Here is a 560305-nt window from a genome sequence, read left to right on the forward strand (position 1 = left end):
ATCAATTAATTCGAGGTTACTATTTTGCCACCTCTTATATACATGACAGTAAAGTCAATTAAAGCTTAAAAAATCCCACTATTCAATTTCGGCATTGGATCTTCTATTTCATCTCCTATTGCTTTTTGAGATGATTGTCGTGTGGATAATCTTAAGTGAGAGAAAATGTGGTGTAAAAATCGTGGGGCAAGAGAGAGAAAATATATAGAAAAAGTAGATCGAAATAAAAAATTAAAAAAGATAAAATCTATGGCAAAGAGATAGAAAATTATCGATAAAAAATAATTAATGATAATTTTAATATTATCACAAATTATATTTATTTAGTGGCAAGAATTATTATTTTATTACAACAATGAATTTTAAAGTTTTATTGAAGATAATTATTTTATAAAAATTATAATTAGTTTCTAATTGTAAAAATTAACTCTTATATTTACCAGTTCAGTAACTCTTGAGAGAGTTAATGGTCGTGAACAAAAAAATAACGCCAAGAGAGGTAGTACAGTTAGTGAGCTGGTAAATACAGGAGTTAATTAAGTGAACTAGCAGATATAATTATTTTGTAAAAACTATTCTTTAACTTAAGAAAAAGTATTTTAAATACATTTGAAAAAAAATATATCACATCAACTATAATCATTATATATTATTTTATCTCACAATTAATTATGTATTAAAAAAATATTGATTATACTACAAAAATAATGATTATTTTATATTATTATATCTATCTTTCATTAACGCGTATTATTATTGAAAATACATTAATAAGTAACTTAAAATCATTATTATTGAAAATATTAATGAGTACGTGAATGTAGCTTTTAAAATAGTATAACATATTTAATATTTTGTAATTGTTGTAAATAAAAAATTTGCATTTTTGGCACAAGAATATCATCTAACTATGAGAATCAAGACGTCATTTATTATTTGACCTAGCCAAGTATTTTCCACACTCAACCAATTACATAATTAACTTAAGAACAGTGTCTCTTTATATCTCAAAATGTAAATAGTTTAGGCTGTAATTACTTGCGAGTAAAATATGTTTGATTGAGATAAGATATTAAAATTATGATTAAATACTTTTTATTGATAATTTTCTATTTTCTTGTAGTAATAAAAAATAAATTTTGGTCTCCTATCTATCGACGGTTGTCATGAGGGATAATGGCACATGCGACAGGGAAGACAACAACCATAAAAGTGCCACACATAACTGCTATCATCAATCAGCCTGAGCGCATATATTCCCGTTCTTCCGTGACGCACATTGTCTGCTAGTCTGCCGCACGTAAGGTGCTGCCTGCCGCACAACTTGATGTCGTCTAAACATTGGATGTTGCCTGCGCGTGCAACTTCCTGTCTTTTGAACGTTGTGTCCTACATGAGTGCATGACATCCGGTCTTACTGCAAATGCATGCGGCCTGTGTGGGCGGCACCTTTCTTTGTTGCAATTCAAGTGCTATCTTCACTAAACTCGGGTACCATTTAGCCAACCCCCGCAACCTTTCATGCAAAGCCCCTATCCACACATACCCACAATCATTCACCACTGTAGAACAAGGCTACGACACCAACGTATTGTTGCTCACACCTCTGGATGGCTAATCGTCACTCTAATACGATAAACAGTCTGCCTTAAACTGGTTCAACACTTAACCAGCTCGAGTGCCACACCATGCTGGCACCCATGCACACTGACAGGCAAACCTGCCATGCCAACGTCTGATAGAGCTTCAAGGGGCTTACAGGAGCATCGTCTAAGACTGATCCGCCATTTGCTTCCAAATATCAAGAATGCTGAGGCATGGCCTTCTCAGGTAGTATAACATGTCCCCTTTCTTCCAGATTACCCCATCCACCATTAACACCCTGTCTTCACAATATTGATTTCTTCTTTACATGGATGGGAAATCAAAGAGTGTAGCAGGCCTAGCGTAGCGATCGAGGGAGAAAGCGGCTTCCTAGTTGGAAAGCGCGAGAGACCGACTAAAGGGGGGGGGGGTTACAGGGGGGTGTCCCCCTTGTTTGGCGTCGTAAACTATATACCAGTGCCCCCTACCAGATTACTATAACTAAACTATATGCCCCAATCCCCTTTAAACGACACTTTTTTGACTACATCATTTTAGAAGCGGGCTCGGGATCTTTACAATCTATAAGGCAACTCAGAAGACCATAATAGTCTAGAGAAAGCTCATAAAGAAAAATTATTCGTAGCTTCCTTGCAAGCAGAATTACCAATCCAGGGCCTTCATCAAATCGAAGTGCTTCTTACACATATCTACGAACTTCGGATGCCATGAAAACGCTGCAGGTGCAGGACAACCAAGAGTATGAAACTTCATCGTCTGAAAAAATTGACTGCATTTTTTTCTCAATTTTATCGGCCACAAATTTGAGAAGTTTTGCTTAATGATGCCCCCTCCTTGTTTCGAATTTTCCATTTCCTTGTCTGTCCGTCTTTTTTTTTGTGGTGTCTGGGTGTGGTGTGTGTGTGTGTGTGCATGCACGTGTGCTGTGTGGGGTGTGTGTGTGTGCGCATGTGTGTGGGGGGTGTGTGCGTGCGTGTTGGGTGTGTGTGTGTGTGTGTATGCGTGTGGAGTGTGTGGGTGTGTGTGTGTGTTTGGGGTGGGGTGTGTGAGTGTGTGTGTCACGATAGGACATGTTTTACTTTCATTTTGAACATAGAAAAAGTGAGGTGTTGCTTTTATCTTCAGCGCCAACGAATGTCATCTGCGTCTTGTTACATTTGCCATCCTCCTTCAATTTCTAAGTCTTCATTTTATCTACACAACCTTTTTTCTCGTGCAGGATGTCACCATAGTTTTGCAATATTTTATACTCATTACGGGTACTGTGTGTCTTTGTGGTCTATTTATGTCCTTTGTAATATTTTTGTGTGCTTGCATAGATGTGTATCCTCATTTTTGTTTACTTGATATTAAAGAGTATTTATTGAAATAAGAGCAATAACAGGATAGGAGAGAGTGTATTGCCCTCTTCTTTTTTCCTTTCAATATATCTCGTTAGCAAGAGTGGTCTTGGATTGATTTAATTTACTAGAGGGGATATAGTAAGGAAAAATGAGTGGAGGATTGATAAAATCTGATAACTGCCTTGGGTGGTTATGATATGCTAACCAATTCTTGAATTGGTTGACAGCGACCATTACAAAATGTTGTATTTTTGAACCTGACTTTGGTGTATTTAGCCATTTTGATTTTCTTCCTGCTAATAGCGGTTTCTATAATTTTCACCTTTGAATCACATGGTAGTTTCTGTGGCATCACCGTGATTTTTGGTACTCGCATAGAAGAGGGAGAATGGTGCTTTTTTTCCTTTCAATGTATCTCGTTAGCAAGAGTGCTCAGTGTGCGCTATTCAATCTTTAATCTGGTGATTGATGAGCTTCTTGATGAAAACCACTTTAGCTTAGTAGACAATGCATAGTTTGCTGCATTTGTTGTTTTTCAGTTTGATGTAATGTATCATTGTAATTGTTTTATTATTTTGGTTGTAATAATTCTGATACTTACTGAGTATGATATGTGTGATTCCGACATGTGATCGGTCCTGTTAGTTGAAATATTGCAGTGATGCTTTGTAATTTTATTAAGTTTAAAGTTATTTTACTTGTTGGTTGCTATTCGATGCTTTGGGAGAAGCCTGCCTGTGGGCATCAAGAAGAGCTTAACTATTACTGCTCTATTAAACCCAGTGTTATTATTGGAGCAAAGAAAGTTGCAACATTTCCCAGTGTGTTTTCATATGTTAATAGTATTAGGGCAATGATTTTTTCATTAATATTATCTAGTTTCTGGATCAATCTCTCTAAAAATTAAGATCTATTGTAGTAGGTTTCTATTGAGATCATAATGTCAACGAATATATTTTTATATGTTATAATCAGCTACTGTATTTCTTTTTCAATTTTATAGGCCACAAACTTGAGAAGTTTTGCTTAATGATTCCCCTCCTTGTTTCGAATTTTTTATTCCATCTTTTTTTTTATGTGGTGTTTGTGTATCTGTGGGGATGTGTGTGTGTTTGTGCATGTGGGGGTGTGTGTGTGTGTGCGCGCGTATGTGTGGGGTGTGTGTGTGTGTGTGTGTGTGTGTGTGGTGTGTGTGTGTGTGTGTGGGATGTGTGTGTGTGCGTGTGGGGTGTGTGGGGGGTGTGTGTGTGTGTGTGTATGCGTGTGGAGTGTGTGGGTGGGTGTGTGTGTTTGGGATGGGGTGTGTGTGTGTGTGTCACGATAGAACATGTTTACTTTAATTCTGAACATAGAAGAAATGAGGTGTTGCTTTTGTCTTCAGCGCCAACGAATGCCATCTGCATCTTGTTATATTTGTCATTCTCCTTCAATTTCTAAGTCTTCATTTTTATCTACACAATCTTTTTTCTCGTGCAGGATGTCACCATAGTTTCGTAATATTTTATGCTAATTACGGGTATTGTGTCTTTGTGGTCTATTTTTGTCCTTTGTAATATTTTTGTGTGATTGCATAGATGTGTATTTTCATTTTTGTTTACCTGATATGAAATAGTATTTATTGAAATAAGAGCAATAACAGGACCGAAGAGAGTGCATTGCCCTCTTCTTTTTTTCTTTTAATATATCTCGTTAGCAAGAGTGGTCTTGGATGGATTTAATTTACTAGAGGGGATATAGTTAGGAAAAATGAGCGGAGGATTGATAAAATCTGATAACTGCCTTGGGTGGTTATGATATGCTAACCAATTCTTGAATTGGTTGACAACGACCATTACAAAATATTGTAGTTTTGAACCCTGACTTTGGTATGTTTAGCCATTTTGATTTCCTTCCTGCTAATAGCGGTCTCTATAATTTTCACCCTTGAATCACATGGTAGTTTCTGTGGCATCACCGTGATTTTTGGGTACATGGAAGAGGGAGAATGTGCTTTTGCTCATGAATTGGACTAGCTTCTACAGTGGGTGATATGTCATGTGCTTTTAGGGTTCCTCTAAACTGCTGCTCAGTGTGCGCTATTCAATCTTTAATCTGGTGATTGATGAGCTTCTTGATGAAAACCACTTCAGCTTAGTAGACAATGCATAGTTTGGTGCATTTGCTGTTTTTCAGTTTGATGTAATGTATCATTGTAATTGCTTTATTATTTTGGTTGTAACAATTCTGATACTTACTGAGTATGATATGTGTGATTCCGACATGTGATCGGTCCTGTTAGTTGAAATATTGCAGTAATGCTTTGTAATTTTATTGAGTTTAAAGTTGCATTACTTGTTGGTTGCTATTCGATGCTTTGGGAGAAGCCTGTCTGTGGGCATCAAGAAGAGCTTAACTATTACTGCTCTATTGAACCCAGTGTTATTATTGGAGCAAAGAAAGTTGCAATATTTCCCAGTGTGTTTTACACATGTAATAGTATTAGGGTAATGATTTTTTCATTAATATTATCTAGTTTCTGGATCAACCTCTCTAAAAATTAAGATCTATTGTAGCAGGTTTCTGTTGAGATCATGATGTCAACGAATATATTTTTATATGTTATGATCAGCTACTGCATTTCTTTTTCAATTTTATCGTCCACAAACTTGAGAAATTTTGCTTAATGATGCCCCTCCTTGTTTCAAATTTTTTATTTCCTTGTCTGTCCATCTTTTTTTTTTATGTGGTGTTTGGGTGTCTGTGGGGTGTGTGTGTGTGCGTGTGGGAGTGTGTGTGTGTTTGTGCATGTGGGGGTGTGTGTGAGTGTGTGTGCGTGTGTGGGGGTGTGTGCGTGCGTGTGGGGTGTGTGTGTGTGTGTGGGGTGTGTGTGTGTGTGCGCATATGTGTGTGTGTGTGCATGGGGTGTGTGTGTGTGTGTGTATGCGTGTGGAGTGTGTGTTTGGGGTGGGGTATGTGTGTGTGTGTGTGTGTCATGATAGAACATGTTTTACTTTCATTTTGAACAGTCTAATACGATGAACAGTCTGCCTTAAACTGGTTCAACACTTAACCAGCTCGAGTGCCACACCATGCTGGCACCCATGCACACTGACAGGCAAACCAGCCATGCCAACGTCTGATAGAGCTTCAAGGGGCTTATAGGAGCATCGTCTAAGGCTGATCCGCCATTTGCTTCCAAATATCAAGAATGCTGAGGCATGGCCTTCTCGGGTAGTATAACATGGCCCCTTTGTACCAGATTACCCCGTCCACCATTAACACCATGTCTTCACAATATTGGTTTCTTCTTTACATGGATGGGAAATCCTCTCACAGCTACGCGCATGCATTTTGTGGAAAGAGGAGAAATTATTCGTTGCTTCCTTGCAAGCAGAATTATCAATCCAGGGCCTTCATCAAATCGAAGTGCTTCTTACACATATCTACGAACTTCGGATGCATTGAAAACGCTGCAGGTGCAGGACAACTGAATTTGATGATTTTTTACAAAGGCCCAAGTCGGGACCGAAAAATCTTATTATTTTAGAGAGTTTATTAATTTATAGAGTATTAATTTATAGTGGTTTTACTGTATCTCGTTAGCAAGAGTGGTCTTGGATTGATTTAATTTACTAGAGGGGATATAGTAAGGAAAAATGAGTGGAGGATTGATAAAATCTGATAACTGCCTTGGGTGGTTATGATATGCTAACCAATTCTTGAATTGATTGACAGCGACCATTACAAAATGTTGTAGTTTTGAACTTGACTTTGGTGTGTTTAGCCATATTGATTTCCTTCTTGCTAATAGTGGTCTCTATAATTTTCACCCTTGAATCACATGGTAGTTTCTGTAGCTTCACCGCGATTTTTGGATACTCGCATGGAAGAGGGAGAATGGTGCTTTTGCTCAAGAACAATTAATCAGTTATATATGTTGTAGCTGATGCTTGACTCATGCTTGTGTTTACATGTGGCTTACTGTTTATCAGGTAAACAATTAATCAATACGTGGACTCTGAGCATTTTTTTTCCATTGCTCAGCTAAGGTACAGTTGGACTTCAATACATTCATTTATATCATATTTGTTTTCCAGGCAAATGAGGTCTGTGCTTGATGTGATAACCAAAGGAAGACTAGTTCGTATTTTTGTTCCTTCTCTTACAACATAGTTCATCAATCAATATGACCTTGCTCAGAATTATTGAATTGATTGTTTCCCATATTGTTATTCCTGTAGCTAAAGCATATTCCAAGTAAATAATTGCAATACTCAAATCTTATTAAAATTTGAACCCTTTCAATAGTTTAAGAGATGTCTTAATTGACTTTAACTGTTTGTGGCGGCTATAGAGCTTGGTAAGTTATCCACTCTGCTCTTTTTGTCTGGATCCAACCTCAGATCAAATGATATTCTTAGATGATGGATTCCATGAGCAGCAGCAGCAGCAACAACAACAAACACTAGCCTGAAGATGATGAAACCATGAAGAAGACGAAACTGATATTGTAGACGCAAGATGAAGTCGCTATTGTCACACGCTTGTTTTATTTTTTCACTTCTTACGTCTGATGTGTATGCTGATTCATTTATTATCATGTCTATTCGGCCACGTCATTACATAGTCAGTTAATCTGTTAGTGATAGTTATAGGAGCTCATTTGTATATAAATCACAATCATCTTCTTCCTCATTGATATATACACGAATTCACAGAAAACAGAGCTTGAATGTTCATTTTCATGGCTTCCACTGTGTCATATCTCTTCAAGATCAGACTTTAACATGGTATCAGAGCCTTCCTTGTGAAGATCTCGGGGTGCTAAAACCAATTTTACTTCAATGGCGCATAGAGAATTGCTGAATTATGGCGGATTCGATTGTGAGTCCGAGCAGCAAAGCTGCTACAGAACAATTGGAAAGAGATGCACTATATATATATATCCCTCTAAGAATTCGAGCTTGACACTACCCTCTTCTCCGTTAGACGGAACAAACTTTCTACCATGGAGTCGCTCCGTTTATGTAGCGCTTGGGACAAAGATGAAACTCGGTTTCATTGATGGGATTTTCCCCAGACCAACAGCTGGTTCGGTGATCTTTGAACAATGGAGACGGGTGGATTTAATGGTCACGTCATGGATTTGGAATTCAATTTCCAGAGATTTTGTTGAGTCGTTCATGTACGTATCTTCCTCACGTGAACTTTGGCTTGAGATTCAAGGTAGATATGGGCGGAGCAATGGCCCTATGGTCTACCAAATTCAACGGGATCTATCACTGACTGCTTATGTGACCAGACTTAATAAAATATGGAACAAATTGTCGTACCTGGCGCCTAATCCCAAATGCACCTCTGGAGGCTGCACATGTGGTTAAACAAAGCAATTGCAGAGAGGAATGAGAACACACAATTGATGCAATTACTCATGGAGTTACATGAAAGCTTTGATTATGAAAGAAGCTAGATTTTGATGCAAGAACCTTTGGCAGATTTAGAGCGAGCATTCTCCATGGTTTTCACGGTGGAGAAACAAAGGCAGGTTCACACTGATATGGGAGAAGTCTCAAGACAAATGGTCTACCAGCTCATGTTGAAAGATAACAAAAAGGATGTAGGAGATATGTTCTCAAACAGGAGGAAACCATATTTGAATAAACATAATTTGTTGCGCACCTACTGTCATAAACCTGGTCTTACATAAGACACATGCTTCCAGGTTCATGGAGAGCAAAACTGGTACAAGTACAAGTAGAAGGAACAAGCAATCGAAATTTTGTTGCTGCAGCAACACTGGATGAAAGGGCAACATCTGTAGATACCACCACTACCGAACTTTGCTTGTCACAAAATACAGAAGAGTTTGCTGGTAATACCTCTGGACCATCTGAAAATGATTCGGACTGTTGGATAATTGATTGCAGGGCTACTAACCATATATGTGAAACATTCAACTTTTTCATTCATACACTAAGCCTCCACACACCAAATACATTCACTTGCCTGGTGGTTCCATGAAGCTTGCATCATACGTTGGCATTGTTCACTTAAATGACCATGTCACACACACGCAAGTCTTTATATTCCTTCTTTCTCTATCATCTTGTTATTTGTCAGCCAGTTATGTCATCACAATGCTTATACTTTTCAGTTCCCTAAAGCTAAGTGCTTATTGCAGGACCAAGTTACGAAAGGAGCTTGGTTGAAGGGACTGCTTCCAAGAATCTCTACATTGTTAGACAGAGCCTTAACACATATGCCTTTCCTCCCTCTGTGCATTGCAATATTGTTTGTTCTAGCTCAGTTCAATGTGATGTACAAACCTGGCACAATAGGCTGGGACATTCTTTTAAACGTAATGAAACATATTCCAATCTGTGCTTTCACTATTGTCGATCTTGATGTACCCTGTGATGTGTGTCACAAAGCCAAACAAACTAATGACATTTCTTTCCAGTGAATCACAATCTGAAACACCCTTTCATCTTATACATTTAGATGTTTGGGGCCATTATACAACCTATACAATTTCAAAGTGCAACTATGTCCTCACAATTCTAGATGATTATAGCCGCTCCTTGTGGACTTACCTCTTGAGACACAAATCCTAAGTTGCTTCCACTCTCAAGTATTTCTTCTCCATGATCAATAACCAATTTGCCATAAATATAAAAGTCATAAGGACGGACAATGGTTCTGAATTCCTCAACAACGACTGCCACACTCTTTGTCAAGATCTAGGTGTCATCCATCAAACTTCTTGCACATATACACCTCAGCAAAATTGGAGAATTGAACGCAAACATAAATAACTTCTAAATATTACTAGAGCCTTGCTATACCAACCCTCCTACAGTTTCGGGGTAATTCCATTCTCACAGCAACCTACTTAATCAATAGAACACCTTCAAAGCTCCTCCACTAGAAAACTCTCTTTGAACAATTAATAGATCACAGTCCCTCTCACACTCATCTCTGTGCCTTTGGTTGCCTTTGCTATGCCAGTAATGTAGATCCTCACAAGTCTAAGTTTCATCCTAGGGCTCTCAAGTGCATTCTGTTAGGGTATGCCATGACCTAGAAAGCATATAAACTCTATGACTTGGATAAAAACCGTATTATCATCTCTAGAGATGTTCACTTCCATGAACATTACTTTCCTTTTTCTACCCTGTTTCTCTCTCTTCTCTTAGTCTCTGTCCTTTTTCTTTAGTTCCCCCTCATACTGATGATGCTCTCTGTGATCCTACTGCACTTTTCACCCATTTCCCGCAGTTCCTCTGACTCCTATGTCCCTTCTGTTTCTCCTCTTGCTCCTCAACCACCTGCACCTCCTCTTCGTCGTTCCACCAGAAATACTCAATGTACTCCTTGGCTTAATGATTTTATATGTTCTGCACATGTACCTCCTTCTTTACACTCCACCACTCCTGCATTTAAGTTGTTTGTAGCCTCGTTATCTGTTTTGTAGGAGCCCAAGTCTTTCTTTACGCCATCCAGCATGAGGAATAGCGGGAGGCCATGACCAATGAGCTGCAGGCCTTAGAGCACAACAACACTTGGAAGCTTGCCCCTTTTTTGCCTGGTAAACGGGCAATTGGTTGTAAATGGATCTTCAAAGCAAAGCTTAGAGATGATGGCCAAAACAGTTTTAGAGAAAAATTATATATATACAAACAGGTGTGAGAGTAAATAAAAAGAATGTATTTTTTTAGGGGAAATTATTGTAATAATGCAAAGAAAAAGAAAGTTACAAGAGTGGGGTGGTTTTGGAGGTGTTTAAAAAGTAGGCAGCAACACTGCTGCTATTTTTTACAATTATACTGTTTTTTTAAAATTCTTAACAAGTAAAAGAATATTATTTATTTTAATTCTTAACAAATAAAAGGATTTATGCTATATTTTGAACAGTTACAAAACATAAAAAATAAAAAATAAGATAGAATTATGGAACAATCACATCATTATGGGCATCAACTGTGGAGTGTTAGGCTGTGGCCCAATGCTAGCAATTTTCAGCCCACATGCGATAATTGTAAACTAGCATTCCACCTTTGAAAATTAGTATTTTCAGCCCAATTTAAGGAATGTTATTTGTTCCAACGTGGCTTTATTTGCTTTTGATTTCTTAAATCCGATTGTAATATTTCAAAAGATCGTTTCGATTGCTTGAAACCAAATATTTTTCCAACATAACCTTTCTCCTTATTTTGTATTAGTAAATAAATAAATTAATATTATACTAATATTATATTACTGTATAAAAAATTTTAAAACCTTATTAAAAAATATCTTATCAAACAAGAATAAGAAATTTTCTTGGTAATAAAAATATTCATTAAAATGAGTATTGCTCATTTATTTTAAATCGTTTATTTTAAATAAAATTCCTAGCAAATTAACAACGTTGAAATGTTATTTGCCTATTTATTTTTAAGAATATAGTGTTCATTCTTTAATTAGTTTAGAGAAATTAGGAATTAATGGCAAATAATTTTCTTCTTTGACAGAGTTTTGCTCTTATGTCTTTTCACAATAGGACTGAAACACTTAGACTATATTTGAATTGATGGATTTGAAGTTTAGATTAGTGTTTATATATTATTCATATTTTATTTATTTTAAATATTTTGGAAGTGACTTTGTCACTTACAACATCGAGGATGATCCGATAACTTTCAAAGATGCTATGGCTTCTTCAGAAGCCAAGCAGTGGAAAGAAGCTGTTAAAAGTGAGATGGACTCCATTGTTTCTAATGGAACGTGGGTGCTAGTCGATCTTCCTCCGGGGTGTACTACTATTGGGTGTAATTGGATTTTTAAAAGGAAACTGAAATCTGATGGGAACCATAGATAAGTTTAAAGCCAGATTGGTGGCTAAATGGTTTAAATAAAAGGAGGGAATAGACTATTTCGATACCTATTCTCCGGTAGCTCGATTGACTACAATCCGGGTGCTTATAGCAATTGCTTCAGTGTATAATCTCCCATTTCATCAGATGGATGTGAAAACAACCTTCTTGTATGGTGAACTCGAGGAAGAGATTTACATGGAACAGCCTGAGGGGTTTGTAGCTCATGGTAACGAGCATAAAGTTTGTAAACTTGTTAAGTCTCTTTATGGACTTAAAACAAGCACCCAAATATTGGCATGAAAAGTTTGATAAAACTATTCTTGCGTTCGGCTTCACTGTAAATGAGAATGATAAATGCATATACTGCAAGGTTAAAGGAGATAAAATGATAATTGTATATCTGTATGTGGACGATATTCTATTAATACAGTCATGTCTAGATATTAATATCGAAACCAAGTCATTTTTGAAAAATAAGTTTGAAATGAAGGATATGGGTGAGGCTAATGTGATTCTTGGCATCAAGTTGACTCGGTCAACTGATGGAATAACCATTTCTCAGTCTCATTATGTTGAGAAGATAATTGAGAAATTTAGTTATCAAAACAGTAGAATTGCTAAAACACCATATGATCCTTCTGTAGCTTTATTCAAAAATAAAAGTGGTGTTTCGGTTGCACAGCTAAGGTATTCCCAAATTATTGGGAGCTTACAGTATCTGGCAAATGGCACGAGACCAGATATATCTTTTTCTGTCTCTAAGCTGGCTAGATATACTAGTTGTCCTGACAAAACTCATTAGGGTGCCTTGGATAGAGTACTAAGGTATCTAAAGGGCACGGTGTCACTGGCCATACATTATGGCAGATTCCCTGTTGTTCTTGAGGGATATAATGATGCTAGCTGGATAGCCAAAAACTCCGGGAGTAATAGGTGCTCAGGATATGTTTTTACCTTAGGTGGGGGCGCAGTCTCCAGGAAGTCTGCAAAACAGACTTTGATAACTCGGTCTACGTTTGAAGTCGAGTTATGTGCGTTAGATACGAATGGTACCAAGGCAGAATGGCTATTTTGGTTGTTATCACAACTTCCCGTTGTAAATCAGCCTCTTTCACCATGATAGCCAAACTACAATAGCAAAGGTGAGGAGTCGTAAGTACAATCAATAGACCAAACGACACATCCAAGTTAGACTAAAATCTATAAGGGCATTAGTGTCAGATAGAGTAATAGGCATTGACTTTGTGGCAATAAAGGACAATGTGGCTGATCCTTTGACGAAAGGATTGAATCTGTCGCAAGTTCATAAGTCTAGATTGGAGATGAGATTGAAAACCTATGAGTGATATATCTACGACGGCAACCCAACCTTTTGAGTGGAGATCCCATAAAAAAAGTTCAATGTGGTATCAACAAGTCGTAAGGGTATGTTAGAGCACCAAATAAACTAATACTTTGTATCTGGAGTCTATCCCCTAAAATTCTAGAAGGTGCTGCTACTGCAAGTATAGTAATAGTTCATCTCTGAATGGGGTCAAGTCTTATAAGACGAGATGCTAGCAGTGCATCCCTGGAGACGCCCAACTAAGTGAATGTCGTTATTTGGCCGTAACTAAGGAATTGGGTTTTTCCTGAAAGCATTCATGAACAGGATCAAGACACATGGCCTAAGTGTCAACCCTAAAGATCAACACAAAGCTGGTTGCTCGTTGTTACTGACAGACGTTGTCACACTCACAGGCTTAAATTCAAGGCTTAGTTCCATTTAACCTGGTGACAACTGATGTTAGATAACTTTGACAGTGGTTCAAACTGAAAGGTACCTTTGTTGAAAGCAAGTCATGGAAACTTGAGTTCAAATCTATGAGTTTGTGGGGGATTGTTGAATTTGAATTTTCAAAAGCAGAAACCCACAGATTTGTAACAGCAGCACCAATTGAATTCACCTTCAATTTTCTTCATTTCATTTGCTATTGAATGTGATTGATTGAGGATCAAAAACCGCAAAACCCATTTTCAATTGTTGTTTTCAATTTACAATTTGAAAAAGAAATTGAATTGCTGCTTTCAATTTGCAATTGAATATGAGTGTAACAACAATTTCTTTCTTCATTGCTGATTCATTTCGCACGGTTTCTTGTGGGGGGAGATTAATTGCCATTATATTTTCTTTTATGGCTGTACTTTGGGCATGCCTATATAAAGGCATGCCACTTCCCATTTGTAAAAACACAACGACAATCACAATCTCTCTTCCTTTGCGAACTCTTTCCCTCTCTTTCTCGATTTCTATCATTCTTTAAAGATTTGAGCGATCAAGTTTTGATTACGAGCTTTTGAGTGTTTGGTCGAGGTGTTTTTCGGTATAGTGCTAAAACCAAAAGAACTGTAACCGTCTTATCCTGAGAGAAATTACGTTGCACCCGGTGCACTGCTGATACGAGGCGTATATTTTCTTCAAGGCAAGCAGTAATTCTGCGATTCGGTTAAAATTAACGATTTCAAAGTGGACTGAAAATTGTTACGATACGATTCTCGTTGTAAGTTTTCAATTTAAATTTCTTGTCAGAAATAGCATTTCTAATTGCTTTTTGTTATTTGTTCCAACGTGGCTTTATTTGCTTTTGATTTCTTAAATCCGATTGTAATATTTCAAAACATCGTTTCCATTGCTTGAAACCAAATATTTTTCCAACATAACCCTTCTCCTTATTTTTTTTAGTAAATAAATAAATTAATATTATACTAATATTATAGTTTACTATATAAAAAATTTTAAAACCTTATTAAAAAATATCTTATCAAACAAGAATAAGAAATTTTCTTGGTAATAAAAATATTCATTAAAATGAGTATTGCTCATTTATTTTAAATCGTTTATTTTAAATAAAATTCCTTGTAAATTAACAACTTTGAAATGTTATTTGCCTATTTATTTTTAAGAATATAGTGTTCATTCTTTAATTAGTTTAGAGAAATTAGGAATTAATGGCAAATAATTTTCTTCTTTGACAGAGTTTTGCTCTTATGTCTTTTCACAATAGGAATAAAACACTTAGACTATATTTGAATTGATGGATTTAAAGTTTAGATTAGTGTTTATATATTATTCACATTTTATTTATTTTAAAATTTACTATGCCAAGTAAATTATAATAAAAATATCTTCTATCAAATTAATTGTGTTAAAATATTATTTTGCATTTAATCTTTTTATTGGATATATAGTCTGTTTCCTACTTGGTCGTTTACTTAATTCATCCCTTGGACTTGATGTTGTCATGTGTGGCGACTTAACCAAATAATTCGAGTGAAGTTTGCTCCTCTCAAAATAAAACAAAAAAAAAACAGAAAAAGATAGAGAAGGTATAATAGTGCACATGAGAAGCAAAAGGAAAAAGAAAAATTGCTTGCTCAAAACATGGTACCGCATCAAATATTTACTTACAAGATAGTAGGAAACAACTACATAGGATCTCTAGGAAACAACTACATACTTTCTCTGTTTCTGGTTTCCTTAATATATAATTATGATCTAAGTATTACAAACATGCTTGGTTCTATTTACAGTAGGCAAGATTTACACCGACGGCGAACCCATCGACAAATCAACGAATGTGTTGTTAAGCAGACTCTTTCATTCAGATCATCTTCACCGCTAACTTAACTGCAAAAACAAAGAAGAAAACTTGAGCAAAATCAACCATATAAGAAAAGTATGCAACACATAATGGCATGTAAACTATAGGACAACCTATATCCTTCTCTGCCATTTCTACCCAAAAAGCAACCTTTGTCCCCATCCATTTCACCTCTACTGATTTTACCCCATATTTAAAAATCAAGAAATATTGAGACCATTTTATTATCCTTTGCATAATTCAAACCCAAAATTCGGACTGATTTCTATTATGCCTTCACGTTCTCAACATTCTAATAGGGAAAGCAATAGGATTATGAATTCCAAGGCCACTTTAAACATGACGGACGCAAGGCAGTTCGGAGTTGAGGCCTACACGAGAGATAATACTCCAATGTTTTTGTACATTTATTATTGGTCTGTTCATTATGTTAGCTTTTGGCCTCATGTTGCTTTTTCAGAACTTTTTGTTTGTCATACATTTGCATTTTTGTACAAATTTTACAAAAACACCATATATGTCCATATCATTGACATCTAACATTTGAAGGTGTATCACAAAAAAATTTGTTGAAAAATCATTATTACACAATCACACGAAATTCAGAAATCAAATACTGCATACTAAATTGCAAAACAGTCGAGATGCCAATCTCATTATTTGTGTTAAAATCACTTGTATATATATCTTAAAAGACTTTTATCATTTATCAAGATAAAAGATAGTGATGGATGCAATTTGCTAAAAAATAGTGTACTTTTTTGGAAGTCTAAACAAAGATGGTGATGAATGCAATTTGCTAAAAAACAGAAAACTTAATGCAGCTTAAAATTTTCCAAAGAGCTGCAAAAACTGTTTTGAATCCAATTCTTTTTTATGGAAATAAAAATCAATAAAAAATTTCCTTGAAAATCCAAAAACGTGACTTATTCATGCATTTATCAAAAATAATTAAATGAATATATGCCCATGAATAATCAAATACAAAAAATATTCTAAACGCTGTAAATTTATCTTAAATAATTTGAAAGAAATTACTGCAATTCAAGCTGATTTTGAGAATTAAAGAAGACCACAACTGATTTTGAGAATTAAAGAAGACCACCCACAAGAAAAACAAATCTTTGAGTCAAAGAGAACAAATTATTTTAAGAACTTTACGTGAAAACAAAAGAACACTTGACAAGGAAAACAAATCTTTTGGGCAAAAGAGAGAAACAATTTTCTAGTAATACATTTCAACTTATCAAAACTTTGTGTTCCTTAAAAATCATTGATGAACTCTTGAACGTACATAATAATACTCACAAAAGTTTTACCAAGTAATCTTGAAAAATATATTTTTAATTGGCATCTCGACAACTGTTCCACATTAGCATAGCATTTAATCCCAAAGTTCGCAAATAAAAAATAATTCATGATTGTATAATATAGATGTTCCAACATACTATTCTGTAATAAACATTCAAAAATAAGATGTTAATAACAAGAACTAACATGGTTTTTGTAAATCATACACAAATGTCAAACGTATTAACAACAAAAAGTTTTAAGGCAGCTCATGAAGAAAACCCAACATAATAAACGAACCAAAAATAAATTTACAAAAAGATGAGGTATTTGTTCTCTCATTAAGGTCTCAACTCTATACTTGCATCATTCACATTTTTGAGCAGCCTAAAAAATCCCTAATCCCATACTTTCCAAACCAGAATGGAGAAAGCACGGCTTTCCAAAGAAATCAGAGCAGCAAATTTTAGGTTTGAATTATACAAAGTATAAAATCAATGGTCTCAACCATTCTTGATTCCAAAATATAGGAGAAAAATCAGCAAAGAAGAATTGATAGGGGCCGTTGGTTGCTTTTCAGTTAGAAACTTGAAGAGAAGACTATGAAGATACGTAAGGCTACCATTAGGTTCTAAAATGTCAACAAATTCCCACACAATTCTTATCGATATGAGGTTATCTAGTTTGCGCACCTAATTGGCAAACCCAATTCAAACTCTAGCCTTCAATCTTTTAATAAACAAGTATGAAAAACCTATACTAACTTATATGCTTCACTTTAATGCATGTGGAGAATGATGTATCAGGTAGGGTGATGCCCTTTGCTAATTGAACGCTATATGTGTTAGGGCTAAAGAAAACCAGATATCACCTCCAACATTAGTTCAATATGGTCCAATTTTTATTTGAAAATCTCTTAAAATTTCACTTTATATGTACGGATAGAAATTCACCAATAAATAAATACTCACCTTACCTAGTCAATGGGTTGTGGGACCCAAAACCTATCGAACAATTTCACAATTTTAATGCAATTAGAAACAAACTTGCAAATAAATATGGGTTTCAGCGAGACTTCAGTGACGGCATTGCCTGCATCAAATTTAGAGTATAGTGCTTTTTTCAACAAATAAAACTTGCAAATAAAAGAATTGATAACAGCAATTCCGTGTGACTCTATTGAATCTCTGTACTTTGTATCAAGACAGAATTACGAACAGACATGGAAGAAAACAACATAGATACAACATTGTAGCACTCTCCAATTAAAAGGCATAAGAACAAATACCGCACTTGATGCACTTGAGAAAAGATATTTTGCTGGCCCATCAATTGAGCAAGTATCAATTGGTTTACGAAGTTCCAATACAGTCCAAAGAGGAAATTGAGATATTTAAAGTCAAGCTCATATTCAGCGAATCACATATATGCATTAAGAAAGAAGATAAGTGAACTTGATCGGCAACAAAGATAATAGCAGGAAAAACAAAGTGTTACTTACTGTTCCTAAAGTAGGTTCATAGTTGCTGATCTAAGTGAAGATACATGTGGGGTCCCATCAGTTTCAAGCAACTGTCTTATGCTAGATTGTGTAAGATAATCGACATGGTGTGACTAACAAAAATCATCATATTTCTAGTATAGCCTAGCCCCATATATCAACAACTGCAGCCAAACATTTTCAGAAACAAAGTCCCACGTAAACCAAGGATCATTGGCAGCAATTTATACGGATGGAAAATGAAAATCATGGCCAATACATTCACACAAGCAAAATATATTAACAACTGCAACCAAATATATTAGTAAATAACTTTTCTGAAACACAACATTCATGCAAGTTATAACATTGCTAGACTCACATTCTTTCCCAACCTAATGGTAGGGAAGATCAGCCAGCAGACAAAGATGACAATCCAATCCAAAGCCTGCAGGTTCTCCTGGCAGATTTGGAAAAACAAAGGTTTTGCCCTAGGAGTTACTATATCATTAACACTCGTGAAAACTTGATTCGAAACAATGATTAACGCATGCATTATTAACAAAGAACATGTAAAAGACCAAAAGATTACCAATTCAATGCCAGTAGTCTCGTCGATTCGAGTCCCTAAACCCAACATAAGTTTCGTTCCCACTCCATCTCTATACGAATCCCCTGTGAAAGCATTTGGATGCAATTAAATAACATTATAAGATGGGAAAAGACCAATGAAATCAGAGCCAAAAAGAAAAAAGGAAAAGCTAGACACAGAAAATGCAAGTGGAATAAGCAAAGCCAAATCTGCCTTCAAGAAAGAAGCTCTGAAAAACAAGACTGCCAAAAAATTGACCAGTTTGTGAGTGTAGGCAATATGTATTAATATCCCTCAAGACACTAGCGATCAAAATGACAACAGGATCACTACTGAATATAATCATATGAAAAAACAACCATACCCAAAGGGAAAAGCCTTCAAAACCTCCAATTCAGAGAGCCATCTTGCCTATTCTCTGAACAAGTTCTGATCCAGCAACAATGTCCACACCAGCATCCTTGTATGTAAGTCCCAGACACTTGTCCGCAGACTGCAGTCGTAATCCAAGACATACAATAGAGCCCATGTGTAATTGAAATTCAAGAACCTTGAAATAACAAATCGAGACCTTAAAAAAGACAAAAAGGAAAAAGAGTAAGGCCGTGTAATTTCACAATTCAGTGACACTGAAAAGTACTCGTATTAAATCTTCCGTTGGGAAGACAGACTTCCTTTAACCAAGATACTCTTAAGTTCACAATGCAAGAACCCATAATTCAAGAAACTTAAAAGAACTCTTATGCAATGAGTTGATGTCAGACTCTCAAGAAATACCTTAAGAAAGAAGAGATCGAGGCTGAGGGCAGTCGGCGGAGGCGGCCGGACGTCTGAGACGATGTTCAAAAACGCCGCTGTTAAAAAAGAAGGGCATGTCAATGTGAGCGCCCTCTTGCTTTTCTTCTGCACTATTTTTGATTTTTCAAAATCTGGTCGTGGATGTTCCTCTTATATAAATATGCGCCGGCGCGGGGAACACAACGGTAAAGCTTTTTTGTTCTTTTCTTTCTTGTAATCACAACGGTAAAGTTGGGAAGATTAGGTTTCACTGTGGTTTGAGGGTGAGAAAGTGACAGACCCGTGAACAAGATGATGATTTCAAGGGTAAATTGCATTTTTGCCCCTGTATTATCATCAAAATGCAAAGAACCCCTATATTAAAAAAAATAGGTTAAAAATTCGATGTTTTTATTAATCTTGTGTAGAACCTTATTCCTGTTAGGATCTGGCGAAGAGCGAGAAATATTAAAAAATGCTATATCAATACAATATTATATCATATGATATCAATTAGAAAAATTCGCACCATTGTCGTGTTAATACATTAATATATGACTGACATGTGTTGAATTAAAATATAATTAAATCATACATAATTTAAAAATATAATCACATATAACCCACACATGTAGGTGAAATAAGTGCATGTTATAAAAAAAATGGGGTTAAATGCAATTTACTTATCTGATGTACGAAATGAGCAAATATCCTCTTATGACAACACATGAAATAATTTACTATTTTATTTTTTATAGAGGATTTTTTGCTCATTTATATTATGCAATTTGAAAGACTAATTAAAAAAATGTCCAATCAATAAAATCCTCAAATTAAAAAATCTCAATTCTGTCCATCTCACCATATTTTAGCCACTTTTAAAATCGACGATCAGAATCTTGCAATTGTAAAAAATCAATTAATTCGAGGTTACTATTTTGCCACCTCTTATATACATGACAGTAAATGCAATTAAAGCTTAAAAAATCCCACTATTCAATTTCGGTATTGGATCTTCTATTTCATCTCCTATTGCTTTTTGGGAAGATTGCCGTGTGGATAATCTTAAGTGAGAGAAAATGTGGTGTAAAAATCATGGGGCAAGAGAGAGAAAATATATAGAAAAAGTAGATCGAAATAAAAAATTAAAAAAGATAAAATCTATGGCAAAGAGATAGAAAATTATCGATAAAAAATAATTAATGATAATTTTAATATTATCACAAATTATATTTATTTAGTGGCAAGAATTATTATTTTATTACAACAATGAATTTTAAAGTTTTATTGAAGATAATTATTTTATAAAAATTATAATTAGTTTCTAATTGTAAAAATTAACTCTTATATTTACCAGTTCAGTAACTCTTGAGAGAGTTAATGATCGTGAACAAAAAAATAACGCCAAGAGAGGTAGTACAGTTAGTGAGCTGGTAAATACAGGAGTTAATTAAGTGAACTAGCAGATATAATTATTTTGTAAAAACTATTCTTTAACTTAAGAAAAAGTATTTTAAATACATTTGAAAAAAATATATCACATCAACTATAATCATTATATATTATTTTATCTCACAATTAATTATGTATTAAAAAAATATTGATTATACTACAAAAATAATGATTATTTTATATTATTATATCTGTCTTTCATTAACGCGTATTATTATTGAAAATACATTAATAAGTAACTTAAAATCATTATTATTGAAAATATTAATGAGTACGTGAATGTAGCTTTTAAAATAGTATAACATATTTAATATTTTGTAATTGTTGTAAATAAAAAATTTCCATTTTTGGCACAAGAATATCATCTAACTATGAGAATCAAGACGTCATTTATTATTGGACCTAGCCAAGTATTTTCCACACTCAACCAATTACATAATTAACTTAAGAACAATGTCTCTTTATATCTCAAAATGTAAATAGTTTAGGCTGTAATTACTTGCGAGTAAAATATGTTTGATTGAGATAAGATATTAAAATTATTATTAAATACTTTTTATTGATAATTTTCTATTTTCTTGTAGTAATAAAAAATAAATTTTGGTCTCCTATCTATCGACGGTTGTCATGAGGGATAATGGCACATGCGATAGGGAAGACAACAACCATAAAAGTGCCACACATAACTGCTATCATCAATCAGCCTGAGCGCATATATTCCCGTTCTTTCGCGACGCACATTGTCTGCTAGTCTGCCGCACGTAGGGTGCTGCCTGTCGCACAACTTGATGTCGTCTAAACATTGGATGTTGCCTGCGCGTGCAACTTCCTGCCTTTTGAACATCGTGTCCTACATGAGTGCATGACATCGGGTCTTACTTCAAATGCATGCGGCCTGTGTGGGCGGCACCTTTCTTTGTTGCAACTCAAGTGCTATCTTCACTAAACTCGGGTACCATTTAGCCAACCCCCGCAACCTTCCATGCAAAGCCCCTATCCACACATACCCACAATCATTCACCATTGTAGAACAAGGCTATGACACCTACGTATTGTTGCTCACACCTCTGCATGGCTAATCGTCACTCTAATACGATGAACCGTCTGCCTTAAACTGGTTCAAAACTTAACCAGCTCGAGTGCCACACCATGCTGGCACCCATGCACACTGACAGGCAAACTTGCCATGCCAACGTCTGATAGAGCTTCAAGGGGCTTACAGGAGCATCGTCTAAGACTGATCCGCCATTTGCTTCCAAATATCAAGAATGCTGAGGCATGGCCTTCTCAGGTAGTATAACATGTCCCCTTTTTTCCAGATTACCCCATCTACCATTAACACCCTATTTTCACAATATTGGTTTCTTCTTTACATGGATGGGAAATCAAAGAGTGTAGCAGGCCTAGCGTAGCGATCGAGGGAGAGAGCGGCTTCCTAGTTGGAAGGCGCGAGAGACGACTAATGGGGGGGGAGGGGGTTACAGGGGGGTGTCCCCCTTGTTTGGCGTCGTAAACTATATACCAGTGCCCCCTACCAGATTACTATAACTAAACTATATGCCCTAATCCCCTTTAAACGACACTTTTTTGACTACATCATTTTAGAAGCGGGCTCGGGATCTTTAACAATCTATAAGGCAACTCAGAAGACCATGATAGTCTAGAGAAAGCTCATAAAGAAAAATTATTCGTAGCTTCCTTGCAAGCAGAATTACCAATCCAGGGCCTTCATCAAATCGAAGTGCTTCTTACACATATCTACGAACTTCGGATGCCATGAAAACGCTGCAGGTGCAGGACAACCGAGAGTATGAAACTTCATCGTCTGAAAAAATTGACTGCATTTTTTTCTCAATTTTATCGGCCACAAATTTGAGAAGTTTTGCTTAATGATGCCCCCTTCTTGTTTCGAATTTTCCATTTCCTTGTCTGTCCGTCTTTTTTTTTTTTGGTGTGTGGGTGTGGTGTGTGTGTGTGTGTGTGTGTGCATGCACGTGTGCGGTGTGGGGTGTGTGTGTGTGCGCATGTGTGTGGGGGGTGTGTACGTGCATGTTGGGTGTGTGTGTGTGTGTGTGTATGCGTGTGGAGTGTGTGGGGGTGTGTGTGTGTTTGGGGTGGGGTGTGTGAGTGTGTGTGTCACGATAGGACATGTTTTACTTTCATTTTGAACATAGAAGAAGTGAGGTGTTGCTTTTATCTTCAGCGCCAACGAATGTCATCTGCGTCTTGTTACATTTGCCATCCTCCTTCAATTTCTAAGTCTTCACTTTTATCTACACAACCTTTTTTCTCGTGCAGGATATCACCATAGTTTTGCAATATTTTATACTCATTACGGGTATTGTGTGTCTTTGTGGTCTATTTATGTCCTTTGTAATATTTTTGTGTGCTTGCATAGATGTGTATCCTCATTTTTGTTTACTTGATATTAAAGAGTATTTATTGAAATAAGAGCAATAACAGGATAGGAGAGAGTGTATTGCCCTCTTCTTTTTTCCTTTCAATATATCTCGTTAGCAAGAGTGGTCTTGGATTGATTTAATTTACTAGAGGGGATATAGTAAGGAAAAATGAGTTGAGGATTGATAAAAGCTGATAACTGCGTTGGGTGGTTATGATATGCTAACCAATTCTTGAATTGGTTGACAACGACCATTACAAAATGTTGTAATTTTGAACCCTGACTTTGGTGTGTTTAGCCATTTTGATTTTCTTCCTGCTAATAGCGGTCTCTATAATTTTCACCCTTTGAATCACATGGTAGTTTCTGTGGCATCACCGTGATTTTTGGGTACTCGCACAGAAGAGGGAGAATGGTGCTTTTGCTTAAGAACAATTAATTAGTTATATATGTTGTAGCTTATGCTTGACTCATGCTTGTGCTTACATGTGGCTTACTGTTTATCAGGTAAAGAACTAATCATTCACCTCCCCAAGTTTTTGCTATTTTCCTGCCTTCAGGTACTTATTGGCAGTTTCATACATATTTGAGTGGTAACAGTTTCCTAGTAATGCAGTTTTGGTATTGCAGAAATCAGGATATTAGGCCTATAAGTTGTTAAATTTGTGGTGTTGCTCGATAAATGGGACAGCAGTTCCCGTGGCTCTTCTTCAGAAAGTGAATGATTCATTTATTGGAAGGAGACACTAGCTTTAAATTTTTGGAAGGGAGGTAAGTTTCATGAAGTAATCAAAATTCATTACAAATTTTTATGCTAACTTTATTAAACGTTGAAGTGTCTTGTGTGATTTATGTTTCTTGTCGCTTGGGCTTTTGCTGAAATGCCTTAGTAAATACAAAGCTAACCTAGTGCTAATTGCTTTCTGTTAACCATCCTATGTATTCATAGCATTTTGGATTTTTGTTTACTTTCTGATCTCATATTGCTTTTGAGCAGTATGGGTAGTTGGATTACCTTGAAGGTACTTTTCTATTTTTTTTTATTTTCTTTTAAGGAATTGAAGGCACTTTTTTGAATTAGGTAAATTGCAAGAACTGAAGCGCAGGCGAAGAAAGAGGAAGAGGAGAAGAGGAGGGGGAGGAGTCACCATCATTCAGATGATGATTCTGCTGATCTGCGGCATAAAAGGAGGAACAGGAAGGCGTATTCAAACTCTAATTCCGATGTCAGTGCTTCAAATGATTTGCGAGTGGTTAGGGGAGAGAAGCGGTCTAAGAAAAAGAGTAGGAAACATCGCCATGAAGAGGACTAGCTTCTACAGTGGGTGATATGCTAACCAATTCTTGAATTGGTTGACAACGACCATTACAATATTGTAGTTTTGAACCCTGACTTTGGTATGTTTAGCCATTTTGATTTCCTTCCTGCTAATAGCGGTCTTTATAATTTTCACCCTTGAATCACATGGTAGTTTCTGTGGCATCACCGTGATTTTTGGGTACATGGAAGAGGGAGAATGTGCTTTTGCTCTTGAATAGGACTAGCTTCTACAGTGGGTGATATGTCATGTGCTTTTAGGGCTCCTCTAAACTGCTGCTCAGTGTGCGCTATTCAATCTTTAATCTGGTGATTGATGAGCTTCTTGATGAAAACCACTTCAGCTTAGTAGATAATGCATAATTTGGTGCATTTGCTGTTTTTCAGTTTGATGTAATGTATCATTGTAATTGCTTTATTATTTTGGTTGTAACAATTCTGATACTTACTGAGTATGATATGTGTGATTCCGACATGTGATCGGTCCTGTTAGTTGAAATATTGCAGTAATGCTTTGTAATTTTATTGAGTTTAAAGTTGCATTACTTGTTGGTTGCTATTCGATGCTTTGGGAGAAGCCTGTCTGTGGGCATCAAGAAGAGCTTAACTATTACTGCTCTATTGAACCCAGTGTTATTATTGGAGCAAAGAAAGTTGCAATATTTCCCAGTGTGTTTTACACATGTAATAGTATTAGGGTAATGATTTTTTCATTAATATTATCTAGTTTCTGGATCAACCTCTCTAAAAATTAAGATCTATTGTAGCAGGTTTCTGTTGAGATCATGATGTCAACGAATATATTTTTATATGTTATGATCAGCTACTGCATTTCTTTTTCAATTTTATCGTCCACAAACTTCAGAAGTTTTGCTTAATGATGCCCCTCCTTGTTTCGAATTTTTTATTTCCTTGTCTGTCCATCTTTTTTTTTATGTGGTGTTTGGGTGTCTGTGGGGTGTGTGTGTGTGCGTGTGGGAGTGTGTGTGTGTTTGTGCATGTGGGGGTGTGTGTGAGTGTGTGTGCGTGTGTGGGGGTGTGTGCGTGCGTGTGGGGTGTGTGTGTGTGTGCGCATATGTGTGTGTGTGTGCATGGGGTGTGTGTGTGTGTGTGCGTGTGGGGTGTGTGTGTATGCGTGTGGAGTGTGTGTTTAGGGTGGGGTATGTGTGTGTGTGTGTGTCACGATAGAACATGTTTTGCTTTCATTTTGAATAGTCTAATACGATGAACAGTCTGCCTTAAACTGGTTCAACACTTAACCAGCTCGAGTGCCACACCATGCTGGCACCCATGCACACTGACAGGCAAACCAGCCATGCCAACGTCTGATAGAGCTTCAAGGGGCTTATAGGAGCATCGTCTAAGGCTGATCCGCCATTTGCTTCCAAATATCAAGAATGCTGAGGCATGGCCTTCTCGGGTAGGCATAACATGGACCCTTTGTTCCAGATTACCCCGTCCACCATTAACACCCTTTCTTCACAATGTTGGTTTCTTCTTTACATGGATGGGAAATCCTCTCACAGCTACGCGCATGCATTTTGTGGAAAGAGGAGAAATTATTCGTTGCTTCCTTGCAAGCAGAATTATCAATCCAGGGCCTTCATCAAATCGAAAAGCTTCTTACACATATCTACGAACTTCGGATGCCATGAAAACGCTGCAGGTGCAGGACAACTGAATTTGATGATTTTTTACAAAGGCCCAAGTCGGGACCGAAAAATTTTATTATTTTAGAGAGTTTATTAATTTATAGAGTATTAATTTATAGAGGTTTTACTGTATCTCGTTAGCAAGAGTGGTCTTGGATTGATTTAATTTACTAGAGGGGATATAGTAAGGAAAAATGAGTGGAGGATTGATAAAATCTGATAACTGCCTTAGGTGGTTATGATATGCTAACCAATTCTTGAAATTGGTTGACAGCGACCATTACAAAATGTTGTAGTTTTGAACCCTGACTTTGGTGTGTTTAGCCATTTTGATTTTCTTCCTACTAATAGCGGTCTCTATAATTTTCACCCATGAATCACATGGTAGTTTCTGTAGCGCTTGGGACAAAGATGAAACTCGGTTTCATTGATGGGACTTTCCCCAAACCAACAGCTGGTTCGGTGATCTTTGAACAAAGGAGACGGGTGGATTTAATGGTCACGTCATGGATTTGGAATTCAATTTCCAGAGATTTCGTTGAGTTGTTCATGTACGTATCTTCCTCACGTGAACTTTGGCTTGAGATTCAAGGTAGATATGGGCGGAGCAATGGCCCTATGGTCTATCAAATTCAACGGGATCTATCACTGACTGCTTATGTGACCAGACTTAATAAAATATGGAACAAATTGTCGCCTGGCGCCTAATCCCAAATGCACCTCTGGAGGCTGCACATGTGGTTAAACAAAGCAATTGCAGAGAGGAATGAGAACACACAATTGATGCAATTACTCATGGAGTTACATGAAAGCTTTGATTATGAAAGAAGCTAGATTTTGATGCAAGAACCTTTGGCAGATTTAGAGCGAGCATTCTCCATGGTTTTCACGGTGGAGAAACAAAGGCAGGTTCACACTGATATGGGAGAAGTCTCAAGACAAATGGTCTACCAGCTCATGTTGAAAGATAACGAGAAGGATGTAGGAGATATGTTCTCAAACAGGAGGAAACCATATTTGAATAAACATAATTTGTTGCGCACCTACTGTCATAAACCTGGTCTTACATAAGACACATGCTTCCAGGTTCATGGAGAGCAAAACTGGTACAAGTACAAGTAGAAGGAACAAGCAATCGAAATTTTGTTGCTGCAGCAACACTGGATGAAAGGGCAACATCTGTAGATACCACCACTACCGAACTTTGCTTGTCACAAAATACAGAAGAGTTTGCTGGTAATACCTCTGGACCATCTGAAAATGATTCGGACTGTTGGATAATTGATTGCAGGGCTACTAACCATATATGTGAAACATTCAACTTTTTCATTCATACACTAAGCCTCCACACACCAAATACATTCACTTGCCTGGTGGTTCCATGAAGCTTGCATCATACGTTGGCATTGTTCACTTAAATGACCATGTCACACACACGCAAGTCTTTATATTCCTTCTTTCTCTATCAACTTGTTATTTGTCAGCCAGTTATGTCATCACAATGCTTATACTTTTCAGTTCCCTAAAGCTAAGTGCTTATTGCAGGACCAAGTTACGAAAGGAGCTTAGTTGAAGGGACTGCTTCCAAGAATCTCTACATTGTTAGACAGTGCCTTAACACATATGCCTTTCCTCCCTCTGTGCATTGCAATATTGCATGTTCTAGCTCAGTTCAATGTGATGTACAAACCTGGCACAATAGGCTGGGACATTCTTTTAAACGTAATGAAACATATTCCAATCTGTGCTTTCACTAATGTCGATCTTGATGTACCCTGTGATGTGTGTCACAAAGCCAAACAAACTAATGACATTTCTTTCCAGTGAATCACAATCTGAAGCACCCTTTCATCTTATACATTTAGATGTTTGGGGCCATTATACAACCTATACAATTTCAAAGTGCAACTATGTCCTCACAATTCTAGATGATTACAGTCGCTCCTTGTGGACTTACCTCTTGAGACACAAATCCTAAGTTGCTTCCACTCTCAAGTATTTCTTCTCCATGATCAATAACCAATTTGCCATAAATATAAAAGTCATAAAGACGGACAATGGTTCTGAATTCCTCAACAACGACTGCCACACTCTTTGTCAAGATCTAGGTGTCATCCATCAAACTTCTTGCACATATACACCTCAGCAAAATGGGAGAATTGAACGCAAACATAAATAACTTCTAAATATTACTGGAGCCTTGCTATACCAACCCTCCTACAGTTCCAGGGTAATTCCATTCTCACAGCAACCTACTTAATCAATAGAACACCTTCAAAGCTCCTCCACTAGAAAACTCTCTTTGAACAATTAATAGATCACAGTCCCTCTCACACTCATCTCTGTGCCTTTGGTTGCCTTTGCTATGCTAGTAATGTAGATCCTCACAAGTCTATGTTTCATCCTAGGGCTCTCAAGTGCATTTTGTTAGGGTATGCCATGACCTAGAAAGCATATAAACTCTATGATTTGGATAAAAACCGTATTATCATCTCTAGAGATGTTCACTTCCATGAACATTACTTTCCTTTTTCTACCCTGTTTCTCTCTCTTCTCTTAGTCTCTGTCCTCTTCCTTTAGTTCCCCCTTATACTGATGATGATGTCTGTGATCCTACTGCACTTTTCACCCATTTCCCGCAGTTCCTCTGACTCCTGTGTCCCTTCTGTTTCTCCTCTTGCTCCTCAACTACCTGCACCTCCTCTTCGTCGTTCCACCAGAAATAATCAATGTACTCATTGGCTTAATGATTTTATATGTTCTGCACATGTACCTCCTTCTTTACACTCCACCACTCCTTCATTTAAGTTGTTTGTAGCCTCGTTATCTGTTTTGCAGGAGCCCAAGTCTTTCTTTAGGCCATCCAGCATGAGGAATAGAGGGAGGCCATGAACAATGAGCTGCAGGCCTTAGAGCACAACAACACTTAGAAGCTTGCCCCTTTTTTGCCTGGTAAACAGGCAATTGGTTGTAAATGGATCTTCAAGACAAAGCTTAGAGATGATGGCCAAAATAGTTTTAGAGAAAAATTATATATATATAAACAAGTGTGAGAGTAAATAAAAATAATGTATTTTTTTAGGGGAAATTATTGTAATAATGCAAAGAAAAAGAAAGTTACAAGAGTGGGGTGGTTTTGGAGGTGTTTCAAAAGTAGGCAGCACCGCTGCTGCTATTTTTTACAATTATACTGTTTTTTTAAAATTCTTAACAAGTAAAAGAATATTATTTATTTTAATTCTTAACAAATAAAAGGATTTATGCTATATTTTGAACAGTTACGAAACATAAAAAATAAAAAATAAGATAGAATTATGGAACAATCACATCATTATGGGCATCAACTGTGGAGTGTTAGGCTGTGGCCGACTGCTAGCAATTTTCAGCCCACATGCGATAATTGGAAACTAGCATTCCATCTTTGAAAATCAGTATTTTCAGCCCAATTTAAGGAATGTTATTTGTTCCAACGTGGCTTTATTTGCTTTTGATTTCTTAAATTCGATTGTAATATTTCAAAACATCGTTTCAATTGCTTGAAACCAAATATTTTTTCAACATAACCCTTCTCCTTATTTTGTATTAGTAAATAAATAAATTAATATTATACTGATATAGTTTAATATATAAAAAATTTTAAAACCTTATTAAAAAATATTTTATCAAACAAGAATAAGAAATTTTCTTGTTAATAAAAATATTGATTAAAATGATTATTGCTCATTTATTTTAAATTATTTATTTTAAATAAAATTCCTAGTAAATTAACAACGTTGAAATGTTATTTGCCTATTTATTTTTAAGAATATAGTGTTCATTCTTTAATTAGTTTAGAGAAATTAGGAATTAATGGCAAATAATTTTCTTCTTTGACAGAGTTTTGCTCTTATGTCTTTTCACAATAGGACTGAAACACTTAGACTATATTTGAATTGATGGATTTGAAGTTTAGATTAGTGTTTATATATTATTCACATTTTATTTATTTTAAATTTTACTATGCCAAGTAAATTATAATAAAAATATCTTCTATCAAATTAATCGTGTTAAAATATCGAGGATGATCCGATAACTTTCAAAGATGCTATGGCTTCTTCAGAAGCCAAGCAGTGGAAAGAAGTTGTTAAAAGTGAGATGGACTCCATTGTTTCTAATGGAACGTGCGTGCTAGTCGATCTTCCTCCGGGGTGTACTACTATTGGGTGTAAGTGGATTTTTAAAAGGAAACTGAAACCTGATGGGACCATAGATAAGTTTAAAGCCAGATTGGTGGCTAAAGGGTTTAAATAAAAGGAGGGAATAGACTATTTCGATACCTATTCTCTGGTAGCTCGATTGACTACAATCCGGGTGCTTATAGCAATTGCTTCGGTGTATAATCTCCCAATTCATCAGATGGATGTGAAAACAACCTTCTTGTATGGTGAACTCGAGGAAGAGATTTACATGGAACAGCCTGAGGGGTTTGTAGCTCATGGTAACGAGCATAAAGTTTGTAAACTTGTTAAGTCTCTATATGGACTTAAACAAGCACCCAAACAGTGGCATGAAAAGTTTGATAAAACTATTTTTGCGTTCGGCTTCACTGTAAATGAGAATGATAAATGCATATACTGCAAGGTTAAAGGAGATAAAATGATAATTCTATATCTGTATGTGGATGATATTCTATTAATAGGGTCATGTCTAGATATTATTATCGAAACCAAGTCATTTTTGAAAAATAAGTTTGAAATGAAGGATATGGGTGAGGCTAATGTGATTCTTGGCATCAAGTTGACTCGGTCAACTGATGGAATAGCCATTTCTCAGTCTCATTATGTTGAGAAGATAATTGAGAAATTTGGTTATCAAAACAGCGGAATTGCTAAAACACCATATCATCCTTCTGTAGCTTTATTCAAAAATGAAAGTGGTGTTTCGGTTGCACAGCTAAGGTATTCCCAAATTATTGGGAGCTTACAGTATCTGGCAAATGGCATGAGACCAGATATATCTTTTTCTGTCTCTAAGCTGGCTAGATATACTAGTTGTCCTGACAAAACTCATTGGGGTGCCTTGGATAGAGTACTAAGGTATCTAAAGGGCACGGTGTCACTGGCCATACATTATGGCAGATTCCCTGTTGTTCTTGAGGGATATAATGATGCTAGCTGGATAGCCAAAAACTCCGGGAGTAATAGGTGCTCAGGATATGTTTTTACCTTAGGTGGGGGCGCAGTCTCCTGGAAGTCTGCAAAACAGACTTTGATAACCCGGTCTACGTTTGAAGCCGAGTTACGTGCGTTAGATACGAATGGTACCGAGGCAGAATGGCTATTTTGGTTGTTATCACAACTTCCCGTTGTAAATCAGCCTCTTTCACCAATTGTTGTACATTATGATAGCCAAACTACAATAGCAAAGGTGAGGAGTCGTAAATACAATCAAAAGACCAAACGACACATCCAAGTTAGACTAAAATCTATAAGGGCATTAGTGTCAGACAGAGTAACAGGCATTGACTTTGTGGCAACAAAGGACAATGTGGCTGATCCTTTGACGAAAGGATTGAATCTGTCGCAGGTTCATAAGTCCAGATTGGAGATGAGACTGAAAACCTATGAGTGATATATCTACGACGGCAACCCAACCTTTTGAGTGGAGATCCCATAAAAAAAGTTCAATGTGGTATCAACAAGTCGTAAGGGTATGTTAGAGCACCAAATAGACTGATACTTTGTATCTGGAGTCTATCCCCTGAAATTCTAGAAGGTGCTGCTACTGCAAGTATAGTAATAGTTCATCTCTGAATGGGGTCAAGTCTTATAAGACGAGATGCTAGCAGTGCATCCCTGGAGACGCCCAACTAAGTGAATGTCGTTGTTTGGCCGTAACTAAGGAATTGGGTTTTTCCTGAAAGCATTCATGAACAGGATCAAGACACATGGCCTAAGTGTCAACCCTAAAGATCAACACAAAGCTGGTTGCTTGTTGTTACTGACAGACGTTGTCACACTCACAGGCTTAAATTCAAGGCTTAGTTCCATTTAACCTGGTGACAACTGATGTTAGATAACTTAGACAGTGGTTCATACCGAAAGGTACCTTTGTTGAAAGCAAGTCATGGAAACTTGAGTTCAAATCTATGAGTTTGTGGGGGATTGTTGAATTTGAATTTTCAAAAGCAGAAACCCACAGATTTGTAACAGCAGCACCAATTGAATTCACCTTCAATTTTCTTCATTTCATTTGCTATTGAATGTGATTGATTGAGGATCAAAAACCGCAAAACCCATTTTCAATTTACAATTTGAAAAAGAAATTGAATTGCTGCTTTCAATTTGCAATTGAATATGAGTGTAACAACAATTTCTTTCTTCATTGCTGATTCATTTCGCACGGTTTCTTGTGGGGGGAGATTAATTGCCATTATATTTTCTTTTATGGCTGTACTTTGGGCATGCCTATATAAAGGCATGCCACTTCCCATTTGTAAAAACACAACGACAATCACAATCTCTCTTCCTTTGCGAACTCTCTCCCTCTCTTTCTCGATTTCTATCATTCTTTAAAGATTTGAGCGATCAAGTTTTGATTACGAGCCTCTGAGTGTTTGATCGAGGTGTTTTTTGGTATAGTGCTAAAACCAAAAGAACTGTAACCGTCTTATCCTGAGAGAAATTACGTTGCACCCGGTGCACTGCTGATACGAGGCGTATATTTTTTTCAAGGCAAGCAGTAATTCTGCGATTCGGTTAAAATTAACGATTTCAAAGTGGACTGAAAATTGTTACGATACGATTCTCGTTGTAAGTTTTCAATTTAAATTTCTTGTCAGAAATAGCATTTCTAATTGCTTTTTGTTATTTGTTCCAACGTGGCTTTATTTGCTTTTGATTTCTTAAATCCGATTGTAATATTTCAAAATATCGTTTCGATTGCTTGAAACCAAATATTTTTCCAACATAACCCTTCTCCTTATTTTGTATTAGTAAATAAATAAATTAATATTATACTAATATTATAGTTTACTATATAAAAATTTTTAAAACCTTATTAAAAAATATCTTATCAAACAAGAATAAGAAATTTTCTTGGTAATAAAAATATTCATTAAAATGAGTATTGCTCATTTATTTTAAATCGTTTATTTTAAATAAAATTCCTTGTAAATTAACAACATTGAAATGTTATTTGCCTATTTATTTTTAAGAATATAGTGTTCATTCTTTAATTAGTTTAGAGAAATTAGGAATTAATGGCAAATAATTTTCTTCTTTGACAGAGTTTTGCTCTTATGTCTTTTCACAATAGGAATAAAACACTTAGACTATATTTGAATTGATGGATTTAAAGTTTAGATTAGTGTTTATATATTATTCACATTTTATTTATTTTAAATTTTACTATGCCAAGTAAATTATAATAAAAATATCTTCTATCAAATTAATTGTGTTAAAATATTATTTTGCATTTAATCTTTTTATTGGATGTATAGTCTGTTTCCTACTTGGTCGTTTACTTGATTCATCCCTTGGACTTGATGTTGTCATGTGTGGCGACTTAGCCAAATAATTCGAGTGAAGTTTGCGCCTCTCAAAATAAAACAAAAAAAAAAACAGAAAAAGATAGAGAAGGTATAATAGTGCACATGAGAAGCAAAAGGAAAAAGAAAAATTGCTTGCTTGCTCAAATCATGGTACCGCATCAAATATTTACTTACAAGATAGTAGGAAACAACTACATAGGATCTCTAGGAAACAACTACATACTTTCTCTGTTTCTGGTTTCCTTAATATATAATTATGATCTAAGTATTACAAACATGCTTGGTTCTATTTACAGTAGGCAAGATTTACACCGACGGCGAACCCATCGACAAATCAACGAATGTGTTGTTAAGCAGACTCTTTCATTCAGATCATCTTCACCGCTAACTTAACTGCAAAAACAAAGAAGAAAACTTGAGCAAAATCAACCATATAAGAAAAGTATGCAACACATAATGGCATGTAAACTATAGGACAACCTATATCCTTCTCTGCCATTTCTACCCAAAAAGCAACCTTTGTCCCCATCCATTTCACCTCTACTGATTTTACCCCATATTTAAAAATCAAGAAATATTGAGACCATTTTATTATCCTTTGCATAATTCAAACCCAAAATTCGGACTGATTTCTATTATGCCTTCACATTCTCAACATTCTAATAGGGAAAACAATAGGATTATGAATTCCAAGGCCACTTTAAACATGACGGACGCAAGGCAGTTCGGAGTTGAGGCCTACACGAGAGATAATACTCCAATGTTTTTGTAGATTTATTATTGGTCTGTTCATTATGTTAGCTTTTGGCCTCATGTTGCTTTCTCAGAACTTTTTGTTTGTCATACATTTGCATTTTTGTACAAATTTTACAAAAACACCATATATGTCCATATCATTGACATCTAACATTTGAAGGTGTATCACAAAAAAATTTGTTGAAAAATCATTATTACACAATCACACGAAATTCAGAAATCAAATACTGCATACTAAATTGCAAAACAGTCGAGATGCCAATCTCATTATTTGTGTTAAAATCACTTGTATATATATCTTAAAAGACTTTTATCATTTATCAAAATAAAAGATAGTGATGGATGCAATTTGCTAAAAAATAGTGTACTTTTTTGGAAGTCTAAACAAAGATGGTGATGAATGCAATTTGCTTAAAAACAGAAAACTTAATGCAGCTTAAAATTTTCCAAAGAGCTGCAAAAACTGTTTTGAATCCAATTCTTTTTTATGGAAATAAAAATCAATAACAGATTTCCTTGAAAATCCAAAAACGTGACTTATTCATGCATTAATCAAAAATAGTTAAATGAATATATGCCCATGAATGATCAAATACAAAAAATATTCTAAACGCTGTAAATTTATTTTAAATAATTTGAAAGAAATTACTGCAATTCAAGCTGATTTTGAGAATTAAAGAAGACCACAGCTGATTTTGAGAATTAAAGAAGACCACCCACAAGAAAAACAAATCTTTGAGTCAAAGAGAAAAATTTATTTTAAGAACTTTACGTGAAAACAAAAGAACACTTGACAAGGAAAACAAATCTTTTGGGCAAAAGAGAGAAACAATTTTCTAGTAATACATTTCAACTTATCAAAACTTTGTGTTCCTTAAAAATCATTGATGAACTCTTGAACGTACATAATAATACTCACAAAAGTTTTACCAAGTAATCTTGAAAAATATATTTTTAATTGGCATCTCGACAACTGTTCCACATTAGCATAGCATTTAATCCCAAAGTTCGCAAATAAAAAATAATTCATGATTGTATAATATAGATGTTCCAACATACTATTCTGTAATACACATTCAAAAATAAGATGTTAATAACAAGAACTAACATGGTTTTTGTAAATCATACACAAATGTCAAACGTATTAACAACAAAAAGTTTTAAGGCAGCTCATGAAGAAAACCCAACATAATAAACGAACCAAAAATAAATTTACAAAAAGATGAGGTATTTGTTCTCTCATTAAGGTCTCAACTCTATACTTGCATCATTCACATTTTTTAGCAGCCTAAAAAATCCCTAACCCCATACTTTCCAAACCAGAATGGAGAAAGCACGGCTTTCCAAAGAAATCAGAGCAACAAATTTTAGGTTTGAATTATACAAAGTATAAAATCAATGGTCTCAACCATTCTTGATTCCAAAATATAGGAGAAAAATCAGCAAAGAAGAATTGATAGGGGCCGTTGGTTGCTTTTCAGTTAGAAACTTGAAGAGAAGACTATGAAGATACGTAAGGCTACCATTAGGTTCTAAAATGTCAACAAATTCCCACACAATTCTTATCGATATGAGGTTATCTAGTTTGCACCTAATTGGCAAACCCAATTCAAACTCTAGCCTTCAATCTTTTAATAAACAAGTATGAAAAACCTATACTAACTTATATGCTTCACTTTAATGCATGTGGAGAATGATGTATCAGGTAGGGTGATGCCCTTTGCTAATTGAACGCTATATGTGTTAGGGCTAAAGAAAACCAGATATCACCTCCAACATTAGTTCAATATGGTCCAATTTTTATTTGAAAATCTCTTAAAATTTCACTTTATATGTGCGGATAGAAATTCACCAATAAATAAATACTCACCTTACCTAGTCAATGGGTTGTGGGACCCAAAACCTATCGAACAATTTCACAATTTTAATGCAATCAGAAACAAACTTGCAAATAAATATGGGTTTCAGCGAGACTTCAGTGACGGCATTGCCTGCATCAAATTTAGAGTATAGTGCTTTTTTCAACAAATAAAACTTGCAAATAAAAGAATTGATAACAGCAATTCCGTGTGACTCTATTGAATCTCTGTACTTTGTATCAAGACAGAATTACGAACAGACATGGAAGAAAACAACATAGATACAACATTGTAGCACTCTCCAATTAAAAGGCATAAGAACAAATACCGCACTTGATGCACTTGAGAAAAGATATTTTGCTGGCCCATCAATTGAGCAAGTATCAATTGGTTTACGAAGTTCCAATACAGTCCAAAGAGGAAATTGAGATATTTAAAGTCAAGCTCATATTCAGCGAATCACATATATGCATTAAGAAAGAAGATAAGTGAACTTGATCGGCAACAAAGATAATAGCAGGAAAAACAAAGTGTTACTTACTGTTCCTAAAGTAGGTTCATAGTTGCTGATCTAAGTGAAGATACATGTGGGGTCCCATTAGTTTCAAGCAACTGTCTTATGCTAGATTGTGTAAGATAATCGACATGGTGTGACTAACAAAAATCATCATATTTCTAGTATAGCCTAGCCCCATATATCAACAACTGCAGCCAAACATTTTCAGAAACAAAGTCCCACGTAAACCAAGGATCATTGGCAGCAATTTATACGGATGGAAAATGAAAATCATGGCCAATACATTCACACAAGCAAAATATATTAACAACTGCAACCAAATATATTAGTAAATAACTTTTCTGAAACACAACATTCATGCAAGTTATAACATTGCTAGACTCACATTCTTTCCCAACCTAATGGTAGGGAAGATCAGCCAGCAGACAAAGATGACAATCCAATCCAAAGCCTGCAGGTTCTCCTGGCAGATTTGGAAAAACAAAGGTTTTGCCCTAGGAGTTACTATATCATTAACACTCGTGAAAACTTGATTCGAAACAATGATTAACGCATGCATTATTAACAAAGAACATGTAAAAGACCAAAAGATTACCAATTCAATGCCAGTAGTCTCGTCGATTCGAGTCCCTAAACCCAACATAAGTTTCGTTCCCACTCCATCTCTATACGAATCCCCTGTGAAAGCATTTGGATGCAATTAAATAACATTATAAGATGGGAAAAGACCAATGAAATCAGAGCCAAAAAGAAAAAAGGAAAAGCTAGACACAGAAAATGCAAGTGGAATAAGCAAAGCCAAATCTGCCTTCAAGAAAGAAGCTCTGAAAAACAAGACTGCCAAAAAATTGACCAGTTTGTGAGTGTAGGCAATATGTATTAATATCCCTCAAGACACTAGCGATCAAAATGACAACAGGATCACTACTGAATATAATCATATGAAAAAACAACCATACCCAAAGGGAAAAGCCTTCAAAACCTCCAATTCAGAGAGCCATCTTGCCTATTCTCTGAACAAGTTCTGATCCAGCAACAATGTCCACACCAGCATCCTTGTATGTAAGTCCCAGACACTTGTCCGCAGACTGCAGTCGTAATCCAAGACATACAATAGAGCCCATGTGTAATTGAAATTCAAGAACCTTGAAATAACAAATCGAGACCTTAAAAAAGACAAAAAGGAAAAAGAGTAAGGCCGTGTAATTTCACAATTCAGTGACACTGAAAAGTACTCGTATTAAATCTTCCGTTGGGAAGACAGACTTCCTTTAACCAAGATAATCTTAAGTTCACAATGCAAGAACCCATAATGCAAGAAACTTAAAAGAACTCTTATGCAATGAGGTGATGTCAGACTCTCAAGAAATACCTTAAGAAAGAACAGATCGAGGCTGAGGGCAGTCGGCGGAGGCGGCCGGACGTCTGAGACGATGTTCAAAAACGCCGCTGTTAAAAAAGAAGGGCATGTCAATGTGAGCGCCCTCTTGCTTTTCTTCTGCACTATTTTTGATTTTTCAAAATCTGGTCGTGGATGTTCCTCTTATATAAATATGCGCCGGCGCGGGGAACACAACGGTAAAGCTTTTTTGTTCTTTTCTTTCTTGTAATCACAACGGTAAAGTTGGGAAGATTAGGTTTCACTGTGGTTTGAGGGTGAGAAAGTGACAGACCCGTGAACAAGATGATGATTTCAAGGGTAAATTGCATTTTTGCCCCTGTATTATCATCAAAATGCAAAGAACCCCTATATTAAAAAAAATAGGTTAAAAATTCGATGTTTTTATTAATCTTGTGTAGAACCTTATTCCTGTTAGGATCTGGCGAAGAGCGAGAAATATTAAAAAATGCTATATCAATACAATATTATATCATATGATATCAATTAGAAAAATTCGCACCATTGTCGTGTTAATACATTAATATATGACTGACATGTGTTGAATTAAAATATAATTAAATCATACATAATTTAAAAATATAATCACATATAACCCACACATGTAGGTGAAATAAGTGCATGTTATAAAAAAAATGGGGTTAAATGCAATATACTTATCTGATATACGAAATGAGCAAATATCCTCTTATGACAACACATGAAATAATTTACTATTTTATTTTTTATAGAGGATTTTTTGCTCATTTATATTATGCAATTTGATATTTTCTTTTTACATGTAAGTGTTTATGTAGCGGATGAAAGACTAATTAAAAAAATGTCCAATCAATAAAATCCTCAAATTAAAAAATCTCAATTCTGTCCATCTCACCATATTTTAGCCACTTTTAAAATCGACGATCAGAATCTTGCAATTGTAAAAAAACAATTAATTCGAGGTTACTATTTTGCCACCTCTTATATACATGACAGTAAATGCAATTAAAGCTTAAAAAATCCCACTATTCAATTTCGGCATTGGATCTTCTATTTCATCTCCTATTGCTTTTTGGGAAGATTGCCGTGTGGATAATCTTAAGTGAGAGAAAATGTGGTGTAAAAATCGTGGGGCAAGAGAGAGAAAATATATAGAAAAAGTAGATCGAAATAAAAAATTAAAAAAGATAAAATCTATGGCAAAAGATAGAAAATTATCGATAAAAAATAATTAATGATAATTTTAATATTATCACAAATTATATTTATTTAGTGGCAAGAATTATTATTTTATTACAACAATGAATTTTAAAGTTTTATTGAAGATAATTATTTTATAAAAATTATAATTAGTTTCTAATTGTAAAAATTAACTCTTATATTTACCAGTTCAGTAACTCTTGAGAGAGTTAATGGTCGTGAACAAAAAAATAACGCCAAGAGAGGTAGTACAGTTAGTGAGCTGGTAAATACAGGAGTTAATTAAGTGAACTAGCAGATATAATTATTTCGTAAAAACTATTCTTTAACTTAAGAAAAAGTATTTTAAATACATTTGAAAAAAATATATCACATCAACTATAATCATTATATATTATTTTATCTCACAATTAATTATGTATTAAAAAAATATTGATTATACTACAAAAATAATGATTATTTTATATTATTATATCTGTCTTTCATTAACGCGTATTATTATTGAAAATACATTAATAAATAACTTAAAATCATTATTATTGAAAATATTAATGAGTACGTGAATGTAGCTTTTAAAATAGTATAACATATTTAATATTTTGTAATTGTTGTAAATAAAAAATTTGCATTTTTGGCACAAGAATATCATCTAACTATGAGAATCAAGACGTCATTTATTATTGGACCTAGCCAAGTATTTTCCACACTCAACCAATTACATAATTAACTTAAGAACAGTGTCTCTTTATATCTCAAAATGTAAATAGTTTAGGCTGTAATTACTTGCGAGTAAAATATGTTTGATTGAGATAAGATATTAAAATTATTATTAAATACTTTTTATTGATAATTTTCTATTTTTTTGTAGTAATAAAAAATAAATTTTGGTCTCCTATCTATCGACGGTTGTCATGAGGGATAATGGCACATGCGATAGGGAAGACAACAACCATAAAAGTGCCACATATAACTGCTATCATCAATCAGCCTGAGCGCATATATTCCCGTTCTTTCGCGACGCACATTGTCTGCTAGTCTGCCGCACATAGGGTGCTGCCTGTCGCACAACTTGATGTCGTCTAAACATTGGATGTTGCCTGCGCGTGCAACTTTCTGCCTTTTGAACATCGTGTCCTACATGAGTGCATGACATCCGGTCTTACTTCAAATGCATGCGGCCTGTGTTGGCGGCACCTTTCTTTGTTGCAACTCAAGTGCTATCTTCACTAAACTCGGGTACCATTTAGCCAACCCCCGCAACCTTCCATGCAAAGCCCCTATCCACACATACCCACAATCATTCACCACTGTAGAACAAGGCTACGACACCAACGTATTGTTGCTCACACCTCTGCATGGCTAATCGTCACTCTAATACGATGAACCGTCTGCCTTAAATTGGTTCAAAACTTAACCAGCTCGAGTGCCACACCATGCTGGCACCCATGCACACTGACAGGCAAACTTGCCATGCCAACGTCTGATAGAGCTTCAAGGGGCTTACAGGAGCATCGTCTAAGACTGATCCGCCATTTGCTTCCAAATATCAAGAATGCTGAGGCATGGCCTTCTCAGGTAGTATAACATGTCCCCTTTCTTCCAGATTACCCCATCTACCATTAACACCCTGTTTTCACAATATTGGTTTCTTCTTTACATGGATGGGAAATCAAAGAGTGTAGCAGGCCTAGCGTAGCGATCGAGGGAGAGAAGTTTTGCTTAATGATGCCCCCTTCTTGTTTCGAATTTTCCATTGCCTTGTCTGTCCGTCTTTTTTTTTTTGTGGCGTGTGGGTGTGGTGTGTGTGTGTGTGTGCATGCACGTGTGCGGTGTGGGGTGTGTGTGTGTGCGCATGTGTGGGGGGGGTGTGTGCGTGCGTGTTGGGTGTGTGTGTGTGTGTGTGTGTGTATGCGTGTGGAGTGTGTGTGTGTTTGGGGTGGGGTGTGTGAGTGTGTGTGTCACGATAGGACATGTTTTACTTTCATTTTGAACATAGAAGAAGTGAGGTGTTGCTTTTATCTTCAGCGCCAACGAATGTCATCTGCGTCTTGTTACATTTGCCATCCTCCTTCAATTTCTAAGTCTTCACTTTTATCTACACAACCTTTTTTCTCGTGCAGGATATCACCATAGTTTTGCAATATTTTATACTCATTACGGGTATTGTGTGTCTTTGTGGTCTATTTATGTCCTTTGTAATATTTTTGTGTGCTTGCATAGATGTGTATCCTCATTTTTGTTTACTTGATATTAAAGAGTATTTATTGAAATAAGAGCAATAACAGGATAGGAGAGAGTGTATTGCCCTCTTCTTTTTTCCTTTCAATATATCTCGTTAGCAAGAGTGGTCTTGGATTGATTTAATTTACTAGAGGGGATATAGTAAGGAAAAATGAGTGGAGGATTGATAAAAGCTGATAACTGCCTTGGGTAGTTATGATATGCTAACCAATTCTTGAATTGGTTGACAATGACCATTACAAAATGTTGTAGTTTTGAACCCTGACTTTGGTGTGTTTGGCCATTTTGATTTTCTTCCTGCTAATAGCGGTCTCTATAATTTTCACCCTTTGAATCACATGGTAGTTTCTGTGGCATCACCGTGATTTTTGGGTACTCGCATAGAAGAGGGAGAATGGTGCTTTTGCTTAAGAACAATTAATTAGTTATATATGTTGTAGCTGATGCTTGACTCATGCTTGTGCTTACATGTGGCTTACTGTTTATCAGGTAAAGAACTAATCATTCACCTCCCCAAGTTTTTGCTATTTTCCTGCCTTCAGGTACTTATTGGCAGTTTCATACATATTTGAGTGGTAGCAGTTTCCTAGTAATGCAGTTTTGGTATTGCAGAAATCAGGATATTAGGCCTATAAGTTGTTAAATTTGTGGTGTTGCTCGATAAATGGGACAACAGTTCCCGTGGCTCTTCTTCAGAAAGTGAATGATTCATTTACTGGAAGGAGACACTAGCTTTAAATTTTTGGAAGGGAGGTAAGTTTCATGAAGTAATCAAAATTCATTACAAGTTTTTATGCTAACTTTGTTAAACGTTGAAGTGTCTTGTGTGATTTATGTTTCTTGTCGCTTGGGCTTTTGCTGAAATGCCTTAGTAAATACAAAGCTAACCTAGTGCTAATTGCTTTCTGTTAACCATCCTATGTATTCATAGCATTTTGGATTTTTGTTTACTTTCTGATCTCATATTGCTTTTGAGCAGTATGGGTAGTTGGATTACCTTGAAGGTACTTTTCTATTTTTTTTTATTTTCTTTTAAGGAATTGAAGGCACTTTTTTGAATTAGGTAAATTGCAGGAACTGAAGCGCAGGCGAAGAAAGAGGAAGAGGAGAAGAGGAGGGGGAGGAGTCACCATCATTCAGATGATGATTCTGCTGATCTGCGGCATAAAAGGAGGAACAGGAAGGCGTATTCAAACTCTAATTCCGATGTCAGTGCTTCAAATGATTTGCGAGTGGTTAGGGGCGAGAAGCGGTCTAAGAAAAAGAGTAGGAAACATCGCCATGAAGAGGACTAGCTTCTATAGTAGGTGATATGTCATGTGCTTTTAGGGTTTCTCAAAACTGTTGCTCAGTGTGCGCTATTCAATCTTTAATCTAGTGATTGATGAGCTTCTTGATGAAAACCACTTTAGCTTAGTAGACAATGCATTAGTTTGGTGCATTTGCTGTTTTTCAGTTTGATATAATATATCATTGTAATTGCTTTATTATTTTGGTTGTAACAATTCTGATACTTACTGAGTATGCTATGTTTGATTCTGACATGCAATCGGTCTTGTTAGTTGAAATATTGTAGTAATGCTTTGTAATTTTATTGAGTTTAAAGTTGTTTTACTTGTTGGTCGCTACTTGATGCTTTGGGAGAAGCCTACTTGTGGGCATCAAGAAGAGCTTAACTATTACTGCTCTTTTGAACCCAGTGTTATTATTGAAGCAAAGAAAGTTGCAATATTTCCCAGTGTGTTTTACATATGTAATAGTATTAGGGCAATGATTTTGCCATTAATATTATCTAGTTTCTGGATCAACCTCTCTGAAAATTAAGATCTATTATAGCAGGTTTCTGTTGAGATCATGATGTCAACGAATATATTTGTATATGTTCTAATCAGCTACTGCATTTCTTTTTCAATTTTATCGGCCACAAACTTGAGAAGTTTTGCTTAATGATGCCCCCTCCTTGTTTCGAATATTCCATTTCCTTATCTGTCTGTCTATTTTTTTGTGTGGTGTTTGGGTGTCTATGGGGTATGTGTGTGCGTGCGTGTGGGAGTGTGTGTGTGTGTGTGTGCATGTGCGTGTGCGTGTGCGGTGTGGGGGTATGTGTGAGTGTGTGTGTGGGGGGGGGGTGCGTGCGTTGTGTGTGTGTGTGCGTGTGGGGTGTGTGTGTGTATGCGTGTGGAGTGTGTGGGTGTGTGTGGGTGTTTGGGGTGGGGTGTGTGTGTGTGTGTGTCACGATAGAACATGTTTCACTTTCATTCTGAACATAGAAGAAGTGAGGTGTTGCTTTTGTCTTCAACGCCAACGAATGCCATCTGCATCTTGTTACATTTGCCATTCTCCTTCAATTTCTAAGTCTTCATTTTTATCTATACAACCTTTTTTCTCATGCAGGATGTCACCAAAGTTTCGCAATATTTTATGCTCATTACGGGTATTGTGTGTCTTTGTGGTCTATTTATGTCATTTGTAATATTTTTGTGTGCTTGCATAGATGTGTATTCTCATTTTTGTTTACCTGATATGAAATATTATTTATTGAAATAAGAGCAATAACAGGATAGGAGAGAGTGCATTGCCCTCTTCTTTTTTCCTTTCAATATATCTCGTTAGCAAGAGTGGTCTTGGATTGGTTTAATTTACTAGAGGGGGGATATAGTAAGGAAAACTGAGTGGAGGATTGATAAAATCTCATAACTGCCTTAGGTGGTTATGATATCTTAACCAATTCCTGAATTGGTTGACAACGACCATTACAAAATGTTGTAGTTTTGAACCCTGACTTTGGTATGTTTAGTCATTTTGATTTCCTTCTTGCTAAAAACGGTCTCTATAATTTTACCCTTGAATCACATGGTAGTTTCTGTGGTATCACCATGATTTTTGGGTAGTCGCATGGAAGAGGGAGAATGGTGTTTTTGCTCATGAAAAGGACTAGCTTCTACAGTGGGTGATATGTCATGTGCTTTTAGGGTTCCTCTAAACTGCTGCACAGTGTGAGCTATTCAATCTTTAATCTGGTGATTAATGAGCTTCTTGATGAAAACCACTTTAGCTTAGTAGAGAATGCATAGTTTGGTGCGTTTGCTGTTTTTCAGTTTGATGTAATGTATCATTGTAATTGCTTTATTATTTTGGTTGTAACAATTCTGATACTTACTGAGCATGATATGTGTGATTCCGACATGTGATCGGTCCTGTTAGTTGACATATTGTAGTAATGCTTTGTAATTTTATTGAGTTTAAAGTTACATTACTTGTTCGTTGCTATTCGATGCTTTCGGAGAAGCCTGCCCGTGGGCATGAAGAAGAGCTTAACTATTACTGCTCTATTGAACCCAGTGTTATTATTGGAACAAAGAAAGTTGCAATATTTCCCAGTGTGTTTTACATATGTAATAGTATTAGGGCAATGATTTTTTCATTAATATTATCTAGTTTCTAGATCAACCTTTCTGAAAATTAAGATCTATTGTAGCAGGTTTCTGTTGAGATCATGATGTCAACGAATATATTTTTATATGTTCTAATCAGCTAATGCATTTCTTTTTCAATTTTATCGGCCACAAACTTGAGAAGTTTTGCTTAATGATGCCCCTCCTTGTTTTGAATTTTTTATTTCCTTGTCTGTCCATCTTTTTTTTTTATGTGGTGTTTGGGTGTCTGTGGGGTGTGTGTTTGTGCATGTGGGAGTGTGTGTGTGTTTGTGCATGTGGGGGTGTGTGTGAGTGTGTGTGCGTGTGTGGGGATGTGTGCGTGCGTGTGGGGTGTGTGTGTGTATGCGTGGGATGTGTGTGTGTGTGTGCGTGTGGGGTGTGTGTGTGTGTGTGCGAATGTGTGTGGGGTGTGTGTGTGTGTATGCGTGTGGAGTGTGTGGGTGGGTGTGTGTGTTTGGGGTGGGGTTTGTGTGTGTGTGTCACGATAGAACATGTTTACTTTCATTCTGAACATAGAAGAAATGAGGTGTTGCTTTTCTCTTTAGCGCCAACGAATGCCATCTGCGTTTTGTTACATTTGTCATCTCATTCAATTTTTAAGTCTTCATTTTTATCTACACAACCTTTTTTCTCGTGCAGGATGTCACCATAATTTCGTAATATTTTTTGCTCATTATGGGTATTGTGTGTCTTTGTGGTCTATTTTTGTCATTTGTAACATTTTTGTGTGCTTGCATAGATGTGTATTCTCATTTTTGTTTACCTGATATGAAATAGTATTTATTGAAATAAGAGCAATAACAAGACTGGAGAGAGTGCATTACCCACTTCTTTTTTTCTTTCAATATATCTCGTTAGCAAAAGTGGTCTTGGATTGATTTAATTTACTAGAGGGGATATAGTAAGGAAAAATGAGTGGAGGGTTGATAAAATCTGATAACTGCCTTGGGTGGTTATGATATGCTAACCAATTCTTGAATTGGTTGACAACGACCATTACAAAATGTTGTAGTTTTGAACCCTGACTTTGGTGTGTTTAGCCATTTTGATTTTCTTCCTACTAATAGCGGTCTCTATAATTTTCACCCATGAATCACATGGTAGTTTCTGTAGCGCTTGGGACAAAGATGAAACTCGGTTTCATTGATGGGACTTTCCCCAGACCAACAGCTGGTTCGGTGATCTTTGAACAATGGAGACGGGTGGATTTAATGGTCACGTCATGGATTTGGAATTCAATTTCCAGAGATTTCGTTGAGTCGTTCATGTACGTATCTTCCTCACGTGAACTTTGGCTTGAGATTCAAGGTAGATATGGGCGGAGCAATGGCCCTATGGTCTATCAAATTCAACGGGATCTATCACTGACTGCTTATGTGACCAGACTTAATAAAATATGGAACAAATTGTCGCCTGGCGCCTAATCCCAAATGCACCTCTGGAGGCTGCACATGTGGTTAAACAAAGCAATTGCAGAGAGGAATGAGAACACACAATTGATGCAATTACTCATGGAGTTACATGAAAGCTTTGATTATGAAAGAAGCTAGATTTTGATGCAAGAACCTTTGGCAGATTTAGAGCGAGCATTCTCCATGGTTTTCACGGTGGAGAAACAAAGGCAGGTTCACACTGATATGGGAGAAGTCTCAAGACAAATGGTCTACCAGCTCATGTTGAAAGATAACAAGAAGGATGTAGGAGATATGTTCTCAAACAGGAGGAAACCATATTTGAATAAACATAATTTGTTGCGCACCTACTGTCATAAACCTGGTCTTACATAAGACACATGCTTCCAGGTTCATGGAGAGCAAAACTGGTACAAGTACAAGTAGAAGGAACAAGCAATCGAAATTTTGTTGCTGCAGCAACACTGGATGAAAGGGCAACATCTGTAGATACCACCACTACCGAACTTTGCTTGTCACAAAATACAGAAGAGTTTGCTGGTAATACCTCTGGACCATCTGAAAATGATTCGGACTGTTGGATAATTGATTGCAGGGCTACTAACCATATATGTGAAACATTCAACTTTTTCATTCATACACTAAGCCTCCACACACCAAATACATTCACTTGCCTGGTGGTTCCATGAAGCTTGCATCATACGTTGGCATTGTTCACTTAAATGACCATGTCACACACACGCAAGTCTTTATATTCCTTCTTTCTCTATCAACTTGTTATTTGTCAGCCAGTTATGTCATCACAATGCTTATACTTTTCAGTTCCCTAAAGCTAAGTGCTTATTGCAGGACCAAGTTACGAAAGGAGCTTGGTTGAAGGGACTGCTTCCAAGAATCTCTACATTGTTAGACAGTGCCTTAACACATATGCCTTTCCTCCCTCTGTGCATTGCAATATTGCATGTTCTAGCTCAGTTCAATGTGATGTACAAACCTGGCACAATAGGCTGGGACATTCTTTTAAACGTAATGAAACATATTCCAATCTGTGCTTTCACTAATGTCGATCTTGATGTACCCTGTGATGTGTGTCACAAAGCCAAACAAACTAATGACATTTCTTTCCAGTGAATCACAATATGAAGCACCCTTTCATCTTATACATTTAGATGTTTGGGGCCATTATACAACCTATACAATTTCAAAGTGCAACTATGTCCTCACAATTCTAGATGATTACAGTCGCTCCTTGTGGACTTACCTCTTGAGACACAAATCCTAAGTTGCTTCCACTCTCAAGTATTTCTTCTCCATGATCAATAACCAATTTGCCATAAATATAAAAGTCATAAAGACGGACAATGGTTCTGAATTCCTCAACAACGACTGCCACACTCTTTGTCAAGATCTAGGTGTCATCCATCAAACTTCTTGCACATATACACCTCAGCAAAATGGGAGAATTGAACGCAAACATAAATAACTTCTAAATATTACTGGAGCCTTGCTATACCAACCCTCCTACAGTTCCGGGGTAATTCCATTCTCACAGCAACCTACTTAATCAATAGAACACCTTCAAAGCTCCTCCACTAGAAAACTCTCTTTGAACAATTAATAGATCACAGTCCCTCTCACACTCATCTCTGTGCCTTTGGTTGCCTTTGCTATGCCAGTAATGTAGATCCTCACAAGTCTAAGTTTCATCCTAGTGCTCTCAAGTGCATTCTGTTAGGGTATGCCATGACCTAGAAAGCATATAAACTCTATGACTTGGATAAAAACCGTATTATCATCTCTAGAGATGTTCACTTCCATGAACATTACTTTCCTTTTTCTACCCTGTTTCTCTCTCTTCTCTTAGTCTCTGTCCTCTTCCTTTAGTTCCCCCTTATACTGATGATGCCGTCTGTGATCCTACTGCACTTTTCACCCATTTCTCGCAGTTCCTCTGACTCTTGTGTCCCTTCTGTTTCTCCTCTTGCTCCTCAACCACCTGCACCTCCTCTTCGTCGTTCCACCAGAAATACTCAATGTACTCATTGGCTTAATGATTTTATATGTTCTGCACATGTACCTCCTTCTTTACACTCCACCACTCCTGCATTTAAGTTGTTTGTAGCCTCGTTATCTGTTTTGCAGGAGCCCAAGTCTTTCTTTAGGCCATCCAGCATGAGGAATAGAGGGAGGCCATGAACAATGAGCTGCAGGCCTTAGAGCACAACAACACTTGGAAGCTTGCCCCTTTTTTGCCTGGTAAACGGGCTATTGGTTGTAAATAGATCTTCAAGACAAAGCTTAGATATGATGGCCAAAACAGTTTTAGAGAAAAATTATATATATATAAACAGGTGTGAGAGTAAATAAAAAGAATGTATTTTTTTAGGGGAAATTATTGTAATAATGCAAAGAAAAAGAAAGTTACAAGAGTGGGGTGGTTTTGGAGGTGTTTCAAAAGTAGGCAGCACCGCTGCTGCTATTTTTTACAATTATACTGTTTTTTTTAAATTCTTAACAAGTAAAAGAATATTATTTATTTTAATTCTTAAAAATAAAAGGATTTATGCTATATTTTGAACAGTTACGAAACATAAAAAATAAAAAATAAGATAGAATTTTGGAACAATCACATCATTATGGGCATCAACTGTGGAGTGTTAGGTTGTGGCCCACTGCTAGCAATTTTCAGCCCACATGCGATAATTGGAAACTAGCATTCCACCTTTGAAAATCAGTATTTTCAGCCCAATTTAAGGAATGTTATTTGTTCCAACGTGGCTTTATTTGCTTTTGATTTCTTAAATCCGATTGTAATATTTCAAAACATCGTTTCGATTGCTTGAAACCAAATATTTTTCCAACATTACCCTTCTCCTTATTTTGTATTAGTAAATAAATAAATTAATATTATACTAATATTATAGTTTACTATATAAAAATTTTTAAAACCTTATTAAAAAATATCTTATCAAACAAGAATAAGAAATTTTCTTGGTAATAAAAATATTCATTAAAATGAGTATTGCTCATTTATTTTAAATCGTTTATTTTAAATAAAATTCCTAGCAAATTAACAACGTTGAAATGTTATTTGCCTATTTATTTTTAAGAATATAGTGTTCATTCTTTAATTAGTTTAGAGAAATTAGGAATTAATGGCAAATAATTTTCTTCTTTGACAGAGTTTTGCTCTTATGTCTTTTCACAATAGGACTGAAACACTTAGATTATATTTGAATTGATGGATTTGAAGTTTAGATTAGTGTTTATATATTATTCACATTTTATTTATTTTAAATTTTACTATGCCAAGTAAATTATAATAAAAATATCTTCTATCAAATTAATCGTGTTAAAATATTATTTTGTATTTAATCTTTTTATTGGATATATAGTCTGTTTCTTACTTGGTCGTTTACTTGATTCATCCTGCTGTCCCCTTGGACTTGATGTTGTCATGTGTGGCGAGTTAGCCAGATAATTCGAGTGAAGTTTGTTCCTCTCAAAATAAAAAATAAAAAAAAAAACAGAAAAAGATAGAGAAGGTATAATAGTGCACATGAGAAAGGAAAAAGAAAAATTGCTTGCTTGCTCAAAACATGGTACCACATCAAATATTTACTAACAAGATAGTAGGAAACAACTACATAGGATCTCTAGGGATCACTTTTAGGCATGAACCAGACATACTTTCGCTGTGTCTGGTTTCCTTAATACATGATTATGATCTAAGTATTACAAACATGCTTGGTTCTATTTACAGTTGGCAAGATTTACTTCCACGGCGAACCCATGAGGCTCATACTTAGAATTACTTGAACGCCACAACTGATATCGACAAATCCATGAACGTTGTTAAGCAGACTCTTTCATTCAGAACATCTTCACTGCTAACTTAACTGCAAAAACAAAGAAGAAAACTTGAGCAAAATCAACCATATAAGAAAAGTATGCAACACATAATGGCATGTAAACTATAGGACAACCTATATCCTTCTCTGCCATTTCTACCCAAAAAGCAACCTTTGTCCCCATCCATTTCACCTCTATTGATTTTTCCCCATATTTAAAAATCAAGAAATATTGAGACCATTTTATTATCCTTTGCATAATTCAAACCCAAAATTCGGACTGATTTCTATTATGCCTTCACGTTCTCAACATTCTAATGGGGAAAGCAATAGGATTATGAATTCCAAGGCCACTTTAAGCATGACGGACACAAGGCAGTTCGGAGTTGAGGCCTACAAGAGAGATAATACTCCAATGTTTTTGTAGATTTATTCTTGGTCTGTTCATTATGTTGGCTTTTGGCCTCATGTTGCTTTCTTAGAAATTTTTGTTTGTCATACATTTGCATTTTTGTACAAATTTTACAAAAACTCCATATATGTCCATATCATTGACATCTAACATTTGAAGGTGTATCATAAAAAAATTTGTTGAAAAATCATTATTACACAATCACACGAAATTTAGAAATCAAATACTGCATACTAAATTGCAAAACAGTCGAGATGCCAATCTCATTATTTGTGTTAAAATCACTTGTATATATATCTTAAAAGACTTTTATCATTTATCAAAATAAAAGATAGTGATGGATGCAATTTGCTAAAAAATAGTGTACTTTTTTGGAAGTCTAAACAAAGATGGTGATGAATGCAATTTGCTTAAAAACAGAAAACTTAATGCAGCTTAAAATTTTCCAAAGAGCTGCAAAAACTGTTTTGAATCCAATTCTTTTTTATGGAAATAAAAATCAATAACAGATTTCCTTGAAAATCCAAAAACGTGACTTATTCATGCATTAATCAAAAATAGTTAAATGAATATATGCCCATGAATGATCAAATACAAAAAATATTCTAAACGCTGTAAATTTATTTTAAATAATTTGAAAGAAATTACTGCAATTCAAGCTGATTTTGAGAATTAAAGAAGACCACAGCTGATTTTGAGAATTAAAGAAGACCACCCACAAGAAAAACAAATCTTTGAGTCAAAGAGAAAAATTTATTTTAAGAACTTTACGTGAAAACAAAAGAACACTTGACAAGGAAAACAAATCTTTTGGGCAAAAGAGAGAAACAATTTTCTAGTAATACATTTCAACTTATCAAAACTTTGTGTTCCTTAAAAATCATTGATGAACTCTTGAACGTACATAATAATACTCACAAAAGTTTTACCAAGTAATCTTGAAAAATATATTTTTAATTGGCATCTCGACAACTGTTCCACATTAGCATAGCATTTAATCCCAAAGTTCGCAAATAAAAAATAATTCATGATTGTATAATATAGATGTTCCAACATACTATTCTGTAATACACATTCAAAAATAAGATGTTAATAACAAGAACTAACATGGTTTTTGTAAATCATACACAAATGTCAAACGTATTAACAACAAAAAGTTTTAAGGCAGCTCATGAAGAAAACCCAACATAATAAACGAACCAAAAATAAATTTACCAAAAACGCCGCTCTTAAAAAAGAAGGGCATGTCAATGTGAGCGCCCTCTTGCTTTTCTTCTGCACTATTTTTGATTTTTCAAAATCTAGTCGTGGATGTTCCTCTTATATAAATATGCGCCGGCGCGGGGAACACAACGGTAAAGCTTTTTTGTTCTTTTCTTTCTTGAAATCACAACGGTAAAGTTGGGAAGATTAGGTTTCACTGTGGTTTGAGGGTGAGAAAGTGACAGACCCGTGAACAAGATGATGATTTCAAGGGTAAATTGCATTTTTGCCCCTGTATTATCATCAAAATGCAAAGAACCCCTATATTAAAAAAAATAGGTTAAAAATTCGATGTTTTTATTAATCTTGTGTAGAACCTTATTTCTGTTAGGATCTGGCGAATAGCGAGAAATATTAAAAAATGCTATATCAATACAATATTATATCATATGATATCAATTAGAAAAATCTGCACCATTGTCGTGTTAATACATTAATATATGACTGGCATGTGTTGAATTAAAATATAATTAAATCATACATAATTTAAAAATATAATCACATATAACCCACACATGTAGGTGAAATAAGTGCATGTTATAAAAAAAATGGGGTTAAATGCAATATACTTATCTGATATACGAAATGAGCAAATATCCTCTTATGACAACACATGAAATAATTTACTATTTTATTTTTTATAGAGGATTTTTTGCTCATTTATATTATGCAATTTGATATTTTCTTTTTACATGTAAGTGTTTATGTAGCGGATGAAAGACTAATTAAAAAAATGTCCAATCAATAAAATCCTCAAATTAAAAAATCTCAATTCTGTCCATCTCACCATATTTTAGCCACTTTTAAAATCGACGATCAGAATCTTGCAATTGTAAAAAATCAATTAATTCGAGGTTACTATTTTGCCACCTCTTATATACATGACAGTAAATGCAATTAAAGCTTAAAAAATCCCACTATTCAATTTCGGCATTGGATCTTCTATTTCATCTCCTATTGCTTTTTGGGATGATTGTCGTGTGGATAATCTTAAGTGAGAGAAAATGTGGTGTAAAAATCGTGGGGCAAGAGAGAGAAAATATATAGAAAAAGTAGATCGAAATAAAAAATTAAAAAAGATAAAATCTATGGCAAAGAGATAGAAAATTATCGATAAAAAATAATTAATGATAATTTTAATATTATCACAAATTATATTTATTTAGTGGCAAGAATTATTATTTTATTACAACAATGAATTTTAAAGTTTTATTGAAGATAATTATTTTATAAAAATTATAATTAGTTTCTAATTGTAAAAATTAACTCTTATATTTACCAGTTCAGTAACTCTTGAGAGAGTTAATGGTCGTGAACAAAAAAATAACGCCAAGAGAGGTAGTACAGTTAGTGAGCTGGTAAATACAGGAGTTAATTAAGTGAACTAGCAGATATAATTATTTCGTAAAAACTATTCTTTAACTTAAGAAAAAGTATTTTAAATACATTTGAAAAAAATATATCACATCAACTATAATCATTATATATTATTTTATCTCACAATTAATTATGTATTAAAAAAATATTGATTATACTACAAAAATAATGATTATTTTATATTATTATATCTGTCTTTCATTAACGCGTATTATTATTGAAAATACATTAATAAATAACTTAAAATCATTATTATTGAAAATATTAATGAGTACGTGAATGTAGCTTTTAAAATAGTATAACATATTTAATATTTTGTAATTGTTGTAAATAAAAAATTTGCATTTTTGGCACAAGAATATCATCTAACTATGAGAATCAAGACGTCATTTATTATTGGACCTAGCCAAGTATTTTCCACACTCAACCAATTACATAATTAACTTAAGAACAGTGTCTCTTTATATCTCAAAATGTAAATAGTTTAGGCTGTAATTACTTGCGAGTAAAATATGTTTGATTGAGATAAGATATTAAAATTATGATTAAATACTTTTTATTGATAATTTTCTATTTTCTTGTAGTAATAAAAAATAAATTTTGGTCTCCTATCTATCGACGGTTGTCATGAGGGATAATGGCACATGCGACAGGGAAGACAACAACCATAAAATTGCCACACATAACTGCTATCATCAATCAGCCTGAGCGCATATATTCCCGTTCTTCCGTGACGCACATTGTCTGCTAGTCTGCCGCACGTAGGGTGCTGCCTGCCGCACAACTTGATGTCGTCTAAACATTGGATGTTGCCTGCACGTGCAACTTCCTGCCTTTTGAACGTTGTGTCCTACATGAGTGCATGACATCCGGTCTTACTGCAAATGCATGCGGCCTGTGTGGGCGGCACCTTTCTTTGTTGCAATTCAAGTGCTATCTTCACTAAACTCGGGTACCATTTAGCCAACCCCCGCAACCTTCCATGCAAAGCCCCTATCCACACATACCCACAATCATTCACCACTGTAGAACAAGGCTACGACACCAACGTATTGTTGCTCACACCTCTGCATGGCTAATCGTCACTCTAATACGATGAACAGTCTGCCTTAAACTGGTTCAACACTTAACCAGCTCGAGTGCCACACCATGCTGGCACCCATGCACACTGACAGGCAAACCTGCCATGCCAACGTCTGATAGAGCTTCAAGGGGCTTACAGGAGCATCGTCTAAGACTGATCCGCCATTTGCTTCCAAATATCAAGAATGCTGAGGCATGGCCTTCTCAGGTAGTATAACATGTCCCCTTTCTTCCAGATTACCCCATCCACCATTAACACCCTGTCTTCACAATATTGGTTTCTTCTTTACATGGATGGAAAATCAAAGAGTGTAGCAGGCCTAGCGTAGCGATCGAGGGAGAAAGCGGCTTCCTAGTTGGAAAGCGCGAGAGACCGACTAAAGGGGGGGGTTACAGGGGGGTGTCCCCCTTGTTTGGCGTCGTAAACTATATACCAGTGCCCCCTACCAGATTACTATAACTAAACTATATGCCCCAATCCCCTTTAAACGACACTTTTTTGACTACATCATTTTAGAAGCGGGCTCGGGATCTTTAACAATCTATAAGGCAACTCAGAAGACCATAATAGTCTAGAGAAAGCTCATAAAGAAAAATTATTCGTAGCTTCCTTGCAAGCAGAATTACCAATCCAGGGCCTTCATCAAATCGAAGTGCTTCTTACACATATCTACGAACTTCGGATGCCATGAAAACGCTGCAGGTGCAGGACAACCAAGAGTATGAAACTTCATCGTGTGAAAAAATTGACTGCATTTTTTTCTCAATTTTATCGGCCACAAATTTGAGAAGTTTTGCTTAATGATGCCCCCTCCTTGTTTCGAATTTTCCATTTCCTTGTCTGTCCGTCTTTTTTTTTGTGGTGTCTGGGTGTGGTGTGTGTGTGTGTGTGTGCATGCACGTGTGCGGTGTGGGGTGTGTGTGTGTGCGCATGTGTGTGGGGGGTGTGTGCGTGCGTGTTGGGTGTGTGTGTGTGTGTGTGTATGCGTGTGGAGTGTGTGGGTGTGTGTGTGTGTTTGGGGTGGGGTGTGTGAGTGTGTGTGTCACGATAGGACATGTTTTACTTTCATTTTGAACATAGAAGAAGTGAGGTGTTGCTTTTATCTTCAGCGCCAACGAATGTCATCTGCGTCTTGTTACATTTGCCATCCTCCTTCAATTTCTAAGTCTTCATTTTTATCTACACAACCTTTTTTCTCGTGCAGGATATCACCATAGTTTTGCAATATTTTATACTCATTACGGGTATTGTGTGTCTTTGTGGTCTATTTATGTCCTTTGTAATATTTTTGTGTGCTTGCATAGATGTGTATCCTCATTTTTGTTTACTTGATATTAAAGAGTATTTATTGAAATAAGAGCAATAACAGGATAGGAGAGAGTGTATTGCCCTCTTCTTTTTTCCTTTCAATATATCTCGTTAGCAAGAGTGGTCTTGGATTGATTTAATTTACTAGAGGGGATATAGTAAGGAAAAATGAGTGGAGGATTGATAAAATCTGATAACTGCCTTGGGTGGTTATGATATGCTAACCAATTCTTGAATTGGTTGACAGCGACCATTACAAAATATTGTAGTTTTGAACCCTGACTTTGGTATGTTTAGCCATTTTGATTTCCTTCCTGCTAATAGCGGTCTCTATAATTTTCACCCTTGAATCACATGGTAGTTTCTGTGGCATCACCGTGATTTTTGGGTACTCGCATAGAAGAGGGAGAATGGTGCTCTTTTTCCTTTCAATGTATCTCGTTAGCAAGAGTGCTCAGTGTGCGCTATTCAATCTTTAATCTGGTGATTGATGAGCTTCTTGATGAAAACCACTTTAGCTTAGTAGACAATGCATAGTTTGCTGCATTTGTTGTTTTTCAGTTTGATGTAATGTATCATTGTAATTGTTTTATTATTTTGGTTGTAACAATTCTGATACTTACTGAGTATGATATGTGTGATTCCGACATGTGATCGGTCCTGTTAGTTGAAATATTGCAGTGATGCTTTCTAATTTTATTAAGGATAAAGTTATTTTACTTGTTGGTTGCTATTCGATGCTTTGGAAGAAGCCTGCCTGTGGGCATCAAGAAGAGCTTAACTATTACTGCTCTATTGAACCCAGTGTTATTATTGGAGCAAAGAAAGTTGCAACATTTCCCAGTGTGTTTACATATGTTAATAGTATTAGGGCAATGATTTTTTCATTAATATTATCTAGTTTCTGGATCAATCTCTCTAAAAATTAAGATCTATTGTAGTAGGTTTCTGTTGAGATCATAATGTCAACGAATATATTTTTATATGTTATAATCAGCTACTGCATTTCTTTTTCAATTTTATAGGCCACAAACTTGAGAAGTTTTGCTTAATGATTCCCCTCCTTGTTTCGAATTTTTTATTCCATCTTTTTTTTTATGTGGTGTTTGTGTGTCTGTGGGGATGTGTGTGTGTTTGTGCATGTGGGGGTGTGTGTGTGTGTGCGCGCGTATGCGTGGGGTGTGTGTGCGTGTGTGTGTGTGTGGTGTGTGTGTGTGTGTGTGGGATGTGTGTGTGTGTGCGTGTGGGGTGTGTGTGTGTGTGTGGGGGGTGTGTGTGTGTGTGTATGCGTGTGGAGTGTGTGGGTGGGTGGGTGTGTGTGTTTGGGATGGGGTGTGTGTGTGTGTGTCACGATAGAACATGTTTACTTTAATTCTGAACATAGAAGAAATGAGGTATTGCTTTTGTCTTCAACGCCAACGAATGCCATCTGCGTCTTGTTACATTTGTCATTCTCCTTCAATTTCTAAGTCTTCATTTTTATCTACACAATCTTTTTTCTCGTGCAGGATGTCACCATAGTTTTGTAATATTTTATGCTAATTACGGGTATTGTGTCTTTGTGGTCTATTTTTGTCCTTTGTAATATTTTTGTGTGATTGCATAGATGTGTATTCTCATTTTTGTTTACCTGATATGAAATAGTATTTATTGAAATAAGAGCAATAACAGGACCGGAGAGAGTGCATTGCCCTCTTCTTTTTTTCTTTTAATATATCTCGTTAGCAAGAGTGGTCTTGGATTGATTTAATTTACTAGAGGGGATATAGTTAGGAAAAATGAGCGGAGGATTGATAAAATCTGATAACTGCCTTGGGTGGTTATGATATGCTAACCAATTCTTGAATTGGTTGACAACGACCATTACAAAATATTGTAGTTTTGAACCCTGACTTTGGTATGTTTAGCCATTTTGATTTCCTTCCTGCTAATAGCGGTCTCTATAATTTTCACCCTTGAATCACATGGTAGTTTCTGTGGCATCACCGTGATTTTTGGGTACATGGAAGAGGGAGAATGTGCTTTTGCTCATGAATAGGACTAGCTTCTACAGTGGGCGATATGTCATGTGCTTTTAGGGTTCCTCTAAACTGCTGCTCAGTGTGCGATATTCAATCTTTAATCTGGTGATTGATGAGCTTCTTGATGAAAACCACTTCAGCTTAGTAGGCAATGCATAGTTTGGTGCATTTGTTGTTTTTCAGTTTGATGTAATGTATCATTGTAATTGCTTTATTATTTTGGTTGTAACAATTCTGATACTTACTGAGTATGATATGTGTGATTCCGACATGTGATCGGTCCTGTTAGTTGAAATATTGCAGTAATGATTTGTAATTTTATTGAGTTTAAAGTTGCATTACTTGTTGGTTGCTATTCGATGCTTTGGGAGAAGCCTGCCTGTGGGCATCAAGAAGAGCTTAACTATTACTGCTCTATTGAACCCAGTGTTATTATTGGAGCAAAGAAAGTTGCAATATTTCCCAGTGTGTTTTACACATGTAATAGTATTAGGGCAATGATTTTTTCATTAATATTATCTAGTTTCTGGATCAACCTCTCTGAAAATTAAGATCTATTGTAGCAGGTTTCTGTTGAGATCATGATGTCAACGAATATATTTTTATATGTTATGATCAGCTACTGCATTTCTTTTTCAATTTTATCGTCCACAAACTTGAGAAGGTTTGCTTAATGATGCCCCTCCTTGTTTCGAATTTTTTATTTCCTTGTCTGTCCATCTTTTTTTTTATGTGGTGTTTGGGTGTCTGTGGGGTGTGTGTGTGTGCATGTGGGAGTGTGTGTGTGTTTGTGCATGTGGGGGTGTGTGTTTGTGCATGTGGGTGTGTGGGGGTGTGTGCGTGCGTGTGGGGTGTGTGTGTGTGTGGGGTGTGTGCGCATATGTGTGTGTGTGTGCGTGCGTGTGGGGTGTGTGTGTATGCGTGTGGAGTGTGTGTTTGGGGTGGGGTATGTGTGTGTGTGTGTGTGTCACCATGGAATATGTTTTACTTTCATTTTGAATAGTCTAATACGATGAACAGTCTGCCTTAAACTGGTTCAACACTTAACCAGCTCGAGTGCCACACCATGCTGGCACCCATGCACACTGACAGGCAAACCAGCCATGCCAACGTCTGATAGAGCTTCAAGGGGCTTATAGGAGCATCGTCTAAGGCTGATCCGCCATTTGCTTCCAAATATCAAGAATGCTGAGGCATGGCCTTCTCGGGTAGGCATAACATGGACCCTTTGTTCCAGATTACCCCGTCCACCATTAACACCATGTCTTCACAATGTTGGTTTCTTCTTTACATGTATGGGAAATCCTCTCACAGCTACGCGCATGCATTTTGTGGAAAGAGGAGAAATTATTCGTTGCTTCCTTGCAAGCAGAATTATCAATCCAAGACCTTCATCAAATCGAAGTGCTTCTTACACATATCTACGAACTTCGGATGCCATGAAAACGCTGCAGGTGCAGGACAACTGAATTTGATGATTTTTTACAAAGGCCCAAGTCGGGACCGAAAAATTTTATTATTTTAGAGAGTTTATTAATTTATAGAGTATTAATTTATAGAGGTTTTACTGTATCTCGTTAGCAAGAGTGGTCTTGGATTGATTTAATTTACTAGAGGGGATATAGTAAGGAAAAATGAGTGGAGGATTGATAAAATCTGATAACTGCCTTGGGTGGTTATGATATGCTAACCAATTCTTGAATTGATTGACAGCGACAATTACAAAATGTTGTAGTTTTGAACTTGACTTTGGTGTGTTTAGCCATATTGATTTCCTTCTTGCTAATAGTGGTCTCTATAATTTTCACCCTTGAATCACATGGTAGTTTCTGTAGCTTCACCGCGATTTTTGGATACTCGCATGGAAGAGGGAGAATGGTGCTTTTGCTCAAGAACAATTAATCAGTTATATATGTTGTAGCTGATGCTTGACTCATGCTTGTGCTTACATGTGGCTTACTGTTTATCAGGTAAACAATTAATCAATACGTGGACTCTGAGCATTTTTTTTCCATTGCTCAGCTAAGGTACAGTTGGACTTCAATACATTCATTTATATCATATTTGTTTTCCAGGCAAATGAGGTATGTGCTTGATGTGATAACCAAAGGAAGACTAGTTCGTATCTTTGTTCCTTCTCTTACAACATAGTTCATCAATCAATATGACCTTGCTCAGAATTATTGAATTGATTGTTTCCCATATGGTTATTCCTGTAGCTAAAGCATATTCCAAGTAAATAATTGCAATACTCAAATCTTATTAAAATTTGAACCCTTTCAATAGTTTAAGAGATGTCTTAATTGACTTTAACTGTTTGTGGCGGCTATAGAGCTTGGTAAGTTATCCACTCTGCTCTTTTTGTCTGGATCCAACCTCAGATAAAATGATATTCTTAGATGATGGATTCCATGAGCAGCAGCAGCAGCAACAACAACAAACACTAGCCTGAAGATGATGAAACCATGAAGAAGACGAAACTGATATTGTAGACGCAAGATGAAGTCGCTATTGTCACACGCTTGTTTTATTTTTTCACTTCTTACGTCTGATGTGTATGCTGATTCATTTATTATCATGTCTATTCGGCCACGTCATTACATAGTCAGTTAATCTGTTAGTGATAGTTATAGGAGCTCATTTGTATATAAATCACAACCATCTTCTTCCTCATTGATATATACACGAATTCACAGAAAACAGAGCTTGAATGTTCATTTTCATGGCTTCCACTGTGTCATATCTCTTCAAGATCAGACTTTAACATGGTATCAGAGCCTTCCTTGTGAAGATCTCGGGGTGCTAAAACCAATTTTACTTCAATGGCGCATAGAGAATTGCTGAATTATGGCGGATTCGATTGTGAGTCCGAGCAGCAAAGCTACTGCAGAACAATTGGAAAGAGATGCACTATATATATATCCCTCTAAGAATTCGAGCTTGACACTACCCTCTTCTCCGTTAGACGGAACACACTTTCTACCATGGAGTCGCTCCGTTTATGTAGCGCTTGGGACAAAGATGAAACTCGGTTTCATTGATGGGACTTTCCCCAGACCAACAGCTGGTTCCGTGATCTTTGAACAATGGAGACGGGTGGATTTAATGGTCACGTCATGGATTTGGAATTCAATTTCCAGAGATTTCATTGAGTCGTTCATGTACGTATCTTCCTCACATGAACTTTGGCTTGAGATTCAAGGTAGATATGGGCGGAGCAATGGCCCTATGGTCTACCAAATTCAATGGGATCTATCACTGACTGCTTATGTGACCAGACTTAATAAAATATGGAACAAATTGTCGTACCTTGCGCCTAATCCCAAATGCACCTCTGGAGGCTGCACATGTGGTTAAACAAAGCAATTGCAGAGAGGAATGAGAACACACAATTGATGCAATTACTCATGGAGTTACATGAAAGCTTTGATTATGAAAGAAGCTAGATTTTGATGCAAAAACCTTTGGCAGATTTAGAGCGAGCATTCTCCATGGTTTTCACGGTGGAGAAACAAAGGCAGGTTCACACTGATATGGGAGAAGTCTCAAGACAAATGGTCTACCAGCTCATGTTGAAAGATAACAAGAAGGATGTAGGAGATATGTTCTCAAACAGGAGGAAACCATATTTGAATAAACATAATTTGTTGCGCACCTACTGTCATAAACCTGGTCTTACATAAGACACATGCTTCCAGGTTCATGGAGAGCAAAACTGGTACAAGTACAAGTAGAAGGAACAAGCAATCGAAATTTTGTTGCTGCAGCAACACTGGATGAAAGGGCAACATCTGTAGATACCACCACTACTGAACTTTGCTTGTCACAAAATACAGAAGAGTTTGCTGGTAATACCTCTGGACCATCTGAAAATGATTCGGACTGTTGGATAATTGATTGCAGGGCTACTAACCATATATGTGAAACATTCAACTTTTTCATTCATACACTAAGCCTCCACACACCAAATACATTCACTTGCCTGGTGGTTCCATGAAGCTTGCATCATACGTTGGCATTGTTCACTTAAATGACCATGTCACACACACGCAAGTCTTTATATTCCTTCTTTCTCTATCAACTTGTTATTTGTCAGCCAGTTATGTCATCACAATGCTTATACTTTTCAGTTCCCTAAAGCTAAGTGCTTATTGCAGGACCAAGTTACGAAAGGAGCTTGGTTGAAGGGACTGCTTCCAAGAATCTCAACATTGTTAGACAGTGCCTTAACACATATGCCTTTCCTCCCTCTGTGCATTGCAATATTGCATGTTCTAGCTCAGTTCAATGTGATGTACAAACCTGGCACAATAGGCTGGGACATTCTTTTAAACGTAATGAAACATATTCCAATCTGTGCTTTCACTAATGTCGATCTTGATGTACCCTGTGATGTGTGTCACAAAGCCAAACAAACTAATGACATTTCTTTCCAGTGAATCACAATCTGAAGCACCCTTTCATCTTATACATTTAGATGTTTGGGGCCATTATACAACCTATACAATTTCAAAGTGCAACTATGTCCTCACAATTCTAGATGATTACAGTCGCTCCTTGTGGACTTACCTCTTGAGACACAAATCCTAAGTTGATTCCACTCTCAAGTATTTCTTCTCCATGATCAATAACCAATTTGCCATAAATATAAAAGTCATAAGGACGGACAATGGTTCTGAATTCCTCAACAACGACTGCCACACTCTTTGTCAAGATCTAGGTGTCATCCATCAAACTTCTTGCACATATACACCTCAGCAAAATTGGAGAATTGAACGCAAACATAAATAACTTCTAAATATTACTAGAGCCTTGCTATACCAACCCTCCTACAGTTCCGGGGTAATTCCATTCTCACAGCAACCTACTTAATCAATAGAACACCTTCAAAGCTCCTCCACTAGAAAACTCTCTTTGAACAATTAATAGATCACAGTCCCTCTCACACTCATCTCTGTGCCTTTGGTTGCCTTTGCTATGCCAGTAATGTAGATCCTCACAAGTCTAAGTTTCATCCTAGGGCTCTCAAGTGCATTCTGTTAGGGTATGCCATGACCTAGAAAGCATATAAACTCTATGACTTGGATAAAAACCGTATTATCATCTCTAGAGATGTTCACTTCCATGAACATTACTTTCCTTTTTCTACCCTGTTTCTCTCTCTTCTTTTAGTCTCTGTCCTTTTTCTTTAGTTCCCCCTTATACTGATGATGCTCTCTGTGATCCTACTGCACTTTTCACCCATTTCCCGCAGTTCTTCTGACTCTTGTGTCCCTTCTCTTTCTCCTCTTGCTCCTCAACCACCTGCACCTCCTCTTCGTCGTTCCACCAGAAATACTCAATGTACTCCTTGGCTTAATGATATTATATGTTCTGCACATGTACCTCCTTCTTTACACTCCACCACTCCTGCATTTAAGTTGTTTGTAGCCTCGTTATCTGTTTTGCAGGAGCCCAAGTCTTTCTTTAGGCCATCCAGCATGAGGAATAGCGGGAGGCCATGAACAATGAGCTGCAGGCCTTAGAGCACAACAACACTTGGAAGCTTGCCCCTTTTTTGCCAGGTAAACGGGCAATTGGTTGTAAATGGATCTTCAAAGCAAAGCTTAGAGATGATGGCCAAAACAGTTTTAGAGAAAAATTATATATATATAAACAGGTGTGAGAGTAAATAAAAAGAATGTATTTTTTTAGGGGAATTATTGTAATAATGCAAAGAAAAAGAAAGTTACAAGAGTGGGGTGGTTTTGGAGGTGTTTAAAAAGTAGGCAGCAACACTGCTGCTATTTTTTATAATTATACTGTTTTTTTAAAATTCTTAACAAGTAAAAGAATATTATTTATTTTAATTCTTAACAAATAAAAGGATTTATGCTATATATTGAACAGTTACAAAACATAAAAAATAAAAAATAAGATAGAATTATGGAACAATCACATCATTATGGGCATCAACTGTGGAGTGTTAGGCTGTGGCCTACTGCTAGCAATTTTCAGCCCACATGCGATAATTGGAAACTAGCATTCCACCTTTGAAAATTAGTATTTTCAGCCCAATTTAAGGAATGTTATTTGTTCCAACGTGGCTTTATTTGCTTTTGATTTCTTAAATCCGATTGTAATATTTCAAAACATCGTTTCGATTGCTTGAAATCAAATATATTTCCAACATAACCCTTCTCCTTATTTTGTATTAGTAAATAAATAAATTAATATTATACTAATATTATATTACTATATAAAAAATTTTAAAACCTTATTAAAAAATATCTTATCAAACAAGAATAAGAAATTTTCTTGGTAATAAAAATATTCATTAAAATGAGTATTGCTCATTTATTTTAAATCGTTTATTTTAAATAAAATTCCTAGCAAATTAACAACGTTGAAATGTTATTTGCCTATTTATTTTTAAGAATATAGTGTTCATTCTTTAATTAGTTTAGAGAAATTAGGAATTAATGGCAAATAATTTTCTTCTTTGACAGAGTTTTGCTCTTATGTCTTTTCACAATAGGACTGAAACACTTAGACTATATTTGAATTGATGGATTTGAAGTTTAGATTAGTGTTTATATATTATTCACATTTTATTTATTTTAAATATTTTGGAAGTGACTTTGTCACTTACAACATTGAGGATGATCCGATAACTTTCAAAGATGCTATGGCTTCTTCAGAAGCCAAGCAGTGGAAAGAAGCTGTTAAAAGTGAGATGGACTCCATTGTTTCTAATGGAACGTGGGTGCTAGTCGATCTTCCTCCGGGGTGTACTACTATTGGGTGTAATTGGATTTTTAAAAGGAAACTGAAACCTGATGGGACCAAAGATAAGTTTAAAGCCAGATTGGTGGCTAAATGGTTTAAATAAAAGGAGGGAATAGACTATTTCGATACCTATTCTCCGGTAGCTCGATTGACTACAATCCGGGTGCTTATAGCAATTGCTTCAGTGTATAATCTCCCAATTCATCAGATGGATGTGAAAACAACCTTCTTGTATGGTGAACTCGAGGAAGAGATTTACATGGAACAGCCTGAGGGGTTTGTAGCTCATGGTAACGAGCATAAAGTTTGTAAACTTGTTAAGTCTCTATATGGACTTAAAACAAGCACCCAAATATTGGCATGAAAAGTTTGATAAAACTATTCTTGCGTTCGGCTTCACTGTAAATGAGAATGATAAATGCATATACTGCAAGGTTAAAGGAGATAAAATGATAATTGTATATCTGTATGTGGACGATATTCTATTAATAGAGTCATGTCTAGATATTATTATCGAAACCAAGTCATTTTTGAAAAATAAGTTTGAAATGAAGGATATGGGTGAGGCTAATGTGATTCTTGGCATCAAGTTGACTCGGTCAACTGATGGAATAGCCATTTCTCAGTCTCATTATGTTGAGAAGATAATTGAGAAATTTGGTTATCAAAACAGCAGAATTGCTAAAACACCATATGATCCTTCTGTAGCTTTATTCAAAAATAAAAGTGGTGTTTCGGTTGCACAGCTAAGGTATTCCCAAATTATTGGGAGCTTACAGTATCTAGCAAATGGCACGAGACCAGATATATCTTTTTCTGTCTCTAAGCTGGCTAGATATACTAGTTGTCCTGACAAAACTCATTAGGGTGCCTTGGATAGAGTACTAAGGTATCTAAAGGGCACGGTGTCACTGGCCATACATTATGGCAGATTCCCTGTTGTTCTTGAGGGATATAATGATGCTAGCTGGATAGCCAAAAACTCCGGGAGTAATAGGTGCTCAGGATATGTTTTTACCTTAGGTGAGGGCGCAGTCTCTAGGAAGTCTGCAAAACAGACTTTGATAACTCGGTCTACGTTTGAAGCCGAGTTATGTGCGTTAGATACGAATGGTACCAAGGCAGAATGGCTATTTTGGTTGTTATCACAACTTCCCGTTGTAAATCAGCCTCTTTCACCATGATAGCCAAACTACAATAGCAAAGGTGAGGAGTCGTAAATACAATCAATAGACCAAACGACACATCCAAGTTAGACTAAAATCTATAAGGGCATTAGTGTCAGATAGAGTAATAGGCATTGACTTTGTGGCAACAAAGGACAATGTGGCTGATCCTTTGACGAAAGGATTGAATCTGTCTCAAGTTCATAAGTCTAGATTGGAGATGAGATTGAAAACCTATGAGTGATATATCTACGACGGCAACCCAACCTTTTGAGTGGAGATCCCATAAAGAAGTTCAATGTGGTATCAACAAGTCGTAAGGGTATGTTAGAGCACCAAATAGACTAATACTTTGTATCTGGAGTCTATCCCCTGAAATTCTAGAAGGTGCTGCTACTGCAAGTATAGTAAGAGTTCATCTCTGAATGGGGTCAAGTCTTATAAGACGAGATGCTAGCAGTGCATCCCTGGAGACGCCCAACTAAGTGAATGTCGTTATTTGGCCGTAACTAAGGAATTGAGTTTTTCCTGAAAGCATTCATGAACAGGATCAAGACACATGGCCTAAGTGTCAACCCTAAAGATCAACACAAAGCTGGTTGCTCGTTGTTACTGACAGACGTTGTCACACTCACAGGCTTAAATTCAAGGCTTAGTTCCATTTAACCTGTTGACAACTGACGTTAGATAACTTAGACAGTGGTTCAAACCGAAAGGTACCTTTGTTGAAAGCAAGTCATGGAAACTTGAGTTCAAATCTATGAGTTTGTGGGGGATTGTTGAATTTGAATTTTCAAAAGCAGAAACCCACAGATTTGTAACAACAGTAGCAATTGAATTGCTGATTCATTTCGCACGATTTCTTGTGGGGGGAGGTTAATTGCCAATATATTTTCTTTTATGGCTGTACTTTGGGCATGCCTATATAAAGGCATGCCACTTCCCATTTGTAAAAACACAACTACAATCACAATCTCTCTTCCTTTGCGAACTCTCTCCCTCTCTTTCTCGATTTCTATCATTCTTTAAAGATTTGAGCGATCAAGTTTTGATTACGAGCTTCTGAGTGTTTGGTCGAGGTGTTTTTCGGTATAGTGCTAAAACCAAAAGAACTGTAACCGTCTTATCCTGAGAGAAATTACGTTGCACCCGGTGCACTGCTGATACGAGGCGTATATTTTTTTCAAGGCAAGCAGTAATTCTGCGATTCGGTTAAAATTAACGATTTCAAAGTGGACTGAAAATTGTTACGATACGGATTCTCGTTGTAAGTTTTCAATTTAAATTTCTTGTCAGAAATAGCATTTCTAATTGCTTTTTGTTATTTGTTCCAACGTGGCTTTATTTGCTTTTGATTTCTTAAATCCGATTGTAATATTTCAAAACATCGTTTCGATTGCTTGAAACCAAATATTTTTCCAACATAACCCTTCTCCTTATTTTGTATTAGTAAATAAATAAATTAATATTATACTAATATTATAGTTTACTATATAAAAAATTTTAAAACCTTATTAAAAAATATCTTATCAAACAAGAATAAGAAATTTTCTTGGTAATAAAAATATTCATTAAAATGAGTATTGCTCATTTATTTTAAATCGTTTATTTTAAATAAAATTCCTTGTAAATTAACAACGTTGAAATGTTATTTGCCTATTTATTTTTAAGAATATAGTGTTCATTCTTTAATTAGTTTAGAGAAATTAGGAATTAATGGCAAATAATTTTCTTCTTTGACAGAGTTTTGCTCTTATGTCTTTTCACAATAGGAATAAAACACTTAGACTATATTTGAATTGATGGATTTAAAGTTTAGATTAGTGTTTATATATTATTCACATTTTATTTATTTTAAATTTTACTATGCCAAGTAAATTATAATAAAAATATCTTCTATCAAATTAATTGTGTTAAAATATTATTTTGCATTTAATCTTTTTATTGGATATATAGTCTGTTTCCTACTTGGTCGTTTACTTGATTCATCCCTTGGACTTGATGTTGTCATGTGTGGCGACTTAGCCAAATAATTCGAGTGAAGTTTGCTCCTCTCAAAATAAAACAAAAAAAAAAACAGAAAAAGATAGAGAAGGTATAATAGTGCACATGAGAAGCAAAAGGAAAAAGAAAAATTGCTTGCTTGCTCAAAACATGGTACCGCATCAAATATTTACTTACAAGATAGTAGGAAACAACTACATAGGATCTCTAGGAAACAACTACATACTTTCTCTGTTTCTGGTTTCCTTAATATATAATTATGATCTAAGTATTACAAACATGCTTGGTTCTATTTACAGTAGGCAAGATTTACACCGACGGCGAACCCATCGACAAATCCACGAATGTGTTGTTAAGCAGACTCTTTCATTCAGATCATCTTCACCGCTAACTTAACTGCAAAAACAAAGAAGAAAACTTGAGCAAAATCAACCATATAAGAAAAGTATGCAACACATAATGGCATGTAAACTATACGACAACCTATATCCTTCTCTGCCATTTCTACCCAAAAAGCAACCTTTGTCCCCATCCATTTCACCTCTACTGATTTTACCCCATATTTAAAAATCAAGAAATATTGAGACCATTTTATTATCCTTTGCATAATTCAAACCCAAAATTCGGACTGATTTCTATTATGCCTTCACGTTCTCAACATTCTAATGGGGAAAGCAATAGGATTATGAATTCCAAGGCCACTTTAAACATGACGGACGCAAGGCAGTTCGGAGTTGAGGCCTACACGAGAGATAATACTCCAATGTTTTTGTAGATTTATTCTTGGTCTGTTCATTATGTTGGCTTTTGGCCTCATGTTGCTTTCTTAGAAATTTTTGTTTGTCATACATTTGCATTTTTGTACAAATTTTACAAAAACTCCATATATGTCCATATCATTGACATCTAACATTTGAAGGTGTATCACAAAATAATTTGTTGAAAAATCATTATTACACAATCACACGAAATTCAGAAATCAAATACTGCATACTAAATTGCAAAACAGTCGAGATGCCAATCTCATTATTTGTGTTAAAATCACTTGTATATATATCTTAAAAGACTTTTATCATTTATCAAAATAAAAGATAGTGATGGATGTAATTTGCTAAAAAATAGTGTACTTTTTTGGAAGTCTAAACAAAGATGGTGATGAATGCAATTTGCTAAAAAACAGAAAACTTAATGCAGCTTAAAATTTTCCAAAGAGCTGCAAAAACTGTTTTGAATCCAATTCTTTTTTATGGAAATAAAAATCAATAACAGATTTCCTTGAAAATCCAAAAACGTGACTTATTCATGCATTTATCAAAAATAATTAAATGAATATATGCCCATGAATAATCAAATACAAAAAATATTCTAAACGCTGTAAATTTATTTTAAATAATTTGAAAGAAATTACTGCAATTCAAGCTGATTTTGAGAATTAAAGAAGACCACAGCTGATTTTAAAAATTAAAGAAGACCACCCACAAGAAAAACAAATCTTTGAGTCAAAGAGAAAAATTTATTTTAAGAACTTTACGTGAAAACAAAAGAACATTTGACAAGGAAAACAAATCTTTTGGGCAAAAGAGAGAAACAATTTTCTAGTAATACATTTCAACTTATCAAAACTTTGTGTTCCTTAAAAATCATTGATGAACTCTTGAACGTACATAATAATACTCACAAAAGTTTTACCAAGTAATCTTGAAAAATATATTTTTAATTGGCATCTCGACAACTGTTCCACATTAGCATAGCATTTAATCCCAAAGTTCGCAAATAAAAAATAATTCATGATTGTATAATATAGATGTTCCAACATACTATTCTGTAATACACCTTCAGAAATAAGATGTTAATAACAAGAACTAACATGGATTTTGTAAATCATACACAAATGTCAAACGTATTAACAACAAAAAGTTTTAAGGCAGCTCATGAAGAAAACCCAACATAATAAACGAACCAAAAATAAATTTACAAAAAGATGAGGTATTTGTTCTCTCATTAAGGTCTCAACTCTATACTTGCATCATTCACATTTTTTAGCAGCCTAAAAAATCCCTAATCCCATACTTTCCAAACCAGAATGGAGAAAGCACGGCTTTCCAAAGAAATCAGAGCAGCAAATTTTAGGTTTGAATTATACAAAGTATAAAATCAATGGTCTCAACCATTCTTGATTCCAAAATATAGGAGAAAAATCAGCAAAGAAGAATTGATAGGGGCCGTTGGTTGCTTTTCAGTTAGAAACTTGAAGAGAAGACTATGAAGATACGTAAGGCTACCATTAGGTTCTAAAATGTCAACAAATTCCCACACAATTCTTATCGATATGAGGTTATCTAGTTTGCACCTAATTGGCAAACCCAATTCAAACTCTAGCCTTCAATCTTTTAATAAACAAGTATGAAAAACCTATACTAACTTATATGCTTCACTTTAATGCATGTGGAGAATGATGTATCAGGTAGGGTGATGCCCTTTGCTAATTGAACGCTATATGTGTTAGGGCTAAAGAAAACCAGATATCACCTCCAACATTAGTTCAATATGGTCCAATTTTTATTTGAAAATCTCTTAAAATTTCACTTTATATGTACGGATAGAAATTCACCAATAAATAAATACTCACCTTACCTAGTCAATGGGTTGTGGGACCCAAAACCTATCGAACAATTTCACAATTTTAATGCAATTAGAAACAAACTTGCAAATAAATATGGGTTTCAGCGAGACTTCAGTGACGGCATTGCCTGCATCAAATTTAGAGTATAGTGCTTTTTTCAACAAATAAAACTTGCAAATAAAAGAATTGATAACAGCAATTCCGTGTGACTCTATTGAATCTCTGTACTTTGTATCGAGACAGAATTACGAACAGACATGGAAGAAAACAACATAGATACAACATTGTAGCACTCTCCAATTAAAAGGCATAAGAACAAATACCGCACTTGATGCACTTGAGAAAAGATATTTTGCTGGCCCATCAATTGAGCAAGTATCAATTGGTTTACGAAGTTCCATTACAGTCCAAAGAGGAAATTGAGATATTTAAAGTCAAGCTCATATTCAGCGAATCACATATATGCATTAAGAAAGAAGATAAGTGAACTTGATCGGCAACAAAGATAATAGCAGGAAAAACAAAGTGTTACTTACTGTTCCTAAAGTAGGTTCATAGTTGCTGATCTAAGTGAAGATACATGTGGGATCCCATTAGTTTCAAGCAACTGTCTTATGCTAGATTGTGTAAGATAATCGACATGGTGTGACTAACAAAAATCATCATATTTCTAGTATAGCCTAGCCCCATATATCAACAACTGCAGCCAAACATTTTCAGAAACAAAGTCCCACGTAAACCAAGGATCATTGGCAGCAATTTATACGGATGGAAAATGAAAATCATGGCCAATACATTCACACAAGCAAAATATATTAACAACTGCAACCAAATACATTAGTAAATAACGTTTCTGAAACACAACATTCATGCAAATTATAACATTGTTAGACTCACATTCTTTCCCAACCTAATGGTAGGGAAGATCAGCCAGCGGACAAAGATGACAATCCAATCCAAAGCCTGCAGGTTCTCCTGGCAGATTTGGAAAAACAAAGGTTTTGCCCTAGGAGTTACTACATCATTAACACTCGTGAAAACTTGATTCGAAACAATGATTAACGCATGCATTATTAACAAAGAACATGTAAAAGACCAAAAGATTACCAATTCAATGCCAGTAGTCTCGTCGATTCGAGTCCCTAAACCCAACATAAGTTTCGTTCCCACTCCATCTCTATACGAATCCCCTGTGAAAGCATTTGGATGCAATTAAATAACATTATAAGATGGGAAAAGACCAATGAAATCGGAGCCAAAAAGAAAAAAGGAAAAGCTAGACACAGAAAATGCAAGTGGAATAAGCAAAGCCAAATCTGCCTTCAAGAAAGAAGCTCTGAAAAACAAGACTGCCAAAAAATTGACCAGTTTGTGAGTGTAGGCAATATGTATTAATATCCCTCAAGACACTAGCGATCAAAATGACAACAGGATCACTACTGAATATAATCATATGAAAAAACAACCATACCCAAAGGGAAAAGCCTTCAAAACCTCCAATTCAGAGAGCCATCTTGCCTATTCTCTGAACAAGTTCTGATCCAGCAACAGTGTCCACACCAGCATCCTTGTATGTAAGTCCCAGACACTTGTCCGCAGACTGCAGTCGTAATCCAAGACATACAATAGAGCCCATGTGTAATTGAAATTCAAGAACCTTGAAATAACAAATCGAGACCTTAAAAAAGACAAAAAGGAAAAAGAGTAAGGCCGTGTAATTTCACAATTCAGTGACACTGAAAAGTACTCGTATTAAATCTTCCGTTGGGAAGACAGACTTCCTTTAACCAAGATACTCTTAAGTTCACAATGCAAGAACCCATAATTCAAGAAACTTAAAAGAACTCTTATGCAATGAGTTGATGTCAGACTCTCAAGAAATACCTTAAGAAAGAAGAGATCGAGGCTGAGGGCAGTCGGCGGAGGCGGCCGGACGTCTGAGACGATGTTCAAAAACGCCGCTGTTAAAAAAGAAGGGCATGTCAATGTGAGCGCCCTCTTGCTTTTCTTCTGCACTATTTTTGATTTTTCAAAATCTGGTCGTGGATGTTCCTCTTATATAAATATGCGCCGGCGCGGGGAACACAACGGTAAAGCTTTTTTGTTCTTTTCTTTCTTGTAATCACAACGGTAAAGTTGGGAAGATTAGGTTTCACTGTGGTTTGAGGGTGAGAAAGTGACAGACCCGTGAACAAGATGATGATTTCAAGGGTAAATTGCATTTTTGCCCCTGTATTATCATCAAAATGCAAAGAACCCCTATATTAAAAAAAATAGGTTAAAAATTCGATGTTTTTATTAATCTTGTATAGAACCTTATTCCTGTTAGGATCTGGCGAATAGCGAGAAATATTAAAAAATGCTATATCAATACAATATTATATCATATGATATCAATTAGAAAAATCCGCACCATTGTCGTGTTAATACATTAATATATGACTGGCATGTGTTGAATTAAAATATAATTAAATCATACATAATTTAAAAATATAATCACATATAACCCACACATGTAGGTGAAATAAGTGCATGTTATAAAAAAAATGGGGTTAAATGCAATTTACTTATCTGATATACGAAATGAGCAAATATCCTCTTATGACAACACATGAAATAATTTACTATTTTATTTTTTATAGAGGATTTTTTGCTCATTTATATTATGCAATTTGATATTTTCTTTTTACATGTAAGTGTTTATGTAGCGGATGAAAGACTAATTAAAAAAATGTCCAATCAATAAAATCCTCAAATTAAAAAATCTCAATTCTGTCCATCTCACCATATTTTAGCCACTTTTAAAATCGACGATCAGAATCTTGCAATTGTAAAAAATCAATTAATTCGATGTTACTATTTTGCCACCTCTTATATACATGACAGTAAATGCAATTAAAGGTTAAAAAATCCCACTATTCAATTTCGGCATTGGATCTTCTATTTCATCTCCTATTGAATTTTGGGATGATTGCCGTGTGGATAATCTTAAGTGAGAGAAAATGTGGTGTAAAAATCGTGGGGCAAGAGAGAGAAAATATATAGAAAAAGTAGATCGAAATAAAAAATTAAAAAAGATAAAATCTATGGCAAAGAGATAGAAAATTATCGATAAAAAATAATTAATGATAATTTTAATATTATCACAAATTATATTTATTTAGTGGCAAGAATTATTATTTTATTACAACAATGAATTTTAAAGTTTTATTGAAGATAATTATTTTATAAAAAATATAATTAGTTTCTAATTGTAAAAATTAACTCTTATATTTACCAGTTCACTAATTCTTGAGAGAGTTAATAGTCGTGAACAAAAAAATAACGCCAAGAGAGGTAGTACAGTTAGTGAGCTGGTAAATACAGGAGTTAATTTAGTGAACTAGCAGATATAATTATTTTGTAAAAACTATTCTTTAACTTAAGAAAAAGTATTTTAAATACATTTGAAAAAAATATATCACATCAACTATAATTATTATATATTATTTTATCTCATAATTAATTATGTATTAAAAAAATATTGATTATACTACAAAAATAATGATTATTTTATATTATTATGTGTGTCTTTTATTAACGCGTATTATTATTGAAAATACATTAATAAGTAACTTAAAATCATTATTATTGAAAATATTAATGAGTACGTGAATGTAGCTTTTAAAATAGTATAACATATTTAATATTTTGTAATTGTTGTAAATAAAAAATTTGCATTTTTGGCACAAGAATATCATCTAACTATGAGAATCAAGACGTCATTTATTATTGGACCTAGCCAAGTATTTTCCACACTCAACCAATTACATAATTAACTTAAGAACAGTGTCTCTATATATCTCAAAATGTAAATAGTTTAGGCTGTAATTACTTGCGAGTAAAATATGTTTGATTGAGATAAGATATTAAAATTATTATTAAATATTTTTTATTGATAATTTTCTATTTTCTTGTAGTAATAAAAAATAAATTTTTGTCTCCTATCTATCGACGGTTGTCATGAGGGATAATGGCACATGCGATAGGGAAGACAACAACCATAAAAGTGCCACACATAACTGCTATCATCAATCAGCCTGAGCGCATATATTCCCGTTCTTCCGTGACGCACATTGTCTGCTAGTCTGCCGCACGTAGGGTGCTGCCTGCCGCACAACTTGATGTCGTCTAAACATTGGATGTTGCCTACGCGTGCAACTTCCTGCCTTTTGAACGTCGTGTCCTACATGAGTGCATGACATCCGGTCTTACTTCAAATGCATGCGGCCTGTGTGGGCGGCACCTTTCTTTGTTGCAACTCAAGTGCTATCTTCACTAAACTCGGGTACCATTTAGCCAACCCCCGCAACCTTCCATGCAAAGCCCCTATCCACACATACCCACAATCATTCACCACTGTAGAACAAGGCTACGACACCAACGTATTGTTGCTCACACCTCTGCATGGCTAATCGTCACTCTAATACGATGAACCGTCTGCCTTAAACTGGTTCAAAACTTAACCAGCTCGAGTGCCACACCATGCTGGCACCCATGCACACTGACAGGCAAACTTGCCATGCCAACGTCTGATAGAGCTTCAAGGGGCTTACAGGAGCATCGTCTAAGACTGATCCGCCATTTGCTTCCAAATATCAAGAATGCTAAGGCATGGCCTTCTCAGGTAGTATAACATGTCCCCTTTCTTCCAGATTACCCCATCTACCATTAACACCCTGTTTTCACAATATTGGTTTCTTCTTTACATGGATGGGAAATCAAAGAGTGTAGTAGGCCTAGCGTAGCGATCGAGGGAGAGAGCGGCTTCCTAGTTGGAAGGCGCGAGAGACGACTAATGGGGGGGGGGGTTACAGGGGGGTGTCCCCCTTGTTTGGCGTCGTAAACTATATACCAGTGCCCCCTACCAGATTACTATAACTAAACTATATGCCCTAATCCCCTTTAAACGACACTTTTTTGACTACATCATTTTAGAAGCGGGCTCGGGATCTTTAACAATCTATAAGGCAACTCAGAAGACCATGATAGTCTAGAGAAAACTCATAAAGAAAAATTATTCGTAGCTTCCTTGCAAGCAGAATTACCAATCCACGGCCTTCATCAAATCGAAGTGCTTCTTACACATATCTACGAACTTCGGATGCCATGAAAACACTGCAGGTGCAGGACAACCGAGAGTATGAAACTTCATCGTCTGAAAAAATTGACTGCATTTTTTTCTCAATTTTATCGGCCACAAATTTGAGAAGTTTTGCTTAATGATGCCCCCTTCTTGTTTCGAATTTTCCATTGCCTTGTCTGTCCGTCTTTTTTTTTTGTGGCGTGTGGGTGTGGTGTGTGTGTGTGTGTGCATGCACGTGTGCGGTGTGGGGTGTGTGTGTGTGCGCATGTGTGTGGGGGGGGGGGTGTGTGTGTGTGTGTATGCGTGTGGAGTGTGTGGGGGTGTGTGTGTGTTTGGGGTGGGGTGTGTGAGTGTGTGTGTCACGATAGGACATGTTTTACTTTCATTTTGAACATAGAAGAAGTGAGGTGTTGCTTTTATCTTCAGCGCCAACGAATGTCATCTGCGTCTTGTTACATTTGCCATCCTCCAATTTCTAAGTCTTCACTTTTATCTACACAACCTTTTTTCTCGTGCAGGATATCACCATAGTTTTGCAATATTTTATACTCATTACGGGTATTGTGTGTCTTTGTGGTCTATTTATGTCCTTTGTAATATTTTTGTGTGCTTGCATAGATGTGTATCCTCATTTTTGTTTACTTGATATTAAAGAGTATTTATTGAAATAAGAGCAATAACAGGATAGGAGAGAGTGTATTGCCCTCTTCTTTTTTCCTTTCAATATATCTCGTTAGCAAGAGTGGTCTTGGATTGATTTAATTTACTAGAGGGGATATAGTAAGGAAAAATGAGTGGAGGATTGATAAAAACTGATAACTGCCTTGGGTGGTTATGATATGCTAACCAATTCTTTGAATTGGTTGACAACGACCATTACAAAATGTTGTAGTTTTGAACCCTGACTTTAGTGTGTTTAGTCATTTTGATTTTCTTCCTACTAATAGCGGTCTCTATAATTTTCACCCTTTGAATCACATGGTAGTTTCTGTGGCATCACCGTGATTTTTGGGTACTCGCATAGAAGAGGGAGAATGGTGCTTTTGCTTAAGAACAATTAATTAGTTATATATGTTGTAGCTGATGCTTGACTCATGCTTGTGCTTACATGTGGCTTACTGTTTATCAGGTAAAGAACTAATCATTCACCTCCCCAAGTTTTTGCTATTTTCCTGCCTTCAGGTACTTATTGGCAGTTTCATACATATTTGAGTGGTAACAGTTTCCTAGTAATGCAGTTTTGGTATTGCAGAAATCAGGATATTAGGCCTATAAGTTGTTAAATTTGTGGTGTTGCTCGATAAATGGGACAGCAGTTCCCGTGGCTCTTCTTCAGAAAGTGAATGATTCATTTACTGGAAGGAGACACTAGCTTTAAATTTTTGGAAGGGAGGTAAGTTTCATGAAGTAATCAAAATTCATTACATGTTTTTATGCTAACTTTGTTAAACGTTGAAGTGTCTTGTGTGATTTATGTTTCTTGTCGCTTGGGCTTTTGCTGAAATGCCTTAGTAAATACAAAGCTAACCTAGTGCTAATTGCTTTCAGTTAACCATCCTATGTATTCATAGCATTTTGGATTTTTGTTTACTTTCTGATCTCATATTGCTTTTGAGCAGTATGGGTAGTTGGATTACCTTGAAGGTACTTTTCTATTTTTTTTTATTTTCTTTTAAGGAATTGAAGGCACTTTTTTGAATTAGGTAAATTGCAGGAACTGAAGCGCAGGCGAAGAAAGAGGAAGAGGAGAAGAGGAGGGGGAGGAGTCACCATCATTCAGATGATGATTCTGCTGATCTGCGGCATAAAAGGAGGAACAGGAAGGCGTATTCAAACTCTAATTCTGATGTCAGTGCTTCAAATGATTTGCGAGTGGTTAGGGGCGAGAAGCGGTCTAAGAAAAAGAGTAGGAAACATCGCCATGAAGAGGACTAGCTTCTACAGTGGGTGATATGCTAACCAATTCTTGAATTGGTTGACAACGACCATTACAATATTGTAGTTTTGAACCCTGACTTTGGTATGTTTAGCCATTTTGATTTCCTTCCTGCTAATAGCGGTCTCTATAATTTTCACCCTTGAATCACATGGTAGTTTCTGTGGCATCACCGTGATTTTTGGGTACATGGAAGAGGGAGAATGTGCTTTTGCTCATGAATAGGACTAGCTTCTACAGTGGGTGATATGTCATGTGCTTTTAGGGTTCCTCTAAACTGCTGCTCAGTGTGCGCTATTCAATCTTTAATCTGGTGATTGATGAGCTTCTTGATGAAAACCACTTCAGCTTAGTAGACAATGCATAGTTTGGTGCATTTGCTGTTTTTCAGTTTGATGTAATGTATCATTGTAATTGCTTTATTATTTTGGTTGTAACAATTCTGATACTTACTGAGTATGATATGTGTGATTCCGACATATGATCGGTCCTGTTAGTTGAAATATTGCAGTAATGCTTTGTAATTTTATTGAGTTTAAAGTTGCATTACTTATTGGTTGCTATTCGATGCTTTGGGAGAAGCCTGCCTGTGGGCATCAAGAAGAGCTTAACTATTACTGCTCTATTGAACCCAGTGTTATTATTGGAGCAAAGAAAGTTGCAATATTTCCCAGTGTGTTTTACACATGTAATAGTATTAGGGCAATGATTTTTTCATTAATATTATCTAGTTTCTGGATCAACCTCTCTGAAAATTAAGATCTATTGTAGCAGGTTTCTGTTGAGATCATGATGTCAACGAATATATTTTTATATGTTATGATCAGCTACTGCATTTCTTTTTCAATTTTATCGTCCACAAACTTGAGAAGTTTTGCTTAATGATGCCCCTCCTTGTTTCGAATTTTTTATTTCCTTTTCTGTCCATCTTTTTTTTTATGCGGTGTTTGGGTGTCTGTGGGGTGTGTGTGTGTGCATGTGGGAGTGTGTGTGTGTTTGTGCATGTGGGGGTGTGTGTGAGTGTGTGTGCGTGTGTGGGGGTGTGTGCGTGCGTGTGGGGTGTGTGTGTGTGTGTGGGGTGTGTGTGTGTGTGTGCATATATGTGTGTGTGTGCATGGGGTGTGTGTGTGTGTGTGCGTGTGGGGTGTGTGTGTATGCGTGTGGAGTGTGTGTTTGTGGTGGGGTGTGTGTGTGTGTGTGTCACGATAGAACATGTTTTACTTTCATTTTGAACATTCTAATACGATGAACAGTCTGCCTTAAACTGGTTCAACACTTAACCAGCTCGAGTGCCACACCATGCTAGCACCCATGCACACTGACAGGCAAACCAGCCATGCCAACGTCTGATAGAGCTTCATGGGGCTTATAGGAGCATCGTCTAAGGCTGATCCGCCATTTGCTTCCAAATATCAAGAATGCTGAGGCATGGCCTTCTCGGGTAGTATAACATGGCCCCTTTCTACCAGATTACCCCGTCCACCATTAACACCCTGTCTTCACAATATTGGTTTCTTCTTTACATGGATGGGAAATCCTCTCACAGCTACGCGCATGCATTTTGTGGAAAGAGGAGAAATTATCCGTTGCTTCCTTGCAAGCAGAATTATCAATCCAGGGCCTTCATCAAATCGAAGTGCTTCTTACACATATCTACGAACTTCGGATGCCATGAAAACGCTGCAGGTGCAGGACAACTGAATTTGATGATTTTTTACAAAGGCCCAAGTCGGGACCGAAAAATCTTATTATTTTAGAGAGTTTATTAATTTATAAAGTATTAATTTATAGAGGTTTTACTGTATCTCGTTAGGAAGAGTGGTCTTGGATTGATTTAATTTACTAGAGGGGATATAGTAAGGAAAAATGAGTGGAGGATTGATAAAATCTGATAACTGCCTTGGGTGGTTATGATATGCTAACCAATTCTTGAAATTGGTAGACAACGACCATTACAAAATGTTGTAGTTTTGAACTTGACTTTGGTGTGTTTAGCCATATTGATTTCCTTCCTGCTAATAGTGGTCTCTATAATTTTCACCCTTGAATCACATGGTAGTTTCTGTAGCTTCACCGCGATTTTTGGATACTCGCATGGAAGAGGGAGAATGGTGCTTTTGCTCAAGAACAATTAATCAATTATATATGTTGTAGCTGATGCTTGACTCATGCTTGTGCTTACATGTGGCTTACTGTTTATCAGGTAAACAATTAATCAATACGTGGACTCTGAGCATTTTTTTCCATTGCTTAGCTAAGGTACAGTTGGACTTCAATACATTCATTTATATCATATTTGTTTTCCAAGCAAATGTCTGTGCTTGATGTGATAACCAAAGGAAGACTAGTTCGTATTTTTGTTCCTTCTCTTACAACATAGTTCATCAATCAATATGACCTTGCTCAGAATTATTGAATTGATTGTTTCCCATATTGTTATTCCTGTAGCTAAAGCATATTCCAAGTAAATAATTGCAATACTCAAATCTTATTAAAATTTGAACCCTTTCAATAGTTTAAGAGATGTCTTAATTGACTTTAACTGTTTGTGGCGGCTATAGAGCTTGGTAAGTTATCCACTCTGCTCTTTTTGTCTGGATCCAACCTCAGATCAAATGATATTCTTAGATGATGGATTCCATGAGCAGCAGCAGCAACAACAACAACAAACACTAACCTGAAGATGATGAAACCATGAAGAAGACGAAACTGATATTGTAGACGCAAGATGAAGTCGCTATTGTCACACGCTTGTTTTATTTTTTCACTTCTTACGTCTGATGTGTATGCTGATTCATTTATTATCATGTCTATTCGTCCACGTCATTACATAGTCAGTTAATCTGTTAGTGATAGTTATAGGAGCTCATTTGTATATAAATCACAATCATCTTCTTCCTCATTGATATATACACGAATTCACAGAAAACAGAGCTTGAATGTTCATTTTCATGGCTTCCACTGTGTCATATCTCTTCAAGATCAAACTTTAACATGGTATCAGAGCCTTCCTTGTGAAGATCTCGGGGTGCTAAAACCAATTTTACTTCAATGGCGCATAGAGAATTGCTGAATTATGGCGGATTCGATTGTGAGTCCGAGCAGCAAAGCTGCTGCAGAACAATTGGAAAGAGATGCACTATATATATATATATCCCTCTAAGAATTCGAGCTTGACACTACCCTCTTCTCCGTTAGACGGAACAAACTTTCTACCATGGAGTCGCTCCGTTTATGTAGCGCTTGGGACAAAGATGAAACTCGGTTTCATTGATGGGACTTTCCCCAGACCAACAGCTGGTTCGGTGATCTTTGAACAATGGAGACGGGTGGATTTAATGGTCACGTCATGGATTTGGAATTCAATTTCCAGAGATTTCGTTGAGTCGTTCATGTACGTATCTTCCTCATGTGAACTTTGGCTTGAGATTCAAGGTAGATATGGGCAGAGCAATGGCCCTATGGTCTACCAAATTCAATGGGATCTATCACTGAATGCTTATGTGACCAGACTTAATAAAATATGGAACAAATTGTCGTACCTGGCGCCTAATCCCAAATGCACCTCTGGAGGCTGCACATGTGGTTAAACAAAGCAATTGCAGAGAGGAATGAGAACACACAATTGATGCAATTACTCATGGAGTTACATGAAAGCTTTGATTATGAAAGAAGCTAGATTTTGATGCAAGAACCTTTGGCAGATTTACAGCGAGCATTTTCCATGGTTTTCACGGTGGAGAAACAAAGGCAGGTTCACACTGATATGGGAGAAGTCTCAAGACAAATGGTCTACCAGCTCATGTTGAAAGATAACAAGAAGGATGTAGGAGATATGTTCTCAAACAGGAGGAAACCATATTTGAATAAACATAATTTGTTGCGCACCTACTGTCATAAACTTGGTCTTACATAAGACACATGCTTCCAGGTTCATGGAGAGCAAAATTGGTACAAGTACAAGTAGAAGGAAAAAGCAATCGAAATTTTGTTGCTACAGCAACACTGGATGAAAGGGCAACATCTGTAGATACCACCACTACCGAACTTTGCTTGTCAAAAAATACAGAAGAGTTTGCTGGTAATACCTCTGGACCATCTGAAAATGATTCGGACTGTTGGATAATTGATTGCAGGGCTACTAACCATATATGTGAAACATTCAACTTTTTCATTCATACACTAAGCCTCCACACACCAAATACATTCACTTGCCTGGTGGTTCCATGAAGCTTGCATCATACGTTGGCATTGTTCACTTAAATGACCATGTCACACACACGCAAGTCTTTATATTCCTTTTTTCTCTATCATCTTGTTATTTGTCAGCCAGTTATGTCATCACAATGCTTATACTTTTCAGTTCCCTAAAGCTAAGTGCTTATTGCAGGACCAAGTTACGAAAGGAATCTCTATAACTATCCCTAAAGCTAAGTGCTTATTGCTTGGTTGAAGGGACTGCTTCCAAGAATCTCTACATTGTTAGACAGAGCCTTAACACATATGCCTTTCCTCCCTCTGTGCATTGCAATATTGTTTGTTCTAGCTCAGTTCAATGTGATGTACAAACCTGGCACAATAGGCTGGGACATTCTTTTAAACGTAATGAAACATATTCCAATCTGTGCTTTCACTAATGTCGATCTTGATGTACCCTGTGATGTGTGTCACAAAGCCAAACAAACTAATGACATTTCTTTCCAGTGAATCACAATCTGAAGCACCCTTTCATCTTATACATTTAGATGTTTGGGGCCATTATACAACCTATACAATTTCAAAGTGCAACTATGTCCTCACAATTCTAGATGATTACAGTCGCTCCTTGTGGACTTACCTCTTGAGACACAAATCCTAAGTTGCTTGCACTCTCAAGTATTTCTTCTCCATGATCAATAACCAATTTGCCATAAATATAAAAGTCATAAGGACGGACAATGGTTCTGAATTCCTCAACAACGACTGCCACACTCTTTGTCAAGATCTAGGTGTCATCCATCAAACTTCTTGCACATATACATCTCAGCAAAATTGGAGAATTGAACGCAAACATAAATAACTTCTAAATATTACTAGAGCCTTGCTATACCAACCCTCCTACAGTTCCGGGGTAATTCCATTCTCACAGCAACCTACTTAATCAATAGAACACCTTCAAAGCTCCTCCACTAGAAAACTCTCTTTGAACAATTAATAGATCACAGTCCCTCTCACACTCATCTCTGTGCCTTTGGTTGCCTTTGCTATGCCAGTAATGTAGATCCTCACAAGTCTAAGTTTCATCCTAGGGCTCTCAAGTGCATTCTGTTAGGGTATGCCATGACCTAGAAAGCATATAAACTCTATGACTTGGATAAAAACCGTATTATCATCTCTAGAGATGTTCACTTCCATGAACATTACTTTCCTTTTTCTACCCTGTTTCTCTCTCTTCTCTTAGTCTCTGTCCTCTTCCTTTAGTTCCCCCTTATACTGATGATGCTGTCTGTGATCCTACTGCACTTTTCACCCATTTCTCGCAGTTCCTCTGGCTCTTGTGTCCCTTCTGTTTCTCCTCTTGCTCCTCAACCACCTGCACCTCCTCTTCGTTGTTCCACCAGAAATACTCAATGTACTCATTGGCTTAATGATTTTATATGTTCTGCACATGTACCTCCTTCTTTACACTCCACCACTCCTGCATTTAAGTTGTTTGTAGCCTTGTTATCTGTTTTGCAGGAGCCCAAGTCTTTCTTTAGGCCATCCAGCATGAGGAATAGAGGGAGGCCATGAACAATGAGCTGCAGGCCTTAGAGCACAACAACACTTGGAAGCTTGCCCCTTTTTTGCCTGGTAAACGGGCAATTGGTTGTAAATGGATCTTCAAGACAAAGCTTAGAGATGATGGCCAAAACAGTTTTAGAGAAAAATTATATATATATATAAACAGGTGTGAGAGTAAATAAAAAGAATGTATTTTTTTAGGGGAAATTATTGTAATAATGCAAAGAAAAAGAAAGTTACAAGAGTGGGGTGGTTTTGGAGGTGTTTCAAAAGTAGGCAGCACCGCTGCTGCTATTTTTTACAATTATACTGTTTTTTTTAAATTCTTAACAAGTAAAAGAATATTATTTATTTTAATTCTTAACAAATAAAAGGATTTATGCTATATTTTGAACAGTTACGAAACATAAAAAATAAAAAATAAGATAGAATTATGGAACAATCACATCATTATGGGCATCAACTGTGGAGTGTTAGGTTGTGGCCCACTGCTAGCAATTTTCAGCCCACATGCGATAATTGGAAACTAGCATTCCACCTTTGAAAATCAGTATTTTCAGCCCAATTTAAGGAATGTTATTTGTTCCAACGTGGCTTTATTTGCTTTTGATTTCTTAAATCCGATTGTAATATTTCAAAACATCGTTTCGATTGCTTGAAACCAAATATTTTTCCAACATAACCCTTCTCCTTATTTTGTATTAGTAAATAAATAAATTAATATTATACTAATATTATAGTTTACTATATAAAAATTTTTAAAACCTTATTAAAAAATATCTTATCAAACAAGAATAAGAAATTTTCTTGGTAATAAAAATATTCATTAAAATGAGTATTGCTCATTTATTTTAAATCGTTTATTTTAAATAAAATTCCTAGCAAATTAACAACGTTGAAATGTTATTTGCCTATTTATTTTTAAGAATATAGTGTTCATTCTTTAATTAGTTTAGAGAAATTAGGAATTAATGGCAAATAATTTTCTTCTTTGACAGAGTTTTGCTCTTATGTCTTTTCATAATAGGACTGAAACACTTAGACTATATTTGAATTGATGGATTTGAAGTTTAGATTAGTGTTTATATATTATTCACATTTTATTTATTTTAAATATTTTGGAAGTGACTTTGTCACTTACAACATCGAGGATGATCCGATAACTTTCAAAGATGCTATGGCTTGTTCAGAAGCCAAGCAGTGGAAAGAAGCTGTTAAAAGTGAGATGGACTCCATTGTTTCTAATGGAACGTGGGTGCTAGTCGATCTTCCTCCGGGGTGTACTACTATTGGGTGTAATTCAATTTTTAAAAGGAAACTGAAACCTGATGGGACCATAGATAAGTTTAAAGCCAGATTGGTGGCTAAAGGGTTTAAATAAAAGGAGGGAATAGACTATTTCGATACCTATTCTCCGGTAGCTCGATTGACTACAATCCGGGTGCTTATAGCAATTGCTTCAGTGTATAATCTCCCAATTCATCAGATGGATGTGAAAACAACCTTCTTGTATGGTGAACTCGAGGAAGAGATTTACATGGAACAGCCTGAGGGGTTTGTAGCTCATGGTAACGAGCATAAAGTTTGTAAACTTGTTAAGTCTCTATATGGACTTAAAACAAGCACCCAAATATTGGCATGAAAAGTTTGATAAAACTATTCTTGCGTTCGGCTTCACTGTAAATGAGAATGATAAATGCATATACTGCAAGGTTAAAGGAGATAAAATGATAATTGTATATCTGTATGTGGACGATATTCTATTAATAGAGTCATGTCTAGATATTATTATCGAAACCAAGTCATTTTTGAAAAATAAGTTTGAAATGAAGGATATGGGTGAGGCTAATGTGATTCTTGGCATCAAGTTGACTCGGTCAACTGATGGAATAGCCATTTCTCAGTCTCATTATGTTGAGAAGATAATTGAAAAATTTAGTTATCAAAACAGTAGAATTGCTAAAACACCATATGATCCTTCTGTAGCTTTATTCAAAAATAAAAGTGGTGGTTCGGTTGCACAGCTAAGGTATTCCCAAATTATTGGGAGCTTACAGTATCTGGCAAATGGCACGAGACCAGATATATCTTTTTCTGTCTCTAAGCTGGCTAGATATACTAGTTGTCCTGACAAAACTCATTGGGGTGCCTTGGATAGAGTACTAAGGTATCTAAAGGGCACGGTGTCACTGGCCATACATTATGGCAGATTCCCTGTTGTTCTTGAGGGATATAATGATGCTAGCTGGATAGCCAAAAACTCCGGGAGTAATAGGTGCTCAGGATATGTTTTTACCTTAGGTGGGGGCGCAGTCTCTAGGAAGTCTGCAAAACAGACTTTGATAACTCGGTCTACGTTTGAAGCCGAGTTATGTGCGTTAGATACGAATGGTACCAAGGCAGAATGGCTATTTTGGTTGTTATCACAACTTCCCGTTGTAAATCAGCCTCTTTCACCATGATAGCCAAACTAAATAGCAAAGGTGAGGAGTCGTAAATACAATCAATAGACCAAACGACACATCCAAGTTAGACTAAAATCTATAAGGGCATTAGTGTCAGATAGAGTAATAGGCATTGACTTTGTGGCAACAAAGGACAATGTGGTTGATCCTTTGACGAAAGGATTGAATCTGTCGCAAGTTCATAAGTCTAGATTGGAGATGAGACTGAAAACCTATGAGTGATATATCTACGACGGCAACCCAACCTTTTGAGTGGAGATCCCATAAAAAAAGTTCAATGTGGTATCAACAAGTCGTAAGGGTATGTTAGAGCACCAAATAGACTAATACTTTGTATCTGGAGTCTATCCCCTGAAATTCTAGAAGGTGTTGCTACTGCAAGTATAGTAAGAGTTCATCTCTGAATGGGGTCAAGTCTTATAAGACGAGATGTTAGCAGTGCATCCCTGGAGACGCCCAACTAAGTGAATGTCGTTATTTGGCCGTAACTAAGGAATTGGGTTTTTCCTGAAAGCATTCATGAACAGGATCAAGACACATGGCCTAAGTGTCAACCCTAAAGATCAACACAAAGTTGGTTGCTCGTTGTTACTGACAGACGTTGTCACACTCACAGGCTTAAATTCAAGGCTTAGTTCCATTTAACCTGTTGACAACTGACGTTAGATAACTTAGACAGTGGTTCAAACCGAAAGGTACCTTTGTTGAAAGCAAGTCATGGAAACTTGAGTTCAAATCTATGAGTTTGTGGGGGATTGTTGAATTTGAATTTTCAAAAGCAGAAACCCACAGATTTTTAACAACAGCAGCAATTGAATTCACCTTCAATTTTCTTCATTTCATTTGCTATTGAATGTGCTTGATTGAGGATCAAAAACCGCAAAACCCATTTTCAATTGTTGTTTTCAATTTACAATTTGAAAAAGAAATTGAATTGCTGCTTTCAATTTGCAATTGAATATGAGTGTAACAACAATTTCCTTTCTTCATTGCTGATTCATTTCGCACGGTTTCTTGTGGGGGGAGGTTAATTGCCAATATATTTTCTTTTATGGCTGTACTTTGGGCATGCCTATATAAAGGCATGCCACTTCCCATTTGTAAAAACACAACTACAATCACAATCTATCTTATCAAACAAGAATAAGAAATTTTCTTGGTAATAAAAATATTCATTAAAATGAGTATTGCTCATTTATTTTAAATCGTTTATTTTAAATAAAATTCCTAGTAAATTAACAACGTTGAAATGTTATTTGCCTATTTATTTTTAAGAATATAGTGTTCATTCTTTAATTAGTTTAGAGAAATTAGGAATTAATGGCAAATAATTTTCTTCTTTGACAGAGTTTTGCTCTTATGTCTTTTCCAAATAGGACTGAAACACTTAGACTATATTTGAATTGATGGATTTGAAGTTTAGATTAGTGTTTATATATTATTCACATTTTATTTATTTTAAATTTTACTATGCCAAGTAAATTATAATAAAAATATCTTCTATCAAATTAATCGTGTTAAAATATTATTTTGTATTTAAGCTTTTTATTGGATATATAGTCTGTTTCCTACTTGGTCGTTTACTTGATTCATCCTGCTGTCCCCTTGGACTTGATGTTGTCATGTGTGGCGAGTTAGCCAGATAATTCGAGTGAAGTTTGTTCCTCTCAAAATAAAAAATAAAAAAAAAACAGAAAAAGATAGAGAAGGTACAATAGTGCACATGAGAAAGGAAAAAGAAAAATTGCTTGCTTGCTCAAAACATGGTACCACATCAAATATTTACTAACAAGATAGTAGGAAACAACTACATAGGATCTCTAGGGATCACTTTTAGGCATGAACCAGACATACTTTCCCTGTTTCTGGTTTCCTTAATACATGATTATGATCTAAGTATTACAAACATGCTTGGTTCTATTTACAGTAGGCAAGATTTACTTCCACGGCGAACCCATGAGGCTCATACTTAGAATTACTTGAATGCCACAACTGATATCGACAAATCCATGAACGTTGTTAAGCAGACTCTTTCATTCAGATCATCTTCACTGCTAACTTAACTGCAAAAACAAAGAAGAAAACTTGAGCAAAATCAACCATATAAGAAAAGTATGCAACACATAATGGCATGTAAACTATAGGACAACCTATATCCTTCTCTGCCATTTCTACCCAAAAAGCAACCTTTGTCCCCATCCATTTCACCTCTACTGATTTTTCCCCATATTAAAAAACAAGAAATATTGAGACCATTTTATTATCCTTTGCATAATTCAAACCCAAAATTCGGACTGATTTCTATTATGCCTTCACGTTCTCAACATTCTAATGGGGAAAGCAATAGGATTATGAATTCCAAGGCCACTTTAAACATGACGGACGCAAGGCAGTTCGGAGTTGAGGCCTACACGAGAGATAATACTCCAATGTTTTTGTAGATTTATTATTGATCTGTTCATTATGTTGGCTTTTGGCCTCATGTTGCTTTCTTAGAAATTTTTGTTTGTCATACATTTGTATTTTTGTACAAATTTTACAAAAACTCCATATATGTCCATATCATTGACATCTAACATTTGAAGGTGTATCACAAAAAAATTTGTTGAAAAATCATTATTACACAATCACACGAAATTCAGAAATCAAATACTGCATACTAAATTGCAAAACAATCGAGATGCCAATCTCATTATTTGTGTTAAAATCACTTGTATATATATCTTAAAAGACTTTTATCATTTATCAAAATAAAAGATAGTGATGGATGCAATTTGCTAAAATATAGTGTACTTTTTTGGAAGTCCAAACAAAGATGGTGATGAATGCAATTTGCTAAAAAACAGAAAACTTAATGCAGCTTAAAATTTTCCAAAGAGCTGCAAAAACTGTTTTGAATCCAATTCTTTTTTATGGAAATAAAAATCAATAACAGATTTCCTTGAAAATCCAAAAACGTGACTTATTCATGCATTTATCAAAAATAATTAAATGAATATATGCCCATGAATAATCAAATACAAAAAATATTCTAAACGCTGTAAATTTATTTTAAATAATTTGAAAGAAATTACTGCAATTCAAGCTGATTTTGAGAATTAAAGAAGACCACAGCTGATTTTAAAAATTAAAGAAGACCACACACAAGAAAAACAAATCTTTGAGTCAAAGAGAAAAATTTATTTTAAGAACTTTACGTGAAAACAAAAGAACACTTGACAAGGAAAACAAATCTTTTGGGCAAAAGAGAGAAACAATTTTCTAGTAATACATTTCAACTTATCAAAACTTTGTGTTCCTTAAAAATCATTATGAACTCTTGAACGTACATAATAATACTCACAAAAGTTTTACCAAGTAATCTTGAAAAATATACAACGTTGAAATGTTATTTGCCTATTTATTTTTAAGAATATAGTGTTCATTCTTTAATTAGTTTAGAGAAATTAGGAATTAATGGCAAATAATTTTCTTCTTTGACAGAGTTTTGCTCTTATGTCTTTTCACAATAGGACTGAAACACTTAGACTATATTTGAATTGATGGATTTGAAGTTTAGATTAGTGTTTATATATTATTCACATTTTATTTATTTTAAATTTTACTATGCCAAGTAAATTATAATAAAAATATCTTCTATCAAATTAATCGTGTTAAAATATTATTTTGTATTTAATCTTTTTATTGGATATATATAGTTTGTTTCCTACTTGGTCGTTTACTTGATTCATCCTGTTGTCCCCTTGGACTTGATGTTGTCATGTGTGGCGAGTTAGCCAGATAATTCGAGTGAAGTTTGTTCCTCTCAAAATAAAAAATAAAAAAAAAACAGAAAAAGATAGAGAAGGTATAATAGTGCACATGAGAAAGGAAAAAGAAAAATTGCTTGCTTGGTCAAAACATGGTACCACATCAAATATTTACTAACAAGATAGTAGGAAACAACTACATAGGATCTCTAGGGATCACTTTTAGGCATGAACCAGACATACTTTCCCTGTTTCTGGTTTCCTTAATACATGATTATGATCTAAGTATTACAAACATTCTTGGTTCTATTTACAGTAGGCAAGATTTACTTCCACGGCGAACCCATGAGGCTCATACTTAGAATTACTTGAACGCCACAACTGATATCGACAAATCCATGAACGTTGTTAAGCAGACTCTTTCATTCAGATCATCTTCACTGCTAACTTAACTGCAAAAACAAAGAAGAAAACTTGAGCAAAATCAACCATATAAGAAAAGTATGCAACACATAATGGCATGTAAACTATAGGACAACCTATATCCTTCTCTGCCATTTCTACCCAAAAAGCAACCTTTGTCCCCATCCATTTCACCTCTACTGATTTTTCCCCATATTTAAAAATCAAGAAATATTGAGACCATTTTATTATCCTTTGCATAATTCAAACCCAAAATTCGGACTGATTTCTATTATGCCTTCACGTTCTCAACATTCTAATGGGGAAAGCAATAGGATTATGAATTCCAAGGCCACTTTAAACATGACGGACGCAAGGCAGTTCGGAGTTGAGGCCTACACGAGAGATAATACTCCAATGTTTTTGTAGATTTATTCTTGGTCTGTTCATTATGTTGGCTTTTGGCCTCATGTTGCTTTCTTAGAAATTTTTGTTTGTCATACATTTGCATTTTTGTACAAATTTTACAAAAACTCCATATATGTCCATATCATTGACATCTAACATTTGAAGGTGTATCACAAAATAATTTGTTGAAAAATCATTATTACACAATCACACGAAATTCAGAAATCAAATACTGCATACTAAATTGCAAAACAGTCGAGATGCCAATCTCATTATTTGTGTTAAAATCACTTGTATATATATCTTAAAAGACTTTTATCATTTATCAAAATAAAAGATAGTGATGGATGTAATTTGCTAAAAAATAGTGTACTTTTTTGGAGTCTAAACAAAGATGGTGATGAATGCAATTTGCTAAAAAACAGAAAACTTAATGCAGCTTAAAATTTTCCAAAGAGCTGCAAAAACTGTTTTGAATCCAATTCTTTTTTATGGAAATAAAAATCAATAACAGATTTCCTTGAAAATCCAAAAACGTGACTTATTCATGCATTTATCAAAAATAATTAAATGAATATATGCCCATGAATAATCAAATACAAAAAATATTCTAAACGCTGTAAATTTATTTTAAATAATTTGAAAGAAATTACTGCAATTCAAGCTGATTTTGAGAATTAAAGAAGACCACAGCTGATTTTAAAAATTAAAGAAGACCACCCACAAGAAAAACAAATCTTTGAGTCAAAGAGAAAAATTTATTTTAAGAACTTTACGTGAAAACAAAAGAACACTTGACAAGGAAAACAAATCTTTTGGGCAAAAGAGAGAAACAATTTTCTAGTAATACATTTCAACTTATCAAAACTTTGTGTTCCTTAAAAATCATTGATGAACTCTTGAACGGACATAATAATACTCACAAAAGTTTTACCAAGTAATCTTGAAAAATATATTTTTAATTGGCATCTCGACAACTGTTCCACATTAGCATAGCATTTAATCCCAAAGTTCGCAAATAAAAAATAATTCATGATTGTATAATATAGATGTTCCAACATACTATTCTGTAATACACCTTCAAAAATAAGATGTTAATAACAAGAACTAACATGGTTTTTGTAAATCATACACAAATGTCAAACGTATTAACAACAAAAAGTTTTAAGGCAGCTCATGAAGAAAACCCAACATAATAAACGAACCAAAAATAAATTTACAAAAAGATGAGGTATTTGTTCTCTCATTAAGGTCTCAACTCTATACTTGCATCATTCACATTTTTTAGCAGCCTAAAAAATCCCTAATCCCATACTTTCCAAACCAGAATGGAGAAAGCACGGCTTTCCAAAGAAATCAGAGCAGCAAATTTTAGGTTTGAATTATACAAAGTATAAAATCAATGGTCTCAACCATTCTTGATTCCAAAATATAGGAGAAAAATCAGCAAAGAAGAATTGATAGGGGCCGTTGGTTGCTTTTCAGTTAGAAACTTGAAGAGAAGACTATGAAGATACGTAAGGCTACCATTAGGTTCTAAAATGTCAACAAATTCCCACACAATTCTTATCGATATGAGGTTATCTAGTTTGCACCTAATTGGCAAACCCAATTCAAACTCTAGCCTTCAATCTTTTAATAAACAAGTATGAAAAACCTATACTAACTTATATGCTTCACTTTAATGCATGTGGAGAATGATGTATCAGGTAGGGTGATGCCCTTTGCTAATTGAACGCTATATGTGTTAGGGCTAAAGAAAACCAGATATCACCTCCAACATTAGTTCAATATGGTCCAATTTTTATTTGAAAATTCACCTTACCTAGTCAATGGGTTGTGGGACCCAAAACCTATCGAACAATTTCACAATTTTAATGCAATTAGAAACAAACTTGCAAATAAATATGGGTTTCAGCGAGACTTCAGTGACGGCATTGCCTGCATCAAATTTAGAGTATAGTGCTTTTTTCAACAAATAAAACTTGCAAATAAAAGAATTGATAACAGCAATTCCGTGTGACTCTATTGAATCTCTGTACTTTGTATCAAGACAGAATTACGAACAGACATGGAAGAAAACAACATAGATACAACATTGTAGCACTCTCCAATTAAAAGGCATAAGAACAAATACCGCACTTGATGCACTTGAGAAAAGATATTTTGCTGGCCCATCAATTGAGCAAGTATCAATTGGTTTACGAAGTTCCATTACAGTCCAAAGAGGAAATTGAGATATTTAAAGTCAAGCTCATATTCAGCGAATCACATATATGCATTAAGAAAGAAGATAAGTGAACTTGATCGGCAACAAAGATAATAGCAGGAAAAACAAAGTGTTACTTACTGTTCCTAAAGTAGGTTCATAGTTGCTGATCTAAGTGAAGATACATGTGGGGTCCCATTAGTTTCAAGCAACTGTCTTATGCTAGATTGTGTAAGATAATCGACATGGTGTGACTAACAAAAATCATCATATTTCTAGTATAGCCTAGCCCCATATATTAACAACTGCAGCCAAACATTTTCAGAAACAAAGTCCCACGTAAACCAAGGATCATTGGCAGCAATTTATACGGATGGAAAATGAAAATCATGGCCAATACATTCACACAAGCAAAATATATTAACAACTGCAACCAAATATATTAGTAAATAACGTTTCTGAAACACAACATTCATGCAAATTATAACATTGCTAGACTCACATTCTTTCCCAACCTAATGGTAGGGAAGATCAGCCAGCGGACAAAGATGACAATCCAATCCAAAGCCTGCAGGTTCTCCTGGCAGATTTGGAAAAACAAAGGTTTTGCCCTAGGAGTTACTATATCATTAACACTCGTGAAAACTTGATTCGAAACAATGATTAACGCATGCATTATTAACAAAGAACATGTAAAAGACGAAAAGATTACCAATTCAATGCCAGTAGTCTCGTCGATTCGAGTCCCTAAACCCAACATAGGTTTCGTTCCCACTCCATCTCTATACGAATCCCCTGTGAAAGCATTTGGATGCAATTAAATAACATTATAAGATGGGAAAAGACCAATGAAATCAGAGCCAAAAAGAAAAAAGGAAAAGCTAGACACAGAAAATGCAAGTGGAATAAGCAAAGCCAAATCTGCCTTCAAGAAAGAAGCTCTGAAAAACAAGACTGCCAAAAAATTGACCAGTTTGTGAGTGTAGGCAATATGTGTTAATATCCCTCAAGACACTAGCGATCAAAATGACAACAGGATCACTACTGAATATAATCATATGAAAAAACAACCATACCCAAAGGGAAAAGCCTTCAAAACCTCCAATTCAGAGAGCCATCTTGCCTATTCTCTGAACAAGTTCTGATCCAGCAACAATGTCCACACCAGCATCCTTGTATGTAAGTCCCAGACACTTGTCCGCAGACTGCAGTCGTAATCCAAGACATACAATAGAGCCCATGTGTAATTGAAATTCAAGAACCTTGAAATAACAAATCGAGACCTTAAAAAAGACAAAAAGGAAAAAGAGTAAGGCCGTGTAATTTCACAATTCAGTGACACTGAAAAGTACTCGTATTAAATCTTCCGTTGGGAAGACAGACTTCCTTTAACCAAGATACTCTTAAGTTCACAATGCAAGAACCCATAATTCAAGAAACTTAAAAGAACTCTTATGCAATGAGTTGATGTCAGACTCTCAAGAAATACCTTAAGAAAGAAGAGATCGAGGCTGAGGGCAGTCGGCGGAGGCGGCCGGACGTCTGAGACGATGTTCAAAAACGCCGCTGTTAAAAAAGAAGGGCATGTCAATGTGAGCGCCCTCTTGCTTTTCTTCTGCACTATTTTTGATTTTTCAAAATCTGGTCGTGGATGTTCCTCTTATATAAATATGCGCCGGCGCGGGGAACACAACGGTAAAGCTTTTTTGTTCTTTTCTTTCTTGAAATCACAACGGTAAAGTTGGGAAGATTAGGTTTCACTGTGGTTTGAGGGTGAGAAAGTGACAGACCCGTGAACAAGATGATGATTTCAAGGGTAAATTGCATTTTTGCCCCTGTATTATCATCAAAATGCAAAGAACCCCTATATTAAAAAAAATAGGTTAAAAATTCGATGTTTTTATTAATCTTGTGTAGAACCTTATTCCTGTTAGGATCTGGCGAAGAGCGAGAAATATTAAAAAATGCTATATCAATACAATATTATATCATATGATATCAATTAGAAAAATCTGCACCATTGTCGTGTTAATACATTAATATATGACTGGCATGTGTTGAATTAAAATATAATTAAATCATACATAATTTAAAAATATAATCACATATAACCCACACATGTAGGTGAAATAAGTGCATGTTATAAAAAAAATGGGGTTAAATGCAATTTACTTATCTGATATATGAAATGAGCAAATATCCTCTTATGACAACAAATGAAATAATTTACTATTTTATTTTTTATAGAGGATTTTTTGCTCATTTATATTATGCAATTTGATATTTTCTTTTTACATGTAAGTGTTTATGTAGCGGATGAAAGACTAATTAAAAAAATATCCAATCAATAAAATCCTCAAATTAAAAAATCTCAATTCTGTCCATCTCACCATATTTTAGCCACTTTTAAAATCGACGATCAGAATCTTGCAATTGTAAAAAATCAATTAAGTCGAGGTTACTATTTTGCCACCTCTTATATACATGACAGTAAATGCAATTAAAGCTTAAAAAATCCCACTATTCAATTTCGGCATTGGATCTTCTATTTCATCTCCTATTGCTTTTTGGGATGATTGCCGTGTGGATAATCTTAAGTGAGAGAAAATATGGTGTAAAAATCGTGGGGCAAGAGAGAGAAAATATATAGAAAAAGTAGATCGAAATAAAAAATTAAAAAAGATAAAATCTATGGCAAAGAGATAGAAAATTATCGATAAAAAATAATTAATGAGAATTTTAATATTATCACAAATTATATTTATTTAGTGGCAAGAATTATTATTTTATTACAACAATGAATTTTAAAGTTTTATTGAAGATAATTATTTTATAAAAAATATAATTAGTTTCTAATTGTAAAAATTAACTCTTATATTTACCAGTTCACTAATTCTTGAGAGAGTTAATAGTCGTGAACAAAAAAATAACGCAAAGAGAGGTAGTACAGTTAGTGAGCTGGTAAATACAGGAGTTAATTTAGTGAACTAGCAGATATAATTATTTTGTAAAAACTATTCTTTAACTTAAGAAAAAGTATTTTAAATACATTTGAAAAAAATATATCACATCAACTATAATCATTATATATTATTTTATCTCACAATTAATTATGTATTAAAAAAATATTGATTATACTACAAAAATAATGATTATTTTATATTATTATATGTGTCTTTCATTAACGCGTATTATTATTGAAAATACATTAATAAGTAACTTAAAATCATTATTATTGAAAATATTAATGAGTACGTGAATGTAGCTTTTAAAATAGTATAACATATTTAATATTTTGTAATTGTTGTAAATAAAAAATTTGCATTTTTGGCACAAGAATATCATCTAACTATGAGAATCAAGACGTCATTTATTATTGGACCTAGCCAAGTATTTTCCACACTCAACCAATTACATAATTAACTTAAGAACAATGTCTCTTTATATCTCAAAATGTAAATAGTTTAGGCTGTAATTACTTGCTAGTAAAATATGTTTGATTGAGATAAGATATTAAAATTATTATTAAATACTTTTTATTGATAATTTTCTATTTTCTTGTAGTAATAAAATTTAAATTTTGGTCTCCTATCTATCGACGGTTGTCATGAGGGATAATGGCACATGCGATAGGGAAGACAACAACCATAAAAGTGCCACACATAACTGCTATCATCAATCAGCCTGAGCGCATATATTCCCGTTCTTTCGCGACGCACATTGTCTGCTAGTCTGCCGCACGTAGGGTGCTGCCTGTCGCACAACTTGATGTCGTCTAAACATTGGATGTTGCCTGCGCGTGCAACTTCCTGCCTTTTGAACGTCGTGTCCTACATGAGTGCATGACATCCGGTCTTACTTCAAATGCATGCGGCCTGTGTGGGCGACACCTTTCTTTGTTGCAACTCAAGTGCTATCTTCACTAAACTCGGGTACCATTTAGCCAACCCCCGCAACCTTCCATGCAAAGCCCCTATCCACACATACCCACAATCATTCACCACTGTAGAACAAGGCTACGACACCAACGTATTGTTGCTCACACCTCTGCATGGCTAATTGTCACTCTAATACGATGAACCGTCTGCCTTAAACTGGTTCAAAACTTAACCAGCTCGAGTGCCACACCATGCTGGCACCCATGCACACTGACAGGCAAACTTGCCATGCCAACGTCTGATAGAGCTTCAAGGGGCTTACAGGAGCATCGTCTAAGACTGATCCGCCATTTGCTTCCAAATATCAAGAATGCTGAGGCTTGGCCTTCTCAGGTAGTATAACATGTCCCCTTTCTTCCAGATTACCCCATCTACCATTAACACCCTGTTTTCACAATATTGGTTTCTTCTTTACATGGATGGGAAATCAAAGAGTGTAGCAGGCCTAGCGTAGCGATCGAGGGAGAGAGCGGCTTCCTAGTTGGAAGGCGCGAGAGACGACTAATGGGGGGGGTTACAGGGGGGTGTCCCCCTTGTTTGGCGTCGTAAACTATATACCAGTGCCCCCTACCAGATTACTATAACTAAAGTATATGCCCCAATCCCCTTTAAACGACACTTTTTTGACTACATCATTTTAGAAGCGGGCTCGGGATCTTTAACAATCTATAAGGCAACACAGAAGACCATGATAGTCTAGAGAAAGCTCATAAAGAAAAATTATTCGTAGCTTCCTTGCAAGCAGAATTACCAATCCAGGGCCTTCATCAAATCGAAGTGCTTCTTACACATATCTACGAACTTCGGATGCCATGAAAACGCTGCAGGTGCAGGACAACCAAGAGTATGAAACTTCATCGTCTGAAAAAATTGACTGCATTTTTTTCTCAATTTTATCGGCCACAAATTTGAGTAGTTTTGCTTAATGATGCCCCCTCCTTGTTTCGAATTTTCCATTTCCTTGTCTGTCCGTCTTTTTTTTTTGTGGTGTCTGGGTGTGGTGTGTGTGTGTGTGTGCATGCACGTGTGCGGTGTGGGGTGTGTGTGTGTGCGCATGTGTGTGGGGGGTGTGTGCGTGCGTGTTGGGTGTGTGTGTGTGTGTATGCGTGTGGAGTGTGTGGGTGTGTGTGTGTGTTTGGGGTGGGGTGTGTGAGTGTGTGTGTCACGATAGGACATGTTTTACTTTCATTTTGAACATAGAAGAAGTGAGGTGTTGCTTTTATCTTCAGCGCCAACGAATGTCATCTGCGTCTTGTTACATTTGCCATCCTCCTTCAATTTCTAAGTCTTCACTTTTATCTACACAACCTTTTTTCTCGTGCAGGATATCACCATAGCTTTGCAATATTTTATACTCATTACGGGTATTGTGTGTCTTTGTGGTCTATTTATGTCCTTTGTAATATTTTTGTGTGCTTGCATAGATGTGTATCCTCATTTTTGTTTACTTGATATTAAAGAGTATTTATTGAAATAAGAGCAATAACAGGATAGGAGAGAGTGTATTGCCCTCTTCTTTTTTCCTTTCAATATATCTCGTTAGCAAGAGTGGTCTTGGATTGATTTAATTTACTAGAGGGGATATAGTAAGGAAAAATGAGTGGAGGATTGATAAAAGCTGATAACTGCCTTGGGCGGTTATGATATGCTAACCAATTCTTGAATTGGTTGACAACGACCATTACAAAATGTTGTAGTTTTGAACCCTGACTTTGGTGTGTTTAGCCATTTTGATTTTCTTCCTGCTAATAGCGGTTTCTATAATTTTCACCCTTTGAATCACATGGTAGTTTCTGTGGCATCACCGTGATTTTTGGGTACTCGCATAGAAGAGGGAGAATGGTGCTTTTGCTTAAGAACAATTAATTAGTTATATATGTTGTAGCTGATGCTTGACTCATGCTTGTGCTTACATGTGGCTTACTGTTTATCAGGTAAAGAACTAATCATTCACCTCCCCAAGTTTTTGCTATTTTCCTGCCTTCAGGTACTTATTGGCAGTTTCATACATATTTGAGTGGTAACAGTTTCCTAGTAATGCAGTTTTGGTATTGCAGAAACCAGGATATTAGGCCTATAAGTTGTTAAATTTGTGGTGTTGCTCGATAAATGGTACAGCAGTTCCCGTGGCTCTTCTTCAGAAAGTGAATGATTCATTTACTGGAAGGAGACACTAGCTTTAAATTTTTGGAAGGGAGGTAAGTTTCATGAAGTAATCAAAATTCATTACAAGTTTTTATGCTAACTTTGTTAAACGTTGAAGTGTCTTGTGTGATTTATGTTTCTTGTCGCTTGGGCTTTTGCTGAAATGCCTTAGTAAATACAAAGCTAACCTAGTGCTAATTGCTACTGTTAACCATCCTATGTATTCATAGCATTTTGGATTTTTGTTTACTTTCTGATCTCATATTGCTTTTGAGCAGTATGGGTAGTTGGATTACCTTGAAGGTACTTTTCTTTTTTTTTTATTTTCTTTTAAGGAATTGAAGGCACTTTTTTGAATTAGGTAAATTGCAGGAACTGAAGCGCAGGCGAAGAAAGAGGAAGAGGAGAAGAGGAGGGGGAGGAGTCACCATCATTCAGATGATGATTCTGCTGATCTGCGGCATAAAAGGAGGAACAGGAAGGCGTATTCAAACTCTAATTCCGATGTCAGTGCTTCAAATGATTTGCGAGTGGTTAGGGGCGAGAAGCGGTCTAAGAAAAAGAGTAGGAAACATCGCCATGAAGAGGACTAGCTTCTACAGTGGGTGATATGTCATGTGCTTTTAGGGTTTCTCGAAACTGTTGCTCAGTGTGCGCTATTCAATCTTTAATCTGGTGATTGATGAACTTCTTGATGAAAACCACTTTAGCTTAGTAGACAATGCATTAGTTTGGTGCATTTGCTGTTTTTCAGTTTGATATAATGTATCATTGTAATTGCTTTATTATTTTGGTTGTAACAATTCTGATACTTACTGAGTATGCTATGTTTGATTCTGACATGCAATCGGTCTTGTTAGTTGAAATATTGTAGTAATGCTTTGTAATTTTATTGAGTTTAAAGTTGTTTTACTTGTTGGTCGCTATTTGATGCTTTGGGAGAAGCCTACTTGTGGGCATCAAGAAGAGCTTAACTATTACTGCTCTTTTGAACCCAGTGTTATTATTGAAGCAAAGAAAGTTGCAATATTTCCCAGTGTGTTTTATATATGTAATAGTATTAGGGCAATGATTTTGCCATTAATATTATCTAGTTTCTGGATCAACCTCTCTGAATATTAAGATCTATCATAGCAGGTTTCTGTTGAGATTATGATGTCAACGAATATATTTGTATATGTTCTAATCAGCTACTACATTTCTTTTTCAATTTTATCGGCCACAAACTTGAGAAGTTTTGCTTAATGATGCCCCCTCCTTGTTTCGAATATTCCATTTCCTTATCTGTCTGTCTATTTTTTTTTTGTGGTGTTTGGGTGTCTGTGGGGTATGTGTGTGCGTGCGTGTGGGAGTGTGTGTGTGTGTGTGTGTGCGTGTGCGGTGTGGGGGTATGTGTGAGTGTGTGTGTGTGGGGGGGGGTGCGTGCGTTGTGTGTGTGTGTGCGTGTAGTGTGTGTGTGTGTGTGTATGCGTGTGGAGTGTGTGGGTGTGTGTGGGTGTTTGGGGTGGGGTGTGTGTGTGTGTGTGTGTCACGATAGAACATGTTTTACTTTCATTCTGAACATAGAAGAAGTGAGGTGTTGCTTTTGTCTTCAACGCCAACGAATGTCATCTGCATCTTGTTACATTTGCCATTCTCCTTCAATTTCTAAGTCTTCATTTTTATCTACACAACCTTTTTTCTCATGCAGGATTTCACCAAAGTTTCGCAATATTTTATGCTCATTACGGGTATTGTGTGTCTTTGTGGTCTATTTATGTCATTTGTAACATTTTTGTGTGCTTGCATAGATGTGTATTCTCATTTTTGTTTACCTGATATGAAATATTATTTATTGAAATAAGAGCAATAACAGGATAGGAGAGAGTGCGTTGCCCTCTTCTTTTTTCCTTTCAATATATCTCGTTAGCAAGAGTGGTATTGGATTGATTTAATTTACTAGAGGGGATATAGTAAGGAAACCTGAGTGGAGGATTGATAAAATCTCATAACTGCCTTAGGTGGTTATGATATCTTAACCAATTCTTGAATTGGTTGACAGCGACCATTACAAAATGTTGTAGTTTTGAACCATAACTTTGGTATGTTTAGCCATTTTGATTTCCTTCTTGCTAAAAGCGGTCTCTATAATTTTTACCCTTGAATCACATGGTTGTTTCTGTGGTATCACCGTGATTTTTGGGTAGTCGCATGGAAGAGGGAGAATGGTGTTTTTGCTCATGAAAAGGACTAGCTTCTACAGAGGGTGATATGTCATGTGCTTTTAGGGTTCCTCTAAACTGCTGCTCAGTGTGCGCTATTCAATCTTTAATCTGGTGATTGATGAGCTTCTTGATGAAAACCACTTTAGCTTAGTAGACAATGCATAGTTTGGTGCGTTTGCTATTTTTCAGTTTGATGTAATGTATCATTGTAATTGCTCTATTATTTTGGTTGTAACAATTCTGATACTTACTGAGCATGATATGTGTGATTCCGACATGTGATCGGTCCTGTTAGTTGACATATTGTAGTAATGCTTTGTAATTTTATTGAGTTTAAAGTTGCATTACTTGTTGGTTGCTATTCGATGCTTTCGGAGAAGCCTGCCTGTGGGCATCAAGAAGAGCTTAACTATTACTGCTCTATTGAACCTAGTGTTATTATTGGATCAAAGAAAGTTGCAACATTTCCCAGTGTGTTTTACATATGTAATAGTATTAGGGCAATGATTTTTTCATTAATATTATCTAGTTTCTAGATCAACCTTTCTGAAAATTAAGATCTATTGTAGCAGGTTTCTGTTGAGATCATGATGTCAACGAATATATTTTTATATGTTATAATCAGCTACTGCATTTCTTTTTCAATTTTATAGGTCACAAACTTGAGAAGTTTTGCTTAATGATGCCCCTCCTTGTTTCGAATTTTTTATTCCATCTTTTTTTTTATGTGGTGTTTGGGTGTCTGTGGGGTGTGTGTTTGTGCATGTGGGGGTGTGTGTGTGTTTGTGCATGTGGGTGTGTGTGTGTGTGTGTGTGTGTGTGTGCGTATGTGTGGGGTGCGTGCGTGTGTGTGTGTGTGTGGTGTGTGTGTGTGTGTGTGTGGGATGTGTGTGTGTGTGTGCATGTTGGGTGTGTGTGTGTGTGTGGGGTTTGTGTGTGTGTGTGTGGGGTGTGTGTGTGTATGTGTGTATGCATGTGGAGTGTGTGGGTGGGTGTGTGTGTTTGGGATGGGGTGTGTGTGTGTGTGTCATGATAGAACATGTTTACTTTCATTCTGAACATAGAAGAAATGAGGTGTTGCTTTTGTCTTCAGCGCCAACGAATGTCATCTGCGTCTTGTTACATTTGTCATTCTCCTTCAATTTCTAAGTCTTCATTTTTATCTACACAATCTTTTTTCTCGTGCAGGATGTCACCATAGTTTCGTAATATTTTATGCTAATTACTGGTATTGTGTGTCTTTGTGGTCTATTTTTGTCCTTTGTAATATTTTTGTGTGCTTGCATAGATGTGTATTCTCATTTTTGTTTACCTGATATTAAATAGTATTTATTGAAATAAGAGCAATAACAGGACCGGAGAGAGTGCATTGCCCTCTTTTTTCTTTCTTTTAATATATCTCGTTAGCAAGAGTGGTCTTGGATTGATTTAATTTACTAGAGGGGATATAGTTAGGAAAAATGAGTGGAGGATTGATAAAATCTGATAACTGCCTTGGGTGGTTATGATATGCTAACCAATTCTTGAATTGGTTGACAACGACCATTACAAAATATTGTAGTTTGGAACCCTGACTTTGGTATGTTTAGCCATTTTGATTTCCTTCCTGCTAATAGCGGTCTCTATAATTTTCACCCTTGAATCACATGGTAGTTTCTGTGGCATCAATGTGATTCTTGGGTAAATGGAAGAGGGAGAATGGTGCTTTTGCTCATGAATAGGACTAGCTTCTACAATGGGTGATATGTCATGTGCTTTTAGGGTTCCTCTAAACTGCTGCTCAGTGTGCGCTATTCAATCTTTAATCTGGTGATTGATGAGTTTCTTGATGAAAACCACTTTAGCTTAGTAGACAATGCATAGTTTGGTGCATTTGCTGTTTTTCAGTTTGATGTAATGTATCGTTGTAATTGCTTTATTATTTTGGTTGTAACAATTCTGATACTTACTGAGTATGATATGTGTGATTCCGACATGTGATCGGTCCTGTTAGTTGAAATATTGCAGTAATGCTTTGTAATTTTATTGAGTTTAAAGTTGCATTACTTGTTGGTTGCTATTCGATGCTTTGGGAGAAGCCTGCCTGTGGGCATCAAGAAGAGCTTAACTATTACTGCTCTATTGAACCCAGTGTTATTATTGGAGCAAAGAAAGTTGCAACATTTCCCAGTGTGTTTTACATATGTAATAGTATTAGGGCAATGATTTTTTCATTAACATTATCTAGTTTCTGGATCAACCTCTCTGAAAATTAAGATCAATTGTAGCAGGTTTCTGTTGAGATCATGATGTCAACGAATATATTTTTATATGTTATGATCAGCTACTGCATTTCTTTTTCAATTTTATCGTCCACAAACTTGAGAAGTTTTGCTTAATGATGCCCCTCCTTGTTTCGAATTTTTTATTTCCTTTTCTATCCATCTTTTTCTTATGTGGTGTTTGAGTGTCTGTGGGGTGTGTGTGTGTGCGTGTGGGGTGTGTGTGTATGTGTGTGTGGGGTGTGTGTGTGTGTGGGGTGTGTGTGTGTGTGTGCATGGGGTGTGTGTGTGTGTGGGGGGGGGGGGGTGTGTGTGTATGCGTGTGGAGTGTGTGGGTGTGTGTGTGTGTTTGGGGTGGGGTATGTGTGTGTGTGTGTGTCACGATAGAACATGTTTTACTTTCATTTTGAATAGTCTAATACGATGAACAGTCTGCCTTAAACTGGTTCAACACTTAACCAGCTCGAGTGCCACACCATGCTGGCACCCATGCACACTGACAGGCAAACCAGCCATGCCAACGTCTGATAGAGCTTCAAGGGGCTTATAGGAGCATCGTCTAAGGCTGATCCGCCATTTGATTCCAAATATCAAGAATGCTGAGGCATGGCCTTCTCGGGTAGGCATAACATGGACCCTTTTTTCCAGATTACCGCGTCCACCATTAACACCCTGTCTTCACAATGTTGGTTTCTTCTTTACATGGATGGAAAATCCTCTCACAGCTATACGCATGCATTTTGTGGAAAGAGGAGAAATTATTCGTTGCTTCCTTGCAAGCAGAATTATCAATCCAGGGCCTTCATCAAATCGAAGTGCTTCCTACACATATCTACGAACTTCGGATGCCATGAAAATGCTGCAGGTGCGGGACAACTGAATTTCATGATTTTTTACAAAGGCCCAAGTCGGGACCGAAAAATTTTATTATTTTACAGAGTTTATTAATTTATAGAGTATTAATTTATAGAGGTTTTACTGTATCTCGTTAGCAAGAGTGGTCTTGGATTGATTTAATTTACTAGAGGGGATATAGTAAGGAAAAATGAGTGGAGGATTGATAAAATCTGATAACTGCCTTGAGTGGTTATGATATGCTAACCAATTCTTGAAATTGGTTGACAGCGACCATTACAAAATGTTGTAGTTTTGAACCCTGACTTTGGTGTGTTTAGCCATTTTGATTTTCTTCCTACTAATAGCGGTCTTTATAATTTTCACCCATGAATCACATGGTAGTTTCTGTAGTGCTTGGGACAAAGATGAAACTCGGTTTCATTGATGGGACTTTCCCCAGACCAACAGCTGGTTCGGTGATCTTTGAACAATGGAGACGGGTGGATTTAATGGTCACGTCATGGATTTGGAATTCAATTTCCAGAGATTTCGTTAAGTCGTTCATGTACGTATCTTCCTCACGTGAACTTTGGCTTGAGATTCAAGGTAGATATGGGTGGAGCAATGGCCCTATGGTCTATCAAATTCAACGGGATCTATCACTGACTGCTTATGTGACCAGACTTAATAAAATATGGAACAAATTGTCGCCTGGCGCCTAATCCCAAATGCACCTCTGGAGGCTGCACATGTGGTTAAACAAAGCAATTGCAGAGAGGAATGAGAACACACAATTGATGCAATTACTCATGGAGTTACATGAAAGCTTTGATTATGAAAGAAGCTAGATTTTGATGCAAGAACCTTTGGCAGATTTAGAGCGAGCATTCTCCATGTTTTTCACGGTGGAGAAACAAAGGCAGGTTCACACTGATATGGGAGAAGTCTCAAGACAAATGGTCTACCAGCTCATGTTGAAAGATAACAAGAAGGATGTAGGAGATATGTTCTCAAACAGGAGGAAACCATATTTGAATAAACATAATTTGTTGCGCACCTACTGTCATAAACCTGGTCTTACATAAGACACATGCTTCCAGGTTCATGGAGAGCAAAACTGGTACAAGTACAAGTAGAAGGAACAAGCAATCGAAATTTTGTTGCTGCAGCAACACTGGATGAAAGGGCAACATCTGTAGATACCACCACTACCGAACTTTGCTTGTCACAAAATACAGAAGAGTTTGCTGGTAATACCTCTGGACCATCTGAAAATGATTCGGACTGTTGGATAATTGATTGCAGGGCTACTAACCATATATGTGAAACATTCAACTTTTTCATTCATACACTAAGCCTCCACACACCAAATACATTCACTTGCCTGGTGGTTGCATGACGCTTGCATCATACGTTGGCATTGTTCACTTAAATGACCATGTCACACACACGCAAGTCTTTATATTCCTTCTTTCGCTATCAACTTGTTATTTGTCAGCCAGTTATGTCATCACAATGCTTATACTTTTCAGTTCCCTAAAGCTAAGTGCTTATTGCAGGACCAAGTTACGAAAGGAGCTTGGTTGAAGGGACTGCTTCCAAGAATCTCTACATTGTTAGACAGTGCCTTAACACATATGCCTTTCCTCCCTCTGTGCATTGCAATATTGCATGTTCTAGCTCAGTTCAATGTGATGTACAAACCTGGCACAATAGGCTAGGACATTCTTTTAAACGTAATGAAACATATTCCAATCTGTGCTTTCACTAATGTCGATCTTGATGTACCCTGTGATGTGTGTCACAAAGCCAAACAAACTAATAACATTTCTTTCCAGTGAATCACAATCTGAAGCACCCTTTCATCTTATACATTTAGATGTTTGGGGCCATTATACAACCTATACAATTTCAAAGTGCAACTATGTCCTCACAATTCTAGATGATTACAGTCGCTCCTTGTGGACTTACCTCTTGAGACACAAATCCTAAGTTGCTTCCACTCTCAAGTATTTCTTCTCCATGATCAATAACCAATTTGCCATAAATATAAAAGTCATAAAGACGGAGAATGGTTCTGAATTCCTCAACAACGACTGCCACACTCTTTGTCAAGATCTAGGTGTCATCCATCAAACTTCTTGCACATATACACCTCAGCAAAATGGGAGAATTGAACGCAAACATAAATAACTTCTAAATATTACTAGAGCCTTGCTATACCAACCCTCCTACAGTTCCGGGGTAATTCCATTCTCACAGCAACCTACTTAATCAATAGAACACCTTCAAAGCACCTCCACTAGAAAACTCTCTTTGAACAATTAATAGATCACAATCCCTCTCACACTCATCTCTGTGCCTTTGGTTGCCTTTGCTATGCCAGTAATGTAGATCCTCACAAGTCTAAGTTTCATCCTAGGGCTCTCAAGTGCATTCTGTTAGGGTATGCCATGACTTAGAAAGCATATAAACTCTATGACTTGGATAAAAACCGTATTATCATCTCTAGAGATGTTCACTTCCATGAACATTACTTTCCTTTTTCTACCCTGTTTCTCTCTCTTCTCTTAGTCTCTGTCCTCTTCCTTTAGTTCCCCCTTATACTGATGATGCTGTCTGTGATCCTACTGCACTTTTCACCCATTTCCCGCAGTTCCTCTGGCTCCTGTGTCCCTTCTGTTTCTCCTCTTGCTCCTCAACCACCTGCACCTCCTCTTCGTCGTTCCACCAGAAATACTCAATGTACTCATTGGCTTAATGATTTTATACGTTCTGCACATGTACCTCCTTCTTTACACTCCACCACTCCTGCATTTAAGTTGTTTGTAGCCTCGTTATCTGTTTTGCAGGAGCCCAAGTCTTTCTTTAGGCCATCCAGCATGAGGAATAGAGGGAGGCCATGAACAATGAGCTGCAGGCCTTAGAGCACAACAACACTTGGAAGCTTGCCCCTTTTTTGCCTGGTAAATAGGCAATTGGTTGTAAATGGATCTTCAAGACAAAGCTTAGAGATGATGGCCAAAACAGTTTTAGAGAAAAATTATATATATATAAACAGGTGTGAGAGTAAATAAAAAGAATGTATTTTTTTAGGGGAAATTATTGTAATAATGCAAAGAAAAAGAAAGTTACAAGAGTGGGGTGGTTTTGGAGGTGTTTCAAAAGTAGGCAGCACCGCTGCTGCTATTTTTTACAATTATACTGTTTTTTTAAAATTCTTAACAAGTAAAAGAATATTATTTATTTTAATTCTTAACAAATAAAAGGATTTATGCTATATTTTGAACAGTTACGAAACATAAAAAATAAAAAATAAGATAGAATTATGGAACAATCACATCATTATGGGCATCAACTGTGGAGTGTTAGGTTGTGGCCCACTGCTAGCAATTTTCAGCCCACATGCGATAATTGGAAACTAGCATTCCACCTTTGAAAATCAGTATTTTCAGCCCAATTTAAGGAATGTTATTTGTTCCAACGTGACTTTATTAGCTTTTGATTTCTTAAATCCGATTGTAATATTTCAAAACATCGTTTCGATTGCTTGAAACCAAATATTTTTCCAACATAACCCTTCTCCTTATTTTGTATTAGTAAATAAATAAATTAATATTATACTAATATAGTTTAATATATAAAAAATTTTAAAACCTTATTAAAAAATATTTTATCAAACAAGAATAAGAAATTTTCTTGTTAATAAAAATATTCATTAAAATGATTATTGCTCATTTATTTTAAATTATTTATTTTAAATAAAATTCCTAGTAAATTAACAACGTTGAAATGTTATTTGCCTATTTATTTTTAAGAATATAGTGTTCATTCTTTAATTAGTTTAGAGAAATTAGGAATTAATGGCAAATAATTTTCTTCTTTGACAGAGTTTTGCTCTTATGTCTTTTCACAATAGGACTGAAACACTTAGACTATATTTGAATTGATGGATTTGAAGTTTAGATTAGTGTTTATGTATTATTCACATTTTATTTATTTTAAATTTTACTATGCCAAGTAAATTATAATAAAAATATCTTCTATCAAATTAATCGTGTTAAAATATCGGGGATGATCCGATAACTTTCAAAGATGCTATGGCTTCTTCAGAAGCCAAGCAGTGGAAAGAAGCTGTCAAAAGTGAGATGGACTCCATTGTTTCTAATGGAACGTGGGTGCTAGTCGATCTTCCTCCGGGGTGTACTACTATTGGGTGTAAGTGGATTTTTAAAAGGAAACTGAAACCTGATGGGACCATAGATAAGTTTAAAGCCAGATTGGTGGATAAAGGGTTTAAACAAAAGGAGGGAATAGACTATTTCGATACCTATTCTCCGGTAGCTCGATTGACTACAATCCGGGTGCTTATAGCAATTGCTTCGGTGTATAATCTCCCAATTCATCAGATGGATGTGAAAACAGCCTTCTTGTATGGTGAACTCGAGGAAGAGATTTACATGGAACAGCCTGAGGGGTTTGTAGCTCATGGTAACGAGCATAAAGTTTGTAAACTTGTTAAGTCTCTATATGGACTTAAACAAGCACCCAAACAGTGGCATGAAAAGTTTGATAAAACTATTCTTGCGTTCGGCTTCACTGTAAATGAGAATGATAAATGCATATACTGCTAGGTTAAAGGAGATAAACTGATAATTCTATATCTGTATGTGGATGATAATCTATTAATAGGGTCATGTCTAGATATTATTATTGAAACCAAGTCATTTTTGAAAAATAAGTTTGAAATGAAGGATATGGGTGAGGCTAATGTGATTCTTGGCATCAAGTTGACTCGGTCAACTGATGGAATAGCCATTTCTCAGTCTCATTATGTTGAGAAGATAATTGAGAAATTTGGTTATCAAAACAGCGGAATTGCTAAAACACCATATGATCCTTCTGTAGCTTTATTCAAAAATGAAAGTGGTGTTTCGGTTGCATAGCTAAGGTATTCCCAAATTATTGGGAACTTACAGTATCTGGCAAATGGCACGAGACCAGATATATCTTTTTCTGTCTCTAAGCTGGCTAGATATACTAGTTGTCCTGACAAAACTCATTGGGGTGCCTTGGATAGAGTACTAAGGTATCTAAAGGGCACGGTGTCACTGGCCATACATTATGGCAGATTCCCTGTTGTTCTTGAGGGATATAATGATGCTAGCTGGATAGCCAAAAACTCCGGGAGTAATAGGTGCTCAGGATATGTTTTTACCTTAGGTGGGGGCGCAGCCTCCTGGAAGTCTGCAAAACAGACTTTGATAACCCGGTCTACGTTTGAAGCCGAGTTACGTGCGTTAGATACGAATGGTACCGAGGCAGAATGGCTATTTTGGTTGTTATCACAACTTCCCGTTGTAAATCAGCCTCTTTCACCAATTGTTGTACATTATGATATCCAAACTACAATAGCAAATGTGATGAGTCGTAAATACAATCAAAAGACCAAACGACACATCCAAGTTAGACTAAAATCTATAAGGGCATTAGTGTCAGACAGAGTAATAGGCATTGACTTTGTGGCAACAAAGGACAATGTGGCTGATCCTTTGACGAAAGGATTGAATCTGTCGCAAGTTCATAAGTCTAGATTGGAGATGAGACTGAAAACCTATGAGTGATATATCTACGACGGCAACCCAACCTTTTGAGTGTAGATCCCATAAAAAAAGTTCAATATGGTATCAACAAGTCGTAAGGGTATGTTAGAGCACCAAATAGACTGATACTTTGTATCTGGAGTCTATCCCCTGAAATTCTAGAAGGTGCTGCTACTGCAAGTATAGTAAGAGTTCATCTCTGAATGGGGTCAAGTCTTATAAGACGAGATGCTAGCAGTGCATCCCTGGAGACGCCCAACTAAGTGAATGTCGTTGTTTGGCCGTAACTAAGGAATTGGGTTTTTCCTGAAAGCATTCATGAACAGGATCAAGACACATGGCCTAAGTGTCAACCCTAAAGATCAACACAAAGCTGGTTGCTCGTTGTTACTGACAGACGTTGTCACACTCACAGGCTTAAATTCAAGGCTTAGTTCCATTTAACCTGGTGACAACTGACGTTAGATAACTTAGACAGTGGTTCAAACCGAAAGGTACCTTTGTTGAAAGCAAGTCATGGAAACTTGAGTTCAAATCTATGAGTTTGTGGGGGATTGTTGAATTTGAATTTTCGAAAGCAGAAACCCACAGATTTGTAATAGCAGCAGCAATTGAATTCACCTTCAATTTTCTTCATTTCATTTGCTATTGAATGTGCTTGATTGAGGATCAAAAACCGCAAAACCCATTTTCAATTGTTGTTTTCAATTTACAATTTGAAAAAGAAATTGAATTGCAGCTTTCAATTTGCAATTGAATATGAGTGTACCAGCAATTTCTTTCTTCATTGTTGATTCATTTCGCACGGTTTCTTGTGGGGGGAGATTAATTGCCATTATATTTTCTTTTATGGTTGTACTTTGGGCATGCCTATATAAAGGCATGCCACTTCCCATTTGTAAAAACACAACGACAATCACAATCTCTCTTCCTTTGCGAACTCTCTCCCTCTCTTTCTCGATTTCTATCATTCTTTAAAGATTTGAGCGATCAAGTTTTGATTACGAGCTTCTGAGTGTTTGGTCGAGGTGTTCTTCGGTATAGTGCTAAAAACCAAAAGAACTGTAACCGTCTTATCCTGAGAGAAATTACGTTGCACCCGGTGCACTGCTGATACGAGGCGTATATTTTCTTCAAGGCAAGCAGTAATTCTGCGATTCGGTTAAAATTAACAATTTCAAAGTGGACTGAAAATTGTTATGATACGATTCTCGTTGTAAGTTTTCAATTTAAATTTCTTGTCAGAAATAGCATTTCTAATTGCTTTTTGTTATTTGTTCCAACGTGGCTTTATTTGCTTTTGATTTCTTAAATCCGATTGTAATATTTCAAAACATCGTTTTGATTGCTTGAAACCAAATATTTTTCCAACATAACCCTTCTCCTTATTTTGTATTAGTAAATAAATAAATTAATATTATACTAATATTATAGTTTACTATATAAAAAATTTTAAAACCTTATTAAAAAATATCTTATCAAACAAGAATAAGAAATTTTCTTGGTAATAAAAATATTCATTAAAATGAGTATTGCTCATTTATTTTAAATCGTTTATTTTAAATAAAATTTCTAGCAAATTAACAACGTTGAAATGTTATTTACCTATTTACTTTTAAGAATATAGTGTTCATTCTTTAATTAGTTTAGAGAAATTAGGAATTAATGGCAAATAATTTTCTTCTTTGACAGAGTTTTGCTCTTATGTCTTTTCACAATAGGACTGAAATACTTAGACTATATTTGAATTGATGGATTTGAAGTTTAGATTAGTGTTTATATATTATTCACATTTTATTTATTTTAAATTTTACTATGCCAAGTAAATTATAATAAAAATATCTTCTATCAAATTAATCGTGTTAAAATATTATTTTGTATTTAATCTTTTTATTGGATATATATAGTTTGTTTCCTACTTGGTCGTTTACTTGATTCATCCTGTTGTCCCCTTGGACTTGATGTTGTCATGTGTGGCGAGTTAGCCAGATAATTCGAGTGAAGTTTGTTCCTCTCAAAATAAAAAATAAAAAAAAAACAGAAAAAGATAGAGAAGGTATAATAGTGCACATGAGAAAGGAAAAAGAAAAATTGCTTGCTTGCTCAAAACATGGTACCACATCAAATATTTACTAACAAGATAGTAGGAAACAACTACATAGGATCTCTAGGGATCACTTTTAGGCATGAACCAGACATACTTTCCCTGTTTCTGGTTTCCTTAATACATGATTATGATCTAAGTATTACAAACATGCTTGGTTCTATTTACAGTAGGCAAGATTTACTTCCACGGCGAACCCATGAGGCTCATACTTAGAATTACTTGAACGCCACAACTGATATCGACAAATCCATGAACGTTGTTAAGCAGACTCTTTCATTCAGATCATCTTCACTGCTAACTTAACTGCAAAAACAAAGAAGAAAACTTGAGCAAAATCAACCATATAAGAAAAGTATGCAACACATAATGGCATGTAAACTATAGGACAACCTATATCCTTCTCTGCCATTTCTACCCAAAAAGCAACCTGTCCCCATCCATTTCACCTCTACTGATTTTTCCCCATATTTAAAAATCAAGAAATATTGAGACCATTTTATTATCCTTTGCATAATTCAAACCCAAAATTCGGACTGATTTCTATTATGCCTTCACGTTCTCAACATTCTAATGGGGAAAGCAATAGGATTATGAATTCCAAGGCCACTTTAAACATGACGGACGCAAGGCAGTTCGGAGTTGAGGCCTACACGAGAGATAATACTCCAATGTTTTTGTAGATTTATTCTTGGTCTGTTCATTATGTTGGCTTGGCCTCATGTTGCTTTCTTAGAAATTTTTGTTTGTCATACATTTGCATTTTTGTACAAATTTTACAAAAACTCCATATATGTCCATATCATTGACATCTAACATTTGAAGGTGTGTCACAAAAAAATTTGTTGAAAAATCATTATTACACAATCACACGAAATTCAGAAATCAAATACTGCATACTAAATTGCAAAACAGTCGAGATGCCAATCTCATTATTTGTGTTAAAATCACTTGTATATATATCTTAAAAGACTTTTATCATTTATCAAAATAAAAGATAGTGATGGATGCAATTTGCTAAAAAATAGTGTACTTTTTTGGAGTCTAAACAAAGATGGTGATGAATGCAATTTGCTAAAAAACAGAAAACTTAATGAAGCTTAAAATTTTCCAAAGAGCTGCAAAAACTGTTTTGAATCCAATTCTTTTTTATGGAAATAAAAATCAATAACAGATTTCCTTGAAAATCCAAAAACGTGACTTATTCATGCATTTATCAAAAATAATTAAATGAATATATGCCCATGAATAATCAAATACAAAAAATATTCTAAACACTGTAAATTTATTTTAAATAATTTGAAAGAAATTACTGCAATTCAAGCTGATTTTGAGAATTAAAGAAGACCACAGCTGATTTTAAAAATTAAAGAAGACCACCCACAAGAAAAACAAATCTTTGAGTCAAAGAGAAAAATTTATTTTAAGAACTTTACGTGAAAACAAAAGAACACTTGACAAGGAAAACAAATCTTTTGGGCAAAAGAGAGAAACAATTTTCTAGTAATACATTTCAACTTATCAAAACTTTGTGTTCCTTAAAAATCATTGATGAACTCTTGAACGGACATAATAATACTCACAAAAGTTTTACCAAGTAATCTTGAAAAATATATTTTTAATTGGCATCTCGACAACTGTTCCACATTAGCATAGCATTTAATCCCAAAGTTCGCAAATAAAAAATAATTCATGATTGTATAATATAGATGTTCCAACATACTATTCTGTAATACACCTTCAAAAATAAGATGTTAATAACAAGAACTAACATGGTTTTTGTAAATCATACACAAATGTCAAACGTATTAACAACAAAAAGTTTTAAGGCAGCTCATGAAGAAAACCCAACATAATAAACGAACCAAAAATAAATTTACAAAAAGATGAGGTATTTGTTCTCTCATTAAGGTCTCAACTCTATACTTGCATCATTCACATTTTTTAGCAGCCTAAAAAATCCCTAATCCCATACTTTCCAAACCAGAATGGAGAAAGCACGGCTTTCCAAAGAAATCAGAGCAGCAAATTTTAGGTTTGAATTATACAAAGTATAAAATCAATGGTCTCAACCATTCTTGATTCCAAAATATAGGAGAAAAATCAGCAAAGAAGAATTGATAGGGGCCGTTGGTTGCTTTTCAGTTAGAAACTTGAAGAGAAGACTATGAAGATACGTAAGGCTACCATTAGGTTCTAAAATGTCAACAAATTCCCACACAATTCTTATCGATATGAGGTTATCTAGTTTGCACCTAATTGGCAAACCCAATTCAAACTCTAGCCTTCAATCTTTTAATAAACAAGTATGAAAAACCTATACTAACTTATATGCTTCACTTTAATGCATGTGGAGAATGATGTATCAGGTAGGGTTATGCCCTTTGCTAATTGAACGCTATATGTGTTAGGGCTGAAGAAAACCAGATATCACCTCCAACATTAGTTCAATATGGTCCAATTTTTATTTGAAAATCTCTTAAAATTTCACTTTATATGTACGGATAGAAATTCACCAATAAATAAATACTCACCTTACCTAGTCAATGGGTTGTGGGACCCAAAACCTATCGAACAATTTCACAATTTTAATGCAATTAGAAACAAACTTGCAAATAAATATGGGTTTCAGCGAGTCTTCAGTGACGGCATTGCCTGCATCAAATTTAGAGTATAGTGCTTTTTTCAACAAATAAAACTTGCAAATAAAAGAATTGATAACAGCAATTCCGTGTGACTCTATTGAATCTCTGTACTTTGTATCAAGAGAGAATTACGAACAGACATGGAAGAAAACAACATAGATACAACATTGTAGCACTCTCCAATTAAAAGGCATAAGAACAAATACCGCACTTGATGCACTTGAGAAAAGATATTTTGCTGGCCCATCAATTGAGCAAGTATCAATTGGTTTACGAAGTTCCAATACAGTCCAAAGAGGAAATTGAGATATTTAAAGTCAAGCTCATATTCAGCGAATCACATATATGCATTAAGAAAGAAGATAAGTGAACTTGATCGGCAACAAAGATAATAGCAGGAAAAACAAAGTGTTACTTACTGTTCCTAAAGTAGGTTCATAGTTGCTGATCTAAGTGAAGATACATGTGGGGTCCCATTACTTTCAAGCAACTGTCTTATGCTAGATTGTGTAAGATAATCGACATGGTGTGACTAACAAAAATCATCATATTTCTAGTATAGCCTAGCCCCATATATTAACAACTGCAGCCAAACATTTTCAGAAACAAAGTCCCACGTAAACCAAGGATCATTGGCAGCAATTTATACGGATGGAAAATGAAAATCATGGCCAATACATTCACACAAGCAAAATATATTAACAACTGCAACCAAATATATTAGTAAATAACGTTTCTGAAACACAACATTCATGCAAATTATAACATTGCTAGACTCACATTCTTTCCCAACCTAATGGTAGGGAAGATCAGCCAGCGGACAAAGATGACAATCCAATCCAATGCCTGCAGGTTCTCCTGGCAGATTTGGAAAAACAAAGGTTTTGCCCTAGGAGTTACTATATCATTAACAGTCGTGAAAACTTGATTCGAAACAATGATTAACGCATGCATTATTAACAAAGAACATGTAAAAGACCAAAAGATTACCAATTCAATGCCAGTAGTCTCGTCGATTCGAGTCCCTAAACCCAACATAAGTTTCGTTCCCACTCCATCTCTATACGAATCCCCTGTGAAAGCATTTGGATGCAATTAAATAACATTATAAGATGGGAAAAGACCAATGAAATCAGAGCCAAAAAGAAAAAAGGAAAAGCTAGACACAGAAAATGCAAGTGGAATAAGCAAAGCCAAATCTGCCTTCAAGAAAGAAGCTCTGAAAAACAAGACTGCCAAAAAATTGACCAGTTTGTGAGTGTAGGCAATATGTATTAATATCCCTCAAGACACTAGCGATCAAAATGACAACAGGATCACTACTGAATATAATCCTATGAAAAAACAACCATACCCAAAGGGAAAAGCCTTCAAAACCTCCAATTCAGAGAGCCATCTTGCCTATTCTCTGAACAAGTTCTGATCCAGCAACAATGTCCACACCAGCATCCTTGTATGTAAGTCCCAGACACTTGTCCGCAGACTGCAGTCGTAATCCAAGACATACAATAGAGCCCATGTGTAATTGAAATTCAAGAACCTTGAAATAACAAATCGAGACCTTAAAAAAGACAAAAAGGAAAAAGAGTAAGGCCGTGTAATTTCACAATTCAGTGACACTGAAAAGTACTCGTATTAAATCTTCCGTTGGGAAGACAGACTTCCTTTTACCAAGATACTCTTAAGTTCACAATGCAAGAACCCATAATGCAAGAAACTTAAAAGAACTCTTATGCAATGAGTTGATGTCAGACTCTCAAGAAATACCTTAAGAAAGAAGAGATCGAGGCTGAGGGCAGTCGGCGGAGGCGGCCGGACGTCTGAGACGATGTTCAAAAACGCAGCTGTTAAAAAAGAAGGGCATGTCAATGTGAGCGCCCTCTTGCTTTTCTTCTGCACTATTTTTGATTTTTCAAAATCTGGTCGTGGATGTTCCTCTTATATAAATATGCGCCGGCGCGGGGAACACAACGGTAAAGTTTTTTTGTTCTTTTCTTTCTTGAAATCACAACGGTAAAGTTGGGAAGATTAGGTTTCACTGTGGTTTGAGGGTGAGAAAGTGACAGACCCGTGAACAAGATGATGATTTCAAGGGTAAATTGCATTTTTGCCCCTGTATTATCATCAAAATGCAAAGAACCCCTATATTATAAAAAATAGGTTAAAAATTCGATGTTTTTATTAATCTTGTGTAGAACCTTATTCCTGTTAGGATCTGGCGAAGAGCGAGAAATATTAAAAAATGCTATATCAATACAATATTATATCATATGATATCAATTAGAAAAATCCGCACCATTGTCGTGTTAATACATTAATATATGACTGGCATGTGTTGAATTAAAATATAGTTAAATCATACATAATTTAAAAATATAATCACATTTAACCCACACATGTAGGTGAAATAAGTGCCATGTTATAAAAAAAAATGGGGTTAAATGCAATTTACTCATCTGATATACGAAATGAGCAAATATCCCCTTATGACAACACATGAAACAATTTACTATTTTATTTTTTAGAGAGGATTTTTTGCTCATTTATATTATGCAATTTGATATTTTCTTTTTACATGTAAGTGTTTATGTAGCGGATGAAAGACTAATTGAAAAAATGTCCAATCAATAAAATCCTCAAATTAAAAAATCTCAATTTTGTCCATCTCACCATATTTTAGCCACTTTTAAAATCGACGATCAGAATCTTATAATTGTAAAAAATAAATTAATTCGAGGTTACTATTTTGCCACCTCTTATATACATGACAGTAAATGCAATTAAAGCTTAAAAAATCCCACTATTCAATTTCGGCATTAGGATCTTCTATTTCATCTCCTATTGCTTTTTGGGATGATTGCCGTGTGGATAATCTTAAGTGAGAGAAAATGTGATGTAAAAATCGTGGGGCAAGAGAGAGAAAATATATAGAAAAAGTAGATCGAAATAAAAAATTAAAAAAGATAAAATCTATGGCAAAGAGATAGAAAATTATCGATAAAAAATAATTAATGATAATTTTAATATTATCACAAATTATATTTATTTAGTGGCAAGAATTATTATTTTATTACAACAATGAATTTTAAAGTTTTATTGAAGATAATTATTTTATAAAAAATTATAATTAGTTTCTAATTGTAAAAATTAACTCTTATATTTACCAGTTCAGTAACTCTTGAGAGAGTTAATGGTCGTGAACAAAAAAATAACGCCAAGAGAGGTAGTACAGTTAGTGAGCTGGTAAATACAGGAGTTAATTAAGTGAACTAGCAGATATAATTATTTTGTAAAAACTATTCTTTAACTTAAGAAAAAGTATTTTAAATACATTTGAAAAAAATATATCACATCAACTATAATCATTATATATTATTTTATCTCACAATTAATTATGTATTAAAAAAATATTGATTATACTACAAAAATAAGGATTATTTTATATTATTATATGTGTCTTTCATTAACGCGTATTATTATTGAAAATACATTAATAAGTAACTTAAAATCATTATTATTGAAAATATTAATGAGTACGTGAATGTAGCTTTTAAAATAGTATAACATATTTAATATTTTGTAATTGTTGTAAATAAAAAATTTGCATTTTTGGCACAAGAATATCATCTAACTATGAGAATCAAGACGTCATTTATTATTGGACCTAGCCAAGTATTTTCCACACTCAACCAATTACATAATTAACTTAAGAACAGTGTCTCTTTATATCTCAAAATGTAAATAGTTTAGGCTGTAATTACTTGCGAGTAAAATATGTTTGATTGAGATAAGATATTAAAATTATGATTAAATACTTTTTATTGATAATTTTCTATTTTCTTGTAGTAATAAAAAATAATTTTTTGTCTCCTATCTATCGACGGTTGTCATGAGGGATAATGGCACAGGCGACAGGGAAGACAACAACCATAAAAGTGCCACACATAACTGCTATCATCAATTAGCCTGAGCGCATATATTCCCGTTCTTCCGCGACGCACATTGTCTACTAGTCTGCCGCATGTAGGGTGCTGTCTGCCGCACAACTTGATGTCGTCTAAACATTGGATGTTGCCTGCGCGTGCAACTTCCTGCCTTTTGAACGTCGTGTCCTACATGAGTGCATGACATCCGGTCTTACTGCAAATGCATGCGGCCTGTGTGGGCGGCACCTTTCTTTGTTGCAACTCAAGTGCTATCTTCACCAAACTCGGGTACCATTTACCCAACCCCCGCAACCTTCCATGCAAAGCCCCTATCCACACATACCCACAATCATTCACCACTGTAGAACAAGGCTACGACACCAACGTATTGTTGCTCACACCTCTGCATGGCTAATCGTCACTCTAATACGATGAACAGTCTGCCTTAAACTGGTTCAACACTTAACCAGCTCGAGTGCCACACCATGCTGGCACCCATGCACACTGACAGGCAAACCTGCCATGCCAACGTCTGATAGAGCTTCAAGGGGTTGATCCGCCATTTGCTTCCAAATATCAAGAATGCTGAGGCATGGCCTTCTCGGGTAGTATAACATGGCCCCTTTGTTCCAGATTACCCCGTCCACCATTAACATCCTGTCTTCACAATATTGGTTTCTTCTTTACATGGATGGGAAATCCTCTCACAGCTACGCGCATGCATTTTGTGGAAAGAGGAGAAATTATTCGTTGCTTCCTTGCAAGCAGAATTATCAATCCAGGGCCTTCATCAAATCGAAGTGCTTCTTACACATATCTACGAACTTCGGATGCCATGAAAACGCTGCAGGTGCAGGACAACCGAGAGTATGAAACTTCATCGTCTGAAAAAATTGACTGCATTTTTTTCTCAATTTTATCGGCCACAAATTTGAGAAGTTTTACTTAATGATGCCCCCTCCTTGTTTCGAATTTTCCATTTCCTTGTCTGTCCTTCTTTTTTTTGTGGTGTGTGGGTGTGGTGTGTGTGTGTGTGTGTGCATGCACGTGTGCGGTGTGGGGTGTGTGTGTGCGCGCATGTGTGTGGGGGGTGTGTGCGTGCGTGTTGGGTGTGTGTGTGTGTGTATGCGTGTGGAGTGTGGGGGGGTGTGTGTGTGTTTGGGGTGGGGTGTGTGAGTGTGTGTGTCACGATAGGACATGTTTTACTTTCATTTTGAACATAGAAGAAGTGAGGTGTTGCTTTTATCTTCAGCGCCAACGAATGTCATCTGCGTCTTGTTACATTTGTCATCCTCCTTCAATTTCTAAGTCTTCATTTTTATCTACACAACCTTTTTTCTCGTGCAGGATATCACCATAGTTTTGCAATATTTTATACTCATTACGGGTCTTGTGTGTCTTTGTGGTCTATTTATGTCCTTTGTAATATTTTTGTGTGCTTGCATAGATGTGTATCCTCATTTTTGTTTACCTGATATTAAAGAGTATTTATTGAAATAAGAGCAATAACAAGATAGGAGAGAGTGTATTGCCCTCTTCTTTTTTCCTTTCAATATATCTCGTTAGCAAGAGTGGTCCTGGATTGATTTACTTTACTAGAGGAGATATAGTAAGGAAAAATGAGTGGAGGATTGATAAAATCTGATAACTGCCTTAGGTGGTTATGATATGCTAACCAATTCTTGAATTGGTTGTCAGCGACCATTACAAAATGTTGTAGTTTTGAACTTGACTTTGGTGTGTTTAGCCATATTGATTTCCTTCCTGCTAATAGTGGTCTCTATAATTTTCACCCTTGAATCACATGGTAGTTTCTGTAGCTTCACCGCGATTTTTGGATACTCACATGGAAGAGGGAGAATGGTGCTTTTGCTCAAGAACAATTAATCAGTTATATATGTTGTAGCTGATGCTTGACTCATGCTTGTGTTTACATGTGGCTTACTGTTTATCAGGTAAACAATTAATCAATACGTGGACTCTGAGCATTTTTTTTCCATTGCTCAGCCAAGGTACAGTTGGACTTCAATACATTCATTTATATCATATTTGTTTTCCAGGCAAATGAGGTCTGTGCTTGATGTGATAACCAAAGGAAGACTAGTTCATATTTTTGTTACTTCTCTTACAACATAGTTCATTAATCAATATGACCTTTGCTCAGAATTATTGAATTGATTGTTTCTCATATTGTTATTCCTGTAGCGAAAGCATATTCCAAGTAAATAATTGCTATACTCAAATCTTATTAAAATTTGAACCCTTTCAATAGATTAAGAGATGTCTTAATTGACTTTAACTGTTTGTGGCGGCTATAGAGCTTGGTAAGTTATCCACTCTGCTCTTTTTGTCTGGATCCAACCTCAGATCAAATGATATTCTTAGATGATGGATTCCATGAGTAGCAGCAGCAACAACAACAAACACTAGACGGAACAAACTTTCTACCATGGAGTCGCTCCGTTTATGTAGCGCTTAGGACAAAGATGAAACTCGGTTTCATTGATGGGACTTTCCCCAGACCAACAGCTGGTTCGGGGATCTTTGAACAATGGAGACGGGTGGATTTAATGGTCACGTCATGGATTTGGAATTCAATTTCCAGAGATTTCGTTGAGTCGTTCATGTACGTATCTTCCTCACGTGAACTTTGGCTTGAGATTCAAGGTAGATATGGGCGGAGCAATGGCCCTATGGTCTATCAAATTCAACGGGATCTATCACTGACTGCTTATGTGACCAGACTTAATAAAATATGGAACAAATTGTCGTACCTGGCGCCTAATCCCAAATGCACCTCTGGAGGATGCACATGTGGTTAAACAAAGCAATTGCAGAGAGGAATGAGAACACACAATTGATGCAATTACTCATGGAGTTACATGAAAGCTTTGATTATGAAAGAAGCTAGATTTTGATGCAAGAACCTTTGGCAGATTTAGAGCGAGCATTCTCCATGGTTTTCACGGTGGAGAAACAAAGGCAGGTTCACACCGATATGGGAGAAGTCTCAAGACAAATGATCTACCAGCTCATGTTGAAAGATAACAAGAAGGATGTAGGAGATATGTTCTCAAACAGGAGGAAACCATATTTGAATAAACATAATTTATTGCGCACCTACTGTCATAAACCTGGTCTTACATAAGACACATGCTTCCAGGTTCATGGAGAGCAAAACTGGTACAAGTACAAGTAGAAGGAACAAGCAATCGAAATTTTATTGCTGCAGCAACACTGGATGAAAGGGCAACATCTGTAGATACCACCACTACCGAACTTTGCTTGTCACAAAATACAGAAGAGTTTGCTGGTAATACCTCTGGACCATCTGAAAATGATTCGGACTGTTGGATAATTGATTGCAGGGCTACTAACCATATATGTGAAACATTCAACTTTTTCATTCATACACTAAGCCTCCACACACCAAATACATTCACTTGCCTGGTGGTTCCATGAAGCTTGCATCATACGTTGGCATTGTTCACTTAAATGACCATGTCACACACACGCAAGTCTTTATATTCCTTCTTTCTCTATCAACTTGTTATTTGTCAGCCAGTTATGTCATCACAATGCTTATACTTTTCAGTTCCCTAAAGCTAAGTGCTTATTGCAGGACCAAGTTACGAAAGGAGCTTGGTTGAAGGGACTGCTTCCAAGAATCTCTACATTGTTAGACAGAGCCTTAACACATATGCCTTTCCTCCCTCTGTGCATTGCAATATTGCATGTTCTAGCTCAGTTCAATGTGATGTACAAACCTGGCACAATAGGCTGGGACATTCTTTTAAACGTAATGAAACATATTCCAATCTGTGTTTTCACTAATGTCGATCTTGATGTACCCTGTGATGTGTGTCATAAAGCCAAACAAACTAATGAAATTTCTTTCCAATGAATCACAACCTGAAGCACCCTTTCATCTTATACATTTAGATGTTTGGGGCCATTATACAACCTATATAATTTCAAAGTGCAACTATGTCCTCACAATTCTAGATGATTACAGTCGCTCCTTGTGGACTTACCTCTTGAGACACAAATCCTAAGTTGCTTCCACTCTCAAGTATTTCTTCTCCATGATCAATAACCAATTTGCCATAAATATAAAAGTCATAAGGACGGACAATGGTTCTGAATTCCTAAACAACGGCTGCCACACTCTTTGTCAAGATCTAGGTGTCATCCATCAAACTTCTTGCACATATACACCTCAGCAAAATGGGAGAATTGAACGCAAACATAAATAACTTCTAAATGTTACTAGAGCCTTGCTATACCAAGCCTCCTACAGTTCTAGGGTGATTCATTCTCACAGCAACCTACTTAATCAATAGAACACCTTCAAAGCTCCTCCACTAGAAAACTCTCTTTGAACAATTAATAGATCACAGTCCCTCTCACACTTATCTTTGTGCCTTTGGTTGCCTTTGCTATGCTAGTAATGTAGATCCTCACAAGTCTAACTTTCATCCTAGGGCTCTCAAGTGCATTCTGTTAGGGTATGCCATGACCTAGAAAGCATATAAACTCTATGACTTGGATAAAAACCGTATTATCATCTCTAGAGATGTTCACTTCCATGAACATTACTTTCCTTTTTCTACCCTGTTTCTCTCTCTTCTCTTAGTCTCTATCCTTTTCCTTTAGGTCCCCCTTATACTGATGATGCTGTCTGTGATCCTACTGCACTTTTCACCCATTTCCTGCAGTTCCTCTGGCTCCTGTGTCCCTTCTGTTTCTCCTCTTGCTCCTCAACCACCTGCACCTCCTCTTCGTCGTTCCACCAAAAATACTCAATGTCCTCCTTGGCTTAATGATTTTATATGTTCTGCACATGTACCTCCTTCTTTACACTCCACCACTCTTGCATTTAAGTTGTTTGTAGCCTCGTTATCTGTTTTGTAGGAGCCCAAGTCTTTTTTTTAGGCCATCCAGCATGATGAATAGAGGGAGGCCATGAACAATGAGCTGCAGGCCTTAGAGCACAACAACACTTGGAAGCTTGTCCCTTTTTTGCCTGGTAAACGGGCAATTGGTTGTAAATGGATCTTCAAGACAAAGCTTAGAGATGATGGCCAAAACAATTTTAGAGAAAATATATATATATATATATATATAAACAGGTGTGAGAGTAAATAAAAAAGAATGTACTTTTTTAGGGAAAATTATTGTAATAATGCAAAGAAAAAGAAAGTTACAAGAGTGGGGTGGTCTTGGAGGTGTTTAAAAAGTAGGCAGCACCGCTGCTGCTATTTTTTATAATTATAATATTTTTTTAAATTCTTAACAAGTAAAAGAATATTATTTATTTTAATTCTTAACAAATAAAAGAATTTATGCTATATTTTGAACAGTTACGAAACATAAAAAATAAAAAATAAGATAGAATTATGGAACAATCACATCATTATGGGCATCAACTGTGGAGTGTTAGGCTGTGGCCCACTGCTAGCAATTTTCAGCCCACATACGACAATTGGAAACTAGCATTCCACCTTTGAAAATCAGTATTTTCAGCCCAATTTAAGGAATTTTATCCAAATTCTTCATCCCAATATTGATCGACTCAACCAAAATGGTGTATATGTTGTTTGTGTTTGAGTGAAGTGCGCAGGAGAAGAAATAGGCTTTCCCAGGTTGGTGAACTTCCTTCACATTTAGCACCTAAACACACCACAAAAGTTGAGTTTTCTTATAATTAAAAACACTAATAATTACGCCATGATCTCCTAAAATTTATGGAATTATTATAAATAGAAAAAAATGCAATTTATCCCCTTATAATATGAGAAATGTGTAAAAAATTCCATGTGAAAAATAAAAGAGTAAATTACGTCTTATCATTTGAAATATGTCCGTTCTTCATTTTTTGAAACACAGAGGGTAATTTGCTAAATCTTTTTTTACAGGAGTTTATTTGTTCATTTCACGTATCATAGGGGGTAAATTGTATTTAACCCGCAATAAATAGATAGCCTATTCACTTAAGATTCACGAAATGTTTGATATTAGCAAAAAGATTGAATGAAAATCAATGTTTATGTTTATATATATAGTGCTAAAATTTATGACGTTTAGGAATAATATAATTTTTTTAATCATATTCCAATTGTAATTTGCATCACAATTTTATAAAAGAAAAAAAATGGATGACTTTTAACTCCAATTTTTCGGCTCCTAATAAATATATAGATATTTTCTCACTTTATGTAAATTTATTAAAATTTATGTCATTAGGATATTAATTTATTGGGAGGATGTATTGCTCAATTTAGTGAGCTAATCATTGTCAAAATAAAAATTGATCCGACAAGGGTGAGCTAAAATTGATAGTCAAATGTTGTGAACTGAGAGCGTGTGCAAGGTAGAAGAAGAAAGAGCGAGCGTACTCAAAAGTAAAAGATACAGAAATTTAGGAAATTGGTTGGTGAGTTAGGTATCACTTTCACAGAATATTACCCACTGCACTGATAAAGAGGAATGGAGTCTTCATCTTACTCAACCACATTAGTTGGCTTCCCCTTCTCAATTCTCAACTTCTCTGCCTAAACAAAGCAGGACAATCAATTTCCAGTTTTTCGCAGATTGATTAATTAATTTTGATTGAATTGAGATTCATGGGATTAAACCCCTCCCAAAATCAACTTTTTTTTTAAAAAAAAATTAATTTGAGTTCGAAAATGGGCCCGAATTAGAATTTCCCGCTAGTGATAAGGATGGATGGACGAGACTGTTGACTAAGAACAAGAATGAGATGTAAAAATTTTGCTTTGTGGTACGATGTACGTATAACAACCGTACTTGGTTATGATTATGTGTATATATATGTTTGAGGGGCTTGAATTTCTATAGTTCTTAGCTTTCCAGTTGATGGTAGTGGGGATTGGAACAGAGAGAAGATGACGGTGGCGGCGAAGGTGGTGGATGAATTGGTGCCTCACCCTGTCAAAGAACAGCTTCCCGGCGTAGATTATTGTGTCAACAGCAACCCTTCATGGGGTAGCTAAAACCTCTCTCTCTCTCTCTCTCTCTCTCTCACACACACACACACACACTCATTCACTGAGAAACACTCGTTTTGCATGGGCATATCAATGGCGTCGATCAGTTCAGTTATACAAACGAGATTTGTAAAATGGGCTATACTTGAACTCTCTGTTTCACATGCATGCAAATTTGGGCCTATTCACGGACAATTTGCCTTTGCTGGATTTATCTTGCCCTGTTTAAAGCTTTCCATGTAATCAATGTGTAACCTGGTTGCAAACGAGTTTGGAGTTTTCCCTGAATTTGCTATAATTCTGTAAATGCGATTTTTAGCTTGTGATTCTGTAACGAATTTTAGATCTATACAAGTTTTATATATGGTTTCAAACTTTCGATATCAAGGGGTTTAGCCCAATTTATGGACACTGAAGCATAGCATAGTTCCTAAGTGTCGACCTCTAATCTGATGCAGCTGAAGCCGTCGTTTTGGGATTTCAGCACTATTTAGTAATGCTTGGGACGACTGTGATCATTCCTACCATCATTGTTCCTTACATGGGCGGTGGCAATGTTAGAGTTATTCTTTACCACTGATTAGCTGTTTATTTGTTTGAATAAAATTGTGAGTATGATAGAAACTGAATGTTCTATGTTATCCTTATCAGGTGGAGAAGGCTCAAGTGATACAAACTTTGCTGTTTGTTTCTGGAGTGAACACACTTTTGCAGACCTGGTTTGGCACCCGGCTGCCTGTTGTGATAGGCGGATCGTTTAGATTCATAGTTCCATCTCTTTATGTTGCATTTGCCCAAAGATATTACATCTATCTCAATCCTTATCAGGTTAGCTTGCTAATCTCCTTAAGGCAGTTGGTTTTCAATAAGATTGCTATATTTTGAGAATCCATATTTATTTACTTATTGACATCATAATTTCTCCCATCATCAATGAAGAGGTTTATAAGAACGATGAGGGCAATACAAGGTGCTCTCATGGTTGCTTCAGTACTACCTATGTTGCTTGGTTTTCTGGGAATTTGGAGAATTGTTGTAAGGTACATGGTTAGATACGAAATTTGAGTTAGGCTACTTGTTGGTATCTTGTGAAAGAATCAATGACTAAATCGCGTTAGTCTGACACTGTAGGTTCCTGAGTCCTCTTTCTGCTGTGCCTCTGGTAGCTCTTGTTGGACTTGGTCTCTATGAACAGGGCTTCCCGCTGGTATGAAATCTTCTAGCAATATTATCACTTGAGTAAAGTTATGAGTGTCTTATAGATGAGTTGTTCCTACTCATGCTGTCTATATGAAATTGGTTAGGAAATATGTTTGTTATATGTAAGTTCAACCTATTTTCCCAAAACCCAAATTTGAGGCCTCTATTCAGGCCACAGAACTTTAGAAGTCAAGGCGTCTAGGGTCAAAGTGTGCTTCTGATGGCGTGCCTTAGATACCCCTGGATGGATTCATGTTTCACGAAACCTGGCCTCTAACATGAAAATGATCTCATCTAAAAGGCAGTTTTAATAATGACAAAGCATTTTACAATTGATTGCTTGTCATTTTTGTTGGTTGATTTTGCAGCTTGCAGAATGTGTGGAAGTTGGGCTTCCGGAACTGATTATTCTTATTTTATTGTCTCAGGTAAGCATATCTCTTTACTATAACATATATTAGCCTCTTCCTCTTTGGGGATGTAAAAGGTGTACAATATCAGGTGGTTTGGTAGGAAATCCCCAGTGTGCTTCCCACTGAATTATGTCAAATCTGAATTATTTCTTATACTCTTCGGTTCTTGTTTTGGATGTGGTTAAAGATAAAGATAAAAACACATGGAGATTGGTCATTATTAATTTCATCTTTAGAAATGCGTAGAAGAGAAAGTTGCATTTGGACCTGTAATCGTACACTTTTGGTCGAATCATCAGTTGGTTCTCGTGGCAACTTAGATTGCAGAAACAGTTTGATTTGGGGGTATTCATGGCTTCCTTACTAAGTTATTTGTCAAGTTGAGATTTTTTTACTTGACTCATGGTGATTACATTTGTGGCAGTATATTCCGTACATATGGAGCTTTAAGCGCCCGATTTACGATCGTTTTGCTGTCTTATTGTCTGTGGGGATTGTATGGGCTTATGCAGCCCTTCTGACAGCAGCTGGCGCATACAAAAATAAGCCCCTAAATACTCAGTTGAGCTGCCGTGTTGATCGTTCTGGACTTCTAAGTGGATCGTCATGGTACGTGTACAATTCCATTAGGTCTTAGTTGTTTTCTCCATAATTCTTGTGCTCAAGTTCTACATACATGACATTCCATTTTACTCTTAGTGGAGTTTGATAAAAAAATGTAGCTATATTCCTGATGGTTTTAATAATTTTTGGTACATGAGATTATCTTCTTCAGTTAAGGCTGCCTTCTTTGGCTGCTGAGTGATCACCGTAGCAGTCAAATGTTCAACAGTCCCTTGATTAGGACCTATAGTTTCTCTACTATTTCTATAAAATAGTATTAATTTTCAAAATTATGGATTTTGTTTATTTTTTCTTCTGCTCAAGTAGGAGTGATGTTGTGTAATTATATTTAGTTTTTTTAAAATTTTTCATTGTAGTGATACTTGAAGGTTGCAGTCTGCAATGAAGAAGTGTTGTACTGACTTGCTCTATCTATTGTTTCACAATGACACTCGTGTATAATTTGTTGCTTGACCTAGATGTTATTTAATCTAATGCATGAATCATCAAGAGATAACAAACAGCCTTCCGTACCTCATGAAAAATGCTAGATCGTATTTAAATTTAATATCTCCAAGGATTATTACATATAAAATAATTTCCTCAGTTTGAGATTATAGGTTATTCTCTTCAGGTTACAGACGAACTAGCTAGTAGCTATATTATGGATGCAAAAGCATTCCAATGCCTGCTGCTAACTTGATAGTCTCTGCTCCATTTCTTCCAAGTGCTAATGCCGCCCTCAACATGCAGGATTAGCTTTCCATATCCAATTCAATGGGGTCAACCCAGTTTACATGTTGGAGAAGTTCTAGTGACACTAGCTGCAGCTTTTGTTGCAATGGTTGAGGTTCTTATCGATATCCCAAATTTCTGGAAAATGGACATAATTTTACTTGAGAGTTATCTCTTGGTTTTCCTCTTCTCAGAAGTTCAACCCAAAAAGAACTTGCTCAATCAACGAGATTGTTAAGATCTTTGGTGAAAAAGTACCTGTCAAATTTTGCCTACTTATCTGGAAGGATGAACTTATATGGTTTCATTTTCATTTTCTTTTGACAGTCAACAGGGGCATTTATTGCTGCATCTAGATATGGGAGTGCAACACATATACCAGCTTCTGTTCTTAGCCGAGGTGTTGGCTGGCTGGTAAGAAGAGAGCTTGCTTATATATCAGATTGTTTCCGGAATTCATATTATTCTTCCAGGGTTTTCCAACCTTCATATGTAACTTTTTTTCTTCTCATTCTTTCTTTTTGTGAGATACAGGGATTTGGTATATTTCTGGATGGTTTATTCGGTACAGGAAGTGGATCTACCGTATCAGTGTAATACATCTAACCTGCTGAAAGAAACAAAGGAACTGAATTATAGATTCAAGATGCTTATGGTGTTACTGTTTACTTAAGTCAATAATATACCACATTTTCCTCTACGATTAAGAGGAGAGTATTTTGATACTGATGGTTTTACGATGAGAAATGCATAATGACTATAAAGAATCTCAAATGGAGACATGAAGATAGAGTGTGATTGCTTCCATTTTAATATATTTGTGCTGTGCTTTCTCGGAACTCAATTTCTTGCACAAATTGCATAATTGTAGGAACCTTCTCTTTTTCCAAATATATGTGAGAGATAATTTAGAGGATCTAAAAGATTGTCTTAACTACCTTGCTCAAAGTCTACTCAGTCTATTTAAAGTAAGTTGGCGCCATATAAACATTGAAATGCAATACCTTGTTTTAATCATGAAAAGGCCCCTGGAGTGTACTGGTTGAAGCTGGTTCTACATATGACTGGATTGTTGGTTGAATCATAATGACAAGGAAGGGTCATGTCCATCAGATGAGAATCCTGGTTTTAGAAATTGACTAGGCATAGGAATTAGAATTGAAGTAATGTGAGTCACTGGTACAGTTAGATGCATTGACAGACAATCTGAATACATGCACTTCAGTTTTTAGAAAACCGAGGGAGAATCTACATCATATGAATGCCACTTTATGTTATTTTTGGCATGATCATAACACTTAAAAATATTTAATTCTCCTACAAACTGAACAAATAACCAGTGGAAAACCTTTTATTGGATGTATTGTTAATGCTTCCATTTTTCCATATAATCTAATTCCCTTTTTCTTTGTGCAGTGAAAATGTAGGATTGTTGGCTCTGACCCGAGTGGGGAGCAGAAGGGTGCTTCAGATATCAGCAGCTTTCATGCTCTTCTTTTCAGTATTAGGTTTGTTCATCTGATGCCCACTTTTTATGTTCTTTTATTACACAAAATTACTCTGTATTTTCTACTCATTGTATAATCTTTCATGGAAATAAACAGGAAAGTTTGGAGCTATTATTGCTTCCATCCCACTGCCAATTGTTGGAGCTCTATATTGTGTTCTATTTGCTCTCATGTGTACGTATATCTTCCTTCTAATATAACTGTGCCTCATGTACTTGATGTAATTAATGCTTCGACGACTCTGTTTCAATTCATAAATTAGAATCCAAATTTTCTAAATTGGAGGATGCTCAATGGGAATTACCGAATTGGAAATCCTTTCAACGCCTTCTAGATCAATAGAAAAGTAGCAATTTCCTTGTCTTCCTACAGTTTTCAAAAAACGCAGGTTTGGCAATGGAAAGTACGACAGAAAATCTGCAAGTTTAAGTATGCCACATTCGAGTCTAAGCAAATTTTGGAATTTGACTGTGCCGAATTTTTGTCTTCTATGGAAGATACGAAACAATATGTTTCTTTCCTGTCCCACATCCGTCCCGATTTTGATGGTATTTATTTAATTTTCACGTTCATCATCGGTGTCCTTAATGCAGCTTCTGCTGGTCTTGGCCTACTGCAGTACTGCAACCTCAACAGCTTCAGAACAAAGTTTATCATAGGTTTCTCATTCTTCATGGGTCTTTCAGTACCAAGGTATTTCAGTGACTACGTGATAACTTCTGGTCACAGCCCTGTTCATACTCATTCCGTCTGGGTACGTAAAGCCTACCAATGCCAACCTCCTCGATTCACACACGTATATAACCTTATGCAAATTCTACCTGTGACGGACTAATCACGTGTAACCTCTATCGTTTGTGCAGTTCAACAAAATGGTGTTAGTGATCTTCACGTCCCCAGCCACCGTGGCCGGACTCGTTGCATTCTTTCTGGACCTTACATTTGCACGCAAGCACGCCTCAACTCGAAGAGACAGTGGCAGGCATTGGTGGGCTAAGTTCAAGTATTTCGACAAAGATCCTAGAAGTGCAGAGTTTTACTCTCTCCCATATGGTCTCTCTAAGTACTTCCCCTCACTCTAACCTTTGAATCATCCGAATGAAGAATGTGTATTCTATGGACAGTTCAAATTATGTAAAATAGATAAACTGCATCTGATGCTTCTACATAGTCGAGAATGATGCTTGTCTGAAGGAACATATATGGGAAGAGAACGAAGAAACAGTTATGTGTGTGAAGAATTGGCATATTTTACAAATAAGGGCTCTTCTCAATAATCCCATAATTTGTAAATATATTTGGATATATTCAATTATATGACTAAATTTATTTAGCACGCAGTTGTAGGACTAAATATATTAAGATCATTATATTTAAAGGTGTAAATGCGATTGTCCAAACAAAAGAGAATTAAAAAACGACACAGCTCTATAAATAGAGATAAGGAGTAAATAATTGTGAGATGGAAATACAAGTGTGGATGCAGGGATTTAGATGGAACTGAGACCCCAAAAAAAGGTAAAAATTGGAGCAGGAGGAAAGCACATGCTCATGCCACCCAAAGGGTATTCAAAGTTAGTACAATCTCTCCCACTGCATTCAAATTCAAATTCAAATAAATATATAAGTTTGTTAGAGGAAAAAATGAGCAAAGACCAGTCAATCCCGAATATCAAAGTATACTATTTTATACACCCTATGATTCAGTTTTCTATCATGCGTTGTACCCCCCGCAGCGGAAATACATCAGATCATCACACCCTTCACACTCTTCCAATCTCTTTATATATATATATATATGCGTGTGTGTGTAAAAGTTAAATCGAGTGGTGATTTTACAAATAAATCTTCAGTTTGATGGAGTTAGACGTAAATACATGATATGAATAAGAGATTTCCAATTGTAATAGGATTAGAATTTGCATGTATTTTTGTAGGAACCATTACACATTCAACTAGTTGACTCAAAATTCTAACTGTCTATCATTATGGTAAACCCAAGCATATATATTATTATGGTAAAATATTAACATAACTAGTTGAAAAAGAATAATAATTATTAATCTTGAGTAAAACAGTATTTTAGTATAGTAGTAATGGTTGGCAAGGAGCAAGAGGCCTTTCCTGGGAAATAAAAACTGAAAAAGAAATTCGGCCCACTTTAATCATAAGATCATCGGATGTATTTTTAATCATTAATCAGACGGCAATAAATACACCAAATTAATTACACCTGCTCCACCTTAGAATTTCACCTTCACAGTCCATAGATCAATCTCGGCTGCACTCTTCTTCCTTCCACGCTCCTCTTCCCCTCTCGTCTTTCCACCACTACTTATTTAGAGAGATAAACACGCGCACTACACACAGTATGTGTGTGAGAGAAAGAAAAGAGAAGTGAAAAAATGTCCTTACTACTACTCCTCCACAAACCTTAGCCGGCCATGTTTGTTTCCACACCGCCTCCTCTTCTCCTCCCCACCGCCTCTAATGCTGTGAGCTCGCCGCCGCTGATTGCCGCCGCCGTGCTCCGCCATGTCCGATAATTCCGATACTAACTTGTTGTGTAACGAGGAATTGGCGGACGACGTCGTCAGATCCGATGCTGACACGTACTCCGAATATTGTTCGACACCAATAACATCAGATGAATCGTCATTCATCGCCCGGCTGTTGGAATCGGAGCCCCACCACATGCCCCACCCCGATTACCTCCGCTTCTGCGAAAACCGATCTAGCCACTTCACCGCTCGCCAGGACTCCATCAACTCCATCCTCAAGGTATGTGCATATACATACAAAGCTACAAACGCACCAAGTTCTGTTTATCGTAAATGATTGTGCGATAATAATAGCTTTTTACCACTCAAATAGGTTCATTCGCACTTTCAATTCAAACCGGTTACTGCCTTCCTCTCCATCAACTACTTGGATCGTTTCCTCTCCTCTCATATACTTCCGGTATATTATTCTTTCTCTATCATCTTTCCCTACGTCAATGGGGAAAAGTTTTAATTAATTTTATTTGGTCGATAAATAGGAAACTGGGTGGCCGTTTCAGCTTCTATCATTGACGTGCTTGTCTCTAGCGGCGAAAATGGAAGAATTGTACGTTCCGTTGCTTTTGGACTTGCAAATGCTGGAAACAACATACGTCTTTGAGCCCAAAACAATACAGAGAATGGAGCTTTTGGTAATGGCAACTCTCAAGTGGAGACTTCGCTCTGTTACTCCCTTTGACTACCTCCATTACTTCATCTCAATGCTCCCCTCTTCCGCCTCCAAACCGGATTCGGCCACCACCCTCCACTCGATCGCCTCCAATATTATCCTTAATACCACCCGTGGTAATCCTCTCAACAATTAGTCACTATGGAATAAGATTTTGTTCTAATGTTTTGAAGTTTATGATTTGTGTAATTCTGTGGTTAATGAATATCAGTGATAGATTTTTTGGGCTTCCCGGCATCGGTCATTGCAGCGGCCGCCGTGATTTCCGCCGCCGGTCAGGGTGTAAATCTGCCCACTACTTTCGATGACAGAGTAGACAGAGTAAGTTCCGGGTGTGTTATTTTGGAGCGTTCTAGTTCCTTGAGATGGGAGTTACACTAGAAATGTGTATATTAATTTGGGGTGGTAAATTGGAACATGGAAACCTCGGGGGGTTAAGAGTAAATACTGATTTGGTGTTTCTCCCGGAGACAGGAAATGGTGAGAAGCTGTCATCAACTAATGGAGGAATACTTGTTGGACACGTGTCCATCAGATGGTCTTAAAGTCATGAGCATTGAGCCTCTCGCGCCGCCGAGTCCCATCGGTGTCCTTGATGCGGCTGCTTGTGCTAGCTGTGACACCCACTCCGAGAATCCAGCGTCAGTTCCAGGTCCCGGCTCAGGCGCTGGCGGAGGGGAAGCCGAGCCAGAACCCAAGAGGCAGAGATTGTCTACGCCGGATGTACAGGAACCGCAACCATAGAGTACATTTTCCTTTTGAAAGTTTCCAGAATCCCTTTTCTAGGCCTTTTACTTATTAATTAAGGGTAAAAAGTGAGTATCGGAGGGTCAGGAATTTTGTTCTAATTTTGCGTAATTTCTCCATATTGCTTGTGAAAATGAGTGAAGAAACTTGTTAGATTAATTGATGGGTGGCCATAATTTATTATTATTTGGCCAAGAATCACCCCAATTTCGCTTAATCATTTCCAATTTTTTTTACTTGCAATAAAATTAGTTGCTTCATTACAAGTATATTATGTGCTCATTAATTCTTTTTTAATATATTTATTATACAGTTTATTTAACATTGATGTAATTCAATTCGACCATTCGAATTTCGAACCCCAATAATATATAAATATTGATTGTCTATTTCAATTGTAATTATTGATTCATTGTAATATTATTTCTTTTAAAATTGGAGGTCGATATATTTATCATAATAATAGTTATTAGTTAATTATTAATAATTAAAATTTAAAATTGATTAGTTAAAAGAAAAAGGAGGGGAGGATGAATTATTGGGTGAGAAAAGGTGTCCTAGTCTTTGAAACAACCAAATACCACTGGACTCCAATTATTTTAGGCATATGGAGTCTTGTGATTTTTCTTTTTCTTTGCTTTTTCCACTTTACCCCTCCATCATACAAATGCTGTAATCCATTTTCTTGGTTTCATTAATATATAATTCTCAACCAAAAAGTAAATAAAAATACTTTATTATATCATAAAATAAGATGGTCAATTTTGCCATGTGATACATTACCAATCATTTAGCTGTCAATTCTTTTTCTTTTTTTATTTTCTTTTTTACTATATTTATATATAATTCACTATAGATACAAACAATTTTACATTGATTTTATTAGTATTTTGGAGGAACATTAACACATTACAGATATAATAATTATATTATATTTATTATGTAATTAACTCATTTGGATTAAAATTGACTTAGAATAAGAATTTTGTGGGAGTAGTATTTTTGGAAAAGAAATTGGCGTTTGTTTTTTTCTATTTTTAAATCTATAAATAAAAAAATCTAGAATGGAGGTGTGCGGTTTGGTACATGGAACAAGAGTGGAGGGGCCACGGGGTGATGCCACGTATACGACAGAAAGTACAAGGGGGCCCCACTGGTGGGGTTGGTACACCTGAGTGTCTGATTTTGGACGCATTACAATGTACAGTACAACCCCTCTTTTCCGCTACTATTTTCTTTGATTCTACCTTTCTCTGTATATTCGGGTCCAATGGACCGGGCTACACACTTTGGACTTCAACTTTCTTTCCTTTGATAAACAGGTGCTCATGTTTGAATTAATTTTTTTTTATATTCGAATTATATTAATATTTAATTAATTTATTGACAAAAATAGTTCCATTAACTTATACCATATTTTAGAAGAATCGAAAAAAATAATAACAAATACCCAAAAATAAGGGAAAAAGTCTTTTTTTTTTTTTTCTTTTTTCCTCCCAATTTTTATTTGCGAATGATGAGATAGGGATGACGTGGGAAGGGCGACGTGGTATGGAGTTGTGCAGCAAGGGCAAAGAGGAGTCGAGAGCGTGGGAGACAGCCGTGAACCACCAATTACGACTCTCCATCTGTAAAGCTCCATTACGATTTGACGGCTTAAAAAGCGGCCATTATGTCTCATCACTCTGAATTATCACATCATCATGTCACTCTCATAAAACTGTACGGAAACAGCATCAAGCAAGATTAGGGTGAATTTAGATTTGGTGGTGTGTGATTTTGAGAAATAATTTTACATAATATCGAATTAAATAGGTTCAAGATTAATCATAATATTATTCAAAATAGTGTAAAATTCAGATTTAAAGAATTTGAAGCATAAAATTCTCAAACAAATTAGTGCTTTTATTATTATAAAAGTAAATTTCTCACCTTTTCAAACACAATATAACATTTATTTATTTAATTTAATCTAACATTGTGCCAATACATTTGGGAAACGAGTTTTATTTTACTTTTTTTTTTTATTATGATATGATTATGTCAATTTGTATCATTGTCAAGATACTTAACGAGACTAAATGTATGTTCTAACCTATATGCTGATTCTTATATGATTAAATTTTGATTTTTTGGAACAGTAAATTAACTATAAGGATCATAATTGATACATATAACACAATATTTGTAAAATATTATCCCTGTTTTTTTATTTATGCAAAAAAAAAAGGATTAATTATTATAAAAACAAGGTAATAAACTAATGTAAGTGAATTTTGATTTCACAAATCTTTTAAATTTAGCTCTAAATTTGATCAACGGACAAGATCAAACCAATCTAAATCCATCAATGAATGAAAACTCATTCAGACACAAAATCTTTCATGTCTTTTTCTAATGACATGACAGAGAGTTTACAATTGTCGCGAGCAAACGTAGGAATGATGAGAAATTTATTCTTATTATGCTACTAATACTTATACTTAGTAAACTATTATGGACAAGTCTGGTTGAAGAAGAGTTACGCCATTGTATTTTAGTGTTTAATAATAAATCAAGTTATGATAATTCATTTGAGATTAATCACTAAAAAAATATCAATTTAGAATGTGGTGTTGTACACAATGAAAATTTAAATAAATTTCTTTTTTCACTATGATTTTGGAATTTGATTAATAATTTTAATTTATTTGACAAATTGCGTACTTTTTAAAATGTCTTTTTAAAATGACAAATGATTTCTCTCAATTTTATGATGTTATATGTGATTATATTGTGCTTTTTATTTTATGAATTTATAGCGTTTAGATCTATTCGTTTATTATTATTATTATTTTTAAAGAAAAAATAACTTGTAAGCGATCGTGTTCTTGCCCTTACTCTATACATAAATTGAGTGTGCCCCCACTATCGTGTATATAACCACAAGTCCGATTTTCATCTATTTTTTATGTTGAAATGACAAAAATACATTTAAAGACTTGAATTATAATTTTTTTATTTTTTTAAAAGTATTTTTATGAACTAAGTAGATTTTTTTTATAATGTTTAAATTTTTTTCTTCCACTTCATCTTGTGTTTCTATAATTTATTATTTTTTTAAAAAATACAATAAGGGTAAAATGGACAGTTCCACCTCTCCATAAGAGGATTATATAATTTCATCAAATATCAGACAATATTGATAATTTACTAAATAATGAGAGGATATTTGTAATATATTTTAAATTTTAGAAGAGCTCATTGTAATTTATTATATATTTTATTCAAGTTAAATTTGATTGTATTAAATCAACAATATAATAAATATAATTATATTTAGTATGTGATCAATTCGTAAACGAAATGGGGTAGAATTTTCCATTAATCGTAAGTAATGGAATGTTAAAGTAGATCACGGACTTGAGGTCAGTGCGAGTGATGGAGATGTGCGGCCTTGATTTTCTGTGTAATTGGTCAATGGAGTTGGGTCCCTATCCCAGCCTGTAATCTCTGTACTATGTGCATCATCGCTCATGCATGCATGGACCCTGTAATCATTCATCATATCTCCGCCACTGCAGGAGCATCCCCTTTTTTTTTTTTAAATAAATTATAATGATTTTTCTTGAGATTTAACATAATTAACTAATAATTATTAATAATTAATTTTAAAAGTCGTTTAATAATTAGCTCAATTCACTAAATTTTTTATTTATTTTTTGTGGTAAACTAACCAATATGTCATTGTGGATTAAAAATTAAAATTTTATATATTTTTTAAAAAAATTTATTTTTTATGTACTAAGTGGATAATTTTATTTTTGTATAATATTTAAAAAAAAAATCATACACCCCATCTGATTTTTTTCATAATTTTTTATTTTAAAAAATATAGTAAGGACAAAATTGATAATTTCAATTCTCCATTCAAAAATTACATAATTTCATCAAACACAGAGGGGTATTTATAATTTTTAAAATAATAAAGTGATATTTGTAATTGTATCAAATTTTAGAAAAATTCAATATAATTTATCTTTCTTTTTCTAATTATTTTTAGGAAAAATTAATGTGAGGTGTCATAACAATTCCCGATGTGATATTCTGATATAGAGTTTGTTTTGTTAATGGTATTGTATTGATTTTTTTTAATATATTATGTATGAAAAAACATATATACTTATATTAATACAATATAAGAAATATTATAAATATATAAATTATTGATATATTTTTCGCCGTCATTCTCACCATAACATGACGTGAAAAGAATCTCTTTGCAACATAATGTATTTTAATAAATTTCTTACTTTTGATTGTGGTTAGGGTTTATAAATTGTTTTTAATTTAATCTAACCATCTTAAGTATTTTAAAAAAAAATGTACTAATAATATATGAATTTAAAATTATATAGAAAGGTGTAGGAGGGTCATAACCAATATGGTGGACTAGGGAGATTGTCATAATTCATGTAGGCACAAAAAATGTCTAATTATTGCACCCAATTCTCATTTATAATGAAAAAAAAAGAGAAATTCTTTTAGTAGTTGCTAAAGATGTGAAGATTAATGATTTATGTGCTAATTATGTATACATGTATTTATCATACATAGAAATCAGAGATGGGGACCATTTTTCATTTTTATTTTTGTCCATATACCAATATTATATTAGAAGGATATACAGTGAAGAATAGTTGAGATCTATCCATCCATGCATGCATTAGATATAGGGTTGGGGCAGCATGATGAATGGTAGTAGAGGGTTTTGTTTTTCCAATTATGGACAAAGGCTTATCTGTCTTACTCATCACACATTACCATCCAACCACAAAGTACTCCTTCAAAATAGAGCTAAGGGATAATAAGACAAGCCAGGCATCAGCATTAACAACCCCCCCCCCCCCCCCCCCTACATACATATATGTACAAGATTGCATATTAATGTGAGAGTGAGTGAGACCAACTTCATCATGACATGCAACTTCCGATCATTCTCTCACCCACCACATGCCCTCATCACTCTCCCTCTGCTTCTTTCCTTTTCTGCACTTTGTTTTACTCTTTCATCTTCACTTTATAATATGTATATATATATATATATCTCATACATGTTAGGTCATGTTTGGATGACAGATTTAAAGTTAAGAAACATTTCAAGATTCTAATAACAGATCATCTGAATTTGTCCGGATAATTTTATGTTACAAAAATTCCAAACCCTTGTTATCTTATTTTGAGTTATGTTCTATAGCATTGTAATGAAGTGCAAATTCATTTAACGTGTATGGAATAATTTGAAATCTTTCATCTTCCAAATACAACATTAGATCATTTTAGCTATTTTATCAGCCATGTGATGCCTCATAGCTAATTCCAGCTAAATTTCACCTATTTGTTTAAATAAACTCTTAGTATAGGTGAAGCATAGATAAAAAATTTCAATAATTGGGGTTTGAAATCAAGAGGTATTTCATCATAAGAAGAAGAGCAAAAAGTTAATAAGGTTTCGTGTGGGATTTATGTTGAAGTGCTTTTGGGGATATTATTTCATCAAATGTTAGACAACCGTATCCATCACCCATTCTACACAAACACCCAAGTATGAAAACCTGATTAGGTGGGTGTAGAATTTAGGGGAAAGTTTAAATCCGACCCAATTCGGTTCAATCTAAATCAATTATATGACAAGTATATTACGGTTGAATCTGAATCAATTATATAGTAAGTGCAATACACTTGCCGTGTGGCTGGTGTATAGTTTAAGGAGATTAACCAATCACATAAAAAACATCAATATGATTATGCAAACTAACCTTACTACTTTTTGAATAATTAAACATACATCTAACATTTACACAAATGATTTCTCTATTTTTTTGAAAATTATATATACTCCCCTAAAAAACATTAACTTCATCACACAAATTAATCCTACTTTTTCTGTCAATGGTAGTCTTTATAATTATGTAAAAGTAGAGATAATTTGTATAAATATATTAGAAACTAGAGGGTGTAAATGCAATTATTTCTAAAAAGATTTGCAAGACCATTTTTTAAAAAGAAAAAAACAAAATGAGGAACTCGCCCTTGTCCTGCACAAGATACTGGTGGGCTACAGGATTCTATTGCAGAATATGGGCCCATTCCTATAATATAGACCGGCCCAAAGAGAGTAGTGGTGTCTGAATATGGGCCACTCATGAGAATATATGGCCCAAATATTTTTGTAAAGGAGTATTTGCGGTCTATTATTGCATTTATTTTATTTCTTTAACTTGTTTAATATTTCACAGAAAATTCCATAATATATTTTTTTGAAAAGAGAAAATATTTTTTGATTTATTTAATTTGTTTATTTGAAAAAAAAGTTAAATTGGAAATTAAAAAAAGGATGCAGAATGGACAAAAAAAGAGGGTAGAAGGCCCAAATTCAGATTGACGTAATTATTTATTGGGTGGGGCGAAGGTACACAAGAAAATCGTACGGCGTACTTGGCTATGCATGACAAAGTGGTAAGGTGAGGAGTGAGGAGGCATTTATTTATTTATTTATATTTATCATCCCAATTCCAGAGAGAGTGGGGCCCCACACTGGAGACTCCTCCCCACGTGGCGCAGGGTGCAGGTGCCAGCCTATCTTTCCTATAATGGAAGTCACACCATTGAATCCCCAATCAATATTTATTGAATTTGGGATATCCCAACAAATCAGTTAATTCCATCATGTGCTCACATGATCTGTACCAATTCCAATTCTCTGTTTTATTTCAACTTCTTCTCATTATCATTTGGGATAATTATATTCTCATTTTCTAAAATTTAATATAATTACATATAATTTTTTTATAGTTTCATTTAACATCTCTAAAGTTTGTTCTATTTAATAAATAAGTTTCACTATTAACTAAATTTATTAATATTAACAAAATATTTCGAAAAAAAAATTATATTTACATTCAATTAACTATTACTGATTTATTACATTTCAAATAATTTTTTTATGACCAAATTACTCTTATACATCTTTATGCATTGGTGCATAAATATGTTGAGAAAATTATTTGACTTGCAATAAGTCAGTTGATGATATATATCAATTAACTTTCAATTTTTTTTTTGCTAACATCAATAGATTCAGTAAATTTTGACTAATAGAGCGACTTATTTGTTATATGGGAACAAATTTTATGGGTGTTTAAATATAAATTTTTTAAATCATAAGAGATTTGAATGTAATTAGACCAAATCTCAGAACAAAGAAGAGTGATTATTCCTGATAATAATAATAATAATAATAATAATTTTATTATTATTATTTAATTTGAACTTATTTATATGATTAATCAACCTTTATTATTTCAACATATTGAATGTTGTAACATCATATTTATTATGTAAATATATATTTTAAGTTTGAATTAGTAAAGATGTGGGTATTTTAATTTATTACTAGAATTGTTTATTTAAAATTGATACAATCAATTTCCTAAAAAAATTCCAACGTGTTATTGTTAATAAGATTATTTTATTGTATTATAACTGATCAGAACCACAAAATTATACTATAGGAACAAATAAATAAAAATAAAACATTAAAAACCAAAAATATCATGGTGGCATATAAAGAAAACGAGGAATGAACAATGATCTGGTGGAACTCGAATTCAATATAAAATGCAATTAATAGTTTTATTTCATAGGAAAAAGATAATAAATGAAATAAAATTAAAAAAAATATATTTAGATGATGATTTGAAGAAAGGGAAAAGAGGGGACAGGGGAAGGCAAGTGATGGGTCCAAACCTAGCAAACAAACAGGACTTGTCTAATTATGGACCCATATAGATGAGCTGGATAGGGCACACCCCATTTTTCAATGCCTCAAATCAATATGTATGGGTACAAACATCTTTGTACTCTTTCCCTTTGTACATTTGGACAAATTCCAATTTGTACACAGGTTCCATGTAAGTCATTCCAACTCCACTTTATTACAATTTTTGTTTCCATTCAAATCATATGAAACCTACTTAATTATTCTCCACACTCATCAAATCTTAATTTCTACTTTTCAAGTCCTAACTATATTTGCATAATTCAACCGGTCATGAAATTGTCTCGATGTTGACCAGAATATGTGGAGTGGTGCATCTCATGTGTCAGTTATTTAAATACTAATCCTAAATGGTGTAACATCTTTAAAAGCACCTAGCGTCGTTTGAAGATATATATACGTATAGGGTCCGCTCTACATAAATGTTTGCGACTGTTTATAACCTAAATTTATTACAAATGCGTGTAGCAACCCGTTATGCATATAGACAAAAAAAAATATATATCCAAACACTTGCAATATAAAGTTATAGATTACATGAAAACATTAGGTTAAGACAATAAATTAAGAGGAGTCACATTAGTTGGTTGGTTGGTCGCAGAAACGAGTGATCCGAGAGAAGAAGCACATGATGGGGTGCATTTTAACCTTTGACTGGGACGAAGAAACCAAAGCCCCATCAAAGCATCATGCTCACTGCACACAACCAGTACCCAGTACCCAGTACCCAGTACCCAGCACCACTAAATTTACTACCTATCTTAAATTAATCAAAGTCATTAACGTAGTAATCCACGTAAACACCCTTTTAGATCAATGTGTGTTTTGCACTAATTCCGAAAAATCTTCATGTGTCTGATGACATACACCCCTCGTGTTGGGGACTGAAAATCTACCTTTTCTTTATTTCACTGCACCTGCAACAATTAAATTAATTTCTCCCTCTTTTCCAATAATATCCTCTTCTTCATCAAAATTCATTTTTTTTGTAATTTATTTTTTCAGTATGTATAGAGATCTAAGTATTCTAAAGAATAAATCAACAGATGTGGAGAAAATGATTTAATATTAAAATCAAAGATAAATTTTTAATTTGAAAAGTAGGGGGTGGGGGGATAAGATGGAACAACAACTGAAGATTGGAATATGGTTGCAGAAAGATGAGAAGCCCAAAACTATGTTATAGTAATTATTTAAAATTAATTAAGCCCAAGAAAAGCATATATAAGATTGAAAAGTGTGCGCACGTGCATACATGTGTTGAAATCTGTTGGAAATTCTGAATTGCCATATGCACACGTGCAGACATGTGTGTGTGAGTGCGTGTTCCTTTGGAGTGGAGAGGAAGTGAGGGCATGTGAAAATTCCACATAGTAAAAACACTCACACTAGTGACCACTGTACAAGTTCGGTTCTGTTTGGTTGTATTTTACGGCACAGTCAAAACCATCACAACTATTTTACACAGAATATACAATTCCATCTGTTTTAACTTTTTTTTTTTTTTAATTTATTTTATACTAATATAAATACAAAACAAAACACATTAAAATTGTTATTTCGAAAATAAGAAAAAAAAAATATAGAAGCAATCCAAACAAAGCTTTAAGTCAAATCTTCTAAGTAGAATTAGGAGACATAATCTGGTGTTTTAAGGAGTGGCACATAGGGTGTTTCCTCCAGGAGGATGACCAATAGTTTAGTTTAAGTACCACTTGCGTTTACACAAAGTACAAGCAGTATTCTTTTTCAGGCAAAAAGGAACAAATTTTTTGAACATGTAGCAGTCAAACTGATCACTTAAGTTTTTTTTGACTGGCTGCACACCATATGTGTTTTTCTTGATACTTTCTCTTTTATTATTTAATAATAATGCGATCTTGGTACATACTCCTAATTAATTATTAGTTTATGTTGATCCAATTTTGGAATTCACACTTAATTAGAATATTTTGATTGCAGTACTATATACTAACTATATATTATATTTATATACTTTACAAAAATGGTGACGCAAGTGGAAGGAATTAGAGAAAGAACTAGCAACTTTGAGGCTTATATATATATATATATATCAAGAATGTGAATTGTTTTCTACCTATATATATATATCTATAATATTATTAAAATAAATTAATAGTTCTAATAGTGTAAGAACGAAGCAAATCATGGTATTTTGATTTTTAAAATTATCTTAAGACATATATATATCCGTAGTTAGATAAAAGCCCAGATGACATTTGTTGGACAGTTTGTGATTTTGAGAAGGGTTTACTTGAAAAAGAGAGTTGATCAAGGTTGCATGTAGCAATTACTAATAAAAATAGAGCATCATTATTCATTAATTTGAAGTTAATTAGTGTGTATTCAAATTAATGAAAGTGTTTGTTGAAGATGCAATTCTTGGTACCCGCTACTTAAATGATGTGCAATGAATCATTGAAGTATTAAGTTGGGTTAAGTAATTAAAAGCTTCAAGACATTATCAAAAAATTGTAAATTTGGGGATGGGACGTAGAAATGAAGAGAGGGAGAGGGAGAGGGGATAGGGCTGTGTCCATATAGTGAGGAAAAGAAGATGGAGAGCGTACCCCGTTTTGTTATGAGCCTACACAGTGCCTCGCTGTCTTGCATGTGAACTTCTTCTGCTCCACCTCCCATACATTCCCTCTTCCCCCCCCTACACACACATTAATTCATTACACACAATTTACACACACCCACACCCCAACTGGCACTTTTTGATTCATTCTTGGAGAGAGTTGAAGTTTGTACGTCAGGACAAAAACGCTTGTGTGGGGTTTCAGCCTCATTCCCCCCCCCCCCCCCCCCCCTCTCCCATATATCTCTTTATCAATCCTCATCACTTTCAACCTCACCACCACACTCTTATATATACACACAGACAGAGAGAGAATTGACAGAATCAAACCAAAACACACACACACACACACAATGGATCATGATTACCTGTTTGCAAATGAAGAATGCAGCAGCGGGTGCGAGTCTGGGTGGACTCTATACTTGGACCACTCCTCCATTCATTCTCCATCATGTAATCAAGAACGAGGGAGAAGAAGAAGTGGGGTTTTCACAGAAGCAAAAACATTAAAAAGACAAGAGCAAGAACAAGAAGAAGACGAGGATGAAGGAGAAGATTCGTCCATGGTTTCTGATGCCTCATCCGGACCTCCACACTTGAATGAAGAAGAATGCTACGGTGGAAACGACGCTAATGGTAATATTAATGGCTGCTTTTACCATTACCCCGTTCACGCCCCATTGTCCCGAAACAGGAACAAAAACAGAGATAATCGACGTCGGAAGCTTCATCAACATCACTCCTCTTTGCTTGACGACACTGCTAGCTCTCCCTTTTACGATTTCTCCAATGTGAGTTCATCTTCACACCCTCACCCTCATATATAACTAGTTTATTTTCTTCAGAACGGTTGTTAATTAGAATCTTTGATTTCTGCGTGTATTGCAGACTAATTTCACCGGAACAAGAAGCCTGCAGCCCTCGGTTGAGAATGTGTTGGAATATTCACAAGGCTACTCCACGACCCAGTTTGAGGTAGGATAAAGATCGCTACTCGTTCATGAAAACGCGCTTCTTTTGTTTCCTCTACGGACTCTTAACTCCATTTTGTATAGGTGAGTCGACCTCCATACCAGGACCACCATTACGATTTCTTCCAGTCTTCACCGTCAGCGAATCAACTGCAGCAAAACCAGTTGAGTTTCACATGTTCTTTGGATCTTTCATTTACGTTTTCTTTATTCAATTTCTTTTCTTTCATCTTATGAGACTTGTCTGAATTTGGAGCAGGTGGTTCGAAGATAAAAGGTGGTAATGATGCCATGAAATGACGACGACACTGATGATGAATCACTACTAATACTAGTACAAATGTTTATGCTGCTTTGGTGATGTCCTGATGAAAAAGAGAGGGACAAGAGGTTTTCACAAGGCAAAAGGGAATTCAATCTCAAAAAGGGATCTTGTTCCCCCTTTCTTGTTTCCTCTCTTCTTCTTTTGTAGCTATGGATGAACTCAGAAACAGAAAAAAAGAGAAGAAATTTTAATTTGTTTTTGTTCAAGATTAAGATTTCTTGTCTGCAAATAATGGTAACAAGTGAGCTATTTCTTCTTTTTCTTTCTTTTTTAATTGAGATTTTAATTCAAATGGAGGCCCCTATGCCCCCTTTCTTTCAACATGGAAGATCTCCACAATTTGTCCAATCTTAAGTGGAAACGAGGATTCTCTTCGAGGGTAACAATAAATATATATAGTTGTCATAAACCAATATATTTATTTAGTACTCCGATTAGGTAACAATAATTGTCAGAAATTTATAAGATAGATACACATATATTAATTGGGTCAATTATATGGAATTATCCATTATGCACACCAACTTAATGTTGACGCTGCATTCAGTGTTTTGTGTATAAATTATAGTGATGATTGAAGTGTATTATGCCATATGTCTCAAAATCTGCTGCATATAATAACTCGAATCGGGTTCTTGTTTATGAGCATAATTCAATGGAACACCTAATTAATATATGTTTGTTGGACAAAAAGTATACTGTATTTGTAAAGCAAAATCTTGGTTATAATGTGGACAAAAACCTATTTGTCTCATAGTGTCCGGACAAGGCTGAAGGCTCCACCCTTAATATAGATTGGATGAGAAAGTGAAATTAATAATTGCAGATTTTATTAATTAATAGAGTAGGATGAAAGAATATTATTGTGATGGAATGGTGACAGGATGATGGAGAAACGTTGTAATGATCCGTAGGTGCATGATATGGATGGGCAGTCGTCAGAACCAAAAACATATGTTGGAATTTTTCATATGCATCTCTACGTCGACCCTTTTCAAAGTGCAGAGATCCTAGCCTCACATCTTCCTCATCATCAACCCATACGACTTATATATATATATATATATATATATATTCTATTTAATTTCATTAATGTATAATTTGGCTCATTTTATCAAATTTGGGCAGTCGTCAGAATGCTTAATTAAAAGCAGTTTCTCCTTTCCTACGAACTCTGTCTTTTTCGGTTTGTTTGTTTGTTTGTGCCAATTTTCATTTTTTGTAGAGAAAATTATGTTGTACTAGGATTCCAGGATGTTTAAGCCACTTGACTTTGCTTAAACTTATTTAATTTGGCTAAAATCAAGTTTGGTCAAACTAAACCAATATTATAAAGTAAATGTATTAAACTTGTTCTGTGATTTTTCATTTTTTCTGAACTTTATGCCAATCACACGATAAATATATCACACACTTGTCACATAATTGATTCATATTTGATCAAATCGAATTCAAACTAAAATTTCTCGAGAAAGGAAGTAAATTTATTAGCTCACTCTATGCACATGTTTTTGGAGTCGGTTGTCTGGTCACTATAAATAAAATGACAACCATGCATATTTATACTTTTCACCTTGCTAGCTCCTCCAATACAACATCCAATTGAATTTTCTATTATAAATTATATTGTATTTTTTGTTCATATTTTATATATGGAAAAGTCACCTGCTGAATGGAAATTTAAAGGGAATTGAAAAGATAGAAAATACTTTAAAATTGAAGTTTAAATATCAAACACTAAAATAAACTTTACCATTACAAATTATGTTAAAGGAATTTAAGTAAATTGTGAACACAGAAACATTGTTTGGACCACATAAAATTCGTATCTCTTGTTTATTTTATTATTTCGTACATAAATTTACAATTACTATTACAAAACAATTAATATTGCTACACTATAAATTTCTACAGCTTAAAAATTACAGTTTATCAATACTATCCACCACGATCAGATAAATCAATGCAAAAGCTTAAGGGACAATCACGTTAATCAATATTTGTTATGGTTTTAGTGGCGAAATTCTACTTTCAATTCTATAGGATAGGGGGTTTAACACTTTTAATCATCTGCTTCATGAAATTTTAAAAATAGTCCTAGAATTAGAAAAATTCGTCACATTCAATTCCACATTTTTCGAGATTTTCAAAATAGTCAAAATATTAAAAAAAAAAAAAACTCAACACATTTAGTCTTATAAGTACCTAAATCTCTCGAATTTTCTCAATTTTGAGACCATTTTGAAAATCCCGTGAAACGAAAGACCAAATGTGTCGAATTTTGACCTTTTTTTAAAAATTTCATACAATAAAGAATTAAAAATATTAAATCCTCTGTCCAATGGGATTAAAAGTGTAATTTTGCTTGGTTTTAGTTGTGTATAGCGAATATTTTGACATGATTTGCAGATATATACAACAGGTAATAGCTGTTATGCAACTGTAATTGACTAATATCCACGACGATTTTTAACTTTTAACTATAATAATTAATCATAGTTGAATACAATATTTTTTCTAGTGTACGTACCCATGTTGTAATTTCTCAAAAACCAATTATTTGAAGAGCTTGCATCCTAATTTTCCAATTTATAGAGGCCAACATGTACATTATTGCATGGCAAGAAGCAAAAAAACAAAGTTGAATCCCAAGGTAACAAAACAAGAAAGAGGCTGAAAAAAACAAGATACAACATGGTCTGAAGATGATTAGAGGAGTGTTGAATGTTTGCAGTGAATTATATGTTGGATAGGATGAAAAGGGTATGGAGGAAACCAATTTTGTCTTGCCAACACCCCACCAACCAAAACAATGTCCCCAATCCCTTCCCTTGTCATCAAAACAATTTTTAAAACAATCCTTAAATTTTTCACCTACGACTGTTCCCAATCCTCATGACAACACTCTTCCTCCCCCACAGAGAACTGTAAATAATAATGGCTCTTTCTACTCACCATATCTCTGCAGTCTCCCAATTTTCAGACCTGTACCTTTTACTTCTAACATATCTGCTCTTCTTCTTACAGCCCCACACGCATGTGTTTTTCATCAGTACTACTCACCCTCAAATTTTGTACCACCACTACTGCATCACACCATCTATTTACACCACACTAGCCAGCTACTCAATCTATCCACCTTGTATTCTTCTACCAATTTTACTACTCATCTTCTCCAACCTCTCTATGGTTAAAAGTGAAATATAATTTAACATTACATTATTACATATATATTGTATATATATTTTGTAACTTTAACAAATAATAATAAAATAATTATTCTGCACAAAATTTCATGTTCGAGACTTTTTTGTAATTCTACATGATTCTATAGGCAACTTAGTTAATTATATATAGTTGATGAGTGATAGTTTATTGCAATTAATGTAAAAAAAGAAAAAAAAAAAAACTATCCTTAAGCGAAAATTGAGCAATCATACTTATAAAGTTTACATGTTCTTATGTATGTATATATGTATATTTTTTAACGCACATTTGACTTAATTCTAATTTTTCAACGTTGATGCCGACAAAGTTAAATACAATAATGTGACGAATGTTGTTTTAATAATTAAGTCATTGTTCTCCATTAGAACGTCACGAGTTCTAACCTTAATTTACTAAAAACATAGAATTCAATGGCCGTTTCATGTGTGAGTACTATGGGCTGGACGTAGCTGGTTTATAATGCTTGATCCAATAGAAATCAAGCTTAACATCCACTTGAACGAGTTTTGACAAAATGAGAAATTCATAGACAAAACAAAGAAAGAATAAAGTTAATATGATTGAATATTTTCTAGTGATTAGCCCTTCATCATATGCACCATCCAGTACAAAAAGATGGAGATGGGCATATATATATATATATATATATATATATATATATGTAATTGATGAAGATGTGGAGACAGCTGTGATGGCAGCAGGTATTAGGAGGTTGATGACATAGGAGTTGAGAGGACCACATCAACAAATGAAGTTGATTATGATTGAGAGCAAAGCACAAAGCAAAAGGTGGATCATTGAATCAAATATTCAGATACAGTGCATGAGGATGAGATGAGGTGATCACCAATCATCCATTGTGCATGGGTGATTTTGAACCCCATTTCCTCACACACTCCCTCTCCCATCCCTTCTTCATAATTTGCAAAATATATCATTTTTTTTCCCTTTCTTGATCTATATTTTGACATCCCACTATCATAGTTTTATTTTTTTTTTTTAAAGAAAAATTGAAAGTGCAAATTCACACTATGTTCTTTTATAATTCAAAACCAAGAATTGAATCCTATATTTTTTTTATCTGTGCAAGGGAGGATAATAGCAATCTTGTCATTTCCTGAAATTATAAATATATCTCATACTCGTTTCAATTATTAGACAGAAGTGTTATAATGATAAATTATATCCACGGGGACACTTTAATAATTTGGAGTTCAGAACACATTATGAGCGTGTGGAGTGGGTGCGTGTGTGGGTAAAAAATAAAAAAGTTATATATATCCACGCCTTATTTTATACTTACAAACTCTTTATATATAGAAATCATGTGAAGTTAAGATGTGTTTGTGATTTATCAATCAGTTTAAAATTTTAGTCAAAACCACCCCTCCGAACATATGAATGTCTGTTTGGATGGATTGGTAATATTTTGAGGCTGCCGAAACTAATTTAACATTGGTAGATTTCTGGGCCTCAAATGGACATTACATAACCAATTTTATCGGATCACCCTTGATAAAAGATTAGGCCCAAAAGAAACATGTTTCGAACCCAATCTATTGGCACACCACCTCATGATTCGTTATTTCAGCACATAAACTAAAATTAGTAAAAAAGAGAAAGAATAAATTACACGTTAACCCAAAAAACATCAACGTCATTATAAAAATGTACGGATGATTTTTGTACAAGTAACAGATAATAAGTCAGGAGGTGTAAATGTAATTTTTCCAAAACAAAAATAGAAGTGCAATCTGACAACTTTACAGTTACAAGGAATTAAAACAAAAATTATCGTGAAAGACAAAGTTTGAGTTTTAGAAAGCAACATTCCTCCTAGTAATTATCTTGTTATTGTTCCCAGAGATGGAGCTGGAATGTCTTAACCTGTTAACATCTACTTCCATGAAACAACACGGCTTGTCCTCATCAATTCTCCCAATCTTTCCAACTCCGCTGCCATAGCTCGTCCCCTCCGCCGCCCCCGGTATTCTCCACACCAGATTCCCCTCCGAATCAACATCCACCTTCGCGCCGCCACCTTTTCTCGTCGCAAGTAGTCGCATAAGACCCTGGAGGTCTTCTTCGTTAATACCACTTTCTAATTTCGATGGGGCGACATTCGGCAACTGATTGGTGCGAGGAACAGTGCAGTTGACGACGCTGCGGCGGTCGACTCCTCCCACACAATGACACATGGTGTTTGAGTAAAACTCTCGTGCTCTGGTCAGAATCCTAATGGGTGCATTGCTGCTGCGCGGTGAGAGCTTCTTTTGGTTATCGTTTTTCGTCTTTACCATGTCGTTGCAAATTTAAATGAGTGTATTATTACTTAGGGTGTATATATATAATAATTAAGCACGTAAAGTGCGACAGAATACATCTTGCTAAAAAAACTCAAAACAGATGTTTGATTAAGTTTGAACACTAATGTGCATCGTTCTTTCGATTATTTGAATTACACGGCACGGCGGCTACGACATAGTCCGCATATTTCCTGAATTTTGGTATCAAATTGAACATTAATGTTATAAACTTGGATAAAAATAGCCAATTAGATAATGTAACATTCAACATAATGGTCAGATGGACATAATAGATAATCCAATAATTTTTTGTCCGAAATCAAGGGATTATTTGCCAAAACAGATCAATTAATTTCCTATTACACTTATATTTCTTAAATATCTCAAATTACACGTCTTCATCAAGACAGTGATCTATTGAGACATTGATAAAACCTTTATTTCCATGAGCAGAACAAATATCCAAAAACCATTTATTGTAATATCCGATCAATATAATATAATGGGTAAATTATAATCTATCTATATGTGTTATGTAAAATAAGCAAACAACCACCGTTGAAAAATAAAATAGTAATTTATCTCTAAAAAATATAACAATTTACTCCCTAAATTTTAAAAAAAATAAAAAAATTTACCTCGTACTATAGGTTGTGAAGGGACAATAGTATTGGTAAGGAGAAGCAAGCAGAGAATTAGCAAATGGAAGGAAGAGTAGTACTTGGTCGCAGGTCTATTTCTTCTTACTTTCTCCTGCGACAGCATCTGAGCTGAGGATAAGCTATGTAGGTAGTGAGCACTCATCTCTTTCCCCTTTGATAGTTGAAAATCAACTATTCTTTTTTATTATAATTTTATTTGAAAATTCTTATTATTACAGTACGACATTACCAATTTGGATTTGGAGAGTGGTTATTGTTCATGGTTTTTCAACCCGTTGGCATTATAGTTTCTGGGACAATTTTTGTCATAATTAAATTTGGTCAAATCAAATAAATGCGATATGATTTGTCATTTTCATTTGATGATGTCCCAATTTGCATGACTTGAAGATCATGTTCAAATTTTTATCAATAAGTGAATGTTATTTTGTTTTAACAGTAATCATGTATATGTATATAATCATAGCATCTTTAAGCAGAACAGTCACTCAAAGACCTCTTATCGTTGATCATTGCAAGACATTCAAATGTTGTAGGAATTATAAGCTCAGACATTGAAATATCTATATATAGTGGATATGAAGATAACCATCTGTTGACCATTGCAAGACATTGTTTGGGCTTGTATTCTGGAGCTGTATGACCTGCACCCTGTAAATACACACACCATCAGAATATATGTATCTTGATATTTCCTTCAGATAATCATTCACAAGCAACGAAAAGTAAAACTTTATGTTGCCTTCACTGTAGCAAAGGTGAGGTGGGCTTCATTGTTCTTGTATTTCATTGTATATCTGCAAAACATAAATTAATTTTAGTTGATCTGTAAGATTGATCTTCGATCAGCAAATCACCAACTGATGAGAACTGACCCTGCAACTTGACCGTCGACATTCCAAGGCCTCCAATCCTTGTCAAGGGTGAGATTTAGATCGCATATCCATTTTAAAGTGCTCAAGTAAGGTATAGCCATATCATGATCACCGCTGAATTACAGATATTTAAATAATTAGAGCAGAAAAGAAATCAGAATTGGATTTTCTATCAGTTTTAAGCCATGGATTTTTTTTGTTTAGGAAAGAGCTAACTTGATGCACCTGTATACCAAGGCTTGAAAGCCTTTCTCATTGAGAAGTCGATGATGTTGCAAAACACTTTCTACATCGTGTTCATAGGATAAGCTCCGATTGCATCTTTTCCACTCAGTTATTGTTCCCTGAATGTCGACCAATACATTAGCATTAAGATATACATCCAGCACACACCTTATTTCGTTTCCACTACGTACCATCTCATCTCAGACGACAGGCAATAATAAAAACCATCTTACACATGCAAAGACATGTCTACCCCGAAAACTTGTCTATTATTTGTTCACGTATGTACCTTTCTGATGTGAAGAGCTTCTTGGACAGTTTCATCATTTGCCCAGACATAAGATGTCACGTAATTATAATTCTGCAAACAGGAAGACTTTTGCTAAGGAAAATCCAGTGGTAATAATACCATATATACTGTATGGACACAGCAAAATATGCTAGATGGGAAGGCAGAAATTACACGGCACAATGGTTGCTCTTGTTTGGACGAGGAAAGGAGGTCAACTGGATCATCTTCTAGAATTAGTTGGCCTGACCGAGATATGCATTTTGGCTCCAGGATGTGAGCATCATATATACGGCTCAAGCACTACACTTGATTACGTGAGAGCACAATGGGTGCATAAATGAACATCTTAATCGGAGGAAATGACGCCAAAGAAAAATGCAACGTTACCTCTTTAATAAGTTGAAGAGCAGAAAGGCACTGCACATTTTGTGGATCTGGGTTCAAATACTCTCCATGACAGCTGCTACTTGCTACCTGAAATTTTCCATCTATCCATTATTTTCATGTTATCTATATTCATCGACTAAATTATCAATTTGCCCGAAAGAAAAAGTAAAACACAAAACCCTTTTTAGCAATATCATTTTACAACGTTCAAATGTTGGCCCTATTTACTACGTCCATATCTCACTTTCAATTCACTTAGCAACGTAAGCGCTATTTCGGTCATATACATTCACTCTGTGCAAAAGTTTCAGGTTTCTAACAAATCCACAAAAGCATGAAATACATTCCGAATTAACATCAATATTGTATTTCAGGCACCGTATAATGAATGATCATGATGTCTCGAGACCAGCTAACAAGAACACAGTGACATTGAGATGATCGCTTCCTGACTTCAAATTTAATACATATTTTTGCTTCCATGCTTCAATTTTGTACTTCTTTCTCAGTGAACTTTTATCTGAAAGATGCTTATAAAAGGGGAACAAACTACCTCAAAATATTCATCTGGTATGAGCGCCATCTTGTGAGCATAAGGAACCCTTTCGTTCTGATCCTTACTGAAATTTGTAATTGAATTGCCAACAATGTATCCCTGCTTTAATTCCTCAACATCGTTATCTTGTTCACCCTGTCTGAATATAGATCTTCTAATAAAAACCCAATGTGATTAAGTATATGACTTTAACGTACTTGGAGTAACATTCGTGGCTCAAATCCAGCGTCATTACCTGGAGTATCAGCACTCATTTAAACTAAATCCAGACGGGGCAAAAATTCACACAATTCATTACCAAAAGTTCATTGTCTTAAATGCCACCTTTTACTATTTCCAGAGCTACCATCGGGGTAATTTTGCCACCATAAGAGTCACCAGCAACATACAGGCGATTTTTGACAAACTCTGGGTGATTCAACAACCACTGCATTTTGCAGCAAGACATTATTACCTTCAGATAATTGCTTCAGTTTCCATATTAATAGAAAGTAAAACAGAAACAAGTGAAAAAGACATGGATGGATGATAGTAGTTGAAAGCTCACCTTCCTCAGAAACGAGTAATTGTGTTCAGCGGATTTAGTGTCGTTAGAATTATAAGCTTGTGGAGTAGTGGCATAGGAGAATCCAGTTCCAACAGGGGAGTCTATGAATATAATATTAGCAATCTGCAGGAATACCATATATATATATAAATCATCATCCCTTAAGAACAGTTGAACTATATATATTGAATTATTGATGAGGATCGAGCATGAAACAATGGATGTTACTTACTGACCTTTGTCCATGAATACGGATTTAGAGTGAAAGAAGGAAAGCTTCCATCAAAAGCCTCAAGATCAAAAGCCAATGGACCTACACCCAAAATCAGGCCAGAGAGTAACACAACATGTACCGTCGCCCCGCCCAATCTTCCAAATAGAAACAAGAAGAAGAAGCAGAAGACCCACCGATTTCATACACAAGGCCGGAGAAACCAGAACAACCAGGTCCGCCGGTGAGCCATAGTATGAGAGGATCTCTTTCAGGGTCATTTTCTGATTGAATGAAGTAGTAAAACAGCTGCACTTCATCATTTTCTCCCACACCAATGTATCTGAGGATTCATGCCATTCACCCGATTAAGTCTCTTGAATAAGATAGACAGATATATACAAAATTCAACCCACAAACATATATATATATGTGTGTGTGTGTGTGTGCGTATGTGTGTGTGTGTGTTCATCTTTCAAGTATATACAATATAATGTAGCTTATTCCATTAACCGACCCGGTTTCAAGTTTGAAAGGCAGGGTTCCATGAAATCCGGGCAGAGTGTTGATGATGGATTGTGAATGGGCAGTAGTGTTGATGTTGATGAGGAGAAGCAAACACAGAATTAGCGAATGGAAGGAAGAGCACTTCATCGTAGGTGTCTCTCTTACTAATTTTCTTGGGCTGATGAGCGCAGTTGAAGGAAGCTATGCCACTGCAGCTGTGTTCTTCTCACCTCACCTCAATATATACCACAAAACCTGTCTGTGTATTACTTACAAGGAAGTCTGGATGCTTTAATTTCTTACCACTTCTGTATTTACATTCATTATCAAATAATCATATACAAATTACATTATAAGTGTATAGTATTGATTCAGATCTACCCCAACCCGATTAAAATTTCTCCATTTTCAAAACATGACCAGTTCTAAGATGAATAGTTTATAATTGCAGTGGGTGATGGCTGATATAAATATGGATGCATGTGATTCGTGTTCACAATTTTTAATTCATCATTAGTATTACTATATGTTATAACCTAAATTAACTCCGTATTTTTAGTCAACTATGCGTTGGACGTGTTTCCTAATTTTTTAAACTTATTTTTAAAACATAAACGAGTTAGTTTTATTTGTTTTTTAATTAATTAAAGAATTACTATTAATAATATTTTACAATTTCTGTAATTTTACTTTTATTCAAACACGTCAATAATTCTTTTTTAAAATAAAATTAAACATCTTATGAATAAATATTACGATCATGAGATCCATAAATGGACTTCATATATATTACTATCCACGAATTGATATAAATAAATAATAGTAAGTTTATATAAGTCGAAACATAGCACCCCTACTTTCAATAAAAATTGATTGTTTTTAAACAGTATTTTTGATAAAACTTTACAAAATATTGAGAAATCACTTTGATTATAATACTAATTTGAATATTTTAACGGTATTAGGTGGCTGTTGAAGATGTAGAAATTGAATTTTTCAGAAAAAGCAATTATAAAATTTCATTAATATTAAAAAAATAATAAATAAATTCATATTAGATGAGACCAATATTTATAATAATAAATTTATATTAAGTAAAATAAATATTTACATATTTAATGAAACTCAAACATAAAAGATCATATCTTCAAATGTATTCACCAACTCTTGAACAATACTAATTTGTTAATTGTTGCGTATCAAGTTCTTCGCTGAGATTGAGATATCTTTTCCAGCCCAAAATGAGCAGATTGAAAGTGATTGATATCATAAAACAAAATTTGTTGGAGTCAAACTTAATAAAATAATATTAGTGTTTATAAATTATGATGTTATTCTATTCTTTTTCTCCCTTTTCTTTTTATTTGGCAGCTATTCTTTTTCATTATATATTAATAATATAATAAATATAATATATTTATCGTAATTATTACCTTGGATTATATTAAACCAATTTGAATTAAAATTTGGGTAAATTACATTTTGTCATTCAAACTACGTGCGTTTTTTCATTTTGACATTTATTTATTTATTTATTTATTTTGTTAACTTACCATTTCAACTATACGAAATTTACACTTTGTCATATGTGAAAGTTTTTTTGCCGAAAAAATCATCACATGTTGTGCATATATAAAAAATATCATATCACATAATCTTTAAATATCATATTTATTCATATTTTATTGAGTATGTTGAATTCAATTATATAACAATATTATTTTCAAAATTACTTATGAAAGGTTATAAGCAATTTATAAAACATCTCATATATTATTCAATATATATATATATGTATATATAAAGTATTTATTTAATCAGTGTATCTACCATGATTTATTCAGTACTTAGTTACAAAAAATTAAATTAATAAAATAATTAAATGTCAAGTAATATCATTTTTTTTGACTGTGCATACTAATTATTTCTTAAGCACTCCTGAGAGGAAGGAGATGATCCAAGGAAGAAAAGCCTCCTCCGCTCGCTTCCCATGTCTAATTCCATCCTCAGCTCCTTTCCCCAAAAATTCGGATTCTCCCTGTCCTAATTTTCCAATCCCTTTAAGAGTTAAGTTGAAACGCCACATGCTCCTGTTATGCCGTTGATTTTCTATTTTTTATTAATATATACGCGTAATGTATATATAAATTGTATTATTTATTCTCATCTTGAATAAAAATTATACTTGTAATATCTATATATTCAATAAAATATAAAATGTAATTTATTGGCAACATCCAACATTTTTTTTTCTTTATTTCTACTATTTCGACATTTATTTTAGCAGGTATATATATTCAGAATTAATGATAGAATTTCAAACAATATTTACAAGTTTGATGTTAGCACATTAGACCAAGACAAAGACATTATCATGTTTGATTTGGACAATAAAATAATAATGATGGGTATACACTTGTAACCCCTACAATAAGACTAGATTACCCTTCATTAAGGGCATTAGAGTCATTTCGCGATCAGGATCCGCGCCTCTTGTAACGGGCGGGTCGCGGAGGACCCGACCCGGATCGCACAAACCGACTGAAGACCCGGACAATGGAAGCCGTTCGATCAGAACATGAGCCAGTAGGATAAGGCCACGTGGCCCAATACCCGATACACAGTTGTGCTCTATAAATAGACCCCGATACGCCATTATTGAGGTACCTTTTACACATTTATTGAGATCGAACTTTGAGATAGAATATATTTCTCTCGATCAACCTAACTTGAGCGTCGGAGGGTCATTGTCGGGGACGTGCCCGACGAGCTCACGGTTCGTGTTTTATTCTCAGGGAACCCAAAATCCGGTCTTGGACGAATTGGCATTCTTAGTGGAGATCGAATCTCGAGATAGCATAATTCGACCCGGATCAGTTGGCGCCGTCTGTGGGAACATCTGAGAATTACATCATGGAAGGTTCATCGAGAAGGAACGCCGGGGAAGAAGATACACCAAGAAAAGGAGGAACGATAATCCAGATAACGAAAGAGGAGCTCCACAGAATGATAGAAGAAGCGAGTCGGAATGCCATTGTGGAGTACGAGAGAAGAACTGCGACCCCAGTGGCCAAAGAAACTGCAAGAAGGCAATTGTTCGAGAATACCGAGCCCCAAAGAGAGTCGCGGGTGCATGGCGAGCCAGAGCGCAGGACTAAAAAACTGGTCTCATCAGACGCGGGATCCAGTAGTCATGCCCGGTCAAAGAGAAGAGAACCCGTGATTTCGCGAGCAGAAGTGGAAAACGTAGGCAGGCAGATAGAAAAATTGAAACAACAACTAGACGACCTGAAGAAGCGAGGCGACCTGAAGAAGCGAGCTGACCTGAAGAAGCGAGGCGACCTGACGAGGCGGAATATGAACTCGCCCTTCACTAACGAAATTCTATCCGAAGTTATTGGTTCAAACTTTCGATTACCCGACCTACCCAAATATGATGGGTCGAAGGATCCACGCGAGCATATCACTGCGTTCGAAATGGTAATGAATCTATATAGGCAAACGGATTCTATTAACGCAAAGTTGTTTGTAACTACTTTGACAGGGAAGGCACAAGAGTGGTTCACCAGCTTGCCAAGTGGGACCATCGAATCGTATGAGCAATTGATACATAGGTTCGCGTACCACTTCGCCAGCAAAGGAAAATCAAAAAGATCAGCGACCCACTTGTTCGCGATCCGGCAAGGAAGTGATGAATCTCTTAAAAATTTTATGGGTAGATTCAATAACGAGACATTGGAGGTGCAGGATCTGCGGATCGAAATGATGACGAGTATATTAATACACGGGTTAAAGAAAGGACCATTCGCATCGGCGTTAGCTAGAGATCCTCCCGGTGATATAGAACAATTGATGCTCTTAGCCCACAAGTATATCAACGAGGAGGAAATGAATGCGATCAAGGACAGAGAGTGGAAAGGACATCGAGATAGAATATCCCCAAGCAGATCGTGAACCAAGACATCAAGCAGAAAGAAATAAGAGCTAGATAGAATAAAGGGAGAACAACGCTTTCAGTGAGGGCAACAACTCGGAGGATAGGGTATGCATGTACCTCTATTATTTTCATAGCGGATTTTAGCTTTTGCAGGAATAATATTATGGTGCTTACAATTACGAATTATGGGTCATGTGTATAAATACCATATTTGGGAGTATTTGCGTCTATAAATGTGCGTGTGAAATAGATAGCTTTCCCCGTGTGTCTGCAAAAGACCGTCAACTACGCGACCTGAAAAAGGCGCGACCCCGTGTGTCTGCAAAAGACCATCAACAAACACGCGACCTGCAAAAGGCGCGACCCGGTGTCTGAAAAAGACCATCAACAAACACGCGACCTGAAAAAGGCGCGATCCTTGTGTCTGCAAAAGACCATCAACCACGTGACCTGCAAAAGGCGTGATCCCTTGTGTCTGCAAAAGACCGTCAACTACGCGACCTGAAAAAGGCGCGACCCGGTGTCTGAAAAAGACCATCAACAAACACGCGACCTGAAAAAGGCGCGATCCTTGTGTCTGCAAAAGACCATCAACCACGTGACCTGCAAAAGGCGTGATCCCTTGTGTCTGCAAAAGACCGTCAACTACGCGACCTGAAAAAGGCGCGATCAGGTGTCTGAAAAAGACCATCAACAAACACGCGACCTGAAAAAGGCGCGATCCTTGTGTCTGCAAAAGACCATCAACCACGTGACCTGCAAAAGGCGTGATCCCTTGTGTCTGCAAAAGACCGTCAACTACGCGACCTGAAAAAGGCGCGACCCGGTGTCTGAAAAAGACCATCAACAAACACGCGACCTGAAAAAGGCGCGATCCTTGTGTCTGTAAAAGACCATCAACCACGTGACCTGCAAAAGACGTGATCCATTGTCTGCAAAAGACCGTCAACTACGCGACCTGAAAAAGGCGCGATCAGGTGTCTGAAAAAGACCATCAACAAACACGCGACCTGAAAAAGGCGCGACCCGGTGTCTGAAAAAGACCATCAACAAATATGCGACCTGCAAAAGGCGCGATCCCTTGTGTCTGCAAAAGACCATCAACCACGTGACCTGAAAAAGGCGCGATCAGGTGTCTGAAAAAGACCATCAACAAACACGGGACCTAAAAATGGCGCGACCCGGTGTCTGAAAAAGACCATCAACAAATACGCGACCTGCAAAAGGCGCGATCCCTTGTCTGCAAAAGACCGTCAACTACGCGACCTGGAAAAGGCGCGACCCCGTATTTCTGGAAAAGACCGTCAACTACGCGACCTGCAAAAGGCGCGACCCGGTGTCTGAAAAAGACCATCAACAAACACGCGACCTAAAAGACGCGATCAGGTATCTGAGAGACCATCAACTAACACGCGACCTGAAAAAGGTGCGATCCGGTGTCTGAAAAAGACCATCAACACATGCGATTTGAAAAAGATGCATTCGTCTTGCCATTTGAAAAAGAAGCATCAAATACGCGACCTGAAAAAGGTGCGACCCGGTGTTGGAGAGAGACCGCGATCTACATGAAAGAGAGCAGAACCCACTTGGAATGCGCGCTGCAGATCAACCGTCGAGATGCCGCCACATGTCCGCCTGGGTAACCGATCGACGGACGCGACTGTTCGACTTCTTCAAAGGCAACGGTCATGCACTTTGAAAAAGTGGGGGAGTAATGATGGGTATACACTTGTAACCCCTACAATAAGACTAGATTACCCTTCATTAAGGGCATTAGAGTCATTTCGCGATCAGGATCCGCGCCTCTTGTAACGGGCGGGTCGCGGAGGACCCGACCCGGATCGCACAAACCGACTGAAGACCCGGACAATGGAAGCCGTTCGATCAGAACATGAGCCAGTAGGATAAGGCCACGTGGCCCAATACCCGATACACAGTTGTGCTCTATAAATAGACCCCGATACGCCATTATTGAGGTACCTTTTACACATTTATTGAGATCGAACTTTGAGATAGAATATATTTCTCTCGATCAACCTAACTTGAGCGTCGGAGGGTCATTGTCGGGGACGTGCCCGACGAGCTCACGGTTCGTGTTTTATTCTCAGGGAACCCAAAATCCGGTCTTGGACGAATTGGCATTCTTAGTGGAGATCGAATCTCGAGATAGCATAATTCGACCCGGATCAAATAATAATAATAATAATTGTTGTTTTTATTATATGCTTGAAGAGCAAACTGCAAAAATTTGTAGAGAGAAATGTTGCAGGAACACTCACTTATTGTAATATATGATAAATAATACATATGAAAGAGAAATGTTGTAGGAACCTCTAACTTTGAAGCCCTAAACACATACTCGGAATAATCGGACACTGTTCAAAAGATCTACAGTGGATATAAAGATAACCATCTTTTGATCATTGCGAAACATTGTTTGGGCTTGTATTCTGGAGCTGTATGGCCTGCACCCTGCAAATCATTAACCAAAATATATGCGTTTATCTCCATATTTGCTTCACATAATTATTCATGAGGGAATGAAAAGTTTGAACTCTTATCTTGCCTTCACCGTCGCAAAGGTGAGTTCGGCTTGTTTGTTTTTGTATTTCATTGTGTATCTGCATGCACAAGATTTAATTACTTCATTTGTTGGATTGATTTTTCTGGGTCGAGTTGAGAACTGAAAACTGACCCTGCAATTTGGCCATCCACAGTCCAAGGCCTCCATTCCTCATCAAGGGTGAGATTGAGATGGCGTATCCATTTTAAAGTGCTCATGTAAGGTACAGCCATGTCATGATCACCACTGAAATTAGAGATACACATACATACATAATTACAGAATACTGGGAGAGGCTTGTTTGTACGTAGGATGTTAATATTTCTAAAAGTTAAAGCAGAAAAGATATTGTGATTGAATTTTAATTCAAGCAGTTTTAAGCCGTCAATTTTGTTTGGGAAGTAGCTAATTATTTGAGTCACCTGTATGCCAAGGCTTGAAAGCCCTTCTCATTGAGAAGTTGATGATGCTCGAAAACACTTGGTACGTCTTCTTCATAGGATAAGCTCTTATTGCATCTTTTCCATTCAGTTATTTTTCCCTGGATTTCAACCAACACCACAGAGATGTCCCACTACTCTCTTAGACAGGAAATAAACCAGTTTTTAACATGCAAAAAACTTTTGTCTATTTGTTCATGTACCTTTTTTATGTGAAGAGCTTCTTGGACAGTTTCATTATTTGCCCAGACATAAGAGGTCACGTAATCATAATTCTGCAAACAGGAAGACTTTTGCTAAGAAAAATCCAGTGGTAATAATATCATATATACTGTGTGGACACGGCAAAATAAGTTAGACGGGAATGCAGAATTACGCGGCACCATAGATGCTCTTCTTTTTGGACAAGGAAAGAAGGTCAACTGGATCATCTTCTAGGGATAATTGGACCGGCTGAGAGATGTTAAGTCTCGGTGACATGAATTTGCATTTTGGCTCCAGAATATGATTCTCAGAGATATGGCTCGTGCACTGCACTTAATTACATACAAGAACAACCAGTGCCTAAATAAATATGTAAAACGGAAGAAATGACAGTATAAGAAAATGGTATTTTACCTCTTTAACAAGTTGAAGAGCATAAAGGCATTGTATGTTTTCTGAATCTGGATTCACATACTCCCCATGACAGCTGCTATTTGCTAGCTGAAATTGTCGAGCTATCCGTGTTATATAATACAAGACAATATTCATCGACTAAATTATCATCTGTCCCAGGAAAGAATGAAGCAGAAAAACTTTTTCAGCATGATCTGAAACAACAAAAGATGCAGAATTGAGTCAAGCAGATTCAGCCACTAATGTCCAAGTGTAGGTCATTTTATCGGTTGTAGTGGAAGCAATTAGCAGCATCAGCACCTAATTTGGTCATATTGAGTATGCAGACAAATTTCATCAAGCACTATGTGGTGAATGGTGATGAAGTTCTGAATCTAGTGGCATCAAAATTGACTTTAAATTTAATCTGTATCTTTGCTTCCGTGTTTGAATTCTTAGTTCTTTCTCATTGAACTTGTTCCCCAAAGATACTAGAAAAAATAGAACGAAACTACCTCAAAATGTTCATCTGATATGAGTGCCATCCTGTGTGCATAAGGAACCTTCTCGTTATCATCTTTATTTGCATCTGTTCTTGAATTTCCAACAATGTAACCCTGCTTCAATTCCTCATTAACATGCTTATCTTTGATGAGTCATTGGAAGGCGATTTCACAGTGAGCATAGAATTTCAACTTACTTGGAGTAACATTCGTGGCTTAAGTCCAGCTTCATTACCTGGAGTATAAGCATTCAGTTCAACTCAATCCTGATGAGGGAAAATTCAAATCAAATTTATCACAAGTTCATTATGATAAACGCCACCTTTCGCTATTTCCAGAGCTACCATTGGGGCAATTTTGCCTCCATAAGAGTCACCTGCAATGTAGAGACGATTTTTGACAAACTCTGGGTGATTCAACAACCACTGCAGTTTCCAATACATAGAATTAGCTTCTAAATAATTGCTTCAGTTTTCATATGAGTTGGAAGTAAAAAGAGAAACAAGTGAAAAGGGCAGGGATGGATGATAGTTGTTGCAAGCTTACCTTCCTCAGAAAGGAGTAATTATATTCAGCAGTTTTATTGTCAGAGTTAATATAACCTTGTGAAGTGGTGGCATAGGAGAATCCAGTTCCAGCAGGGGAGTCTATGAATATAATGCTAGCAATCTGCAAGAATACCATATACAATCATCACCCTTGAGAACAAGTGAATGACGGGGAGCATGAAACGATGGATGTTAGCCACCTTCGTCCATGAATAAGGATTTACAACCAAAGAGGGTAAGCTTCCATCAAAAGCTTCAACGTCAAAACCCAATGGACCTACAAGAAACACACCACATAAATCGGAGTCAAAGTAACATAGCGTGCCGCCTCATCTTCCAAAACCCATAAATGATTACAGCAAATTGGAAAAAAACAATAAAAACCCGACCAATTTCATAAACGAGGCCTGAAAAACCAGAGCAACCAGGTTCGCCGTTGAGCCATAGTATGAGAGGGTCTCTTTGTGGGTCATTTTCTGATTGAATGAAGTAGTAAAACAGCTGCACTTCATCCTTTTCTCCCACGCCAATGTATCTGAATGCATTAAGTTCCATGAATGAGATAGATATACAAAATTAAATCAACAAACATATCGACATATATATATATATAACGGACCCGGTTTCAAGTTTGAAAGGTAGGGTTCCAGGAAATCCCGGGAGAGTGTCGATGATGCATTTTGAAGAGGCAGGTGCGTTGATGAGGAGAAGCAAACAGAGAATTAGGAAATGGAAGGCAGAGTAATACGTGTTCATACTACGTCTCTGTCTTCTTACTTTCTCCGGCCACGTTCTCTGCGGTAACCTCAGTTTAAGGTATGTCAACTTGGCTGACTGCTGCTTCATTCAGTTGGCTATATAACACTCAGCGCCTTTGTCAAAGCTAAATTTGAAAGATTAGTCGTTCGTTGCTGCATGCACTCCTGTAAGTATATAAAAACAGTTACAGTTTATTACATTTGTTTTGTGATTGATTTTGCTCAACAAACTTAGTTCAGACTAAAATTTTCCGTAGGGTCCAGACTTGATTTGGCGAAACTTGAATCAACCATATAACAAGTACAATACCCTTGCCGTGTAATTTCTATACAGTTAAAAAAAAGTGACCAATCACATTATAAGTTTGATGGTTTGATGCAGCCAAACCTAGTCCTGACTTGAAATTTCCTATAAGGTGATGAGTAACAAATAGTAAGGTGAGTGGGAAAAAATAAATTATAACAGTGAGCTTATTAAAAATATAAAAATTTGTGAGAAAAATAAGTAAAAAAAGTTGGGTAAAATATTAATATTATATCTTATTTTAAAATAAATTAATCGCTGTTTGAATGAAATAACAATATGAAACTTATAAAATATTAATAATAATAAATTTATAATGGAATTTAAATTTTAAAAATAAGTTAGTAACTTGTACATTTTTTAAGAAAAGTTGAAAAGCTCTTTTCTCTTAAAAATTTACGAAGCACTTTGTTTATAGCATTTTATAATTTCTTAAATTTTTTTAATAATATATTTCAAACGTTTATAAGCTCACCCAATTATATTATTCTCCAATTACTAGTTTTACTATACCATCTATATTTTATTTATGTTTTTCTTCTCTTTTCTTTGTCATTACTTTTCTTGTTTTATAATAATAATTAAAATAAATTCACTAAATCCAAAAAAAATATTATAATGCTATAACATGCAACGTTACTGATTTTACGTAGCATAATATATTGTTCATTTTAGGTATAACTTGACGAACTTATCTTCAAAAAAACAGCTCATTCAAAAATGAATACTTTTTTAGACTCGTAATCCACATAGAACTTACGTGATTATCATATAAAAATTAATTAATTTAATATATTATATTAGATTATACATTTAAGAAATATACACACACAAGGAGAGTTTTGGACAGTGTTTTTTTTTTTTTATGGTTTTACAATTTATTTTATTTGGTCATCAGCCTTCCTGCAAAATGGTGTTCTTCAAAATTGGATTTTAGTGTCTCTCTGTCTTTTCTGCACCACGTTTTTTCCCTTGCATTACTGTAGCGCCATTGCTCACTATGATTTTTCGGGCAAATTCTAATTTGACTTTTTATGATAAATATAATAAATATTTACTATAAAATTAATGTATAATTTGATAAAATTGATCATTTATAATTGCATGAGAAGCATATTGTATTTATAATAATAATTAATTTAATTTAAATAAGAATATTTTTCATTTTGCCTGCTTTATAGTATTTCTCATAGTACGTGGTGAGACCTACATTCGTACGGGCTGACTGCCTTTTCATTTTCATTACAGTCTGTCAATCTCACCATCTTTTTCTCCTCCTCCTCTCTTCATTATTATCTATACCACATATTTATACTATATCTTGGATGTGGTGCAATTGTTCATTGATTTTTTATGGTATGAGAAATTATATCTAGTGTTTTTAATGTTTGTATGTTTTTATTTAACATATCAGTCTATTTGTTGGTAAAATTTACAGAATTTATTGATATTAATAAAAAAAATTGATTGAAAATTCATATTTATTCTTAATTGACTTATGAGAATGAAAATGCATCTTGCCCACATCCATTAGCATATTAACATATAACCTTGACTTATATAAAAAATTAAAAAAATATATTTGACCAAGTGACAAATCAATTAAAAATAAATATAAACTTTCATTTGATTTTTTTTTTTATTGATATTAACAAACTAGGACCGCTACTTTTTAGTGCCTTTTAGCCAATGTTGGACGTATGAGTCTTGGAGCTACTGCATCACATGAATGATGGAAGTCGTTGCCATTTCCATTGCGGTGGTCATTCGTCTTCTTCGTTGTCGGATTTTGGTCGTTTCGATTCCTTACGCCTCCTACTGTGGCATTGTCCGTCTCGCCCAACTTATCCACTTATTCTACGTGTCTACCCTCCGTCGATGATAACTTTTTGTAACAATTTGATATCATATATTCACGTCCCACCAATGCTATACATATTTTTTATCTCCAATCGTTGAAATTGTAGTACTTTCTAACGTTATTATGACTATATCTCTCTCAATCATACTTAAAGTAAATCCGCTCATGCATATCATCACACACAATCCAATTCTTGTTAAATATGCATAACAAGCACCATAAAGTAAATTATTATAATTATACAGTTTATCCACAATTTTAACTCATATTTAAAATTTTTCAAAATGTAACTTCTATTATACTCGGGTGAAGAGAAAAAATGCATATTAGTCCAGCCTGGTTGAAATACAAGGTTTTAACCTAAGCTTCTATGAGTAGAGATCTATACCTGAAAAAAATATTAGTAGAAAAGTGAGATTGCAACTCAGTAAGCAAATAACCAGCGCGATTTATACATGTACATCAAACTATAGTCCACACATACTAAAATGAGCAACATTTGTCGAATATAACCAATTTAATTAAAAATGTGATAAAAGTACTCCTAAATATATTTATTTATTTACAAAATATCTATTTCTTTAATCAATTAACTCTCTCAATAATTTTTTTATTCATGCATATTTAATATTATTTTATTTTGTCAATTTCGATCAACTATCTATTTTATATTTGGTCATTTGACATTTAAAATATTTTTTTTATTTTATATGATAAAAACGTACATGCCTAATATACTTTTTTTTTCCACAAACACATGAATATTGTTTTATTTTTAGCTCTGTACTCATCGAGTATGTTCGACTGCTAGCATATATTATATATAATGTGCATATATAAAAGTAGGTAAAATTCATTTTAATCTCCGACCTTTTATTTTAACTGCAAAAATATTTAAATAAAAAACTTTGAAAATTAGAGCACAAATTAAGAAAATAAATATGTCAGCTAAAATATTAAAGAATGGGGTATATTAAACTCCTTAATTCATTAAGGCATTCTTTATTTGAAAAATTATACAAGTTCAATAAATTCAAGACAATTATGCTAATATGTCATTAATCAAATTATTATCTATACTTTTATATAATTGAATATCACCATTTTGTTGTCTTCAATTCTTTTTTGTTTGTCTTTTTTTTTTTAAAAATTATTTTATTAATTCGCATTTTTTTCTCATTTTCATTTCTCTTTTTCTTCTCACTCTTTTTTTCAATAATTACTCATAACTTTTTTCTATTTTTTTAAAATTTTTTATTTATCCAATTAACATTGATATTTTTAAAACAATAAGTAATTTATAAAAAATTTAAAATTAAAGGTGCACAAACATCTGAATCTATGTTTAATGGTAATTTTTTTCAATTAATATAATTATTATTTTTCTAAGCTAATGTACGAAGAACCAAATTGCCATAAAGAAAAGTGAAGCACTAAAATAATTTTCCGTAAAAGAAAAGTTTTATAAGTAATATAGGAAAATTAACTGTTGAAAAAATTAATTTGAAATTAATTGAAAAAATAAGAACTATTTTGAAGTTGAAATCAAACGTAGGGCACTAAAATGAATTTTACCCTATAAATGTAATAAAAGTGTAATATCCTTTTGAAGGCTAACAAGCGACAAAGAGTGATTGGCATCACCTAGCTCAAGTTTGAAACTTGATGGTGCTTGCGAGTTTACACCTCTATCCCTGATAATACAGTTCAATTGCCAAATTTCACAGCAAGAAATGAGGATAAAATTGGCATTCAAGAAAATAGCATTATGAGATTATCGTCAAGACAAGTTATGCAAGAAGCTGCCACATAGAGCCTAAACGACAGAGGAAACCTTCCTCCATTTGCTTTTCATATAAATTATACTTCAGACACCAATCATCTTCATCTTCGTTCCACGTTTATGTTAAAAGCAGTACACAGTATTGAGCTCAAAACTCTCCGTGAAGCTGTTTATGAATGCATAGTCTCTACTTCAAGCGGTTACAATAGGTAATGAAAGGACAGAAATATAAATTAATGTTAGCTATTTGATCCTATATTCTTTCTTATGCAAGTTGTCTTGAACTGAGCAAGTATTCTGTAGACCTCCTTAATTAGCATCCGAAGTCGTAGAGCGCCAACCCTTTCAACTCTGGACCGTTAAGCCTGTTGTTCCTAAAACTGCAAATAATTTGAAAATCTGATTTATTCATCAATGAAAAACCAAACTCGAAATATAGATACAAGAAACATAATTCCACTCTATATCAAAGAATTCACTAAAACTAAAGTCGCAGGCACAGTCCTGACAGGGAAGAACTAGTTCGTGGAATACCTGTCCATGGGAAAAATTCCAAAGGGGCCATCAACCGGTATAGTCCCACAAAGATCATTATTGGAGACATCGCTGCAAGAACTCAAGAATCAAACATAAATCGTGCAGAAATCATAACCATAAATTGGATTTTTGTTCTTTTGTTTCTCATTGTCCAAGGGTGTCAAACTTGGACAATTATCACTACTTACAAAACTTTGAGGTTTGGTAGAGTGGTGAGTTCCCTTGGAATTGATCCAGTTAACTTGTTATCATTTAACCGCCTGTCAATGTAAAATTTCAATTACCTAAAATTGGAATTGTACTGTTGAATTCAAGAACAAATTGGACTTACTTACAGAAACCTAAGAGACTTTAAGTTAGCAAAAGACTTGGGAATATTCCCCCTGAATTTGTTTCCATACAGATCCATGCTGACTAGTTTTCCCAAATTGCCCAATTCCTTTGGGATTCTCCCTCCAATATTGTTTCTGTAGAGCTCCCTGTAATAACCCAAAAATTTTATTCTTTTGTCATCACAAGTGAATATTGAGGACGCATTAACACTAAAACATGATGCGATGATCAATTATATAACTGTAAGTGTCGGAAAAAAGGTAAGGGAAACTGTGAGAATTTGGATATCTAGTGATGATTAGTTATAACAAGAACAACATAAATTCACCCCAAACTTTGTTACAAAAATTCCCTCTCTCCCATTCTTCCTGCAGACATCCTGGTTTAACGGCACTAATACACTGATATATACAAAAGATCTTACAGTAACTATACATCTACTGATAAAACGAAGGGATGTACAATTATTACAGCATGATGATGACTAAAAATAAGATAAACATAGTAAATAATCAAACTAAGCAGAAGGTTTAGAGTATTACAAATACTGAAGGTGCTTTAGTTCGCCTAGCTCCGGACCTAAAGTCCCAGAAATATTGGAATTGCCCAAGTCCCTACAATCAAAAATTCAGATGAAAAACAGAAACAATCACAAAACCGGAGATATTACTATTACATCCACAATCAAAGAAAGTCTCACTTAAACCTCAAATAACAGCAGAGATAGAAACAGAAAAGCAGTGATTGTAAGAATAACAGGGAAAAATGAAGATCTTACAAGCGAACAACACGGTAATTAGAGTCGCAGGTAACATGAAACCAGGTACAAGGATTGACGAGAGTGGGATCCCAGCTCTGCAGAACATTGGTGGGGTCTGAAAGTCTGGTCCTCAAAGCATGTAACGCGTTTCCTGCAACAGCAAATCAAAAGGCACTTTATTGATACGAAAAGACAACAACTTTGGACAGCCTATTTCATTAATTTCTAACCAACAAAAAAAGCCTTAAAAAACACAACAAAACTGTTATGGATCCTCAGAACCTGAAGATTCAAGAAACAAAAATGTAAAGACAACAATTCTTGGAACACTTGTGTGATTTTAATTCTCTGAAACAACCAAAGAATCAGAAGTTGAAAGAGGTTTCTTTACCTTCAGAATTTGTGGAGAATGAAGAAGAGAAGGAAAGGAGAAGGGGGAGCAGAAAAGAGAGGAGAGAAGGAAAAGTCATTTTAGAGAGAGAGAATGAAAATGGAGGAGTGGAGAAATATGTGTAAAGAAAGAAGAAAGGAGAGAAGAAGAGAATGAGGTGTTGTGCAGTGTAGTGTAATGTAGGAACAGTGATCAGTCAAGTATGAAAAATATGGAAAGGGATTAATTAATTTTTATGATGGTGATTTGGTCAAATTAAAATTTTAAATATATATATATATATACACACATATATATTTTGATTCTTTAAAGGAGCAATGAGAAATGATATTTGGAGTGGGACACGCATAGGTAGTGGGACGAGGAAGGAAGTCTAAGAGTGGGGTCCACGTATGGTTCATTGAGTTGTACTTGTTCTTCTTCTGGCAATGGCTGTTGATTATAATTGGTCTGAATTTATGCAGTCTGGTCTAGTCTAGTCTACTAAGGTGGTCTGACTCAACTAAACCGTAAACAGTAAGCAAAGCACCAACATGGGGACCCCACCCATCACTCCCACTCGCACTCACACTCCATAGTCCATCCATTATCTTACCCACAAATTCTAATTGGAGTGGTTGCTAGTTGGGCTTTCTTCCATCTGTCACTCACAAGATTTTTGGATCATGTTTATGAAGTTTCCGACAGTAGTGGGTCCTTAGCCCTCAGGCCCACAGAGATTAATGGGGGCCCATCAAATGAACCAACCAACCACTACCACCACATACATATTACTTTCTAGTTCCTGCACAGTCATGTGCCCTTTTTTCACTTCTGCTATGAACATCAATTTTCTTTTTTTGGTTTTTGTTGGCTGGCATTTAGATCTTTTTTTTTATTCTTTCTTATATTACACACGACATATACGTTGTATGAAGTAATCTAGACCACAATACTATTCTAACAAATGTTATTACAACGTGCGAGTTAAACAAGATGCAGAGATGAACAGGAAATAATATAAGAAACTCGAGATAATGAGATATATATATATATATATCAACATTTCATAAGCAAAATGTAAAATCCTTTACACACCATAAAGGCCAGTAAAATAAACAAGTAGCTAAAAGATGTTGCTTGCTTGCTTTGACAATGAACTTCCATTTCATTTTGTCTTGTTTCTGGTTTGAAACTTCAGGGAGACAAAAATGTGGAAAAATGGTTAGCTCTGTGAGCCTCATACTTCGCCTGTTGTCGCCCTCTTCCTCTCCTGTTCTTCGGCTTCAAGCCAAGCAGCCTAATGCATGTGCAAAAAAAACACATTTAATAGGGGAAGATTAGAAGCAAGCAAAAGATATCACATTTAAAAGCAATGCATCAAAGTTATATATGAACAAGCAGTGGCAACGGATCTTGCCTTGTCTCGTTGAAGTCTAGAGACGTGAGGGCGTATAGAATTTCCTAAGCTCAGGCCTCCCCATGCTTCCTGAAACTCTCTATCCCTAGCTTGTTGACGTGAAATTGAGTGTCTGGTGCTATCATCTTGTTTCTCAGCTGCCGCCAACTTTTCCTTCTCTAGCCGTGACTTATGCTTCACTAAAACATGGTCCAAACTGCCTTCGGTGCTTTCTGTTTCTCTGTAGGTATCCTTTCGCTTGAGTTGTATTTGCATTTGCTCGTCTGCACGAAATTCCATCTTTTCTTTTTCCAGCCTTGACACATGCTTTACTAAAACTTTGTCTAAACTTTCATAGTTTCCTGCTGCATTGTCTCTTCTATCTTCACTCTGTTGCTGCTGAAGTCCAACGCTGCTTCTTGATGGTGCTGCTTCCTTTTTCTCGCTTCGCAACGAATCATCTGTTTGTAGAAGTATCTTATTTGCCAGCACTTCACTCTTATGGTTTTGATCTTTACTGTCAATGACTTCCAATGTCGTTGAATTTCTGTTCTCAATTTTGTTAAGGTCCATATTTTCTTTGCCTACTGAATCTCCAGTAGAACTAAATGGGATCTCTTTCAAATTTGTTGCATCCGCTAGAATAGCAGTTGTCTTTCTTGAATCAATGACCCTTTCTCCTTCAGTTCGCTCGAAATTTTTCCTGTTCCTAGCTTCTTGGACCTCCCTTTCAAGTCTTGTCAACCGTTTCACCAAATATTTATCTAGACTGGGAACCTCCGCAACATCTTTCTGTTCCCTACGTCCTCTTTGGAATTTCCTGTTATCTACTTCAGATGATTTAGCGTTCATCCTTGCTTCTTCAACCTCTTTCTCAAGCTTTGAAGAATGTTTAACTAGCACACTTCCTAAGTCAGGAATCACCATGTCCTCTTTGAGCTTTACTTCAGTTCTTGAACTTGTATTCTTGACAGAAAAGAGCTTCTCATCATCGGTTGCATCTAGCTTCTGTTTACTTGCATCACTAGCTTCATTTTTTCTCGCATTTTTGGCTTCCAGTACCTCTCTTTCAAGTCTCGTCAAGCGTTTCACAAGGAATTTGTCCAGGCCAGGGAGTTCAGCACCTCCTGTCCCTCCCACCTGTGCATCTGCAAATGAATTCCTTGCCATCCTCCCACCAACAGACACTCTGCTGGGGACCTTACTACAATAATCCTTGGTACTTTCAACAGCAGAGCTTAAAGCAGCATTTAAACCACTCGTTGCAACTATAGTGGCAAGAGAAGCAAGTTCTTCTTCTTTCAAGCCTCGAAGCCTACCAAGCATCATATCAACAATATTAGTCATACTAAACTTATCCGACTCCTGTCCTTTCTTGTGCTTCCTCAGTCTTGTGCCATCAAATTCCTTATTACAGCAACTTCCAACTTCCAGCTCCGGCCCAGCATCAGATTCACAGTCTAAAGTGAAGTCTGTTAATTCATTGCAATTTTCCTCAGTATCAGGGTTCTCACTTATTTTGCGCAACAATTCTTTAAACTCCTCTTTGTTTATTGAAGGGCAATTAGCAAGCTTAATAAAAGCAGCTTTAACAGCGGCAGCTACTTGTTTATCAACCTCAAATGCAGTCTCAAAAGTCGCCAAAACCGTATGAGTGGTAGATCCTCCCTTACTAGAGGACGTTGTTTCTATTTTGTAATGGTTTTGAACACAACCCAACATATCATCATTCATGATCACACCCACCGCCCGTGCAGCTTCAGCAGCTTCGGCAGCAGAAAGTTCTGCTCTCGACAGCTGAGCTTCTGCTTCTTTACTTTCAATCCTTTTGAGGAAACCAATCAACGTTAAACCAAAGATAACATCATCCCATATAAACCAATGCCAATTAACTGTACAATAATTACCTGGCGGCCTGCAGTATACGACACCAGGATGCTTCCACCATTGCACCCTTTCGAGCCTCCATTGCTTTCTCGGCAGCTTCTCTTATTGCAATCTTTTCTCTCAGTACTCTCGAGTAATGTGGATTTGAATCACCAAGAGTTTCATCTAGTGTTAAACGCATTCCATCTACTTCCTGCGTTAGGACTTAGCATCAGAACTTTGTCTATCAAGAACCTAGCTCAGGAAATAGATAGATTAGTGTATGTAGCAAACCTGAAGCATTTTAATTTTCCTCTTCAAATAGGGTTCGACCTTTTTCCGGGGGAACCAATTAAGCGGTGAGGTCTTGCGACGAGGAGGCTTAGAGATTTGGGATGTAAGTTTGTTCAAAGCGTTTAAGCTAGACCGCACTGCATCCTTCGATTTATTATTCTGTACTTGGAAAGAATGTAGTTAGAAACTGAAAACAAACACCCCCGGACAGATATCAGAGCAACCAATGCAAACTCTATTTCTTGGATAAGTTCTTACCACATGTCAGGATAGAGGAACATAAAAAATATACAAAACAAAAGTACAAGAAATTCACTTCCCCAAACCTCAGATCCACAACTATGCCAACTAATCAAACCATGAAATAAAAGCCGTTTATCCAAATGCCAAGAAAATCAAAGACTTGAGACTAAATCAGAAATTAAGTGAACAGAGGATCAGCCCAACAACAGAGAACAAGAAACAGACGGAATTACTAACAAAGAACGAAGAAAGAATACCTTTCCAATCTTAGACGCAGACGTCGCAGACTCCTTTGGACTGCTGTCTTTCTCAAGAGAGGTTTCTTTCCTCGACTTCTCAACACAGCCCATATCAATACAACCAAGATCCATTCTTTTTCTTCTTCAACAAAAAAGCTTCAATTAAAAAACCAAGGAAATATTTTTGATTTCCTCAATTTGAGGATGGGTGGTGGGTAGATGAATACAGAACAGATCAAGAGCGTAGTCAATATCCAAGAAAATTTATACCAAAAATTTAAAACCCAGAAAAACTTTTCACGAAATTAATTAAATTTCGGATTAATTCGTATGAGTTTCATAAGGAAGAGTGACAGCAGTTTTTGGAGTGAAGAAATTTTAGAAGAGGAACGGAGTGTGATTCTTGATATCTTTCTTTTTTCAAAGAAGAAACTATCCGTTAGACTGCGAATTTTTCGTGTTGCAACGGTCAAGTGGAGGGTGTGTATCCTGTGGATTGGGCGTAGGATATTACGGTGACACCATTTGGCTTATATGCGATCTCATCCGACGGTCAGCAATTACTTATTCGCTCTGTGGGTTGGTGGGCTTGTTCAATTCAAACTGAAGTACGTAACATTACAAAATGACGAAAAAAATGAATAATACTTTGAAATTTATTTCATTAGATATATATATATATACATTTAAATTTGAGTTATTCATTGTGTTTGACCAGTCTTTAATATATCAATATAAGACATCATATGATTAGTCTCTTCAAAAATAGAACATACTTAATAATTACCATTATCAATAAGATAAATATGTATAAAACCTCCAACTAATGTGTTCACATTTCTTAGTTTATTTTCCTATTTTGATAATATTGACATTTAACTATTAATAATACCTCTTGTAATTGACAATTTAATCAAGAATCTTTTTCTTGTTGAAAAAAAAAAAGGCAAACAAAATAAGTATTTTCCTTAATTTTCAACTTTGATGATCCAAAATAGAGCTGACTGCTGAGGGAACTGTTGAAATGCAGCTCATATGTTTTGAGGCCAAACATGCGAAATTACTTAATAATATCAGCATTTCAGTTTATGGCATCATTACATGAACGTCCTCGCGACTCTTACAATACCCCAACATCATGTCTACCTCTATTCACGCAAAGGGGTATTGCTTTTTAAGAAACACATCAGTTCTAATATTATTCTTCCCCTGTACCATACAACATGATGCTGATGATCGAACTAGTCTGAAAATAATTCCAAGAACGAAGAAAGACGTCGTTTGCCACGAACAAAACGAATCACTGAAACTACGGCCATTCCCGGTCTCTGATCCATTTTGTAGCCACCCATTTCTCCCCATTCACAACTGGACAGCTTCCATGAAGTGAGGTCTGCTAGATCAGATACCCATACACAGTGAGGACTTCACTATATTTTCCTAAATTAGAACGTTATGAACGAAACTAAATATGTTGGCATGACATACTGGTAAACATGCAACGAGCACAAAACTCAATCGTATCCAACTATATTTACTGTGTTTTCCTCGTTTTTTCACATTATCAAACTTTGGTCATACTTGCACAAAAGGAAAAAGCTTACTTCAGTTCATGTTGCATGAAACATGTCTCCTAAGCCAGTTAAGTACTTGCCCAAATCTATGACACGAGGGAAAACTAATGCAATGAAAAGATATCAGAATGTGAGGGTAAATGCTACACGTGTGGGTAAGCAACCCAACTTGGGTGTAGACTGTTGTATCATGCATAATAGTGCTAATTCTGGTTCAACAGTCTATCTGGTTACTTCCCACATGAGTAGCATGAAACGGTACCTGAATGTATTCTATTACCTTATCGATTGTTCCATTTGGAAATAATGAATAGAACAGAAGCCCATCTCCTTGGCGTGGTCTCACCTTCAAACCTATGCAGCTTCTATAATCATATCCTGTATTCATGTTTGAGCCGTTCTGCAGGAGCACCAGATGAAAGTCAATCTCAATCATATCTGCGTACTTCTCCTTGTTTGTTGTAATTCTATTTTTCAGACATAAGCAAATGCTCAAGATCATATATTCTCGTCTTACCTCATACGGGAACATGGTTTCTCCACCTTCCTCCACATCAGATAAGTACAACAAGAAAGAAGCCATCTGTAAGAGGAAGCAAATTAGCTTCTAGAGCAGCAATGATCGACATACACAGGTCTTATCTGGGGAAGGTGATGATACTCATAGAAGGCAACTTTTGTCAATTCCCAAAATTTTTATCTACTAATTATAACAAACCAGTCAGCTTGTATCCGAGTGTGGACGACACATACCCTTTGGCTCTGCTGTGGACCATATTCGGCAGGGTTGAATGAGTCATAGTGAGAAATGTATCTTTGTCCCACCTCATACCGCAGAACGTTGAAAGCCTGCAATATCGTGATATGCCCCATTACTCAAGTATCTCAGAAATGACCTGTAATAGAAAATTGAAATTTTCAACTTTCCATACTAAGAAAATCACAGATCAAATGCAACAAATAATGCACTTCTTAAATCAGAAGATGTAATTGATTAAAGTCTAGCAGACGCTCTAAAGTGTAGAGAAGAGACATTAGGTAATGAAAAAGGATCCAGCCAATGATATTACTGCCCAAATTGCTCTAGGACCAAGACAGCAATAGGCTGCAGATGCATATTTATTTGTCAGAACAACTAAATTTGAATTTTTAATGAATACGTGCTTTCCAATTATGCGTGGAGAGAAACAGCTTAGAATAAGGAAGGGTCAGAAACTAACCTCTCCATGGCTCCTTGGGAGCATTGTAGCTCTTGCAATTTTCCTCTCAACAAACTCCAAAACTCCAGAACTGTCTTCTGATGCACTGATAAATGCACCTGAACTGAACACAAAAACTGAAGAATAATTAGTAACTTACACAAGAAGTCTACTGGAAGCAGTATACTATCAACATCTTTACAAGTTTTGTTGGCAAAAATAACATTCGATTCCTTGATATAGGACAAGTCACAGCTGCTGTAAGTACTTCAAATGTTTAATGTAAACGGCTTCAATAGATAAGGAATAAATGATATTTGGAAGTAGAACAAAAGAATCTCAACACTTCAATGCCCCATATAAAGGGATGGCTACTGATCAACAAACATGGATAATGGACTAGAAAGAAACTATCATTTGGATAAGTACAAGAATGTAAGCAAATGTGCTTCCAACTGAAAACAAATTGGCGCATGATGGACAGCCATTTTGCTGATAAATGGTCTTAAAAGCTTTTCCATGTCAATGCCTAAACACAAGACAGAACTAACATGGAAAGAGCAGACACTTAAAAACAAGATTGAGAACTGGATGACTCTCATAAATAATTAAGTACACAGACCAAACATGTTTCTCTACTCCCTAGCATGCAGATTAGTATAGTCATGTTACAACTACAAGGTCATAAATAAAAGACAGAATCACCGGAAAGAAGAACAAATGTAATGAGAAAAGAACAGTCAGAAGAGACCTTGTTCTGGTACCCTTGGTGCTTTCCGCAGTCTCTCCCTTCCGTAAAGCGAGTGCTGATGGTTTAAGCTTACTCTTAGCCATTTCAATTACACTTTGGCACTGTTCAGCTGAGGCAAAATTTGGGAAATAAACAGCCCGTGGCCTCCAACTCAAAACCTGCAAATACCAAGGTCACAATGCACCCAGCCCAGATGAAACAATGCCTTAAGAAAAGAGATCAAAAATCCAATTTTATGCACAATTCTGAAGAATCTTGGCTCCAAATGTCTTCATCACCAATCATATTGAATAGCATTCAATTTAAACCAACATGCTAACAAGCTCATAATCGAACTAAAGTCAGCAATCACTGATATTGCTCCACATTTGTCCAGATTTTTCATCATCAAAATCCCAAAGATCCAAGAAAATGAAATAAAAAAAAAGGGACCTGAAATGGGATGGAACGGACTGAAGACTCTCCAGTTTCACCATAAGACATAGCATCGCCGTCTTCATATCCAAACTCGTCCAGCAATCTATGCCTAGATCCACCCCTATTCACATCCTGCAAACATATAAATGAAAAACACGCACAAAACCCACAAAGCAAAAATGCAAATACATCTATAAAGAGAGAAGGGTTTGACCTGAGATATGATCATGGATCCAAAGAGCCCAGCAAGAAAGAAGCAGAAGCATAAGAAGAAAACGATGGGCAATCTTAGGTTAGGCTCCAGGCCAAGAAATCTTTTTCCTCTGTGTTTCATGATTAATCGGATGCAATCAGAAGGAGTAATGTGTGGTACCCGTCGTAAGATTTTGTAGAAGATTGTGCGTGGATCAATAATAATAATAAAGCCAAAGTGTGAATCGGTTTATGCGCCTGTTTTTGTGGAAAACTGGGATGAGAGAATGCCGGTCTGGAGGTTGACAGAACCCGTCTATGGCGGGAGCCTTTACTAGTCTGCTGTTTTGACATTAAACACTCTTTTGAGAAAAACCAATGTTGCAAGTTTTTCGACAATTGCTTCAGTTTTGGATTTGGATTTGGCGCACTCGGGACGTTTTCACACAACAATTTTAGCTCAAATTTAAATCAGTCAGTAATGTAATTTATGTACAATTTTCAAAAAAATATTATCAATAATATTAATATGTGATTGGTCTAATTTGATTTTATAAAAATTTTTAGATTCTGACTCATATTTTGTGAAAGCAACGAGTTTTGTTTGGTTTAAAATCGGTTCAAATTTTTAACTATCGAAAAATGTTCAAAATCAGCACAAATATTAGTTTTCTTTCGATTTTTATATTATTTATATATGTAAAATTAAGAGATATTAGTTCCTAAGACATAACATGACATGCAAAATAACTTTTGTCTCCTAAAAATTAATAACTAAAATATTTTCTTTATTTTTTAATAATTACAATCATGGTGACATTTATGATATTTTATATTGTTTTACAAACTGATAGCAAATAAAATTTCAACCATCTTAAAAATAATATCAAATTCTTGAACGCAGTTTTCAAAGCCTTAAAAATTCAAACCCACAAAATCATCGGAATTTAGTGGAAAAACATTCGAAATATGAATATTGTTCATGTTATAAAATAGCATAATAATTTGTAGTTACAGAAGTTTCTATGAATTGTTTTGTGGAAGGATGGAAGTTGCACACTGCCCACTCTCATGTCCGCATCTACACTTTGGACATATTGTACATGTGGATATATATTTCAGCAACCACAAAATAAAATTAATTGGAAATATTTGTTAGCTAGTGGACGGAATATATAGATACATATATGCTTAAAGTTACTTTATGCTTCACTGTCCTTCGTTCATTGGATAATTATTAAACATTTGATTCATTCATCAAATACATATATCTCACGTTCAAAATCACTAAAACAATTATAACATTTAACTATAGTTACTTGTCATGGTTAGTAACAAATAGCCGTAGTAAATAATTATTAATCACGACAACACAACGATTATTAGCTGTGGTTTTTGAAAGGGTGGCTAAAAGCCATAATAAATGTTTGACTATGGCTAAAAAAAATATTATGGTGCAAAAGCTAGTTTCTTATATCTGTTTTATTTAATTGTAGTTAATAGTAGTCAGTTACCATGGGTTTTGGCCATAATTAATACTCTTGTAGCCAATAGTAATAATTTTTTTCTAGTGAATGCAACAATTATGCCCCTGTATTTTTCATAATGAAGCAATTTACCCTCTTAAAATGCTTCATTTTTAGACTATTAATTTTTTTCATAAAAAAATAATTTGCTCATTTACAATATCACAAGGGAGTAAATTGTATTAAATCGGAACTCAAAATCCAAATTCTTCACCGGCCATCCAAGAATCTATTCTTCCATTCATGCACGTGTGCATATATAGTTTCTTCCTCACTATAAATGCTCACGACTCTTTCCACAAGACCACACACAAACATCACTACTTCCATAGCACACACAGTACACACACTAGACAGAAGACATGGCCATATTAACTGGACTCATCAAGAACACAAAGATGTTGCTCGTCAAGAAGCCATTTTCCGCGTACGTTTATCATATTTTGTTTTGCATATTTGTGTCTGCATTATATAAATATAAATATATATATATATAATATATATTTATTTGTATTATTATAATTTAACGAGTCTAGTATGGAAGTTGTTTTAGAGTACTCACAACACATTTTCTTATGTACGTCTCTGCTTTAAATGCCCGTTTCTTAATTTCTACTCTATCTTTTTATAACGTCTTCTTTTCTATTTAACTAAATTTTCTCTTTTATTCTCTTTCCATATGTAGTGTCCATTTTTATTCTTATTTTTGCTTATTTTACTATTCAATAATCTAATAATTTTATAATTTACGATATTAATGAGATTATGTATATAATTTAAAAATAATTATGCACATGATGCATGAATCGAAATTAATAAATTACGTGTGACGAAGTGTGCTGCATTCGATTGCTGGTAATTAACATGGGGCCTTCAGTTTCATTGATTTCATTAAATTAAATTAATTTTTTTTTAATTTTATAAATGCATGCAGGAGGGGATTGGAATTTGAACGTTATATGAGCAAGTTTGTAGGGTCAGATGAGGGAAAGAAGGAGATTATAGATGTGGAGGATGAGCAGGTGGGCGTGGGGGCGGTGCATGGACAGAGCAGGTGGTTGCCCCATCCCCGCTCCGGCATATATTTCCCTGAAGGCCACGAATGGGTGATGGACGGCGTCCCCGACAACGCAGCCTCATTTGATCGCACTGTTTGGCTGAGGACCACTGATGAACGGCTTGATCATAAACCATACAATAATTAATTCATATTATTGCCCCACACACCACAAGATAAATAATAGTATATACTATATGTGTTCTTCGTTTTAATTTTCAAAAAGTAATTATTTAGATTACTCTATTTTATTAACAAAATATTGCATGTTAAATAAATTTGAAATTAATTTTTGTAACATGAACACCACCTTGATTTGAAATTAATTTTTGTAACATGAACACCACCTTGACAATAAGAAGAAATATACTGGAATAAATTAATTCAGAAAATCTAATTAAATCGCAAAAATCACTTCACTATAATTAATAAGGAGCCTGAATCCCAACGTAATCAGCTTTAATAAAGAAGTATGATGGCAAAATGAACCAAGAAGCTACTGAATTTAGCTCTAACCAATAAAATGAAATGAAGACAACCAATAAAATGCGCTTTTTCCCGAAATAAATACGAAAATATTTATTTTATGTCACATCAATAATGTTTTAACATGTCGATTAAGGAGAAATTCCAAATGTGCAAGTAATTTAAAAAACGAAATTGGAACAAAGAGTATTTAGTCACTTACATATAATAATTCTGGTATTTTAATTTTAATATAAACCATCATTAGCAGTGGGAATAAAAGAAAGGTGTAGCATTTTAATTTTAATATCCATGAATTGGAATTATTCCCGCAATCTCATATAATAGAAGTGGTTCACGTATTTCCTGTTGTTCCACACCAAATATTGGGAGTTGTGGGTGGTCAGACTCACATGTCTTGCATGTATTAATTACCTGCTATTAACCTTTCCGTTTCTTCATTACCTCTTTGACCAAAACTGGATCTATCTCATAACTGCTTAACTATTCTTTTTTAATTAATTTGAGACGATACATTTGTTACATGCATCACAGTTAGTAATATTGTTGGTGTATAATTAGTTTAGATTTAGAGGATATTTTGAGTCACCTTATAAAGTCTGCGATAAATATTTTAAGAAATTTAAATATAAAATGTTATGATTTAATCCAACTTTTTTTAGTAGCATATTATAAGTTTCATAATATTATTTCTCTTACTAGAATGGGGCCGGGGTGATTTCAACAAAAATTGTACTAACATGTGTTGGTTTTTAGAATTGAGAGGATTTTAATTCCTGTATAATTTTTAACAAAAAAGAGACGTTTTCCTTTCTATTGAAAGAATCACTTCGGAAAACGCGCTAGCACAAGCGATAAATATAAAGACATAATAATAAAATTGAAGCATAAAAAACAAACGAATAATTATTGCAAATCAATCAATATTCACTATTAAAATAAATATGTAATAATGATTAATTTTTATAAAAAATGATTATAATTTTATTGTTATGGAACGTCAATTTGGCGACTTGCAAGTTTAGAAATTCGGACAACAATGAATTATCGTATAAAGGCTTGTTCTGATTTCTAGCAAAACAAGTGCTTACATTTACGCAATTCCGTAGGTGTAAAAATATCTTTAGTTAAGTCCTATAAAATCAAACAACAAAACGGCGAAATTTAAAGGAAAGAGGCATAAGTAGTAGTTGTCCACTTTCCTTTCTGAGTTCTATCCATTCTCCGCATATCCTCGAAGGTGCCGCCTCAATTTCCTTCAATTTTTCCCTCTCTAATCCAATTTTTCCCTCTCTAATCCAATTTTCTTCCCTAGATTTCAGTAATTTCCCGGAAATAGAGTGCGATTGAAACTTTTCGTTTTGATCCGCTTTCCCTTTGCATAAATTAACTAAGATTTTATTTGCAGGATCCATATCCACCGTTGTGAATTAGAGTTGTATGACGAGCGCTTCGGAGCTATTCTACAATCGGAGGTCGCGGTACGGTCGAAATTCGGATACCTTTGGTGTCGGCTCGGATTGGGGTTCTCCTCCGCCTGTCTATCGGGCTAATCGCCGCCACCGCCACTACAACAGCGCCGGCGGAAATCACACTCGCCGCGATCGACTCGATCCTGACGGCTGCGATCCGTTGCGCCGAGCTCTTCATAATCCCAGGCAGCCCCTACCCCATCGCCCTTCTCATCCAGCTCAAGTGAGAATCCTTTTTTGTTTTAATTTATTTTATTTGTAATAATTGTAAATGGATTGATGAGGTCAGTTCTGTTGGGATTATTTGCAATAGAGCTGTTAATTTAAGTCTATCAGAAAGGGATTAGTTGTAATAGAGCTGGTAATTTAAGTCGGTTCTGATTGGCGTTAGCTGCGATAGAGCTGGTAATCTAAGTCTATCAGTATGGGGATAGTTGCAATAGAGCTGGTAATTTTGCTTGCTCTTTAGATTTTTTCCCCCCTTAATATCTAGGGTTCGTTTCAGAAAGTGATAGTGATAATTGTTTAATGGATTTTTTATGCTTGGAGTGGAGAGTTTTGCGTATATCTGCCTTACTTATTGTTTCCTACGTTTTGCCAAAGGATGTTCACTTCAAATGGTTGAGCACCTATTTTCTGTATGTGATACAAGACACCAGTTAACCTTTACAAAAGCGATGTAGTGGGATTTATTTGTTTATAAGTATACGTCATTTCTGTTTCCGTGCAGACAAGAACTTGGAGTGCTCAATTTGTCTTGGTTTACAATTATGAACTATATGCTGTAATGATTTTGAAAATGCACATTACTCTCGTGGTATTCAAGTCAACCAGATTTCCTTCTTTTTGGTCTCAAAATCAAGTCCATTGTGTGTACAGTGTTAGCTCTCGTCTGTGCGAAAAGAAGATTTTGCTTTATAAACAACTCATCAACATGCCATTCGAATAAAGTCAAATTGCAGTAAGAGTTTCTGTCACTTAGATTGCAATTTTGAACCTGGCATGTTTTATATGTACCGTTCTAGATACTTGAGGCTGGGGCAGGGGTTCAAAACAATTGCTAGTGGCACTGAATTGTCATCGACAATTGGTTTGATACAAAGGTTCCGTAGCAGTAGTAGATTGCTGTCTTATTTTATGTTCTTTTCCCTTGTTATATTCAGTTGATAGATCGAGGCCTAAATTTCGTTTCATGCCCAAATCCTTTTGTTTTGTCCAGCCGCTGTAATGATTCTGTTGAAATTCAACTTTCACAAATGAGTTTTGCATACTTGTTTTCAATTTCTTGGTGTCATCTGATTACAGTATTTGCTGTTTATTTGACATTCCTTGATCTTAAGTTCTGAAGTTGCAGTTTGTGCATGACTAATTTATACATGTTTTGTCTATTAGGAGATTCTTATTTTTTAAACGCAAAAAAACCCGGTAATTTCAACTGAGTCTGAATTATTTTCTATATTATTTAAACTGTAAATGCACTTTTCCGTGTGTTGAGAGTGGCTTTCATCTTTCCCCAGTGCTAGGCATATGCCCCATCAAATCTGAAGTCTTTTGGAGCTTTTTAAATCACTTACCTTTTAAATAATCCACAATGAAACGACCCTTCTGAATTATTCACTTTTGCTTGCTCTCATTTCCTTTCATTTACACCGGTCAGGAACGTGAATTAATTCGGCTTGAAGAAGGTGGTCACCAATTTTCCTCAGGAAATGGAAGCCACTCTGGAAATCATGTTAATACACGAGATAGGCTGAGATACAGTGGGAATGACAGGCCCACTGACAGGCTTCCTGGAGCTGTGCTGCTTGCAAGAGAAAGACTTTTGCAAAGGTTGAGAGGTGTAACTCTTTCTAGTAGCAGGTTGGTAAGACGAATAAAGCTTCATATCCCCCATCCCACTCAATTAGCAGAAATACATAAACAAACCTTGAGGAAATTTTTCTTGTTTAGCATATCATAACTTGAATAACTATGAATTTCACTACGAGTTGAACACAAAATACAAAACACAAGTGTGTTAGTCAGTTGTGCTTTGCACTGTACAGTATCACTTTCCTTCCTTTGGAATGCCAAGCCTTGTTAAGTCCTTAAATTTAATTATTTTTCTTTCACCTTTTTTCTGCATTATTTTCCTACTCATTCTGCCCCTCAATCTTATTCTGTTGAATATGCTGTTTGGAGGGGCTCTTACCAGTTAACTGGTTTGACTTACAGTTTGGATGCCTTCCCTATGTAGGACTGCTCAAGATGTTATTCTCCTTGAGTGGCTTTTGTTTATTCTTCTGTAGCTATCATACACTTGGAAACATGATGCATTATTTTTCTTAAAACTTGTACATCTACCTGTTTAATCAGTTGGCTATATTATTGTTCATTGTAGGCGGAGCAACAGGAGTTCATCAAGCAGCCATCGTAATGACATTGCAATAGCTGATGACTTCAGGCTTGTTGATGCTGGAGATTGGGAAACAGAAATATCGAGAGAATGGCTTGCAGCAATGGACCCCTTAACCAATTCTGTTGGCCAACAAATGAGCAAGAGACCTCCAGGGCTTACTCAAGAGGCACTGAGCTGTTTGCCTGTTGAGTTTTTCTGTCCCCCAGAGGAAAGTGATGAACATGGCATGTCAAGGGCATTAAGGGAGTGCAGCATATGCCTGGAGAGTTTCTTGGAGGGAGACGAGCTAATACGGCTACCATGTGGACATAGGTATCATTTTTGCTGCTTGGATCCCTGGGTACGGACTTGTGGGGACTGTCCGTATTGTCGCAGGAGTATAGATGCAACTCTAAATGGTGTAGAAGGGAATTTAGAATGTTGAGCTGTTTGAAGGTCCTTTCTCATGCTAAATCAGTTTTGCTGACTTTTCTAGTGCGCATTGAGAAATTGGAGTTGTAATGTGTTGTTTTAATTCTGACGACACTGAAGAGAAACTAAAACTACAAGATTGTAAATTAGCTTGAGTTGTTCAGTGATGAAAAGTTTGACTTGACAGCATTATGTTGGCTTTTAAACCTTGCCGACTGCAGATTGTGCATGCAAATCAGAGATAGCCCCAACTCTGAACGTGTACCCCCACATGGGCATTTAACTTGCTGCTGTCCTGATAAACCCAGCACCGTATTCAGTGTACTCGATTGTCCACAGCAGCATGTATCATTTACATTTTTATAGGGAAAGGGCTTCTGCGCCAGAAGAAATTAAAAGCGTAACCTAATTGGACGTCCCTATATCACTTTGCTTCCTGTGTTTCCAATAAATTCAACTACTAGCTTGCCGATGGCTTTATTTGTTGAGGAAAACCCATGTTTTAACCGGATGATTGTTATGCACTAAAAAATTAGCTGTAATAATGTACTGCCGCATGAGCTTATTAGCACTTTGAAGTGGTATGACCGAGGCCTCTCAATTCAAAGGTCAGTCATGCAATATAATATGCGTCGTCTATCTAGTTCTTGTAATAATTTCTTTATTAGTATTTGATATCTTAACATTAGGAATGACGTAATTGTTTGGAACTTAGTACAGTCATAAAAATGCATTGTTATTAAGTCGTTCTTGTCGAAAGAAAAACAATACAGGTGTTTGATTCTGGGAGGCATTTTTTCCTGGGAAGATTTTAGCAGGGGAGAAGGTCAAGTGGGCAGGTTGTTTCCAAGTTATAAAGTAGACTGGGTCGTGCTGGGACAAGCTTTGGTTTTGCATTGCATTCAACATCAGTATCCAATTTTCTTTCTTTGAATGTGAAATTAATATTGAAAGCAGCCTCAGACTTGTGGTCCTGTGGATAGCTTGACCATCTTGTCAAAATTCTTGCATTCAAATCAATACTCATAATATGATATATTAATGTTTGTCCAATTAGACTGTTTTTGCTCTTCTCTTTTTTGAGTCTTCATCTGCTGTCGTGAAGGAGAGGTCATTACCTTCCCCAAATTCCAATTCCACCTCTCGAGGCCACCCCTAAACCTCAAGCTACAGTCCAAATTAACTTTGTTTTCAAGAAAACGACATTGATTTATCAAAACCAAACCTACTCTTCCTTGTCTGATTTGCAACACTCATCATAACGATTTTCTTTAAAACAAAACTTGAAAAAATAAGATAGTGACAATGAATGCCCCTTCTCACAATATCAAAAAGTATATGTTTCTGCAAAGTCGTAAAACCATGTAAAGATGATGATGGACATAACTGTAACAATCCTAATGTATAATGAAACGTGTCATTCCGGGATATCACAAAGACTTGGTAAAAATTGGTTGAGCAACTCAAGAACGTCTAATATGGGTCACGAAGCTTCCAATGAAAATGGCTGAAATGTGAATGTGCAACCTTCTCTTCTTGCCCTTTTCAGTCTTGGTGTAAATGGAATTTCATCTTAGACTTCCTTTCCCTAACCTGCTACAACTCTCTTGCTTTCCTGACCTCTTTCATCACACTCATATGGATTAAACCCATCATACCCTCACCTATTTTATCAGTTACATCCCTTTGATACCACACTAAAAATACAATTTTACGCATCATACATATCAATCTTCTCTGAAATCAACGGTTTTGTACCTAATATGATCTGAATTAACACAAGAAAATATTATACAACACTTAATGTATTATGTAGAATCTTGTGTCCAATTGTGAATTTTGAGGTGATGTAAGAAGCAAAAGTCATCAAGTGGGGTGGGGGAGACATTCATTCATCAAAGATTAAGAGAGGGGTTACTATCAATATCTATCTGTGTGGAAATTTTGTTCAGAAAAATAGATCAAGTCTTGGGTACTAGTGAACTAAAAACCAGTCTTCCCTTTGTCCCACCCACATCAATAATGCTTTCTATGTCATTCACATTCCACATTTTTAATGTAATTATGTTTTTTTCTTATTTTATTTACATATTTAGTAACTACAAAATTAAAAAAAAAAAAAAAAAAACATAGTGACAGGTTTGCCAATCCCCAAGAATATTAAATTCAATTGGTAAAGTATTGGTCTAATGATAATTGAATTGAATTTTAAGAGGAATATTTTTATCCATAAACAGGGTTTTTATGATTATCCTTGTTGGGATGAACTTAACTTTTTTACTCACTTCGTAAATAATATTAGAATCTCCAATACGGAATAAACAGATATGCATAGAAAACAAATAATATGATTATCTATACTACATAAAAAGAAAAGGTTTTTTTTTCCTCATAAATGATGATTATGACACCGCAACACTAATTTTGTCGTTATATCAATTATACCACTACACTTATTTTCTTTTTCTTTTTGTTGTTTTTTTTCTTTCTTTCTTTTTTTCTTTTAAAAATATAATGTATTAGTTTTTATATATGTATATATATTATTCATAATATAATTTAAAATGTAGAATATTATTTATTATATGCACACACAAAATAACGTGCCACGGGGCTATTAATAAAAAAAAAAACAAAAAAAGTCGTGAATGTGGGTCATAAGTTTGCCAGTGACAACGATGTAGTTTAAGATTGACGCAAATACTAATTAATTAATTAAAACAAAAAATTCTCAATCATTTCTCATTATTAATTAAGCAGTCTAATCTCAGTGTCGAGTGAACTTCCTCTACCGCATTGAAAATATATTACAAGTTTAATATACGTTAATAAATTTCTTTCAAAATTTGTAAAATATTATAAAAATAAATTTTATAAGTTCTTGAAATATATAACATCTTTTTAATTAATAGAATTAAAATTGAAGAATAGTGGATCAAATTTTAAAAATAAATTAGGAAAAATACAATTTATAAATACTCTGACATCTAATTGCTTAATCTTGCAAATTAATATTTAGAAAGTTTTCCTAACATTATAATATTTTATAAGATATTGGAAAAGCTTATAATCTTAGGAAAAGATATGTTTACTTGTAAGGAGGGGATGCTTTTCATTAAAAGATTGTGTAATTGAATTCCTCAATCTTGTAAGGATTATTAAGAGATTCTGCATTTAAATCTCTCTCTCTCTCTCTCTCTCTCTCTCTCTCTTGTTTAAATGAAAATTTCTCAAGCTTGTAAGTAGAACATTAATTTTTAAATATTCCTATTTTCTCTAAGATCCATTAATTTTTATTTTATTTATGGATGTAGCTTATTCTGAAGTCATGAATGTTAATATAGTATGAACAAATAATTAGAATTGAAATTATTTAAAATACTAATATATATATATAAAGATACATTTTATTCATAAATGAGTTTATGTGACATCACTACATTATTGTTTTATTTTTTTTTGTTGATAATATTTTTAAGATGGTTGATTTTTTCCTTTTCTTTTTTTAAATGTGATCTGTATATTTTATTTTTATTTTTAGTATATTTTAAAATATAAAAAATAATTTATTATATGTATATATTGAGACAACGTGGAACAATAACTAATATTGTAATTTAAAAAAAAAATAACACGGCGAAAGAAAGAAAGTTGAAAGATTGATGCATTCACACACATTTATTAGTAATTACCAAACCTCTTCATCCCCACAACAACAAATTGACCGCATTACCCTTCAACTTTCCTGCTAATTTACTGCTTTGCCCAATACGTATTTTACAGGTTAAATGATACTCTGATAATATACTTTATAAAAAAGTAAAATATGATAAAAATATTATTATTGTTAATATGATTTTGAAATAATGAAGTAGTTAAAGGGTAAATATAGAAAGAAAAGGGTAAATAAAAGAAAGAAAAGCGCGTTGTGCAAGTGGGTGTGGGTGTGGGTACGCCGTGTTAAGCTTTCTTCTTCTTCCTTTTAAACGCGGTATCCCCACCTCCGATTTTCCACTCTCCTCCATCAACTGCATAAAACCCCTCCTCAAAAATAATTTCCCCACCCCATCCCACAATTTAACTATACACACACAATTTCAATACATACGGACGCAAATCCTTGTACACAAACCCATACCTTGACATTCTTCAACTGTTATAGGAGGAGGTTTGAATATAGGAGAGCTGTGCGAAGAGGGATGTTGCGATCTTGCTGTTTCCGGTGTTTCGGGAGGCGAAATGGAGACGGCTTGCTTTGGCACATGGACTTGAAGCCTCACGCCTCTGGGGACTTTTCCATAGCGGTGGTGCAGGCGAATTCCAGCCTGGAGGATCAGAGCCAGGTTTTTACGTCGCCATCGGCTACCTACGTCGGAGTTTACGATGGCCATGGTGGGCCTGAGGCCTCCCGCTTTGTTAACCGCCACCTCTTCCCTTATCTCCACAGTCAGTCTGTTGATCTCTCTCTCAATTTTGTTCTTTTTCTTGTTTGTTTTATGCAGATTTGAGGATTTTTTTTAGTGGGATGTTTCCTTTTGTATTTTTCTTTTCTTGTCTGCGGAGGTCGATTTTTTGGTTTGAAAGAATTAGGGAGGGTTTATGTGTTTTTTTAATTGTTCCAAGAGTTATATATTGTCATTTTGTTTACAGAAAGAGGCGGGTTTCTGGAGTTATCTATTTTCAGATACTTTGATGATATTTATGCTTTTTTCTGCAGGTTTTTTCCTTGTGTTTTATTTTATGAAATTAGTTATTTGTTTAAATTGCGTGTGTCGTTCTACTTCTACACCAGTTCACTTTTTCGTGTTCCTTTGAAATTTTTGTCTGGATGATTATTTTGCGAAGTTCCCAGAGCTTATGCATTTTCAAATTTTGAACTGAGAGAGACTGTTGTGGGATTGATATTATTATGACAATTTGTTGGAGTAGCACCTGTTTATGGCTTTTTCTTTCCTTGGCCTTTTTTTTTTATATGTTTGGCTATTCTTTTGTAGAATTTTCCAAAGAGCAAGGAGGGTTGTCGCCTGACGTAATAAAGAAGGCTTTTAATGCTACAGAAGAGGATTTTACGCGATTGGTGAAGAGATCAATGCCGGTCAAACCACAGATTGCTTCGGTGGGTTCATGTTGCCTGGTTGGTGCAATTTCAGATGGTGAATTGTATGTCGCAAACTTGGGAGATTCAAGAGCTGTTCTTGGCAGGAGAGGTTTTGATGGAGAGAAGAGTCTGGTGGCTGAAAGATTGTCCACAGATCATAATGTCTCGTGCGAGAATGTGAGGAAGGAGGTTGAAGCTCTTCATCCTGATGATTCACATATTGTGGTATATTGCCGAGGAGTTTGGAGAATCAAGGGAATAATTCAGGTAACTTCTTTAGCCATTCGTTTACTGAATAAAGAGATACTGCAATTCTCAATTATTTTAGCTGTCCTTTGAAATGTCTAAGAATCTAGATTGGTGAATTTTATGTCGTTGAGTTTAATTAGTTTGTATGAATAATATTCTTATGAATAAGCTACCACAAGCATGCCTCTATTGACCATAAATCAATTTCTTCTTCATGATGTCTGACTCAGGAGAGCTGCTCATAGCTCCTCCTTTTTGTAGACCTATTCTTCTTTTTAACAGTTATCTACACAATTGGCTGTTTCTCTCGCTAAGATAGACTCTAATTTATGCCTGTTTTGTTTAAAGGTCTAGTTGCAGAACATTGTCACACTAGAAATTATTTAATACAATGTAGTCTTCTGCCTTCTCGTTTTTTATCATCTTGAAGATCATGATGGCCATAATACAATGAAGCTCATTAGCTTTTCGGACCTGTTTTTTCTCTGTTTTCATATGATTAGAGGTATGCTTGGTGGGCTGGTGAGATAAAAGAGTATGATGGCATCTTGACTCCTTGTTTCTTTCAGATTATTAACATGTAGCCAAATGTGATGATAAAGTTAATAATTTCTGGATATATTCCCTTTTCCTCTTCAGGTGTCTAGATCAATTGGCGATGTATATCTGAAGAAACCTGAATTTCACAGAGACCCAGTTTTCCAACAGTATGGAAATTTTGTCCCCATGAAGCGACCGGTTTTGACAGCTGAACCTTCCATTGTAACTAGAAAGCTGATCCCACAAGATCTTTTTCTAATTTTTGCCTCTGATGGTCTCTGGGAACACCTCAGTGATGAGGCAGCCGTTCAAATAGTATCAAAGTACCCTAGAGCTGTAAGTGTCCCACTCCACTTTAACACATAAATCTCTTTGCTTTTTCGGGTCTATGCTATTGTGGATACAACCAAGTGCGTGTTTTTGGGATTATGCTGCATTTCTTATTAGAAACAAGTTGATCAAAACAGTATTTTATAGGCTTGTGTTATTAGAATACGCCAAAAAATAATGAATCTAATGTTATGCATCTCCCATGTTTTCGACCTAAACTTCTTGAATGAATTTCGCTGGGTTTTGAGAGAACATGACTAGAACATTTTTTGCATGGTTTTGAATGTTTGCAGGGAATAGCCAAGAGATTAGTAGCCGCTGCTCTTCAGGAAGCTGCTAAGAAGAGAGAAGTGAGGTACAAAGATATTAAGAAGATTGAGAGGGGAATCAGACGGCATTTCCATGACGACATCACTGTTGTTGTGATTTATCTTGATCATCACAAAAGCTCTTCCAAACCTAACCATAAACAAGGTACAGCCGGCTGTATTACTCCGCCTGTTGACATCTTCTCTTATAATTCAGACGAAGCCGTGGAAAACTCAGGTGACAAAATTTTTCCGAATGAGGAATCACGGTCAAGGGTGGCATATTGATGGTGCTATTAAGTAGAAGAATTACTTGATAGTAGAAGGGTTATCTTGTATACAGGTTTTGTGTAGATAGATTATAGTAGTGGAGTACTCTGATAAGAGAGCAGCTAATTTTTAGATATAGGCTCTAACACCAAATACACATTCTTTTTGTTCTTTGTCCTTGGTTTTTGCTATCAGAGTGTTTCTGATAGTTGAAGTTCACTCCATTGGAGATTACTTCATTTGGGTTGCAAATTTTCGGTTTTTGTTCCTGGTTAGAGGCTGTATTAAGTTGACAACAGTTCTTGTCCATGATTGATTTCTCTTTAGCCGTTTCGTAACATTTAAGGTTATTTTTGTAGCACTGACAGATCGGTGAAATTAGTTCAAGAAACTTGCATACGCTGGAGTGTCGAACATAATTAGAAAATTGAAACTTGGGCGTTTTATCTTAGAAATGGAAATGCAAACATTAGAACAGCATGCTCAGTCCTATGTTACAACCACCGGCAGAAGCCAATTTTTGGCTCCCTGATCAGCGAGCCTATATTAGGTTGTAAATCACCTTACTGATTAACTAGCAACTAACACATTAATAGAACAGTAAGTAGACCTCCATTATTCTTTGGGAAATTTTCCAGTAGCTTAGCTGCTACATACCTCTGCCGTCTTGGTACACATCTTCACTCTCTCCTTAATCTCTTCTTACAAACACACATTAATAGAACAGTAAGTAGACCTCCATTATTCTTTGGGAAATTTATCAGCTACTAAACATGGTATGTAGGTTAAACATGAAAACAACACCACTGCTGGTGTTGTGACAAAATTTAGCAGCAACAAAGTGGAGTACTTTGTCTTCTCCGAAATAGCAGATGAACGTCTTTGTGAAGTATGAATAACTTTTGCAACGCAACTCCAATCACCACATAGATAATTTCATTGACAAATCAAGAGTCGTCTAATTTAAGGAGGAAAAAGAGAAGAAGACAGCAAACAAGAATTATCTAACCAACAATATAATCTACAATGACAAACAATGTGTTCCATAACATTCGCAAAATCCATTGTTGTAACTCCATTACAAGCCATATTAAACATTCAGATCGCAGAGCTTCTTCATCTTCAGCAATTATTCCCTTTCTTTGCAGAATATCATTCACTAAGGAAAAGTCGAACAACACACTACAACATGCCGCACTAAAAACAGGAACATAGATCAGAAAGGAAACACAACCACTCACCAAGCTTAGACTGGATAGGTATCAAGTTAAGGAACAATCTTGTAAGCTTTCACCTTATCAATCCAAGAAATGAAGGAATTCTTTGAATTCCTAAATCCCAAAAATCCATGTTCCTTACTCTTGTTCATGGTATCCAAGGGACACTCATTTCCAAGTATAATATCTCCAAACCACCATAGCCCCACATCCTCCAATTTAGTGGGTGTCAAGCCATTCTCCCTCACGATTTCATCCCAAACTGCACCTTTATCCTTCATCAATTCCTCCAATGTCAGTGTCTGGCCTTCCTCATACCCTCCACATTCCACTCCAAATTGCTCTGCCAATACCTTCCAGAAATTCTTCCATTTAAACACATCCCCATTGCTAACATTGAAGGCTTCGTTCTTTGCATAAGGATCGACCGCTGCCCATATCTGGTGCTCGGCAGTTAAATCTGCATCAGAGCAGTCTGAATAACCGTCCCAAGCAGCCTTACATCCTGGAAACCTCAAAACTTCACCCTCATGCTTACAAATAGCTGCGTACACACAAAGGGTCCCCACCAAATTCATCATGCTATATGGTGAGAATCCAAATATCGTCCCTGGCCTGTGCACAGACCAAGTCAAACCCTCCTTCTTCTTCACCTCCTCAAACAGAATGTCTTCAAGGGTATAATAGAAGTTGATGTAATTTAATCGGGGCAAATCCTCAGTATACGGAGGATCATGGGTTTCTATCTTCCCGAAAATCTCGAACGGCCCAATATAATGCTTTCTCCCAGTCTGCAAGCAGATGTGCTTCAATTTTGGGCAATTAGGGATGACTGCATCAAGCACATTTTTAAGCATTTTGCCATTGGCTTCGCAATTTTCAGCCTCGGTGGATCTGTTAGTCCAGGTGACGTAAAATACGTGGGTTATGTCAGTGAGAGTTGAAAGCTTGGCCTGGGCATCATCAGGGTCGGATACGTCGCACTGGATGTAGTTGATCGGATTGTCATCATTCCAGGAGGGTCGGGGACGGCGGGCGACACCGTAGACCTTCCAGGGGCCACCGGGAGTGTCGGCGAGCGGCAGGATCTCAGCCAGGCTGTTGCCCACGATCCCGGTCACCCCAACTATCAGGGCTACGCTCTCGTGCTTCCGGGGTGCCTCATCTTCCTCGATTTTTTTCTGTTTCAATCAATTAAGCATCAAAAAACACAAACTTTCAAACACTTTGATCGAAATCACGAAGAAATTAAACATAAAACAAAATACGCGCATACACATACACACATGTATCTATGACTACACTGATATTCACCTTTGCAGCGCCGATAGCTCCAGCCCACCACCAGCTCATCTTCAGCCTCAAGAAAGCAAGAATTACTGTATGCTATGTGCGAGTTCCTGGCCTGGATTAAAGGGATTTGTATTACAGCAGGGTGGAGTAGCAAACAGGGGACAGAGTCAAGAATACAGTTTAGCTCATCAACTTTGATTGTGTGCGTAGGAGAGAGAGAGAGGGGCAAAAATGTATATGACTTAGTATTGTTTATGATTTCTCCACATGTAAGAAGTGGTTCTGTTTTATATCCCAGAAGAGAAAAGATAGAGATGTGGAGAGGATGCCAAAAAAATTAAGAAGAAAAGTACAATTTCTCTTTCGATTCTTGATTTTTGTAGTCAGTGGCAGGCAGGACTCAATTTTAAATATGGATAGTGACTGGGAATAGCAATTATTTCCTTCCGCTCGAACGAACGTGGCTGCCAAACCAGGATGATGTTATAGGCATTGCACTTACTAAAAAATTATTCTTATTATTGTTTGATGAATATATTATCTATGGGTTTTTAAATTTATCTTAACTCATAATAATTTTAATATAATGTTAACTTATTTGTTTTTTAATATAAAAAATTTTAATTGATCAAAATTAAAAAATTAATCTTTCACTCTCAATTTATTTAATTTACTCATAGTATTTGAAATTTATTTCATTTCAATCATATCAAACAACTTTCACATAAATAATTATATTTGCACTACCCTTGTCTTTTCACTTTAACCAAACAATTTTTAAAAAGAAGTTGCATTTGTTTACGAAATCATGAACTATCAACAAATTATGTGGATAATCTTTTATGGCTTACGGTCCTAAAGGTTAAAATTAATTCGTGTAATAATGTTTCAGCTATTCATATGATTGGATTTGGGGATGTCTTCTTAATACTACTAATTTGAGAAATAATGAGACCTCCATTATTCCTTGGGAAATTCATCATCCACTGTTCAAAGTGTGTGCAGGTCTACAAATGCATCATAATTTGGTTTGTGAATATCTTAAGACATGAAAAGAACTCAGCTGCTAAAGCAACAGACGTATCAATTTGCCACAGTTATGGTTGAGGTTCATTCCTTCACTGTCAATCACTTATCTGTACATGTTATCGCAGTAGATGAGTTCAGTACAGAACCCAAAGTCATTTGAGTAAGCAGAGAGAAGAGGAAAACAGGACATAGCTATTATATATGCTATCAACAATGCATTTGAGAATCATACTTTTTCACTACCTATGTTCCAATTATTCTTCATGTTAACAGTACAGCCAAAAGTCCTTACCATAACTCCATTACGTACAGGTAATATATGCTAAAGATTACATATACAGGCAACAGCTTTATTTTCAGTCTTATTCCCTTACTTTCGCAAACATCTTTCAATAAGGAGAAATGTGCAACAGAGACCACTTGAAAAACAGAACCAGAGATGAGAAACTAAGGAAACATGCATACTTGTCTAGAGTACAGTACTGTGCAGCAGCTATCCTCATATTAAGGAACAATCTTGTTAGCTTTCACCTTTTCGATCCAAGAAATGAAGGATTTCTTGGAATTCCTAAATCCCAAAAACCCATGCTCCTTACTCTTGTTCATCGTATCCAAGAAACACTTATTTCCCAATATAACATCTGCAAACCACCATAATCCCACATCCTCCAATTTAGTAGGCGTCAAACCATTCTCCCTCACCATTTCATCCCAAACTCCACCTTTATCCTTCATCAACCCCTCAAACGTAATCGTCTGCCCTTCCTCATGCTCCCCACATTCCACTCCAAACTGCTTCGCCAACACCTTCCACAAATGTTTCCACTTATACACATCTCCATTGTTCACATTGAAAGCCTCATTCTTTGCATGAGGATCCACCGCTGCCCATATCTGATGCTCAGCAATCAGATCAGCATCGGAGCAATCCGAATAACCATCCCAGGCCTCCTTGCACCCTGGAAACCTCAAAACCTTACCCTCATGCTTACATATAGCTGCGTATGCACAAAGGGCCCCCACCAAATTCATCATGCTATGTGGTGAGAATCCAAATATAGTGCCCGGCCTGTGCACAGACCAAGTCAGACCTTCCTTCTTCTCAACCTCCTTACACAGAATGTCTTCTAGAGTGTAATAGAAATTGATGTAATTCAATCGGGGCATATCCTCAGTATACGGAGTTTCCAGCTGTGTTTCCAACTTTCCAAAAGCCTCAAAAGGCCCAACATAATGCTTCCTCCCAGTCTGCATGCAAATGTGCTTCAAATTGGGGCAGTTAGGGATGACTGCATCAAGCACATTTTGAAGCATTCTGCCATTGGCTTCGCAATTTTCAGCCTCGGTGGGTCTGTTGGTCCAGGTTGCGTAAAACACGTGTGTGTTATCGGTGAGAGTTGAAAGCTTGGCCTGTGTATCGTCACGGTTGAGTACGTCACACTGGATGTAGTTGATTGGATAGTCATCACTCCAGGAAGGACGGGGCCGGCGGGCGACGCCGTAGACCTTCCAAGGGCCACCAGGAGTGTCGGAGAGCGGCAGGATCTCCGCCAGGCTGTTGCCCACGAGTCCAGTTACCCCAATTATCAGGGCTACGCTCTCGATCGTGCTTCCGGGGTGCCTCATCTTCTTTGGATTTTTTCTGCTAATCATCAACCACTAAGATAGAAATCCAAAGAAATTTAATAGAAATGAAATACACGTGAGTGCCATATTTACCTTTGCAGCTCCAGCGCAACACCAGCTCATTTTCAGCCTCAAGAAACCAGTTCAGTGCTATGTTTGAGGTTTCATGAGTGTGATGGGGTGGAGAGGAAAATGGGGAGAAGAGTCGAATATATAGCAATTAATAGCTCATCAACTCTGCATGTGTGCATGGGCTGGAGAGGGGAAGAATGTCCGCATTACTTGCTAAACATTTAAGATTTCTTTACGTGTTCAAGAATACATCCCGGAAAAGTCAGGCATGCACACAAGAAAGGGTTAAATACATTTCACTTCAATGCCCTTTATTATAAAATATAATTAATCAATTTGACTTTAAATTTATTCAATCATAAATTAATATTGAATTAGTATAAATTGATTAAGTACAAAATGATATTAGTATGGTGTAAAATTTAATACACAAAATACATTTTCATTTGTTAATTTAAAATTAAATTACAAAAAATAATTTTATACTGCTTAACTGAACAAAATTTGACCTCAAATTAATTGATATACTTTATTATAGAGAGGGGCACATTTTATTAATAGTGAAGAGTATTTTTTTTATTTTTATTAATTCAAATAATTATTTCAAAAATAAGAGGGTAAGTGAAGGTTTTTTTAGTTTAGAGAAATAATTGATGAGGTTCACCTACTTTAAAATTGTAAAATCCTTTTAATCCTAAATAGCAATAAAAATAACAATAATAGGTGGTAGGGACAGGAACCAATTTTTTATTTTTATGGTGGCTGGTAAGTGCAATTATGCGCATATCCGTATCCACAGATTGAAGGCCGGATAAGGCATTGAACCACCTAAAATTGGAAAGGAGTGCGCCAAATATACATACATGTAAATGTAATTACTGATTCCGTATAATTTCAAATATTAACATATAGAGAGTATAGCAGAATTAAAAATTAATTGAGTTAGGAGTGTATTGGAAAATCACTTCTATCCAGATTAACGGTCAACACATGTTACTTATATATACTTAATGCGGTCAGGACAATCTTCCATTTCTTCTTGTTGAAGTTAGTGCTGAATTGAGTACATTCTTGATTCTTCAGACAAACCCTGTCCCATCTCAATTCCTCAACAATCAAAGTACACCAGAATCTAGCTAGTCCTGTTGGACCCAGTTCGGCAACATCAAAGCTCCGCTTATCAAGTGTGCTTGTCTCACTGCCTTTACTGCACTTCATCAGCTTGACCAACCAAGACTAAACCAATAAGGTTGTCTGAGCAATAGCTCGCCCTACTTGACCTCAGCCCACCCTATCTTAGCTCGGGGGGGACTGCCATAGCTCATGCAGTCATGCTCACAAGAAGCACAATTTCCTCCAAATGTGGTAGCGTAGGCACCTGATAAATGGCCTCTCGGACGGCTTTGAAATCCATAGGACACCAGCTCTAGCTTGCAAGCCAAGAAATTTCAAAATGTTGGAAAGAATATATTTAGCCAATCCACATTCGGCAGCAGTGACCGTCACAACAAAATAAATGCGAAGACGGGAGAACAGACAGCTTTATTTAAACTTACTTAAAATGTATAGCTTCTACTATAGAAATATTTACATCACAATTTGGTTCTCTTTTCTGAAATGTCTCATAATACAACATCAAAGTGATTTTGAGACCATGACGCACAGCTGTACGTGACTGCACCTGTACCTACTAATTGTGAAGGTACATTAGATAACTGTGTTCTAGATTTCCAAGTCCTACATATTAGTCTTTCAAGAATCAATGTCACCTTTGCAAACCAGATAAAAAGCATGTCGCAACAAGACCATATATAGAGAGAAGCCTGTTCATCAAGTCACTTTCTGGGAAAGAAAACTAATGTAGACAGCTTTCAGGGTTGGTAACAGAACGAGCAGAGAAGGAAACAGTGCTGCTGGAATCCATTGCAGACGGAAGCATTTATAATCATTTCTTCATCAGCCGTTCTGATAATCTGCATTCTTCCTCCTTAGAAATATTAGGATTGAGTTTGCGAAGATTACTAACAAACATTATTGCCTCATCACTCCTATTAAGCTTACAGTACCAATCCACAATGGAATTATATGTGCTTGCATTTGGCTTGACACCATGGCTGATCATATATCGAATCACATCAGTAGCCTCCACAAACATTGCATCAGCCGCATAACTTGCAACAAAGGTATTATATGTGATTACATCTGGAGTAAGTCCAGATTCTGTCATTTCTAAGAAAATTCTTGATGCATCTTTCATCCGACCATTCCTGCAATATGCATAGATTACAGTATTGTATGAAATGACATCAGGCTTGATTCCTTTGGATAGCAGATCCCTCAGTATTTCTTCAGCTCTCTCAAAATTTGCAGAACGGCTGTACATGTACATCAAACTATTGTATGTTGTCAGACTAGGCGTGAATCCACTTTTTTTCATAAAGTTTAGGATCTCATTTGCCTTGTCAATCATTTGCCGGCGACCATATATTGAGACCATTGCATTCAGAGTAGTTATATCTGGAGAGGAACCTTTTCTTCTTAGCTCTACAAACGCTTGCTCTGTTTCCATTAATAGATCACTTTTGCTATAGACCAGAACAAGGGTTTTCAGCAGCACTGTGTGGGGTTCAATTACTCCTGAATATATGTCTTCAGCTAGAGCGTGTATCTTCTTAATTTGTTTCCCATTAGCATATGAGTGAAGCAAGGAACTATAAGTCAACTGATTGGGTTTACATCGGCCATTCTTCATTTCAGCAAAAACTTTCTCCGATTGCTCCCACAGCCCTCCCCGAGCCAGCGCTGCCAAAACAGCATTATAAGTGGAAAGGTCAGGAGTTACCCCTGCTTCTAACATGCGCTTATAAATAGCCATTGCCTGATCAAAAGATCCACATCTACTGTAAGCACTTATTAAGGTGTTAAAAGTATCCCTCTCAGCTACAAAACCTGATCGCTTCATTTCTTTGAACACCCCAGATACTTCAGTGTCCATTCCATTCTGCCCAAACACAGCCAAAAGGGTATTCCAAGTAACAACGTCTGGCTTGCATCCACAAGCCTTAATATCATCAAAAATCTTCATCATTTCTGCAAACTTTCCACGATTTCCAAACATCTTGATTAGAGCATTAAAGGTGCATATATTTGGATTACAACCTGAACGTTGCATCTCCTCAAATACCCTCATTGCAGGTTCATCCTTTCCAGCCTTCTCAAAACCTGACAACAGTGTAGTATAAGTGAACACATCTGGCTTCATCCCCTTTTCAAGCATCTGAGCTTTGAGCTCTAACGCTTCCTCCAACAAACCATCCCTAGCATAAGCAGATATCAGGGAATTGTAAGTCACAGTACTGGGTGAAAAACCATTAATTTCCATCTCCCTCAAAACTTCCATGGCCTCTTTAGGCCTCCTGGACTTTCCATAAACATCCAGTAGCGCATTATAGGTCACCTTATCCGGCACAAATCCAGCTAACTTCATCTCCTCAAAAATTCCCTTAGCTTCCTCATACAAAGAGCCCCGTCGACAACAGCTTATCATGGTATTATATGTGTAAGCATCAGGAGCAACACCCGAGCTCTTCATACCATCAAAAACCGCCATAATTTTATGCCAAGGCATGCCCATTTTGCCATAAACATTCAAAATCACGTTGTACGTGATCAAAGTAGGCTTGCAACCCTCCTCCTCCATTTTCTTGAAAACCATTACGGCCTCCCTGTACCGCCCATTACTCGAAAAAACGGTTATCAAAGAAGTATAGGCGTACACATCAACCCCAAATCCATCTTTATGCAAATTATGAAACAAAGAAGCAGCAGTAGAAACCCGACCCTCTTTGCCCAACATACTAATAATCACCGCCACAAGAGACCCATTAATCAAATTCTCCGAATTCTCACGTTTCTTAATCCATTCAAACACATTTAAAGCCAAGTCACATTTTTTATAGTAGCCCAAAGCCTTAATTATACCCAAGACATCAGAAAATACTGCATCTGTACAATCGTTTAAGAATTCGTTTTCTCGATGACGAGAATTGAACAAAGAAGATAACTCATCGTCCAGCTGTTGTATGTTGAATTGAGGATGAATGAGGGAGTGAAGAGTGAGCTCACCTTGAGAAGAGAGGCGGTTGTGAAACCAAGGCTTACCCTTATTGGGATCTCCGTGTTTTCCAATGCGACGTCGTGGTCTTGGTACCGAGGAGGGGTAGTTCGGGGAAGTGGAGGAGGTGGTGGGCTGGGGCTGTTGGTGGTGGAAGAATTCTTGGAATAGAGGGGTTAAGGGCGGCGGGGGAGAGGGAACAGGGACGGAGGAGTGGGTGTCTTGGAAGAAAGGTTTTGGTGGTGGTGGGTTTGGGAGGAGAAGAGGAAGAGCTAGTTTTTCTGCCATTGGCGCCGAAACAAATCCAGAGTGGGAGAAGGGGGTTTTGCAATTGCAAATGTCTAGCAGTCAAATTCTTGGTCCATTTGCGCTTCAACAAAAAATCTTTTCCTTCTCAAGGGACAAATCTTGCTACATAAAACACCACCCAACCCAACACAAGCTCAATATTTTGGTACATGCAACGAATTGTATTGGTTCGTGAACTTTGATAAAATGGCTTTTTCCAACATACTTATTGATTCTTGGTATAAGGACTAGGCTCATCAAAAAAATTTAACACTGCTCGAAATCTTTGAAGTTGTTGTTATCAAGCTCCATGTTTATCCCGTAAATTTAAATTTAAAGTAAAATCATATCGAAATATTAATTTGATTTTATTTTAGAACTTAAAAAAATTACTAAAAATTGAACTGCACCGCTAAATAATATAATTAGTTTTTTAAGTTATATGTATATAATAATTTGACAAACTAATTAATTTTTTAAAAGAATTTTATATTCGTATTATACAATCCTACAATTTATATATTAGCAAAGATTCACATTATAAAGTCCATATTTGTAAAATTTATATTTGGATTTTATATCAAAAAAATATGTTTAATTATTTAAGCCCATTTGATTATTCTCTCAATTTTTCGTTCATTCTTCTCCCCTATATTTTTTTCTTCCCTTTTTCCTCTTCTCTCTCTTACCGCACTTTTTGTTCTATTTTTCTATTTTTTATCGTTGTTTTCTCTAAAATCGATCATTTGCTTTTATTGAATTAAGTACTTTCTTGTTGGATTAATATATGTGGTCTTATATTTGAATTTACTTAAAGGTGTGAAAAATGTTGGTGGTTTTATGGTGCATAATATTGGTTTTTCTTGCTTGTACATACAAACATTTGTTTTATTTCTTGATTTTTGTTAGCCACAATATTTTATTTTTGTTATAAATATTAAAACCCCCAAACCACCCGCCACCATACAAAACTAAACCTTTAACTTTGATTTTAAAAATGACAATTTAAAAAATTATTTTACAACACCATCAATGATAATTCGATTTGAATATAGATTATAGAAAAATCGAAACCATAGCGTAAGCATCCCTATTAAGGACTATCTTGTTCCCATGCTTCAAATGTTAGGGATAATTATACCACTCCCCTTTAGAATTCGATATAATTACACCTAAATTATTATGATTTGAGAAATTATATTTAGTACTCCTAATTTTGTTTTCGTCTATCAAAAAGATTACTCTGTACATAAAAAAACCACTAAATTTGTTAATATTAGCCAAAAAAACTCGATGTAAATTCATATTTACCTTCAATTAACTTATTATTAACTTATTACAATCAAATTGTTCTTATACATTTTCACATGTTAACATATGCGAGGAGGTTTATTTTCATCTTTATAAGAATAGTTTGATAAAAAAATATTTGTTTGATCTACAATAAATCAATCGTAAGTAAATATAAATTTTTATTTTATTTTTTTATAATATTATTAAAAAAAATTATTAAACTTTAACTAACGAATAAATCTATTTATTGAACAAAAATAAATATTAAAATTACTAAATATAATTTTCTAAATTATAAAAAAATTATGTATAATTACATTAAATATAAAAAAAAAGGCAGTATGATTATCCCCAAATTTTACAATAGAAAATAAGGGGGCCATTTTACCAATAATTGTTTCTTTCTCCTCTCCAAAACCATTTCACTATGTTTGTTTTCATTTTCAAGTTATTTTCGATACAAGTTAAAACATACCCAATGTTAGTCATCATTTAAAACACCTTATTTAGGTGTTTTTAACTATTTTAGCATAAATACATACATATATATACACACACACATATACATAAATATATATAAAAAACACATGATTTGACAATAATTTAACAATAAATAGTAATTTTTGTCTCCCAAAACACAACATTAAACATATAATACTTATTTTAAATTATCTTAAAAAACAAATCCAAACATACATACTATCTCTAACACACACTTATTTATCTCTATTTTTCTCTCTCTATGTCCACAAAATACAACAAAACACTCAAAAAACGAATTCAAACATTATGTTTCCTTTCTAGGTTATCCTAAAATAAAACTCCACTTTCAAAATAAAATTTTTATTACTTAAATGTCTTGTCATTTAACATCAATAATTCCTAACAACTGTTCTTCAAAACCAACAACGTAATTTTTACAACACTGTTACACAAAACGCAGTCAGTTTCATGGAAGAATGCAGGAGTAGGGTACTCCAGAGAATGGGGATAATACAACATTTAGTAGCCTTTTTCTGATATATAATTAAATAAATGAAGCTGCTCCAGCTAGAGAAACTTTTTACCAGCCGATACCTGCACTTAATCAGAAAAAAGGAATGCCAATCAAATCATACGTACACCATACTTGACAAGAATTTTTGTGCCAGTCTTGAGATCCATCAAGAATGCATATATTTGCAGTCACTACAAAGCATTGCACTTTAAAGCCTACAAGTGCATCCGAAGGCAAAATCAGTCATGATGACTGATCCTCTCGCCCACGAGCTTTGAAATTTATCTATAATGGAAAACAATAGCTAGTGATTCCTAAAGACTGACATCATTCATCAACAGAAACTTCATTTACAAAAAAGATTGATTTCCTTTCAAGATGCAAAGCCATAATCCTTGTACTCATTCACTTTCTCACTTAAGAAAGTGTGGATTAATCAAGCCAGCAATCTCAAGGAACCCAACACGATCCCTTCCTCCGAAAATCTTCTTCAGCTTCTCATCACAGATAATGACCTTCTTGTCTTCAGGATCCTGAAATGAAGAAAAAAGAAACAAGTTCGTTCTACGTAAACATGAAATGACTGAATTATTTTCAACCAATATTTAGTGAAACAGTGAAAAAGTAATTGTATGAGATTCCTCAAAATATTCAAGTCAATGCTGATAATGGATTCAAAACTAAATACTAGTCAGTAGTTCAGAAATTAAGAAGACGGTTGGCTTATCCATAGAGAACTCATGTTTACTGAAACTTTTGGAATAAACCAACGCAAAAGCAATGCAAAGCTAACCTTCACAACACACAGCCTAAAACTCAAGTGATATATTGCCTGCTTCTCTACCAACTCATGAACTATCATCTTGCTTCTTCCATCATCTAGTTATATGACTGAAATAAATAAGACTAAAAATAGAGGCTGACTCTGAGGCAGCCAGCAGGAAAAAGTCGACAATTGCAAATATAGTCTACAAAACTAAGCATGGTACAGCTGAGTCCAACCACTTTGCCGCGTGCAATATGTTAATAAAATTTCAGGTACACGGCAACCTAATTCTATTTGAGCAAATCAAGCACAAACTTCCAATTAATTAACAGACAAACTCTGCAACAATAGAAGTCGAAACTACTTGACAATTTTTGACCCCGATATGTAATAATTGCCAGATATTTGTACGAGTAACCCCAGAAAAAAGGAACAGAAAAGATATTAAGATTCAGAGTAAGGCGCAGTAATAAACCCATAATTATTTTGTACAATTAAAATGTTAGCTGTCCATTAAAGAATCCTCTCTTCATCAATACCAACATCACAATGTCAAGCTGTAAACAAACGCATTAACATAGAAGATTAAAATACTCAATTCAGTCTCAGGATCACATGCTTTATCCACGTTGTCATTTGTCCATATAGATAGGAAAAAGAATGGAGAAACAAAATCACCAGATAAACTCTTGACATTAGGTCCAAGCCAGCACAGTAAAGACAATGCTGGAATTAACCCTTAAGGCAAAACTAAATAACATAACCACAGTGCAAGGCGAGACAGTTTCAGAGTAATACGTAAAAGTACAGATAAATAAACGGTCCAAGACACTCATTAACAATCAAAGTCAACGGAAGAAAGAAAGACCTGCCTAGTCATAAGCATCAGATACAAAAATGCGACGAAACAAACAATACAGGCCCAGAAATATATAAAAACTAGGTTTCCAGAATGTGTATATACCTGAAGATTGTGCTGCTTAATGTGAGCCCAAATCTCCTTGAGTGCTTGAGTGCGGGGAATCTCAGGCACACCGCCGAGAAACGCCTGCATTTCGGGAGAGACTCGGCGCGGCTTCATTATCCCCCTGGGCTCGCGCTTCTTCGTCTCCATAACGGGCTTGGAGGAGGCAGAAACCGTCACCGATGGCAAAACACGCAGGTTAGCGGAAACAATGCTGACAGGGGCGGAAGACGCGGAGTGGCAGAAGGACCGAGTCTCGGCCGGCAGAAAACTCGAAAAGACAGGCAAAGACATGGGCATTGTTGAGCAATCAGCGGGTGTGAATATAGAGATTATTGGAAATGAAGAAGGGTTTGGAAGAAGAAGAAGAAGATAAGACTTCAAAAATAACACTCCCCGCCTCTTGTGCCGTTTTCCAACTTTATCAGGTTTTCATTTGGTTATTTACTGAAATGCCCACACACCCACTGCACTATTGGGCCAAGCGTAATTTGGATGAGGCCCATAAAGAAAATACTAACGATCTCCTTAAGCCCAAATGGATAAGGCCCAAATGGATAAGGCCCTTTTGTCCAACTCATATTGCCTTTTACCAACATTTTGTTCACCTCTGCCTCTTTCAGAATTGCTGTCCAAATTGGACACAAACCCTTAATGACTATAATCTACACACACTGCTCAAAACATAGACCGTAATTCCCTCGGAAATACGAGATTGAAAAATCATAATTTTAAAAATATAAACAAAAGTAAACTGAGTAGTGGGCTGTCTGTTCTAATATGAGTGAGTTTATGACTGCCACCAAATCCTTGATGATTCAATTTGCTACAAACAAATCAATGATGAGTCCGAGAAAGATTGAAGCGTCAATGAGACAGGAGCAGGTAGCTACAGCCTCCAACTGTTGTTATGGGGTATTATTGCATTACATGACATGAGCGGCATGATCATCGCTATCCACTTTAGGCACAGCAAATTGATGACTGCACCAAACTTACCCTATTATTCCTCCTCCCTTCCAATCTACGCCACCACACGTGGGCCCCCCCTTCCCTCTTCTCCTCCCCCACTTTTCACTAAGTAATAAAAAATCTCAATTATTTTCTTTGAAATTAAAAAGTTTGTTTGCTTTTCTTTTCTTTTGTCTTACATCAATTCCAGTCTTCTTCTTTTTTTTTTTTAAAAAAAAAACACTAATGTCATATCAAGAATTTAACTTAACATGCATAGGTTAATTATTTAAGTATTTTGAAATATAATATTAATGTAAAATAAATCAAATAGTTTAATTTACTCGAAAATAATCATAGTATTATAATCCATGATAAGAGGCTTTGATTTGATTCATAGTATGTCACTTTAGTTGGGTGAGATGTTTCAATTCGATCAATAATGCACGTTAGTTTTTATGTCACTTTTAATCACAGGAGACGAATAAGAAAAAAAAATAAAATTAATTTAATTTTCACAAAACAAAAGACATAATAATGATAATAATAACAACAGTAAGTGGGAAGCGGAATTGCGGTGCAATGATTAGTTTATTAAGCAAATGATGAGGACAGGCTGGTAAATTGGTGTCTAAGCATAGTGTTCTTTTTCTGTTCCTTCCTTTGATTCTAATCAAATCAAGACCAACCCTACGTGCCACGTCTACGCCACCATTTGATTGTCTTCTTCAACCAAACTAGCCACCATCACTTGGATATAATGCATCACATTTTTAAGTTATATCAACAAATGATTTAATATATTATTATTTTTAAATTTAAAAAATATAATTAAAATACATGTAAATGCGATATAAAAAATATAATGCATACATACTTCTGTCCTGTATGAATGTGGCAAAAATACTCCACTGTTAATAATAAATGTAAGAATTTTTGGTTTTTTTTTTCTTAAATTTCATTAATTAAACTAGATTTTATAAATTTGAAAACGGGGTAATTCTAAGTATGATGTAAGTATATGAATAAGTAGAGTAGAAGGTAAACTTTGATGGATGGAAAATTATACCCACCATCATCACTCATCACATGTTTCATCCTTTTACCTTGTATTTATTTTCTATAATTAAAATTTTCTGATTAAGAAAACTAATCACTTCTTTAAAGCTTATTCGGACAATCCTTAAATTGGTCAATCCCAACCCACAAACACATTCAAATTAAAAAACTTAAGTCTGTACATGTGAAGCCACTTCCATTTTATAATGAAGATGCCCATCTTTATCATTTAATTTATGTTCATTATCTTTTTTTTTTAAAATCTTATTTACTCTCATATAAATTGACTAACTATACTAGGGCAATTGAAAATTCGCTAGGTTGTTCATTGGATAAAATCCAATTGAGATTTTATTGAACGGAAATTCCATATATCAAAATATTATTACCCTGTATCAAATCGAATTAGTTGATTCAATTTTGATAATTATTAAATTTTTCTCTGAATATCCGTTTCAAATGTAAAAATCAATTAAATTTTAAAAATAATAATTTTTTATACATTATGTTTTGAAATTGTATTAATTAAAATAATAAAAACAGTACAGAAATGTTTTATATATGTATAATAGATCGATACTAAAAATCAAAATTCAATAAAATTATTAAAGTTCTAAGAAAATAAAAGTCAAATAGCGAATTGATTTTTTTTTTTCCCGAATTTGATGTATCCAACTTTAAACACCAGAATTGGAGCAGTAGTGATGATAAAAGTTGCAAAGTTGATGTTAGAAACTGTATGGCTAAAAAGTAAAGAAATTTGATTTTACCACTTTTGTTGTGATTTACATCTTAGTATGATGATTTAAGAATTGACATATGGAGAAATGGGTAAGGAGTGGGTGGGACCCATCTATAGTATATATCTCACTGCAGAGGATTTTGGTAGTTACAAATCACAACTCCCAATTCCTAGTGTTGCACGAACTACACACCAGTACATAAAAAGGTGGCATCTTTGTTTTTACTCCTCTACGGTTTCATACCATACATATACACCTTTTTCAGCTTTTAAACGTCTTTACAGTTTCATTCCTACATTTCCCCCTTCCTATATATACTGTCTCATTCCCTGCACAGACTCCGTCTTAACCTTCACTCTCACACTCACTCACTGTCTCTTCGGTGCGCAGCGGGTTGGGCCGAGGACAGTGTGTGCATACCACATTTTATTAATAATGGCTCGGAAACTGCTTGTGTTTACGGCTTTGATCTGCATTGCCGTCGCCGGCGTCTCCGGACAGTCTCCATCTACTTCTCCGACTGCAACTCCTGCTCCGCCTACTCCTACCACCCCTGTCTCCACTCCCCCTACCACCACAGCTTCGCCTCCTCCAACTTCTCCCACACCACCAGCAGCTACACCACCTCCGACTTCGTCTCCGCCTCCTGTTTCTTCCCCTCCGCCAGCTGTAACTACTCCACCCCCAGCTACTCCTCCTCCTGTTGCCTCTCCTCCGCCTGTTGCCACTCCTCCTCCCGTGAGCTCCCCCCCACCTGCATCTCCTCCTCCGGCTGTTCCTCCACCCGTTCAGACTCCGCCTCCTCCAGTTCCGTCTCCTCCGCCTCCCGCTCCTACTCCGCCCCCACCGGCTGCTCCTACCCCTGCTCCACTCGCTTCACCACCAGCTTCTGTTCCAGCTCCAGCTCCATCAAAGCCGACGTCTCCTGCGCCGTCTCCATCGTTGCTGAGCCCTCCGGCACCTCCAACTGCAGCTCCAGGTCCGAGTCTTCAGGCGCTTTCTCCTGCTCCATCAGCCACCGATCAGGTACCTGACAACCGTACCATTTCACATGTCTACCAGTACTTTGAAATCTCTCTCTCTCTCTCCTTACTCTATTCGCTTTGCGTTGATGCATGATGTCATATATTTATATATATATACATCCTATCTGAAATATGAATAATAAGTGTAGCAAGTATAGGTCTTAATTTCTATATTGAGCTCTAGTGTGTATTCGAATGGAATTATATACACAACTGAAACTCGAAATTGTCATGAAATGATCAAATCTATTCGAAAAGCTTGAAACTATCTTTATGGTGAAACTAGCTTCTGCAGTAGACAATCAACGCCTCATGTGTATATGATGTCGATAGAAAATTAACAAGTTCAGATTCTAGTGATGGAGAGAAAACGAATGGATGGTTCAATTAATACAGGAACTTTGATTAATACCCAGAATAGTTTGGGAACTTTCCTGCGGTTAATGTGTGCGTTATCAATATAAGGTTGTTCTAGTTATCATTTAAATAGTTTTTCTTTTAATTCTACTGACTGTTGATCCAAACAAATTACTTTCTAATTTGCATATAAACCCTTCTTTATCTTGAAATATTCATTGCAGAGTGGAGCAAATGCAGTGTGGTCGTTGCAGAAGATCATCGGTAGCTTTGTTTCCGGATGGGCTGTGGTCTATTTGCTACTTTAGATTATTACTTTATCTGGCTATTGACTTCCGAGTTCCGGCCCATATATATATCTATATATTTGTATTTGTTGCATTTAGCCCATAGGGTTCTGGTTCTGGTTTGGAGTTTTTGGCTTCATTGATTTGGATTCTTTCGGCACCTTTTGGATCTTATTTTTGTATTGAAACTCTCAGGAGTGAGTTATTGTTCATGAGACTATCCTAGCTACTCTGTTTCATCTCTCAACATTCATCCTTGTTCTTGTTAATACTGTTATATTAACGTTCTCTCTTGCGAAATTTATGTGTTGCATAGAGCAGAGACTATTAACTGGGTGTCCCCACTTCTTGTGCAGTTTTTGGTTTTTCGGCTGTGTAGTAAGGAAATTCTAATCCAAATTGAGTTTGAGAGGACGAGAATTAATTATATATCAAGTACAATATACTTATAATATAATTACTATGTAATTAGAAAAATAATCAATCATGTGATAAGTGTATCACACTCACTTTTTAATTGATTTCGTCCAATCAAATTTTATTTGGAGAAGAATCGCCTCCCGGGCTGCTAAAGCCTCTGCTAACTCCCCAGTCCCTGCCATGCAGCCAAGCCACGCACTGCCCCAAATTATTCCGAGCGACCACCCCAGCACCCAGCTCCATGCCTCGTTCAAAAGTTGCCCCATCAAAATTAAGCTTTATAATATTCGCCGTGGGAACGTGCCATCGAGAGGAGTTTGGAGCCTAGATGCCGATTCAGAGACTCTCCTCTGCACAAGGAAAGCCTCCATGGAGTGCACCCCAAAACCGAACACCTGAGAGGGCTCCAGACAACTCCCTTCCATAAGCTTACGATTCCGGCACCACCAAACCGACCAACAGATACACAAGAAGAGACAAAAATCCCTGTCATCAAGGCGGAAGGAAACCTCTTGCATCTAGAGACTGGTATCCCGGGCCTTAACAGTCCTAAATAATGAAGACAGAGGACATACCCCACACAATGCAAGTATAAGGACAGCGGGTCAAAAGGTGCATGATATCCTCATCAGACGCCCCACAGAACGGGCCTCCCCCTGAAGCTCTCGCACCATCTTAGACAGATTGATACTGGTTGGAAGGGCATTAAGACAGCTCGCCAAGCAAACACCTTGATCTTATTTGCAAGTAAAGCTTGCCATACTTTCCTCCACCACCATTGATCCCGCGTGCCTCGGGAGCTCGAACAAGGATGAGCCTCCAACTCGCAAGCGGATGATAGGCGCTCCGGACAGAAAACAAGCCAGTCTTAGTATAGTGCCACACCAAAATATCCTCCTCCCCTGTTCGACTAAGCTGGATACTAAGAATAAGTTCGCTATCCATCGGCCAGAATAACTCCTGAACCCTCCCACTCCCCACTAACAGAATCCCTCAGCTCGGAAACTCTCAAGTTACTGCCCGAAGCTGGGGGAGGGGTAATGGGCCGAAAAGATCTGGGACGAGGAAGCCACGGGTCAGTCCACACTCGAATAAGATCACCGGACCCCACCCGTCATCGACATCCAGCCCGGAAAAGATATTGCGCCGCCACCAGACTCCGCCATGTAAACAAGGGACGTCTTCCCAACGAAGCAGAGAAAATATCACCATTAGGGAAATACCTCGCCTTAAGCACTTGGTTGCTCAGGCTGCATCAGAATCTGCCACAGCTGCTTAGCCAACATAACAGATGCAACACCTGGAACCCCAAACCTGCCAAAAGCTTTCTATCGCATAACTGTTCCAAGATACCCAATGAATTTTATGCTTTCCCCCAGTTTCCCCACCAGAAATTGGCAATCATATTCTGAATTTCCTTTAATAACGTGACCGGGAGTCTGGAGCACCCCATCGCATAGGTCGGGACAGCTTGGATAATGGATTGAATAAGTATCCACTTGGGACAGTAGCCTCTCATTCCAACCAGTTATTTTGTTCCAAATTAGATCCGGAACAATGTCAAATAGCTCCCTCTTTGACCGAGCGATCCTAGAAGGTAGGCCCAAATAAAGCTCCATCTCATTCTTCCCTCCGAATGGTAAGCTCAGTAGCAATAGAAAGACAGAGATCCTAGTTTGGGCCCTTTCTTGGTAACACAGATGGTAATGGCTGTATGAATGAAGATCTTGGATCTCCTAAAATGGGTCCAAAATTGATTTCAACTTGAACCCAAATGGATCCATCCCAACCCAATCCAATGAGATCCAGCCCACCATTTGAATCCATATTGCAACCACATGGGTAACATCCACGTACCCCTACTAACATTATTGATGAAAGCTAGCAAGCAATAATAGATTAGGATCCAAGAACATGAAAATTTTTAAAATAATCTTCTGGAAAGTACGCCTAAGCCTAGAGAACGATAAGGCCGACACAATCAATAATGGATTCACATAAATAAAAGGTATCAGCTTTTGGCCCACGCATTCCCACCCTATAACTTTCCTTCCTTCTTCACCCGTCCAACAATTAAACCAGAAGCCCCAATTCAATTCAATGATCTTCACCCTATATATATATGGATATAATTATTTTATCAAGGCTAATATCGTAAATACATAAAACTCTAAAAATATATGGTGGTTTTTATTTTTACCATCTTCTTCTAGAAATGACATCTTTATCCTTTGTTAAATTCTTGCTCCATCACAAACCTTAAAAAATTGAGACACATGTGTAAAACTATTAATTTATTTTAGTAGTATATAATTATTTATCTTACTAATTAATTATAGTTATTACTAAATAATAGTAACTAGTGTATTAATTGGCATAGAGGATAATATTAAATATATAAAACATTTACAACTATGATGCATAGACACGAAAACGGCGACACGACGATATGAAAAATTTTAAGAAAAGTAGAATATGATATGATACTGACACGGCTATGAATAATATATTTTTCATTATATATATATAAATAATTTCTCATAAAATTAATATATGTAACATTTTTTTAAACAATACTGATTTCACAAGTTTAAACCCACTGTAGAAAAATCATCTTACCGTAATTCAAACAGATATGGATAGTTTATGAATACTTTTAAGAAAAATTGATTTCACCCAAACCTAGACTATTCAGAACGAGCCGCTACAGTAGTCATGAAATTAGGGTTTTGAAGGAGAAAGTAAAAGAAAAGTGAGAAAGAAGAAAAAGAAAAAAGATAGAGAGAGAGAGAAGAAGAAGAGTATTGAAGAGTAAAGGGAAACTATTATTCATTTTTTTGCCCAATTTTTTTTTAAAATCGTAAAGTAACTCTTAACGTGTCGGACATGCTGAAGCACTGTGCCCATTTTTTTAAATTTTTTTCCGAACACGCTGAGGTCGTGTCCGACATGTGTTCGAGCTATGTCTTACACTACAACGAGTAATTTTTTAAAGTGTCTGTGCATTATTATAGATTTATAATCATAATCATTATCATTTTCATTAAAGGAGAAAAAAGGAGAGAGAGAGAGAGAGAGATTTGGAAGGGGCAATGTGGAAATGCACGTGGAAGGCGTCTGTACGTGTGAAGTAAAACATAACATGGAACTCATAAATGCTTCAGTAATGAATTAATTACACCTTCCATCTCTCAATTATTAAAACTTTTATTTTTTTATTTCTATTATGATTGTTAAATATTATCAATTATGGGCTTCTCATTAATGTGCCATTGCCCATTTCTCAGACTCTGCCGACACTTTTTCAAAGAGAGAGAGAGAGAGAAGGAATTTTTATTTAAAACTCAGAAAATTCCATCATGTTTTCCTTACAGTCTTTATTACACTAATAATAATAATAAATAATAGCAAAATGGTCCTTGAAAATGGGAAATATTGTCTACCAATTTCACAACATTTCCTAAACCTCCGCTACCACAAATCCCCCAATTTAAGTGGACATCAACTAAATCTCAATCAAACATACACATTTTTATTAATTTTCCAACTACTTTTTTTTTAATTTTTTTATTATATATATATATATATTGTACTAGTGTCACATATGGGAGATTCCCAACTCTTGATGCTTATTTATAACTGTACGGTTGAATTTCACTTTCCTCCCCCCCAACTATGTGCATTTTTGCATTTTCGCCTATTAAATTATAAAAATATATGTATTTTGTTTTCTTCAGCTGAGAAGTGCTTTTTTTGACTTTATTTGTATTTATAAAAGATTTTTTAGAAATATTACGAGAAGGGTTATTTTGATCCTTTATCAAGAAAACAGGTATTAACGAGTTGCAAGATTATATATGGAGTTGACGTCTATTTATCATTGAAAATTGAATAAAATTGGTGATACGTACACCTCATATTATCATTTTATAGATTTAAAATTATTCTTTCTAGACCATATATTTTTTCTAAAAATGATGATCTCGTTACAACTATTGAGAATGAAAACAATATGTTTTGATAAGTTTTTAAATCATACTTTGAGTTTAAATTCACTTATCAAATAAAAAAAATTAGTTTAGTTTAAATTATTCATTTAAACCAACAATTTTAAAGTTTCAATATTCTCTCAAAATACTAGAAACGAATTTAAGAAATAACTAGTGTTCTCTTAATTTAAGTGAACAAAGTATAGATTTTCATAACTTGAGGGGTCAAAACATCAAACATATAATCAAGTGTAGCAAAGTGAAATTTACCCTTGTTTCAATACTTTGGGGACTCGTTCATTATTTTGCCACCCTATAAGCTCTTCTAGGCTATGTACATACTCTACTCCTACATCATCTTTGGTTCGTTGCTTTTACTATGAATTTATTTTATTAATTTAATTGTATAATATTTTAATTTACCGAACTTGTTTGACTTTGATGTCAATTTATATATATATATATATATATATATATTAGCTGGTCTAATCGGTGGAGGTCATGTATAATAGGGGTAAATGTGAGATAAAAAAAACTTAGAGGACCACATGTTGAATTATTAAAAGTGTTTGGGCAAGCTTCACTGGCAGCAGTCGCTATGGGTTTAGCACATGGTGCTACGCTGGGTCCGACGTCGATGAAATTTAGGAATACTTAAAATAAGTGGAAGTTAGTACGAGTTTGTCTAGAGAAAATAACTTAGGCTGCGGTGAGTTCAAATATACAGCAGAGAGTCAACCATTAGAATCAAATCACTGCACGATGCAATATCCTAGGAAGTAAATGAGGTGGAACATGGGATTATTGTTATAATATTATGGAGTTTTAGCTACTTTTTTCAGGCATATAGACAAATAATTATTTGGAAAAGCGTTTCTTGCAGTTTATGTTTATTCGGGGATGTTAGTAGTATGATTGGTGATGAGATGGATACGTAATTACAAGACAAGATACAGTTAGAACAACATTGAGAAGGCTTTGATAATAGCTCTTTGATGTTTTAATTAGATAGGTTGTGAAAATGTTAGGACAACCAAAGGGATATAAAGGGTAATTATTTAAAATTTTGACGGTAATCACAAATGTGAAAATAATTGAATGATTGTGGTGAGTTCACATACTTTAAAATTTTGAATGTAAGGAGTTAAGATGGTGTCAATCTTACCTGTATGGATACTTGTTGGACTTAAAATAAAAAAGGGGTAAAATAAGCGTGACATTAAATATGGGTGTACAAATTGATTGATTGAGGTAGGTGGTGAAGAAGACATTACAGAATAAGTGCAGGATTTCTTGGTAGAAGATGAGGATACTCAGTTATATCTCACTTCACAGTTTGATGTCATTTTTGCAGAAGCATGTAATTAAGAGAGGTCGCCCTTCGTCTTGTCAACCGCATTCACATGTCCCATACCAACTCAAAATATTATGAAACTTGATACCAAAATCACACAACATATTATCAAATATTATTTTTGGGTCAATTATTCATAACTTAAGCGCTCAATATATTATATGAATATATGCAACCCAATACCAATTTCTAATACAAGATCTAAATAGGAATTTACGGGAGCAAATTTAGGTGGGGAAAAGGAAAAAGTGAGGGAGGGGCAAATATGGAAGCATGGAGCCAGCTGAGGTAGGTAAAAACTAAAAAAGAAAAGAACAAGGGTGGGAAATGATGAAGAAATCACATGGGCGGGCCAACTTTAATTTACTCTGCCAACTCGTGCATATGGTGCAATCATACACTCAAAATTTTGCCCTAAACGAGGCAAGGGCAAAACTCATCTCTTCAACCAAACCCCACCAAGGCCCACATTATTTTATGCAAAAATGAACAAACGGATGGGTTTTGGTCCAAGTCCAAGTCCAAGTCCCAGCACCAAAAAGGCGGTTTCAAAGAGAAAACTATTCCAAAAAGTAGCAATGAGCAGTGGGAAAAGCAGCCACCACCATATTATTAAAGCAATTTCCAACTAGCCCTCTTACATGCTGCACCACAAGTTTTTCCTAAAATATTCCCAAGTAACATATGATAAGATTCCTGTTGCCAGCATAAAATTCACCATGGATGCTCAAAACAACTATTACTTCAAAGCACTAGCATATATATGAATATATATATATATATATATAAATATATATACAATTTACAGAGCTAACAAAAAACTGATATTTGTAAACATTACATAAATAATTCAAGTAACTCATGGGATATTTTCCAGTTTACAAGGTTTTCTACCCAGCAGGTGAAGACAACTGCTGCTACTTGCAACCATAAGAGTTGGTTCACTTGCTAACTTGGCCTCCTCTCCCTAGAAGCTACAGAGGAATTCCCTTCTCCTTCCCAAGGAAAGGGAGACTTCAAAACACTAGACAAACAACTAAGACACGGAAATGACACACAAGAACCGATGGATGTACTAAAACCCAACCAATTAGCAGTAGTTCCCTTCTAACTGCCAAAGCCGTGTATATTAGGTTGGGAAAAGGTTAGTCAAATGAAAATGAGAAAAATCTCAATGGTTTTGCCAGTACTAATACTAAAGCTTCACCACCCTTCCCCATCAAACAGAGGTAAACTGAAAACTAAGCCTCCATTTGCCCAAACCCGTAGCCAGAAAAAACGAGCTCCAACACCCACTAGTTGGATTCTGCTATAGGAGTATGTTCAATGAGGCTCGGCAAGAACCTGTATATGATTATGCTCTATAACAGAGACTAATGGAGACGTGACAACTATAATGAAATTTCTCAATAGACTGAGACTATATGTTATTTCTATGTGTTAGTAAAGCTAGAAACTGCCTAACCATATGAACATTTGCCAGAAGTTGATCCTACTTGGTCAGATTTCAACCTTCCATACTACGTTGTCAATGCTGCTAGTATGAGAGTTCTCCAGCGCTGCAACTTTTGCACGATGCGCTGCAAGGGCAATTCCTGATTTTCCTCTTTCCTCCCGTGGAAATTCACAAGTTTCACTGATGGAACCTGATCTCAAGTCTGCCGGTGGAATAAAACAGTCAAGTGACAGACCTGGAACATTGAATGCAACCTCTTCAATTGTCCAGGCTTCTTCCATCCTGGTCTTTGTATGGCTCATTGCCATCTCTCCAAATCGGAAAAGGGTCACGACAGATCGTCCAGAGTGAGCAATCATAATTCCTTCAACAGGCCGATAATCATCCAAGAAGGAGTTGATAGTAGTTTCCCAGTAAACGGCATCCCCACCATTAGAATGGATGCGGGTAAGATGTGAATCCTCCATGTGAACAAGAAGCCCGGTCTTCTGGCTGAAGTAACCAAACAGTACATGCCTTATGATTTCTGCTGGTCCTTCACTCCGGGCTTTCAATGTCTGAGGGTCAGCAGCAAGCTTCAGAATGAAGCAGTCTTCTCCATTGATATTTTTCTCTCCAATGCAAATGGAGTCAGCAAACATACTAGCCGTGGTTCTCGGATCAAGTCCCTGAAATCATACACCAGAATTTCCATGAGATCAGAAGGCTGGAATAACAAAAACCAATAAAAATAAAACGAACATATAAAATTTGATCAAATCTTCACCTGAAGGGCTCGGCGCAGGGGCCTAACTGGTCCCTTGGCAGTGTGTGCCCCGAGCCATGGTGTGTGCCTCCACACTAGCTTGCCATTGCAGCCGGCATGAACTTTGCTTCCTCCAACAGCAAGCTCCACATACCACATGTCAGGATTCATCTGCCACAAGACAAATCCACCGGATTCAGCAGCTCTAGCAGCATTCCTGTTCTTCACCACTTTTGTTGCAGTTTCAAACTCGGAAGCTACCATCTTCAACTTTCCCATTGCATAAGCATTCTTAACGGCGTTCTGGACTTTTTGCCCTCCGGAAGCAGCAGTATACTGTTGCAATATGTACTGGGCCGACGAAGTTTCCTACAACATTGCAAAAACCTTGTAACACCAAGTAGTGGGAATTTTCTTCTTGAGTAACAGCATGGTATGAATGCTAAAGAACAGTTTTGGGTGTTTCAAATTAAGACAGCAGATAGCGTCATCCAGAAGTTTTCTATTCTTCAAGCATGAGAGTCAAAGATTTTGCACCCATGTTTAAAAGTCTAGTCCAAGACTCAACATCAGCGCTCTCTATATAGACAATTAGTATATTATATTTTTCAGTAAGAGACAAAGATCGTTAGAACCGATTCAATTTCAAAACAAATCTCAAATCTACATCACTTCTTCATCATCAAACAGAAGAACGAACCTAAAAAGAAATTGAACTCTCACTCGTGGTTAAACTTAAACTACCTTTTTACAGAACTATTAATTCAATTCTAATCCACATCTCCGTCAGAAAAATCCTTTACAAACAAAGTACAGTAACAAAGAAACAGAAGTTTACATAAGTAGATATCTGCTCGCACAGAAATAGTAATACGTACAATGGGCGTGTCCTTTATACTGAGATGAGGCAAAGGGTCAGTGGTGCAAACGTGCACCGGCGCCAGTGGCGCACCCATTACTCCAAGCAGCAGCCTCAGATCGGACCTCTTGCTGCCGCAACCATTCTCATTCACGACCACCGACGGGGTTCGAGTCAGTTGCCCTCGAACCCACTGCCCAAGGCCCGAACCCACCCGCTTCGACTCTCCGATTTCCTCGCCATCGGGATCCGGACCCTCCATTAAAGGCGTCAGCGTCTCCCCAACCGGTCTCAGGCTGCCCGATCTTGCAATCAACAACCCAGAGTTACTGGTACTGACCTTCTTCCTCCGGAGCAAACCCGACATGGGCGACGCGCTCCGTCCCGGACTCTTCGCTCGTGACCTTGCTGGAGACAAGCCACGTACCACTTCCTCCTTCAATGCCGAGAAAAACCCTTGTTTCCTCTCCATCTTTCTCGTCGCAACTTAATATAAACACAGATATATATATGTATATATCACAACCCAGTATATATAACAAAAACAATCACGCAGAAGACTGTACCTCTGCAGCGCTAGACACAGAACGGGGATTACATGATAGGACTAGTACCATTTTTCATGAGATCCTTCTGTTAATACACGAACAAAATTCTCAATTAGACAGAGTTTGCAGCGTGTTATAGTAGTTAGAGAAACGGGGGGAAGGAGCGCAAAGCAGAAGTGAGGGAAAATGGTTTGAGAAGAAGGTGGCGTTATTTAGAGAGAGCAGCAGAGCAGCGTGAAAGCGACTCGGGGGAGAGAGAAAATGAGAGGCAGTGTGGCTGCTGCTGCTGTGATAGATAGGGGTGAGGCGAGTGGGTCTCACGCTCAGGAGGGGTCAAAATGCAAATATCATATGTTTCAGGGGGTGATGCCCTATTCTGTTCTGTATAGCGTCTGAACGTTGCAGTAGGATACTGCAAGCAATTTCGCTTCGCACGGAGGGTAAAAATGTAAATAAACAAAATATTCCGTTACAATCAGTAATCAATGCTTGAATGCGTTTCCACCAAACATCATTACACACACAGTACATACATTCATAACATTTTCAAGTCTATAAAGTAGCTGAAATCAAATTACTATAATACTGCACCAATACTATCTATCTATATGTTAGAAGAATCAAATTATAAATTTTAACCAATTTCGCATACATCACTATACATACTTAAGTAATATATAATTAAATTTAAATTCATGATCTCATATTTATAAGATTCCAAATCGAGATCTCATTTATAAATCTATTTATTTTTTTATTAAAAAAAAAATTATTTTCCGATTTGCTGTCGACCACTATGAAGAGAGCTGAACAAGCTTAGAACACATTCTGAAATCTCCATGAGAGTATGTAATGTAAAGACTCGTGAATACTTGTATAATACGAGGAACTAAGATATGTTCACCACATACGATGCAAAAACTTCCTGTTTTCATGGGCCCAAATACTTTGATTAATTACTTCTGACTACTAATTTAACAACCCATTCCATCGTGGCCCGAAACCGACAAATTTTATGGTTTTTTTTCTTTTCTTTTTTCAATTAAATACCAGAATATTAAATGGTGTGAACCATATTTGTGCAACATTGTTTCAGATGGGCTGACATAATATGATTCACATTGTTTGAGATTAATTTATGGAATAAAAATGAGGTATTTTGTTGTGTAATTGCTTTCTTCTTTCTAAGGTAAGCGATCAATTATATTTTTCAATGCACTAAAACACTGAAAATTGATTAAGTGCGTCATAAATTCAAAAAATTGCATAGAAATCTAACGGCTACACAACAAATGTAAAATCTTATATACGGAACACAAACAGAAAAATCTTCTAATAAGAAAAGGGCCTCTTTACATTTAGGTATAACTTTGAATTGTGTCATTTATCTAATCGTGTAAACTATTTTCTTTTTGTGATATCGGCTCAGTTCGATCCTACAAGCTCAAAACAAACCTTGATTGGGCTTGATATGAAATCAGACCACATGTGATCTGATTGAGAAATCCATAAAGTATTCAATATTTTTACTATTTAAACTTTTTCGTTCATCACTCAATCTAATCAAGTAAACAACTTATAATTTTTATTAATTTATCAAATCCTATAACAAATCGATTTGAGTCCTATCAACCATTTATCCAAACTACGAAAGTGAAAAAGCTCAAAGTGAATCGTTTTAAAATTTCAATCTAATGAGATTTTAGTATTAGATTAAAAAAAGGAGTTAGTACATACAATTTAATATAGGATCCTTTACATGTATTTTGTTGATGTAAATATATGTTTTGTCGTAATTATTGATTGTACCAAGTAATTTAATAATCCTGCACGGGAGTTTCTGATGACTCCCAACTCAATGTTTGGCATTATAAGGCACATTTAGCAGTATACTATGTAGGGGATGGTGCTGGTGCTGAGTCATAATTTATACCGTTGTGTCAACTGGAGTTTGTTGCGGAGAGAAGAAATGAGTTGGGTTGGGTGGGTGTATTCTCGTGTGTGGATTTCTGTTTGAGATTTGAAGGTGGTTATGTTATGGGCTGAACATCATACGATGTATATGAGGAAGCATTCACATGTTCCGCCGTTTGTACTTTTGTTATTGTCCGCAGTTTCCCACCATCTCTTTCCTTTGTCTATTACTGCAAACTCGCGCTAACAAGAAAATCCTATTAGATGCAGAGGGGACGTGATATGATTCTGATACTTTCAACTAATTAAAAAATAACACTTCACATGTAATTATAAGAAACTTGGGGGACGGATGTGCAATTAAACCACGTTAATCAACATCTTGCATCAAACCTACCAACACAAAATATATACCAGTAAGTAAATGTAATGATTTTAATTAAAATCTTTCTCGTGCAAGAATATTTGATAGCAATTTTTAGACAAAAACAAATTGTCATACTTACCTATTTTTTATTTTCCTCACACAAATTACGTAACAAAATTTTTAATTAAAGAGTTCGGACAGACTAACATTATATATATATACAAGTGACCTTTTTCCATTTAGCGGGGGGCAGCAATCGTGAGTGGCCTTGCCCGTGTCCATATGTTTCAAATATAGGAATATGAACGAAACAAAGGTGCCAATGTGTCGGAACTAAAGAATAAAGTGGAAATATCTATCTATGAAGAAGAGCATGCGAAAAGCGATAATTCAAGACTTTTTGCTTATAATTTCCAATTTCAGATAAACATCACTTCTTCCATTCATGTGCATGCAACTCATCCTATTCACCAATCATCTATTCATTCGGTCATTGGTTAAGGTTATAACCGAGGTCCCATAAATAATTTTAAGTATCATTGAGCGTGTGTTTGTCATCTCATTTTCTGTGAGTTCTTATCTAATTTTATGTAAGTTATTGTAATTTATTACTAGTTTTAGTCATATTAATATATTAATTAAATTGATATAATTCATTACTGTTTTTAGTCATATTGATCAATTCAATCGAATTGATGTATTACTAAAAAAAAATCACCCTATTGGCGGTTTTAATGAACAGTACCACTATTTGATTTTCGTCTTAATTTTTTTTATTTAAATTAAATATAATCGAATCGAATAATTATACAGTGAGTTTAATATATGGTTGGATCGTACATTTTGTGTGACTGATTGATTTAATAAGTGGGGCAATAATTATTTGACATGAGTTGTGCAGGTGCGTCAGTGTATCAATTTAAAATGGTTTGCGTGCAACACATTTAATTTTTATTATTTTTAAATTGTATTATTCAAATTACTTGAATTTTTTAAATTTTTTGAAAACTTTATATGATTTATTTTTCACGGCAGTGATTATTCACTGATGATATCAAATCAATACTTTACAGTTTACAATGGATATTACTTTTTGAAAAGAAAATTTTCATTTAAAAAAAATTAAATCTTAATTTTACAACTTCTTGAAAAAGAAATGGTAATCTTCATTTTGGGTCCGGAAAATATTAATCATGACAGGTTTTTTTTTTTTTTCTTGAGTTACTATAATATTTGAATGTGTGAAAAATACTGACATCGGCTATATAAATTCATTATTCGATTTCTTTTTATATTTGTAAATAGTTTTTTAATTTTCTTTATAAAAAAAATGAAAAACAATAGTTTTAATTTAATTGTCTTATTACATCATATCCTTTTCCAAGCTGGATTAGATTAAATCAGGAAAGGGGGAGACAAGAAAGGGTACTATAACTTATTGTTACTTCAAAAACAAGGGATCCCCCCATGGGATTTTAGCTATAATCATTTTATTTTTTTATTATATGTGAAAAAGCATATATAGACATCCTTGTAATAAATTATGTTACAAGTAGTCAAGTACAATGATATATGTACTCTAAACCCCTTCAAAACACACTAATTGGTTCAAGGGTCCATTTCATATACTAAATTTTCAAGGTTAATTTTATTTTTTTAATTATTAGAATAAAAATATATTTAAGAATTAATGTGGATTCACTATTTTTTTTTTCCCAAAACGTTATTACGAATCTATCTATTTTTCTCTTAAGCTTCTATTGCTGTGATTAATCAATCAGTGAAAATCGTTGAGATCATTAACCCATCCGATTGTTTAATTGGGTAAAAAAACTGTAGGAAAAATTGACATAAATAAAATTAATAACGTGAAAAATCCCGTACACTGCATATATAATAATTTTTGTGACACATTAATATTATCTTCAACTAGATGCCCCAAAACTTTCAGTAATTATAAAAACAACCCAATGAGGATCATCCTCATCAAACTGCAAAGGCATAAAGCTCACAGCTAAAAAGCTGCCTCCACCTCAGCGCCATCTGATATGGGGATAATCTCAAATGTGCGTTTCTTCCTTCGCGCCCCCAACAAGCTTCTTGCTTTACGCGGCTCAGCACATGCACCGCTCACCCACTAGCCACACACACTACACGTACATGCTGCTAGTGCTTTGCATGAGCCCCGTCGCTGTCTCTAAGCCCGCAAAATATCGTTTTCATGACCAGTATTGGATGGAAGATCAGTTTTGACGTGCGTAATTTACCCTTAGATACGCATATGTTAAATCCGTAAAAAGTTGCATGTGTTTAGGACATGCAGTTCAGGTATTCATAAATTATCATAATTGTATAATTTCATGTGAATTATAAATTATTATAGGATGATCATGATGAGTCCATACATATTAGAGTTTGGTCGGCAAAATAGGATTAAGTCGGAACGGCTTAGATAAAAAAAAAAGACACAAATCTTGAAGTATGTCTTAGTTAATGTCATAGTCGGCGATATTTAGTTTGTTCACGGCCCTCAAATGATATTGTCCCACGTCAAGTTTGTTACAAATTTCTTTTTATTTTAAAGTGAGGCGCTTAGTAATTAATACCGCAATCGTAAGTGACGAATTAAACTTCTTTATCTTAATTTATTTTTTGGGCTGAGTGCAGTTATGAATGCAATTGTATATGCCTCAACCGTCAACACTTGTCGATTAATAACCCGTTATTATCTGCACTGTCTATTTCTCCTTTACTAATTAATTGAAGATCATTGATTTTAGACAACGATATTTGCAGCTTTTTTGAATTGACAATATTACCTCTAATCATGATAGATCGAATTATGGGTGTACGATGAATCGAATTTTCAATCAATAAACTGATAAAAATTGAACCTGAATTCAAGTTTGAACCCAAATTGAAAATAAATAAAAATTAGTTTGAAGCAAGCGGAAATAGGAATCTTCTTATGCACATCCTAGAACGATGTAAGCTGATTATAGGGCGACATTTTCATCGAGTATTCACATAAAATTCCTTCAAAATCCTGCTCTAATACTTTTCTATTATAAATCCATAATAGAAAGAAGGAGACAAGGGCGCAGCGAGGTGAGGTTGGTGCTTTTACTCAGCAACTTTTTGACCTAGAAAAAGAGTTATGGATACGCTATTGAGGAAAAAAGCAAAAATCTCAACTTGTTCTTTTTTCTTTGCTTTTTAATCCAAGTGGGGGAGTGGATGAGAGTTGTGTAATAAAGAAAAATCCAACACATATAGGGGAGTATGATGGGGTGGGGTGGTATTCATATGCAACATCCACCTGTAAAGCCCCCTCCCTGCATTCTCCTCTCTACCGCCTGTTTTCCTATACTTATCCCAGAAGCAACAAGCAACCCCCACCTCCCCCTCTCAGCTTCATTAACTTTTCAATGACAAGGTATAAATTTTAATATATGACTGGCTGTCACGCTCTTTCTTCGTATGTATATATGATAAATAATATTTTACATTTTAAAGTTATGAATTAAAAAAATATATATTTTTTCTAATATATTATATTTCTAAAAAAAATCAATTTAGGGGTATTATTGGCATAACAATAAAATTGATATTGCACTGTTATAACTGCCATTTATGAGAGAAAAAAGGTCATTTCTTTTTGTATAGTATAAATTTAATAAATAATATTTGACGTTTTAAAATTATGAACGAAATATATATATATATATATATATATAAATCAATATAATATATTTCTAAAAAAAGAAACCAAAAAAAAAAAAAGAAGCCAACTTAAGGGTATTATTTGCATAACAATAAAATTGGCGTTGCAGTGTCATAATCGCCATTTATGAGAGGAAAAAAGTATTTTCTTTTTATATAGTTAAAATGAAGTATGATTAGCGTATTATCTATACTATTATATAGAGAAGGGGACTTATTTACAGTATATAAAAAAGAAAAAGGCATTTTTCTCTTATAAATGACGATTATGAAACCAAAATACCAATTTTGTTGTTATGCCAATAATACCCCTAAGTTGATTCTTTTTTTTTTCTTTGTTGCTTTCTTTCTTTCTTTTTTCCTTTTTTAGAAATACGAGTATCGGTTTTTGTATATATTTTTTTCTTCATAACATATTTTAAATATAAAATATTATTTATTATATACATGCAGTGCGGTATATCACGAAGGCTAGTGGATACAAAGGGGTGGTTTTGATACCACTCACACCAAAAAATTGAGTTTCACTAAAATACCCTTATAGCTAATTCAAGTTTATCTACTCTCTTTATCCACAACCCCTTCAGAATTATTATAATACCACTACACCAAATTATTATAATACCAAAAATACCACTACATCAAATTATTATAATACCAAAAATGCCACTACACCAAATGATTATAGTACAAAAATATCCTTCAATTTCCCAACTCATGTTAAATTAACCACTCAATCAAGTTCCTTTAAAAAATTAATTCTATGCAATTACTGGATTCAAAAATTAAATTTACTCACATTTTATTTAAATCTATTGTTAATTGAAATTGAAATAATACAATAGTATTTGTTATTGTTTGTACATATAATTATTGTTATCAATATAACATATACCGTATAAAGTGTCAATTTTTAATTTAATTGCATTAAAAGAAAGTTACCAAATAGTTTTCGCGTGTGGGTTTGTAAGGCAATGACAAATTTCATAAAGAAACAATTATGAACTTTAATAGAATAAAAGCATTACTAAAAATTATGGGCGCTGATAGTGCGTGCCACCGTGTCTAGTTATTACAAATTGAAGGACTGTGTAAGTGGTTAAGCCCATCTCAATGGATGGGCTGTATTTAGCAACATAGGGTCAGTGGGTTTTCATTTAGCTCTTATGGTTTATATGTGGTTAGGTTAAGATCAGCCCATCCAAGGCCCAATGGGCTGCCCACCACAGATAATCAGTTTGTAGGGCTAAGTAAGGTGTGATGGAGTGATTATATCCAGTTATTAATTTATCTTATTCCACACTTTATCAAACTGAGTGAATACCAATAAAAATTATTAATTTATTATATACCATATTTTATTCAATTTGGTCCGACCAATCATTTATTACCACATAAATTTTATAGATTGTACAACCGAATTAATATTTATTATTAATTATTTTAAATTTGAATCCAGCTTTTTTAAAAATAAAGGGAGAAGAAATCATTTTCATTTTTAAAAAAAAGAGACTGAAAAAAATTAATATATGCAAAAATAGGTACACGTACACTAATTATTGCAATGTGGGCCATGCGGCCCAAAAGTGCGAACACAGGGCCCAAAGAAGATTCCCAAAACGAGAGATTAATTACTGAATGAAGAAAAAACAGAAAAGTTCCTCCAGGAACGAAATAGTTCGTAATATTTATTTCTCTGTGATAATCTGAAAGACGTTTTGATTTTCGCCTGAAAGAAAGCGCCAAGCATCGCCATGGCTACAGACATCGGCACCTTGGAGAAGAGGTTAGTATTTATCCCAAATTTGCGTTGGATTTCAATTAATAGTTGATTTCGAGAGAAGGTTGTAGATGTATTTTTTGTTTGTTGGGTTATTTGATGAATTATGCATTCGTGGGAGAGTAAAATTTCTATTATTCTACTTTTGGCAGTTCGTTTTGCTGCTCTTTTTTCCTTGATTGAGTGTTCTTGGCAGGCTGAATTTTTGAAATGAGAAGTTGGCAGCTCACAAATTCTTACTCTGTTTTTTTGGGGAAAAAGAATCATATCTTATGGTTTGTATAATGACACAAGATTCGGCCTTTGGATGCATATCTGTCAGCATTTGACTAAAGGTTATTGATGATAATTAGTTGATGACATGAGATAAATCTTATCTTGAGCAATCAGATTATAATGAAAGATTCATCTTAGAGTTAGACTACTATGGTTCTTTCTTAGGCTACCCAACCACCATGTCTGGAGCTTGATACATGGAGTTGTTCAATTGGTTGAATAATTGGGAAAAAAACCCTTAAGTTTCTGAGTTTTCCTTCTCCTACTTCTGCAGTGTTGAAAATTTGGGGTTATGACGATTTTAAGACGTGGGATTATTTCACAAGGGACTTTCCACATGAACTTTCAGACAGCTCTAGGTTTATGTGAGATAATCTTAAATTTAGATGTACTCCACTTGTACTTCATAAGCTTGTTTGTATGCCCAGAAATATTATGTCTGCTGCATGATGCAGAACTTTCTGCATTTAACTGATATCCAATGATTCTTCTTGTTTATTTCGAGTGTTTTTACAAAAAGCCATGGCTTATCTCTGATATAGAAATACTCCAGTTAGATTAGTCATACTCTGGCGCCATTTTCAGGTTCTTTGATGCTTGCAAGAGGCAGGGAATTATACCAAATAAGGCAATCGTGGCAGCACTGTTCAAGGTTTCACATGATTCTGACGATCTTTTCTTTGTTAAAATTGGTTCCTCACGAAATTTGATCTATCAACATTACAAGTAAGATGGACTTCTAGCAAAATGTAAGTTATAGGTGTTTAGGAGTTTCTATAGCTTCAACTGGTGCAAGGTATGCTGTTTTAGAACACCAGAGGATTTACAAGTAACTTTTGCTTCGTTGAACTGGTACCTTTTATATTTATGCAAACTATGCTACTTGTTCGAATATATGTTGACTAAATGGATAGAATGGGGGTATGGGATGTGGAAATTGGCAACTTTTTGAAAGAAAAATCTTGGCCCGGTCCCCTCAACCATTGCAACAAATGTGGTACATGTTGGTGAAAATTGAATAGCATATAACCTGCTGTCATATGCATACTAAAATTATGGTACTGGCATGTGAATTGCATTCCGGAAAAGTTTCCTTCTTGTTTTGGCATTTATATGGAATGGTCATTTTCTCCGTGTGTATCTATATATAATTTACATGTTGTGTTCTGTTAATGGAAATATTCTTGTGCTTCTCTAAAGATATCTGTTGTCTGGAACTTTATTAATCTTTTTATTTTAATCTCATATGTGGATGGAATTTAATCATTAAGTACCTCAAATGTTTGACCTTGTGAAATGAATGACGTCATTTTTGCTTATTAACTCTATTGCTATCTATATCTGTTGATGGTAACCTATAACTGCATTTCATTGGTCATGCTTTTTCTGATACAGGCTAAGATCAAGAAAGCCCGACATGAGATATCTACCCTCATGGTTTCAATGGATGATTTGAAAGATGTTGATCTCTACCCACTTCTTGATCTGTTGAAGGAAATTGATTCTTCCGAGATTGATGCAGTCGACATAGTAAATAGATCTTCATGTGTACTCAGTGGAGAGCATGTTTCAGCAGTGCTGCGTGCTGTCAACAAAAAGCTTCGAGTAGTTGATATCTGTGACATCTCATTTGGGAAGGATTTCTTGCTGTATGTAGTCGTGCCTTTTAACTTTTTCCTTATTAATCTCGTACCTGAATATATTTTGATTGCAGACTGCCATTGAAATGCCTTAATTTGTTGTCCTTGCATCATTTTGGTTGAAAAGTCTAGATTCCTTTGGAGAGTCTGTGCTGGCTTTTATTTGGGATGACTTGTTTTAGCGGCAAGCCTGTCTCTTCAATGAGTATTATTGTCTGCAGATGTACTATTTTACTGCTCTGTTAAGTGAGATGTCCATTAGTTTCCCCAAAAGGTTAGACAGGAAAATCTGGAGTGTTAGTTGTGATCTTTGCCCTTCTGTATTTAATTGTGAGATTGGAAGGCTCTTTGGCTTTATTCTCATTGCGCCTAGTTATTGTATTTATTCCATACCCTTGTCTATGCTGTGACGTTATCAGAGAAAATGCAGTGCAGCCCTTCATAATATTTTAATTTATGACGTAAAAGTTCACCCCTCTTTGTCATATAGCCTATATGTATTTGTGTATTTCACTCACACACACACACATTGACACATAGACAGCGACACAATTCTGTGTCCCATTCCCAGTGCTTTTGCTACATACATGAGTTTATTGCTCAAATTTTTTAACTCACAACAAGATCTTTCCTTCAGGGATCTTGCTCAACAAGGCTTAGCATGTGAAGTCCTAAATCTAAGGTCATCCCATTTCCGAAAGCTCAGTATGGTTGGCAAATATGTGCGCATGCATACACTTAACCTGGATTTCAGTGCTTCACTCACTAGTTTTCGGGAGGATTGTTTTTCCTGCATGCCAAATTTAAGATTCCTTTCATTATGTGAAACAAGAATCACAAACCTGTGGACAACTAGTGCAGCATTATCCAAGCTTCCTTCGCTGGTTGAACTTAGATTTCAAAATTGCTTATATTGTACTGAAGTGGGCTATTCCTCTGCATCATCTGGAAATAAAGCCAGTGAAGGCATTGGTTCAGGTTGTTCGGACCTTGGCCTTTACATAGAATTACCTTCTCCCAGTGATGAAATTTTTCCACATTTGCAGCTAAATATAGATGATGAGGATATGAATGATTATGATATAGTACAGGATGTTAGAAGCACAAATGAGGATTCTTCAGATGACAGTGAAGTTGACTTCTCGAGTCACCATCAGGATTTTGGTTCAACCGAACTCTTGCCTGATATACCTCTTGGTTGGCATGAGCTGGCTGATTTACAGAATGAGGTATTGAAAGTTCCATGTTTCGCATAATTAGAGCAAAGATTTAAAATTCTGCTCTTTGTTCCTGTATTTATATATTTATTCTCGGAGAGGAGGTTAACAGATTCAATAGCCTAATTTATACTAAATCCTCTTGCTTCGGGGTTAGGGAGTATGGTTTTAGCACCAAATACACTTGCTATCTATTTGGTGCTCTTCCAGCCTTTGTTAATTCATAAAGCTTTTTTTCTGCATAACATAAGATGATGATTTAGAAACTAATATTGCTTTAGCCATTGTGAGTTCTCACTTCAGAATATTTCATTTCTTGGAGTATATAGCCCTCAGTAGGAAGGAGGGGATATTTGAAAACCTCGTAATCAACACTTATGTGTCAGAACAGATATCTTTTGGAGCACTGGACATGCAAGACGAAGACTCATTCTATTCCGAATCGACCCACTTGTGTACTGTGGCTTCTGTTGCCCCAAGAAAATACATTTCGCGTCATCCGTCTCCGATATGTTATGAGAAACATTATAGAGATTACATGATTGCTTCACTACCGAGCCTTAAAGTTCTTGATAACTTGCCAATTGGAAAGGTTGACAGGGAAAGAGCCAGTGATACCTTCAGGCGTCATTTTGAATACCTTCCATACAACAGGAATGATAAAGAGAGTGTGGTTAGTATATTGCAGAAACGTGAGACCAGAGCAAACCTCCCCTGTAGTCGTGCATCAAGGAAAAACTTTTCTTCTTTACCAAGAAAATCTCAGTACTTCTATTCCAGGTCATTGTCTGCTGCCAAAATGGGATGTTCTGCATGGCCTAAATTACACCCTCTTCCTATTACGGGTACTGCACTGAGAGATGAAAAAAGAAACTTTCGTCCAAGACAGTTTGAGTACCATCCATCAGACTCAAGCCTCATGGTTTTTGGGACATTGGATGGTGAAGTTGTTGTTATAAACCATGAGAGTGGGCAAATTGTTAGTTATATTCCATCACTTGGAGCTATGAATAGCATCCTGGGATTATGCTGGCTGAGAAAGTATCCATCTAAGGTACGTCACAACTTTATGTTCCCGAAACTTAACTGTTTAATTGCTTCATGGTCAAGCTACAGTTAACAGCTAATTGACTTTAAATGCCACTGGATCTAAATTCTTGACTGATATTCTTTGTAATCACTTGTGAGTCATTTGCATCATAATTAAACTGCGGGTGGCGGGTGCTATGCGGTCCATGTGCTTGAAAGCAAGGATGCATGAACTGTAATTCCTAATCTTCATTACAATTTAGCATCCAATGGTACTATCAGATAAAATACACTGTATAATTTTAAATTTTATCCGAAATTTTCAGCAGTATATAGAGTAAAATCTGATGAGTTATGCCTATAGTTCTTGTTACGCTCCATTTGATTTCCTAATGCAAAGTAATCCTAGTGTCTGAATTTGTCTTGTTTCGGCATCAACCCTTTTCAAAAGTCCCTGAAGCCTGTCATAAATACATGTGAAACCTTAGTTGTCCTGGTCAATACCCTTTTTGTATGGTTTGAAAATTTTCCTTATTTTGTGTTGTCATTATGACATAGTATGATCTACAACTGGGAAATCTTTATATGGTGATACTTTTTCTGCTAAATATCCTTGATCAGAAATTTTGGCTGGCTGCAAACTGAATCCATGTTTGAAGTGTCCATATTTCTAATTTTGTTCCCTTCTTACCCTAATAAATTGCTTCATTTCAGCTCATTGCTGGTTCTGACAATGGATCGCTTAGATTGTACGACATACAACATATACCTACAACAAATAGAAGACTGTATCACAGTTTTGGTTCTGTCACCTTTGATGAGTTTGACCAGTTGACATCTGTTCATGTCAACTCAACAGATGAACTATTTCTTGCAAGTGGATACTCAAAAAATGTTGCTTTATATGATATTAACAGTGGGAGACGTTTGCAAGTTTTTGCTGATATGCATCGAGAGCATATCAATGTAGTCAAGTTTTCAAACCACTCCCCATCTCTTTTTGCCACTTCATCTTTTGATCAGGACGTTAAGATGTGGGATATAAGACAAAAGCCAAACCAACCTTGTTATACTGCTTCAAGCTGCCGAGGGAATGTGATGGTCTGCTTTTCCCCAGATGATCATTATCTTCTTGTTTCAGCTGTTGATAATGAGGTAATTTTCACATTTTCTACCAGAGGAATTGGAGTTTCTTTTGAACTTGATGCCTTTATTCTTACGGTAAGGTTGCATGCAATTTTAAAGAGACAAGGATTGAAGTGTATAGTTCTTGTTTGCTACTGGATTATTCTGCAAATGGATTGACAATCATTCAGTTTGATGGCATAATTAGGTGAAGCATTAAGGATCATGCCATATCTGTGTGGCCGATATATGGTTGTTTGAAATAATTTCTATGACAATTGAGCTTGAATGAGTTGAGGATATAACGCGGCTTCATTACTAAAATTAAAAGAAAAAGTAATGGAGCAAGAATCGAAGGCATATATGTGATAGTTAAAATGATGCATATTGAAGAAAAATTGCTACTTGTGGAGTGGAAAATTTAGTGTCTATAATGTACCAAGTTATCCCACAAGCACTCAGATACATGCACAAACAACAATAGCACACTTATACATGCATAATTTGTGCTAACTTATGAGTAAAAGTGAAATAAACTTTTTCCAGGTAAAACAGCTACTTGCTGTTGATGGAAGGCTTCATCTGGATTTTGGTATAGCTTCTACTGGAAGTTCCCAGAACTATACCCGCTCTTACTACATGAGTGGAAGAGATTATGTAATAAGTGGAAGTTGTGATGAGCATGTGGTCCGCATTTGTTGTGCTAATACGGGGAGGCGACTCCGGGATGTATCATTGGAGGTCTGTTGACTTTTCTTCCCTTTTCTCACCAGTTCTTTTGGTCATGTATGTTCATGCGTGATATTGCTACACAGGGGCATTTTTTTATCACTGTGATTGACATGAAACATGGGAATTGAGGAATTAAAATGCCCTAAGATTTAGGATGTGAATTCCAACATTCTGTAAGATGAATTAGAAGGTGGTTGTGGTTTTCTTTTCACTTTCATTTTCTCCTTATCATGGCTTGGGGAAGGAATAAATTGAGGCTTCATCTTTCTATGCTATATGGCTTATCCTGGTTCATATTTATGAACTGAAAAAATGTAGGTCAAGAGATATTTCTTTTGACTGAAATTTGAAGGAAATATGTAAGATAATTTGCTTCAATAGATCAAAGGTCGTGTTGCATGTCATGGAACAATGTGAAGGAATATAAGTTAAGAATTCAAGTTTCAGTAACTGGTATAGAATCAAGTATTATATCTCTCTCCTCTCTGATAGTAACCCTTTAGATAGGTGGTTATTATATGTTGTACTAGAACAGAAACAATGTGAGCACTTGAGCCTTTGGTATGCAACTTAATGTATAACTGAAAGTTAGTAAAAATTTTATGCTAAACCTAGAAGGTTGGTATCAACCTAGCAATTAGCATTTACAAGGCATGGCATATGATTCTCCTACATAAATCATGCTTGTAGATAGTGTACCTCAGCATTTAGAAAAATGGAGAGGGTGAATCTACAAGAAGGTGATTTGGATTGGCTGTCAAGTACCTAGTGGTGTTCACAGGTTCCAGAGTGCATGACATTTCTTTTGTTGTTCACTATCATGTTTTGCATCATATTGTTGTCTTCGTCATCATCTTCGTTGTTATCATTTGATCATCTATGTACTGTGGTCTTATTCTTCAGGGTAAAGGTGCAGGGGCATCAATGTTTGTTCAATCTTTGAGAGGTGATCCTTTCAGGGTAATTTTCTGATCGAATTTTACTTGCTGTTACTTTCTTGCTTAACATAATACAGGTGTACCCTTCCAACTCTTAAGGTCAACATAAGATAATTATTTTCATTACTTTATAATATTTACATTAGAGAATGCAACACTTCTTATCCTTGGTAGTTTTTTGACTAGCTTGTGAAATAGTTAAGTAATGTGTTTTTGTTTCCTCTGTGTTAGCTTGTTGCAAAGGTGTTGAATTGAGTTACATGTCAAGCTTCTGTGTTGTTATTACACAAGTTCTTTTGATGAAAATGGTATAACAGAGGGTTAGCTTGTTAGTTATGTGACATTACTGAAGTTAATCTCCGTTTACCTTTTGTGGTGAAAGTGAACAATTTTGAAGAATTTGCATAATTCATGATGTTTTCTCTGACTTTACCTTAACAGGATTCTAAAGCCACTACACACTGTCATGGCCATAAAGCTAATATTTCTCTTACGATAATCATTTATTCTCTTTATTACAGGATTTTCACATGAGTATCTTGGCAGCTTATATACGTCCAAGCTCAAATTCAGAGATTGTAAAGGTATAGATCGCACCTAGGATGATCCTTTCTTTTTGGATCTGTTGTCTAGCGTATCTGACATTTTCAGCATACTTGTAGGTCAATCTTCTGGCGTCCAATGACCATGGTAAATCACATTGTTACACACAACAAACTCACTCGGTTACTGGCATGGGAGGTTGAGTGTATACTAGATTGTACATTCTGTATGTATATATATATATATATGATATGTTGATGTATATGTATATATTGTTTTCTCCAATACAAGCCTAAGGTTATTGTTTGTAAGTTTAATTTTAAGCTCTATGCTTTAGCATGTTCATTCCTGAACTTTTATGCCTTCTTGAGTTTGGAATTTCGGCTTTGGACAGCATTCTCTCTTGTTGGCCTGGTTTGATGTTTTCATATTTGCACATAATGATGACTCCACCAATGTGAGGGTTCATTCTCTGCATTACAGATTATATTATAATGTATATATGCTGTGGATTTCCAGATAACTGATCATAGTATTGGCATCTTAGCTATGGGATTCATTGTTGTTTCAGTTTTCTGGTCTTTTGTGGTTGGAATTTTATTTCCACAAAACGTTATTTGCAAGTATCTAACATATTGCAATACTTTTGAATGCAAATATTTAAGGTATAACTTATAATAATTTCAAGAGAAGGAGATACATTAATTAACTCTGTTTAGCAGCAGCCGTGCTGCATCAATTAGTGTTCAATAAACCTGGGCACAAACATATAAGCAGCACTGCAGCATGGTGTGGCAATCTTTACATGCATCCGTAGATATGATGAGAGTGTTCCAATATATTTTAACTGCTATAAATTATTGGTTTTTTCAACGTGCACGTGTCATGTACGCAAAAACCGCAGTGCAGAAGTATCTAGTAGCTTTTGTGAGTTGGAATTGAGGCTTGTGAATTCCTGACATTCAAAAACCAAGTTGGGAAGATTGTACTATTCAATGTTTGTCTAGTGATATTTTTAAAGTAGTAGTCGGATTTTGAGCCCACAATTTATCTCTTAATTTGAGTTTCTGTTTCTTCTCTTGGTTTTTGGTTTTGGTCCAAGGCTTTTAACTGCAGTTACTTTTGTAGTATTCTAGAACAGAAATCTCAGTACAGGTACCTCAACCAAAGTAAAAATGCAAAAATTATAATTTGAGGAGGTTGAAAACAATGTTTTACGTTTCAATAATGACCCTCCAACCAATGTTTTTCAGATGGTAATATAATAAATTCAAACAGGAATATTGTGTAATAAATTAGTGAGATGTTAAGTGGTTAATGCAAATTGCAATGGCACCCACCATGAAGTCTATTACCATGCCCGTGTGAGTGTCATCTTTGCATGGAATGGAGAATTGAACCTTAAACCAGATTAATTACAGGTAAATCTTTTATTTATATATATAACTTAAACATACATCCAGAACCTTCCTTGGCAATTGATAATTTAAATTCGGAAATGCATCGGATCTAGCAAGCACTCCTCTCCAGTTGGCGCTTACAGACAAAACTCTTCTATGGACAAAATATGAGTAATCACACCACCTTGTTTGGGTGCATGCATTCATTCATTCGTAAACCGCCTGTATCATCAAAAATCTTTTCTCTCCTTCATTTTAGGCTTCTACAACCCCCACCCGTATTTCATTCACGGTGGACTTATTTCTAAATTACATGTTATAATTCTTGATTTTTAAAAAGGAATACATATAAATGTATTAATTCATACTCGAATTTCATTTTTTGGTTGCATGCATGTAATCAAATGTATTACATCATTACAGTTTCATATAAAACCTCACTTTATTTAGACTACTTTAGACATATATTTTTAAACAATAATTATTTCACGTACTAAATATGCAGCAAGAGTCTTGCCTCCTCCATGTTTCTGGTCTTTTTTCTTACAATTATTAGCTTGATTGTTTGTATATTTTCATTTTCAAGTTTTGAAATGATAATTAAAGTGAAAATGCATGCTCTTATGAATATATTGATTTGATATCATATTTTAATATAAAATATATTTTTATTAATTAATCTGAATATATTGTCATCTTACCCGAAAATCTATACAAAATTCACATACACATTTTCTGATTAAAACTTGAAACTAAAAGTGAACACGTACCCCCCCCCCCCCACCTCATTCTCACCTCCAACGTTCTATAAAGCATTACAGATTTCCTCATCACATTATCCCCAAATCCTCTCCTCCAACTCTCTCTTCTTCATTAACTGTATTTCTGGGCAGAGAAAGAAGACAAAAGAAAAATGAAGAGTAGTCTTCTTCTGGCTTCTCTTCTCCTTTTCGCCATTCTTCTCACCAACACTTTCACCCACCCCACAATGGCCTATTCCCGTAAGTTTTCCGACTCACACCCTCAACACTTTGTTGTTTGTATTTATTAATTCTATGTAGTGCTGATTTTTTATATACATATGTGAAGATGCAGAATACTGCAACCGGAGTTGCGGATTGAGGTGCGCGCGGGCGGGTGTGAAGGACCGGTGCCTCAAATACTGCGGGATCTGCTGCGCAAAATGCAAGTGCGTGCCCTCTGGAACTTACGGCAACAAGCACCAGTGCCCTTGTTACAGGGACATGCGCAACTCCAAGGGCACCCCCAAGTGCCCTTAACTTTATTATTGCAACACTTGTACTCAACTCATCATGTCTATCTCGCTACAAACATTCCTGAATAAGATCACTCCCCCCACCCGCTTCCTTTTTATCTTTTCTTCTACTGTTACTCTTTGTTACAATAACAATAATAATAATAATGTTAATTTGTGATGGTCTGGGCTGAAGCTACTAGCTATTGTTGTCAAAAAGTTTTAATTTCTGGTGGTGGTCTTTTGTCCTTATTATTTATGTTGTGTCCTTTTCTTTGTCCTTTCTACTGAATTGGCACAAAATACTATGAACCATTTATCAGTTCAACCCCAACAATGAATTAAATTCGTAACCACTCCCATTCCAGTTCACCCTGATATAACTGAATTATCCCCACATGCAACTATTTAGATTCGAGTTCAATTACTTGAACAAAAGATTTTGAACTCGACTGCGTATCCAGATTGGAATTAAGTACCTCCAATAAAAGATTTTGAGCCCAATCGACTGGACTGTTCTTAGGGGACTCGACCACTGATCCAGAAATATCTTAATTTGATCTAAAACTAGACATTAAGAATAAGTTTGTGAAAATAGCAAGTCCTAGCTAGCAAAATCTTGACAAGAAAGAAAGGCTGTATGATTTTTTTTTTTTACTCGAATTAGTTTGATTGCTCTAACTGTATAATGAATTTTATTTATTTATTTAAATATAGTGTATTCGTTTTAATTATTTTTTAATAAATATATATTTAACATGAAATATTGTGTGAATTGAAATATAAAATATGAATAGATATTTTATGTGGGCCTAGAGGATCTATTTGAGCTTCAGCCCAATAAAGGCGAACAGGTCCATCTAGTCTACTTCTAGCCCACCAAAAATCAGGCCTGATAACTGAAGAGAATTAGGCTCCGTCAGATTACCGTGTTCGAGACAAAGGGTGGAGACGGTTCAGTGGGAGCAATCTATTTGCGATTTGAATTCATTTTCCCCTTGAATCGTGTTCAGAGATTCGCAGCATTTTGCATAGATTCAGCCATGGATAATCCAAAAGTTCAAGAGGTATGCACGCATTCAGCTTTGAATTTGAATTGAACGAACTTGGAAATGTCTGAAAGGATTTGTTTTGCGATTTTCCAGATATTGGAGAAGCAAGTGCTTACTGTGGCCAAAGCCGTCGAGGACAAGATAGATGAGGAGATCTCGGCGTTGGAGAGGCTAGACATGGATGATTTGGAGGTGTTGAGAGAGCGTAGGCTGCAGCAGATGAAGAAAATGGCGGAGAAAAGGAGCCGTTGGATCGCCCTCGGCCACGGCGAGTACACGGAAATCCCCAACGAGAAGGACTTTTTCTCTATTGTCAAGGCCAGCGAACGTGTCGTATGTCATTTTTACCGCGAAAACTGGCCCTGCAAGGTACCATTGCCTAGATATGTATACCTATTATTTATTTTATTTTATTTTTTCTTTTTGCATAAATGTGTGCTATTATTTTTCAGTGAAATAGCCCTTCACTGGTGATCTAATTATGTGATTTGTTGATTTGATCTTGGTAATAGGAGGAAATTTCAGGGGATTCCAACTTTTTATTTTGAGAGATGTCCTGACAATGTTTGGCAAAGTTATCAGATAATGTTTTATCTGCTTGTGTAGATCTTAGAGACATTCGTTATAAGCCGATGTGCGAATTTCCTAACATAGGATCTGGGGGTAGATAGGAGTTTAGAGCTGTAAAATTTTAGCTTAGCATTTGGGCTTATTAGCTTGGTTTCGGACTACAGGATCGAGTTATTGAGACCAATCACGTACAGTTAGGTTTTACTGGATATAAAAGCTGATTATTGTTGGATATTAATGCAGTTGTCAACACAACAAAATCATAAAATGCGTACCTCGTGCCTAGGAAATTAATAAATCATTTGACTGAGAGTTCCAATCCTGTATACCATACCTCTGAACTAGGACTCCTTGCCAGACTTCAGAATAAGATTAGGGTATAAGACAGAATTCCTTGCCATCACAGATTCCCCCTTCTGCATGTTTCCAGAATCTAGAGAGACAGTGTTTGTTTCTTGAGCTTTTTCTCTTGCTATGCAATATTGATGACATGCACTGTGCATTTGGTTGTTTGCTTTGTATGTCCACAAAGAACTGTCTAAATGTCATATGTCATGGCCTTTCGCAATTTGTCACTAATTAAGAGAGACGGATCAAGATCCTAGGAAATATACACAATTCAATCTCTTTATTGTTGCCAAAATTTGTTGAAACTTTACCACAGTGGATTCTCAATTTGAAGTATGGATGTTATTTCACAATGTTATCAATAATAGTTTCAATATGTATGATGTTGAAGAGTCATTGGTTATATAGTTTCCTCCGAGAGTAATTTTCAGATATGGGTGTTCCAACATTAACTTTAATTGCAGGTCATGGACAAACATTTGGCTATACTGGCAAAGCAACATATCGAGACACGTTTTGTGAAAATCAATGCTGAGAAAAGCCTGTACTTGAGTGAGAAGCTCCGAATTGTTGTTCTTCCAACGCTTGCTCTTGTAAAGAATGCTAAAGTGGAGGATTATGTGGTAAGTTATCTTCTAATGCTAATCACCCTGGAGTTCAGGAATTATGAGATGAATCTTTCTTGATGCTAGTATCTTCTTCATGCAAATTAGGTGGGTTTTGATGAGCTTGGTGGGACAGATGAGTTCAGTACAGAGGAACTAGAAGAGAGGTTGGCTAAAGCACAGGTTATTATTTATGAGGGTGAATCGTCACATCGTGCATCCAAATCCAAAGCTCCGACCAGGAGCGTCAGACAAAGCTCGTATTCATCAGACTCTGAATAGACTCTTATAGGTGGCAATCTCCTGTGGACTTCATGGCTAGTCATCCATGGATGGCAACTTACTATACCCTTACATCTTGCAATACTATAAAATTATTTTGGCAAAAATTTCCATGGGGTGTCTGTACGGCACTCTATAGAGAACTCAGATGTTCACCTTTAATTGATTGATTTGCTGTACATTGTGGCATGTTCTAACCATCAATAGCATATGATGGTTTATCACATTCCGCAAACAAGTCTCAGAGTTCTGTCTATCACGATTCTAATGTATGGATGGGATGGGGACAGAATTTAGCCCCGTAACTATTAATTATCCTATCATACTAATACGGCTATGCATCCTTGCACTGTATCTCTCATCCGTTAGGTGTACTGGTGAACATATTTCAGTTAGTATGCTTGTAATGAAAGAACTCTCTTTATGACGATTGTAGCCATCATCGGCTTACACTTCTTCCAGAGCAAAAATAGAATAAAAATTTTAGAGATGTAAATTGGTTTGGGTAATCTGAAGCCAATTTGAATGGGGCGAGTTAAAGTTCAAAAAGGACTGAGAGTGTGGGTTATGAGTTTATACCAATTCGTAGCAAGACCAGTTCTTACTAGCTGTTATGGAACGTTTTTTTTGCGTGCATATAATAAATAATATTTTTAAGCTTTAAAGTATATTATATATAAAAATAAAATATATAATTTGATACATAACATTTTGAAAAGAAGAAATAAATAAGTAAATTAAAAAAATAACTTTGGAATATTATCGACGTATAAAATTTGCTATCTCAATGTCACAAGCCTATGATTGTGAGTGAAAAAAAGATCTTATATATATATATTAGTATAGATAGAAGTAATATATATAGGAGAATAACAATTTAAGTTGGAATGGTTGAAAATATATAAGGGATATTATTGGTAATTTGTAAAATTGGTGTTGCGGTGAGAGTAACCAGTCTGTGTTAGTAAAAATAGGATTTTTTTTTTTAAATATTATATAGATAATGTATAACTTAAATTTATATTTTTCCTTTTTTGTATTAAATTATTTTAAGTTATAAAACTCTTGAACCGGTGAACCGCGCCAAACCACAACCAATCCCCGGTTAGACAGAATCCCAAAACCCTAATCCCTTTCCAGGGTTTAACACAACGACGAGTTCGCTACTTACAATTTTCAATTGTAGAGGAATTTCTATCGTGTTTATTGCGCCATGGAGATTGATTTGGGAAAACTTCCATTCGACCTCGATTTTCATCCTTCTAATAACCTCGTTGCCGCAGGTCTCATCACCGGCCAATTCCTTCTGTAAGTTCACTTCAACTTCAACGCTTCTTCCTAATACAAGGTGAAAGTGACTAATTCAAAAGATTATGCTTCTGATGAATTGCATCTGTTTGTTTTGCATATCAGATATCGTTATGCGGCTGAATCCACGCCACAGAGGTGCGAATTCGCAGTGCGTACAATATGACACATTATTATTCATCGATGATGTTAATTTTGTTGGTAATATTTGGTTGCTAGGCTGCTGGAAGTGAATGCTCATACTGAGTCATGCAGAGCTCTCCGTTTCGTCAATGAAGGGCGTGGTAATTTTCGTGTTTTATGTATTTCCGCAATTTTTGTCATTGTGTAAATTTTTTTTTTGTCTTTTTGTAATGTAATATATCTCATATGGAACTGAATTTGTGTTCAGCTGTGGTTACGGGATCTCCAGATTGTTCCATTCTTGCCACAGATATTGAAACTGGTACAACAGTTGTACGTCTAGAGAATTCTCATGAGTAAGTTGTGAAGCAGAATTTTTGTTTCTAGAGAAATTATTGTTCGCATTCACTGTTAAAATATGGTAGCATACCATCCTTTTAGTTAAAAGAGTGACTCGTGGATTATACAGAGCTGCTGTAAATAGAATTGTTAACTTGACAGAATCTACCATTGCTTCTGGAGATGATGAAGGCTGTATCAAGGTGAACTTCACATAACTAAATTTTGAAAGTTTGAATTTGTGATGGAAGCAAAAGTTGAAGTTGGCGGCTATTTTGGATTGGTGTTGTGCTGATGATGACATTTAGGTTTATCACTCTGCTCTGTATTACAGGTGTGGGATACCCGTCAGCGTTCTTGCTGTAACTCTTTCAATGTTCATGAAGAATACATTTCAGATATGACATTTGCCTCAGATTCCATGAAGTTGATCGGAACAAGGTAGTCTTACTCTTACCTCTGTGTCTCTTTGCGCAACACATTTGTTTTCTTATAATCTTAGATGTTGTTTGACCAAAAGTTCTGAATTTTAGAAATTATACTTAGATTCCTCCACTTGGCCTTATGTTGTTGCCAGCTCAGGATTATTTTGTGGTTCAATTTTCAGCTCTCTAGAACTCATTTTTACTTATCTTTGGACATATATTGTTTCAGTGATCTCCAGTTTTTCCTTTTCATACAGATCGTAGCTAGTTGGCTTCTATGAGTTTCTCATGTTCTGCAGCCGCTGTTGATACTTTTTAAAAAAGATTTGGCGAAATTTGTAATTTAATTCTGTTGTTTATCTTAATTCATATACTTTGATGATTGATAGAACCTGCATTCTTAATGCTTAGTTTATCGCATGATGTGATTCAACAACATGGTGATATATTTTTCTGCAAATTCAATGCATAGAATTTGTGGTCGTTTTTCCACTTGTGAAGCAAAATGCACTTTCTTTCTGTCAACAATTATTTCGACTATCAGATGCTAATCTCTAGATATGTGCTCGATCTGCCTTTATCTGTCCAAGAACTGGGACTATATGTAACTCTTATTTTCTACTTTTGCGACAGTGGGGATGGTACTCTATCTGTTTGCAATTTAAGAAGCAACAAGGTAGTCTTTCTGTTCTTTTGGAATTTGATTATTTAATTGAGTGCTTGCCAACAACGGCATCGACTTAGTTAACTTAATAAATGAGGTATTCTGAATTACTCTACTGCAGGTGCAAACACGATCAGAGTTCTCTGAGGATGAACTGCTTTCGGTTGTTATTATGAAGGTATGATTTAGGTTACATAAGAAAGTGCAAAATTAACTTTTCAACATTGCATTAAGAAACCTACAGCTTAAGAGACTTATTTTGGTTGCATGTTTTGTTATACTTTAAGACTTTTGTGGTTGTCATTAGTATTTTCTTGTTTTCTTTTTGGCGACTTTGTATCTGTTTTTGCTTATATTTCTCTATATGATCCTTATAGCACTGTTGTCTACTCTGTATACATTAAAGAATCTGAAAATGCTTTGTGCATTTATGTTATCCTGTCCTTTGTCTTGTTTGCTCAGAATTTCGTTTTTGGTTTACTCCATGCCCCCCGCTTGATTTATTTTCTTTGAGATGAAAGCCTTAAAAGATAACTTTTGCCTACTATTCTGAGATATGCCTAACTGTTACTTTCTGTGACTAGAATGGTAGAAAGGTTATATGTGGAACGCAGACTGGAACTCTATTGTTGTACTCGTGGGGATTTTTTAAAGATTGCAGGTATTTGATCTCTCCTCGATTTCTATCCAGGATAATGTTTGGAAATTGTGAATTTTATTATTGAGATTTGAATAGAACAATCCTGCAAGAATCTTTTTCTGTGTTTCGCATCAAATCGTGATGCTATCATTAATATTGATGGGATGCCTTCGAAATTTCCAGTGATCGTTTTGTTGATTTCTCTCCTAATTCAGTTGATGCCTTGCTAAAGGTTAGTTCTTTTTCGTAAGTATTGTTCCTTTAATTTCTTTTGAGCATCTTGAACTGGTTTCTCTTTTAAGGTTTTATTAAACTAATATACTTTTCTGTTTCTCATTTTCTTCTTAAGCTGGATGAAGATAGAGTGATCACTGGTTCTGAGAATGGCATAATCAGGTGAGAGGTTTTATGCAGAACAGGGGCCATTGACCCGTTGCTCCTATTAACTCATGACCCTGACTTTAGGATTAACTTATTTTCTGCATTCTTTCTATCTAGCTTGGTAGGTATATTGCCCAACAGAATAATTCAGCCAATTGCTGAGCATTCAGAATATCCAGTGGAACGTCTTGGTGTGATTTCTGTTCACTCTTTTCTGGACATAATTATTTGAGAAGTTTTGGTTGACTCGGCTTTCACATCTTTAATATTTTGTTTATCTCGTTCTACTGGTTTATTTTGATGTTGCAGCTTTTTCTCACGATAGGAAGTTCCTTGGCAGCATATCACATGATCAGACATTGAAGGTCCATATTTCTCCATTATACGTAGCACACATATGTTTTTGTTTTATATATTTATCTCTCTCTATTTGTATATGGCTAATTTATAAGCCCATGATGTCATAATGTATGTTCTCACTTATTTTCCGTGAATTTTTTAGCTATGGGATCTAGAGGAGTTGCTTCAAGTGTCTGGAAGTACTATGTCAAATCATTCTGCTTTGTCGGACAGCGACAGTGATGGGATGGATGTTGATGATAGTACTACAAAACCTTCTAAAGGTATTTCTAGTTTTTCATGTATATTAGGTTATAGCTTTTTTAGTACAATCATTTCTTGGGGCTTATGGTTATTGTTGGGAAATGCTGCATAACAGCATAAGCCAGGTGGTAATCGAGGGTACAAGGTAGACTATAGGTCACTTACAAAAAAATGTTCTGCATATTTTCTGACTCTTTCCTCTCTTAAGATACTCAATCTTTCATTTCCTGCATCACGATGTCCCTATATCACAGTTCATCTTTGCAGGATTCTTCAAATTTGACATCAGGATCCCTAAATAGCATCCATGCGCATTGCACTGTTGCAGCCATGTGATTTATGCATTATTTAATATTTCAAAATCATATCTTGTTTAATTATTGCCATAAATATGCTAAGAGCTTGTGTGAACCTTTTGCGCGTTGGCAATCTCTGCAGGGACCAAGAAGAAAAATACGAGCAAGGGGCAAAACTTTAGCAGTTCAAATAACTTCTTTGCTGATCTAGATTAAATGGTGGCTACGCACTTGGATGTATACAGGCAAGACTGCTGGTTCCATAATGCTCCGTTCTGGAATTAGGGTCAGCTGCAAGTAGGATGTTTGAAGAAGTCCAATGTCAACGACAAATCGCTATAGGTCTTGCAGCTGAGAATTACTGGTGAAAATCGAGAAATTTTTGGTTTTTTTCCAGTGCCAATGGCTAATGTGATATAATGCATGCCTTTGGATTTTGTATTGGGCATCAAGATTAAGATATCTGTCATTGAATTAGTTTGCTACAGATGGAGTGGTACATCCATAAACCTATATTAGGGGGAAAAGAAACAACGAATAAATTGACTCATTCTAATTTTGAAATCTGCAGAGATTCCATTAAGATCGGATAGTTGGCATAGATATAGATTAATGTTTGAAAATTGAATATTTTATGTACGTCTGAATTCTGATGTAGTGATCTCCTTTGCTTTTTTTCTTTTGAAGGGCAGGTTATATGCAAAATTTTGTGAAATTGACATGCTTGAACAGTTTAGTTCAATTCAGTGCACTTTTCTTCTCTAATTTCTCAAATGCTAAAATGGCTGGCAATTTTAGTGCTAATCTTCTCAGAAGACGATTCATATGAAGCATTACTATACATAAAGTGAGTTACAGAAACGGAGTAGATGGCATGGGACCATGATTTTTTTTTGTTAAATATCGGATCAGGAGTGCTACTTCTTAATAATTATGGGAGCAAAAATAAGAATTCAACCTCCAAATTACGAGATGAAATATGATATTTTCCCTTGAGGGGTTGCAATGGTGAATAGTTGCGTAATTGCACCCGTTCTTTTTCTGGTCCATACTTATGTTGTAAGTTATGGTTTCATCTATATTATAAAAAAAAATTTCGTCGAACCAATTTTTTATTATTCTATTTTATCTTTTTATTTATTTTATTCTTTATAAAAATTACCCATAATAGTATTTTTAATATTCTAAAATTATAATTTTAATCTCTCAATCCACTACCCTCTCAAACTTTCATAATTTTAATAAATTCTATTGTGATTATTTTTTTTCCTCTCACATTCTCCATATTTAATTTTTTCTCACAAGTTTTCATATTTTTAAGGGTAAATTACAACGACCTTCTCTGAGATTTGACGTAATTACGAATACCCTCTCGTTTGAAAAATTACAAATACCCCTCTCATATTTAATGAAATTATGTAATTCTTGAATGAAGGTATAAAATTGTCAACTTTGCATTTACTATATTTTTTCTAAAAAAATTAAAACTTATAAAAAAAATCGAACTAGAATGGATGAAAAAAATTTAAAAATTATGAAAAATTTTATCCACTTAGTCCATAAAAAAATTTAAAAAATAAATAAAATTATATTTTTAACCCACAAGAGCATTTTGGACAGTTTATCATAAAAAATGAATGGAACCTAATGGATTGAGCTAATTGTTAGACAACATTAAAATCAGGGAGTATTGATAATTTTTCAACCAAATTTATATAAACATTGAACTTTTTTATCTGTAGTAATAGGTCTGTTTACATAAATATATGTATTAGAAGAATAAAAATATTCTTATAGAACATCTATAAAAAAAAAGTATTAATCTAAAAACCTAAAAGTACGTTCCATCAATATCAACAATAAAATTTTATTGTCCTGAGTTCATATTTATTATCACAATAATTAAAATATTCTTGAATTATACTTAAATTAATAATCACAAAGATCATATCTTTTCCAAATTATATATATATATTTAAGACACGAGCGCAGCGCGAGTTCATTTTATTAGTTAAGATAAGGTTGAGAATAATTGTATTACGGTCACCAACCCTATTTAAAATTGATTCGTAAACGGCAACAACATAAAGAATTCAAAAGAGAAATTGTTTGTTTCTTCAATTTCCGGTGTCTCTTCACATGATCTCTTAACTTTTCTTCTCTATAAACAAAACTTCAACACGTGAAGATAAATCATAAAATTAGTAAATTATTACATTGTTGTTGCATAAAATTTGATGTAATTACACAGTGTGATTTAAAATATTACGTCTAGTACTCTTGATGTTTGCTTTTGTCTAACACATAAATTCATCTATTAGTTAGAAATCACAAATTAAATTTGTTGATATGATTAGCAAACTAATTGGATAAAGATTTATATTTACACTCGATTGACTTATAGGATTAAACAAAATTTTTCGAATCAAATTATCATTATACATCTTCATATATATGATTTTTACATTTATAATGGTAGTTTGATTATAAAAGTTTTATTTCACCTGTAATAAATCAACCAAATATAAATATAAATGTCTATTCAATAATTTTTTAATATCAATAACCTTAATAAATTTTAATTAAAAAAATAATATTTATTAAATAATAACGAACATCGATCCTATATAAAGGCCTACTTATTCCCTTCTTACATCAAGTGAGAATTGCCTGCCCTATAGCTGAAGAACAAAAGGTTAATCCCCTCTAGTCTAGCTGATCATAGCCAACTCTCATCCCCCGCCGCTCATAGTTCTTGCTTTCATCGAGTGTAGAAGCCTTACGGAGGAGTTGATGAGCAGAATATCCCTTTAAGAAACTCACACATTGCACACAGTAATCCTTGCTTTCTTGAGGCTGAAGATGAGCTGGTGGTGGGCTGGAGCTGTCGGCGCTGCAAAGGTGAGTATGCAGAATCACGGTCATCTTAGATGTAGATGCATGTGTATATGCATATATATCTCTGCATATTTTGGTTTCTGCTTACTTTCGTCGTATTTTGGATCATAGTGTTTGAGAGTTTGTGTTTTCTTATACCTAATTGATTGAAGCAGAAAAAGTTGGAGGAAGATGAGGCACCCCAGAAGCACGAGAGCGTAGCCCTGATAATTGGGGTAACTGGACTCGTGGGCAACAGCCTGGCGGAGATCCTACCGCTCTCCGACACTCCTGGTGGCCCTTGGAAGGTCTACGGCGTCGCCCGCCGGCCCCGTCCTTCCTGGAGTGATGACTATCCAATCAACTACATCCAGTGTGACGTACTCAACCGTGACGATACACAGGCCAAGCTTTCAACTCTCACTGATATCACACACGTGTTTTACGCCACCTGGACCAACAGACCCACCGAGGCTGAAAATTGCGAAGCCAATGGCAGAATGCTTCAAAATGTGCTTGATGCTGTCATCCCTAACTGCCCCAATTTGAAGCACATTTGCATGCAGACTGGGAGGAAGCATTATGTCGGGCCTTTTGAGGCCTTTGGAAAGTTGGAAACACAGCTCGAAACTCCGTATACTGAGGATATGCCTCGATTGAATTACATCAATTTCTATTACACTCTAGAAGACATTCTGTGTAAGGAGGTTGAGAAGAAGGAAGGTCTGACTTGGTCTGTGCACAGGCCGGGCACTATATTTGGATTCTCACCACATAGCATGATGAATTTGGTGGGGACCCTTTGTGCGTACGCAGCTATATGTAAGCATGAGGGTAAGGTTTTGAGGTTTCCAGGGTGCAAGGAGGCCTGGGATGGTTATTCGGATTGCTCCGATGCTGATCTGATTGCTGAGCATCAGATATGGGCAGCGGTGGATCCTCATGCAAAGAATGAGGCTTTCAATGTGAACAATGGAGATGTGTATAAGTGGAAACATTTGTGGAAGGTGTTGGCGGAGCAGTTTGGAGTGGAATGTGGGGAGCATGAGGAAGGGCAGACGATAACGTTTGAGGGGTTGATGAAGGATAAAGGTGGAGTTTGGGATGAAATGGTGAGGGAGAATGGTTTGACGCCTACTAAATTGGAGGATGTGGGATTATGGTGGTTTGCAGATGTTATATTGGGAAATAAGTGTTTCTTGGATACGATGAACAAGAGTAAGGAGCATGGGTTTTTGGGATTTAGGAATTCCAAGAAATCCTTCATTTCTTGGATCGAAAAGGTGAAAGCTAACAAGATTGTTCCTTAATATGAGGATAGCTGCTGCAGAGTGTACTCTAAGCTTGGTGGACAAGTATGCGTGTTTCCTTAATTAGTTTCATGTTATCTCTTGCTTTCCGATTCAAAGATGTTTGTCAAAGAAAGGGAATAAGACTAAAAATAATTAAAGCTGTTGCTATATATAATCTTTAATAATACGTATGGTAAGGACTTTTGGTGGTGGTGGTGCTCACATACTTAGTCAAATGACTCAAACGACTTTCGATTCTATAATGAAATATGTACTGGTCATTCAAGTTGCATATTGGGTTGGGTTGGCCTCGAATCATAATGGATCAATTTAAAATTAATTCAAAATCAATCCACTACTATTCATAATTTTAATGAGTCCAATTAGGTTTGTTTTTCCCAATCAATAGATCAATCCAACTGAAACCCAAACTAAGCACCCAAATTAATATACTACCAATTTTAGAAGTAGAACAATAAAAATAAAAATTTTAAGAGTTGAAAAAATATAAAAAATCAATTAGAAAAGTCAATTTAAAAAGAAAAGAAATGGCTTAGTAGGCCCAAAACAAAAGCAACCCAATCTCAAACAGCTTTGGACAAGAATAGTCCATTTTTTTATTGGATCAATTTGGTGATAATCGGGCAAGTCCAATCCAATCTATTTGTGCATCGCAAATGATGATCCTATTATACAGTCACTGGCATGAACCCCGTCGCTATGTATGGTGATTTACAAATCTTTTAGTATTTTTATAAATTTTAAATCACATATGATCCCCTTACTATATATATGTGTATATTATATTGTAAGCATACTCATACAAAACTTAATACTAAATTCTTTATAAAGTTTATTTCTTGGACACTTGGTAAATAAACATACAATGCTTTCAATATTTTCTGGATATTGAGAAAATAGATATGAGTTTCAAACAGTACTATAAAAAGTTTCTTGTTAGATGATTATATATATATATATATTAGTAAAAAAACTGTTATGTTTAAATACATTATTGCAAAAAAAAAAAATCATATTTACCTTGTGATAAATATAGATGATTTTCTATTAAAAGTTTGAACAGCAAAAACATAAAAAAGCATTACTTTCAAATTTTATATTGGCTTCACAGAAGATAAATCTATCAATATATGATATATATATATATACACACACAAGCGATAATACATATACATAACAAAAAAATTTAAGTATTTATAGAAAGCAACAATATAATCCATAGGGCCTCGCATAATTAGAAAAGAAATCCATGATAAAACAACTTACTCTTACATTTAATCCACAACAACCCAAGCTTATAGAACAACAAAATCCTAAGTTGAAATAGAACAACACGGACAACAAACTATAACTAACACCAAGATACTAAGATAATAAGTTTTGCGACAACATAAACAATAAGACTAGAAAACAAAAAAACAAAGAAATATGTCGGTGGGGGTGGGGGGTTGGAGGATCGTGGTCATGGTCTTGGTCGTAGTGATGGTGGCGGTGACCTGCATAGATAAACACTTGGCTTTGAAGCTGGTTGAGATACACAATTCATACACGCTGTTTACTTCCTTTAGTACGTGCAAGAACCCTTTTTCCATGAGGATGGCTATGCAAGAATGCATAATGAAAATAAATCAGATTGTTCATATTGTTGCGAACAGTTCCCTGCGTGCAAAAGAAATGATCATGTAAGAGTCTTAGTCAAGTATTATTCGAGATGATGAGCATATATAGTTCTGATTTTTAATCATATATACCTTGGAGATATTAAGAGCAGATTGGGCGACATAGTTGCCGTAGGGATCCTGAAGAACCCTCAAGAAATTGGGACTGTTGGTAATCTCATTGATTATATGGAGAACCTGATCACCTTCTGCCTCTCTCAGGCATTTTTCAACAACATTACTTCCATACTTGTTCATGGAGAGAGACACATAACTTCCAGTTAATTGTGCTATTATGTCTGCTGTCACATGAGGAATCCTCAATCCCAGTATATATTGCACAACATAATTCCTGATGAGTAATGCAAAAAGCTCAGTTCAATCCGACAAGTAGTTAACACCCTGAAAACTCAGCAAAATTTTAAGTGAGAAAGAAGGACGAAATATTATCAAATATAGAAAGAGCACATACCCATAAGGATGTTCTGATAAAATCAGTGAATTCGAGGTGATCTCTGCAATAAGGCGGTCTCGTGGTTCACCTTGAGCATGGGCTACGCATTGTTGCAGGACGCAGCATCCACTTTTGTCAGTGGCAATGTCAAGACAGTTATCGGCTACTACATTCAGAATGTGCTGTGAAGATATTGGACAATGATGATAAACCATATAAGTTATCATTTATAATCTCACTAAACTAATATGAGAAGAAACAGCAAACTAAAACTTAGAGCCGAATGGAATGACTTCCAATGAATATAATCACTACTTTCAGATCTATGGCAATGTGAAATGCTGGTTCTATATATAATTTGATCATCGAGTATCACAGACAGAATATGGGCATCTAGTACTGCAGAAATTAAGGTGATACAGTCTTGAAACAAGAAGCACCATCACAACATTAAAGCATTTATTTGTCAAAGCAGCATTTAGTACACCAATACAATTCAAGAATGGGGTATTGTAAATGATGAAAAGTGTCAAATAATTTTTGTAAAAAAAATTCAAGTTATATATAGGGAAATATAACCAAAGCAAATATATATATATATATATATATATCCCATTATGCACCCAAAAGGCATGAATATGAAACTAATCCTCCACCTAAATGTTTGCAAGAAAACAATCACTTACGCATATGTAAAACATAAATAACAGAACCCTTTTAACATGGTGCACTTTTCAGCCAAACGCTTATTGCCTTCAATTTGGAAGGCTACCAAACATGTTTTACCATATCGAGCAAGCACAACATTAATCAACATTATAAGAACGTGAAGTGAGATACATGTATGCATATATACAGGATTTAATTGTGGAAGGCATAGAATTTAAAACAAATATCTAATAATCAATTTGAATATAGAATCAAATTCTTGTATTGTTACCTTGTTATCTTCACTAGAAAAGAATTTGAGGCAATGCTGAATCACGTGATGACCATTCGTGTCTTTTATGAGAGCAACAGTTACGCGCTTCAAAACAGATACAACAAGTGCCCTTTGTTTTGCTGTTGTCACATGCTCAATCAACTTCTGCACAGCTCTTGTTCTGCCAAAAACAAACTCAGAATCAAACAATATTTCAATTAATCTATCGGCATTCAACAAATTAATACGTGCTACAAAATAATTGATAAAGTAAAAGTAGAAATCAATCGATTGCATACCCATACATATCGATGCAGATATCCTTCAAGGTCCGGTCATCATCAATAACTAGCACAACTAACTCAGTCATCTGGCCTTCATTGCACACCTCAAGCAACTTCTGAATGAGATAATTACCATACTGATTAATCATCAACTCACAAATTTGATCCTTCACCTCTGAAAAGATAGCGTGGATTTCTTCTGGCTTCCCCTCTTCCACCACAGTCTGCAAATATCGACAACGATGTTGATCCTTGGCATACAAACACATCTTGCCCCTCAAATCTTCCAAAGTAGGCGAATAATTTGGATGACATCTAGATCCAAAGATGGACCCGTTACGCCAATCAGACATCAAGATTGATGCTGGATCGTTTGACTCAATGATTCCATTGGTGGCTGCTGATCTATACTGAAAATGGGCATTGTTTCTATTCAAATTTAACTGATGATTTCCATATCCCAACAGTTCTTGAGGACGTGGAAGGCCGTTTCGATGTGGACGAGGCTGGTACCCGGCCACAATTCCATTCAAGCTCCTCCTGGAATTATAAACATTGCCCAAATCATAGTCGGAAAGTCCATTGACATTACCGTTTACATAAAATGCATTGAAATTATCAGGATCGGCTAAAGACAGATGATTGTTTTGGGGCTGGATGTATAGTCCCTGCATCTGCCCTCTTGCCGCTGATTGAACCCTCATTCTCTGGATGTCGCCATTAGAGAACTGCGGATAAGAGAAACCATTGCCATGCGGTATATGATCAATTGATAAATTGTTCCTGATATTAGAACCACCAGGGGCGGGGGAGGTGGCGGCGCCTACAACACTATCATAAGCAGGTGGCGGCGCCAAGAAGGTCGGTGGAGGAGGTGGCGCCGACAGGCTAAGCCTATTGAACTCCGATTCGAGCGAAAGATCGTAAAGGGTATCGGAAAAATTACTAGGGCCAACATGGAGATTAGAATTCATCAGGGCAAGATTAGTGGAGTGATAAGAGCTGATCTCCGGGGGAAGATGATGGCTCTCAGGGACGCCCTGGAGGTGGTTTCCGGAGGTGAAAATACCAGTATCCTGCTGGCGGTGGTGGTCTCCGGTGGGGAAAAGGGGAGCATCCGGCTGGTGGAGGTGGTTTTCCGGCATTGAGAAATCCTGGAAGTTTGTAGGGTTCATCCTAAACTTTTCAAGATTCTCACGCTCCATAATATCGTAACTGATAACCAATTAAGAGAAAATCTTGACGAGTTATGGGGGTTTTAATGCTGGGATTTAAAGCGAGGTTTTTAAAGAGGTGCAATGCAATAGGACTCGGTTGTTATTACGGAAACAAACTCCTCAACTGAGTGATTCTAGAGAGAGAGTTTTTCTCTCTGACGAATGATTATAGAGATAGAAACTCGTACGTATTTACAGAAAATAAGGAACTTCCTTTAGGGTTTTGGGTGGAGGGTGAGAGAGAGAAGAGAGAGAGACTCTAATCGTCTATCTCATGCATGCAGATTTAGATTTCATTCAGTAATCGACCCCCCACTCGCGATTTCAACGCGTGTGGAATCATTGGATATCGATGGTCAGAATTTAATGTTATCAGTTAGATTCTTCATATATCTCTTATTAACACAAAAAAAAAAAAAAAGAGTTTAAGATTCAAAGTTTCCTATTACGCCACAAATCTTGGGATATATAAAAATCGGAAAATAACCATAAATTTAACTTCGCCAAAACGTATAAAAAATCTCAAAAGATTCGATTTGTTCAAATATTTTAGGAAAGTTTTATGGATGGGAGTAGTCTTTTAATATTTGTTATGGTTAGATATTCTTAGAATTAAAACGCCTTTATTTATTTTGATAACGGATGCAAGTCGAAGAATAACATGCACACAAGCACAGGTAGCTGGAATTCAGAGCGAAAAGCCGTACTGGAAGTTAAAGCATTATGCACTACTAAGAGTGGGATATTTACTAATGGAGCTGGGGATTATGGGGAACTTAGGATATGTTAATTAGAAAGAAACTACTAATCACAATTTTCAGATAAAGAATCAACAAAAATTAATTAGTCTATGGACTGGATAGTCGCATTTCTTTCAACAATGACTGCATCATTTCATGAATGCTTCCAATCTGGAGATATGAGGCAGAGCCAGCAACAAATTCGTGCACCACACCACCGATGTTGATCCAACTGCGTCCTGGTTGCTTGCTCACCCCTTTTTCCCTCATAACCCTCCTCAGTTTCAACACATCTCGCCATTGACAATCTGCAGCAAATGAATTAGACAACATAACATAGCCTCCAGAATTCTCGGGATCCACCCTAACAAGCATGGTGGAAATAACCTGAGCCAGTTCTATCCTATTGTGGAGCACGCAGCCAGAAAGCAGAGAGCCCCACACAAAATTATTCGGTTTAAAAGGCATACAAGTGGCAACACCAAGAGCTTCTTCAATAAAGCCAGACCGAGATAGAAGGTCTACATAGCAAGCGTAGTGTTCCAATTTAGGTTTAACACAACTCTCTCCCCTCATCTCTTTAAAAATTTCACGCCCTTTATCTAACAGACCAGAGTGACTACACGCACATAACGCACCAAGGAGAGTTCCAGCATCGGGCCACAGACGAAGCTCCAGCATTTTGGAGAAAAGTGTTAAAGCCTCCTCTCCCTTGCCGTTTACAGCAAGACCTATGATCATGGCGTTGAATGAAACCACATCTTTCTCACTAATTTGGTCAAAAACCTTCCTCGCCTCATCCAAACTCCCACATTTTGAATACATATTTATCAATGCAGTGGCGAGATTTACATTTGATGATAGCACACCTTTGTGCCCTCTAGTTCTCATGTATCTGTGAACCCACATGCCAAGGTCTAAATCCCCGATTTCAGCACAAGCTGAGAGCACACTGACCATAGTGACATGGTTCGGACAACAATCATAATTCTCCATCATTGACTTAAAAAGAGTCAGAGCCTCCAAATCACAACCATTTTGAACATAAGCCCCTATGATAGCGTTCCAAGAAAGAACACTCCTTTTCCCATTTTCAGAAATTTTATCGAATGCTTCCCTACTCTTCTCGACCTTTTTGCATTTTCCATACAAATAAACGATTATAATATTCACATAATCACAACCTAAATTATTGTAGCGGAAGTCATTTGCACATTGTGTCAGTAGATGCAACCATTTCTCAATGTGTGGAGTATTAAGGATTGAACATGCAGATAAAACACTAACCATGGTATCATTTTCAGGCCGCAGATTTTCCTTCAGCATTACCATAAACAGCTTCAAGGCTTCTTCAGCCAATCCCAATCTAGCATACCCAGAAATCAAAGAAGTCCAACAACAAACGAAATTTCTATCAGGCATTTCATCAAATACTTGACGAGCTGAAACTAAATCCTTAACTGCCTTGACATGAGCCATGAGCAGACCATTGCAAACGAAAGGATCAAACATAAAACCCGATTTCACAACATGACAATGAACTTGTTTAACGCAATTCACACCAACGCCATCTCTAGAACACGCCTTGAGAAGAAAAGAAAAGGTCAAGTCATTGGGCAAAAGACGCCGAAATTTCAGTTCCTTGAAAGTCAAAAGCGCTTTCAAATAAAGACCCTTCTCGGCTAACACTCTGATGATTGCATTGAACGGGAAGATATTGGGTTCCCGTAAAGAATAGAAGACTTTGAGCGCCAAATTTGAAGGGTAGTGACCAATGAGACGAGTAGCAATGAGATTGTTCTGGTGTTCATTGAGGCGGAAAATGCGGGCATGTAATTGGAGGAGGTGAGGGGGTGTGATGCGACCTTGTAAGAGGCGGGAGAGATCATTTGTGCTAGGCAAGCTTGAATCAGTTGAAGAAACTGAGTGACAGAGCTCGGCAGAAATGCAGCGGAGTCGAGGAAACTGGAGCACGGTGGATGGAACTCTTGAGGGCGACGCTGTATGGGGCAGATGGTGCATGAAGTGAATCATAACAGGCAGTTTTGAGCAACATTTGAGTACATTTATTTATGGACTAATAGCATCATGCTGGGACTCAAATATAGACGACAAGTTGTCTGTACTTACTTTATTAGTAGGCAAGTGTAGTATAGACAGCAGCACAGATATAAAAACAGGTTTTGATAGTTAATAATTAAGTACCCTTAATAAAATTTACCATGTTAGATGAATCTAATCAAACCTGACTCGTCTCGGGAATTTTTGGGTTGCACAAAAAGAAAGGAACTGGCAATACAATGAGGTTCTACCCGAGTAAACTAGGTAGTTTGTTTCACTTCAGTGCTGTCAAACACAAATGGTTTTTTTATACAGAAGATAACTTGTATCTATGTACACATGAAATCAAGTAAACATAGTTTGCTTCTAAACAACTTGTTCGCCACTGGAAGAATCGATCTCTGCAACATAGGGCAATGACAGAAGCTCCATAAGCTCCAACCGGTACTCCAGGCCTCTAAGAAAGTGTCCCAGCAGCATGCACCTGAAAACCAAATTATATGTAAAATGTGAATCTGGGCAGCACTCACAACGAAAAATATTTTGCTGAGGTATCAACAGAATGTCATATTGCTATACTCCAGATATTGCAGCACAAATATTGATTAAAGATTTAATCCAAATACAGAATTTACATGTCAAAGGATCCAATAAGCGTGGGGAAAGAATGGCATCTGCAGCTCAAATAGGAGCAGAAGGGCCTCATAGGTGAAAGAGAAGGAAATTTTCAACACAATAAGATAAGATTGTCAAGCTCCTTTTTCTATAATGATTTGAACATATGAGCAGTAAAATGATGTCTTGACAGAAAAGTAAATAGCAAGAAATATAGACTAACCAAAATAGTAGGCGAGCCAGATAATCACGTGTCAATGAAATAAGGGGCTGGAATTGAAGAGAGGTGTTCTCGACAAGATCAACACAATCTCCTTCAGTTTCAACATCTACAGTTCCTATAGCACTGTTGTCGCCAAGATCAGGACCTTTCGAGTGCATCTTAGGAGAAAGCGTAGCCAAGAGACCATGTACTACTGAATGGATTGTATCTTTTAATTCAGGTGATGTTGGTTCTGATAGCTCGGCTACCTGTTCATAAAAGTAGATTAATCATTATGGTTACAGAAACACTTGCATAAAAAGGAGGAGGAAGCATAAAGAGTTGATGAAAGTGTACAATATCCAACTATATGATGAACATCCTTTTCATGAACGAAAATGAAATTATGGTAGTTCCATTGCTGTTATATGCTTCAGAAAGTGAAGAAGGATTTCAAAAGTTTATATGCAAAATACGATCTTCAGAAAAATCGAAATTCTTTTTATAAAAACATTTACTTGCTTTGCATGGAATTATATATTTACGTTCAAGTAAGTTTTAAGTTATAGTTAGCTACACGGCAACTATACAGGTGTACAATAACGGCCATATGTGCACTGTAACCAACATAAGAACAAGTCATAACCAATAAGATAATTCGGAAAAGGATCTGCCTCAGGAGTTTTATATGCAACCTAAAGCGTTAAAATGGATAAAGATAGATCAATCAGGAAGGTATAGCAAAAACATGACTTGCATTCAGCTGGAGAAAAACAGTAAGAAACACACCACATGGAAATACAGGTGGCAAGTTTCGTTTGTTAAAGACATTTATGCATTTGCAAACTTGAGTTATAACAATCAAAAGCCTGTAAACTTAATTCATAGTCCTTCTTGCGCAGACACTTTAAATCACGAAATCATAGATGTGTATGTTTCACCTTTTCTGGTTGCAAAGATCTCAAGTAATCCAATAAATCATTCTTTTCTTCCCCAACAAACTGTTGCATCTGAAGAGCTGCACTTTTCCTCTTAACTTCATGGAGCTCCTGAGAAGGATGAGATTAACAATAATTCATAAGATATCAAATCACATTCTGGACAATGAAGAATAAGCTTAATGTAAAAACAGAAAGCACCAAAGAGGCAAGGGATTCCTAAATAAACCAAAAAGGATTATTTTATTACATGCAATTCACAAAAGGAAACGAGTCCATTCAACTGTCAGTTACATAAATGTCCAACCATATAATGCAACAATTGACTATCCTGTGCAGATACCAGTGATAAAACACCATATTATATCAAAACTCCCATCTACCTATCAATGCACATATTATGTTATCGTCTGTGTATATATGGACAGGCTTCGGATAGGAGGCCTTCTATTTCCGACCCCCTCCCCCACAACACACCAAGAAGAAAAAAGAAAGAGTGAGAGAAAGATAATAGCAAAGGAAATAATGAATTATGGTAAGTAGTAGATCTTTATGGCAGAATTTATTTAGGTTACTCCCAGCTCATCAAACTGCAAGTCAAGGACTTTCTTATTTATCTAGGACCATACCTCAAAGACTTAGTATCAAACTCCTACTACAAACCCAAAATGCTGGCAACACAGAATGGAAACCAAAGTTAAGCATGAGAAGTTATTAGTATATCAGGCAATACGGATTACACATTACAAAAAGCCACACCTTTTTTACTGAAGATAAACGAGAATGCAACTTCAAAATGTACTTTCGAGCTTCAGGGGTCATTTCACCAAAATCGGGAATGTTGTATGTTACTTCTGTTTCATCATAAGTTGGCGAGCTTTCTTGGCTGAAGTTTCTGCTAATTCTTTCGTCCTCCAGATGTGTCCCTTCAGCTCCAAGTTTAGAATCTTCGACTTTTGATTTATCATTATTTCCTTCATATATCTCAAGATTTCTCTCTAGACTAAGCCTATATTCAGCATTTCGCAGTGTGTACCTGCATGAAACATGACAGTGACAAGTTCGATCCAATTCAGGCATCTGGACATCAAATGTTACCCTTAGCAGATGACATCCCAGCACTGCCATCCAGAATATGCTCTTAGAAAGAAATGTGATGGACATTCTTACAATGATGTCAGAGATACTCGGTATAAAATATATAAAATAATGTGACATGTAACTCCAGCCTAGAAATGCACCAGAAATACAATGTTCCCAAGTCGAGTGACATATATAAATTTGGATACATAACAGGGATCACATCTCCACCAGCAACAAGTTCCCTGCTGACATAACGATTCAATACCATGCCAACATACAAATAAGTCTGCATACAAATATATGTTATCCTCATTAGAGAGCCATTTGACGACTATCTCTGTAAACTGTTATCAAGTTAGATTATTACTGACGTAGACATAAAATCGATGGAAGCACCGCCTATTGAACGAATGTTATATGAGAGTGAATATTCAAGTTTTGAAATTATAAGAACGCATCATATCTACTTTTACTTAATTCATTTCTTCACTCTTTGTATGCCAAATACACGCACCGCTTAAATTTTCAAAGGAAGAAGTGTTTTTCCTACTGGAAAAGAATTCTTTCAAACAAAGATTTAATGCACCAAACCATGCTTTTAGTAATACATAAGCCTACAAGATCTGGTTGCATGAGTTTCTAGGTCCCTGCTTCCTCATTGTGACAGAGAGAGGTTTACTAAACCTCACTTTATCTAAACATTGCATCTTTTAAGAAATCTTTACTATCTTTCTTCCCACCACTGCTATATCCAATTGATCCTTCTCGTTTGTGGATAATGCGATTGATTGTTAGAATGTCAAAGAAGTGGCATACCCTGTCATCATGGAAGAAACCAACAGCTTGGAGAGTGGTTCCCATAAAGCTTCAATCATAACTTGAAATTGATCCGAAGGCAGCAGACCCAACATGCCAGATATGGTCCTCTTCATGGCATCTATAGTTGTAGGCGGAACATCTTTCTGAAGAAGGCTCACATCCAGGGGCTCTATATCTCGTACTAAATTAAAGAGGACTGATTTCTGAAAGATAGAAAGCCATTAAGCCAGGCGCCAAAATTTCATAATACACATACGAATCTCTTGCTTAGTTCCTTTTTGCTTCCAGTAATCTCTGTCTCTCTTAGGTGAAATCCGGGCAACATTTTTATGCGAATAACAATAACGACAGCTGATGCCCACTGCCCTCACACGATTATTTGCAAAAACATGAATTTGCTTCAAATTTCAATCGACATACTAGCTTTCTCATCCAAAAGAAACCCAATTATGGTTACTACAAATGCCCATGATTTAACGTAACTTAATTTTAACTTCACAGGCGAAGAAATTCTCCTCGTTTTTCTTGTATCACTCTATATATAAACTACCTCTACAATTTTTCCAAAGTTCAGAAAAATTCAAGCACAAAAGAGATACATTCAAACATCAAATCAACAATACCAAATCAAAATTAAGTAGCAAACTCAAAAACAAAGAGAAAACTCACCTTCGACCGCGAATTGTCGTCACCGGCACTAAAATCCCAAACAGAAGAAGAAGCTGAAGAAGCAAAAACCCGGATTCCCAGAGTTCGGAATTTACCAGAAATTCTTGTGGGCTCAACAACAGAAAAGGACAACGAAGGCAAAACACGAGGACGCAACGAACGTCCTAATGAAGGGAGAGGCGGGGGAGGAGAAGAACAGGAAAGAAAGGAGGCGAAGGTTGCCATCGACAACCAATCACCACGTCGTTTCTCTGCCTTCTCTCTCCCTCTCGATGGGCCCTCGCAGTAACTGCTACAGCCACAGCTCTATATATATATATATTGATATTTATATCTCAGACAAGACAACAAGAAGCGCTACAAAAAGCATGGTTGAGTCAAAACGCAGAATAGGTGGTGGGTGGGTGTTGGGAGATGGGCATCCCATGTGCCATGGCACGAGTCTCAGCCCAGACAGGCGGTGCGGCGGGTTTGAGCCATGGATCACTCGTTGTCGGCTGCACATGTACACGCTTTGGGCCTCTTGTGGGCCTTGTGTTTGTAGTTCCCAGAATGTTTAAGCTAGTAATCTTTCTTCATGTTGACTAGATTTGTAGTTGTTGGTCTTCCTTCTACCGGGCCCAATGGGCTGCCTTAACTCACCGTCAACGTGGCTGTGGTGGGCCTTTCATTTTCTATTCTTCTTCTCCTTGTCGAATATTATATTTGTTCCACAATAATAGTACCATAAATATCCAAAATATTCTAACATTATTTTTCTTGTCGTTCAATTTGTCTAGGTTAAAAGATCCTCAAAGAAAACGAACGATACAGTAAAAAGACCTGAACAACACATATGTAGGGTAATATTATCAATAATTTTCAATAATAGCACTTATAATAGATTATAATCGCACTAATTATAGAAGTTTCATAAAGATGAAAGTTAAACAATTATGTAGCGATTTTCTTACAATCACCCTTGTGAAATACTCATTATGCTAAGGGTTGATTATTTTTTACCCTACCTAAAAATGTAAAATTATATTTTAAAAGAAAACTAAAATTATACTTATACTCACTCCAAAAATAGTACACCTGACCCCTTTTTGTTAAGGTGTTAAATAAAATATGCTGATGTTGACAAAAAAAAAATATATAATTTTTTAATTTTATCACTCATTTGACATTTTTATGCAATAATTATGTACTTACAAGAAAAAATTACAATGATGTTAACCTCACTCCACACATATACACGCATATATTATCCATTTATAAGTACAAATATTATACATAAAAATTTTAAATAATGGTCAAAATTGAAAATTTATTTAATTTTTTTATTAGCGTTGGCATTTTTCTTTCAAGCCCTAAAGGAAGAGTGTCGGGTGTATAAAGGATAAATTTTTGAAATGAATATAAGTATAATTTTAAAATTTATTTGAGAAAGCATAATTTCATATTTTTAAATAGATTCCAAGTGTAATTATAACTCTTACGCTAAAACAGGACAAGCTCTTACTTCTTTTTTATTTTGACCCCTGTGATATGTAAGAATATAAAAAATTTTCCTATAAAATTTTTAATATAAAAAATCACCCTTATGTTATGAATAAATAATCACATCGCCCCCTAGTCAACTTGAGCATAGTTTTTTATAAACAATTATTAAAATACCCCTCCTAATCAACCAGTCAAATTAGACCTATTAATATATAATTATTTTAATTTATAATATATATGTAATTTATAATTATTAAAATATACTTATAATATATATAATTATAATTTATAAAAAAATTCAAAATAATAATTATAACCCACCCCCACCTGCTTTGCCCCCTCCGCCCGTCCTCTTCCCCTGCCACCCCCACCCAATCCCGACCTCCTCCCCCCTCTCCTTTCCACCCCCACCAGCCCGTCTGGGCGACATGCGTTGCCCAGAAGTGGAGGGAGACAGTCGTCGCTCTCGCTGCATTGGGAGATGACCGTCGCCTAGGGGTGAGGAGGGTCCGGCCGCGCCCTCTTCTTTACCAGCGGTTTCGCCGCGTGTGTTTTTTTAATATATAAATTAATTTAATTAATATAATATTTTGTTATATAAAAATTAAATAATTATTATATAAAATAATATTTTATTATTATAAATATATATATATTTATATATATATGTATATACTATTTTATATATTAGATGTGAAAGAAGGGCAAAAATGTTAAGAAAAAGGTACTTTCATAGTCAATTCGCAGTTAAAGCGAGTGTTGCTCAATTTCTGTACGGAGGAGTTTTTTTTAATTTTATTTTATATCACAGGTGGAGTTTCTAGATATTTCCAAAGATTTTCTGATCAAACTCATAAATGTAGAGCATACATGAAAATACGTTGCTCTTCATTTTAAGTTTTCATTAACTTGATCGTTGAAAATGATGTCCACGTACAAAGAATCCCACAAAAATCCTAACTTTACCTACTTTATGGTGATTCTCTCGAAAATCAATTGACATTTAAAATGAATCATCGATTTGATCCAATTCATATATACATCTCTAGTGAAGCGGATATCGACCGGGATCACTTTGAATAACTACTTTAAACATGTAATTATGACGTTAATCGATAACGTTGGAGTTTTGATTTGTTGATGAAAATGACAACTATTGTTGTCAAATTTGAATCCTAAGCAAAAAGCGAACAAGTCAGTCGACATGAGAATATGCATATTGTTACCATGGACTATGAAACATTAATAATACTACACGAAAGCAATTAGCCCAATAATCATTTAAGTGTTTAAGGTACAAAAGATAATGATAAGACAATATATATATATATATATATATATATGTATGCATCATCTCTCCTGTAATCTTATCCATAATCCATCTCAGCAAAGGAAATTGGATACCAAATTTGTTTGCATTATGTATGAGCTGGACAGCTTTCCATTCATAATCAAAGATAATGTCATCATACCAATAATTAATCACTAATTCCCTACCAAAATCATCATTACTGACAATTAACTGCAATCTTACAGACAGGTGCATCACCGAATTCATCATGAAAATCGAAAACATTAGGAGGATCTTCTACTGTTTAAAAGTCGGCGGCTCGTTTGATGTAAATTCGTATTAATTACATCTTGTATTACATATATATGTATATAAACTATTCATATATACACACATATAATGTCTTGTCAATATTTTAGTGTTTGAATTATCATCTGCGATATGTAATATCAATTTCTTTGGAAAATTAAACATTATTGTAAGTAAACAGCTGAGATATGATTGAGGTTCATGAACATACTAGGATTAAGTCGAAAAGTATGAATGAATAAACAAGGCAAGGCTGACAGGAAAAAAGAAGCATTAATTAGAATGCTTTTCAGGCAATTGATCGATGATGAATGCAAGTGTTTGGAGAAAAACAGCAAAGGTGGCCGGCAATGGTAAAGCTGGCTGTCTTATGTCCGGTCAGTGGCTTAAAGTAGGGGACAGCCTTCGAAATTCGCATACAGGAATTTTGTAGAATAAATCAGCAAACTAACGGATTTTCTAAGAATAAATGCTATTTTTTTTATAATTAATTACACTATAAGTATATTGCACTTGACATATAATCAGTCCAAATCAAATTATATTTTTCTTTGTATTAGAATTTCTTCTAATCTTTTATGTACAATATGATACAAATTTTCAAATTTTCATAGAAAGCGAAAACAAAAACGATCAAAAAATTCTAATTATATAATTAAATAGAGAAAAGTTAATAATAGTTCATCATAAAACATGATTAATTAATAATATATATCATTAATTATGCAATCAATTACTATAATATTTTTGCAGATGAATTTTCTGGTCATGAAATTTGTTGTTACATACGGAAATTTGTGTATTAATTGCGGCCACATGCGATTTGTAATAATATATATCTGTCAAGATCTAATACATCTGAACAATCATACTTTAATAAATATATATATACATAGGCTATTTTTTTTAATATTCAGTTCGTCATTTTTTTAATTTTCCTAAATTATAAAATAAGAAAAATGGTGAGTAGTGTATATGAAATAATGGTGGTGATGGTGGGAGGGAACTGATGGTCAAATCCTAAATAACGCTAACATAGAATATTATTATTATTAATTTAATAATAAAATTATATGTATTAAATAAGTCCTTTTCAACTTATTGTAAGTATTAAAATTATTTTTTTGAAGCCCTTCAAATTGCAATTATTATTTTTTTCCATTTTATACTTTACTTTGAAATATTCACGACTTCCACTGGATTGATGATCTTATATAAGAATAGAAACCCTAAGGTATTAATTAGTATTACATAAAATATTGTGTAGACCAAATATAAATAAAATTTCACATGCAATGTCGAGCGCATGGTGTGCACACACGTGTCCCTACGCGTGGCTGTATCTCTACATCTCTATTTTGTACCCACATAACACAACTGCTGCTTTGATTTTCATTTCCTTAAAATGTACAAAATGAAACCACACTGCAACAACAAATAAATTAACCAATGATTTCGTCATTTCATTACTTCGTATTTTAATGTTTATATGATAAACATTAGATTAGTTGCCTAATACAGACGAAAAACTCCCCCATTTTCCGGAGTCTAAGAAAGATTAATTCGTTAGCATCATTACATTGACACAAACAAACCATGAAATTAGAAAAAACAACTCTCCTCAACTATCCCAGAATGTCGTCATTTACTTGAACCAATAGAACCTAAACAAGTTCAATTCATTGAACAAGCCCGAAAATGTCACATCCTTTTCACAGGTTAACTGAACCATACAACACCTAACTTTCAGACCTTCGATTTCTAATTTACACACCTAATCACAATTACAAACCAAAAAAAGTAAAATTAAACCAAAGTTCCTTAAAAAGGAACCCCCCAAAAAAAAGAAAAAAACACTAAGGAATCTTTCACGGCATTGACTTCTCTTGGTCGGTCATAATTCTTGACTTATTTTATCTACCCTTTTACCGACGTCGTTCGGGCGTCCATTGCGGTAATGATGGGCTAAAATGAGACGACACTACTCGTGAGTCGAGAAGTTCCATAATCGGCGTAAAACTAACACATCTCGGCACCTTGTACTGATTAATCGATGCGCCCCTTGAGATTGCATAGTCCATTAGTTCCTCGAATGTGCCGTTTCGAACAACTCGGATTTCCAACGGCCCGATTGAGTTGTCTGCGACTCTACATTGGCGGTAGACCGAGTTGAGGGACTCCTCCATGGCTAGACAACATTGTTCTAGCACCTGGTCACTAGGCGAGTTACCCGAGTCTTTACCTAGCAACTCCCAATATATAACGTAGTGGCCTGGAATCGTCTTTGTATCAGCGTAGCTCGTGTACTCGACCACGCTTGTGTTGAACTCGCGTAAGAGACGTGAGGCATTCTCCACTGCAGCTTGTAGCTCAGCCTCATCGGTTTTGTCTGAGTCGATGCTCAGCAGCACGTTTTTTCGTCTGACAAATTGGAATTGTGGAGCCGAATTATGGAAGCCCGTGACTCGGAGGATGTCGCCAACTCGGTAGCGGCAGAGACCGGCATAGGTTGTGATGACGAGTTCGTATTCCTTGCCAATTTCGACGTCTGCAAGGTCAACGAGTCCTGGGGGCGAGTCACGGGTTGACCCGGTTGAGTTGGGTTCGTGGGGCAAGAACTCGAAATATGCCATGTTTGGCATGATGGTGTAGGAAACCTCGGAGGGCTTGCACATGGGATTGAGATTGAGCCCGAAATAACATTCGGATGAGGCGTACATGGTGCAGGCTTTTGGGAGCCCCCCGCTGTAGTAATCAAGGGTTGGGATGTATTGTGCCATTGCACCAGTAACAATCACGTCCAGGTATTTCGTGTTGGGCCAGATTCTGGTAATAATTCGCTCCCAGTTGTCCTTGGAGCATTCCTTGGCAATGAAATCAGCCAATTCTGGGTCGGGCCTGACGACCCGGGTCATGCACTCACGGATTGATTGGTCGGTCACCTTTGGGTTGAGCGACCCGGTTCGGATGTCTTCTGCGAGTTGCTGCCAGTTCAGCTGGAGAAACCGTATGGCCCGCAGGAGGCCGGAGGCGAACACCGCTCCAACCCGGAGGACTTGTTTGCGTTCATAAAGGCCGCACAGCATCTGAGTGTACATGCTCTGGAAGGAGTCGGGGCAAAGAATGGCTTCATTAGGACTTGTGTAGACGTTGTAGGGGTCGTAGGGTCGGGTCTTGAAGTGGTCGCTTTTGTAGTAGCTAGTGAGGACGGGTCGGGCCAGGAGCCCACCCGGAGTCTGGGTCTCGGACTTGATAAACAAGAAGTAAAGCCCTTTGCCTTTGTCCAGTCCCTTCACGTATCTGTTCCACATAGAGACATGCACTCGTCAGAAACGAAATTAACTTTCACTAAATCTTATACCAAAAAAAAGGAAATATATTGTCCATGTAATAATACTCACAGGTTCATTACAGGCATGAGAAGACTGTAAAGAAGCTGACGACGATCCAATTCTTCTTTGATAGTGGGCATGAGTTTTCTCTCACCAGCTGAAGTCCCAGAGCTGTTCAAATAAGAAAAAAAAGAATGTTACTATTTCTACGTCAAATTTTGTAATATATTTTCATAATGAGTTAAAAATAAAATAGATTAGTTTATATGTATTGCTTTGAATCAATTACCTGGTGAGGAATTCGGAGACGGGGTGAGCAGATAAAATGGGAGAACGGTCGCCATTAGCTATTCTTTGGATCAACGGCTGGAGATCTTCGTAGGTAACCATAGGGATTTTTGATTTGAAAGTCTCGCGATCCGTGGCGCCGTTGAGGTTGTAACGCTGAAGGTATTCGGTCTGCGCATTTCGGGACAGGATTTGGGACAAGACATTTTCTTGAACTGAGTCTGCATTTCGGGTCATCTCCTCTATAAACTGAAGCGCCTTTGCGTCTTTCTCGCACGCCGGAGGGCCCAATGGAGAAGACAAAATCGAATCAACCGCCATTACAGTATATAAATATTTTAGAGAGAGAGAGAGAGAGGAGAGATTATGTATAAGTTTAGAGAGAGAAAGGGAGAGGAGAGAGAGAATGTGTTTGTTTGAGGGAGGGAGAGAAATGAGTAGATGACCAGAAGAATTTTGGGGAAGAAACTGATGAGGAGTTGGGGGAAGGGGAAGCGATATTTATAGGGGGGGGAACAGAGGTGCCACGTCATCTGCCACGGCACGGAGGGGGACCCAGAGTCCAAAAACGTGCGTTTGTAAGAAGAAAGTCAGACGCGGAGGGGGCAGAAAGGTAAAAGCACAGGAAGAGGGGCAACCCCGTAAATATGTCGTGCAGTGTGAGGAGGGACAAGGTGGGTCCCTGACACATCGGCTTGGTTCCTCAAAGGGGTGCCTGTGGTCCCCCGTGGGCCCATGTCAGCGGTCACAGGCTGTGGCTTGGCGCTTGGACTGTGGCGTACGTCAGCCAACCAAGCTGCCCTTTTCCGGTAAACTTGTTGGTCCACGACAGCGATGGGCGGCCGGCGGGCTCGGCAAGTCCCACTGTTTCAGACAGCCTATGTGACATAGAAACCTAAAACCACTACGTAATGCAGCATACGCATGTTTGTGTATCCTGTATCCATACATATACATTAATTCGTTAATATATGTAGCAGTTTATACATGATATGAAAACTATATAATATCCACTTTCATAATTATATATTAACTAACTGTCTATTGAATAAAAATCCTAATAATTCTTGTCACTTGGTATAAAAAAAACGAGTTAATTGCCTGTCTTCTGCTACGCATTTTGCATTCGTTGAAACGAGGAATATGTATATATTACAGAGATTTGAACAAACACCACCAAGTTCAAGAAAACATGGATGATCCATCGATAAAGTTGGTCGTTGATATGCAGGGGTAAATATAATTAATTTAATTTCCATATATAAAATAATAATTAGTAGTTATATATGTATAATTAAATGAGTAATGAAGGAAGAATGGTAGAGTAGTTGGGAATGGGAATTGGAATTAAATGAAGAGAGTAGTTTTGTGGTGTTTCCAGATCCATGCAAATTAGTAGTAAAATATAATTGGTATTGGTATTCACGTGGCTGGTGATTTCCAGCACAGTTCCTGGAATTTGTGTTGAGCTTTCACTCAAATCTCAGGAGTAGATTGTTGCTGGAATAATGATGTACATAGTTGTGCGCGGGCGGGATGGAGCCCTGCCCCTGTCTCACTCCCCTTTTCTTTATTTTCCTGTTTCCTCATCATCGGCATTTGTGCAACATATATATATATTCATTTTATTTTCTAGTGCCCTTCCACTTTTATTTGAAAACTGAATTTTGACGACCATGGAATTATTGTGATGGGCCGAAACCAATATAAATTCATCAATAGAGAACAACACATCTTCAATATAGGATTTCAAGTGAAAATTAATTTATCCAAGTAAAACAAGTCTAAAATGTGGTAAATTTCGTATTATCTTAAAAATTCATCATTTTCATCTCAAAATAGCCTAACATCTTACCAATAATCTGATAAAACATCATGTCAAAATGATAATTATAGAAAATATGAACATTACTAAAATCACGAGGAGTTGGAAAATCAAATTTTTAAAGGTTTAATACAAATGAGCAAGTTATTCTCTTATAAAAAAATAATAACAATTTACATTCCTCATGTATTTTTTAAAATAAAGTGATTTACTATTTTTTTTTTACTTCCATGTCTAAGGAGGTAAATTGCTTTATTTTGAAAAATATAGAGAGATAAATTGATGTATTTTTAAGAACATATGGAGACAAATTGCTAATTTTTTTTTTCATAAGAGTAATTTGTTCATTTACAATATTATAAAGGGATTGCTTGCATTTTTTCTCAAAATTTTAAAGCATTATTACGATGCTTACTTAAGTAGTATATTTACATTCGAATTGAACTGATTATTACTCGTTCTATACCGTCAAATATCTTTTTAATTTATTTAATATTCAACAAATTTTTGGACATGAATATTGAGGTCTCGATTTAGTAATTATGGTATGAAATGAGCTCGTACGTAAAAAGTACCAGTCCGAGTACGGCGTGTGCATGTTTGTTGTAGATTGAGCAAGATTATTTCACTTGGTTCCCTAAATTAAATTAATTATATATATAAACGATGCATAATTAAAATAATTAATGTGTGTACCAAAAATATTATATATTGACAACTTCCACGAAGTGAAAATCTATGCCAACTCACACGAACCAAATTGCTCCTGATTGAATCTTTAGAATTTTGATATATTACAATTTATACCAAATATTATTTATTTTCCATTCTTTCTTAAAAAATAATAATAAAAGACAACTTGTACGTACTCTCTGCAAAAGTAGACAGTTTAGATAATTCAAACTACCCTTTTTTAAGATTCTATACTATATTAATATTTAATTCATCGAAAATTTTGTCTTTTCCTTAAAAAAAAGGGGGGGTATATATATGTTTATATAAAAATATTAATTATTAAAATTAAGATTTAAATTTTTAACAGCTTTAATTATTGGACTTGAGACGTCATTGGGTGTGCATAAGATTGAAAAATGGGTAATTATTGTATTTTTAATTTTGTGTAATTATATGAAAGCTAATATTTAAAAGAATGGTCTCAACTGCCCAACAAGTCTAATTGAGTAATTAAGACAGGGCTAATTATATTAATAACTGAATTATGGACGTGATTAATATATTAATAACCGCCCCAATAATGCGACCGACTAATCAAACATAATAAAAATTACAACATGTAACTGTACTTAGCATAATAATAATCTTTGATTTAACCAAGAAATTGATATACCTGTTATTGCGGTCGCCTCTTTAAATGCACATGATTGTTAAATTTAGATATGACCTGACAGATAAGTCGCGAGCCTACTCATTTCATCAATTTCCTGGTCAAAATGCGACTAGCTTCATGTGGGAGGCAGGATATTATTTTATTTTATTAGTTAATATATTCATAATATTTTATTTGAATACTGATAATTATATTCAAATTGTTTCTTTATTTTGCTTCAAAGTGTCTCTCAGACTTATGATCACTGACTTTTTTTTCTTTTTTCTTTTACATATAAAATGATAATTAGTATAAAGACTTTGTGATAATACTCTATAACTCAAATCGAATATTTACATTCAAGAGGTTGTGAGTTGAAATCTTATGTATGTAGGGTATTTTGTTTAATAGGTTGTTTTTTATTTTATTTTGAATTTGTTAGTTGATTTTTACAAATATTAATATATTACGTATTGAATATTATAATAATAAACTGTGGGTTGAGCCATCCTTGACCTTCTGAGAGCGTTATGAGTGTGGGATACCCTGGGTCTCCCGAAGGGTACCATGGGTCTTCCATTTTTTTTTTTTTTTTTTTTGGGTTACTTGGGTCAGCTTATTTTTATACACATCACAAATATTATGAGTTCGAATCTTATTGTCACCTATTAATAAAATGAAATATTTCACAAACGGGGGGTGGGGGGTGGGTAGGTGTTACGATAGTTATTCATATATTCTCCTTTCTAATAATTTAATTTTTTAGATGATGTGGTATATTTTATGACAGAATTTGACGTAAGGAAGCATGTTAAAATAGATATTAATATTAATTTTTAAATAAGATGGTTATTTAATATACATTGACAAATGCAAAAACAACACAACCAATTGAAACCCGCAACATAAAATTTGCACAAGTCACTCAACCTTATTGTACTAAATAAATAATATATTTATTTCATTAACAGAAAAAGGCATTTGTCATAATATTAATTAATCATTAGGTGAAAATATATGAGTGTTGGAGGAGTAGCATCAGCCATGATAACGTGGCTGTATATGATTTTGCATTTGAATTTCAGGGGACTACGTTATGTATGAATGGAAAACACATGTTATAATCCTGTTTTTACCTAAAAAAAAGAAAACCAAAACGTGTAACTAAATGCAAATTGTGGTATGCTTTTCTATGCTGCTACATATGACATTTTTCCTGTGTAGTTTCACACTGGACACGAATGCCAACAAAATTCACGTGCAATTTGTGCTATTAATAAAACTCTTAACTTGTTCCTTCCTGCAAAAATTGAAGTGCCGTACAAAATTAATGTGCTGAAAATATAATATACTATTAGATTATATGTTAATTTTCGAGTCATTAATTATCATGGGAAATAATTCAATTTTTTTGTTTATTTAATACAGTTGTTAGGAAATTAGTTGGCAAATTGTGAAATATGTGTGTAGAAAAAAAAAATTAAATAATAAATACAAATATTTACATAGTTTAAAAATTACTCGTATAGAAGGCGAAGGATCATACCAAAGGAACCTCACCAACTCTCAGTTTCTCCCAAAATTTCAAAGTAAACCCTACCCTTCTTGCTGGGAGTATGTGTTTTCAACTTATAGATAATCAATATGTAGTTAAATTCAAAGTGAAAAAAGTTGGGACAACGTATCCCATCATGCACGCAAACACTTTCTTGTTCTTACTAAACGCTCCACTTTGCGGAACATTTGAAGTCTTCTACATATGTAGTTCTTAACCAGTCAAATGTAAATATCTGCTAAACGATTTGTATTTTTCCACAGTTACCTAATTACTTTTTCCTTGGGTTAGGTTTGTATTGACAAATGTTTGCATGGAAGGTTGACCATACCATAGCTACATCACCTACAATATTCAGCAATTTAGATGAACCCATACGTGTGTAATATTTCTCATTCTGTCTGGACTACTGGATGCCCAAAAATAGTCGGCAAATTAGCTGTAAGCGACTTGAATTTTAAAGCGTGCAGATTCTTGCCGACTTGTAGGTCTGGGAACCTCGTAACTGTACTTAATTATTAGGAGGCATTTAATTTTAAAGTAAATTACAACCAACTGTTTTTAGATTTTACATAATTATCAATGTCTTATCGCTGTTTAACAATACCTCATGATTTTGACGAACATTCAACAATTAACCAAATATGTTAATTTCGGTTCGATTAATTCACAACAATTAATGTCATGGACTATAAATGATAATTTTATTTATTTTTTGAAAATTTTTTACTTTTTAGGGAGTAAGTGGATAATTTTTTTAAGAATTTTCCATCTATGTCATCCATTTTGTTTATATATAATTTTTCAATTTAAAAATAAAAGAAAGAAAAAAAATACAATAAAGACAATTTTATAATTATATTTTTTTTCCTCTCAATTCACTACTCCAATTTTCTCTCCCATATTCTCCATATTTTTGACTTTCATAATTTTAATAATCCTATTATATTTAATTTTTTTCTCTCTCACATTCTTCATATTTATTTTTCTTACAAACTTCTATATTTTTAATAAAAAGATAATTATAATTTTTTTTCCTTCTTACTTCACCCCACATTTTTTTTACACATACTTTTTTTATTTTTATCACCTCACTATATTTTGTGTCTTTTTATAATTTTTTTTTCTCTTCATTCCACGCTATAATTTTTATATGCTCGTGGGAATCACGTGTAACAACAATTAGTATATATAGGAAGAAAACGGAAAAAGAAGAGGCAAGAAGGGGACATGCATGCATGTTAAGGGTTTCTTTCTAATCGGGTGCTGAATCATATGTTAGCTGAACATTCTTAAATGAACCAAACCGACACTTGCGAGATCACATTCCTATATAAATACATTCACATGGTTTCATTGTCCATGTTTAAACATTATAAACCTTGTCCTCCCATGTTCCTCTTTTGTGAGCCCGAAACCAAGCATTCAAATACTTCAAGACTAGAAATAAGATTGCAGCTAACCCTAACCGTTCTTTCTCCCCTTTTATTCCTATTTAGTAGTTGTAATAATTGTGCTGGAATATGGAGTTCATGCTAGGCTGTAATGAATTTACATTTCATTTTTTCGTGCCAACGAGGTCTAAATATTCAGTCGGATAAAATTGAGATCCTGTAACTATAAAGTTATGAGTTTAAATTTCAATAACGTGTTGATATGTATTTATTTACTTTAATAACAATTGTTGGGTGAGATTATAATTAATCTATATTGCATTTTATGCTGTGTATATTTAAAATGGCTGACATTTTAAGAAGAATAGTAACAGGACTGGCAATTAAATACCCCTATTCATTAATTTTGTTCAATTTCAGGACTAATATTACCGAATTTCTCAAATTCAACGGAAGATGCTGACATGGACGAAATAAGAGCTTTTAAAATTGGAATTTTGGTAACTATATAAGTTTTTTTTTTTTTAAATTCCTTCCACACCGTAAGCTAATAACGCGGAAAAAAAATTAAAAGTTACACAAAAATAATATTACGAATAGTTAATTAATTGTCCGTAGGTAACTTATGTACTAAAATGCTACTCTCTAATATATTAGGACATATGAAATCAAGAAATCACAATACACAACAAGAAATGGTCAATAATTTCACTTGTGCCCTTATGGCACATAGGGAAAGGTCTTTTTCGTCTTTGAGAAAAATACCAATTCCGACCGACAATTAGGTAACTATTCCACTTCCCATAATCTAACACATACGACTGCTCTCGACTCTCAAGATGTGACAACATAGACAAAAGCAAAAAACATAAAAAAAGAAAAAGAAAAAAGGGTGGTCTATCCAATTTCAAAAGAAACTGCACTTTTTCCCCATCTTTCTATTGATTAGTTCCATCAAAATTAAAGGGGCGAAAAACAAATAAATAAATGGGCCTCAGAATAATTTGGTTTGCTGAAGTATAGAGTCGTACGGTACTGGGAAATGCGACAAACGTGGAGCTATACATGGAATGGACGAAAGTCGACGGAAACTTCAACATAGACTTGTCTCACGTTTTCATATAAGCTTTAATCATTTTTGTTTTTATTTTTTAAATTTTCTAAAATGCCTAGTCAAGAGTCTATATAAGCCACACGACTTTATGGCACGTGAAAGATTTAAGTGGCAGTGATAATTGGATCCATCCACCCAACCGCGGTCTAGGAAACATCCTTTGCAATTTGTCTTGTATTTTGTTCACGAGTCACTAAAGATTGAGGAAATACAATCAAATAATCTTAAATAATAGATTTGTTCTTAAAAAATAAGAAAAGCTCTAAATATTCTGATGATTTACATATATTTGAGTAGGTAGGTTGGTTTTTGACTCAATAATTCTGATTATCAATCATGATCTCAAACTCATTTGATGGCTATTTAAATCCACATGTGACGCCATACTATTTACTAAAATTGAACATTCTTAAATACTGATTGATACACTTTAAAAGGTATGTCATTTACTATTATCATGCGACTTCTATAACCTTGACACCAGTACTAACTTAAGTATTTGATGGTTTTAGTTGGGGGCTACCCTAACAAACCTAACATTTTCTGTGCAGGCCAACCATTATTAATCGAGCTTGAAATACTCATCTAGACCCATACTCCAGATCATCGCCATATCGTAATCAAATGATTGTAGATCGTAGAGGATCTCGACCATAATCAACTGCAATCAACAATATGCTACCTACATACAATTTTATTTAATTTTCACATAAATTTTTATGATTTTTTTTTCTTAATTAGTTAAAGATTTCATACAGGACGCACCGAATATGCAAAAAGACATGGAATAAAAGATCCATTCCAAGAGTAGAGTACTCAGAACAACTACTAAACCAAATTAAGCAGCCATTACCAGGAAAAACATGAAACGGAATCAAAGTGAAAATTCTACACACGGACACAAGAACAAACAAAAGAAAAGATAAAAGCGGTTTTAGGTAGGTGGAGCACGTTGTTTTGCCCCGAATAATTTCCACGCTTTTTACGGTCAAATCTCGACGGTAACTCAGATTATTTTCCCTGGGTCTGAAACATATGGCCAGCAGTCAGGGGGACATTTGACGCCCAAAAGAATAACTTCTTTTTAACTTTGTTGGCATGAAACTTCACTCTCACTCTCTCTTTGTCTCTTCTTTTTCGTTTCTCTCTGATATTTCCCTTTCACCATTTTTAGTTTCTTCATGGAACCATCCATGTTTCTACAACGGTTCAGACCATTTGGTCTTTATGAGGAATGCATGAACCATTCTATTATTCATCACATTTACAATTGTTGTTCTTCTTTTCTGTTTGTAGGGTTTGTTGGCATGGGATGAAAGACAGACCAAAAAGTTTAATTAGGTTGTCAGTGTATTCCTTTTCATAATTCTAACTCCAAAATCCAAGATTTTTTACCTCATTTATGTTGTATGGTTAAAGTCGTTTCAAGTGTCGTTGGACGGACAAATATGTACATATTCTTAATGAAACGATTCCTGAAATTAAAACAGACAAATACTTTGAAATTTGATCTAATTTACGGTTTGTGGGGGGTGAAAGTAATTGGACAGATACATTGCATTTGCCCCGGCTGTCATATCGTCTCCATTTTGAGTTTGTGTTTGGGTACTTTTGTAGCTTTTGTAATGTGTGTCTGGACATCCTCTGTTTCATTAAGGATAAGGAATTGATATGTGGGCATGAGACCGTCCATTGCCAAGGCTGTCATTAAGATTATAATCTTCATATTATTCTTATTAAGTTCACGCTCTAAGTTACAATCAAAATCTAATTATTTTCTTTTTTATTAAGATAAACATAATTATGTGATCACTGTTATTAAGAGACAGTCGCATCACACTTCTTTATGCCGAAATGGATATAAAAGTATATTACAAAGTCCTTAAGTCTATTTAAGTCAATTCCGTTCGTGCACACATATAGACATGATAATATATAATCATTTTTCTTGTAGCGATTAATATTTAAGTCAGCTTATAGTTGAATAAAACTCATACTTCTACCGAGACTGAAATACAGAATTTCATTGTTATTGATTATTCAATCTGCGCCTCATAGCATGTCCAAATTCATCGATTTTATAACTACACATCAATTCTTGACTGTTATCCTAAATTATAATTCTGCATTATTTTTCATTTATATATTATATAATGCTAACAATAATATATAATTTGGGCTGTGTTCAAACTTTAATTCCAATAAGTTGTGCTCCAATTAGATTTGGATTTCATTGACTGGGCAATCGGGTCAGATCCAGCCCATTGAAACTAAAATGGTCCGTTTAGGTGGTCCAACTACCAAAATATATTCCTATGGGTTTGGACCCAGTGGCCCATTATGAAATGGGCCCACAACTAAAATGGATCCGAATTGTATGGACATTGGAGCCCAATTATTGGGGTTCAATCAATCGATGAAAGCCATTACGCGATGGACTCTGGAATCATCGATGGGTTCCCAATTTGGCTGCGCAGCACGAGCGCACAATAGCGGTTGCGGAAAGCAAAAATAGCCGCTCATCTGTGTGTTCGGGTGCAGTGAGCGAGGGAACCTCCCGTGCTTGTTAGAGGATTAAAGCGCGCGCACACACAACACACACACTCTAATTTGAGAGGCGGTTTCACATTTTCTATGCGGTGAGAAGAATCTTCGGGTAAGCAAATCTCCTCAGCCATTAACTTTACTTTTTCCTCTTCTTTCCCGTTTCCTTTGTTTTCGGCTCAATTTTTTTTATCGGACATATGAGTAGATTGGAAGAAATCCCTAGCTTCTTGTAGTCTTCTTCTGTACTTGATCTGATATCGCTGGTGAGTGTTGTGCTAAACCAGGTTTTTGTGTATGGTTGTTTCTGCAGGCATGCCTTGCTTTTTCTTAAGTAGCTTTAGGTATTAAAATTGAAATGAATTTTTGGAGTTCCTTTTTCTTTTTGAATTTTAGAAAGTTGGCAACTTAGAAGTTGCATGAAAGTGTAAGTGTGTTTTTGATTGTGCTGTTTTGTTTTGCTTTTGTGCTGAGTTGCAGGCGACGTATTTCCCCGGAGTGCATTGCTGGGGTTTGGTTGTTTGTTTGAACTTTTGGTGGGGTTGGATGGTAGAGTTCACTCAACTACTTCCTTAATTTTGTCTGGAACTTGGAGTTTTAATATTTTAAATGCAGAGACGGTGATTAGGCTCAGCAATTGCAAGTGGAAAGGTACAGGTGCAGGAGAAGCGTAGGAAAAACTTAGTTGGAGTGGTGTTTGTTGTCAATTAGGGGGATAAAAGTGCGAGAAGTTTGTTAGTGCGAATGGGACTAATAAAAATTGGGACTCAAGACCCTGAGTCTAACATGATAGAACCATTGGAAACTTCTGAAAATCTGGCTCAAGATCCAAAGTCTGGTCCTCTAACACCAGCCAACTATAAAATGGATAGTGAGACATTGGTTACTGAGACAATGGAGAAAAAAGAGGTTACTGGATCTCAAAATTTTCGAAAGAATATAGGTTCAGTAGAAGAAATCTCAGACCAGATTAAGGAAACTGGACCAAATCCTGAAGATATTTCTCAGAATCTAGATGCAGAGAAAGAAGAACCACCATTAGAAAGTGCGAAAACATTATCGGTTGCTCAAAACCTGGAGGTAATATCCCAAAATGGGCTGACAAATCTTGAGAATATGTGTATATCTCCTGAAGCAGCTTCTGCAAATCATGGTTGTGGAAAATTAGAAACAGTGCATATAGATGAGACTAAAAATTCTGGTCAGTTGGGTACTGAAGACAGAGGGTGTTCTGTACAATCAAGAAAGAGGAAAGCTGGCTTGAAAAGTCCAGTAACTAGTTCATGGGTTTTGCGTTCAAAATCACAAGAGAAACCTAAGGCTCCTGAGCCTAATGAGAATGTGAAAGAAGACAGTGCTAATGGAGAAAAGAAAAAGAGGGGAAGAAAAAAGAAGCCAATGCAGAAAACTACTGTAAATGAGTTCTCAAGAACAAAGACCCATCTTAGATATTTATTGCACCGAATAAAGTATGAGCAAAGCTTAATTGATGCTTACTCTGCTGAAGGCTGGAAAGGACAAAGGTTTGTGTGATTTTCTATATCTTTGATGTCGGTGTATTTCATTTTCTTGTTAAAAAAGTCATTTATAATGTGGTATTACTGTTGCAAAATGTGGCCATTGGAAACTGGATTGGATTCAGGATTATACACCATAAGTAGCATTGCAGGTTGAGTTTCCTGGATTTCCTAGTTAAATGGAACTTTTTGATTGAGAAATTTGTACCAGAGGAATATTTTGTGAAAATTGACAGTAAAATTAAATGTAAACAAAATGGAAATAACAAAGGAAAAAATTTAGAAAACCTGGAATGGATGTCAATGAAATTATTTATGACTTCAAGTTCTCAGAATGCTGAAATTAGTGATCAGGATGAAAAGTTATACGAATGTAGAATTGATACAACCATATTGGAGGCACATGGATTCATCAAATTCTGACAACTCTGTTAAGAGTGGCCATGATAGATTTCTGGCCTTAATTACTTTATCTACTTTAAGAGAGCTTAAAAATGCTGCCTTATCACTTCTGTCATTTGAGGGAGCAAATGTTTTTTTATAATCAAATTGTTTCAGCTAACATGTTCAATCAACTATCCCAATTTAAATGCATTTGCTTTTTTTCCCACCTCCATATGGCAGTTTCTGATGTTCCTTTCTCAAGTTTTGATTTTATACTGTTCAGCTGATGGATATCTCAGGGATATAGCATTTAAATGACTACACCGCTACAAGCATGCAATTCATGCAAAAAAGCTGCAACTATACTGTCCTTAGGTTTTCTCGAACTACCTTTTATTCTTCTTCTTTCGGGATGCATGAAAATTTCCCTGACCATCACTATGACTAAAGGTTTAAGGATCTTGTTCCGTGCACCTCTGTCTCGGTGGTTGGAGGTTTAATGAATAATCTAAGCTGGTGGTGTTACCATTTTCTTTCTGGCATGGCCTAATATGTTCATGAACTTTTAAGTGCAATGAGCAGCGTCAATCGATGGTATATGTGCTGAATATAATAGCTAGGCACACTGGACAAGACATATGAATAAATTTAGAATTAATTACTCAGTATTTGAGGGACTATTTGCATATACAGGCCATATTATTTGCTCTTCAATCTTTTGTCCGGCTTAAGCATGGTTTGTCTAAAGTCAATATGTCTAAGTACTCATATTTTGCAGCTTGGATAAATTAAAGCCAGAGAAGGAGCTCCAGAGAGCAAAATCTCATATTTTACGTTACAAGTTGAAGATAAGAGCTTTAATTCAGCGCCTTGATATGTCACTTGCTGTCGGAAAGCTTCCAGAATCTCTATTTGATTCACATGGAGAGATCGACAGCGAAGATGTACGGACAGCAGTGTGATTTGAGCTGTATATTTGTCTTTCTCTATATTACTTTCACTAAACTGAGAATATCCTCCAAAATGCAAGTAGCCATCTGGGCCTAATTAAGTCTTGTGGATCATCTGCATGCACTAGTTCTTGCGCATTAATGCTGCAAATCCATCTATTTGATTGAGCATTCTCTCGAAAATGGCACTTAAGTTAGCATTTGCACTAGGTCTTTACAATGTATGTATTCTTATACAGGGAGGCTCAAGCTTTGGGTGAACCCCGTGTTGGGAGTTAAAGTAATAAAATGAAGCAAACAATTTATAAAAGGACTTCTCTTTCAGTGATCATTGTTTTTGTCTTATGTTCCACCCCATAGTTTTGGAAAAAAATTATCTAGCTTTTCGTATTATTAATGCTCCACTGTAACTGACCTCCAGGGCACCCCAAACTTAAACACACATGAGCAGAATTAATAAATAAATACATAGTAAAAAGTTATTACTGCCGAGAACTTTAGGTTTGGGCTTTCATATATCACCTCCAGTGTCCAAATGTTTTTAGTTCCTTTGAATCTTTTCATCATCGCTTCCTGAGGGCGATGATGTTTCTGATGTTCTTGCTGGAAGATTGTTGTCCATGTTTGTTCTCAACCGCTTTTTCTTGGGAATTAATTGATTTTCAAAGTTTCGTTGGTTTCTCTATGTAGCAACTTTGGAGGTGAAACATTCCTGGTTTGCTAAGAAGTATCCTGTAGGCAATTCCCTCAGTCTGAAATTTGCGTGCCAGCCCTCAAGTTCTGAGACTTGCCTCACATGAATTTGTGTTCTTTTGTTTTGCCTTCTGGAATACTACCCCTTGAATGCAATATTTCGTCCATCATAATCTGATGTGTTTACCTCTGTACTGTAAAAATTGGCATTTAAACATTGGCAATTTTTATCTTTTTGCAGATTTTCTGTGCAAAGTGTGGCTCTAAGGATCTGCCACTTGATAATGATATCATTCTCTGTGATGGTGCTTGCGAACGTGGATTTCACCAGTTTTGCTTAGAACCACCTCTTTTGAAAGAAGACAGTAATCCATCCTATTCAGTTTATTGCTTTCGTTCTTTTATCAAGCTCATATTTTGTTGTTGGGTTTTTTACCCCACTTTTCCGCGGGTTTTATACAGTTCCTCCTGGTGATGAAGGCTGGATTTGTCCTGGATGTGATTGTAAAATTGATTGCATTGACATGCTTAAAGATTTTCAGGGAACAAAAATTTCTCACACCGACAGTTGGGAGGTCTGTTCCGAACTGCCAAATATTCTTTCTTTAGGTGATGAAATTAGCTGCTCATTTGCCTCCTATCTGATGTACAGAAGATATTTCCTGAGGCTGCAGCAGCAGCATCTGGAAAGACACTGGATAATGGTTCTGGGTCTTCATCAGATGATTCCGATGATGATGATTATGATCCAGATAAGCCCGATGCAGTTGAGAAGGTTGAAGGGGATGAATCAAGTTCTGATGAATCTAATTACTTTTCTGCATCTGATGATTTGGCGGCTTCTCTTAATAATGAAAAGTATCTGGGCCTTCCTTCTGATGATTCAGAAGATGATGATTTTGATCCCTCTGCTCTCGATCCAGATAAGCAGGCGGAGCAGGAGAGTTCAAGTTCTGATTTTACATCTGATTCAGAGGACCTCGGTGCGCTACTTGACGACACTGAAGCTGGTGAAGATCTTGGGCACATTTCGCCATCATCATATCAGAATCAGTCCTCAACAGGCTCTAAAGAAGAAAATGTTAAAGTGGGTGGGACTAAGAGGCAATCTCTGAAAGATGAGCTGTCTTACCTTTTGGAGACCTCCGGCGAACCAGTATCCGGCAGAAGACATGTAGAACGATGGGACTATAAAAGCCTGCATGATGTGAGTTTCTTCCTTCCCTCTCTATGATTTACATGACAGTGGCACAGATACAATATTTAATAGTCACACCTTAAAATGGACTATAATAAGAGTTCCATGTTGGAGGTTGCTTGTTACAGTCTTACTGGAAATTTATGGTGATCGTTAATGTTTGTGGCGCAACTTCCATCTAATCCATTTGTCTTCTCTAGTTAGTGTTTATCCCACTTGACATATTTTGGTAATCTATATGGAGTTATCCAGTTATGTTATTTTGATGTTAAATTTAGGAGTTGACTCACTGCTATGCACAATTTAGAAGTGGTAAGAGTTTGGCATCTGATGGCTTTCTTTTCCTGTGATTCACATGCTTTTTCTGAAGCTGAATGTTTAAATGATATTCAAAATAGGGTATGGTATATCTGCAGCTAGTACGTCAATAGGACTTTGGTTAGATGGAAAACTAACAAATTCATCTCAAGATGATCCATGATCGGCATAAGACATGATTTGTAAGTGAAGCCCATCAGAAAATTGATGTGAAAACCTAATCTTTTATGTGGAAGAAAGTTCAGCATGCATTATATCATCCTAGACCTTTTCAGACCTAGGTAATTGTAGAACTTCAATATTTCTTTTGTATCTTTCTCATCATTCCAAACACATGAAATTTTCTTGTACGCTTGGGTGGTGGTGGGTGTCTAGTGCTTGTGAGTGCCTTCAGATGGTATACTGTTTTGTCTAATTAAAGCTAAAAGGCAAAGATGATAAGAGTGAAATTATCCATGTGCTTAGAAGTACCTCAAGTAAGTATCCAACTTTACTGTCTGCTAGTTTATATCGGAAACTGGATATAATGCCAGTGCTATAGCAATTAAATGGTCATATAATTTTCAGAATTTCAATGTAGAAGTAGTAATGTCATTTAGTATCAAGAATGGTCTTTCCATAAGTTGGATTTGGTCGTTTCTCAGTTTTGGCTTTTATTCAATGATCCTGATATTGAATATCTTGTACATCCATTTTGTTTGCTTGTCATCTCTGCTTTCTTTACTCATTTCCCTGGGTACCTTTGTGAAAAATGATGTTTATCTGTCAAAAGGAAACGTATGGAAATTCATCTTCTGACTCAAGTGACGAGGATTTTGTTGATACTACTGCTCCAAAGAGGAGGAGGATTGATCGGGAGAAAACTGAGGTGACATCCCCTAATAAAACTCCAATTACAGAGAATAACATGAAAGCCAAGGATGAAAATCAGAAAGAAAGCAAGCATTTGCGGGAAAGAACCAGGAAAAACATTGGAGACACAATTGAGTCATCATCCAAAGTTGGTTCTGCTAGTACGGGTACTAAAAGATCAGCCAATAAACGACTTGGAGAAGCTATAACACAGGTCCTAATTGCATCTGAAACAGTCTTAGCTTTATAGTTTTGATGAATACTTCTGTAACTTCCTTGAAATTTATATTGTTTCAAACAGTTATTTCTAGTGCTGATACGTATATGGTAGATGCATATCTTGGATAACAATATGGAAAATTCTGCAGTATTTGTGATAGCTGCAACAATTAACATCCTCAAAGCACTACGCGTTAGATATTTGCCCTTTTGGAATTTCTGCTGGAGTTTTTTGTTGATGGATCTGTCTTGGTGCAGAGACTCTATGCATCCTTCAATGAGAATCAGTACCCTGAACGAGCTGTCAAAGAGAATTTGGCGAAAGAACTAGGTCTCAAAATCCAGCAGGTCTGCGCATGTATATTTGACTTGTGTAGTATTCTAATCTGCTTCTGTTAGTATTCTGCTATTTATCTGTTTATTAAATTTGAGTGTGAGTAGGTTTCTAAATGGTTCGAAAATGCTCGTTGGAGCTTTCAACATAGATCACGAGTGGGATCAAATTCAGATGAGAAGCCACCTGAGCCTCAACCAACTATTAGCACAGACAATCACTCTTCCAATCAGAACATGGAACTCCAAGAATCCAGTGCACTCCGAGCTCGGGAGCATATCACTGAAGCAAAACTGGACAACTTGGCAACAAATAGCTGTAAAGAAAATTCTGGGACACGGGACACCAGAAAGAGGAGAGCTAAGATAGATCAAGCACCGGATGACATTCATGTTGATGATAAAACTCAGGAGCAGAAAATGCTAGTTGATATGCGATCTCCTCAACCTTGTAGTAGCAAAAGACAGACAAGAAGCAGCAACTCTGTTGCATGATCATATACCTCGACATTCTTCAAAAGTACCTGGGTTCTATGGAACTGACTGACAGGTTTTCCCAGTAACTGATCACATATCCCCTTGCCATTGGGCGACCTTCCCTTTCCTGATAAGTCACTTTGTGCCCCTCATACTCATTGCTCAAGATATTTGTTGGTTTCTTCACCTTGAATCTGCAGCTTCGCCTGCTGCTCGGTGAAGATCTCCGAGCAGTATGGATCTGAAATCATGAGACAAATATCCAGCTTATCCTGGACATTCAGTTTGGGCAATCTTGGGAATTACCTCGAGTTCTTGTTCTCTCCCAAAGGGGGTCCATACATAGGAGTGCTGGAATTTTTGGCTCGCCCACCAAGTGCCTGTTTTGCCTAGTGCTTCAGTCGAGCCTAAAATTCTTGGAGTTCGGAGCTACAATAATGCTGGCGAGAGCTCCCAGCGTGGGATGAATTTGTATGTCAAGCTTGTCTATTACATGATCTGATGACATTGCTTTTTATAAAAAATGTACTCTTATTCAAATTTTGAGGACAGAGACAATTGCTATCGTTATACCTGTTGCTGTTTTTAAGTTAAGAGGCTTGGCTTCAATGCATTTGTTTATCAAGTGTTGTTCCGGGCGCCACCAAGACGGCCTAATTTAATTGCCTATGGGCTGAATCTGGATAAGTAGTTATTTTTTCGGGCATAGTGTCTGTCTGTGGAGCTTGGGAATGGACAAGAAACTGACAAGTTTCCGGACTCCTTTATATGCGGAGAAAGGAAACTGCAGGAGGTAAGATAGGAATAGACATGCTCTCCATGGTTTCACTTATTATTTTGGATTAGCCCGCCCTTTCATGAGAATAATTGCCAGTTCTTGCTTGGAGGTCAATTAAAAGAATGCGACGTTGCTTTCCAAGGATGTTATTTATATACAACTTCAAAAGAACTTACATGGGACACCCACTATTTTATACTGCAGTAAGCAATTCCTGATTCAGCATTGCATGTGTTTTATTCATTTCAGAAAGAAGAGTAGAATAAACAAATTGGCTTGGATGCTGTATTTTTGTTCTCAAATCATAGAGAGACAAAGCAATTAGATTCGTATAACTTATACAACAAATGTGTTGCATTTATTTATTTACTTAATATATAATTTGAGGGCAACGAGAAATAAGTAATTTGGGAGAGCAACAAATTAAATGACAAACAAAGGTAATGATTTTCGTAATATGGTTGATATTAATATAGTCAAGTTCAATTTTCGTAAATAACAAGGTCGGTCTTAGTTCATATGAAGGGCCTGTTTCCAAATGTAGACCCAATAACAATAACAATGTAATAATAGAAAAGAAAATGGAGAGAGAATGGCAGCCAGAGCGCGGCAAACTAAAAGCTTTTTGAAATTGTGAAAATGGCGGCATTAGCATCATCAATTCAATCCCTCTCTTATTGTCCCACAGGATCAAAATTGAAAATTTCTGCATTTTCCTTTGCACCCAAAACCATTATAAAATCATTTCGTTCATTATTCAGAGACTTAGGCGCATAACAAGCATCACCTGTATCTGCTAAAACCCTAATCTAATCCTTCGGGTTTTTAATGGCCAGCAAAGAAAATCAAGTGCCCAGGGCAAACAGGGCGCCCCGGAAACGACCCAGTGAGTGCGCGGAAGGGATTCCAGTGGTAAAGAAGCGGGTGGTGCTTGGGGCGGTCACCAACACCTCGTCAAATGCTTCCGGCTTGTCTCAATTATCGGTTATTGGCAAAACCCAGAAACTCAAACCCAAACCCAAACCCGTTTCGAAGAAGACAGGAAGTGAAGTGAACCTCGAGTTGTTGGTTAGCCCGGGATCTGATGAGCCGCAAAAACTTGGATATGCTTCTTTATTATATCGGCATCTACACTCTTTGGAGGTACATTACTGTTATTTTTTCCCTTGCCTATTGATTTGTTGGTCATCGTTTTGATGCGAGTAGCCTGTCGTTGTTTCCTCTCACTGACGTAATTGTGATTGAGCTGTCATTGTGTAGAGAGATATTGTTTTAGGTTTTTCTATTGATTGATGTTTGGAGTTTTAGATTGAAAAGTTAATGCTAGACAAGTAATATGCGTTTTAATTGATCTGCAACACGTATTAGTTTCTGATGTTAGGATTTGGGTTGTGCAACTGTGTTTTCTGGGCGTACTTGAATTAATAATGTCATATGTTGGTTTGCAACATTGATGTTCGCTTTATCTTTTTGGTTTTGCCATAATTTATAATGAAAAAATAGTATTATATTAGTACGATCAGCTTCATTTTTTTCTGCCTAGATTAAGGAAACAGAATGTTGGACTTCCGATTCAAGTTTAGCAACTTTGCAGTAAGGCAGTTGTTATTTTAGTTTATAATTCTCTTGGTTATGGTTATTTTTACTAGCCCGTGGAGCTCGGTATAGAATGCCATTAAATCACGAGAACTAATTGAACTTTGGAAACCATGACGGGGTTAGAACTTTGTGTTGTGTGGTAGCAGGTGTCAGACATAGTGACTGCACAGCAGCATTAACTGAAGCAGTTGAAATCATTGATTTTACAATAAGTTAATAACTATTAAGTGTGAATCTGGATATACACTCTTTGCAATTTTGGGCTAGAAAAAGAAAATGAGACCATAAAGTACTACTGTTAATACACACACACACACAGTTGCATTATTATGTTGGTTTTTGATGTAAAGAATTTGTACATATCACGCATCTATTAAGCTTAAATTTCCATTTTGGGTTTCCTCACATTTATATAATCTGGTGTTTCATTTTGTTGAGATTTGGCATATCATCGAACTTTAATATGCTTTCAGTTGGATTCTTTCATGTTGACTTGCATACCTACCAGTTCTATTCAGATAATTGAATTTAATGAAATAGCTAAAGCTTATATCATCCTGTTTCCTATTATTTGATAGGAAATATGGACTATAAATAGTCGTATAGAAGTTTCACTTTGCTGAATGAATCTTATTGGTCTTCTGGGTTGTAAAACGACTGTAGTCTAATCAAGGTTTGTGGTATTAGGTCGAGGCAAAAAGGAGGCCTTTGTCTAATTACATGGAAAAGGTTCAGAAGGACATAAGCCCAGTTATGCGAGCGATTCTGGTTGATTGGTTGGTAGAGGTTGCAGAAGAATACAAGCTTATTTCAGACACCCTTTACCTCACTGTAAACTATATCGACAGATACCTGTCTACTCATAACTTGATCAGGAATAAGCTTCAGCTTCTTGGGGTATCGTGCATGCTTGTAGCATCGTAAGCCTATGATTTCCTGGTGTCCTTTTGTCTTGTAATTCTGTTGCAAATTCTTATATGGTTGATACATGATGCAGTAAATATGAAGAGATTACTCCTCCACATGTTGAAGATTTTTGTTACATAACAGACAACACATACACAAAAGAAGAGGTCTCTCTTGTTTTTACAGATTAAAACTATATTGTATTTTAAAGCATATCTTGTTATATCTATCCATGTCTCCGTAACAGGTTCTGCATATGGAGAGAGATGTCCTCAGGTTTTTAGATTTTGAGCTGGGTAATCCAACCACTAAAACCTTTCTCAGGTCAGAACCCATGAATTTATGCTTATTTGTTTGGATAAATTACAACTACATCCTTTGAGATTCGACATAATTATAAATACCTTCTCGTTATTTGAAAAATTATAAATACTCCCTTATTTTAATGTCCGTGTAACAACTGGCCTATTTTGTTAGCTTTTGTTAGGTTCCCATCTAATTTTTGTGGTGAAACGACCAAAATGTCCTTTTGGATTATGAATTATAATTTTATTTATTGTTTAGAATTTTTCAAAAATATTTTTCTGGACTAATATTTCCTATAGATTATTTATTTATCCACCCTCAATTTTTTTTTTTTTTGAACAATTCATTAAGCGTAAAATAGTAATATCCACTATATTGTGTAGGGGTCACATAATTATTTTCAATTAAAAAATTATAACTCACTGTTCTATTGAATGTTGCAGAATTTTTTCTAGGGCTGCTCAAGAAAAACCCATGGTAGGCTGAAATTTTGAATCTCTTTTCATCATTATCACAATCTAAGGCTAACCAAGTTAATGTCTTTTCCAGTTCTCAAATCTCCAATTCGACTTTTTGTGCCATTATCTTTCTGAGCTAAGTTTATTGGATTATGGTTGTGTCCGCTATATTCCATCAACGGTTGCTGCTTCAGCCATCTTTCTTGCAAGATTGACTATCCAGCCAAAACTTCATCCATGGGTAAGCCCATAACCTCTTCTTAACATGGCTGCCATAAGAACATTCTTAATCAAATCAACTGTTAATGGTGAAATGATATAAATTATAAATTTGTTTAGGGCTAACAAATTGATAGGCAGCCTTCAGCCCTTTTTTCAAACTTCTATTGACAGAGCAGAAACTCCTGATTTGGTCCTCTGGAAGGATTTGAAGTTGTATTACTGACAATATGCTCTTTTGTGATTATATCTAAGAAGTTCAGGATAGCACTTGCAAAGTCACCCCTTCTCTTCTGTTTCATAATCATTCGCTTGACACCTCCTGCAGACCCAGGCAGTGCAACAGCATACAGGTTATAGACCATACGAATTAAAAGAATGCATCCTTAGACTTCACAATCTGCAGCTCAAAAGTGAAACATCTTCACGAGCAATTCACCAGAAATATATGGATCACAAGGTATCTTATTTTCTCCTTTTCAGATATCAATAGTGAAGCAGATTTCAGTTGATGTCACTGTGTTAAGATGGCTGCTTGACAACAAAGAATCTGATTTACATCCGATGATTTTCTTGGAACAGTTCAAATGTGTTGCTTCCCTGATTCCACCCTTAGAAATTCCAGCTTGCTTTTTTGAGATTCCAAATCAATTAACTTCCACAATCTGCTGAAGAAATCAACTAGTCATGTCTTTGAAGGACAACTGAACTGACAAACTCCCGCATTACTGTCTGTATCGTCTCTTGAACTTGTGAAGGCATCATATCTGAAGGCTGAAGAAACTAGTCCAGTAATCCTGGAGTTGGAGTTATATTCCTTTGCTGTGCTGGAATTCCATCATGGCTTGATTTTGGAAGCTGGGGAACCTGAGTAAAAGTAGAACCTACTTAAATGAGTTGTAATGTATATCCTTTTCTTGAAATGAATAGCATCAGAATCCTGAATGCCTCTGTTTCTTGTTCCTTTAGCTATCGACATAGTAACCTATAAGATTGTACATATATTTGAAATTTTGAAAAAGAAAATATTTAAATTAGATTTAGTTACACTAAATTAATCATAAAATGTTTAATTCAAAGCCAACTTATTAAAAATGTTAAACAACGTAATAAGTATTAAGATGGGAAATATCTATAATACTAAAATTATCAATAAATTAACTAAAAATTTGGTTAAATTGAAATGTCCTATGAAAAATTATAGGTTCAAATATTGTTTAAGTTCATATTTATACAAAACTTCTATAATTTTTTATAAAATTATAACTATTTCGTAAGAAGTTGTAATTTTAAATTTACTCGTAACACCATACGAGAGGCAAAAATAAATATTTCTTGAGATAAATCATACCAACACTCGTTCGAAAAGTGTAGTTATAATCTTATAAAAATACAAGATATTAATATAATTAAACGTAATTCCAAGATATATCAATGCGATTTACGAATAAAATATGATAAACATTGCGTGGAACTCTATAGAATCCGAACCCAGCGACATGTATAGCGGTGGACCAATCGACGCGGGCTGGGCCTCCCCCGATTTTAACTTTATTTATCACGTTTTCAGACGAAGGGATGCCGTCTTAATGAAAGCGTTAAACAAATATAGAAGTCAAAATAGAGCTGGAGCATAAGAAAAGAGTAGAGAGAGAGAGAGAGAGATAGAAACGTTTCTCTGCTGAGAAGTTGAGTTAAATCGGAATGGAATGGGAAAGCGACGAGAGGGAGCTGAAGGCGGCCGGCGCGCAGCCTCTCGGCGGCGGGCGCGTGGGATATCTCATTCGCGGTTGGGAAATCGAGTCTCGCAAGCGTTCTATCCTCAACTCTTCTCTTCTCCAACAGTACTGTGTTTTACCCCCTCTTTGTGTGTGTTCTGTCCATGTGAGGATAATGGACAATGATACTGCTAGAATTTTGATTGTTAGGTTTTTCAGTAAACTGCTGCGATATCTTTCAATACGTGATATTATTACTGAACAAGAATGCCGCTGAGAATTACCACGTTGTTGCTCTGCTTTTCTTCTGATGATTTGTAATGTCTCTAATTGGTAGTATTTTAATTGTCATGAACGAAATATAGCTTTTGCCAAGCTTATTGACTAAGTTAAAACGACGAATAAATTCAGTTAGGTTGTTAAGACTATTAGGAGTTCTGTACTAACAGAAAGGGGAAACGAAGTTAACTTTTTAGTGTTCATTGTTCTCTGAGGAAATTATCCACCCAACTGTTTCTGATTGAAGAAAAACAAAGATATTCTTGCACGCTACTACTTCGCTTTGCTTCATCTCTGCCTTTCTCAGTCAAAACCTATTTCAATTTCTGTAATTACCTACAAAGACGATATCTTCTTCTTAAACTGGAGAAGTATAGTTTTGGCTAATGTGTAATATTACTCGCAGAGTCTATCGTCTTTAGCTGTTCAGCTGAGAACCTTAGCAAACTATTTAAAAAATTATATTATAATAGTACCTGAATTGATACCATAGAATGCTCTGCAGTCTTCAGAAACTGCTGACTTGGTCACATTAGAATGGGTGGCTTAGTATGTAGCGGTTTTTCTTCCCAGTGACTTAGAGTATACTTTTCTTGTTAAGATACAGATTACTCACTTTGTATTATCACTAGCCTTATTGTTACCTGCAGGTGGGAGGAGAAGCTTCAAACATCACACTTGCCAGAGATGGTTTTTGGGGAGAGTTCTTTGGTTCTTAAGCATGTGAATAGTGGTGTTAAAATTCATTTTAATGCCTTTGATGCTCTCTGTGGCTGGAAGCAGGAAGCACTTCCTCCAGTTGAAGTTCCAGCCGCTGCTAAATGGAAATTTCGGAGGTCTGTATTTCAGATCTCTATTATTCATAAAACCTTTCATAACAGCAATATGTCCTGCTCATGTGCTAGTGTACTACGGGGGTCCCAAGAATCCTAAAGTAGCTGTATGATAAACAATTGTTTATCCGTCTATTAAACCTTTTTATTCAATACCTCAAATCACTAAGTAGCTTGGGAGGGGGAGGGTTTGCTAATATTGTTGCATACTTTTGGTGGTTGGTTTTGTTCGAGTTCCGACAACTATGATTTTTGAATCTCTTGATGCTTTTAATCTAAGAACTCCACTTCCAACAACTATGCGTTTTAAATCTCTAAGAATTTTCTAATCCAAGAACTCCATCCTACCTGATACTTTGAAATACCCTCTTGATCTACAACTTAAAATTTAGTCTTGTAACATCAAGTGCCTTCTTGCATGTTTCCACACTAAGAATATCAAGGGCATGTCTTCTGATGGGTTATAGATATCATTGCTGAAGGAGGATGCAGTTCGATTTCATTTGTCCTGTATACTTGCTTTTGGACTAAATTACGTGGAAATATTGTGGAATCGTTTGCAGTAGGTACCGTTGTAGGCAATGAGCGTGCCACTTTTCACTGGTTGCATTTTGCAATTTTGACTTCCTCCAGTTTGTTACATTCCATCCTTCAATTAGGTAATTCCACATTAATTTGTGGATCCTCCTCTTTCATGTCAGAACGACTCTTAGTGATTCAGGTCTGACAGTATTGGACTCTGAAATTGGTTAATGCGTTCCTAAGCAATTGGATGATTTTTATCATGAGATATATTACACAACGATTTTTATATAATATCAATATCATTTACACGTGCACACCTAATATATCATGGTAATCCTCAATTAATAGTTGGTGAGATGAGTTAAAGGTGAAAACAATTCAGCCTACAGATTGAATGGGAAATTTTGTATCTCTGTGCTTCTGGGTTAGACACAATTGAAATTCCAAATCATGGAACTATTAAGTTCCACAAATAATGCCCTATAGCGTGCAAGATAGTGCCACTTCCTTTCATTTTTCTTTAGTATGCCTCTCCTCATTGTTGTTATCTAAGTTTTGCAGCAAGCCTACTGATCAGGTGATACTGGATTATGATTATACATTCACAACACCTTACAGTGGAAGTGCTAGTGTCGAAAAAAATATTCAGGTGTGCCCTTCTTTCTGTGATGTATCCGAAATTATTTTTTCTTATAATAGAGATTTTTTGTATATCCTTGATCTTTGGTGTCATGGTTTGAGTTATGTCTAACTGCATTATTTGTCTTCGTAGTTCTGCTAACTTATACTTTATTTGATGTACAATTTTTATTTACACTATAAATGGAAGGATTTCCAATTTTGCGAGCCATGTGTGCGATGCTTTATATTTGTCTAATTGCCTTGTGTTGAATTCCGATGATAATACTTTTATCCATTCACTAGTCTGGAAGAGGAGCTGCTGAGGAAAACAGCTGCAATGCTCATTGGGAAGACTGCCAGGAGGAAATTGATATGGTTGCATTGGCATCTAAAGAGCCGATACTTTTCTATGACGAGGTGTGACTGTTGATGGTTGATTTTGGAGCTTTTAGGATCAGATGCTTCAAAGATTCATGTCCTGATTTAATTTCTCACACCATGACCCAGTTCGTCTTCAATGTTTCAACAGGTTATATTGTATGAAGATGAATTGGCTGATAATGGTGTCTCTCTTTTGACAGTTAAAGTGGTAAATTTTTCATCTTTCAATAGTTTCTCATCTATACATCTTGCGGACAGATAGGACTTCAGATAAGTTATGTCCTCTATATTTGTGTGACTTTGCAGAGAGTCATGCCCAGTGGATGGTTCCTTCTCTTGCGTTACTGGGTAAGTATTCCAAAAGTTTCTCACAAGATATTTCCTTGACAATGTGGCACACAAAGGTTCTGTTTCTTATATTTTTGAATACTCAGACTTGGGTATCATACTTATGTGTACACTTCGTGCTTCCTTTATTTAAATCTTGAATGTATAGCTGTTGTAGGGTGATATATTTTTTTAACTATAAGTGTAGGAATATTTGCTCATGTTACAACTGTTGATTTTCTCTGATTGTTCATTTTTTTCCATCACCTTACAGCTAAGAGTTGATGGAGTGCTTATGAGATTGAGGGACACTCGTATGCATTGTGCTTTCAAGGTGAATGAGGAACCAATTATTCTCCGAGAAAGCTGCTGGAGAGAAATCACCTTTAAGGCTTTATCATCGGTGAGTGATTCTTCTTTCTTTTTTTTAAATGATTATGTATATTATGTTTATCTAAGATGGCTTCTTAAAGTTTCCTTGTTTGTTACTCAAAAGTTGATTGTTCTTTCCATCACTATGAGCATGTTATCAAGGTAGTTCTACATTTTGGTTTCACTATAAATGTTGCTGCAATAATATGATTGTCTGAATTGTGTTAAATCATAGTCTTCAAAGTAAAAACTTCTGGTCTATCAAGCTAACATTTGGTTCGTTTTTAATAGGCCTCACTTTTCTGTTAATTTTTCAGAAAGGATATCCGATTGATTCTGCTGCATACGGTGATCCTGGTGTCATCTGTGAAAGGCTCCCGATTGTCAAGCGCAAGACCCAAAAGCTTATTATCTCATAAATTCTGTAAGCTGTAATATGAGCTCAAGATTATTCAATAACTGCAGAATTACTAGCCCATCTTGAAGTATTAAGGTTCATTTAGGATATTTTGAAGTATCCATACTCATTTGATGGGAAAAAGAGATAGTTATTATGTGAAAGTTGCACACTGTAATTATTCAACTTCAGGTTTTTTAAATCTCTCATTTCTAATTTGCTAAAATTTTGAGCAAAACCTGGTAACTGAAAGAATCATTTGGTCCACTAATGCATGGAATTATGTGTTTCTGTATATGTAATTCAGATGAATTTCTAGACTGGAAACTTGAAATGAAAAGCAAATGTGGTGAGGGCCTCTAGATATTGGAAAAATTGGAATGGATCGCAACTATGCTGTAAATGAGAAAGAATTGCAACAATCAGGAAGAATTGATAATAGATATTGCTGGGTGGCTTTGCATGAAATGTAAAAGCTTAAAAGACAGCAATGGGGAGGGTGATTGTGGAACCGATAATTATTTAAGGGCATGCTGTTCAAGCCCAACAATATACTGCTTGAGTGGCCTCCTGTATTATTCAGTGATATGAAGCGCCATGCGTGTTTGTCATGGTTGATGTGGACAAGTAAGGTAAGAACAGTAGCATATCTAGCTTCATCCATATTTTTGAAGATGGAAACTTATTGTAAGCTATAGAAACTTAAACACAAGCTCTTTGTAGATATCTGTAACTAGATATTGAGCACACTAAACTTTAAACAACTGGACTGGTCTTCATATAAATTTTCTATCACCCTTCACAGCTATCAACTATCAGCTCTTCAGCTCTCATCACCGCCTGCCACTTAAAACTGGTGGTAAGAGTGTCTCAGCTCCCCACCATGATCTACCACTCACATTGTGGTCAATCACAAACTCTTCTATAGTCAACATGCAATCACCTATGTTTCCAATATTGGGACAAAACTCTTCTACAGACAACATGCAATCACCTAAATTTCCAAAATAGGGACAAACTCTTCTATAGACAACACGCGATCACCTAAGTAGACTGCTACCTTTTGCCTAGAGCACTAAAGTAAGAATTTGCATTTTGTTATAAAGTACTACACAGACATTGCAATTGATACACATGATCTACCTTGTTAAGTGTAATGCAGTCTTGACTTCCATAATTAGGGACCCGTATGTCATGCCAGCTTTCCTACTTTTTTCTGCTGCAATTTCTGTGATGCCATTAGCAGGGTTTTAAGCGTAGTACTTTTATCCTTCTTGAACGGATTATGTGATGCAGTGAATGGATTGTAATAGTTCTTTAAATTACTTTTGATGTGGCTGTTTGTATCTTAGATGCAAAAGGTTGGTGAGTTTCCCCATGGACTCCCAATCTTAAGTCGCAACTTTTTCCGATGTAGTGCTGGTACCTTGCAAGTTTTTGGGAATGACTGATTTCTTTTCCTTCATTTATGTTTGCTGATTTGCTTGTCTTAGGGTGAGTTGAGGTATAGACCTCTACAAGAATATACATTTCTTCTAAGAAGCTTGACAAACTGTTTGGAGTAAAGTCTGTGCTAGCGATTATTCAGAAGACCAAAAACCAAAACGCATGCATCCCACTCATGAAAAGATAGGTATGCTTTTCCCAACATCCTTTCTTTGAAAAGATAGGTATAGTCACAGATCATGAAAACAGTAAGCACATATGCTTAGATTTTCAAGGTGATGTTCTGTATGAGTGTGCAATAATCAACCTGTAACACAAGTAAGGTGAAATTTTGCTATTTTTTATCCCAACTCAACTGAAAATAGTGTTAAAGTGTGTCAAATGTGCCCGAGGATTAGAATCTGAGTAAAAAAGGCCAATAAATTCTTGGTTTAGTCACTACAGCACTAATAGAGAGGTGGAAGTTCTTCTTTAGCAAGTAGATAATACATCATGAACTTGTCCTAAATAATGGAAGTGCAACTCTACTGGAATCTAAACTGATTAGCAAATCTCGGGAAAGCATAAGCATACATTACAAACAAAACTTCAATTTGGTATTACAGATACATAAGCTGATTACAGTTTGAGATTCAAGTCAATTGTATTTGAATTTGATGATTTCTGCTCTGGTTGTTGGGGTTCTAACCGGAAACTTCCAGGCCACATGACATCTGTTGCTTCCTCCAGTGTGGCAGGCTGCCATGCTATCCCTAATCTTGTATTAGCCTCGTTAAATCTTGCCACAATCCTGGTTTCGTCTCTGCCTGGTTTGTGCACGAGGGAGTGGGGTTGCACCCCAAGTGATCTAAACATAGTAGCATGCATTGGCAAGGCCATCATTGTCATCATTTTGTTTGATTGGTAATGTCGTGCTGCACCTCTTTCTCTTTTGTGAGCGTTCTGGTGTCCTCCCAATGCCTGTGAGCTGTAGAACTTTCGCATGCAGAAGTTGCATGAGAAAACTTTGGCTGAAGCAGGTCTTGGATGTACCTCAGATTCTTTGAATGCTTGGGTTGGATCCGCTCCGAGGCTCAGATTCAACCACTCTCCTGGATTTTTTTCTGTTCTTTGATTGCTACTTTCTTCACTTGGCATCTCTTTTTTCTTAGCTGCTAATTTCTTCAGTACAGAAGACTCTTCTCTTTTGGATTCTTAGTTCACCTCTTCGTGCTGACAGTACTTTGAATGAATGAAGGTACTCTGTTGAATCCTTCTCTTGACTCTTAAATTGGTTCTACATCAGAGGGGTGGAATAAATTGAGACTGACAAGATGAAGTAGTATGATTTAAGACATTTTAGACCTATGATATGTCCGTTCACTGTCCCCACCAAGTGATGCTTGGTTTTCCCAAGGGGAAATGCATACGTCATCTTTCGCCTCTGTCAAGCTTGAGATTCCCCACTCACCATTTTCCTCCTTATCTGTTGAAACCACATCAACTTTAACTGGTTTCCATTGGCTTAGATAAAAGTGAACTCATATTGACACTCCAATGACGATTCCATTTGCAGTCAAATCAAATCCACATGGTTGTTTTTTATTGCCTGCCATGATATTTGCCTTCTTAAAATTCATCAGCACTTTTTAGATTGTTGCTACGATTTTTATATGAATTTATCTATTTACCTGCTTTAGAACCTAATCTTGGGTGAGGAGTGCAGGAATAAATATCAGCTATTACTTTTCATCTGTGTTCTCCTTAAGCTGACATGATACTTTGTGAAAACTTTCAGTTCAGGTTGGTATGAGATACAATGAAGATGGAACCCACTTAGAAGGAGTGTTCCCTCTATAATTAAAATGTGAGTGAATGATAAGATTTGATCTAGAATATAGATGTTGGAGTTAGTGGTTGCAGAATTATATCATATTGGGTGTGTTCTGATTGATACATAAAAAGCCTTGTGTGGAAAGTGGTGGGTCAGGAAACTTGGCAATAATGGTGATAAAAGCAGGACAAAAGATTTGTGGGTATCTTAACCAGTTTTCTTTAGTTCTATCTGAAACATGAGTATCTAGGTGGGTGTCTTCATGTTGGGGCTTCTTTTTAGTCTTTCTGCCTTTCTGGCATGTGATTGCTGGTGTGTACTTTGAGCTGAATTTTCTTGTATTGTATGTAAAGATAAGATGATGAAAAGTTTACTTTCTCATTATGCCTTATCTCTTTCACAACCACGGTTTATCAGCTTTTATTCTGTAGTGAGCCTTACACTACTTAAAGCCCATGTCAGTACATACATCATACACATACAGAAAAGCACATAATTAGTAAGAGTTGAGCAAATTTACATGACTAGATTACCTGTAGTTGACTACCTGCATGTTTCACTTGCTTGTCCCTCTGGGAAATTATGACAACATTTTCGTGATGGGGTTTACCTTTGTGTTTAATGATACAACTGTTAGTGCCAAGTGGAATGATAAGTGTCGGCACAAGAGGCAGTGATGTTGATTAGGGGAATATGATTTAGGCCGAGGAAGGTAGGTAACGATAATTCAGAGAACTTACTTTGTCCACGGAACTGGCTTTTGCAGAAGGTGTTTTTAGACTAGTTTCCACTCAAAAGCTAACGAGGGAAAAAAGAAGGGGTTAATCAGATCAGGAGAATCTCCAAAGCAGAATTTTTGGTTGGCAACTTTTCTCAACATTGTGGATTGAGGATATTAGAGGACTTCTACTTTGCTACATGTTGATTCTCTATGTCACCTCGTGAATAGTCGTTGTTCTCCTTGAATAGTAACTTGATGAAATTACCAAAGAGTCCACAGGGGTTTTTATTCCTTAGTCTCACCACCACAAACAAGGGCAAGAAGAATCTTGTTTGGGCTTAAAACTGCAGTCCCATGAATTATTAGTGTCGTAGTTGGGCACAATTAAACAGCATCTGAAAGGACCAGTTCCGGAAGATGCGATTGGGTTTGGCCGACTTTTAGCTTTCTCATGGGATCAGTTCTTCATGTAACTATTCCACGATTCAACACAATGACGCAATTGGGTTTGGCCGACTTTTAGCTTTCTCATGGGATCAGTTCATGTAACTATTCCACTATTCGACATAATGACGCATTATACAAATTGTGTGGCCCTAGAATTATGATAAGAGGGACATGTAATTGACCATAATCTTGTCCTACAAGAATTTGCTCGCAAATTTCCTGTTTGATTCAATTTGGGAGTGTCCTTGACAAGCTTGAAATGACGATATGTATTTTTCCATTTGAACTATAATATCAAAGCAGGGTGGATTTCACTATTTTGCATACTCAGGTTCTCATGCGTCTGCTAGAGTTGCAACAATCACCATTGCTACTTTATATAGTTAACAAAAAAGACCAGCATCAAATCAAGTCGATGGAAAGCAGCCATTTTAAAAGGGACTGAAATAAGTTGAAGCCAAGACTTTTTATGAAGCAAAAAGAATGAAGCTGAAATTTTTTAGGCAACGTACTTCCAGAATCACAAAAGCACTTTGCATTACACTTATAGATTCAAACATTCAGCGACGGAAGGACAGCAAAACTGGTGAATGGTGATTAAAAGAAACCAAAAAAACAAAAACAAAAACTGCCGTTCAAGGAACTCCAGTAGGCAAGGATGCACATTCCTTCTGCTTAGAGTATGGTGCATGAATGTACACTTCACAAATTTGAGCAATGACAATGAGAAGAGCAGTAGTGTTCAGAATGGTCAGTTGTAAGTAGAAAAGGCATTACAAATCAGTTTACATGAGCAGCGCAAACATGACCACCACATAACTATTGCAGCTATGAGCAAGATGTCTCATACTATGGTTGTAACTATCACAGAGTAAAGTGTCATCCACAGAAACATGAAATGCATGATATATTCTTTATTGATATTTTCCCTTCTTCCCCCGGGGGGAAGCTCCTGCAAGATACACCTATTGACCAAGTCCCAAATCTTTGCGCAGCAGCTCTGCTGATCCAACATATCTTTTCAAGTACCTGCCACAATGTCAAATATGCCATGTTAAAACTCAAACACGTGGATGAGGATTGCAAGAACCTAGAGATTGGATATATCCTATGTATTTTTGGAATGAGGTGGTAAGACCATTACATTAGTCTGCTAAAGATATGCTCGGTGAGTTGTCAATCACTTCAAGGAGCACTAATTATAGTGGAGCTAAACAGACTAAAGGCGACAATATAAGACCCTGAGACCAAGCATTTTATTCTAATAGTGACTTCAATGGTTATGCAACTGACCCTGAGACCAAGCATTTTTCTAACAATGACTTCAATGGTTATGCAACTGACGAAGCAAACATGTCCGTTTTCTCATTTCTTTGTTATTTTTCTTTCACCCAAATAAAAGAAAAAAGATATAAGCCAGAAAAGAAATGGTTTGCTGGTTCAGACAAATCAACTAGATTTGCTAATAGCATGTCTGGGTACACAGATGAAAAATCTATATAAATTCAATTTGTTGTATTCAATTATTTGATGCCAACACAAATTTAATGTGGCAGAATAAATAGAGAAACATAGCCCATATGCCGTATGTAAGTCGACAAAATTTGATGATGTCACACTGGTCTAGCTAAACACAGCGATCTAGGATGCCAAAATAAAATCTAACTGGACTAGTCAAGACACAACCAGTCAGAAACTCAGAATAAAAGGCAAATACACAGGCGAAGCAAAACAATTTCTCAAACCAACTGGGTATTCAATCCTACAGCTAGGGGTTTTTTTTTCTCCTGTTTCCCTCTTTCATCAGATTGATTATCTCACTTAATATAAGCTGCAGTAGAATGTGCTTCCAGAATGACATATCAAGCTAAAGTGACATCTACAATATCAAGATACCACTTACAACAATATACCAAATTCTAGTATACAAATCTCTACACTTTCCAAATCATGGATGAAAAATGTCGCGCAAGGGCAGGCAGTACAATTGGTTAATTTCCATACATATTTGAAAAATATCTCACCCATACATATGTGTGTGTGTCTATCCATGCTTGTGTCTGTATCTTCAGAAGACCTTAATGGTACAGATTAATAATATTATCCCAAACATCTGTCAATATTCAGATATCTCTAGCAGAGTTTGGATTTAATCCAAAACAAGCAAGCTCTCAAAAATCATTAACCTTCTCTCCTATTTATGTAGCATCAATAGTTTAGAAAAGCTTACACCAGATCAAACTACACATTCAAAGGAAAAATTACAATGCAATATCAGTGTCCTGCCTTTGACTGTTGCTGGTATCACCCATCTTTTATGTTCCTCCCAAGTCCCAATCGATCCTATTAATCTCAATTTTTCTTATCAATCAATTTTGATAAAGCTAACAACTAATGTAATCACTTCATTCTTTAACTCATCATCATTTTTCACAGGTAGCACAATTAGTTTAATCAGTTAAAGAAGAAATATTCATAACAAAGAAAAATTTTCAGTTTCTTTATGAGCATCTATTGGCTCGCCTATCCTATCATGATAGTATCAGACTCACAAAAACACTACTAGCGATCCTGACAAGAACGGCGGAAGGTACCATGGGACAGCTCACAGAATGCCCGCACATTGACTGCCGAGTGAGAAGTCAGCCGTGCTCCCGCCACCATTGTGTGCAATGGCATTATTGATTGAATGCATCCCAGTTCCCCCAGTGTCCTGCATTACATTAAAAAAACCCAATGCGTCCGTCAGAGATATTGGACACTTGTAATTCTTCGACAAGCCAATCAAATGCCAATCGCGAATTGTTAAAGCCCATGTATAATGAACAGGCATTGAAGGAATATGAAGAGTCCTACGCCATGTTCCTAGGCATTCACTAAAACATAATAATTCAGGCTAAAATCGATCGGCATGTCGAGTAAAAAAATAAAGACATTCTGAAGGAAAAACAACGAAACCATAGATGACAAAAGTGTTCCTTAGGTAATAAAAGGACTTTCAAGTCGTAGGAGAAGAGAGAATAAAATCAGTGTTCAACCTTAAGATTTTAGGTTATACAAACTAAACAAAACAGGAAACTCCAGGGAGCATTCGATAAGGCGGCCACATTGATGTTCAAATTTAAGGACCTGGGATTGGAGAAGGAGAGACGGCGGGGGTTGAGGCGAGAAGAAGAGACGGAAGGAGGACGCAGGGGAGGCGGGGCGGAGAGCGGCGTCGATGAGCGGAAGGCGGAAGCCCTAGCGGTGGAGATGAGAGATCTGGAAAGTGAACCACGCCAAGCCATTGTTGCCGTCGTCGTTACTGATTTGTGCGTGATATGGTGAAAGAGGCGAGGGTTTTTGAAAATGGGGTTTTGAGAAAAAATAGAGTGCTACGCAGGAGAGAGCAGCGTGGACTTCAGTCAACCTTTTTAATTTCAATTTTTTTCGATATTAAGAAAATGAAATAATGATTTCAGTAATCCATATTTCCAATTTTAAAATTTGTCAAACTGTCACAGACACAGTTAGTAGTACATATTCAGAATGTAATACTTGTGAACACCATTTCAGAGTTTTGATGATAGGAGTAATATGCAGTTGGTTGTTAAAAACTTTTAAGAATATACCTATTTTAAAATTATAAAATTAATTTCAAGCCGAAAGCTATCGTTATTAGTCGGATAGTACAAAATTGTGTTAAGACGACCATCAATATAAAGTGTCTGTAAACGTCATGAGTCCTACTGTTCAAATTTTTATAAATTTCCTTCTTTTGGATTTAAAATATAATAACAACAACAACAACAGACTTTAAAAATAAGGTTGCTACAATAATATTTCTTTGAATCAAAATGATGAATATAAGTCCTTAGTCTTTGTAATAAGATCCATTTGATCATATTTTCTCAGCCAAAAAGGGAAAAAATGGCCATCACTGAAGTGCATCTGTTTTGATGCATTTCAACTCTTTGTTGAAAGTGTAGACTATGTCTGATAAAATATTTGTTGTAGCAGTAGTTCCTCTGTAATGTAACCTCTTCACAGTATTTCTATCATTGGACCAAAGCCCAACTTCTACAAGATCTCCTTCCCTCCAGCAAACGCTGACCGTCACACCACCCCGCGCTTTAAGACCCTTAGCACAACCGTTCGGCCATTTATCACGAGGAAGAGCTGGAAGCAGGTATAAGTCCTTTACTGTGCTCTGAACTAGCATTTCTGCTACTGCTGTGGAAAATCTGCCATCATAAACCAAAACAAAAAAACATCAGCATGTAAATTGCTTTGTTATTCAGGAAACTTTGGATTTGCTTCAGCAATATGACATTCTGTTAGGAAGACATGCATCGAAAATACGAAGAAAAATCAAACAGAGGGCATAAAGATTCTTCTCGCCTAAGTTCTCTTAATTGGATTCAACCCATCAACTTCTTCTACTAGATGCCTACATATTTAGATTGACATCACACAGATTGTTTTTCTTACCCAAAATTGGCGTCGATCTGGAAAGGTGGATGTGCAGTAAAGAGATTGGCATATAGCCCTCCTTCAAAATCACTTTCATGGTCGGGATCCACTAGATCGAATAGATGCTTTACCATCCGATATGCATTCTCGCTGTTATGAAGGCGTGCCCACAAAGCAGCTTTCCATGTTGTTGACCATCCTGGACCCTCTTCTCCTGCTCCAAGGAAATGAAACACGCAATAGATGTTAGAGTTTAACCAAGGATGACATAATCGAAGTTGATTGTAGTAAAGAGCTTCCGGTGGAGAAACATCTACTTAAATTAGATATAGTATCAGAAATTTCCCATGATCATCGAAGCTATGTTCTCTAGACTCATTGAACACTAACCTCGTTTGTTTAAGGTGATCTCTGCTGCTTTACATAAATCAGGAGTGGTTTCAAGATTAATGGTGCGACCAGGGAACAGGCCAAATAGATGTGATAGATGTCGGTGGTGCACCTCTGGATCCTCAAATTCCTGTGCCTGCCATGATGACAGACGACAGAGAAAATTGAACATCTCATTCATTGGTTAAATAGGTGGCATATTATGCTAACTTCTCAAGGTATCCTCCTTTAATGAAGAATTGATATGGAAGCGCCCACTTACCCATTCCATGATTGACCCATCTCTTGCAATTCTGGTTGGAGCAAGACGTGGTTGAGCTTTAAGAACTCTTACGATAAGATCATCATTACTTTTACCCAGCTCCTATTTTCAGTTGTGAACTCAATTAGCACATAATAACATAAAGCCAATATTGTAGAGTAATAGATGATTAGGGGTGAGAGATTTACCTCAGCAGCAGAAACAATTGCAGAGAAAACTTCATGAATAATTTGCATGTCCATGGTTGATGAGTAGCTAACACTAGCGGGCTTACCATCGTGAGCAGTAAACATGTGTTCTGGGGAGGTAGATGGATTAGTTTCAAGAATTCCTTGGGGGCCTTCAATCAGCCAGTCAAGTAGAAATGCAGCACAACCTTCCAGCAAGGGATACGCTTTGTTTCTTAGGAACTCCTATAAGCATGAAAACACCAATTAGTCAAGTCTATGGTTTTATCATGTGGCAACATCCTGGAGTATCATATTGTATAACGAGTTCATTTACTTTTTTGGTAAGTTCACATATTCAGAGAAAGTTTCAGTTGTTGTCTTATACAGCAGAAGTTGATTCTCTACTTAATCCAATTCTCGTTCAAGGAATTAAAGCATTCAATCAAGTGTAGAACATGAAAAGTTAGGTGGGGTTAGATTATTTTCAATTTTTTGCCTCTTAGAATTCTGATAGATGGGAGTTTCTAAGCTCCTTTCTGAAAATTCTGATAGATTATGTTCGTATAGCGAGAGTATCTAATACAAATCATCCAGAAAGAAGAGTATGACATAAGAGCGACCCAACTCCAAAAGCTGCAAGCATATGAAAAGTGCAAACTGAGGGTCATAAATCATCAAATTCAAGGAGAATAACGACATTCAGAAAGATTCTTACTTTGTCCATTGTATAAGTATAATGCTCCCATAAATGTGTACAAAGCCACGCTCCACCCATCTGCCACAAAGCCCACACAGCTTGACCACGATCTGGAGATGTTTTTGCCCATATATCAGATACCTGATGCGCAACCCAACCATTTGCTCCATAGTTCACCTGTAACATTCTGTAACTAAATGCATGAAGGTTGTACACGAAAACATGCTTTGTTGTGCTAAGAAAATAATACCAAGAACAAAATAAGTTTCTATTTGCGCCCTTTTAAATTAACCAGCAAAAGGATCCAGAGAAAAAAAAAACATTGCTCTCATTTGATAACCATCAGAAAATACTATATTGAGAGAGGAGAGAGACAAAGAGAGAAAGGGAGATTGATTCTATATTTTCCATCCCTGATTACCAATCAACATCAAGTCTATATTGCATCAGTTGAATTTATGCTCTGCTGTGCTGGAATACTTTAAACACCTACGGACAGTTTAGTTAGTTTAGCTATTAGTATCTCATTCACTGCTATTGTGTATGGTGCTCCTGTTCACAGAAATCTATACATCAATGGATAAAACTTAAGAAGAACAAGCGGACCAGAGCATGAAGGAGGTCTTCACCTTCGCAGTTTTATTTCCATTTCTGGACAGAGACGAGATATAGTCAAATAAAGGCTCTTGGCACTCTTTTAGATTACAAGAGAGAGAAGGCCAGTAGTTCATTTGGAGATTGATATTCAGGTGAGGAGCACCACTGGGGAGAAACAGAAAAACAGAACATCAGAATTATAGTAGCCCAAAAATCTTTACAGAGGTACTTGAGAAAATGGACAAGAGTATGAAAATAAGTTTGGAAAACTTGTACATACTCCCATGCTGGCTCAATATCCTTGTTCCAGATTCCTTGCAGGTTTGAGGGCTGAGATCCAGGACGTGAACAAGCAATTAACAAGTATCGACCATACTGGAAAAGAAGCTCAACCGTAGAGGGATCTTCATAAGTTTTGAAAGACTTGACCCTCTGAGCAGTTGTAATCAGCTCATCCTTGTCTTCTTTCACATTTATGCTGTTTCCCACAGCACTCTTGGGGCTATTAGAAAGCTGCAGTGAGACACGATGAAAAAGTGCTTGATAGTCATCAACATGGCGTGCATAAAGATCAGAATATGAATATCGTTTTGCAGAATCCATTGTACTTAAAGATTCCGACCTAGGATCCTTTTTTGAATCCACAGGCTTGGTAAATGGCCCATCAAATGATGATGATGCTGTAAGACGGATAACAGCCCAGTTGCCACCCTCCACCCGCAGCTTTCTACCATTCACAACTTGCAACTCACCTGCATCATCACTAATCTGCAGATCCAGAACTGCTGAATATTGAATTCCTTTAGGATTGGGATTTTTAATGGACTTCTGGGGGCTGCTTCCTTTAGGATTACCATTTCCATAGACTTTTGGTGCAATTCTTCTGCCTGGACAACTTCCATCTAAAATGATTTGGTTTTTGTTATTTACATATGAATGATGATGCAATTTGCTGTCCATTGATACCACAAAATTTAGACATGAGGGCTTGTTTCCAGAAATCTTTATCACAACTACTTCATCTGGATTCGAGGTAAAATATTCCCTTGTATATTCAACTTCATTGGCAGAATACTGCACTTGTACGGTTGCTGTGTCTAAATCCAGTACTCTCTGATAAGTTTCTTCATCGTATGCAGCATGAGTATCACTAAACTCTATTTTTATGTCTCCCAAGAGCTGGTAAACCTGGATTTAATCCAAATAGTATGAAAAGAAAATTCAATAATCAGAAGCACTGGTCAAAAAAATTTCCCATTTAACCCACAACGTATTTTAAGACAAAATTGCTCCTGTTTCATCCCTGGCTCATTCAAGATGAAATGGTTGACGAAGCAATTGAATAACAAGCTTAAAACCTCTGATTATATCAGGTATAGAAAGCAAATGGCACAAATACGAAATACCAAAAATGACGGAGTAAATATTGGAAGTAAAGAAGCAGCATACATCAGATGGATTTCCTGATAAATTGACTGCGGCTGTGGTGGCGTCTGCATATTGCCCATCGTCGACAAGTTTTCTGACTTTAGACAGGGTGTTTGGAGCATCAGGGTCTGTATAATCACCAGGAGTCCCCGTCCAAAGTGTGTCCTCTGCGTCAAGAGAAAAGGAGAATCCCCAATCCTACATGTCATACTTCCTTTAAAGAAATACCATCTTTCTTCTACTTCCATTTCCACAATGAATTTTGCAGCCAAGATGATTTTAAGATAGCAGACTAACCATTGGTGCGTTATGCTATCTAAAAGTGCAAGAAGTACAAAATCTTGATATATATATTCTCTACTTGGGACACAGCAACAATGATCCACTCATTAATAATGTAAGTCTAAATGCAATTATTAAACATTAAATAACTGCTACCCTTCCGATAAAATATCATTTCTTTTCTCTTAAATCACACTCATCTCCAAGTAAAGGCAAGAAACCGCACATAGCTAAAAGTTCTGCATTCAAGCCATCATTCTTCAATACTTAACTCTCAAGAAACAAACACCAATCCATCCCTACATTTTCACTTAGACAATCAAAACAACAATAACTTAAAAATTCAATAGCAAGCAAAATATACCGTTGAGATTAATAGTCTCGTTGGCAACACCGCCCCAAACCATAGCACCAAGGCGTCCATTCCCAATGGGTAGAGCATCAGTCCAGTGCTTAGCAGGCCCATTATTGAACCTGACCTCAAGACTCCTCGTACTATCCATATTTTTCTCCAAACTCGAACTCCACACATCCTTATCTTTCACAGCGACCCCAAGAACATGTCCAAAGAAGAATCTTGAGTCGACAAAAACCAAAAGAAGCACAAAAAAGAAAAACCCTTTTGGTATCATGATTAAACTATCACTTTAAAATGTGAAAAAGATGAGCTCTTGAATTTGGATGTGCAATCTTTTCTGACACTTTCCGGTCTGTATTTATAGTTGCGGCAAAAAAAATTTACAAAATAATATGACTGCGGGAGGGCAGAGTGGTATCCCCGTGAGCAAATGGGGCGGTTGGTGAAATGGGACATGAAGAGATGACAACCATTGCCTTGAATGCACCCGGCGTGTACTGGCATGAGATGGGCCCGCCGTTTCTGGCTTTACCTATTCTGGGCATTCTCTTTTTCCGCTAAGGCATGTGCAGTAGGCGAAGCTTTTATGGACGCGCCATGCCTTGTCTCTGCTGATTTTCCCATAGGACTAAGGTTTCTTTATTTTTTGATGAATAGGACTAAGGTTTCTTTGATGACATGAAACAAATATCTTTCTTTCCGAATTTTTGCATGAGCCCATATTAAGTTTTTTTTATTTTGAGATACAAAACTCTCTTCATCCACAATAAAAATATCCGATGCTGACAGATAAACACATTGGGCTCTTCAATCTTTTGTGCATAGAATAATTTTTTAGGATTAATTATACTTTCCTCAAGAGATAATAAATGAAAAAAGTACTTTAAATAGCATATTTTTTAAAAATAAATGCAATATTAATATATACCTCACTCCATATGCAGAATTTTAAAAAAATATCAAAATATAACTAGTTTTCTCATTAATTAACTGCTACTTTTTGTCCAATAATTATAATTTAAAAATAATATTTTATTTCGATCTTATATATATACTATATTTATCTCCTTGCTATTACTTAAAAAATATTGAATGAAGCGTAAGTAAAAATGTGTCTGTAGTATTTTTACAGGGAATTTAAGTGTAATTAACTCTAAATTGTAACGGTAACTCGTATGGAATTAAATTTACTATCGGCTTAGGTTATTATAAAATTCACAAGTATTTAGTTTCCCTTTAATTTAATTAATATAATTTAGACGTAATGTTATTAAGTTGAAAGTTTTGAAATATTAAAAAGTAATTCAACAATTTAACTTGATAGAGAACATTCCTTCCGGATGCAAGGACAAGTTTGGACTTGTTAACATATGTGTTTGGGAAAAATTTACAGCACACGACAATTGATACTGAGGAAAAAGAAAGCGGTAATTATTTCTTGTCATGTCATTAATGTTTGTGCGGTTTGCAGCTGTGTTTGATCGAACATCTGTTCGCTTATCAGAGCCAACGGCATAATGTAGCATGTGGGCGGTCTACGCCTCAATCAAACAAGTCTCATTGAATATCTTATCCAAACCATTGGAATTGGTGGTCCTCCAAAATTTTAATATTAAATCAAATTAATTATGTTATGTTTGTATTAGTTATGACATTGATTTTATACGATCCATGACAAATTTATGTAAGAAATTTCTATGAGATGAACAACTACATTTTATCTTCAAATTATCATAATTTATTTCAATATATTGAACAATATTTCTATTCAATAAATATATCAATATAACTAACAAAAATAAATAAATTACAAACAATCGTTTGAAATCTGAACTAGTAAACTAAGATATTGTTAATTTCTCTTTAAAAAAAAAAATGCATGCTGGATTTGATGGAGAAATCGTAACAACATCCTAACGCGTTTTCTAATTAATTGCTATATCGTTCTATCTGACTTCAACTACTGAAGAGTGAAGACAAACCAAAAAAAAACGAAACCTCCAAAAAAAACGAAACCTTAATAAATGAATATATTTCTATACTTATTACCCTGTCTAGGTTCTTTAAGAAACGCAATTCATAATGTACTACCCATCATTAAAAATAAAAATAAATAAATAAATAAAATGTACTACCCATCATTGTCTGTCCCGTTACATAAAGAAATTGGACCTTTTATCTTTCTCCACAACCAGCTCATGAATACTTAGAAGATGTAATGGGTTGCATAAAATTTGCATCTGCTTTTATACATATATTAAGTTTGTGGGTTGCAATTAAAATTTTAATTCAAATGGAATTTTATTGGATTTGAATTAATTATATGATAAATGCGATATACTTATTGTGTGATTAATTTATAATTAAAAAAATATCAATAATATAATAAATATATTAATTTATTTTATAATAAATTTAATTCGATTGAATATAATCTTTTAAGAGACCGGTGGCAGTCATGATGCCACGTAGTAGAACAACCCAACTCATCGTATGCCATTGATTGTTATGAGACAAAAACCATTTCTAAGAGCCCATAACCTGAGACCGCCCATGACAACAAAGATAATTTGGGCCCAAAATGACTTCTCACTACAAGTTACATATAATGTGTGTGTATATATATACCAACAAATAGAGACCACTGAGTTTGCAAGGTGCTAATATATAGAATAGCCTCAAAACTCATGAAAAGGAACTATACAATGCATTTGGCCAAATAGTCTTACATCATATGCTGTATTTATTGTTTGCAATAAAAGATGTGAAGTGTATTTCTAAGTTTTAGTAGGTATCAAGGGTACATCAACTTCGTCGCACCATGCAATACACCTTGTCTCACAATATGAACTCGTGAAATCATTAGGCCAATAGCTTAACCAAACTTCCCCTCCTATCCTCCACTTCAACACACTCCCTTCCATCTCTTTGTTCAACCTCCAACCCACACCTCCACCGTACTCCTCCCCCGCCATAATCAAGCCCCCGGATTTTGTAAATGGCCGGGCGCCGCCACTGTACCGGCTTCTAAAATTGATACCCATTTGTCCCCTACCAATTGGAGGCTTCCACGTGGAGATCTCCACTCCGCTGGTGTTATCACACAATATTGCATCAAATATTGCGGCATTTCCCTCCACATCTTGGTCCCATCTCCAGTTCTTGATTTTTGTCCTGGTTGCCATCCTGGCCGTTGCTTTCACCATAGGGACCTTCAATTTTCCAGAACTGCCCTTCAAGGTTTTCTGCATCTCCATCTCCCTCTCCATGTTGTCCGTGGACCGCCCCAGGCTCAGCCCGCCCACGTAGCTCGCCCCAACTTCTGGCCCCACCCAAACCCGAATTCTTGATGGGAAGTGCTTCTCCTCCAAGAAGTTCTCATCCGAATTCTTGTTGAACCCTAACTTTACAACATGAATCCTAAGATTGTCCACACGTGCATTTACTTGGATAAAATTATCGTAGAATCCAACTGTATATTCCAATTGAATTACAGCCTCAAGTTGCTGGTGGGCTAAGGCGTATTTCAGCAGTGAGTCTTTAGCATCAATCACAGCAGGGAACTGACTTCTCGGGCCAGACGACTGCATGCACTGCATGGATTTCACTGGAGCGTAACCCTTCAAAACCCATAACCCGTGAGATTCCATGGCGTAAGAAAATCCAAGATTCTTGGTGGGTGATGGTGTCAAAGATTGCAATCCCACTTCAACATCTCTTAAAATCAACCATTTTGCTAACATGTACCCGAAGGTGCGCACGAAACAGAGTTCCACGTCAGTCCCAACGGCGACGAAGAAATTTCTGAGTACCGGCGCGTCCTTACACGAGAAGGTATCAAGGTTGGGAGCAAGCAAGGAATGGAAATAGAAGGAACCAACTTCCGACGGCGCGTCGCAGACACAAATCCAGAAAAGACGAGTGAGGAAAATGAGGTTGAAGAAGCTAGAGAAAGACTCGGTTGAGTGGGAGTCCAGAATCCACGAAAGCGGCTCCGAATTCAACTTCTGCAGCTGTGACCGAGGACAGGTGCTGTCGTGCGCGTTAGGCGAACGCGACACGATTTCTTGAAGGAGTTGAAGAACGAGAGGCAAGAAGGGCTTGTCCGAGGACAAAGGACACGTGTCAGAAGCCCAGATGGCCACGGCCTTCTCCGCATCAGTAGAGCTAAACCCTACAAGCCACACGGAGAAGCTAACAAGAAGTTCCGATTCCAAACCAAGAGTTCGCTCGGCTCTGAGCTGAAGCGATTGAGCCGAGTTATCATTCTTGGTTGCGATAGACTTGGAAGAAGCGAGTTCGAAAGTGAGGCGTGAGTTGAAGCGGTCCCACTCGTCAGAGCCGGGGAGCTCACATATCCAGGACCAGATATCCATGTATAATTATAAACTTTGTTAGTTGAGAAAGAAAAGAAGATATTGAGAGTAGTGTGGGAGAGGAGTGGTGGGGGGTGGGGGAATATATAGAGAGAATGGGTGGCGGAGAGAAGGCCAACAGGTGAGGGCGGGGAGGCAGGTTTTGTCCAGGTGAAGAAGAAGTGAAGTGAAGCGTTTGTGGTGGTTATGGACGAAACTTGGAAGTCTACGTTTTGGATGTATTAAATGCGGAACATGTCTCCATGCACCATTTCCCTTTCTTTCTTTCTTTATATATCATCACCAATTTTCTTTATTATATACACAGCGCTGCCATATATATATACACAAATAAATAAGTTGATTAAAAATTCGAAGTATTTAAAATGAAAGTAATGTTCCAAAATCGAATTAAGTCCAAAAGCAAAAGAGCACAAACTAAAAATATTCTACCGGGACATTACTATATAATGATAATAATAACATGATGTGGTTAAAGACTGAGCAAAGACATAATGTGCTACTTATAATAATATTGGGAGTTTATAATATAATAGAGTGCATATATTTATTGTACGACTTCTATATAAAAATTAATTTTACACCCTTAAAAATAAGAGAATATTACTAATATATACATTCTCTATAGAGCAGTGGTAGTGAACATTAACAGTTGGCAAGCGGCTCATAGGGTTGCACGTTGAGGCAGTGGCGAATGAACAAGTCTCAGACTCAGATGATCACATGTGACTCCTTGTACAGTTGATATCTCAACGCTTCCTTGTGACCCCAAGAGGTGGATACAAGTATGAAATCTAGCATCATTTTGGGGTGAAATTCTGGATTCAATTTTTTATTTTAAATCATATTTATTTGATATATTCATGATATATGTACCAAATTACATTGACAAAAAATCTAATCCATCTAGCGACCTAGTTCTATAGATTAAAATCATTGATTTTTCAATATTTTTAGCTTGTTCAAAATCTTTCAGTTATAAATTTAAAGTCTGGTGACTCGGATCGAACCATTGATGATGCCCCCAAATTAGAAAAGTATGAGGATTCGGTGACGTTTCAAGAAACTACCCATGTTAATAGAGATCCATAAGGAAATATAGGTTATACTACATTAACCGACTTTACTAACTTAATTATGAATAAATGTGAAGTAGTAGTTGTGTGTGGGCTCTAATTTCTGAAATAGTCCGAATAGACCCACTGGCCCATCACAAATGAACATCCCTCCTCCTTTCTTCTTTCTTCCTTCCCACTAACTCGCAACGTAGAGTACTGCTAATTCGTCCCTTGCAAACAAAATTGGCAGACACTGATATTCAGCTGCAAATTTAGTCTGATTAATGGTCTACAGAGAAATGCACAAGGCTCTAAGAGCCTACGGGGAAGTGCTGAGGCTGGTGCGACGACTGCCGCAGGACACGAGGGCTTACTACGCGAAATACGCTCGTGAAAACTTCGTCAACTACAGAGATGTCGACCCCAATGACGCTGCTGCCCTCAACGAACTCCTCAACCGAACTTACACACATTCCCTCTGGGTCCTCAACAAGGTCACCTTCTTAACCATGTAATCGCCGGTTCATTGTATACATATCTCTCTCTCTCCCTCTATCTCATTTTGGGGTGGTGTGTTGATTTGCAGTACTCGCTGGATGAATCTGTTGCTGGTAAGCTGAAGGAGATCTGTACTACTTGATCAGTTCTGCTTCTGCACACAAACTGTTTGCTTTTATTTCCCACTGGGATTTGTTGCTGTTTTGCCTTTCTTTGTTTTGGGCCTGGACTTTCCTTCATATTCCTGTTGGGCTTTTTTCTGAACTTTTAAGTTATGGGGTACCATGTTCGATAATAGCCCATACAACTGAGACTATGTAATTTTTTAACCATCTTTCTTGAATTTCATAAAATGATTACCGGTGAATGAAATTTTGTTCTCCACTCAAGTAGCTGTATAATTGAACTAAGGAGTTCAAGGCAATGATCCTTCCACTCTCAACCAAGTCGCTCTTGTCTCCGGATAAGATTACAAATGAATTAAAGTAACCCATTGTAATTCAATTTCCCGAATTCAAAGTGGATGTCTCAAATCCATGTCCACAAAGAACTATGGTCATTGCGGTGGCTTACCAAATTCATCTCTAACTCTCATATAATAATCAAGAATACGGAATGAATAGGAGAAATCTACCCCCAATCAATTTCACACACACACGCACTTATATATATATATCCTTTCTCACTTTGCTATAACTCATTTTCTGTATCAATAGAAAATAAGAAGAAGAAAAGAAGGAAAGCAGCCATGAAAACACCCATCTTCATGTTCTTTCTGCTGCAAATCCTAACACATTTTCAGTCCATATCCGCGGTAGAGTACGACGCCGTCAATGCTGCACAAGAAACCGCCGGAGGACATCGTTTCGACGCCGAAATCGGGATTCCCTACACCAAATCAATAATGAAAACAATCAACTATTTCATCTGGGACATACTCCAACAGTACAGCGGATCAAACAGGAAGAACGTACGAGTCGTGAAGCTATTCATCCACCAGTTCGACGGCGCAGAAGGCATAACCTACGGAGAGATGATCAACGTGAGTGCGATATACTTAGCGGGGTACAAAGGGAACCTGAAATGGGAATTCACTTCCTTGCTTCACCACGAGATGACCCACGTCTTCCAGTGGAACGGGGAAGGGCACACGCCGGTAGGCCTGGTGGAGGGAATAGCGGATTACATGATCCTGAAATCGGGTTATTACCCGCCGGGCTTTGCAAAACCCGGACAGGGTGAGAGATGGGATCAGGGATATGATTTCACGGCGAGGTTTCTGGAGTATTGTGATGGGTTGAAATCAGGGTTCGTGGCCGAGTTGAATAAGATGATGAGACATAATTACTCCGAGGATTACTTTGTGGAGTTGACGGGGAAGCCGGTTGGCCAGCTCTGGGCTGATTATAAGGCTATGTATGGAGAGGTATAGGTAGTTTGCCAATTTCGCAGGTTGCCTAACTCAAGTGTGTCCAAAGTGCAACATTTTGTGACTTCATGATTTAAATCAAATTTAATTAATTGAACGTTGCAAAATTCTTAATTTGTGGCTTCGAACATCTATGAACGATAAACCTCTCTTTACGTACCATGGATTTTCCATTAACTTTAAGTATGATATTTCTTTTTTTTTTTTTTCTTTAAGTGACACTATAAAAAAATCGAGTTTTCACTATATTATAAATGACCACGGTTTAACAACCATAATAAATCACTATGTTTAACAATGGCTAAATAAAATGAAAGAAAAAATTTTAATTTTTACCACGTTTAATCAATACTCGCCATGATTTTCAATCGTAACCAAAATGTTTGTCATAGTTTTGGTCATGGCTAATATTTTGATCATACCTGCAGAGACAACAGCTAATGATAGTTGTGAAGCCGTGGTGATGGTACAAAAAATGAAATCAACTAAATTTTATTAATTGGGGTGCAATTCAGCACCATTACAATAAAATTCATTACAAGCTTCTTTTTTTTTTCTCTTCCATCCCTCGTGACGATGAATGGGGTATTTATACTAATATGAAATTATATTAATATGTGAAGTCAACATTTTCTTTCTTTCTTTAACTTCTTTCCTTCTTTAATATTTTTCTTTTTCATTGATTTCTTTTCTTGTTCAACACCTTCATTTTTTGAAATGTCAACCTTTCCCCTTTCATTGATTTCTTTCCCTCTATAGCATATTCCTTTATTGAAATGTTATTCTTTTTGTTTTTCATTTATTTCTTTCCTTCTTCAACCCCTTCCTTTTTTGAAATTCAACCTTTCCTTTTTTTAGTTTGATTTTTTCTTCCATAATGTGATTAACTTGTATTTCTCATGATTTTTTTTTTTTGGTTATAGTAATTAATCGTGGCAAAAAATTATATTTTTTCTAATGTAAAAATTATTATATTTCACTATGCCATATATATATTTCAAATTTATCGATGCTAATTAATTAAATATATCAATGACTCATTAGAAAAACTATTGTAATATTAATAAATTAATACCCAGATTTGTCAAATTTGAACTCATGATTTTCTAATCGTGAAGTCTCAATATCATGAATATACTATCTTAATTATTAGAAGTATGATATTAACGCCACACGATTTTGAACTTAAATAATTATAAAAAATTCCTTTATTCGCAAATGGCGCAAATCTATATCTGAACATATATATATATATATATATAGTATATAATAAAAAGATCCAATATTAATAAGTTCGTACAAAATTAACTTAATTAGGTTTTTCCTTAAACACAAACTGCAAATCCAACACCAATAATATCTTAGTTTAGTGTTTAAAGTTAAAGATCCTCTCATAAAATTTTTGAATTCATTAGGTTTAAATCTCATTGAATATGTGATATTTGTCTCACTGTATATTAATATTCCTGAAAAAAAACAAAAACTATGAAAATCCAACAGTCATAATGCAAGTTATTATAAATCCATAGATGTTAATAGCATTTATTTTCTTTATCACGGTACACGTCAAACAAAACATGAATTCAATATCTATATAAATGTTGGATGTGGTCGAGGTTTTTATTAAGGGATAAAATTGAGAATTTTACATACAGCACAAATACACTCTAGGTGAAATGCGATTTTCGAAAGAGGTCCTTTTACAAGAAAAAAGTCATAATCAATGAATAATGATTCCCCTTAAAAAATAATATTTAGTGTTGGAGAGTTGTATGGTGTGGTGGGTTGTATTTATTTAATATGTGTTTCATATATGTTAAATCACTTTTTTACCTTTGGAGGTTAATATTTTTTACCAATATACATAAATGTTGTTAGTATTGGAGTAATTCCCTCTTACTTCAAAGTTTTGCATTATGGTATAGACCACCTCAATGTTTGCGTATAAACAGATTCTTTCATTTCCATAATTCCTTAATGCATTTAATCTGGTGAGATTTGAGAAAAGATCCGAATATATATAATTCAAACCCTATAAATAACAGAAAAACACATCTCAAAACTCCATCAATTCCAACATTAGAAACAAAACCACTCTTGACAACCTTGTTTCAGACCTAAATTTTCAAGCCAAGAATTCACACAACCATGTCAAAGAACCTTCACATTTTCCTCACATATGCACTCCTCCTCTCATCATCACTACTACAAGGGATTGTTGCAGTTCAATATACAGTCACCAACACAGCCTCCAACACTCCCGGCGGCATGCGTTTCGACACCGAAATCGGTGTCCCCTTCACTCTCCAGACAATGGGAACCATAAACAATTTCATATGGAAACTATTCCAACAACCTTCCGATTCACAAAGAAAAAACGTCCCCATTTTAAACGTATACATCTCCGATTTCAATGACGCTTTCGGCTACACAAACGGCGACAACATCAACATCAGCGCCATAGGCCTGGCGAGCTTCCCCCCTGGCCGGGCTAAATTCGAGTTCACTTCCTTAATGTACCATGAAATGACTCATATTTTCCAGTGGTCGGGCAAGGGGACGGCGCCCGGAGGCCTAACGGAGGGGATTGCCGACTATGTTATGATCAAGTCGACTTACTATGATCCTGAGGGTTATACTAAGCCAGGCGAAGGTGGGAGGTGGGACGAGGGGTACGGCGTGACGGCCCGGTTTTTGGAGTATTGTGATAGTTTGAGAAGTGGTTTTACTCCGGAGTTGAATAACAAGATGAGGGAAGTGTATAAAGATGAGTATTTTCAGGAGTTGTTGGGGAAACCTTTGCCTCAAGTGTGGAGTGAGTATAAGGCAAAGTACGGGAATATTCCGGCTGGCAGCGCCGGCGCAGGTGGTGTGTTATTTGATCATTTGAAGTATTGAAATCTTGTTGAGTCCATAGTAGTACTAGATTAATTAGCTAGCTAACAATTATATAGGAAAAAATTCAAAGACCCCTGTAATAATAGAAATGTTTAAAAACTCCCCTATGAAAATTAAAGTATCAAATACCCTCCCCATGATATAAAATAAAGTTAAAAAAATTTCCTCCGTACAAAAATTGGGCTACACGCGCTTTGACTGCGATTTTCTTATAAAAGTATCTTTTTTTTACATTTTTGCCCTTCTCTCACATTTAATGTATAATATTATATATGAATTTAATAATTAAATATTATTTTATATAATTTAATTAAAATATTATATATTTCTATTAATAATAAAATATTCTTTTATATAATAATTACTTAATTATTTATATAATAAAATATTATTTTAATTAAATTAAAATTAATTTTATATATAATTTAAAAAAAAACAGCCGCGGCGGTGTCGACGACGACGCCGCTGCTAAAGAGGAAGGTCAGCGCCCTCCTCACCCTGAGCGACGCCGATTGTCCAAATCTGAGCGGCCGACATCGCCTAAATGGGCGGCAGGGGGAGGGAAGGGGAGGAGGGAGGTGTGCCGGGAGGAAAGGGGAGGGGGGAGGGGTGCAAAAGGATCCTGAGTGTATAATTGGAGTCAATTGAATTTATTTTGAACTAAATTTTCGAATCCACACAATTAAGAAGGATAATTTAGAATCTTATAATTAATTAAATTCATCCCACACGAAACCAAATTATAAGGTCAAGTACCACCTCTGATCCTTTTGCACCCATGTCTTCTTTATGTCATTTATTGCAATATTACGCACACACGATACAGGAACTTTAATATTTAAGTTATTTTTAATACAAATCATTCACAATCTTTTTCCTATTTGACTGTCCGAAATCTTTTGACCGTAACCATCAGCGTGGTGGAGGTGAAAAGCAGTGAAACCAAAATTCCAACATTATATTATACGCAACATATATGTTTACCTCTTAAATATAACCTGAACGGCCAAAGCATGTACACACAATGTTGCAAGAAAGTTATATAGTCTTACGCACAAACTCTTAAGTGGACAAAAGAAACTTAAACTGTCCAACATCATGGGGAGAAGAAATGCCTCTATCTTTACCTCTCTTCTCGTAATTCCCTCCTCTCTACTACAAGGCATTCTTGCAGTCAAATAATGGTCACCAACAACGCTCGCAACCACCCCCGCGGCCTCCAGTTCGACAGGGAAATTGGGATCCCTTACACCTTGCAAACAATGTCAACTACAACCAGTTCATATGGAACCTCTTCAAACAACATTCCCACTCCGAACGAAAAAAACATTCCGGTCCTAAACGTGTTCATCTCCAACTTCACGGGGCAGAGGCTTATACAAACGGCGACTTCAACATAAACATCAGCGCTCAAGTCATACAGTCCTACCCGCCAGGCAGGGCCCGATTCTGGTTCACGTCCTTAATGTACCATGAATAGCTCACATATTTCAGTGGTCGGGCAACCAGACCCTCCCCCCCAGGGGCTGACGGAGAGTTCTGCAACCCAACCTCATAGTTTCAAGATCCGACGATTCGACCCCGATTGTGTGACCTGCATCATGTATTCACTCCGATGGCGTTTTGTATCCTCCCGAAACTCCCAGAAAAAGGGATATCTGAAAATGCACAAATTTGAAATACAAGTTGTGATCCATCTCCAAAATCTGGGTCCTAAGCCAAGTACATTTTTTGGATTAAAAATATGTGATTCTGAATTTTATCGAACTAAAAGCGATACATGTCATAGTTGTAGTACCAAAACAGATTCTATCTTTATTTTAAGCGATTACAAAAATATTTTACCATATATATATATGTATGTGTGCGCGCGCGCGCCCAATTGAAAAATATGGAGTATCTTAAAAATATTTTATCAATGACATCAATTCTCAATGATAAAGCTGATGGTTCAGAAGTTTTCATACGATAAAAAGTTCATTTATATGGATATTATATGTTATTTTTATATACGGTAGACTCTATGTTTATTATGTACGTATTTGCTATAATTTTTCACTATACATATTTTTTGCTTTTGTTGATGTATTTAATTTAATTAATTAAAAATTTTAATGTCTTGATATACATATTATGATTAGAGGACGTAATTGATGACTTCTATAAAAATAAAAAAAATAATTCCAAATAAAGCTAAAGAATTGGGATTATAAATTCTCAGTGTACATTGAAAACGATTTAGACAAATACATATAAAAATAGATTTCTTGACGGAGTCATAGGAGCCAATGGATAGTGGATACTTATTTCAGAAAAAATAATGAGTATTGGTCAATTTTCTCTGAAGTTTAATTGTCTTCTTTGACTAATACTTGGTCGATTTTAGTACATATAAGAATTAAGAATTTACATTATTATAATTTATAAGATTAATTTTGTGGAATATCAGAAAATATTTATGAGAAGTGTGCAGAACGATCATGTCCATTGAAAAATATTTAGCATCTTGAAATTAAATAAAGATATACGTAAATTTTAAAATAGAAAGTTTGAAAATCAATTCAATTAAAGAGTACAATTGAGAACAATTTAAAAACAAATTTAAACTAATCCTTTGACACAAAGGGTCTCTTAAATATGAATCAGATTTTCAATTTCAAATTCTCTTACATCTTTTATTTCACTAAATAAATATATATTATGCATATAACTTTTAAAATAAAATAAATAATATAATTTTTATATACAAAAAAAATTGTATGTATTAATTAAAATAAAATAAAATAATAAAATTTAAAATAAAAAATTTAATCCACTTTAAACAGTATCTCTCGGTAGGCAAATTTGTGGACCTATTGAAAAAGATTGTATATAATTTTCCAGCCGGCCTAGAGTCAAGCGGTATCTTGGGTCAACGTATTTTAAAGTCTATACCATAGAAATAAAATTAGTCCTGCTACGACGTCGTTGTCAAAAATATCACTAGTAATAATAATAATTTGTCTTGCTACTAGAACTATGCACAAGGGCAACCACATACATATAAATGGCATATAAATATAAAGAATTCGCAAATTAACACTTCTAATAAAATAAATATAATGTGTATGATCCAAAAAAATTCAACCCAAGGAAAAAAAATATTTTCAACAGTCTAATAAATTCATTGCATTATAAGGAGAAATAAAAGTTCAAGTTCTCCCCCATTAGACACACAACCTGTACGAGGAGAAGAGCCCAAGCTACTCAAGAATCTGGCCCAATGATGATGATTAGATTGAGGCCGCACCCAGTCTTCCACACATGGCGTCCACCTAAATTACCACACATGACATTTGGCCAACATGAAAGACACATTTCAAGGGAAGTCCCTTTACAGCCCTAAACTCCTGGAGCAAAAAGACTTTTTGTTGACAAGGAGCCCTCAACAACAAATAATCCGCCTCAACTCGAAAATATACTTCCCAACTAGATTAGTTAAAAATAAGATCAGATTATAACTTATCTTAACAACTCATATCCACTCATCTCGAGATTAAAGAAAACGTGCAGAGTCCTGCCGAAGGGGAACACCCCTATAAATACAGGTTTGATCCCAAACGAGAGACACCTTCTAGACGCTAGAATATTGTTGTCACACTCTTCCCTGCACCCTGATTACACTCTTAGCATTATTTCTCTCACGCAACTGATCACTATACCACGATTTCTAATTATGATTTATTTCTTATAATTATTTTCTCGTAAATTCGATACTAACTTGAGTATCGGCGTACTAACGTGTTATTTTGTAGGTTTTTTTTTCTCAAGTTCTTTTATCTCTGCCCAACCTCAAAACGAAGGTCCAAACTTGTTGGATCCCTGCTATTTCAGCACGTATCAAAATCAATAAGTAACAATATCGAAAGTATTTTTTAAAAAAATTAATTCTAACTATACTTTTTAGAATAACAAAAAAGAATACTCAAAATTAACTTTAATCTTATTTGAACTTGGAATAATTTAAATTGGAGGGAACTGCAAAATTTTAAGACAAAATTGCGTGACTATTTAACGTTTTTAGGTTGGTTATGAGGACTACGTCGTATTTTTTCGTCAATTCTTTTGGCTTCTAGAAGTCATTTATGTGTCTCTTTAATAATCAATGCCGTCTGTAGTCGCACCTACATTTTCCTTTTTGTCTGCAAAATTCAAAAGGTTAAGAAAGCGTGTATCAGAAGAGCAACTGAAAAACAGCACACATTTAGTAGAACAAGAAAATCGTTTTCATGTAGCTCTAATTCCTTTTAAATTTTTAAAATCGCTAATTTGGATTTGGATTGAGTAGTAGTTGAATGAAAACTACAAATAATTCCTTGTTTCAGTAGTGAGGTTGTGGTCTCACGATTAAGAGGTTGTGAGGTCTGCTTTTAATAATAATACGTTGTTTCTTTGTTTACTTTGAATTTGTTATTCAATCTATTTTTAATAGTAGTATGTTGATTTTTTTTTTATTTTGAATTTGTTGGTTTATTTATAAATATTGATGTATTGCTTATCGAATGTGGTCACAATAGTATGTTAGTTGATTCAAAACTATCGTTATATTCTTTTAAGAAAAAAAATTCAAAGAAAATTATATATGAAATTTTTTTATCTGGACCTGATTTGGCAAATCAATCCAATTACAGAGCAAGTGTAATACAATTGCTTTATGATTAGTCACTTTTCATAAATTGTACACCAATTACATTACAAGTGCAAATATAATTGGTTCATGTTTGCACGAGTTGAATTCGGGCAAGAATTTCCAGACTATATATATATATATATATATATATGTAATTGATTCAAAAATATAAATATATTGCACATTGAATGTAATAACAATATGTTAAGGTTAATTTAGGACTATCCATATATTTTTAAGGAAACATTGAATGCTTTTGTTTTGTGCTGTTTTTGTAAGTTTTTTCTTTTTATTGATTTTGGAAAATGAATACATTTTGAGGAGTGTATATCAATTATTTAAAAATATTAAAAATGAACTAAAACGTGTTTCATATCAATTTTTATTGTGTATAATTAACAATACATGTAATAATTGATAAATAATTCTTATTAAATTCTACAAATCAAATTATGCATTTCAAATATACATTAAATCATTTTAAAAATACATGAAAACCCCAAACATAAGTAATATTGTTTTCATAATTGCATATGATTAATTTTTAAAGCGAAGGACGACTTTCCTCGTGCTGTCCCCCGTTGAATTGGTCAAGCAATAAGCTTCTAACATCAAATCATCCCCATGGCCGACGCCCTATATAAATATGCAAGAAAATGCAATTCCAAGCAAACAACAACTAAAGACGAATTCAGTCTTTGTCATAAAATGGCAATCTTAGTGTTTGTTATGCTTTCTGCCTTGGCAATATTATCAGCCATGGAAGGCAGCTCCGCCGTCGAGTACAGCGTCACTAACACCGCTGCCAACACTCCCCTTGGTGCCCGGTTCGACACCGACATCGGCGCCCAGTACACCCGCGAAGCCATGAACGCAGCCACGACCTTCATATGGGGGATCTTCCAGCAGAACAACCCCTCCGACAGGAAAAGCGTTGAGAGAGTTAGCCTGTTCATTGATGACATGGATGGTGTTGCCTATGCTAGCAATAACGAAATCCATGTCAGTGCCAGGTATGTACTCCTTCCATCTCTACAATTTTTCACCTTTTTTTTTTTTTTTTAAATATAATGAGTTCGAATTTTATAAAAAATTTAGAACCCATTTCTTTATATAAGAATATAAACTAGTGATAATCATTTTAATTTTTTTTTACTAGTGGTGATAGTTTAATAATACATAGTTCAGTGAAAACTTAAATTTATTTTTTAATTTATTGAAAAAATTATAATGACGAAGTTGAATAATATTTCAACAATAATTACAATCCAGCCCTATAAGCTAGCTAGCTAGCTTTATAATTATTTTTCAAAGTACGTACAGCCAAAATTCCCAACAACTACGTCCAGGTACATTCAAGGTTACACCGGCGACGTGAAAACGGAGTTCACCGGAGTCCTGTACCACGAAATGACGCACATCTGGCAGTGGAACGGCAACGGGCAAACGCCGGGGGGCCTGATTGAGGGAATAGCAGACTTTGTTCGGTTGAAGGCAGGCTACGCGCCGAGCCACTGGGTGAAGGCAGGGCAGGGAGACCGGTGGGATCAAGGCTACGACGTAACAGCCAGGTTCCTGGATTACTGCGACGGGCTGAGGAGTGGGACATTCGTGGCTGAGCTCAACAAGAAGATGAGGGACGGGTATAGCGACGGGTTCTTCCAAGAGTTGCTTGGGAAGTCCGTGAACGAACTGTGGACGGATTACAAAGCTAAATATAGCAATTAAATAAATATTTGTGTAAATTAAAAAATTAAAATAAAAGGATGAATAATAACACTATGCTCATAAATTACTCTTTTAAGTAATCCTCTATTTCATTTTTCTATTTAATTTTCTATTGCTTCTGTAGATGATTGTCATATGGTTGTGTTTGGAAAATACTTGACTAGGTCCAATAACAAATGACGTCTTAATTCTCATAGTTAGATGATATTCTCTTGCCAAAAATACAAAATTTGTATTTACAACAATTACAAAATATTAAATATGTTATAATGTTTTAAAAGCTACATTCACGTATTCATTAATATTTTCACTAATAATGATACTAAATTACTTAAATATATTTTTAATAATAATACGCGATACTGAAAGAAATATAATAATATAAAATAATTATTATTTTTTTAGTATAATCAATATTTTTCTAATACATAATTAATTATGAGATAAAAAAATATAATAATTATAGTTGATGTGATATTTTTTTAAATTTGTTTAAAATGCATTTTCTAAAGTTAAATAATAATTTTTACAAAATAATTATCTCCACTAGTTCACTAAGATAACTGTATATTACCACTCCACGAAATGTACTACCTCTCTTGGCGTTATTTTTTAGTTCACTAAATTAACTCTCTCAAGAGTTAGTGAACTAGTACAAGAGTTAATTTTTTCAATTAGAAACTAATTACAATTTTATAAAATAATAATCTTCACTAAAACTTTAAAATTCATTATTATATATGATAAAAATAATAATTCTTACCACTAAATAAATATAATTAGTGATAATAATAAAATTTTGAATAATTATTTTTTTATCGATAATTTTCTATTTTGTTGTAGTGACAAAAAATAATATGTATCTCCTAATATTTTCTATCTCTTGACATAGATTTTTATTTTTTTCTAATTTTTTGTTTGGATCAACTTTTTTAATTTTTTCTCTCTTGTCCCATAATTTCTACAACATATTTTTTCTCAATTAAGATTATCCACATGAAAATTATCCAGAGAAACAATAGGAGATGAAATAGAAGATCCTATGGCTCTTTTAAGTACCTTTCTCTAATAATTCCTTTTCATCTCATTTTGCTGTTCATTTTTTTCTTATAAAATGTATGGACAATAAAATAGAATAAGAAAATAAAGGAACAAAAAATGGTATGCTTTCAATGACATTCTTTCATAAAAAGAAAATGAAGCAAAAAAAAAAATCATTAAAAAAATATAACTTATTTGTTTATTCAATTCTTGGACATGATCGACTAGAATTAAAGTAAATATGTGGGGATAATAACTTATTAAATTTAATATTCACTAAATTTAAAAATCAGAAATTTTTCTAGAATTACATTCTTATTTTATTCACGTTTCATTAACCAAAAACATCTTATATATAAAAAATAAATCATGGCTATCATATCTATGCTCTTGTATATTATGTGATGAGAGCGTAATAGATACACATACTCATTTATTATTTTGATGTCGTTATGCCAGAAGATGCCTGACAGCGATTCGACGAATTGTTTGGTTTGAATGCCCTAATAGAGAATGGCCACGGGACGTTGAGTGGACTGCAAGGAAATGGAGAGAAAAACATATCATTAACTTGGCTTATCGTGCACTCCTTGCTGCTTGCATTTACCACATTTGGAGAGAACGAAACTTGAGACGCTTTGAGCATACGGAGCGACCACCGAGCATTATAGCCACTATCATTGTGGAAGATATTAGACAAAGGATTATCAATGTTAATTTATTTCATTCTGTTAGTTCATGTGCGTTATATAGATTATAGCGTATCCCTTGGCATGTCGAGGAAGAAACTATCAGTTGAGTATTGTACGATCTTGTTTAATAATAAAACTTATATTTACCAAAAAAAAAAAAAAATAAAGCAAAAAAAAATTAAATGCAAGACAAATATTTATGAAAGTTCAAAAATATAAAGCTTCATTAATTTGGGCCCACCTAAACTGAAGTGGATCGAAGCCCAACTCGAAACCCAGGAAAACATTTCGTAATTCGAACAATAAAAATGGGCCGATAATCACAATATTAAAAGGTACGGCCCAATTGTGGGGATATTCTCTCCGTCCTCTACCTGTATCGCGTTTATTGCAAGCGCCGACGCTGCGAGTAACCTAATTTGCTAACCCACAAGTCACAACGAGACAAATGGAACAGATAATTTACTAGATCATCCGAACACACTCCAACTGTTTGGACTGGTCGTTGCAGGATATTCTCGCGCTCTGATGGAATTCTCGGCGACGGTGATTGCCGTTACGGGGTTCCTTGTTATCTCGTTCCTTCTATCTACCGCCGTCGGTTCCACCGAAGACTTCATTGCCGTGTCCAACCTCCGGCGCAAGTCGCCTACAGCCAGTCTTTGCGCTTCCGTCATCGAGCCTTCTGGATTCCCCTGCTCCGAACACATTGTAATGGCCCTCTTCAGATATTTCAGCAATTCACTGTCAAAGTTTAATTGACATTGGATGCTGCGTATTTCCTTCATTATAGCTTGATATAAGCTTGGAAATTCATAGTTAGGAAGAACTTGTTTAATCCACGAATTCGAAAAACCTACTATTTTGTCTCGTGATTTCGGTATCTACCTGCATCAATAGTGTTCAGTAGGGATCATCCTCTATTTAGGTTTGTTCTAGACCGTTTCTTTGTTGAAGTGTTAGCTAATAAAGTAGTGTGTATGTGACCAATTTTTGTAGACTCACACCAAAGATGGATACGTGTTGGGCCTTCAACGAGTTTCCTCTTCTTCTGGTGCTGTTCAGCCAAGGGGCCCTCCGGTTTTGCTAATTCATGGGCTTTTTATGGTAAAATATTTCCCAATTTTTTGGTTAGTGTGGATAGAACATGCCTATACATGGAGACTATATGTACATGGGTTCTCCATCTTTTCATTGTTTTTCGTTTTCCATGACATGTTAGACTTAACTATATTGTTGAACCTAACTCATGTAGTGCGTTTATTGGCAGAGGAGGTGTATTTATGCTTTAGAATATCAAGAAGGTCCGAAGGGGAACTATATTAGTGATTTTATTTTTCCAATGAACATGAATGTAATGGTATTTTGAGCACAGATATAGTCACTCTGCTCTTCACTTTCTATTTCTGGATCATAAATTTGTAGTAGAACCACTAAATTCCATGACGATGAAGCACCTCTTTCTTGGAAATGATAAGAGTTCATTAGTTCTCCTCGAATTGAAAATAGCTGCTCCTTATCCTCTTTTGTTCTGGGGTAGGTTATTCATGTTCATTTCACTTGGAATGATTGCTTTTTCTATTTGTTGCAAGCCATGCTACTCCTGCACTGAGATGTTATGGAAAACTGACAATGTTGTATTTAATTGTTCATGAAATTGTGAACCATTAAGTGAGTTTTATTTTCTGACCTTTCCTTTCTATACTCATTTGCACATCTAATAATGAAAACAGGCAGGCGATGCATGGTTCATGGATTCGCCAAATCAATCACTTGGCTTTATCCTTGCTGACCATGGTTTTGATGTTTGGGTTGGTAATGTGCGTGGGACTCGATGGAGCCATGGCCATGTGTCTCTCTCGGAGAAAGATAAGGTGAACATTTATTCCTTTAGTTTTTAAGTTTTCAATGACCAAAAGATGGTAACAACAAAATCTAGTTGGTTGTGGTCCTTCATTGAAGCTTGGATTTTCATTGTCATGCCGTGGTTTAAGTCCCCTCTCGCTTTCTCTTGCTTTTTGATAATACAAGATTTCAAGTGTTATATCCATGGTTTTGGACCCATAAAATGATCAATCTACTTTCCTAGTTATTTTTTTTAAAGTTAGCTGATGGGAGCTTCACCGCACAAGCCCACGCTCTAACTTCCATAATGATATGCGATATTCATTTCGTCTGTTTGTACCCGGGGTGGTCTATGAATCAAAGTATGAACAAGTGAACATGTTAAGTAGTTTCTTTATCCCAGATATTTTTTGAACATATCCTGGGGATTGGTGTTCGAGAGTGCAAAGCTTGATTAAATTTGTTCAACGTGTGACACTGTGAGTTTGACATCTTTAGTTGTTCGTACGTCTTAAAGCCTGCAAACTGTTATCTGTTATGTCTAAAGGACTTTTATCATTTAATGAGAAATTACCATGCAAAGATATTGTTCTATTGCATGTGGTTCTATTCTTTACACTCAAGCCTTTCAGTTATCATTGAAATTGGAAATGACATCTACTTTTTCTTTGCCTTTGCTTCAGAAATTCTGGGATTGGAGCTGGCAAGAGCTGGCTCTTTATGATCTGGGTGAAATGATCCGTTACATATATTCAGTTACAAACTCCAAAGTATTTGTTGTTGGACATTCACAGGTCTTCAATCCCATGATAGGTCAAAATTTTCATGTAATAGATGTTCTGTTGAATGCTTATATGTGCTTCTTTTGCACTTTGACAGGGAACAATTATGTCTCTTGCTGCCTTCACCCAACCAGATTTAGTAAAAATGGTTGAAGCTGCTGCACTTCTTTGTCCTATATCATATTTGGGACACATCACTGCTCAATTTGTTCTTAGATTAGTCAAATTGCATCTTGACGAGGTCTGTGCAGCGCTTTTTCTAGATTTTCCTGATTGGAGGTACCTCTATACTGAAAACAATTTTTTGTTTCTAGGTAATTCTTGCAATGGGCATTCACGAACTCAATTTCAAAAGGTTTCACAGCACCTTTATATTGTCAATCCATTACCTATTTTTAGCTCTTCTCTAATCTTCCATTTGTTCATCTTATATTTTCAGTAACTTGGGCACTCGCATCATGGATATAATGTGTGATGGACACGTGGAGTGTGGTGACTTGCTTACATCTATTACAGGTTCTCAAATTTAATTAATTTTTCTTCAGGTTCTGGTTCGTTCCTCTAGGATGCAGGTGCTGTTTGTTAGGTGAGAATGATTGGAAGAAGTGAAGATGAAGTCCAACTAGTGTTTCACAGAAGTTCTATGTTTGTTGGATAGATAGTATACTGATGGTGAATCTAGTAATCAAACGGGTCTGGTTGTGGAATACAGTCACAAAGAGGTCTTTACCATTTAAAATGTGAGGGGGAAAGAATGATGGTCCTGATAGATGCTTTGAGGTGTGCAGAAAAGCTTAGTTTAATTTCCCACGACCCTGTTCCAAATAATTTGTTAACACCACGACCAGGTTACTTATATGCAAACCATGAAAGGGTTAAAGTGATGCAATGGAAAGATCTAGGAGACACTTGGCAGCAAAGCATAGTTTCAGTAAAATGGATTTTACCATATAAGTATGCCCATTCTACTGCATTTTGACAAATCTTTTCTGGCCCTGTTTATTAGGTCTCAAGGTTTTTCTTTGTATCAGGTAGTCCTTAGTATTAGGAGGTGTGTCTTGTTCGCCGTTCCTCTAAAGTCTGAAAGTAACAACTATTTTATCAGCAAATACCAATTCCTTTTGGTAGCTTAATGAGAAATTAAGATTGGTTCCTGAAAGAATACGTACTTTTATGGGTCAATATGAAATTTCATCTTAAAAGGGGTAGGAGGTGTGGATTTAAACCCGCATGTCCTCAACCTCCACTGACAAGTATTAATGCTGGGTCCTGGTCGTTGATTTTTTATGTGCCCAATAAATGCTTTTTTTTACTGTTCTGAAGTGAGATGTGAATTGCCCTGTACACTGCTTAAAATGTTTTGGTACTTGATGAATCTGTTCTAATTTGCAGGCAAGAATTGCTGCTTCAACAACTCTCGAATTGATTCCTATCTCGAATTTGAGCCCCACCCAACATCCTCCAAGAACTTGCATCATCTCTTCCAGAGTATGCTCTTTCTGCTCCTTATATGTTTTTGCGAATTGTTGCTCCAAAACCAATTGCAACTTGTAGCCTTCCTATTCTCAAATTGATGAAACACTAAAAGAGTGTTTAGGCACTTGGTTCTAATGTTTGTAACGTTCTGGTGCATGAATGCACATGCCATATATGACGTCTCTTTTAGTTTGTATTTCCTACAGCGATGTTCTAAATAACTGTGTTTGTCAGTGATCCGCAAAGGTACATTTGCAATGTATGACTACGGAATGTGGAAAAACATGAGGTATTACAGCCAATTAGAGCCACCAGTGTTTGAACTCAGCTCCATTCCCAGTTCGTTGCCAATATGGATGGGTTATGGAGGCAATGATGCATTAGCAGATGTTTCTGATGTGAAACATACTCTCAAGGAATTGCCATCGAAGCCAAATTTGCTTTATCTTGATAATTACGGTCATATAGATTTCCTTCTGAGTGTAAAATCGAAGGAAGATGTTTATGACAGTATGCTTGCATTTTTCAGCTCCCTGGGAAGATCTAGCAGCTATTGACTGCTTATGTACATGCTCCCACCCCGTGTTGTCTTGTACATTTACAGCGTCACCTCTCCTTTCTTGTATTGTATATACATATTTGTAACTGTAACTAATTCGAATCAGGAGTCGCGCACACTAGTAGTGTGTGAGTGTTCATATGTTTTTCAAGAACATACAAATAAACTTCTTGCATGATGTTCAGAATTCTTTAATTCTAGAGACATCCTTAAAACATCGTAAATAACATAAAAATGCACTCGAAGATCAATATGAGTATTCAAGAGAAGAGTTTAGGCAATGTTTGGTTTTGCTTTGGTTCCTTGGGCCGAATATTTCTTTGAGAGGAGTTCGACGGAACATTTGGAAATGTGATGTATGTTTGCAGAAAATTCTGTGAGGGGTCACAGGAGATATATCCATATTACTACATTTTTTTTAATCAAAAAGATAATGTCACTTATGTTAGATATGATTTGGGAGGTCTCAGTTCTTTATTCTATTTTGGGCTAGTTTTTTTTTTACTAACTTATTTTTGTACACATCACTGGTCATTGTAGAGTTGTAATTAATTAATTTTTTATATATAAATTTTTAATTATAATAATTAATTGTAGCAAAAAATTATATTTTGTGTTGCTAATCAAACAAACCCTTTTCCAACTCGAATGAGATTATCCTACAAGCAATCACGACCTTAATTTATAAAGAAAGGTGTGATTTGATATTTGCAAAATGTTAATGAACAAAAAAATCAAATGCTAATATTGGAGATATATATATATATATATATATAAATGTTAGGTAGTATAAAAGAAAATAGATAAAGTTTTATTCATTATATTCAAAATGATTAAATTCAGTGACAAGTGGCAATACATTCATTTCAGAGGCAGATAGTGACCACCAACAGTAGAAAACAATCACACCTGCAAATACATAGAAATATAGTTGAACTAAATTTCAATCAACTTAGAAGGACAATTTCATGATTTTGTCGCTACCAGTCTGGCAACCTCATCGACAAAATCGCACATGTTCTTATACGAGGAACCACCCTCCACCACCGCCGCTGCCGCCGCTTTCTTCCACTTGACCGCATTCTGCTTCATCTCCGCTGCCTCGGGGCCGCTAGTCGCTGCCCTGAAACACTTCTCCACCTCTTCCCGAGGTACAATCCTCACCTCAGCTTCACCCCTACACAGCCTAATCCCAACCTTGAAAACATCAACCATGAACTTGGCATTTGTAACCTGGTCTCCCCACTGAGGAAAAGCGACCACCGGGACGCCGCTCGCCAGTGCCTCCATTGTCGAGTTCCAGCCGCAGTGCGTCACGAAACAGGCGGTGGAGGGGTGTTCCAGCACCTTCTCTTGTGGGCTCCACTCCACTATCTTCCCCCTATCACCAACTTTCTCCAAAAACCCTCCCGGTAAAACATGCGTCTCCGCTTTCAGTTCCTTCGCCGGCGGCCTCACAACCCATAGAAACGACACTTCGGAGCTCAGAAGCCCGTGGGCGATCTCGTCCACTTGCTCTTGCTTCAAATATACAATACTGCCAAACGAAATGTACACCACCGAATGTGGGGGTTTCGAGTCCAGCCACTCCAAACAGCTATCTGGTGCATAAAAATCAGCACGAATCGCATTTGAATCTGGAGGAGTGGTATCATTGTTGCTCTTGAGTTCGTTGCAGAGTGGGCCTATAGTCTTGATTGGGCGACCGATTTTGGACATGTATTCGATGGTTTCATGCTCCAGTTCTTGAAACGTGTCCATTAATATGCAACATGGCTTGGACAAGTTCTTGAACTGACCCAAAATAGCCCTCCGCAAGAAAGGGTAGGGGGTGCTAGGGTGCAAGAAACTAGGAATTTCATCGTGCTTCAACAAAGGCACGTGAGGTAACTGGACATCAATTTCTGGTTCTTCCTCACTAGGAAAAGGCACGAGTCTGTTGAAATAATGATAATAAGCAGAGAAACAAGTACAAGACTGGACCCAAAGCATTGCACTTGGGATTCCAAGACTCTCAGCAACGTCAGAAACCCATGGAATGAAGGGGTTATTGATTAAGCATGAAACGGGTCGGCCCTTTTCTGCCTGTCGCTGAATCATCTGGGGGAGTATCTCTCGACCCACCCGCTCCAACTGGGCGATGTAGGAGTCAATGTCGTCCCGGTTAGGGTGGTTGAAGTCCCAGCCGTCATCAAAGAACTCGAACCGTATCATGCCGCGGCCACATGGGGTGGGCTCGTCGTCGGTAATTGCATTGGCTTTCTTGATGGATACGCCAGCGAGTTCAGGGGTAGCAATGGAGATAAACATGCCGAAATTGGCTAGCCGCTTGCCCAACCGGAGAAGTGGAGTTATGTGACCTTGCCCTGGAAAAGAAACCATGAAAATATGCATGTTTTTCACAGTTGCATGATTGGGCTCATGATGAGACAAACTGCCCATGTTTTTACGTATTTCTGCGTGTGTTTGTGTGCTATGACTGCTATTGCTTGAGCGGAGGCCAATGTATATATGGCGTGGATATAAATAGACGGAAGATGATTGCAAGCAGGGAAGCCGTTGAAGCACGTGGTTTGGGGGTCTGGTGGGCGATGCACTCGGATCGAATTTAATGTGATTCAACTTTTTTATTAATATAAAAATAATAACAATCCCTATAAAAACAGCAATATATTAGCAACATAAATTAAATGCAAGTAATATTAAAATTGTATAATTATTTTATCAAATTGCCAATTTTTTTGTGTCGGAAAAATGATTATTATAGTTCGAATAATGTTAATATTTGGGTCAAAATTGTTACTAACAATTAATTATTAGTTACAAGAAAAATGTACACAATATTTTCATTATAAATTATTAGAGAAATATATATAATGAAAATGCAGTGTCACAATATTTTTTAAAAAGTAATGATAATTATGTAAAATAATTTAATATTTTAATAGGTATATATAATTTTTAAAAATAAAAATAATTTATACAAATAAATCACATATTATTATCTATTCATGTCTGTGATTGGTCAATTCGACATCAGTTTATGTGCTGTAGTTTGAGATGATAATGCGATCACATTTCCAGAAAACAGTAACGTTGAGTACTGACCAAAGATCTTATATCCAATAACTTTGAAGTTTGCATCCGTCTAACAAATAAGTTTATACATTAGTCAAAATTCACTGAATTTATTGATATTAATAATAATAAAAAAAACACTGAATGAAAGTTAATATTTACACTTGATTGACTTATTACCGATTTATTGCAGGTCAAATAAATTTTTTTCTTATTAAACTACCATTATAATGATGTTGATGTACCTCATCCCATACATTAATGTGTGAAAATATATAATAATAATTTTTATAAAAAGATTTATTTGACAGCAATAAATCAGTAATAAGTCAATTAGTGTTGGATCGATATGGACTTTTATTTGATTTTTTTTTGTATATAAAAAGTCAATTAGTGATTTCACTAACTGGGTGATTCATTGTTTGACGAAAGCAAATTAAATTCAGAGATATTAGATGCAATTTTTCAAATTACATAGAATTTATATATATATAATTACACCAAATCTTGTGGGAGGAAAGTGTAATAATATCCAATAGGTATATGTAACTTCTTAAGTTATTATTCTCACATAAGGTTGAAATTAAGTTAAAATTTAATACAGTAACAGATAGAGGGCCTCAATCATTTGCACGCTATGCACCTACTATGTGCGGACGTGTTCAATTCTTCAAGCTGGCCTTACCACGTGATAACCATTTTTCTTAAAAAAATAAAAATAAAATGCAGTAATGGGATAGCATTAATTAGTGTCTTAATTTTCACACCAATTAATTAATCAATAATTATATGTTGTAAATAAATATTAGAAGGATTCGAGTCGATCACAATCACTTGAGAGTCATGTGGTTGCCAAAAAATTAATTACGTAATTTGCACGATATATGCACTACTATGTCATTTGGTTGACTTCACGTGTCATTGTCCAATCTGCCCTCACAACTTGATCGGAAAATAAACAAAACAAAGAAAAACACAAAGGGCCATTGTTATTGGTTTGACCGATTAAATTAGATTGAAAAATCAATAGAATCAAACTATATTGATATATGCATATATATATATATATATATATATATATAATATTAATACACATTTAAATTCTCTTCTTCTCCCTCGTCTCTCTGGTTCTTTCCTCTCTTGTTTCCAATGCTTATGGAAACCCATAATCGCCTGACCTCTTTCTCCCTCCGTCTTCAATGTTCTATCTACATATATTGGTTCTCCATGATTTTTGACATAGATTAAAAAAAAAAAGAAAACCAAAATTTTCTTTCCTTTCTTTGTGAATAAAGTACTTCATGAGATTAATTTTTCTAGAGTGGAAATAATCACAATAACACCAAGGGCTTTTCGATTTGTTTCAATATATTTTTACTGAAATGAAAATAACTACAAATTTTTACATCATTTTATAGTAAAATCCACCGATCTTAATTTAATAAATGTCACTTTAGCATCCTTTTTTTTTAAGGCAAAAAGAAATTAGATTCCGTTTATATCATAAGCACATCCTGTACAAAAGGGAAGTACACTGTTGTATAGAGCACTGAGATTCCATCACTTACAAGCAAATAAAGGGTCAAAAACCCGGACAATTATCATATACAAAATGCTCAGATGCACGCTGTGCTGCATATTTAGCCCGACAATGACATCATATTTCTTTTTATTGTTTCAATTTCAAATCTTTTCAACTACTCTTTTTGGTATTTCATTCATCACTATAAAAATTAAGGGGTTAAATCCATTTTGACTCCCTGTGATATAACAAAATATCAAAAATCCCCTTATGAAATTTTTAATATCAAAAGTCACCCCTATGTTACCAATAAATAATCACACCGCCCCCTAATCAATTTGAATCTATTTTTTTAGAAACAATGACTAAAATACCCTTCTAGTCAAACCAGTCAACTAGGCTTATTAATATATAATTATTTTAATTTATAATTTTTAACATATATTTATAATACATATAATTATAATTTATAAAGAAATTAAAAAATAATAATTATACCCCACCTCCATCTTCTTCCCCCCTCCCCCACCCTTTTCATCTCCAAACCCCCCCTTTCCTCCCCCGCCGCCCATTTGGGCGACCGCGTCGCACTTGCTGCGTTGGACGATGGACGGTGAGGAGGGCGTCGGCCCTCCTCTTCAGCAGCGGCGGCGACGCCGCCGCCACTGCTTTTTTTTTAAAAAAAATATATATATATATATAATTAATTTTAATTTAATTAAAATAATATTTTATTATATAAATAATTAATTAATTATTATATAAAAGAATATTTTATTATTAATAGAAATATATCATATTTTAAATTAAATAATGATTATATATAATAATATTTAATTCTTAAATACATATATATAATATTATATGTTAAATGTGAGAGAAGGGCAAAAATGTAAAAAAAAAGGCATTTTTATAGAAAACTCGCAGTCAAAGCGCATGTGGCTCAATTTTTGTACGGAGGGAATTTTTTTAACTTTATTTTATATCATAGGGGGGTATTTGATATTTTAATTTTCATAGGGGGATTTTTGAACATTCCTATTATCACAGGGGGTCTCTAAATTTTTCCCTAAAAATTAATTTTGAAAGCACACCACCAAATTATTGATATGGGGACATTAAAAGCAACCTTATATATATATTTTATAAGCCCTAGTCCTAATGTATGTATTGATTGTGATGTGATTAGACTTTGGTGTTTGATGACGTAAAATCAATCTTGATCTCTATATATAAATTTTCAAGTGATTAGATTTTCGTGTTTAGTAACACAACCCGTACGTGGCAAGAGCACTGAATTTTTGTCATAAAAAATGTTACTATACTACGAAACGAAGGCTCAATAAACTTGAGGTAGCAATAATCTACGAATTACAACAGAGCATTCTGCTTCATCTCCGCTGCCTCGGGGCCTCCAGTCGCGGCCCTGAAGCACCTCTCCACCTCGTCGCGAGGTACAATCCTGCCCTCAGAATCACCCCTACACAGCCTAATCCCAACCTTAAAAACATCAACCAAGAACTTGGCATCCGTCACCTGATCGCCCCACTGAGGGAACGCCACCACCGGGACACCACTCGCCAGCGCCTCCATCGTCGAGTTCCAGCCGCAGTGCGTCACGAAACAGGCCGTGGAGGGGTGGGCCAGCACCTGCTCTTGCGGGCTCCACTTCACTATCTTCCCCTTATCACCTGCTTTCTCCAAAAATCCTTGTGGCAGAACATGCGGCTCAACCTTCAACTCCTTCGGCGGCGGCCTCACAACCCATAGAAATGAAACCTCGGAGCCCAGAAGCCCGTGGGCGATCTCGTCCACTTGTTCTTGCTTCAAATGTACAACACTGCCAAACGAAATGTACACCACCGACTGAGGGGTTTTTGAGTCCAGCCACTCCAAACAGCTGTCTGCTGCATAAAAATCGGCGCGAATCGCATTTGATTCTGAAGTAAAATTACCAGTACTAGGGCTCTTGAGTTCTTTGAACAGTGGGCCTATAGTCTTGATGGGGCGACAAACTTTGGACATGTGTTCAACGACCTCATGCTCCAGTTCTTGAAACGTGTCCATTAATATGCAAAAGGGTTTGGACAAGTTCTTGAACTGACCTAAAATTGCCCTGCGCAAGAAAGGGTAGGGGGTGCTAGGGTGCAGGAAACTAGGAACTTCATCGTAAGTCAACAAAGGCATATAAGGTAACTGGACATCAATCTCTGGTTCATGTTCACTAGGGAAAGGCGCGAGTTCATTGTAATAATGGTAATACGTAGAGAAAGAAGCACAAGATTGAACCCAAAGCATGGCACTCGGGATTCCAAGAATCTCAGCAACATCAGAAACCCATGGAATGAAAGGGTTATTGACCAAGCAAGAAACCGGTCGACCCTTTTCCGCCTGTTTCCGGATCATCTGTGGTAGTTTTTGTCGCCCCACACGCTCCAGCTGGGCCAAGTAGGAGTCGAGGTCGTCACGGTTCGGGTCGTTGAAGTCCCAGCCGTCATCAAAGAACTCGAACCGGATCATGCCGGTGCCCAAACGGGTGGGCTCATCGTCGGTGATGGTGTTAGCTTTCCGGATGCTGAGGCCCGCGAATTCGGGTGCAGAAAGAGTGACAAACAGGCCGAAACTCGCGAGCCGCTTGCCCAGCCGGAGAAGTGGGTTGACGTGACCCTGAGCTGGAAAACTGATGAGGAAAATGTGAATATTGTTTCCCAAAGATCCATTGGACTCAACCGGACTGCCCATATTTTCACTTTGGGTTTTGTCTTCACTGTTGAAAATGAATGCGCAGGCTGTGGTATTTAAAAAGGATGTATATGGGAAGGGAAGAAAAGCCGATAAGGTGACCGGTGGATGAGGAGACTGTCGGGTTTAGACAGAGACGTGGACTGACGAGATGGGGTTGTAGGTTTATTCATGAAAGGGAATCATACAGCTGGAAAGTATTTGTGGTAGCACTGATCAAATTTATGTTTGTTCAAAGTTGCCAAATTTACTTTTAGGGAAATTTTGAATTTTCGAACAATTATTAATACTCTTTATCATTTCAAAAATATTAATACTCACGATATTGTAATTTTTAGATGAATATCTAAAATTATCATTTTTGTGTTCTTAACAATATAAAAAATGTAAAAAATCGAATATTGTGAACAAGAAATTTTGATTTTTGTAAATAATTATACACTTGACCTATACAAAAATTCAAGAAAATTAAAAAAAAAAAAGTAAAATTATAATTTATATTCCACAAGAACATTTTAGTAAGTTAATTCACCACAAAATAATTAATAAATTAGACTAATTGTTTGATGATTGTTAAAATCAAAAGTGATTGCTATTTTTTCAAATTATATTAAAATTCTTATAATTATGTAAATTTCAGGAGAGTTGTCGCGACTATAGACAAGTTCACTTATACTTAAACTGCAAAAAGTAGCATTAATTGTATCTGTGGTAGAAGAGCTAATTGGGTATTGCCAAAAAAGTTCCTTATTACTTATTTCTTTTCAAAAATAACTATTTTTTCAATTAAATAGTTCTGTCTTTAATAAATTATGTAATTTATATATATGCAGAGCTGTATATATTAAATCAAATAAAAAATTTACTTTCTTTACTTTATCAATTCTGATCACTTACTAATTTTGTTTGTCTTTATATATAATTAAATAAATATAATAAAAATTTAAGACACATTGCGCGCTTCAATCACAAGTCACTAGAAAAATATAATTGTTCGCTACATTAATTATTATAGTCAAAAGAAGAAAATTATGGCAAGTACAACTCAATCACAATTTCATAACGGTCATTGATTTGTTGTTTCTGTAAACGTAGTCAAAACATTAACCATTGTCAAAACTATGATAAATATTTTGACTATGATTAAAAATTATGGCGAAAATTTTTAATCGTGGTAAAAATTTAATCTTTTATTTGATTTTTTTAATCGTAATTAATAGTATTCATTTAGTATTATTTTTAAATCACGGTCCTTGGAAAAAAAAAATTTATAGTAAACACAAATTAAGTTGTAGTTACTACACGTAAATATTATCGCTTTTTAATATATGTATAATGGTAATTATTGTATAATAATAAACATTTGTTATTAAAGTACATAAAAAAAATATGACTAAAAAGAGATCACGTGATTACTTAATTTTTCTGGAAAAAAACGTGGATTGTAATTATTGTCCAAATAGACAGGAGCACGACATCAACAACTTGGAGGAATGCAACAGTGATCAGCGATCCATAGATGAGATGAGACCGTATTTGGGTACGTAACGCAAAATCTATTGATGGAAACGACAATCTCTTCTCCACTTCCAACTGAATAACAATAAACCTAAAATGTGAAAAGAAAAAGGAGTTTTGAGCTGCCTTATAATTTATTCTAAATATGTTTTTTTATGGAAAAACTTTATAAGATCAAAATTTAAAATATTACAAGCTTTATGTCTTTTCTTTATTCAAAATTTTAATTATTTTAGGTTTTTTTAATTTAAATTGATTATTTTTTCTTTATTTCCTAACATATTATAAAGTTTAATGAGTATATTTTATCAACAATTTTAGTAATTTATTTTAAAACAAAATCTGATATTTTATAAGTTTAAGATTATCGTAGCATATGAGCTTATTATGTTAATTGGGATTGCCTTGTTTGATAATTTTTGTGTACAATCACTACAAAAAAATGCAACATTTCATCATGTTAATTATCATAGTTAATAATAAAATAGTTGTAGTAAATAGTTATTGACCACGGTCATGTAATGATTGTTGGTCGTGATATTTGAGAGGGTGGCTAAAACATTACTTTTCCATACAAATAACTTTTTTTTTTTTATAAAAAATCTATATTTTTTATATCGGTTTATTTAACCCATGGTCAATAAAAAGTATTTGCCATGATATTTAATCCATAACTATTAAAATTATAATAAATAATTATTTATTTTCTAGTGAATGACGAGGTTTGGAAGTAATATTCTCATGTGTGCGCAGATTTTAATTAAAGTCTACATTTATTATATATGTATGATCATATTTGTTTTATTTATATAAGTTTGTTCTTCATTATTGTTATTATTTTGTGTATGTTGTTTATTGTGTAAATATATAATTACTAATATATATTTAATTGTTAAAATACATTTAAATATACTTTAGATTTTATCTCTTTCAACTAACAAATATAACAAATACCCCTTTAAAATTAGATATTTAATAATATTGCCCTTATATAATATATATATATATATTTATAGTTTAAAAGATTTTTAATAATATTTTTGGAAAAAAAATGAATCAATATATTGTCATATTTTTTAAAGAAAATATATTATAAAAATGGATGAATAATTTTACTTACTTTGATTTAAAAAACTAAATAGTTAATAATCTAATTTTGTTATCGAATTAATAAAAAAATTTGCATGAAAGTTTTTATGTACTTATTGCACTCGGTTTACTTGGCTTTGAGGCTGTTAAAATATAATAAAATTTTAACTATTTAACTTAATAATTGTGTTTTACATTATTGTATTTAATATATCTTTTCCAATTAATTTTTTTATTAAATTTAAAATGCAAACTATTAAAAAAAGATTTTTTTTGAACTACAAACATATATATATATAATAAAACCAGTATTATCAAATAATTATTCTTAAAGGTAAGTGTTATATTTATTATTTTAAAGGTAAATATTATTTGAAGTATAATTCAAAGGAGTAAAGTGTATATAATTCTATATTTAATTTTAAATTGATATTACGTTTCCTTTTCTGGAAAAAATACGTACACGGCGTTGAGTTCCATAAGTGGATAAGCGACAAAAATTACATTGCAGGAATTGCGTGGAGTAGTTGATGTGACTTGTCCAACCAATCAAAATCAACACAACTCCTTCACCTTAAACCGTACCAAATATATAAATATTAAATTTATATTAATTTTATAATAAGTGTAATACATCTAACATATAATTCGTGAATAATTAAAAAATAATTTATATAATAAATATATTATATTTATTTTATAATTAATTTAATTTGACTGAATTATAATTTTATTATGGGGAGTTTCAGCATTCCATTATTTTCTATAATTAATTAGCTCAACGGATCTGTCTACTGATGACCCTGCAGCCACAAATTGTAAGTTTTCATCACATAATTTAAAATTTATATATTTTTAATTCTATTATTTATGAAATTTCCAAAAATAGTAAAGTGAAATGATAGGTTATGAGTGATCTGTCGGACAGCAGACACAGCACATGCGAATTAAATGTTTACAGTTGCGTTGGAATGGAATAAAATCGGGTCCCTTGAAAAGATCAAACTTAATGCCCATATTCTCCACCACCAATAACATTATTAAACCTAAAACCTCCAACCAAAAGGTGAAACATAAATCATCAATATGTCTCGTAAAATTTAATTTTAGTTAATAAGTGACTATTTTATTTTATTTATATAGATGTGATCTTGATTATTATTATTATTAGTGCATTGAATAACCCAATAAGCAATAAATTGCAGGAATTGCACATTAATTGAGTAGTTGAGGTAGTCTTGTTCAACCAGTCAAAATCACCACAAAAATACACCAAGGGCTCGTTTATTAATACTATGAAATTAAGCATAATGGGATAGAAAATACAACGATAACTAATTCCTTCATGATTTTATCCATTATTTGTTATTTAATTTGAAATATTGTGTTATCTGATCCACTGTAGATAATTATAAATCAATTATCAATATTTTGATAATTTTGTATAATCAACATCTATTATTAAAGTTAAATAATATCTCACACATTGATGAGATTCGAACACATGTCTTTATAATTATGGGGCCTCGACTTAGCCAATTAAGTTAGATCTCATGTGCATGTTATATTTCATTTAACAACACAATTTTGTATTTGGTTGGAGTGATTATGAAAGATGGTAACATTTAAAAAGATCAGTAGGGGTTACCTTTTTTAAGTTATCTCCAAATTAATCATGTAGTACACAAAATAAAATCATCCAATTATACTGCACACCCTTAAAATTTGGTGTAATTATATATAAATTTTATGTGATTTTAAAAATTATATTTTAGTCATGATAAACGCTTTAGTCACAGTTTCAAAATCACGATTAACAACTATTGTATGACCATGATCAATGATTATTTATTATGAATATTTATTTTTAACTATGACAACAACTGATGATTAAATATTAAATTTTTTCTAGTGGTCCAAGAATATGTTTTATCCCAACATTGCTTGTTTTTCCACTTTTGTTAGTAAGAAAACACAAGTAATTGTGATAATCAATTACTCGAAATTACTGATTGGGCCTTGTGGTAGCAACAGAACTGTTCAACTGCTCAAAAGAGTGGTCATTATCCAGCCCAAAGTTAAAGCCCACCCACAATAGGCTTAATTACACGAGGTCAGCTTCTCTTCTCTTCTCCTTCTGATCCATACAAAAAAGCCCACATACATGTACTGGGAGCCCAAAAATAAGGCCCATTGAATCCAATATCTCCTATGACTTGGACGTCAAATGTTGTCCGAATGATTATGGTACGGTGTTTTTTTCCTAGCAATTGGGAGTTGATGACCTAATGACATTCACTTGCTACCTAATTGTTACATCATTTTGGTGTATTTTCCCCCGGTTCGGTTCACTCACTTTGACATATCACATCAACTTCCTAGGATAGTTGACAAAGATTGAACCCTCCACTAACAAAATTTCACTCCAAATGGAATTTTAATAAATTAAATAACAGACATATGTGATTGATATATAATTAAAAGAATAATTAATTTATTATATATGCAACTCATGATGCAAATATACAGTATATAAAATTTTATTTTTTCCATCTCTGTATATTTATATTTAAATAGGGAACCAACTTTTCAAACAAAAGTACATAATGTCAATCCAATTAAATAGTTAGTAAAGAAAAGTGAGATAAACATTTTGTCAAGAAAAGTTATCCATAAATTTATCAAAACAAATATTAAAAAAAGGTATTTTTTATTCATAAATGATAATTTATATACTAATTATTTTTATTGTGTCGACAATATTTATAAATTATTATATGTATATAAAAATAGTGTATTGGGTCGGCGAGACGGAATGTGGATGAGTGGCTTTGCCTCAAAGGCTCAAACTGCCAAGCGATACTTCCATGATAATGACACCTTCTCCTTTTCTTTTTTTAAAAAAGAATAATAATAAAGAAAAAGAAAAAAGAGAGACGCTGACGACTCCGTGACGTTAGCATCTTCACCTAACATCCTAATGGTCATTTTATTTTTTAATTTTCAGTAAAACCATATATTAGTGTAATATTACAAAAAAAAAGTAAAAATATGCATTCAACATCCGTAAATATTTAGGGTATCTAAATTTTAATATAAATAATACAAATTTATTTTTCAAAATTAATATTTAAATAGTAATATGAATCTCGACAATTATGTCAATTTAATTTTATAACGTGAGATATCATCCACTAATATTGTCAAATATTAAAGAGAAGTAATAATTGAAAAAGGTGAAAATACGAGTAACACCCCCACATAGTGTGTGGGACATTCAAATTCATTACTCTTATTTATTAATACGGCTAAAGTAGCAACATAAGTAGAGGACTATAAAGGAAATATATAATATAGCAAGAGTAATTATATTCCAATTAATTAGTTTTATAAGTTATCACCATAGTAGACTACAAATTTCATGTGAAAAAGATAAGGGACTTTTAAAGAATCCCACCATTTTTTTTTTATTTTCTATAAATTTGATTTTCTTTTTAGAAAAATAAAAATTTGCTCCAGAGGTATATTTTAATTGAAAAGCTTAAAGAAATGTTAATTAATATATCAATCTGTAATCTGTTGTGTAATTATAATAAATTGCTAAATTTAATTTGAATTAAAATTTACTTTACCTAACTTGATTTACTTGCAAATTACACGTCTACGTAGAAAATAATAATTAATTCACATGTTTAATCATCATAGTAGAAAACAAACGGGAAAAAGGACATTAGAAAGCAGTGCTCAGTGCTCACCAACCCCCACCCACCCCACCCTACCCCATTGAGGGGCTGTTTGCTGAGATGTCTCTCAGTCTTTTCTTGTCAACCTTTCCTTATATTTTTGCTGAATTCTCTTCCTTTATCCCTTCCCCTGTCTCTATATATATGAGCGTAATTTGGTAGCAGTCCTTACCCTCAAAATTGCAGACTATTCATTCTTAAACGCTGAAGCAAACAATCAAGAATCGAATGGGCAGCCTTGAAATGGAGAGAAAAACAGTAGGATGGGCTGCAAGAGACCCTTCTGGGATTCTCTCACCCTATACATACACTCTCAGGTATTTCAAGATTACACCTTTTTTCCAATGTTTTCTTTTTCTTTTTTGTCTTTCCACTGTTCATTCCTTTTGTTGTTTCATATCTATGAGTTCAGTTTTCTTGTCTGATATGATCTTCTGCTTTGGTGGAAAAAAATTAATGCATGAACAGAAACACGGGCCCTGAAGATGTTTATGTGAAGGTGATGTGCTGTGGGATTTGCCATACTGATATTCATCAGGTTAAGAATGATCTTGGCATGTCCAGTTACCCTATGGTTCCAGGGTATATACTCTGTCATCTCTCTTCTCTTTTGTGTTCTTTTCTTTTTCCCCATTTCCACGCAATTGTGTGTGTTTCCTTGGAATTTGGAAGTTCAGTTCTTGTTGTGTGTTCCTTAAGGGAAAAGTGGAATCAACTTTTGTGAGGCCTCTGCTGTGGATGATAAGGCTGCTTATTCATTCGGGCGTGCTTGGTTCAATTATTGCTTAACCTAGGATTCTTGTTGGCTGTCGCGGGGGTCCACTTCATGATTTTAGACTAGGAGCAACTAGTGGTCAGAAGTTCAGGTTTCTTGTTCATTCCAAGTCTAAAACGGATTGTTCTTCTGTCTATCTCATCTCAATTCCCAGTTTTAAGCTAAATTACCGACATGGTCGCAAAAGTTCGAGTTCCCTGTTTCCTAGTTCGTGTTCTGATGCTCTGTTTGACTTAGGCACTAGTCACATGTAATATTTAGATCGTAACCGTGATGTTGTATTCGTAAGTCAGCACATTTCTGCATTAATGATCAGCAACCATGAAGGTGAGTATTCAATTAAAGATTTTGTGTGAATCAACCCATTATGCCTGAGTAGTACTCAGATGAAGGGCACTTCTTGGAAAAAAGAACTCTGTTTTAGCTGAATAATATGTTGTATAGTTCGTATTTTCCATGGTACGATGAATGGCAACAATTTCTTTATTTATCCAGTCTTTAAAATTCTGGGTCACATTTAATGGTTTTGTTTGTGTTAAACTTTTCCACACTGTTTTTCTTAGGCATGAAGTGGTCGGTGAGGTGATAGAGGTGGGATCAGGTGTGACCAAGTTCAGAGCTGGTGATGTGGTTGGAGTTGGCTGCATTGTCGGATGCTGTGGGAACTGCCGCCCTTGCAATGCAGATATTGAGCAATACTGCAACAAGAAGATTTGGTCCTATAATGATGTTTATACTGATGGCAAGCCCACCCAAGGGGGATTTGCTGGTGCTATGGTTGTTCATCAGAAGTGAGCATGGACTTAACTAGTTTAATGCTTCTTCTTTTTCATATTTGAATAGTTATACATGTTTATTTGATTCATGTAACCAATCTCATCTCTGTTCTCCATTGCTGCCGCATTTCGACAAAAACAATCAACCGTGATGCAGTCAAAATCCTATTTTTAGTATATGCATCAGAATTTTCTAACATTTCTTTCAAATTGCTCTGTTTTACAGGTTTGTGGTGAAAATTCCAGATGGTATGGCACCAGAACAGGCAGCACCTCTACTATGCGCCGGTGTGACCGTGTACAGTCCCCTGAACCATTTTGGACTAAAAGGCAGTGGGTTAAGAGGCGGTATTTTGGGTCTCGGAGGGGTCGGCCACATGGGTGTGAAGATTGCAAAGGCAATGGGCCACCACATTACTGTCATCAGCTCGTCTGACAGGAAGAGGGAAGAAGCATTGGAACACCTAGGCGCCGATGACTACCTGGTCAGCTCAAACGCCGATAGAATGCAAGAGCTTACCGACTCACTAGACTACATCATTGACACAATACCGGTATTCCACCCGTTGGAACCTTACTTGTCCTTGTTGAAAGTTGATGGCAAGTTAATCTTGATGGGGGTTATAAACACTCCATTGCAATTTATAACACCCATGGTCATGCTCGGTGAGTTCACATCTTTCTACTTCATGTCTATTTGGTATTTGTATAACTGGTTTAATGACACCCTTGTAATGTTCTTCAACTTGATGCAGGGAGGAAAAGCATAACGGGAAGCTTCATTGGTAGCATGAAAGAGACGGAGGAAATGCTAGAATTTTGCAAGGAAAAGGGCCTCACATCCACCATCGAGATAGTGAAAATGGACTACATCAACACCGCCTTTGCGAGGCTGGAGAAGAACGACGTTAGATACAGATTCGTCGTGGATGTTGCAGGCAGCAATCTTGATCAGTGAAATGCCAAACACACAATCCAGAAAACTTAATTATATAATACAATGAAGTGATGTTCACTGTTGTTGAAAGGAATGCAATATGGCTTTGCTTATATCTTTGGATCACATATAATAAAAGACTTGGAGGGGTTTGGTTTTATCTCAATCTCTGGCTTACACATAGTCGTGAGTGTAGGTAAAGACTGGTTTGGTGATTGTGAAAGATGGGCTCTCTCTTTGACTTTGATGTGTTCTTATGGTTGGTAAGATTTGGATTTACTCGGCATTGTGAATGGATGAGCATATGCCATCTAACAAGCTTTTAACTTACGATTTTGGTGAGAAAGACATTGGTAGGTCATGATCTTCCTCATATTGCGACCATTTCTTTTGTCAAGGTTGTTGGGCTTTAGGCATTATACTAGGAAAATTCTACCTGAAACCAACTTTGGTTAGACTTAAATCAATCGTATGAATGGTTCCTTTTAAATCTCAACAACTCATACTCAGAAACTCTTGAATCTTTTTGTCTCATAAACTAATGAAACTACGCAAATATAAGTGATATGTATGTAGTTGAGGTGAGGTATATCAGAAAATACTTCCACCTACAAAAAAATGCTATTCTTTGCATATGAAATGTTGTACAAGTTTTGGAATCACTCAACCACATAACAAACATATATGATCTATGATGAGATAATACGTTGAAATTCACTGCAAACGACATTAGGCGTAACCCATCCAAACTTTTTTTAGTTGAGTGGGGTATGGTGCGAGAATGGAAGTAGCCATCATGATCATACTTATATATGTTGGGGGCCCACAACTTCAGAATCTTGGAAACTGGATTATCGACAATACTCATGGATGGTGTATGGTACATGGATACAGGAGGTGCCCATCCACAACTGCCCTTTCATTCACCTGGATTTGCATAGCGGATGGTTGGTTGATTGTTCCCTCTCATTCTCTGTTTCAGAGAGAGAAGGAAACTAATATTTAAGACCCGTGGTTTTTTGGGGCTTCAGCTGAGGGCTAGAATGACAGGGCCAACAGACTTTTGGGCCGTGGGGCAGGGAGGTTGGGCTGTTTAAGCCCACTTACAAAAACAGATTTGAGCCTACTATGCAACAACAGGGTCGTAGGTCATCTAAAATCTAAAGTCCAAAAAGTGCCCAAGTTCATTCATCAAAACCGTAGTTCCACAAAATACTAACGAAGTGTTTGTAGTAGCTTTTATTTTCATGATAAAAGTACATTGTAAAAAGAAATTGTAAGCTAGCTCTAATTAAAAAGTTTGGGTGTTTGAAACAAGAGTAAAAAGAAAAGAGGTGATGAGTTTTTGGAAGAAAAAATAATATATGTACAATTCTAATAAAAAGCTGCAAATTGATATAAAGCCCCTAGAACATTTAGTTTAAATAAGGACAAAATATAAACTATAAAAAAACTCATTTCAATTTATGATTGACCGAAACCACGAGTCTTGATTGAACACAAGACAATCACCGTCTAATAATTATTGTTGTTACTCAAGTTATGAAGCATACATTAGAAGTTTATAAAAGGCACGAATTCATAAACGGTGCTAGAAACTAGTGATTGATAATCAAAATCGGATGAGCCATTGTCACTTAACAATGCTAATGTTCAATCAAAGTCGTTGTTCTGCAGAATCACTTGGAAGAGACCATTTATTTTAATCTTAAAATCAAGCCAATTTGCGACATTTACCCTGATATTCTTTACATATATATAATTAAACTTAAACTCAAACTCAAACTCAATTCATCTAGATTGAAATTTGTAATGTTTTCCTCCTTCCCATGTGTTGCAGGCCGCACTTTGGGCTAGAGGTCGGCTGTGATTTGTGGAGGACGTGCGGGCGATTAGGGGATGTCGGTCAGCACACGCAATGATGGAGCGCCACCCTGTGCACGAGTAGGAGCTTAATGTGTGAAGCAGAGTACTTTATCCTTGGAGATACGAGAAAAGTACACTCATCGGCCCTTTCAGTGTTCTACTATTGGAATAAGAGATTATTTTCTTAAGCCTATTATAAAGGGGGAATGAATTCAAGAAGCTTGGTTTAGTGACGTGTTAGAGTCCTCCTCAAGACGATCCCTTGTTCTAGCATCGTTGTTTACTGTATACGCATTTTTCAGCATTAATAAAAGCTCCTTTCTGAAGTTGCGTGTGCAATTTGCTGTTGTGTGATTGTTCCTCCCTATTGTGATTCCTGTCGGCGTGCTGCACTAGCGCCGAACGGGAGTGTGTGTGGAGATTGGCGAAAGTAGTCAGCAAACTACAAGCCACACGTTGCGCTTTACGGAAGGCGCATCGTGAGACCATGTCACTTGACTTTTTAAAAAACATGCACCTTTTGCAATTATATTATGTACATCCCTAATTCTCTTTTTTGATGGTTTAATACATCCCTAGTCATTCCATAGTATTGTCCATCAAAAAGAAGATGATGATACAGATCATATCATCTTCACCACTGTTCACATAGTTGACATAAAATTTCTCACATCCCCATAGAGTTATTCTACATCCCAACATTGAGCTCCCACTTTCCCAAGCTTTTCTTATTTAATCTAATCCAAAACAACCAATGCATCACCCCCTTAACACACTTTCAAAAATTAAACAAATCAACAGACTCAAATGCCAATATCCGCATAAGATCAGTAACTTAAAACCATATAAAGAAGAGTGCTTATGTGGCGGTTCTTTAAGGTATTTTCTGCGTTACTGTGCACACAAGTTACTCAAAATTTACTGATGAAAAGAAAAAAAAATCCGCAGTGCACAGTAAACAGAAAATTCCTCTTTTAAAATCCATCTTACCGAGAGTTAATTAATTATTAAGCTTGCTAATGCCAATGCGTTTAACTGCCGGGATTATCTCCTCATGTTCTGAAAGGTAATTTCTCACTTCCGTCCTGATCATTTCTTGCATAACAGCAAGTAATTCTGGACCTAAAGACAGCCGTTTTTTCTTCAAATCCACTTCCGCCGCATGACTGAGGCGGTGGTGGCTCGGATGAGTGAGCGCAGTTGCTGTAGAGTCTTTTTCACCGGTCATCTTAACAGATGAATCGCTCCCAGTCCCCGGCAAACAAAGAGTCAACGCGGTCAACTCACCATCACTATTTTCCTCATCCGCCGCCGCCGCCCTCGGCAAAACCAATGCATTCGTCGGTAAAGGAAAAGAAAACTTCACATTGTTCCCGGAATCGCATGTGTCGGAATCTGATGGACACAAACTCTGCGGACTAAAGCCATTCGTCATAGCCGTAGACACATCTCCGCTTCCGGTTCGCCTCAAAACCTGCGCTAGCCTCTCCTCTCCAACGCCGACCGCGGCCGTCTCCGCGGCAAACTTGCGCTTCAACGTCGAGTTCCAGTGGTTTTTGATGGCGTTATCCGTACGTCCATTGAGTAGCCTGGCGATAGTCGCCCACTTGTTTCCAAACTGAGCGTGCGCCTTGAGAATAATCTCATCCTCATCCGCCGTGAAGGCGCGGTGCTCCACCTCCGGCGAGAGCTGATTACACCACCGCAATCGGCAAGACTTGCCCGATCTCCCCGGAATCGATCTACTTATCAAGGACCAATTCCTGGCACCGTGGCGCTGCACCAGCTTACGCAACAGCTCATCTTCCTCGGGACTCCACGGGCCCTTGATCCTATCGCCAACCTCCTTCGCAGCCGCCATAGACAAACACAAGGTAAACCCTAACCTTAACTAAATAAGGCGTTTATATATTAATTGTAGGTATATTAGATAGATATAGATACGGTATCTGTACGTAGACCGGGTGAAGGAGTAACTTATCGTATAATAATTTGAGATAGATATATAAAGAGGGGATTAGGATGTAACTGAAAGAACCGGTAAAGAGGGGAAGGGGGGAGCGTTACAGTTACCGGTTACAACAGACGTAGGCGGTTGAGAGACAGCTGGAAAGACAGGTGTCGAGACGACAGAGGGTGGAAGCATAAAAAATCTCGGGGGTGGGGCGTTATTCTACCTATTTTGACTCGTGCCGTTATGGAAGTTGCTTTAATAGTGAAGGAAGTGTGGAAGATTCCAGATTCCCCCCATATCCTTTTTGTTTCTAGCTGTTAAATTTTCCTTAACCAGGGACCTACCTTTTACTCGGGAGCTCATAAATAATTTCGAAATTCAAATTTCAAAACCAGTTTCTATCAATGCACCAAATCCACCTATACAACTTTTTCCTTAATTCCAACCCTAATTTTCATACTTCTAACACCAAACCTTTTTGAATTTCTAACTTTCATTCAATTTTTAATCATATTAATTATAAAATTATCAATATTGGTATTTATATTATAATTTTAATTTATATATTCTTTTCGAATCTTACCAACGTGTAGGATGTTATTATACTTTAATAGTAGGTATCATTTTACTTTAATTTCAGTTGTTGATTAGTTATCATTATCTGATATCAATTATTAGTACATGATTGTTACAGTTGTCGATTATTATTAGAAATAGATATTTAATATTGATAATTATAATTAATTTATTCAAGAATTTCATTTATAATGATTAGATGTATAAATCTGTGAGAAAACTGTAACAAATCTAGTCTAAAAGGGTATAAAGCGAAGTATAGCCAAAAGCTTGGGGGGTATGTTCCAAAAGTAGAAAAAAGCCCACCCTGTTTAACTAGAATTTAAAATGTTAGAATATGTGAATGAACATTCCAAAAGGAGGCAAACAGAAGAAAAGTACATTATATATATATATATATATATATATATATATATTAAAAGGTAGGCCTTTGTGTACTGTTTGGGCAGTTTGTGAGTGCAAAAAACAAGTTGGTGCTCAATTTTGAAAAGGTCCAAAGCAACTTTAAGTACATAATTACATGATGTTGTGCTCTTTGATGCATTCGGCCTTTCCGTCAATACCTCCAAATCATGCATTTTTACAGCGGGCATCCGAAATGAGGAACTTGATGAAATTCTCGCTAGGACAGAGTTTGCGAGAGGTGAAATGCCAATCCGCTACCTTGGCATTTCATTAGCGGCACAAAGACTTTCAGTCAACAACTACTCATTGCTTGTGGATCAAATTGTCAAATGCATTTCGAAGTGGAAGTCCAAGTCATTATCATACACAGGCCGACTAGAACTCATCCGTTCGGTTATTCAGGGCGTGGAGTGTTTTTGGCTCCAAGTTTTCTCCCTTCCAGCGGTTGTCATCGAGAAAATTCACCGACTCTATAGGAATTTTCTATGGAACTCAAGGAGGGCACCAGTTGCTTGGGAGGATTTATGCCATCCCAAGGAAGAAGGCGGTCTCGGTATTAGGCACATCTAATCTTGGAACGTGGCGCTCCTTGCACGCATTCTATGGAACATCTACCGCAAGGCAGACACGTTGTGGGTGCAGTAGGTCAACGGTGTCTATCTTAGAGGTGCCTCAATTTGAGACTGGCAATCGAAGAAGGGGGATTCTCCACTCCTTAAACGACTTGCTGATATCCGCAATAAGATAGTCACTGCTTTTGGGTCACCGACAGCAGCAATTGAACATATGACGGGATGGGCTACCACTAAGGGCCTTCAAACGTCGAAAGCATATGAGTACTTCAGACCGAAGCTTACAAGACATCCTTGGAAAGCATCTATCTGGAAGGCTTTCATCCCACCGAAGTACTCGTTCATTATTTGGCTTGGGCTGCGCAACAGATTGGCTACAAGGGACAGACTCGAGTTCCTCCATGAGGAGAATTTATGCTCACTTTGCGTCAACACCAAGGAATCGGCCAAACATCTTTTCTTTGAGTGCCCGTTCAGCAACTACGTTTGGTCACATATCCGAGTATGGCTTGGGATTATCCGACGTATGTCCACCCTGCACAGTGCGGTGAAGTAGCTCAAGAAGGAGAAAACCGGCTCCTCCGTTCATAACAAAGCGCGACACCTAGCTTTGTCATGCACGGTTTACAACCTTTGGAGGTATCGTAATGAATTCATATTTGAGGGTGCATTACCCAATCCCGATGACCTCATTATTTCCGTGAAGATCACTGTCTATAGGTTCCTCTTGACACATTTCATGCACGGTTTAATTGCTCTTTAAACTATAGTGTGGGTCCTTTTGTATCTCTCCGGGTATGCCCGGAGTACTCTGTAAATATTATTGGATATATGAAAACTTACAATTCACAAAAAAAAAAAAAAAAAAAAGTAGTCAATGAACCCAAACATGAGAAATTATTATTTATTAACGAAATTTTAATTGAATAAAAATTTGACCACGTTTACAACACCATATCTAAATAGAAGAAAGACCCCACAAATCAATATGAAGCTAATCTTACATCCATCACTTTGACTAAAGTTGAAGACCCCCAATCTCACATAAATTATTTGCGTCTAAGTGTTGGAAAGTGGACGCTGGAGGTGTTTGGACGGTACTTATTTTCTAGAAAAAAGTTCCCATACTATACTTGCCTCTTATCAGGTTTAACGTATATCATAAGTATTTTTTCTTTTTGTTGTTTGTGAAATTATAAATACAACTTTTAAATTAAAAATTTATTATATAGTCAATAATGAGGTGGGACATTATTACTTTAGCCTTTCATAATTTAGAAATAATATATATTTGAGAGAAAATATAAAAAAAATGAGTGTGGGTAAAATAAATAATTCATATGGAATATCATCCCATAATGATATTTTCAAAATTCTAAAAAATATATAAAGTTACAATTTATAATTTTGAATGACATTTTAATCAATTCACCACAAAAATTAGATAAAAACCAAACGAGTACTAACAAAATGGACTTGTTGATAGATGGTCATTAAAATCAAGAGATATTTATAATTTATAAATAACAAGAAAGCACCCAAGATTTTATGAGATCTAAGTAGAAATTAACGGTCGTACGCATAACTATTTGCATATGTACAAATAAATTTCCCAACCGTTGTTATATTTATTATTAATTGCCATGGCATGTAATTTATGTGTACATATAATAAATATTATTTTACGCTTTAAAATATAATATAAATAAAAATAAAATATATTAATTAAGTCGTTGAATTTATGTAAAACTTGAGAAGTTAAATGAATTAGAAACTTATCAAGACATCTTTTAGGATCATAAAAAATTAATGCAACCTTGTCGAAATTGTCAGTTTGTGTTTATAGTATCTATTTTTCCTTTTTATAAGGGGTGGGGGATGGAGGGTGGAGGCACTTGGCAGAGGAGGAATGGGAAGGTTGAAGTGAGAAGGGGGGGGGCGGGGGGAATGGCCAGGCTGGATACAGCAATTTGCGTGGAGTGGTAGAATACTGAGTAGTTATGTTTTGGGGAAGGCGTGAGCTGGACAAAATGACAAATTCCAGGCGTGGTGTGGTCACAGAAGAAGGACGAGATATTATTACCATGCACCACTGACACCCTGGCCGCAGATGCACCAATCACTCCTTAACCCCACGACCTTTTTTACTGCCATTACCCGCTTATTTTTTTCCTTAACCCCAGGAAAATGCAAGCAATTTCTATAATATTATAAATTAGTACATTATTTTCTGTAAAAAAAAAATTAGTAATTTATTTTTATGTATTTTTTAAAATATAATAAGGTAGGAGGTAAATTATTTTATTTAAAAAATATAGAAAAATAAATTATTTTTTTTTATAGAAAATATTCTACTCATTTATAAGATAAACTGCATTAAACCCCGTTACTTCAGACCAACTGTTTCTATGTGTCACTTAATTTCAATTCCAACACTAATTTTTTAGAATATTATTTTATTTTGGCTTAACTTACAAAAAAATAAAAATAAACATCTGACTACAATTAAATAAAAATTTTGTTAAACAAAATGTTGTTATCAATTTTCCATTATAATAAAGTTATGAACTATTTAAATTTAGATTCTTAAAATATATTTTGTTATAAGAAAAATACATCCATTCATTTTTTGTTTTCTGTAAGTGTTGAATTTTCGAATTAGCATGATTTGCCATTTCTTTTTCTTGAAAGTATATGGGTTGTTGGTAATTTTAGTACTGTAGTTATTAAATTTTTTTCTATATCTTTATTAAAAATATTTTTTTCTTGGTAGAAAATAATTTAATGATTTTAAATGTGCAAAATATTCAAATATATAAAACTATATGACTGTACATGGCACCAAGGATAATTTTATCCAAACAATCAAGTTGAAAGTGGGAACTAGTTACATTATTAATTTAGGGAATTAATCCTACATAAAAAAAAAAAAATAGTTGATGGGTAAAGTGCGATTAATACTATTGCCTTTCACATTTCATGCGATGCTTGCCGAAACTTCATAATTTTTAGACTCCACTATGGGCCTTATTTGCGTGCTACTAATATTAATAACTATTTCTTTTATATTGATATGAGCAATGAATGGTATAACCTTGCACAGATTCTAAACATTGTGTGTGCGTAAGCCCTAAATTCTAAACCTTGCGACTTCAGAATTTGTGCGCTTTAGGTCGTGCATTCTTCCCAACTTCAACTTTTGATCTTATCACATAATCATCAATCACACAAAAATCAATGAGATTGAATTTAAGAGTAGTAGCATTGGGTTGGTTTAGGTTGAGTCCGCCCAATTCCGCCCCCAATAGAATCACGCACTTCTCAAAATTTTTTGTCTTTTCTTTTTCCTTTCAATTTTTGAATGTCATTTTCTATAATTTACTAAAAACATGGTGTGGAACTCTACATTACATGAGTTGATTTTTTATTGTTCGAATTGAAGAGATTGTAGCAGTGGGCTATTTGGTTTATGCAATCGTCAGGCCCAATCTTTTTCACTACAATCCATCTCCTCTTCTCTGCAACTCACTTCCACTCCACGTCTCCTTTCTTCCTCGCAACAAGTCATCGTAGACTCCGGAAAGTCGCATTCAAAAGCATCGTTTGCCCCAGCAGACCTGTCGACGCCTGTCCGCCTCCCGTTTCGCGCCTATCCCTTCTATCGAGTAGACTCTCTAAAGTTCTCTTTGCTGCCGACGAGCAATGGACCGAGGAAAAGCATCTGGTGTTTGGTGTAGAATCACTATCAAAAGGAAGGAAAATGCACGATCTTGTCTGTCTGATGACGATATCCTGTTGTGTTCACGGTGCTCCTATAACTAGATGTTGAGTGGAACATTACGCTGTAAAATGTTGCACTAATTAGTGAGAGTATAATGAAATTATTAAATTAAATTTAAATTAAGTTATTTGCATTTGACTTGAACTCCTTTCAATTAAAATTGGTTTGTCACCACATGTTAACCAGAAAAGCCATGGATTGTATCAGGACCAATATCCTTGTGGTATTCTTCGTTTTGTTCTGAATTTTATTCATCTTGATTTCTGGACAAACGTTGTCAGAGTGAAAGAAAGCAGCGGTTGCATAAGTGTGACTCAACTTTTCAAACAGGGAAAAGAATGAAAATATTATTTTGCTTTTGCAAATGCTAGCTGAGGATCTATGCACGTTTGGATGAAGGGAACAAACTCTAACACACAATTGAGCCCGGAACACTCCTCTACATGTGGATAAAATAAAGGGTCTAGCTTGATACAATTTCATAGGCAACAGTCGAAGAGCTCATGCCTATGTGCTTAATCATCCAGCTCATGCCATCTTAGGAATCGGGACATTTTCTGAAGGTGGCAACGTGACCGAGCGCAATAGCTCCAAGGAGCAGGCTAACCCTAAAAAATGTGAAAGTATGGTGTTCGCAGATGCCTGCATAACAGCAACAAATGACATTACAAATCCCCACACACAACTTTTAATTGTCAAACATACACAAAAAAGGGCATAGGGAAGTCAAGAATGATGAAAGATGTAAATATGAGATGATCAGTGAGTTTGGACTTAAATTGCGGAGGGTACCTGCACCAAGAACACATCCAAGGCAAGAACCGGACTGTTCCCAGGAGGGATACCCTGATAATATGGAGTAGCTGAAGTCGTAAGAGCTTTGGCCACCAATAAACCTACTGTCGCTTGCATACCGAGTATAGCAGCACCCATGCCCAAGAGATTTAAACCTATACCATTTTTCAGGCTTCTTACAACATCAGCTCGAGGAGGTGCCTGAATAACATACTTTGTGTTAACAGAAATTACAGAACAAGAAATAACCTTAAATGATTTATAATATTTTACCTATGAAATGACATATTACATCTAGTTTTTGAAAGTTCTACCCATTTGTTATATCAGCGTGGGGAGGAAAGTGGGCAAGTAACAAATACAGCTACATAGTAGTAAGGGGGGGACGCAACTTTTTGGCCACCATCAGAGTTGCCCATTGAGTTGGCTGAATAGTAAAACAAGAGCTAAAGTCCAGAAATATCATTACTCATAATTTACAAACTCAAAATTTCGGCAATAATGGAAAATGTAGGAACTAAATTCTTCATAACTAATTATTTGGGTGGTTAGCAACTCTTCATATGTCATTCAGCCAAAAATAAAATTCAAAAACCCTGTAATGTGCTTCAACTTGCTAACTCCATATTGGTCGTACTGGCATAAGAACTCTTGAAGAAGAAAATAATTCACCAACAAACACTAAAGAGCACAAAATAAACATCAAGTTCTAGTACGGTAAACTTTATAGCATAATGTAGAATGTACCAGACCCTGTTTTTGGTCTTTTCCTTGGTCTTTCTTTTCTATTATGATCTCTCAAAAGACTGTAAATCTCACAAGTGTATTTGTTCATGTAAATGTCTTTCAGCATTATATGAGCATTTAATTTTGAAATAAGCTATATTTCTGCTTCCAGCATGTTTAAGTCAATACTAATTTGTTTTAATACTTATTGTTGCTAAGGATTAGTTCATGTGACCATTGGACACTCTAACATAAATTGATTGGTTCTCCGAATACACTCTCTTCTGGGCCTCCCTAAAGGCTCCCTTCTTATTGGCCTTCTGTTTGATAGAATAAGGTTTAATCTTGATGGAAAGATTATTCAGACAGATTCTGAGGCTGAACGAGTAAAAGTCCTTACATCCAAAACCAAGAAGTTCAACTTTAACTTTTTTTTCCCGATTTGTCACTTTAGATCTCTATAAGACCCCACGCCTACATCTTCCAACCCCACACAATGGGAATGGTGGAATACAGCTCCATTCTCTTTTTTTAAGAGCATAATTCCGATACATAAATATGGCTATGCTGAGCTAAGTAAATTTGAAGGAAAATTTAACTTAGGAAAAAAAAACTTTAAAACATTGGAACTTAATGCTATATGTACCAAAAATTGTGATCATTACCTTTGAAGGATCATTGGCTGTTCTCCGAAGTTTATCAGATAACCGAATATAGCCAAATGACCAAAACACGGAAATGAATGCGGCTGCAATACCTCCTGCAGTTGCATAAAAGGTAGCAGGCGATGTAACCTTCCCAGTAATAACAATGGAAAATGAAAGGATCACAGCAGCAACAACTGTGCAAACTAGCTGTCCCCAAAATCCAAAGCTTCCCAATCTCTTGAAATACCTAGAAGTATTCTCTAATCTCTTCGAAACCTAAAATGAACAATTCGAAACAGATCTTCATGAGGGCAATGTTCAGCTTGAAGTCTAACAAAGTCAACTGAGGTATTTGGGTCAAATCACAAATCAGAGTGAAATCCTCTTTCTTCATAATTCCAGAACCATAGTAGCAATGTAGCATCACAAACAACTAATATCATAGAGACCTTTGAATTAATTTCTGTATCTACATTATGTGAGCGCCACTCTTTGCTAAGACCACAGAATAAAAAATCTAAATTAACTTCATAGAAAATTCACCATTTCCCACAAGGAACTTGCATTTTATAGAATACTCAGTTATCAAACTCAGAGAACCAAAAAGAATGACGTAAGCAAATTGAACATAAATTCTGAGTTTCAGGTCTTAAAAGCATGTTAATCTGTAATTACTATCCTAGCTCCAACAGCCAGCAAAACCCCTAAACCCTAGATTCAAATCACATCACTGAAAAACAGTAATAAAATCCTCAGCTTTACAATCTCAGGAACGCGGACTCACGGAAATCATAATCTCCATCCACATCAAGATTGCATTCGTTGACCAAACAAACGCAAATACAACAAACCGAGAGGGATACAGATAGAGATAAAGAGACCTGAGCAAGTTTGGCCTTTTCAGACTCATCAGTCGGAGAACTAAAAGCCGCAGCAATGGGAGGGGAAGCTAGGGTTCTCCTGCTGCGATTACTGACAATTAAGTAAGATAGAGCTAAAGTTGTGGGTAATTTAAACGAAGATAGTGATGAATGAGGATCAGGAGTGCTGCTGAAGCGGATGAATGAACGGGCATTATCAGACGGCAAGGTCCTAGAAACAGCCGCCGTGCAACGTGGAGTTGGTGGTGCGACGCCGGAGCGAGCTGCCGGCAGCAGAAGAGTCTGCATAGCTCTTTAAACACTGAACGGTTTTGGGAAACAAAGTGTAGGCTTCAACTATATGCCTTCCACTTGGAGTCTTCGACCAAATATCAACAAGTTTCCATCTTTTCCTTTTCTCATTGTTCACTCTGTACATTGCGGCATTAAGCACGTGATTCTACCTTGTATCTAATATTTCGGCCCAGGCCCCAGCCCAATACACCTCATTTGGGTTTTTCCGAAAATACAGATTGGGCTGGACCAATAACCGGCCCAATGTATTGTAGGCCTCAAAGGGTTGTTGGCCTGCAGTAACCTCCCGAAACAAAAAGAAGAATCCCAGACCTTTTATCCCATATAATTTAATTGGGTGGGCTAATTGGTCCTTACTCCTTATATTGTGTGTACCAACTTCCCATTGTATTCATAGAAATTTTATGGTATTTGAATTGGAAATATTTGTTTGATTCGTAATAAATCAGTAGTAGGTCAGTTGAGTTTAGATGTAGAGTTTTATTTGGTATTTTTGTTAATATCAAAAGCAAATTTCATAAATTTTGACCGACGAATATATTCATTTATCAGTTGAAAATAAACATCAGAAATACAATATATACTTTTTGAGACCACATAAAATTATTATATAATTACATTAAATTTTATGAAAAAGAAAATGGAATTATCTATGAGAAAAATGAATTACCTCTCATTATGGAAAACAGAATGGGGAAGATAACTACTTACTACTACAAAGGAAAAGGAAGAATGGTGAGTTCACAAACCCAACCCACTAATTCAAACCAAAATCCCTCAAGATATCCAAACTACCATTGTTATTTATATGTTGCATCACCTAATCATACCGACACCGAGTTCAACAGCAAATAAACTGTGTCGAAAGTCGTGCAAACCGACAGAATGTGTGTGACGACTTTACCATTAACTAATTTAATCAACAAATCAGATGAAGCAGGAAAAAATCAAATAGGTCCATGTCCATAATATATTATGGATGATGATAATATTGAACACACACTCGTGACTTGCTTTAAAATTCGTAGTGTTTTTGTTGGGTATTGAGAAAAATATTGTTTTTATGGGCTTTATAATTTAAATATTAATTGTTTTTGACATTTATATTGGTGATTGTTTTCCTCAAATGTGAACTCACCACCAAATTCAACACTGCCTCATGATTTCTGCTATTCATTTATCGATGACTATTTGAAATTTCAAATATGGAATATGAGGTTTTCAGACCAAGCCAACCAAAAAAAAAAAAAGTATTTATTTATTTGTTTTATATATGTTTGGAGTTTGGGACCAATCAAATTCTTTTCTTTTTTTTTTTTAATTTAATTTGTCCATTTTGAATTAACTTAAAATTTGAACTCCAAACATTCAGCCCAGATTTTCACTCATTTTTTAATTATATTATTTTTTGTATCTACAGCTTACATTTGACTGCCAAAAGATATCGAACAAAGCTAGGGGATTTTAACGGGGTGATTTTGTAAATTTGCAATAAATATGGGGCTTTTTCCTGGAACAGTATTAAAACTCACCTTTTCACATGCAGAGGTTTTTATCTTTTCACCTAAAACAAAGTGGTAAAAGCCCATCACTCACTGTTTCCTTCAACACATAATGGTGATTGATATGAATATGGGCTGTCCATATTATTTTCATTGCTTTCACCACCATATGCTATCACATAAATCGGCAGCATGGTTCGAATTCATACAATAAATTTTCTCACTTTTTACACAAACTCCCACGTTGATTGAAAATTTCTACTCAAATTAGGTCTAACAACATTCAAACAAATGAATATCACAGATGTTATTTCACTTATCATGTGATCGATAAATATAAAAATTTACAAATATAAAATATACGGTGGTCACCTACAAGTCAAACGATAACGGAATAAGTTAAAAATATAAAAAGAAAGAATGAAAAACAAGAGGGTGGTCACAGGTAAAATTTGTAAACAAGTGCTAGTGGTATGGGGGAAAGATTGGAAAAAAGTCAAAAGAATGAGGAGTTGAGCCACTCCAAAATCTTCAGCTGGGGTCCAACTCATTCTGAATGTCTTATAGCAGCAAACACTAAAACATAAGAAAAGATTCCTCTCTCTGCCTTTTCCTTTCCTAAACAAGTAGAACTAAAGTTTCTGTACAACATTTTAACAGAGTCTTGACAGCAAGAAATACAAACCATTCTCTCTGCATTTCCCCATACCCTTCATTTAAACTTCAACACTATTTCACCCTCAATTTAAAACAAAAACGACGACCACCAACTTTGTTTACAACTCTTCTTTTTTTTTTTTCTGGTCACCAGAACAAACATCTCTGTAGTTGGTTACCCTCTTCTCCCTTTGTTCCTCATGAAATAGGGGTTTGCATTATGCACATTTGTGGGATTTCTTTGACAAAATGAAGTGTTGTAAGAGCAGCAACAGTCTGCATCTTTGCAGGTCATTTTCCTTGTTTTTGCTTCTTTTGGCTCCTGCTGTTCTTGGCCTTAACTTAGATGGAAGTCTTCTTCTTTCCTTCAAATACTCTCTTCTCAGTGACCCTTTGTCAGTTCTTGATAACTGGGATTACAATGATGCCACCCCATGTTCATGGACTGGTGTAACATGTGCTCAGATTTTGGGGGGTACCTTTGGTGGCATGTCTGATATGTTCAGAGTCATTAGCCTTAGCCTTCCCAATTCTAAGCTTCTTGGTACTGTACCAGAAGACTTAGGCTTCATCCCACATCTGAGGACTCTTGATCTTTCAGGCAATTTCTTGAATGGGACTTTGCCTAATTCACTATTCAATGCCTCAGAACTTGAAGTCCTTTCATTAGCAAACAATGTGATCTCTGGTGGGATTCCTGAGTTCTTCGCCGGGCCGAAGAGTCTTAGGCTGCTTAACTTGTCTGATAATGCCTTAGCAGGAAACATCCCAAAAACCATAACTTCTTTGCAGAATCTAACAGTGGTTTCATTGAGGAGTAACTATCTTTCAGGCCCTATTCCCAGCGGTATTCATTCTTTCCAAGTCTTGGACTTGTCCTCCAATCTGTTGAATGGATCATTGCCTCTTGGATTTGGTGGTGAGAATTTGAGGTACTTGAATCTTTCCTCCAACAAGTTCTCCGGCTCAGTACCTCAAGAATTCGCGACAAAAATCCCAGGAAACGCGACCATCGATCTTTCGTTCAATGATCTCTCCGGAGAAATCCCAGAATCAAACAGTTTATCAAATCAGAAAACAGAGGCTTATGCAGGAAACACAGACCTTTGCGGCAAACCGCTCAAGAAGCTCTGCACTATTCCTTCAACTCTATCAACCCCACCTAATGTTACTACAAACACTTCTTCTCCGGCAATTGCAGCCATACCTAAGACAATTGGCTCCACCCCACTGCCTAATTCTCCTGACACAACCCCAAGTTCGGGTCAGATTCCACCACAGCACGGCCTAAAACCGGCTGCAATAGCAGGAATTGCGGTTGCCCCCTTAGCCGGAATAGCAGTTCTTGCAGTCTTATTCCTCTACATCTACCAAAAGAAGAAGAAGAAAGCAAATGCTGCAGCTAAAGAAACGTCGACCACAACAATCAAAGCACACGAATTCAAGAAAGATTCAGCGCCAGCAGCTGTAAAAGAGACGAAAAATCTTCCCACTTGGCCCTGCCTAAATGTGATCTCAAACGGAGAAGAAACATCAGAAGCCACGGGCTCAGACAGCGACGAGAACAGCAACTATGTTACTGATCACTCTCAACTGGAGAATCAGAATCAGAAGCATGAACAAGTTAAGAATGAGAGATCACTAGTGATGGTCGACGGTGAAACGGAGCTAGAACTGGAGACGTTGCTCAAGGCTTCCGCTTACGTGCTGGGTTCCAGCGGCGATAGCATTGTCTACAAAGCTGTGCTTCAAGATGGGACTGCATTTGCTGTAAGGAGAATCGGAGAGAGCAGCGTCGCGAGAATGAAGGAGTTCGAGGGCCAAGTTAAAGCCATTGCCAAACTGCGGCATCCGAATTTAGTTAGAGTTAGAGGGTTCTATTGGGGAGATGATGAGAAGCTCGTGATCTATGACTACGTCTCAAATGGAAGCCTGGCGAATGTTGGTTACAGTAAGTTACTTCTCCTTCAACTAATTAAGGTTTATCATCATCATCTTGCTCAAGTTTCTGCTGATTTTACTTAGCATAAATTGCTGCATATTCTTGCAAGAAGGGATTATTAACTCATTTTTTATCCATGTTGAGACAGCATTCTGAGTGTATGCATTGCTACATCTCTTTCAAGCTTAAGTTCATCGATACTTCCTCAAACTTCCATGAAGATTGGGACCAGAAGTAGTAAAATTTTTTTATGCTATTTCCTGTTTTAGATAAATATATATATATGTTGCTCTACAAGAAAGCTCCGGACCACATTGATTAAGTTGTTATGGGCCTCCATGTGAGGTAAATAAGGTTGAAAAACCTCTGCTCGGACAGAACATGTAATAAGCCAAAAACATGTGCTACCTTACCTCGTAGTCCTATATAGACACAGACACAAACACACACACTGAAATGAGAGAGAAAGAGAGAGAGAGAGAGAGAGCTAAACTTTACGAATTTTAGGTACTAATTACTCCATTAATAATACCAACATAGTTAGAGCTAGAAACTTTATTTTAACTTCTCATTGCAGACTCCCATAAACCTGTTCCTCTGTCTTCTTGGTTGGTTGTAAGTTATTTGTTAATTCATATATATGTTATTGGCTTCAGGAAAAATCGGGTCATCCCCGTATCATTTGCCTCTTGCAACCCGGATCAAGATAGCTAAAGGCGTAGCCAGGGGGCTGGCTTACATCCACGACAAGAAAAATGTGCATGGCAACATCAAACCTAGCAACATTCTCTTGACACCTGATATGGAGCCCATGGTCTGTGATTTTGGACTTCACTGGCTCATACATGGCAAGCACACCCGCAAATCCGATGGCTCAGCCAGGCATTTCGGCAGCAAGAGATCCACCGATGATTTATACGATCAATCCATTAACGGAAGCCCCTACATCGCCCCGGCTGGATTTGTCGGTTGCACGTCTCCTTATCATGCTCCGGAGTCGCTCAATAACCTCAAGCCTAGTCCCAAGTGGGATGTCTACTCTTTTGGGATTTTGTTGCTTGAGCTTCTGACCGGAAAAGTCTTCTCGGACCGGGAGTTGAGCCAGTGGAACGTGGGTTCGGTGGCCGAGGACCCCAACCAGGTCCTGAGGATGGCCGATGTGGCGATAAGGGGTGATGTGGCGGGACGGGAGGAGGCCATGCTGGCATGGTTTAAACTAGGGTTTAGTTGTGCTTCATTGGTCCCTCAGAAGAGACCTTGCATGAAAGATGCAGTTCATGTGTTGGAAAAAACCCCATGATGTTCAAATTAATGATGCAGGGGTGTGTGTTGGAAGCAAAAGTTAAGGTTGTAATTGGATGAAGGGAGTGTCCTTTAGTCTTTTTGACTAATTACAATATGTTTGTTTGCGTAAGCAAGTTGTGAAATCTTGTCTGATGATATCAAGCTGGCGTGATAATTGTAACTTAACCGATTGATAAAGTTGTTAATGACATGCCGGTCAATTTTAATTTAAAATTTATATTAAAAAAATAATCAATCACATAATAAATTATATTTCAAAAATAATTAGAGGAGGGGGCTATGAGATTTTGCTTTGTTGTTAAGCATATAAACTCAATTATTAAAGTTGGTGCAATGACTAATAAGATTGATTGATTAAAGGGTCATCATGAAAAGAAGAGAAGCCTAAACAGTGGCTGCTATTTCTCACTTTTTATATGTGTCTTGTCATTTTGAGCCTTAAATCTAATTATTACACCAAAAGCCTAAATCTCTTGTACTTATCCTCTAATTTTTTGGGGAATATATATATATATATATATATATATTTATTTATAAAAAAAATGACTTTTCCTTTTTTGACCAATGATATTAAAAATGACTTATGAGTTATGATTAAAAGTTTTCTTTAGAAAAAGAAAAAACTATATGATCGTGTGGAAAAATATATTCATCTCTATTTATTTGTGTTTTTATTTTCAATTTTCAATCAAAATATATATTTTTATATCAAATTAATATTTTTTTTAATAAAAATATGTATAAATAAATATATTATTACTTTAATTACTATTTATGATTGACACTGATTAGTTATGGTGTAAGTTAGATGAATTTTTTAAGCTTTTCAACTTAATTAGTTTTGTCAATTTCATCTAACCTCATCAGGTAAATATGTATTTTATTGTCTTACTTAAATAAAATAAAATACAATAAAAAAACAAAGTTAGGTCCATATTGAACTGAACTGGGCCATACTCTCCCATTGTTTGACCCAAGACCAAACATGTGAGGCTTCCTTCACTTGTGGGCCTGGCCCAAATAAATTCTCCTGCTAGAAGAAACCCACAACGAAATTTCATATATGCGCTTCGCATATAATATCTATGAATAAAATATTAATAGGTGCGGCACATTCAGATGTATGTATAATCAAATAAAACCATACAGTCATAACAAAAAGAATTTCTGAAATAATTAAAATTTTCAAGAATGTTACATCCCATGCAAAAATAAATAAAAACACCTTGATTGATAAAGAAATAAGATTGTTGGAAGCTATGAATTGCTGGGAGTTAGTGTCACAGTCACAATCAGAGTCACCTACCTCCATGTCATTTATTTATTTGCATTCAATGTTTCTTTAGTTCAACACAAATTGAAAATAAAATATGTACCTAGTACTAGTAGTGGGACCCACAGGAGTTGGTGGATGTCCAAATCTAAACTTGCCTTTCTCAACCAGCAAACTGTTGTTTGGCAATGGCATTACAATGTGTGAGGACTGAGGAGGAGGGTTGGTGTCTTTTCTTTTTCTTTTTTTCCCACAATTATAAAAATGAAAACACAGTGTGTGGCGTTCCAGAAGTAGTTAGAGAGAAATGCGGGTAGGCCATGTATATCACCCTCCACTTCTCTCTTCATTTTTTCTTTATTAAAATCATATCATAAGATTTTTTATGCACAACTTTAATAATTTTTGTGGGTATTCTAACTAAGAGTTGCATTTCAAAGTAATAAAATTTCACCATTTTTCTCGATTTAATATGAGCATTCTTCGTATCTAGACTCATCCCTCTTAGGACACACACACACACACCTCTTGTTCTAACAATTCAAATCATATGAACGTGAGATTTTGAGGTCTAGATACGAAGAATTCTTGAATATTATTTATTTAGATTAATTTAAAAACAAAAATATAAAAAAGAATTGTTGCAAAGAAGACAAGTTTAAGATCGGTGGGTAAGCAGCAGTATATGTACATGTACAGTCGGGTCCTCCGACTATAAAACCGCATCATTTTCCCCATTCCTCCACCGCACACGCATTCCTCCCACTCCCGCTACGATTTAGCCATCGTACCAGACAGATATTGAAATGACGTCGACCAGCCTTAGAATCTTGCCGCAGTCTTCCACCAGGGTCTCATGGCTACCACACCGCCCCCTCTCCACCACTTTCGGCGTCACCACCCTCTCCTTCCGCCGCCACCTCGACCATCCCCGCAGCTTCGTTGTCCTCTCGATGGATGGGAAGCCGACGATTCTCGTAGCCGAGAAGCTCGGAGAGGCGGGGCTGAAGCTCCTTGAAGAATTCGCGAATGTGGATTGCTCGTATAACCTCACCCCCGAGGACCTCTGCACCAAGATCTCACTCTGCGATGCGCTGATTGTTAGGAGTGGGACTAAAGTGAGCCGGGAGGTGTTTGAGTCATCCGCCGGGAGGCTGAAGGTCGTGGGAAGAGCCGGCGTTGGAATTGATAACGTGGATCTGGGGGCGGCGACTGAGCATGGATGTCTTGTGGTGAATGCGCCGACTGCTAACACCGTTGCCGCTGCGGAGCATGGAATCGCTCTGCTTACTGCCATGGCGAGAAACATTGCTCAAGCCGATGCCTCCGTCAAAGCTGGTTAGTCATTAATTCTTTAATCTATATACACACGTCAACCAAGCACGTCCGATGCTACCATTCTTCCCCCCCTTATTTGAGTGTCAAAACTTTGTCAGACATTTCTTGAAACAGTACTCTTTAATTCATCTCAAAGATGAGTGAATTTAGTAAGATGGATCTCTTATTTTAAATTTCGTGAAAAAGTGACGCTTTACTGTGGGTGGTGATGTTGTGATCCTTGAAATCTGTGTAGTTGTAAAATAAAGATACCCGAAACCTTTTTCTGTTATGAGATGGAATCATGGAAGATACTTTAATTTAATCTGGAACAGCCAAGAAAGTAATACTAAGATTCCGTTTCAAATTAGAACTTTTTGGGATAGTTCTGTTCTTTTTGTTTTTAATTTAGAATAGCTATGTCGATATGCTCTAAAACATTCCACACAATCCTAATTCACCTTACACAGAAAAAACAACTGAGAATCATTCAGTATTTCAAAAAGTTAATCTTTGTCATTATGGTGAACTTTATACCTTCTCATATCCTCTGTATACCCTAAGTTTCTGGGCTTTGTGTTTTATGTATCTTCTCTGTCTGTGAGAACTTAACTGGATCAATTGAGTGAGGAAAGAACGGAGCAAAAAGGGTATCTGAATTCTGAAAGGTGGTGTTGATTCAAGAACCGCCGCTGGCATAATCATATCCTTTTCACATATTAGTTATGGTGGTTCTTGTCTTTTCTTTTCCTTACAATAATTGCTATATTGGAAAATTGTTGCAACATTGCACAGCCATGGTCACTCACAGTTCCTTTGCTCATGGAGACCATACCTTTCACAATCACACGCTTTCTCTTCTCTCACGTTTTTATAAGTGACATTCATTCTCTATACATAAAGCGTTCTTTGTATGACTTCTGTTAGTTGTAACATGCTTTAGTTAGCTTCAGTAGTTAGATGTTAGTTAGCAATCTATTGAAGCTTAGTTAACAGCAGATACACAGTTCATCTTCTTCACCTGTGTATTTAAGCTACGCAGTACATTGTTCCATTCTCTGAATGAAATTCATTTCATAGTCAAACTTTCTCTCTAATTTCCAGTCAATGGCGAATACTCTGTTTTTGCTTCAAAATTTTCTCAAGTTATTAGGCTGGAACTAATCCAGGTAAATGGCTGAGGAGCAAATATGTTGGTGTATCTCTTGTTGGTAAGACACTGGCGGTGATGGGCTTTGGTAAGGTTGGATCAGAAGTTGCTAGGCGTGCCAAGGGACTCGGTATGCATGTCATTGCACACGATCCGTATGCCCCTGCTGACCGCGCTCGTGCAATAGGTGTAGAGCTTGTGAGCTTTGATAAAGCGATTGCATCAGCCGATTTCATCTCACTTCACATGCCACTTGTTGCTGCTACATCAAAAATGCTAAATGATGAAACTTTTGCAAAGATGAAAAAAGGTGTCAGAATTATTAATGTTGCACGTGGTGGTGTGATTGATGAAGAAGCATTGGTAAAGGCCATTGATGCCGGCATTGTCGCCCAGGTTTTTGCTTCATCCCTGAAAGGAGAAATAATTATTAATTGATGTTTACTGTGGGCTTTTAGTAAGGCCAACTATTGTACCATTTTCTGATTCTCTAGTCTCATTCCAGGCAGCGCTTGATGTATTCACAGAAGAGCCACCAGCGAAGGACAGCAAGTTGGTACAAAGTGAGAATGTAATAGCAACTCCACATCTTGGTGCCAGTACAATGGAAGCTCAGGTTTGTTTAATGCTGCTGCCCCTTCTGCTCTCTCTCTCTCTCCAGCTTCCCTCCGCTTTTGCTTCTATTTCTTGCATGATGTTGTTTGAATTTGCATCCAGGAAGGGGTCGCAATTGAAATAGCTGAAGCTGTTGTTGGAGCCTTGAAGGGAGAGCTTGCTGCCACTGCTGTCAATGCACCTATGGTTCCTGCTGAGGTACTTCAAAATGTTGTTAGTCGAAGTTAAGCTATGGGCTTGCAGGAAGTGTGTCATTTGATGTATCTGCATTCTGAAATTGCTGTTTCCCTAACACCATACTCTCATTTAACACGACGGACTTATTTAGATAAGACTTCTTCCAGTAGCCCTCTTATCTTGTCACCAAACACATTTGATTTGTAAAGTTCATGGAAGTTTATGATATAAATCCTTGATTGCAGGTTCTCACTGAGCTGAAGCCTTTTGTTGCTCTTGCTGAAAAACTTGGTAGACTTGCTGTCCAATTAGTAGCAGGTGGTAGTGGCGTAAAAACGGTAAAAGTTACATATGCTTCTGCTAGAGCCCCAGATGATCTTGACACCAGGTTGCTCCGTGCCATGATTACCAAGGGTCTGATTGAACCCATCTCAAATGTTTTTGTGAATTTGGTAAATGCTGACTTCACTGTTAAACAGAGAGGAATCCGCATAACTGAAGAACGGGTTATGCTGGATGGTTCACCCGAAAGCCCACTCGAATCAATCCAAGTTCAAATTGCCAATGTGCAATCTAAATTTGCCAGTGCCATTTCTGATTCTGGCGAGATTAAAGTGGAAGGTCGAGTTAAAGATGGAATTCCGCATCTGACTAAGGTAGGGTCTTTCGAAGTGGATGTCAGCTTGGAAGGCAGTATCATACTCTGCAGCCAAGTCGATCAGCCAGGAATGATTGGAAAAGTCGGTAGCATTTTGGGAGAGGAGAATGTGAACGTGAGCTTTATGAGTGTTGGAAGGATAGCCCCGAGGAAGCAAGCTGTTATGGCGATTGGAGTTGATGAGGAACCAAGCAAGAAATCATTGAAAAGGATTGGTGAAGTCCCAGCTATTGAGGAATTTGTTTACCTTAATCTGTAGTTCATCTACCATATTCTGGATCATGTTTTCTCCCAATTTTGACAACTTTTGTTGCATTCTGTAGCAGCTTTAGCTCAGGAAAATAAATGATTCAGCTACAGGATTGAATTATGTATTTCGTGGAGTGATCATTGTATCAAATTTTGAGATGAGGAATATGCATTTTTCTTTATACGATACAAGAAAGAAAAGCTTGCTACCTTAGCTCTATCAAGAAGCAAGATTGTGAACTGATGATTACTTCTGCTAGTCTGACGCTTGGCAAGATCCTTCCTATGCAAAGGAACCTTTATTATGTGTCTTTGAGAAGGATATAGGAAAATATGTGAATTACATATTTTTTTTGGCAACCGATACGAGGAGCTACATTTGCATGATATGGCGGTGATGCACACCAAGAAACCGATCTAGTTTATCATTTTTGTTTAAGAACCAGAAAGGAATGGAACCTGTGCAAGAGCTGTGGGAAGGGAAATGTTGAGATTATGAACAGCCAGATATGCAGCAATACCAGCAGCATAACCAGCAAAAGCAAAGCCACTTACCTGCATAACCAAAACATAAGCAGATGTAATAAAATCAGGACATTTTCACACAAGCTGATAAATTGCACAGAATGATATATACCTTTCGCAGGTACCAAAAGAAGTCGACTTTCTCCATCCCCATAAATGCAACACCAGCAGCAGAGCCGATGACTAACATGGATCCACCAGTGCCAGCACAATATGCCACCAGCTGCCAGAACTCAGAATCTTGAGGAAAAGAAGAGAGATCATACATTCCCATTGTTGCTGCAACCAATGGGACATTGTCTATAATTGCTGATACTACTCCTATTGAACTTGCAATCAGTTCAACATTTGGAATATGGGTGTCCAGGTAATTTGCTAACTCCCGCAGAATACCTGCTGCTTCAAGGCTGTGAAGGAAGATAGTATTAGAACAGAAACAATAGATGTCGTGTTCATAAAAGGTAGAGTTGTCAAGATACGGGTCTCAACTCTCAAGCTGAGTTGAACACATTTTATCAATTTCATGCCAATCTGGTGGGGTTGAAGTGTTTGAATTTTGATGGAGTCCAACCTAAGCATAAAAGTACCTGCTGACTGACAGAAGGATACCAAGGAAGAAAAGAGCTCCTTGAGTGTCGATTCTTGATAAAGCCTGTGGAACTTTTAACCGCTGTCTTTCAGATTCACCATAGTGTATAGCATCTGTGACGATCCAAAGAACTCCCAGTCCAAGCAGCATACCCATGTAAGGGGGTAACCCAGTCAAAGCTTTGAAAACTGGGACAAATACCAGGGCACCAATTCCAATGGAGAAAACAAGCTTGCCTCGAGGAGCCATCTGTTCAGATGCCAAAACATCTGCGGAACTTTGGCCTTTCCCATTGACTTCGCTGGATGAAGAGAAACGTTTAATATGATTTATTTGTCAAAAACTTGTAATTTTTAACAATTTTAGAAATACATCGGCTGTAGTTAAACTTTCTGCTGCAAAAATACCTAGTGAGGGACATGAGAGCCAGAGGGACAGCCAGTGAAACGGCTGATGGTATTGCTAAGTCCTGTGGCATAGACAAAGAAGAAAGTTAAAGAATGCTTGTAATGTTAAAACTCAAAATAACAGGGGTTGCATATGCAATACTGATTGAATGATGATTTCAGATTGCTGCATCGGAAGTGATAAAAGTAATGTGGGATAATCAACCAGAATTTGATATATGCAGTTGTATTAACATGATTTGCATTTATTGTCAGTCTCTTATGCAATTAATATTAGTTTTTTTCTCAATCAAACAAATTTAGCATCAGTTTTACTTTTGTACTGCAAGGATATTTATACATAATTCTTGTCATCCCAAAAAGTTCGAATATTCTCTCGAGTTATCATAGGGGAAGAACCTTCATTGTCTGCAATGTAGATATTTGGCCATGAATCCAGAGCATAGTGGTAGTAACATCACCAATCGGTGTCCATGCTCCACCAGCATTTGCTGCTATAACAACTACAGCACCCAGAAGCCTGTCGAGCAGATTCAGAATTAATAGACAATCTCTAACATAAACCAGACACTGGTGGCTATGGACTTACTTTCGGTATTCTGACGGTGGTACCAACTTTCTCAACAATGAGACCATGACAATAGTAGATGTCAAGTTGTCAAGGACTGAGCTGAGAAAAAATGTTACAAAACCTACCTGGAGCAATTAGCATCAGTTAGTCAAGCACCAGAAGATAGCACACAATTATAAATTAGAGAAATGCGTCATCTCATCAACAAGAGAAAAGGTTTATAAGACCATTTACCACCCAAAGCAGAGTTCTTGGTTTGCGAGTGGTGATATTGTCTGTGACCAGCTTGAATCCTTGATGCGCATCAACTATCTCAACGATGGTCATTGCACCAAGCAAGAAAAACACTATTTCACTGACTTCACCAGATGCATGAGACAACTCCGAAACAGCTACCTCAGTTGAAGGGGCCTGAAACGGGCATTTCAATATTACTTGTTCAATGAGGAAGGAAATGGCGACCATTAGCCCCTACTCATCTAGAGAGTCCACGGTTCCTAATACATAAAGAACTTAGGTTGAAGAGTAAAAAGGAGGTAGAGGTAGGTTTTAGGTGCAATTAACTGAGGGCCATCAAAGAATTAGTTTCCCCAGCGATCAGATATCACATAAATAAGTTGTTTCAAGAGTAGCCACGTGGACTTGGACCTATTTAAAGACCAAGAAGATATTAAAGTACACATCATTAGATTCACACTAGAATGAAAATAGTAATGGCTGGCCGAAGACTAATCCTTACCCCAATGCTCCTTATAACCCACAAGCTAACGGCCATCAGAAGTCCAACTCCACTTTTGTTGAAGGCAAGAGATTCTTCAAATATTATGCCAGCATATCCAATTCCAAATAACAATGCCATTGCAAGATCCTGAATCACCATAATTGGGTCCAACATCATCATAAATTTATTTTTTCTTTTTCTTTAACAGCACTTACGAGAGTGAGTGAGTCATAGCAAATTAGAGATTGTGAAAATCAGACATTCAGCTGGAGATAAACCTGGTTTGCTGCCACCCATGAATGATTTATTGCCAGTGCTCCAGTTCCAGCAGCTGCAAGAACTGCAAGAGCTTTCAGCAAATCTGTCTTTGGTTGGTAACTGGCCTCAAAATCTTCAGAGCTTGTTTCATCAACAGAACATAAAGGATCACATGTTCCAGAGGGGCTTACGTCCTACATGAACATAAAATCCAAAAATTAGCTTGAATCAGTGTCTGACTAAAACGGTGGAAAAACAGGGTTACAAACTAGAAAACATTATAGCATACAACATAAGCAACAACCCTCTCCAAAACTATCAAGACACGATTGGCCTAATTATCTCATCAGACACCATAACCTTGATGATCAACAAGTTCTATTAGTCAACAATACAACTCATTATTACAAGTTATATCTAATGCCATAAAATAAGTTCTATCACTTTATTCCTCTTATCAAGCTTCAGAATCAAGACAAGCGGTTGATCAAAAGAAGGCCCCAAAATAATTCTTCCTTTTTTCTTTTTCTTGCAAATGGATGCAGCGAGTGATTTAACGATATCTCACCAAAGACCAGCACAGGGAACATAATAACAACACCCTTTCTATTCATTGAATAGGAGCAGAAAGTTCAAAATGCGAAGTGATTCAAGAACAAACATGATCTTTCAGGATTACTTATTCAGGACAAATAAGTAAAGAGACAAACATTAAGACCTGCAGCTGATTGTCTGAGTCGTACTGAGACAGGGTCGATGAAGTAGAAGAACTACCCCGGGCCTTGTCCTCAGCCCGCGCAAGAAGAAGCCCGTTTCTGTGCAACAAGAATCTCGGGCCATCTCCTTGCTTCAACCAAGAGGAAGAGTGGAGCAAAAGAGGAGGCGAGGACGCTGGGCATTTCTTGAATTTGTGAGATGAAGAATGATGGAGATGGATTCTAACTGGGTGAGGGAGAGCAGCAGACATTACAGTGAATATATGTTGTTGAATAAATGGATTGGAAATCGAGGAAGCTAAGCTGTGTGAGTGGAGTAAGTGAGTGGATGGGATTTTTGGAGTGGGCAATCCGTGCATTATTATTACCAGACAAACAATGAGTCTTATACTTGAGAGAGATGAAATATCCGTCGCGAGCTGAAGGTCGCTCTTTGATAAAAAGCGTGCTTCTTCGCTCTTCCGCAAAAATCGCAGCTTTCACATGAGTTAATGCCATACATATATACTAAAGTTTGAACATTAAAGTCGCACGAGCACTTGGGCGATTTCTAACTGTTTGCAACCGAGGCCATAAACTTGTTTAAAAGCCCTTGATGTGACACGTGTCCCCTCTTCTACTTGGCCGCTCAATTTTCTGCATTTGTATTTGCTTTTTTCCATCTGCAGAACAGAAAAGGCAAGCCACTGAGAATTCTCAACTGGGATGGCCGCCGTCGCGCAGATTTCTTCCTCTCTCTGCTGCTACTCTTCCGTCCGCGGTGAGATTCCAACTCTCCTCCCAGTTTCTTTTGTACAATTCTGGAAGTATCACGTACTACTGTTCTAATCACTTGCATCCGTTGTGTGTGTGTTTATGTATGTATGCGCGCTCTCCGTGTTCTGCAGATGTTTGCGCCGTGAATGCAGCAAAGAGTGCTTCCTCTGCTCGTTTCCCGCGCAGAGTTGGAACGATGTTTGCCACTGGTTCTCCTCTCTGTAAGTGCTCTTTGATTGGTCTTTTAAGGTCTGGTGGGGAAGTGCTTTCAATCAAAATGTTCAATTTTCATCTAGTAATTGTCTTGTTTAAAGTCAGTGCGGCGTCTAAAATTTGTAGCTGTTAATGTAATGAAAAATGGAGGTGGTTGGAATTGCTAATCCTTTTCGGCCTCAGTAATTCAGAGACCCTTTTACCGGAGAAACTCGTCGTACAATCCAAAATCAGTTTCGATAAGATGTGAGCAGAGCAGCAAGCAGGGGAATGGCTTAGATGTATGGCTTGGGCGACTGGCGATGGTTGGCTTTGCCGCTGCTATTAGTGTTGAAATTGCGACAGGCAAGGGACTCCTTGAGGTATGGCTTGTCTACAAATACTGTATTTGAGATTTTGAAACGAGCAGTTGTTTGAGTAACCTTTTCCAATTCTGCTGATTTACCTGTATATATTCTGGAGGAAACCAAATTTAGCTATACTCTATGTTGACTCTGCTATTTATCATATGCTCTTGATGTATGATTAGACATATAGTTCAAATATGTTTGGTTTGTAGCATTTCTTTTGGTTGTGGCTCCTATTGTCATATTGGTGGTGAAGGTGTTCGAAACATACTCACCTATCAGCTGTAGATGAGCCGAGTGTTCATGATGTGCTGCAGAATGTTTGTACAGAATTCTGTATCTATTTTGAAACTGTTTGTTAAGTGGGATTAATTGAATACCTATATATGAAAGAGTAAACAGAAAAGGATAATTGTGAAAGAATAAATAAGAAGAACTGAGGGACGTTGTTTGTGGTGTTTAGGGACCATGCAAAACTTTCCTTCTGAAACCTGCCAGATGGCATTGTTACCTTGGTCCTTTTCTCCAAATCAACTGGACATTGCTTCCTACCATCTTGTAAATGGTACAAAGAGAGAGCAAAATCCTAAATATCAGCACCCTCTGTGCTAATACGCATTTCAGGTTTTGAAACTGAATAGTTGGAATTTCGTATATTGGTGTTTATTGTATGTGTTAAAGTAGGAAAAAGAAGAGCAGCTAGCACTTTAGAACTCTTAATGCCTTTTTTTTTATCACCCTTGCAGAACTTTGGGCTCACAACTCCGTTGCCAACAGTAGCCTTGGCTGTAACAGCATTGGTGGGAGTTCTTACCGCGGTCTTCATCTTTCAATCAGCATCTGACAATTAATCATGTTAGAATATCTTACTGTTTGGTGGCTTGTAAGACCTTTTATGGTTTCAAAAATGTTGTCTCCAGTTTTTTCCATTCAGATGACCTAATTTCAGAAAGCAATCCTGTATATTTGTTGGTATTGTGTTTATGATAATCCATACATTGTTCTTTTCTTTCTTCGAGGGATAATCATATAGATAAGCCAGGATATTTATTTCAAAATTGCTTTTCCGGACCAAATTCTCTCTTTTTTGCTTTATTGCTCTTTTGGTTTTAAGCAATATTCTATTCTATCACAAGAGTATGAACGGACTAAAAGGGTTTTTTTTTTTTTTTTTTTCATTTTTTGATTCGACAAAAATATCTCTATAATTATGATTCTTCAGTGTATAAATCTAGAATACAATAATAAATATGTTGAATATAATTTCAAGCTAAATTAATAACTCAGATGTTATTAATTCCCATAATAAATTAAAAATATATAATGAAAAATCAAGTTTATTAATTCAAAGTCTACATCACTAGCTAGTAAAATGCATTATAGTACGTTTCATATACTCTACATATTTATAAATAAAAATTAAACATCAAGTGTGTATTTTACTAGCTAGTGATATAGAAAAGAACAAAGCCTATTGACGAGAAACTGTTAATTAAGTGTTCATTATTTGTATAGAATTAATGTTCATCTATAGTCTACATTGAAAGGTCATTAAAACTTGTTAAAAATTACCTAACAACAAGGCTTCAATATCATTTCACAAGTTAAACTAATCTGACAAATAGCCTCCTTAGTCCTTACCTTTTTGTGTTGTTTTTCTTTTTAGATAAAATAAGAGCCTCCTTATATATATATAAGGGATAGATCCGATTCAAGGAACCTACGTACGGGTAATTAATTAATATTCTTACCATCCACAGTCTTAATTTAGTTGGTTTGTGTCTAAAAATAGGTTAGAGTTATAGAATTAATTAGAAGCCCCTCATTTGGTAATAACCACACCATGCAACTCTCCTTAAATTTCTCTTGAAAAACATAAATAGAGACCAAAAAGGAGTCCCCCTTAATGACCTACCAACACCACCAGCCACTAAAATGGCATATTAACTGTAAATATATTTAGGAATTTCCTTTTCTTTTCTCTTTTCTTTTTCTTGGCCTGGGATCAATATTTTCCCATTAGGATTTCCACATAATTAACCCTCCACTTTCCATGGCGAACAAGGAGATTAATCTAACCAGCTCCCTCGCCGTGGTGGTGGTGGTGGTGGCGGTGACGCTGTCGTCGTCCATGTCGGGCGTGGGCGCGTTGGATATGAAGATGATGTCCGTGGTGGAAGTAACGCTGTCGAATGACGGGGTATATCCGGTGTGGTACATGTGCCAGATGACGGACAAGGCTGATTCACTGTACCAGCTGCAGCCAAACTCCACCTACCGCTTCTCGTTCAACCATCTGGCGTTCCCGATGCGGTGGTGCTACTTGTACATCAACCCTAGATCCCACGGCTTCTTTTGGGCTTACACGGTGCGGTCCAGGTGCATCAGGTGCTTCTGGAGCATCAACAAGCATCCATCCTTGTACCGCGGCGATAGAGGCCGATGGGAACGCCAGAAACTCTTTATGCCGCCTGATTTTGATATCACCAAATATGCCATCAAAGAATAGCTCGCTCGCGATCTGGTTCAACTCGTCTGCCAACCCTATTTTCGTGCATGACTTCCTCATTCATTCATCCTCAAACCACCATTTCTATTCTATTGTTATTGTTATTATGATAATAACGATGTGCAAATTTTGTTACAATGGAATTGATGGATCAATCGTCCTAGGGATATATTTTGATCGATTAAAAAAGAAAAAGGAAGGACTCATATATGTGAATGTATTACATTACGGAATGTTCCTAATTAATTATTAATTACTCATGAAAATTGTGTTTTCATGCTGGTTTCTCAATCCTCATTACGTATGTGCTGTGGTTTTGAGTTTGAATTCTCAGTTGTGTACAAAGACAAAGCTCCTAATTGTTTCATAATTAAGACAACATAAGCATTGGATTCTCTTGTGTAATGTAGATGGATGTTGAATCTATAACGTGGCCCATTTAAGATCAAATATGGGTTCCGGGTTGGTGCTTATTTACCAATTAGATTATTAATTCATACATTTTATATTTATGTAAGAAATGGATTGAGGAATCATAGAATGAAACAGGACAGCGGCATGGCATGTGCTTCATATCTATTAAGGATATCTTTGTTTCAGTTATGTAAGAAATCTTCCCTACCAAACCATTTAATATAATCACCTCCCAAACTCAAACTCTCCCTAATATCCTTATTATTCTAATTCTCTTCCTACCTTCTCATTATTCCAAACCCTAAATTATTTCATTCAAAATTTTTATTTACCTTAAAATTAAAATCAAATCAATGCAATTTATATATATACTGTTTGATATGTTTATACTTAATTTCAAAAGATAAAATTTGTTTATTAAATGGAATTAATTCGAATCTGAAGTATTTTTTCTTTTTACTTTCAAGAAATAACCCATGGACCATATACGGCTTGTGGAAATTAAGGTTTTGTTTGGTTCAATAAAAAAAAACATATCATAAATGAAGAAAGTGGTGTGAGATTAATTTATTTGTATTTAAAAGGAAGTAAAATGTTTTCCTCTTTCAACTTATTTGATATCATTTATTAAACCACATGAGAAAAAACTTTAGAAGATATACATTTAATAATATTACTAAGTGGTTATAGAGATTATGATTCCAAATTTGACATTCTGAGACATATATTTCTTATTTTGAACATAAATCTGATAAAATAGTGTTAGATGATTGGGTGAAGCGATTACCAAAACGACCAATTGGTTCTGACATGCAATAGTTTGTTTATATATATAAAATATATATGTTTTTTTTTTAGTGTTCAGAAAATTATATATGTAATGGAATAGTTAATATTAGTACGTATTGGATCTGTTGGTGGTCGTTTTTGCTTCCTACCAACCTTCAATTTTTCTTTTTTTTTTTTTTTTGTGAGGAATATATAATATAAGAATACATTTGGCAGGTGTACTAACCTAGAGATTCTTGATTCGTCCTCTAAAAAAATAATTACATGACAGAAATGTTTGTTTTGTTGCCAACTGCAATTATCAGTAGCCTCCTGACATCAAGGACGTTACCGGGGTTAGATTTTAGTGAATTGGGTTATAAAGATTATTACCTATTTTGAATCTTAAAATCAAAGTTGTTAATATAATTAAATTATGCTATCCACAAAATCTTAGTATTCATCGCCAATACGGTGAATTAATCACTCTGTTCTCCATATTACACTTGACGACTAGGTTTTCAAGTTCAATATAACTTGTAATAATTGTTTTCAGACTAATTATTTTTTTTACGGGACGATTCAATCTCTTTGATATTTCAATAAAATTATAATGATGAACTCAAATTTATTGGCAATAATCATAATTTAATTCAAATATTTGTGCACTATTGTTCGTCCCAATAAGGCGACCAAGGTCCTACGTGAACCACCGACGCTCTGTCTTAATTCTTAAAATACCCCCAGTTGGTCAATTCCTCAAAAAATGTAAGGGCTATTAGCAGGCACTTCAAATCAATCACCGTATTTACTTAACTCTTTGCACGTACACAAGATAAGGAGGGATGTAGTAACTTTATAATTGATGATTCATTACAAAGGTATTTGTCTGTCCTGACTCCTAGAATTATTTAAGTAGCAGTAGCATAGAGATAGAGTTGTCCGCTTGGTCATCAGCTCTCCAAGTTCCAACCAACTCGCATATACCCAATTACCTCCTTAACATTATTACTAAAATAACAACATATATATATATATATATGAAAGGATCACTCACTTTTTGGGCATACCAATTGAGGACAACTGTTGCTCTAATCAAATTTTGGGCACATCAAATCAACTATGTTACCAGCATTATTGTATTTGTCATATGTTTAATTACAATATAAGGATAATGAAGTTGGCATATATGTTTGAAAAAAGTGATATACATGCTATATTTTGTATAGATGATTGAAGTATACTTCTGACGTATTGTGCATTGAGTTTAGCATGTCCAGAACTAGACAAAAAGGGTAGAAGTACGATAAAGACGAGGAAATGTTTTGGTCGTGGAGAAGAAATAAAATCTGGATCTGGTTGCTGATTGTGATTGTCAGGAAGCCAATATAAATAAATACAGTTAATTATTTCTTAATACAAGATGCATGCTTAGGTCCTACTGCTACTTGTAAGTAAATAAATAATAAATACTTGTACTTACAATGCAAAATAAAAAAAAAAAAAATAACCGTGACGAAAAATATCATCAGTATAATAAAACAAAACCGCAGACATTGACTGACTGACATTCAAGACTTCGGTTTCCCACCATAGGCTTGCTGGCAAATCGAAGCCGGTTTCTGGGGTTTCAAGCAAAGCTCCGAAGAACTCGGGCAACTCTCCAGGCAATTGTCTCCCAGGCTACCGCTAACCGGCCCCTCGCCGGAGAAAAACCCCGCTGGCGGTGACCTGTTTAGGTAATTCCCGTCTAGATACAGTCTCCGAAGTGATGATCCCTTCTTGCTGTACTGCCACGGGATTGGTCCCCGGAATCGGTTGTAACTCAACGCCAATGACCGGAGCATTGGGTATTTGGCGAAATTCGCCGGCAGAAACCCTTCCATTTTATTGTAACTCAAATCCACGGCCACCAGTTCGCCGGCGTTGGTGTTGGCAGGAGGCTTCGCGACGGCGACGCTTGTTAGGCTGTTTTTCGCTAGGTTGACTTGCTGTAAAGAAGGCAGGAGGAAGAACCAGGATTCCAGGCTTCCGGTGAAGGAGTTTTCGCTGAGTTCCACCACCATAAGACGAGTTAACCCGCCGAACGAGGACTTGGTTAGTGGACCCGACAGAGAATTAGCCTTCAGGGCTAATTCGTTGAGATTTGGCGGGAGCCTGGGGAGTGAGCCAGTGAGTTTGTTGTAACTCAGGTCAAGCCTCGTTAATCCCGTCAGTGAGTTCAAGTTAGGCAACGTGCCGGAGAGCGAGTTCCGGGAGAGATCAAGAGTTTCCAGGGAGGCGAGAGTGGCTATGGACGGCGGAAGTGGGCCGGAAAACGAGTTAACCCGGAGGATCAAGTTCCTCAAGTTGGGAAGAGACGAAATCGAAGAAGGTATTGGGCCGTAGAAATTGTTGTCGCCGAGGTCAAGGGTGATGAGCTGAGTGAGCTTGGAGATGAAAGTAGTAAGAGCTCCGGAATAACCCTGAGAATCAAGAGTGAGTTGAACGACACGCTCCCCGGAGCAGGTGACACCGCAGGTGAAGTGGGTGATCCGGGGCACAGCGCATGGATCGGCGGAGAAGTTCCAGGTGGCGAGGCAGGAGGTGGGGGGAATGGAGGCGGGCTTGACGGCGGATTTGAATGCGCGGAGGGCGGCGACGTCGGCTGGAAAAGTGGCGGAGCGGACTGGAAGAGAAGAAGAAAGGGAGAGAAGGAAGAAGAAGAGGAGGGAGAAGGTGGATTTGGGCGGGGGCATGGTGGAAAGAGGTAATCGTGCGATGAAATTGAGAAATGTGGAGTGGAGTTGGGGTTGGGTTTTATTCTTCCGACTCTGGGTTGAGGATTGTGGGGCTTTTTGCCTTAGTTGGACACAGCAGTATACCACTAAAAATCACTCTTTCATTTCTATTAATAAAATTTAAAAATATATTTCATATGTGTGCATAATTTATTCATTTTTATTATTATTAACAACAAAAGAAAATTTAAGTAGGTACATAGTTATAATTTAATCTTTTCTACAATACTATTATTCCCGCAGAATCAAATGAGTTGGCTCAAAATTCCCTTTTCTTAATCTTTTTATATTAAATTGTATTCTATTCAATAGAGGTTACCATACGTCTAAGAAACAAAATTATAAAATTACGATACATTACATTATTCAATTACTAGAACGCAAAATATCATCTAATAAATAAAATATGATGATTTATTAGAAACAAATCTCACAAGACAATGTACTAAATTTATCAAGGGAAATAAAAATAATTGTGTCATTTTTAGCCTTGTCATTGATCATTTTCTTGTTTTTACATATATGTGCAGACAATGTCAATTGAAATTCGTGGGGTCCATCATCCATGAAGAATGAAGAAACAAGGGGCAGATGTTAGCGGAAGGGCTTAGCTTTAATTGAGCGTGGACCATTGATTAGGCTCCAGCAGATGCACCTATATACACCTCACATAAACTAGCTATAGTACTACACTGTTGCAGTTAGGTCACTGATGTGCAATTCTAATCTTTCTTTTAATATTTTCGATGTGTTAGGCAAGTTAGGACTCTATCACATTTACAACCTCTTCATTTATATATCTTAGTGGGTTTTTTTATTTCTTTTTACAACATTCGATCCATTATTATATTATTCAATACGTTTAATTTTAAAACTAATACATTAATATTTCCAAACAATTAAACATAAGAAACTATTATTAAGATAGGCGATACATCCATGTATACATGTTGAGTCATTTCACAAACACGAACCAATTTCTATTAAAAGATTACGTGATTCCTAAATTTGATTGATGTAGAATTTTTATAAATTACTTATATTTTATGCGGTTTATATTACAATGATCAAATTCAAAGCCAGTAAAAAGGGGTAAATTGAAATGAGAGGTGGGACGACACAATTGAGAATTGACCGGTTAATAAAGTGAAAATGTGATCACCATGAAACAGAGGTTTATTTTTTATTTCCATATTGAGAAAGGAAAAAAAAGAGAAAATGAGGGTATGGTGCACGCGCAAAGTTTTGTTACTGCAAAAAATGAATTGGAAGTTGGCGTGCGTGTCAAACGCGCACCTCTGGGAAGAAGATATTTCGGAGGCCCAACCACCACTCCCACCACATATTTTTGTACCATATGCCATATACGCTCATTGATTGTTTGTTCTTCTTCTCTTTTCCCCGCCCCTTCAGCTGCCGCCTCCACCGCATGGAATTCCATCAAACCTAAGTATATCTATCTATACTATTTACCCCATACACCACTATTTCTTGATTAATTTGTTATATCAATTATTTTTTATTAGTGTAAATTCAAAATTTAATTTATTTCATAAACTCAGACCGGTATTCATTTTATCTAATTAGATATTTTAATAAAGATTTTAAATTAAACATTTGTCTCGAATGTATTTCAGTATTAAAATAAGTAGGAGGGACTTAGAGTAACTAACTTGAAACCATCTAAAAGTTGAATTTCAGACCAAATTGAGTAATGTCATCATTCATCACTAAATCCATTTGTGCCATCTTCAAATGATCCATAACTATATGTGAAGTACATCAGTTTGATCTAAAATATCCAATTGATCATCAATTATAAATATCATTTCAACCCAAATGTCAAGTAAGTGGTTTGAACCAACTTAATTTAAACTAATATTTCCTAATTTAAGCATAGAAGAATTATAAGTAGCATTTATGAAATGTATTTTTAATTATATTTTTTAGAATGCAAGATCAAGAACAAAAACTCAAACCATTACATAACATGTGAAAGTGTTTATTCAATGTTCTTCAAGAAGTGTGAAAGTAGAGATGAAACTATTGATCAGGCATTGTTTAATTTGTAAAATTGAGACTCCACGACTCTAAAATTATAAATAATATAATTATCTAATATGAATAATTAATAAAATCATAGTTTATCGTTTTCATTTAAAAACAAATAGAGATAACTATCTTGCCACATATGTAGTCCAGCAATTTACTCAAAGCCCATCAAGCCCGAGGCCCAGACTGTTCCGGATAAGCTTTTACAAGAAGCAGCAGCAACCCAATCGGAATAGGGGGAATTCAACAATACAAGTAAACTTCGATTTCCATGCATGTTTTTGGACTTTGAAAACCGATTCCCGGCGCCCACATCCGCATCCACTTCTCGAATTCAGATTGCGGTGTGTAGGAGTAGACAATTCTAATCATAGTAATAATATTTTCTTATATGTTACAGGAATAATTATATTTTCTTCTATTGAAAATCTAATATAATTATATATAATTTTTTTATGATTTAAGAAATTATATACAACACTAATGAGATTTGCTTTTACCGAACATATGAGTCATTTTGTTAGGTAAAATTCACTGAATTTATTAATATTAATAAAAAAAAATTAAATGAAAATTAATATTTACCCTCGATTGATTTATAACTGACTTATTGCAAGTCAAACAATATTATTCAAACTAAACTATCTTTATAACGACGAAAATATACCTCCTCACATGCATTAACTAGAAAACATATGAGGATAGTTCCATCATAAAAAGATATGCGATCTACTATAAGTTAGTAATAAGTTGATCGAAGGTATATATAAATTATTATTATTTTTTTTATTAATATCGACAAATTCAATCAATTTAGAGATTTATTTGTTAGACGAAAGCATACTTTAGGGGTGCTAGATGTAGTCTATCAAATTATAAAAAAATTATTTATAATTATATCAAATCTCATGAGAGGAAAGCGTAATTATCCCTATATTATAATATACTTTTTATATAGTAATTAATATATATTTTAATAATCATGCTAGGTTCAACATTTTTATTGGAATTCAAATCCTACTTAAGAAGGAATCGTCTTATAAACATATACTTACATGACCTCTTTGAATTCTAATTTGCCACATAAGCAATTATTCCTTAGATAAGTTTGCGATGATTTATTTTTATCCAAAAGGTTGATCAGATATTTTCTGATAAATTATTATATATTTTATTTAAATTTGGATAAATGTAGAATAATTGATCTATATTAAAAAGATTTACTGATTTTCTTAAAATAAATTGTATAATTCAAATTTAATTTTATATCTATTGATAATTCTTAGCAGATGAATATCTCAAGTAGTTAGAAGTAGTGATAGATGTGAGAATAGATATTTACACCCGCAATTATTTTGCCAAATCCTCACTCTCTCTGAAGACTGAAACAAGTATTTGTCCTCGCGATGACTTCGCTACGATTCTTCCTGCTGACATTCGCTGTGGCGCATGCTGTCTTCAGGTTCGCCGTCGCCACCTCCGACGCCGCATACCCATCTGCCTACGGCCTTGATCAGTCCTGCACAGCAGCCACTGTGTCCGCCTCTTCTGCCGATGATCTCGTCCCTGTTCGTCGCGAAGTGTATGGAGGTGGTCGTATTATCGACATCAGCCACCGGTACCATTCCGAGATGCCGTCGTGGGAGTCGTCTGACGGCCTCGGGCACTTCCTGTGGCTTGCTAAGACCATGAAGAATGGGTCACTTGCGAATAACTCAGAGATGAAGCTCCCCACTCACACTGGGACACACGTTGATGCACCAGGGCACGTGTTTGACCACTACTTCGACGCCGGCTTTGATGTTGACACGCTTGACCTCGATGTTCTCAACGGTATGAAGTAATTGGTTGTATTCCCCCTTTTTCTTTTCCGCTCCACTTTTTTCCTAACAAAATTTATGCTATAATTGTTATATCCTCGTTGCTCAGTGTAGCAATCTGCGCATAATTTAGAGTTATAGTTGAAATTCTGTTGCTCTTGTTTTTTATGCGCGGCCACATGTTCGATGAAATTACATGAATATACGCACTTGTTCTCGCCTCTGAACCCTTAAATCTTAAGGTCATACTTACTGGACATTCTAGTTAATAGCTGAGGAGAATCGATGCTTGGAAGTTTGTGTTTGACGCGAGAAGGTATTGGTTTGCTTTCTTTGAATTGAGCCGATGTGGAGGGTAGACGACAAAAAGCTTTTTCAATGTGGAAACATAACTTGTGGATGGGAATATTTCAAAGGTTGATACCCACGGACAAATATGGGCCATGACCTGATAAAGATCTTTAGGAGACAGTTGTCAACTAGGCCACTGTAGTTATCAATTCAAGATTGGTACGCCTACACAGAGGTACACTTACAAAGGTCACCGATACTTTTTAACATTATATCGAAGTCTTTACCAACTTCTAACCTGATTAAGGAAAAACACTACATAAATTCTTAGCAAAAAGGAGAGAAATGAGCGCTTTTCATGTTTTGCTGGTTTGGGCTTTGATCCAAGCAATCCCCTTCCTTGCTGTGTCCATATTATTATCCGATTGTGCGTACCCTTCCGGGTATGGGGATGGACCGGGTAATTGTGTTGGAGTTGCTGATGTGAGCTTGAAGCCTCAGAGGGGAGAAGTTGATGAAAATGAAAACATATTTGATATTACTCATAAGTTCACCCCTCATACGCCGGTGGGGGGTTCTACTGAGGGTATTGGTCAGTTCCTTACACTGTTGGAGAGCATGAAGAATGGGTCTGACTACAATTTCTCTGAGATGAAACTACCTGTTCATTCTGGAACTCATGTAGATGCCCCCGGACATATGTACGACAATTACTTTGATGAAGGGTATGATGTGGATACTCTTGATCTCAGAGTCCTCAACGGTAATTATCATGTCAACAATTGGATGGACTGGGTAGGATATATCTGCTGCATTTACACTATTTTACTTTTGATTCTTGCCATGTCTACTATGCTTGTGGTGTTTTGATTCTATATGGGAAGTTCTTCCACAACATCGACGCAGTAACAATCACCTTTTGAATACCTTGTGCTTCCCGTTCATCCTAAGATAAGTCAAAAGAAGTTCAAAAGTTAATTGTATTTTAGTTAATAATACCATTTTATTAAGTTAGTAGGATTGTAGCATCATTCAAAATTGCCCCCTTGATAGCAGTTGCAAGAGACCGGCACAACAATGTGTAAATACCAGCATTATGGATAATTTTACTGTTTCATTTTAGTGACTTGGTGGTGAGCCACAGTTTGAACTTTTAGAATTGATGACAAATTAGAGAGAGCAGATGTTCATCGTACCAGAATGGATTTTCTGCATGTTCGATGATTAATTAGGTTGTGCAACTTTTAATTCCGCCCGAGTCGCTGATTTATCTAGTGCTTTGTTGGACAACTCAACAATTTCACTAGTACGTTTCTTTTCCTTGGGTTTATGGATCGGCCTTGTTGTTTTGTTGGATTTTGACTTATTTGTTACTAGCATTTGTTCCTCCCACGTCAGCTAGAATTCATCACGCCAGAATCTAGAATGATTGAGGAGGTTTGAATCTTTGTACAATTAGTCATGCTTGGGTGTTGTGTTACCTATTGCCTCGTTGCGTCATACTAGAATGGATTTTCTGTATGCTCGATGATTAATTAGGTTATGCAACTTCTAATTCCGCCTGAGTCGCTGTTTTATCTAGTGCTTTGTTGGACAACTCAACAATTTCACTAGTATGTTTCTTTTCCTTGGGTTTATGGATCAGTCTTGGTGTTCTGTTGGATTTTGACTTCTTTGTTACTAGCATTTGCTCCTCCCAACTTGTCAGCTAGAATTCATCACACCAGAATCTAGCATGATTGAGGAGGCTTGAATCTCTGTACACTTGGTCATGCTCGGTTGTTGTGTTACCTATTGGCTCGTTTCTTGTTCTTCATGTTAGTTAAAACTACTTGTGGTTCTATTGGCTTATCTTCTCTATTTGACAATCCATGATTCTCCTTTGTGTTCGAACAGGTCCAGCATTACTTGTTGATGTTCCAAGAGACAAAAATATTACTGGTATGCATTAGAACAAAAATTTTCCGTGTACCCTATGGTATCTATGTCAGGGTTCGTCATACCATGCCTACTCATTGGACGGTTATTTTTTGAAGTATATTCCTAAATGATTTATTGTTGAAACAGGCATTGAGCATAAAATATCTATACTAAGTCAGCATTTACATTTTGAGAACCAGATGATGAAAACAGACATTGCAGTGGCACTTATTTATGTTTTCTGCTCAGAGATGCATTTGGCTTCTTAAACCAAGTCTTAATAGGCTGTATTTGCATTTCCTGTATCATTCCTAGTGCCAATTATCCGAGCAGGAGCTGAACATGTTTAAGTCCATTTGTAGCTAATGCTTTTTTATACTTTGGAAAAGAATGTTATGCCTGAGGAATAACGGATCCTTGTGGGAACCTCTTGCATGAAAAGTTGTGTGACACAAAAGTTCATGTAAAGCGAATGAACCTATGGCTGGTAATGGAAACTCCATAGAAGTTGTTGATAAGTTGTTCACTGATGATCTTCTTCAATTTTTTATCTTTAAAGATGGCTAAGGCTTCTGTTGACAGTATATAATGATTGCAGCAAAATAGATCCAAATACAAAAGCTTGTGAATTTCTTTGTGCTTTGCATTTTGGATGAAAAATTTCATCATTATTTTACCAGTAATACGAAGCCTGTGTAATACTCAGTAGAGCGAAGGGGCCTTGTAAGCTTCACATATTTTTTTATGCAAATGAAACAAATATGCCCTAGCTTACTGAATTATGTGATTAACTGTTATGTGTAGTCCAATGGTGTGTGCTTCTGATAAATTGCTTTAAGTGCTGCAATGCTTTATTGCATGCTTGCTTACATAAAATATTGACGTTCTCTGTTGCGTTTCCATGGTTCAGCTGAAGTTATGAAATCCTTAAATATTCCGAAGGGGGTAAGGAGAGTACTTTTCAGAACACTAAATACGGACAGGTACTTATAACAAAAGTAACTCTTCTATAGCTACTTTTTGCCCTTAAAACACACAACTACATGTATCTCATACTTCATAAACATAGTGTGTTTCTGATATTTATTTTGACTGACTAGTTATGCCTTCTGTGTTGGATCTGGCAAAGCTTAAAGTTATTACTTGGTCTCTATCTGCCAAATGCTTTTAATCAATTTCAGCTTTTCAATTGACTATATTACATACGAATCATTTCAGGCGCCTCATGTACAAGAAGGAATTTGACACAAGTTATGTGGGATTCATGAAAGATGGAGCACAGTGGCTTGCAGATAACACTGACATCAAACTTGTGGGTAAGCCCTAATATTGTGTTCGGGCTAACTTTTAGACAAGCATAGCTTGTTCAGTTGATAAATGAACTTTTGTTCTTTGTGTTAGTGCCATGATTTTTAATCAATTTCAAAGTTCTTTAAATATAATTATGCTGCATTGGTTTTCCTTACTAGGAGCAAGCTCTTCATTTGAAAGAGCAGAATGGTGTATATATTTAACCACAGTGATGAATCATTTATCAATCATCACCTTGAAAAGCGAGTGTGACCTTTCCTTCGTTTAGTGTGTCATGATGTCGCAAACAGAATTGTTAGACACCAGCATGTTGTTCCTCTGTAGCAAGATTTTTTTCCGAGTACTACTTGAATGTTGTTGAACATTTTCTGACTTCTTCTTCGCAAACTTAATTGTTCAACCCATTTGTTTATCTTCCTTGTAGGAATCGATTACTTGTCTGTTGCTGCTTTTGCCGATTTAATTCCTGCTCATCTTGTTTTTCTCCAAGGCAGGGTAAGAATTCCTTCTCTGAACATTTTACATGTCACTTTTGGCTCTTTGCAATCACTTTATCTATCTCTTGGAGAACATCTAGATTTCAGTCAACTTATTTTATCGACATAATTCAATTGCTGCTAATTTAAATAGAGAAGTTGTATGTTTGTATTCCTCAATTGAACTTTAACCTCTATTAATTCACAATGATGAATTCTGATTTTGTATTACAAAGACAGCCATTAATCTTCACAATTCATTTCTTTTGGGAGTCTAGAATAATACAATGGTAATGTTTTTAGCAATTCCTATTCTATCTTAATTGTCATAGGCAATTGTATATAATCTGTATAGTCAGATATCAAAAAGCTTCCCCTGTTGGTTTTTGTGGTACAAGTTGTGCTGAAAAGTCCAAAGGTTCGTGCCATATCTCACTGCAAATTATTGATTCTGATGGAATGTTTCAGGATATCATTCTCGTTGAAGGGTTGAAACTTGATGATGTCCAACCTGGAATATATTCAGTGCATTGCTTGCCTTTAAGATTAGTTGGTGCTGAGGGATCACCCATTAGATGCATCCTGATTAAGTGATGTGCTCATTTCTTGTAAGTAATTTGCAATTCAAATCCACATTGATCATAATTAACCTGATCTTCCCCAATTCTTGTTTAGAAGACTGAAACTACACACTATATATACCATATTATATCATCCACTTCCTTTTTTATTTCGGATCTCATTAGCGGTGATCTCCTAAAGCTTAATAAATAGTTCTTGTACCTTTTCTATATTAAATGGTTATCGTAGTGGACCTTTGTCAATCCCATAGCACGAGTGTCTCTCATTTGTTTTGTTTATTTAAGGATAAGACATTGTGGTCTCTGTGATTTACTTGGTGAAACGATGCAGGAAATTGAAGGCATTTCAAGGTAGAGCTTGAGACTTGATAGTAGAGTGGGTGCTGAAGATTGGGTTTAGGTACTCCTCTGGGGTCGAGTGTGAATCAGTAGAATGGTTGTTTAGTGTAACTTATCCAAACTACAGATACTTATGAGATTTGAAGTCGATATGTACGAAAATAAGTAGTACTTTTGGCTTTGAGTTTGGCCAAATCAAGATTCCGCCTTTCAAACTTTGACATATGTGTTATGATGATTTAATTTCCTGGACGAGGTTCTTTCTACTAAATACTAGTTGGGACAGAATGATTCAAGATATGTATGTTTTATAATAACGTAACACTTCAAGCCTCACTCTTACTTTACAAAATAAAAACCGGAACTGTAAGCTTATGATACATTTAGTACCAGTTTCCCGAATTTCTATCACACTCTCTCCGAAAGATACAGAAATGTTTCTGTAAAGCCCAGAAATGTTTCGTTCCGCTTTACAGTCCTTCCTGCTAACATTCGGAGTGGCACATGCTGTGCTCCATTTTGCTGATGCCACATCTCCATCCGCCTACGGCTTCAGGTTATCTTCAATCAGACTGATGTAACTCAGCTTTTGGTGATTGAAACGCAATGCCAGAACGTCCACGCGTTGTATAGCATATATTGCATATTCCTGTAATCAGCACCGTCACTCCTATATTGACTGTATAGGAATTGCTCCATAACTTGTAGCAGGATTTTGTTCCCAACTTCCGAGCGCGACATGAATGATATTCAATATTTCTGACTACTTGTTTGAGAACTTAATTGTTCTACCCATTTGTTTATAATGTTCATTGTCGGAACTGGTTACTTGTGTATTGCTGCTTTTGCCGAGGGAATTCTCTGTCATCTTGCTTGGCGTTTGCTTACCCTGTTCGTGACAGTAGATATTCCGCTAATGATTCCATGTCTAATCTGCGTATATCATTGATTCTGGTGAAACGGTCCAAGATATCATCCTCGTTGTAGGGCTTAAGCTCGATTGGTATTCCAACCCATTAGGTGCATCCTGATTAAGTGACAGCACGCATTCCTTGTAAGTATTTGTGATCTTAGTCCATGTTACGAAGCTACACCAATATACCATAAACATATTGACACGGGTCCCGACCCATCAGCAGCTCCAGCAGATCAGTTACACCAAGTCAGTCCAATTACTAGCTCAGTCAAGCCCAACAGTGGAGAAATTGGGAAAGGGCAAGATGCTGGGCCCATTAGAAGGTCTACAAGAAAAACTAAAAGGTCCCAAGTTAAATGCATTTATTAGTATAATAATAAAAAAAAAAAGGGAGTAGGACAAAAGTTGTTAGTTGAATTTTGCAGTATTGATGGGGGACACCTGTCAAAAGATCCAAGAATTAGTACGTGTATTCACATGACGAGCAATGAGAAAATAGGCAAAGTCTTTTGCCAAAAATTGTCTTTTCTTCCTTCCTTCTCTGGAGCAAGAATTGTTAGTGTAGCTGATCTCATCGATCTCATGCTTGATCCGCCCACACTTGTGTTATTGAAATGTTTGGAACACCGAGTAGTGCTACTCCTGTTTGATATTCAATTTTTGGGTGAGTGCTGGTTCATTCATAGACAAGAAGCAGCGCCACGCATGTAGGCTTGCTTCATGTTCAGGTTTAATAAAGTGACAGTACTAACCTGCCAATTCGGGGAGAAAAAAGTAGTCAGGATTTGCTTCGAAGATGTATAACCAACCAATATGGAATAATATATATGGAAAGCCGGATACAAGGTAGTGTCTAAATGCTTGCAAGTTACAGAGTAAGTGGAATTCCAGTTGTAAAGGGTGATGTTCCTCAGGAAGGAATCAAAGCCCAAAACCTGGTAACCATAGGGACAAGAAAAGTTAGTTCTGGAAATCTTCTTAACAAAGCAGCAACTCTGGTTTCCCCCTTCATTTACTTGATTTGAAAACTGGAAATGTTTGGACCAATCATGACCTGGCCAGAAGATTAGTACTAATTTTAAGTGGAGCTGGTCCACATGAGTTTCTGCCTTTCAAATTTTTGCATCTGTGGTGGAAGTAGTTCTAAAAACCTCACAGGCAAGCATCTTACTCTTCATAAAAAAGGGTTAGGGCATTCTTGATGTTTGTCCTACCTATAAATATGATCCCTTTTAAACTGAATATTATGATTACCTCGCTGGAGGTTTGTTCCGTTTAATCTAGAGTTTTGCTTGGTGATCAATCATGTTTTCAATTCGATGTTCAGCAATGATTGTCGAGTAGAAAGAGATGTGAAACCAAACCAACATAGAGAAACAAAGACAAAAATGAATTTAGAAAAAAAAAAAAACACTAAACTAAAAGAAAGGAACGACGTGTAGGAGTTGGAAATAACTTGGATCAATCGGCCAACAATGATAAGAGAAAAGGCATAAACCGAGAGTTGAGCAGTAGTATGATAGTTTATATTTTGGCCAATTCTTGATATTTCAATCAAAGTGTTTTTTTTATTTACACAATTGTTTTTTATTTTACACAAGTATGTGTTTTGTGTGTTTGTTACATTGGTAAGTACTGTAAAGGTTTTACAAACCTCAAATGGAATGGATGCCATTTTTATTTTAATAGAATGCATCTGTAATTAGGGTAAATTTTAAAAACTATGGATGTAATTTACCCAAAAAGTTAAAATATTTGGAATTCTCTTTACTTATATAGACATAAATAAAAATCTAAAACTGACAACTTTTAATTTTAGTCAAACTTAAAAGAGGATGAGGTAGATGCATAGGATAGTAAGGTATCGTTCTTGCCTTCTCTGATGTATGTATTGTACGAACAATATAATGATAAATTGATAATTATAAGGGATAACATGTGCCGGAAAAGTGTGTTTTTCCAACTTGATGCTCAAGTCGAGCGATCCCAAAATTTAGTTGAAAGCAACAAAGTCAATAGTTTCAAAACCCTGAAAAGATATCAGGTTAACACCCTTTGACTTCCCCAAGAAACATACCACCTTACTCAATTCCTTTAAGAATGACATTATCATCCTAAATAGTAGGAACTCTTTCTCAGTCCCAACTCCTATAAAATGGCCTGAATTTGGACCATTTCTATTCCATCATCAAATTTTAACAACAGCAGTTGTTTAGTAGGAAAAATTAAGGTAAGAATTAAGATAGGAAATTGAATCAATGGCGCCCAGGCTATGGAGCCAGAATGTTTTGTTTGGGTTCTTGCTGTTGATGCTACTAGCAATAGTAGCAGCAAGTACTCCACCAGGAATAGCCAACAACCCTAGCCATGCAAGATGCTTGATCAAGAAATACAAGCATTGCTACAATTTGGAGCATGTTTGTCCCAAGTTTTGCCCTGATTCCTGCACTGTCGAGTGTGTTTCATGCAAACCTATTTGTGACAATGGCTCCACCTCTCCACCACCTGACTCTGAGTCCGTGCCGCCTCTGCCACCTTCAGAGGGCAGCGGTGATGGAAACGGAAATGATGGTGGAAATGGAAACGGCAATGGAAACGGCAACGGAAACGGTAATGGCAATGGCAATGGCAATGGCAACGGCAATGGCAGTGGCGGCGAAAATGATGCTGGAAATGGCAATGGGAACGGCAACGGCAATGGTAATGGAAACGGCAACGGCAATGGCAATGGCAATGGCAATGATGGAAATGGCAATGGCAATGGCAATGGCAACGGTAATGGAAATGGGAATGGCAATGGCAATGGCAACGGCAATGGCAACAACAGCGACGACGACGGCGGCGAAAATGGAAATAATGGTGGGAATGAAACCGGAGGTGATAATGGAAACGGCAATGGGAGCGGAAACGACGATGGCAGTGGAAATGGAAATGATGGTGGCAATGGCAGTGGCAACGGCAACGGTAATGGTAATGGTAATGGTAATGGCAACGGAAATGGCAATGGCAATGGCAACGGCAACGGCAATGGTAATGGTAATGGCAACGACGGCGATAATCTATCTCCTCCTCCATCAACTCCAACTTCTCCACCAACCCCACCTCCACCAGAATATTTCCCTCCCCCTCCTACAACACCAACTTCTCCACCAACTCCACCTCCACCGCAATATTACCCTCCCCCAACTCCTACAACACCAACTCCATCTCTTTCTCCAACTTCTCCACCCACCGCACCGCCACAGCCGCCTACTCCATCACAAACTCCAACAACACCAACACCAGCAACTCCACCAACATCCCCTCCAGCTGGTACACAGCCACCAGCCACCCCAACTCCTCCCTCATCTCCAGCACCTAATTCTGCTCCTCCCACCTCTACTCCCACACCTCCATCAAACCGGTCTCCTCCCCCTCCCGGCGATTCATCAAGTGATGCTGGAGGCAGGAGAAAGAGGTGCAGGAACAGAAACTACCCCCAGTGTTATGGTTTGGAACATGTATGCCCTAGCTCTTGTCCTCATACGTGCGAGGTCGACTGTGTCACTTGCAAACCTGTCTGCAGTAAGTCCAGCACTCCTCATAAATAGATTTCTACATGCATGCATCCTTTCATGCTTGCGGATAACAGAACATATTTTTGTATAAATTAAACTTTTCTTTATCGAACTTTTTCACTGAACAGCAGTGTTAAGACATCAACATAACCAGAAAGAATCAACTGCAGTCTATTCGTACGGGTATAAGCTTAAATTAAAAGCTATTGCCTTGTGCTTGGACATACTATACCTAACTTGGATAAAAGAATTAACCTTTCTTTCATACAAACAACCTCTTAAACTACCAGATAAATTGAGAGAGTTAAAACAACACGGCCACATGCATTAGTAGTTAATTAATTGGTATCATAATTATTGACAACTCTTTGCTTATGAATCATGATCATTGACCTTGATTTTTACATGTTGGGATGCAGAGTGTGATATGCCAGGAGCCGTGTGCCAAGACCCTCGTTTCATTGGAGCCGACGGCATCACTTTCTACTTCCACGGCAAGAAGGATCAAGACTTCTGCCTCGTGACCGACCCAGATCTCCACATCAACGCCCACTTCATAGGAAGAAGAAACGAAAACATGAAGAGGGACTTCACCTGGGTCCAATCCATCGCCATTCTCTTTGGCGATCACCAGATCTTCGTTGGCGCCCGGAAAACCGCCACCTGGGATGACGCCGTCGACCGCCTCTCCCTCACCTTCGACGACGAGCCCATCGTCCTCCCCACTTCCGAGGGCTCGACATGGCGATCGGCCGCCGTTCCAACGGCCGTCGTGAAAAGGGACGGCGAGACCAACAGCGCAATCATCGAAGTTGAGGGGCTTTTCAAGATTTCAGCTAAGGTGGTGCCCATTACCGAGCAGGAATCGAGAATACACAATTACGGAATCACGAAAGACGACTGCTTCGCCCATCTTGAATTGGGATTCAAATTCTTCTCGCTGAGTGGAAGCGTGAACGGAGTCTTGGGGCAGACATACGCAGATAATTACGTGAGCAAGGTGAAAATGGGAGTTCCAATGCCAGTTCTCCGAGGAGAAAGGGAATTTGCAGTTTCAAGCCTGTTTGCGACGGATTGTGCTGTTTCCCAGTTCCAAGGCGGAAAATCAGATGCGGCCGCTGCCCTTTTGGAGCTGCCGAGCATGAAATGTGGAAGTGGGATCAACGGAAGGGGAGTAGTTTGCAAGAGATGAGGATGAGGATGAGGCTGACCACACTCTTTGAGTTTTACTTACTACTAAAAATGCCATTATTAACGAAAGAACAAATAAATGGCAGTTCAATTCTGTATTTTTTCTTTCTTTTTTTCTAAATAAACTCTCAAAACCTATTTTGTAATTTGTTCAATTAGAAATGTTTCTTTCAATTCTACTGGAAAAGGAGGACAACGAACAGCTCCCTTTTACGTATCTAATTTAATACATTTTTATTTAATCAAATAAAGTCAATATTTTGACTTTAGATGTGTATCAAAAAGGTACTAAATAATTGGAAAGTACATTAGTTACTCTCAAACTCTCATATTTAATGCATAGTTATTCCTCCGACTCCGACACCCTCAACGGATTCACACAATTTAAATGAAATTATGAAAGCAATATATAACTTTTTATAATAGAATAAAAATAAAATTATATATGATGAGGTGGATTATTTATGAAAAGACAGGAAAGCTCATCATTGAGGATAGAAGGGTCAATTCATCAAGGATCCACAAATAAGGTTGCAGGTGGGGTCGCTTGATTCGATCCGTAATCTTATTCAAACAGGTGGGATGATTATACATCGTTTGATTAAAGTGAAGCATGCTTAGATCATGATATGTGTCAAGCTATAAGACCTATAGGAGCCCTATAAATACCCCACACCAGACTGAATGGTGATAATTTATGTTCATCGCATTACATCATTAACTTGAGATCGCACAATTTCCTCTTGGCCACTATCTAATTTGAGTGTTGGAGGGTCGTTGTCGAGGACAAACCCGACTAGCTTGACTTGCTTGTTTTATTCTCAGGCCTTATCACAAATCTGGAGAGGTGACGTGGATAGATCATGATAGCTGATCGAGGTCGCACAAAATCAAGCCGAAACAATATATAAATATGTAAAAAAAAAAAAAAAAAAAGGGAATTAGATGTTCATAAGTATTAAAATATATTTTTCTTAAAAGTGGTTGTGAGAATTGAGATCTGACAATTACGTTTCTTAGTCTTATAAACTTTTGTTATCCAACAATTTTACTATATTTGCGAAAAACCCATCTGTGGTTGATAGGCCTTCCTAGCAAGGCTCAGGGCCCAGACCATATGGATCCTGGCCTCCAGCTTTGTTAACCTATCTTCTTTTCCCTCAAACTGGGCTCCCACCTTCACTTGGCCCATTTTTCTCTTTTCTGTTTTTCATGGGCTTGATTTTTGGGCCCTCTCCAGGTGTGATATATAATCTCATTCGGCCCTACAGGAAAAACTACAATCTTAACCTTAAAAATAAGTGAATAATGTCCATTTTGTCCGTGTTGTTTTGACACCAATTTTTATGTAAGATCTAACTTTTTATTCAATAAAATGACGTCCTTATTATAGACTTCATTGGTTATGTTTTCCAAGAAAATACTACAACTCTTTTTTTTTTCATTTTTCGATCTTCAGGTTACATTTTATGTTTCTTAACAATATTATAAATTCACAAATCATATCAACAAATATTCAACATATAATCAAATACGAATTCCTTTAATTAATTTTCTCCCTCCCTCTCTTCTAAAACAGAAATGATAATTACATGTTATATCAATATCAGTAAATTAAAGAATACATTCGATCAATAGATTTATAGTATAATAAAGTGATATTACAGTAAAACTCATATTAGTGAGATAAATATGCATTATAATTAATTTATATTAAGTGAGATAAACATCTATACATTTGATGGAATTCGAACCCATAATTTTTAATTTATTCAAAGAAGTTAAACTTAGCTGCTAGACTAAGCAATTATGGTTCCCTTTAATTCTGATTACACTAACAAGTAATTAAGTGAATCATACTTCAGACATAACTATATGCAAACATACGTAGACTTGACATTTTTTGATATACATATAAAACTCATATTTGAATCGTTGTATTAGTATTAGTGATGGTAAACTAATTATAGAGAGTAGAGAGAGTATTTTATTTGATAACATGTGGCGGAAAGTGTTGTTTTCCGACATTATAGGCAAGTGATGCCAAATTCGACTTAAAAGCAACAAAGTCAAAAGGTTCATTCACTTCACTCTGAGAAAGCACTTTGACTACTTCATCAAGAAACCACCATGCACATGCACATGCATGGAAGATCGCTCATCTAAGAAACACACCACCGTACTCAATTCATTTAAGAATGGCCCAATTATGTAGGAGGTACTTAACATTCTCATTCCCAACTCCTATAAAATGGTCTGAATCTTCTCAATTCCATCATCAAATATTTCAGAAAAGCAGTTGTAATAATATATATAGGAAAGAGCATTGAGGTGCAAAATTAAGATAGGATTTTGAGCAATGGCGTCTAGGCCATTGAGAATGAGTGTTTTGTTTGGGTTATTGCTGTTGATGCTACTAGCAATAGTAGAAGCAAGTACTCCACCAGGAATAGCCAACAACCCTAGCCATGCAAGATGCTTGATCAAGAAGTACAAGCATTGCTACAATTTGGAGCATGTTTGCCCCAAGTTCTGCCCTGATTCTTGCACTGTGGAGTGTGTTTCGTGCAAACCTATTTGTGGCGATGGCTCCACCGCTCCACCACCTAACTCTGAATCCGGGCAGTCTCCGCCACCTTCGGAGGGAGGCGGTGATGGAAAGGGAAATGATGGTGGAAATGGTAACGGCAATGGCAACGGAAATGGCAATGGTGATGGCAACGGCAATGGCAATAACAATGGCAACGGCAACGGGAATGGCGGCGGAAAGGGAAATGATGGTGGGAATGGAAAAGGAGGTGATGATGGAAACGGGAATGGCAATGGCAGCGGAAATGGAAAGGGAAACGGCGACGGGAATGGACAGGGAAACGATGGTGGAAATGGAAAAGGAAATGATAATGGCGGTGGTAGCGGCAACGGTAACGGCAACGGCAATGGCAATGGGAGCGGCAACGGAAATGGCAATGGCAATGGCAACGGAAACGGAAATGATGGTGGAAATGGGAAAGGGGATGATAATGGAAACGGAAAGGGAAATGATGGTGGACATGGAAAAGGGGATGATAATGGAAACGGAAAGGGAAATGATGGTGGACATGGGAAAGGGGATGATAATGGAAACGGTAAGGGCAATTCTCCTCCACCTCCCCCTACACCATCATCTCCACCTCCCCCATCTCCATCTCCACCACAGTATTCTCCTCCCCCCCCTACACCATCATCTCCACCTCCTCCAACACCAGCACCAACTCCATCTCCATCTCCACCACGGTATTCTCCTCCTCCCCCTACACCATCATCTCCACCTCCTCCAACGCCTACCCCATCTCCATCCCCACCACAGTATTCTCCCCCCCCTACACCATCCTCTCCATCTCCTCCAACACCATCCTCTCCATCTCCTCCAACCCCAAGTCCGTCTCCACCCCCATATTCCCCTCCTCCAACTCATGAGACAACACCAACACCATCTCCTTCTCCATCAACTCCAGCTTCTCCATCTCCACCTCAATATTCTCCTCCAACTCCTACATCTCCACCAGTTCCCACTCCATCTTCCCCTTCACCCTCACCGTCACCATCTTCGCCTACTATATCACCTCCTACTTCAACCCCACCAACATCGCCTCCGTCCCACTCACAACCACCAGCCACACCAACTCCTCCCTCATCTCCAGTACCGGTTTCTCCTTCCCCTCCCACCTCTCCTTCCACACCTCCAAGTGAGGATGCTGCCGGAGCGAGGAGAAAGAGGTGCAGGAACAAAAACTATCCCCAGTGTTATGGTATGGAACATGTATGCCCTAGCTCTTGTCCTCATACGTGCGAGGTCGACTGTGTCACTTGCAAACCCGTCTGCAGTAAGTCCTGCCCTCTCCGTTATTACATTCATATATACAAGTATATATGTTTTTGTGGGTTCATGCATGCATGTCATATCAACCTCTTGTATTGGATAATCCCAGATTTATGAATTAAGAGTGTTAAATACCGTGTGTTACTATAGTTAATTAATTGCTGATCCGATTCCTAACTCGGGTCTTTTCACATGATTGTTGACCTTAATTCTTACGCATATATTTCCAATGTAGAATGTGATATGCCAGGAGCCGTGTGTCAAGACCCTCGTTTCATCGGCGCCGATGGCATTACTTTCTACTTCCACGGCAAGAAAGATCGGGATTTCTGCCTCGTGACTGACCCCAACCTCCACATCAACGCCCACTTCATAGGAAGAAGAAACGAAAACATGAAGAGGGACTTCACTTGGGTCCAATCCATCGCCATTCTCTTCGGCGATCACCAGATCTTCATTGGCGCCCAGAAAACCGCCACATGGGATGACGCCGTCGACCGCCTCTCGCTCGCCTTCGACGGTGAACCCATCGCCCTCCCCGCTTCCCAGGGCTCCACATGGAGATCTACCGCTGTTCAGTCGGCCGCCGTGAAGAGGGACGGCGACACCAACAGCGTAATCATCGAAGTTGACGGGCTTTTCAAGATTTCAGCTAAGGTTGTCCCCATTACTGAGCACGAATCGAGAGTTCACAATTATGGAATCACTAAAGACGACTGCTATGCTCATCTTGAGCTGGGATTCAAATTCTTCTCGCTGAGCGACACGGTGAACGGAGTTTTGGGGCAGACTTACGCGAACAACTACGTGAGCCGGGTGAAAATGGGAGCCCCGATGCCAGTTCTTGGAGGAGAAAGGGAGTTCGCAGTTTCCAACCTTTTTGCTACGGATTGTGCTGTTTCGCAGTTCGGAGGCGGAAAATTGAGCCTGGGCTCCGCCTACGGTCTGGAGCTGCCTAGCATGAAATGTGGCAGCGGAATTGACGGAAGGGGAGTAGTTTGCAAGAGATGAGAATTTCATACACACACTAACCAACTATTTGAGAACCAGTTCAGAACACATAATAAGGAAATAAATAAATAAAAATGTTCGACTTCAATCTTCTTTATTATTTAGCAAAGTCATGATATTAACAACTTGTTTGTAATTTGTTCAATATTATATATCTATATATATTTCACTTCAATTTAAAGTATTTAAAGTATGATTTTATTAATATTCCAATAAATTTAGTATTTTATCGATTCAATCAACATAAGTACAAATAAAAAAATAAATTATAACAAAATCACACAAATTAAGACAAATATCTCCTCAGACTCGTACCAATTATCATTTGTAAGGATGGGTAATGGATCCATTTCCTAACTTACTCTTATGATAATTTGAGAATGTGTTCATCAAAATAACATAATATGTGCTTACAAAATCATGATTCATTCTAATATGTAATAAGATAGTGGTCTATAAACTTTCATGTTGATGGGAATTTTGTTTTTTTTTTGCCTTGAGATAATTTCAAGTACCAAGACGTAACACTAACATCGGATTTGAGCATGTTGGGCCGAAGCTAGGTTGGATTTGAAGTCCTTGTTAGTTGAGCCCATCTAAAATTTACAAGCCCTCATATTCAATCTCCTCTGTCTGATTCAGACCAGGCCCATCTTAGTTTGTTAAATACTGCTATATGGTGAAGTTGTAAATTCAAAGATAGAAAAAATGGCGTATGTATGACTCAAAAATGACAATATCTTAAGTTACCAAACACCTCCAAAATCACAATTAATAAAAAATGATTTTGTATATATATTGCCACACATCCTTCTCATCATAATTGATTTTTAAACGTATTTGAAAGTTTTAATCATGAAAAAAAACTCCAATCTTTAATCACACCAAACTAAAAAAATATAAAATATAATTGTTCGCTATAATTAATTATTATAGTTATAAAAAAAATTATAACGAATACAAATTAATCACTACTCCGCAACGATTATTAGCCGTTGTTATTCAAGTCAGGTTGAAACATTAGTCATAACTAAGATCATGGCAAATATTTTGGCCATAGTTAAAAGTTATGGCAAATATTGTTTAACCTTGTTAACTGTTGTTAATAGTATTGATTTACTATAATTTTTAAATTGTGATAATTTATAATGTTACTTTTTGTAATAGCAATACCTACCACAATATTTTTATTCATTAATTACACAATTGAAATAAAAAATATACACATTTAATTAAATTATCACAACCTATAAATCAATTATTTAGAGTCTATCAATTATTTATCCTAGGAACAAAAGCAAAGAGCCGTTATCTATTTGAGATTACGAAAGATGGGTAGATGATTTTTCATGATTGTGGGGACTCTGTATTTTGAAAAATGGTGAGCAGGCAAAACGCGAAATCTGTAAATATCCAAGAAATGACCTGATTGAAACACTTGAATATTTTGGAGGTTAAGACTTTTTCAAAGTAGTCAGTCAGTATGTAGAGTAGAGGAGGGAGGCCCGGCGGATAGACTGTCCAATAGACACCCAGATTTTTGTCTGAAAGACTCAGATCCTGCAGACATGCTTCCAAACCGCCACCCGAGTTTCACATTTTTGGACACACCTCTTCCCATCTCTTGTCTTCTTTTCTTTACCTTCTTACCCATTAACAGTGACATTTGAGGTCTATAAAACGCTACCCACTCCTATCCCTACTTTCACTAAATTCTTACTAGTTCAAATTTAGCATAATCAAATCAGTTGCATAATAAATAGGAATAATTATATTTTACTTTTTTAAGATTTGGTATAATTATATATATATTTTTTATGATTTAAAAATTACATCTAACATGTTTTAAGCTCGCTTATGTTTAATAAATAAGTCCCTTGTTAGTCAAAATTAATCAATATTTTGTTGATATTAACAAAAAACAAAACTGTATAAAAATTGATATTTACTGTTGATTGATTATTACTGACTTGTTGCAGGTTAAATAATTTTTTTTCGATAAACTATTGTTATAACGATGAAGATATACCTCCTTACATCCATTAATGCGTGAAAACGTATGAGGGTAATTTGGTTATAAAAATATTTAGTTGACCAAAGTCAACTGGAGGTAAAAATGATTCTTTCTTTTAATTTTTTTTTTGTTAATATCAGCAATTTCCGTGATTTTGTATCAGGGGTGTTAGATGTAAATTTTTAAAACCACATGGTGTCTATATTTAATTACACCAAACCTCATGAGAATGGAGTGTAATTATTCCTAATAAATATATAAGACTTGTTATGTAATTGATTGTTTATTTATTTTGAACTAATTACATATAATTGGTTCTAATCTGGCCAAATTCGATCCAAATAGACTTTGTCTCCAATACCATAAATGACACCCTAATAATTAAACCTAACATTTGAATTAGGCCGGCCCGTTAGGCACATGTGTGAGCAGATGTGTGCGTGGATTAAAAGAAAGGGGAAAAAAAACTTGCAATTTGAACAATATCTAGAGGACACCCAACGGTTGAAAATGCAATACTTGAGAATTGATGTGTTGTGTTTGAAATTCATTGAGTGTGCGTGAGTAGCTGTGTGCATGAATTTAAAAAAAGAAAGAAAAAAGGAAATTAGCAGTTAAACAAGATGTAATCAGCAACTCCACTTAATTACTCTCTACATTTGACATAATTAAGTATAAGGTGTGGACAAGTAAGTACAGCTATGGACTTATTACCATTGTAACTGCACATTGAATGTTTTGTCGTCTGCTTCTCCTCTAACATTCCCTTTCCCAAATTGATGCGACATACATGAATTCATAGGGTTCCATTTTGTGGGCTCGACGGGGATATATATTAAATAATTAAGGTCCCAACCCCACCCTGACCCTGTACATATATATATATATATATATTGGAGATTAATTGAAAATATTTCCCTCATTTTCTGTTCTACACACCTCACTTCAACTATTAATGCATCATCAACCTTCTATCACGCAAAAAATGGCATCTACCCATTATTCTCTTTAATGTTCTTTCTCCAATTGGATCCTTTTTCAAATTATTTAACCACCAATTTTGCTCATATTAAATGTGGATGCTATGTCTTCTCAATCTTATACTTATGTGTTCCATAATTTATAAAAAATTATACATTATAAATATTAACTTAAAATAAAATATGAGTATAATTTTAAATCAACAAATATAGTTTGAACGAGATATTTTAATAAAATATATTTTAAGAAATAGAATAAAAAAGTATAAGGGTAATCAATGCCAAATTATTTTGTTAGTGGTGTTTTTTGTTACTTTTATATTTTAGGGGTGTAGATGAAATAAAATACATAATTCAGGGATGGAAAGTTTATTTAACTCTTTTTTTTTTTTTTTTTGTTAAGGGCAAAAATTTATAATTTTACAATGACTTCAAGTACTTTAGTACAACTAGTTGATACGAGAGCAGATTTTGAAGGATTGTATATGTAGTAGCAGCATTCGGTCTAAACAATGTTGTAATCAACTATAAATTACTTGAGTTTGACTAATAATGTAATTGAAATTACTTGGAGAAATTTGTATTCAAAGCAATATAAATATATATATATACACTTTATTTATTTATTTTTTTAAACTAGCCATCGTGTTACGTCATCTCTGCATGCATATAATAAATAATATTTTATATTTTAAAATAGAATAAAAATATATATATAAACTAACACATCAAATTTATAAAAAAGAAAAAAGAAAGAAAGCAACAAAGAAAAGAAAATTCTACTTAGGGGTATTATTGGCATAACAATAAAACAGGTATTGCAGTGTCATAATCACAATTTATTAGAGAAAAGAACATTTTCTTTTTATATAGGATAGATAATGTCCCACATCTGGAATACAAATATAAAGAAGGCAGAAGTTGAGGCGCTGTGTCTGATCTCTCGTATTGAATGCATGGATCTTTCTATCACGCAGAAAATGGCATGTACCAGAAACTAAGCTCTTTAATGTGCTTCTTGTACCATCATTTTCTACGCCTTAGCCCACTTGCAATCAATGAGAGCTTGCTGCTACGAGGGCCATTACGTAATTTCACCATCATCGAGATGGAGAAGAAATAATTACAAATAATTCGGCTCACGCGAGGAGTGTGCAATGCAAGTAGACAGCGTCAGTTTCAGATTCGTACACAGACACAGCCCAATTGGATCTTGGGCCCAAATGGATGGATGGATGTCGCAATTCATCCCTCTCTCTCTCCCTTTTTCTTTTTTGTGTGTGTTTTTGGAGCAATCAGTTGAAAGATATGGAAATGAATGTTGCTTCATCAGGTGGGAGTACGGCATTTAATATTTGCTGGGATTTGAATTTTTCAAATCCAAATTGTATTACATCATTTGTCCTACTTAATATATACATATTATGTATATAAAAATTAGATTGCTTATTCTGTTTTGAGAAAAAAATTCCTATTTATGACGTGTATATATTAAATAGAATATAATATATAATAAGATTTAAAATTGAAATTTTCTGTGCTGATTGCATTAAATTACTAAGATGGTACTTCAACGAATATTGATTTCGTTCCAATCTTTTTGTATTATGATATATTCTTTGTTGTGTTTTACATATATATATGTATATATTTATTGAAAATGAAAAAGAAAAAAAATATACATTTAGAGAGTCGTCATTTTTACTATAATTATAACTCTATTTGTAGATATCCAAAATAAAAATATTTTGTCATCTTAATTGGTCACCTAATTGACATCTTATTTTACACTCTATTTTGGTCAATATATCTCATGAGATTTGCGGCATTTCCCTAAATATACTCTACTCTACACTAATTATCTACAGCATATTAATGTCCTGAAGAATCAAAACATATAAGGAACTCTGCTTCTATTGCAAAATCCGAGGAATTATTCATGATACAAATAGCTATGTAGGCATATTTAGGCACAAAAGAGGCAAATGCTTATAAATCATGGTTTGTGAAAGACATTTTCACCCATAAATTTTGCCATGCAAAGAAAAGCAATTCGAGTCTAATTCAATGTGTACGTGTTTATGTCATTTTATGTGAATTTATTATAATCTATTTTATAGGTTTTTTTATGTTGATATATAATTAATGTAATAATGTAATTATTGTTTCTTAAAAAAAAAAATGCAAAGGGCCGAATGTCGCCACAATTTTCATATGGATATGTATGAATTGTCATAAAGACCCTTTGGTAAAATTAAACGAACACAATCATAATTTTTATTTGTCTTCCGAATTAAGAACCTAATTTTTTGTATAGAGAATCATCAAAGTATAGTGTGTAGGGACCAAAGAAAAGCTACAAGATTTAATTTAGGAGGGAGGGAGGGGAAGAGGAAGAGGAAAGAGGGCATGTTTGGTTCTGTCCCTTACAGCTTTACAGCTGTAAGCAGACAGAAAAAGAGTGGAAGAGGAAAAGGTAAAAAACTATTGGAGCAAGGGTGGGCTTCTTTTTTACTTTGTCATAAGTTGAGTTGAGACTTGAGATGGCATGTGGTTTTTACTAATGATGCAATAACAAGAAGCATGGTAGGTCAAAAAAAGACAGGTTTAAGGCAGGCACAACACATCCTTACCCTTACCCTTTACCCTTTACCCTTTTACTCTTACCCATCATACTATTATTCAACAATTATTTTGTTGTGGGGGACACACTGACCTTGTGATCTTTCATTGTTTGGACTTGTCTACCCAACTTCTACTTTTTCCAACTTTTCCATTTCAATTCTTTCAGTTGACTTAATCTAATTATTTCAACATTGTCTTAATCTTACATGCATCATACTAATTTTGTGACATTAACATTGTATATATACTTACAAATTATTGTCACTAGAATGATGATTATGGTCGCGCAATAATTAATTTTAAAGTAAATTGTAACTGATTCTCCTAAAATGTACCGTAATTACGAATACCCCCTAAAAAAAGAAAAAAAAGAGAATAAATGAGGGGCATAAGGGCATCTTCCACGAAATCAAAGAGTTTTTGTCACCTGAATTCGAATTTATAACTTTTCATTGATCGTGGAGAGTACACTGTACACCTCTTTTCGAATTCCTCTTTTTTCCTCGTATGAATTATATTATGTGATTCGAGTTTAAAATTTTCAAAAATAGTCAAATCCCATACTGGATATATATTGAAAATTCGAAAAAACAATCTCCATTAGATTTATTTTGAGGTACTCAACTAAGAATTTTCAATACTTAAATTAGTTTGAGTATGGAATCGAAATGGTAAAGTAAGTGTATTGTTTCTAAAAATAACATATATTAATCTTAAGTTATTCGAAATACTTATAAAAACCAAATATTATTTTTCATGTCTAATTTATGTATATAATTTTTTTAAAAAAAAAATTGCTATGTCGGGTTGTGGGGTCAAAATCGATACGACCTGACTAGATATCTCGAATTTTGGTCTTATTTGAAAATTTAGAAATTATAGGAGGGAAATTTTTATGTTTCTTGAAGCAATCATTACGTCTATTATTATTTAATTCTTTGTTCTTTTTAGTCAAACAAACGATACATAAATATAGATGTATTATTAATCCAAACAAATTCGTGTTGCCATGCCATGATAGTAGAATCATTCCAAGGCTGTAGACAATTAGCATGCATGACATGCAAAATCAATAGAAATAATTAATTACTATATACTGCCAATGCCATATTATTCAAATGGTCTTAAACCATCAAGATATAATTATTATTTAGTCTATTTCTAAAATAATTTATTGTGTTTTTCACTTGTTTTCTTTAAATACATGATTTAATTTTAACAAGTCACGTATATCTGATTAAATTTAATATTTTGACATACTCAATAATATAATCTGCTAATGAGGCCTTCGAGTCTAATAAAATTTTGAGTTCGAATCTAATGTATGTAGATGTCCGCCTATTTATATAGTAATTTGTAATTTATTATTTTTATGTGGAAGTTCATTAATTAAGTTGCTATATATGTGTTTATGGAGTGAGTTATTAATTAAATAATCTTATACTTTACTAATGAGTGTGGATTATGTGACGCGTAATGACAATTAGGTGAGATTGCCCAAAGATCGGGGCACCAGAGATGAGAGGTGGATCAAGATTTATTACAGATATAAGTGGATGATGATTATGTAATGAGCCAGTTGGCAAGCATGGACCAAGAATATTCAACATGCTTGTCTACTTTAATTTTATTATATAGTGCTCCAGAAAGGAGGGGAGATTAAAAATAAATAAATTAATTAGTTAAAAGTAAAAGTTAGTGTGTTTTTATCTTTAATACTCGTGCAGTTCACACTTGGAATCTCAATTACAAAATCTAATTTGATAATTAAATATTAACAATTTGATAATAAACTTGTTAGATCGAGGTAAAAAAGAAAAGAAAAGGTGTTGGGATAATTTTTATAAGGATAAATGATGATTTAATTCCAATTATATAGAAGTGCTTGATTTTGCACTTAATTAGAAAAATACCTAGTTGAATATAAAGAGAATTTTTGAGTTTTTTGATGTCATCATCACATGAATATCATATAAATGAAAATTGGATTTTATATATATATTGTAGATTTGTAATTCTGGTCAAATTAGGCATGAGTTTGAATCTTTTCTATTCGTAGCAGTGAATCCTTCAAATTTATACGTGTTGCGTAATTGATGCACTTTGATTAAATTTTATTCAATAAAAAATTGGTAAATTACAGCTATTTTTTCTGGAGTCTCTAGATGGCGAGGTGGACATTTTTACTTAATCCTTGCTGATTTTTTTTTAAAAAAAATTGAGAGTGGGTAAAATAAATTATTCATAGCAAGTATTAGTCCATAAAAAATATTTTAAAAAATGTATAAAATTATAATTCGTACGTTAAAAAGGCATTTTTATTAGTTCATATTCAAAATCGAATGGAAGTCTAAGCGGAGGCTAATAGAATGAACTTGTTGTTAGACGAATGTTAAAATTACGGAGTATTTATAATTTTTAAAATAATAAAGAGATTTTTATAATTATGTCAAAATACTCCTTAATGTTTATAATTAGAGAAGGGAAAATAAAAAATAAAAAATGAAGAAGAAAAAGGGGTTCTGCGTCTGGCTCAGTCTTTGTGAGCAATCACTGTAGTGATCATTCTGTCTCCCATCCAATTCTCTTTACGTTGACCAAACAGAACAAAGCTTAATTTACCATTGCCCACAATAAAAAGAGAAGGAACAATATATTTAAAATAAAATATATTTATTTATTAATGTACCACAATAATTAATAAATATTAATATAAAAATACTTAATAAAAAAATATAAATGCTCAAGTCGTTAGTGCTACTAACAACTTGGACATTAAAAATTACAAAAAAATAAAAATAAAAATAAGGGGAGTCCCCTTAATTTTGCATTCTACCCATTTTGCTGTAGAGTTGCAATTTTTTATTTTTTTTATAATATTTTAATAATAATTCTCCTGATTTTATTAATAATGTTTCATTTTAATGATTAAAATTTTATATAAGATTTAAAATTATAAGTTCAAATCTTAGTAGATATGTGAGCATTTATTTTATTTAATATATATTATTCAATTATTATATCATAAATTTATTAATTGAAATTATTACTGCTAATAACTAATCATAATTATAGAGCTAGCATTTAAAATTTGATATCCACGTATAAGGATAATCCAAACTACTTGTCATTATAAAATTTTTGGTCAGATAGTGATTAATTAAACATAAATATGATTATAGTTAATGTTGCAAAAATCAATAATTAAGCAGAAGAATAAAGCAACGAGAAAAGGAGATGGTCGTGGTTGTAAAATTAGGGTGGAATTGAGGGGTGAGTGAGTATGAGTTTTGTACCCTATTTTATTATAAGATAACAATTAACACGAAATTGCAACAATATTACAATGCTCACGCATGCATGCATGTCATATAACATACTTTTATTTATTCCTACGTACGTCCTATATATATATATATATATTTATACAATATACAATAAAATTAGAAAAGAGAAAATTAAAAAAATAAAAAAAAGAATAAAGAGAGATTCTTGTGAAACTAGATCTGGTAATAATTAGCTACTTACGTACAAATGTGTACTTTATTATTTATTAAAATTATATAAAAATGCATATAATAGATGAATTAATTAAAATTAGTATTCTGGAAAAAGAAAAAAGGGGTGTTCCCTCAAGGTCAAACCCCACTCACCCTCACCGACCTCTCTGTTTGTATATGGATATGTATCTTCCCTCTATTATTTTTGGGCTCACATGCAAACAAACTTTGCAACAAATTTCAGAGAGCTGAAAATAGAAAGATTAGGTCCATCCTAATTTAATTATTTAACATCAAAATGTGCTTCAATTCATGAAATTATAGATATGTCCATATGGAGTAGCAGCAGCAGTATATATAGTATCCTCGAAAGAGACGAGAGAGAGAAATATATGTCTTAAACTTAAGTAAGAAGGAGGTAAGAGAAAAACAAGAGTGCAGATATTCTTGAATTGCTTCTGTCTCTTTTACTCTTTCCTCTTCTCTCTTCTTCTCTGTAAGTTGCCAGCTCTTTTCTTTCTGCCACTACCAACTCTCTTTGTTTTTTTCTTCCCTTCTTTGCACTATTGGCAGAGCTGTTGATGAATGTAGATGCCAAGTAATTAATTATAGTACAATACAGTTGAACATAGAGAGAGAGAGTGAGTGAGAGAGCACAAGTGTTGTTTCTAATGAGGGCTGCTCCCAGTTACAGCGTCCACGAAGACTCTGCTCAGTGATGGCAGTCTCATCTGCTGTTCTTGAACCCTTCTTTTCTTGAAAATGGTCTGGTGGGGTGAAGAACAAACGCATGATCCCACTCCCCATGATGACTCGTTTGAGCTATCACAGCTGTAAAACTTGTTAATAATACCATCTGCGCTGCTGCTTTCGACTTGCCAAATTTTGCGCTTTAGAGGGTTGCTGTTTGACAGTATATCTGAAATAACCTCGTAGCAATCATCCACTTCTCCCTGTTATAATTAGAGGGTTTAACAATGGAAGGTTTTATTTCAAAAATATATGTTGCGGAAAAGATTTAAGTAGAATACAAAACCTTGCTGATTTTGAGTACAGCAAGAAGCTGGTTTTCGTAGTGAATGGCATTGGTAGGCTCAACTTGATGAATAACGTGAAGCATTGTGGCAGTGGCCATGACAGACGGCAGATAAAGTGTGAATCTTGAATCTGCAAATAAATCATGATCATCTAATCTTTGTTTAATATGAACATACATGAGATAGATGGATTTTGATTACGACTGACCGGAGATGACTGAGAGGAGGAGATTTTCACAGTTCCTGAGAAACTCCCAATGGACGTAGCTCTTGAGTCCAAGCCTTCTTATTATGTGATCAAGAAAGGAAAGAGGGGTCACTGGATTCATCCTCCATTTCAGCGCTGAAAGCACCAAAACCTCCATTCTTTGTATGGTTTTCGCCTCAAACACATACTTTGTACCCTCCACCTATTCATCAACCATCCAAAATATTTACAAGAAATTAAAAAAGGCAAGATCTGGCCCGGCAATGTATCATTATTAATGTAGCTGGTTACATACTTGAAGATCCAAGAGAAGAGGAACATGGGTTTCTTCCACTTTAGCAGCTAGAGAGAGACAAGTAACAGCAGCAAGCTGCATCATCCATGGCTTATCTTTCTGGAAACTCAGGCTGGACAGAAACCTGTCGAGGTAGTTGACTGCAAGAATCGCAGTTAGAGCTGAAAACCCGTAATGGGCATTGATTTTCAGAATCCACTCCACAGCTTCTTTCCGGGATAGAGAGAGAGCAAAGCTAAAGCTCGTTTCTTTGACGTTGTTTGTTTTGAGACAAGAAGTTTGTTTCTCCTTGCAGAAGAGGGAGTGAAGCTCTTCATCGTCCCAGAACAAATCTTGCTCCAACAACAGCAGAGGGGAAAGAGATGGATTCCTGTCGTGGTGGTTGAAGGTGACTGCTCCTCCACTCTCTTCTTCTTCGTCCTCAACATCTCCCCATTTCTCTTCCTCACAATAAAGAACATCATCAAACAAGGATTTGTTTGAGTTCTGGTGGACAGCCATCCTATTTCTATTCCTATTGCTCTCTACTGATAAGAAGAAGAAGAAGAAGAAGAAGAGGCGCTGCTTTCTTGTGTGTTCATTATACCAGAAAAGAAGCAAAAAGTAAAGCAGCAAAACCCATTCCAGCTATATATTACCCTTTTTGCTTCTCTCTCTACAAGACTTTGTTTCTCTCTCTGAATCTGAATGGAGACTGAGACTGAGACTGACTGAGGAGGGAAAGGAAGAGAGAAGGACGCAGCAGTTCTCAAAAAACAGAGAGAGAGATGATAAAGGGAGAGATTTTAGCAGAGTGGGTGTCACGCTTGTCCTTTCTTTATAGCATATACACAACATTACATACATTCTAATATTATTACATCTACAACTTATATATACTCATTCATGATTTCTTCTTTATTACTTTCGGAAACAATTTCGTGTCTTGGCGGGCTGCAGAAAAATGTAAGGGCCAAGGGGGCACGCACATCAACCATGGCCCCGCGAAAACTACCTCTTATGCAACCATTCATTAACACACACTGCAACACTCTAAATTAGATTATATTGCATAACTCCCCCCCCCCCCCCCCCAAACTTCTAGATTTTGCTTTTGTATTTATATATATTGAAGCGTATATACATTTTAGCAATGAAAAACAGTATAAATTCGTACATATATATATATTTGTAGCGATGAAAAACAATACAAATTAGTATATATATATATATTGAATTCTTATTAATGAAATGTCTTAATTGATCAAAAAAGAAAAAAATACGAGTTGTCGAGGATTGAAGAAAACTCTATTGTATTCAAGCAAAGTACGTCCTAAAATAATTATATTCATAACGAGATTATCGTATAACTTAAAGAGAGTGAAGCGTTTTCATTCAAGAAAAATGGTTATGATATATAGTATGAGAGCAGTATGCTATAATTGGTCCAAGCACTAAGCAGCTGCATGAAAAGAGGGGTGCAATGGGAGAAGAAGGCTGAATTAGGGTAGAAAGCCATAGAATGTGGCCCGAAACACACAGTAAAAGAGGTCTACATATGGTATTGGGTGTGGGTTAGGGGCCTCAGTAGTAGTTGTATCCATCGATTTTTAGCGTAGAAAAGCCATTAATATATAGTGCCATCTTGTCTGCCCATCTTCACCGCTAATAAATAACCAGTGGATATTTGTGTACCAATTTTAGACAAGTTACCCCCTGTTTTCCACATTCTCTTATTACTGTTATAACTGCTCTATTAAAATGATGATATCATACATTCTGAAACCACCCACAACAATGAATCATGTTGCTCCCATTCACTCTCAATTATGCTATAATTTATATATACTGAAGATATTCCCCTCACAGATATTTCCTTTTCCGGTGTAAATTATTCATATTGGTTTGGTGGTACATTTTTGCATTAGGACTTTTTGGTTAAGTGATGCCATCTCAATCCAACTAAACATTTCAAAAAAAAAAAAAAAAAAAAGAGAAAAGGTTAATGGACCTTGAATCAGCTTAAATTACAGTTGTTATCCAGTTTTAATCGTCCCATTAATCCAAAACCATGAATTAATGCATGATTCCCGTTCAAAAGTCAATAACGACTGTTTCTTGCATTTTCTGTCACAAAATATTTTCATATACAATCCAGGCCTCAATCACTTATCCTGCTCTTATTTATATATACAAATGGGGTGGGGGTGGGGAGGAGTGAGCTGATAAGATCATAGTGCATCTGATATTGAACATGAAAAGTGATGAACGCTACAATACTCAAACCATCCAAATGTAGTCAAGTATGACAATCTTGATCATCTTTTTCCGACGATACCCACTGTTCGAACCAATAATGATAGTGTTCACGAGAATGGCAACAATGCAACCAGCTGGGCTTCCACTATTCCATCAATATTCAAGAACCACCAACTCCAACCACTTATGTACCAAAAAGTGAGATCTTAGAAACTAAGGACGAAAGTGGGACGCCGAAAGGAACCTCAATTATCAAAGCTGTTAAAACTCCATCACGAGGTCAAACAACATATGACAACTATTGTTGACATGTCTAATCATCTCATAATTTGAAATTATTCACTCTTATAGTGACTCGACTTTACCACTGTCATAGAACATAAATTTTTATAAAAAATTCTCCACGGACAATATATCTCCAAGGATCATAGAACCAGTCAACCAACCAATGAAAAAATACAAATTATCGCTCCTTTTTTTCTTACAACATTTTCCTTGCATATAACAATGTCCGCAACACCGATCTACGACATAAACATTGGACACTAAAGGTACAATTAGGGAAGAAATAAAAAGATACAGTAACTACTAGGTGTAAAGTACAAACTCGCACTAACAGACAACAAGTCGGCTGCTTTTCTTGGCTCGCTGTACAACAAAGCATGTCTTAGAATGGTGGAGGAGGATAAGGAGGTGGAGGATATGAACCTGTTAGAAAGCAGAAAACTTGATGTTAGCGTTCAATATGCTGTAGCAGGTTGATTCTGCAAAAAGATATAGGTTGCAAGATCTCTTACCGGGAGGATAATAGTGCGGGTCTTGGGGAGGTGGGGGATAACTTGAGTATGGTGGCGGATATGATGATGTTGGCGGATATGATGGAGGGTACGCAGCTGGCTGATGATGATATGGCGGTGGGGGATATCCTGCTGAGTTTGGAGCATATGAAGAATAAGGAGGTGGTGGAGCATAACTTGTCGGTGGATAAGAAGCTACTGATGGAGGTGTTGAGTACAAAGGAACTTGAGGCCCCGGTGTACCCGCATATGGTGGCGCAGATGGAGCATGGTTAGCCGCTGGTTTCTGAAATAGAAAAGCTTTCTATAAGCTTCAAATATAGAATTCTAGAATGCAAGCAAAAAATGCCATTTCTTGTCTGAACGGCAGAGCTAATCAATATAATCATAAGATGGAAAAAATCAATCTAGCTTACATTGGCATTAGCATAGTGCAATATCAGTCGAACTTCTCCAGCATACCTATAAAGAAAACACACATTAGCCATTTACAAATTAACACCTATTGGAAAAAAAAGTACATGCATGCAAATGCATGAATAGAACAGCATAATTCACTGTAGAAAATTCTTGCATCTGTCAGTAGCTTTTCACAATGTTATGTTAATTTATTCATGTTTTACATAGCATCATTCTCAATGCATTGCTTGAGATCTATGATTGGCAAAATTTTATGGTAATATTCAACACCTTAACTGAAAATGTGAGCCATAACTCAACCCTAGCTGCATGTCGACAAGCACAAGAAGCCAAAAACTAAGTTATAGTTTCATCTTCTCATGCTTGAGGCTAAGGCAAGCTTACACTAAGTATTTTTAGAAGGTAGGGTCAGTCACTAGGAAAGGGGATAAATTATTCACTCAGCTCAGCTTCTCAAAGTCCGAGGGGTTAGTTGACTAATTAGCTATTGATTCGTTAAGGGATCTATTCCTGCTCATCAGCAGAGGAGCCAGCTATTGTTAAAAAGGTAAAACCACAAACTTGTAAGCTGCTGCTAAAATGCTCTTATTCTTCAGTTGAAGTCCAAGGGATCCAGAATACATTTCTTTTACCATAGAGCCTATTTAAAAGATGATGAGGTCTCGACATTAGCGTAAATTGTTTATACAACAATAGACGCTCATAAGAAAAACTGGGATAAAATACAAACTCTCTAAGCACTTCAGAAATCTAAAGCAACTGGCGTTCCTAATATACAGAGAACAGACGCAACGGAAAAAAATACACACGCCGCTCACTCACGAAGCAATGAATGTAATTCACAGTGTAGTTCAGTTTAATATGATATACCTTCCTTTCTTGTCCTGGAGTGGCCATGCGGTATCATCATAGCCCTGAGATAGAACTTTTTGCAACTGAACCCTAAAAATACACCAAATTCAAGATCAGTACTCTATACAAAAAGTGCATGAGATTCGAAAGAGAAATGGGATCTACAAAGAGATAAAGTATTACTTTCCGCTGCCAATGAGATCGTCGAAAGTGAGAGTATTGCTGTTCCAGACTACAACAGAGATCTCCCGCAATCCTTCTATCAAGGTAAACACGAATTTCTCTTGAAACGTTGGATTTTTTCCACCATCTATACAAGTTTCATCCAAAAAATTAACAAATATAAAACCCCAAATAACATTCTTTCTAAAGCCTCATATTAAAACAAACGAATTACCATGAATCTATCTACACACAACCTACCTGTGCAAGTACGCGTACGAAATTTGGTGCTAGCATACTCGAGACAAACGTAGGGATCTTGCCTAGAAATCCACTCGGTGTCTTTCAATTTATTACAACCAACAACTGAGATCCAAGACACCACCACAAACAATCGCGCACATTAATTTCACAAAACAATAAAAGTCCACAAGAAATAAGAAAAAGGAGGAGCAGAGAATTTGGAAAACATACCAGTAACCTCGAGAAGTTGACCCTGGATGCCAGAAACCGACATGGGAGGAAAAGATGAATAAGAAGGAAACGAGAGTATAGCTTTATTGTCTACCATCACCAACAAAAAGATGAGCTTTTATATATCCTGAAGTCAAGAGTATTTTAATGGGAAGACCCGGATCAATTTGGTGTTAAACAAATGTGAATTGAAGGAATCAAAGACGAATCAAAATTTTGCAACTGGGGTTGACCAATTATGATGTGTTCTGAGTCTGGGGTATGGGATTTCTTCTCTCCAAGGCGTAATTGATTTAGATAGGGTTTTGCAGAGGAATTTTTCCAAGTAAACTCCAGCATTTGGATTATTTAGTATCTGGGTGCTTTCATTCCACATTTCTGCTGTGGACCAGAAATTAGCGCGTATAATAATAATATTCTTTGGATTGGAACTTGGAAACTGTACGCGTACGTATATGTATTTTCGTATTCGGTAAGGCATCTGGGGTTATTAATATACCTTATTTTTATTCTATTTTAGACAATTGAATTTATAAACTTGAGTTGTAATGGAATTTACAGAATCTTGATGGCTAATTCATTGGTTGACTTGGTACGATTCTGATATTTACTCTTTGTGCGAGATTAGTGTATGTTGCATATGTTTAGTCCATTTTTCTCCGGAAATGTATGCAACATTTTATAGTAAATTTGAACAACACAGAAATAACCAAGAATGCAAGAGTAATAACAAGAAATATAACGTCCGATTTTCAACTGATTTCTGGAATTGTTGGATGTGTATATGGTAGTGGCATTATCCTTTCGAGGATTTCAGTAGCAAACATTTGCGTAATCAACTGTAAGTAGTACTTAAACTTAATGACTTATCGCAGTCGACCATAAATATGGTTAAGAAATTTAGCACCCGAAATAATTGAACAAGAAATTTGGCATCCAATCCAAATAATTGAACCATGCGACAAACGACTTGTAACCTCCACAAACTAATAAAAGTTTGTACGGCTTCTCTTTGCACGACCAAGCCAAAGAGATTATGCGTTCCTGTCTAACCATTAGTACAGAAAACAGGTGAAGTGATTTAGCTCCGCAAAATCTGCTACTTCCAAGATGTATACTGCAACTAGATACAAGTCTGCGGGGTGGAATTAGATGACTTAAGTATATTATAATGGTAAGTTTTCCTTCAATTTTACCAGATATATGAAATACAAACAGTTCAACTATATCCATCATCAAACGCTGCATATCCAAACAAAAACCACAATCTATAATGAAATGAACGAATAACATGGGGCCTCAAGGCTGGACTTATGAATATTCACAAGCATGTATGTACAGGTCCTTGACGCCGCCTTCCCTTAATCACTTTCATAATCATCATCATCTCCAAATGAAAAAACTGATGCATCGGCTGCCATTACCTTGAACTCGCTTACCTCCCCAACTGAGTTGGAGAAGTCGGTTCCTGATCCTCCAGCAGTTTCCTTCTTTACCTCAGTATGTGGAGAAGGTGAAGTTCCTAGAGAGACTTGTTCTGTCTTACGCGTCAGATCTGCAATTTGGTTCGAGTCAACATTGTTGTAAGGCACAGCATCTTTTGCAGCCACGGTTCCAGAACCATGGGAAGAAATGCCAGTTTGTCTGGATGAAGACACAGATTCCTCAGCTTCGCTGTCAGAGAACTCATCCTCCTTTTTCTTAGAGTTCTTTGCAGCTGCAGTTGCAGCAGCAGCTTCCTCAACGGGTGCGGGGCTAGGTCCTGACACTGTATTTGCACCTGAATTTCCAGACGATTCACTAGGAGACCCAGATGGAGGTCTTGATGAAACAGTAGAACCATCATAATCCACTACCACAACCTCAACTTGGAATCCTGGGGATGGTAGTTTTCTCTGCGAGCAAGTAGCGAAGGGCAAATTTATGCACTGTATGGTGAATCCTACATATTTATAATTTGGACTGGGAGTACGAGAAGAAAAAAGTCATGCCAAGGCAATTTACATGGTCATGAAAGCGACTAAATCCATATATAACCACAAAAGCTTACTAGTAAGGAGAATAACCAGTACTGGCTTATCCATTCCCACACCCACAGATGAGTTTGAAAAGCAAGAGGGAAAATTAGGACCAACAGAAGAACTTCCAGATCTAGTAGCGGAAGAAGAATAAGATGCATATAGAAAAGATCCAAATATACATATGGCAAATCATCTCCAAATCTGGACCCATGTTGGATGTAACCCCACAACGCATCTAAACCAAGGCCTGGCTGAAAGTATAATTTACCTTGTCGAAACCATCAAGATCACTTGTGTTTAGAACTTTTCGGTTCTCAATCATTGTTGTGTTCAACCAGCTGAAAATTAGAAAATAAAGCAGATTATAAATGCAACCATTAGAAGGCAGTAACATTTTTCCATCGTATCATTGCAAAGAGGGACGAGAAGCTAATGATCAAGAAAAGGTTCAGTATCAGTAGTTTATTATACCAATAGAAGTCCCCTTGGCGATCATGAAAATGGACTTTGAAATCACCAGCCAACTCTGTCAGGCCCGGTTCCCCAGGGAGGGCAAATACCATTATCCCTTTCTTAGGTGCGCTGAACCAAAAATCTTCAGGCTGCACAAAAAGCAAAAGTATAATTGAATGTGCCTAGGCCATTAAAATTTCACCAATCTGAAAAGCAAATGATCAAATTCAGTGGTGGCTATATGTGACAATGAAAGCAACATTTTTGCATAACTGCCTGCTTAATTGATGAGTTTATGACAAATGCTCTCCTGAAATTTCCATCAAGGATAAACAACTACGAATGTGATATATCTTTGAAGGAATAAAATTATTAAAACCATATTAGACATCATAGTATGATCGAAAAGTATGAATTTTCTGAAATAGTAAAGCAGCTCATATGTCTCTATTTATGAAGCTGTATAAATTTTAGTCGAATTTACCAGCAAGGGTCATCATGAATATGACTGATTACATTGCTTTGAAGATGTCATGAAGGTTCATTAGCACATATTAGTACTTAAATAAATTATTAGTTCATGGAAAGACATCGATGTGCAAGAAGGATAACATACCGACAAATCCTTGGTTCTTGAATGCTTTTTTGTTGAAAAGAGCACACCTAAATAATTGAAGGTATAAGTTGGGATAAATTTAAATAGTAGAAAATTGAAAGTGCACCCATCGACGCAAGGCGCTAACCATTATGATCAGAGACTGTTATGGAGGGCCTGATCCAGTACGGGCACCTATGCAGCCGAAATCCTCTAAGCATGCACCTGCATTGTGCAATTTGGTACGATTTCCAAAATCTATCACACTGACAACATATCTTTTTCTATCCATCATCTCATCTTACAACTAATTTAAGTAAATATAGTAGGACAAGACAGAAGGCTAATGATAAAACTTAAAGATCTACTTCCCAAGACTAGAAAGCTAATCCATACAAAATATAAGATCTGAAATAGTGCATACCTACGACCAGGCTGGTTTTCTCCATTGAAGTATGCCAAAACGCGTTCAAAATACTTGACATATCTCTATAAGAATAGAACATAGATACTAAAAGGTCCATAGGAGCTTAGCAATAAAAGTTATCAATTTGAAAGGAATTGGACTCACAATTTGACTAGGTAGAACAAGTCCTTTTCCATCAATACACCTTTTCTGATTGTAATAATCAATTGATTCCTCGGCTGTGGGGAAGAACTAAAAGATAGCAATAATGATGCAATTAGATCTTAATGATAGGGACATATCCTTTAGAAAACAGCTCCGTATCATTTTGGTTTCCAATAGCACGCGGACAACCCCAGAGAAGAAATATTATCAATTTTACCTTCAGATACAGAAGAAGACTAGAAATCATCAATCCTGTCCTGGCCATTCCAGCTTTACAATGCACAACAACGACATTGTCAATATCTTGCTTCAACCACGAATAAGCACTTTGGCAGAATGAAATGATGAGTTGGATGGGAGGGCAATTATGGTCATCAAAAGGAAAACTAGCCACCTGCAGAAAGGGAAAAGATGAATGACGTCTCAATCACACGCCTCAATCAGCAAAACTTTTCAATGTCATGCACAATCCTGAATCCAGAGAAATTGCCAACTTATCACACCGAAGGAAACCAAGATAAGTTTTCTGTGTCCAACAGGATGTGTACAGCACTCAGTTCTTATATAACTAAAAAAATTAAACTCATTCCTTCTGAAACTCTAAGCAACATTTGGATTCAAAATAGTTGGAGACAAGGCAATGTTTATCGTAGTAATAAATTTAAAAGTCTAAACCCAGGCCAAAGAACAGTACAAATGCATGTTTAGAACTTTGGCTCAAGAAAGTTTTAAAATCCACTTGACAAGTGAAAATCCTTGAGTCCGATATAAAGCTAATTCATTTAAGCTAATCTCATTTCAAGTAGACAAGGAATAAAAACTCAGTCTGACACAATAACACAGTGAAACTAACCACGTTCCATATTCCATCCAATTCCCCGAACCTCGGTTAGAATTTCAATGCCAACAAAAAAGAATAAATATTCAGGCAACTCATCCCCTTCACATGGCTCCCATAACAACAACACTGATGGGATTGGAGGAAATACTAAAGAAAGATAAAGTAGAGGATGCTGATAAAAGAGGGAAGATGGGGTATTTGGAGAAAACAATACCTTAAGAGTGTGCAAAACAAAGGGTTTTAGAGAGGTACCAACTGAAGAAACACTGTTAAACTAAAGACAAGTATCACAACTGCTGCAAAATCCCAAAGAACGGAAAGGATAACCATGGGCAAACCAACACAGGATCACAAAATAATTTTCATAATATGAACATTCTTTTTGGCTAATCAACATAATTAGGTAGAACAGAGAACACACAAACCTTTCCCTCAAATAAAGATGCATCGTACAATCTTTCAGAACAGAGGTTATACACTTTGTATTTGTCCTGCATGATTTGAATAGATCAAAGGTGAAGAGGTGAACAAGTGATCCCATTATTGCCATATGATGTTACAAAAACTTAAGGTGGCAGAAAATAGTATGCACTCATTACCTTGTGATAAGTCTCAAAGAACCTAATTACTTCCTCCATGTGATTTCGATAAAATCCCTGAAAGCAGTCATTGCTAACTTCAGCTTAGCACCAACCGAAAATAATTCATGTACTAAATTTCAGATAAATTGGACTTTATACCTCAACATAGCCAAAAAACCCAGAGCTCATATCACCAGCAGGGAAGCCCATTGCAATAATATTCTCCGTGATGTAAGTCATATCCAAATCGAATCCTCCTTCCTATAGAAACGAATATCATGAGGCCATTGGGAAGTGGTCTACCAAATGTAACACCAGAAGTACACAACAATTTGCATTAGCAAAATGCAGGCAGCTATCTCAAAATATGGCATTTCACATTTTTCTCATGTATAATGAAACAAATCAGCAACAATGTGCTTAGAGGTATCATAAGAAAAGAGTTATTACAGCTTCAAAGGAATTGCATAAGGGGGGAGAAAGGACCTACTTATAGTAATAAACCAAAACCTAATCGTCAAAGAGAGTGAGCCACCTGGTATCTTCGCTTATTTTGAGACACAACATGACGAGCTTTGACCTGCACAGCCTTCACCGCATTCTTAGATGAGTCAACTAATCCTTTTGTGATGCTTCCAATAAAACCTGATTGTTGAGTTGGTGAAGATCCACCAGAACTTTCCTCTGATTGAGGAGATTTGGGAGACGCCCGCAATCCAAGACCACTAGTCAAACGCGAAAAAGTAGACTTTCCAGGGTTTTCAGATGGGGATACCTCAGGGGATCCACCAAATGGCTGGGGAATTTTCAGATTTTTCGCCCAAGTGGAGATGCCAGAAGCAGAGAATTTAGAAGGCGCATCATGTTCAGAATTATGTGGCGCAGATTCCACAGAAGTAGACATCTTTACATCTGCAGACTTGATATCCTGCGGATTTGATGAATCAGGAGATTCCAAACTCATTTCCTGTAGACCAGATTCCTTAAAGGTGTCCAACAGAAGAAGTATTTAACAATTAAGAAGCAGTTCAACCTAGCAGTACAACTGAACTACGAGGCAGACAAAAGAAGTTGAGAAAACGCTGAGATTCAGTGGGAGATGTTTGTAGAATATCACAGGAAACAATAAAATTCCACTATATTCCCTAGATGTAAAGGTCAAAACAACAATAAGGTGTAGATGATCCTACATGTGACAGTTGGAAATAAGAAAGAGCATGAAAATCGTTTTCGAAAGAGGGAAGTTCAGCTTAAGCCTTCACAGGACCAATAAGAAATTAGCATAATTTACAACATAATCTACCATATGGACTGCAAATGACCAAACTGAACTAGTTCTAACTTCTTTGCAAAAAAGTGATCGACATGTCATAGTTACAATTAAGGTTGTATAAAAGCTACACGAACCAGTAGTTTATTTCATGATAAACAGAAATAGAAGACAGACGGATTTAGTGTGACATGAAGGATATACATAGATCAAACATGAGACTACATGGAAAAAGCTGATACCCGCTTTTTCCATGTCTCCAAAGTCCAAAGCTCAACCAACAATCTGACAGAACAGTTCATAACATTCCCCATGAACCCACCCCAAAAAAGACAAACAAACAAACAAGTAAAGCATACTCAATGATGCATTTGTTCCAGATTACAGTATCTGCACTCAATACAGGAGTGAGAAGTTTCATTTGCTCAAGATTATTCTACACATTCCAGCTAGACAGTGAAATTAAGCCAACACAAGATTCGTGCTGCGGAGTGTTATGAATACCTCTACACTTGATCATACTCAATAAATTTGGGAAAACGAGAAGAATCCAATTAATGACTAGGGTAAGAACCCCAAGCTCAAAAAGTCTTATCTAGCAACAAAACCTTAGGTCAATTATTAAGATCAACAGCACGATGCATAGAAAAATGACCTCGCAGCACAAAACACCAATTCCTCAGTTAAAATCGAGTCCACTAATTCGCCCAAATCAATTCCTCCAACGATCCAGACCACAGACCTTCTCCAAAAGGGTGCAAGAGAAATGGGCGAAGCATTACAGCTTTCATATCGTAAACAATTAAATAGGGAAAACAAGACAGTAGGTCTTGAGTGGGTGTGAATAGACACAACAAGAGACCAGCAAAGACTCCGAAAACTACCTGAAAATTGAAATCGTAGTCAACGACGGGGAGGGGCAGCGGGTGGCGGTGCTTGCTGGGGTTTCCTAAACGACGTCGCACTGTTCCAGGGTTTCGCGAAATGAAGCGACATGTGACAGTGGACAGTCTTCACCTCTCTTATTTTTCATTCACTGTGGATTTCTGCTAGCGACTTCTTCAATTCCGCCACCTATACTAGCGACTTTTGCAATTGCACGACTACTTTTCGAAAATGATGGCTCTAATCTTTTCAAATAATAGAGTTTTTGCCTAATCTTCGTGATTTGACAAAGGAAGCCCTCTTTTTATACTAATAAAGATATATATAATAAAAAATAAAATAACCTTAAACAAATTCAAATACAATTGAAAATTATAAAATTACGTGACTTGCTTGTGAAAAAATAGAAACGAAGCTATATTTACCAACTGCACTATAAATTTACAAAGTAATAGTGGACACTCAAATACTTGCAAACATTGAGCATGGAGGGGTGATGAAGCGGTTTATTAAGGATCATCCAGGTAACTTTATTATTGGTTTCGCAAATTATATTGGCATTGCATCCAATAATAAGGCTGGACAGTGTAAGTGCACTTTGGGAAGGGAAGGTTCCTTAATTTCATTCAATATGCAATTTTATATTCATCGTCTCCAACTTTTATCTACAAATTGTATACAACTTTTCAAGTCTTTTTCAATATTTAAGTAGGAAATAATGTTATGTAGAGGTTGTACTTGTTACAAACTCATGAAATACTACTTTTATACAGAATTTCCATGATAAGAGTGGAGTTAAAGATAAATCTTGTATTCAATCCTAATATCATTCAATTACAAATTTTCTGTAGCTCTAAAGATATACTAAAAGTGCTAGGTGACGAAATTTTTCTAGATTATATACTAGCAAATTTTACGTCGAGAGATTGTGCGAAAAAATTATAATTTAATCTTTATTAGTTTCATATTTTTTTTAAAATAGTTGATATTAGTCCCGCACAAAGTTAGCCCCACACTTTAAAATAGGACTAAATATTGCAAATTTTTTTATTGTTGAGCTTACCTTGTAACATCTTTTTAAAGTGTGGGACTGATATTAATTATTTCTAAAAAATATGAAACTAAAATTGAAAATCAATCTATATTTTGGAACTAAAATTCTCTTCTGGTTGTGTCTATTAACGACTTTTCCTAGCCGTCATTCTGCATTTAATTCTTTGTTACTTGCAAGAAAATTCATCATAGCATTGCACTTAAGTTCTGTACCATTTGATGAACGACTCTTTTGGTCATCTCTGATTGGAACTGAACTCTAAGATAATCAAACATGGAGGAGGTAATAACTTAAATTTTTTCATTTAGATTGAAAGAATTTCCCCAGACAAGCTGACAATAGAACACATATAGAAAAGAAAAGACACAGGAAACCTCAAAAGTACAGACCTTGAGACATTTTCAATACCACAAATAAGACCCGATAGAAAGTTGTGAATTTTGCCAAATCTCCAGAGGAGAAAAGGAAAAGCAAGAATTATATACAAATGTATCCAGAGTTGACAACGGTTCTAAATAGCTTAAGGAGCAGAGAGGTTCCACGCTCCAATCATCCTCCCTAGACTATCAACTGGCTCCTATAGCAAAATTGCTTTTGCTACACCACCAAGTCGATGTTGTTTCCCGTCTTAGATAAGGCAGACGATTCTCAAGAGCTGCTAATTTTCCTGCCACCATGTAAACTAGACCAATTCGGCTCAGCATTACGCCGTTTCAGTGCTCCTATTCCCATTGGGTTGTCCTTGCTCTGTTTAACACCATATGATTAGTACTTCAAAACACTTTTGAAGATAACAAGAGCAACAATAACCACTGACACCGATGATTATGCATATTACAGAGACAGTCTCAATTTCAAAAAAGTTATACCGCAGCCTTTGCAGTCATTTTTCCCCCACGAAAATTGAAGGACTAAGTGGAATTAGTAGAAACTGACGATAGGCGGTGCCTATGTAATTTTCAAAATTAAAGAATTCTTATGCAATATAACATAAACTCATAAAGTGTCAGTGTAAATTATCTCTATAAAATAGATTGAATTACCATTAGACAAGTGCCAGCTTCAACATCACAGATGGGATAGTCGTGCGGGCAGCAGCTAGAATGGTCCTCACAGCAAGTGGCAGACTCCAAGGGGCAGCATCCCCAGCCAAGGCACAATTTGCCATATTGGTATGCACAGCAGCAGGTGGTGCCCTCTGGGCATGTGTAGTATTCATCACAGACAGTGGGGGGTTTCACCGGGGTTGGAGGAGATGGGCCAGGATTAGGAGGGTTATGACCAGTCTTGACGGGATAAGATGCTTCCACTGCAATCCCACACTTTCCTGCAAAGGTATTAGCCACATTGCGCTCAAGCCTGATGTAGCCGTTTTCTCCCCAGCTGGGACCCCATGAATTTCTCACAATCCAGTAATCTTTGCCCTCTTCTGTACCATATCCAACGGCAACAACACCGTGGTCTAAATCTGTTCCGCAGCGTCCAGTAAAGACACCCTAAAAAAGGTGAAAGAAAATCAAATTGTCAATGTACTACAAGTGATTGCTTCTGGCAGAATGGGATCATAGTCATTCTTATGATCTAAACATTAGTTCTACAAGACATATCAATAACACAACTATACGACACACAGAGCATCTAGCAATTCAAAATCTATACAGTAGGTCAGATTTTGAACCAGCTCAAAAGTTTCAAACTTTTGAAAAAGTTGCTGCAAAAACCCATAAAACTAGTTTTCTTTATCTGTATATCTTCTAAATTTATCATTGGAAGGTATTAGTATCAGGCAAAAGAGCAGGAAAGTTTGATGATCATACCGATTGGTATAGTTGGAAAGCTCTGCCCCCCGCTTCAATCGCAACACTGACTGGTTGATTTGCCACAGCTTTCTTTAATGCTTTTTCATCGTTTGCTGGAACATCCTCATACGCATCTATGGAGACCACCTTGGCATTTTTCTGATAAAAAGCAAAATGTCAACTAAGCTACTGGACTAATAACAAAAATACAAATGACTAACAAGGAACATAATTCAAATGGAAGTACAAATTAAAACCATACCCTGTAAGTGTCACAAGTACCATCACGAGCTAGGTATGGGTAATCTTCCTCTGTATCGATGCCGCCATTATCAATGATAAACTGAAATCCATAGTCCATAAGACCACCATTACAACCCTCGTTATATTTCCTGTCGCAATCAACGAGCTCTTGCTCAGATAAAACTGTCATATTTCCAGTTACTATCTGATTTATCCCTTCAACAGCAGCAACAGTAGAGAACGCCCAGCAACTCCCTTATTTGAAATAACAAAACATGCATTAGTATCTTTTACTTCAATGTATAACTGACAATTTTCATTAACAATGGAAGACTGCAGCCAGATACACTAATGCAGGAACTCTACATGTGAGATCACATCCCATTATACTGAAACGTGATAACTCTGATTGGCAGAAAAAGCTCAACATCCACATCTTATAAACAAATGAACAATAAGCTTATCATAGCAAGATACCATGCTGAACGTGAAATTTGCAGAGTGTTAAAAGGTAGAGAATTGAATTGCCCAACATCAGGAAAGCACTAAACAATAGGTCATCATCTCATTATAGTTCTGGATCAAAGGGTAAATCGTCATAAAATAATATTATCAAGTGTAAAGAAAGAAAAAGTCATCCCGAAAGTGATTTTTTATAACAGCTGTTACTCAAAACAAACAAGCCCCAAGCATGATTTGGAAAATAAGAAAAATACAAATATAAACCATGAAAAACAACGAAAATTTTCTCTTCATATTCGGAAGATCCTGTCAAGAGAAGACCAATGAAAACCCATGATACGGTTCTCCTCTTCACACACCCACAACAAGATATCCGTAAATAGATGCATGCATCTATACATACACATTTATAGATATAGGTTTCTCGGTTATAGTTCAAGCAAATGAGAAAGCATACCGCATTGGCCCTGATCCTTGACCGGTGCAACGGCGCCCTTCTTCCTCCAGTCAACGGACTGCGGCAACTCCTCCCCCGCCTTAAACGCGTAACGGTCACTCGCTCTTCGGTTGATCAGCTTGGTCTTCCGGTCTACCCTTCCACTCACAAACAGCATACGATACTCCTCGTTTGTCAGATCAGCGAACCGGTTCAGGCCCAGCTTATACGACCGATCAGCGGAATTGTGCTCGTCGATGAATTTCAAGTTATCCTTGAAAATCTCGAAACGCTTCTCCTTCTCACCAATGGCGTTGTACGCCTTCCCATGCTTCGCAAGCCAAGATTCGTACAAAGCCATGACTTCGTTCTCCGAACGATGGGGAGAGCCCATCTTGTGATTCTCGTCATAGGTGATTATGGACATGTCCAAGGCAGAGGAAAGGATGAAAAACGAGAGGATAAGGAGGGAGAAGGAAAGTTTGAGAGGAGAAGCCATTGTTGAAGGAGGCAAGAGCGTGGGGAAAAGCGGGGCCACTCTTGGTCTTCTTATAGGGAACGGGGGAAGAGAAAAGGACAAAAAGGACTGTGAATGGAGGCGATTGATTGGAGGGGAATGGAGAATGAAAGGCGACGTGAGATTGGTGTATGGGACTATTTTGTGCTTATGTTCTTGATGAAGAAGAAGAAAGAGAAAAAGTGGACAGTGAGGGGGCCCGCGGAAGTAGGAATTGGTATGGGAATGGGAGTTGTGGGTCACGCGGTCGCTCACTTTTCAGAGGCGGTCTACTTGGTTAAGGCATTGTTGGGGCGCAGCTTTCTTTTCCGAAATTAGAGCACTATCGTTGGCGTTAGATACATAAGCCAGTGGTTCACTGCATAAGAATTTTTATGCAAAGTATTTTCTCTTTTAATAAAGTTGTTTTATAAATTAAAAAACAAATTTAACTAATACATTATCCTTAATATAATAATTTTTAATTCTAACTTATAGAATATAAAAGCAAAAGGTATATGATGTAGGTCGTACAAAATCTGGATCGGATTGCAAAATTGGTCCCAAGTTTGGGTCGTTAGATCCTTCTTTCGAACTACCTATTAGTGGATCTTGAGAACAAAGCAAACGTGAGACTAGCCGAGTAGCCATCGGCGATGGCCCTCCGATGTTTAAATTAGAAAAGTGGGATCGAAAAGATGAGATCGAAAATAAATTGAGGTCGAATGAGATCAGAAAATGACGGTAAAATAGTGGTAAAACGTGTTCTAAATAATCATAAATGAGACTATTTATAGCCGTATGGTACCGTCTGGGAGAGTGACATGTGGCTCCGCTGAGATGATGCCATGTCATCCAATCCAAGGGCCTTACTTGGAAATGACTTCTACCCTGGTCAAAATTAGTTAAACTTGGTGAAAATAGTCAACTATGGATATATAAATGCTTTAAAGGCAGAAGTATTTAAGTAATTTAATAATCTCCTTCATCAGTATATATGTAAATTGTAATAGATTAATTATCATAATTTAAAGGTTGTGGTCATATTTTTTCCTTAAATTTAGATTAAATTTTCTCTCGTTGAGTGGAGGGGTCTCAGATTTTGTCAAACTCACTTCAACTCCATCCACTTGACTCAAACTTTGTATTCCATACATTTGGTGGAGGGAATTGAAATTGTGAAAATAAAGGATAGTATTTCAGATGCATCACCCCAATTCTTCATTTTGTATAAAATACCCTATGCGCAAAATGCAATACAAATAATCTATTTGATCTACTCACAATTTGATAGAGCTCCAAAGTCTTATTCGTCTGTTAGGTCATGCAATAATTTGAGCTTCAATTCTTGATTCCCCAATCATAAAACACATACAAGGGTATAGTGGTTTGATCTCAATCATAGTCAGTAAAAATTGATTCATAGTGAAGTTTTTAGTAATTACTGTACTTTAAGTTACTTATTTGGTATTTGGATCTGCCATTGATCGTTTAAAAATCGAACAACTAGATTTAAAAAAAACAACGGGTAAATATAAATCGTGAAAAAAATAAAAACTATTGAAGTCGAATGCTACTAACATGTTCGAACCCTTTTTAATATTTTTATTTAAATTACTTAACAGACTTTCATATTTAATGAAGATTCTTCACTAACTTTTTCAGACAACGCATTCGAGATACACACTTGATAGATTACAATAGTTATTTTTTTTTCCCTTTGAATCAACGACTTCCAACAGTAAAAAAGTTTAAGATCCAAGCCGTTGGACTGTTCTATAAAAAACAACAACAATAGTTGAGTTATGACACGAGGGCTTGTAGAAAAGGTAGATTATACTTGACAAACAAGTTTCATCTTTTGATTAACATCATTAATTAATTAATACAAAGCATGTTATCATTTACGACTATTTACGATACATATCTGCAATTGGTTGATAGGATCAAATCAAGGGAGTAGAAATCCATGTGAGCCTTATCCAACATGCACGAAAATACAATAAAAAATTAAGGGATTGTTTGGTGCATAAGATAAGATCATATGCAGCAGTAGAAAGAGCTAATGGGTATCAAGATACAGAGACTATAATACTATTTTTCCACGTTGTTGGTGTGAAACTACACATATTTACACTTATCCACCCATGTGGGAACTGGAAGAAACCTTTCATCTCATGTTCCATTTTATCTTTATTACATGCATCTCTTGGTCACATGGGATGGGGAGTGGCAATTCCTTGGCTTTACAACAGAATAATCATATTTCGTGTTTGCCAAACAAGTCACTGTCTGCTAAAGTATGGGACTCTCAAGTGGAATTTCTTCTATATTGCTACTTGGTGGATCCGGTTCAAAAAAGTAAAATATCTTTCGCAGAAGATCATTTGATTTGAATTAAAAATGTAAATATCTAAAGTCTGAATCTCCAGATCATTTTAATAAATGTATTGTGAAATTATTGGGATGAAGCCCTGTTTTAAATATTCAAGCATAAAAAGTTAATTTAAACTTTATATCATGATTTTTATGGTAATTTCTTATTATTAAACAGTAAATATTTTATTTCGAGTAATATTGTAAATTTGCACACACGTAAAATATGCCACAAATTAATAGATATGTAGTTGATAATGGATGGACTGTATGATGACTTGAGATAATAATATGTAATTATTATTTCTTTTTAAAAAAAAAAAACAACGAGAAGCAGGTGGTCCTAGAATGAGACACAAAGCAGGCTAGAGACCCATGTGTTATGCTGGCCAAGCCCAAATATTAGCAATTAGCCAATGTCTGTATCGAGCCCAGTTCCAGAGCTTACGCTGGACCAGGTCCACCCCCTCCTGCAAATCCATAAACGAATTATGAAGTCTGATAAAAAGATAGTTATGAATTATTTAATTTAAAAATAATAATTGTTTGGGAAAACTCATAATTTGCATCAATTACAAAAGCCATTGTTGTCATCTGCTTACAAGGTACAAACATGTAATTAATATTCAGATGGTTTTAAGAATTTCACAGCTCCGTCCATCAACATCCATCCCCTTGTACATGATATTCAACTTGTTTTTTCCACAATAAAATTAATTCCCTCTTGGATTCGGATTATTACAGCTATGTTTCTGTTAACATAGCAAAATCTTACACACTGCAAGGAAAAATGGAGGACTGAAAATCTGGTTCATTCATTCAAACAAGAACCGATATAGTCTCAGCTTAAATACAGATACAAAGCTATAACTGTGTAACAAATTGAAAACAGAAAAACAAACCAGCTGCCACCTAAGCTATTAATGCTAACTAATGAAAGTGTAAAATGTAACTAATAAAAACGTGACCAAGAGAAACACGATTTCCTCCTTATTGCAGAAACAGAGCAGTAGAAACAGAGCTAGAAGATGAGGTTGCAGTCAGTGAAGAGGATGGTGGAACTTGAGCTAAATTCAACATGCCCCCCTCAAGTTGGGCATGGGTAAAAGAGCATAAGCCCAACTTGGACAAGAATGTGGTGAACGACGGACCAGGAAGAGACTTGGTAAACATGTCGGCAAGTTGCTGCTTGCCTGAGATATGCGAAGGAAGAACAAATCCAGACTTAAATTTGTCACGAACCAAGTGACAATCAATCTCGAGATGTTTTGTACGTTCGTGGAACACTGGATTCGCGACAATGTGCAAAGCGGCCTGGTTATCGCAATATAAAGGAATTGGCGTTGCAACAGAAACATGGAAATCCTTTAGTAGGTAAGACAACCATTGAAGTTCGCACACAGTGGCACCCAAACTTCGGTATTCCGCTTCAGCCGTTGATCTGGAAACAGTGGACTGTTTTTTTGTTTTCCATGAGATAATGGCATCACCCAAGAAAATGCAATAACCACTAAGTGAGCGACGAGTATCCAAACAACTTCCCCAGTCAGCATCACAGTAGGCAGTAAGAGTAGATGACACGGATGCAGGAAAGAAAAGACCCAAATCTGGGCAACCGGCCAAATAGCGCACGAGGTGGAGTGCAGCATCCAAGTGTGCTTGGCAAGGTTCATGAAGGAACTGGCTTAGTTGTTGCGCTCCATAAGATATATCCGGGCGTGTGAAGCCCAAGTAAAGTAAACGGCCTACCAATTTACGATAAGGTGCAGGATCTTCCAGTTTTGGAGAGGACTGAGAGCAGAGTTTCAAGCCTAGTGGAAGTGGAGTAGGTGCTGGTTTGCACTGATCAAGGCCTGTGTCTGCCAAAAGATCACGGACGTACTTATGTTGAGTGATCCAAGTTCCAGCTGGAGAGCGAGCAATCTCCAAGCCAAGAAAATACTTGGCGTATCCCAAATCCTTAATGCTAAAGGCATCATCCAAAAATTTCTTGACTTCAGCAATCAATGATTCCGATGGTCCTGTGATAAGCAAATCATCTACATAGACGAGCACAATAACAAGCGAACTGTTAGAACCTTTAACAAACAGACAATAATCATTCAAGGACTGAATGAAACCAAAATGAACAAGCTTGGCAGTGAGCTCCTGATTCCACTGACGAGACGCCTGTTTCAAGCCATATAAGGAGCGCTTTAACTTGCAAACCTTGCCCGGCGGAACATCATATCCGGCTGGTGCCTCCATAAAAATGTCCTCATCGAGGAAGCCGTGAAGAAATGCATTATTAATGTCACATTGATGTATAGCCCATTTGAAAGCAGTAGATACAGCTAGAAATACTCTTACTGTAACCATTTTAGCAACGGGGGAAAAACGATCAAAATAGTCGACCCCTTCCACTTGGTCATACCCTTTTGCAACTAGCCTCGCCTTGTAGCGCTCTATACTCCCATCAGGATTAAGTTTAATTTTGTAAATCCATTTTGAACCGATTGGTTTCTTACCAGGTGGTAAATCGGTAACCTCCCATGTGTGATTAGTTTCCAAAGCACGAAGCTCATTCTGCATCGCCTCCCTCCATTCCTCATGATCTTTAGCCTGATTATAACAACTTGGCTCTCGTACTGTAGACAAAACAGCTAAAAAATCACAGTGAGTGGGAGTAAAGCTATAAGGAGGAAGATGTGAAGTGTGACAAATGAAATCTCGAAGCCAAGAAGGCGGTTGTATAGTCCTTTGAGAGCGTCTAAGTTGAGTGGAAGGTATAGATGGAGATGAAGATTCCTGTGAGTGGATGTTGGAAGGAGGAGGATCAACGTTGGTGGAGGAAATATCAGCAGAAATAGTGGTGGTTGATGACTGGAAATCAGTTGAGGAGGGAATTTCAGAGTCAAAGGATGGCAAAGGCAGGCACTGTTCTGTTTCTGTACCTGCAATGGACTTAAAAGGAAAGACAGATTCATGGAAATAAACATCCCTTGAAACAAGAACTTTATTGTTATGAATATCAAACACTTTATACCCCTTTTGATTAGGCATGTATCCTAGAAACACACACTCAAATGCACGGTGATCAAATTTGGACTTTCCAGGATATACATTCGAAGCAAAACAAAGGCATCCAAAGGATTTTAGAGCATCATAGCTGGGGTTCTTTTTATGTAAGATTTCAAATGGAGATTTCCAGTTAAGAGTGGGAGTAGGAAGCTTGTTTATGATGTGAGTAGCCGTTAGAATGGAATCCCCCCAAAAACGACTAGGAAGGTGAGACTGAAACATCAATGCCCGAGCTACTTGCAAAAGGTGTCTATGCTTACGTTCAACTACCCCGTTTTGCTGGGGCGTATATGTGCAAGATCGTTGGTGACAAACACCAGCGTTCTGGAAGAAATGAAGGCACCTAGAGCTCAAAAATTCGGATCCATTGTCGGTCCTAATGGTTTTAATCTTGCAGCCAAATTGGGTAAGGATTTGTGCAAAGAAAACAGTCAAAGTATGCAAAGTTTGAGATTTATGATTTAATAGATAAGTCCAGGTAGCTCGAGAGAAATCATCCACAATCGTCAACATATAATGAGCTCCTGACAATGTGGCCTGCTTATAAGGTCCCCAGATATCAACGTGTATGAGATCAAAGCAGGAATGAGTACACGAATTACTGATACTAAATGGAAGACGAGTTTGTTTAGCTAAAGGACATATGCTACAAATATGATCTTTATGTGGTGCAGGAATATGTAAAGAATCTATGTGTTTCATTACATCACGAGAGCAATGTCCTAGCCTTTGGTGCCATAGAGAAAAATCATCAACAGATGAGGACAGTAAAGCATGAGAATCAGAATAGACAGAAGCAGCAACAAATGATTTTCTTCCCAAGTGATAAAGTTGCCTATGTTGCTTGCCTAAAGCCAAAATGCGATTAGTTTTCAGGTCCTGCATCATACAAAAGGAACCAAGAAATGAGAATTTCACTTGATGAGAGTTGCAAAATTGAGATACAGAAAGAAGATTGTGGGCAAAATGAGGAACAAACAACACATTAGTAAGCATGAGGTTAGCACATAGCCGGATATCACCCTTATGTGTTGCTAGAATAATGCTATTGTCAGGTAGGCGTATTTGTTTGGAGTTTGTAAGAGTAGTGAGGGATTGGAATAGCTTTACATTCCCACTCATGTGACTTGTAGCTCCCGTGTCTACAATCCAAGAGTTAGTGTCACAATCTACAGAACTGAAATGATCCAAAGCCATACCTGCCATTTCATCTACTTGGGCAAAATGCACATTGATAGGATCCTGAGGTACTTTGTGTTGGACCATTCGTAATGCCTCTAGCAATTCTGACATCAAGGTGTTATTAGCGTCAGAATTCCCAGGTTTATCCAATCCACTACCTTCTCCACTGGTTGCTGCATATGCTCTTCCTGCACTGCCGTGTTTTCTTCGCGATTCGTGTAGCTCCTTATACCAATCAGGAAAGCCGTGAAGTCTGAAGCAATTTTCCTTGTTGTGTCCAGTTTTATTGCAGTGTTCGCAAAGGAGATTGCGTTTATCTATAGGTCCCTTGCGTCGCATGAATTGTCGAGATCCTATGTTAGGTGCAGAGTACCTTTGCTCATATGCTTTCATGGCCGAACCTTCTCCTATATCAGAATATTCTGAATTCACCATCCTTTGTCTCTCAACCCGTAGCACCATAGAATACGCCTTATTGACAAGGGGAAGAGGTTCTAGAACTAAGATCTGACTACGAATATTGTCGTAGGAATCATTCAAACCCATCAAAAATTGCATCAGCTGACTCGCATCGTTTTGTTCCGCTTTGATTTTGTTGCATCCACATATACAAAGGCCACATGAACACATGGCTGGTGGCATAAGACATAACAATTCATCCCAAAGTTGTTTCAATTTTGTGTAGTAACTAGTTACACTCATATTGCCTTGTGAAATAGAACTAATTTCGCGTTGCAACTTATAGAGCAGAGTACCATCGCACTCACCGTACCGAGCTTCAAGCTCCAGCCAGAGATCTCTGGAAGAGCTTGCATACAAGTATGCGTTTACCAAGTCTTTGGAGATGGTGTTCAGAATCCATGTTCGCACCATACAGTCCGTAGTCCTCCACTGTCTGTGTTGAGGAGTTCCAATCGCAGGCTGCAGGCCTGTGCCGTCGATAAATGCCAACTTGTCTTTGCCTTCTAAAGCCATCCTTACCGATCTACTCCATGATAGCCAATTGTTCCCATTGAATGGGGCAGAAACCATCACCATGTGATCATTTCCAGCTCCAGTTGTTGTAGAAGAAAAGCTAGATGTATCAGTCGATGAGCTCGCCATTCTCATCAAGTGTAAGACTCAACAGAGTGAAATTGATCAGCAAACTTTGTATGCAGAGACCATCAAGATGATGGCTCTGATACCATGATAAAATCAAATATAAACTCCATGAATACAGAGACACAGAGCAAGGAAAAATGGAGGACTGAAAATCTGGTTCATTCATTCAAACAAGAACCGATATAGTCTCAGCTTAAATACAGATACAAAGCTATAACTGTGTAACAAATTGAAAACAGAAAAACAAACCAGCTGCCACCTAAGCTATTAATGCTAACTAATGAAAGTGTAAAATGTAACTAATAAAAACGTGACCAAGAGAAACACGATTTCCTCCTTATTGCAGAAACAGAGCAGTAGAAACAGAGCTAGAAGATGAGGTTGCAGTCAGTGAAGAGGATGGTGGAACTTGAGCTAAATTCAACATGTTTGCCTCAAGGATGATAATTCCTGATTTCTTCCATTAAAGACTTCAAATCAGCGTCCGATGATCCCCCTTTCTCAACAGCCCTTTTCGCCATGTCTCCTAATTCTCTCGCCCGGATTCTCATTCTTTCACCTTCTTCTCCAACCATCAGTTTCACCACCGCTTTCTCTATGTCATCTCCCGTTATTGTCTCTTTCTGATCATCTGTTCTTCTCGTCCACTCCTGAGCGCCCACCGGAGTTCCCGTCTTCAGGATCTCTGTCACCAGCTTCTCATTTAAAAACTGCTCAGCCGAGAGCGGCCATGTGACCATCGGCACGCCTGCTGTCACTCCTTCAAGAATCGAGTTCCATCCGCAGTGTGTAACAAAACCGCCGACAGCTTCATGTTCAAGAATCAGTACTTGGGGTGCCCACCCGTTGATAATCAAGCCTCGGCCCTGAATTCTGCTCTCAAATCCATCCGGGAGCCAGTTGACTTTTCCTTTGTCCTTCGCCTTTTCTCTGACCACCCATACGAATTCTTGGCCTGAAGATTCAAGCCCCTTTGCAATCTCAAGCAGCTGAGCAGCCGAAAAGGTCGCCATGCTACCAAAGCATACATACACAACAGAGTTTGGTTTCTTGGAGTTAAGCCAGCTCAAGCAGTTATCATCACTTGAGAGGTGTTCCAGGCCTCTATGAGTTTTATCCACATTGCTCTTATTGAAAAGTGAAACAGGACCGACGTGCCACGCTTTTCTCCCGATGACCTCCCTGTAGTGTCTGGCATAAGCAGGCTCTAGCTCGTAAAAGCTGTTTACGATAATCCCTAAGCTTGTTGATTGTGATGCCGCAATCTTTCTCAATATCTCAGCAAATGGGCTCTTATCTTCGTCCTTCGTCTCCTCCGAGAGCTGTCGTCTCGTTAATTTTACCTCGTCTGGTAAGCCAGGCATGACGAATTCTTCACACTCCGATTCAACGTTTTCGTGTGGTTTGTGTTCTTTCAGGGTGTGGTAAAGGCACATGGGGAAGAAGCCAGTCCCGTAAAACTGCAGCCGTGGAATGTTAAACTTCTGGGCTAGATCGTTAGCCCACCAGAAGAAAAGCCCTGCAACAATCGCATCCGGATGGTTTTCTCGCAAAAGCTTCTCAACAGGTTCTTGGAGCAAATCCATGGCCCTGCAAAAATTCCGGACCATTTCCGGGGTGGTGATGGAGGACAGATTTTCACAGCCCTCCGGCAGCCCTGCTTCCTGGCAGGGGAATTCGATGAGGGAAATACTGATTTCCAGGCCAATTTTTCTGTCTCTTTCAATTGTTTGAGAGAAGTGGGATGCATTGAGGGGTGTTGAAATAATGGTGGCTTTAGCCCCGTTCCTAGCAAATTGCCTGGCGATGTCTATCATTGGGATAGTGTGGCCAGGGGCCATCATTGGCAGAAAGTATACATGAAGTTGATGAGGGTTTGCTGTACTCATGGTATACCTTTGGAGCAAACTTTCGAGGTTTCTGCAATTCTACCCATGTTGTCCTGATTCCATATTTATAGTGCAGGTTTTGCAATTTTCCTTTATTTATTATTTTTGGGATTGAAGATCCATGTGGTCAAAAAACAGGGACGGAGCATTCAAGTTTTATTTTAGTTTGCAAGTCTTTGTCTGGGGTCAACAATTAGTGCTTGCTTCCACAGGACATGATATTCCAAGATTGATGTGCAAGAAATGTGTTTTCATTGGTTCCTCTTTAAGTACTCTGTGTGATTAGAATGTATTAGCACAGCTGATTAGTTAGCAGTGATTTTGGGATCATTCTGACGAGGAAATTTACACTTTTTTCTTTTTTTTGGAAATTCTGAACCAAATCGAATTTGATGAAATTTAAATCAATTATGTTGGAAAATTGAGGGACTTGCGAGAGTTATGTATTATGAAATCGTGGCAAAAGTTAGTCTCTTTATTTTTAAGACAATTTATTGCCCGCTCTGATACTAACGAAAATAACAATTTATCTTTAAAAATACAACGACTTACAATTTCAAAATGACTACTAAAAATTTTGAGAGCAACGAACCCAAAAATATTTTGGCACTCTCCTACAAAAACTATACTTGCAAATGCTTTAATTGCTTAAAAATGAAATGAATAGAGGGACCTATTTATAAATGTTGGAATATGTATAACTGAATTGACACATTCAATTAAAAAAAATATTTTTGATAGGTTGTGACTTTTCATTCGAATAGACGTATCATTTCATACAAATAAATGAATCGTTCCATCCAAAAATTTTCACCCAATAAATACGTTTTCTCAACTAAAAAACACACCTATTCTTATGACATAATAGTCAAAAGCTTGAGTAGAATAATCACATTTCCATATTCCATTATTTGGTTGGACATGAGGAGTAAGACATTTGCCAACACATATATTGAGTTTCTTGGGGCCTGCATTTGTCTTAATCAAGACCTTCATTATTTGACATTTTTGTCTTCCGGCAAAAGTTTAGGATTTAGAGATAGGAATAACCCACAATATGAGTATATACGTTAAAGATGTTGGGGGCTTTTTCTTTTTTCTTTTTCGATTTGGAGGCTATTTGAATGATAGCCATTAATATTCAAGTCAACACTTAAATTTAAGATAATTCTAGTGTTATTATCGATCTATGGGGATAAGGTATTTAGATTAAATTTTGAAAATTAGTATCTACAATGAATAAATTATATCTATTTCAGCTGCAAAGCCTACCAAAAAAAATATTATCATTGGAATTATACAAAAAGTTTTTGATAATAATTCTTCGATATTTCAAACATGTAAATCATATTAGAGTTTGGAAATATCGGACCTAATCTTAAAAACCCCAAACGAACAATACAAATTTAGAGTCGAAGATAAAGAAATGAGTTGCAAAGGTCTCAATATGGCATTCATAAAAATTACCTCTATTTATGAGGTTGTACGAGACCAAACTCGGGAAGTAATCAAACATATCAAGATCAGAAGATGGACGAGGTTTTATCAGATAAATTAGCTACAAGAAAGCTGATCGATAAACTTTGTAACAAGGTTTGAAATTCAAAATTCACATCTCTGTTGTAAATATGTCAATGAGTGGGCAATATCATATTCAAACCCACTGCAGTAGTTGATAACTAGATTTGAACCTAATAATTTTATATTAGACACATACTAATTGACATTAGTATTTGGGTATGGGTAGGATTTAAACCCTAAAATACTACGTATGGGTATTAAATGGGTAAAATATAATAATCTAAATATCTGTCGAATTTGTAAATTTATATCAATTGACTCGATTTGCGTATCATCTGAAATTCTTAATTTTTGTACATTGTTTATTAACTTTTGGGATAATTATATTTACACCCCTTACCTATTGTCTTTTTACATAAACCAATTATGTCTTTTAAAAAATTATAGAAACCACCACTAATAGCCTTTAAAATCCAAAAATACCTCTTGGATTTGGATTATTGCAGCACTTTTTTTTCTTAACAACCGAAATCCTACACAATACATGCACTCTTTGCCTCAAAGATGATAACTCCTGATTTCTTCCATTAAAGACTTCAAATCAGCGTCTGATGATCCCCCTTTCTCAACAGCCCTTTTCGCCATGTCCCCTAATTCTCTAGCCCGGATTCTCATTCTCTCACCTTCTTCTCCAACCATCAATTTCACCACCGCTTTCTCTATGTCATCTCCCTTTATAGGCTCTCTATGATCATCTGTTCTTTTAGTCCACTCCTGAGCGCCCACCGGAGTTCCCATCTTCAGAATCTCCGTCACCAGTTTCTCATTGAAAAACTGCTCAGCTGAGAGCGGCCATGTCACCATGGGCACTCCGGCCGCCACTCCTTCAAGCACTGAGTTCCATCCGCAGTGAGTGATAAATCCTCCCACTGCTTCATGTTCAAGAATTAGCACTTGGGGAGCCCACCCATTGATAATCAATCCACGACCCTGAATCCTGCTCTCAAATCCATCAGGCAGCCAGTCGACGCTTCTTTCGTCCTTCGTCTTTTCTCTAACAACCCAAATGAATTCTTGGCCTGAAGATTCAAGCCCCTTTGCAATCTCAAGCAGCTGAGCAGCCGAAAAGATTGCCATGCTACCAAAGCATACATAGACAACTGAGTTTGGTTTCTTGGAGTTAAGCCAACTCAAGCAGTTATCATCACCTGAGGAGTTTTCCATCCCTCTATGAGCTTTTCCCTCATTGCTCTTATTGAAAAGCGAAACAGGACCGACGTGCCACGCTTTTCTCCCGATGACCTCCCTGTAGTGTCTGGCATAAGCAGGCTCTAGCTCATAAAAGCTGTTCATGATGATCCCTAAGCTTTTCGATTGTGATAACAATATCTTTCTCACTGTCTCAGCAAATGGGCTCTTATCTTCGTCTTTTGTCTCCTCCGGGAGTTTTCGTCTCGTCAATTTTACCTCGTCTGGCAAGCCAGGTACCACAAACTCTTCATACTCCGAGTCAACGTTTTCGTATGGTTTGTGTGCTCTGAGGGCGTTATAAATGCACATGGGGAAGAAACCAGTCCCGTTAAACTGCAGTCGTGGAACGCCAAGATTCCGGGCGACATCATCAGCCCACCAGAAGAAAAGCCCTGCAACAATCGCATCCGGATGGTTTTCTCGCAAAAGCTTCTCAACAGGTTGTTGGAGCAAATCCATGGCCCTGTAAAAAGTCAGGGACATTTCCAGGGTGGTGGTGGAGGAAAGATTTTCGCAGCCCTCCGGCAGCCCTGCTTCCTGGCAGGGGAATTCGATGAGGGTAATACTTATTTCCAAGCCATTTTCTCTGTCTCTTTCAATTGTTTGAGAGAAGTGGGAGGCATTGAGGGGTGTTGAAATAATGGTTGCTTTAGCCCCGTTCCTGGCAAATTGCCTGGCGATGTCTATCATTGGGATAGTATGGCCAGGCGCCATCATTGGCAGAAAGAATACATGAAGTTGATGAGATTTTGCTGTACTCATGGTATACCTTTGGAGCAAACTTCCGAGGTTTCTGCAGTTCTATTTGCCCATGTTAACCTGATTCCATATTTATTACTATTTTTTTATCAATTTTGGCACTGAAGCCCACGTGGTCAAAAAACAGGGGCGGCGGGTCAAGATTATTTTAATTTTGCAAGTCTTTGTCTGGGGTCAACAATTAGTGGCTGCTCCATAGTACATGATATTCCAAGATTGATGTTCGAGAAATGTGTTTTTATTGGTTCCTCGGAAGAATATAGTTTGGCAGCAGCTGATTAGCAGTGAGTTTTGGGCATCATCCCGATGTGGAAATCATACCTTCTTTTTTCTTACAATCTCTGTAAATAGTTGCTCCCTTTCAATTTAATAATGTGTATCAAGATAATGATCATTCCTCCTTCGTTTCTGATGTATGTCACCATATACATTACCTGCTCTGACCAAAAGCGCCTCCACTAGAATAAGCATATGGCCATGAGCTTGGTTGGACTAGAGGAGTAAGACATTTGCCCACATATACATCAGAGTTTATTGGGGCCTGCATTTGTCTTAATCAAGACCTTCATTATTTGATGTTTTTGTCCTTTTACAAAAGTATAGCATAGAGCGTAAAATCTGTGTATTGAAAGATTTATTAATAATAGTCCTATATGTTAAAGTAATCTTAAATTTTCATATAAGTCAAATAAATAAAGAATCAATTATAATTAACTGAATGTACCTTAAAAATAAATTACGTAGATTGTTTATGTATCAAGTTTTCTACAAGAAATTATGGTTTCTGCTTTTAAACTTAGTAGTTGTGAAGACTAAAAGAGTTTATGTAGTTCTCCTTCAATTACCTTTTAAATGTAATTTCCTTTTTTTTTTTTTAATTTCCCATTATTTAGATCTCGAAATTAACCATTTTAATGAAGCGATCAAGCCCATTCATCCTATTCCTAGTATATAAGACATCGATAATTATAACTTTTAATTGCATTTTAAAATTTAATATATTCTATGTGAAAGAGAAAAATAATAATTTTAATTCCCACCAAAATAAATAATAAAAAGAGACCCTTCCATGTTTTCATAAAGGAAACTTTCCGCCATTGTAAGGATGATGTACTCTGATTTGTTTTGGTTTTAAAGTCTTTTTTGTTTATTCATTTTCTGTAAGAGAAAATTGTTTAATTTCATAATTCAAAGAGGTTAAAACGTACTTTAAGAACAACAATATTATACATAAATATAAGTCCTAAAATTAGTGAAAATAGGTCAATGGGGAGAAGTAGCTAGTAAAAATATTCCAATTATGCAGGTTAAAAAACCCTGATTAATTAATACAACATTTCACTCATGCCTTGAAAAGCTTAATCCCTATACTATATGGAATAATTGATAACAAACAAGCCCTTAAAGAAAAGAGTTCCCCCCATGAAAATGAGAGGCCAACAACCACTCACTTTCCGACAGAGCATTCCAATTTTTAACATACATAGTATCTTTGCCCGTGACTATGAGCTGCCCCTAGCTATCACCCTATACTTATCTAACTCCTATTATTCCCCACAACTCTTTCTATTCACAAATTGTTATAAGAATCTAAACATTTCAAGAATCAATCTTGTGAAGAGAGAGACAGCATGAGTAAGAGGGAGACGATCATCTCTTTCAATGTTTCTCTTGCCTTAGTAGTTCTATTACTAGCCCACTTGTCGTTTCTTGCGACATGTTTGCCGGATCATGTTCACCATGATCCTATGTTAGGCAATGGTAGGGAAGCATTAGAGATAATCATCGGCGGCGGTGGCTCTCCTCCGGCTCCTCCTCCAGACTACCAAGATTGCCCTCCCCCTCCTCCTCCACCGTGCCCGCCACCACCTTCTCCGTACCCTTTTGAGAGCAAGCGTATCGAAATAGTCTACCCCGTCATCCAGAAATTCAAGCAAAAAATCAAGTATGACCCTTATGGCATCACGAAGACATGGATTGGTCCGGATATATGCAACAAATACAAGGGTTTCATTTGTGACACCCTCATCCCCTTGGGCGAGAAGGCGCTCGCCGGAGTGAAGTTCAACGGCTTCAACCTCGACGGCCCTGACCTCAATCTCGACAGCTTCATCGACGAATTGCCGGACATAATGGTCTTCCATGCAAATTCCAACAATTTCAAAGGTGCATTCCCCTTGAAAATTTCCAAGATCAAATACTTATATGAACTAGATCTAAGCAACAACAAGTACTCATGCGAGTTCCCATATGAAGTTCTTGGTGCTACCAAGTTGACCTTCTTGGACCTCAGGTTCAACTCATTTTATGGTATGCTTCCACCTCAAGTCTTCATGCTAGATGTTGATGTGCTTTACCTCAATAACAACAATTTCACGCAAAAACTCCCTGATAATTTGGGCTCCACCCCAGCCCTTTACTTAACTCTAGCCCACAACAAATTCACCGGCCCAATTCCTAAAACCATAGGCCAGGCCCACAAGACTCTCACAGAAGTTCTATTGTTGGACAACCAGTTGTCTGGATGTTTGCCATGTGAAATTGGGCTTTTGGAAAAGGCCACGGTCTTTGATGCAAGCCGAAACCTCTTGACCGGCCCAATTCCTCAATCCTTCGCCTGTTTGGCCCAAATGCAGATTCTCAACTTGGCTAACAATCAGTTATATGGGCCTGTACCAGAGCTTGTGTGCAAGCTGGCCAATCTGGGGAACCTATCACTTTCCTATAATTACTTTACTAAGGTGGGGCCGGAATGTCGGAAGCTGATTAACAAAAATGTGTTGGATTTGACGATGAATTGCATACCGGGCCTTCCGGGCCAAAGATCACCTGCTCAATGTCATGCTTTTTTCTCCAAGGCTAGGTCATGTCCTGACGAAGGATCCTTCAGTTGGATGCCCTGCAATGCTAATTCTCGACGAAACTCTCTTGAGTTGTCGGATTCTGTCAGCACATCAACCGGTTCGAAGGAGCCGTCACGGTCTTATGCTGCTCTACATCCCCATCGATTGTAATAAATTGAGTATGTTCAGCAACAGAAAAGCAAAATTGATAACGCAAATCAAGTTTAGTTGAATCAAACTTAATTATATAATGAATGAAACACAACTAATTGATGTGTTGTCCAAATCAGCTCTACGATAAATGTCACTGTTCTTGCTATGCAATTGAGTTGCATTCAGCTAAACCAACATAATTAATATAGATGAATAAGACAAAGTGTGAATTTCAGGTTTGGAATATGGTTATTTGATGCTTCATTATCTTCTACGATACTAGTTGAAATAAAAATTCTTTAAATAGTCGAGAATGTATCATATTAAAAATATATAATTGTTGAAATTATTTCTTAGTTTTGATTGTTCGTACCTAAATACCAACACTACGAAATTCGTATGGAGATCATCTGATAGATTGGGTTCAAAACTGTCGGTGGAAGATTTTGAATTCAAATCTGAATAAATAAATGTGTATAGTAAAAAAAATATAAATAATGTATAATAACATTACTAATAGTTATTATTATACCTATGTGGTGGAAACTTGTAATAAGGAAGAAAGAAAGGAGCAAATGGAAAATGTGGGAAGACAAATGTGGTTGTGCAATTATATTGGTGGGGAAGTAGGAAATCTTTTAAGTAAGCGAATGGTATAATAGGAAGGCGACATGGTTTGTGAACGCCCTGCCTCTTGGGACTGACTGCACCGCTCCACTCATTTTCCCCTATTTTTATTTAATAAATAAATAAATATTACTATCTCTCTTTTCATTGGACATGTCCCCTCACCGACAACTTCTCATCAAACTTGAGAAACAAATATATATTTTTGTAGCCCACACCATAACAAATGAATTAATCTTTGATGTAAGTATGGATATGTTGAAGGATTGAAGACTCAATTCTTTCTCGCAGCTAACCTGCAAAAAGTATTAATACGTTACGGGTGTTGGGTTATTCTCTATGTTTACCGTCAAACGTGAAGGGAAAGAGGTCACGTGAGGCATGTGATGGTGTAATAAAAGTGAGGACTGAAATGCCTCACGTGAAACACTGACGCTTATGCCCAAGTTTAGTTCCTTTCGTTCCACGTCCGCACTTGATAAATCTCTTTCAATTATTACTTACACCCTTCTATGCTACATTTCCATGCTATTCTAACATCAAACAATTTACATACTAATTATCTCATTCTTTTTTTTTAAAAAAGTTTAAACCTTATTATATTTTCGTATTTTGTAACTTATTTAAAAAGTTCATCAAACTTATTTTGTTTTTAAGGTTGAAGACAAGGACAGAGCGATTAAGATAACAATTAATGTTTAGTATGCCCACAGAAGATTTCATCCGTTCAGTTCAATTTGAATCATAACTACTATTTAAATGATGAGTTGGTAGCAATAATTTAATCGTCCAAATTTAAAACTATTTTTAAAATTATTCAAAAGTAAAAATAAAAAATTTTGTATTAATTGGAGAGTGAATTAGTTTCCAAGTTAATAGGGTAAAATTAATTATTTTAGAATTGATTTTACATAAAAAAAAAAAACTAATTGTTATAAAATCAGCAAAAATGAAATGATTTTCTAAACATTTAATATATATGAAAATAAAAAGCTATATAATTGGGCATTTCACTCAAGCTTTGGCCTTCGACCATAGAAGATATGAACAATGAGGTCTCCACCGACAACTAATTTCCACCACTTTAAGCCCTTATCTCTCTTCACCTTGAGTCAAGGGGAACTTATTTGGAGTCATTTCTTCCCCTTTTGTTTGTAGCGTAAATTATATTTAAGATGATATTAAATCTAAAAGTTTACGGAATTCAGACACTAATCTCCACTTTTATTGTGGTTGTCATTGTTTGTATAAAATAATGTTCCAACACGCGATTTTAGTACTTGCACATCGACGTCACATACGTAAACACAAAACGATATTACAGCATTGCCCCAACTAACCCTTCTGGTTTATGTGGATATTAACTCCCAAGGACGATGTGGAACTAAAGCTTGCAACTAAGGGCACGTGCAACAAATTGCGACAGATAAGTCTCAATTAAGATTAGATTCAGAGATGAGATAGAGCACCTTCCTACCCACATTAAACAAACGATTTAAGCTTTAATGGTGATTTGATATGTCATGTAATTAAATGATTACCAGATACTTATATTTTTTAAAAATAGATAGCTTGCTAATTATCAGTGCCTAAATCACCAAATATAAAAATATGTTTTCAACACTTGCCTTGATCTTCAAATCCACCAATGTTTAGGAAATTAGAATGTAATCAAGTGATGGATGCTGCTAAAATATAGTATATATATATATTTGGCATTTGAAATCCTGTTAACATATTACACACACTGTAGAGTATACCCGAAAATTAAAAAGTAAAAAAAGAATTAAAAGATGAATCAGGTGGATTCAGGAGAAACAGACGAACCAGAACCGGAGCAGAACCCGAATCTGTTCCTATTGCCCTCCATTTTTCCGACCACGAAATGCCCCAAAGATTCTTTAGTCTCCACCAAGTTTTCTCCGCAGAGGAACTCATCGCTGCAAACTCTCTCCACTTCTCTCTCAATTTCATGAACAAATACGTGGGTCTCAGCTGCGCCGCCCCGTTTGCTTCTCGCAAGAACTCCGGCGGTGAATATCGCCCCCATCCTCCCCGGCGTTGTGCTGGAGTACCCCCGTGGCCCGTCTATTAGTATCACGTCCCAGGCAACGTCGTATATGTGGTTTGGTAAGTCGTTTATGGCCAATTTGCAGTCTGAAAACAAGAGGTTTTGGACTGGGCGGCACTCGTTGGTTACTTGTGATTTGTAGTGCTCTATCAGATCGTACAATTCGTTGACCTTCGTTGTGAACTGCACGTCGTACGCTTCGAGCGGCGGGTATTTCTCTTCCAGTTTGGAGATTAAGTAGGAGCTCTCGTCGACGAAAACTGTGCGGCCGTTGTGGTTGAGGGAGTTCCAGAGGAGGGTTTCGTGCGTGAGGCCGAAAACGAGGAAATTACACGGGGTTGCGCAGCGCCGGAGGGAGGCGGCGACAGACTTCACCTCGGCAAAGGACATACGGCCGGCGGAGGAGGTAATGTTCTCGGAAGCATAGTGGAGGAGCGCATCGAAAACGGGTCTGGGCAGCTGAGACTTGGCTCTAGCTGCGGCATTGGTGGCTATCTTGGCGGCGGAACCCGTGTCCCTAGTGCTGAAAAGAGTGAAAGCAAAAGTGAAGATGAAGAAGAGCACGAAAACGACAAGCCAGGCGCGGTGAGAGGCGACAGTTGGGGTTCCTCCTCCGCCACCGCCTGGCTTGTGTAGGGAGGGGTGGAGAACGATAAACTTGGCGCTGGTCTTCATACGAAGGGTGGTTGACAGAAATCCTAGTAGAAGAGAAATGGAGGGGGGGAAGTAAGGGAGAAAGGTTTGAGGTTCTGTTTGAAATGTCACATGGAGGAATTAAAGGGCACTACTCACTAGGTGTGTGCTGGGTCTACCACTGCCACTGCTCCTCGCTCTAAAACAATTCAAGATTTTCTTTTTACCTTTTTTTACTTTATGGGATAAATAATGGAGAAATGATTTGATATATGGGAATTATGAGAAATTTGAATTGGGGCCCCAATTTCAGGGAGATGGAGCCTGGAGCTGGTGGAGGGCCCGCAAATAAAGAGGTTTGGAGCGCGAGGGAAAACACTCCACCGACGAATTGGCTACCGAAATTGTTGTAACAAAAAAGAAACAACGGCTTTAGCTGCAAATTTTATTTGAAAACCTTTTCTATTTAGCAGTAATAACAGAGTGATGAAAAGTCCATTTGGGAGTTGAAAATTTGTTGGTTTTGAAAGTAGAAACAGGAGGGGGGGGGGGGTGAAGATTGAAGAATGAATTGAGTGGAGTGGAGAGGGGGAGGGAATTGGAGTGAAAAAAGGCTTGAATTGGGGAGAATGTGATAGAGATGTAGATGAGGTGGGTGGAAGTGTAGTGTTATATGAGTGAGTATGGGAGTGTTTGTCGGGTGGGCTTTATAATAATACCCGCCTCCCTGCTGTTGTGTTGCTTCAACTGCATTAATGGAGAATCCCTCTTGAGGTATACCAATTACCATGCATAAAAATTTGGCTATTTCAGTTTGATTCTCTCCCATTTTGCTTTTATGTTTGTCATAAATAAAATTTATTACATTGAATGAGCAACTATTGTAGAAATACATATTCCCCTCATATTCATACTACTCGAATCATCCTATAATTTTTATACTCAGATTATGCATCCCGACTATGACAAATTCGAGCCACGTGTACCAAAGAATATAATTTGCATTCGAACTATATATGAACAAGTAAGAGCTATATTTTCTTGCGTAATTTAAATAAGTCTATAGTCAAAGAATTAATAAGATATTTATCATGTCAATATTGTATGCAATCAAATGTGATTAATAGATATATGTTCAAATATAGAAATTCCCCAATTTTATATATTTTCAGTTATTTTAATAAGTGAAACGATTATATATACCTTATGTTTATCACATTTAAAAGAGGGTGTCATTATGTCGAGCAAGCATGCATGACCAGATAAGGTAAAATGATCACAGTGGTCAGTCAATTATGCTAAAAAAAATTAGATCAAATATTTGCTTACCACACATTGGAAACACGTATTTTGTTAAATAAAGACAGTAATTATAGCAAATTTAAAAAAAATTATATATATATATATATATATATATAGCAGATAAGCATTTGGCCTGATAAGAAAGCGTAAATGTCATCATTGTTAATCACATTCATCACCTCACTAATCCATTTTTCACTCCTGATAAGGGTAAATTACTTTTTTAGAAAATAAATAATACAAGATGCACAAATTGTTTAAATGGTCAAAAGGGAATTTTCTAAAAAGATGTATGAGTATAATATAATGTAAATTTTATGATGGGGATGCGGTTTATTTTATATTAATTATTTGTTTTTGCAGCTAATTTTTTATTATAAAAAGAGCACGAGTATGGGGATTGAGAGCTAGTTATGTCGTTGGTAATGATGTAATTCTACAATAGAGGAGATGTTGATATCAGGCCAACTGAAAAAGCAGGTTCTTAGGCAAAAACACATACTCTCAACTCCCGCTTTTTCCGGCATTTTCCACTTTGTATTATTCATAATTAGACACATATTTTGACTAATGTCCAAACAAAGACAAGCACTTAGTGGGTATTTGTGCCCCGTTTCGGTTTTGTTCCTCCATGCCAGAAAATTCAAAATTCACACTCCTACTTCCAATTTTAAGACTGTGGGTACGTGCTACTCACTCATATATCATATGTTCAAATCGAGACAAAAATAATATATGTATCATATTCATATATATAAATAATAATTATTTGCCTCTCTACATTTTAATTAACTAACATACCTGTAATTTCAAATATTTTACCATTTTTAACACTAGTATTTCTTTGATTTAGCTTAAAATAGTAGCATACCTTAGGAAGTGAGTGCAATTCAATAGACTAACCAATTCTCAAAATGTAAATAAAATTCAACTGTATAAAAAAGAACAACAAGTGATTGTAAACTCCTACAATTATATTCAAATAAAGATTGTTACGTTGGTCGTTCTTTCAATTCTTTTTTATTATCAAATTAAAAGAAAAGACAAAGAAACCCAACTTTTGTAGAGGAGAAAACATTAAATAGGAAATCCAGCTTAAAAGAGAAAGAAGCCCAAATGCTGGGCTTGATGGGGGGCCGAAGATGTAATGCCTTTATCTTGCATTATTTTCTCATTAACATGCTTTTGGGATTAAAAACACTATTCTTTTCACAAACTTATATGTTTGTAAGATGAATAGTAGTGGCTGAGTTCAATGATAGAAGGACCAAAAGGGCCACATACGATTGGGATCCATGGAGCAGCCAATCATAGCCCAAGCCCACAACTCGATTTCAGGGTTTTGCTTAGAGCAAGACAGCCTCGTAGACCATTAAATTTTTTGTTGGTCAAATTTTATTAATATTAATAAAAAAATAAATAATAAATATTAATATTTATCACTAATTATTATTTTATATAAATTAAATATTTTTTTTATAACTAAACTACCTTTATAAGTGTAAATATATCTTCTCACATGCATTAGCATGTGAAAATGTATAAAACTTATTAATCATAAAAATATTTATTTAATTTACGATAAATTATATTTACGTGATTTTTATTTAAATTTTTATTAACATTAAATTTGATAAAAATAAATATCATTAATATTAAATATGATTTTTTTAAATTATAAAAAGTTATGTGTAATTATATGAAATTTTTAAAAAATATTGTAATTATCAATATGTTGAACGATTACTCGGTTTGAGTAAAAACATGTGTACTCTTTTGCTACACACACACACGCGATAGATATTTGGACTACACAGATAGACTGGTACTGTCAACAATCATCTGCCCATACTATGCAAGTTGGATTGCTTTCAAAGTACAACGAAGTTAATGATATGATGGAGATCATTAATAAAGCTGGAAACTTCACCAAAAGATCCTAATTTACGGCTTGTATCTCCGGCGCCGGCGGGCGATAGCTGCTCAATTCATCTATCAAAGCATTCAGACTATTGTAAGAAGACCCCCCTTCTTCAACAGCCTTTCTTGCCATTTCCTTATAATACTTCGCTCTGCTTCTTATTTCCGAGGTTTCTTCTCCCACCATAATCCGCTCCACCGCCTTCGTTACCGCTTCCCTCGGAACGCCTTCGCTTGGCCCCATCTGCCACTTCTTATTGCCAACACAAACTCCAGTTCTCAAAACCTCCGTCACCAGCTTTTCATTGTAGAACTGCTCTGCAAAAACCGGCCATGTGACCATAGGGACCCCAGCGCATATCCCCTCCAGAGTAGAGTTCCAGCCACAGTGCGTCACGAAACCCCCTATTGCTGGATGATCAAGAATCATCACTTGGGGAGCCCATCCCCTTACGATCAGCCCTTTACCTTTAATTCTGTCCTCATATCCTTGAGGCATCCAATCTTCGTTTTCTCCCACGTTTTTTCCTTTCCTCACGACCCAAATGAAATCTTGGCCGGATGCCTCAAGCCCGATTGCTGTTTCGCGCAACTGTGCGGGGGTAAAGCTAGCCATGCTTCCGAAACAGACGTAAACGACGGAATTAGGCCTCTTGGAGTCTAGCCAGGCCAAGCATTCCTGTTCCTTGATGTCTGATTCTTTTCCTCTTTGTGCTTTTTCTTCGGCTCCAGCTTTGTTGCATAAGAAAAGCGGGCCTATGTGCCACGCCCTTCTCCCCAAAACCTTCTTGTAGTGATCGGCGTAAGCCGATTCAAGCTCGTAGCAACTGTTGAAGACAACTCCATAGCTTCTCTTCTCCGACTCTCTCATTTCCTCCCGCAGTTTCGAAAACTCATTCTTAGTGCCTTCCTCTAGCACAAACGGGGCAACTTGTGTCCTTGTAAACGTCAACTTATCTGGAAGATCAGGAACGACAAAGGGCTCAGAGTCAGCGGAAATGTTCTTGAATGGCTTGTGGAGATGCATTTGCTCTGAAATACACTGCGAGAAACAGTTGGTTCCGCCGAAAACCAGCCTGGGAATACCAAATTTGGCAGCAGAATCAACAGTCCACGGGAAGAACATGTCAGAAAGAAGACAATTCGGATTCAGTTCTTGGAGGAGTTTCTCGACTGGTTCTTGCAGCAGAGACAGGGCCTCTACGAACTTGGGAAGCAAAGCAGGTGTGGTTATTTGATCAAAGCTCATTATATTATCGGACAACGAAGATCCCTTCGGTGGGAATTGGACGATGGTCAGGCCGATGTCGTGTCCGGATTCTCGGGCTCTCTTTACGGAGGCGGCGAAAGCTGGGGTGGCGATGATAGTCGTTTTCAGGCCTCTTGAGGTGAAGAGCTTCGCCATGTCTAACATTGGAATCATGTGGCCATGAGCTATCATCGGAAGAAAGACGATGTGTAGCTGTCCCATTTCAGAAAGATACTATGGGAGTTGAAGAAAGATTAATTTGAGGTAGAAGTAGTTCTTGATTTGGTAGTCAAGAGTAGTATGTGAATAATATTGATAGAATTGCAAATGAACTAGTCTTCTCGTATATAAAGACAGAGTGGTGGCAGGGGCTGGAAGACTCCATTCCTTGGAGACGAACAACTTTTAATGAGAGAAGATTCCAATTTGCTTCTTCTTGTTGAATTGCTGAATGGGTTCAAGAGAAACTTAAAAAACTCTTCCTCATGTTGTCCTTTCCGTAATCTAGGAGATGTTGACATGCCACGCAGAAGTCATACCGAACATGCATGTTCAGCATTCAAATGACGCGCAGAATTGATACCGAACACGCATGATGAGCAATCCAATGAAACTGAGGAAAACTATGGCAGCTGTTGACGTCTTTGCTTGCGTAATTGCATCTCACGTGATTAGACAACGCAGCCCGAGAATTTTGTTCGTATAAAACCAATTGTAGAAAAAATAACATGTACTTATAATGTGATTAATAATTTTTTTAAAAATATATGTTAATTATATAATATATATATTATATTTGATATATAATTAAATAAGATACGATCAGTACGACCAAAAACAATCTGAATGAACATTTTTTTTATTTATATTCTGTCACAATTGATATCATAAATTAATATTTAACACAAATATTTTTTGAAAAAATAAAATATATATACTCAAAATTAACTTGTAATTTAACATAATGCATATACTAAACACATATATAAATATAATATCAATATAGAACATGAAAATAGGATAAAATAAAATTCTTGGCTGCCCAGATTTTTCTATTATTTTAAAAAAAAAATATTTATATTCCTTTAGTTCAAACATGCATGGTGTAGTTCACACGGGTCTCTTTCTTGCTTTTTGCTTTGTGGGGTTGGGACAATACCTACAAGGAGATGCATGCACACATCAGACCCACATGCTATGGGCTACGTATTTTACTAGTATTTTCTTCTACTTTTCGGAGAGTCCTCGGGTTTCTTCTTGATGGCAACAACTCAACACCATCTTATTTACTACCTCAATAATATATACTAGTCAAAAAATGAATAAATTAATAACAAAATTTTTAAAAACTGATGACAAAAAAAATATGAAATAAGAATAACTATCAAATGATAGCAGGAAAAAAGAATGACTTTGTTCTTTTTTTGATGATTTATTAAGGGAGAATTACACTCTTATCTTCTAAGATTTAGTGTAATTATACTTACGTTTCTTATAATTTAAAAAATTACATCTAGCATCATGATATTTATTTTTATCTAACAAATAAGTTCCATGTTAGTCAAAAATTTTATCAAATTTGCTGATATTAACTAAAAAACTGACCTGCAATAAGTCAGTAATCAGTTAATCGAGGATAAATATCAATTCTCATTCAATTTTTTTGTTAATATCAGCAAATTCAGTGAAGTTTGACTAATTGAAGAACTTATTTGTTAGACGAAAACAAATATCAAAAGTGTTAAATGTAATTTCAAACTAGAGAAAAAATTTCCATATAATTATAGCAAATTTAAGGGAAGGGAAATGCAATTATCCCTTTATTTAAATGGAATGTTTGTTTGTCTTGCTCCTTGAATAAACTACTTATATTTTAAGTTAAATTCCACTGCACCCTCCTCCACTCTATTGGTCTGAATTATAACATCACTTTTTAATTTGTTTGTATTCTTACAAACGCTTGAATTGCATTCTTACATGAAACAAATAAACTTGTAAAATCTAGCCATATATATGACAGATTAACACATAAATATATTTGTATAAATAATTTTATTGCAGGCATAACATTGAGAAATACAAGTATGACCAACCATGTCACACACAAGTGGTTTGATCAGCAAGAAACACAGCAGTAGGTGAAACACATACGCATTCAAAATCAGCTGCTTATTTGCTACAAGAAGACTGATGATAAGCACAAAGTTCTTGCAACAGACAACTCAGATCAGAACAAGATGAACCACCTGGTTCAACAGCTTTTCTTGCAATCTCCCCCAACTCCCCAGCTCTCCTTCTTATCTCCAAGCTTTCGACATTTGACATAATTCTTTCCAGCGCCTTCGCTATTTCCTCCCTCTTCACCTCATCATCATGAACCCCCACACTCCACTTCCGATTCCCTACTGGAATTCCCACCTTTAAAACATCGGTCACCAGCTTTTCGTTGTAGAATTGTTCAGCGAAAAGGGGCCATGTGACCATCGGCACTCCTGCAGCAACTGCTTCTAACGTCGAATTCCACCCACAGTGGGTCACGAAAGCCCCTACTGCTGCATGGCTTAGAATCAGAAGCTGCGGTGCCCACCCATTTATGATCAAGCCTTTACCTTTAGTTCTCTCCTTGAATCCCTCCGGCAACCATTTTTCATCTCCGGTGAAACTTTTCTTGACCACCCAAATGAATTCTTGGCCGGATACTTCAAGAGCTGATGCGATTTCGTGTAACTGGGAGTCGCTGAATTCTGCTATGCTCCCAAAGCACAAGTAAATGACAGAATTAGGGTTCTTGGAGTCGAGCCATTTCCGACATTCTTGCTCATCAATGGATGCTATTTTGCCCCTATGAGCTTCGTCGATTTTGTCGTTGCATAAGGAAAGAGGGCCAACATGCCACGCATTTCCCCCAAAAATCTCCTTGTAACGATCCAGGTATTCTGGCTCAAGCTCGTAAAAACTGTTGAAAATCACACCGTAGCTTCTCTTCACTGACTCAATGGCTTCTTCCAACACCTTGTCGAAGTCGCTCTTAATTTCCCCTCTATCATTTGCAGAAACCTGCGTTCTATAAAATGTAATCTGATGAGGAAGATCAGGCACCACAAACGGCTCAAAATCTGTCGAAACCTTCTCAAACGGCCTGTAGAGTCTCATATTCTCTGCAACAGACACCGCAAAGCAACTCGTTCCGTGGAAAGCTAATCGCGGGATGTTGAACTTGGCTGCAGCATCAGAAGCCCATGGGAAGAACATATCAGCAACAAGGCAATCAGGACGTAATCTTTCGAGGAGCTCCTCGACCGGTTCTTGAAGCGCGTAAATGGCAAACTGATAGGAAAATGCATCATCACCCCCATCCCGGATACCTACTTGTGGAAACTTGACACACTCAATGCCGATCTCAAAGCCCTGTTGTCGAATATGTTCTACTTCTTTGACGAATTCCGGTGTGGTGATTATAGTTGTTTTGGCCCCCCGTGAAAGGAATAGCTTGGTCATGTCCAAAGCTGGAATCATGTGGCCATAGGCGGTTAGGGGGAGCAAGAAAATGTGAAGTTGATCCATTAATGCAGTAAGATTTGAACAGAGAAATAATTACTTGTTCACCTTCTACCTAAGTTGTGTTATTGATGATGAGAATAAGTAATAAATGGTGTTACTGTGCATGGTGAGGTAGGAAGCTTTATTGCCAGGGAAAACATTATTGCTGTTGCTGACCAAATCTTTAAGAATCTTTCATAAAGTAGTTTTTTGATGGATAATCATGTACAGAAAATTAACACTAAGCAGTACACTGTTGCTTCTTCAAGTTCACTTTATTCCTTGCTTCTCTTTTAAGTCAAATTCCACCAAGTTTTTTGTTTTCCAAATTTCAAATTCATATTCATTCAATATAAAACCCCTTATCTCAAATGTCATACCAACACTTCTCTTGCAATTGTTTCCAACTCTTTTCTGTGGGCGAAAATGGGCATCAAGTTTCCAACTCTTTTCTCCGGGCATCATGTTTTAATTTATCGCATTGTGTTTCATAATTAAATCTTTCTTATAATTTTAAACTCAAATCTTAAATAAAGACTTAAAATTAAAATTATAAAACTTTTAGAGTTATGAAATGCAATAAAGTGAAATAATAAGTAAGAGACCAAAATAAAAAATAAATAAAATTATGAAATATAAAACACTAAATTCTATTGGGTTCTAGTGGTGTTTTAATATTATTGAAGGGTTATTTATGTCTCTTTTAGGTGGGTAGAATAAACCCTTATCACGTTCAACATAGCAGTTCAAATTATAGAGTTAAATTTAACGAGTTATAATTACATGTTCATATACAGAAAACCTAATGATTGAAATTAAATAAGAAAAATAGTGAACAATGTTTTCAGCAAATGCACATAAAAACAAAAATAATTAGCATTTCCAAGAAAATATAACTTTAGAATTAAGAATATGCATATAAGCAAAGGGATAATTATATTTAGATTTCTTTTAAAAATGCGTTATACTTTCACCAAAAAAAATTGAAAATTATATTTACACCCTCTTCAAAAATTCACTATTTACACGTTACCCACTTTTGTTAGGATTTGAATAAAAAATGTAGATATTTGTACAAAAGAATTCCATAAATCTTACCTCTCATTTAACGTTTCTGTGTAATAATTCTATACTTATGAAGAAAAAATATAATAATATTAACTTCAGTGTATATATATATATATTACATTTATCCCTTTACAAATATAAAAATATACATAATAATATTAAATAGGGGCAAAATTGAATTTTATATTAATTTGTTTTGCTTACATCGTTGTTTCCCATCTAAACTCTGACATAAAGGGGATTAACACTATGAAACTTTTTCTAATGAAATATAAGTGTAATTTCAATTTTTTTTTTTAAAAAAAATGTAATTTAACATATTTAAAAGGAACATATGTAACTAACTCTAAAAATTAAAATAAGATTCTCTCTTGTCCAGCTGTCCTACAGCTTATCTAATAATTTTTTCTTTTTTCCCCCTTGTATATACCTTTCTCGAACTTTTAGTTAGTATCAAGTTTAGTATAGTATTATTTTTAAAAAATATATTTATTTTCCATCTATAAATTAAGTTCAATCCCTTTTGCCCAAACAAAACCTACAAACTTAAGGATCAATTTGCCGTTGTTTTGTAACCTCCTGAACAGAAATAAGCTTCTTTAAAGGAGTTGTGACGCACGCCGTTGGAATTATATTTGGTTGCTTCACAAGAAGAGTAGTAACACCGGTGCCCCAGATTCCCCAGAAATTTGAAGTGCGTGCTACAGGGGGCCGCGCAATCGCAGCTGCACAAGCACTAAATAAGCTGTGCATGCCGGCAGCAGGGCAGACGTCTCACCAATTGACTTCATTGGCCTTGGCCGACGTCTTGTCTGCTTCTAACTCCCCAAGCCTGCCAACCACAAGTGCTTCACTTCCAACAGCATCAACATCACAATTGCCGGATTCTTTAAGTGAAAATGCACAATCGTATTAAGTTATGCAACAAGCCACTGATTTTTTAAAAGACCTAGTTCTCTACAAGAGGGGGTCATCAATTCATATACACAACCATTTCCTCCAACACTCTAAAAGACGCTTTCTTTCCTCAAAAAGGGCGTTACAACTTTTTACATCTTGCTTCCACCAGCTTTTCCTGAATACCTAATGAGGTATTACAGATTTCTTTCTAAAAAAAGGAAGTTCCACGATTTCACCTACACTTTGATTTAAGCATCTTGTCGGATGATATGCCTCTGCCTCATCCCTACAGCCCCAGCCTCCCAATTGTGTTCGTTCACATCAGTGCCATTAGCAGCAGAAACATGGTTCTCAGGCACAGTACCAGAATCGATCCGTCTCTCTGAGTTCTCCCCATAATTGTGGAGTCTCCGACCAATCAAATACCGGTCATCGCGTATGGAATTGTGGAGATTGGTGAACCAGACATGGAAACGCTTGAAACAGAAATACAGCACACTGAAGAGCAGGCACCCCAACCAGGCATATCGGTACACGGCTGAGTTCACCACTAATGGGTACCCAAATATAGGAAACACTCCTCTTGATAAAACATAGGGAACACATAAAGCGGTGAGCAATTTCATAATGATTGGGAAAACAATCTCCCGCAGAACCCAAAGACCTTGAAGCCTTGAGAAACCATCTTCCCTCACCCTTTCAAATTTTACACGCCAGCTATCATCGACCAGTGGCATCACGTGATCCAACATAACCTATATAAAGGAACACAAAATCCAAAGAGAACGAAACCATCAGTGATCCGTCTGAATTACATGGAGCATATATCACTAACAACATACAAGCACACAAAGTTTATTCATAAAGTCGCTTCTTAGTGCAGGCACTAAAAGAGGTAATAATGTGAAAGCCACACAGATTAGAACGCGGCATGATGCCTTTTGAGATGTGGTAAACAGAACGAGTGGGGGAAGAAACAAACAACAAAGGAATATAAGTTAGCAACCACATCCCAGGCAGAGAGGGGAATGCTCACCAGTCGAGTCCAGATCTTCAAAAAGATTAGTCCTAAAGCCCAGTCCTGATACAGAAGGAAAACTGGACTTTCATCGATCGGAACCCGCATAGGCACGATTACAAGAAGTTCAAACAGCAGTCCAATCAAAACAGGAATAACAAAGATCTGAAATATGAAAACAATATACATGTCAGAAAAACTAGGAACCCTTACTATTTTATTCAAACACAACCAACTCCGTTCTTACCCAAATCGACAACAGCGCAGAACTCTTGACAATAATGCCACACCATTTCCATATCTGAGTAAGCAAAAGTCTAGTTCTCCTTGTTCTAATGAGATCAATGCAGTACCTTGCTCCAGCCAAACCAGTCCAAATGAGATAGCTTCCGATGACAAAAGCATATAAATCTGGAGGAAAAGGGCAATAAAAGACTTTATCTTCATTTCAGACTGAATACAATTACATCACTACCAGACTTGATGGCAATTATCTTACCATTGCACTTGATGCCATGAGTTATTGGGAGAAGTGGGAGGGCATTGAAGAGTGCTCTCCCAAGGGATACAGGTACAACGATCAATGCAGAATTGAATACAAGCAAAGTCATCCAAGCCACCACCAACAGTAGGACAATGCGAAGTACAAAGGCCCACCTGCTGCAATATTCAACAAGACAACATAAAGCAATAATACAAAATGTTTGACCATGAAGGAATTAAAACAAAAACAGTGACAGTATGGCAGTGCTCCAAAAGCTATCCACAAGGATTGGCTCAATACAGACAAAATAAAGACAATTAACAACAAAATAAAAAGTAGCAATGACAACTAAATGAAAAATGTACTGGAAAGGTATCAAGCAGCCAATGGAATGGATAAAAAGGACGCAAAACACGTTACCAAGATAAACCAAGCCCTTGGTAACCTATGTGAATACCATCAATGAGATGATTTTTTTCACGAGAACATGTAAAATATATAAAACCTTTGTACAAAACTAATAAATAAGCAGGAACAAGAATGACAAGACAGCCGTCCATATTAATGCTAGAACATATGCTGACAACAATGTGGAGCTTCTGCCAAACTAAAGACTTCATTCAGTTGGGGTAAATTTTAATTTGTATTCAATTTCTTTGTTGATAACAGCAAATTCCCGAATTTTACAGATGGATCTTGTTGGACGGAAAGAACTGCCAGGGTACTAGGCGTAGTTTTCCAAACCACATGGGTCTACATGTAATCGCACCAAACCTCATGAGAGGGCGGTGTAATTACCCTATATTTTATATAGTGGTAAGATGTTAAGGACTTAGTTAAAACTTACTCTGGATCAGCTGGTTCATCATTGTCAAACTCCTCTGCAGAATTGGCGTTGGCCACCAAATGCATGGGTCTGTTCACATCTTCAAGGGCTACAGCTCGTTCCTGACCAACTGCCTGTGCATGTCCTCTATCATGTCTCCCTGGATCCCCATTCCCGTTTTCATGTCCACTATTATCTTCTGGCTTTGGGAGCAGAAAATCTGTTAGACCAAGTGCCCAGCCAACAGCAGTGAACCAATACCGGAGAAGGGATTTGAGAGTATGCCGCAGTTTAAAATGCTCAATTGCAAAAGGGATGCATATTTGAAAGAGAAGCATGTCAGCTGGAATTTCAGTGAATGGATCAGATACACTGCAAAAGAACAGATGTCAAAATGTAAGTAAATGCAACAGACCTCATTAAATTATTGCAGAGAAATGTCGGAGCAATCTTACGTGATATCTAAAGGAAAAATGGAAGGAACCATCCGCATTGCAAGTTTAACTGGCAAAAATACCAGCATCACTATCAAACTCCCATATACAGCAACAGACAACAATACTCTGCGAGCATGCTTGTGCACGGGATCATCAATTAGATCACGGAAAGGGTTGTAATTAGGATCAGCTGGATCTCGAAGAAAGTAGAGTACCCCATTGCGTAAAACCTACATCAAATGTATATGGATTAGAGGTATGAATACAAATCCCTCGATGTTGAAACAACACGTACATTAGTTTCGCTTCATACCCCTCGAAGAAGGCTGACAAAGATACTTATTTGCAGCATGTAAACAATTCCTACAACCCAGTGAACCAAGGAGCTTGCAAGTGGTGAGATTGAGAAGAACTCAACTCTCTGAGAAATCGACTTCCCAAACATCCTTATAGTACAAACATCCAGCCACCATCCACACATCAGAGGGAAAACCCCAAGTTCAATGACCAGAAGGAAAGCAACTTTAATCATAGTCATTAAATGTCTCATTGCCGCCACAAACTGCCTGAAGAGAGATGGAATAGTTTCTGCAATGGAAGCAATGCCGTAGAACCTCCCCATTGTCAGAGGCTCTCCTCTTGAATACCGAATTAAGGTAACAATCCCAAGGTAGAAGATTACAAGAGAAAATATAAACATGTAGCCAACAGCAAGAGTCGTAACATCAGAAAGGCGTGATGCCCCAACAGTCTGCACCTTCAAGATGTCTGTTGCAATTGTAGAGCTTATGTTGCTTGACACCTCAGTTTGTCCTGTTGCATTTACTTTCAGAATCTCCGCGACCTGGCCAAGCAAGCCATTGTCTTGGTTATCAGATGTCAAATTTACAACTGCAGTCAATGCATTCTTCAGCGTAATATTGGCCAATGAAAGCGCTGATTCAGTAAGCGGGACAACTGTAGATAGCACTGGACTTGTAGCAGAGGACAAAAGCCATGACAAATAATAGAGAATAACTCGTCCCAGTGAGAATGGCACAAAGATCACAACTCCCAAGAATATCATATTGCTAGCAAGAACCTGCAAGAGAAAAGGTCAAGAGTGAATCAGCAATGCAGCAACTAACCTTTCTGAGATCCCAAATGAAAAAAATTAGTGTAAACATCTTCCAGCCCAGTGCACTGGGGGCTCACGGGGGGAATCAATTGCTAAAATTAATAGGAGTAGAAAATCAACAAATATATATCAAGCCAAAAGAAGACAGGTAAGGTACTCAAATACATTATCATGCATGACTAATCCAAATACTGATGCTTTCTTTCCATAGATATAGCTACCAATGGAAGAGGCAAATAAATAGAATGCATTGATGATTTAACACGTGAAACCCAAAGATATGAAAACAAAGCCAAGTGTAAAAACCGAAGACAAACATGAATTCTCACAACACACAGGAATGTATGGTCGAACAAATATAAGCTAAACTGTTTCATACATGGAACCTGTTCCAGTAATGAAGATTCAAGGAGAAAACAGACCCGCGATATCTGTTCTGGATCAGAAAAGTTAGAGCAAAGTAAAGATCACATGACTCACCGTGAATGCATTTTCAACCAGATGAAACACAGGTCCCTGCATGCCAACCAGTTCGTCAAACGGTACATCCTCTGCGCCATCAGCATCATCCAAACCATCAAACATCTGTTCAACATGGGCCTCAAGGCGAGCTGCCTGCATCTCCCACCTAGCTGCAACATTTTCTGCATTCCGTCGGATCATCTGACCAGCACCAGCAATTCCTTGTGCTCCACCAGCATCTTCACCATTCCCCTCAACAACAATATTTCTATTTGCTTGTGCTGCCTGCCTTCTTGCAGCACGAGCTCCATTTCTCTCTCCTTCATCTTCTCTATCAGCATCTTGCCCACCGAGCTCCCGTAAATGTCTAAAGTAATCTCTCAGGGAAGTTGCCCCAAGAAAAATGAATACAATGCTAGCGGAAAGCAGAAAACCATGCAGACAATCAGTAAGAATGACTGTAGTAGATAAGTGACTCAAGAATAGTCTTTGGGCTTCTCCAAAACCTCTAACAAATGCCAATCGCCAAATCCAGAATGTGATAAACGGAATAATGAGAAGCCAAACAGAAAGTACAAAACTGAGGCGTAGAAAGAACTGCAGGACATGGCAGGCTTTCAAAGCTATCCCAACCACAAATTCCTGAAAGGGAAGCCTTGCAGGGGCATTTTCAGCATAAACTGGAGAAAATGAAAACGGATGCTTGCACACCTGCATTGCACATCAAAACAACAAAGAAAGTCGGGCATGGATTTAAACATTCTCTTGACCATGATGACTTGATAACCCCAAACTGAAGAAAATCAAAATAGCATTAGGCACAGAAACTTCAAGAACCACCATAATTCTAGCCCGTAATACAAATTTACCAAGAAAACAAGCAACTGCATAGGTCAGGAGTTCATATAAGAGAGATTTATTTGCTAAATTGCTAAAATTGGACTCAAACTTGGCTTGAACTGAGGAGAGTCAGCTGAATTTTGTTTCAACTTCATCCTTCTACAGAAATTTCTACCAAATCTCGAACAAACCCGCACCAACAAAAACAATAGCATAGGCAATTCGCAAATACTAACAACCACTAATCAAATATTAACAATCATGCGAATCTAAAAATCCAAACCTCGCATTGGCGAGCGTTGCTGTGATTGAGCCACTGAAGAAGGCAATCCTGGTGAACAAACTTGATGCTGCCGCTGCAGGCGCATGGATACCGCAGCGGATTATCGGCATCGCCAGGGTTTCTGCAGATCCGACAAACATCTTCCTCCTCGTCCTCATCCAACAAATCATACCTGCCCCCACCATTACTATCATGATTGCTTTTAACGTTATTACTGCCGCTACTATTCTCGCCCGGCGAGGAACCGATGGAAGACACGGCCGACTCCAAGGGCACCGCGGTCGAAGAGCATGACGTCCCTTCCGCCGTCGCCGTCTCCGGTCGGATCTCCATCGAGTCGGTGGAGAAACCGTCGGATCTTCTTTCTCTCTCTTAGGGTTGGTGAAATTTGTGGTTAATGGAGAGCTGAGTTGGGGGTTGTGCGGGGATTTAACTTAGAAGTGGGGCTACTTGCGAATTTATGAAAGAAGAGAGCATTGAATTGATTACGGTGGCGTTTCGGGGACCGGACTATCTATTGTGATTTAAAGGTTGTTGTTGAACTTTGAGAATGGGGAAGGAAGCAGAGCTGAGATGACGGATTTGCCCATATACGAGTCGTCTGATATTTTTTATGTGCTGGGGTAGGTTGGGAAATGAAATGTAAATTATCCGTTGGAGGTCGGCCAAAGTTTTCGTCTGGTCAACTCCGTTGAAGATTTTGAGTCCCGACTCCCCACCATTCCAAGAACCTTCTCCATCGCTTTGAAGTTTGAACTCTTTTCTTCCCCTTCTATGCAATTAAAACTGAGACTAGACTAACAACTTCATTCAAAATTTATAATGATGAGAACAAGATAAGAGCCCGGTAAGTGTATGTTAATTGTTTTTTGTTGCATTATGTTTCTGTATTAATATTTAACAAATTAAATATATTGAAAATGACAAAACTATCCTTGTGAGAACGAGAAATAAAAAAACGACAAACATTTGCATCTTTTTATTTGAGTTGGGTCTCGTTCGATTTAACCCGATTTATCAATCACTGTTTGTAAAGTCGTTGTGAAAATTATATGTGGAATTGTATGTACGTGCATATTTAGACTCATATGACTGTTGTAAAATCAATTTTACAGTGCACACATAATTGATATTTAGTTCTTCAATCTAACATAGTTCATTATAAATCGTCAATTGACCAAAGGAACAATAGATTTTAATCGGTGAATACACTAACAAGCCTAACATACTTTTATCCAAACCAATCTAATATTTCTACATGTAGAGAAAGAATGGATAAGAAAGAAATAAAGAGAAATAGACTTAAGGTATGGACAATACTTTTCTTAAACTGCTAATTGTCCCACTATAAATTTGTTGCCCGATTTATACGATAATTCATTTAAGTTTATTTATTTTTTATTATTAAGTTATATATATATATTCCTCAACACCGAAATAATTCATATAACAAAGTAAACAAGATTTTATAGAATGCGATCAATTTCCCTAAAATATGACAATAATAATTTCAAAAACTTTCCTCGAAATTAAATATGTGTGAACACACAATTTCAGGAACGAATTATACCATTTGACATTGAATAACCACAGGAATTTTGTACCTTCTACGTAAGCATTGCAATGTATTAATATAGAAAAAGCTTCGTAACAAAAGAAATCTTACGCTCGCATACATCTCTTCGTTTTTGTTGAGAATTTTGAAATTTCAATATTTTGAGAATAAATAAATAAATTATACTTATATAATTATATATTTGATTCCCTTCAAACTGTACTTTTGAAACTTAAAAAGATATATTTCTTTATAAATAAATTTTAAATTTATTTATTCTCAGATGTGGGAGATAAGGTATATCCACATTTTTATACTTACAAGCTATTTTCAAACTCAACCTATTAATGACAACAAAACGAGTTTAGAGCAAATCTTAAAAATTTGGGACATATCTAGCTTAATCTTTGCAATACTCGTTACCCTGACACGAGTAAAGTCCCAATAGGGTTAATCCATAAAATCCGACACTAACATTTATTTTCTTTAATTAATCAATACAGTTTTTTTAAAAAATAAAAGTAACGAGCTATTATTATATTAAAAATATACGAGTTATTATTTGTTTTTAAAAAAATACTTATTTTATAAATATACGCATGAAATAAAATCAATACTTTAAAAATATAAAATAAATATATTTAATAAATTATTCAGAATTAAACATGACAAATCTCACATAAGACCCGACACCCAATCAGATCCAACTAAATACATAACATAAAAAGTTGTCCTCAAACTGAAACCCGCCCCATTTGCCATCCTCACCTAGTATGAGAATTTGGTCTTAGATAAATGGGTTATATTTGTGTTGTGGGCTATAATTCAATGGAAATTAGTGGTGTAATTACAAACCCCAACCCAATGCCCGACAAATGAAAAATACCTATGAATAAATACATGTGTGGGAACATCTTTTATTTGAAGGCAATGTGTATTTTTGGTGGGGCCTCCAAACTGCAATTTGCAAATTGCAAATCAATCACTCAATTTCTTTTTTTTTTTTTTATTTTTTAAAGGTCCACTTAATAACACCTTACCAACCACACTCAATAGTGATATGGAATTTCTCAAAATGTAAGAAGAGGGAGAAGAAGAGTTGGTGTTTTTATATGATATTATGTTACCATCTCCTAATTTTATCTAATATCAACTTTACATAGTGTAGTACTCATTCATTTATTTTTTATTTTTAAGACTTATATACTTATTTCATTTGTCGTCTTTCTTTGACAAAAAGTAATTTTTTATCTGGGATTAAATTAAAGAATATAAATAATTAAACTTTGTGCATATTTTTTGAAAAAATTATCGCACGGGCATTCATTGAGACCGTTTACTGATGGCATTTTTAATATGTGTTATATGTTAACGGTAGTTTTAAGTATCAAATTTACTGATATTAATATTTAATAATTTAATAGAAAGGAAAGTTGAAACAAGAAAAGGAAAGTGCAAAAGGGAAAAATGATAGAAAAGAGTGAATTGGGGAGGGGCAGCTGATTCCATCCTATGAAAAAGGTACACCCCCACCTCCCCCACCCCACTGTAAAAGTCAAACAGAAATAGGACAAATGTTGCTTTACAAAGGAAAAGCAACATTCAACTCATTATTGCCATCTAGTGGAAATAATCTATGACTCCATTATCTTGACAAAATAAAATATTTATATTCAATTGATTTACTATTAAATATTTTTTATATTAGAAAAATTAATTTAACTTATAATAAGTGAGTAACGAATTAATTAAAATGAATATAAAATTAAATTCAAATTTTTTGCCAATATTAATAAAATTAGAGAATTTTAATTAATTCATAAATAGATTTATTGATCAGAAACTAAAATAAGGAAAAAAGTATAAATTAAAAAAAATTGTGTATAATTACATTAAATTAGGAGAAAATTTAATATAATTATCCAAATAATAATAATAATGTAATAAAACTAATTTCCAAATCCACTATTTTGTAATTAATTCAATATTTTGATTTGTAATTGAGGTAGCTAAAACGCGAGGTCCTGAAAGTAAGGGTGCAGTGTCTTTTTCGCATGATCTCTCTCAACACGTTGCATCATGCATGTTGTATAATTTTTCCCAACTTCTCAATCCCATCGCTCGCCTCCAACTCCATCAAAGGAAAGCATCAAATCCCAAAACCTCAAACATCATCAAACCCTCCTCTCTAAAACTCTCTTTAATTATTCTTCTTCTTTGAATATGGGATGATTTGCTTTTCGCGATTTCTAACTTTTTACCCCTCTCTGTTACTGTTCTTTCACTCCTCACAGCTTATTGCTGCTGTCGGTGGAGCTCAACCCACTTCTTCTTTATTTGCTGGGATCAAATTTTTAGTCTTGTAGGCCCTGATTCTTTCGTATTTATTTTCTAGTTCTGAGTTGAAACGCCTGTGTTTTTACTGCTACCGCTTGTCTCTTCTTTAGTTCTTCTTGCAGAATTGAACTCTGCGGTGGTGGTGCATTAATTAATTGATTAGTTAATATCCGGGCTTTTCAATTCTTTATTCAGTTTTTTTCTTTTTTTTTTTTTTTGGGTTCTTTTTCTTAGAATCAGGTTGTGGTAATGGTGGGTTGGTGAGTGAAGCATGAATGCAGAATAGTGGGGATTGGGTTGTGCCATTTTTGTTGAAGTGAGTACTTATTAATTACTGCAAAAGCTTCAATTTATGTTCTTTAGTTGTCTGTGTGTGGTGGTTTTGCTTTTCCTGCTTCCTTTTTTCGTTTTCTTTTTCATAATGCAAGCATGCAGCATATTATTCAATGATGGATCAGCTTCCCTATTTATTTTTTTCTTGGGGGTGGGGTGGGGTTAATTTGTACCTTGATTTATTTTCTATCTTAAGTAGATTAGGACTAGAGACTGGAAAACTTTAAGTGTTAGGCAGTGGCAATGATGAAATTCTGATTCCAGTTTCTGAGTCTTCCAAGAGATTTCTCTCACTGCTCCAGGTTCTTCAGATGATGATTTTCTTTTTTTTTTTCTGTTTCTAACCTCTGCAATTTATTTTTCTTTAAAATTTAGGGAGGCGAATTTTCTGTCTTCTGCAATTGTGTAATGTGACAAAACTTTGTGTTCTTTTAACCAGAATGTGTAGTGGTAGCAGAAGATCACATGTTTAGTATTAGTACTTTTTCTTTTCTTGGTGTTTTCAGTTGGAAAGAAATGTTGTAAGGTGATGATAATCTCTTTTTTTGATGGGATATTATCTGTTTTCTGTATTCCTGTTCTGCTTTTAGGGGATGATGGACCAGAAAACTTGGCTTTGGAGGAAAAGGTCATCAGAGAAGACAATTGTTGCAAATGGAGAGGAAGTAAGTTAATATTTTTTTCACTTTGTTTACTCTTAGTCCAGCATTTTGTGACCTTTAGTTGCATCAGAGCTACATAGCTTGAAACCCGAATCTATAGGTTAACACTAGTACTTCCTCGGCTATTTCTTTCTCCTTTTGGGTACTGTAATGGTAACGTTTGATCTACATGTATTAATTATTTAGGTGGAGCCAGTTCCCGTCCAAAGAGAAGTAGATCTCGAGAATTCATTGAAAACATTGAATGAGAAGTTATCTTCTGTCCTTGATGAGTGTTCAGCCAAAGATAAACTTGTCCAAGATTATGAGAAAATGGTCGAAGATGCTGTGGCAGGTGACTATGATGGCATCACGATTGATTCTTTCTTTGAATTCTTGAAATTTTGGTCTTTTTTGGTTTTGATGCTGAATAATTATGGATAATCTGTTTATGCTTGATCCGCTTCAGACAAGAACAAAGCAGAGGAAGATGTCCAGCGTCTGAAAGAAGAACTGGATGAAGTTCAACAACAGAGAGGGGCTGCAAATGACAGATTAGGCCACTTAAATTCTGCATTGAAGGACTGCATGGAGCAGCTGAATCTAGTTCGGGATAGTCAAGAGCAGAGAATTCATGATGCTGTGATGAAAACTTCTCAAGAATTCGAGAAAGCACATAAGAGACTGGAAGAAAAGTTACTCGAAACGAGTAAAAGGCTTGCGGATGTAACTTCTGAGAATTCTTATCTTAGCAAGGCCTTACTTGTAAAAGAGAAGTTGATCGAGGATCTCAATCACATCAAGAGTCAAACAGAGGCTGAATTTCAAGCCCTGATGACGAGATTAGATGCCATTGAAAAAGAAAATGCTTTTCTAAGGTATGAGTTCCGGGCTCTTGAGAAGGAACTTGATCTTCGTAATGAGGAGGTGTTATATGGTCGCCGTGCTGCAGAAGCTTCCAACAAACAACACTCAGACAATATTAAGAAAATAAAGAAGTTGGAAGCAGAATGCCAAAGATTACGTGCTCTGACCCGTAAACGGCTGCCTGGACCGGCTATATTAGCAAATATAAAGAGTGATATTGAAGTGCAGGGAAGAAGTCCGATTGAAAATCGGAGAAAGGCTATTTCAATTGTCAAAGACTCCAACACCATTTACAATCCCGACAAAACAAGTAAGAAGCTCAGTTTCTTAGTTGATCAACTGCAGGATTTGGAAAAAGAAAACAAGATTCTCAAAGAATATTTGGCTAAGAAAGAGGAGGAAATCTTTTATCATCAAAATGCTAAGAATTCACCATTTCAGGAGAAATTTGAACTGATTAGGCCCAATCCTGCACCAAATGAACTTTCTCTTCCATCAGGTTACGACATAGTTGAAGCAAATGAGATTACTACTTCTAGTTCCTGGGCTACTGCAATAATTCCAGAGCAGGGGCATGATAAATTCACTGACCTGCAAACTGAGCCTGTGCATAAAATGATTGGAGCTTCCGAAATGAGCCTACTGGACGATTTTGTCGAAATGGAAAAATTAGCAATAGTTGCTGTTGAATCCCCACTTGAGGACCAGACGAATTCCATGACAAAGGAACTTGTCCCTGTGGGGCATGCTGAGTTCAGTGACATGAACAACCATGAACTCAAGGCAAAAGAAGAACCCAAGGATTGGCTTCAGGATGTCAAGAACATGGTCTTAGAGCAACACAATATTTCAAAAAGAAGCCTCGACGAACTTCTTGGAGACATCAGAATGGCTTTGAACAACATTATCCATCCCGAGCCTTCAAGGTTGCTTCCGATAAGTGGCTATATCACTTGGAAATCCCCAGCATCGTCTCCAAGGTCAAGTTCAATCCAAGAGTCAAACAATGAATTTCAGCAGTCTGATGTGAATGCATCTGTGCGTAAAATTATGAAGCTTGTTGGTGAATTTGATTTACCATGTTCAGAAGATTGTAAAATGCAGGACAATAACTCATCTTATAAGCAAATGTCGAAAGTGACTGACTACAGCATTCGCGTTTTGAGATGGAAAGGAAGCAGCCTAACCACTGTGTTACAAGAATTCATTCATAGCTGTAATAATCTATTGGGTGGGAAGATCAATTTTGAGAAATTCACTGGGGATTTGACTTCTACTCTTGAATGGATCATCAACAACTGTATTTCCTATCAAGATGATTTTACTGTTAGAGATGCATTCAGGAAGCACCTGGGTGGAGACGGGCCGGGAACCGCTCTGGAACTTGAATCTGTGCAGAATCTTATGCTTGAAATGGAGATGAAGTATTCTATTTTCCAAGCAGATATCAAAGGATTGAAGAATGATTTGAATCTCATCAAAACATCAGTGAACGAAAATCTGCAGGCAGAGAGGCAGAATGACGAGCCATTGACGCAGGAACTTGAGCAATCACGGGAAACCATTGCAAGTCTAGAAAACGAGCTGGAAATGTTGAAAGAATCAGAAAGAACAACTGAGGATCAAATCGAGAATCTCAAAGTGATAAACGAAGATCTTGATACTCAGCTTACTGTTACCAGAGCTAAACTAAATGAGGTTCTCCAGAAATTATCTTCTCTGGAAGTGGAATTGGAAAATAAAAGGCATTGCTGTGAGGAACTGGAAGGAACCTGTCTGGAGCTTCAACTGCAACTTGAAAGGTACCTTCTGTATTCTTAATGTTTAGCCTTTTGAAGAAAATTATGTATAACTCCATTCACCTTCAGAAAAAAAAATTAAATGAATTGATCTTTTCTTTGTGAATTGTGACAAACAGTATTACCAGCAATCAGCATTCGCAGGAAAATGAAAACCAAGAAGGGCTGCTCCGAACTGTAAGTCAGCCAGTATTCTTTTTAAACTTTTTTGCCAGTCCAAATAACAAGTTTTCAATGAGACATTTATCAGCAAATGAGTAAAACAAGAACTGTAGATAGACTGATAAAAATAGGGCTATTATGGTGGAATTGATAATAATCCAAATGGCGCGCTATTGAGAAATGACGCTTGAAATTGGCAGGGCATGGAGATTACTAGAGCGTCTGTGAAGTTGGCTGAGTGCGAGAAAACCATTTTGAAGCTGGGAAACCAGCTAAAGGCACTAGGTTCAGCAAGACAATTATCAGTTGTTGACAAGGTTCTTTCTATTGCTGATACCAAGAATAAGAAATCTAAGCCGCGATCGTCATTGCTTGATCAGATGATATCTGAAGATAACTCAGAAGTGAAGCATCTTCAGTCCCCAAAGACAAAAGTTGAAAGCAAACTTGAAGCAAATGCCACCCAAGTTGGGACTCCTGAAGCATCCCTTGGGACAAAGAATGAAACTAAAAGCGCCAAAGCTGGAACTTTGGTCATTGTTCCGATCAAAAAGAGGGGAGGAGGAATTGGGCTTCTGAGAAAGCTACTGCTTAGAAGGAAGAAAGGTAGCAGCAATAGCACCTCCATTTACTTTGGCAAATGACTGGCAGGCATTGATTGCAATAATTATTGGTGTTTCTTGTGAATATAAGGAGTGGGTTTTTACTATGTTGCTGGTTTGATGCTCCAATTTAGACTTGGAACTATATAACGGTCTGATGAATATGTTGCCGATTTCAAGATTGCTATACCATTTCAAACAACTAGGGATGTTTAAGTAAAACTGCCTTATAATCATATCACTGGCTCTAGTTTGCAACTGAAGCAGAAAAGGATAATAGGCCAAGATGAATGGTGAAGGCTTATGTTTTGTCGAACGACCTCAGATTCACATCATCATTCATATTAAATGTCCTTAAAACAACACATACAGGAAGGTACTTCCACATGTAATGATTCAGCCAATTGTGCACAAAGTTTACTTTATATGCAGATTCCTCTGCTTTTATTGACAAGTCCCCTGAGATTTGATGGCAGCTTCAGCAGCTTGCTTCATTTCCAGCAAAGCATCTTCAAAACACTTGGCTAGAACTTTAGGGTCCGGAATTACTTCTTTGGCCACCAAGATTTGCATGTCTGCAACTCCTGCATAACTCAGCATATGCATTGTGATTGCCTGTATAGTCAAGTAGCCAAACATAAGATCACAAGCTACAATCTATAACTTGGGGATAACTATGCTGACACTCTCTGAACTTTGACTTATTATTTATTAAAAAGAAAAATCCTCAATTTATAGAAATACAATGCACCCCCCACAATCATATTTTATATCATAAATGCCCCCTTAAAAAACAGATGACTAAGCAAATTTATAGTATAAAACATAATTGTAAGACATGCCAATATAACTAAGATAAATTTTGTAATATGACTAAACCTCATGGGGTGTTAGCATAAAAATAAAACAAAGGTCAGAGTCAGAAGCTTTACATGAGGTAGACTGCTGGAGGTCACCCTAATGTACTTCACGGGGTGACCCGCAAGTGTGACCTGCTCCCGAGGACCGACTATGTTTGAGATGGTGAAGGTTGTGTTGCAAACAATACGGTAATTGAGAATGCTGGTGAGCTACAAACCAAGAAACAAGACCAAGTTTAAGCATCGACCCAACACACACACAAAGACACAGTGATTCTTGAAAGTTAAACTAAAACTCACCTTAGCGCCAAAGAGAGAAGTGATCCAGTCCAAGAGTGTGTGTGAGAAGGGGGCCTCCAACGAAAGCTTTTTCCTGTGGATCATTGCTTTGGCTCTCCTCACAAACTGGAGAGGATCTGAACTCTCTCTATGATAGTGAACAGGTAAAAGAATGATCCCGAATTTGTTACCCCACGGAGTTCCAGAGTCACTGTCCATCAGCTTGGATAAATCCTGAAACAAACCTCTCATTTCACTTCAAGCCAGGAAAAAATTACAGCTCTTTTTGTTGAAAGTCAAGAGCGAGCAAACAAATGTGAACCTGTAGTCCTGACTGTGGCCTCAAATTTACCATGGCCAAACCTGTGATTTGGTCCCCCTCTTGTGGAGCTACATGAATAGCAAGTAAACAGTGTAATCAATGTTAATATTTGGAAACATACTTTGGATGAGTAGTAACAGAATTACCTGTCGATGATCGGATGTCCAAGTACCTGGAAAACCCAATTGAGATCACTCCAAAAAGAACATCGTTGATGGTCTGCACGTTAATGCAATTATTCAAATGGTAAATTACAACAAGAACCTGAAGAGGAGCGACATAAATACAAATACATTCTCATAACTTGAAAAATTATCAATACTTCTAATTTTAACGGCCGTCCAATGGCTAGCCCATTTTGTTAATTTTCATTCATTTTTTCTGCAGTGAATGAACTAAAATGCCTTGAGAACTATAAATTATAATTTCTCTTATGTTTTTAAATTTTTTAAAATATTTTATGAACTAAGTGGACTATTGTTTTACAATTTTTCAATTTTTTTTATTTACCTCTAGTCTGTCTTTTTACTAATATTTTTTTTTAAAAATAAAGTAAAAGAATGCAACAAGAATAAAGTAGATAATTAAAAATCTTTGTCAAAATTACATAATTTAATCAATCATATTAATATTTTTCCAAACAACCAGGAGTAACTTTAAGAAAACTCGTAATTTACCCTTATTCACAAGCATGTGATTATTTAAAAGGTTTAAAAAGCTCATATATTTTATATGATATTTTTTAATTTATACAATATTAGTATTTATTTAATATTCTTTCAATTCTACGTTTATAGCTCCCTGCCCTTTATTATTACTAGGCAATAATAATTACATATTATTATATTAACTGATAAACAAGTAGTCTTTTTTTTATGTAATAATAATAATCTAAAGCATATGCTTTCAAGCAAAATGGAGAGCGAACTCAGTCTGCAGCAGATTTTGGTGAAATCTAAACGAAAGTTACTAAATACGGCATTTCTTGTTTAAAATTCTGGTTGTGTAGTAGAACGTCATGGAGAGGGATTGTACAGAAAACTCACCGAGTCAGCAAGAGCTCGCTTGACAGTCTTCATGTCGTCGAGCCGGAACCTCGCCGTAGCCAACTGGCGAGGCCAGAGCTCCAACCCAGAGCCGCCACTCAGGACGGTGGTCTTATCCCTCAGCCAAAGCAATCTCAACACAAACTCTAAAATAGAAACTAAAGTAAACCAAACCACCTTCATTAACGTCCAGACACTCCATCTTCTCGGCACCAATGAGGCCGCGCCGACGCCACCAATTGTCGGCAGCTGCGCCGGATCATCAACCTTTCTGCAGCACGAAAGCAGCATTGACATTAAGGAAATGCCGTCCCCCAGCGCGTGGTGCACACGGAAAACCACGGCGTTGTGCGCCGCGAGAACGTGAAGTTCCCATAAGGGTTTATCGGTGGGGAGAGGCGAGGAGAAGGAGAGATCAGCCATGTAATTGTTAATTGCATCTTCGTCTGAGACGGAAGGGTCGTTGGAGAGGGAGTGGTGGCGGATAATAAGGTGACGGTCGACGTCGACTTGGGTTTTGCGCCAGTGTTCGCGGCCGCTCGAGTCTCTAACCATGAGGCTGCAGAATCTGGGGTGTTTGAGCATGATGGAGTTCTGGATTTGAGTTTTGACGCAGTCGAGGTCGATGGGGTAGTCGGCGCCGAGGGCGCAGTTTATAACTTGGTTCATCAGTGGCTGCAGGAAGAGACGGCCGGACGGCGTTAGCGGCTGGTCCTCCTCCACCTTCTCCGCCATGAGAGGGTGGGGTTTGATATAGGGCTTCTCTCTATTCCACACAGGGAAAATGTGGAAGTTTTTAGCCGTGTGATTGTGACTAATGGCTTTTTGATAGGCCTGCCCCTCCCTCATATCTGCATGTGCAGTGCTCCACCTGTGTGATTAAATTTTAAAATTGATGCATGATTTTTTTTTTTTAATTTATACATTAGTTACATTATAAAATATATTATATAATTAAATTAAATTCGATCTCAATTAGAAATTTTTCTCGACATGTCAATCAATACATAAGATAAGACAAGTATTCTTTTTCCTTGTAATTATATCAATTAATACAGTAAATATAGTGAGTAAAAAGATCCAATTACGAGAATATTCTAATTCAGACTAAGGTTGATTAAACTTGAATCAATTTACGTATTACTGTAATACATTTATCGTGTTATTAGTGTATAATTTTAAAAAAGTGATCAATTTTATTATAAATACATTATACTTATTCTCTAATTGATTTGACTCGATCAAATTTAATTTAAATAAAAAAAATTCCTACAACATAAAAGATCAATAACAGCAGATTTGGTGGTGGAACTCAAACTTGTTAGAAAAACATCTCAACTTTTAAATCATTAGGTAAAAACATTACAGATATTTAATTGTTTTGATTTATGAAGAATCATTATTATTATATTTATGATGCAAATAAATAGAGAGGTGATGATGGATAGGAGTTGATCAGCGTATGGACATACAGATGTGAGAAGACTGAGGTTTGTCGGCCCATATTTATGTTGGTAACGTCTTCCGTCCCTACTACGATCCCACGTATCGACGCTGCGTCATATGGGCTGATTTATTTATTTATTTAATGTCAAAAAAGGGGAAAACAATTATTATTCTTTACTTAATTATTTAATTAATTATAGATATTAACAAATTTAAAATTTTACATATTAAAAAGAAATACATATTTTTTGAAATGATCACGAACGACAACTTAATCAAAGAAAAATATAGTACGTAAAAACTAGTAAATTTTAATGAAAAAAATATGTTTAATTATATAACATACTACAATTTATAATCTAAATAAATTTTTGAGTAGATACCCCACTTTACAGATGTCTATCAATAGATGATGATACGACATAATATAAATAGATCGCATGATATTTGCCCACACTCAAATATATGAAATTTGGGATGATAAAATAAATAAATAAAAAATTAAGAATTGTCATTTAACTTTATATGATAATCATGAGTAATGATATTTTAATTTTGTTTTCAATTGTAGTTATTTGTGGGCTATGTATTACTATAAATTTTTATGTACAATAGAAATAAATATAATGTCCTATTGATTTTTGAACATATAGAGAAAAATTATGGAATATGAAAATAACTTATGAAAGCAGAAGATATTAAGCAAATTCAAATAATATGATTATATGAAGGAGAAAAGAGCAAAGATAAATACTTATATGGGCCTGCTTCTTGATTAAATGGCCCAAGGGCAGCAGTAAGTAGATGAGGAGTTGAGATAGCTCAAATCCAATACAAAATATTAGATAGAGGGGTGTTTGGTATAAATCAGACTTATGAGCTTTACGCATCCACATTATCATGAGATACAAGTACAGATCACATGTTGAAAAAATAATAAAGGGAAATAGCAACTTGAAACTTAATTGGGTGATCAGCTGATTCGGCGACACAGAGTGATCCCATCGCCCACCGGCAACTGGCAAATCTCGATCCTTGGATCGGCAGCGAGAGCCTTGTTGAGTTCCAGAACAAACTCCCTGTAGTATCTAACGTACTTCCTCATGGGTGCATCTGGTGGAGCCACCACAGACCCGTTCCATAGCGTATTGTCGTAGCCGATCACCCCACCAATCTTGACTAGGTCAATAAGCCGCTTGTGGTAGTTGAGGTAGTTGTCTTTGTCAGCATCCACAAATATGAAGTCAAATGTCCCATGATACTTCCCCTGTTAATAACCAATATATATATATCTATTCATTACCCCAAAAATGCATTATATATTTTAATATTTTTAGAAATAAATTAAGCACACCCCATAAGTGGACTTACATCCGCAATCATTTGATCAAGAACGGGCAGAGCAGGACCTTCCCGGAAGTCAATCTTGTGGGCAACCCCTGCCTTTTTAATCACGGGCAGGCCCAATTCATAGTTCTCTCTGTTAATGTCCATTGCCAATATCTGCAACCAAAATAATTAAGGATAATGAATGCCAAAATCCCGGTTTCTGAATTTCCGATGATCCAAAACACGCCAAATATCTATCTCGAACAAATCGAGACAATACCTTCCCATCGTCGGGAAGAGCAAGCGCAGTAGCGAGGAGAGAGTAGCCTGTGTAAACACCAATCTCCATGGTGTTCTTGGCGTTGATCAGCTTCAACAGCATGTTCAAGAACTGCCCCTCATCCGCTGATGTCGTCATAATATTCCTATTTCAACAAATCAAACATAATTCCCATTTCTCTGTCAATGTTTTTGTGTGTGTGCGAGAGAGAGGGGGGCGGGGGTGAGGGAGAACTGACCATGGATGCTTGGCAGTAATCTCTCTGAGTTCTTTCATTGGCTCTGGCTCTTTTGGATACACACTGGTTTCAAGAATGTACTGCAAATAAAGAATTAGGGTTGGAATAATTACTTGTTTATCAATCGAATTCATAAGATGAAGAATATCAAATTAATACATACCTGGTAGAGTGCATCACTTTGCAAAAGGCTCTTGTGCCCAACCTCTTGGTGCCTGCCTGCGTTGTTTTCACCGTTTTCTGCCATTTCTTACTCAACTGGGAATGGATTGTGAATGAGGGTTTGTTCTTGAGATTGAAGGGAGGAGGAGGAAATGGAGGTGGATATATAGAGGCGTCGATCCGGTTCGGACCGGTTTTGGGGCTGTGTGTGGTTGGTGAAGATCTCTCTCCGTGGAGTGGTTCAGTGGGGCCCAAGCAAAGTTGGTGGGTGGGGTCAGCTAGAGCTAAACGTGAGTGGGTGGTTTCTTGTTCTGGTTATGGTTACGTCAATTGTGACGAAAGCATTTCAGCTGGGGTGTATCCGGTGCCGTTGTGGGATTTGAAGGTCGTGGGTGGGGGGATTAACAAATGGGAGAGTTCCACGTGGTAGGAAGTTTGGTAAAAGGTTGGTGAGGTTCTGTTTAGACTGATTTCTGTCTTCTACTCTACTCCCGTTTTCCGGTGGTTATTTGGTATACTTCCCCAAAAAAGTATACCTACACTTCGTGATATTATTATTACATTAAGATTTTTAAATAAATTTACAGACATAAATTCTGAATTATTTCTTTTTAAGAAATTTGGTTGTGATATCTATATCATATTAATTTGCATATCCTAAAAAAGCATGATAAAGTAATTAATATTTTAACTAATTCTACATTCGTATTTATAACATTCAAATTGTACTAATCAGACTGTTAGTGAGCCTGAATTTGAGTATATACATATCCATCACAGTCACACGATCAAAACTATATCAATTTATGGATAACAGTACAGTCCAATCATACTTATAAATACATACTCTTGATCCCAATAGTGTTTTAACCTACTCTGTTTCATAAATCAAGATAGTCGGGCATTTATGGATCTATAGACATGCTTTTTTGATAACTTAGATTGCTAATACAGGCTCAAATGATGTTGTAAACCAATATTTTAAGAATTCATAGTAATGTTTAATTCGAATATTTATCATTTGATTAGTTATAGAGGAAGAGGTGGAGCCTATTATATAGATCATTGCAATTATTAGCACTATAACAAAATGCAAACTCCATACAAGTTTTGATCTATTTTAATATATCCACAAACATTGCAGAAAAAGAAATATATATATTTGTAATAGTTAGCTGAGTTTTATTGAAATAACCATAATAAATCTGACCTCATATCAATATTTTCCTATTAGTAAAAAAATAATAAAATTTATTTTCGAATCTCAAAAAAAAGTCCATCAATAGCTATTCATAATTGGACAGGCTATCAACAGGCAAATAATTATTGTCGGATTCTTTTGTCCTCAAATCCTTTTCTACTCTTTTCCTATCTCGTTGATTTAGTCCACGGGTGCATGCGAATTGAATTTTCTAATTCCAACTATTATTTTATTTAATGTATATAAATTCTATTATGTGTATTTTATTTAATAATTTATATATTTTTCCTTTGTTTATTTTGAATTTAGTGATTGATTATCGATGTATTACATATATAATGTTGCAGTAATTATATGTTGTTTGATTTAGAAATATTAATTTATTTTTAAAAGTTTCGGCAACTGAGCCATCATTTTTTTTCTTTCTAACTTAATTATTTAAAATAGATTTTTGAATAAGCTGTTTGTTTCTTCAGTGAGATAAAAGTATGATGAAAGCAGATTCTCTCTCTTATTTCCCATCAATTCTTACATCAGATATGGGCAATTGAGGAAAGAAGAAACAACATAAGCAGTCGAGAAAATGACACTGACGTGTTAAAACATAAACAGAGTTCCACACAACAGTCTAGTTTCGCAGTCAGAAATAATAAACAACACCATGTTTATGCAATAACCATTTCAACCCTGTGATGTATATGTGCACTATCATATTCAGTTCAAGCAATCTATTCATTGATTCAACTCAGGAATCTATTGGTACATCAGCAATGTGGCCGGTGCTGGTGCTGGTGCTGGTGTGGGATTCATCGAGTAGTTTAATGTAATAACTCAACCATCTTTCTTTACAGAATACATCACCTTAAGATCTATCAACGACTTCGTAAAGTCCCATCTTTCTTTACAGAATACATCACCTTAAGATCTATCAACGACTCCATAAAGTCCCATCATTCCTTTCAACGGCTACGACGAAATTAGCAATCAAGTAGTCGTTCTGCAACGACCCAGAGAAACCAAGATGATCAACATAATGTCAAACAATTAGACTGCTCTTTATTTCCGGCGAAAATCTCGACTTGTTTCATAATGCACTTTATTTCCATCTCACCAAAGACATCGGTTTCAGAGAATTCTACCTTCAAAAAGTATGAGCAGTACAATCTGGATCAACTGTATTAGCAGAAAAAATATATACTGTAAAATTGTGAAAATGTGATTCCATCGCAAGTTTACTTTTAGCAGTAAATTATGTCTATGTTTTACTGGCAGAGTAGTTTAGTAACACAATAAAACCGGCAAATGTTGAAAGTTCTTCACCAATATAAACTTCAATACGCATCTAAGTTGAATGTTAGACCAAGTCATATTTCGTCCAACAACACATAATGTCAGCAGTTTGCATAATTACAGGCTTAAAACTGAACCTAAATTTATTGTGAAATGCTAACAAGACAGCGACAGATGGGACAATGTTTAACTTTTGCAGTTATACAAGAAATAAAATTCTAATATATTTGAGTTCCCACAAAAGTTCAATCCAGGAGTCTTTGATTTCTCATTTTCTTTGGAGATACTCCTCCGAGTGTTATTTAAAGATGATGTATGAAACCTATACAAGGACTAGAGTAGCTGAAACTATTCACAAACACTGCAGCATTCTTCAAAGTAAAGGGAAAAAATGAGAATCCCAATTCAGCATTTCAATGATCAAAAGAATTTTACTATCTACATACGCAAAAACGTGCCCCCTATAATTCAATAAATGAATGGTTCTGGGGAAAAAAATGCTAAATACCTCCTTCAAAAATCGAAGAAAATAGCTGTTCTTCCTGGCAATTGGCCGTTTCCTGAAATTGCATTCTCTTATGTCCAACGCTTTTCTCACCGTTTTGCTCTTGTAGCCAACGCTTTTCTTATAACCAATGCATTCTCTTCAACATAATTCCCCCCTAAACTAGCTATGTTCTGATTATCCACTACCTGATCATCCAACTCATAGCAAAAAGCTGAATCATCCTCCCTCATGATCAACATATTATGTAATATAGAACAAGCACCAATACAAGCCACTGCACTTTTATAATCCATCTTCATAGGCCTATCCAAAACACCCCAATTCCTCAAACTTGCCATGGTTTTTAATGAAGAAACGAGCATCAAACGATGCACATTGTTAAAACTCTCCTCAACTGACCCTGCCTTGGGATCAAGAAATGGTACTAATAACCAAGGAAGCAAATCATACTCCCCACTACCTACTAAATACTGAGGCACGGCCACCTCATTCACCTTAACGGGCCTTGACGAATTTAAGAGTATGCCTTTTCGGATATCTTGGTACAAAGTTGATGACTTTAGGATTTGAATGTTACTCTTATTGCCACGGAAACCAGCTACAACGCTTAAAATTCTTGATGATGAATCTACAACAATTTGAGCGGCAATGCTCTCATGATCAGCATCATTTTGGGTGATTGAACCGGAACCATTGGCTCTTTCAATATTGAACCTGGTGCAGCTTATGATTCCGCAGCAATTGGGCAGGCCAATGAGGGTTTCAAACCGCGCTGACACGGAATCCAGTTCGGTTGGACTCGGGAACCCCACCCAGAACCGGTAATTGGTGCAGAGCACCCGGCATAGATGTTTGACGCAGAACTTGGCATCAGCTTCAGAGACTCCGAAACGGCCCGAGATTTCCGGGTAATCCGCGCCGGTGGCTAGTCTATAAAGCCCGATTCCGAGCCGGGCCTCGGCGGGTAAATTGAGAGGCGAGTCAACCGGGTCGCGACACTCGAGTAGTGGTTCGAGGAGACCGCAAAGCCACTCAAAAGTCGACGTCTTCATCCTAAAGAATTGCTTGAACGACTCGGGGTTCCGGGAGACGACTGATCCGAGGCGACCCAGTCTTGACCCCGGGTCCTCCTCATTATCCGGGTCATCGAGGCCCTGGAAGCGGGCCCGCTTACGTTTTCTGGAAAACGATAGAAAGCAAAGAGTGGCGGCTACACCAGAGGTGGAGAGGAAATGGTGGAGGAGAGGGAAAAGGGATTCTTGGAAATCGCGGCGGGGCGTGGAAAAGGGAGCGGAATTGGTTATAGTGAGGGGGTTTGGGGCAGGGAAAAGCAGGAAAATGAGAACAAGAAGTTGAGAAATTAGAGAGGAGAGCAAAGGAGCCAAAGCCCGGGAATTCATTCTCCTTTTCCACGGGAGGGTTGGAATTTGTTTTCCTTGGGTGTCGGGAAATGGAGTGGGATCTTGATTTCTGTGCGGATGGAGACAAAGCAAGGAAAGAACACTCTTTCCACTGTTTCACAAGTTTACATAGAGGCACGTGTTGAAATGCTTATATAATATTTTTTAAATGTAATTCGGGGGAAAAGATTTTGAAAATGGAAAAAGATATTAGCATTCATTACTTATGATTCTTCATGTGTTTTGTATTCCTTTTTTTTAGTATATTGATTTCTTGAAAATATTGCAATTAAACTATGCGTACTATGATTATTTAATCAAAGGATAAATCACATTAAATTCTCTTAAAATATAATTACTATATATCACCAGATAATGAGTTAAACTTTCGTCACTCTAATAATTTAATTTTGCAAGTTTGGAAGATCAAGATTCTTTCCTGACTAGTTTGAATAGAGTGTTTTGAAATTTGAAAAATAAAAAGCTAGTCAGGCTCAATTAGTAGCTCAAGTAATGAACTTCCAATGTGTAAAAAATTTTAAAAGAAAAACTTTTAAGTTAGTGTGAAATAACATATCAATAAATAAATTTTTTATGAATTTACATAATTAAATATTAGTACTTACATGGATCCACCCAAGCCCTCTAGTACAAGGTTATTGGACGACCTCAATTATGGGTCATTGGTCAAGTTGGATTGGGCGCAATTCAACCTGAACGAGAAATGCATGGATCATAGTCTCAAATGGGTATTTTATCTTTAAAAAGGATATTTTAGTTCTTTTTGTATTGAATTAGATATATTTCTATCACCAATAGAATGTCAAAATTCAATTTAGAACAAGAATTTTTTTTTTTTTTTTGGGTTCATAAATGAAATATAGTCCCAATTACGGCTTAGAAATAATTTTACTGCAAAACACAATGGAGTTTGTATAATTGCACGCACACAATAAACTTAAAAAGCAAAATAACAAAACCACATTGAAAGCATTGGATCTACTTTTGGTTTTAGATACACAAACAATCAATTAGAAGCCCATATACCAAGCAACCTCTATCTTAAGATGGAGCCCATTTACTATTAAGGCCCATAAGAGAGTCCATTACCCAAAATATATGGGCTTTTTTTAATTTGGGCCTTCACCTCAAAAAGAGAATAAAACCCACTATGTTTTACCCTAATTATTAACCAAATATATAGGAATTAAAAGGAAACAATTCACCAACACCAGGCCCCAAAAAGTCAAATGACCTTTAACCCTCGTTCAAATTTCTTGATTACTCCCAAACCCCCTCTTTACCTTTAGGGACAAAAAAGTAAAATGACCTTTAACCCTCGGTCAAATTTCTTGATTACCCCAAAACCCCCTCTTTAATATAAACAACACAATAAAACTCTACATTTAGCGCACCGCTCTCTTTCTCTCTACACACACTGAGAGTGCAGTGTGTGTGTGTGTGTGCAGTCTCGAAAGACATCCACATTCTCTTTCATCCATAAAACTACGTAGTCTGAGCGACCCCTTCTGCTTTGTCTTCTCGTGGGCATATCTTTAATCTCTCTTTACATGTGAAACCGTCATCCCCACCTTCATAAAAACAGCATAAAAACGAAAAATCTTCTTATTTATTTAATATATTAATTTTTTAGTGCTAAGAAGATAAAAAAAAAAAATTACTCTTGGTTTCTTGGAAACACCTCTTACTCTCCACCTACTGTTTATTATCATAATTTCAACCAAAAGGGGCGCAGGAAAAAGGAAAAAACAAAACCCAATTGCCCGATCGCCGGCTCCGCCGATCATCTCCTTTTCAAACTGAGGTTTTATTCTTAATCCATCTGCTGATTTTGCTTTTCTTGGCACTGATTTTCGTTTTTGTTTGATTAATATTGATGACTGAATTTGGTCGTTATTATTATTATTATTTTTGATTTTATTGTTGCGAAACTGATTGTTTTTCTTTGGAACAACATGAGATTGAGATCGAAAATCTGGAAATAGGGATCTATAGTTGAAGCTGTACAAGCTTCCTTTTTATTCCCTCCTGTTTTTCTTTTTTTTTTTATATCAAATAGATATGATTTGTACTTCAGTTTTTTGTTGCTCGAATGGTTTGTTATTATCTTGAACTTTAATTCATGAGTTTCGGTGACATTTACTTTGCGGTGGGTCATTCAGGATGAACTCATTTGTCAAAAGTAATTTAATTTTGCTGATATTTACAAAGTTACAATCTTTTTCTCGTCCCTGTATATTTATACTAAGCACGTTATGTTTTTCTTTTTCTTCCTGTGAATCTTCATCTTTTCTTTTTCTGGGTAAATTTGATTAGTTTGTCGAATTCAAGGTGAAGATTGCAAATAGTGTATGTAACTTTATTCAATGCTACTCAATCTCTATTTTGTGCACCCTATGTCAAGGTTCAAAAGTTTAAGGATTTCTTTGAAGTGAATTTGTTTTCTTATCGTATTCTTTGAAATAATCAAACTTCTGCATTTTGAATTTTTCTTTAGTGGATTTAAGTTTCTTTTGAATTGAATTTTGCTTGTCTACTGGAGGCTGTCAATTGCATTCAGACCAATATGAAAGCTAAATCTCAATGACCATACATGAGTTTACTAGTAATGATCAATTGTGGAGTCTTGTCGCAGCACCATGGTTTCTCAGGCTGTGGGCTCTTTTGGTCAATGCTGCGGTATCACACTCCATTTCTTGGATAAGTAATTTAGTTAATTGAATTAGGAACTAGATAGAGGAGTATGTTTTATTGACCTGCCTTGAGGACCATAACCTGAAGTTGCATTCTTTCATGACAAGTTACAATTCTGATGTGAAGCTATAATCACATATATTATTGTATGTGGTTGTTTACATCTGGCGCAGAGCATGGTTGAGATGACTGCATATAATCTCACTTTCTCCTTTCTCTTGGGGTAATGTTGGTTGTAATAGTAGCTGCTATTGTTTTTCTTGTTCATTTTTTTCTGATTATCTTAACACATCTGTAAGCTTAAACACTTCACCCCTAATTGCTGTGAAATATTTTTCTGTCATCCAAGCACTTCTTACATATAATATAATTACAGGTATGCAACGCGGAAGGGGTGCCCTAGATTCCTTTCCTGAGCCCATTGATCTGAACCAAGGATCTGTTGCCAGCAACACTTCTATGGATCACTCGGCTTCTTGGGGTAACATGCTGAATCCAGTTGAAAATCGGTTATCAAATTACATGCTTGCGTCCACTGATGGGAATGTTAGCTGCACAAATACTGCTAATGAGTGTGGTCCGAGCTTTAGTGGTTGGGACCGTGGTGAATCCAGCTCCAGCGCAAATATGCAAGACGAAGATTCAAAAATGAGACTTGGATGGTCGTCATCTTTCTATGCTTCTGAATCTGATTCAAGGTCAGAAGATTGGTCTTTTGAACCACCCAATATCAGCAGTTCTAGCTATGTTGGCAATCAGGTTACTGGAAGATCCCTCAATCTGCAAAATTACAGCTCAAATTGTGGTTCCCTGAATGTAAGTCCAAACCATGGAAATTTGAGGGAGCATGACTACCACAGAGGTCTAGGAACTGGGATACCTCATAGTCTCTACAAGTCTGGTCATTCTGAAATGGATCAGATTCCAACTTTTTATGCTTCTTCAAGTAATATAGGAACTTCTGCAGGTAGTTCTAGTACCTTTTCAGAAAATACTGATGCATCAGGTTCATCTTTTGGCACTTGGGGTTCATCTTGCAAGAGAAAAGCTCTTGAGGGTACTTCTGGACAATTTTATCCTGGTGGAAGTTCAAGCTCCAACCAGCCAATGGAGAAGAGCGTAATGCAGCATCCATTTCCTGGTTGCTATTCTGCTCCAGGTAATTTAAGTATATCAACTGGCCCACTGAACTTGTCTCCAACCAATCACTCGGAACAACTAAATCCAAGTGGTGGGTTTGGTATGACTAGAGTAGCCCCTGGCTCTTTCCCTTCTTCAAGTGTGCCAGGAGTAGCAGAAAGCTCAGCTAGAAATTTCATTATGAGATCAAATCACGGACGACATGAATCAATTCCGTTTGATACACCTAGAGGCACTTCTGTGAGGAATTTTGGCGTTTATGCTGCGATGCCTTCTAGACCCATCTCAAACGCTGAGTCTTCAGAGTTGAGGTCACCAGCGACATTACCAATAAATCCAAACAGCACTCTGATCCAACCTCATTTAATGCATGTAAATGAGGCTAGAGGAATGCATTCTTATCCTTGGAATGGATCTTTCAGTTCCAGAGGTGGCAGTTCATCAAGTTCTTTTGTCGTCTCTGGAGAAAGAGGTCCTGGGGCGAGCGAGGAAGTGAATGCTAGGAGCTCCCGTAGAAATAATCTGGAGTATCCCATGACTATATCCGCCCCTGAGACAAGAAATGTCCTGCAAGATCAAATTGATTGGAGCTTTGCCCCTGGAACTTCCGCATCTTCTTCTAGAAATCATGCTTCTGGTTCACGGATAGGGTCTGGTTCTGGTGGCCGGACTTCTTCCTCTGCATGGTTGCCTCATCAAAACCAGACATCACAAAATCATCAGAGATTATCAGAAACTGCTCCGTGGATTCCTTTCCCTCGTGTTGAATCTGAATCTGGAATCCGAAGAAGTCACTTTGCACTTTTACCTTCTGCATCTTCTTCATCAGATGAGGCAGCTAGTAGTAGTCGAGCCCAACATCAACTAGATCAAAGGTCAGCAGCGTTCTTGATGGATGTGCCAGGTGATGATATTAATGGTTGGCGTGCTTTGGCTGCTGTTGAGGGCAGACATAGACTGGTAAGTACCTCTGTTGAACTTTTGTTTGCAGCTCGAATATTCATGTTAATGTAGTGTATAACTGTACGTCATGACCATACAAATTTCCAGTAAATTTGTCTGGGGAAAGCTCTTTCAACATTCCTTATAGCGTCAGTCTAATAAGCAAACCATGTAAGTTTACAATTAAATGTCTCCAAGAGTATGATTTCACTATATAAAATTGGATCAATAATGTTGCAATGTTCATATGTTGGTATCTTCTGTTAATGCAGAATCATTGGATTTGCTTCTGAAAGAACCTGGGATTGCACAATGAGCGTTTTATATAGGAGTTTGTGCTGAATGAAGCTAGAAATTCGTTGAACTTGGACTTAGTCTTATATGAACTGGCTTTTAGACCTTTGACCATCTTCTAATTCTAGGAATGTTGTTGTGTTTTCTTGTTTTCCTTCTCTCTTCCCTAGATAAACTGGAGATTGGAAGAATTGTTAAACTTCCATGAATTCATCATAAAAAAACATTATGTTTCTGTAGCATGTCGGCTATAAAGCTAATACCCCTCCTTTCTGAGGAAAGGTACTTGATGTCATGGTAAATCTGATAGTACAACTGGGTAAAGTTACTAGTCAAATAGAAAAAATTGGTGCGAAGTATTTGAGGATTGTTCGGGTCTGCACTAGTTTAGGTATATGGAATTGAACTACCCTCTATAGTACACGAACTGTTATTAAAAGAAGTTGCTCTTGTGAATTGAAGAAATTGTCACTTTCTTACATTTCGCTGCTTTGGTGAACAGATTCGTCAAGTCCTGAATGCCATGCGGAGGGGCATCCACTTACAAGCTGAGGTTTGTTTTCGATCTTTGTGATGATTAGTAATTCAATATTTGTTCTTAATCCTAAATGTATCTGCTGGGCCTTTTATGCAATGGCATTTCTCGTCCCTGCAACCTACTGTTTACATGCTATGTTTATACAATATTTGCTCAATGATGTAGATTGCTTTGTAGCAATGGAGCAAGTTGTAATTTCACTTGTATTTCCCTTATGATCCACACAGCACATTATGTGTGACTTGGAATGTAAAGTGGAAGGGGAACATTTCTATTTGGAAGCTGTTTTGACTGTCGTATAATATCCTGATCGGTTGATGCTTGCAACCTGTGAAAACCTTAAACGCGCTTCCATCGTTTTGTTTTACCTAATTAGTTCTCTCTTCTCTGATCGGTTTCAATATATGCACACAACAATTAGATTCTGTGATTCTCAATTTCGGAAGTGATCCAACAAACTTATAACAGTTGTGCTATTTAATTGTGAAAAAGACCGATGATACCTAAGTGTTGTAACTTTTCTTGTCAGGATTATATGCTGATTGACCCTTTCATAAATGGATTTGCTGAGTTGCATGACAGACATAGAGATATGAGGCTTGATGTTGACAATATGTCTTATGAGGTACTTTAGTCCATTCACCCACCCTTTTGATTCACCGTTCTAGGTTTCAAGAAAACGAAAAGAAATTCGAAGATCATTGTTGTCAAACTCCGTGTTGTGTGACAGGAATTGTTGGCTTTGGAGGAACAAATAGGGAATGTGAGTACTGGATTGACTGAGGAAAAAATTAAGAGCTGTATGAAACAGCGAACATATGAAGCTATGGGAGTCTCCTCAAACATGGAGCCGTGCTGTATATGCCAGGTTAGAGCCAGTTTCCGTTCTTGCAAATAATCTTTTTACGTGAACTCCTTAAAAAATGGGAACCCTTTTTTGTTCTTTGCTACTCATCTCTATACTCCAACTCATTTACATGTCCTTTGGCTCATCTCCCATATTCTTGCTCAGTGGGTAGCTCAAAATTTCATCTACCATTCTTTGTTTCCTCATTTTGATCAGGAGGATTACATCTCCGGGGATGATATTGGAATATTGGATTGCAGCCACGAGTTCCACAGCGGTTGCATCAAACAGTGGCTAACGCTGAAGAATCTATGCCCCATCTGTAAAATGACGGGCTTGGGAACTTGAAAGTAAACCGCATTTTTGGTGCGAGAGCAACTATTGTCCCTCAAAAAATAACTACCAACACCCCCAACCCCACCACACCTTTCTCCACCCTTCCCATTGCATCGTCATTTCTTTGTTTTACAGCTTTGGTTGACACCGGATCTGGTAATTTACTCCTGAATCGAAAGAGCTTTCTTGCCCATGAACCAGAAGTGTTCAAGGAAAGGAAGTGTGCTTTTATAGGGAATGAACAATGAAGAAGCCATGTATGCACCCTAATACTATAAAAAGCCTAAACTCTGTGATGTGAACAGTTTTGTATTCGTCCAACACCAAAAACAAGAATTGAGCCGTTTAAACTAAAATAATACGGTTAAGGAAAACTTGTACCGACATTATTGGCAACTATTCTGTATTTGTCTTTATTACATGATGATTGTTTCCAGACTCCCCGATTTCATTTCTTGCTGAGCATGGGATTATATAAAACTCCAAGTTGATTGGCCAGTAATTTATACTAGAATATGTTGCAAACTATCAATGATGAATGGTAGGAGAATGCAAATAAAATGACTTGAGATACAGGAAATTAGCAAAACCTACCCTTGTACCATACTTCTTTCACTGTTGCTCTTGACTCCCCTCTTTCTACCCTTTTTCCCTGCCTCCTATATCCATATACATATACATATACATATACTTATACTTGCATATATGTTTTAGAAACTAATTTCCAACAGCAATTTGTAATATCTTGAAATACCCGTACGTCTTATTTTTATTACAAGTAACTTTTGGAAGAAGAAAAATATTTAAAATTGATTTCATAACTCTCCTGAACGCTTAAATTTGTGAGTCATGACTTATCTTTTACGAAAATAAAGTGTTTAGTTTAATTCCTAGAATGGGTCCAATCCAATGGATATGGTTGCATGGCACGAAATGAGGAAAGGGGAGGAACAGCTGCCAAAAAGATAATCAGAAAGAGACACAATATCATGATTACTGTAACAACTGTAAGAAACGCAGGAAGAACTTCTTTAAACGACATCCCCACCTCCGGCGATACGTCACGCCACTACTTAATTACACACAACGAACCCAACTCAAAGGTTTCCATGCTTTGTTACTACACAAGTATGCGTATGTAATGAGTCAATAGAAATAGTAACCCAATTCTAAAAGGTCACATGAGATCTTTCCATCGAGATGGGTGAGCTCTAGCGAAATAAACAAAATGATTGCAATCACGGAAATTAAAAAATATATGCCTAAAATACTATTTTACAAAATTAAAGGATGAAAACGCCAAATAACCTAAATTATGGGTTAAAAAAATGCTTTTAAGCCTTTACTTTTATTTCATTGCTTATTTCTCTAAGGGAAGATACTTATTAGTGTATCACATGCAAGTGTATTGCACTTGCCATACGATTAATTTAGGTTCGATTAAGCTCGATTTGAACTAGAATTTCCTTCTCTAAGGAAAAATTCTTACTCGAACCAGGTTTGATCGAACTAAATCAATCACGAAACAAGTGTATAACACTTGCTATGTGGATTGATCACTTTCCCTAAATTGTACAACAATAAGTGTATTACACTTGACAAACACTTGTCAAAATTAACGGCTGTTTCTTTTTTATTTATCCGGGGCACTGTAATTAATTGACAGGCTAAGTGTTGTGAATAAAGTAAGTTTTGAAGGTTAAAGGAGTGCGTGAAAGCGTTGAAGCAGCGCACGTTGCATACAATGCACTCACATTTTTATATGTACTACACAAACAACACTTGGGGAAGAGGGTAAAATAGATAAAAACGTTACCTGAAAGGAGCAACATACGCATTTCTTTCACGTCAAACGGTAAAACTAATCACACTTTCTATCAATTAAGTTAAGCAGTAAAGGAAAAAGCGTGTGTGCAAAATGAAATTATTGCATGTAAATCATCATCATGCATGTTACCTAATGTATAGTTGGTCCTTTCACGAGATAATTAACAAGGGTTACAGTAGGATTAATTATATATGTACATATAGGTAAAGCGTTATACTCGTGTCAGCGATTTTGAAACTAACCAACCTATATATATATATATATATATATATATATTAATGCCTTAATTTACAGAAAGAACATTAGTTAATTAAACTCTTTCTACATTGAGAAAAATTACTTAATGTAAACATAAAATGGTAAAAAAAAATGATCTTAGTACATTAGTGTTTGCACATTTTGAATTTAATCACAATAATATGGAATTACAGATAACATATTATCATGTATCAGAAATAAAATTGTCAACTTTAATAAATTGTATGTGTTACGTTAATTATCAACTATGGTAACTATGAGAGAATGAATAATGCGTACAAAATTTGAAATAATAAATCCAATCTGTATATTCACTGCATCTAAAGTCAGCTAATTTTAAAGTACTTTTATAAAATATTTGGGAGCTTATAGGATTATACAAAGTATTTAGAGGGTATTTGGCTAATTAAAAATCAAATCGCAAGCTTCGGATAAAAAATGAGCAGTTTTAGGATATAAGGTGCCATTTTAGGATATATATTATTTTTTATTCAAAAGTTTAGGTAGTAGTTCATTATTTTTTCTATTGTAAAAAGATTATCTATTAAATATTTATTTTGAGTTAAACTAATGTGTACTATTTATAAAAGCGTTTTAATTTTTATTTAAAGCAAAATATGTTAAGAAATAACAACTTATTTCATTTTACCAACAAAAGACTTTATTATGCCAAACGCCCTAATATCTTATAAGATTTTTCCACATCTTATTTTATCCAAACACTTAATTAGGAGCTTATTTTTAGAATAAAATCCAATATTTTATAATATTTCCTTTGAAAAGAAAACAAAAAATTTGGATTTGAAAGTGTGAGAAAATTTATGTAACATGCATGCTTTAGCAAAAATTATAGTTTGGATTTAGCTAAATTTGAATTAATATATGACTGAAATACGATTTTAGAAAAATGATAAATCATATAACAAATGTATTTAGGATGTAATTGATACAAACACATTTTTATGCATAATTATTTACGGTTCCTGTTTTGAAGCCAGTAACGGCTTTTGCTTATCAGTGTATTTTGGTTTGTTCTTACAATTAAACCCCCCAGCGAATCATGCTTTGTTTCTATAACCTATGTCCTTACAACCCCACCCCACCCCACCCCTATACATCTACATACATATGTATATACTCGTCTTATATATATACATGCCAACTCCACCCCAGTACTCGTACATATAAACCCCTCATCTCTCTGTGTTTTAAACCTATTCATATATACTTAGCTTTTGGTCATGCTAGCTATGGCCGACGAGCTTGGCCATGAATTATGGGACGACAAAACATGGGAATTTCCAACTTTTGGGGCTGAAGAAGATTGCGGCGGAAAGTTGGCGGCTGACGTCAGCAATTCAAAGGGGCAGGCGGAGGAAGCGCGGCCTGCAGCGGGGGCCGCCAAGGGGAAGAAGAGGAGCTCCGCCGCCATAGGTACTGGTGATGATCAAGGGGATGAAGGGAGAGGCGGCGGTGGAGAATCTGATGATCACGAGTTGCATATATGGACAGAGAGAGAGCGGAGGAAGAAGATGAGGAACATGTTTGCCAATCTTCATGCTTTACTCCCTCATCTTCCCGCTAAGGTATAATTCGAGCACCTAAATGTGTGTGGTGTGTGTGTAGTTGTTGAAGCTAGGTAGGGTTCTTCATCTCTTTTTATTTGTTAATGATAACTACTTGGAGTTTGTTTCTTGAAAAGGCACCTTTTTGGGGTGGCACCACACAACACGCACACACAGTAAGAGATGAGTTCAAGATGAAATAAAAAAAAAAAAAAAAGAAAAAATAGAGGGTGGGGTTTGATGGGTTCTGTCTAAATAGAGTAGTGTTCATCAGAAGAATCTTCAGATCCAAAAAATGAGTAGAGAAGAAGAGATGGGTTGTGTGTCAAAATCAAGAATCCAACTTTAGATTGCTTCTAACAAAGATTCTTCTATTTCTATTTTAGCCAGTAAGACAATATAAATGTCAGTATGAGTTCCACGACTTCATCATAATTAGTTGTACGCACCGCGACTTATATACATATAAAGTGTGCATGCAAACTATCTATCAATCTGACTACATCTTTCTCTTCTTGCCCATCATTACTCGCTCCTCTTCTTTAGACATCTCTGATTTTTGCCTTTTCTTCTACTCTCAATTTCACCCACATGAGCTTTAATTAAAGTTCCCAGTATTTCTCACTAATATAATCTCCATAATTAATGTTAGCTAGGCATGTAAAGACATAAAACTAATGTTCAATTTAAACACCTACCACTTCTAAATTCTAGTTCATAATGAATTTTTCTCCAGCTATGAGAGCAACCAAAAATTGAAATTTTTATATATAATATATATTAATAATGTATTTAATTATTATTTATTTTGTTCCAGTAAGGAATTAATTTATTATACTTTTTTAATAATTTCTTTTGGTTGCTAAAAACGAGCTTCATCGCACCCAATAAATCATAGAACAACTTTTATTGTACTTATCGTATGATTGACCGTTGGTCTTAAACGATACATCAATTCTGAATGATAGCCCAATTTCTTGATTTTTTTCACTGAGGTTTATATTGCAGGCAGACAAATCCACCATTGTGGACGAGGCAGTGAACTACATCAAGAAACTGCAAGAAACTCTTCAGGCACTTGAGAAAGAAAAGATTGACAGGCTAAATGGCTTAATCACCAACAATCCCATCATCTACGATCCCTCCATCATCACCCAACAACGACTTGCCATCCAATCAAGGGAGGCATTTCTAGCCGAGCAGGGATCTGTGGCTTTAGGAAACCCCAACCCGCACCCGATGTTTTCCGGCCCCGAATTCCCATCCATTTTCAAGACATGGACTTCTCCCAACGTAATCCTGAATGTTTGCGGGAGAGATGCCCATATCAACGTTTGCAGCATCAAAAAACCCGGCCTGCTCACCGCCATTTGCTTTGTGATGGAGAAGCACAAACTGGAGTTGGTTTCTGCTCATGTTTCCTCGGATCGTAATAGATCCATGTACATGATCCATGCCCGCGTAAGTGCCATTTGGGTCAATCAGATCCGATTAAATCACATAATAAACAGTAATTGATTTATAATTTAAATAAACTCACCAATCACACCACAAATACAATAATATTTACTAGATAATCTAGCGAAGAAAATCAAATGTTATATGCCAATTAAATTAAATTATGGCTAATTAGACTAACTTATATTTAATACTATGGTGTATGTATATAATTGTAGCAGGGAAACGGAGGTTCAGAGCAGCTCTCACAGGCATTTCCAGTGGAAGAAATATACAAGCAGGCAGCTGCCGAAATAATGCTGTGGGTTAATTCTTAATTTGTCTCTTAGATTAATTAAACCTCATTATATATATGTATAGACAGCCTACCCAACTAATTACTAGAATGCACAATTAATATGTTGCCCCTCATCTCTATATTATTAATTCATTATATCCATCTTTCCATATTCTCAACTGTTAATTTATTTTTTTTAAAAACAGTGATTACATAATTACATTAATAAACATATGGTTTTCATCAATGTTAAATTCGTATTACATTAACTCACATTATGTGACATAAATATTCATTGCATAATCAAAGTCCACATTAAGGAAAAGAATATATATATTTTCTAAAATAAAATAATTGAAAATTGGGAATGAAAACCAAAGGCAGATGGGGCTAATGGGCCTTGTTGGGGCTCTAAGAGCAATCCAATGATCTCTTAATATATTTTGGGCCCCCAATTCAGAAAGAAACAAAGGCCCATAAAGTGTAGAGCGAAGGAGGATGATTCAAAAGTAAGAAGACACAGAAAAATCGCACGTCTTACAATTCAAATAGATAGATTCCTTAAAGCGCAGATTTGATTTGAATCGTCTCAGTGTGGATTGACGGAATTTTAGACAGGAAAAAAAATAATTCAAATAAAAATATAGAAAAAGAAAACCAAAAAACCAATTGACAAAATTACCCTAATGCAATCACAAAGAAAGAATTTTCGTTAACTCTTGTCAGAATTAAATTCTTTAGGCTAGATATTATTGTTTTGAATGCATGTACATATATATATATATATATATATGTGGAGCAAAAATGAGTTGGGCATATATATATATATATATATATGAATAGTGACAATCAAGAAAGGGAAAATCAAAAGCCCATGTCTGATTCCATTTCCATGGCCTCAATTTCTGGAGGGGCTTACAAAATCTAATTCCCAGAAATGCCCTTTCTTTCTATCATAGTTTCTAACAATAACTAAAAAGCTATTCACCTCATCCTTTAACCCCATAATACCCACTAATTAAACCATATAATTTTCATATTTATTATTAATATTTTTTAGGGTTTTCTCTTTTGGGTGACGCAGTCGCAACGTATTATTGGTAGAATAAAACAATTCTCTTTCTTTTTTTTTTTTTTTTTAAAAAAAATCAAAACTGATTCTTTTGGATGCATGTCCTCCAAAAACGCCTCAACACCACCAAATTCATCAAATTTTTGCCACATATTATCATACACAGCTTTAATCTTCGCAGACAAAGATAAATGTAAATCAAATAAAATTAGCCGATTTATAATGATGTGGGGCCAAATATTCAAAAAACACAGCACTTTTCTTCGATTAATACTTTTTCATTATAGGAATTGGAGGACTGTATATTATGAGACAACAAGAATCAATACTTTTATTACATCGACGACACATCTCATGCTTTCTCACTATCGGACAGCTCCTCCCTCCACAATTTCTTCTAATAATTTAGGTACGAGGACATGCCCATCACAATTTCTATTCCATTTGATGTCGTCCGAGTGAGTCTCTACATACATAGATTGTGTGTTATTGAATCAATACAAGATACATCATCATGTATGATATCTTATATAGATACGGATTCATATGGATAATATCGCCAGCTTATTTTTCTTTAGTGGTCAAAACTTACATTAAATGTGGATGTATTTTTCTTTTAAATTTTTGATTGAAAAATAATAGTTCATAAATAAAAAAAAAAAGTGCAAATAAAATTTCATAGAAAGATTCAACTTTTTTTGAGAAAGAATATTTCGAGTCAAAATATATATATATATAAATATAGAAAAAGAAAATTACATACAAATAGATACAGAAGCTGCCTATTGGACCCTATGTAACACCCTCTTTCAACCTATTTTTCTGTTTAGGACTGCAACTTTTTCCCATTTTACCTAACCAACAAAATAGAGATCTAATTTACGTGGAGAACAAAATTTAAAAAGAAACAAAAGGACTAGAACGGAACGACGTCGCTTCCGGCGTAATCATCCGAATTGGCTAAAGAATCATGGGGCCACGAGTTCCGCAGCAATTTCAGCAGCATTTGCGCTTTACGTTTCGCTCTTTCCGTGCAATCGCTCTGAACCAGCAGCAGCAACTGAGTCAACACGCCGGCCGCCACCGCCTCCTGTTGAGCTCGCTCTGAAGCCGAGCACAGTGAGAGCAGTGCCCCGGCCGCGTACTCCGTCGCCCGATCCGAGATCTTCAATATAATCTTCACCAGCAAGGGAACTGTCAGCGCGTGCGATGCAAATGCTGCGCAACCGGATGGAATCCGACAGAGGAGCTCCACCGTTGCCAGTGCTCTCTCCGCGTCGCACTTTTCGAACTCCGCCAGCTTGTCAATCAAGGCCTCCACCGCACCCGCCGCTACCGCCTTTTGCCGGTGTTGCTTCACTAAACATAAAGCGAACAACGCTTTTATTCCGATCTTCAACGCCCTGGAATAAAGCAAAGGATAATTCAAAATCCCGACTATACCCTCGAACACTCCATCGGCAGAACTGATCTGCACACGAAGCTCCGGCGACCGTATCCCCGCCACAACAATTTCAATCATAGCTGCCGAGTTGACTCGGACGTCGATCGATGAATGAAACAGTAAATTCACCAAGTACCGCACTCGGTCCGCATCAGATGCAACGTACAAGCACTCAGGTTCAGAGAGCGTAAACATGGATAAAATCGCGAGGGACTCGAGATTCAACTCGGACGGTTCTGAACTGACATCCGCGAATACAATCGAGAGCAATATCTCGCGTGCATTATTAGCAGCAATGACGGACCGGTTCTTATCCGAGTCACGCGCCAGTCCTCTCAGTCTTCTCAAAGCCGAAACCCTGAAGCTAAAGGGACCTGATCCGGAAGACGCTTGATTCAACAAAGTACGAACCAACATCGGGTCAGCCGGTTGCTTCGGAGTGGGTATCCTCTCGATTCCGAAAGAACGGTTAGCGACGCACCAATCCTGAATAAGCCGTCGAAGAGTGTGGTTTGGAATGAGCGTGAAATCCGTGAGCGGGACCCTGGTAACAGGACACGTCGTATTCCCGGTGGCTACCCACGCTTCTATGCTGGAACGGTCGTACGTTTGACCGGTACAAACAGTGACGGGGTCACTCATCAGCTCTAAAGAAATCGGGCACCGGAAATGGTATGGGATCTGCACGCCGATATCCAATGGCTCCAAACTTCCAGGCATTTTCTTCTCACCCTCTCTCTTTCTCTTACTCTATACGTGTTTCGTATCTATATTTGAAAACGAGTAGGAAAAACACAAAGAAATAAAGAGGGACAAGAACTAGAGAAAGAGTAATACTAATCAGAGAGGACTGCAAATTATCTTTCGCTTTGTTGGGGGAGAGATGGGTTATATACGAAATAGGAACAGCGGGACATTTCTGTGTTTTTATTCTGACCGATTTGTACCACAGACACTCCCATTCATCCGGCACACGTGTGGTTCATTTACTTGAGGAAATAGTTGGGTGCTTAACCATGGTTAGATTGGTTGGAGGTTTATTGGTCAAAGGGAATTTGAGTGGGGACTGGGTTCGAATCGGGCCCACTATTTTTTCGAAAATCCAACTTCTGTTTACTTCATTCTGAATTAAATTAAATGGCCTTTATACTCATCGTTTTTTCTCTTTTGCCGTTCTGAGGTTAGTTGTGCTTGGTTGATTTGGTCATTCCATTCTTATTTTCACTTGCATTCTCACTTGCTGAGTTTATTTTACCCTTGGGTTAAGAGGTGATTTAATAAAACTAATATTTGGATAAAGTTGTTGTGCCAAGAACGTCGAAGTAGAGAAGATCCCTTCAAGTTTCATGGTTTGATCTTCCCTCAACATTACTATCAAATCAGAATGACCTCGATGGATAAGACGATTTTATTATGCAAAAGGTTTTATCCCGTATAGGGTTCATGCGTCGCTGAACTAATAGATGTTATTTTTCACCCAAGTTATGATCATAGACCTGCATTTGTACCAAAACCAGGCAATAAACTATTTCAACTACTACTCTTACTCTCTGTCTCACTCTTAATTAATAGCCGGATTCTATTTTTGGTTATTTGACTATAACACCAAATTTTCACTTATAGGTTACAGCTCGCACAATGTGCAGGTTAGTAGTTATTGTTGTGATTTGATATAGTTGGTGAATAGATCACATACTTGGAAATATTTCATTGTGATTGCTTTTGAGGTCCTAAATGTAAAAGATGATATCCTTAATCTTGTTGGGTTCGTCCCAACTATTCGATACTTAAATAAGTTTGAACTTAAATAAAATAATGAAATTGAAAAGTTTGAACACATGACAATAGACGTATACCTTTAGTGAGTGGATTGTATGGAATTGGAAACTATATGGAGTTATGTTGCATGATCTTACCCATCAATGATTTATCTGATCCATAATAATGGCTCCGGATTAATTGATGAGTGGTTAGGTCAATAGACCAGGATGATTCCACTTGAACCAAAAATACGTAAACTTTTATTATGTTAGACATATTTTAAGCTTTTTCAAGAACATACTTATCCTCCTTAGAGATTTCCTGAAATACCCCCATCACATCCCTTGCCGCCTATAATGGGAAGCATTGAATTCCTAGCATTAGAACTTAGAAGAGTCGAACCACTTGAACCCCTTTTGAAATTTTTATCCAACCTTAGATTAGATTTCCGTTTGGGTCAAGGCAACGGTAGTACAATAATAGGTAGAGGGTTGATCACCTTAAATAAGAAAAGCACATGCATATATTTATAAGTGGGATGCAACTTACCAGAAATGGGCTCACTGGGGCATTAGCAAGGTCCCAAGCACTGCGCAGAGGGAGCATGCATGCATTTGCAGATGGAAAGTTGACTGCTAGCTTTCGGAAGAACAATTATGTTTTTTATGGCCTCATATACAGGCAACCTTTTTCACTTCTTCACATGAAAATTGAAAACTGCAAACTAAAAGACTTTCAGATATGCATACATCAAAGTAGAAACAATTACTAGGAGGATTATCTCTATCAACAAACCTCTAGGTAGTCAGAGAGAAAATGACAAAACTGTCCATCTATTTAGGGCTATTCTTGCACAGGCCAGATTTTAGGTAACTGCTGCTGGAGAAAAAGTGGCCATAGCATCCAAAGAAGGGAAAGATTCTTTTTTTTTTTTTCTCCCCTACATAATTTTTCTTTTTATTGAATAAAGAAGGAAGAGGTGATTGAGTAGTAAATGAACAAACATAATTTGGGTGCCCATATGTGGTTTAGGTGTTTTCAACTGTCCATTGATAACAATGTAGTTGAGTTTCTAACACTTATGTAATATATAATGGAGATTCCCAAAAAAAACCCAGAAGTTTTCAAATTCAATCTCGTAGGAACAACCATATGTGGAAACTTTTGAAGACTTCCCATTGGGTATTCTTCACCAATAAATTAAGACAGTCATGATAGATTGGTTGGATGTATTTACTGCCGATCAGCTAGAAGATCGCAGACAAGAGCAAATCTTTTTTTTGTTAAAAAAAAAAGGAACCATTATGATAATTATAGTGTCTCGTCAAATAATGAGTGTTAGAAAATCAAAAACAGCAAGTTTTAGAACAGTCAAAGACACTAAATAATAATACTGAGGCACAGCTAGCACGGGTGTTTGATTTTGAGGATATCTTAAGTGTGGTATTTGAGGGGGTGGGGTCTGGTGGTGGGTGAGCCCGAAATGACTGGTGGTCAAAGGTCAAAGATGAACAGAGGAATGTGCGTGCGGGGGACAGCTTGTCTTTCCCTGCATTATTTATTTGTTCCACCCCCAACAAAGCTCTCTCTCTCTCTCCCTCCCTCTCTTGGACAACACGGTTGATTGTGGTGTTTCTCGTTTTCCTTGTTTCTGTTTGTTTTTTTGGTTTATTTTGGCGGGGGGCCCACAGGGCATTTACGATGTTGATTAAATGGGCCCCACGACACTCGCACCCCTTGATGTCATCTGCATCGCCCCACCCCACCCCACTCGATTGGAGACTGAAATAGCTAGAGGATCAATTTTATCCTGTACAAGGTAGGTTCAGCTCCCCTTTCTTGCTTTTGGTTAAGTCTGAACTTGAAATCTTAATGAGTTTAAAAACTTGGGTTTGTTTGTTTGTTGGTGGCTATTAAAGCGATTGAGGGGTTGTAAACGGGAAAATTCAAAAAAAATAAAGGAAAAAAGAGATAAAGCATGACGAGGAACATATCGAAAATTCTAATATATCTTTCGTCATAACAACATTTTTTAAATTTAATATATCTATTGCTATGACTGCATATTTTTAATTATTTTGAAGATTAATTAATTATATTTAATTCAAATTGAAATAGTACCTTGGAGTGATGTAGTTTAGAATATTTTAGCACAAATTATCGATTTGAAAATTGACTCAAGAAAAAGTTACTAAACTTATTAAAATGACCTTAGTTAATATCTTTCGATATTTAAGTAATTAAAATTTTCAAGTCATAATCTGGGCCGGAATAGGATTGATAATGACCCATGTAAAAAAAGACAGGATCAATTTGAAAATTACAGTTATGTGTATCATATTACAGGGTATGGAAGTGCAGATTTTAATTTATTTGTGGTTACGTGATAGAGATGGGAGTAGAATTAGATATTAGCTGATAAAGGGCGTGTGGAAGAAGAGGCGACGCGGAGGCTTCGCCCCCCAAGAGGACCTTATATGTTAGCCTGTCTCTGGTCAACCAGGCAGCATTGGCGCAGCGCAACATCTTCCCCCGATGCACGTGATAAACAACTCTTCGCACGTGCTCCCCAACTAAGCCCCCACCTCCAACTGTCTTCCTCTTCTCTTCCTTTGCTAATTCCACCTCTTCTATCTATCTAAAAAACAAATTTACCTTGTACGTTGTAACACAAGAAAATTAGTTACTTAAAAATAGGGATACGGTAGTTCGAATCGAGTTCGATTGAATCTAAACTAATTATATGATAAGTATAATAAATTTGTTATGTAATTAGTATACAATTTAAGAAAAATAATCAATCATATAACAAGTATAATATGTTTGCGTTGTGATTAATTTGATTGAGCCAAATCTAATTTAGAAAATAATTTTTTCTCAGATGAAATTCCATTAAAAAAGTAATTTTTGTGCAGCAATAGGATAATCAAAAGTCCTCATCCTAAAAAAGTAGTACATATATCTACGGGGGATACCAATCTGTATTAAGAAGAGATTAGGGGTTGCTTAGTTAGGCTTATTATTTTAACTTTGAAGTACCGGGGAAACATCAACCTCCCTTCCTCACATTCTTCCCTCACCACGAGATAAATTACATGACTTCAATTCTCTCCACACGTACGTACTGTAACTACAGACAGATATCTTGTCTGAACACAAAAACACCTTTTTAATTACACATGCGACAATCTTCATTGGCATTACGCGTCCGAGTTTTAAACAATGAAATCTAATTAGGAAGATCTCATGGCTGGCTTGTCGGAGAACACTGAACACCGACATCCAACCAAAAGAAACTTGAAGAATTTCAATTTCACATATATATATATATATAGTACCCGTGGACTATTGGATGGATGGTAGCTAGAGCCCCTTGTAATTACTTTTCTAATTAATTAACACCTAATTCAATGGTAAAAATCAGGATATATATAGGAACAAGACCCATCACGTGGAAAGTATGTACTGTGTAGTTAAACATTGGTTAGTACAGATAATAAAGTTGTTTGCCAGTGTGGAAATAGTGGTGGGGAATTTTTCTTTCTTTCTTTTTTTTTTTTAAGGAATCTTTTTCTTCTTAAAGCTAATGTTATTGACTATATAATGTATCCATACAGCAAATAATAAATAGATAAAGTTGTAAAGATGAGTATAGTGTGGTGGTCTAGTGATTAAATCATGAATTGGAACTTCATTGAAATGCACAATTCACTACTGTACATGATATATTATGAGTTGGTGGAAGTGTCTCACTTATGCGTTGTAGCGAAATAAGCGCTGCGTGATAATTAGATTTTTAGTAGTCATAATGGATTTAATTCAATCCAAATTTTGAATTAAAAAATAATAATTAATAAAGATTTTTAGTAGTCATAATGGATTTAATTCAATCCAAATTTTGAATTAAAATATAATAATTAATAAAGTAGTACGGGAAAAGGTCCGGAAGTAAGTAGAAAAATGATTATTAATTGGGGCCCAATGGGATTTTTGTAGCAGAAAGACAGATAAATATTAAATTAAAAAAAAAAAAAAAGGTTTGGAGTTTGGAGGGATTAGGGTATATATATATATATTTAGAATGTGAAATGAGGTGGCTCCCAACACGTCTTTTTGAGGTCACGAGAGCTGGCATCTTTCCTTTCATCTCACTTTATATTAAGAAATCAATAACTTTTTCATTTTCTCATCATCCTCAAAAATGATTAGTTATGACAAAAGAAGGCCAAACTTTGATTCTATATATAATATTGTACCCTACTCTTGACTTCTCCTATACTTTTTAGGGTGGGGCCCAAAAATCAACCTTTTTCTTACACTTGCTTTACATCCTTTGTAATTCGTACTTATTCTTTTGAACTTTAAATTTATTACTGGAGGAAGTAAACCCTAATTTACTCTAGGATTCGCCCTATTTACAATATTAATAGGGGTAAATTATAATAAGAGGTTTGGCATAATTTACCCTATTAACTAATAATAATTAACAGTACTAGTTGTAGTAATAATTATTACAGTGAGATCTCCCCAAGTGGTCTCTGCTTATGTCTAATAATTGAAGACCGATTTCCAGGTTGCAGTTGTGACAATGAATGAGGTCTGTGTCTAATGACTATGTTTTGAGAGTTTGTTAATATTGTTGCATCTAATTTCAAATATGTTTTTATTCTGTAGGTTAATTTAACCCCGTTTATTTTTTATTTTTTGGGGGAAGGGCACTGATCACCATAATGCTCTGTGGCTAAAATAATGATAATAACCACCTTAGCAGCAGCAGCAATAATAATGGAAATTAAAGATATTTTTTAAGAAAAAGTAAATGAAGCTGGAGTTGTATGATTGTCAAAACCGAAATGAGTGGACGTATTTAATGGTCAAAGACGAATGCAGCAAGCAAAGTAGCAAATGAAGCATCAAATTTAAGCAACACCCACTAAAAATACATAAGAAAAAAGGATGATGGCTGTACTTTATGTATAGGTTTAGGGTGAGTTAAGATTTGGGGCCATGCATGTTGGGTTAGTACGAGTAGTTGTTGCGTACCTGTAGTTTCAATTTCAAACAGTGAATTCTAGGTTTTGACCATACGTACCTTCCATGTTCATTTCTTTCTTGTATTATTATAATGCCACCTTCCAAAACAATTATTTCCTTGAAGATTGGTTGTGAGGATGAAACCTTGTTGCAGAAAATTCGTCTGAATTAGTTGAAGCACAATTTGGATAACTCCAACAAAAATCCACTTTTCATTTTGTATCTTATTTTTTAATTATAATTCTTCCATGATGACAATCATTATAGCTTCTAATCGACCCACCGAAAAACAAAGAAACGAAAAAGAATACCCACTTAATTAAAATTATCTGAATCTGCACTAAGAATTAGATGCCGATATTAATATTCATAATAGAGCATACTTAAATTGCTAATGGATAATTATCCGAAGCCATAGGTCCCGGATTAAATTATGTTGATGCTTTGTTTGTTCTAAATATGTCCACAAAACAATATTTATATATACTCTGCAATTATGTCAAAGTTATATAGGACATCATTCAGACAGCCCTTTTTGTATTTTACTGTATTATTATATAGAATAAAGGCAGTAGACCCTAACCTTAAAGCAAAAACGCACCGTAGATTTTTATTTATAATCCACTGCTCTAGTGTGTATGTATCTTACAAAAACATACAAAGTTAAAGATTGGAATATTCTCCCTTTGTATTTTGTTGTGTGTCACGGGAGATGACATATTCCCCGGCGCTGATTCCCTACCAAAAGTGGGGTTAATAGTTAATGCATGGTTTTGGTTCAATTAAGGAAACAATTGTTTCGATAAGTGTGCTTAATTTGAAGGGCTTTAATTGAGTTTGCTGCAGGTTTGACATGTTATCTACCTTGAAATTTGAAAAAAAAAAATCAGTGATGCAGACCCTTGAGCCCTGCGCTTTTCCAATTATTAAATTTGTGTTGTTATTTTTTTCTCTTCAGTTGCTTTAGTTATTTATTCTTATTGACATGGCGTTGATGTTTAATTGGATTGGGACATTTTATCCATGTGTATTATTATTTACAAGTTACATAATGTCATTAAGCATAACAACTTACAAAGTTGTGCATTCTTCAAGAATTAACAATATGCATATTTGAAAGGAAAAGGAGAATAGAGGAAAATGTATATGTAGATGGTGTTGGCTAAACATCTGATAAAATGTTGAATCTTCTTTTAAAATATTTGGAATAATAAGATAATGAGGCTAATTGATATTTGTAATGATACTTTTATACTTAATCTGAATGTGTCTGTTAAAATCTTAAAAATAAATTATCAACTTATTTTTTATGAAGTAGCTCATAAATTTTTAATCAAATTTTCAGAGTTTTCAAAGTTTTTCTTCGAAGAAATTATCAAATATTTTATAGAATATTTAAGACTTTATAAATTCATTTAAAATACCCTGCTCGGAGAGACAGGATTGGGAGGAAAAGTAATACACTATCGATCTAAAACTTGTTTCAGACAATGATTCGGCACTCTTAAGAGCCCACCATCTATTATATACTGATATGCTGTTCCCAGCATATGTTGATTGGTTCCTGGAGGCTCAATTAGACGTTGGGCCTATACAAACCGCCTAACCTTAATTCTTCTTCATTAGTCCTACAGCTTCCACTGGATCCTCTTTTAACAACAGTACTTGGAGTTTATCATTTATGGACACAATCAATCAAAAATTATTCAGAAAATTACAGCCTGAGCGATGGCTAACCTGTGGCGGACTATGTGACCTCGACTCCTACATGCTTCAGTTATTAACTAACACAAAGCATTATACTTAGTTGATCAAATTTTGTGCTTAGAAATATGCACATTCATCTTAATTCCTGATGCATATGTTCATCTGGATGCTATTTGCAAAATTGTGCTTAGAACGAAACTACTTTATTAGCCATGTAGTCTACTTACATTAACATATCATCGGTTCTGTCAGTAGGATGTCAAACGACCCTTTTTTTTAAAAAAAAAAACCAACCATATCAACAGTTCATCAATCCACTAAGTAAGATGCCATATTAAGCCTAGAACGAAAGAATGAATGCTGCTGAATGATCGGAATTCACAATGATAGGATTGCCAAAAGCGGTAAACTGAACATCCATTGTAGTTGAATGGGTTGGCTATCAAATTTACCGGAGCTGGGTTCTGGTCCTGGACTGGGGGCAGCACTCGTTGTAGTTGGAGGATTGCCACACGTTCCAAAGACCATATTTTCCTGCACGTGTATGCGTACACTTCAACAAACAATTCATCCATAATTATTTGCAGTTGTTAAAGCATTTGTATAGCAGTATATCTCTTGACCAGAAAATAAACTCACATAACATCTTTAAGAAATAAAGAGGAAAACATCTGAATTGCAAACCTTGCACACAGATACACTTTTGCAACCACAGATTAACTCCCCATTTGCGAAATCTACAGCTTCAGGTGCTCCTCCTCCATCACTTTTCTACAAGTGTTGCATTTAGATAAATAATTGAGTACATGAAAAGCTGACTACTGTTTTGGTTTTAATATATCGAAATGATTCGAAATCTCTTCAATGAACAAATTACCTTGTAAAAATCAACTGCAATAAAATTAGGCCACCTTTTACCAGCTGCTAGATAGCATGTCTTCGTCATCTCAATCAAAGGTTCTGAATTGTATTTGCAAGCTGACAGCAAATCTGGAGCGGTTGGGAAGTAGTTCACTAGGACAAGGGACCTTGATGTAGCATTCATTGGTTGTGATTCTCCACGGTTTGGACATAATCCATTTTCCATTCCACCACTACCATCTGCAAGTTAAGAGCGCAATGAAGTTACGGTTTAAGATTTTTGTGCAGTACATCTGTTAGATGTCAGTTTCCTGGGGAAGGCTCACATTGATTTTCTACCACGTATCTCCATTCATATGCAATGCCTTCTGAAGATTCCTTATGTTCTTTAGAAGTGAAGACTACTAACCGATGGTTCTCTTTGATCATATCAGCAACTGTTGGCCAATCTCCACCATCTCTTGGCATTCGAGAGACCGGAAACCAGAATTTGCTCAACTCAGCTGCATTAAAAACATTTCTGATGCCATTCTTAGATGTAACGTAATCTTCAATGAATATGGTGACTATTTCATTGGGATTTGCTTCAAGAAACACTTTGACCTCTTTCAAAGCATTTATGGCAGGTTCCTGGAAGCAAATTTCAGCAGATCAAAATAAAAAACACAAGCATATCAGCTATCACCAAAGCCATTATTGGATCTAAGCGATGGGGCTGGCATATTACTTTGTGATGAATGCCCAAACATACTCATCCAGGTTCCAGTAAAGAAAATGTAAAATCAATCATTACATTGTGATATCTAACAGCCTTCAGAGCCTTCACATACTTACAAAAGCTGTGGTGTTGTAGCATTTCCCCGCAAAGGAGTGGCATAACCAGATATCTTTTTCGAAGTCGTACATATCGAGCATCAACCCTCTGACTCCATTCTGCAATTGATGTGTTAACAGAAAAAGTTAAAAGTCTTGTAAACCAAAAGAAAGAAACAGTTAAAGTCTCCCACAAGCGGTTAGGAGCTCATTGTAAGGGAAAAAGCATAATCTCTGTTTTTAAGAACCAACAAAGACCTTCCAGAAAACTAAAACGAATTCCAGGGAGCATAAATCCCGAACTGATTTTCTTATAATGATGACAAGCCCAATGCGAAATGCTTAAACACTGTTTCTTATTTTGACGGTCATCCATTATCATAAGTTGTGTCTAAGTCAGCATAATCACTGAACACTGAAACTTAGAAGAAACCTGATTCAAACCAGAGAGCTTATAATGAGGGTTTTAAGCCAGCACTTGCACATTCCTGTGGTAGTGTGTAAGACTGCAATCATGCACATGCCCTAATTTTCAGAAACAATGTCCAATCATCTTGATTCAGATTTATCAACATCAATGTCCAACATTTTTTGAGTCGGGTCTCTCTTCTTTGGGCAAAGGTCCATTCATAAAGCATCAGAACTCTAGGCTGCGCTGTATGTTAATTTAAAGAAAAGCCAGTTCAATGTTCCAGGAAGCTCAGCATTGCTTTAATAACCAACTCTGAGATCAGAAATCAAGCTTAGTAGGCAAAAATATCAGGTTTCAATCATGAGCAAGTTTGCATAACAAAACATTCGACCTTATCATACATCCAATAGTATGTTCACTCAGTTAAGCCTGACCCTGAAAGTCAGGATGGAATTGAAGCTCTTCTTAGCTGTCTGTTAAAGATTTATTTAATCTAAGGGCTTGTTTGGTTAATAGGATTAGGCTTAATTGACTTATAACAAACCAGACCTAATTCTTTGTTTGGTCTTCACTCTTCACTCCATGCTAAAACTTAGGCTCAGAATCTAATCCCTTTCCCTTCAGATGTAGGATTACAAATCTGGCCTTGGGGATGGACTTGTAATCCATTTGGGACTAATTTTTATTTGCGAGACTTGCCTCTCTTTGCACAAAATGACATGTTGAAGGAAAGAAACAAAATATCCAGTGATTTTATTGCAGATACAAGCAGTTTACTTAACAAGGAAAAAAAAGGCGAAACAAATTTATAAAATCATACTTCCTAGGAAATATACATTCAAAGAATAATGAACTACTCGACTCAAGCACAATAATTTTTTCTATGCACAATAAATGAAGAACATAACTAAAAACAAAAATCTTTTTCCAGAAGTAATTTCTGCAGATACTGTACGTTTAAAGAACATTATTATTTATTACTATTCCACCAATCATGCGAGCTCCTTCCTGGTCAATCAAGCAACATGTTCTCAATTTATATAACTTGTTTAATCTGCCACCTCCCATTGATTTGTTGTCAACACTTGACAATGAACAAATAATTTTTTATAATTGCATTAACTAATTTACAAATAAGTGTAAAATTAGATTGTTTAAATCATCAATATCAATTATCACAAAACATATGAACATATAAATAGTTATTTATCAACAAAATAATAATAACAAACCACATTATATTGAAAAACATATGACTTTATGTTATGATGAATTTATGAGATATATTAATTTTGTAATATATAATGAGATATATTATGCCGAATGCCATAAGTGAAATAAAATAAAGAAAATGATATCTTTCTTAGTTTTTTTTAACATAATTTATCCTCTTGTTAATCATGTAAACCAAACACGATATTATCTAACTGGCTACCATTCCTTATTTATTCATCCTAATCCTGTTATCCATAATCTCACACTTCAATCTAAAAACAGCAGAAATGGATGACAACTGCACTCACACTGGCAACCATCCCCCAAACCCCTACATCTCTTGCAACAGCACATATTCAAGTGAACATAATTCAGATATGTAAAATGGAATATGGAGATATACATATATAAATGTGTGTGTGTGTATCTGTATAAGAGAGCAAGAAAAGTAAACACTTTACCATCAGCTGACTAGTAATGGAGTCCTGCTGGTTCGATGGAGCAAGAATCATGCTTCCTGTTGTTGACTTTGCCCCAACTCTGGCAAAGGAATTGTGAGTAGTCAGCCACGAGTACCGATTATATGGCAAGTTTTTCACCTGATATTTGATCATATCAACATTAATCACCAAAGAACAAATCAAAACGTGATAAATTATTAGCTCCAGCACACATGAATATTAATTTAATTTAAGTTATTCAAAATAAGTGTTGAAATAGACTATAAGCAATATGTTTAATATTACAACTCGTAAGTTTATATAATCATCAAATTTAATACAAAAGTTAAGTATACAAAAAGTTTTGACACAATTTCACGACATACTGTAGCAAATACTGCTGTCAATTCAATTGTGACGGGAATGAAATTAAAAAGTTATACGCACAGTATAAAACTATATTGAAGAATGACAAACCTTGGAAAGAGCATTGGTCGGCTGAATTCGGGTGCACCGGGGTCTGATATTGCCATTCGCGAAGCAAGTTTCGCAATGCATCCCGTCGTCGCAGTTTCTGTCCGCGATGCACGTTTGTCCCTCACGTAACTGTTCACAACACAAGTAAAATAGCAAAACTACTGAACAGAAAGGAAACGCTTTCTCGGCTTGGATTTTTTCCCTTAATTCGAGAAATACAGGAACAGCATAACAAAAATTACCTCAAAAGCTGCGGAATAACCGAAGAGAAAAACCGCGAAGAACAGCAACGAAGTATATAACTTCATCGTGAGTCCTATACCCGCGCAAAAGGAAAACAGTTGGCATTCCAAAAAATCACCATATTTCCATTAAAAACACAATCAGACAGAGACGCATGCACACATTTAGCTACACGTATCCATAAGTATGTGTACAAAATTTTGAATTATGCCTGAAATTTATTAGCGGAATGAAGCGGTTCGAAGGAAGACCGAATTCTCTCGGTTGTTACCGGAATGAAGTGATTCAGATGAACACTGATATTCTTCCCCTGAATCTCTCTCTTACTCGCTCCCGCTCTTTCTCTCTCTCACTCTCTCAGTCTCCCTCTGAAACGGATTCAAAATTTTGGGGCGATGTTTCTGCAATGTCTGTTAAAAGGAGGAGAGACGGAGGCCTGAAAGCTAATGAGAATGGAGGGCGGGGTTGATTTATAAAAGAAATTTATATGGAAAACCGTTATTGCCCGCGCTTAACCTCTCTCTTCTTTCCATCCAGATTTTCCTTTTCTTTTTGGATATTACGGTACGCTATCTAAACTTTATCATAATTATTATTATTTATAAATATTTAAAAAATTATAAATATATTAACAATCATTTAATAAATATTCCTCATAACATTTCATTGTAGAAATATTAAACAAATTATCATTAATTTGAAGGGTTTTAAATTTTTCAAACTATAAAAAATTATTTATAATTATAATAAATTTTTAAGAAACTCATTATAATTTACTTTTTTTTTCTGTTAAAGATTTTGGAGTAATTTAGTTTTCTTTCATGGCAAATTTGAATTTTTCACAAAAAGTTACTCAACTTTCTGCCACTATTATGTCATTCTAGTCCAAGATTATATGGGAATCTTTTGAATTAGGGGTACGGGTCAAGTCGGCTCGTGAGGCTTGATTTGGAGCTCGATTCGAGCTCAAGTCAAGCCAGCTCGAGCCTGAAATGCTCTGTTGCTTGTGAGCTTTTTTTTCAAATTTTTTATTTTTAAAATTTATATATATTATAATTATTAAGTAACATCACATATTTTAAATTTAGCTAATGATAAAATATGATAATTTTATTTATATAGCTAGTTTCTATACAAAAAATAAACTTAATCAACAAGTTAGTGAGTCCATAGTATATTTATTTGATATTAATTATTGATATTTTAAATTATCTAATAGTTGAAAAAAAATAGAAATATATTTTTGTTAAAAATAATTTAGGTTTGTCAATATAACATAATAAATAAAAAATTCTAAAATAAATTTGATTTTAATGATAAAATTTAAAAAAATAATTAAAAAGAAAAAACTCAAGCTCCTGCCAGAATTTTTAAAGGAGTTCAATTCCCTTACACCTTTATTGTGGAGTGTCCGAATGGATTGAAGAGTAAAGGCAAGAAAACGGAATGGTGATGCTTCCAAGCAATACATAAAGTTGACGTAAGTTTCATTTTTATTTTGCAATCTGAAAGTGTTGTACTTGCACTTCTTAAGCCCCATAAATTTTTGATAATATTCAGAACCTTACTTTAAGCCTAATAAAGTCCGAGCTAACAGCCTACAACCGGAACACCACTCACTCGGCCTCCCCTCAAACCCCAAACTTTGTCTGTATCTATTGATTTGCAGATATATATATATATTAATAAATTCCGAGGTCATGAACCAATTAAAAAATATATATTAAAAAGAAAATACAGATAAAAATACAAGTAACACTGTTAATACTCTATTAAGAATTCAAATATAGGTTATTAATAGGGTAAGATTGGATGCTGAATCACTATGCGTAACAGCGTCTGATCATAAGTGGCAGTGGCAGTGGCAATGGCACAAGAAAATAAATTAAAAAATAATTGGTGATAGGAAAGGGTCCAAACAGACCCGTGCCCCATTCATTCAGACACCTTCCCAGTGCATCTCACTTGGCCCCTCCACGCACTTCTGTTTTTATTTATTTATTTAATATATATATATATATATATATATATATTGTTTTCTATAAAAATAATAATAAAAAAACACTAGTTTTACTGTGAGAGAACATGGGAGAAGTTAGAATAGGGTCAGGTGCATAAAATGATGTAAATTACTCCAACTCACGGGACCTTATGTTTTTTTAGTATTTCTCGTAGATTAAGTTATACTTTAGAATTTAACGGTACAGATGGAATCTCATTTATTTTCAAGAGGATAAAGGCAGGATGAATCAATAGTGTAGTGATATATCGCACAGGCCTATTTCCAATAATTTTATTATTTTTTAATGTCATATTAATCCACTCAAACCTAGTTAAATAAATTACTATTTTCGACATTTACATATGGTGGTATGGATTGGTTTCAATAATTTCTACAAATTCACTCACTAGAAAAAGAATATGTGTAAGAAAACAATACGACTTAAAGTAAAAGCAATTTTTTTTTTTTAAAAAAAAATCTATTATATTTAATATATAAATGTTATTTATATAATATAATTTTTACATGCGTGACTTATATAATTTTTAAAATAAAAAAATTTAATTCAGAAATAAATAATCTAACCTGAATAAATGTTGGAAAGTAGAGTAGTGAAGTGATGGGGCCCACACATGACATGAGGCTACGGAAATTGACAATGAAATCGAGGAAACTCTTATGACTGATTGAGACCACATCAACTTTGTAAAATACTCTCATTATTATTATTATTACAACAACAACATAAAAACATAAAGCAAAAAATAGGATTACGAATTTTATGAGGAAAGAAAATAACAGGAGAAAGTGTAGCCTACGAACAACTAGTCAAACGGAAGCCTCGCTCGCTGCGCTTCCACAGTACCAGCACCCGCCCCCACCCCACCCTCCTTCCCACGCTTCCTTCCACAATGTGCTAAAATGCGCCGGTGCTGAAGCTCCACCGAGCACGCGTTCTTGTGGCCCCATTCTTCTCCCATGGCGCTGTACGGAGCGGCGGCGTTGCTTGGTCTACTGCTAGCAAGGGTTTTTCTTGGAATGCGACTTTCTGTACCGCTGGTGGCTGCTGCTCTTGGTGAGCTCCTCTAGCTAGTTTTGGTTTCCGCTATGTTTCTCGATGTGGATTTCTTTAAATGGTCTGAAATAAATGTTGCATCTTGGACTTGGTTTTATGTGAATTTGGGTGCATGGTTGGTTATATGTGGTTGTTCTGATGAACTGGCTGGAGCTAGTAATTTTATGGTTTGATTTTTTAGTTTAATTTGCATCTCTATTTTGCAATGATTTTCTGGACATTTGGATTTGGGCTGATAATTTAAATGAGATGGTAAACGTTGTTGAAGTTTAAGCTGTTCTAAAATTTGGAGAAGAAGAATGTATATGTTACTGTGCATGCTTAAGAATAGAGATTAATAGCTGAATATGATTAGTTCAGGAATAATATAGACTAAAGCAAGTTTGACATTTCTTGGAGGTGTGCTTACCATGTCTGCAAGATATTGGTGGAAATACATGTATGGAGCTTTTTGTTTAAATATCTCTAAATCTTGGGAGAGATCCTTTTTTGATCCTGGATCACAAGAGTTTTCAGTGTAGTTATTCTACCATTAGTATCAGGCTTCACCAATGCTTTGATTGTTTTGGCACATTTTGTTCCTTTATTTGTATAAATACTGAAGAAGATAATCCCTTTTGTTTTACACATTAGATGAAAAAAAGCATTCAATTTTAATTTCCTATCTTGGTTTGTTTCTTCTTCAATATATGCAGATTGTCCGTTGGACTTGAGTAGGTCTAATTTCACACTGGCAGCCTCCCTGTGCTCCAAACAGGAAGATAGAGGAAAATGCTGTCGTTACATCAATGCCTTGGTTGCTATTTCTGTCTCCCGTTATGCAAATGCTACAAGTAACTTAGGGGTTACTTCAGATTTATCTGACCTCTGCCTCCGTACCATATCCAGAACTTTTCAGCTTTATGGGGTAACAAGAAATGCAACAGTTTTCTGTGGCTTCGGGACGAAAATACCTGTAAGGTATGAGTGCCACGGTCAATCAACTGTTACCCAAATGCTCCAGTCTCCAAAATTCGGTGATGTTACTGAAAATTGCAAAGTGCCTCTGTCGGGGGATGATAGGTGTCGGAAATGCTTGAATGCTGGTATCCTATATCTTCGGAATCTACTAGGGCCTGTAGATAATGTGACATTGAGTACTTGTAGAGATGCAACTTTTACTGCTCTTACCAGCCAAGTCGATTATATATCAACTATTGACATTGCGAGCTGTTTCTTTGGGGTTCAAGGTCTTATTACTCCAACAGGTATGCCAATTCAGGAGAAAGTGCCATCTCATTGTTATGGTGTTCTTATAAGTCAGATTACTGCTATTTGGTTGAATTATTATTCTGAAAATCTCTGTTGGAGTTTTTCTTGTCAAGTTTGTGCAGTGTTTCTTTTACCTAACCTAAATATCGTAATAATACATGAATCACCCTGAAATATGTAGTTTTGTTCTTGTACACGGTTCTATTCATCTTTCTGATCTTGCTGATAGCTCGGCCGTACATGCTTCTTTTTTACCTTGAGGGACAAACAAGGAGGCAAGATTGGACCCCATGTAATTGAGTAACTATGATTCTGGTTATATGGATTGTTCAGATGAAAAAGAATGTTATCGTAACCTATTTATTTGCCTTGTCCTGGACGTGTTTCCTTTCAAGCGTCTTTGTTAATAATTTCCTCTTTCTGTTGTCAGTTGCTCACATCTGACTTAGAAAAATTTCTCCTAAATTTATAATTTTCATATATGATGGTTGGGCAGCTAGAGAAATGAAAAATAATTTCTATGCAGAGAAAACCCTGCTTCTAGTTTGAGCATTTTTACCTTTTCTTTTCGACGGTTGGTAGAAATTATCAAAGTCAAAAGGCCCTTGTATCTTAAGAGCAAGTTACTGTAGCATAGCTTTTTCTTCCAGCAGAGGAGTCGATGAAGATTATCATCTCTTCTTCTGTTCACTTGCCCTCATGCCTGAACTGTGAATTTTTTGCTGGCTTAATAGCTGGAATTTTAACTGAATCTCTTGAACCATTCTTACATTTATTGTTTCCTCCAATAATAACTTTTTAACCTCTAGCTGTTTACTTCTTTCCAACTCTAGGATTGTCCCCGCCATTACTTCCACCTCCAACATCTGTCAGTCCACCAGCTGCTGCTAGTCCTTCTCAACTTTCCCTGACTGCACCTCTGAAGGAAAATCGCCATCGTTACCACCTCACACTGGTTCCAGGCATTGGGATTGCAGTTACAGCAATAGCCATCGCACTGATTGCAGTATTTATCGTCCTTATTCATAGGAAAAGCAGAGAACTGGAGAATACTGATATGAATGATGAAACATCCACAAAAGCCATGGCTCTTCCTGCAAGAAAGTTTCAGGATGGTAATTTAGCTTTTTCACAAGTTTGTTCTCTTAGTTTGGCATTATTGACTAATGTTCATGAAGTTTGATATGTATATTCTAATTCCTTTTTGTTTTGTGGTGTACAAATGACATGAAGGTCCATCCTTCATGTTCAGAAAATTCAGCTATAAAGAGACGAAGAAAGCAACAAACAACTTTGGCACTGTTATTGGACAAGGAGGATTTGGGATTGTGTATAAAGCCGAGTTTCCAGATGGTATGGTTGCAGCCGTGAAGCGGATGAGCAAAGTTTCGGAGCAGGCTGAGGATGATTTTTGTAGAGAACTAGAGCTCCTTGCTCGACTGCACCATCGTCATCTTGTGGCTCTGAGAGGCTTTTGTATAGAAAGGCATGAGAGGTATTATTTTCTTATTTTCTCCATGCCATTTTTCACTGCATGAGAAAGATGTGTACATTCAGTTAACGGCCGGAGAAAAATAATACTATGAGTTATTCCATCTCAGGTTTCTAATGTATGAATTTATGGCAAACGGGAGCTTAAAGGATCATCTCCACGGTATGTACTGTTTTTCTCTTTCTAGTTTATATATTTATATTGTAGTTTTTCTCTAGAAAGAAGAAGAAACAAGATTGGAAACTTTGGCAAGAGACATTTGCATGGTAATTGGTTTATGATCAGCTGTTTAGTTTGATCCCCAAGAATTCATTTTACCCCTTAAGCTGCTTCTCTCTGTGATGCTCTGCTTGTAATATGATCATTTCTCTATCATTTCTACTTTCCCTTTTTCACATTCACCTCATTTCCGAATGCCCAGCCCTATGACAAAATTTAGATGGTGATCTGAGTTATTTACTTCAACCGATGTGAAATTAAAGTTGACCGACCATTTCTGTTGATTTACTAAGTATTAATTGCTTATGTTCAGCACAAGGTAGAACTCCTCTGAGCTGGCGCACAAGAATTCAAATTGCAATTGATGTCGCAAATGCACTGGTAAATTACAGATTACGCTGGTGTGCACTAGTTCCTGATAATGTAGTTGAAAAAACTTTCAGATTTTTCTCTGATGCATTTTGTTATGCAGGAATACCTCCATTTCTATTGTGACCCTCCTTTATGCCATAGAGATATTAAGTCAAGCAATATATTACTTGACGAGAACTTCGTTGCTAAGGTAATATTACACTTACATAGTCAAAGGCAAACATATATGAATTGTTCAACTATGTGTGTTTCTTTTCTCTGTCCAAAAGTATATGTGAATTTGATGAATGTCTTTATGACATGCTCTGCCAACAAATTGCTATATGATTATTATGTTCGAACGCTACTTCTCGTCCAGGTTGCTGATTTTGGCCTTGCACATGCTTCGAAAGATGGTTCCATTTGCTTTGAACCTGTGAACACCGACATACGGGGAACCCCAGGTTAGCCAATTATCTTGAAGTCTTAATTCCTACGACCTCCATTGAAAGTTAATGTATTACTGACTATATCCTTGTTACAGAACAATTACACCCCTGTATTTCTGAGTTACATTAAGTATCCTGAAATTTCCAAGATTGACCTTATCTTAAACAACAACCTGCTTTCATACTTTGTTCGGAGATGCTAAAGATTCAACTGCCGTCAGGTTATTTGGATCCCGAGTATGTTATAACACAAGAGCTTACAGAGAAGAGCGATGTGTACAGTTATGGAGTTGTTCTGTTGGAGCTGATTACAGGAAGACGAGCAATACAAGATAACAAGAACTTAGTTGAGTGGTCACAAGTATATTTGGCTTCAGAATCATCAAGATTAACCGAGTTTGTTGACACATTCCTTGGTGATGCCTTCGACTTTGATCAACTCCAAACTTTAGTAGCAATTGTGAGATGGTGTACTCAAAGAGAAGGAAGGGCAAGGCCTTCGATTAAGCAGGTTCTGAGGCTTCTGTACGAAAGCTCGGACCCGTTGCACAGTGGATTTGTTGAAGCAGTGGAGGATGAAGAATGTGAAGAAACTGAAAGCCGGGGAAGAAAAAGCAGAGGCAAGAGTATGTTTTTCAGTGGAGATGGAAGGTGTTTAGCTTCTTCTTCAAGCACGTCTAGATCATATTGCAGTCGAAGCTTCCTCCTTGAAATGGGATCTCCTCAGTCACCTCACAATATCCCATCCTTATAGTTAAAATTCTTGTCGAGTTCAATATCAGATTGATCCCACGTAGAAAAAGGGTTGGGTTTATTTGCTCATTTGCAGAGAGCTGGGTATAGAAGCTCATACATTTATGGGTATTATCACCAGAGAAGTGCAGAAATGAAGCAATGACAATGTGGTTCTTGATCTTCTGTGTGAAATGATCTTTGCTGAAACAGCCCAGAAAGTGAAGAGGAACATACATTCCACAGCCAACCAACTTGAAATTGAGGAATGATACAGATATTTACATTGAATGAGAAGGGAAGAGAGCAACTTGTTTGTGCATTTCAAATGGTTCAGACAGTTTGAATTCCAGCAGAATTTTCAGTTCTTGTTGTATCTTAGATGTCAAATGTATCAGCACTGAGCTTTTTCTTTTTTCTTTGGTTGTGATAGAAGATTTTAAGATGAACATTCACATTTTTGTTGTACCCAGAAAACATGGTTTGAGGTAGCTTTCTTGTGATCACTAAAATTACATCAAGACGAAATAAGAGGCGCCCATGAAATCCAATCTATTAGAGAAGATTCATTTCAACAATGACAACAACGGTGTGATTTATATTGTGCTCACTAACATAAATTAAACCATTCAATTCTTTTCCAGATTCGATCTACAGGCAAACAAAAACCTGTCTTTTTATAAGAAATCGCAGTAATAAATAAGTCATCTTAAGCAAATCTTGGCAAGAACATTTTTCTTCTCAATAATGGAATTGACCTCATTACTCTTTGCAACTCTAGATTTCTCAGATATGAATCAAGATCACAGAATGTCCTACAGAATTGGGAGATTATAGAGAAGAATTATCGAACAATGAAGCGCAGCCACTGAGGACTTAGAAGCAAGATCATAATTCTAGCATACAAGCGAAAGAAATAAAAATCATAGCTGTAGAACATTTTTGGGTAATAGCTTTTACCAAGGGGAAGCATGAAAATGAAGCAATTCACTGTTAGGTTTCTCACTCTATTGCAAACAAAATAATTCAAATAAAAAGCGAGGAATTGTCGTCTAGTTTTACAAGTCAATAATTCAAACGAAGCTTATGTACAGAAAGATCTCCCATTTTGGGATGATCTCGGAATCAGGTCCAGCACACTTTCACGACTTTTCTATAGTATAACCACTTGAAGATATACCTACAACAGGACCATGTTAGACAGTAGGAATGCCAGAGACATTTTTTGCTTTCTCTTGTCCAAAATAAAACTTCATGCCAGTGCAAAACAGGACCAGAATGAGCAAGCAACTAGCCTACCTCAGTCATGAAGCTTATTTTCAGACAATGAACAGAAAGCAGGAAGTGACTTTGCTTCTACTCCCCAGCAGCAACCAGAAACTTCCTTTGACTTACCGGTTCCTCGTGCAACACCACCACATCTCTCACCTTTTGTAGAAGCTCCTCCAGATGACTCACACCAAAGCTCTGATAGTCGAGGTGTCTTTTGTATCTTTGCTGATATATTGCCTCAAAACAACCGAGAAAAATTCGACAAGAGTAGCTCACTAGAATCTCTTGAAGCTCATATTTGAACTTTTTGAGGTTGTTGTCGGTAATCTGAGAATGATGTATCATATTCACATAAAATTTCTCTCTTCCCCTCGCATCGTCATTCTCCCCCATAGCCAACCTTTCTTCTTCTGATAATTCATCTGAGGATCCAGCTCCAGCCATTGTGTCAATGTTGTCTTCCTTGCCTCCTTTCCCTTTCTTGTCCTTCCTCGGGAAGATCACCGGAGGGCCAACTGATTTTGAGTTGCGGAGGCATACAACTTTCCTTTGGCCTTTCCCCTGGACAGCGATTACATCAGCCATCTTGTTGAGGAGATTTACAAGCTTAAATGCCCCATACTCAGAAACATACAGAGGCCGCCCATAAGTTTTTTGGTATTCTGCCGGAAGACGGGTTAGAGGCAAACTGCCACCAAATAATTCAAGCAACTTTACCAGTTGGCCCTTCAAACCATTTAGATCTCCTGGTTGCACCCACGACAAGTCTTTCTGGTTAACAGAAGCAAGATTTCCTGTTGGAACTTCATTCACACCAGACGGAAGGCTATGTGATCTGGAAGGAGTAGGATTTTGGAGCATCAATACTGAACTACTACTATATTCAGATACAGACTGTGATACCATTGAATATTCTCTGGTATTGTAACAGCTTTTCGAGACCCCTCTATACACTATCGATTCTTCTTCATTCTGACCTTCTAAATTATCATTGACCTGGCATCCCATCAAAAGCCCGGCAATTTCTGCTGGACCACTACGAGGAGGCAATAATGCCTTAGCAGGGGGCACAAAGCCTTCCCCACGAGCAACACTAGGCCAATCCCAAACAAACCTGCCCGCATTACTTAGAGCAGATGAGACGCCGACCCCAGAAGGAATAACAAGTATGACAATGTATCCACGCTGACCAAGAATATGGAGAGCAGGAGCAAAATCAACATCCCCTGAGATCAGCATGATGGATGATGGTGGAGGATTGTCGAGAGCAAAAAGGAACATGTCAACCAAGATTGCCTTGTCAGCAGCATCCTTTCGCCCATTCGGGACATCTATGAGTTTGACCCCAGTTCTCTGGCAACCTTCTCTTAGTCGTCTGGGGAAGGCATTAAAATCCCCATATGCCGAAAACATAGTGACAGCTCCATCAATAACAGGATGTACCCGCAAGGCCATCCTAATATTACCAGCCACATCCTCAGGGCGCACATCACTTGGCACGGGACAGTTCTCAATGTCCCAAAGAATCGCCACTGGACCTTGCAAGGAACTGTGACTTTGATGCGGAGAAGGTAGAGATGGATTTGTGCTTGATACTGCCATTTCATCCACACCCTGTTCCGAGTACTGTGATGGCAATGCCAGCACAGATGTAGTTGAGCTTGACATCACTGTTTTATTTAATGCGTGACGCCTAGCTTCCTGATAGGAGCATAATATGATTGACCAAATAAAGAAACGGAATGGAATGAGTCAAAATATATATCAAAAGCTGAAAAAATAAACACCAAAAAGGGAATGACACGATATTGCAGGACCCAAGAAAACTTACAAAACATCTCCACACGATCTAAATGCTTAGAAAAACGGTCTATAATTCATCTTAGAGGTGAGGTCATCTAATTGAGTACTGTCATGAGCCGTGACTTGTGAAAAGTGGCATCTTTGTCTTTACATGTATTTTAGTACTTATCTCCACTCTCTTTGTAGTGAGGAAATGTTAAAGTCAACTTAGTTAGGCCTATCAGACTTTCTTAATCAGACGAACTGACATACTTATGGAGATAAGTGCCTCTACTAACTTCTAGCGACAAATCAAAATCTTCTAAGTTGGTAAGACAGGATATGCATAAAGTAGGAAGTTACATTGGTGCTCCGAAACTCGACATTTATTGCCTGAGACAAATAACATTTACAGGGTGTCTGTATAACTTTTATGGGCGCGACAAAACCAATTTTCCAACATGATTGACAATCGGCTGACCCTTGTTCTTGCCAGCATAACTAAAGAATGGCAACAACTGCTTTCAATAATTCAAGTGCATGCTCTGAAGTATCTAAAATTGGCTATTATAAATAGGGGGAAAAGAAGTTAATTACGACCACTAAAAGTTCCAATGAGAACTAAATGAAGAAAACAACTAGGATGGCAATGAAACTAAGATTGCAGCTTCAGCTCCACAATATCAAACTGAATTTTTCACAAGAAGCATGATTCAATCAGGTAAACGAAATTCAAGAAATCTACTACAAAATCCAGCCCAGCAACAATATACCTAGTAAAGATCAAGAAAACAACGAGATTGATAGGCCACCGAAGCAATCAAGAAAGTTAAAAGACAAATGACATACTTGACTCAACAGTTAAAAAGAGCAAACCCTTAAAGCAATTAAAGATTCAAAATTTCAACTAAAAAGCATCTTAATCCAGAAACCCATCATGGATTTAGTCATATCAATGAATGCAAGAGAAGAAGAGTAACCTGAAGAAGGAGATGAACTTCTATTACGCCGACAAGGACAGTGAAAATTCAACACCAAAAATCGGAAGAAAACAAAAGGAATTAAATAGTAAGTGATGTTCTTGAAGTCAGAATTACGCCACGGTCATGGTGTGGTTTAGTTTGATTCAAGAAAGAACAGTGGGCCTTCAGTATAGGGGGGTGGGGATGGTCGGAAGAACAAACGGAGAGGTTTGCAGAATTTGGTCGAAGAAAATTAATAATAAAACCAAACGTGAACCGACGTTTGAATATACGAGGAAAATGAAAATGATGATGCTTATCTTGCAAGATTATAGGCCCAAAAATAAAGAAACTTGCAAGATTATAGGGTGCGGGAGTACGATATTTGATTGTACCGACTGCAGTAATGATTGAACCGTACTATTTTCTTTTTTGTTTTTCTGTGCGTCTGTTGTTTGTGTGTTGAATTATCTGCCACATTTCTTTCTTTGCTGAGGAAAAAAGAAAAAGAAGAGGGAATACTCCAATCCAATCCAATGTGAGAAGCATGACTGTTTAAAGAGACGTTTAGCTTATTGGCTCCTAATTTTGTTGTTAATGTTTTTTAAGACAATTAAAATTAAAAATTTGTGGGTGGGTATCGTTTCGGCCAAGTCCTATGAAGTAGGGTGAATCAATGGCAAAATTGAGGTACTGATAAATAGACATACACATTGAAGCCAAGAAACAATGCTACTGCTGCCTGATTCACTCCATCCAAATTCTTACATCATCTCAATAAGTAGAACAGGAAACAGAAAAGCCAAGCAGCCTGAAACAAGTATATCTTGAGATGCCACCAACAAAATTCTTTTGAGACGCTGAAGAATATTTTCCTGTACACAGGCAGTTGGGAAAGTGGAAAACCTTTGCTTCAATGATAGACCGAGGTTGGACTTGGGGGTAAGAGTCCTTTCTTCCCTTTGACAGCGGAGCGTTCATTTTCTTGTAGAACAGGTGCTATGTGAAAGAGCACTTGGCAACAGGAAAAGGGAAGATTGTGACAATGTTTGAAACATTGGGAAATTTAACTGGTGAAGCAACATATGTCTATGAACTCTTAGCATAAAAATTTGGATTTTATCATCCAGATGTTTTGCACTTAATAGTGAAACTTTATGAAGCCAGAACCCTTTCAATGGCAGCCATGTAGAACTCCTTAGGCATGGTGCCGACTACAGAATCTTGTTTCTCACCATTTTTAAACAGCATGACCACCGGCACAGCCTTGATATCATAGTTCTCAGTGACTTGTGGGTCTTTGTCTGCATTGAGTACGAAGCATTTCAGTCTCCCCGAGTATTCAGTTGCAATCTCGTCAATTACTCGATGAACCATGCGGCACGGTCCACACCAGCTAGCATAAAATTCCACGAGCACGGGGGTGTCACTGTCTAAAACCAGTTTTTTCCATGACTTGCCAGTAACCAGGGCAGCTACACAGTGAAGGGAAAAGCATTTAGAAGAAAGTTAATATGTCTCATCCCTAGAATCGACCTCTCGCATTAAAAGATACAAGTATCAAAATATATGAATTTCCTTCAGTTTCCTTGCATCTATCACCAGCAAACACTGATGCACCATTTCATGTACATCCTTCAGTTGGAAGAAAGAAACAAAAGTAAGAGTATAAAAATTTACAAAGAAAAATATGGCAACAAAAATACAGCAACATTAGCTCCTTCTGCTACCTTGTATTTAGGTCTGAGATCTTGAGAAATGCACTAGGTGTAAAGCAAACACTGATTACATGGATTTTCTCCACTAAATCAAATATTCAAAAATAGAAAGTTTGATGTCTAAATGTGGCGCCATGAATAGCATTAACATCACTTCCCCTTGTAACAATTTCCAAATTTCTCTGTGAAAGATAACAAGACCTGTTGCTTTATTTTACTGAATTATATTGAACAGCTCCAAGTTTGTTAAAAGTTTTTTTTTACATGCATCTGAAAATCTTCGACAACAGATGACCCGAAACAAAACCAACATTTTGGATTTTCCATGGAAAGATACAAGTGCTTTGCCTGAATCTAACTTGCATTCTTCAATCAAGGTGCATGAATATGTTAATGTTTATTCTATATTTTGGGGTAGAAACGTCCACAACAAAACTTAAACTAACAAGAAGTAGACAGTTATATTGAATATAATCTATTTATTGCAGACCCAAACTGGAAGCAATGCAGCTGAAACCTATGCCTACTAAGGGTGTACTCTAGCAGGATCAATGATTCAAGATTTACGGAAAGAAGGGGTAGAGTAAAGTAAATTAGTTCATGAGAGCAGATATAGTTAACATGATCAAACTATGAAAAGATCACAATGAAAGATGCTCCTCCATTGGGACAGGCCAAATCCATGCTTATAGGTGGATGAACTCGATATATAGATGTCCAGACAGCCAAAACATAGGTGCTAACTAAACTTTCAGCGCAATCATTACCCCCTACACCCCCACCACTAGCTCATATTCACAGACCAAACCCAACAAAATTTATAAGTCAACAGTAAATTGACAATAAAACAAACAAATATATAAAGCATGCCGGGCAGACAAGTAAATACACTAGAACTAACTATTCTGAACCATAGAAGTACCCTATGCTTTGACATAACAAATAGTCCACTCATTTTTTCCAACACAAGAATGGTTTCTATAACCTATAGTCCTTTTTGTCATAAAACTTACACAGTCAACTTTCTTCTGAATCAGCATTTTCAAACTCATAGTTTATCCATTAGAAAATATGATTCCATAAGTGGTGAGGAACCATCATTAGTTAATTACTGATGACACCATTTCATAAATCAAAATTAATGTGATACAATGTAATGTGGGATTCTTTCCTCTCTAAGAATATGAAGGAATCTATCATTATAGTTGTCCAACAACAAGAGTGTTCTTTCTTTTTCCAGTATCTATATATAAAATTGGAGCCCATCTTTGACGTTTTAATGAAGCCTTTAGCAAGTAGCAACAACACAATCGTTTAGATTAAGCCATAACACAAAAACAAATTACAAGTGTCAAAAGCCGCCATTTTTTTAAAGAAACCTCCAATTCTTTTCCCGTCAATTGATAAAAGAAAAAAGGATTACCGTCGGACCAGATCAAATACTATTTAAAGAAAAAACAAAAAGAAAAAGAAACACAGAAAAGAAAGCAGACTTAAACCCTATTCATGACACCAATCACGCGATCCTACCCACAATCATGAAGAAAATCGTAAATCAAGGCAGATATCACTTCCATAATTTCATTCATGAAACCCAAATCCAAGGGACCCAAAAAAAAAGAGGGAGAAGAACAATAGATAGAAGCAAGGATCAAATTTATTTACTTTTGGCATCACCAAGGCAGGAGACACGTACGGATTTCCGGGCCTGGAGTCTCCGATCAGCCCGAAAGGAGAGCCCGAATCGCAGCTTCTGCTGAGGTCGAGTCAGAGGAGTAAATAAAAGCAGTCCATCGCGAGGGTGGGGGAGCGAGAGTGAAACGAGAGCAGTAGAGCAACAGAATGCAGCCATTTTTCAGAGCGAGAAATGAGAAAGCCCACTTCAATTCAGAGAAATCTTGACAATTACAGGGTGATCTCTGCGTAGACGCAATTTACATAATATAAAGAGGTGGGTAGTGAGATTTGAGTCGCGGCGTGCGAAGTCGGAATTGCAAGAAAAGAAAGCGACGGAGAGTGTGGGGAAGGGGATAGAAATCTGATTTGTTGGTTGGGAGTAGCAGACAGATACAAATACAAATACAAATACAGATACAAATATAATGGAATGGTAGTGGATGAGTGAACAATCCGGCACGTGGTTTTATTTTGTTTTTCATATATATAATAAATTTTATAAATCAAGAACAAACAAGTTCAAGGGATGTGGAGCCCTTGTCACAAAATACATCATTTGAAAATATTGGTGGAATAGGTCCATCCCAAAACAGCTCCAGGGAGCATGCTACTTTCAGACTCTCGTGCATGATACCAAGACTATTTTTGTCCAACTCAAAATTAAAATTTCACACATGTATAGAGAGGGTAATCATGCAGCAGATCACCTCGCCAATCAAGCCTGTGACAATGCACAGTTCACTCACTATACTAATGATCAACTGCAAGGTAAGATTACATGTATTATCTGAATTGACTTTCATAGTTTCTCTAATTGCGGAATTGTATAGAGTTTGTATCAATAATTTCAGATACCCTCCATATCTAAAATTAGTAAATATTACTCTTGGCTTCGGTGTTGAAAATTTTACCTCTTTTGTCAGATTTTCATTCATAACACTGCTTATATTACTGCTTTATTGTGTTGAGGAGATGCTCTCCATTTTCATTATATTTTCACTTTGTAACGAGGAGATGCTCTCCAGTGTGTACTTATCTTGAGAGTTGTACTCCTTTGTCCTTATTTGGGTTATTTTGTTGGTCACATATGTTAGGGAGTTGTACTCCCCATTTATGCTTTATTTTGTTGAGTCATGAATTGGAGTTGCCCTCATTTTCTGGCTGTTTGGTTGTTTTATTTTCTATTGCAGGCACACCAAGAGGCTATGTGAAGACATTAAGTTGAGATAGACTCATTGTTAACTAGCAATGTGACAAAAGCATTTTGACATGCCAAACTCACAACTCTACTTGACGGTATCTTGGCTTTTCATTTCCTTGCATTTTCGATATGTTGTTGCCTGTGATCCTTTTGCAGGTGATAAGTTGGGCCCGATGATTCGTATAAATTGGCAGAAACTTTTTGATATGCTGGATTATCATCTCCAACTCATTCCCTTATTTGATTATTTATTTAGGAAACTATTTTGTAAGGGAGTAGTACTCTTTTATTATACTTTATTACTCATATATAGTAAGGAAATAGTATTCCTTATTTATGATTTTTTAGGCGATATTAGGGAGTTAGTACTCCCGTTGTAAATTTGGCTTCTTCTTTTTTTTTTTTTTTAATAAAGAAGAGGCAGAGACCCCGAAAAATTCCTCCACCTCCAGGTTGTTTAACAAAAAAAAAAAAATAGGTCCATCCCAATTAGCTCAAAATGCCTATTTGGATACCCTGTATGCCATGCCATTGTACTGCCTGGGGATTTTCCTTTAGTCCCAATTAGACCATAGGTCCCAAAATTTTTGGATTGCTGTAACATCAATTTTTGCAGTGCGATCGACCTATTCAATGTTTTCTTTTCAATTTCAGGTGGAAACTAATAGTAATAGGAACCCCATATATATTTTTTTTCTCATTTAATTTCCTGTTTTTAATTATCATTCTTTATTCAAGAAATTCAATTTTGTTTGACAATTCAAATTAAGATATTTGGAAGTAAATATCACTACTCTGTGCTATAAACTTGAGTTTTCAATTATCGGAATTTTTAGTATATTTCAGCTGAGTAATTATTATGTGAGAATGAAAGAACATACAAAACAATATTGGTAACCAACTATGTGTATATATATATATGTATATTCCCAGCAAATGTTGGAGATATTTTGATTTACAAAATGAGTTCATTTAAATACATGGAATGGGAATGGATGAAAGAGATATTATTATTATTAATTTAAGAAAAGAAAGATGTTGGGAAGAAAACATAAAACATTAGTAGTGGCTTTCATCAGAGCAGAGCAGATACTTCAGATGTGGTGGACGTGGATTCATTTTTTAGTATTAACGTCTCAATTTGGGCCTTGGGCTTTCCATCAGACCATCACTATTGGGCCCCCACATCTATTAATATATTTATTTATATGTTGTTATCAGCTGAAAATCGAAAAATCGAAAAATGAAACAGGAGAGAAAGATTTAAAAAAAAAAAAAAGTAAAAAAAGCACGCCCGGTGGGACTCGAACCCACAATCGCCTGATTAGAAGTCAGACGCCTTATCCATTAGGCCACGGGCGCCCCTTGCTTGTTACATGTGTTAGGATTTACCTATCGCCGTAAACAGTTCACATCATGAATCTTTCACAACATGTAGATGGATTAAATTTTCCACAATACAGGGATGGCGGCTCAGAAAATAAACAAAGTGCTGTTGTTTATTCATATTTTTACTTGATTTTTTTCTCGTGCTATTTGGCCTAACCAATAATATCAAGCCCGAGCCTTTAGAGCATGCTGATGAGCTCTCTTAATTCTTGGCAACACGCTGGTGAAATTGCCTTCCTACATCCAACAAGGCTCCTTCAATCTTTGATTATCTCAAATTTGCTCATTCCCAGCCTGTGTTCCCTTGCAGCTCTAGAGGAGACTAATCAGCATTACATTCTGAAGACACCATATTTGGTACTCTCAGGCTTGCACTTCGTAGAAGCAGCAATGCAGAGGCCTAGGACTTTTCTTGTATCTGCTGGATCGATGACCCCATCATCCCAAAGCCTCGCTGTGGAGTAATATGCACTGCCTTCTTGTTCGTATGCCTCCACAACTCCTGCCTTGAACTTCTCCTCGTCTTCCTTGCTCCACTGCAGAGTGTGTATGTGTCAGTGTTTTCTCCAGGTCCAATCACTGCTAAATCTGAAATCTTACCTGGATTCCAGCCTTCTTCCTATTGGCCCTTTCTATCTGAGCCAGGACACCAGCAGCCTGAAGAAAGTCATTTGAACTAATAAGTTATAATCTAGACTTCCCAGAACAAGTTCCATACAACGTGTACCAGCATATATGAAATCCACGAGGCCGGTCGAGTTCTCATGGTATTGTGAATTTTAAACCGTACAGTATAAAAAAATTACTTCGCAACTGAGAGGATTAATATCGACTTCAAAATTAAACGATAATATTCGAAGAATGCAAAGATGAATTTATTTTGTAGAAAAGTACAGTGATGTGTAGAAACGGATAATAGACACCCTACGAAACCATTGAAGAATTGCAAGCCATTTGTTTATCAGTTCATCACATACAAGCGCATTCATGAGTTTACAATGTAGTGAAAAATAATATGCCCAAGAAAACCATCATAGATTGTTCAAGAATTCACATATTAGCGAAACTAAGAAAATTTGTATACTTCATAGCTAGGTGAATACCAGCATAATCCTTTATTAATCAATGCAATATGGGTAACTACCTGAGCTCCACCCATTACAGATATTCTAGCATTTGGCCAAAAGAACATGAAATTAGGGCTGTATGCACGTCCACACATTGCATAGTTTCCAGCTCCAAAGCTTCCACCAACAACCACCGTAATTTTGGGAACCTAAACAGAATTATTGATAGAAGAAATTCCATTAAATTTTCCTTTGTCATTCCATAAAAAAAATTGAAGTGGTACGTACAGATGAAAAGAGGGAATGGAAATACTAAAGTAGAGGGATGCAAAAGGTCATAGTAGAGACAGGAGAAACATATGAATGATACAAGAATTAGTGATATAATGAATAATTGACCTTTGCGCAAGAAACTGCCATCACCATTTTAGCTCCAGATTTTGCTATACCATTTGCCTCGGATTTTGAGCCAACCTGCAAAATATTGTTTGCCAAGAGGACCTAAAAGTGAATTTTAATATTCATGATCTCATCTTTCAATTGTAAAAATCCCTCAAATAAGATAAAAAGACAAAACATAAACACAAATATACTTAGATTTCTCCAGTGTTCTTCTATCTTTTGATAAGCACTATAAGCTCAAATTGTTCCAAGTTTGAGGATATAGATCAGCTTTGTAACAATGATCCATCATTCATCTTGGGCACCACATTGTGGAATAGAAATGAGAAACGGTGACAGAACTTCACATGTAACGAAGATGGACACAAATCAAAAGGAAGGATTTGTCAGATTACTGAACTCTTACACAGATAAATTAGTGAAAAGCCGAAATCGTGCACTATCTACCTACAACCACCAAGTTAACGACTGACATTTCAATTTTTTCAACCTTGTTTTCCAGGAGCAAATAGAAAACACTGAGAAATAGAACCATTGGATTTAATTCATTGGACTTACACTACATTCAGTTAAATTGGTTCAGTAGACTTCTAACTCAATAAACAAAACGGAAGTAGTATAAAATCTGTAAATCATTGAGGTTAGTGGAAAGAGTAGGAATACTGCATACCATAAATCCAGTGATATTCTGAAGAAAGATCAATGGGATGTTACGTTGAGCACATAATTCAATAAAATGAGCCCCTTTCAAAGCAGATTCATTGAACAGTATACCATTGTTCCCAATAATTCCAACAGGTTGACCGAATATTCTTGCAAAGCCTGTAACAAGCGTCTGTAGAAAAGACGAAAGGCCCATGCATGATACAGTCAGAGGACAGCAAAAAATGCTGGTTAAACAGAGCAGAGTTTGAATGGTATTCAAGGCCTTACAGTGCCGTACAGTTTCTTGAATTCATCAAATTCACTACCATCAACAATACGTGAAATAACTGATCGGATGTCAAATGACTGCTTGAGATCGGTTGGTGCAATACCACGAAGTTCGGCTACATCATATAAAGGTTCTTTGAAATCAGACAGCCTAAGATGCTGTCCACCCATATTGCCAGCCATATGTAGATTTTTTATTATGTTTCTGCCTATAGCAAGCGCATGCAATTCATCTACAAGACAAACATAACTTGCACGCTATCATTTCATCAAGGCAACATAAAGCAATAGGCTCAAAAACGAAGTCATCTAATAAGAAGCAAAGGTCAATTATGATGGCTTCAAACTACCATGAATATATGGATGAAGTGTAAGGTTCACCTTGAGCGAAGTAGTCAGAAACACCTGATGTCCTACAATGCACAGATGCACCCCCCAAGTCTTCTGCAGAAACTTCCTCTCCTGTAGCAGCCTACTAACAACTTCAATGAATTATTGCTTTTACATTAGCAGGCACGACAGGAAATTTTTGGGCTGTGGCAAACATAAGTCCTTGAACGAGAAGAAGCAAACATTTATCATAAACGAAACCAATTTAATAATTTCATTCTGTCTGTTATACTTTCTTATAACAATACAGGGGTTCGGGAGCAAAAGAACAAAACTATAACTGAACTAAAGAATAGCCAAGGTTCCTTTTAGAATACCCAAAGTTTTTGCTAACCTTCACAAGGGGTGGTCCAGCAAGAAATATGGTACCATTTGCTTTGACAATCACACTTTCATCAGCCATAGCAGGAATATAAGCTCCACCAGCTGTGCAAGAACCTAGTACCAATGCAATCTGGGGAATGCCTTCTGCAGACATTACAGCTTGATTGTAGAAAATTCTACCAAAATTTTCTTTGTCAGGAAAAACCTCAGCCTGCTTCGGAAGGAAAGCACCTCCACTATCCACAAGATACAAACAAGGTAGTCTGCATTGAGCAGCAATCTCTTGTGCCCTAAGATGTTTCTTGATGGTGATGGGATAGTATGTTCCACCCTTCACAGTGGGGTCATTCGCGACAAACATACAGAGGTTCCCATGCACTGGACCAATGCCAGTAATTATTCCACCAGATGGTAATGGATCATCATATAATTCATGGCCAGCAAGCTAAATTTAAGAAAACATGAAATGAGGTGCAGTACAATATAATAAATGTAAACTGCAATCCAGTACCATCTGCTAGAGATTCATTGCTTAAACTAAACACACTACTCGATTATCATTATGCTCACAAACAAAGAGGCTAATGCCGAAGAGTAACAGAGTCATTAAAATGGTAAAGCTGCAGTAATACATCAATTGCATTATATTCGCATTCCTGTTAACACGTGATCAATACACATTTTCAAGAATAATAAAATCAACAAAACGTAATAATACCATATTAAGATCTTTTTTCCTTCTTATTTTTCTTAAAATAAGAGAAAAACGAACCTGAGAAAGCTCAAGGAATGAAGAACCAGGATCAATCAAGCGATCGATTCTCTCTCTAGGAAGAAGCTTATTCCTACTTCTGTTCCTCTTCACAGCCTCCGGCCCTCCTCCTTTCATCACCTACTCACCAAAAAGCACCATTTTCAGGCACGCATATGCATGCAACTCATCACACACATGTAAGTGACTTGTAAATTACAGAGAGTGAGTATTAACACCTGCTGAATGTGCGAGTGAAGTTGGGAAATTAGGCTTTCCATCGCTTCGGAGTTACGGGCAAACGACTCGGAGCTCCTGTCGAGTGTGTCGGGCAGGACACTAGTACATAAGCATCGGGTCGGTTCGGCCGGGAAGTTAGGGTAGCACCGCTGGGAAATTGATCGGCTCGAAGCCGATGATGAAATTCTTCGAGCCAAGTTTCTCAGCATTTCTGATTTCTCTCTCTACTTCTGTTCTCAGTCCTGTAGCGGCGTCGTTTTATAACTTTCTAGTTCGCCAATTTCAGTACGGCAACTTGTGGGGAGTGCCCAATCCTAATCCAAGTAGCATTAATGGCTTGTCCGAGCTGTAATTCATATCCAATTCGCGGTTTCCTTATCCCGGTATTATATTATTCCGATTACATTTACAGGCGTACATAAAATGTTTGGTAAATATTATTTATGTTTTAACCTTTCTTTCCTAGAGTTAAATGGATAAAATGCATCAATATTGGAATATATAAACTATTATTATTTTTGTCACGTATATGATTTTAATTAAAACTAAAAATGTTCAGTATATAAAATATTTGTATTTATTTTCAGAAATGGTATTTGTCCAAGAAAAACCTTAGTGGATGACGCTAACAAGGTACTCGACAAAAGGTCTAATAAGCATCCATGGCAATGGCATTGGCTGCTGCTGACCATGTGATCGATGAAATTCCTGAGTCAGACCCGTTTTAACCTACCCAGTCTCCTGGCATGCTCTGTGCAAGCGTTATGGGCATTTTGTACAACTGCAATTAAAATGGGTGACGCCTTCTAATCCTGAGTTCTGTGTATGACACGATGTCCTTTATCCAATACTGATACACCGTTTCAGCTTTGCTTTATTTATGATGACTGATATGGGGAAGACAAAGTGTGAAGTCTGAGGATTGGTAAGACGACGAAGAAAAAGGGATTATTCTTGGAACGTCATTTGACAATCTTGGAAGGTCATGGGAAAATCACAACCGTCGTTGTGATAGAAACCACTTAAATGCATATACAATACTGACTGAGATTACTTAGAGGGAGGGAACGACTTGTGCAGACTGAGTATGTGGTACAGTATTCAAAGCATTTCTCTCTCTGTAACAACTGGAGAATGGATGAATGTGGACTTGAAAAGGGAAATTTGTAGAGATCTTATTGAACAATCAAGAGTCAGTATTAAATCAAGCAGATGGAAGGTCTTTCAGCTATTCACCTTCTCCCAGAATTTGACTGGACAACTATATTGGGTGTTTGGCTATAAAAAAGGAGAGAGAGTTTTGGTTTTGGTTTCTGTCATATATTGGTTTCTTCCGTAGGTAACAAGTGCATTGCAGCTGACAATGTCTGAGTCGGAGGACATTAAGTTCTCATTGAGAGTTATGATGAACGAAGAAGAAAACAAGGTACTCTTTGCTGAAGTGGACAGCAGTTTTGCAGACGTTTTGCTAAGCTTCCTCACGTTGCCTCTGGGAACCATAGTAAGGCTCCTGGTGAAGCACTATGCAGAAGGAGCACCTATTGTTGGAAGCTTAAGCACTCTGTATTAAGGGTTAGTAAATCTTGATAGCAGGAACTTCTGGACAAATAGGAGTAAACTCATGCTGCTAAATCCAATAAATTTGTTTGAACCTCAATGTCGAAAACTGAAGCTGAATATTGATGATTCTGAGCCCATCAAGTACTACGTCTGTCAAACCAGTGGGTGCGCCAACCATATAAACCATCAGGAATGTGTAACCATCTATAGAGGTGTTGAAAGATGCTCTTGTTCGATGTCACTAGATAGAGAAGTAACTCTTTCGATTACAGACAGCAATGATGTCGGAGTGTTTGCTAAAGATAAGACATCTTTCTTAATCAGCAATGATCTTCGGATAGTGCCTAGTTCAGGAGGTTCCGGCATAAAAATTTTTAATGATCTTGGGATTAGAGACATAGATGGGCTCAAGGAAAGAACTGTGGTTGTTGGCTTCAAAGAGGTAAATCTTCCTTGTGATGACCTTGATGTTTTTTATAAATATTTTTCATTAAATTCAAATAGCATAATAATACTGGGGAGTTCTAACCATCAATGTTTATTCTTAGCAGATTTTGGATTTGCTCAAGAGCTCATTAGTTTCTAGCTCCGCTAGCAGATCTCATTCTTGGTAGAAGTCAGGTTGTCTCGGCTGCGGTAAAATGTGACCTGGGTGCATCATTGGGTCAGATTACAGAAGAAGCAATATCTAAAAGGGTTATTGTAAAGGCTTTCATACAAAAGGCAACCAACAGAGTTCTATTTGTTGAAGCGGAAGATGATTTTGTTAATTTTCTTTTCAGTCTGCTCACTCTTCCTTTGGTAAAAGTTGCAGGTTTGTTGGGGGGTGATACTTCCCTTGGGAGTATGGACAATTTGTACAGCAGCATAGCAAATTCAAATTGCCGAAGATATCTCAAGGACTTTAAACCAACGCTCCCCGCATCAGAGTATTTTCTCAAGAACAAGATTTTTGCTCTAACTGAAAACAATGAGCCTGAATTATATGTAAACCGCGGCTGCACTGGTACATGCTATTTGACTTCTTCGGCTTCAGAAGGAAACTGGAATGTAACATGCAGACCTTTGCTTTTCAAATATATGAATGCAAAAGACAGTGGTGTGAAGGTACCTTCAATATTCATGGTAACTGATGATTTAGTAGTGACACCTTCAACGGTAATGTCCTTCTTTTCCATCCTCAAAGGCCTCAAAATTCCACTCTCCGATGTTGAGGAACAGGCATTTGCAATTGGGAGTGAAGAGGTATGAATTTTGTTGTCACTTGACCTTGACCTGACTGCATATTATATGAGAAAGATGGTTTGTCTAGAGTACATGTAATGTAATATAGTTCCTTTCTTTTGTTGTAGGCTTTAAGCATACTCAAGGCATGTCTTACCTCGACATCAGCTTTGACGAACGGCCTCAAACCATTTATAGGGAGACAACTAAAGAAAGTGAAACAAGAAGAGTTTGACCAAACTGCCGCCATTGATTCACTCAGCAGTCTAATTAGTTTGTATATGCAATTCGCTCTACTGTTCTTTGCACATTTTGACAGTCTTTTTTCTGAAGGCTCAAGTTAGTAGAATGCTTTAATGTCAACTGAAAAGCCTTGTAGTTGCGTATTTCAATTTGAATATTACTTTAAGTCTGTGTATATACTTCTGTCATATTGTCTTTCCACGCCTACTGCCTCAAAATAGAGCATATATATTTTCCTACAGCACATGGAAGTCTGTCGCATCTGGTTTTGCCTTGTAAAAGTAAGGGTTATTCGCAATTTAGTGATACTAAAAGCAGGCAAACGTTCTTAACAAAAAGATTACTGTCGTTTAACATAACATACCAATCAAAGTGATGTGTTAACCTAAAGGAAATTTAACCGCGACACCATTACTGTATTATGGTGATACAAGTCTAAAAGATATTTATCTAACTTCTAGCTAAGTCAGACATATTAATTGCATATCAGGTACATAGCAGGTGAATTAGGCAGTCCAGATTTCACTAGTTGACTGATCAAACAAGAAGCAACTAGAGGTCATACAGTAAAGTAGCAACACAAGTAGCACAATACAATAATATACAAGCATGACGCTCTTTGCTTCTATACATAAAGCTGCCTATCATGTAGGGAATGAGATCCAGATCAGATCATCATATGCTGTTCACTCCTATGCGACACAAAGGGCAAGTTTGCCCTCTAGTTCTACCAAGGTCCAGTCAGCGTCCTTCTCAAGCATCTTCTTTTACCTCCCCAGGGCTTATTCATTGTCTCCAAGATCTGCAGGCCCAAATAAAATGAAATAAAATAATGTACCACAAATCTGCGAGGCACCAGAAAGCAAAAGCAAGAGATGTAATTACAAGGTTTTGATGTTTAACTAATTATATGCACTGAATTTTATCTTTTCTTGTCTTGCTCATTCTTTTCTAATATAATAAAGAAAGCTGGTCTAGCTCTGCCACTCGGAAAGTGGAATCAAAATCCTTGGATTTACTAATGATGGTAATGATCTCTTCTGTATGCCGGTCCAGGAATATATAACAAGAGAATGTGGTATTAGCATTTTTACAAAACTTGGTTGGTGATTTATTTATTACTCTATGGAATGAACTTTAATCTATTTTAAGCATTTCCAAAGTACAACAGCTAATGATGCAAGTAGAGGTAATACAAGTGGGAAAAGGATCAATTACCTGATTTTTCTGCATCTCCAAAAATTCTTCCTGCAGTGCATGTAAACATCTTGTCAAAATTATCAATTTCCAGTTTGATCTCATTAAGTGTATTTTGACTGTGAAAATAAACTTACCTGCTTTTTCCGCAACTCTTGGTTCATTTCTCTGAGCTTTGCAACTTCTGCTTCCAATTCCAGAGTATAGGCCTGCAATTTTTCCCAATGACATTTATTTATCAGGAGCAGCAGGGAATAGAAACCAGAACGAGTTATGCAAACGAAAATTTACTCAGATGTTGAAAAAGTAACAGATCCAACCAAGGTGAACTGGGAACCATCCAAGACTCCAAGTACTCTCACAAATGAACATCAAGTAGTCACTTGAACATCATGCTTAAATTGTACACCTGAGGGTGCAGGGTGTTTATGGTTCAGAGAGAAGTGAGTCAGCATATCAAATTTCATAGTAAGTGGATACCCACTTACATTTTTCCTGTCATATTAATGAAGCATGTTCAGGTTCCCAAAGATTCGGAAAACTTAAAAGATATCCGCCATATGCATCTCCACTACCACAGGAACCTTGTTTTCACAATCTTGGTAACCATATAAACAAGATATTAATTCCACTGCATCCAAATGCAAATAATGTCCTGGCATCACTGGAAGAGCACAGGACATCCATTTGAAAATTGGATGTCAGTCTATATGGTCTAGAAGTTGCAAGACAGTTCTCAAGTCAAGAGATGGGGAATATTTCCTTCTCAACCACTAAGATGTTTCAACATCTTTTGCTGGACCTTGGTCAATGAATAAGTGGACGCCCTCACACACACTCACCAGTCTACCAAGTTAGTATTGGTTTCCCAGGATGAATAAGATTAAGAATCCTCATAGCTTGTAAGAAAGACAGCAGTGGGAATCAGTACAAAATGCATATTATTTGTAATGAAATCACCTGCTTTCTAGCACGTGACCTGGCAGCAGACTCTCTGTTTTTAATCATTCTCCTCCGCCTTCTCTCCACCACTTTCTCCAAAGAACTAGATGATCTCCTACCTCGTCCACTTTCACCAAAATTAAAAGGTGAAGGTGATACTGATGGTGTGTCTGTATTAGTTTTAACAATAGCATCTGAATGTAGATGATTCCCAGGAGATCCTCCTGCAACTGCTGCTCCATTGTTCAGTCCACTCATGACAACTGCTCCACCTTGAACTATAGTGTTCATCATTCCAACCACTTGACCCTTGGTTCCTGGGCTAGACAGCTGCGCATTGCTTCCAAGTTGTGTCGGGGACGAAAACGCTACTGTTGTTTGCTTTGGAAACAGAGGCTGCAGCTGTGAATGAGGCTGCTGAGGTTGTTGTTGGGAAGTTCTTACACCATTTATGTTATTTACTAAGTTAGGTGTATTAAGAACAATATTGCTCTGTTCTGCAAGTGGATTTCCCAACACACCATTGTTCCGAGATGGTTGTTGAAATCCTATGGTTAAACCAGAGTTGTTACCACTTGATGGAGGCAAACCACCATAGAAACCAGTGCCATTTGGCCTTCCAGAAGGTTGGTTATCTTCTCTAACCACCCCAGCTCTGAACAAAAACTCCTCTAGTGTCATCTCACCTAAAGTCGGCTGCCTTGGCCCCAAATTTGTCTGCCCACCAGAACTTCCATCTTTTGCTTCGATAGTTTCTTTTAGGACATCCCTCCACACTTCATCAACAGTTTTTTGGCTAAGTGTCCACGGCAATGTTAAAGAACCCTGCCGCTGCAAATTTCCGCCTGAGGCACTCCCATCTCCTCCACCTGTAGAAGATACCATGGCTTGGCTCTCTTCAGCTGTCCAAATGCTCTTTAAAAGGTCCTCCATGTTCATAGATCCAAAGTCCTTTCCAGATCCACCCAAGGTGTTTTGAAGCTCATCAAATGTCAGCGAATATATGGAAGACTGTCGAACCAATGGAAAATTACCAGCTGGCTTCCCAGCACTACCATCTGGTTGCTGCACTGTATCTCCAAAGTTCTTGAAGTTCATGTAAGACCCCATTATTGCAAGTTCTGCAAAGTGGAGCCACTAGCTGACCAAATTCCTAATCGTTAGTATCTCAGCAATGATAGCATGAAACAATATTCATATATACCATAATGCGCATACTATTTCTTTCCTTCTCAACGTCATGACTAAAAGAAACCAAACTAAGGAAGAACCAATTGCATGACCGAATCAAGTAAATATCATTAAAGTTTGAAAAAAACAGAGATAACACATAACTTTCCTTTAGAAACTTTAAACAGAGGCAAAAACCCGACAGAAGTGAACGGAACAAAGCAAACCAAAAGGAAACGAAAGAAACTTTTAAACCCAAAACAGATCGCACTCCAAGCATTTAAATAATACTATAATATAGACAATTGAATACGTAGCTTTAAAGAATTGACAAAGTATAGCAACGCAACTTTCACTTGAATACTCCCAATCATGATGAGCGGAAAAACAATCAATTTCCAGTCCAAAGACCACTAAAGTAGAGCAAAAAACTATCCATTTATGTATATCCCATAGCTGATCGCAGTCAATTCAGTTTGCTTTTCTTTAATTTCAGATCTAAAACTAATCACGGGCTAAAAGAAACAGCCATCAAGATTAAATTAAAATACAAACCGAAAAGCCTTCGAGTTTCCCAATCAGTATACGTACTTGAGCGCGCTTCATGCAAAAATAGCACCCGTTGAAATCAACACACGACCCTCTTCATAACCATCGGCGTAAGTTATCTTTCTTTTTCGCTTTTTCCTTTTACCAGAGCTCATTTTGCAGCTCAAAGATCGAAACATAGATAACCAAACCATCTAAAAACTCCCAAAATGAAACACGAAACCTCAATCTCAATCTTTTCTTTTTCAGCCCACTAACCAAAAAATTCAATCGGGAAGCCGAAACTTTAACATTGAACTCAAATTACTTATCCTTCAAAAAGGAATTACAAACATAAACTAACAGAAAAACTAAAACATTTCCTCAGACCTCGAGATCACTCAAAATTCCATGCAGAAACTACAAAAGATCAACTCCTCCTACTTCCTACTGTAACTAACAAAACAAATAAAATAATAAAATAAAATTAGGAAAGTGGAGCAAAATTAGGATTCGCGGAGAGAGAAAGAGAGGACGAGGCAGACGGATTTACCCTTATAGAGGGAGAGAGGGTGATCGTGTCGTTTCCTTCTTCTTCGCCGGTCTGATGCTTGGTGGAGGCGACAAGTGTCTAGTGCCCCTTCGACACGACTCCCCTGATTTAAATCCCTTTTTCCTCATTTCTTTATTCCATTTTTTAATATTTTTTAATTTGGTGGAGGTCTATAATTGCGAAACCTGGACCAATCAGAATGCAGCTTAGGTTCTTGATGCGACCACTTATCCAATGGGAGAATGTTACGTGGGGGAATCGTAACCGTTCAAATCTGCCGACAAGATGGAAGGTGGCGCAATCTGATTGGTTGAGTGTCAGGTGCGCTCAGCGGGCAGTACGGAGTGGTGAGTGGTATGCGCCGCGCGTGTGTACGTCAGTGTCAGTGACACAGCACCAGACACCACTGTGGAGTGCGCCTGAGGTGCAGTACGCACACCTTGAAGGGCCGCTGGGCGGTCTTGTCTCAGGGTCCTAATAGGGAATTTCTCGGGAGAGAGTGAAGTTGCCCTACGTGCGCACGATAAAAATGGGCTGCACCTGATTTGATTGGTTGATGTGGGCTGATCTGACCTCTTTTTACTGTCAGTAGAAGAAATTTTCATTTGAGTTGGATTAAATTTTTTTAATATAACAAAAATTTTATGTAATTAAATTACTTTTTAAATATTTTATTTCATTTAACAAAAATTGATTTTCTGCCTCTAGCTGAAGTTGGAAGGCCTTTAAGGAATGATAATTAAGAAATTCCTTTAAATTCTTTTTATTATTAAGTACAATTCTGTAATAGATCAATAAATCATTGTGTCTATATTATCACGGCAATCTGCATCATATATAAGAAATTACATACAAATTATTGAAAAATATATATTTATAACTCGAATAAAGAATGATCACTTAAAATCTTTATTTTTAAAAATGAATTATCCTCCAAAATACTAGGAGGATTCTCCATCTTTGTTCATCACCAGTATGCCTTCATCACAAGTACAAAATTAATTCGAGGTCAAGTAGGTGTGCAGGGCAATTGATACAGTATAGGGAGTTAGGTTGAGCAATTTGTTTTCTGTGTTGGTCCTTGATGCAGGAGGCCAGTGCCAGTTCCACTACTAGGGGCAAAAAGCAAAACCCTAATTCTAGGATTTGGTACACATATTTAATTTCCTTATTATAATTTTGATGAAGTTGAGTGAGATATGTTGACCTACTATTTTATTTGGTCCATACATGCTAATGTGTGTTATTCATATTACTAATACTGAATTTTCAATTAATTGGAAAGAGTAAAATAACGATTTGTTCATACTACCACAAAAATGACAAGAAATATCAAAGATAGAACCCGATTGTGAACGAATCTTTATTTAATGGATAATAACGGACCACTTCATATGTAAAATATTATACGGTTGAGTTCTCTATAGTTGTAAAATTTTGTGAATAGATAATCTGTAAGTATTTCTTTCTATGATCTATAATTCTCAGTGTTGTGTTATTCAATAATAATAACTGGAGTCGAGACCATTCAAATAATTTTATTTTTTAAAAATAAAAATAAAACTCATTCCCCACATCGATTTTGTATCATTAAATGCTATGTTCTTGGGGATGTTAAACAGCCCATGCCTTGGTAGGTTACCTACCTTCTGCCACTCCTTATCTCAATCTATAATATAGTTTTCGACTATAGGCAATTAATGAGGGTGAGATATTATATATAAATAAAATGAAATAAAATATGGCACAATTATGCATAATTTAATAATTTATAATTCTTTTCAGATATTAACGAAGTGTGTGACATCTCATGGGCTGACCTTTTAAATTGTATGGTGAATTGTGATCACAAGAAAGTTTGTGGGGCCCAATTAAGCAATATACTATGTAATCCCTGAATTCAATTATTGCTGCCACTAACACCATTTTTGTGTCTTTAATTTTTAGTAAGAAAACGTATATATATATATGTATTAATTCTTTGTATTTTCCCTTTCCCATGCTTCAATTTTTTATATTTTATCTTTTCATAATTTTCTTACAGAGTAATTACTCAGCAATTTGTCTTGTGAAATACAAATAATAATAATAATAATAATAATAATAATAAATCAAAAGAATCAAATTCACGTTGATGCTTTATATATTGATGCCTAAGGTCTTATATTTGTGACATGACATCTCAATTATTATATCTGGACCTCAATTTTTCGAGTTAATATTCCTAAATTACAGACATATATATATATATAGAGAGAGAGAGAGAGTTGGACCTCTAGAAGTGGGCTGCTCTCTGGGCTAAATCAGACTAGGACTAATAGATTAGTCACGTTCTCCATGTGCAAGCCATTTTTGCCCCATTTCTCTCAATGGAAATTCGCAACTCCCACACACATATTCGCCTTTCCTTTTTCCTTGAAAGAAAAAACAGATATTAATCATAATCGTTTTCAAACATCGTAAGAAGAATTATACTTAGGTTTGAAATGGAGAGACTATAAAAAATGAATTTATAACTAGTTATAGACTACATTTTAATTGAATTATTTGAATTTGAACAAAAATGATTAGGTAAAAATACCTTTCATATGATTTCAAATATCCAAATAGGATTGATGTTCCGCACGTTTTTTTTCAAGTAAAATCGCACTCAACTCGACCCCACAATCCCTATTCACCACCGTCGATCATTCAACTCTTTGAGGGCTGAGCTCCGTACAAGTACGAACATTTGACTTTTTAAATATTTCAAAGTTATTTGAGGCCAAGATACATTATCTACTGTAATATAATTTTTCTTTCCCACAATCTTGCGCCCGACTTAGCTTAAACATCAAGGACTCGGATAGTAACCCGATACCAAGCCCAATATTTATTTGGATTGAACTATCATCAGGATATAATAATCTCAAACTCAAATTTGAAACATTTAAAAAAAAGAACTGTTTGAAATGACTCCTCGTAAATGCAAATTAAAATCCATAAATATTTTATAAAACAAAATTTTAAAGTCGGGAACATAAATCATTTATAATATAAAATTATTCAAATAAATATAAAAAAGAAATACTATAAAACTTTTAAAAATTTTATCTTTAAATCTTTCAATTCCAACTCAATATAATATAATTTTGTCCATGATCTAAAATTGTGAATAATTACGAGTTGAGCAACACACTTCTTAACCAATCACATATCCTTAAAGCCCTTAAATTTTAAGTTATTGTGGGAATCTTTTTTCTAATTGTGCACTCAAATTTACATCTAACACTTAACATATTCAACTATTTCCATAATAAAACCAAACTGTAGAATTACGACAGTTTCAAGCACACAAATATAATTCTCGTCATTTGTATCACAACGGGCGTTACCTATTTTTCAGCCAATACTTGATTTAAGCCATTCAAAATATTTGAAAAAATAATAACCTTCGTTCTTTGGCACTAACTTCTTTTTTAATTTATTTCTTAATATTTTAATTTATATTTGTGTTAGAAGTCATAGGTTCAAATCTCACTTTATGCGTGAGATATTGTGTCTACTGAATATTAAATGTGTTGTTTCTATTGAATAGTATTAGTGCTTGTGTTGTCTTTATTGAGCAGTAGGTGTTGTTTCAACTGTAATAGTTGGTGTCAATTTTGTTGATCATAGTATTATTGTTGTAACGATCTATGTCAGATATTGATATGCAATATAGATGATTGTAACCAATTTATTTCAATTAATAATAATTCAACGCTTTTATTTCAAAAAAATATTAATTATTTATATATCTATACGAATCTATAGAAAAAAATTTGATTCATAATTAATTATTTGTAAACGTGATATCAAATTTTAAAATATCAATTATATTTTTAAATATTTGTATGAATATAATTATTGTTATTATGTAATTACTAATTAACTATCATGTTTATTCTACACTCTCACTTATATCCATCACTTACTTCACTTCAATCATTTTAATTTTTTGAAAATTATATCATAATTGTTGGTATACGTATAGTCGTATACATATTGGTACACGGCGGTTAATATAAAATAAAATATAAAGGCTAAAAGATGAGAATATTCTGGAACCTAAAGTTGACTCCACCAGATATTCGGCGGCGACGGGTCGCGTGGATCCCACTCAGGCTCTAGTGGGACCCATATCCGTGTCAGATCTAACACACACTGCACCTTGGACAACTCAGCCTATACCTTCCTTTTAAATACCTCATATTGGGTATCCCACTATTCCCGCTTGCCAGATATAAAAATACGAAAAACGCTTTTAAAAAGGAAATATTCCCCTGCTCTCCGCCCCTACGGCGGCGCACTCTCCATGTCCGAATCAGAGCAACACATACGCCGGGGAGCTCCCCCGCCTTTGTACAAGCAGAATTCATGGTCGCCTGATACACTCCGAGAGGAGGCGTGGAGCAATCGCCGTAGAAATCATCGACTGCGGCGCGGCCGCAGCGTCACCGATGATGACCTGGACGAGCTGCGCGGCTGCTTGGACTTGGGATTCGACTTTGATTCGCCTGATTTGGATCCGAAACTCTCGTCGACTCTCCCCGCACTTCAGTTTTACTACGCTGTGAATCGGCAGTACTCTCATACCCTGTCTAGATCTTCTTCGGCGTCGTTTTCCGATTGCGATACCGCGTCGACGTCGTCCGTCGGGAGCCCCGCCGCGATTATAGATCCAGGTAACAATTCAACTTGCTATTTTTTAATTGCAATTGGCTTGCAACTTTCGTATAGCAGACAAAAGTATTTGGGAAAAGAATCATTCTTCTGAGTTGAATCAAGATCAATTTGGATTAAAATAAAGCATTTTCAACTTGTTTATGACTTTTGGAACTGTAATAGGTGAAAAGCCGGAAATGGTGAAGACAAGATTGAGGCAATGGGCGCAGGTGGTGGCGTGTTCGGTGCGGCAACTCTCGCCTAACTCATGATTAGATGACTCTTCACGATTTCGTGAGGAGAAAGGCAGAAAAAGCGGAAGACCAAAAAAATAAATAAAAAGAAAATCCTGATTATCTCTCTTCTGCCTCTCTTTATCTCTAGCTTTTGTTGCTGCACACTGAAAGACAACTTCCGAGATTTTTCCTGCTGATTTCAGTGGTTGAAGATTGTACAAGTTTTTGACCCAAGTACTGGGGCTGTTGTAATATAACTAATCGTTCCTGTATTTTATTTAGAGATTTTTAGTGGCAGAACCTTCAACTATGTCGTCATACTCCCGATCGAGCTTAAACAAACGTCAGCATCCAAACTTTGATCTTCAGCTATATTTGAATGTACTAATACTTGCAATCGGATAATGCATACACCAAATCTTAAGATACAGTAGACTCTACACGCTATTAATTCCTTCATCAACTCCATTTTCTTTATTCGATGCTATATATATATATATATATATATGCCTGTCAAAAATCGTGTTTTATTTCTTTCATCTAAGTTAGAGAAGCACATCGTTCAAGATCTTATCAAGGTTATTAGTATGTTTGTATTTATGGGGATATTATTTTCTTGAAAGAATATTTGTGCACTTAGTTGGATAATATTTTTTACGGCAAATTGCAATTTACCTACATGAGACACATAAAATAGACAATTAACCTTTGTATCACATGTAGGTAAATTGCAATTTGCTCATATTTTTTATTTAATATATCATGTGATCAATGCTATTTAACATTTTCATATCTAATATTATATAAAATTTTTACACTGAATATGTTTGTGACCATGGATGCAACGGAAAAGTGGGTTCATCATAAGTCGCTCTAACAATTCTATTTACTGTGACTCTTTGATAGCTTGTTTATGCCTATTCATCATCTTCTTTTGGGCCCTTTTTCTCAAAAGATGAAAATAAAAATGCCAGATTAAACCATGAAAAGTGTCCGGCTTTCCTGTTGCATTGTCGACTATATATATACACACCATATGTGTTTGAATTCTTATTAAGGTATTTAATTTGGTTAGATATACATTTTGACCTACATATTAATTTTTTATGATAGTAATTCAATTATAAATATTATAATATATTTAAATTATATAAATCTATATAACTAATACATTAATTTAATGTGAGAATTGAGTCAAAATTGAGACTTGAGTCATTGACTTGAAATTTGAGAACCCTCTCTCTCTCCACTAACTCCCTCCATCGTAGTTGCAGGAATTAATGGCTGATTTATTATTATTATTTTCTAAATAAGTCGATTTTTAAATAAAAAAATTGGTTAAAACTAAAACCAAATCGAAGCTTCTCAGTTCCATTTCAATTTAAAATTTTGAGAAATCGAATTGAACACTCCTAATTAATGGAACTCAAATCAAAAGAAAAGTTTCTGAAATGTTAGAAACAAACAATCAATAATGCAAATAAACTAGGAATATTTTTTTGATATTTTGACAAATCTATTGACAATTTTGCATTCGCCTTATTATTCTTCTTTCTTATCATTACTTTTTATGAAAGAAAAAGAGAAAAGGAATAAAATAGAGAAAGAATGTTGCAGTTGAGTGCGAGGAAAGAAGGAGTTGAATTGAGTTGGAGTGTACATGAGTGATATGCTTCCCAACGTATCCAGCGGTATTTCAGTATTGTTTTGGAGTGAAAGATAACAAAACTTGAGGCGATATTTTGTGAGACGGGTGGAGCGGAATAGTACATTCAGTAATACCTAAAAATTTAAGGAGCGAGAAAAAAGTGCAGTGGTGGATCCAAAGGTCCACAGCCACAACGTTATCAACAGAAACAACAAATGGAAAAACGTGGGATGTGTGGCGAACGCGCCGGCGGCTGCAACAAAATATCTGGCGGTCATTGCTTGGAGATATTATCAGCCCGTCTGACGTGGGCCGTTCCTGACACGTGTAAAAGCGCTTCCATGTGGAGCCTACGCTTCATTTTCTCTTCTCACCTTCTCGCTTCCCTCCCTCTCTCTCTCTCAAGAAATTTTTTCTTCGCAAGTTTTTTTTTTTCTTTTTTTGTTGTCTTTTTTTTTTTTCAGTATTTCCTGTTTGATTAACACAATCCGCATTCTGGTATACTGCTTATGGAAGGAAATTTATGGACGGGGAAGCCGCATCCCTTGCCGGCGGCGAATATAGGTCGCAACTATGAGTTGACTCGGTCCAACTCAGATGCGTCAGTGTTGACTGCTGAGAATTGCAAAGATATTTTGTGTCGCTCGGCGAATGTGGCGCCGGTAACTCTGTTCTTTCTTTCTTTCTTGATGTTGCTAACAAGGTGATTGATAATGTGTTTCTTTTTTTTTTTGCTTTTATTTTTTGTTTTTTTTCCTGATTTTGGGGCTCTAAGATGCCCGTAGTGCTATCTACTTAAATTGCATATGATCCTGTGTTCTATGGCGTTTTATGCAGGCAAGTTTTAACCGAATTAGGTTTTTATTATATAAATTTCCTGTGATTTTCTTCAGAAAATCTGTGCGCCTCTGTTCCTTGCATTAGAAGAACAAGTACAAGGGTTCGATTTTTCGACAGTGAAAGGAAGGAAACAAATCACTAATGGTTTGCGCCTTAGTTTTTAGGTTTGATGTGGCTCATGAAGGAGGAAAACTCTTGGGTCGTGCGGAAAGAAATGAAGTACATGAATGTCGGGGAGTCAACATTATGACGTGGTGGTTTTTTAACTTCTTTTGTACATGAATTCAATCTATCCTTTATAGGCTTTTGAATTGATTTTGTGCACCTATTTACCGATATTAATGAGAGGAAAGTAGAAGGGATTTGAACTTTTATTTCAAGTCCTATAGATTATTTCTGAATGTTTATCAGGTTGTAGCTGGAACAGAATCATTAAGTATTGAGTTTCTAGACAAGACATGATAATGATTAGCATACTTTCTTCTATAGTACTACATGGACCACTTGAGTCAATTATTAGGAAGAAGGGCTATGATCTGGCAAATTGGTGAGCCGCTAATAAATGCTGATCGCACTTTAATCTGATTGCATTTAGTGACAAGTATCTTTCCCCATATATCTATGTGTCTATGCACTTTTGTTTTTGCATTGAATGATCAAAACAAGGAAGAACTAACAACAAGTGCCAATTGATGGAGCATTTGTATGTCTGACGTTAGCTAGAGTGGGGGCACATTAGCGAATAGGAACAGCTTCTATGTGGGACATGATTGTAATTAGCTCTGGTTCCTGTCATTGGGAGGGCTGAATTAATTATCATGTTTCATGTAGAAAGATTATCCTCAAATCGTTCTTTATGCAGGACGACTGCTCTGCATGGACAGATGAGAAGCACAACTTATATCTTCATCGTCTGGAAGTGTCATTTGTTGAACAGCTGAAACAATCGAAGTATTTGCTTGCACAATTCTCGGTGGAGAACCAGAGACACACAAATATATCTGAAAAGCAGCTGATCAACGTGAGCAATGCTTTTGAGCAGGTGAGGGACGCATCTGATGCTCTGATCTTTTATGTATGCTGTTGAAATCTCTTCCTGATTGTATGTATTACAAAGTGGAAATTTATTTTTTTTCTTTCATCTTTACCAGTTTAATGTTTTATGGAACGGCGGTTGGCAAAAGATAAACTGTGTAGTGGATGAGCCTTTTTCCAGTAGTGTTTCAGCTGATTCACGCACTCCTATTAAGAGTAAAGGGATGTGTAATCTCAAGCACATGCGCATGCACTATCCTCCATCATCAACTGAAATGGCGGAATTTCTGAAGCTTTGCAGTAGAGAGAAACATGGTAAAAGGATAATATCTCATGGATTTGCGACATGTTCACAGCAGTTTTCTTCTGGTAATCCGTACCAGGGGGATTTATTTGACATAAAGAAAGGTGATTTGAAGTAATCCTTGTCAATCACTAGGTCTTACTTTTTGTTATTCCTCCATTAAGGAGGAGGTGGTGTCATTAAATTTCCACTAGTTTCCTCAGCTATTTACGTGAGCTTTTCTGTTGTCTATTGTTGATTTACTTTAATCATATAGAATGCATAAATATACTTGTTATCTATCCAGAGGAAGCATACTTGAGGAAAGAATGCACTTATTCCGATGCATAAAAATGCATGGCTTCCTTTTTTTATCTGCTTCTGAATCCACTAGGACATGCAAAGATAAAGTCCTTCCATATAGATCGGTTCGTTTGAATACGTACCTGAACTGTTCCACCTTCTAGGTTCTTCATTTGGTTCTTTTCCCTTTGACTTTTGATTACAGTTTAATGGAACAGATGAGCTATCTCGATGTATATGTTTCAGAAAGGTCGCTCTGTTTCTCATGAATTGATCTCCACAATGACATAATCTAGAACTTTTTGTAACAATTGTTATGTAGTTGTGTATTTGACGTGAAAGGTAATATAAAATTTATCATTGATATTGTTTCTACTAGCAATGAGTAAGACGAATTAGTGCGAGAAGTTTACCTTTGAATGCCATCTGCCTCTAGACATTGTAAGTCTCCAAGAGTATGTTACTTCTCTTAGTAGTGTTTTTGGGAATGGCTGCCAGTTAATCTATGAGGTGACTAAAGAAATTTTGCTTTATCTGTAAAATGTCCCAGCTCAATGTTACTGTTATATGTCGAGATTGATTGTCTATGGTTTAAGTGGATCTGTTATTCTAAATTCTGGGGTTTTTCGAGCATAATCTGTTACCTACCAGCCCAAGAAGAGAAGAAGGATATGGAACTTGAAAGTTGAAGAGCTGAAAAAATGCTTGTGGCCTCTGGTACTTCAATGAATGTGCATTGTCAGAATGAAATGATGCTTCCTATTGAGGAAGATTGATTCATTTTATACAATGATAAAGAGGATATGCTTTTTCTCGATTTGAGTTGTTTTGATGGTAAAAAAATAATGGGGATATAATTTATGTGCATTTCGTGTCATTGTTGGGATGGGGTTTTACTTTTGATGAAAAATAAATGAGGAACTTGATGCTTTGCCGATGTGACTAGAAGTACTCTTAACACAAAAGAAGCATTTTTCACTCATTCAGTCAAACAGTTTTTTCTTGTTTTCTGGAAATGCAAGTGTTTATGCATGTTGTAGTCCAACTCAGTTTACAGAGGCCATCCTTTTATTTGTTTTGATCAAATTATTCACATTATTGCATTTTCTGCAGAGGGAATGGGTCAGAATTTTTTGGATGAAGACAACCAAAATATATCAAATTCTGGATCTCGGGCAAAAAGGCTCAGGACAGCATCTTATAGTCAGGATCAAGTAATGCCCAGAGTTAATTCTCCCTTAGCAATTCTTTTTATGTACACGCAAACTATTAGATCTTTTCCTGAACCAGGTATCTGTCCTTTCAGATTGTGCCTTCCAGGAAATTGCCTACAGCAGATTATTCAGTGATAAATAATATCACTCTTGGAGAAGAACTAGCACGTCATGAATCCGTGTCTGGAAAATATTGAGAACTTTGGTCCTCTAACTTGATATTCTTTTGATAACCGAGCTGCTGTGATAATTGCTTTTAGAAGATTAGCACGATGAGCACAATGAATGCAGGCTTTTGATTTCTTCTGTCAGTGCTCATCTGAAGGAACAATTTTCAAGCCAGATCCAGGTGATTTGCAAGTGAAAAGAATGAAATCCTTGGATGTTCTGCTTTCGTGAGTTCTCGAGCATATGGTTTCAGCTATAGTAGGAACACGATTTCATTCTTGCGTGAAATTTATTTGTTTGACTGTAGATTGGATGGAGATATAAAGGTAGATGTATATATACTTGATGTCTTGGTGTTGGGCTTTATGTAGGAGACAAATGATTCAATGTATGTGTTGGCTACATCTCAATTTTGCGACTTGTCCATAGTCTGGAGTTGGTGGATTGCCTACTCCAAATGTGTATTCCGTTGTCTATAAATTCCAGTTGACAAATGATTAAACCCTTGGTACTTAATTTTTTCAGTCAGATTCTATGTAGTTAGTCTTGGTGGACGTGGTAGGCAAGAGCAGCCAACTGTTTTTGTTGCCTTGTCCCTTGTTAGAGGAACCTATTTGCTATCCTATAGGTATCATGTGTTAGTTGTGAATCATGAAGCCTGAAGCCTTCTGCATTTTGTTTTATTATTTTGAACGTTAAAGCTAATTGGCAGTGTTGTAGATAATTACATAATGTGGTTTTGTTTTGTCTTCTTTTAATATGGGAAAGCTTGCCTCCCAAGTGAAGTATGATTAGAAATCAATGAGGGACGGGCTATATATTACTATTGTTGTGTTCGTAGTTGCCAATAAGCATCATCTTATCTTATGCTTTCATGAATCTAAGAAAGAACCCACAATTGATTGTCATACACCTTATTAATTCATATCACAGGCGGGTTTTCTATTTTTCAGTAACATTTTCTAGTTTATTCTGGCATGTTGTATGCAAGCCAAACGTGTAGCTCTTGGGTCTAGAAGCACCTTTCAATTGCAAAACACCATGAAATTTTGAAAACGGGGCGTACATTTCCATTTTAGCAATTCATGCTCAATATATATATTATACATACAGCTCTTTTTTTATTGGGTGTTGAAATTTCTGACAATGAGACTAACACTAAAATTCTTATGAAATTCTAAAATGTTCAACAAAAAATTCTCTACAAAACAAAATCGTGAGTAAAAGATCCTTATGAAAGACAAATAAAGAAACAAAATAAAACGCTTACTCAATTACGAATTTTGTTGCTCTTCTTTTTTTTCGGTTTCGCATATATTATATATATATATATTAAATGTTTAGAGAAGGTAAATTACATTATCCAAGAGGAAAAATTTAATAATTTGGGTACAAAATTATTCTACTTTTGTATGCGTGTGTATTGAGTGGGTGAGCCGTAAATAAAATCCCATTAAACTTCCATAGCTCACGTACAAAAAAGAGAAAAAGAAGCATCCGAAAGGAAAATCCATAAAACCTAAATAAACCCCGGATGCAAAGACATGGGACAAAAGAGAAAAAACGCAGAGAAATAGGTGGGGTTGAGTCCAACAGGCAACAACACTGAGACCCTCTCCTTTTCCTTTCATGGAGGCGTCCGCTTCAACATATTCACTCATTACCACCAACTGAAATACAGACCCTTTTGCCTGTCCCACTTCACTTCTATTCCACTTCTAAAACCCTTCCTCTCTCAGACACGCACACACACACACACACTCCGTTGCGGAAGAGTTTCGTTTAGTTCTCACTCCTTTTTCCGGACAGCCACCCGTATTCTCATAAACATCACAACTTTTTCTTCTTTTAATTAATTTTTAGTTCAGTAATTTATTGTCAATCCAAGATCATGGCTATTGCTAACCATAGACAGCAGCACCCCAGAAGCGAAGAGTTGGATCCCGATGTCCCATCGACGTCTTATTCATTCCCCCCTCCTCCTTCTTCAAATTCGAACAAGAAAAGATGGTCCAATTTCCTACCAATTTTGGTGGGCTTGGTGGTCATAGGGGAGATCGCCTTCTTGGGGCGGCTTGACATGGTCAAGAACGCTGACTTGGTCAACTCATGGGCCGACTCCTTCTACGGCTTCACTCAATCGAAGCCCTCTGCTTCGTCAAGTGAAGATTCCGGGTCGGGTCACGATCCGGGTTCCGGACACGAGGAGAGCTGTGAAGCATGGTTGGAGAAGGTGGACTCTGTCCCTTATTCAAGGGATTTCAAGAAAGACCCAATTTTAGTACATGGGGCTGATGAGGTACCTTTTATTCTGGATATTCAAATTATTCCTCTGGTGGGAGTTGTTAGATTCCTTAAATAAGTGGATATTTGATGTGAAGTATTATCCATTTTGTAGCGTGTTATTATGTCTTCCCGACATTTGTGCTGAAGGTCTGTTATCATTTATTATAACAATCCAAATTGGATCGTCAGCTGAGTTTTAACATTATTGATTACTTGTTATGAGAAAAGGGAATAGGATATAAGGCTAATTAATGTGAGAGATGTGGGTGTCTCAGATTACAAGAGTGACCAGATTTTATGGAGGAACGATTGAAACCTGATAACAATGCCAATAGTTATAAGGCATTCCAAATGGATTCTGAGTGGATTCCCTGAGTATGTTCATTGGGGCTACATTTTGTTGTGCCAATGTATCTCTCTCATTATGGTGGCTTTGTTATGGAACATGACATGTTTTGACTTATATAATGCAATCTGTAGGAGTGGAAAAACTGTGCAGTTGGATGTAAGTTTGGATTTGAAGCTCATAAGAAGCCTGATGCTGCATTTGGACTTCCTCAGGAACCCGGCACTGCAAGTGTGCTTAGGTCAATGGAGTCAGCTTCATATTATGCCGAGAATAATATTGCTATGGCACGACGGTGGGTAAGCACAAAATATGGTGGCTTTTTGCCTCTTCTTCCAGTCTGTAGCCATATCCATAGGCTTTTCTTACTGCATATTGCTTATCTTCCAAGCAATAGTAAATCAAGATCCACATTCTGGTTATCTTCTCATGGGGGTCAACGAATGGTTACAACATTCTAGTAAACATCATATGTGCTTTTAGGCTGAATCCAGAAAATGTTGCTTGCATTCTGTTTCTTCTGGAGTTTCTGCTTCGTATTATTAACAAAATGCAAGTAGTAGAACGAGAGAGAAGTTATTCAAACAAAAAAAGAATGCAGAATTTGTTATGTGTCTCCCAGGTTATACTCTGTGTCATGTTCTTAATATGAGCTGGAAGCCTTATTAGGCAGCTAAAATACACAAATGTGAGTGACGGCTCATGCAAATCACGTTTTGGACATTTTTCTTTAACTCGTTTGCAATCTGGGTGGCAAGGAGGTTACACCCTACCTTTGATTGCTTTTGTTCTCTGAATCATGGACAAGGGGTTTTAGTAACTATGGCTAGAGTGTAGCATTACTGCCAGTTGGACGTAAACTCAACTTGTATTGTGTGAGTGTGAGTGCTTTTGTCAATTCTTTGAAAAGGTAATTTGATTATCCTTGTCTCCTTTTTGGTTTGTAAGTATCTTTAGCTGGTCTACAGTACATACTTCTACACCAGATAAAACTAATTCTGACTGTGATTGTTTTCTTACATCGCAGGAAGGGATATGATGTTGTAATGACAACCAGCCTTTCGTCAGATGTGCCTGTGGGGTATTTCTCCTGGGCTGAGTATGATATAATGGCTCCAGTTCAACCAAAGACTGAAAGTGCTCTTGCTGCTGCTTTCATTTCTAACTGTGGTGCTCGGAATTTTCGTTTACAAGCTTTGATCGGGCTTGAAAATGCAAATGTTAAAATTGATTCTTATGGGACTTGCCATCGAAATCGTGATGGAAGAGGTGAATTTATGGATCTTTTGGTTAAACCTTGGAATTGCTATTTAATTCTCTCTATCAATTTAAATATACATTTTTTGCCAACTCATATTAATTATATTTGCAAAGATAAAGAACTCATACACACTTCGCATTTCATATTTCCAGTGGACAAAGTGGAAACATTAAAGCGGTACAAGTTTAGCTTGGCTTTTGAGAACTCAAATGAGGAGGATTATGTTACTGAAAAGTTTTTCCAGTCTCTTGTAGCCGGTAATGTATTACATTTGTGCTTACTCCTTCCTTAATTCTTGAACTATATTTATGTCTGTGTGTGTTACTTCCAAGGAATTTTATGATACTGTTGTTCTGATTAAGGGCATTTATCATACATTTTAGGCGCTGTTCCTGTGGTCGTGGGTGCCCCAAATATCCAAGAATTTGCTCCTTCTCCTGGTTCGCTCTTGCATATCAAGGAAGTGAAAGATGTTGACTCTGTTGCCAAGACAATGAAGTATCTTGCTGAAAATCCCAGTGCATACAATGAAACATTAAGGTTTGCATTACTATTGAGTACTGATTTGTGCCAATTTGAACATATGAAACTAAATTTAAATGCTAACAGTTTTTCTTTTGTATTGAACTTGACTACATTTATTTTCTTTTGGTTTAGGTGGAAGTTTGAGGGGCCATCCGATTCTTTCAAGGCCCTTGTTGATATGGCTGCAGTACACTCATCATGTCGTTTATGCATTTACTTGGCAACCAAGATCCGAGAGAAAGATGAAAAGAGTCCAGAATTTAAAAAACGTCCCTGCAAGTGTACCAGTGGCTCAAAAACCGTATATCATGTATATGCAGGAGAAAGAGGGAGGTTCGAGTTGGAATCAATTTTCTTGAGGTATATATTGCGTGTAACTGTGGTTTGGCTATTTGCATATCTAGTCTCTTTCTACTACTTGAATCATTTGGTTATGATGGAAATCCTGAAACAGTTTATATCACATATTTATAAGCACCGAATGCCACTCGAGAGAAACATTGAAATTGAATGGTCAATGCTTGTTGTACAAATGGTATCCATAAAAGCTGGCGATTTTTGTCAATTTGATTTTAATTGACATATCACCGCCATTATAATAAATTTGAACTATCCAGTGCTTCTGTGTTTTACACATTCCTTAATTATTTTACTCTTCGTTCCTGGTATCGCATTTCTCATCTCTTCATGCAGGTCAGACAACTTGACCCTGGAGGCCTTATCATCTGCAGTTTTGTTGAAGTTTAAGTCTCTGAAACATGTGCCCGTATGGAAACCCGAGAGGCCAGAAAGCATTAGGGGTGGGGATGAACTCAAAGTCTACAGAATATACCCCGTTGGAATGACACAGAGGCAGGCATTATACACCTTCAGATTCAAAGGAGATTCCGATTTCAGGAATCACATAGAGAGCCACCCATGCGCTAAGTTCGAAGTCATATTTGTATAGACTGAGATGGCTACGTCTGGTTGCAGCATTGGAAACTGCAGCAGGGTCTCAACTGGGTGCATTGTTCCACACTCTTCTTGGCCTTACTTTTGCAGGCAGGTTAACTCTTGGGGTGCGCTTCTCGTCTTTAGTTTCTCCTAATTGCCCCCATGTACCCATTAATTTCACTCGATATACTGATCCCCCATGTAGTGACCGAAGAATGGGTTGTTCATTACTTCACACTCGTCATCGAGCAGAGAATTCTTTTGTGTTAGACATGGCAGTATACAATTGAGCTTGAAGGTCGCTTTTCCTGCTTAATTAGCTCTGTTACGATAATTTCATAACTTATAAACATATAGGTCGTGCTTGATATGATAAAAAAAAAAAAAACACTGCATATTCGGGTAAGAATGTTAATCTGAAGGGTTTTGGTTTTGGAGTTGGAAGCAATTTGTGTCACGGAACATATTCTCAGCAATTTGTGTCACCGAACAACTGCCTCTGCCCAAACCGCATTTCTGCTTCTTACCTTTTCACTTCCTCCTACACACCAACCCCAAAATCTTCCAAACACTAATGGTCGATTGAGATACATTCTTAGCTTCCTCAGTGAGTTGTTGTTTTCAGTTGATGCATCCCACAATTTTTATTCAAATTTTAATTTTTAATTTGCAAAAAATAATGTAAGAAAGATGTATAATGTTATGGATGATGTGTAGGGCACATGTAGAGTGGAGATGGGATATTTTAAAATGAAGTAGGCAGTCCACTTTGTGTCTGTCCATTGGGATTTAATGAGCTGTATTATATACTAATTCCCAACCACTTCCATTTCAGCGTTCTTTATACATATATAGAATTTATTAGTAGATGAAAAAAAAAAAAAAAGAGTTACATAGAGGAATTACAAACTCAAACTATTGGAAATAAAGGAAATACATTACTATTACTAGTACTCGTGCAAGGTAATATTATTAATTCAATTCTTGTCTCCATCTTTGATAATAACATAATTCACATCATTGGATGTTTTTTTATAAAAAAAAAAAAAAAAAAAAGGAGAAATTAGGATATGAAAAAGAGGTGAAAGGGAAGTAAAAACGTACAAGTTTGAGGAGATGGCGGAAGCAGTGGATTAGCAGAATAGAGCATTATTATTGTAAGATTAAAAATGAGGCGGGTTGGGAGATATGCCTCTTTTGAGTCTTCTTGACCTTTCACTTTCCGGTTAGCCCATTCCTCCCACTCCTCTTTTCAGTTTTGACCAAACTGCTCTACATTTATTAATTACAATTGATGATGACGATGATTAAAGTATGTGAGCAATGGGCAACCATGTCTAGTTCAAGGCTTCGTGATTTTAGAAGTTCATTATATGTGAATCTATTGCATATTAGGTATTGTTAAATAAGATATAATTATTGTAATAGCTTTTATTAAATATTAATACCTACACAAATATCTGTAATTGTAATTAATTTATTTTAATCAATAATAATCGAATACAAAAAATGTGAGCAATGATAAGGACACTAGCCTTTAGTTTTATTTATTCACGCTAAACAATATTATCACTTTACAACCTCTTTATGCCGCAAGTATATATATAAATATAATTATTATTCCATGTCAATTAAAAATTCATACCGAAATTAATCATATATTGAGTGGGCCTATAATTTAAAAAGAAAGAAAGAATTACCTAACAAATACACTAATAGTCATTATTATGTGATTGGCGTACAATCTAAAATAAGCAACTATTCAAATAAAAAAATATAATAACATTTAAGATGTGGTGTAGTTAAATTTGATTTGAATAAAAAAAATAAATAAAGATTGATATGAATTATAATTAGAAGAAACTTAATGAAGAAGACTCCTAAATAATGCGTGTTTGATAATTAATAGTATTGTAGAAACAAAATAATAGGACCTTTTTTGACTTTTAGTATTCATTTATTTATTTATTTGAAAGCCAAATACTTTTTTGTACTATTGAAGGATCAAATTTTCTTGAAACCCGACTCATCTATCACTCCTAATTGATAGTTTGTGGCACAATAAAATTAAAATTTAAAATATAATTTTATTTTATTTATTTATTTTAGATGATTCATATTATGTTTTAATCATCAACATTTTATTATATTTATTATCGATTTCACTCATTTTAATGGTTTAATCTATTTTTAATCATATGTTGATTTTTATTTTTAAAATCTATTGATTATATGTGCGACGACGACGCGCAGTGTATGAAAATACATAGTCAAAAATTAGGAAGAATGATCTTCGATGTTAGATGCTAAAATAAAAAAAATTATAATAATATATAAATTGAGTTAGATGTTAGAGAATCGTTAAAATAAAATAATATTATAATTAAATAAAAAGATATTCATAATTAAGTGAAAATTCGTTTTTAATTCACCCATAAAATAAAATGGAAAAATTGGAATAACCCATTTATGTGGTGGGCGGACAAGGAAAGGAAGAGAAAGAAGCCAAAGGCAGCGGTGAGAGGAGCAGACATCTGAATCATAGGCTCAAGTGAAGTGAGGCGAGGCGAGGCGAGGCGAGGCTTCTTCGTTTTCCTTATCTCCAAGCGTCACCACCGCCACAACCCACGAACTCATCGATTTTCCGGAAATAACCCCGCACTGCCCTTGCTGCATACTACGGGCCTGGCCCCACACATGGTAGAATAACGAACGGCAGGGATATTTCTGTCAAAACGCATCAACTGTCACCTATGCATAGAGAAATGACCTTTAGCTATGTTCAAGAGTCCATTACTTGATCACACACACCCTCTATTAAGAGGTTCATTCCCCCTTCCCCCACCCCACCCTGCAAACCTCTTACCTCAACCTCAACCACAACCACCGCCATCACCGCCGCTTACTATTCTTGTTTGTCTCTCAGCATGTCATCGCTTTCCGTTAAGTTCTTGGCACCATCATTGCCAAATGGTAGTAATAGGTTCAAGAGCGTCAGACTTCAGGCCACCCCGCCGCAGACGGTGGCTGCACCGGCATCCGGGGCTGCAGGAGTCGACGCCGAGAGGCTGGAGCCTCGAGTGGAAGAGAAGGATGGGTACTTTGTGCTGAAGGAGAAGTTCAGGCAAGGGATAAATCCTCAGGAGAAGGTGAAGATTGAGAAGGAGCCCATGAAATTGTTCATGGAAAATGGGATCGAAGAGCTGGCGAAAATGTCTCTTGAGGAGATTGAAAAATCAAAGTTGAGTAAGGATGATATTGATGTGAGGCTCAAGTGGCTTGGTCTCTTCCACAGGAGGAAGCACCAGTGTAAGTTTCAATCCTAAGTTTTTTCAAAGTACAACATTTACAGGACCTTTCACTTGTTGGCATATAGATGATATCAGCTATGATTTGTGCTTATGTTTGATTGAATCTCTGCTTATTTTCAATAATTGGTGAAAATAACTTGGGCAACTGATTTGAGCAGATCTCTTGTTTGAATAGACGAAGGGGTAGAATATACAATTATACATAAATCATCATGATCGACCTCATTGTGAACTCAAATCATTGTCTCATTTCCACGAATGTAAATCGAAGATGTAATCTGGTAAACATTCATCCTGTGAGTTATGATCTGAAGTTGTGTCTTGTTGCTGATAATCAGATGGTCGATTCATGATGAGGCTTAAGCTCCCTAATGGGGTGACGACGAGTGCCCAGACTAGGTATTTGGCCAGCGTTATCAGGAAATACGGGAAGGATGGGTGTGCTGATGTTACTACAAGGCAAAATTGGCAAATTCGTGGAGTCGTTTTGCCTGATGTGCCCGAGATTCTAAAAGGTCTTGATGAGGTCGGCTTGACGAGCTTGCAAAGTGGCATGGACAATGTGAGGAATCCAGTAGGGAACCCTCTTGCCGGGATTGATCCGCATGAAATCGTTGACACGAGGCCTTATAATAATTTGCTCTCTCAATACATTACTGCCAATTCGCGTGGCAATCCTGCTTTTACCAACTTGTAAGTTGTGCGCATTTCTAAGTAGAAAAAAGAACAAAAGAGTAAAGAAACATATTTATTTGATGCTATTTGGCTGAAATTCTTGTTGGTAACTTTTTGGCAGGCCAAGGAAGTGGAATGTGTGTGTGATAGGATCGCACGATCTTTACGAGCACCCGCACATCAATGACCTTGCATACATGCCAGCAACAAAGAACGGACGTTTCGGGTTCAATCTTCTCGTGGGCGGGTTCTTCAGCACCAAGAGATGTGCGGAGGCAATCCCTCTTGATGCATGGGTTCCCGGTGATGATATACTCCCCGTTTGCAAAGCCATACTTGAAGCTTTCAGAGATCTTGGTGCCAGAGGAAACAGGCAGAAAGCAAGAATGATGTGGTTAATTGATGAGCTTGTAAGTTATTCTTGCTGCTCTTCTCATTAATCCTATCATGATGCTAAGCTAACAAATAGGATATTCATTCTCTGTCGATGATGCAGGGCATAGAAGGATTCAGGGAAGAAGTTGTGAGAAGAATGCCTCAACAGCAATTGGAGAGAGCATCTTCAGAAGATCTGGTCCAGAGCCAGTGGGAGAGGAGAGACTATTTCGGAGTTCATCCTCAGAAGCAAGAAGGCTACAGTTTTGTGGGCATTCACATCCCGGTTGGCCGTGTCCAGGCAGACGACATGGATGAGCTTGCACGTTTGGCTGACACCTATGGCTCAGGCGAGCTCCGGCTCACAGTCGAGCAGAACATCATCATTCCAAACGTCGAGAACTCAAAAGTTGAAGCACTTCTTCAGGAGCCCCTCCTCAAGGACCGGTTTTCCCCCGAGCCACCCATCCTAATGAAAGGCCTCGTGGCTTGCACAGGCAACCAGTTCTGTGGGCAGGCTATAATTGAGACAAAAGCACGAGCTCTAAAGGTGACGGAACAGGTGCAGAGACTCGTTTCAGTCACGAAGCCAGTGAGAATGCATTGGACCGGCTGCCCCAACTCTTGTGGTCAAGTGCAAGTGGCTGATATCGGATTCATGGGATGCATGACTAGAGACAAAGCCGGGAAAGTAGTGGAAGGGGCGGACGTTTATCTTGGGGGGAGAATCGGTAGCGACTCACATTTGGGAGATATATATAAGAAAGCCGTGCCTTGCGATGAGCTCATCCCGTTGGTGGTGGACTTGTTGATAGAGAAGTTCGGTGCCGTGCCGAGAGAGAGGGAAGAGAGTGAAGATTGATCACGCTTTGAAGAAGATGCATTTGTAGTGGCATGCTGAAGGAAAAAAGAGCTGGCTGTTGGGAGTGAGATGATTAGGCCGTAATGCTGGAATGACGAGCATGAAACTGAAGGAATGGACTTTTCTAACACCTTGGATTTTGTTTGTGAATTTGGAAGCACATGTAAGGAAGAGAATAATTTCTTTGGTAGATGAGAGCATCATGTACAACAACTCTACTTTTTCATATATATAT

The 560305-nt window shown here is 36.2% G+C and overlaps 75 protein-coding genes, 6 long non-coding RNA genes, 1 other non-coding gene and 4 pseudogenes across 129 annotated transcripts in view; 36 read left to right on the forward strand and 50 right to left on the reverse strand.

Annotated features, from left to right (window-relative positions):
- Positions 1 to 15171: 15171 nt before the first annotated feature.
- On the reverse strand, positions 15172 to 19870 carry LOC148787353 (uncharacterized). 4 transcript variants are annotated; one of them, XR_016067027.1, is made up of 5 exons: positions 19566 to 19870; positions 19153 to 19281; positions 18789 to 18871; positions 18579 to 18656; positions 15172 to 17808 (listed from the first exon to the last, which is right to left on the reverse strand). It is a non-coding gene; the product is annotated as an uncharacterized LOC148787353 (long non-coding RNA). The 4 variants fall into 4 exon arrangements; XR_016067025.1 differs by having other exon boundaries at positions 18579 to 18644; positions 19153 to 19359; XR_016067024.1 differs by having other exon boundaries at positions 19153 to 19359.
- Positions 19871 to 34035: 14165 nt separating this feature from the next.
- Positions 34036 to 38728, reverse strand: LOC148787354 (uncharacterized). 2 transcript variants are annotated; one of them, XR_016067054.1, is made up of 5 exons: positions 38424 to 38728; positions 38011 to 38139; positions 37647 to 37729; positions 37437 to 37514; positions 34036 to 34312 (listed from the first exon to the last, which is right to left on the reverse strand). It is a non-coding gene; the product is annotated as an uncharacterized LOC148787354 (long non-coding RNA). The 2 variants fall into 2 exon arrangements; XR_016067053.1 differs by having other exon boundaries at positions 38011 to 38217.
- Positions 38729 to 68091: 29363 nt separating this feature from the next.
- On the reverse strand, positions 68092 to 72788 carry LOC148787355 (uncharacterized). 5 transcript variants are annotated; one of them, XR_016067037.1, is made up of 5 exons: positions 72481 to 72788; positions 72068 to 72274; positions 71704 to 71786; positions 71494 to 71559; positions 68092 to 70723 (listed from the first exon to the last, which is right to left on the reverse strand). It is a non-coding gene; the product is annotated as an uncharacterized LOC148787355 (long non-coding RNA). The 5 variants fall into 5 exon arrangements; XR_016067034.1 differs by having other exon boundaries at positions 71494 to 71571; positions 72481 to 72787; XR_016067036.1 differs by having other exon boundaries at positions 71494 to 71571; positions 72068 to 72196; positions 72481 to 72786.
- Positions 72789 to 89754: 16966 nt separating this feature from the next.
- On the reverse strand, positions 89755 to 94455 carry LOC148787356 (uncharacterized). Of its 2 annotated transcripts, none has more exons than XR_016067055.1 (5): positions 94143 to 94455; positions 93730 to 93936; positions 93366 to 93448; positions 93156 to 93233; positions 89755 to 90086 (listed from the first exon to the last, which is right to left on the reverse strand). It is a non-coding gene; the product is annotated as an uncharacterized LOC148787356 (long non-coding RNA). The 2 variants fall into 2 exon arrangements; XR_016067056.1 differs by having other exon boundaries at positions 93730 to 93858; positions 94143 to 94454.
- Positions 94456 to 111719: 17264 nt separating this feature from the next.
- On the reverse strand, positions 111720 to 116493 carry LOC148787357 (uncharacterized). 2 transcript variants are annotated; one of them, XR_016067069.1, is made up of 5 exons: positions 116158 to 116493; positions 115745 to 115873; positions 115381 to 115463; positions 115171 to 115248; positions 111720 to 112051 (listed from the first exon to the last, which is right to left on the reverse strand). It is a non-coding gene; the product is annotated as an uncharacterized LOC148787357 (long non-coding RNA). The 2 variants fall into 2 exon arrangements; XR_016067068.1 differs by having other exon boundaries at positions 115745 to 115951.
- Positions 116494 to 124755: 8262 nt separating this feature from the next.
- On the forward strand, positions 124756 to 131062 carry LOC105169466 (Xanthine/uracil permease family protein). Of its 6 annotated transcripts, XM_011089856.3 has the most exons (15): positions 124766 to 125100; positions 125185 to 125324; positions 125785 to 125882; positions 125978 to 126154; positions 126266 to 126366; positions 126458 to 126533; positions 126895 to 126954; positions 127364 to 127548; positions 128296 to 128392; positions 128605 to 128691; positions 128812 to 128870; positions 129694 to 129785; positions 129882 to 129959; positions 130379 to 130539; positions 130649 to 131062. In XM_011089856.3, exons 1-15 carry the CDS (start codon positions 125075 to 125077, stop codon positions 130865 to 130867), a joined length of 1656 nt encoding a protein of 551 aa, XP_011088158.1. In that variant the 5' UTR covers positions 124766 to 125074; the 3' UTR covers positions 130868 to 131062. The 6 variants fall into 6 exon arrangements, with proteins under 6 accessions (XP_088739931.1, XP_088739930.1, XP_088739929.1 ...); XM_088883805.1 differs by having other exon boundaries at positions 124756 to 125100; positions 125218 to 125324; positions 128605 to 128870; XM_088883804.1 differs by having other exon boundaries at positions 124757 to 125107; positions 125218 to 125324; positions 128605 to 128870.
- Positions 131063 to 132010: 948 nt separating this feature from the next.
- LOC105169468 (cyclin-D4-2) lies at positions 132011 to 133980 on the forward strand. Of its 2 annotated transcripts, none has more exons than XM_020696435.2 (5): positions 132011 to 132566; positions 132660 to 132746; positions 132826 to 133132; positions 133234 to 133337; positions 133491 to 133980. In XM_020696435.2, the coding sequence occupies exons 1-5, from the start codon at positions 132321 to 132323 to the stop codon at positions 133758 to 133760; spliced, it is 1014 nt and encodes a 337-aa protein (XP_020552094.1). In that variant the 5' UTR covers positions 132011 to 132320; the 3' UTR covers positions 133761 to 133980. The 2 variants fall into 2 exon arrangements, with proteins under 2 accessions (XP_020552094.1, XP_011088164.1); XM_011089862.2 differs by having other exon boundaries at positions 132012 to 132566; positions 133228 to 133337.
- Positions 133981 to 144439: 10459 nt separating this feature from the next.
- On the forward strand, positions 144440 to 145737 carry LOC105169469 (protein SOB FIVE-LIKE 5). Its single transcript, XM_011089863.3, has 4 exons — positions 144440 to 144975; positions 145073 to 145159; positions 145240 to 145319; positions 145415 to 145737. Exons 1-4 carry the CDS (start codon positions 144538 to 144540, stop codon positions 145437 to 145439), a joined length of 630 nt encoding a protein of 209 aa, XP_011088165.2. The 5' UTR covers positions 144440 to 144537; the 3' UTR covers positions 145440 to 145737.
- Positions 145738 to 152131: 6394 nt separating this feature from the next.
- On the reverse strand, positions 152132 to 155642 carry LOC105169878 (serine carboxypeptidase-like 13). The gene is made up of 14 exons (XM_011090431.3): positions 155287 to 155642; positions 154967 to 155112; positions 154795 to 154871; positions 154559 to 154681; positions 154336 to 154438; positions 154209 to 154246; positions 154009 to 154110; positions 153456 to 153542; positions 153240 to 153368; positions 153066 to 153137; positions 152777 to 152895; positions 152552 to 152665; positions 152419 to 152473; positions 152132 to 152327 (listed from the first exon to the last, which is right to left on the reverse strand). The coding sequence occupies exons 1-14, from the start codon at positions 155421 to 155423 to the stop codon at positions 152148 to 152150; spliced, it is 1482 nt and encodes a 493-aa protein (XP_011088733.2). The 5' UTR covers positions 155424 to 155642; the 3' UTR covers positions 152132 to 152147.
- A 5818-nt stretch (positions 155643 to 161460) lies between these two features.
- Positions 161461 to 164772, reverse strand: LOC105169470 (serine carboxypeptidase-like 7). The gene is given in 15 exon segments (XM_088883059.1): positions 161461 to 161685; positions 161780 to 161834; positions 161909 to 162022; positions 162199 to 162317; positions 162420 to 162491; positions 162593 to 162625; positions 162628 to 162747; positions 162835 to 162921; positions 163329 to 163430; positions 163514 to 163551; positions 163639 to 163741; positions 163863 to 163985; positions 164065 to 164141; positions 164254 to 164399; positions 164484 to 164772. Coding segments are annotated over 15 exon segments (1500 nt in total). The 5' UTR covers positions 164711 to 164772; the 3' UTR covers positions 161461 to 161601.
- Positions 164773 to 168597: 3825 nt separating this feature from the next.
- Positions 168598 to 170777, reverse strand: LOC105169471 (leucine-rich repeat protein 2). The gene is made up of 7 exons (XM_011089864.3): positions 170592 to 170777; positions 170219 to 170351; positions 169983 to 170054; positions 169443 to 169586; positions 169296 to 169367; positions 169105 to 169176; positions 168598 to 168950 (listed from the first exon to the last, which is right to left on the reverse strand). The coding sequence occupies exons 1-7, from the start codon at positions 170668 to 170670 to the stop codon at positions 168884 to 168886; spliced, it is 639 nt and encodes a 212-aa protein (XP_011088166.3). The 5' UTR covers positions 170671 to 170777; the 3' UTR covers positions 168598 to 168883.
- Positions 170778 to 171575: 798 nt separating this feature from the next.
- Positions 171576 to 175045, reverse strand: LOC105169472 (myosin-2 heavy chain-like protein). Its single transcript, XM_011089865.3, has 5 exons — positions 174630 to 175045; positions 174130 to 174288; positions 173877 to 174049; positions 171991 to 173794; positions 171576 to 171870 (listed from the first exon to the last, which is right to left on the reverse strand). The coding sequence occupies exons 1-5, from the start codon at positions 174741 to 174743 to the stop codon at positions 171811 to 171813; spliced, it is 2310 nt and encodes a 769-aa protein (XP_011088167.1). The 5' UTR covers positions 174744 to 175045; the 3' UTR covers positions 171576 to 171810.
- A 619-nt stretch (positions 175046 to 175664) lies between these two features.
- Positions 175665 to 179108, reverse strand: LOC105169473 (putative prolyl 4-hydroxylase 9). The gene is made up of 8 exons (XM_011089866.3): positions 178767 to 179108; positions 178568 to 178684; positions 178136 to 178293; positions 177406 to 177508; positions 176939 to 177034; positions 176703 to 176768; positions 176466 to 176585; positions 175665 to 176004 (listed from the first exon to the last, which is right to left on the reverse strand). Exons 1-8 carry the CDS (start codon positions 178884 to 178886, stop codon positions 175921 to 175923), a joined length of 864 nt encoding a protein of 287 aa, XP_011088168.1. The 5' UTR covers positions 178887 to 179108; the 3' UTR covers positions 175665 to 175920.
- Positions 179109 to 182895: 3787 nt separating this feature from the next.
- LOC105169474 (RING/U-box superfamily protein) lies at positions 182896 to 186283 on the forward strand. The gene is made up of 4 exons (XM_011089867.3): positions 182896 to 183053; positions 183222 to 183508; positions 184943 to 185145; positions 185666 to 186283. The coding sequence occupies exons 2-4, from the start codon at positions 183254 to 183256 to the stop codon at positions 186105 to 186107; spliced, it is 900 nt and encodes a 299-aa protein (XP_011088169.1). The 5' UTR covers positions 182896 to 183053; positions 183222 to 183253; the 3' UTR covers positions 186108 to 186283.
- Positions 186284 to 190062: 3779 nt separating this feature from the next.
- LOC105169476 (Protein phosphatase 2C family protein) lies at positions 190063 to 193215 on the forward strand. Its single transcript, XM_011089870.3, has 4 exons — positions 190063 to 190540; positions 191089 to 191459; positions 192081 to 192317; positions 192605 to 193215. Exons 1-4 carry the CDS (start codon positions 190294 to 190296, stop codon positions 192905 to 192907), a joined length of 1158 nt encoding a protein of 385 aa, XP_011088172.1. The 5' UTR covers positions 190063 to 190293; the 3' UTR covers positions 192908 to 193215.
- A 588-nt stretch (positions 193216 to 193803) lies between these two features.
- LOC105169475 (3-oxo-Delta(4,5)-steroid 5-beta-reductase) lies at positions 193804 to 195491 on the reverse strand. The gene is made up of 2 exons (XM_011089869.3): positions 195421 to 195491; positions 193804 to 195287 (listed from the first exon to the last, which is right to left on the reverse strand). The coding sequence occupies exons 1-2, from the start codon at positions 195457 to 195459 to the stop codon at positions 194157 to 194159; spliced, it is 1170 nt and encodes a 389-aa protein (XP_011088171.1). The 5' UTR covers positions 195460 to 195491; the 3' UTR covers positions 193804 to 194156.
- A 1377-nt stretch (positions 195492 to 196868) lies between these two features.
- On the reverse strand, positions 196869 to 198177 carry LOC105169477 ((S)-8-oxocitronellyl enol synthase ISY1 pseudogene; annotated as a pseudogene).
- A 1472-nt stretch (positions 198178 to 199649) lies between these two features.
- On the reverse strand, positions 199650 to 202710 carry LOC105169478 (Pentatricopeptide repeat (PPR) superfamily protein). The gene has a single exon (XM_011089872.3). The coding sequence runs from the start codon at positions 202526 to 202528 to the stop codon at positions 200072 to 200074; it is 2457 nt and encodes an 818-aa protein (XP_011088174.1). The 5' UTR covers positions 202529 to 202710; the 3' UTR covers positions 199650 to 200071.
- A 2194-nt stretch (positions 202711 to 204904) lies between these two features.
- Positions 204905 to 206960, reverse strand: LOC105169479 (SWIB/MDM2 domain superfamily protein). The gene is made up of 2 exons (XM_011089873.3): positions 206549 to 206960; positions 204905 to 205351 (listed from the first exon to the last, which is right to left on the reverse strand). The coding sequence occupies exons 1-2, from the start codon at positions 206846 to 206848 to the stop codon at positions 205232 to 205234; spliced, it is 420 nt and encodes a 139-aa protein (XP_011088175.1). The 5' UTR covers positions 206849 to 206960; the 3' UTR covers positions 204905 to 205231.
- Positions 206961 to 209592: 2632 nt separating this feature from the next.
- Positions 209593 to 211270, forward strand: AGP9 (arabinogalactan protein 9). Its single transcript, XM_011089874.3, has 2 exons — positions 209593 to 210327; positions 210908 to 211270. The coding sequence occupies exons 1-2, from the start codon at positions 209737 to 209739 to the stop codon at positions 210989 to 210991; spliced, it is 675 nt and encodes a 224-aa protein (XP_011088176.1). The 5' UTR covers positions 209593 to 209736; the 3' UTR covers positions 210992 to 211270.
- Positions 211271 to 217544: 6274 nt separating this feature from the next.
- On the reverse strand, positions 217545 to 220609 carry LOC105169481 (uncharacterized). 2 transcript variants are annotated; one of them, XM_020696163.2, is made up of 4 exons: positions 220360 to 220609; positions 219813 to 220279; positions 218956 to 219303; positions 217545 to 218857 (listed from the first exon to the last, which is right to left on the reverse strand). In XM_020696163.2, the coding sequence occupies exons 2-4, from the start codon at positions 220263 to 220265 to the stop codon at positions 218234 to 218236; spliced, it is 1425 nt and encodes a 474-aa protein (XP_020551822.1). In that variant the 5' UTR covers positions 220266 to 220279; positions 220360 to 220609; the 3' UTR covers positions 217545 to 218233. The 2 variants fall into 2 exon arrangements, with proteins under 2 accessions (XP_020551822.1, XP_011088177.1); XM_011089875.3 differs by having other exon boundaries at positions 219813 to 220609.
- A 7371-nt stretch (positions 220610 to 227980) lies between these two features.
- LOC105169483 (transducin family protein / WD-40 repeat family protein) lies at positions 227981 to 235978 on the forward strand. 3 transcript variants are annotated; one of them, XM_011089876.3, is made up of 10 exons: positions 227981 to 228131; positions 228987 to 229053; positions 229797 to 230050; positions 230679 to 231270; positions 231650 to 232312; positions 233002 to 233442; positions 233959 to 234153; positions 235048 to 235104; positions 235604 to 235666; positions 235745 to 235978. In XM_011089876.3, exons 1-10 carry the CDS (start codon positions 228100 to 228102, stop codon positions 235826 to 235828), a joined length of 2448 nt encoding a protein of 815 aa, XP_011088178.2. In that variant the 5' UTR covers positions 227981 to 228099; the 3' UTR covers positions 235829 to 235978. The 3 variants fall into 3 exon arrangements, with proteins under 3 accessions (XP_011088178.2, XP_088739529.1, XP_088739530.1); XM_088883403.1 differs by lacking the exon at positions 228987 to 229053; XM_088883404.1 differs by lacking the exon at positions 227981 to 228131 and having other exon boundaries at positions 229030 to 229150.
- A 1688-nt stretch (positions 235979 to 237666) lies between these two features.
- Positions 237667 to 238461, forward strand: LOC148787358 (peamaclein-like). Of its 2 annotated transcripts, none has more exons than XR_016066728.1 (2): positions 237667 to 238026; positions 238115 to 238256. XR_016066728.1 is itself a non-coding variant. In XM_088883405.1 (2 exons), exons 1-2 carry the CDS (start codon positions 237939 to 237941, stop codon positions 238303 to 238305), a joined length of 273 nt encoding a protein of 90 aa, XP_088739531.1. In that variant the 5' UTR covers positions 237840 to 237938; the 3' UTR covers positions 238306 to 238461. The 2 variants fall into 2 exon arrangements, 1 of the variants encoding a protein (XP_088739531.1); XM_088883405.1 differs by having other exon boundaries at positions 237840 to 238026; positions 238121 to 238461.
- A 726-nt stretch (positions 238462 to 239187) lies between these two features.
- Positions 239188 to 241474, forward strand: LOC105169484 (thioredoxin domain-containing protein 9 homolog). Its single transcript, XM_011089877.3, has 4 exons — positions 239188 to 239347; positions 239426 to 239701; positions 240715 to 240873; positions 240964 to 241474. The coding sequence occupies exons 1-4, from the start codon at positions 239324 to 239326 to the stop codon at positions 241135 to 241137; spliced, it is 633 nt and encodes a 210-aa protein (XP_011088179.1). The 5' UTR covers positions 239188 to 239323; the 3' UTR covers positions 241138 to 241474.
- A 742-nt stretch (positions 241475 to 242216) lies between these two features.
- On the forward strand, positions 242217 to 246631 carry LOC105169485 (WD repeat-containing protein 55). The gene is made up of 15 exons (XM_011089878.3): positions 242217 to 242445; positions 242551 to 242583; positions 242665 to 242729; positions 242837 to 242924; positions 243038 to 243110; positions 243242 to 243348; positions 243966 to 244008; positions 244118 to 244174; positions 244581 to 244657; positions 244820 to 244868; positions 244986 to 245032; positions 245135 to 245208; positions 245327 to 245382; positions 245520 to 245640; positions 246059 to 246631. The coding sequence occupies exons 1-15, from the start codon at positions 242351 to 242353 to the stop codon at positions 246130 to 246132; spliced, it is 1059 nt and encodes a 352-aa protein (XP_011088180.1). The 5' UTR covers positions 242217 to 242350; the 3' UTR covers positions 246133 to 246631.
- A 1956-nt stretch (positions 246632 to 248587) lies between these two features.
- On the forward strand, positions 248588 to 250175 carry LOC105169487 (3-oxo-Delta(4,5)-steroid 5-beta-reductase). The gene is made up of 2 exons (XM_011089880.3): positions 248588 to 248817; positions 248970 to 250175. Exons 1-2 carry the CDS (start codon positions 248779 to 248781, stop codon positions 250101 to 250103), a joined length of 1173 nt encoding a protein of 390 aa, XP_011088182.1. The 5' UTR covers positions 248588 to 248778; the 3' UTR covers positions 250104 to 250175.
- A 1271-nt stretch (positions 250176 to 251446) lies between these two features.
- Positions 251447 to 254883, reverse strand: LOC105169879 (putative pumilio homolog 8, chloroplastic). The gene is made up of 5 exons (XM_020696398.2): positions 253440 to 254883; positions 253159 to 253321; positions 252237 to 252400; positions 251858 to 252116; positions 251447 to 251765 (listed from the first exon to the last, which is right to left on the reverse strand). Exons 1-5 carry the CDS (start codon positions 254627 to 254629, stop codon positions 251649 to 251651), a joined length of 1893 nt encoding a protein of 630 aa, XP_020552057.1. The 5' UTR covers positions 254630 to 254883; the 3' UTR covers positions 251447 to 251648.
- Positions 254884 to 255293: 410 nt separating this feature from the next.
- On the reverse strand, positions 255294 to 257547 carry LOC105169488 (pentatricopeptide repeat-containing protein At2g13600). The gene has a single exon (XM_011089882.3). The coding sequence runs from the start codon at positions 257413 to 257415 to the stop codon at positions 255490 to 255492; it is 1926 nt and encodes a 641-aa protein (XP_011088184.1). The 5' UTR covers positions 257416 to 257547; the 3' UTR covers positions 255294 to 255489.
- An 87-nt stretch (positions 257548 to 257634) lies between these two features.
- LOC105169489 (MAR-binding filament-like protein) lies at positions 257635 to 262088 on the reverse strand. The gene is made up of 6 exons (XM_011089883.3): positions 261769 to 262088; positions 261097 to 261302; positions 259957 to 260233; positions 259201 to 259308; positions 258281 to 258528; positions 257635 to 257926 (listed from the first exon to the last, which is right to left on the reverse strand). The coding sequence occupies exons 1-6, from the start codon at positions 261991 to 261993 to the stop codon at positions 257809 to 257811; spliced, it is 1182 nt and encodes a 393-aa protein (XP_011088185.1). The 5' UTR covers positions 261994 to 262088; the 3' UTR covers positions 257635 to 257808.
- A 4425-nt stretch (positions 262089 to 266513) lies between these two features.
- GH3.1 (Auxin-responsive GH3 family protein) lies at positions 266514 to 268942 on the reverse strand. Its single transcript, XM_011089884.3, has 3 exons — positions 268475 to 268942; positions 268255 to 268356; positions 266514 to 268153 (listed from the first exon to the last, which is right to left on the reverse strand). Exons 1-3 carry the CDS (start codon positions 268792 to 268794, stop codon positions 266779 to 266781), a joined length of 1797 nt encoding a protein of 598 aa, XP_011088186.1. The 5' UTR covers positions 268795 to 268942; the 3' UTR covers positions 266514 to 266778.
- A 9177-nt stretch (positions 268943 to 278119) lies between these two features.
- HAT3.1 (Homeodomain-like protein with RING/FYVE/PHD-type zinc finger domain-containing protein) lies at positions 278120 to 285767 on the forward strand. 4 transcript variants are annotated; one of them, XR_848435.3, is made up of 10 exons: positions 278121 to 278344; positions 278713 to 279755; positions 280912 to 281077; positions 282018 to 282141; positions 282239 to 282351; positions 282429 to 282983; positions 284065 to 284358; positions 284622 to 284711; positions 284805 to 285246; positions 285374 to 285767. XR_848435.3 is itself a non-coding variant. In XM_011089888.3 (9 exons), exons 2-9 carry the CDS (start codon positions 278977 to 278979, stop codon positions 284873 to 284875), a joined length of 2148 nt encoding a protein of 715 aa, XP_011088190.1. In that variant the 5' UTR covers positions 278120 to 278344; positions 278713 to 278976; the 3' UTR covers positions 284876 to 285010. The 4 variants fall into 4 exon arrangements, 3 of the variants coding, with proteins under 3 accessions (XP_011088190.1, XP_011088187.1, XP_011088188.1); XM_011089888.3 differs by lacking the exon at positions 285374 to 285767 and having other exon boundaries at positions 278120 to 278344; positions 284849 to 285010; XM_011089885.3 differs by having other exon boundaries at positions 284805 to 285767.
- A 62-nt stretch (positions 285768 to 285829) lies between these two features.
- On the forward strand, positions 285830 to 290387 carry LOC105169492 (putative cyclin-A3-1). The gene is made up of 10 exons (XM_011089889.3): positions 285830 to 285966; positions 286073 to 286154; positions 286788 to 287094; positions 288238 to 288470; positions 288548 to 288623; positions 288704 to 288780; positions 289206 to 289239; positions 289312 to 289461; positions 289768 to 289899; positions 290022 to 290387. The coding sequence occupies exons 1-10, from the start codon at positions 285942 to 285944 to the stop codon at positions 290109 to 290111; spliced, it is 1206 nt and encodes a 401-aa protein (XP_011088191.2). The 5' UTR covers positions 285830 to 285941; the 3' UTR covers positions 290112 to 290387.
- A 634-nt stretch (positions 290388 to 291021) lies between these two features.
- LOC105169493 (TIP41-like family protein) lies at positions 291022 to 295118 on the forward strand. Its single transcript, XM_011089890.3, has 8 exons — positions 291022 to 291283; positions 292087 to 292272; positions 293356 to 293443; positions 293719 to 293832; positions 293945 to 294004; positions 294103 to 294144; positions 294398 to 294526; positions 294813 to 295118. Exons 1-8 carry the CDS (start codon positions 291144 to 291146, stop codon positions 294912 to 294914), a joined length of 861 nt encoding a protein of 286 aa, XP_011088192.1. The 5' UTR covers positions 291022 to 291143; the 3' UTR covers positions 294915 to 295118.
- Positions 295119 to 296788: 1670 nt separating this feature from the next.
- On the reverse strand, positions 296789 to 297797 carry LOC105169494 (zinc finger protein 7). The gene has a single exon (XM_011089892.3). The coding sequence runs from the start codon at positions 297473 to 297475 to the stop codon at positions 296957 to 296959; it is 519 nt and encodes a 172-aa protein (XP_011088194.1). The 5' UTR covers positions 297476 to 297797; the 3' UTR covers positions 296789 to 296956.
- A 2156-nt stretch (positions 297798 to 299953) lies between these two features.
- On the reverse strand, positions 299954 to 302682 carry LOC105169495 (protein NONRESPONDING TO OXYLIPINS 2, mitochondrial). 2 transcript variants are annotated; one of them, XM_011089893.3, is made up of 3 exons: positions 302449 to 302682; positions 301872 to 302032; positions 299954 to 300348 (listed from the first exon to the last, which is right to left on the reverse strand). In XM_011089893.3, exons 1-2 carry the CDS (start codon positions 302604 to 302606, stop codon positions 301882 to 301884), a joined length of 309 nt encoding a protein of 102 aa, XP_011088195.1. In that variant the 5' UTR covers positions 302607 to 302682; the 3' UTR covers positions 299954 to 300348; positions 301872 to 301881. The 2 variants fall into 2 exon arrangements, with proteins under 2 accessions (XP_011088195.1, XP_088740399.1); XM_088884273.1 differs by having other exon boundaries at positions 299954 to 300344; positions 301910 to 302032; positions 302449 to 302680.
- A 431-nt stretch (positions 302683 to 303113) lies between these two features.
- FUC95A (1,2-alpha-L-fucosidase) lies at positions 303114 to 308585 on the reverse strand. Of its 2 annotated transcripts, none has more exons than XM_011089895.3 (10): positions 307962 to 308585; positions 307337 to 307482; positions 306168 to 307075; positions 305920 to 306052; positions 305309 to 305467; positions 304612 to 304836; positions 304424 to 304525; positions 304162 to 304297; positions 303790 to 303985; positions 303114 to 303542 (listed from the first exon to the last, which is right to left on the reverse strand). In XM_011089895.3, the coding sequence occupies exons 1-10, from the start codon at positions 308227 to 308229 to the stop codon at positions 303236 to 303238; spliced, it is 2580 nt and encodes an 859-aa protein (XP_011088197.1). In that variant the 5' UTR covers positions 308230 to 308585; the 3' UTR covers positions 303114 to 303235. The 2 variants fall into 2 exon arrangements, with proteins under 2 accessions (XP_011088197.1, XP_011088198.2); XM_011089896.3 differs by having other exon boundaries at positions 307337 to 307513; positions 307962 to 308092.
- Positions 308586 to 310621: 2036 nt separating this feature from the next.
- LOC105169880 (uncharacterized) lies at positions 310622 to 312551 on the reverse strand. The gene has a single exon (XM_011090434.3). It carries the CDS (start codon positions 312329 to 312331, stop codon positions 310733 to 310735), a length of 1599 nt encoding a protein of 532 aa, XP_011088736.1. The 5' UTR covers positions 312332 to 312551; the 3' UTR covers positions 310622 to 310732.
- Positions 312552 to 313495: 944 nt separating this feature from the next.
- LOC105169498 (complex 1 protein, LYR family protein) lies at positions 313496 to 314276 on the forward strand. Its single transcript, XM_011089897.3, has 2 exons — positions 313496 to 313883; positions 313976 to 314276. The coding sequence occupies exons 1-2, from the start codon at positions 313674 to 313676 to the stop codon at positions 314027 to 314029; spliced, it is 264 nt and encodes an 87-aa protein (XP_011088199.1). The 5' UTR covers positions 313496 to 313673; the 3' UTR covers positions 314030 to 314276.
- A 114-nt stretch (positions 314277 to 314390) lies between these two features.
- Positions 314391 to 315396, forward strand: LOC105169881 (uncharacterized). The gene has a single exon (XM_011090435.3). It carries the CDS (start codon positions 314636 to 314638, stop codon positions 315317 to 315319), a length of 684 nt encoding a protein of 227 aa, XP_011088737.2. The 5' UTR covers positions 314391 to 314635; the 3' UTR covers positions 315320 to 315396.
- A 2008-nt stretch (positions 315397 to 317404) lies between these two features.
- On the forward strand, positions 317405 to 318374 carry LOC105169882 (uncharacterized). The gene has a single exon (XM_011090436.3). The coding sequence runs from the start codon at positions 317465 to 317467 to the stop codon at positions 318212 to 318214; it is 750 nt and encodes a 249-aa protein (XP_011088738.1). The 5' UTR covers positions 317405 to 317464; the 3' UTR covers positions 318215 to 318374.
- Positions 318375 to 323538: 5164 nt separating this feature from the next.
- On the forward strand, positions 323539 to 324687 carry LOC105169499 (Plant basic secretory protein (BSP) family protein). The gene is made up of 2 exons (XM_011089898.3): positions 323539 to 323896; positions 324233 to 324687. Exons 1-2 carry the CDS (start codon positions 323592 to 323594, stop codon positions 324609 to 324611), a joined length of 684 nt encoding a protein of 227 aa, XP_011088200.1. The 5' UTR covers positions 323539 to 323591; the 3' UTR covers positions 324612 to 324687.
- A 2069-nt stretch (positions 324688 to 326756) lies between these two features.
- Positions 326757 to 331201, forward strand: LOC105169500 (lipase 1). Of its 2 annotated transcripts, XM_011089900.3 has the most exons (9): positions 326759 to 327055; positions 327344 to 327451; positions 328078 to 328218; positions 328873 to 328983; positions 329069 to 329212; positions 329286 to 329326; positions 329411 to 329487; positions 330364 to 330459; positions 330682 to 331201. In XM_011089900.3, exons 1-9 carry the CDS (start codon positions 326873 to 326875, stop codon positions 331002 to 331004), a joined length of 1224 nt encoding a protein of 407 aa, XP_011088202.1. In that variant the 5' UTR covers positions 326759 to 326872; the 3' UTR covers positions 331005 to 331201. The 2 variants fall into 2 exon arrangements, with proteins under 2 accessions (XP_011088203.1, XP_011088202.1); XM_011089901.3 differs by lacking the exon at positions 329286 to 329326 and having other exon boundaries at positions 326757 to 327055; positions 329069 to 329250.
- A 605-nt stretch (positions 331202 to 331806) lies between these two features.
- LOC105169501 (gallate 1-beta-glucosyltransferase) lies at positions 331807 to 333518 on the reverse strand. The gene has a single exon (XM_011089902.3). The coding sequence runs from the start codon at positions 333446 to 333448 to the stop codon at positions 331973 to 331975; it is 1476 nt and encodes a 491-aa protein (XP_011088204.1). The 5' UTR covers positions 333449 to 333518; the 3' UTR covers positions 331807 to 331972.
- Positions 333519 to 336884: 3366 nt separating this feature from the next.
- On the reverse strand, positions 336885 to 338472 carry LOC105169502 (gallate 1-beta-glucosyltransferase). The gene has a single exon (XM_011089903.3). The coding sequence runs from the start codon at positions 338346 to 338348 to the stop codon at positions 336978 to 336980; it is 1371 nt and encodes a 456-aa protein (XP_011088205.1). The 5' UTR covers positions 338349 to 338472; the 3' UTR covers positions 336885 to 336977.
- A 6347-nt stretch (positions 338473 to 344819) lies between these two features.
- Positions 344820 to 347352, forward strand: LOC105169503 (cinnamyl alcohol dehydrogenase 1). Its single transcript, XM_011089904.3, has 5 exons — positions 344820 to 345015; positions 345167 to 345280; positions 346037 to 346264; positions 346476 to 346915; positions 347005 to 347352. Exons 1-5 carry the CDS (start codon positions 344927 to 344929, stop codon positions 347205 to 347207), a joined length of 1074 nt encoding a protein of 357 aa, XP_011088206.1. The 5' UTR covers positions 344820 to 344926; the 3' UTR covers positions 347208 to 347352.
- A 2328-nt stretch (positions 347353 to 349680) lies between these two features.
- LOC105169504 (transcription factor MYB44) lies at positions 349681 to 351474 on the reverse strand. Its single transcript, XM_088883053.1, has one exon. It carries the CDS (start codon positions 350911 to 350913, stop codon positions 350053 to 350055), a length of 861 nt encoding a protein of 286 aa, XP_088739179.1. The 5' UTR covers positions 350914 to 351474; the 3' UTR covers positions 349681 to 350052.
- A 5185-nt stretch (positions 351475 to 356659) lies between these two features.
- Positions 356660 to 359802, reverse strand: TIC21 (translocon at inner membrane of chloroplasts 21). Its single transcript, XM_011089906.3, has 4 exons — positions 359390 to 359802; positions 358527 to 358784; positions 357133 to 357336; positions 356660 to 356982 (listed from the first exon to the last, which is right to left on the reverse strand). The coding sequence occupies exons 1-4, from the start codon at positions 359675 to 359677 to the stop codon at positions 356869 to 356871; spliced, it is 864 nt and encodes a 287-aa protein (XP_011088208.1). The 5' UTR covers positions 359678 to 359802; the 3' UTR covers positions 356660 to 356868.
- Positions 359803 to 361792: 1990 nt separating this feature from the next.
- LOC105169507 (Leucine-rich repeat protein kinase family protein) lies at positions 361793 to 365198 on the forward strand. The gene is made up of 2 exons (XM_011089907.3): positions 361793 to 363793; positions 364441 to 365198. The coding sequence occupies exons 1-2, from the start codon at positions 362092 to 362094 to the stop codon at positions 365082 to 365084; spliced, it is 2346 nt and encodes a 781-aa protein (XP_011088209.1). The 5' UTR covers positions 361793 to 362091; the 3' UTR covers positions 365085 to 365198.
- Positions 365199 to 366898: 1700 nt separating this feature from the next.
- Positions 366899 to 370729, forward strand: LOC105169509 (D-3-phosphoglycerate dehydrogenase 1, chloroplastic-like). Its single transcript, XM_088883289.1, has 5 exons — positions 366899 to 367700; positions 368849 to 369225; positions 369335 to 369445; positions 369547 to 369642; positions 369867 to 370729. The coding sequence occupies exons 1-5, from the start codon at positions 367169 to 367171 to the stop codon at positions 370536 to 370538; spliced, it is 1788 nt and encodes a 595-aa protein (XP_088739415.1). The 5' UTR covers positions 366899 to 367168; the 3' UTR covers positions 370539 to 370729.
- LOC105169508 (sodium/proton antiporter 1) lies at positions 368669 to 374773 on the reverse strand. 3 transcript variants are annotated; one of them, XR_016066697.1, is made up of 13 exons: positions 374318 to 374773; positions 373620 to 373793; positions 373360 to 373488; positions 372855 to 373031; positions 372639 to 372745; positions 372449 to 372569; positions 372050 to 372111; positions 371641 to 371943; positions 371166 to 371460; positions 370988 to 371083; positions 370527 to 370807; positions 369306 to 370437; positions 368669 to 369240 (listed from the first exon to the last, which is right to left on the reverse strand). XR_016066697.1 is itself a non-coding variant. In XM_020696269.2 (10 exons), the coding sequence occupies exons 1-10, from the start codon at positions 374672 to 374674 to the stop codon at positions 370964 to 370966; spliced, it is 1845 nt and encodes a 614-aa protein (XP_020551928.1). In that variant the 5' UTR covers positions 374675 to 374766; the 3' UTR covers positions 370809 to 370963. The 3 variants fall into 3 exon arrangements, 1 of the variants encoding a protein (XP_020551928.1); XR_016066698.1 differs by having other exon boundaries at positions 370527 to 370811; positions 374318 to 374771; XM_020696269.2 differs by lacking the exons at positions 368669 to 369240; positions 369306 to 370437; positions 370527 to 370807 and having other exon boundaries at positions 370809 to 371083; positions 374318 to 374766.
- A 142-nt stretch (positions 374774 to 374915) lies between these two features.
- Positions 374916 to 376640, forward strand: LOC105169510 (stress enhanced protein 1, chloroplastic). Its single transcript, XM_011089912.3, has 4 exons — positions 374916 to 375075; positions 375203 to 375292; positions 375468 to 375646; positions 376378 to 376640. The coding sequence occupies exons 1-4, from the start codon at positions 375021 to 375023 to the stop codon at positions 376480 to 376482; spliced, it is 429 nt and encodes a 142-aa protein (XP_011088214.1). The 5' UTR covers positions 374916 to 375020; the 3' UTR covers positions 376483 to 376640.
- A 4025-nt stretch (positions 376641 to 380665) lies between these two features.
- LOC105169511 (Leucine-rich repeat (LRR) family protein) lies at positions 380666 to 382126 on the reverse strand. Its single transcript, XM_011089913.3, has one exon. The coding sequence runs from the start codon at positions 382058 to 382060 to the stop codon at positions 380894 to 380896; it is 1167 nt and encodes a 388-aa protein (XP_011088215.2). The 5' UTR covers positions 382061 to 382126; the 3' UTR covers positions 380666 to 380893.
- A 3333-nt stretch (positions 382127 to 385459) lies between these two features.
- LOC105169883 (cyclase-like protein 2) lies at positions 385460 to 391144 on the forward strand. 3 transcript variants are annotated; one of them, XM_088883915.1, is made up of 8 exons: positions 385461 to 385752; positions 386794 to 387028; positions 388162 to 388206; positions 389096 to 389168; positions 389404 to 389501; positions 389921 to 389991; positions 390441 to 390580; positions 390885 to 391144. In XM_088883915.1, exons 1-7 carry the CDS (start codon positions 385561 to 385563, stop codon positions 390564 to 390566), a joined length of 840 nt encoding a protein of 279 aa, XP_088740041.1. In that variant the 5' UTR covers positions 385461 to 385560; the 3' UTR covers positions 390567 to 390580; positions 390885 to 391144. The 3 variants fall into 3 exon arrangements, with proteins under 3 accessions (XP_011088739.2, XP_088740041.1, XP_088740040.1); XM_011090437.3 differs by lacking the exon at positions 386794 to 387028 and having other exon boundaries at positions 385460 to 385987; XM_088883914.1 differs by lacking the exon at positions 385461 to 385752 and having other exon boundaries at positions 386454 to 387028.
- Positions 391145 to 393848: 2704 nt separating this feature from the next.
- LOC105169512 (uncharacterized) lies at positions 393849 to 396755 on the forward strand. Its single transcript, XM_020695853.2, has 2 exons — positions 393849 to 395372; positions 395785 to 396755. The coding sequence occupies exons 1-2, from the start codon at positions 394067 to 394069 to the stop codon at positions 396555 to 396557; spliced, it is 2079 nt and encodes a 692-aa protein (XP_020551512.1). The 5' UTR covers positions 393849 to 394066; the 3' UTR covers positions 396558 to 396755.
- A 2084-nt stretch (positions 396756 to 398839) lies between these two features.
- On the forward strand, positions 398840 to 401516 carry LOC105169884 (late embryogenesis abundant protein-related / LEA protein-like protein). Its single transcript, XM_088883233.1, has 2 exons — positions 398840 to 400419; positions 400651 to 401516. Exons 1-2 carry the CDS (start codon positions 398916 to 398918, stop codon positions 401424 to 401426), a joined length of 2280 nt encoding a protein of 759 aa, XP_088739359.1. The 5' UTR covers positions 398840 to 398915; the 3' UTR covers positions 401427 to 401516.
- A 9410-nt stretch (positions 401517 to 410926) lies between these two features.
- Positions 410927 to 412926, reverse strand: LOC105169513 (cyclin-D3-2). The gene is made up of 4 exons (XM_011089915.3): positions 412086 to 412926; positions 411791 to 411992; positions 411582 to 411712; positions 410927 to 411498 (listed from the first exon to the last, which is right to left on the reverse strand). Exons 1-4 carry the CDS (start codon positions 412584 to 412586, stop codon positions 411214 to 411216), a joined length of 1119 nt encoding a protein of 372 aa, XP_011088217.1. The 5' UTR covers positions 412587 to 412926; the 3' UTR covers positions 410927 to 411213.
- Positions 412927 to 414691: 1765 nt separating this feature from the next.
- Positions 414692 to 417404, reverse strand: LOC105169514 (Calcium-dependent lipid-binding (CaLB domain) family protein). The gene is made up of 7 exons (XM_011089916.3): positions 417029 to 417404; positions 416816 to 416920; positions 416576 to 416702; positions 416411 to 416482; positions 415537 to 415582; positions 415121 to 415406; positions 414692 to 415031 (listed from the first exon to the last, which is right to left on the reverse strand). Exons 1-7 carry the CDS (start codon positions 417123 to 417125, stop codon positions 414991 to 414993), a joined length of 774 nt encoding a protein of 257 aa, XP_011088218.1. The 5' UTR covers positions 417126 to 417404; the 3' UTR covers positions 414692 to 414990.
- Positions 417405 to 418171: 767 nt separating this feature from the next.
- PEN2 (PTEN 2) lies at positions 418172 to 424455 on the reverse strand. Of its 3 annotated transcripts, none has more exons than XM_011089918.3 (13): positions 424245 to 424455; positions 422626 to 423072; positions 422250 to 422351; positions 422109 to 422165; positions 421935 to 422000; positions 420886 to 421062; positions 420669 to 420755; positions 420522 to 420586; positions 420246 to 420322; positions 420119 to 420165; positions 419521 to 419651; positions 419318 to 419387; positions 418172 to 418923 (listed from the first exon to the last, which is right to left on the reverse strand). In XM_011089918.3, exons 2-13 carry the CDS (start codon positions 423052 to 423054, stop codon positions 418390 to 418392), a joined length of 1842 nt encoding a protein of 613 aa, XP_011088220.1. In that variant the 5' UTR covers positions 423055 to 423072; positions 424245 to 424455; the 3' UTR covers positions 418172 to 418389. The 3 variants fall into 3 exon arrangements, with proteins under 3 accessions (XP_011088220.1, XP_011088222.1, XP_011088219.1); XM_011089920.3 differs by having other exon boundaries at positions 422626 to 423018; positions 424245 to 424454; XM_011089917.3 differs by having other exon boundaries at positions 422626 to 423057; positions 424245 to 424454.
- A 1127-nt stretch (positions 424456 to 425582) lies between these two features.
- On the reverse strand, positions 425583 to 428888 carry LOC105169516 (cysteine proteinase mucunain). Its single transcript, XM_011089921.3, has 5 exons — positions 428261 to 428888; positions 427361 to 427596; positions 427117 to 427257; positions 426343 to 426795; positions 425583 to 426046 (listed from the first exon to the last, which is right to left on the reverse strand). The coding sequence occupies exons 1-5, from the start codon at positions 428736 to 428738 to the stop codon at positions 425948 to 425950; spliced, it is 1407 nt and encodes a 468-aa protein (XP_011088223.1). The 5' UTR covers positions 428739 to 428888; the 3' UTR covers positions 425583 to 425947.
- A 7707-nt stretch (positions 428889 to 436595) lies between these two features.
- On the reverse strand, positions 436596 to 438453 carry LOC105169517 (scopoletin glucosyltransferase-like). The gene has a single exon (XM_011089922.3). The coding sequence runs from the start codon at positions 438344 to 438346 to the stop codon at positions 436892 to 436894; it is 1455 nt and encodes a 484-aa protein (XP_011088224.1). The 5' UTR covers positions 438347 to 438453; the 3' UTR covers positions 436596 to 436891.
- A 1879-nt stretch (positions 438454 to 440332) lies between these two features.
- Positions 440333 to 442247, reverse strand: LOC105169885 (scopoletin glucosyltransferase-like). Its single transcript, XM_011090439.3, has one exon. It carries the CDS (start codon positions 441878 to 441880, stop codon positions 440426 to 440428), a length of 1455 nt encoding a protein of 484 aa, XP_011088741.1. The 5' UTR covers positions 441881 to 442247; the 3' UTR covers positions 440333 to 440425.
- Positions 442248 to 443349: 1102 nt separating this feature from the next.
- LOC105169518 (uncharacterized protein At4g06744 pseudogene) lies at positions 443350 to 445006 on the forward strand (annotated as a pseudogene).
- Positions 445007 to 447183: 2177 nt separating this feature from the next.
- LOC105169520 (protein IRREGULAR XYLEM 15 pseudogene) lies at positions 447184 to 448711 on the reverse strand (annotated as a pseudogene).
- Positions 448712 to 451329: 2618 nt separating this feature from the next.
- On the reverse strand, positions 451330 to 453205 carry LOC105169521 (scopoletin glucosyltransferase). The gene has a single exon (XM_011089925.3). It carries the CDS (start codon positions 452895 to 452897, stop codon positions 451446 to 451448), a length of 1452 nt encoding a protein of 483 aa, XP_011088227.1. The 5' UTR covers positions 452898 to 453205; the 3' UTR covers positions 451330 to 451445.
- A 1505-nt stretch (positions 453206 to 454710) lies between these two features.
- Positions 454711 to 456412, reverse strand: LOC105169522 (scopoletin glucosyltransferase). The gene has a single exon (XM_011089926.3). It carries the CDS (start codon positions 456237 to 456239, stop codon positions 454845 to 454847), a length of 1395 nt encoding a protein of 464 aa, XP_011088228.1. The 5' UTR covers positions 456240 to 456412; the 3' UTR covers positions 454711 to 454844.
- A 1783-nt stretch (positions 456413 to 458195) lies between these two features.
- Positions 458196 to 464174, reverse strand: LOC105169523 (putative E3 ubiquitin ligase SUD1). Its single transcript, XM_011089928.3, has 9 exons — positions 463651 to 464174; positions 462546 to 463238; positions 461262 to 462029; positions 460967 to 461178; positions 460533 to 460883; positions 459701 to 459861; positions 459449 to 459612; positions 459220 to 459366; positions 458196 to 458938 (listed from the first exon to the last, which is right to left on the reverse strand). The coding sequence occupies exons 1-9, from the start codon at positions 463981 to 463983 to the stop codon at positions 458432 to 458434; spliced, it is 3336 nt and encodes a 1111-aa protein (XP_011088230.1). The 5' UTR covers positions 463984 to 464174; the 3' UTR covers positions 458196 to 458431.
- Positions 464175 to 467242: 3068 nt separating this feature from the next.
- On the forward strand, positions 467243 to 472168 carry LOC105169525 (filament-like plant protein 7). 3 transcript variants are annotated; one of them, XM_088883860.1, is made up of 7 exons: positions 467243 to 467567; positions 467777 to 467858; positions 468466 to 468540; positions 468724 to 468871; positions 468986 to 471185; positions 471302 to 471359; positions 471545 to 472168. In XM_088883860.1, exons 3-7 carry the CDS (start codon positions 468469 to 468471, stop codon positions 471986 to 471988), a joined length of 2922 nt encoding a protein of 973 aa, XP_088739986.1. In that variant the 5' UTR covers positions 467243 to 467567; positions 467777 to 467858; positions 468466 to 468468; the 3' UTR covers positions 471989 to 472168. The 3 variants fall into 3 exon arrangements, with proteins under 3 accessions (XP_088739986.1, XP_088739987.1, XP_088739988.1); XM_088883861.1 differs by lacking the exon at positions 467777 to 467858; XM_088883862.1 differs by lacking the exons at positions 467243 to 467567; positions 467777 to 467858 and adding an exon at positions 467871 to 468177.
- A 65-nt stretch (positions 472169 to 472233) lies between these two features.
- On the reverse strand, positions 472234 to 475282 carry LOC105169524 (wax ester synthase/diacylglycerol acyltransferase 11). The gene is made up of 6 exons (XM_011089929.3): positions 474454 to 475282; positions 473554 to 473626; positions 473408 to 473475; positions 473107 to 473319; positions 472879 to 473016; positions 472234 to 472561 (listed from the first exon to the last, which is right to left on the reverse strand). Exons 1-6 carry the CDS (start codon positions 475186 to 475188, stop codon positions 472391 to 472393), a joined length of 1398 nt encoding a protein of 465 aa, XP_011088231.3. The 5' UTR covers positions 475189 to 475282; the 3' UTR covers positions 472234 to 472390.
- Positions 475283 to 476597: 1315 nt separating this feature from the next.
- Positions 476598 to 478065, reverse strand: LOC105169526 (caffeoyl-CoA O-methyltransferase). Its single transcript, XM_011089932.3, has 5 exons — positions 477910 to 478065; positions 477747 to 477826; positions 477509 to 477653; positions 477271 to 477402; positions 476598 to 477166 (listed from the first exon to the last, which is right to left on the reverse strand). The coding sequence occupies exons 1-5, from the start codon at positions 477991 to 477993 to the stop codon at positions 476873 to 476875; spliced, it is 735 nt and encodes a 244-aa protein (XP_011088234.1). The 5' UTR covers positions 477994 to 478065; the 3' UTR covers positions 476598 to 476872.
- A 1757-nt stretch (positions 478066 to 479822) lies between these two features.
- LOC105169527 (protein ALP1-like) lies at positions 479823 to 482498 on the reverse strand. Of its 2 annotated transcripts, none has more exons than XM_011089934.3 (2): positions 480908 to 482498; positions 479823 to 480248 (listed from the first exon to the last, which is right to left on the reverse strand). In XM_011089934.3, the coding sequence occupies exon 1, from the start codon at positions 482305 to 482307 to the stop codon at positions 480994 to 480996; it is 1314 nt and encodes a 437-aa protein (XP_011088236.1). In that variant the 5' UTR covers positions 482308 to 482498; the 3' UTR covers positions 479823 to 480248; positions 480908 to 480993. The 2 variants fall into 2 exon arrangements, with proteins under 2 accessions (XP_011088236.1, XP_011088235.1); XM_011089933.3 differs by having other exon boundaries at positions 479823 to 480282.
- A 1258-nt stretch (positions 482499 to 483756) lies between these two features.
- Positions 483757 to 489557, forward strand: LOC105169529 (E3 ubiquitin-protein ligase MBR2). Its single transcript, XM_011089936.3, has 6 exons — positions 483757 to 484132; positions 485399 to 487122; positions 487901 to 487951; positions 488466 to 488561; positions 488667 to 488804; positions 489000 to 489557. The coding sequence occupies exons 2-6, from the start codon at positions 485401 to 485403 to the stop codon at positions 489129 to 489131; spliced, it is 2139 nt and encodes a 712-aa protein (XP_011088238.2). The 5' UTR covers positions 483757 to 484132; positions 485399 to 485400; the 3' UTR covers positions 489132 to 489557.
- A 2789-nt stretch (positions 489558 to 492346) lies between these two features.
- On the forward strand, positions 492347 to 494661 carry LOC105169530 (transcription factor bHLH95-like). Of its 2 annotated transcripts, none has more exons than XM_011089938.2 (3): positions 492347 to 492791; positions 493779 to 494231; positions 494450 to 494661. In XM_011089938.2, the coding sequence occupies exons 1-3, from the start codon at positions 492447 to 492449 to the stop codon at positions 494543 to 494545; spliced, it is 894 nt and encodes a 297-aa protein (XP_011088240.1). In that variant the 5' UTR covers positions 492347 to 492446; the 3' UTR covers positions 494546 to 494661. The 2 variants fall into 2 exon arrangements, with proteins under 2 accessions (XP_011088240.1, XP_011088239.1); XM_011089937.2 differs by having other exon boundaries at positions 492348 to 492791; positions 494447 to 494661.
- Positions 494662 to 496288: 1627 nt separating this feature from the next.
- Positions 496289 to 497914, reverse strand: LOC105169531 (U-box domain-containing protein 26). Its single transcript, XM_011089940.3, has one exon. The coding sequence runs from the start codon at positions 497739 to 497741 to the stop codon at positions 496494 to 496496; it is 1248 nt and encodes a 415-aa protein (XP_011088242.1). The 5' UTR covers positions 497742 to 497914; the 3' UTR covers positions 496289 to 496493.
- A 1442-nt stretch (positions 497915 to 499356) lies between these two features.
- Positions 499357 to 499819, reverse strand: LOC148787359 (uncharacterized). The gene is made up of 2 exons (XR_016066860.1): positions 499578 to 499819; positions 499357 to 499499 (listed from the first exon to the last, which is right to left on the reverse strand). It is a non-coding gene; the product is annotated as an uncharacterized LOC148787359 (long non-coding RNA).
- Positions 499820 to 505704: 5885 nt separating this feature from the next.
- Positions 505705 to 510448, reverse strand: LOC105169532 (PI-PLC X domain-containing protein At5g67130). Its single transcript, XM_011089941.3, has 9 exons — positions 510196 to 510448; positions 509984 to 510057; positions 509742 to 509870; positions 509286 to 509423; positions 507219 to 507317; positions 506711 to 507014; positions 506401 to 506624; positions 506208 to 506294; positions 505705 to 506057 (listed from the first exon to the last, which is right to left on the reverse strand). Exons 2-9 carry the CDS (start codon positions 510047 to 510049, stop codon positions 505902 to 505904), a joined length of 1203 nt encoding a protein of 400 aa, XP_011088243.1. The 5' UTR covers positions 510050 to 510057; positions 510196 to 510448; the 3' UTR covers positions 505705 to 505901.
- A 2299-nt stretch (positions 510449 to 512747) lies between these two features.
- Positions 512748 to 518118, forward strand: LOC105169533 (Protein kinase superfamily protein). Its single transcript, XM_011089943.3, has 9 exons — positions 512748 to 513061; positions 513757 to 514308; positions 515146 to 515427; positions 515546 to 515807; positions 515914 to 515966; positions 516337 to 516404; positions 516496 to 516585; positions 516754 to 516838; positions 517045 to 518118. Exons 1-9 carry the CDS (start codon positions 512965 to 512967, stop codon positions 517575 to 517577), a joined length of 2022 nt encoding a protein of 673 aa, XP_011088245.1. The 5' UTR covers positions 512748 to 512964; the 3' UTR covers positions 517578 to 518118.
- A 447-nt stretch (positions 518119 to 518565) lies between these two features.
- Positions 518566 to 522047, reverse strand: LOC105169534 (Putative endonuclease or glycosyl hydrolase). The gene is made up of 2 exons (XM_011089945.3): positions 521590 to 522047; positions 518566 to 520528 (listed from the first exon to the last, which is right to left on the reverse strand). Exon 2 carries the CDS (start codon positions 520493 to 520495, stop codon positions 518912 to 518914), a length of 1584 nt encoding a protein of 527 aa, XP_011088247.1. The 5' UTR covers positions 520496 to 520528; positions 521590 to 522047; the 3' UTR covers positions 518566 to 518911.
- Positions 522048 to 522284: 237 nt separating this feature from the next.
- Positions 522285 to 525342, reverse strand: ATHM3 (Thioredoxin superfamily protein). The gene is made up of 2 exons (XM_011089946.3): positions 524955 to 525342; positions 522285 to 523046 (listed from the first exon to the last, which is right to left on the reverse strand). Exons 1-2 carry the CDS (start codon positions 525139 to 525141, stop codon positions 522727 to 522729), a joined length of 507 nt encoding a protein of 168 aa, XP_011088248.1. The 5' UTR covers positions 525142 to 525342; the 3' UTR covers positions 522285 to 522726.
- A 2114-nt stretch (positions 525343 to 527456) lies between these two features.
- TRNAR-UCU (transfer RNA arginine (anticodon UCU)) lies at positions 527457 to 527529 on the reverse strand. Its single transcript has one exon. It is a non-coding gene; the product is annotated as a tRNA-Arg (tRNA).
- A 52-nt stretch (positions 527530 to 527581) lies between these two features.
- MCCB (3-methylcrotonyl-CoA carboxylase) lies at positions 527582 to 531872 on the reverse strand. Its single transcript, XM_011089947.3, has 10 exons — positions 531663 to 531872; positions 531445 to 531564; positions 530683 to 531117; positions 530340 to 530430; positions 529959 to 530191; positions 529696 to 529860; positions 529023 to 529097; positions 528701 to 528832; positions 528157 to 528213; positions 527582 to 528092 (listed from the first exon to the last, which is right to left on the reverse strand). The coding sequence occupies exons 1-10, from the start codon at positions 531870 to 531872 to the stop codon at positions 527889 to 527891; spliced, it is 1722 nt and encodes a 573-aa protein (XP_011088249.2). The 3' UTR covers positions 527582 to 527888.
- A 32-nt stretch (positions 531873 to 531904) lies between these two features.
- LOC105169887 (uncharacterized) lies at positions 531905 to 534865 on the forward strand (annotated as a pseudogene). Its single transcript, XR_016066616.1, has 4 exons — positions 531905 to 532046; positions 532251 to 533665; positions 533775 to 534468; positions 534576 to 534865. The product of XR_016066616.1 is annotated as an uncharacterized LOC105169887 (transcript).
- Positions 534866 to 535165: 300 nt separating this feature from the next.
- LOC105169538 (ABSCISIC ACID-INSENSITIVE 5-like protein 7) lies at positions 535166 to 539208 on the reverse strand. Of its 3 annotated transcripts, none has more exons than XM_011089948.3 (5): positions 539081 to 539208; positions 536848 to 537970; positions 536025 to 536096; positions 535909 to 535938; positions 535166 to 535492 (listed from the first exon to the last, which is right to left on the reverse strand). In XM_011089948.3, the coding sequence occupies exons 2-5, from the start codon at positions 537937 to 537939 to the stop codon at positions 535418 to 535420; spliced, it is 1269 nt and encodes a 422-aa protein (XP_011088250.1). In that variant the 5' UTR covers positions 537940 to 537970; positions 539081 to 539208; the 3' UTR covers positions 535166 to 535417. The 3 variants fall into 3 exon arrangements, with proteins under 3 accessions (XP_011088250.1, XP_011088252.1, XP_011088251.1); XM_011089950.3 differs by lacking the exon at positions 539081 to 539208 and adding an exon at positions 538591 to 539064; XM_011089949.3 differs by lacking the exon at positions 539081 to 539208 and adding an exon at positions 538555 to 539064.
- Positions 539209 to 543324: 4116 nt separating this feature from the next.
- LOC105169539 (uncharacterized) lies at positions 543325 to 544320 on the forward strand. Its single transcript, XM_011089952.3, has 2 exons — positions 543325 to 543786; positions 543950 to 544320. The coding sequence occupies exons 1-2, from the start codon at positions 543417 to 543419 to the stop codon at positions 544036 to 544038; spliced, it is 459 nt and encodes a 152-aa protein (XP_011088254.1). The 5' UTR covers positions 543325 to 543416; the 3' UTR covers positions 544039 to 544320.
- A 1275-nt stretch (positions 544321 to 545595) lies between these two features.
- On the forward strand, positions 545596 to 549995 carry LOC105169540 (cold-regulated protein 27). 9 transcript variants are annotated; one of them, XM_020695806.2, is made up of 6 exons: positions 546170 to 546353; positions 546544 to 546744; positions 547353 to 547532; positions 547642 to 547933; positions 549225 to 549325; positions 549418 to 549995. In XM_020695806.2, exons 2-6 carry the CDS (start codon positions 546718 to 546720, stop codon positions 549520 to 549522), a joined length of 705 nt encoding a protein of 234 aa, XP_020551465.1. In that variant the 5' UTR covers positions 546170 to 546353; positions 546544 to 546717; the 3' UTR covers positions 549523 to 549995. The 9 variants fall into 9 exon arrangements, with proteins under 9 accessions (XP_011088255.1, XP_020551465.1, XP_020551464.1 ...); XM_011089954.3 differs by having other exon boundaries at positions 546173 to 546312; XM_011089956.3 differs by having other exon boundaries at positions 546175 to 546312; positions 546655 to 546744.
- A 982-nt stretch (positions 549996 to 550977) lies between these two features.
- On the forward strand, positions 550978 to 555163 carry FUT11 (fucosyltransferase 11). Its single transcript, XM_011089957.3, has 7 exons — positions 550978 to 551792; positions 552260 to 552420; positions 553153 to 553394; positions 553539 to 553643; positions 553770 to 553926; positions 554044 to 554271; positions 554605 to 555163. The coding sequence occupies exons 1-7, from the start codon at positions 551385 to 551387 to the stop codon at positions 554858 to 554860; spliced, it is 1557 nt and encodes a 518-aa protein (XP_011088259.1). The 5' UTR covers positions 550978 to 551384; the 3' UTR covers positions 554861 to 555163.
- Positions 555164 to 557339: 2176 nt separating this feature from the next.
- The window catches only part of NIR1 (nitrite reductase 1), a 2987-nt gene continuing 21 nt past the window's right edge, over positions 557340 to 560305 (forward strand). The window contains exons 1-4 of the mRNA XM_011089958.3: positions 557340 to 558156; positions 558497 to 558851; positions 558955 to 559243; positions 559330 to 560305. The exon at positions 559330 to 560305 is cut by the window's right edge and continues 21 nt beyond it. Coding sequence (XP_011088260.1) covers positions 557775 to 558156; positions 558497 to 558851; positions 558955 to 559243; positions 559330 to 560070 — 1767 coding nt within the window. The 5' untranslated portion in view covers positions 557340 to 557774 and the 3' untranslated portion in view covers positions 560071 to 560305. The remainder of the gene's footprint in view (positions 558157 to 558496; positions 558852 to 558954; positions 559244 to 559329) is intronic.

The sequence above is a fragment of the Sesamum indicum genome, linkage group LG8 (assembly GCF_026168435.1).
Source record: "Sesamum indicum cultivar Baizhima isolate 11 linkage group LG8, ASM2616843v1, whole genome shotgun sequence".
NCBI lineage: Eukaryota > Viridiplantae > Streptophyta > Magnoliopsida > Lamiales > Pedaliaceae > Sesamum > Sesamum indicum.

Excerpts from the sequence above, each read along its gene's own strand:
- LOC105169884 (XM_088883233.1), top strand. The coding sequence starts at position 398,916 with ATGGCGTCTAGGCCATTGAGAATGAGTGTTTTGTTTGGGTTATTGCTG. Across the intron at positions 400,420-400,650 it reads CACTTGCAAACCCGTCTGCA|AATGTGATATGCCAGGAGCC; the intron begins GTAAGTCCTGCC and ends TTTCCAATGTAG.
- LOC105169539 (XM_011089952.3), top strand. The coding sequence starts at position 543,417 with ATGTCCGAATCAGAGCAACACATACGCCGGGGAGCTCCCCCGCCTTTG. Across the intron at positions 543,787-543,949 it reads CGCCGCGATTATAGATCCAG|GTGAAAAGCCGGAAATGGTG; the intron begins GTAACAATTCAA and ends GAACTGTAATAG.
- LOC105169516 (XM_011089921.3), bottom strand. The coding sequence starts at position 428,738 with ATGGCTTCTCCTCTCAAACTTTCCTTCTCCCTCCTTATCCTCTCGTTT. Across the intron at positions 427,597-428,260 it reads CAAGGATCAGGGCCAATGCG|GGAGTTGCTGGGCGTTCTCT; the intron begins GTATGCTTTCTC and ends ATTTCAAATAAG. Across the intron at positions 427,258-427,360 it reads GTACTTGTGACACTTACAGG|AAAAATGCCAAGGTGGTCTC; the intron begins GTATGGTTTTAA and ends GCTTTTTATCAG.
- MCCB (XM_011089947.3), bottom strand. The coding sequence starts at position 531,872 with ATGCTGAGAAACTTGGCTCGAAGAATTTCATCATCGGCTTCGAGCCGA. Across the intron at positions 529,098-529,695 it reads AGAATATCACTGGATTTATG|GTTGGCTCAAAATCCGAGGC; the intron begins GTATGCAGTATT and ends AATATTTTGCAG. Across the intron at positions 528,093-528,156 it reads GGAAGAAGGCTGGAATCCAG|TGGAGCAAGGAAGACGAGGA; the intron begins GTAAGATTTCAG and ends CACACTCTGCAG.
- LOC105169531 (XM_011089940.3), bottom strand. The coding sequence starts at position 497,741 with ATGCCTGGAAGTTTGGAGCCATTGGATATCGGCGTGCAGATCCCATAC.
- LOC105169485 (XM_011089878.3), top strand. The coding sequence starts at position 242,351 with ATGGAGATTGATTTGGGAAAACTTCCATTCGACCTCGATTTTCATCCT. Across the intron at positions 243,349-243,965 it reads ATGAAGTTGATCGGAACAAG|TGGGGATGGTACTCTATCTG; the intron begins GTAGTCTTACTC and ends CTTTTGCGACAG. Across the intron at positions 245,209-245,326 it reads ATATCCAGTGGAACGTCTTG|CTTTTTCTCACGATAGGAAG; the intron begins GTGTGATTTCTG and ends TTGATGTTGCAG.
- FUC95A (XM_011089895.3), bottom strand. The coding sequence starts at position 308,229 with ATGATACCAAAAGGGTTTTTCTTTTTTGTGCTTCTTTTGGTTTTTGTC. Across the intron at positions 304,837-305,308 it reads ATACTTATACAATGGACAAA|GAGTTCCTAAGAAACAAAGC; the intron begins GTAAGAATCTTT and ends TCATGCTTATAG. Across the intron at positions 304,526-304,611 it reads CAATTGTTTCTGCTGCTGAG|GAGCTGGGTAAAAGTAATGA; the intron begins GTAAATCTCTCA and ends AACTGAAAATAG.
- LOC148787358 (XM_088883405.1), top strand. The coding sequence starts at position 237,939 with ATGAAGAGTAGTCTTCTTCTGGCTTCTCTTCTCCTTTTCGCCATTCTT. Across the intron at positions 238,027-238,120 it reads CCCCACAATGGCCTATTCCC|AATACTGCAACCGGAGTTGC; the intron begins GTAAGTTTTCCG and ends GTGAAGATGCAG.
- LOC105169492 (XM_011089889.3), top strand. The coding sequence starts at position 285,942 with ATGCGGAGAAAGGAAACTGCAGGAG. Across the intron at positions 288,624-288,703 it reads ACACATACACAAAAGAAGAG|GTTCTGCATATGGAGAGAGA; the intron begins GTCTCTCTTGTT and ends TCTCCGTAACAG. Across the intron at positions 289,900-290,021 it reads AGAAATATATGGATCACAAG|TTCAAATGTGTTGCTTCCCT; the intron begins GTATCTTATTTT and ends TTCTTGGAACAG.
- LOC105169512 (XM_020695853.2), top strand. The coding sequence starts at position 394,067 with ATGGCGCCCAGGCTATGGAGCCAGAATGTTTTGTTTGGGTTCTTGCTG. Across the intron at positions 395,373-395,784 it reads CACTTGCAAACCTGTCTGCA|AGTGTGATATGCCAGGAGCC; the intron begins GTAAGTCCAGCA and ends GTTGGGATGCAG.
- FUT11 (XM_011089957.3), top strand. The coding sequence starts at position 551,385 with ATGGCTATTGCTAACCATAGACAGCAGCACCCCAGAAGCGAAGAGTTG. Across the intron at positions 551,793-552,259 it reads TAGTACATGGGGCTGATGAG|GAGTGGAAAAACTGTGCAGT; the intron begins GTACCTTTTATT and ends TGCAATCTGTAG. Across the intron at positions 554,272-554,604 it reads TTGGAATCAATTTTCTTGAG|GTCAGACAACTTGACCCTGG; the intron begins GTATATATTGCG and ends CTCTTCATGCAG.
- LOC105169529 (XM_011089936.3), top strand. The coding sequence starts at position 485,401 with ATGCAACGCGGAAGGGGTGCCCTAGATTCCTTTCCTGAGCCCATTGAT. Across the intron at positions 487,123-487,900 it reads TTGAGGGCAGACATAGACTG|ATTCGTCAAGTCCTGAATGC; the intron begins GTAAGTACCTCT and ends TTTGGTGAACAG. Across the intron at positions 487,952-488,465 it reads GCATCCACTTACAAGCTGAG|GATTATATGCTGATTGACCC; the intron begins GTTTGTTTTCGA and ends TTTTCTTGTCAG.
- LOC105169538 (XM_011089948.3), bottom strand. The coding sequence starts at position 537,939 with ATGGGGTCTTACATGAACTTCAAGAACTTTGGAGATACAGTGCAGCAA. Across the intron at positions 535,939-536,024 it reads AAGAGTTGCGGAAAAAGCAG|GAAGAATTTTTGGAGATGCA; the intron begins GTAAGTTTATTT and ends CATGCACTGCAG. Across the intron at positions 535,493-535,908 it reads TGGAGATGCAGAAAAATCAG|ATCTTGGAGACAATGAATAA; the intron begins GTAATTGATCCT and ends TTGGGCCTGCAG.
- LOC105169479 (XM_011089873.3), bottom strand. The coding sequence starts at position 206,848 with ATGCCCATGTCTTTGCCTGTCTTTTCGAGTTTTCTGCCGGCCGAGACT. Across the intron at positions 205,352-206,548 it reads TTAAGCAGCACAATCTTCAG|GATCCTGAAGACAAGAAGGT; the intron begins GTATATACACAT and ends TCTTCATTTCAG.
- LOC105169501 (XM_011089902.3), bottom strand. The coding sequence starts at position 333,448 with ATGGGCAGTTTGTCTCATCATGAGCCCAATCATGCAACTGTGAAAAAC.
- LOC105169525 (XM_088883860.1), top strand. The coding sequence starts at position 468,469 with ATGATGGACCAGAAAACTTGGCTTTGGAGGAAAAGGTCATCAGAGAAG. Across the intron at positions 471,186-471,301 it reads CTTCAACTGCAACTTGAAAG|TATTACCAGCAATCAGCATT; the intron begins GTACCTTCTGTA and ends TGTGACAAACAG. Across the intron at positions 471,360-471,544 it reads AAGAAGGGCTGCTCCGAACT|GGCATGGAGATTACTAGAGC; the intron begins GTAAGTCAGCCA and ends TGAAATTGGCAG.
- LOC105169484 (XM_011089877.3), top strand. The coding sequence starts at position 239,324 with ATGGATAATCCAAAAGTTCAAGAG. Across the intron at positions 239,348-239,425 it reads ATAATCCAAAAGTTCAAGAG|ATATTGGAGAAGCAAGTGCT; the intron begins GTATGCACGCAT and ends GCGATTTTCCAG. Across the intron at positions 240,874-240,963 it reads CTAAAGTGGAGGATTATGTG|GTGGGTTTTGATGAGCTTGG; the intron begins GTAAGTTATCTT and ends CATGCAAATTAG.
- LOC105169504 (XM_088883053.1), bottom strand. The coding sequence starts at position 350,913 with ATGGCGGCTGCGAAGGAGGTTGGCGATAGGATCAAGGGCCCGTGGAGT.
- LOC105169885 (XM_011090439.3), bottom strand. The coding sequence starts at position 441,880 with ATGAGTACAGCAAAATCTCATCAACTTCATGTATTCTTTCTGCCAATG.
- LOC105169475 (XM_011089869.3), bottom strand. The coding sequence starts at position 195,459 with ATGAGCTGGTGGTGGGCTGGAGCTATCGGCGCTGCAAAG. Across the intron at positions 195,288-195,420 it reads GAGCTATCGGCGCTGCAAAG|AAAAAAATCGAGGAAGATGA; the intron begins GTGAATATCAGT and ends TGATTGAAACAG.
- LOC105169476 (XM_011089870.3), top strand. The coding sequence starts at position 190,294 with ATGTTGCGATCTTGCTGTTTCCGGTGTTTCGGGAGGCGAAATGGAGAC. Across the intron at positions 190,541-191,088 it reads CCTCTTCCCTTATCTCCACA|AATTTTCCAAAGAGCAAGGA; the intron begins GTCAGTCTGTTG and ends ATTCTTTTGTAG. Across the intron at positions 192,318-192,604 it reads TATCAAAGTACCCTAGAGCT|GGAATAGCCAAGAGATTAGT; the intron begins GTAAGTGTCCCA and ends GAATGTTTGCAG.
- LOC105169483 (XM_011089876.3), top strand. The coding sequence starts at position 228,100 with ATGGCTACAGACATCGGCACCTTGGAGAAGAG. Across the intron at positions 230,051-230,678 it reads TTTGGGAAGGATTTCTTGCT|GGATCTTGCTCAACAAGGCT; the intron begins GTATGTAGTCGT and ends TCTTTCCTTCAG. Across the intron at positions 234,154-235,047 it reads TCCGGGATGTATCATTGGAG|GGTAAAGGTGCAGGGGCATC; the intron begins GTCTGTTGACTT and ends CTTATTCTTCAG.
- LOC105169508 (XM_020696269.2), bottom strand. The coding sequence starts at position 374,674 with ATGCACGGATTGCCCACTCCAAAAATCCCATCCACTCACTTACTCCAC. Across the intron at positions 373,794-374,317 it reads ACTCAGACAATCAGCTGCAG|GACGTAAGCCCCTCTGGAAC; the intron begins GTCTTAATGTTT and ends ATGTTCATGTAG. Across the intron at positions 372,746-372,854 it reads CAAGAACTCTGCTTTGGGTG|GTAGGTTTTGTAACATTTTT; the intron begins GTAAATGGTCTT and ends TAATTGCTCCAG.
- LOC105169522 (XM_011089926.3), bottom strand. The coding sequence starts at position 456,239 with ATGGATCAACTTCACATTTTCTTGCTCCCCCTAACCGCCTATGGCCAC.
- LOC105169503 (XM_011089904.3), top strand. The coding sequence starts at position 344,927 with ATGGGCAGCCTTGAAATGGAGAGAAAAACAGTAGGATGGGCTGCAAGA. Across the intron at positions 345,016-345,166 it reads CCCTATACATACACTCTCAG|AAACACGGGCCCTGAAGATG; the intron begins GTATTTCAAGAT and ends ATGCATGAACAG. Across the intron at positions 346,265-346,475 it reads GCTATGGTTGTTCATCAGAA|GTTTGTGGTGAAAATTCCAG; the intron begins GTGAGCATGGAC and ends TCTGTTTTACAG.
- LOC105169494 (XM_011089892.3), bottom strand. The coding sequence starts at position 297,475 with ATGCCAAGTGAAGAAAGTAGCAATCAAAGAACAGAAAAAAATCCAGGA.
- PEN2 (XM_011089918.3), bottom strand. The coding sequence starts at position 423,054 with ATGAGTTTGGAATCTCCTGATTCATCAAATCCGCAGGATATCAAGTCT. Across the intron at positions 422,166-422,249 it reads GGTTTTTTGGCTATGTTGAG|GGATTTTATCGAAATCACAT; the intron begins GTATAAAGTCCA and ends GACTGCTTTCAG. Across the intron at positions 419,652-420,118 it reads CAAGAACCAAGGATTTGTCG|CCTGAAGATTTTTGGTTCAG; the intron begins GTATGTTATCCT and ends CTTTTTGTGCAG.
- LOC105169473 (XM_011089866.3), bottom strand. The coding sequence starts at position 178,886 with ATGAAACACAGAGGAAAAAGATTTCTTGGCCTGGAGCCTAACCTAAGA. Across the intron at positions 178,685-178,766 it reads GATCCATGATCATATCTCAG|GATGTGAATAGGGGTGGATC; the intron begins GTCAAACCCTTC and ends ATATGTTTGCAG. Across the intron at positions 176,005-176,465 it reads CAAATGGAACAATCGATAAG|ACCTCACTTCATGGAAGCTG; the intron begins GTAATAGAATAC and ends CTGATCTAGCAG.
- LOC105169517 (XM_011089922.3), bottom strand. The coding sequence starts at position 438,346 with ATGAGTACAGCAAACCCTCATCAACTTCATGTATACTTTCTGCCAATG.
- LOC105169469 (XM_011089863.3), top strand. The coding sequence starts at position 144,538 with ATGGATCATGATTACCTGTTTGCAAATGAAGAATGCAGCAGCGGGTGC. Across the intron at positions 144,976-145,072 it reads CCTTTTACGATTTCTCCAAT|ACTAATTTCACCGGAACAAG; the intron begins GTGAGTTCATCT and ends CGTGTATTGCAG. Across the intron at positions 145,320-145,414 it reads AATCAACTGCAGCAAAACCA|GTGGTTCGAAGATAAAAGGT; the intron begins GTTGAGTTTCAC and ends AATTTGGAGCAG.
- LOC105169524 (XM_011089929.3), bottom strand. The coding sequence starts at position 475,188 with ATGGCGGAGAAGGTGGAGGAGGACCAGCCGCTAACGCCGTCCGGCCGT. Across the intron at positions 473,627-474,453 it reads AGCGAGCTCTTGCTGACTCG|ACCATCAACGATGTTCTTTT; the intron begins GTGAGTTTTCTG and ends ATTAACGTGCAG. Across the intron at positions 473,017-473,106 it reads CTTCTCTCTTTGGCGCTAAG|CTCACCAGCATTCTCAATTA; the intron begins GTGAGTTTTAGT and ends CTTGGTTTGTAG.
- GH3.1 (XM_011089884.3), bottom strand. The coding sequence starts at position 268,794 with ATGGCGGTTGATTCGATTTTGTCTTCTCCATTGGGCCCTCCGGCGTGC. Across the intron at positions 268,357-268,474 it reads GTCTCCGAATTCCTCACCAG|CTCTGGGACTTCAGCTGGTG; the intron begins GTAATTGATTCA and ends TTATTTGAACAG. Across the intron at positions 268,154-268,254 it reads CTCATGCCTGTAATGAACCT|ATACGTGAAGGGACTGGACA; the intron begins GTGAGTATTATT and ends TATGTGGAACAG.
- LOC105169507 (XM_011089907.3), top strand. The coding sequence starts at position 362,092 with ATGAAGTGTTGTAAGAGCAGCAACAGTCTGCATCTTTGCAGGTCATTT. Across the intron at positions 363,794-364,440 it reads CCTGGCGAATGTTGGTTACA|GAAAAATCGGGTCATCCCCG; the intron begins GTAAGTTACTTC and ends TATTGGCTTCAG.
- LOC105169498 (XM_011089897.3), top strand. The coding sequence starts at position 313,674 with ATGGTCTACAGAGAAATGCACAAGGCTCTAAGAGCCTACGGGGAAGTG. Across the intron at positions 313,884-313,975 it reads CCCTCTGGGTCCTCAACAAG|TACTCGCTGGATGAATCTGT; the intron begins GTCACCTTCTTA and ends GTTGATTTGCAG.
- TIC21 (XM_011089906.3), bottom strand. The coding sequence starts at position 359,677 with ATGCAGACTCTTCTGCTGCCGGCAGCTCGCTCCGGCGTCGCACCACCA. Across the intron at positions 358,785-359,389 it reads AAAAGGCCAAACTTGCTCAG|GTTTCGAAGAGATTAGAGAA; the intron begins GTCTCTTTATCT and ends TGTTCATTTTAG. Across the intron at positions 356,983-357,132 it reads TGGATGTGTTCTTGGTGCAG|GCATCTGCGAACACCATACT; the intron begins GTACCCTCCGCA and ends GCTGTTATGCAG.
- AGP9 (XM_011089874.3), top strand. The coding sequence starts at position 209,737 with ATGGCTCGGAAACTGCTTGTGTTTACGGCTTTGATCTGCATTGCCGTC. Across the intron at positions 210,328-210,907 it reads CTCCATCAGCCACCGATCAG|AGTGGAGCAAATGCAGTGTG; the intron begins GTACCTGACAAC and ends TATTCATTGCAG.
- LOC105169530 (XM_011089937.2), top strand. The coding sequence starts at position 492,447 with ATGCTAGCTATGGCCGACGAGCTTGGCCATGAATTATGGGACGACAAA. Across the intron at positions 492,792-493,778 it reads TCCCTCATCTTCCCGCTAAG|GCAGACAAATCCACCATTGT; the intron begins GTATAATTCGAG and ends TTTATATTGCAG. Across the intron at positions 494,232-494,446 it reads TGTACATGATCCATGCCCGC|CAGGGAAACGGAGGTTCAGA; the intron begins GTAAGTGCCATT and ends ATATAATTGTAG.
- LOC105169513 (XM_011089915.3), bottom strand. The coding sequence starts at position 412,586 with ATGGCTGTCCACCAGAACTCAAACAAATCCTTGTTTGATGATGTTCTT. Across the intron at positions 411,993-412,085 it reads CTCTTCTCTTGGATCTTCAA|GTGGAGGGTACAAAGTATGT; the intron begins GTATGTAACCAG and ends GTTGATGAATAG. Across the intron at positions 411,713-411,790 it reads CCTCCTCTCAGTCATCTCCG|ATTCAAGATTCACACTTTAT; the intron begins GTCAGTCGTAAT and ends ATTTATTTGCAG.
- LOC105169533 (XM_011089943.3), top strand. The coding sequence starts at position 512,965 with ATGGCGCTGTACGGAGCGGCGGCGTTGCTTGGTCTACTGCTAGCAAGG. Across the intron at positions 513,062-513,756 it reads GCTGGTGGCTGCTGCTCTTG|ATTGTCCGTTGGACTTGAGT; the intron begins GTGAGCTCCTCT and ends CAATATATGCAG. Across the intron at positions 516,405-516,495 it reads TTGATGTCGCAAATGCACTG|GAATACCTCCATTTCTATTG; the intron begins GTAAATTACAGA and ends TTTGTTATGCAG.
- LOC105169502 (XM_011089903.3), bottom strand. The coding sequence starts at position 338,348 with ATGGGCAGTCCGGTTGAGTCCAATGGATCTTTGGGAAACAATATTCAC.
- LOC105169474 (XM_011089867.3), top strand. The coding sequence starts at position 183,254 with ATGACGAGCGCTTCGGAGCTATTCTACAATCGGAGGTCGCGGTACGGT. Across the intron at positions 183,509-184,942 it reads GCCCTTCTCATCCAGCTCAA|GAACGTGAATTAATTCGGCT; the intron begins GTGAGAATCCTT and ends TACACCGGTCAG. Across the intron at positions 185,146-185,665 it reads GTAACTCTTTCTAGTAGCAG|GCGGAGCAACAGGAGTTCAT; the intron begins GTTGGTAAGACG and ends TGTTCATTGTAG.
- LOC105169521 (XM_011089925.3), bottom strand. The coding sequence starts at position 452,897 with ATGGGACAGCTACACATCGTCTTTCTTCCGATGATAGCTCATGGCCAC.
- LOC105169500 (XM_011089900.3), top strand. The coding sequence starts at position 326,873 with ATGGAATTCTCGGCGACGGTGATTGCCGTTACGGGGTTCCTTGTTATC. Across the intron at positions 327,056-327,343 it reads TCCCCTGCTCCGAACACATT|ACTCACACCAAAGATGGATA; the intron begins GTAATGGCCCTC and ends CAATTTTTGTAG. Across the intron at positions 328,219-328,872 it reads CTCTCTCGGAGAAAGATAAG|AAATTCTGGGATTGGAGCTG; the intron begins GTGAACATTTAT and ends CCTTTGCTTCAG.
- LOC105169510 (XM_011089912.3), top strand. The coding sequence starts at position 375,021 with ATGGCCGCCGTCGCGCAGATTTCTTCCTCTCTCTGCTGCTACTCTTCC. Across the intron at positions 375,293-375,467 it reads TGCCACTGGTTCTCCTCTCT|TAATTCAGAGACCCTTTTAC; the intron begins GTAAGTGCTCTT and ends TTTCGGCCTCAG. Across the intron at positions 375,647-376,377 it reads CAGGCAAGGGACTCCTTGAG|AACTTTGGGCTCACAACTCC; the intron begins GTATGGCTTGTC and ends TCACCCTTGCAG.
- LOC105169540 (XM_011089953.3), top strand. The coding sequence starts at position 546,160 with ATGGAAGGAAATTTATGGACGGGGAAGCCGCATCCCTTGCCGGCGGCG. Across the intron at positions 547,533-547,641 it reads TGAGCAATGCTTTTGAGCAG|TTTAATGTTTTATGGAACGG; the intron begins GTGAGGGACGCA and ends CATCTTTACCAG. Across the intron at positions 549,326-549,417 it reads CATCTTATAGTCAGGATCAA|ATTGTGCCTTCCAGGAAATT; the intron begins GTAATGCCCAGA and ends CTGTCCTTTCAG.
- LOC105169511 (XM_011089913.3), bottom strand. The coding sequence starts at position 382,060 with ATGCCCCCGCCCAAATCCACCTTCTCCCTCCTCTTCTTCTTCCTTCTC.
- LOC105169472 (XM_011089865.3), bottom strand. The coding sequence starts at position 174,743 with ATGGATCTTGGTTGTATTGATATGGGCTGTGTTGAGAAGTCGAGGAAA. Across the intron at positions 174,289-174,629 it reads CTGCGTCTAAGATTGGAAAG|AATAATAAATCGAAGGATGC; the intron begins GTATTCTTTCTT and ends TTCCAAGTACAG. Across the intron at positions 171,871-171,990 it reads CTAGACTTCAACGAGACAAG|GCTGCTTGGCTTGAAGCCGA; the intron begins GCAAGATCCGTT and ends CACATGCATTAG.
- LOC105169882 (XM_011090436.3), top strand. The coding sequence starts at position 317,465 with ATGTCAAAGAACCTTCACATTTTCCTCACATATGCACTCCTCCTCTCA.
- LOC105169488 (XM_011089882.3), bottom strand. The coding sequence starts at position 257,415 with ATGATTCACTTCATGCACCATCTGCCCCATACAGCGTCGCCCTCAAGA.
- LOC105169489 (XM_011089883.3), bottom strand. The coding sequence starts at position 261,993 with ATGGCAACCTTCGCCTCCTTTCTTTCCTGTTCTTCTCCTCCCCCGCCT. Across the intron at positions 259,309-259,956 it reads GTTTATCTTCAGTAAAAAAG|GAGCTCCATGAAGTTAAGAG; the intron begins GTGTGGCTTTTT and ends CATCCTTCTCAG. Across the intron at positions 257,927-258,280 it reads CTGGCTCGCCTACTATTTTG|GTGCATGCTGCTGGGACACT; the intron begins GTTAGTCTATAT and ends TTTGGTTTTCAG.
- LOC105169481 (XM_020696163.2), bottom strand. The coding sequence starts at position 220,265 with ATGGAGAGGAAACAAGGGTTTTTCTCGGCATTGAAGGAGGAAGTGGTA. Across the intron at positions 219,304-219,812 it reads GTATAAAGGACACGCCCATT|GAAACTTCGTCGGCCCAGTA; the intron begins GTACGTATTACT and ends GCAATGTTGTAG. Across the intron at positions 218,858-218,955 it reads CCCTGCGCCGAGCCCTTCAG|GGACTTGATCCGAGAACCAC; the intron begins GTGAAGATTTGA and ends GTATGATTTCAG.
- HAT3.1 (XM_011089885.3), top strand. The coding sequence starts at position 278,977 with ATGGGACTAATAAAAATTGGGACTCAAGACCCTGAGTCTAACATGATA. Across the intron at positions 282,352-282,428 it reads CTCACACCGACAGTTGGGAG|AAGATATTTCCTGAGGCTGC; the intron begins GTCTGTTCCGAA and ends TCTGATGTACAG. Across the intron at positions 282,984-284,064 it reads ACTATAAAAGCCTGCATGAT|GAAACGTATGGAAATTCATC; the intron begins GTGAGTTTCTTC and ends ATCTGTCAAAAG.
- LOC105169493 (XM_011089890.3), top strand. The coding sequence starts at position 291,144 with ATGGAATGGGAAAGCGACGAGAGGGAGCTGAAGGCGGCCGGCGCGCAG. Across the intron at positions 293,444-293,718 it reads GTGTCGAAAAAAATATTCAG|TCTGGAAGAGGAGCTGCTGA; the intron begins GTGTGCCCTTCT and ends TCCATTCACTAG. Across the intron at positions 294,005-294,102 it reads CTCTTTTGACAGTTAAAGTG|AGAGTCATGCCCAGTGGATG; the intron begins GTAAATTTTTCA and ends GTGACTTTGCAG.
- LOC105169534 (XM_011089945.3), bottom strand. The coding sequence starts at position 520,495 with ATGTCAAGCTCAACTACATCTGTGCTGGCATTGCCATCACAGTACTCG.
- LOC105169468 (XM_011089862.2), top strand. The coding sequence starts at position 132,321 with ATGTCCGATAATTCCGATACTAACTTGTTGTGTAACGAGGAATTGGCG. Across the intron at positions 133,133-133,227 it reads TATCCTTAATACCACCCGTG|TGATAGATTTTTTGGGCTTC; the intron begins GTAATCCTCTCA and ends AATGAATATCAG. Across the intron at positions 133,338-133,490 it reads TCGATGACAGAGTAGACAGA|GAAATGGTGAGAAGCTGTCA; the intron begins GTAAGTTCCGGG and ends TCCCGGAGACAG.
- LOC105169523 (XM_011089928.3), bottom strand. The coding sequence starts at position 463,983 with ATGGAGATCCGACCGGAGACGGCGACGGCGGAAGGGACGTCATGCTCT. Across the intron at positions 460,884-460,966 it reads ATTTTTCCTTTAGATATCAC|TGTATCTGATCCATTCACTG; the intron begins GTAAGATTGCTC and ends GTTCTTTTGCAG. Across the intron at positions 459,613-459,700 it reads TCATGGCATCAAGTGCAATG|ATTTATATGCTTTTGTCATC; the intron begins GTAAGATAATTG and ends CTTTTCCTCCAG.
- LOC105169499 (XM_011089898.3), top strand. The coding sequence starts at position 323,592 with ATGGCAATCTTAGTGTTTGTTATGCTTTCTGCCTTGGCAATATTATCA. Across the intron at positions 323,897-324,232 it reads GAAATCCATGTCAGTGCCAG|GTACATTCAAGGTTACACCG; the intron begins GTATGTACTCCT and ends AACTACGTCCAG.
- ATHM3 (XM_011089946.3), bottom strand. The coding sequence starts at position 525,141 with ATGGCTGCATTCTGTTGCTCTACTGCTCTCGTTTCACTCTCGCTCCCC. Across the intron at positions 523,047-524,954 it reads CTGCCTTGGTGATGCCAAAA|CTGCCCTGGTTACTGGCAAG; the intron begins GTAAATAAATTT and ends TTCACTGTGTAG.
- LOC105169514 (XM_011089916.3), bottom strand. The coding sequence starts at position 417,125 with ATGGTAGACAATAAAGCTATACTCTCGTTTCCTTCTTATTCATCTTTT. Across the intron at positions 415,583-416,410 it reads CTCCAGGACAAGAAAGGAAG|GTATGCTGGAGAAGTTCGAC; the intron begins GTATATCATATT and ends TTTTCTTTATAG. Across the intron at positions 415,407-415,536 it reads TGCACTATGCTAATGCCAAT|AAACCAGCGGCTAACCATGC; the intron begins GTAAGCTAGATT and ends TTTCTATTTCAG.
- LOC105169495 (XM_011089893.3), bottom strand. The coding sequence starts at position 302,606 with ATGGCTTGGCGTGGTTCACTTTCCAGATCTCTCATCTCCACCGCTAGG. Across the intron at positions 302,033-302,448 it reads CTCTCCTTCTCCAATCCCAG|GACACTGGGGGAACTGGGAT; the intron begins GTCCTTAAATTT and ends AATGTAATGCAG.
- LOC105169883 (XM_011090437.3), top strand. The coding sequence starts at position 385,561 with ATGACTTCGCTACGATTCTTCCTGCTGACATTCGCTGTGGCGCATGCT. Across the intron at positions 389,169-389,403 it reads AGAACACTAAATACGGACAG|GCGCCTCATGTACAAGAAGG; the intron begins GTACTTATAACA and ends GAATCATTTCAG. Across the intron at positions 389,502-389,920 it reads CACTGACATCAAACTTGTGG|GAATCGATTACTTGTCTGTT; the intron begins GTAAGCCCTAAT and ends TCTTCCTTGTAG.
- LOC105169878 (XM_011090431.3), bottom strand. The coding sequence starts at position 155,423 with ATGAAGTGCTCTTCCTTCCATTCGCTAATTCTGTGTTTGCTTCTCCTC. Across the intron at positions 154,111-154,208 it reads AGCCACGAATGTTACTCCAA|GGATACATTGTTGGCAATTC; the intron begins GTACGTTAAAGT and ends GAATTAAAGCAG. Across the intron at positions 153,138-153,239 it reads AAGAGCAACCATTGTGCCGT|AATTATAATTACGTGACATC; the intron begins GTAATTTCTGCC and ends TCCTGTTTGCAG.
- LOC105169526 (XM_011089932.3), bottom strand. The coding sequence starts at position 477,993 with ATGGCAGAAAACGGTGAAAACAACGCAGGCAGGCACCAAGAGGTTGGG. Across the intron at positions 477,654-477,746 it reads ATTACTGCCAAGCATCCATG|GAATATTATGACGACATCAG; the intron begins GTCAGTTCTCCC and ends TTGTTGAAATAG. Across the intron at positions 477,403-477,508 it reads CTCTTCCCGACGATGGGAAG|ATATTGGCAATGGACATTAA; the intron begins GTATTGTCTCGA and ends TTTTGGTTGCAG.
- LOC105169880 (XM_011090434.3), bottom strand. The coding sequence starts at position 312,331 with ATGGATATCTGGTCCTGGATATGTGAGCTCCCCGGCTCTGACGAGTGG.
- LOC105169881 (XM_011090435.3), top strand. The coding sequence starts at position 314,636 with ATGAAAACACCCATCTTCATGTTCTTTCTGCTGCAAATCCTAACACAT.
- LOC105169527 (XM_011089934.3), bottom strand. The coding sequence starts at position 482,307 with ATGAATTCCCGGGCTTTGGCTCCTTTGCTCTCCTCTCTAATTTCTCAA.
- LOC105169487 (XM_011089880.3), top strand. The coding sequence starts at position 248,779 with ATGAGCTGGTGGTGGGCTGGAGCTGTCGGCGCTGCAAAG. Across the intron at positions 248,818-248,969 it reads GAGCTGTCGGCGCTGCAAAG|AAAAAGTTGGAGGAAGATGA; the intron begins GTGAGTATGCAG and ends TGATTGAAGCAG.
- LOC105169509 (XM_088883289.1), top strand. The coding sequence starts at position 367,169 with ATGACGTCGACCAGCCTTAGAATCTTGCCGCAGTCTTCCACCAGGGTC. Across the intron at positions 367,701-368,848 it reads CGATGCCTCCGTCAAAGCTG|GTAAATGGCTGAGGAGCAAA; the intron begins GTTAGTCATTAA and ends GAACTAATCCAG. Across the intron at positions 369,643-369,866 it reads CACCTATGGTTCCTGCTGAG|GTTCTCACTGAGCTGAAGCC; the intron begins GTACTTCAAAAT and ends CCTTGATTGCAG.
- LOC105169879 (XM_020696398.2), bottom strand. The coding sequence starts at position 254,629 with ATGGAGCGTGAGAATCTTGAAAAGTTTAGGATGAACCCTACAAACTTC. Across the intron at positions 252,401-253,158 it reads TTTCTAGTGAAGATAACAAG|CACATTCTGAATGTAGTAGC; the intron begins GTAACAATACAA and ends ATATCTTCACAG. Across the intron at positions 252,117-252,236 it reads TTATCAGAACATCCTTATGG|GAATTATGTTGTGCAATATA; the intron begins GTATGTGCTCTT and ends ATTACTCATCAG.
- LOC105169532 (XM_011089941.3), bottom strand. The coding sequence starts at position 510,049 with ATGAAGTTATATACTTCGTTGCTGTTCTTCGCGGTTTTTCTCTTCGGT. Across the intron at positions 509,424-509,741 it reads CGACCAATGCTCTTTCCAAG|GTGAAAAACTTGCCATATAA; the intron begins GTTTGTCATTCT and ends ATCAAATATCAG. Across the intron at positions 506,058-506,207 it reads AAAGTGTATCTGTGTGCAAG|GAAAATATGGTCTTTGGAAC; the intron begins GTTTGCAATTCA and ends ATACACGTGCAG.
- LOC105169466 (XM_088883801.1), top strand. The coding sequence starts at position 125,075 with ATGAGATGTAAAAATTTTGCTTTGTG. Across the intron at positions 125,325-125,784 it reads CAACAGCAACCCTTCATGGG|CTGAAGCCGTCGTTTTGGGA; the intron begins GTAGCTAAAACC and ends AATCTGATGCAG. Across the intron at positions 129,786-129,881 it reads GCTCTTCTTTTCAGTATTAG|GAAAGTTTGGAGCTATTATT; the intron begins GTTTGTTCATCT and ends GGAAATAAACAG.
- LOC105169478 (XM_011089872.3), bottom strand. The coding sequence starts at position 202,528 with ATGGCAGAAAAACTAGCTCTTCCTCTTCTCCTCCCAAACCCACCACCA.
- LOC105169471 (XM_011089864.3), bottom strand. The coding sequence starts at position 170,670 with ATGACTTTTCCTTCTCTCCTCTCTTTTCTGCTCCCCCTTCTCCTTTCC. Across the intron at positions 170,055-170,218 it reads AATTACCGTGTTGTTCGCTT|GGACTTGGGCAATTCCAATA; the intron begins GTAAGATCTTCA and ends TTTTGATTGTAG. Across the intron at positions 168,951-169,104 it reads GGAATTTTTCCCATGGACAG|TTTTAGGAACAACAGGCTTA; the intron begins GTATTCCACGAA and ends AATTATTTGCAG.